The following is a 509,792-nucleotide window of genomic DNA, read 5'->3' as shown; positions in this document are numbered from 1 at the left end:
TCGAAGACTTTATTCCAGGGCAGAGCTCCAGGGTGGGAGCTATGAATGGCAGCAAGCGCTGATATTTGCGGCCGAGAGCGTGCGCCGGAGTCTGATGCCGGGAGGGAGAACCGGAAAGTCTTCAGACCCTTTCAATTTCACATTTTGTTAAGTTGAGGTCTTGTGCTAAAATAAAAAAAATTATTCATGTTTTTCCCCATCATTCTGCACTCAATACACCATAATGACAAAGTGAAAACAGAATGTTTGTAATCTTTGCTAATTTATTGAAAACTTAAAACTAAAATATTGCACTGACCTAAGTATTCAGATCCTTTACTCAGTACTTAGTTGTAGCACCTTTTGGTAGTGTTAACAGCCTCCAGTTGTCTTGGGTATGATGCCACAAGGTTCGCATACCTGGATCTGGGGATTTTCTGCCATTCTGCTCTGCAGATCCTTTCGCGCTCTGTCAGGTTGGATGGGGACTGTCGGTGGACACCCATTTTCAGGTCTCTCCAAGGATGTTCGATTGGGTTTAAGTCAGGTCTCAGGCTGGGCCACTCAAGGACATGCCCAGAGTTGTCCCTAAGCCACTCCTGTGTTGTCTTGGCTGTGTGCTTAGGGTCATTGTCTTTTTGGAAGGTGAACATTCAGCTTAGGCTGGGGTCCAGAGCACTCTGGATCAGGTTTTCATTAAGAATATCTCTGTACTTTGCTCCATTCTTCTTTCCCTCAACCCTGACCAGACTCCCTGTCCCAGCTGCTGAAAAACACCCCCACAGCATGAAGCTGCCACCACCATTCTTCACTGTAGAGATGGTATTGGGCAGGTGATGAGCAGTTCCTGGTTTCCTCCAGCATCTTGTTTCTCACGGTCTGAGAGTCCTTTAGGTGCTTTTTTTTTTTTTGCAAACTCCAGGCAAGCTTTCATGTGTCTTTTACTGCATAGAGGTTTGTTTCTGGCCACTGTAATAAAGCCCACATTGGTGGAGTGCTGCAGTGATGGTTGACCTTCTGGAAGTTTCTCCCATTTGGTCACAGGATCTTTGGAGCTCAGCCAGAGTGACCATTGGGTTCTTGATCACCCATCTTAGCAAGGCCCTTCTCCCCCGATTACTTAGTTTGGTGAGGCGGCCAGCCCTACAAAGAGTCCTGGTTGTTCCAAACTTCTTCCATTTAAGAATAAAGGAGGAAACTTTCAGTGCAGCAGAATTTTTTTTGGACCCTGCTCCAGATCTGTGCCTCCACGCAATTCTGTCTCGGAGCTCTACAGGCAGTCTTTTTTTCCTCCTCATAGCTTGGTTTTTGCTCTGATATGCATTGTCAGCTGTGAGACCTTATATAGAGAGTGGTGTCTCTTTCCAAATCATATCCAATCAAATGAATTTACCACAGCTGGACTCCAATCAAGGTGTAGAAACATTTCAAGGATGATCTAGAGAAATGGGAGGCCCCCAGAGCTGAATTTCAAGTGTCATAGCAAATGGTCTGCGTACTTACACTACCGTTCAAAAGTTTGGGGTCACCCAGACAATTTTGTGTTTTCCATGAAAACTCACACTTACAGTATATTTATCAAATGAGTTGCAAAATGACTAGAAAATATAGTCAAGACATTGACAAGGTTAGAATTAATGATTTTTATTTGAAATAATAATTTTCTCCTTCAAACTTTGCTTTCATCAAAGAATGCTCCATTTGCAGCAATTACAGCATTGCAGACCTTTGGCATTCTAGCTATTAATTTGCTGAGGTAATCGGGAGAAATTTCACCCCATGCTTCCAGAAGGCGCTCCCACAAGTTGGATTGGCTTGATGGGCACTTCTTGCGTACCATACGGTCAAGCTGCTCCCACAACAGCTCTATGGGGTTGAGATCTGGTGACTGCGCTGGCCACTCCATTACAGATAGAATACCAGCTGCCTGCTTCTTCCCTAAATAGTTCTTTCATAATTTGGAGGTGTGCTTTGGGTCATTGTCCTGTTGTAGGATGAAATTGGCTCCAATCAAGCGCTGTCCACAGGGTATGGCATGGCGTTGCAAAATGGAGTGATAGCCTTCCTGATTCAAAATCCCTTTTACCTTGTACAAATCTCCCACTTTACCAGCACCAAAGCAACCCCAGACCATCACATTACCTCCACCATGCTTGACAGATGGCGCCAGGCACTCTTCCTGCATCTTTTCAGGTCTGCGTCTCGCAGATGTTGTTCTGTGTGATCCAAACACCTCAAACTTCGATTCGTCTATCCATAACACTTTTTTCCAATTTTCCTCTGTCCAATGTCTGTGTGCTTTTGCCCATATTAATCTTTTCCTTTTATTAGCCAGTCTCAGATATGGCTTTTTCTTTGCCACTCTGCCCTGAAGGCCAGCATCCCGGAGTCGCCTCTTCACTGTAGACGTTGACACTGGCGTTTTGCGGGTACTATTTAATGAAGCTGCCAGTTTTGGACCTGTGAGGCGTCTATTTCTCAAACTAGAGACTAATGTACTTGTCTTGTTGCTCAGTTGTGCAGCGGGGCCTCCCACTTCTCTTTCTACTCTGGTTAGAGCCTGTGTGTGCTGTCCTCTGAAGGGAGTAGTACACACCGTTGTAGGAAATCTTCAGTTTCTTGGCAATTTCTCGCATGGAATAGCCTTCATTTCTAAGAACAAGAATAGACTGTCGAGTTTCACATGAAAGCTCTCTTTTTCTAGCCGTTTTGAGAGTTTAATCGAACCCACAAATGTAATGCTCCAGATTCTCAACTAGCTCAAAGGAAGGTCCGTTTTATAGCTCCTCTAAAGAGCAAAACTGTTTACAGCGGTGCTAACATAATTGCACAAGGGTTTTCAAGTGTTTTCTAATCATCCATTAGCCTTCTAACACAGTTAGCAAACACAATGTACCATTAGAACGCTGGAAATGTGCCTCTATACACCTATGTAGATATTGCATTAAAAACCAGACGTTTGCAGCTAGAATAGTCATTTAGCACATTAACAATGTATATAGTGTATTTCTGATTAATTTAATATTATCTTCATTGAAAATTTTATTATTTTTTTTTAAAAACGTTAGAGAAAATTTGTGAAAATTAGCATTTTTCTAAATTTAAATGTATCTGCTTGTAAGACAGATAGTAATACCACACAAAATAGTTAACTCGTTTGCATATCCCATAGGTCTACTTAATGTTGGCATCGTTTTTTGAACATTCTTTTATTTTTCTAGGATGTTACAAGGCTTAGAACTTTTTAGCAGCAATTCCTCACATTTTCAAGAAACTGTCAAAAGGCAATTTTATTTATTTTAGGGACCAGTTCAGTTCTAAAGTGACTTTGAAGGCACTATATATTAGAAGCACCCCATAAATCACCCCATTTTAAAAACTGCACCCCTCAAAGTATTAAAAAAAGCTTTTAGAAAGTTTCTTAACCCTTTTAGGTGCTTCACAGGAATTACAGCAAATTGGAAGTGAAATTAAAAAAATGCATTTTTTTTTTTTTTTTTTGCAGAAACTACGTTTTAATTCATATTTTTTTCTGTAACACAGAAGGTTTTACCAGAGAAACCCTACTCAATATTTATTGCCCAGGTTCTCCAGTTTTTCGAAATATCCCACATATGGCCCTAGTGTGGTAATGGACTGAAACACAGGCCTCAGAAGCAAAGGAGCACTTAGTGGATTTTGGGGCCTCCTTTTTATTAGAATATATTTTTGGCACCATGTCAGGTTTGAAGAGGTCTTGTGGTGCCAAAACAGTAGAAACCCCCCAAAAGTTACCCCATTTTTTCATTAAATTGTAGGTTTAGCTAATTCTTTTTTCATTTAGACAAGAACTAAAGCAGAAAAATCACCCCAACATTTGTAGAGCAGTTTCTCCAGAGTAAAAAAAATACCCCATATGTGGTCATAAACAGCTGTTTGGACATACGGCAGGGCTCGGAAGGGAAGAAGTTCTATTTGGCATTCAGAGTTTGCTGTATTGGTTTGTGGAGGCCATGTCGCCTTTGCAAAGCCCCTATGTGACCAAAACGGTGGGAACATCCCAAAAGTGATCCCATTTAGGAAACTACACCCCTCAAGGAACTTATCTAAGGGTATAGTTAGTATTTTGACCCCACAGGTCAAAAGTAGGCCGTGGAAATGAAAATTAAATTTTTTCCAATAAAATTTAGCTAGACCTACATTTTTTTCATTTCCACCAGGACTAAAGGAGAAAAGGCAACCCAACATGTATAAAGAAAATTCTCCTGAGCACAGCAATACCCCATATGTGGTTATAAACTGCTAGTTGGACACAATGGCAGGGCTCGGAAGGGAAGAAGTGCTATTTGGCATTCAGATTTTGCTGGATTGGTTTGCGGCGACATGTCGCATTTGCAAAGCCCCTGAGGGACCAAAACTGTGGAAACACCCCAAAAGTGACCCCATTTAGAAAACTGCACCCCTCAAGGTACTTATCTAAGGGTATAGTTAGAATTTTGACTCCACAGGTTTTTTGTGTGAATTTGAATTAGGCTGTATTTACTGGTATTTCAATATATAATGTGGGGGCATGTGTATGTTGTGAAGTCCAAATCAGAGTATAATAAAAGGGTACATGAATAATAAAATTAATAATTCATAGATGTGTGGTAAGCCTTGAAGCAATCCTTTATGCACAGGCCAGGTTTTTCGGGGCAGATGTTGCACTGATAAGTGGTGTCCCTTCTTATGCCCCTTTTGCTACGCAATCTGCATCTTTTTTGGGATCTTCCCTTCTTTGCAGTTTGGGAATCGATGCCGGCAAAGTGTTCCCTGGTACAATACGTGCACCCTCGCTGTCAGCAGGCTTAGGCCCTCCCCTGCCTGGTTTTCAAACACAAGCACCTTGATAATCTCCCTTTGAAAATTAACCCCTTCCCGCTTTTGAACGTGACTGTACGTCCAAATTCAAAGTGCTTTCCCATACACGGGCGTACAGTCACGCCCTGTAAATAAAGCGAGCACAGTAGCTGTGTGAGCTTCATCCTCAGCGGCTGTCTGCTGTCATACACAGCTGACATCCCGCTGCGATGGCAGTTACCACCGATCGCAGCCATTTAACCCCTTTAATGCGGCTGTCAATGGCATCCGCCGCATTGAAGTGGTTGACAGAGAGAGGGAGCTCCCTCTGTTCCCCCCGAGCCCCGCCATGATAGATCGCGGATGGTGATGGTTGCTATAGGAACCAGGAAGCCGTTGCTAGGCTTCCTGGTTGCCCAGGTACGGTAGCCTATTAGGTCCTGCCTGAGGCATGACGTAATAGGCTAAGGCGGGATTCACTCGACCGGGTCCCGCCCGAGTGTCGGCCGGTAAAATCGGTTTGCATAAAGTTTTGCATCCGTTCCGGGCCGGGCAGATCTGGACAGTGACATCAGCGGCAACTCCTGAAGGGGAATCCCCATGTGTTCGGGGATTCCGCTTCAGGAGTTTCCCCTGATGTCACTGCCCAGATATGGACAGAGACATCAAGTGCTCTGTCCAGGAGCGGAATCCCCGAAAACACGGGGATTCCGCTCCTTCAAGAAGCTAAAGTGGGACTAGCACATAGCAGAGCGGGGAGATACCTCCCTGCTCTGCTATAGTGGCGTCGCTACAGCAGTAGCAGCAGCTGCTAGCGGCGCCATGGAAGGTGTCGCCGGGCCAGGGCGCTTTTAACAAGCAGGGGAAGGGAGCCAGCGCAGCGCTCCCTCCACCTGCTGTACACCCCGGCCCTGCCACACAGTCTCCAGCGTAGCCATTCGTCCGAATGGCATCAACTCCTCCTCCTCACATGCACTCTGCGCTGTGAGGAGGAGGAGATAGAGCGCAAGCCACGGAAAACCCGGCCATCACTCGGGACACATTCCGGTGATGGCCGTGTATTACCCGGCCCCATAGACTTCTATGGGGGCCGGGTACCCGGCCGAAAATCGAGCATGTCCTATTTTTTGACGGCCGGTTTTCCCGGCCGTCAAAAAATCTGTCGTGTGAATAGCCCCATTAGGGGTCTATTATTCCTAATGCAGCCGGGTGCCGACCGATTTATGAACGGCCGGCACCCGGACGGGAAACCCTGTCGTGTGAATGAGGCCTAACTGTCAGCTGAAGAATGACAGTTACGATACACTGCACTACATAAGTAGTGCAGTGTATCGTTACGGGGATCAGAAGACCAGATCTTCAAGTCCCCAGGTCGGTGTATTAAAAAAAGTAAAAAAAAATGCGAAAGAAAAATAAATAAATAAAAGTTTTAACTAATAAAAACAACACTTGCCCTGTTTCCCTGATCAACTACATTATTATTAGAAAAAAAATGAAACCATGAAAAAAAACTATACATAATAGGTATCGCCGCGTTCGGAACGGGCTGATCTATAAAAATATCACATTATTTTTACTGCACGGTGAACACCGTAATTTTTTTTTATAAAAAGCAATGAGCATTTTATGTTTTGGTCATCTTGTCTCAAAAAAAATGTAATAAAAAGTGATCAAAAAGTTGCAAGTAATGCAAAATGGTACCAATAGAAACTGCAGTTCGTCACGCCTAAAACAAGCCCTCCCGCAGCGATATCAACTAAAAAATAAAAAAGTTATGGCTGTCAGAATATAGCGACACTAAAACATGTTTTTTTTCTTGAAAAGAGTATTTTTACTGTGGGAACGTAGTGAAACGTAAAAAAACAATATAAATTTGGCGTCGCTGTAATCGTATCGACCCACAGAATGATGTTAACATGTTGTTTATACTGCACGGTGAACACTGTAAAAAATAAAAAAACAAATCCATGCTAGAATTGCTGTTTTTTGGTTTCATCACCCAAAAAATGGAATAAATAGTGATAAAAAAAATTGCATGCACCCCAAAATGGAACCAATAAAAATTGCAGCCCGTTCCCCCAAAAACAAGCCCTCACACAGCTCCGTCAACGGAAAAATAACACGTTATGACTCTCAAAATGCAATGATGCTAAATGAAGGACCAGACAAATTTTTTATGTCCAGTAGAATTTCATTAAATACCCCACATCATCGTTTGCTGGACCCCGTAGATGCAGCGGAGATGAGGAAACTTTAGGGCCTTGTGCGGCTTATAGGGCTAGTGAAGAAGTCAAAGATTAGGTAATACTGGAGCGCAGATATTTTGTATAATACCCAATAAACCCGGCCTGTGTATAAAGGATTGGTTCAAAGCGTACCACACCAATCCCTGGATTATTAATTCTCCCCATTATTACATCATCCTATTATGCCCTGATGCACTCCGCCAAGCTTACATATACCCTGATGTACTCCGCCCAGCTTACATATACCCTGATGTACTCCGCCCAGTTTACATATGCCCCCACATTATAAGATAAAATAGCACTAAAACACCAAGCAAAATCTGCGCTTCAAAAGCCAAATGGTGGTCCAACTGAGCCTGGCAGTGTGCCTAAACGGCAATTTATGACCACATATGGGGTCTTACTGTATTCTGGAGAACCCGCTTAACAATTTATGGGATGTGTGTCTACGGTGGTACAAGCTGGGCACAACACATTGGGCTCTGAAATGGCATATCTGTGGAAAATGGCAATTTTCAATCTGCACAATCTATTGTTTACTCATTTTTGCAAAACACTTGTGCGGTCAAAATGCTCACTACACCCCTAGATAAATTCTTTGAGGGATCTAGTTTCCAAAACGGGGTAATTTTTCGGGTGTACCACTGTACTGGTACTATAGCTCAATGCAACATGGTGTCAAAAAACGAATCTTGTAAAATCTCCACTCCAGATACTAAATGGCGCTCCTTCCCTTTAGAGCCTTGCTGTGTGTCCAAATAGTAGTTTATGACCACATGTGGGGTATTTGCCTACTCTGGAGAGAATGCTTTACAAATATTACGGTGTTTTTCTCCTTTATTTGTTGAGAAAATGAAAAATGTTGAACTAATGCTACGTCTTATTGGTAAATAATGTAATCTTTCATTTTCACTGCCCATTTCTAATAAAATCTATGAGACACCTGTGGGGTTCAAATTCTCACTACGCCCCTAGATGAATTCCTCAATGGGTGTAGTTTGCCAAATGGAGTCACTTTTGGGGAGTTTCCACTGTACTGGTACCTAAGGGGCTTTGCAAAAGCGACATGGTGCAAAAAATACAATCCAGCAAATTCTGCTCTCCAAAAGCCAAATGGCGCTCCTTCCCTTCTGAGCTCTGATGTGTATTCATACAGTGGTTTATTACCACATATGGGGTATTTCCGTACTCTGGAGAAGTTGCTTTACAAATGTTATGGTGCTTTTTCTCCTTTATTTGATGAGAAAATGAAACCTTTTGACCTAAAGCTACGTCTTAGTGGAAAAAAAAATGAAATTTTTCATGTTTACTGCCCAATTCTAATGAAATCTATGAAACACCTGGGGGGGGGGGTCAAAATGCTCACTACACCCCTAGTTGAATTCCTCTAGGGGTGTAGTTTCCCAAATGGAGTCACTTTTGGGGGGTTTCCACTCTACTGGTACCTTAGGAGCTTCACAAATGCGACATGGTGCCGAGAAATCAAACCAGCAAAATCTGTACTCCAAAAGCTAAATGGCGTGCCTTCCCTTCTGTGTCCTGCCGCTTGCCCAAACAGCAGTTTATGACCACATGTTGGGTATTTCCGTACTCTGGAGAAGTTGCTTTACAAATATTGGGGTGCTTTTCCTCATTTATTTGTTAAAAAAAATTAAAAATTCTGAGGTAAAGCTACATCTTATTGGAAAATAATGTCATTTCTCATTTTCACTGCCCAATTCTAATGACATCTATGAAATACCTGTGGGGTCAAAATGCTCACTACACCCCTAGACGAATTCCTCTAGGGGTGTAGTTTCCCAAATGGAGTCACTTTTGGAGGGTTTCCTTTGTTTTTGCACCACAAGACCTCTTCTAACCTGACATGGTGCAAGAAATATAATTTAAGAAAAGGAAGGCTGAAAAATCCACTAGGTGCTCCTTTGCTACTGGGGCCTTTGTTTCAGGCCCGTAGCACACTAGGGCCACATGTGGGATATTTCTAAAAACTGCAGAATCAGGGCAATAAATATTCAGTTCTGTTTCTCTGGTAAAAACCTTCAGTATTACAGGATAAATGGATTAAAATTGAATTTCTGCAAAAAAAAATGAAATTTGCAAATTTCCATTCCACTTTGCTTTAATTCCTGTGAAACGCATAAAGGGTTAAGAAATGTTCTAAATGCTGTTTTGAATACTTTAAGTGGTGCAGTTTTTAAAATGGGGTGATTTGTGGTGGTTCCTAATATATAAGGCCCTCAAAGCTACTTCAGATCTGAACTGTTCCCTAAAAAAAAATAGGCTTTTGACATTTTCTTGAAAATGTGTGAAATTGCTGCTAAACTTATAAGCCTTGTAACGTCCTAGAAAAATAAAAGGATGTTCAAAAAATGATGCAGACATAAAGTAGACATATAGGAAATGTTAACTTGTCACTATTTTGTGTGGTATAACTATCTGTCTTACAAGCAGATACATTTGAATTTAGAAAAATGCTAATTTTTGCAAATTTTCTCTAAATTTTGGTGTTTTTCACAAAAAATATTGAATTTATCGGCTACATTTTTCCCACTAACATAAAGTACAATATGTCACGAGAAAACAATCTCAGAATCGCTTTAATAGGTAAAAGCATTCCAGAGTTATTACCACATAAAGTGACACAAGTCAGATTTAATAAATGAGGCATTTGGTCCAAAAGTGGCTGCGTCCTTAAGGGGTTAAGGAATGACCCTGTCTGGCCTGCACATTTGGATAGCACGTAAGCGTTATATATTGCCATCTGTACCATGTGCACGGCCAACTTTTTGTACCACACCCTTGTTTTTCTCATGACACTATAGGGCTTCAGCACTTGATCTGAGAGAGCAACCCCTTCCATGTACTTGTTATAGCCCACGATGCAATCTGGCTTGTGGGTCACTGTGGTGATACCTCATACAGGGACAGGGGTGCTGCTGTTCCCATTTATTGTGGTCAAGAGAAGGACATCCCTCTTGTCCTTATACCTGACGAACAACACGTTTTCGCTGCATAAATGCCCTGCTCTCACCCCTTCTAACACGTTGGCCAAGCAGTGCTTTAGGCTGGGTTCACACGACCTATTTTCAGGCGGAAACGAGGCGTATTATGCTTCGATTTACGCCTGAAAATACGGCTCCAATACGTCGGCAAACATCTGCCCATTCATTTGAATGGGTTTGCCGACGTACTCTGCCGACGACCTGTCATTTACGCGTCGTCGTTTGACAGCTGTCAAACGACTACGCGTAAAATGACTGCCTCGTCAAAGAAGTGCAGGACACTTCTTTGAAACGTAATTTGAGCCGTTTTTCATTGAATTCAATGAAGAACAGCTCAAGATTACGGGCGTCAATGACGCCTCACAAAATGCGAGGAGGAGCATTTACGTCTGAAACGACGGAGCTGTTTTCTCCTGAAAACAGTCTGGAATTTCAGACGTAAAAGGCAGCTATCGTGTGCACATACCCTTAGGGAGGACTCTACGGTTTTTGCGCACCGGGCCGCATGCTGCACTATTTCTGGTGGAGAGGCATTTAAATAGTGGGATGCTGGTGTAGAAGTTATCCACGTAAAGTTGATAACCCTGGCCTAGTAGTAGGTGCACCAAATCCCACACTATTTTCCCACTAACTCCCAGGGCGGGGGGGGGGGGGCATTCCCTTCATAAACCTGTAGGTGTATGCTGAGCTACTCTCGCACAGTTTGTATATTTTTATCCCATACCTTGCTCTCTTACTTGGCAGGTATTGGCGGAATTTTAGCCTACCCTTATAATGTACAAGCGACTCGTCTATTACAATGTTCTTTTGGGGGGGTATACGCTTCTTGAAATTTGGTGCGGAAATGATTAATTACTGGCCTGATTTTGAATAGATGGTCATACGTGGGGTCATCACGGGGCGGGCACTGTGCATTATTATTATTGTAATGCAAAAATTCATGAATAGCTTCAAAGCGTGCCCGGGGCATTGCCATGCGGTAAATTGGGGTGTTGCACAAAACATCTGTACTCCAGTATTGCCTGATCTGTGGCTTCTTTACTAGCTCCATATGCAGCACAAGGCCCTAAAATTTGAGCATCTCCGCTGCATCTACAGGGGTCCACTTAAAGGGTCCATATGATGACGTGGGGTTCTGGGAAATAAATTGCTGGGCATAATTCGGTCTGGGCCACCATTAAATTCACTAAAAAAGTACATTTCTTTGGGGCCTTCAGTCTCAAAATGAGTTCCTGAGCTGCCTATGAATTCAGGGATCTGAGGCTCATAATTCTCAGGGGGTGGGTTCTACACGGGATCACTTATGTGGGGGGTTGCCTCAGCTGATGTCCTGGGTTGCCTTTGCGAGGGGTTCCTCCTCACCGGATGATGATGAGGAGGAGGAGGGGGACAAGATGTATGGGGCAAATTTCTCTTCTCCCTCGCTGGTGGAATCAGTGTCAGAGGCCAGGATGGCCTATGCCTCCTCTGCTGAATAGACCCTTTGGGATGATTGGGACATTTTTATTAGGGGGGTATCTAGTGCTTGAACACGTGTAACACTGGCTTTATTTTTACACAGGGGTTTGTGTGTGTTGTGCTTTTACACGTGTATATCAAAATTGCTGAATAAAAAACAAAAAGAAAAGAATAAAGAAAATAAAATTTTAGAAAAAAAATTAAGTATAAAAAATTTACTGCACAAACTTCAGTAACAAAAAATTATGGCAATATAAAACTGTAAAGAATTTCCTGACTACCTGACTAACTCAAATTTAGTGACGTTGAATCTGCTAAAAAAAAAAATATATAGTATAAAAACGACTGCAGTAAATTTAGGCTAAAACCTATAAGGGTATGTTCACACGGCGGGGGTCCGTAACGGCTGAAATTACGGGGATGTTTCAGCCTGAAAACATCCCCGTAATTTCAGCCGTACCGGCATGTGCAGGCGCTTGAACGCCGCGTCAATTACGGCCGTAATTAGCGCTGCTATTCATTGGAGTCAATGAATAACGGCTCCAATTACGGCCAAAGAAGTGACAGGTCACTTCTTCTACGCGGGCGTCTATTTACGCGCCGTCATTTGACAGCGGCGCGTAAATATACGCCTCGTGTGAACAGACAAACGTCTGCCCATTGCTTTCAATGGGCAGATGTTTGTCAGCGCTATTGAGGCGCTATTTTCAGACGTAATTCGGGGCAAAAACGCCCGAATTACGTCCGTAAATAGGCCGTGTGAACATACCCTAAAGCTACGCTATGTCAAATTTAGTGAAAAATTGCAGTAAAAAAATTGAATGTCCGTCACTAACTGACGCTAAATCTGTAACGCTGTATGTTAGAGCTAAAAAAAAACTGTACTATAAAAATTATACTGCAGTAAATTTAGACTAAAACTATAAAGCTACAGTAATCACTGGCACTAAATGTAACACTATATTTTAGAAAAAAAACTGTAGTATACGAAATATACTACAGTAAATTGACACTAACTTTGGAAAAATTGTAACGCTAAAACTACCTAAAATGCTATGTATTTTTTTTTATTATAAAACTGACGCTAACCTATATGTCAGCTACCCTAGCGCCCTACCTATGCAGGTACTAGCTACTCCCTAAACTACGCTACACCGAACTAGATTTTATTTAAAGAGGCTCTGTCACCAGATTTTGCAACCCCTATCTGCTATTGCAGCAGATAGGCGCTGCAATGTAGATTACAGTAACGTTTTTATTTTAAAAAAACGAGCATTTTTGGCCAAGTTATGACCATTTTTGTAGTTATGCAAATGAGGCTTGCAAAAGTCCAAGTGGGTGTGTTTAAAAGTACAAGTCCAAGTGGGTGTGTATTATGTGCGTACATCGGGGCGTTTTTAATACTTTTACTAGCTGGGCGCTCTGATGAGAAGTAACATCCTCTTCTCTTCAGAACGCCCAGCTTGTGACAGTGCAGATCTGTGACGTCACTCACAGGTCCTGCATCGTGACGGCCACATCGGCACCAGAGGCTACAGTTGATTCTGCAGCAGCATCAGCGTTTGCAGGTAAGTCGATCTTACCTGCAAACGCTGATGCTGCTGCAGAATCAACTGTAGCCTCTGCTGCCGATGTGGCCGTCACGATGCAGGACCTGTGAGTGACGTCACAGATCTGCACTGTCACAAGCTGGGCGTTCTGAAGAGAAGAGGATGTTACTTCTCATCAGAGCGCCCAGCTAGTGAAAGTATTAAAAACGCCCCGATGTACGCACATAATACACACCCACTTGGACTTGTACTTTTAAACACACCCACTTGGACTTTTGCAAGCCTCATTTGCATAATTACAAAAATGGTCATAACTTGGCCAAAAATGCTCGTTTTTTAAAAATAAAAACGTTACTGTAATCTACATTGCAGCGCCTATCTGCTGCAATAGCAGATAGGGGTTGCAAAATCTGGTGACAGAGCCTCTTTAACTATTTTTTAATTTTTTTTTACAGTTTTATTCATAAAGGCCCAAAAAAACCCTGCGTCAATAAATTACCACTGAGGCTGATTATGGACTCAGCACTCAGTGGCCGCAGGGCGCACACAAGAAAATGGTGCAGTAGAAACAGGGCCAAAATAAAAAAACTGTGCCAAAAAATAAGCACAAATGGCGATCAGTGATGGCGGTCACTGATCAGCGCTCAGAGGCTGCAAGGCACACACACAGAGATGGTGCTGGCAGAAAAATAAAAAAACAAAACCTGCGTCAAAAAAAAATTACCACAGATGCTGATCAGTGATGTCGGTCACTGATCAGCACTCAGTGGCCACAGGGCTGACACACGGAGATGGTGCAAAACTGTCAAAAAATAAAGTCCTGTGCCAAAAATTGCTGATCAGTGATAGTCACTGATAAGCGGCCGCAGGACGTACACAGAGAAGGGGGAGGGGCAGGGGGGCTGGGAAAGGGATATTCAGGAGTCACTAGTGCTGCTGCTGCTAAAAAAAAAATCAGCAGCAGTACAGTTGATGATGATGATGATCATAGTCCGTGATCACACAGCAGGATGCAGAAGAGGGCGATCACAGCACAGAAAGCCTCAGCAAGGGTAAGTATTCGGTTCACAGGCTATCACACCAGCTCTGCTCACCGTTCCTAACCGGAATGAGGTAGGCAGAGCTGGTGCAGGGTGTTTTAAACGCCCGCCATATCTACGATTGGTCGGTCTATGCAGACCGACCAATGGTAGCGATGGGGTGGGGTGGCACCATCACTACTGCCTTACAAGTACATGGCAGGGATTGGTGCCATACTAGACCGCACCAATCCTCACCCCTGTGGCACAGTGATAGGTTATAGCCGCAAAAAGCGGCGATTGGCCGGTCTGAGCTGACCGCCCAATTGCAGCGATCGCTGATGGAGGGGTGCGCCACCCCACTGGGCCAAGTATAAAGGTGGCCTGCTGTCAGGGACAGCAGCCATCTTTACTCTGTCACCGTGTCTTTAGACTCAGTGACCACTTAACACTCCAACGTACCCATACGTTGGGGAAATACTTGAATTTTATTTAAGCACAATTCCTCAACATAACAAAATGTGAAAAAAATTTAAGGGGTCTGAAAACTTTCCGAATGCACTGTAACTAGTTTTCGGTGCATTTTTTGGATCCAATACTAAATAAATTACCTTTCATACTTTTCCTCTTCCTTAGGACTTACTCTTTGCTTTGGCTTGTCTTCGGGTAAGGCCACACGGAGGGGCACTGACGTCAACAGCCGCGCCGGCACCACGTAAGTCGCGGCTGTCAAATTGCCTATTAATGGCCGTGAGTTGTTGCGGGTAAAGCGGCCCTTTCGTGCTGACATTAATGAATATACACATTATGGCCACACGATTTTGCAGGTATAGGGCCGTTTTACCGACAGCAACGCGTGGCCATTAACAGGCAATTTGACAGCCGCACCGAAAATGGTGCTGGCAGGTCAGTGCCGCTCCGTGTGGCTTTACTCAATGGGAATTCTCTATTACTATCATCACACTGAACCTGTCAGTAGTGATCTTGATTTTCATCAAAAACTGCATCAAATTCTGCGCAGCGAGAGGGGTTTTAAGGTTAATATTTCTCGCAATCACATCAAACTACATACTTTATATAACAAATATGTTTCCTCTATTACCTGCCATTTTGTTTTATTTTTCTGGTGTTCACTTTTATGTAATTCATTTAATATGTTTCTTTGTATGTTTTCTTTTTCCCGCCGATGCATCTCCCTGATCTCTTTACAGTCCGGGGAAGAGTAATGGATTGAAGATTTGATGAGAGAAGAACGGCTGCACTGCATGGGCTTGTCCACACGTAGCGAAATTTCTGCGTATTCTCCGGAATTGCGGATGGAAAATACGCATCAGAATACAGTAGCAGTAAAGTGGGTGAGATTTAACAGATCTCATCCACACGGTACGTATAATTTCCAAGCAGAAATTCACTTGCGGTGTGTATTTTTCGTACCGCAACATGTCAATTCCTGCTGCGGAAAGTGGCCAGAATTGCTGCGTTTTTCAGAGGAGATGTCACCATCTTCCAACATCGAGACAATCGCAGCAAAATCGGCACCATTTTCTGCAGTAAACAAGGCATTTTTGGTGCGGTTTTTCCGCAGCGGAAATCCTACTAGTTTCTGCGGAATTACGGCAGAAATTTTCTGAAGCAATGCCGTTGTGTGGACAAGCCCTATGGCCCTCTGCACACTGCAGTTTTGTTGCAGAAATTTCTGCAACTCAAAATCCATTCCATTAATCTGGTTGTTTCTGCAGCAGGTGTATGGATCTTCAAGTTCCATTCAGATGAATGAAACTGATTTTCAGTCGCAGAAAGCTTCTGCAACAAAATCTGCCGAGTGTGACTGCACCTTTTTATAAAACTTTGTGCAGCGTTTTCTCACTGCCAATTATATTGTGCACAGTCCACTGGAGCTACGTTCAGTGAAAACTTGAACATGCACACTCCCCATTTTCTACAGGAAATAAATACATCAAGAACGCAATGTATCTGTTTAGGGTCCATTCACACATTGAGGTCGGGGTGCGGTTAGAATATCTGAAAACCACATGCGATTTTACCGAAATTTGATGCGTACTTTAATGATGTTGCTTTAAAAGATGCAACTGCATTGAAAAACTTATCAAATTGCGGTAAAACCGTTTTTTGGTTGAGGTTTTCAATGTGGTTCTAACCGCATCTCAACCGCAATGTGCGAATGGACCCTTACACAGGATAGTTTGATATATGTAAATGTGGTGTCAATTTTTAAAAAGACAAAGAATTGAGCTGGATAACTATAGGCCTGTAAGTTTAACCTCCAGTAATGGGTGAATACTTGGAGGCTTTCTTTTCTTTCTTTTTTTTTAAGGGATGCAATCTTTAAACTCAATTTCTATAACTGTATCAGAATTCTTTTTTTTTTTTTTTAAATTAGAGACCAATACTGTTAAATCAACTGTTAAAGGGGTTATCCAGTCCCAAAAAATGTATGGCCTATCCTCCGGATAGGCCATAAATAGCTAATCGGTCTGTGTCCGACTCCCGACACCCCAGCGCTTATACAAGGGCTGCTTCCCCTTCATTCCTTATCTGCTTGTACACACTTGTAGCGGTGGTTCACAGTATTACAGCCGTCTCCCGTTGAAGTGAATCCGGGACTCGGACCCCGACCAATCAGCTATTGATGGCCTATTCTGATAGGCCATCAAATTTTTGGGGACTGTACAACCCCTTTAAGCTCCTATGCGGAGGTGAGTGTTAAAGTAGATCTCAGTAATACAATGTTGACATATTGTACGTATATATTATAAGTAAGTTGTTTTAATTCGTTTTAACTTTATACAAGTCACTAGTTAAATTTTTTGGCCGTTTGTGAACTACATCACAAAAACATATTAACCGTTTTCCATACTGCGCCGTGCCCTACATATATGGACATCCCACTGTAACAACTGGGATGGAAGATCACTCCAATCTCGGTCGTTTAACCCCCTTAGATGCGAGTTAGATGCTTTCAATAGCAACTGCGGCACCTTAGTTATTTTACAAAGGGAAGATGCTCCCTCTGTCAACCCATCGGTACATAGGCCCCCAGGCTGATGGGCATAATATATTGCAATACATCAGTATAGTCGTTTTAATAAAGTTTATCTGTATTGGTATAAGCTAGATTTACACATAGCCTAAGAGTAAAGCTACACGAAGCAGCACTAACCTGGCCGCGATGTGGCCAAAAACCGCTGTCGAATAGCCTGTAAATGTCTGGCTAAAACGGCCCTATACCTGCAAAATCGTTCGGCAATAAAGGGTGTATTCATTAATGGCTGCACGATTTTTCAGGTAAAGGGTTGTTTCATCTGCACCAACGGGTGACCATTAACAGGCTATTTGACAGCCATGTCGGGCATGGTGCCGGCGCGGTTGTTGGCCGCATTCCAAACGGAAGGAGAGACTGACGCATCTCCTTTCTTTTGTGTCCATTTCTGTGTTTGTTAAAAAAGACTGCCACAAAAAACTGTATCAAAACTGTGTGTGTGATCCTGACCTAAGGATTCCCAAACACAAAGTGGCTGATCTATGGTAATTGCTGCACAGCAAAACCCCACACTATTTGCTGTGCGGTTTTCGGTCACGAGCCCTGTACAGGTGAAGCACTTTAAAACCATGGCACCACACGACCACAATGGGTCTATTGATCAGATTAAAATTGGTCTCATCAGCTCAAAAAGTGATTTGACATGCTAAAATAATTTTGTCTTTGGATCACCATTATCATTGTTTTGACAATTATCACAAAGCCATGGACCAATGTCATAATAAGAAATAATAGTGTGTCTTTTGATATGTGATGTTAAAGTAGTATCAGATTTATATCTCAGGAGCCCTAAGGCATAGAAAATTTGGCGCATTAGACTCCTGTAAAGCAGGCCACCTCTCCCTTCATGTATGGCTTTAAAATGTTTGCCTGCTTTTAAAAAATATTTATTTCTTAGGCTGGGTTCACACAGTTTTTTGACGCGAAAACCGCGCCGCAAAACCGGCCGAAAATGCCTCCCATTGATTTCAATGGGAGGCGGAGGTGGTTTTCTCCTGCGAGCGATAAAACCGGCTTGCGGGAGAAAGCAGGGACATGCCCTATCTTCGCGTGGTTACGCCTCTGACCTCCCATTGACATCAATGGGAGGCAGAGAAAGCGTATTTTGCTGCGTTTTATGCCCGCGGCGCTCAATGGCCGCGGGCAAAAAACGAAGCGAAAATCGGCGTGCAGGCAGAGGAAAATCTGCCTCAAACTTCCAAACTGAATTTTGAGGCAGATTTTCCACCTGCAAATAACTCTATGTGAATCCAGCCTTGGTTTCCAAAATTACTCCTAAATTATGCTACTGATTTCTTGTTCCAACTAAAGACTAATCTCAAATGATCTGCATTGCTTCCATCCTCTACTTTTTCTTCTTATGCAGTAGGAACACATATTGTTAAATACACCAATTCAGCAGAATAGGCTACTGTAACAATCTGGGACATTCACTAATACTAGTGTGTCACTGAGCGGTATGCCATATTGTGGTAACAGTGTAGTGCGCACTGTAATCCACAGGATGGCATGCATCATATTGTGGAATAGGGAGCAATACTGAAGTACGTCTGCTCCATGGGAAATTTATGTTTAGATGGAGCTTTTTAAACAGTAGCACATATTCTCAATTGTGAAACTTCATTGAAAAAAAGAATTGGCACTCACCAATAGCCGTATAAAAGATTCCTTTATTGTGATCCACATCGGTATCACAGCGGGGAAAAAATACAGTTGGGCAAGGTCAGGCCTGACAAAGCATGTCCCATATGCGAAACGGCCGTTGCCTTGTGTGCAGTCCTGCATTTATCCCCCTACTGTGATACCGATGTGGATGATGATAAAGAAATCTATTGTATGACTATTTGTGAGTACCACTTCTTTTTTCGATGAACTTTCACTGAATGGCTTTGTCGTGATAAGGGTAAGGCCACAAGGAGCAGCACTGTGCAGTTGAACACCACCAAAGTCATTTTTTTGTGGGCCCTCTGCCTTGTCTTCTGGATTTGTCCTTGTTTGGATTGCAGAGTAGTTCCAGTCGCCCACCTATTTTGCTTTATATTCTCGATTGTATTAATATCTAGACTTTAATTTGTCCATTCATTTTTTTGTTGATCAATCACTCTGGTGTTGCTTTGTCCTTGCATGGGATCATTGTCTTGATGAAACTTTCTTCAAAGCTTTGAATTAGAAGCAGACAATCAGATTGTCTTGCAGTATCTCCATAAATGTTTCACCATCTATCCGTATTATAACGTTAGGCCTTATTTACATGAGCGTGGCGCATCTCGGACGTGAAAAACAACAGTTTTTTACGTCCGAGGTGCATCCGTTCTCTGCGCTGCGGGACGCGATGTCTCGCATCCCCCATAGATGAGAGTCTATGGAGGGATGCGTGAAAAAAATAGGACATGTCCTATTTTCTCACGGACCCTTCACACGGTCCATTGAAACAACGGCTGTGTGAATGGCCACATGGAATTACAAAGGTCCGTGGGACGGCCGTTGTTACAATGGCCATCACACAGACATTTAACACGCTTGTGTAAATAAGGCCTAAACAAGATGCCTAGTCCCCGCTGAAGAGAACCAGCCCCACAACATGATGCTGCTACCTCCATATTTCACTTCTGGGAAAATATTTGCTGAGAAATGCACAGCATTGTGTTTGGGTAAACAATAAAGAGGTCATGAGCTAGTCGGCGGGAAACAGGTCAAACACCCACTGGTCAGATATTGATGGCATAGAGTTTTGGAAAACCCCGTAGTGGAGGTTAACTTTAACTAGGCAGTCTATAGTCATACAGGTTGTCCCAATCGCGAGAACAGGGGTCAAGAATCTCCCGTTCATTCTCGCTGCACCCTCAACAATGAGAAAGGGCTTGAATGGAGTGGCGGTCGACCATGCGTGCTGTCACTCCATTCAGACCCATAGGTCTGAACTCAGCTGGTTCCGTCATTTCCATAGACTTTGAATAGAGCGGCTGTGTGCATGCTCGAGTGCTGCACTGTTAAATGTCCTCCTCACTGCGGTCGAGCAATGAGGAAGAACAGGGGGTTTTGGACCCCAGTTCTCACGATCAGACAATTATCATAATTGTCAATTCTGGAAATACCCATCTAGGCTTCCATTTCTTCACTGGGATATCCAGTGTGGATGTGCATGTTTATAACTTTAGAATTAACCTCTTCAGGACCAGGCACTATTTAGCCATTTTTAGCACGCGTTAGTTAAACAGCTACATTTTTATTTATTGGGCTAGCGACGTGATTTTTGCAACGTTTTTTTCCGTGATCAATGCAGGTTTCTTTTCTTATCTTTATACACTTCATTATTGATAACCGGGACCAATAGAAGCATCGGCCTCTATTCTGCACACAGAACTCATGGAGTACTGAGAACACAGAAGCGGTGAAAAACGCTTCTGTCTTCTCTCCAGTCCTTGGCGGTTTTATTGATATACAAGTAGAAGAATTTGTAAGCCAATTGTTATGGCAATATCTCTCATCTGTCTAAGGGGGGATTCACACGAGCGTGTATTTGGTCCGTGCTGGCCGCGTGGTTTTCACGCGGCACGCATGGACCAATACAAGTGTATGGGGCAGTACAGACAGTACGTGCTTTTTGCGCAGCGTTTGTCTGCTGCGCAAAAAGCGCGACAGGTTCAATAACTCTGCGTATTTCGCTCATCACGCACCCATTGAAGTCAATGGGTGCGTGAAAACCACGCAGGTTGCACGGAAGCACTTCCGTGCGAACCGACTGAAACAGCGCACCAGCTGTCAAAAGGATGAATGTAAACAGAAAAGCACCACGTGCTTTTCTGTTTCCGACCATCCAAACGGAGTGTCTTTGCGATGAGCGAAGCCGGACAAGCGAACCGAACTTCACCGGGTTCGGCCGAACTCGTTTTGGCCGAACCCGGCAAAAAAATTATCGGTACGCGACGTCAGGAGATAGTCACTGTCCATGGTGCTGAAAGAGTTAAACTTACCGCTAACTCCCGGCTTCTTCCTCCTGTCTGACCTCCCGGGATGACAATTCAGTCCAAGTGACAGCTCCAGCCAATCACAGGCCAAGCACAGGCTGCAGCGGTCACATGGACTGGCGCGTCATCCAGGGAGGTGGGGCCCGAAGCGAGAGGCGCGTCACGAGGGACGCGTCACCAAGGACGCGTCACCAAGGCAACGGCCGGGAAGTTCTCGGTAAGTACGAACTTTTTCATTTTTTTCAACAGGTTTTTCGATAGGATGTGTTCGGCATTCACTGTCGAGGGTGCTGAAAGAGTTAGCTCTTTCAGCACCTTGGACAGTGACGGCCGTCGACTAGCCTCATCTCTATGATGGCGGCTGCGCGAAAATCACGCAGCCGCGCATCAGACACGGATGACACACGCAGCTGTCAAATGGTTTTTGCGCGCGCAAAACGCAGTGTTGTTTGCGCGCGCAAAAACGCAACGTCCATCTGTATCTGCCCTAAGGGTGTATTCACATGGTGCGCCACGTGGCCAAACAACACACTGCAAAAAATGCATGTGTTTTTAATGCAGTTTTGCAGTTAGAATGGACCCTGCAGCAAATTCTGGTAAAAACGCACCATGTGAAGACAACCTAAATTTGGAGCTCCCACAGAAGAGGTTAAATAAGTCAGCAGCATTTTTTTCAGCATTTTTTGAGTGACAGTTCATCAGTATTTTGCACATGTACAATCTCCCTCCATGTAGCATTGTGGCTTGTCTGCATTTAGCTGGGAACGGGTATTTTAACCTGCCCTTGTACCAGTAAGAATGGCCTTTTTCTGTGACTTTACAACCAAAATTAATTCATACAAGATGACATTTTCAGATTTATTTTGTAATAGAGCTTCTAGCATTGCTTTCTGTGAAGGAGAATATTTTGGATGGTTTTTTTCAGCGCAATCATTTTATTTTGCCATCATGAAAGAGCTGTGTGTTTTCATTCATACTGTGAAAGATCTGAGTATCTTCATTAAAATGCTTCTAATACTTGGGTGTGTAGAAATGACATCTTCTGGGTATTAGCATTTGCATTAGCTTCTGTGTAAGCCTTTTCTAATAATCAAAATATAAAAATATACTTCATTATATATAATTTTGTTAATGTTTTCAATCTTGGTTTTATGTTATCTTCCACCGTCCTCTTAGGGTATTCTCACACGGAAACACCACGAAAAAAGGCTGAAGAAACGGAAGCTGAATGCCTCCAAACATCTGCCCCTTTGATTTCAATGGGAAAAACTGCGTTTCGTTCTGACGGGGCGTTTTTTTACTATCTCGCGGGATTACACAGTAAATGACAGGTTACAATGAGATTACGCTTTGCTCTGCTGTAAATACCACAAAAACAGTAACGAAGTGCAGGGATTGTGAATAGACATCCAGTGGAATGTGTATTCACTGTCTAAACACTTCAGTATTGTTAATGTGTTAGTATAAGACAGCACCTAGCGATCTATGCGCTGCCTAAATGAATGGAGAGGAGTGCATGACGCTGATTTGTCAGCGTCATACACTCCCCTGTACAACGCCCACTTGGTCTAAAGTAAAAACATGCCCAGTTGGGCATTTAGAAACTCATTCGAATAAATCTAAAACCGCTAATAAAGTGGTGAAAACAGATAGTTTTTTTAAATAAAAAGCATTACTGTCACCTATATTATAGCGCCCATCTCCTTATGTAGGAGATAGGGCACTTATAATGTGGTGACAGAGCCTCTTTAATCATGTTTTCTTGCTTTTTGCTTACAGTACCTGTTAGTAAATTTGATTACAAGCTAGCCACATTTTCCTGGAGTGTTAGGCTGGGTTCACACACCCTATTTACGGACGTAATTGGGGCGTTTTAACCTCAAATTACGTCCGAAAATATGGCACCAAAGAGTCGGCAAACATCTGCCCATTCATTTGAATGGGCTTTACGATGTTCTGTGCCGACGGCCATTTTTTTTCGCGCCGCTGTCAAAAGACGCCGTGTAAAAAAGACGCCCGCGTCAAAGAAGTGCCTGTCACTTCTTGAGACGTAAATGGAGCCGTTTTCCATTGACACCATGGAAAAACAGCTCCAATTACGTCCGTAATGGATGCAGCAAAAAACGCCTGCACTTGCCATTACGTCTGAACTGCCGGAGCTGTTTTCTCCTGAAAACAGCTCCGTAATTTCAGCCGTAACGGAGGCTGCCGTGTGAACATACCCTTAGAAGAAGAAAAGCTTAAATGTATTCAAGTGTTCAATTACATTTTCAGATTAATATCCACTAATAAAGCATAGGAAAAAGCTTTTTTTTGTAACATAACCAGTTTATTTTGTGAGTTTGTTAACCATATTTAATTTAAAAAAATTAGATTCTGTTTATATGTTTATGTAACACAAACAAAACTTTAATTCAGTAGGCAGAATGAACATACAAATTCTACTACCCTGGAGGTTGTATAATTTATACTGAAATATAGTTGAAATTATACATATAGCAGTACAATAGTGAAAAACATGTCATGTCATTCTATTTTTGGAATCCAAAAAGAATCAAGAATTTATTGCTTTTTCTCACTCTATCAATATAAAACTTGAGTTGCAGTAAAACTTGACCAGGTCATTTATTAAAAAAAAAAAAAACTATGGTGACATGATTTATTTTTCATCTATATTCAGATTTGTCAGTGTATATTTTTTTATGTTTTCACTTCACATTTTACATACCGCACTACTGGTGAGGTGATGAACTCTGCTGATAATACTAATATTGCAAAAATGTTATATGTACTGTAAAAGCTAAAATAAAAATACAATCGTATGCAAAAAATTAAGAAATCTTACAAAGCTTGGTCTGTTATTTTAGAACAGTCTAAGTACCCTTAAAGGTCATGTTTACAGGCTCTCATTCTAAAGGGGTTTTCTTTTTTTATGTAAATAAAGCTTAATTGATGTATCTTGAAAAGTTTTGCAACTTTCCAGTACACATTATATAACAATTTCTTGAAATTTGCAAGATCTCTGTCAGTGAATGGAAATTCACTGCTTGCGTGCATTCAGACAATAAGGCTGGGTTCACACACCCTATTTACGGACGTAATTCGGGCGTTTTAGCCCCGAATTACGTCCGAAAATACGGCTCCAAAGCGTCGGCAAACATCTGCCCATTCATTTGAATGGGCTTTACGATGTTCTGTGCCGACGGTCAATTTTTTTACGCGTTGCTGTCAAAAGACGGTGTGTAAAAAAGACGCCCGCGTCAAAGAAGTGCCTGTCACTTCTTGAGACGTAAATGGAGCCGTTTTCCATTGACTCCATGGAAAAACAGCTCCAATTACGTCCGTAATGGACGCAGCGAAAAGCGCCTGCACATGCCATTACGTCTGAAATTCCGGAGCTGTGTTCTCCTGAAAACAGCACCGTAATTTCAGCCGTAACGGAGGCTGCCGTGTGAACATACCCTAACTGACAATGGCTTCTCTCAACAGGAAACTCCTGCTTTGGCCATGCGCATCCCCTTGTAGCTGCTAAACCCACTGAAGAGGTACTCCTGATAGGACAACCCATTTTAGCTTTATTTACTTTAAAAAAAAGAAAAGAAAAGTATTTGCCATGCTGCAGAAAACGCAGTACGCACAGGGGCAGCACATTGCGTATGGGCACTTTAATGTTGCAAAAGTGATCACATTTGTTTCACTAAATTAATTTCTATATTATATAAAAGTGTACCACAATAAGAAATCCTCATAAAGTCTCCTATTAGGGACACTTTTGAAAAAAACTGCTCTTGCAGCTTTATAGATAAACATTGTTTTATCGGTCAAAAATAATATTTTGTATGAGATAGATGTCAACCGAGAGCTATTTCCCCCGACTCCAGAATAAACATGCACGCTCAGTTATTTCAATGGGAGGAGTCTGACGTGGCTTATTCCTCTCATCTCTAAGTCTGATCTTGTATGGGAACAATCGATCATACATGTTGAAATCCAACATCTGCCATATCGGTAGAGTTGGGAGGCCCCCATACACAAGATCGTTGTCCGATCCTGCTAATGTGCATGGTCAGCATTACTTTGACACAGGTGTATAAGCAATGTAATAAAATTCTGGGATGTTTTTGTTTTTTTTACCATCGCAAAAGGCCTTTGCTATGTTTTCACTAGCAGAGCTAGTCTGTGATACAACCAGGGTTTTAGTTTTTTTTAAAATCTATGGATCAGGAGATCAATCACCGGACTGTTGTGTAGAGGAATGCTCATTAAGCTTTCCTGTTACTTACAAACACACATTGACCCCATTCCTAATTCACACACATCCATGCATAAATTGTTTACTACTCTGAACCCATCAACATAATACTTTAAAAAAAACTTGTTAATAAAATATTGATCTGTACATATTGTGCTTGGCTGATGAGGGAACACGAGCTTCCCATTAATATAGATGCTCAGTAACCAGCACCTTCAAACAAAGTACGTAAGCTAGTACTCAAATTTTATACAAGACAAAGGTGCAGTGTTTTTCCCCAGGAGCTTGAATATGTACTTCTAAAGCGTCAAAGAACTGGAGACTTCAATTACTGACTTGGGGTTCACAGATAGTCTTTGCCGCTCATTTTTACTTTAACGTTATTTTTTGTTCAGCATTTAAGTCCAGTACTAATAAAGCCTACAATTTTTTTGTGGAGTCTCCATACTTGATATCAAAGTATAATAGCGAATGTATTATATAATTTTAGATGATATTATTGAGATTTGGATGTATGTGGCATTCCAAATTGCAACATTGACTTGAAGTCTGAGCCAGGAGTTAAGCTTTGAGATGTTCGAGGATAAATGTACATAGTATTAGTGGGCCTTCGCCAGTTTTCCTCACTGTTAAGAGTCAGCTGTCTCTTCTGATGTGATGATAACTGTGGAGTACTGCCTCGGGAAGGTCTTTGACAAAAATTCTCACTTTTAGAAGCAGATACTCCACGTCTATGTTTTCTGCCAGAGCAAAGGCAGGGTAATTCTGCATGCATATAATGTAGGTCACGCTCCAGTGATGAGTGATACTGCATTTTCTCTCCATAAGGAATTAAATATTCCTGTATGCATTTGGACAGGAAGTTTGGGCTGTTCCTGTTTTGAGGCAAGTATTGATTCTCATCCACAGGTACAGGTAGAGTGCAAGACTCTTTCACATGAGATGAAAGGTAACAACAAGTATCTTCTTGACGATTTAAAATTCTAATTGTTTCTTCATGTTGGGATAAATATTGAGACTCATCTTCTTTAAGAGGTAAATAGTGGGAATCTTCTTTATATAATGGTGCATAGTGGGAGTCATTTTTATTGGGGCAGAAAAAATGGGGGTCCTGGGATTCATATTGACTATCTGAAGGCAAATTAGAAGATGACAAATGCATGTCTTGGTGCAATAAACTGGCTGAGGAATTTTGCAAGGAGTAATTAATGTATTCTTGGGAATGAAAGAATCTCTTGTGCTGTTCAGGTGTCTGTTCAGGCGTCGGTGGAATGCCACTGTGTTCCTTACTATGTCCAGGGTTCCAGTCATGTTGTTTAAAAGATGTGAAGACAGGGTCACGATCTGGGTGGCCTAAGTCTCTACTTCTACTTACACTTTTAACAGAATTGTCCAGTATGAGGCCAATGTCCTTTTCTTTTTGTCTGCACTTCAGCTTTCTGCTCTGTTGAGAGCTCAACAAACACACCCCTACAGCTGACAATACTGCGCCCACAACAAATGCTGCCACAGTCGAAACAACAAGCATGTTGACAGATACTTCAACATCTCTTTGTTCAGTGAAGCTCTGTTTAAACAAACCTGTTAAAAAGAAAGTTTTAAATATTAGGAAAATAAATCTGAATTTGTAAATCATTTCTTAAAATCATTAGTTATACTCACCATCACAGTTTCCAAGTTGAGATGTTTGTTCTCCAGAAAGGTCTTGCTCATGTTGAGCCCTGGAAAACATTCAGTTAGGACATTAGAAGAATACTGTTACAGAATGCAGCCATTAAGTAGTTAATATTTATCATTTGAAACCCTCAAACAGCAGCAAATTCAGCAGAATTATTACATTATAATAGTGACTATGCAGAAAAATAATACTTGTAATGTATTTGTTTTTGTTAATCTACATACAAGTTCCTCTAGTTAAAAAAAATAAATTCTATACTTTCTAAGGGAACAAAGACATTGACTAAGATTTAATTTAGAGGTTCTCCACTACGGACAACTCTGGTCTAATCCTGGTCCATATGTTCTATTACTGGAAAATCGCTACCACAAGCTTTGTAATACAAATGATGTAACTTGTGTAGGTACCATCAACTGTTATCGCTGAGGGTTACAGTAACCTTTAGGAGACTGTAATTCTATTATTTTTTAATAAAAGAACATCGCCTTTCTAAATAAAGTTAATAAATAAATTTATAAAATTTTGTTATTTTTTTAACTACTTTATTCCTTTTTAGCTTTAATTAAAAAAAAAGAAAGGGCTGATTATAAAATGGTATGGAAATTTCCACTTAATGGACACTTTATTAGCAACACCCGTCTAGTGGCACGTTGGAACTACTTTGGCATTCAGAAGCGCAATTCGTCGTGGCATAGATTCATTGACCCATGCAGAGAGGATAGCTTCTTGCATTTGCTGCTAAAGTGTCCTCCTGCCATAGGGGAAACAGCTGCCAAGGAGGGATGAACGTGGTCGGCCACAATGATGTGGTAAGCCCTACTGTTCAAAAGTCCTTCCAAGTTATCAGAGGACACAGGTTGTGCCAAGAAAATATTCCCCACATTATTACTCCACCGCCACCTGCCTGAACTGTTGATACCTGACAGGAAAAGTTCAACGCCAAATTCTGAACCTCCCATCAGCATGGTGCAACAGAAATCTGCAGTGGGGACAACAATCACATGGTGCAATGACACACATACACACGTTTTCTGTAAGGCGGGGGGGGGGGGTAAGAGTCTTAACCCCCTTACAAGTACCCACTGTACTTCAAGAAAATGGCACTTGAGGGATTTTGATTCAACTAAATCTTCTGTCCTCTTTTAGCTGAAACAAATAGGAAATATGAGCTTATCTGCTAGTTTTGCTGTTTGTCACAACTAAGTTTAGAACTGGGGGCAAAAGCCAGTTTGGTCACCTGCTTCACTTGACCTTCCTCTCCCTTACCTTCTCTATAAGGGCTCGTCAACATGCTGTGGGATTGCTGCGTTTCTTCCGACGGGTATTTCGGACGGAAAAAATGCAGCAGAATACAGTAGCAGCATAGTGAATGAAATTTAACAAATCTCATCCACATACTGTGTAAAAATTCAGAGCGTAAATTGACCTGCGGTGTGTATTTTTCGGACCGCAGCATGTCAATTCCTGCTGCGGAAAGTGGCCAGATTGTTGCGCTTTTTAGAAGAGATGTCTCCATCTCCTAACATTGTGAAAAACGCAGCAAAATACGTACCATATTCTGACGTAAAAACTGCAGGAAATGGTGCGTTTTTGCCGCAGCAGAATGTCTGCGTTTTTTAACAGGATTGCTGCAGAAATTTTCTGCAGCAATTCCGTTGTGTGTGGATAAGCCCTAACAGTCCCATAGGGTTGGGTGGATTTGCGTTTTTAAAATTGGTTGTGGTTGCACTTTATACTGACCTCGAACTTCTGATAATATGCTGTTCTTTTTATGTCCGCTTATATAAACACTAGTATAGAAAACCCGTTACACGGGTTTGCTAGCAAAAGGAATGCAGTGGTCTGTTAATATATATATATATAAATGCTGCCCCACACCGTATAATGCCCCCATAGCTGCCCCCACACAGTATAATGCTCCCCATAGCTGCCCTCACAGTATAATGCTTCCCATAGATGCCCCCACACAGTATAATGCCCCCCATAGCTGCCCCCACACAGTATAATGCCCCCCCATATCAGCTTCTCCCACAGTATGACGCCCATAGCTGCCCCCACAGTATAATGCCTCCCATAGCTGCCCCCACACAGTATAATGCCCCCATAGATGGCCCCACACAGCATAATGCTCCCCATAGCTGCCCCACACACCATAATGCTCCCCATTGCTGCCCCCACAGTATAATGCCCCCTCCCATACAAAGTATAACGCCCCATGTGTACGGACCAAATAGAAAAATAATAACATACATTCTTACCTATCCCCGTTCCCACGATGGGTGGAGGATCCTTTGCCTCCTCTGCACTGAGCTGTGAGCGGCTCGGCGAAGGCAGGCACTCGCATCACACAGACCGGAGGAGGAGAAGGATCCTCCACCCGGCGGGGGAACTGGGATAGGTAAGCATGTATGTTATTATTTTTCTATTAGGTCCGTACATATGGGGGCATTATACTGTGTATGGGAGGGAGGGGGGCATTATACTGTGTATGGGAGGGAGATGAGGGCATTATAGCTACGCCACTAATCACTCACATCTCCTTCCTCAGTCTTCTGGCTGTTGGCGGAGCTAACTGACGGTTGGGATGTGGGCGGAGCTCTATGTGGGCGGAGCTCTATGTGAGTTTCGGACACCACGTCCTCGGTTATATAATAGATTTTAACAATTTTGGTGATGGGAATGTCACTTTGACTTTGTCATTTGTTTTTTAGCTTTATTCTCAAGGAAATTTAAAGTTTATATAACTATGTAAGCTTTTTAAATTTGAGGTTTACCTCTATAAAGCTTTTTGAAATATGAATCTGTACAAGGCATTTGTTACTAGGAATAAAACACAACGATAGAAAATGTCAGGGCAAGAATTTGTGTTGATCGTTCGCCAATGCTTTTAAAAATTTGGGTGACTGTGTAAACAGGCCTTTATAGTAATTTCTTGACTGGCACCTTATAGAAGCTTTATCTGTGTGCAATGCTAATACTAAGCAGCCACCCCCCTCATAAATGGGAGGTGCGAGAGTGGTTGTTCATCAGTATTTTGCACCTGTGCAATCTCCCTCTATGCAGTATTGTGGCTTGTCTGCATCCTGCTGGGAACTGGCGTTTGAATGTTGATCCATTCGGATTGCCACGTGGAATCAGGAGGGAAATTTTTCCTTTTTAGAGAAGATAGATTGGGTAGTTTTTATATATTTATTAAACCTTCCTCTGGATTAATAGGGGTAAAAAAAAGTTCTTTTTTTTCTTGTAAATGTTTTTATTTGGTTTCAACACATTTTAAGTATAACGAGAGGAGGGGGAAGGGAAGGGGAGTAGAGAGGGAGGAAAGACACAAATCAGCATTGGTATTGAACATCTACATATCCAGTACGTAATCAGACATCTCATACAGAAAGATCATCAGATTTGGAAAGTCCAAATATGAGCGGTACAATAGTTAATCAGAAACATATGCAAATTATTACAACATAGAGATGAGATCTGCTAATCATTAAGGTAGATATCGACTACAGGGGAGGGGGAGAAGGGCTTAGCTTATAGAGGAAGATGCACAAGTCACTTATAGGTGAGCAAAAAGGCTCAATCAGTAGAGTAGTATAGTTTAGGCAATTACACAACCGTTCAGCAAAATGTAATTGTTGGAGCACCAGCTACCAACTGTTCAAGATACCATGTGGTATACTGGAAATAGGTGTTAATTTCTGTTTTATCCTGGGCAGGAGCGTGTCAATAAATGATTCCCATAAGGAAAATCATTTTTTAACACTCGCATCTTTGTGCAGCGCAGCCTCCACCCAGTCCATCCTGAAAATATGAGAAAGATTTTCCAAAAACAATTTCAGGGGTGGGGCCTGAGGCGAAAGCCATTCCTATAGGATGGCCTTACAGGCTGCGCTAGAAACTATAAAAAGCTATTTTTTTCGTGTTTGAAGCGCACGGAGGAGCATCTGAGTCCAAAATACCAAAAATTGCCCAAGCAGGGGAGAGCGGTACAAAATTACCTAAGTGTTGTAATGCAAAGGCTTCAACTCTCTTCCAAAATATGGGGGCAGCCCCAACAACAATGAATGATAGAGGTCAGCGTTCAATTCGGAACATTTGGGGCAAGCTGATGTAGGGATTCTGCCCATTAGGAAGTTTCTTATTGGGGATATGTAGGCCCTATGGACAATCGTCAGTGCCATATACCGGTAGGATGCTGATGGAAGAAGTCGTGATGCAGTGTATAACTGTCCATAATATCTTTGATGGATAGTGTGGGAAAATGTTGTAACCAGGAATGTGCACCTGTTGTGGGGGGTAATGTAATCAATAGGAGATCTCAGGAAATTATAATAAAACAATATTATTCTCTTGGTATTATTAGTTTTGAGAATTAGGTTAACCGCTAGGTCTTGTGAGAGATCAGGAAAGATCTGGTGTGTGATTTTTCTAACGCAACTATAAGCCTGCAAGAAATTAAACTTGTATTGAAATTCCCTAAATTCCAGTGGATGTGAGGCATCCGTCAGCAATAGATCGGATATGCATCTCACCAGTGGCGTAGCTATAGGGGTCGCAGCGGTCGCAACTGCGACTGGCCCCTGTAGCTAGGGGAGCCCGCATGCACCCCTCACCACACTAGTGCTGCAATGATTCCTCTACATTGCTGGGGTACAAGAGAGACCCAGTAATGTAGCTTAAAGCATTGGTGGCAGCTCGACTGTCAGAGAGTCATTGCGTGGAGGGGGAAAAAGAAGGTGGAAAATGATTGATAGATGAATCCACCCATCTTACGAGACCCAGGCCCGCCCACTGTACTGTCCACCCAATCAGCTCACTTCTTGCTGTTTCTCTCTTCCTCGTGACCTGTGCAGAGGGAAAGGAATGGCTACAGCAAGAAGATCGTGTGCATGTCTGCTCCTCCCCGGCAGTACCAGCCGCAGTGTCCGCTGTTACAGAGCTCACGAATCCTGACTAATGCTGCTCTCTGACCCCACACCAGATGTAAGTAGCAACTAGTAATGCAGCTATTAACCCCTTCACTGTGTGTCATGCTGAGTAGTCACACCTCAGGGCTGACTGTTTATCCATCCATCCATCCATCCATCTTTATCAATATCTATCTATTTATCTCATATCTATTTTCTATCTATCTAGAAATGTATATATATATATATATATATATATATATATATATAAACACACACATACATACAGTGGTGTAACTATAGGGGTCCAATTACTACCAGGCCCTGAAGCCAGGGGGGGCCCATGGCCTCCCACACCACGTCTATAAAGAGTTACAATAGTAACTGGTGCCTTTGTAATATACTACACGGGCCCCTGTTACTATAGTAACTGACAGTACTTACCCACCTCGTTCTGGAGCGCAGCGGAGGTCCTGACATCTCTTCGCATCATGATGCAAACAACATCCCGACTCTGGCTGAAGTCAGGACCTCCGCTGTGGCCGGAGCCGAATAGGAGGGTAAGTATACGATTACTGTCTGCTGGAGGCCCTGTGAATCGCGCTGTGTCGGCGATTCACAGTGTGGGCAAGTGACCGGAATGAAGGGGAAGCAGCGCTCATACGAGCACTGTACCCCCTTCAAAACAGCTGATTGGCGGGGGACCCGACAGTCAGACCCCGACCCATGAGCTATTGATGGCCTATCCTGAGGAGGATAGGCCATCAATTTTTAGATGACCCTCAAGATCCCCAACTCCTTCCATGTATCCCTCCTGAAGCCGGTGGTTCTGAACCGCTTTACCAAGACTCCTAGCCCTGCGGTTGCCTCCAGCAGACACCTTCGAGGTTAAGGAGATCCTGGACATTAAAAAAAGTAAGAGGAAGAACCTTTTATTTAGTAGATTGGAAGGGGTTTGGTCCAGAAGAGAGGTCCTGGGAGCCAGAAGAGAATCTCAATGCTCCTACCCTCATTAAGAGGTTTCTCTCTCGTTCTGGTCCCAAGAGGAGGGGGCATAAGTGAGGGGATACTGTAACGTCTGTGGTCGCTGACCACGAACTCCTTCCATGCAGTCGACGCCCTTCTCTCCAGAGATGTCTGCACAAACCAGCCGTCGTGTTCCACAGTGACCACCAGGGTGCGCTTGCGAGCTCAGTCCAGACTTAAGAAGCCAAAGCGCACGCAGGTGGAAGATTGAGCTCATTGCTCCCAGAGCACCCTGGGCTATAAGAAGGGCCCAGCCCCTTCCTCCCATGCCTGAGCATTGTTGTCGTACCCAAAGTTTGTCTATGCAAATGGTCTCTTAGTGTCTTCCAGTTCCCAGTGTTTCCCGCACCTGTATGCTGTATCCCGTGCTATCCTGGTCAAGTGCCGTGCTGATCTGTAGTCGTGCTGTACTCCATACACGTCTGTCCTGCTACACCACGCCTGATGTCTGCCTGCTACCTAGTCCCAGCCGAGCCTGCCTTGCTACTGTCCGAGCTGCCACAGGTACCCTATACAAACTATAGACTGTTACCTGCACCCTGTTGGCCAGCTGCCATACCGCCAAGGCGGTATGGCCCAGTGGGTCCACGAACCCAACGTAATAGAAATATGTGCCGATTTGGCCGATTTTTGCCTTCATTTGTGTGGTACGTGATGGCATTGCAGACTGTCGCCTCAAAACCCTCAATAGAAAGTCGTAGAGGGGAGGATGGCTTTGGATTTAGTCTGCCAACCAGGCGCTCACTAAGAAAGTGTCCGTCCTGGTCTGCTGCTAGCCACGCCTCCAAAACAAAGTTCTTTGGTTTCTCCTATGCCTTGGTTGAACTTGATGAACATGTGTCCTTTTTTTTAACAATACAAACTATGTAACCTGCCCTTGTATCAGTAAGTATGGCCTTTTTAAGGGATTTTATAGTTGTTTTGTAGCAACAACATTTATATCAATAATCTGTCTAAAAGAATGGAAGAAAAAAACTCACTTTACGCAGATATTTACAGAGATTTTTCTCAAACATACAAAAACCATTACAGTATCTCCAAAGTAGGCCCATAGTGGGCATTATTTTTACATAGTTGCCAACAGTCTCAAATTTTCCGGGACTGTCCTGAATTTATAGAGACAGTCCCGGCAAATTACTGTCCCAGACGTGTCCCGGTAACTGCCAAATTCAATTGTATCTACTGAGGGCACTATGTCATTAGCTAGGGGGCGGGTGTGTGTGGCACGTCTAGAGAGGGCACTGTGGCATTATCTACAGAGGGCATTTTGGCATTGTAACGCTATCCTGCTTCCCCTGGCAGCCACCAGCATCCGTTACCTCAGTCCAATGGGGACCCAAGTGTCATCACTGCTGCCTGCCACAGGTTCGTCCTGTTCTGACCCGACTGCCTCGGTCACTCTCTGGACTACCTCCACATTATGCCAGTTATGTGGCTGTCTTTAACAAAAAGGAGGCAGAGGCCCTTTCTCCTCATCGTTCCGACGATTGTCCTATATAACTGCTCCCTGAAGCCTCACCCCCTCGAGGACGGATTTACCAGAAACCCAGGCCATGTCGGCTTATGTCCAGGAGAACCTTGAGAGGGGGTTCATTAGGAAGTCTACTTCTCTGGCCGGAGCCGGATTCTTCTTAGTCCAAAAAAAATAATGGATTACTTCGACCATCTATTGATTACCGAGGTTTAAACCAAATCACGGTCAAAAGCAGGTACTCCTTGCCGCTAATCTCCGAGCTATTCGATAGAATTTGTGGGGCTAAGATTTTCACAAAGTAGGATCTACGCGGAGCTTATAGCCTGATCCGAATCCTTAAAGGTGACGAGTGGAAGACCGCATTCAACACCCGAGACCGTCACTACCAGTATTTCGTGATGCCCTTTGGTCTGTGTAACGCTCCAGCTATGTTTCAGGAATTTGTGAATTACATCTTCCGGGATCTACTGTATGTCTGTGTGGTGGTATATTTGGACGACAGCCTGATCTACTCACCAGATCTGATGACACATCAGAAGCATGTTTGTCAAGTCCTGTCGTGGTTAAGGGGGATTCACCTTTACACCAAACTCGAAACATGCATTTTCGAAAGGAACTCTTTGCCCTTCCTGGGCTATATTGTCTTCAATCGTGGACTCAAGATGGATCCAGAGAAGGTGAAGTACGTCTTGGAGTGGCCACGTCCACAGGGTCTCCGGGCTATACAGAGATTTCTTGGATTAGCACATTTCTACCGGCAATTTATCCCAAACTTCTCGTCCCTTACTGCCCCAATCTCTGCTCTCACCAAGGAGGTGAACGCTAAGGTTTGGACTCCGGAGGCAGAGTCAGCATTTACCAACCTCAAGAGCGCCTTCACTTCAGCCTCCGTTCTTCACCATCCTGACGTGACTCGGCAGTTCTCACTGGAGGTTGATGCTTCTGTTGGTGCTGGAGCACTCCTGTTTCAAAGAAACTCCAAGGGTAAGGCTTCTTCTCTAAACTATTCTCTCCTGCAGAGTGCAGCTACTCCTTTGGGGACCAGGAGTTACTGGCCGTCAAATTGGCTTTAGAGGGGGCTATTCATCCTATCATCATCTATACGGATCACAAGAATCTCATGTATCTGCAGCCTGCACAACAATTAAATCCTCGCCAAGCCAGATGGTCGCTGTTTTTTTTGCCAGATTCCAGTTCCTGCTTCACTTCCATCCTGCAGATAAAAATGTGAAGGCTAATGCCCTGTCTCGGTCATTTGAAACTAAGGACACTGAGGAAGTCCTTCAACATATAACAGATACTTCCAGGATTATTGCCGTTAACCCTCTGCAAATTAGAGGCATTCCCACTGGAAAAACTTTTGTTTGTATTGCAGACAGGAAAAAGATTCTCCTCTGGGGACACAATTCCAAACTGGCTGGGCACTCTGGTGTCCGTAAGACACCAGACTTTATCTCTCGTCACTACTGGTGACGAGAGATACATTTTCCTACAACAACCACACGAGTGAATCTACTACTTCTTCCCCGTTCTTCATTGTATACAGTCAACATTCACGTGTTCCTCTACCTGTGCCAGCTACATCTCAACTGCCTGCAGCTAAGTCTTCATTTGGAAACTTTCTTCATATCTGGCAGCAAGCCAAGTCCTCTATCCTGCAAGCAGTGGACAGCATAAAGAAAAAGGCTGATAGAAAAAGAAAAAACACTCCTCAGTTTATTTTCTGAGTCAAAGTCTGGTTATCGTCAAAGAATATTTGTTTGAAAATTCCTCTTACAAAGTTGCCCCCAGATTTCATGGTCCTTTTGAAATTCTCCAACAGATCAATCCTGTGTCATATAAGCTACAGCTGCCTCTGACTCTCAAGATTCCCAACTCTTTCCATGTGACCCTCTTGAAGCCCGTAGTCCTGAATCGCTACAGCAAATCTTCTGGTCCTACAATCTCTCCCAGTGGTGCTTCTGACGTCTTTAAAGTTAAAGAGATTCTGAACTACCAGAGGGTAGGATGAAAATCCTTCTACTTGGTTGACTGGAAAGGGTTTGGTCCTGAGTAGAGGTAGTGGGAACCTGAAGAGAACATTAATGCCCCTGTGCTCATCAAGAGGTTCCTTCGATGCTCTGGTCCTAAGAAGAGGGGGCGTAAAGGGGGAAGTACTGTAACACTGGCGGCCGCCGATTACCGCTATCCTGCTCCCCTGGCGGCCGACAACGTCTGTTACCTCAGTGCCGGCTTCTCCCTCCTCCTCCCCGCGGATGCCGGCGTGTACTGTTCCTGCTTGCTGCTCGCTCCCGTAGGGTGTGCGCACGCGCGCCCTGGTGACCTCTTATAGAGCCAGCGCACACACCACTAAAACTTTTCCTAGTCTATCCCTGCGCACCCTGGCCTACTTAATCCATCTTGCCCTCCTTCCTGTGCCTGAGCGAATGTTGTTGTTGTTCACCCATGTCCATTTAGCAAAGGGTCCCGTAGTTATATCCTGTATCCCCGTATCTTGTATCCCATATCCAGCAATTGTGTTTGTTCCAGTGCAAAGTCTAGTGGTGGAGTTGAGTACACCACCTGCACTCGGTGCACGTGCCGGCCCATGGGCCCGAAACGACTACACTTCATTTGTGCCAAGTGTCTGCCACTCCAATTGTCTGCCAAATCTCCTATCCAGGTACTCTTGTCCTAAAGACTATCATTGACTATTGTATGGCCAGCTGCTACTTCGCTACGGCGGAGCGGCCTAGGGGGTCCACATACCTCACAATTGTTACAGGCATTATCTACAGGGGCACTGTGGCACTGTTTACAGAGGGCATTGTGGCATTATCTACATAGGGCACTGTAGCATTATCTACAAAGGGGCTGTGTGGCACTATCTAAAGAGGGCACTGTGGCAATCGCTACAGAGGGAGCTCTGTGGCATTACCTACAAAGGGCGCTGTGGAACTATCTAAAAAGGGGCTGTGTGGCACCATCTACAGGGGGAGTTGTGTGGCTCTATCTACAGGGGGTGTGGCACTATCTACAGAAGTTGCTGGGGCATTATCTACAGAAGGCACTGTGGCATTATCTACAGAGGGCCCTGTGCACTTTCTACAGGGGGGCCATGTGGCACTATCTACAGGGGGGCCATGTGGCACTATCTACAGGGGGGTCATGTGGCATTATCTACATGGAGAAGTGTGTGGCACTATCTACTGGGGGAAGTCTGGAGCACCATCTACAAGGGGCACTGAGTGTGGGACTATCTACACTAGTTTTTACGCTACCAGTAGTGGTCAGCACATATTACCTAGGCCTAGTGAAAAAAGTCAGACAACCGCCAACCAGAGAGAGAGAGAGAAACCGGCCACCATAATAGTTGTTAGCCAAACTAGTGCAGACATTTTTGTTAATTTATTTGTATGCAGAAATACAAGGAAGAAAGCCACACCCCTTTAGCCTCTCCCAGCAGATAAGCCATGCCCCATAAGTCACACCTACCAAAGAAGCCACACACAAAGTGTCCATGGAAAGAAAATTCTAAATAATACAAATAGTACGAAGAAAATTATCCACAAAGGCAATGCAAAAACACTAATTACAAACAACCCTGAGCAATAAGATGTTAGTATCAACAAGTGTTTCTAAATAAGGTATTAAAAAATAGATATATTATAATATAAATATATTCACCAATATGATTTACCCTTTCAATACAAAAAGGGCACAGTGCAATTACATCACACAAAACAGTAAAAAAAACGGACGTTAAAAACTAATCGAACCGTCTTTCACAGATGTTTTTCATCCATCTGTCTTCAAATTTTCATTAATTTCCCGGCCAACTGACTGTTTTTAACGGTCATTTGCCATCTGTTTTTCACGTACGTTAAAAAAAATTGATGAATTTTGTTTGACAGGGTATTTTTGTCCCAACCCCTTGAAAAGACCCACAGGAAGATAACAAGATCGCTCAGACGCCATTTTCTCTGGCTTTTACTGCATAGAGAGCTTTGTTAGATTCCTCTGCTTATTTGCACTCATAGGTTTCTGGCGTATTTCTTGCTATTTTTGGATTGCAACATGCCCTCATGTAAACAGTGTACTGCTGTATTGGCTGATTTCTGAGCAATTCGGAAAGCCTCCACAAAAGCTTCATGAAGAACCCAGTAGGAAGCGACCGCGGTACTGAGTACGCCCCATTGTGTCTCAGCGGCACTGGAAAAGACACTTCCACATTCTCTAACAGGACCTGCGCTAGCACCCGGAGAAATTCCAAGCGTTCTGCTGGATGTCTACCTTGATGTTTGACAGGCTGCTGGAGTTGCTGCGGGCTGGTCTAACCTATTAAGACACGAACATGCGACGATTCGTTTCTGCTTAAAAACGGCTCATCATCATCCTGAGGAAAGCCTAAAATACTGTACCCATTGCCCAATACTACCATGTCACCTTCATAGAGCTGCTGTATGCCCCCTTCGGTATAATAACACTATGTCACCTACATAGATATAGTACTACCTTGCCCCCTTTACCACAATCTGCTATGCCGCTTTCCACTTCTGGAGACACGGTCTGAAACGCTATCTTGAAAAATAAAAAAATGCCAATAGTTTTCCTTGTAGTATAGTGTGGATTGTGGTGGACTTGTATATAGATCTATTGCTTACATTTTTTTTTCCTTTTTCAGATTCCTGGTGACCGGAAACTCTTTCGCTTCCCTGCATTTTCAATTTCTAATGGGGACATCTACCATCACGCAAAATCAGCTGTCCCTACCTGAAATCCGCCCCCTGCCCGGCTCTTCTGGACCTCCTGCCCCTTTCTTCATTGTGGGATACGAGGGCTTTGTACTCTCCTGGCATGTGAAAGGGCTTCCCCATACAAGGATTGGACACATGGAAATGCATATTCAATTACCAGCTCACCAGGGCCTGCTATTGGGTTAAATGTGCATTCGGGATCCTTGCAGGCAAGTGGAGGCTGTTCCAGTTGCTCATCCAGATGGATCCTGAGAACATGGACTTGGTCACCCAAGACTGCGTCCTCCTCAACAACTTTACCCAGATCCATTAAGTTACTTTGGATTTTGATTTGTATCATACCTTACGTTCTTCATCTGTCCCTTTGGACACTAAGCCGCATGCAGTGGCGGATTAAGTAGACCATAGGCCCTGGGCAGTTCCTCAAACTTGAGCCCCCCTTCCCAACTGCCGCTCTGCCATGTCTATAGTGAACACCACCTTTCTGTGCAAGCATTGACAAAAGGGTGTTACGATTCCCCATGTCATAGGGCCCATGGATAGGTCATCAGTATGAAAAAAACATCTGTGCCTGGACAACCCCTTTTACTCAGACTAATAAATTCAGACCCAAGACCAGACCCTAGAATACATACAGACCCCATACCTTCTAAACTATTGCAGTCCCCAGACCAGACCCCCCTAAACAAATACAGACCCCAGAACAAGCACCCTAAATAAATACAGACCTTCAACAAGACCGCCTAAATACAGACCTCGGACCAGACCCGTAAATACAGACCCCAGATTTGATCCCTAAACTAATATAGATCCCAGACCTGACTCCCTAAACTAATATAGACCCCAGACCCCCTAAATAAAGACTGCCTAAATACAGACCCCACACCTGACCCCCTAAACTAATAATGACCCCAGACCTGACTCCCTAAACTAATACAGAACCCCGTAAATACTGACCCCAGACTAGGCCCCCTAAACTAAGACAGATCCCAGACCAGACCCCCTAAATACAGACCTAAGACCAGACCCCCTAAATACAGACTCCAGAACAGACCCCAGAACAGACCCCCTAAATACAGACCCCAGACCCCTTAAACTAATACAGACCCCAGAATATACCCCATAAATACAGAACCCTTAAACTAATCTATTCCATTCTTCTCTCTTGCTGCTTTTCTTGGATCTGCGGTCATGTGACCTGCATGTCTCCAAACAGTAACAAGAACTGCAAACAAAAGGTCCTGCAGGTCCTTTTGCAGGACATAGACAATGCAGGCCAGGCGGCCGCCCAAAACGCCCCTATTATTATCCGCCATTGACCACATGGAAGACCTGGATCATTGAGTCTTGAGATTGGGGACGGTATGGGGACTACTTCATGACTTTATGAGGGTTCTGTTCCATGGCAGCAGGATCATATCCGCTAGGTTCGCTGATTTGTTGAACCACTGGACAGTGTACAGTTTCTGCCTTTGGTTTCCTAGTTTAGTCAGTTTTGTTCTGTTTGATTTAGTTAGTGTAGGGACTCGCAATACATTGAAGACTCTTGACGTGGGTTGCAAGCTTATGTATTTTTGGCCCCAAAAAATTTTTTTTTAACATTTTTCTAAATTATTTTAACCTTTTTAATTCTTGCATTTTTTTTTTTTAAAGTAAACCTTTAATTAAATTTTGGCAAAAATATAAACTAATAACTCATTAAAAGATTGTTTTTGTTTTGTTTAGGCCTCATGCATACGTCAGTATTTTATTTTAAACCAGTAGTGGAACATAAACAAAGAAAACCTATAAGGCCTAATTCACACGAACATGTCCGTTTTGCGCGCGTAAAAAACGCAGCATTTTTCCTGCGTTGCAGTTCCGTGTGATATCAGTGTATGGTGCTTTTCTGTATTTTTTAAGCGCGTACACTACCGTTCAAAAGTTTGGCGTCACCCAGACAATTTTGTGTTTTCCCTGAAAGCTCACACTTATATTTATCAAATGAGTTGCAAAATAACTAGAAAATATAGTCAAGACATTGACAAGGTTAGAAATAATGATTTTTATTTGAAATAATAATTTTCTCCTTCAAACTTTGCTTTTGTCAAAGAATGCTCCATTTGCAGCAATTACAGCATTGCAGACCTTTGGCATTCTAGCTGTTAATTTGCTGAGGTAATTGGGAGAAATTTCACCCCATGCTTCCAGAAGGCCCTCCCACAAGTTGGATTGGCTTGATGGGCACTTCTTGCGTACCATACGGTCAAGCTGCTCCCATAACAGCTCTATGGGGTTGAGATCTGGTGACTGCGCTGGCCACTCCATTACAGATAGAATACCAACTGCCTGCTTCTTCCCTAAATAGTTCTTGCATAATTTGGAGGTGTGCTTTGGGTCCTTGTCCTGTTGTAGGATGAAATTGGCTCCAATCAAGCGCTGTCCATAGGGTATGGCATGGCGTTGCAAAATGGAGTGATAGCCTTCCTTATTCAAAATCCCTTTTACCTTGTACAAATCTCCCACTTTACCAGCACCAAAGCAACCCCAGACGATCACATTACCTCCACCATGCTTGACAGATGGCGTCAGGCACTCTTCCAGCATCTTTTCAGTTGTACTGCGTCTCACAAATGTTCTTCTGTGTGATCCAAACACCTCAAACTTCGATTCGTCTGTCCATAACACTTTTTTCCAATCTTCCTCTGTCCAATGTCTGTGTGCTTTTGCCCATATTAATATTTTCCTTTTATTAGCCAGTCTCAGATATGGCTTTTTCTTTGCCACTCTGCCCTGAAGGCCAGCATCCCGGAGTCGCCTCTTCACTGTAGACGTTGACACTGGCGTTTTGCGGGTACTATTTAATGAAGCTGCCAGTTGAGGACCTGTGAGGCGTCTATTTCTCAAACTAGAGACTCTAATGTACTTGTCTTGTTGCTCAGATGTGCAGCGGGGCCTCTCACTTCTCTTTCTACTGGTTAGAGCCTGTGTGTGCTGTCCTCTGAAGGGAGTAGTACACACTGTTGTAGGAAATCTTCAGTTTCTTGGCAATTTCTCGCATGGAATAGCCTTCATTTCTAAGAACAAAAATGGACTGTCGAGTTTCACATAAAAGCTCTCTTTTTCTAGCCATTTTGAGAGTTTAATCGAACCCACAAATGTAATGCTCCAGATTCTCAACTAGCTCAAAGGAAGGTCAGTTTTATAGCTCCTCTAAACCGCAAAACTGTTTACAGCGGTGCTAACATAATTGCACAAGGGTTTTCAAGTGTTTTCTAATCATCCATTAGCCTTCTAACACAGTTAGCAAACACAATGTACCATTAGAACACTGGAGTGATGGTTGCTGGAAATGGGCCTCTATACACCTATGTAGATATTGCATTAAAAACCAGACGTTTGCAGCTAGAATAGTCATTTAGCACATTAACAATGTATAGAGTGTATTTCTGATTAATTTAATGTTATCTTCATTGAAAAAAACTGTGCTTTTCTTTCAAAAATAAGGAAATTTCTAAGTGACCCTAAACTTTTGAACGGTAGTGTATGTCTTCCGTATGTCATGCATTTTTTACGTCAGCAAAATAAACTGAAGGACGTGGTTTTCGTTTTCTCATCATTTCTTTAGCAACTGTTGCGTGAATCACGCACAGCACACAGGTGTGCTGTCCGTGAATATCACGCACCCATTGACTTCAATGGGTGCGTGATGCGCAAAAAACGCACAAGTATAGGACATGCAGTGAGACACACGCTGCGTGAAAAACATGTCTAAATGGCCCCATTGACTTGCATAAGTCCATGTGATGTGCGTTATTTTCACGCGCGTAAATAAGGCCTAATGGACAGATTTGCACATCGTCCGTATTTTGGACCCACTCCTGGGTTTGGTTTCCAAATACTAAAGCAAAATACTGACCAGAATACTGACGTGTGCATGAGGCCTCAGGTTCTGTTTACTCACATTGATACCCATTGTTGCATGCCCCTTTTTGTTTGCGTTCCCCTTCTCCTTTCCTTCCCTTTTAAAATAATAAAGAATTAAAAGTAAATATATATATTGTTTTCCCCAAAATAAAGATTAATTTGTTCTGAGTGTGTGCATTTTTTATACTGATGACCCATCCACAGGATAGGTCAACAGTATATGATCTGTGGGGGTCCAACACCCAGACCCCACACAGGTCCGCTGAACGGGCTGCCTTCGGGCACTGAAAGCTGTGAGCAGGAAAGCAATAGGAGCAGAGCTGCAGTACCCCAGCGCCACTGCTATACAGTGGTCAGTGCTGGAAAAAGACACATGACACTATTGTAAAAGATGTAAAACAAAAAAAATGTAAAATCACCAACATGGTGCTAAAGTGCAGTTAAAATAAACAAATAGAACCATCTAATTGTCCAGTAACTGCAGGAATGAGATGCCGGGGGGAGTTTAACCCAAACTCCCCTCTGAAAGCTCCTGGCTACCCTTGTAGTTAGCCGTACGGTCCGGATAATGGTCTGCACAGACCCTGGCCCTAAAATTGGCCCGGAGGCCCATAATAGGGACGATAGGGGCGATCCTGACTATAAAGGAGGGGGGGGGACTATTCCACCCACCAATAATGGGTGAATGGTGCTGGTGTGGCAGTTGGAAAACGCGCCTCATCCAGCTACTGTTGGTACAAATAGAGGCACCTCACTACTGGGGATGGATCATTTGGCAGTACAAAAGCATTCAACATTGAGCCCTGTATCTGGTGGCTACTGGGATCTGGCGCAAGAGGGGTTATAAAGATCGGAGGAAAGCCACCCTCTTGAGAGTTCTGCTCCAAGTACTTCAGCACCCCCTTACTGATCCTGGCCCTGGTTGAGTCATCCTCAGGGGCAGGAGCTGGCGCTTGGGGTTTGCATCTAGCCGCAAGACAGGCGGCAGAGCTTCCAGTTAAGGGAGTCCCTGGCTCCTCTGTAGTCATCTCCTGGGCGTCAAGAAGGTCGATCTGGATGGCATGCATATGGACGTCCTCCTCTTTCTCATCCTCCTCCTCTTGTAGCTGTACTTGATTTACCGGCAAATTTTCACTTGACCTATGTTGTGAAAGAATGGAAAAAGTATGATTAATCAAGTTGAAAGGACAAGATTCCCTCTGTGGCACTATGGTACAGACTAAAGGGGCCTTTAGGCTTATGATGATGCACATTATCCCTTCCAAACCCACTACCGGCCTGTGGCACTATAATACGGACCAAAGGGGAATTTTGGCCGACCATATTGCAAAGAAAAAAAATAAAAATTAAACGATGAGAAATTAAAAATTAAATACTAATGGGGGCGTGTCCATAACTCAAGTTGCCTCGAATAAGAGTAGGGCATTTTATTAGAGGGAGCGTTCCCACTCCTGCAGTGCTCCTTGAGATGTTTTTGATGCTGATTATGGCAAGACCCCCATCTTGACTTCAGATCTTTAACTGCTAAAAAAAACAAAACATTAATAACACTTTTTTTTATTTTTATTCTTTTTAAAAAGGGCCCTACAAAATGGGATCATTACTAGGGGTCACGTGGAAATACAGTAATGGCCTCAAGTTATAGAAACACAAGGCAAATACAGGAAAAAAGGGGACAATTATAACATGACAATAGGGTGAAAAGGGCAGCGGTACTTACCGACCAGTTCATGCGACTTGCTTCCTTTGGACCGATCGCCAGGGAACATCTCCTGTGCAATTACGACACAGGCGGCGTCCTTCTGGTGGCGGTAATGGTAGTCCTCATTGGACCTGTCCCAGATAGCTGGCCGCTCCTGGACCAGCGAAATGAGGTGTTCCACATCCATGGGTCTTGGCATCTTCAGATAACAGGCAGAAGGCCTTAATATGTCTGCTGTAATGTCAGCTCTTCTCGCTCTTCAGCTCACGCGACAACTCTGGAGGGGATTTCTCAGCCTCTCCTCAGATTCTTCTAGCAACCAATGATCTGTTTTTAACAGGCATCAAATGGAAGGCTTTCTGAGAAATGGCCGTAAAAAACGGGACCATTGACTTGTATGGAGGCTGTCGATTTAAATTAGTTGATGGCCAGTATTCACTCTTCATTAAAAAAAACTGCGGTGTGAATACACCCATAGAACTTCATTGTTCTGAAAACGACTGTCTGACAAATGTTAAAGAAAACTGCCGTCGTGTGAATAGAGCCATAGGGAAAGGCAGAATTCACAATCTTAATATAAGGATAAATATTTAGCCCAATTAAAGCTTATACATATACAGTGTACATATAAAAAAAAACACATAAGAAGAGGATAAAAATGTACCCCTTCCCGCCGCAGCCATTTTTCAGACTTTCATTTTCGTTTTTCCCTCCCCACATTCCAAAAGCCATAACTTTTAAAACATTTCTGTCGATAAAGCCACTTGATTTTTGTGGGACAAGTTGTAGTTTTACATGGCACTACTTTTTGTACCATATAATGTACTGAGAAACTGGAAAAAAATTCTCTGTTGTGTGGAATGAAAAAAACCCAAAAACAACAGCAACACATTCCTCAATTGTGTTTCGGGTTTTGTTTTTATGGTGTTGACTGTGCAATAAAAAAAAATGTTAATGTTATTCTGTGAGTCAATACGATTACGGCGATACCAAATTTATATATATTTTTTAATGTTTTACTATTTTTACAAGGAAAAAAGTAATTGTTAAATATAACATTTGTTTTGTGTCGCCATGTTTTGAGTGCCATAGCTATTGTGACAACCTGGGGACCACTTAGCTCACAAGATCGCCATCTCCCGGGTGAGATGGTTGGCACACATAGAAAGTTCACTCCAACTCCTTGAATAAAAGGTTTAAACCAGCCGCAGCTAGCTTTATTGTCTTCACCACAGCAGTCAGTGTTACAACAATAAACATACAAAATAAACCCTAGGCCGTCCAGCCTCTAACTAAAACATTCAGTGTCCCTCACTACGAGACACTGAGCCTTGTGCCCAGCACCTCAAAACCTTCACAGTTTTACCTCACACGGTGGTGACTCTCACAGGCTAGCATGCCTGTCTTCCCCAGACTGAGAGCCCTGTGTGAACTGCACACCCCTGAATTAAAGAGCCATCTCAGGTGAAGCCTAACTAAGCTCATCAGACAGCCCACGACATGGACTGTCTGTATGGAGTGGAAGCCCGCCCTTCTCCTTCACACACCAGTAAACCAGGCCCCATTCCAGGCTTTACACCCAAGCAACAGCAGAGAAAACCCTCTCTGCTGTACATGCTCCCTGGTTGCTTAAAACCTGAGTTTCTGCACTGTCCAGTAGCTGCACTGCAACATATCCCCCCCTTTGATAAAGGCCGTAGGACTGATCACATTTCAACCTCCCTCCAGGGTCAAAGCTCCTACGTTGGGACATAATCACACTTAGAGTCACCCCTACAGTAACAGACATTTGATAATCACCCCTGGGTGTATTAGACAGGTGCTCCTGCAACTCTTCTGTGTTGGCATGCCTAGCATCCTCATCCCTTGTAGGCACTACTAGCTTTTGCTGATCACAGCCGTATTTACATATGTTGTGCCCTACATTCATGGACCTTTCCGCATCCATGAAGTGGCTTTGTGTGTCACCCCTTGGTTTAGACCCTGGCTCATAGTGTTCAGTAACACTCATCTCGTGAGTTTTGGTATACCCCGTACCATCTACCAAACCACCTTCAGACGCTATACTCCTCTCCATCTTGGAGTTTTTCATCTCAGCATTTAAATGCTCAGACTGTCCGTCCAGAGACAATTTTTCACTGCACTGACCCGACCCCTCTGGGTTACTTCTATCAGACCCGGTAGTGGTCATCTCTGCAGCAGCATTAGGGCCCGCATCCTGCTTAGTGGTATAACACCACTTGTTGCCCTTAGCAACCTGTCTTGTGTCACTTGCAACTTCAATGGCTAAAGTACACACTGTAACAGTATCCATTGAACAAGCCTGGAAGACCCCCTCTATTGCTCCCCTTATCTCCTGGGAAAGTGTGGGAGCTACCTGGGTCTCAATGTCTACATGTGAAAGACCTGCAGGGTGAAGCAGTAACCCTTCTCACACTATACATGGCAGTAGTGTCCTCATTGGTACCATTGACAGCCCCAACCTCTAAGGTAATGTTTTCATGTACATCTGGTTCACTACTGGGCGGTTCATTAGTGACCGAGGCCACAGCCACCAGCGCACACACCTCACTGACTCCACTGTCCAGGAACTCATGTGCGTCACTTAGGGCTACATTCACACTGGTGTGGTCGCTCAAATAAAAAGGTGGATCACTGCTGCTGGATGCAGCTGACTCTGAGGTGACCCCCAACCACATTCTCAGACCTGTAGAGTTTATCACCACTCCACTAACACATCGCAGCAGTATACAGCTGGTTGCCATTAGGAACAGTGCACACATCACATGCAACAGTCTTGTTATAGTGAACCATGACCTCTAGGGGCACACTTAAGCCATTAGTAACCTGTTTTACATCACATGTAATATCAGGGACCGAAGCATACACTATAGTAACATCCACTGAACACGACTTGAAGTCTACCTCCTGTGCTTCCCCCACACCCCATGGAATGAGTGAGCGTTACATCAGTCTCAGTTTCTACAGCATAGGAATGACCTGTAGGGGGCAACATTTCTAAAGGTGCTGCAGTCACCTCTATTGCACCAGGCACATTTTCATCACCATCACTAGGTATGGCAGGGCTGTACTCCAGGTTACCACAATCAACAATCCCAACCTCTAGGGAAATCTCAGATACACCTGACACATCTGTTTCCAAGGACACATCCTCTGGATTACCATCAGTAACAGTACGCACATCACATGTGACACGCTCGACTTTCTCAACTACAGCCTCAAGGGGCACACTTGAACTGATCCCCTCTTCTGTCTCGGCTGCTGTTTCTTTAACAGCCTGTTCACACAATGCATTAACCTGCTCAGGCTGGGTGACATACTCATGGGTTGAAGACACGTTAGGCACAATTTTTGACATTTCACTAGTGTCATCACATAAACGCTGTGCATCAAATACATGTGCGTCATTTTTAGCAGGCATTTCCGTAATCACATTATCACTTGACATCATTACAACGGGTGCATTTTCCCTTTCCGGCAGCGGAGCAGCTCACCCTGCAGAGGACTTTTCCCTGTAATAGCTACAATGCTTATCGAAGATATTGCCTTTCTCCCACAACTGACAAAAATGAGGGAAGTCCCTTCCCAGCACAAACTCCTCATCAAGTTCCTGACATTTTATAAGTCCCAAAATCAGTTTCAAAGTCAATCAGAACGGTCTCACCCATCTCAGGATCCTTCTTCACGAACAGCAAAATGTCCAGATGCACCCATGAGAACTCTTGGCGAAGATCCAGACTGACCAGTAGCGGAATCCCACCAACCAACACTTCACGTGTCTTCTCTTGTGCTCTCTCTGGCCTCCTGACCAGAGAACAATCAGGTGCACATCCATCCGCTCGATGGCATCTCCAACAGCGCTCCTTTTGCTGAACAGCCGCCACATGCTGTCGGGGTTGGTTGCTCATAGCAACTACATCTGGGCGATGAGCACACTTGGCTTTTTAACAGCTGCCCAACATTGCTTGGGAGCACCTTTTCCATCCAGACAATAGTCCGCTTGCGAAGATTCCCACCATGAGTCCGGATGGTTGCCATTAGCAACGGTCCTCACAGCTTGTATCACAGGTATGCATGCTCTTTGCTCTTTTCTGCAAACTGTCTGCAACACGTCAAGAGTACCCGGCATCAATGCAGCTGGTGTTGAAGAGCATCCACTTGGCTTGGAATGCTGCGTATCCTTGGACAGCACTTGTGCCCTTAGAGCCTCTCGATCTGCTTCCAACTGTGCCAGGAACCTTTGGTTATCCTCCCTCTGTTTGGCATTTGTTTCCTGCAGCTCTGCATTCATCTGTACCATTTGTTTGAGGAGTTCCTCCATAAGACCCATTGCAATGGAAAAACAGTCTCTTTAATTGGGCTTCTGGCCCTTTCAATTTCACTGCACACTTCTTGTGCCATTTTATTGCCCAAAGCAATTCTCCGCCATATGTGACAACCTGGGGACCACTTAGCTCACAGGATCGCCATCTCCCGGGTGAGATGGTTGGCACACATAGAAAGTTCACTCCAACACCTTGAATAAAAGGTTTAAACCAGCCGCAGCTAGCTTTATTGTCTTCACCACAGCAGTAAGTGTTACAACAATAAACATACAAAATAAACCCTAGGCCGTCCAGCCTCTAACTAACACATTCAGAGTCCCTCACTACGAGACACTGAGCCTTGTGCCCAGCACCTCAAAACCTTCACAGTTTTACCTCACATGGTGGTGACTCTCACAGGCTAGCATGCCTGTCTTCCCCAGACTGAGAGCCCTGTGTGAACTGCACACCCCTGAATTAAAGAGCCGTCTCAGGTGAAGCCTAACTAAGCTCATCAGACAGCCCAAGACATGGACTGTCTGTATGGAGTGGAAGCCCGCCCTTCTCCTTCACACTCCAGCAAAACAGGCCCTATTCCAGGCTTTACACCCAAGCAACAGCAGAGAAAACCCTCTCTGCTGTACATGCTCCCTGGTTGCTTAAAACCTGAGTTTCTGCATTGTCCAGTAGCTGCACTGCTACACTATATTATTCTGTTCTATTTTCTTAACAGTAAAAAATCCTTCATTTAAACTCTTTAACTTATTTTTATTAGTCCCCACTAATTGTATAAGCGAGCGTTGAATCGCTTGCAAGATATACTGAAATTGTAATGATGGGGGGTAGGGAAACGGAAAAGTGAGCCCTAGTCTACCCGCCACTCTGTCCCTGCCTACTTGCAACGACCCGCCCTAGGCGACGGGGTACAACTGGGCGGCGGTCCCTGCGCTCAGTAAGTGCACGACAAACACGACAAACATACAAGGGAATATAAGCAAGGGAAAGGGGCAGTTGCCCACGGCAACACCGTCAGCAACCAGAGTGGTGAACGAGCCGAGTCAAGCCAGGAGTGTGCGAGGTACCAAACGAAGAGCAGAAGAGTAGTCAGTAAGCCAGGGTCTGTATGGAGCAGGATCAAAATAGAAGGAGCTGTAGCTGGGCCAGGAAACCACACGAAAAGAATCACAAGCACCGAGGGACAGGAAGGGCAGGCTTAAATAGACCGAGGGCGGGAGCTAGCTGAGTCTGGCCAGGTTGCGATAGGCTCTCCCACTCCTAAGCCTGCCAGCCTGAGTGGTGGAAGCTGGAGTCAGTCTCAGGGATGTAGATTCAGTTGCTGACTGATTAATTATGGGAGTTAACCCCGAAGCTGTGCCTGGCAGATCCTTTACAGTACCCCCCCCTTTTATGAGGGGCCACCGGACCCTTTCTAAGTGGACCTGGCTTACTGGGGAAACGCAGGTGGAACCTCCTGACCAATACCCCAGCGTGAACATCCCGGACGGGTACCCAAGTCCTCTCCTCGGGCCCGTATCCTCTCCAATGGACCAGGTACTGGAGGGAGCCTTGGACCATCTTGCTGTCCACAATCTTGGCCACCTCGAATTCCACCCCCTCAGGGGTGAGGACGGGAACAGGAGGTCTCCTCGAGGGAGCCAAGGACGGGGAGCAGCGTTTAAGGAGGGAGGCATGAAACACGTCGTGTATACGAAAAGACGGGGGTAACTCCAGCCGGAAGGAGACAGGATTGAGGACCTCAATGACCTTATACGGCTCTATAAACCGGGGAGCAAACTTCTTGGACGGAACCTTGAGACGCAAGTTCCTAGACGACAACCACACCAGATCCCCGACCATAAACAGGGGGTTAGCAGAACGTTTTCTATCAGCCTGAGTTTTTTGTACGCTCTGGGACGCCTCTAGGTTCTTCTGAACCTGGGCCCAGACTGTGCACACTTCCCGATGAAAGACCTCTACCTCGGGATTGTTGGAACTACCAGGTGAAACGGAGGAGAACCGTGGATTAAACCCAAAATTACAGAAAAAGGGGGAGACCCCTGACGAGTTACTGACTCGGTTATTAAGGGAAAATTCGGCGAGGGGAATGAATGAGACCCAATCATATTGACAGTCAGAGACAAAACACCTTAAATATTGTTCTAGAGATTGATTAGTCCTCCCAGTTTGGCCATTGGTTTCAGGATGGAAGGCAGAGGAGAAGGACAGATCAATCTCCAACTTCATACAGAAGGCTCTCCAAAACAATGAAACAAATTGTACCACTCTGTCCGAAACAATATTGACAGGGACCCCATGGAGACGCAGGATGTGTTTGACAAACAAGGTAGCCAACGTCTTGGCGTTGGGTAGTTTCTTGAGGGGCACAAAGTGGCACATCTTACTGAAGCGGTCTACTACCACCCACACCACCGACTTGCCTTGGGATGGAGGCAAATCGGTGATAAAATCCATGGAGATATGTGTCCAAGGTCTCTGGGGAATGGGCAACAAACGCAGTAAGCCCGCTGGTCGGGACCTGGGAGTCTTGGACCTAGCACAAACCTCACAAGCGGCGACGTAGGCCTTAACGTCTTTAGGCAACCCAGGCCACCAATAGTTTCTAGTAATGAGGTGTTTGGTACCCAGGATGCCTGGATGACCAGATAGTGCAGAGTCATGATTTTCCCTAAGTACCCTTAGCCGGTATTGCAGGGGAACAAACAGCTTGTTCTCAGGAAGGTTCCCGGGAGCTGAACCTTGATCAGCAGCAATTTCAGAGACTAAATCAGAATCGATCGAGGAAATGATTATACCTGGAGGCAAAATACAAGCAGGATCTTCCTCCGAAGGAGGGCTGGCCATGAAGCTACGCGACAGTGCATCAGCCTTAATATTTTTAGACCCAGCCCTATAGGTAACCAAAAAATTGAATCTGGTAAAAAATAACGCCCATCGAGCTTGTCTCGGGTTTAGCCTCCGGGCAGATTCTAGGAAAACCAGATTCTTGTGGTCGGTAAGGACCGTTACCTGGTGCCTAGCCCCCTCCAGGAAGTGGCGCCACTCTTCAAATGCCCATTTAATGGCTAAGAGTTCGCGGTTGCCAATATCATAGTTACTCTCAGTTGGCGAAAACTTCCTGAAGTAGGCACAGGGGCGGAGATGGGTGAGGGACCAGGTACCCTGGGACAAGACAGCCCCCACTCCCACCTTAGATGCGTCAACTTCCACGATAAATGGCTCCATTTGGTTGGGCTGAACCAGCACCGGGGCCGAGTTAAAGCACCTCTTAAGGACCTCAAAAGCCTGGACAGCCTCAGGAGGCCAGTGGAGGAGATCAGCTCCTTTGCGAGTGAGGTCCGTAAGAGGCTTAGCGATGACCGAGAAGTTAGCAATAAATCTCCTGTAATAATTAGCGAACCCCAAAAAACACTGTAATGCCTTCAGGGAGGCAGGTTGGACCCATTCCGCCACAGCCTGAACCTTGGCGGGGTCCATGCGGAATTCATGAGGAGTGAGGATTTGACCCAAAAATGGTATTTCCTGTACCCCAAACACACATTTTTCGGTTTTGGCAAACAGTTTGTTTTCCCGAAGGACCTGGAGCACCTTCCTGACATGCTCAATGTGGGAGGACCAGTCCTTGGAAAACACCAGTATGTCATCAAGGTACACTACAAGAAATATCCCCAGGTAATTTCTCAAAATCTCATTTATGAAATTCTGGAAGACCGCAGGGGCATTACACAACCCAAAGGGCATGACGAGGTATTCGAAATGGCCTTCGGGCGTGTTAAACGCAGTCTTCCACTCATCCCCCTCTTTGATGCGGATAAGGTTATACGCCCCCCGTAGATCCAACTTAGAGAACCATTGGGCCCCCTGAACCTGATTGAAGAGATCAGGAATCAAAGGAAGGGGATACTGGTTCCTTACCGTGACCTTATTCAGGCTACGGTAGTCAATGCATGGCCTAAGACCACCATCCTTCTTCCCTACGAAGAAGAAGCCAGCACCTACCGGAGAAGTAGAGGGACGAATGTAACCCTTGGCCAGGCATTCCTGGATATACTCTCTCATGGCTTCACGTTCGGGACAAGAAAGATTAAATATCCTACCCTTTGGAAGCTTAGCACCTGGTACCAATTCGATAGCGCAATCGTATTCTCTATGAGGAGGTAACACTTCGGAGGCCTCCTTAGAGAAAACATCAGCGAAGTCCTGAACAAACTCGGGTAGCGTGTTCGCCTCCTCAGGGGGAGAAATAGAATTAACAGAAAAACATGACGTAAAACATTCATTACCCCATTTGGTTAGCTCCCCAGTATTCCAGTCAAACGTGGGATTATGCAACTGCAACCAGGGAAGGCCTAGAACCAAATCGTAGGATAATCCCTGCATCAACAGTACAGAGCACTGCTCCAAATGCATGGAGCCAACAAGGAGTTCAAAAACAGGGGTATGCTGTGTAAAATAACCATTAGCAAGAGGAGTGGAGTCGATACCCACTACCGGGACAGGTTTAGGCAAATCAATCAGGGGCATAGCAAGAGACATAGCAAATTCCACAGACATGATATTAGTAGAGGACCCTGAATCCACGAAGGCACTGCCGGTAGCAGACCTACCACCAAAAGAGACCTGAAAGGGAAGCAAGATCTTAGTACGTTTCCTATTTACGGGAAATACCTGTGCGCCCAAGTGACCTCCCCGATGATCACTTAGGCGCGGAAGTTCTCTGGCTGCATTCTTACGCTTAGGACAGTTGTTCACTTGATGCTTGTCATCCCCACAGTAGAAGCAGAGACCATTCTTCCTGGAATTCTCTACATTGTTGGGGGGACACGGAGGCCCCGAGTTGCATAGGTATCTCTGAGTCTTTTGGGAAGGAACGAAGCATGGAACTTCGGGAGGCATCATGGGGGAGTCGGAGGAGAAAACACATAAACGTTCACGTTGTCGTTCCCTGAGACGTCGGTCAAGTCGTACCGCTAAAGCCATAACCTGGTCTAGGGAGTCAGAAGAGGGATAGCTAACTAGCAGGTCTTTCAGGGCATTCGACAGACCCAACCTAAACTGGCACCTTAAGGCAGGGTCATTCCACCGAGAAGCTACGCACCACTTCCTAAAGTCAGAACAATACTCCTCAACAGGTCTCTTACCCTGACGTAAGGTCACCAGCTGACTCTCGGCAAAGGCAGTCCTGTCAGTCTCGTCATAAATAAGTCTGAGAGCAGAAAAGAAACAATCAACGGAGGAAAGTTCAGGGGCGTCAGGAGCCAAGGAGAAGGCCCACTCTTGGGGCCCTTCCTGGAGCCGGGACATAATTATACCCACCCGCTGGCTCTCAGAACCTGAGGAATGGGGCTTTAAACGAAAGTAAAGCCTACAACTCTCCCGAAAGGAGAGAAAAGCCCTCCGGTCCCCTGAGAACCGGTCGGGGAACTTGAGGTGGGGTTCAAGAGGTGAGGTGAGGGGAACTACCAAGGTAGCATCAGGCTGGTTGACCCTCTGAGCCAGGGCCTGGACCTGTAGGGAGAGACCCTGCATTTGCTGAGCCAGGGTCTCACGGGGGTCCATAGTGGTGTCAGGGACCAGGGTAGACTAGGTATGGGCTTGTGATTATGTAATGATGGGGGGTAGGGAAACGGACAAGTGAGCCCTAGTCTACCCGCCACTCTGTCCCTGCCTACTTGCAACGACCCGCCCTAGGCGACGGGGTACAACTGGGCAGCGGTCCCTGTGCTCAGTAAGTGCACGACAAACATGACAAACATACAAGGGAATACAAGCAAGGGAAAGGGGCAGTTGCCCACGGCAACACCGTGAGCAACCAGAGTGGTGAACGAGCCGAGTCAAGCCAGGAGTGTGCGAGGTACCAAACGAAGAGCAGAAGAGTAGTCAGTAAGCCAGGGTCTGTATGGAGCAGGATCAAAATAGAAGGAGCTGTAGCTGGGCCAGGAAACCACACGAAAAGAATCATAAGCACCGAGGGACAGAAAGGGCAGGCTTAAATAGACCGAGGGCGGGAGCTAGCTGAGTCTGGCCAGGTTGCGATAGGCTCTCCCACTCCTAAGCCTGCCAGCCTGAGTGGTGGAAGCTGGAGTCAGTCTCAGGGATGTAGATTCAGGTGCTGACTGATTAATTATGGGACTTAACCCCGAAGCTGTGCCTGGCAGATCCTTTACAGCAATACTAATGTAATGCAGTATATTGTGATTTTGACAGGCTCCTATTAAGCCCTGTCTCTGGAAGGGCTCAATAGGAGTAAAAAGATGGCAGACCTGGGGGCCTTCAGTCTGCCATGACAACCATTGGCACCCAGCGATCCCATAGCAGGGGGGGGCGATGGGCTGTCAGTGGGGGCCGACTCCTTTTTTTAACGGCTTAGATGACCGTGGCTTTTAAGTGATCCCGCTTGTTGCAGTGAAGTGTCGGCTGTTTCATACAGCCGACATTCGCTTAGTATGGAGTGACCTGAGCCTGCTATATACGTATACTTGCGAGCTATGACGTAAGTATATGTCAAATGTCGGCAGGTGGTTAATAAGAAAAATAACTACCAGATGTAGACATTACAGGGTAATAGACCCCTTCAGCACATCAACAAAATTTTTCCACCCTGGTCAGGAGTTAGAATCAGTGTGGTTTAAATATCCCTGCAAATATGAGATGTTCAATGGCGCACGGACCACGTGGGTCAAGGCCTACGCAATCTTTCTTCGTCAGAGGATGCCATCCTCCATAGACACAAATAATCGTGCATAGGAAGATTTCTGCCCCCACTAGACAGCTTCCCAACTTGTGCAATGCACTACCACGCATGCACACCTAGTTTATATTACTAATAGAAACAAGATGTATAGTGTAGTGTGCATTACCAGACCGGTTTCTAAATCACTGTCTCTGTATTTTGTTTTTTTGTTAAACATAACATCTTGTCAAATACTGTATACTGGAGGGCAGATAATGTATTATGGCTTTCAGTAATAGTTTGAACCTGATGGACTTATCTTTTTTTCAGCCTTGCAAACTATGTTACTATGTTAGTAAGATGATGACTTTTAGAACAAATATTTTAGTTATTATTTCTAATATTTTACTTTTATCTGCAAAGTGCAGAGTTCTTCAGAGTGAGTTCCCAAAAACAAATAGACGACTTATAGGGTAACTAAACTTTAAAGAAAAACATTTGACATGTCATGACATGTCAGAAGTTTCGATAGGTGTATAGTCTTGTATTCAGAAAAAAATCTATCCCCCTTGCATTCTCTCCCCCTTTAGGTGCTTCAGAGATATACAAGATATTTCTCCATATGAATTTAGAAAATGCCCTTTCTAGGACTTTATCATCTAAATGTCTTAATAGAAACGTTAGGTTTTGTATTGGGTATAGTAAACGAGCAAAACTAATCATCTTAATCAGATAACAGCGACCTAGTTTAAAATTTAATAGAATTTATATAAAAACCCGTCCAGGCCTGGTGCTTTCCCACGAGAAGCCGAGTTAATGCCCCAATTTCTATTATGGGGGTAGAGAATGTAGTAAGTATAGCCAGATGTTCAGATTAGAGATTTAGTAATGATATGTTTTTCAGAGATGCCTCGCCCTTTGCCAAATCCTGAGTCGTATCCGGATATAAAGAAGTCAAAAATTGAGGAAAACCCCCAATATGTTTTTGAGGATGAGATTGAAGAGTGCCACTAGCATCTTTTATAGTTTTATATGGGTGATCTCCAGTTGTCCTTTTGCTAATGTTGCCAGTAGCCTCCCTGCCTTATTTCCATATTTGAAAAAATCCTTATAGGCCCAATTATGTAATTCATGCCTTTCAAACCATATATCATCTCAGGTTTTAGGTAGAATAAACACCTTTTAATTGGGATTGCGTCTATTTTATGATCAGAATAAGTAACACTGACTTTTGTATACAATTGAAAATTAGAGTGATGCTTAGCCGAAATGTAAGGTATTAAGCTGCCCCTCAAAACTGCCTTAGCAGTATTCCACATCAAAAGAGGGTTATCTTTATGTTGATAATTATCTTGACGAAATTCTTTCCACCTACACAATTGCAAATCAGTAATTTTTGGGTCTTCTATCGAATATGGTGGGAACTGCCATTTTTTCTCCTCTATCCTGCACCAGCCCTGCTTTTTCAAATCCTACCAGGGAATGGTCTGAGATGACCCTATCATATGCTCATTCTTGTGGGTCCAGAGCTAAGTTGAAATCACCGCCTACTAGCTTATATGGAATCGGATCATCCAGAATCCCTTTCTCTATTTTGGACATAAAAGATTCAGGGGTTACATTTGGGCCATAAACACTATGGATCCAAACCATTTTGTTAGATCTCATCTTTCGACCTCCATTATCTTACAATATAATAGTTTGTGAACTAGGATCACCTCTTCAGCCTTCTTATTTAACGCAGGGACCCCAATTGCTTGACAAACCCAAGAACATTGTAATTTTACTACTTCCTTAGCTGCCAAGTGTGTTTCTTGGAGCAATGCTATATTTGTGTGAAGTTTCTTCAAATGATTTTTTCCCTTTTGGCTGGAGTGAAGATCCCATTCACATTCCAAGTGACCACTGAGAGATTTGTCACTCTAAGGGTATGTTCACACGATGAGAGGCATTTACGTGTGAAAAGACAGACTGTTAACAGCTGCCTCGTTTCACACGTAAATGCTCCTCCTCGCATTTTGCGAGCCGTCTGAGACGCTCGTAAATCTTGAGCTGTGCTTCATTGAGTTCAATGAAGAACAGCTCAAATTACGTGGCAAAGAAGTGCCCTGCACTTCTTTGCCGAGGCAGTCCATTTACGCATCGTCGTTTGACAGCTGTCAAACGACGACGCGTAAATTACAGGTCGTCTGCACAGTACGTCGGCAAACCCATTCAAATGAATGGGCAGATGTTTGCCGACGTATTGTAGCCCTATTTTCAGGCGTAAAACGAGGCATAATACGCCTCGTTTACGCCTGAAAATAGGTCGTGTGAACCCAGCCTTAGTTATAAATCCTATAATGACCATTAAGCCACAAAGAAAAAAATATTTGTTAACTTGAGACCATACATGGTCCTCGTGAAAACACTGTATCCAATTTTGCCGAGAGTCTCAATGTTCCAAACCACAAGAGAGGTGGGGTTTAGGATAATTTGCTTAAAGGCTATGTACATCTTTTTTTCTTTCTTTTTTTTTTTTTATAAAAAGGTCAATGTCAGTGTTTAGTGCAACTTTAGAATTAGTTTTTATTAAAAATTTGTTTTACTTTCTGAGATGCAGCCGCTCTGTATTTTCTTTACAGAGCAGATGTATCTTTCGCTATTACCTGAATTCGTAAGTCCCACGGATCTGACGGGTTCAGTGTCAGCGGGTCCTGTGTGTCTCCAACACGCAGGATCCACTGGTAATCTATTACACTTCAGTTATAAATTTAGATGTGAAGGATAACAGGTGGATCCTGCGTATCAGAGACACACAGGACCCGCGGACCTGACAGGAGCAGGATTTAGCGCTACATACAGCTGCTCTGTATACACAATACAGAGCAGCTGTATGTAAAAAAGTAAAATAAATTATTAATAAATACAAATTAAAAAGTTACACCAAACACACTGACTGACCTGTTTATATATAAAAAAAAAAAAGTCCATCAAAGGTTTACATAGCCTTTAAAAAAAATGGCATTTGTGGGTGTTGCAGGGTGGAGTGGGCAGGGCTTAAAAGTCCCACGATTTCAGTTCAAATGTTGGTAATGTGCAAAGGCATTTGGCTTCCGGTTACCTCCTGCTTCATTATAATATTAACAGAATATGACAGTAATCAGAATGAGAAATGTTGTGATGAGAATCTCTTCTCAACCTTTAGTCTTGTATATTAAAGCAATTCTATTTCAGCACAGAAGTAATGCAAAAAAAATTCTCAAATCTTTACGTACATTTGTCTTTTTATTTTTTTTAAAGGTTTACTTTAAAATAATGACCATGCATAAAATGTTTTTCTATACCGTTTTCCTTAAAGAGACTCTGTCACCAGATTTTGCAACCCCTATCTCCTATTGCAGCAGATCGGTGCTGCAATGGAGATAAGAGTGACGTGTTTGTTTTTTTTTAAAACGAGCATTTTTGGCCAAGTTATGACCATTTTTATATTTATGTAAATTAGGCTTTCTAAAGTACAACTGGACGTGTTTAAAGTAAAAGTACAACTGGGCGTGTATTGTGTTCGTTACATCGGGGCGTTTTTACTTCTTTTACTAGCTGGGCGTTGTGTATAGAAGTATCATCCACTTCTCTTCACAACGCCCAGCTTCTGGCAGTGCAAAGACACAGCGTGTTCTCGAGAGATCACGCTGTGACGTCACTCACTTCCTGCCCCAGGTCCTGCATCGTGTCGGACGAGCGAGGACACATCGGCACCAAAGGCTACAGTTGATTCTGCAGCAGCATCAGCGTTTGCAGGTAAGTAGCTACATAGACTTACCTGCAAACACCGATGCTGCTGCAGAATCAAATGTAGCCTCTGGTGCCGATGTGTCCTCGCTGGTTACAGTACGGGACAGTTGTACGGCAGCGAGGCAGGGACTCCTAGCATCATACATAAGTATGATGCTAGGAGCCCGGCTCCCTGCACTGTGTTCGGTCCGGGACTTGCGGCCGAAATACGTTCCGTTCATTACGGACGTAACATGGTCGTGTGAACCCAGCCTTAAAGCGTTAAATACACAGTGGCAAGAAGTATTCCGGTTAAAACAAGTTACTTTTCACCGCCTGAAAGAACGATTAAAATTCACTTTATTACTTGGTGTCATTAAAATATGGCTCAAAAAGCCCACTTATCCAGAAACAGGCAAAAGCAAGTGGTCAGAACAAAGAGAAGCATCAGTGGGTGATAGTGTGTATTTACACCCAGAGACCACAGTCTCTCCTTATATCATAGACGTTCACTGAACCCTTGTCATTAATTGTCCACGTAATCCTACGCGTTTCAGTACCACCTATCTGTGTGATACGTCATCAGGGATTATTGAAACATTGATCAAATGACCGGATAGCACTGTTTTTGTGCTTATTAAGCCTCCCGGTGCGTGTACAACTCAGATGTAATGGCCTCACACGCGCTGGGTAAACACCGGACCTTTAAAGATTTGAGCCTACCTCTCTTTTGCTGTCATTATTTTTCACATCAGAAATCCATGAAAGGAAGATCACGTTTCTGGATATTATGATTTTCAAGACGGACTCGGGAACTATTCAAACCAATATGTATCGCAAAAAGACTGCTACTAATAGTCTGCTGCGCTGGGAAAGCTGGCCCCTGATGACCCATAGGCGTGGGATACCTAAGGGTCAATACCTGAGGGTGTGTCTAAATTGTTCGACTATCTATGATTTTAATATCTCTGCACAAGATTTGGAAGGGAGGTTCAAGCGTAGGGGTTACCCCAAGGGAGTTTTGAAGGTGGCATATCAAAACGCCCTTGGTTGCAACAGGAATGACCTACTGAATCCAAAACCCAAGAAACTTGAAGAAGAATCTATCCGGGTCATTGGAACTTTTGACTCGGCTAATAGAGAGGTCAGGGAAATTTTAAAATGCTTTTGGGGTATTTTGAAAGCTGACCCAGATGTGGGTAGCCTGGTGGGGGACTCTCCCATGATTACATACAGAAGGGGACGTAATCTGAGAGATTGGCTTGTTCATAGCCACCTCAAACCACAGGTTAAACCCACTACTTGGCTGCATAGTAGTCTAAAAGGTACTTTCAGGTGCGGATCATGCAGGGCTTGCGTGTCCTTTCTGTGTAGTTAGAACTTTAAGAGTTCAAAGACTGGTGAGACTTTTGAGAACAGGTCCTACATCAATTGTAAAACCAAGGGGATTGTATACCTTATCACATGTGGATGTCAAATGCAATACGTTGGTAAAACAGGTAGGGAGTTCAGGAGAAGGATTCGTGATCACGTAGGAGATATTAGGAGGAAAGGGGACGCCATGGTCCTTAAATTTCAAGGAATTGAACATATCAGACCGTCACTGAGAGGTAGTAACTTGGACAAAAAGATTTTGCAAAAGGAGGCGGAATGGATCTTTAGGATGCAGACGATTAGCCCACACTGGTTGAATGAGCAAATTTCCTATTCTTGCTTCCTTTGACTACACTCTCAAGTTTTTTCTGCTATGCTGTGAAATTATGTATAGCAACTGCGTCTGTGTATCTTCGTTCCAGCCTGGGACTTCCTATATCTGCACCGTTATGCAGTGTAGTGTGGTGTCCCACAGCACAAAAAGGGATATGGACATATGGGAAGGGACACACAGGGATGCCTTCTCGTCCGTATTGGGTCTAGTTGCCGTTACCTAGGCAAAGTGTGTTAGACCATAACATACTCCTATGTGCCCTATTATGACAGTGTTACTATGTCACTAGATCACGAATAAATGCGGGGCTCTGGTCCCATTTGGCCGACCGCATTTGCTGCCTATTTTGGGAGAAGTTGTATGGAATACTGTAGGTCCTGATCGGCTATCATTTGTGAGTGATCGGACTGTGTATATGAAGCCGTCATGGTTACTAGGGACGCTTCGTCGTCCGGGTGCTCTGATTGGCTGTCAGAATGTAGGCTCACCGCCTTCCTGGACGTCAGGAATGATGTGTTTAATGTGGATTGGCGGCTAGCTGCAATGACGGCAAAAGAGAGGTTGGCTCAAATCTTTAAAGGTCCGGTGTTTCCCCTGGCGCGTGTGCCATTACATCAGTCATACACGCGCCGGGAGGCTTAATAAGCACAAAAACAGCGCTATCCGGTCGTTTGATCAATGTTTCAATAATCCCCGATGAGGTATCACACAGGTGGTACTGAAACGCGTAGGATTTTGTGGACAATTAATGCCAAGGGTTTAGTGAACGTCTATGATATAAGAGGAGACTGCAGTCTGTGGGTGTAAATACACACTATCACCCACTGACGCTTCTCTTTGTTCTGACCACTTGCTTTTGCCCGTTTCTGGATAAGTGGGCTTTTTGAGCCATATTTTAATGAAACCAAGTAATAAAGTGAATTTTAATCGTTCTTTCAGGCGGTGAAAAATATTTATATTGAACGACATTCAATATCAGTTTATACAGTGAATAATTAAAACAAGTTACCCCCTATCCTTTTGTTTTGTGATATCACGCTGCAGCAAGTTATCAGAGTCAATTTTTACTTTGCTACATCTTTATGTACATAGGTGTAAAGGTGGCCATACACTTTGGACACCTATTCCTCATGACTCCCCATGTTGAAATCCAACATATGCCGTTTTTCTCCCTGATATCTGCCATCAGGGTAGACTCGGGACACCCCCATAAACATTAGAAAGATGCAGGGCAGAATAGCTGGCACTGTCTTCAATGACCTTATTGAAATTTAAAAAAAAGAATGGAGGGGCCTGGTCTGGGACCTGAATATATTTAGCAGTCTGAGGTCTGGATTATTGGGGGGATTGGTGTCTATATAATTTTAGGGTCTGGTCAGGGGTATGAATTTATTTAGAGGTCTAGTCTAAAGTCTGGATTAATGTTGCGCTCTGCTCTGAAGTCTGGATACAATTTCTGGGATCTGCATTTTTTTAGAGGTGTGATCTAGCGTCTGGATTAATTTTGGATTCTGGTCTGGATTCATTTAGGGGTCTGGAATGGGGTCTTAAATAATATTGAGTTCTGGGGTCTGAATTAATTTTAGGGTCTGGTCTGGGGTTTCAATACATTTTTGTGTCTGGATTAATTTAGGGGTCTGGAACGGGGTCTGAACTAATTTCTCTCTCTAACTTCATTTTAGGGTCCCAGGTACTACTGTAACTTCACCGCTAACTAGGCCCCCATTTACTCACCACTTCAGGGGTCCTCTTCACCTGGAGATGCCACAGCACTGGGTCCTAATGTCGCTTAATGGCATCAGGAACCATTGTGGCGGCAACCAGAGGTGAAGAGGACCAGACCCGAGAGCGAGAAACGATAAGTAAATTTAGGGGTCTGGGTTTTGAATTCTGGGTCTGATCTGAGGTCTCTATTAAGGTCTGGATTTATTTAGGAATCTGGTCTTGTGTCTAATTAATTTTGGAGTTCAGTATGGATTAATTTAGGAGTCTGGAATAGGGCCTGATTTGGATCTTGGTCATGATCCGGTCGCACATATAAAAAATATTAATTTACTTGCCATTCTCTTCTCCGCAGTGGTCCTGCCTCAAATTTCTTCTAAGCTGACACATCAGGCTCTGGCAAAAGTCTGCGCCGCAGCGCATACAAGGTCATGGTGTAGGGCAGCATAAGGATGTTATATGCAATGCAGCACACAATGTCCTTGTAACGGGGGTGTGTGGACCCACTGGGCCGTACAGCCTTAACGGTATGGCAGCTGGCCAACAGGACACAGGTCAAAGTCTATAGTTCAAATAGGTGTATCTGTGGTAACTTCAGACAATAGCAAAAACAGGCTCAGATGGTACTTTGGCAGCAGGCAGACACCAGGTGTGGTGTAACAGGACAGGCGTAGTACTCAGCACTGCACGACTCCAACTCTATACGGAAATTGGACCAGGATAACACGCGATACAGGTTACAGGTATCCGGAACGGGAACACTGGGAACTGGAAGACACTTAGGGAACCATTTGAAGAGACTAACATAGGTAACGACAACAATGCTTAGGCAATGCAGGAAGGGGCAGGGCCCTTCTTATAGTCCAGGGTGCTCATGGGCTAATTTGGTTCTTTAATTCAGGTGCGCACACTTGTGCCCACTCTTAAAGGGCCAGCGGGACACAGCAGAGTGAAGCGGAAGTGCGCGCTGGCGTTTCCTGAGGAGGAGATGCGGGCCAGCGCTCACTGAACCATGGCTGCGGCCGTTAGGAGGTGAGTAAACCTGACCTGGGCATTACAGTATTCCCATTTTTACGCCCTCTCCTCTTGGGACCAGAGCGAGAGAGAAACTTCTTCAGGAGGTAGGAGCATTCAGTTTCTCCTCTGGCTCCCAGGATCTCTCTTCAGAACCAAACCCCTCCAATCCAGCAAATAAAAGGTTCTTCCGCCCACTCTCTTGGTGTCTAGGATCTCCTTAACCTCAAATGTATCTGATGAACCGCTGGGAGCCACTGCAGGACTAGTAATATTGGAGTAGCGGTTCAGGACCACAGGCTTCTGAAGGGAGACATGGAAGGAGTTGGGGATCTTGAGGGTAGGAGGCAGCCGAATCTTGTAGGAGACAGGGTTGATCTGTTGCAAGATATCGAAGGAACCTGGGAGAAAACTTGTATGATGGCACTCTCAGCCGGATATTTCTGGAGGACAGCCAGACCTTGGCACCTAGAGAAAACTGGGGAGGTTCTCTTCTCCTTTTGTCTGCCTTACGTTTCATGCGTTCCAACGCCAGCAGAATGGAGGATCGGGTCTGCTGCCAGATCTGCAGGAAGTCCCTAAAAGCAGAATCAGCTGCGGGCACTTCGGATATAACGGACACCGGGAGAGGAATTCGTGGGTGTTCGCCGTAGACAATGAAGAACAGTGTATTTCTTGTGGGCTCGCTTGTATGATTATTGTACGAGAACTCGGCCCAAGGAAGTAGCTGCACCCAGTCATAATGCTGCTTGGAGATGAGGTGTCGTAGGTAGTTCTCCATGATTTGATTGAGCCTCTCAACTTGACCATTGGACTGAGGATGGTAGGCTGATGTAAAGTCCAACTTTACATTGAGGAGTTTACAGAGGGCTCTCCAGAACTTTGAGGTGAACTGAACCCCCCGATCAGACACGATATGCCGAGGCAAGCCGAGTAGGTGGAAGGTGTGTTGGATGAAGAGGGCGGCCAGTCGAGAAGCTGTAGGTAGATCAGTGAGCGGAACGAAGTGAGCCATCTTCGAAAATCGGTCCACCACCACCCAGACCATACTGCATCCCGCAGAGGGAGGCAGGTCCGTAACAAAGTCCATTGCTATATGCTGCCAGGGAGGCTCGGGCACAGACAGCGGCTGGAGCAGGCCAGCAGGTTTGGAGTGAGCAACACCGAGCATCATGAAACACCAGAAATGACGGGCAATCAGGTCTCGGGTCTTACAGGTACCCATGTGACCTGCCAGTCTGGAGCTGTGTCCCCAACGGAGGATTCTCCCTCTGTCTTCCAGGCATACAAAAGTCCTCCCCGGAGGGATGTCTCTAACTTGGGGAGGGTTGACCGAGATGATGCAAGACGTGACAATAATACTTTGTGGAGACTCCATGGTGTCCCCTGTCTCGAACGACCTGGACAAGGCATCGGCCCTCACATTCTTGTCGGCCGGACGGTAGTGCAGCCCAAACTGGAACCGGGCAAAGAACAGTGACCACCTAGCCTAACAAGGGTTCAGCCATTGGGCCGTCTGGAGATAGGTGAAATTCTTGTCGTCAGTGAATATCAAGATGGGATGAACTGTGCTCTCTAGTAGATATCTCCACTCCTCCAGGGCCAATTTGAATGGCCAGTAACTCCCGATCCCCAATCGAGTAGTTGCGTTCTGCGGAAGAGAAAAGTTTAGAGTAATAGCCACATACCATTGTCTTGCCCTTGGAACCTCTCTGGAACAAGAGTGCACCAGCACCAACAGAGGAGGCGTCCAACGAAAACTGTCGAGATACATCTGGATGATGGAGGATAGAGGCTGACGTGACGGCACTCTTCAGGCTATTAAGTGCGGATTCCGCTTCTGGAGTCCACACCTTGGCGTTCATGCCTTTCTTGGTGAGGGTAGAGATGGGAGATGTCAGTGATGAGAAGTTTGGAATAAAATGTCTGTAGAAATTGGCGAATCCCACCTCAAGCCTTGAGGACGCGGCCATTTCGGGACGGCCTTTACCTTCTCAGGATCCATTTTGAGGCCTTGATATGAGATGATGTAGCCCAAGAAGGGTAGAGACTTTCTCTCGAACACGCACTTCTCCAACTTGGCGTACAGGCGATTCTCCCTTAATCACAGCAAAACTTGACAGACATGCCTCTGATGAGTGATCGGATCTGGAGAAAAAAATCAAGATGTCATCAAGATAGACCACAACACAAACATAGAGGTCACGGAAGATGTCATTTACGAACTCTTGGAAGACCGTGGGAGCGTTACACAGGCCGTAGGGCACTACTAGATATTCATAGTGTCCATCACGGGTGTTAAATGCCGTCTTCCATTCGTCACCTCGGCGAATCCGGACTAGGTTATAAGCCCCCCACAGGTCTAGTTTCTAAAAAATGTTGGCTCCTGGTAAGCGATCAAACATTTCTGAAATCAATGGCAACCCATATCTATTTTTTACCGTGATCTGGTTGAGACCCTGGTAGTCGATGCAGGGTCGCAGAGAACCATCCTTTTTCTTGACGAAGAACCCGGCTCCTGCCAGAGAGGAGGACTTACGTATGAAGCCTGTCTACAGGTTTTCCTTAACATAGGCCGACATGGACTGAGTCTCTGGCAAGGAGAGAGGATATACCCTACCATGGTGAAGGGATACACCAGGAATCAGCTCGATAGGACAGTCATACGCCTGGCGTGGGGGCAGCGTCTCTGCCTCTTTCTTGCTGAATAAATAGAGAAGCAAAAAGCACGGCGCCACATGGTGCAGGTCAACAGGGCTAGAAAAGAGTAGAGAACGTAGTTTGTTATGCTCACCACGTAGAGATTCGATACAGGCAATAAGTAAATCCACTGGTGCTGCTGCCAGGATCCAAAACCGGTAAACCGAGTGGTCACCGCTAATTGAAACACATGAAGGTAATGAAAAAAGGGAGGATCCTATAGGGCGCTGCTGACTTTCTACTACAGCCACGCAGCAGCGCCCTATAGGATCCTCCCTTTTTTCATTACCTTCATGTCTTTCTTGCTGAAGACATCCGAGAACGTAGAATAATGACAAGGCAATCCCGCCAAGGACTGAGGCAGAGAAGGCCGAGCCGGATGAATCTGCACCAGACAGCGGTTGGGACACTCAGGACACCACTGGAGGACCTCTCCAATTTTCCAGTCTAGGACTGGGGCATGTAGTCGGAGCCAGGGCAGGTCCAGCAGCACAGGGTTGACGGCCTTAGACAGGACAAAACATGAGATGAGCTCGGAATGACGAGCTCCCACTTGGAGCTTCAGTGGCTTGGTCACAGCTACAACCTTGTCTGGCAGAGGTATAGTCCATTCACCGATGCAACAATCAAAGGCCTCTCCAGAGGGGTTGTGGGCAACTGGGGAAGATCCACCAGGTCTCTACGAATAAAGTTAGCTGTGGATCCAGAGTCCAGATAGGCAGAGACCCGATGTGTCTTTTCGCCGGACGCTATGCTCACGGAATGTACAATTTAGAAGAAAGTCCTTCTTCACCCAAGGTTGTCTCTCCAACCAACCCTAGCTCTGGGGCCCGAATTGCGTCTGCATTGTCTCTCCAGGGTAGACAGCTTGAAATGGTCCATCCTCAAAGACTCCCCTGGAGGAACAGCTGATGAGGACAGCAGGGGTTGCTGCAAAGTAGGAACCGAGCTAGGGAGTCCTCCCTCCCGACGGGCCTCTTGGAACCGTTCTCGGATCCTTATGTCAATCCGGGCGGCCAGAAGGATGAGGTCATCCAGGGTAGAAGGCAGATCTCGGGCGACAAGCTCGTCCTTAATCTCAGGAGACAGTCCCTGCCACAATGTAGCCACCAAGGCCTCATTCTTCCACAACAATTCTCCCGCCAGGGTGCGGAAGTGGATAGCGTACTCGCCCACGGAAGTGTCTCCCTGGTGAAGGTTCAGCAAGGAGGCAGCTGCCGACGAGACTCGTCCAGGCTCCTCAAACACCGTGTGAAATGTCCGTAGGTATCCCTGGAAGTCATGGGTCTCTGGTCCTTGTCTCTCCCAGATAGGGTTCGCCCATGCTAGGGCCCTGCCAGTGAGGAGAGACGATGAAAGCGACCCTTGCACCATCAGTCAAAAATGCTCTTGCATACAGACTAAAGTGGATCTGCCACTTGCAAGTCTTCAAGTCTCCATCATAGCGATGAGGTAGCGGCAGAGAAAATCAGGGATCAGCACTGCCAGGAGGTGTAGTCGGAGGGTCTGTACTGCCAGGAGGTGTAGTAGGAGGAACGGCAGCTGGCACATCCAGTCGATGTGCAATAATATTCAATGCCTGGAGGAATTGGTCCTGTCAAGACCGGAGGCCTAGCATATTCGCCCGCATCACTTGTGACATCATCATGGTCTTGGGTTGACCAGCGGGGTCCATGGCCAGAGGGTACTCTCAGGGGGGGGGACCCAGTGGGCAGTACCACCTTAACGGTATGGCAGCTGGACAACAGGACACAGGTCAAAGTCTATAGTTCAAATAGGTGTACCTGTGGTAACTTCAGACAGTAGCAAGACAGGTGCGGATGGGACTATGGCAGCAGGCAGACACCAGGCGTGGTGTAACAGGACAGGCATAGTACTCTGCCAGCATGACTCCAACTCTATACGGCACTTGGACCAGGATAACACGGGATACAGGTTACAGATAGCAGGAACGGGAACACTGGGAACTGGAAGACACTTAGGGAACCATTTGCAGAGACAAACATAGGTAATGACAACACTCAGGCAATGCAGGAAGGGGCAGGGCCCTTCTTATAGTTCAGGGTGCTCATGGGCTCATTTGATTCTTTAATTCAGGTGAGCGCGCTGGCCCTTTAAGAGAGGGCACGAGTGTGCGCTCGCACCCTACGGGACACAGCAGAGCGAAGTGGAAGTGAGCGCTGGTGTCTCCCGAGGAGGAGATGCGGGCCTGCGCTCACTGAACCATGGAGGCGGCCGTCAGGAGGTGAGTAAACCTGACGGCCCATGGCCATGTGCATTACAGTCCTGATGCTGGACTTTGTAAATCAATGCAGAACACAAAGTCCTGATGCTGCCTTGATGTGGTAGCCTGAAGGGGACCACTGGGGATCAATCGTTATGCCACTGGTCATCGGTCTGAATACATTTTAGTTTCTGGTTAATAGTAACAGATAAACCTTAATAAGGTTTAAAGAAAAAAAAAAAAAGACATGGCTGGAGGGGTAGAAGTGGAGGGTGAAGACATGGGTCAGCAGGACCAGGCAAGTAGCTGGATTAATGTAGTTAGGGGCAGTAAAAAGGGGTCCAAGAAAAGGAAGGCCACTCCTGTTTCTGTTATTCCAAGAAAAATTGCCAAATTGGGTGATAATGCAAGGATGTCAGTCTGAGAAATGGCAGCCCTAATGGATACTGATCTCCCTAACAGCCGGGAGAACAGCCCAGCTATTAGTCAGTGGGATGGTAATGCAGGTAAGGCAAGACAATTAGTAGTTGTAGGAGATTATATAATCAGGAAGACGGATAAAATAATTTGTCGCCAGGATCGCCTTAACTGAATGGTTTGCTGTCTCCCTGGTGCCAGGTTTCGGCATGTGGTGGAAAGGGTGGATAAATTACTGGGAGGGCTGGTGATAATCCAGCTGTCGTGGTCCATGTGAGAACCAACGACAGAATACATGGTAGGTGGAGGAGCCTTAAATTTTTTTTTAAAGAACTAGGCTACAAGCTGAAGGGAAGGACCTCCAAGGTAGTATTCACAGGAATACTGCCTGTTCCATGCGCATCACAGGAAAGACAGCGGGAGCTCAGGGAGTTAAATGCATGGCTTAAGTCTTGGTGTAAGGGCGGATTTACACGAACGTGTAATACGTCCGTGCCACCCGCGTGTTTTTCACGCGTGTGGCACGGACCTATGCAAGTCTATGGGGCAGTGCAGACTGTCCGTGATTTTTGCGCAGCGTGAGTCCGCTGCGTAAAACTCACGACAGGTCCTATATTTCGTAGTCAATGGGTGCGTGAAAATCACGCGCGCCTCACGGAAGCACTTCCGTGGGACGCGCGTTATTCGCTGTTTACAAACAGCTTTTCTGTTTACAAACATCCAAACGGAGTGTCATAATGATGGCGGCTGCGTGAAAAGCTCGCAGCCGCGCACCATATGAACATGACACACGGAGCTGTTAAGTGCCTTTTGCGCACGCAAAACGCCACGTTTTTTTGCGTGCGCAAAACGCACACGCTCGTGTAAATCCCCCCTAAGTCTTGGTGTAAGTTTTGGGTTCTTAGAGAACTGGGCTGACTTTTCATTGGGGTACAAACTATATTCTGCAGATGATTTGCACCCGAATGGAAGGGGGTCTGCTGTGCTGGGGGAGAGAATTCTAGCAGGGGTGGCTCAGTTTTTTAACTAGGGCTGAGGAGGGAGGTACATTTTGAAAATAAAGTGGAAGTTAGGTTAAGAGGTATCAGACTATATTGGTGGGGGAGAAATAGACTGCGGGGAGAGGACTAGACAACAGGATAAAGAGATCCTCTTGTTACAAAACAACATTGAAGATAAATATGACCACAAAATTTCTAAAAAATCCCATTTCTGATACTGACTGTGAAAAATTGAAAGGCAAGTTAAAGTGTATTTTCACAAATGCCAGAAGTCTAGCAAGCAAAATGGGGGAGCTTGAGGCCTTGGTACTGGAGGAACATATTGATATAGCTGGTGTTGCTGAAACATGGCTAGCTCCTTCTCATGACTGGGCTGTAAATCTACAGGGTTTTATACTATTTCGGAAAGACAGGGCAAATAAGAAAGGCGGTGGTGTATGTCTGTATGTGAGAAGTGATATGAAGGCGAGTGTGAAAGAGACTATAGTGGGTGAAGATTGTGAGGAGGTTGAAACCTTGTGGGTGGAATTACAAAGGGAGGTAAACACTGAAAAAATTATTTTTGGTTTGATCTATAGTCCCCCCATTGTAACTGAGGAGATGGTCAGCTATTTAAACAGATGGAGCGGGCTGCACAGGCTGGTACTGGAATAATGGGAGATTTTAATTACCCAGATATTAATTGGTGTCATGGTTCGGCTTCAACTGGGAAGGGGAGAAATTTCCTCCATCTGTTGCAGGAAAATTTTATGGCCCAGTGTGTGGAAGACCCGACTAGAGGTGATGTTTTTTTTATCTTGTCATTTCTAATAATGCAGATCTTGTTGGGAATGTCAATGTTTGTGAAAACCTTGGTAACAGTGACCACAATATTGTTATATTTTACCTATACTGCAAAAAACAAACACGGGCTGGGGGGGGGGGGGGGGGGGCAAATGCACTTCATTTTAATAAGGCCAATTTTCCCAGAATGAGGACTGCAATTCAGGACATAGTTTCATCCTCTCCCTTTCTCCCATCCCTTGGTTGAACTTGATGGACATATGTCTTATTTCGACCATACTAACTATGTAACAGGACTATCAAGTCCAACCTATAACCCTACCACGTTGATAAAGAGAAAGCCAAAAAAAAACATGAGGCGGATGCCAATTGCCTCATTAGGAGACAAATTTCTCCCCGACTCCAAATATGGTAAAAAGAATAAATTCCTGGATCAATGTCTCATCTCCAGACTCTTGTACCCATAACTTGTAATATTTTTCAAGAAAGGCGTCCATGCCCTCCTTGTGCTTGCTTAATGAACTATCCATCACAACATACTGTAGCAGAGATTTCCAAAGTCTCACAGCTCTTACAGTAAAGTATCCATGTCTATTATTATGGTGAAACCTTCTTTACTCTAGATGTAAAGGATGCCTCTTTGTCATGATTACAGGCCTAGGTCTGTTGTCTGAATTTATTTATGGGTTTGGTATCTGAATTAATCTTGGGGTCTGAATTAATTTTAAGGTCTGCGGTTTTAACGCCTCCCATTCTCCAATCCTGATTTTTTTTTTAATCACCCTATCCCAACGTAGCTGATAACCCTTTTAGATTGGGCCCAAGGGCGCAGTGTAGGCTCAAAAAACAAGAACGGTAACTGTGATGGTGTATTATGTGTGGTTTATTGTAAGCCCTCAGCAGAGAGGAATGCATTCTGTAATCAGGTACCACAGGTCGTGTCTCCAGCATATGGGCAATCAGATGAATCAGAGGTGCAGTGCACAAGACATAAAGTGTCATCATTGTCCAGTCTCCACAGGGGGTCATCAGGAGGCACCACCTTTACTCAGCTAGAGTGCAGACCAGCAAACCAAGCAGATCTAATTATCTCGCACTGTGATTACCTGATTTTGTGGACTGTGTGCTTTTCCTGCATTGAACGCTACTTGTTCTGTAAGCATTGGATACAATAGACCCTGTTGGAGTTGCCCTGTCGTCACTGGCTCTGTTGATCGTGTATTAACCTAACAAACCCCATGACAGTAACTATTAGGGTATGTTCACACGGCGGGGGTCCGTAACGGCTGAAATTACGGGGATGTTTCAGCCTGAAAACATCCCCGTAATTTCAGCCATACCGGCATGTGCAGGCGCTTGAACGCCGCGTCAATTACGGCCGTAATTAGCGCTGCTATTCATTGGAGTCAATGAATAGCGGCTCCAATTACGGCCAAAGAAGTGACAGGTCACTTCTTCTACGCGGGCGTCTATTTACGCGCCGTCATTTGACAGCGGCGCGTAAATATACGCCTCGTGTGAACAGACAAACGTCTGCACATTGCTTTCAATGGGCAGATGTTTGTCAGTGCTATTGAGGCGCTATTTTCGGGCGTAATTCGGGGCAAAAACGCCAGATTTACGTCCGTAAATAGGCCGTGTGAACATACCCTTATAAAGACAGAGAGTATTGGGCAACATGTTGGGTGTGTGTGTGTGTGTGTGTGTGTGTTTTGAACCTTTTGCTGTATGAGGTCCACACATTCCTGATAATGGCCCTGGACGGATGACTTCCCTCTAAGGGTATGTTCACACGGCAGCGTCCGTAACGGCTGAAATTACGGGGATGTTTTCAGGAGGAAACATCCCCGTAATTTCAGCCGCAACGGTATGTGCAGGCACTTGAACGCCGCGTCCATTACGGACGTAATTGGCGCTGCTTTTCATTGGAGTCAATGAATAACGGCTCCAATTACGCCCAAAGAAGTGACAGGTCACTTCTTTGACACGGGCGTCAATTTACGCGCCGTCATTTGACAGCGGCGCGTAAATATACGCCTCGTGTGAACAGACAAACGTCAGCCCATTGCTTTCAATGGGCAGATGTTTGTCAACGCTATCGAGGCGCATTTTTCGGACGTAATTCGGGGCAAAAACGCCCGAATTACGTCCGTAATTAGTGCGTGTGAACATACCCTAATGTAGATGGGCAACTTAACACTGCTTACATATTGCTGTTTGTCTTAGACCTTCATGAATAGATCTGGCACCGTAGATAATGACATTGCGCGCTTTGCTTCTAAACTAAAGTTTATCACAATGTTGCTGCCAGGGGGGTATTAAGTTAGAAATGAAGCTGTAGTGGGATGGTAAGGGAGGAAGGGTTGGATACTATTAAGCACTGCGTTTGCATGGTGCTTCATGGAGATGGGAAAAGGGACAATGAAGAGCAGCTAGAGTGTTAGAGGGGTGACCCCAGAGGTAGCGTTAAGGCTTCTACAGGTACTATTGATGCCTAAAAAGGCTCCTAAGCGAAGTGAAATCAGTCTCATAAGACTGAGTTCATTTTGAGCAGGAGGAAGGCACTGGCGGCTGTGTATAAGAGGTAATATAAGTACAAAAAAAGATGTTCTCGGAACCTTTCTTTATGTACTTCTTTTAACTATCGTGCTGTGTCGGTACAGCCGGGCGGCTCCTATTGACGCCAATTAGACGCTGGCACATTGAGCCTATAAGGCTCTATGTGTGCGCATGTGTGGCGTCATTAGAATATGCCCATTGGTCCCGGAAATTAGGTCCCGGAATATGCCCATCAGCTGGCAGCACCCGGAAATTAGAAGGGCCGCTAGGGACAGAGGACTAATCCTCCATAGACACAAAGGTGGAGGAGTGCGAAAAGTCTTTGCTGTGGCAGCGCCTAGGTCAAAATCCTCTCAGGAGAGAGAAATGGAGGTAAAAAGATCGCCTGTGGTCCTTTCCCTGCGCTATTAATCCCCTTCCTCCATTGCATCCTCATCATTTATCCCCTTCTGTAGCCCCTGTGTTTATGTGCCTCTGTGTATTGTTCAACTGTGTGATCCTCTAGGGTCATTTGCCTCTCTTCCATGTCCCCTGCTGCCCTATCACCTTCCTATCTTTCTCCACCACACCCATTTGCTCATGTGTTCTCATCTGGGTTCACAGGTCGCGGTGATTATGGGGGTGAAACTGCACCATTTACAGCAATTTACTCTGCAGTTTTGTCACGGTTCCATGCCCATAAAAATGCATTTTCACAGGGATGTCTGAACCCAGCTTTACTGGAATGAGATCTGTGCAAATCCCACCTGACACTGCTGCACATTCATTTCTAGTGGAGATAAACAAAAACATTTAAAAAAACATAATAAATCATGTGTGTGTGTATATACTACATCCATTTTATTTAAACTGCACATTTTTCTGGATCGTGGGGTGCTGTATGGTACTGCATATATTAAGCTGTGCTATACAGCCCCCCCTGAACCACAGATTTGCGCAGACAAATGTCTGGGGGCGACAGACGGGGAACATACATTTTTTAACAAGTTTCACTATTCCAGTTCCTCTATTTCAACTATTTGGGTTTTGACTTTTTCTATTCACATGGTCTTTTGCCCTGGCCCCAGTTTTCGTGCTTCAAGAAAGGTGGTGTCCCACACTTATGTCAAGTGTGTAATAGAAAATAGGTTTAGAATTACCTAAACTCACTATTTATGCATGAAAGCATTGTTATAAGTTGTAGTAATGTCTCCCTGCATACACAGTGAATTTTTGACACCATGTATCCCTACGTATTATTGATTTAAATTACTTCATATTACTTACTCTTCCTTGGCTAAAAATACTCCTCAAAAATGCTGAGGAGTATTGTAACGACTGCGGCCGCAGACTGCCGCCGCTCCCCATCGTCGAACAGTCGCGACCGCAGTCTCCTGGCCACCTGTCAGAGTCTATCTCATCGGAGACGCCAGCTTGCGCGGCCTTCCCGTCCTGGACTCAGTATTAGGGTGTGGGCACTTGTCCCCGGCCTTAAAGGGCTCTTACTAAAGTTTCCGCAAACTATCCCCAGATCACCCTGAACTATAAAAAGGGCTCCGCCCTTCCCCTCCTTGCCAGAGCGTTGTTGCTGTCTATCCATGTTCGTATTGCAAATGGTCCCTTAGTTGTATCCTGCTCCCATTGTTCCTGTATCAAGTATCCTGTTGCTGTATGGTCTCATGTACCTAAGCCTTTAGTTGGAGTCGTGTGTGTCATTTGCCACATCTGCTGTCATCGGCCATGCCTGGTGTCATCGGCCACACCTGGCGTCATCTGCATCAGGGCAGTACTAGTAGTACTCCCGTCAGGGGCCCGGCCACATGGCTGAAGAAAAAGGGCCCGTCGGGCTGTCTTTGCCCCCCTCCCCGGACTGTTGGTCTCCCCTCGTAACTCTGCGGGCCCCCCTCGCAACGCTCGCGGGCCCCCTCCTTGCGGGCCCCCCCTCGCAACTCTTGCAGCCCCCCCCCCTCCCCACGCTCGCGGCCCCCCCTACATACCTGTTGCTTTACGAACTGGACGGTGAAAATGCAGCATGTGAAGCAGAAGCTCCGTGTAGAGAGATCCCGCCCCCCAGCCAGCTCCTCTACACAGCCGACCAGACCTGCAGGCTGCTGAGTTTTTCTCCCCTCTCCATCCTGCTTCCCATTCCTCCTGACCCCACTTGTAGTGTAATGAAGGGGGAAGGGAAACAGACAAGTGAGACCTAATCTACCCGCCACTCAGTCCCTGCCTACTTGCAACGACCCGCCCTAGGCGACGGGGTACAACTGGGCGACGGTCCCTACGCTCAGTAAGTGCACGACAGACAAACAGACAAGGGTACACAGAAGCGAAGGGAAATGGGGCAGTTGCCCACGGCAACACCGTGAGCAACAAGAGTGGTGAACGAGCCGAGTCAAACCAGGAGTGTACGAGGTACCAAACGCAGAGCAGGAGAATAGTGAACAAGCCGTGTCAAACCAGGAGTGTACGAGGTACCAAACGCAGAGCAGGAGAGTAGTCAGTAAGCCAGGGTCAGTATGAAGTAGGGTCAAATAGTTCAGAAGCTGCAGCAGGGCCAGGAAACCAAACGAGAAGAATCACAAGCAAGGAGGAACAGGAAAGGCAGGTATAAATAGACAGAGGGCGGAAGCTAGCTCCGTCTGGCCAGGCTTAGGAGTGGGAGAGCCTATCACAGCCTGAGTGGTGGAAGATGGAGTCAGTCTCACAGACATAGAAGCAGGTGCAGACTGATTACCTATGGGCGTTGACACAGAAGCTGTGCCTGCCAGATCCTTTACAGTACCCCCCCTTTTATGAGGGGCCACCGGACCCTTTCTAGGTGGACCTGGTTTATTGGGGAAACGAAGGTGGAACCTCCTGACCAATACCCTAGCGTGAACATACCGGGCGGGTACCCAAGTCCTCTCCTCAGGCCCGTATCCTCTCCAATGGACCAGGTACTGGAGGGAGCCTTGGACCATCTTGCTGTCCACAATCTTGGCCACCTCGAATTCCATCCCCTCAGGGGTGAGAACGGGGACAGGAGGTTTCCTCGAGGGAGCCAAGGACGGGGAGCAGAGATTAAGGAGGGAGGCATGAAACACGTCGTGTACTCGAAAAGATGGGGGCAACTCCAGTCGGAAGGAGACAGGATTAAGGACTTCAATGACCTTGTACGGCTCTATAAACCGGGGAGCAAATTTTTTGGATGGGACCTTAAGGCGCAAGTTCTTAGACGATAGCCACACCAGATCCCCGACCATAAACAAGGGGTTAGCAGAACGTCTTCTATCTGCCTGAGTTTTTTGTATGCTCTGGGACGCCTCTAGGTTCTTCTGAACCTGGGCCCAGACTATGCACAGTTCCCGATGAACGACCTCTACCTCGGGATTGTTGGAACTACCAGGTGAAACGGAGGAGAACCGTGGATTAAACCCAAAATTACAGAAAAAGGGGGAGACCCCTGACGAGTTACTGACTCGGTTATTAAGGGAAAATTCGGCGAGGGGAATGAATGAGACCCAATAATATTGACAGTCAGAGATAAAACACCTTAAATATTGTTCTAGAGACTGATTAGTCCTCTCAGTTTGGCCATTAGTTTCAGGATGGAAGGCAGAGGAGAAAGACAGATCAATCTCCAACTTTTTACAGAAGGCTCTCCAAAACAATGAAACAAATTGTACCCCTCTGTCCGAAACAATATTGACAGGGACCCCATGGAGACGCAGGATGTGTTTGACAAACAAGGTAGCTAACGTCTGAGCATTGGGTAGTTTCTTGAGGGGCACAAAGTGGCACATCTTACTGAAGTGGTCTACTACAACCCACACCACCGACTTGCCTTGAGATGGAGGCAAATCGGTGATAAAATCCATGGATATATGGGTCCAAGGTCTCTGGGGAATGGGCAAAGAACGTAGTAAGCCCGGTGGTCGGGACCTGGGAGTCTTGGACCTAGCACAAACCTCACAAGCGGCGACGTAGGCCTTAACGTCTTTAGGCAACCCAGGCCACCAATAGTTTCTGGCAATGAGGTGCTTGGTACCCAGGATGCCTGGATGACCAGATAGTGCAGAGTCATGATTTTCCCTAAGTACCCTTAGCCGGAATTGCAGGGGAACAAACAGCTTGTTCTCAGGAAGGTTCCCGGGAGCTGAACCTTGATCAGCGGCAATTTCAGAGACTAAATCAGAATCAATAGAGGAAATGATTATACCTGGAGGCAAAATACAAGCAGGATCTTCCTCCGAAGGAGGGCTGGCCATGAAGCTACGCAACAGTGCATCAGCCTTAATATTTTTAGACCCAGCCCTATAGGTAACCAAAAAGTTGAATCTGGTAAAAAATAACGCCCATCGAGCTTGTCTCGGGTTTAGCCTCCGGGCAGATTCTAGGAAAACCAGATTCTTGTGGTCGGTAAGGACCGTTACCTGGTGCCTAGCCCCCTCCAGGAAGTGGCGCCACTCTTCAAATGCCCATTTAATGGCTAAGAGTTTGTGGTTGCCAATATCATAGTTACTCTCAGTGGGCGAAAACTTCCAGGAGAAGTAGGCACAGGGACGGAGATGGGTGAGGGACCTGGTACCCTGGGACAAGACAGCCCCCACTCCCACCTCGGATGCGTCAACCTCCACGATAAATGGCTCCATTTGGTTGGGCTGAACCAGCACCGGGGCCGAGATAAAGCACTTCTTAAGGACCTCAAAAGCCTGGACAGCCTCAGGAGGCCAGTGGAGGAGATCAGTACCTTTGCAAGTGAGGTCCGTAAGAGGCTTAGCGATGACCAAGAAGTTAGCAATAAATCTCCTGTAATAATTAGCGAACCCCAAGAAGCACTGTAACGCCTTCAGGGAGGCAGGTTGGACCCATTCCGCCACAGCCTGGACCTTGGCGGGGTCCATGCGGAATTCATGAGGAGTGAGGATTTGACCCAAAAATGGTATCTCCTGCACCCCAAACACACACTTTTCGGTCTTCGCAAACAGTTTGTTTTCCCGAAGGACCTGGAGCACCTTCCTGACATGCTCAATGTGGGAGGACCAGTCCTTGGAAAACACAAGTATGTCATCAAGGTACACTACAAGAAATACCCCCAGGTAATCCCTTAAAATCTCATTTATGAAATTCTGGAAGACCGCGGGAGCATTACACAACCCAAAGGGCAGGACGAGGTATTCGAAATGATCTTCGGGCGTGTTAAACGCAGTCTTCCACTCATCCCCCTCTTTGATGTGGATAAGGTTATACGCCCCCCGTAGATCAAACTTAGAGAACCATTGGGCCCCCTGAACCTGATTAAAGAGATCAGGAATCAAAGGAAGGGGATACTGGTTCCTTACAGTGACCTTATTCAAGTTACGGTAGTCAATGCATGGCCTAAGACCACCATCCTTCTTCCCTACGAAGAAGAAGCCAGCACCTACCGGAGAAGTAGAGGGGCGAATGTAACCCTTGGCCAGGCATTCCTGGATATACTCTCTCATGGCTTCACGTTCGGGACAAGAGAGATTAAATATCCTACCCTTAGGGAGCTTAGCTCCTGGTACCAAATCGATAGCGCAATCGTATTCTCTATGAGGAGGTAACACTTCGGAGGCCTCCTTAGAGAAAACATCAGCGAAGTCCTGAACAAACTCAGGTAGTGTGTTCACCTCCTCAGGGGGAGAAATAGAATTAACAGAAAAACATCATGTCAAGCATTCATTACCCCATTTGGTAAGCTCCCCAGTATTCCAGTCAAACGTGGGATTATGCAACTGCAACCAGGGAAGGCCTAAAACCAAATCGGACGATAATCCCTGCATCAACAGTACAGAGCACTGCTCCAAATGCATGGAGCCAACAAGGAGTTCAAAAACAGGGGTATGCTGTGTAAAATAACCATTAGCAAGAGGAGTGGAGTCAATACCCACTACCGGGACAGGTTTAGGCAAATCAATCAAAGGCATAGCTAGAGACATAGCAAATTCCACAGACATGATATTAGCAGAAGACCCTGAATCCACGAAGGCACTGCCGGTAGCAGACCTACCACCAAAAGAGACCTGAAAGGGAAGCAAGATTTTATTACGTTTCATATTTACGGGAAATACCTGTGCGCCCAAGTGACCTCCCCAATGATCACTTAGGCGCGGAAGTTTTCCGGCTGCTTATTCTTACGCCTAGGACAGGTGTTCACTTGATGCTTGTCATCCCCACAATAGAAGCAGAGACCATTCTTCCTGCGGAACTCTCTACGTTGTTGGGGGGACACGGAGGCCCCAAGTTGCATAGGTACCTCCGAGTCTTTCGTGGAAGAGCGAAGCAACGGGACCTCGGGAGGCATCATGGGAGAGTCAGAGGGGAAAACACAAAAACGTTCAAGTTGTCGTTCCCTGAGACGTCGGTCAAGTCGTACCGCTAAAGCCATAACCTGGTCTAGGGAGTCAGAAGAGGGATAGCTAACTAGCAGGTCTTTCAGGGCGTTCGACAGACCCAACCTAAACTGGCACCTTAAGGCAGGGTCATTCCACCGAGAAGCTACGCACCACTTCCTAGTCAGAACAATACTCCTCAACAGGTCTCTTACCCTGACGTAAGGTCACCAGCTGACTCTCGGCAAAGGCAGTCCTGTCAGTCTCGTCATAAATGAGTCCAAGAGCAGAAAAGAAAAGATCAACGGAGGAATGTTCAGGGGCATCAGGAGCCAAGGAGAAGGCCCATTCTTGGGGCCCTTCCTGGAGCCGGGACATAATTATACCCACCTGCTGGCTCTCAGAACCTGAGGAGTGAGGCTTTAAGCGAAAATAGAGCCTACAACTCTCCCAAAAGGAGAGAAAAGTCTTCCGGTCCCCTGAGAACCGGTCAGGCAACTTGAGGTGAGGTGAGGGGCACTACCATGGTAGCGTCAGGCTGGTTGACCCTCTGAGCCAGGGCCTGGACCTGTAGGGAGAGACCCTGCATTTGCTGAGCCAGGGTCTCAAGGGGGTCCATAGTAGTGTGAGGGACCAAGGTAGACTAGTTATATGGGCTTGTTATTATGTAATGAGTGGGGAAGGGAAACAGACAAGTGAGCCCTAATCTACCCGCCACTCAGTCCCTGCCTACTTGCAACGACCCGCCCTAGGGTACGGGGTACAACTGGGCGACGGTCCCTACGCTCAGTAAGTGCACGATAGACAAACAGACAAGGGTACACAGAAGCGAAGGGAAATGGGGCAGTTGCCCACGGCAACACCGTGAGCAACAAGAGTGGTGAACGAGCCGAGTCAAACCAGGAGTGTACGAGGTACCAAACGCAGAGCAGGAGAATAGTGAACAAGCCGAGTCAAACCAGGAGTGTACGAGGTACCAAACGCAGAGCAGGAGAGTAGTCAGTAAGCCAGGGTCAGTATGAAGTAGGGTCAAATAGTTCAGAAGCTGCAGCAGGGCCAGGAAACCAAACGAGAAGAATCACAAGCAAGGAGGAACAGGAAAGGCAGGTATAAATAGACAGAGGGCGGGAGCTAGCTCCGTCTGGCCAGGCTGTGATAGGCTCTCCCACTCCTAAGCCTGCCATCCTGAGTGGTGGAAGATGGAGTCAGTCTCACAAACATAGAAGCAGGTGCAGACTGATTACCTATGGGCGTTGACACAGAAGCTGTGCCTGGCAGATCCTTTACATGTAGAATATATAAAGTGTGTTAAAATGATAATTTTTTCGTTTTCCAAGGGTTTTTTTGCCACGAATTTCGCAATTGCGGCAAAAATGGCGCAGTTTTTCCGCGATTGTATAAAAATAGATTTGTGCCGCGATTACAAAAAATGCATAAAATTGCATAAAAAAAGGATACAAAACATGAAAAAATAGTGCTGTTAGGCTATATTCTCACAGTGCGGACAAATCACGTTTTTGCCACGATTTTGCAAAAATTGTGGCAAAAAAATAGAATTTGACCGCACTGTGTAACTAGACTAAGGCCTTATTCAGACGTGTTTATTCAGACCTTATTCAGATGTGTTTGGTCCGTGATATACAGAGCGTGCATCGGTCGTATTTCCCAGGCCGCCCCCAATTCATGGAGCCGGACTCCTAGCATCACAGTTATCAATGCTGCTAGGAGTCCTTGCCTCTCTGTGGGAATACTGCCCCATACTGTAAAGATACTAGAAACCCGGCTCCCTGAAGTTTGGCTGGTCCGGGAAATATGGCCGATACACGGTCCAAATATCACAGACCGAACATGGACGTCTGAATAAGGCCACTTACTTGTCTCCTATTTTTGGTGCGGATTGCGTACTGAAAATTCACAACAAATTACAATATAAAGCAATATGCAGACGAACATGTGTGAAATCAGCCGTGAATAACCGCCGTTTTTCACAGCCGGTTTGCAACCGTGCGGGACCCGTTTTCACAGATCCCTCATAGACTTGAGTCAATTGAGGGATCCGTGAAAATATACAAAAATAGGACAAGTCCTATTTTATTACAGGCCCTTCACACGGTCCGTTAAAGCAACGACGATGTGAATAACCCCATAGAAATACATGCAGCTGTGTGACGGCCATTAAAAAAAATGTCCTAAACACGGACGATTAACACGTTAGTCTGAATAAGCCCTAACTCATGTGAATGGGATTTGTCAAAACCTCATCCACGTGCAGCAGAAAAAAAATCTGCATGGAATTTAGGACATGCTGCTGATATATAACCCCTCAACGCGATATCACGTAACTGTGCGTGATAAGGGTTAGGTATGTATGGGAAGTAAAGAGCGAGCTCACGGGCTGAGCTCGCTCCATACACAGCGGGTGACGACTGTGTTACGCAGCTGAAACCTCACTGATTCCGCCCTTTTAACACCTTAAATGCCGTGGTCAATCGCGACCGCAGCATTTAAAGTGTTAGAATCAGGGGGCGCCCCCTGAAACAAGCCATCGCGCCCCCCCCTCCCCCACGGCATGATCGGCTGTTAACAACGATTGTTATAGCAGCCTGGGGGCCTAATGAAAGCCCCCAGGTCTGCCATCTTTGTACTCCTTTGAACCTCTGCCTCTGGTAGGGCTTCAAAGGAGACTGTCAGTATTACGATATACTGCAATACATTAGTATTGCAGTATATCATGCAGTGGATGATCATTGCAGTGGATCGCTGCTTCAACTCCCCTAGGGAAACTAATAAAAAACAGTTAAATTTAAAAAAAAATTATGTTCCAAAAAAAATAAAGTAATAAAATAATAAAGTATTCACATTTTTTCCCTAAATCAATATTAAAAAAAAAAAAAGTTAACATAACTAGTATCACCGCGTCCTTAAAAGTCCAAACTATCACAATATAGCGTTGTTTAACCCGCTGGGTGAATGGCGCAAAGAAAAATTCCACGTGTATTTTTGTCCGCACCATGATAAGAAATCCACCACAGCAATAAGTAGCATGCGACTTATATTACATGGAAAAGCCGAGGATAAGCAACTTTGAATGACAATGGGACTTAGGCCTTGTTCACACAGTTTTTTGCAGGCAGAAAAATCTGCCTCAAAATTCCTTCAGGCATTCTCTGTGTCCCATTGAAGTCAATGGTAGGTCAGAGACAGAAATTCCTGAAGAAAGGGCATGTCGCTTCTTTTTCTCGCGAGGGATTTTTCCGCTAATGGGAAAAAAACGCCTTCGCCTCCCGTTGAAATCAATAGGAGGTGATTTCGGCTGTTTTTTGCCGCAGTTTCCAATGTGGTTTCCGCTGCAAAAAATGCGATAAAATAACTCTGTGCGAACAGGGCCTTATTCTTGTGCGGATCTGCTACACGCTTGTGGTACATCTGCGTCAGAAATCAAAGGCAAAGCCTCCTATTTTTGCTGTGGAAAAACACATTGAACTTTAATGGCAACGTAAGAATGGAGCATTAGTTCTCCTTACATCCTCACAAGTGCTTCCGCCTCCCTTAAGGACCCCTTCACATCATGTTGTTGCCGTAAGTTTATTGTGTAGGTCAGGAAATCCTAACGTACACTATAAACAACGTAGACGATAATTTACAGGGCTCCATTATGTCCTTTTAGCCTACGTCGGGCTTGTAGACGTCGATATACCTTATTTTTGAAGGATGGAATAGCATAGTAGACTTTGCTATTCCGGAGTCCCCAGGCAGAGCATCACAAGTGCTCTACCCGTCGACCTCTATCCCTGGGAAAGCTCCTGACATCACTGTCCATATATGTAAAGTGACGTCAGGGGATTCTCCAGTGCCGGAATCCGTGGCCAGAGCATTGCTGACGCTCCGGCCGTGTACTCAGGCTTTGCAAAACTTCAGACGTCACTTTACGTATATGGACATCAGGAACAGCGCCATAGTCAATGGGCAGAGCGCTAGTAGAAGGCTCCAGCCCTGTTCATGGACAGTGACTTCAGTTGTTTCCCCTGGGCCATTCCCCGGGCAACGTATCCCACTGTATGCCATACAGTCAGATAAGTTTTGGCTAAATAGATAAAAATCCAGAGCATTAACCGGTCACTGCCTGCTCCATGGTTTCCTTCACTGTAATTGACATCAGCACCAAAATCAGTTAATGCGTATAACGTACAAATGTGAGTGCCACACTTTCCATTGCCCACCCCCGCTAATGGAGGGGGGCCCAGAGATCTTGTGTTAGGGATCTGCCAGGTACTTCATCTAGCTATACTCCTGGGTTTAATCAATCCACACCTGAGGCCAGACCTGTTCGACTGACACCATCTCCCACCAACCAGGGTGGCAGGCTCAGGAGTGGGAGAGCCTATCGCGGCCTGGTCTCTCGGAGTTAGCTCCGCCCCCTGCCCTTTATTACCTGCCCTGTGCTCTCCCTCAGTGCTTGTAATTCTTTTGGATTCCTGGCCCCACTGCTGCTTGCTCCAGCCTGCTTCTGCCGTGCTTCTGCCTTGCTGCAGTTCTGCTTGACCTGCTTGCTTGCCCTGGCTTGCTTCTGTCTCCGTGCCCGCTCGGGTGTACTCACTTCGTCCTGGTCCTGACTGTTCGTTCGCCGCCCCGTTTCCTCGTGGCGTTCCGTGGCTACTGCCCCTTCCCTTGCGTGTTCCCCGTTTGTCTTCCAGTGCACTTAGCCAGCGTAGGGACCGCCGCCCAGTTGTACCTCGTCGCCTAGGGCGGGTCGTTGCAAGTAGGCAGGGACAGGGCGGTGGGTAGATTAGGGCTCACTTTCCCTTCACCTCCTTCCTGCCATTACATCTTGACTGTATGGGGCCCAGAAATTCCTCATGGCGGTCCTGGTCATCTGCCACGTCTGCTACCTCAAGTTCTACTGTGCCTAAGCCTCTGCTACTGTCTGGACTTGTACTGGTACCCTCGTGCTAAGGACTTTTGCATAGACTGTATAGACTGTTGTTTTGTCAGCTGACACTCTGCTACGGTGGAGCTTAGTGGGTCCACATACCCCTAGATCGTGACAAGTATTTTTACTCTGCTGAAAAATATGTAGTACGACATCTGAGTGACTCCCATCATCTGCCACCTAGATCTACCCCTTGGGGCTGACCTTCTGTCTGTCATTAAATTCTTCTTCATAAATAAATGGACCCACTCCAGAGGAAATATTTATTTACATGAAAAGACCATATGTTCTATGTGAATTTTTACAATATTCATATATAACTTTTCGTTTTATTCATACCTGGATAAATGAGGAATAAATAGACAGAGGCTGGTCTCCGGATCCCATGCGCAGTATGGATCACGTGTTTCCAAGCAGCTTCTGTGAAAAGAAAAATAAAGTCAGTACAAATGTAATTGAAATGGAGTATAGGAAATACTATGTATCCCTGATGTAATTTCATTTCTTATCATGAACATCATTTTTTAGAATGAGTAAACAAGTTCAAGAGAGTTAATATTAATATTAAAGTTAATATTACCTTTACAGGATAAAATCAAAACTGATTTAAGTCCTGAACTCCTTGTGAAATTTGAACATGAGTTGAGTACTGAGTATGCCAAATGGGAAAATGACATAAAAGCATTCAAGTCAAAAAAATTCCAACGCGATCTACTAGATTACCAGGAACAAAGAGTGTACAAATAGCAAAGGAGGGGTCCCCCTGTGATGGGACGTTCCGAATCCCTATCATCACTGGAAAGTTTGGCGTCTTGAACATCACAGGGTAATGCTTCTATGAGAACTACAGGATATGAAAGGAGGCAGACTCCAATGAAAAGAAAATTCAATACTGTGGATGAAAGTAATGGTGGCGAGATGAAGGTAATTAACCTTTCTGATATAACATTAACTCCAAGTCAGATATCTGTGCTGTCCTTAGGCCTAACGTTTTGTCCGGTGTCAGGATTTGATGACTTCACAGCCATTAAGGATGTTTTTCTATTTGCGAGGAAATTAATATATAAAAAATATTTTGCTAAAAATGATCATCACAATCTTTTTACAGCACAGGAGGAATTGGAAGCGGTCCGGGCGCTAGAATCCCTACTTCAGGAACAAGAGGTGAGTACTGGCAAATTTCCAGCAACTATTCGTCCACGCTCCACCACATTCCCACCCTTGTCTTTGAAACTATCAGTTGATATGTTTGTCAAGATGGTTACTGACGAGTTTCGTAAATTGCAACAACAACGTGGACATGATAATTTAACATGGGCCCAACGCAAAGTTCTATACGAACTCAAAGAGATGAAGGGTGTAATTTTTAAACCGGCAGACAAGGGTGAAAATGTGGTGGTATGGCCAGTGGAAATGTATGAACTCGAGGCATATAGACAACTGCGCGATGCTAGTTGCTATAGACGCCTAAGCTCCAATCCAACTGATGTCTTTAAGAGACAATTGGACAGCATGCTTGTTGATGAATTTGAAGATAATATTATCACAAAGGTAATCCTTGAAGGGCTTACTGTCAAATTTCCGATTACACCTACACTATATTTGCTACCGAAGGTACATAAGGATCAGAAGAGGCCTCCTGGGCGTCCAATTGTATCTGGCTGTGGGAGCTTATGTGAATCTATATGCCGTTTTTTGGACTTTTACCTTCGTCCCTGTGTTGAGGGTCTGCAATCATATATTAAGGACTCTATGGATGTTCTGAAACGTCTTGATGGTGTTACAATTGAGCAGGACATGTTTTTAGTGTCCTGCGATGTAGAATCCCTCTATACATGCATTGACCATGATCTTGGGCTTTCTGCGGTTCTACACTTTTTGCAATTAGGGGATCATGATCAGGATCTGATTGATCTCCTTATTCGTTTAATGCGTTTTGTCCTTGAGCATAACTATTTCTTGTTCAGGGACAAGTATTATTTACAGCTACGTGGGACAGCTATGGGTGCCACGTGTGCACCATCTTATGCGAATTTGTTCTTGGGCTTTTGGGAACAAGAGCTTGTGAGAACAGCTATGGATATGGTGTCGAGTCATGTTGTCAGTTGGATGCGCTTTATTGATGACATTTTGTTCATCTGGCAGGGCACACGAGTGGAATTGGATAAGTTCTTAGTCATTTTAAATACCAACGCATACAATATCAAACTAACGAATACGATCAGTCAGGAGTCTATGGAATTCCTGGATATCAAGATCACAGTATCATCTGTGGGCAATGTGAGTACTACAATTTTTCGTAAAAAAACGGTGGTGAATGCGCTTTTACATGCATCTTCATTTCATCCTTCACATACGATTCGTGCCATTCCTACAGGCCAATTTTTGCGGGCACGTCATGTGTGTGACTCACAAACGAATTTTGAAAAATAATCCCAGTGCTTAAGGAATCGTTTCGTTCAGCGTGGATATCGAAAGGATGATATAGAGAGAGGATATCAACGAGCACATCAGACAGATCGTAACAACCTTCTTACCCAACAACAGCGGAAAAGGAGAAATAATGATGATACGGTAAGGCTTATTACCACATATAATGCGCAATGGTCTGAAATGCAGAAAATTGTGACCCGCTTTTGGCCCATCTTACTGACAGATCCTGATTTGAAGAGGCATTTACCTCATAGACCCCAATTAACAGCAAAAAGGAGTAAAACTTTGAGGGACCATCTGGTCCGAAGTCACTATACTGTTCCAAATTCAAACATATATTTGTATGGTTCCAGGGGACCAAAGTGGCCACTGTTCCATCTGTGATTTGATGATCAAAACAGATGTATTCTCTGATTCTGAAAATAAGAAGTGTTACAAGGTTGTACATTTTATCAATTGTAGCACGTCTGGGGTCATCTACAAGGCAATATGCCCGTGTGGCCTTTCGTATATTGGGATGACGACAAGGGAACTCAAGATACGTATCCAGGAATATGTAAGAGACATCAAAAGGGCAGGAAGAATTGAAGCACATGACTTGGATATGATTAACAAACTGAAATCTATTCCCAGACATTTTCGGGATCATCACACTAACAGGTGGCAGGATCTAAAAGTACATGGGATCGACAAGATTATTATTGGATCACGAGGCGGTGACGTTTTTCGCAAACTTGAAAGAATTGAATGTAAGTGGATAACGAAGCTTAATACCAGCTCACCCTACGGTCTAAATGAGAAGATGTCTTTCGCATCCTTTTTGTAGTGTTTCCGGGGCCCTACAGCATCATTTTTTATTGTGTCTTGTTTTTATTATGTTTATATGCAATGTTGGGATGACAGTTGTTGGTATCATATTTTATGACCACACTTGCGTTTGAGACGCCTTTTTTATGATGGTGGAGTATGGACATCTGTGCATATTGATAGGTATATCTGTCAATTTATTTATTATATCTTTCATATATTTTTTACAGATATCAAGGCTACTTACGCTGTATGCAGGAATTCATCAGTGGAGGCTGCTTATATAGTTTATGGGTTTGACTTGTTTTTAGATCTTTTGGAAGGGGGTATCGTTTGATTATGTGGGGGTCCCTTATGCATCTAAGGGGAACATCAGGTTATGTATATTTTATGCCTGTATTGTATATTATCCATAAGACTAGCATGCTCTTAGACGCCCATCTCAGCCTTCTCAAGGGGTAGGTATTGGTATCTCTGATACCTTCTACACATTTTTTCCACTGTTAATTATGATTATTGATATGTTATGATTCATGTTGAATATCAAAATCTATATACATTTATATACTCTTATGTATTTAATACACATATTATTGATACAATGGATGAGATATTTATTTCGGCACCAGCTCGCATTTATTATGCGCATAATATAGTGGCAGCCCCACATAATGTATTAAATACTAAATATTCAGATATATGGCATGATCTTCTTGCATATATGTTCAAGTACACTAGATTTATTTATACCTAAATAGTACGCTAGTCTGAATAGAGTTTGGGTTGTACATATCTTCCAATACATGTTATTATGGGTTTATCTGGATATATACATGTTGCTCCATGGCTATATTTATTATACTTCATATATACACATAGTTTTATAATGTCATAAATTTTTGATATAATGAATAGATGATATCTGGATCTTATTATATTTATGGACACGTTTTCTAATTCAAATTTTCATTATTTATATAATATACATGTTTTTTTTAAATAGATTTTATAAATATAGATATATGTATATATATATTTTTTTTTTAATAAAACACATTAAGTACAATTATCTGCTCAATATACATGTAACATATATTTATTGACTAATAGTGTTATATTTTTCAGGTGCAGTCGTAATCTTCTTTTTCACATTATTATGTATTCCCTTCGAATTAATTATTTATATTTCTTTCTTTTTTTCACTTTCACGTGCACGTGTGTTCACTCACCCTATTCACTTCCTATACTTTTCACTATTATTTACTTGTCTAGTATATTTATATATTTTTAGGCAGTCTTATGATTAAATGATCACTGCGTTTATTATATACATATAGTTTTATTAATATTATATATATATATCTTTTGTATTCACATTATATATTGATGGATGCCTATGTATTTATTTATTTATTGGATGTCGTTATTTATTGGATATATATGTAGAGATATTTTGTTATCTATATATATTTATATATTTTTTTATTTATTTATGCATATGTGTGTATTGATGTATATATACTTATGGAGCTATTCTGTACTCTATATCTGATCGGTGTCGGCAGTTGCTGAAATACCCACGTGTAAACGGCATATTTATATGTTCTAAACGATGCTGGTTGAGGAATGGCGTGGTTAATGTCCCCTAATGTTATGACATTCCCTCTATCCGTCTACACTTATTTATATTAATCTGGCAGTTTGCCACTCGTTGTGATGGCGCAGGCTTCCTTTGCCCACTTGACGTGGATGATATAGCTCCTCCTTTGAAGCCTCGGTATGGTCTCTGACGTGTACGCGTGATGCGTAGACTTAGGGAGACCACCGTGTAGGCTGTAACCTTTGCACCCGGATGAGTGTCTCTGCGCATGCGCGGTCCTAGCGGTCATGGCGTCTTGTGAATCCAGCTCGTGTCCGCAGCTGGAGTCCTCTGGTCCTCTGATATGGTAGGCGTGGAAAGAAAGCTAATTGAGTATGCCTGCAAGGTGTGTAGAATCCATGAGTATTGGTTACCGACACGGTTTACTCCCATTATACTCCATATTTAAAGGTGTCTGCTATCCCACAAGTCAGTACCCCTTGAAAAAGCTGACGGCTAAACGCGCGTCGGGGGCGTCTAGGGTGGTTATACACTTATACTTAGGACATATCATGCAGTCTACAGGTTGGTAATGGTCTTTAGGGCTCGTATTATTCTCTGACTCCTCTATAGTTGCTAAAGCAGTGATAATGTGTTGCTCACTGCTACACTTCTAAACTGAGGTTATAGCTGTTTTGGGTATATATGATTTGGCTTACTTGCTCTATTTCATATTGCTTATGGTATACCCATTTGGGCTTGAATTGAGATTATTGTACCGTACCACATCACATGATGTTTATGTTTATTAGCATGTTATCTATATATGTCCTTGCTGTATCTCCACACTAGTCTTTTATTGCTTGTATCATTGATTTTATTTTTTTGATGGCCAATTGTTGTTATGTGTATTTCAATAAAGTTTTTGAACATTTCTATGGTACAAATTGTGTGCTGTACATTATTTATCCAGTTGTGGGTATATTATATATGTCTTCACATTTCGTGATAGGTATTTATATTAAAGTTCAAGAGAGGCCTTAATGCCTTTCTTGAAAATTATAATATCACAATTTACATAGTTACAAGGTTGAAGAAAAAACACAGGTCAATCAAGTCCAACCTATAGACGCACTGTGGTAATCCAGAGGAAGGCAAAACCCCCATGAGGTTGATGCCAATTGCCTCATTAGAGGGAAAATTCCTCCCCGACCAAATATGGAAATCAGAAAAAATCCCTGGATTAACGTCCCATCTCCAGAAACTATTACTCATTACCTGTCATATTATATTTTTCAAGAAAGGCATGAAGGCTGTTCTTGAACGTGCTCAAAGAATCAACCATCACAACATTCTAGACGTAGCGGATCCCCCTTGTCATTGTTATATGTACTATATTACTTATGACGGGTCTTTGATCCAGGAATTTATTATGACAATTGGCAACTTTGCCTTTGCCTGGTTTTTGCCTTCCTCTGGCTCAACACAGTAGGAATATAGGTTGGACTTGATGGACCTGTTTTTCTTTTAACCTTATAAGCCATGTAACTATTAACTTGCCCCTGTTATTTATGGAGGACCCGGGAAAGACAACCTGTCGACCAACTGCTATCTAATGTGTATGGCCAGCTTAAATTTAGAATTTTTTATATTACTCGTAAAATGGATTTACTAGAGTGAGTTAACATGCTAGAGCGGTTATTTTTTCACTCTGGTCCCTCAAGTTTCCAAGGTACAGTATAGGTTTTTAACACCACAGGAAATAACAAAATAGCTGCATGTTACTGGACTGTACAGGAGAGTTTACCAAAAATAAAGCCGTCTTCTCTGTTAACAATTTTGAAAATGTGCATTTAACACAGTGTGAAGGTAAGCAGGGGATTTGGAACTCTGTAGCATGAAAATGTAGCTCCAATTACTATAAAGATATATGATGAAATTAGTAAGCAGAAACTTTTGGACCTATACTAGGCTCGATATGGCTTTGGCTGCTCCCTACACCAAACTTTTTTACATGAACCAATGGTAATGTGATTCTAGATTGACATCGGAAGTACAGATGATATACTAAATGTATTGGAGATACACTATCTGGCCAAAAGTATGTGGACACATGACCATCACAGATATATGAGATAAATTGGACATACTATTCCAAAACCATGGGTGTTAATATGGAGTTGGGATCTCTTTGTGATTTTAAACAGCCTCCACTCTCCTAGGAAGGCTATCCATAATATTTTGGAGTATCTATGGTAATTTGTGCTTATTCAACTAAAAGAGAATTTGGGAGGTCAGGCATTGATGTTGGACGAGAAGGTCTGAATTGCAAATTGACGTTCCAAATTATCCCAAAAGTGTTTGATAGGGTTGAGGTCAGGGCTCTGTTCAGACTCCTTGAGTTCTCCACACCAAACTAATTAAAAAAATAAATGTCTTTATGTACGTCATTTAGTGCACGTGGGCACAGCAATGCTGGAACAGGAAAGGACTTTCCCGTTGCCACATATTTGGAAGCATTCGATTGTCTAAAATATCTTTGTATGGTATAGTATTAATTTTACCCCCAGGCAATGATACCTCCTCCACAAAATTGTACAATAGGCAGTCTTAATTCCGCTAGATAGCGTGCACCTGACATCCTTTAAAACCAGATACATCCATCAGACTGCAAGATAGTGAAACGTGATTCATCACCACTCCAGCCGATGATTGGCATTGCACATGGTAATCTGAGGGTATGTTCACACACTTGACAAAAAACGTCTGAAAATACGGAGCTGTTTCCAAAGGAAAACAGCCCCTGATTTTCAGACGCTTTTTGAGCAACTCGCGTTTTTCGCTGTGTTTTCGCAGCGTTTTTTACGGCCGTTTTTGAAGCTGTTGTCATTGGAGTCTATGAGAAAACGGCTCCAAAAACGTCCCAAGAAGTGTCCTGCACTTCTTTTGACGAGGCTGTCATTTTGCGAGCCGTCTTTTGACAGCGACGCGTAAAATGACAGGTCGTCAGCACAGTACATCGTAAAGCCCATTGAAAGTAATGGGCAGATGTTTGCCGACGTATTGGAGACGTTTATTCAGACGTAATTCAAGGCGTAAAACGCCTCCATTACGTCTGAAAATAGGTTGTGTGAACCCAGCCTTAGACTTGTGTGCAGTTGCTTAACATGGAAACCCATTTTATGAATCTTTAGGGTATGTTCACACGACAGCGCAAAATACGTCTGAAATTACGGAGCTGTTTTCATCCGAAAACAGCTCCTGAATTTCAGACGTAATTGCTCGTACTCGCGGTTTTCTTTTTTTTTATAAATTATTTTATTTTGATTTTGTATTATAAAGATAAACAGACAATCTGGCAAAAATCTTCAGAACACACACCAATGTGGTATTGACATCGGCCTCAGGCCCGTTACATACATTGCATAAATTCAGTAAGAACAAAACAAGTGCAACATCTCTTAGAGTGGTTTTGGAAGACCTGCAGCTATGCACCCTGAACCCGCAGCGATGCATAAGACTCCATTGTAAAACAGAGATATAGTGAAGAAAGTCAGAATATAAGAAGGACAGAAGGAAAAGAAGGGAAGGATAGACATAGGTCTGACATACTTGAACCTAGGGAGGGGAACCCAGAGCCATGATGACCTTGTATTCCTCGGAGGATTGAAACTTGATCCATTCCCGCCATGTTTTGAGGAAGGAAGAATGGGACCCTTTCATCGATGCTGTGAGGTCCTCCATTCTCATGATCTCCTGGATCTTGTGACACCACATGCCAACCGACGGGGGACAGGTCTGTCTCCACAGCGCTGGTATACATGCTCTCGCCGCGTTCACCAAGTGGCGAACGACTGAGCGCTTATACATGGACAAAGGCATCTCGCACAGATGGAGCAGAAAAAGGTCCGGTGATCTTGGAAGGGAGAAATCCGTAAGTTTAGAGGAAATGCGCCACACCTCAGACCAAAAATGAGCCAAGAGTGGACAGTCCCAAAAAATGTGTAAGATTGTCCCCACATCTCCAGCACAGAGGTGAAACCGCTGGAATCATAGCATGCAATCTGGAAGGCACCCTATACCAGCGAGACAGAATTTTAATTCAGGAATGAATGTGAGCCCCAGATCGCGTTCCCAGCTAAGCAGGTTGGAAGGGAAGTGCTGATTGGAGGGCGAGATCAAAAGCCTGTATAGTTTAGACAGGGAATGTCGCACCGTGCCTGCGCCTGTGCATAAAAGTTCAAATGGGGAGCTATCCCGCGCATACGCCGCCGGGTTAGGTAAGCTCACCAGGAAATGTCGCAACTGGGTGACCTGCCAAGTAGAAAAGGAAACAGGGTCTGTCAAGGACTGTAGCTGTGCGCCCGACATCCAACTCTCCTCCTGCAAGAAGTGTGTCGCACGTCCCTGACCCGCCCTCAGCCATAACAGGAAGGGACCACCTTCCTGCCCCGGTGGAAAGGCAGGGTTACCCAAGATCGGGTACAGGGGAGAGGGGGACGGAGAGATCTCTGCCCTAGGAAATATCCGCGCCGCAACTGCCAGGGTGGGTCCTATCGTCGGGTGTGTCCGTGCGGCCAGGGGAGTATGGTTAACTAACCATGGTAAGGTCTGCAGGGGGACCGTTAGAAATGCCTGTTCCATAGACACCCATTCCTTAATCTCAGTATGTCTGAACCAGTCTAGGATTCGTGCCAAGTGGGAGGCGTGGTGATAGGAAATAAAATCTGGAAGACCCACACCCCCTTCCCACTTTGTACGAAAAAGCATGGAACGGGCCGTACTCGCGTTTTTCGCGGCGTCCATTACGGACGTAATTGGAGCTGTTTTTCAATGGAGTCAATGAAAAACGGCTCCAATTACGTCCCAAGAAGTGTCCTGCACTTCTTTTGACGAGCCGTCTTTTTTACGTGCCGTCTTTTGACAGCGACGCGTAAAATGACTGGTCGTCGGCACAGTACATCGTAAAACCCATTGAAAGTAATGGGCAGGTGTTTGTCGGCGTAATGGAGCCGTTTTTTCAGTCATTTAACCCTTTTGGGACTAAGCCATTTTTTGCTTTTTCGTTTTTTTTGTTTTTCACTCGCCTAGCCAAGAGCTATAACTATATTTTTTTGTCGATTGAGCTGTGTGAGGGCTTAATTTTTGTGGGACGACCTGTAGTTTTTATTGGTCTTTTTTGGTACATAGCACTTTTTGATCACTTTTTACAACTGAGGAGACCAAAAAACAGCAATTTTGGCGGTTTATTTATTTTTTTACAGCGTTCACCATGCAAGTTAAATAATGTTATATTGTAATAGTTCAGACTTTTATGGACGCAGCGATACCAATTATAATTATTTTTTACATTACTTTAGAGGAAAAATTGAAAAGTTTTTTTTTTTACTATTGCATTTTTTTTCACTACTTAACCCCTTAAGGACGCAGCCTAGTTTTGGCCTTAAGGCTCAGAGCCCATTTTTAAAATCTGACATATTTCACTTTATGTGGTAATAACGTCGGAATGCTTAAACCTATCCAAGCGATTCTGAGATTGTTTTCTCGTGACACATTGGGCTTCATGTTCGTGGTAAAATTTGGTCGATATATTCAGTGTTTATTGGTGAAAAATTGCAAAATTTAGAGAAAATGTTGAAAAAATAGCATTTTTCAGAATTTAAATGCATCTGCTTGTAAAACAGACGGTTATACCACCCAAAATAGTTACTAGTTCACATTTCCCATATGTCTACTTTAGATTTGCATAGTTTTTTGAACATTCATTTATTTTTCTTGGACGTTACAAGACTTAGAACATAAACAGCAATTTCTCATATTTTTAAGAAAATTTCAAAAGCCATTTTTTTTAATGTACCTCTTCAGTTCTGAAGTGGCTTTGAGGGGCCTATGTATTAGAAACCCTGATAAAACACCCCATTTTAAAAACTAGACCCCTCAAAGTATTCAAAACAGCATTTAGAAAGTTTTTTTTAACCCTTCAGGCATTTCACAGGAATTAAAGCAAAGTGGAGGTGAAATTTGCAAATTTCATTTTTCTTGCTGAATTTCAATTTTATTACATTTTTTTCTGTAACACAGAAGGTTTTACCAGAGAAACACTACTAAATATGTATTGTCCAGATTCTGCAGTTTTTAGAAATGTCCCACATGTGGCTCTACTGCGGTCGTGGACTAAAACACAAGGAATTCATTTATGGTTGTTGTTGTTACCATTTTGACTGCACAGTTTTTTCACAGCACCTATTTGAATTGGGCTGTGAAATTAAAAAAATTTCATTTTTTTCCAATAAAATGTCATTTGTGATCAAAATTTCTTATTTTCACAGGGAACAAAATACCCCATTTTGTTGCCCAATTTGTCCTTAGTGCGTCAATACCCCATTTGTTGTGATAAACTGCCGTTTGGGCCCATGGGAGGGCTCAGAAGGGAAGGAGCGCTGTGTGTTTGTTGGACTCCAGATTTTGCTGGATTGGTTTTCGGGTGCCATGTCGCATTTGCAGAGCCCCAGAGGTATCAAAGCAATGGAAACCCACCAGAAGTGAACCCATTTTGGAAACTACACCCCTCAAGGAATTCAAATATGGTTGTTGTTACAATTTTGACCGCACGGTTTTTTCACAGCACCTATTTGAATTGGGCTGTGAAATGAAAAAAATGTCATTTTTTCCAATAAGATGTCATTTTTTATCAAAATGTCTTATTTTCACAGGGAACAAAATACCCCATTTTGTTGCCCAATTTCTCCCGAGTGCAGCAATACCCCATTTGTGGTGATAAACTGCCATTTGGGCCCATAGGAGGCCTCAGAAGGGAAGGAGCGCTGTGTGTTCTTTGGAGTGCAGATTTTGCTGGTTTGGTTTTCGAGTGCCATGTCGCATTTGCAGAGCCCCAGAGGTATCAAAGCAATGGAAACCCACCAGAAGTGACCCCATTTGGTAATGTGACCATTTGGACCCCATAGTTTCTTCACAGAACTTATTTGAATTGGGCTGGGAATTAAAATTGCTAGAATGTGCCCTGCTCTCACCCCTACTAAGTCTTAGGGAGGCCTCTCAGATTTCTTCTAGCAGTGCCGCATGCCGCAGGACTGGAAGCGAGGCAGTTGAAGAGTGGGACGCTGGTATAAAAATTATCCTGGTAGAGTTGGTAACCCTGGTCCGGCAGTGGGTGCACTAAATCCCACACAATTTTTGCATTAACTCCCAGTAAGGGGGGGCATTCTGGGGGCTGAATACTGCTGTCCTTCCCTTCATATATCCTAAATCTGTAGGTATACCCTGATGCACTCTCACAGCTTATACATCTTCATGCCATACCTTGCCCCCTTACCAGGCAGGTACTCGCAGAATTGAACCCTCCCTTTAAAATGTACCAAGGACTCATCAATAGAATTACACTTCTCGGGGGTGTATGCTTGGGAAAACCGGGCACTGAAACTGTCTAATAGGGGTCTCCGTTTATACAAACGGTCAAAAAAGGGGTCATCTCAGGGTGGGCACGGCTCAATTTCAGTATAATGTAAGAAGCGAAGTATTGCCTAATTTATTTATTTTTTTAGGTTACAGTTCAGTTCTGAAGTTGCTTTGAGGGGCCCATATATTAGAAACCCCTATCAAACACCCCATTTTAGAAACTAGACCCCTCAAAGTATTCACAACAGCATTTAGAAAGTTTATGAACCCTTTAGGTGTTTCACAGAAATTTAGAGCAAAGTAGAGGTGAAATTTTCATTTTTTTTTTGTCAGAATATCCTCTTTATACCATTTTTTTAATAACACAAAAGGTTTTATCAGAGAAATGCAACTCAATACTTATTACCCAGATTCTGCAGTTTTTTTTAAATATCCCACATGTGGCCCTAGTGTGGTAATGGACTGAAGCACCGGCCTCCGAAGCAAAGGAGGACCTAGTGGATTATGAGGCCTCTTTTTTATTAGGCACCATGTCCGGTCTGAAGAGGTCTTGTGGCGCCAAAACAGTGGAAACCCCCCAAAAGTGACCCCATTTTGGAAACTAGACCCCTTGAGGAATTCTTAGTAGTATTCATGGGGTGCATGATCAGTTTTTATTCTATTTTTAGGTGGCGTGGTGACTAAAAAACAGCAATTCTACTATTGTTTTTTTATTCTATTTTTTTTACAGCGTTCACCGTGCGCTATAAATGACATATTCACTTTATTCTGCGGGGCGATACGATTACGGCGTTACCAGATGTTTATAGTTTTTTTATGTTTTATGGCGTTTGCACAATAAAATAATTTTTGTAAAAAATCATTCACTTTTTGTGTTACCTTATTCTAAGAGCCAGAACTTTTTTATTTTTCCGTCAATAAAGCCGTGCGAGGACTTATTTTTTGCGTAACGAACTGTAGTTTCGATCAGTACCATTTTTAGGTACATGCGACTTTTTGATCTCTTTTTATTCCATTTTTTGGGAGGTGAAGTGACCAAACAATTGTGATTGTGGTACGGTTTATTATTATTTTCTTTTACGGCGTTCACCGTGCGGGATAAATAACAAAAAATTTTGTAGTTCAGGCCGTTACGGACACGGCGATACCAATTATGTATAGTTTATTTGTTTGTTTATATATTTTTATTAATAATAAAGGACTGATAAGGTAAAAAGGGGGACTTTTACTTTTAATACTTTTAAAACTTTTATTTTCTTATTTTTACACATCTTTTTTTTACTTTATTGCTTTGTCCCACTAGGGGACTTGAGGGCAGGAGGCCCTGATCGCTATTCTAATACACTGCACTACATGCGTAGTGCAGTGTATTAGAACTGTCAGCTACTCACTGACAGCAAGCATAGTGGGTCCTGACTTTGTTTGGTGTCCGGTTGCCATAGTCACCATCGCCGACCGCTATCGTGTAGCAGGCCGGCGATGGCAGCTTAACCCCTAAAAAGCCGCGATCTCTATTGAACGCGGCTTTTAAGGGGTTAATCAGCGGGGACACAGCGATCGGTCCCCGCTGTAGGAGCTGTGACAGCTGCTGTACGAGACATTTGTACGAGACATGTTCATTGTTGCGTTTGTTAAAGAAACACCAAAAACGCACCAACCGATTAATGCATGCAAATTAAATTGGGGATTATATATGTAAATCATTTCCCATTTCCCTATATGAATTCTAACCCTAATGAATAATCTCAGATTCCTAAATGTATACGAATGAGTTAACTAATACAGATTTTAATGTGGAACTAGTTAGAAACTATCATTGATGACGACAGTGGGTGAAAATGTCATTTCTAAGGGTATGTTCACACGGCTTCTTATCGGCCATTTTTCGGGCCGTAAACGGCTGAAAAACGGCCGAATAATTGGAAGCAGAACGCCTCTAAACATCTGCCAATTGATTTCAATGGGAAAAACGGCGTTCTGTTCTGACGGGCCGTTTTGAAAAACGGCCGCGTAAAAAAACGGACGCAAAAAAGAAGTGAAGGTCACTTCTTGGGAAGTTTTTGGAGCAGTTTTTCATAGACTATATTGAAAACAGCTCCAAAAACGGCCGTAAAAAATGCAGCGAAAAACGAGGGTGGCTTAAAAAACGTCTGAAAATCAGGAGCTGTTTTCCCTTGAAAACAGCTCCGTATTTTCAGACGTTTTTGGTTACATAGTTACATAGTTCGTACGGTTGAAAAAAGACACATGTCCATCAAGTTCAACCAAGGGATGGGAAAAGGGAAGTAAAAAAATTTCTACACATAGGAGCTAATATTTTTTTATTCTAGGAAATTATCTAACCCTTTTTTAAAGTCATCCACTGTCCCTGCTGCGACCAGCTCCTGAGGTAGACTATTCCATAGATTCACAGTTCTCACTGTAAAGAAGGCTTGTCGCCCCTGAAGCTTGAACCTTTTTTTCTCCAGACGGAGGGAGTGCCCCCTTGTTTTTTGAGGGGGTTTTACATGGAACAGGATTTCACCATATTTTTTGTATGTGCCATTAATATATTTATATAAGTTAATCATGTCCCCCCTTAGTCGTCTTTTTTCAAGGCTAAATAGGTTTAATTCTTTTAATCTTTCCTCATAACTTAGATTCTCCATGCCCCTTATTAGCTTCGTTGCTCTTCTTTGTATTTTTTCCAACTCCAGGGCATCCTCTCTATTAACTAGAGCCCAGAACTGGACTGCATATTCTAGATGAGGCCTCACTAATGCTTTGTAAAGTGGTAATATTACATCCCTGTCCCGCGAGTCCATGCCTCTTTTATTACACGACAATATCTTGCTGGCCTTTGAAGCAGCGTATATGCCAGTGGTATGTTTAATACCTTCCACCAAAGGTAGATTTGTAGTTTTTTAACTCTACTTTAGATAACAATTGAATCACTGGAGTAGGACTAGAGTTTCATAAAATATAACCTTTACTCATTTATTTTAAAAAAAACGGTGTGCAGACAAAAGCACACTAGAACAATTTGTGCAAAACAGAGAAATATTCCCTATTGTCAAGGGGATATAGTGTCTATGAATTTTGTTTAATGCCACTTTCAGCAGGCTATATTCATATATGTTGTATGTAAAGTACATATGGTGCTCCAAGTAAAAGAATCTGAGGACAGTATTTTTCCCAGACAGGTGGACAATAGCATTTGTGGGGTATTGAACCCCCCTACCCTTTCAGTAATTCAGCAAAGTCCATGCTGTTCCTGAAGTTGGAGACTGGGAAACCTCATGTTTCTGCTTCAAGTGTATCTAGGCAATCTTTTTACCCTCTCCCGACGCGTTTCTTTGTGGCCAAAATTCTTCAGGGGAGATAAGGCCAGGTAGCCTCTTCAAATGGAGGCTCAAATCAAATTGGAGCAGTATATAAAGTTGTTTTTCTGCAGTGGCAGGGATTCCCGAGAACGTCTGTTCCTTTGGTACTAGGGTTTAGCGCCTATCTCGGTGTCTTAACGTCATTGCCCACATGTGTTATTGGCTGTTATTTATACTGGCGTTTCCTCCCTCTTGTACACACCTCCACCACGTATCTGTAGATTTGTCCAAAGGGGGAAGCTGATACGTCGACGAGCACATGGCACCAGCCAATCGGATGGTGTCTGTGAAACCTACGACGCATAGCTCCTCCCACCAAAATCGCGAGTGAGCAGGTCCGTGTCTCCTGTCATTGCTGTCTATCTGCTACAATTGCAGCAGATCCGGCCAGCATAGACAGAGGATCAGCAGGCATCAACGACGCCTGCATTCACCAGGTGAGTCAGACCCATTCTCTCGGAAGTTTGGGAGGGGAGAAACTATGGTGTGCTCTACGTTCTTATCTAGTGTTAATGCAGTAACTGCAAAGCATTCATGCAGACTGCCAACACCAGCATAAAGACTACACCAACAAAATCCATTAATAATTTTTCTTTATTTGCCTTATAGATGGGACTGTTTTAATTATTATAAAGTTTTCAAGTTTGTTATTTAGATATTTCTGGCAGTAATCACCTATTTGTATTTTTAATTATTAAGATGATTTTAACTCTATATGCAAAGACTTTTGTCATAGATATTCTGGCCAGAAACTTTGGCAGAGGAAGCAGTTATTGACCTGATAACCAATAGTTTGAGTCATTTATGATCCTATGATGTAAGGCTATGTTCATACGGAGTATTTTGCCGAGTTTTTTGACGCGGAAACCGCGTCGCAAAACTCGGCAAAAACTGCCCGAGAACGCCTCCCATTGATTTCAATGGGAGGCGTCGGCGTCTTTTTCGCGCGAGCAGTAAAACTGCCTCGCGGGAAAAAGAAGCGACATGCCCTATCTTCGGGCGCTTCCGCCTCTGACCTCCCATTGACTTCAATGGGAGGCAGAGAAAGCGTATTTCGCGCTGTTTTATGCCCGCAGCGCTCAATGGCCGCGGGCGAAAAACGGCGCGAAAATCGCCACGAAAATCGGCGTGCAGGGAGAGGAAAATCTGCCTCAAAGTTCCAAACGGAATTTTGAGGCAGATATTCCTCCCCCAAAATACTCCGTGTGAACATAGCCTAAGAGAGAGAATTTTTTGTGTCTGAGGAGGATATATCCGTCTCAGGTTTAGTTCTTCCCTTCCGCTCTTCAAATAGATACACCTTATTTTCTAGGAAGTCCTGTAGATCCCGGAAAAATTGATGGTATTTACTTTCGATAAGATTATATTGAAATTTTTCAAACACGTTTTGTAAGTGTGATTACTTCAGGGCATATTCAGGATCAGCTTTAAACTTTAAAGTTACTTCTATTTGCTCCTTCAGTTTTTTGGACGCAATTTCCAAGATACGTTTTTCTTCGTCCAAAAGTATCTGCTTAAGGCCTCATTTACACGAGCGTGTGCGTTTTGCGCGCGCAAAAAACGCTGCGTTTTGCGCGCGCAAAAGGCACTTGGCAGCTCCGTGTGTCATCCGTGTATGATGCGCGGCTGCGTGATTTTCACGCAGCCGCCATCATAGAGATGAGGCTAGTCGACGCCCGTCACTGTCCAAGGTGCTGAAAGAGCTAACTGATCGGCAGTAACTCTTTCAGCACCCTCGACAGTGAATGCCGAACACAATATACACCAACCTGTGAATAAAAAAAAAAATTCATACTTACCAAGAACTTCCTGCTTCCCCCAGTCCGGGCTCCCGGCCGTTGCCTTGGTGACGCGTCCCTCTCTTGTCATCCGGCCCCACCTCCCAGGATGACGCCGCAGTCCATGAGACCGCTGCAGCCTGTGATTGGCTGCAGCCTGTGCTTGGCCTGTGATTGGCTGCAGCTGTCACTTGGACTAAACTGTCATCCCGGGAGGTCGGACCGGAGTTATCGGTAAGTCAGAACGTCTTTTTTTTTTTACAGGTTCATGGATTTTCGGAGCGGAAGTCACTGTCCATGGTGCTGAACCAGTTTAACGCTTTCAGCACCGTGGACAGTGACTGTCTCCTGACGTCGCGTACCCGAACATTTTTTACCGGTTTCGGTCAAAACGAGTTTGGCCGAACCCGGTGAAGTTCGGTGCGCTCATCTCGAATTTGACACTCCGTTTGGATGTTTGTAAACAGAAAAGCACGTGGTGCTTTTCTGTTTACATTCAGGAGTTTGACAGCTCTTGCGTGATTTTCGCGCATGCAACGCAGGACCGTCCGTGTGGCATGCGTTGTTTTCACGCACCCATTGAAGTCAATGGGTGCGTGTTGCGTGAAAAACGCAAGAATATAGAACATGTCGTGAGTTTTACGCAACGCACTCACGCAGCGCAAAATTCACGCATCGTCTAAACAGCCCCATAGACTATTATAGGTGCGTACGACACGCGTGAAAAGCACGCGCGTCGCACGCGCGTATAATACGCTCGTGTAAATGAGGCCTAAGTCTCAAAGAGCTGTTAGTTGCTTCCATCTCCCATTTACCCATCAGCTCCGGATTTTGAAGTCTAGTTGCTGGTATGAGTGCAATTCTTAGTCCCCTAGGGACTATGCTGTGTTTTATATGTGTGGCCTTTGAAGCAGCTGATTGACATTGCATGCTGTTATTTAGTTTATGATTTACAAGTACACCCAGATCCTTCTCAACAAGTGACTCCCCGAGTGTAGCTCCCACTAGGACATATGATGCATGCAGGTTGTTGGTACCCAGGTGCATAACTTTACATTTATCTACATTAAACTTCATTTGCCAACTGGATGCCCAAACACTTAGTTTGTTTAACCCCTTCCCGCTCCTGGACATAATATTAGGTCATGGTAGCTGTATCGTTCGCGCTCCATGACCTAATAGTACGTCGCGGGAGTAACAGACATTTCGGCCGTCTTCCCGACACATGCAGGAGCTGTGACAGCTGCTGTCTCGTACAGCAGTTGCCGCAGCTCCTATAGCGGGGACCGATCGCTGTGTCCCCGCTGATTAACCCCTTAAAAGCCGCATTGAATAGCGATCGCGGATTTTTAGGGGTTAAACCACCATCGACGGCCCGCTACAGGATAGCAGCCGGCGATGGTGGCTATGGCAACCGGACGCCTAACAATGGCGTCCGGCTATGCCATCTACGGAAGCCTAGTGGGTCCTGAAAAAGTCAGGACCCACTATGCTTGCTGTCAGTGAGTAGCTGACAGCTCTAATACACTGCACTACGCATGTAGTGCAGTGTATTAGAATAGCGATCAGGGCCTCCTGTCCTCAAGCCCCCTAGTGGGACAAAGTAATAAAGTAAAAAAAAAGTAAAAAAAAGTTGTGTCAAAATAAGAAAATAAAAGTTTTAAAAGTAATAAAAGTAAAAATCCCCCTTTTTCCGTTATCAGTCCTTTATTATTAATAAAAATAGATAAATAAACAAATAAACTATACATAATTGGTATTGCCACGTCTGTAACGACCTGAACTACAAAATTATTTTGTTATTTATCCCGCGCGGTGAACGCCATAAAAGAAAATAACAATAAACCATACCAGAGTCACAATTTTTTTGTCACTTCACCTCCCAAAAAATGGAATAAAAAGATATCAAAAAGTTTATTGTACCTAAAAATGGTACTGATCGAAACTACAGTTCGTTAGGCAAAAAAGAAGTCCTCGCACGGCTTTCTTGATGGAAAAATTAAAAAGTTCTGGCTCTTAGAATAAGGTAACACAAAAAGTGAATGACTTTTTACAAAAATTAATTTATTGTGCAAACAACATAAGAAATAAAAAAAACTATAAACATATGGTATCGCCATAATTCTATCGCCACACAGAATAAAGTGAATATGTCTCTTATAGCGCAGTGAATGCTGTAAAAAAAAAAAAAAAATAGAATGAAAAACAATAGTAGAATTGCAGTTTTTTAGTCACCACGCCACTTAAAAATAGAATAACAACTGATCAAAAAGTCACATGCACCCCATGAAAACTACAATGAATTCCTCAAGAGGTCTAGTTTCCAAAATAGGATCACTTTTGGGGGGTTTCCACTGTTTTGGCACCACAAGACCTTTTCAAACCGGACATGGTGCCTAATAAAAAGGAGGCCTCAAAATCCACTAGGTGCTCCTTTGCTTCAGAGGCCGGTGCTTAAGTCCATTACCGCACTAGGGCCACATGTGGGATATTTCTCAAAACTGAAGAACCTGGGCAATAAGTATTGAGTTGCGTTTCTCTGGTAAAACCTTCTGTTTTACAGAAAAAATTGAATAAAAAGGATTTTCTGACAAAAAAAAAGAAATATGTAAATTTCACCTCTACTTTGCTCTAAATTCCTGTGAAACACCTAAAGGGTTAATAAACTTTCTAAATGCTGTTGTGAATACTTTGAGGGGTCTAGTTTCTAAAATAGGGTGTTTGATGGGGGTGTCTAATATATAGGCCCCTCAAAGCAACTTCAGAACTGAACTGGAACATAAAAAAAAAAATTAGGCAATACTTCGCTTCTTACATTATACTGATAATGAGCAGTGCCCACCCTGAGATGACCCCTATTAGGCCATTTCAGTGCCCGGTTTGCCCAAGCATACACCCCCGAGAAGTGTATTTCTATTGATGAGTCCTTGGTACATTTTAAAGGGAGGCTTCAATTCCGCGAGTACCTGCCGAGTAAGAGGGCAAGGTATGGCTTGAAGATGTATAAGATGTGCGAGAGTGCATCAGGGTATACCTACAGGTTTAGGATATATGAAGGGAAGGACACAAGTATTCAGCCCCCAGATTGCCCCCCCTTACTGGGAGTTAATGCAAAAATTGTGTGGGATTTGGTGCACCCACTGCTGGACCAGGGTTACCACCTCTACCTGGATAATTTTTATACCAGTGTACCACTCTACAAGTGTCTCGCTTCCAGAAGTCCTGCGGCATGCGTCACTGCTAGAAGAAATCTGAGAGGCCTCCCTAATACTCTGCTTGGGCAAACACTCAGAAGGGATGAGAGCAGGGAACATTCTAGCAGCAACATATTGTATGTCAAGTACAAGGACAAGAGAGATGTCCTTGTATTGACAACAATACATGGCCACACCAGTACCCATGTACCTGTATGAGGTACTAGTACAGAGACCCCCAAACCAGACTGCATCCTGGACTACAATAGGTACATGGGAGGGGTGGACTTGTCAGTTTAAGTCCTGAAGCCCTACAGAACCATGCAGAAATCGAGGGTTTGGTATAAGAAGCTGGCCGTGCACATCATACAGATGGCAATGTACAATGCGTACGTGCTACATCGATGTGTAGGCCAGAGGGGAACTTTCCTGGAATTTCAAGAGGTGGTTATCAAGAACCTAATCTTTAGGGACCAAGAAGGGGGGCACCCAGTACTTCTGGAAGCGAGGCCACACGCATCGTACCAGAGCAACACTTTCCAGGAGAGGTTCCGCAAACTGGCAAGAAGGGAAAAAGTCAAAAGAGGTGCAAAGTCTGCTATAAGAGGGGGATAAGGAAGGACACAATATATCAATGTGACACATGTTCCGAAAGGCCAGGGCTCTGTATGATAGTGTTTTAAAATTGATCATAGATCCCTTAGATTTTTAATCTACCCTGATGCACTCCGCACAGCTTTTCCTCCTCATCTTTCCCTTCTGAGCCCTGCTGTGTGCCCAGGCAGCTGATAACAGCCACATGTAGGGTAGTGCCGTACCCAGGAGAACCCACATTACAGTTTATGGGATGTATGTCTCCGGTGGCAGATGCTGGGCACAATATATTGGACAGTGAAATGGCATATATGTATAGAAAATTGCAAATCTCACACTGCACCATCTTCTGCGCATTACCTTTTAGACAATACCTGTTGGATCAAAATGCTCACTACACCTCTAGAAGAATGCCTTAAGAGGTGTAGTTTCCAAAATGGGGTCACTTCTGGTGGGTTTCCATTGCTTTGATACCTCTGGGGCACTGCAAATGTGACATGGCATCTGAAAACCAATCCAGCAAAATCTGGACTCCAAAGAACACATAGCGCTCCTTCCCTTCTGAGGCCTCCCATGGGCCCAAACGGCAGTTTATCACCACAAATGGGCTATTGCCGCACTCAGGACAAATTAGGCAACAAAATGGGGTATTTTATTCCTTGTGAAAATAAGAAATTTTGATCAAAAATGACATCTTATTGGAAAAAATTTCATTTTTTAAATTTCACAGCCCGATTCAAATACGTGCTGTGAGAAAACTGTGCGGTCAAAATGGTAACAACAACCATACATGAATTCCTTGAGGGGTGTAGTTTCCAAAATGGGGTATTTCTACTGTATTGGCACCTCAACACCTCTTCAAACCTGGCATGCTGCCTAAAATATATTCTAATAAAAAAGAGACCTCAAAATGCACTAGGTGCTTCTTTGCTTCTGGGGCTTGTGTTTTAGTCCACGAGCACACTAGAGCCACATGGGACATTTCTAAAAACTGCAGAATCTGGACAATACATATTTAGTAGTGTTTCTCTGGTAAAACCTTCTGTGTTACAAAAAAAAATGGATTAAAATTGAAATTCAGCAAGAAAAATGAAATTTGCAAATTTCACCTCCACTTTGCCTTAATTCCTGTGAAATGCCTAAAGGGTTTAAAAAACGTTCTAAATACTGTTTTGAATACTTTGAGGGGTCTAGTTTTTAAAATGGCGTGTTTTATTGTGGTTTCTAATACATAGGCCCCTCAAAGCCACTTCAGAACTGAACAGGTACCTTAAAAAAAAGGCTTTTGAAATGATCTTAAAAATATGAGAAATTGCTGTTTGTGTTCTAAGCCTTGTAACGTCCAAGAAAAAGAAAAGAATGTTCAAAAAATGATTCCAATCTAAAGTAGACATATGTGAAATGTGAACTATTAAAGGGAATGTGTTGCCAGCAAAACATGTTTTTTTTTTTTTTAGTTAAACAATTAGTGTGTAGGTGATTAAACATTGTTCTAATTTTTTTTATTTTTTCCACGAGTCAGGAAATATTATAAATTGGATTCAATTTATAATATTTCCCAGCACTGGTCACTAAATGGAGCAATTCCCAAAATTGCAGCATTGCATGTGGTAAAGCAACCACATTGCTTTATGCTGCAAAATTGGGAAAAAATCCCTCGCTCTAGGGAGCTCTCAGAATCCCCCCCTCCTTTATCCTGGCTAGTGCCGGGAGAAACGAGGGGTTTGAACGGTCTAACCTCCTACACTGTGTGTCGCCATTTTTTGAGCTAACACACAGTGTAGAAGGTTTACATACACTAGTAAAACACACTGAAACACGAACATACATAGAAATCACTTACCTGCTCCAGTCGCCGCCGCTCCCTCCGGTCCGTCCGCTCCATCTGCTGCCGCTGCTCCATGTGCACAAGTCCGGAAACAGCGACCGGAAGTAGTAATCTTACTGCCCGGCCGCGACTTCCGGTCCACAGGAAAATGGCGCCGGACGGCGCGCATTTCAAATCGGACTGTGTGGGAGCGGCGCATGCGCCGTTCCCACACACACGGCGTACACCAAAGTGGATGGAACGGGCCCCGTTCGCAGTCCCTATGGGACTGGAGCTGCCGTATTCCATGTCTGTATGTGTCGTTAATCGACACATACAGAAATGGAGAAAAAAAATGGCAGCCCCCATAGGGAAGAAAAAGTGTAAAAATAGAAAAAAGTAACACACAAACACACAAATAAATATAAACGTTTTTAATAAAACCCTAACATAAAACTGATATATATAAAAAAAAAATTTGGTGACACTGTTCCTTTAACTATTTCGGGGGGTATAACCATCTGTTTTTTTACGAGCAGATGCATTTAAATTCCGAAAAATGCTATTTTTTCAAAATTTTCTCAAAATTTTGCCATTTTTTACAAGTAAACACTGAATACATTGAACAAATTTTACCACTAACATAAAGCCCAATGTGTCACGAGAAAACAATCTCATAATCGCTTGGATAAGTTTAAGCATTCCGAAGTTATTACCACATAAAGTGAAATATGTCAGATTTCAAAAATGGGCTCTGAGCCTTAAGGCCAAAACAAGGCTGCGTCCTTAAGGGGTTAAATTCGCTTGCAATTCACGAACATCTTCCATAGACTGAACATTACTACATAGCTTGGTGTCATCTGCAAAAATAGAAGTAGTGCTATTAATCCCATCCTCTATATCATTAATAAATAAGTTGAATAATATTGGTCCCAGCACTGAACCCTGGGGTACAGCACTTATAACCAGGGACCATTCAGAGTAGGAATCATTGACCACAACTCTCTGGATACGGTCCTTGAGCAAATTCTCATTCCAATTACAAACTAAACTTTCTAAACCTATAATTTACCCATTAGACGTCTATGAGGAACAGTGTCAAATGCCTTTGCAAAGTCCAAAAACACTATATCCACAGCGGCCTCTCTGTCTAGGCTTCTGCTCACCTCTTCATAAAAACAAATCAGGTTGGTTTGACAGCTTCTGTCCTTAGATAAACCGTGCTGGCTGTCACTTCTAATACAATTTTTTTGTCACATAATTCTGTATATAGTCCCTCAATAGCCCCTCAAAAATTTTCCCCACAATGGATGTTAAGCTTACTGGTCTATAATTACCCGAGGAAGATCTAGAGCCCATTTTGAAAATAGGCACCACATTTGCCCTGCGCCAGTCCCTTGGCACTATACCAGTCACTAAAGAATCTCTAATTATTATGAAGAGGGGGACAAAAATAACCGATCTAAGCTCTTTAAGAACTCTAGGGTATAACCCATCTGGTCCCGGTGCCTGGTGTAGATTTATTTTGTTTAATTTAGCTTAGACCATCTCTACATTCATCCAATTCAGTATATCAACTGATATATTAACAGCACTAGCACCGGCTACATCAGCTGCTCTTTCTTCTGTTGTATATACAGAGCTGAAGAACCCATTTAGTAATTCTGCCTTCTCTTGATCTCCTGTGACCAACTCCCCATTACTACTATCTAGGGGTCCTACATGTTCAGACCTTGGCTTTTTTGCATTTATATACTTGAAGAATTTTTGGGGATTTGTTTTACTGTCCTTGGCCATCTGCCTTTCATTTAATATTTTTGCTGATTTAATTACATTTTTACAGATTTTATTACGCTCTTTATAATTTACAAAGGCTACAGATGTACCCTCTGATTTGTATTTTTCAAATGCCCTTTTTTTGTCATGTATTGCCCTTTTTACAGAAGGTGTAAGCCATGTGGGGTTTAATTTTAGTCGTTTATACTTGTTACCTATAGGAATAAATTTTGCAGTATAATTACCCAAAGTAGATTTGAAAATCTCCCATTTATCATTTGTCCCATTATTTGACATTAGTTCTTCCCAGTCTATATCCTGAATTGCAGGCCTCATCATGGGGAAATTGGCATTCTTAAAATTAAGTGTTTTTGCCCTCCCAGCCTGTGTTTGTTTTTTACAGTATATGTAAAATGTAACTATATTATGATCACTGTTACCAAGGTTTTCACGAACATTGACGTTCCCAACTAGCTCTGTATTATTAGAAATGACTGGATCCAACAGAGATTCACCTCTAGTCAGGTCTTCCACAAACTGGCCCATATTTTTTTCCTGCAACAGGTTGAGGAAATGTCTCCCCTTTGCAGTTGAAGCCGAACCATGAGACCAATTAATATCCCGGTAATTAAAATCTCCCATTATCACTACTGTACCCGCCTGTGCAGCCCGCTTCATCTGTTTATATAGCTGAACCTCCATCTCCTCAGTTATATTGGGGGGGGAGAGGTCTCCAGATTACACCAAAAGGAATTTTTTCAGTGTTTACCTCCCTTTGTAATTCCACCCACAACGTTTCAACCTCCTCACAGTCTTCACCCTCTAATGTCTCTTTCACACTCGCCTTCATATCACTTCTCACATACAGACATACACCACCACCTTTCGTATTTGTCCTGTCTTTCCGAAACAGTGTAAAACCCTGTAGATTTACAGCCCAGTCATGTGAAGAGTCTACCCATGTTTCAGCTGCACCAACTATATCTATATTTTCTTCCAGTACTTCCAGCTCCCCCATTTTGGTTGCTAGACTTTTGGCATTTGTGAACATACACTTTAACTTGCCTTTAAATGTTTCACTTTCAGTATCAGAAATGTGATTATTTGACATTATTTGGGCATTTTTATTTTCATTGCTGTTTTGTAACGAAAGGATCTCCCTATCCTGTTGTCTAGTCCTCGCCCCACAGTCTGTTTCTCCCCCCAGCAATATAGTCTGACCCCTCTCTAACCTAACTACACCTTTATTTTCTACATTGACCTCCCTCCTCAGCCCGAGTTTAAATACTCCGCCATCCCAGCTAGAATTCTCTCCCCCAGCACAACGGACCCCCTACCATTTAGGTGCAAATCATCTGCAGAATACAGTTTGTACCCCAATGAAAAGTCAGCCCAGTGCTCTGGGAACCCAAAGCCTTCTCCTCTACACCAAGACTTAACCCATGCATATATCTCCCTGAGCTCCCGCTGTCTTTCCTGTGATGCGCAAGACACAGGCAGTATTCCTGAGAATATTACTTTTGAGGTCCTTCCCTTCAGCTTGTAGCCTAGTTATTTAAATTTATTCTTAAGGCTCCTCCACCTACCATTTATTCTGTCATTGGTACCCACATAGACCACAACAGCTGGATCATCACCAGCCCCTCCCAGCAATTTGTCCACCCGTTCCACCACATGCCGAACCCTGGCACCAGGGAGACAGCAAACCATTTGGTTGAGGCTGTCTTGGCGACAAATTATTTTATCCGTCTTCCTGATTAAAGAATCCCCTACAACTATCAATTGTCTTGCCTTACCTGCATTACCATCCCGCTGACTACTAGCTGGGCTGTTCACCCGGCTGTTAGGGAGATCAGTATCCACTAGGGCTGCCATTTCTGAGACCGACACCTTCGCATCATCACCCAACTTGGAAACTTTTCTTGGAATATCGGAAACAGGATTGCCCTTCCTTTCCTTGGACCCCTTTCTATTGCCCCTAACTACATTAACCCAGGTACTTGCCTGATCCTGCTGACCCATGTCTTCACCCTCCAGATCTACCCCACTAACTGCTTGTTCCGTCAGCAGCATGCTCCGTTCAAGATTGTCTATCGTCCTTAGTGTTGCATTCTGCTCCTCCAGATCTCTAATGCGAGCTTCCAGGTTACCAACATGCTCACATCTGCCACAGAGGTATTCACCCTGGAACTCCGGCTCCAGTCGTGCATACATACCTCGAATCTTGCTGTCCATTATCCCAGTTACAAAAAAACAGTGAACAATTGTTAAACGTGTGAACATACCCTAACAGACAGAAATCTGTGCAGTCAGTCTAAAATGTTTCACACCTTCTTCTCTAGTGATAATTGTTATAGCTATGACTGTAGTGTGTAATTGGTATTGCTAGAGTAGCGGTCAGAGGATTTTAGGCTGGAGATCATTTACAGACAGCATAACACACCTTTTTGTGTGTGTGTGTGTGTGTGTGTGTGTGTGTGTGTGTGTGTGTGTGTGTATTTGGTCTCCATGCCATAATACAGATGCTGGTAAACATCTAAATTGTGGATTCGATAAATGGCCTAAATAGGCATAGAGGGGTGATTTAATGAGCTACTGTCCATCATCTATCTCTCTCTCTTTTTTTTTTTAAAGAAAAATACCTCATACAGTATGTTACAATTAGAGAGCAAATATGCTGATTGATAAGGAAGGTGATAACATGTACAAAGGACCATGTTATCAACCCCCTGGGTTCATCTTAAAGGAACAGTGTCACCAAATTTATTTTTTTCATGTCAGTTTTATGTTAGTGTTTTATTAAAAAGTTTTTATTTATTTGTGTGTTTGTGTGTTACTTTTTTCTATTTTTTCACTTTTTCTTCCCTATGGGGGTTGCCATTTTTTTTTCCATTTCTGTATGTGTCGATTAACGACACATACAGACATGGAATACGGCAGCCACAGTCCCATAGGGACTGCGAACGGGGCCTGTCCCATCCACTTCTGTGTACGCCGTCTGTGTGGGAACGGCGCATGCGCCGCTCCCACACAGTCCAATTTGAAATGCTCGCCGTCCGGCGCCATTTTCCTGTGGACCGGAAGTCGCGGCCGGACAGTAAGATTACTACTTCCGGTCGCGGCTTCCGGACTTGTGCACTTGGACCAGCGGCAGCAGACGGAGCGGACGGGCCGGAGGGAGCCGCGGCGGCAGGAGCAGGTAAGAGATTTCTATGTATGTTCGTGTTTGTGTGTGTTTACTACTGTACGTAAACCTACTACACTGTGTGTTAGCTCAAAAAATGGCGACACACAGTGTAGGAGGTTAGACCGTTCAATCCCCTAGCCAGGATAAAGGAGGGGGGATTCTCAGAGCTCACTAGAGCGAGTGCTTTTTTCCCAATTTTGAAGCAAAAAGCAATGTGGTTGCTTTACCACATGCAATGCTGCAATTTTGGGAATAGCTAAATCTAGTGACCAGCACTGGGAAATATTATAAATTAGAATCTAATTTATAATATTTCCTGACTCGTGAAAAAAAAATAAAAAATTTGAACAATGTTTAATCACCTAAACACTAAATGTTTAACTAAAAAAAAAAATACATGTTTTGCTGGCAACACATTCCCTTTAAAGAGGCTCTGTCACCAGATTATCAAATCCCTATCTCCTATTGAATATTATCGGCGCTGCAATGTAGATAACAGCAAAGTTGTTGTTTTTTTAAAACGATAATTTTGCCCAAGTTGTGAGCAATTTTATATTTATGCAAATGAGCTTTTCAATGGACAACTGGGCGTGTTTTCTCGTATTTCCAACTGGGCGTGTATTTTGTTTTTACCAACTGGGCGTGTATTGTGTTTTTACCAACTGGGCGTGTATTGTGTTTTTACCAACTGGGCGTTGTGAATAGAAGTGTATGACGCTGACAAATCAGCATCATATACTTCTCATCGTTCCCACCCAGCTTCTTTCACAGCAGACACAGCGTGACGTCACCCACAGGTCCTTCAACCTTGTCATCGGACAAAGAAGATACATCGTCTCCAGGCATCCAAAAGGTTAATATGCTCGTCTCTAGGGAGTTTGCTATGCTTACCTGCACACGGTGATGCTGCTGCAAATTCAACTGTACTCTGACGCCTGGAGCGGATGTGTCTTCTCTCTTCCGACGCCAAGGTTGAAGGACCTGTGGGTGACGTCACGCTGTGTCTGCAGTGAAAGAAGCTGGCTGGGAATGATGACGTCACCCACAGGTCCTTCAACCTTGGCGTCGGAAGAGAGAAGACACATTAGCACCAGGTGTCAGAGAGTACAGTGCAGGGTATGTGCAGGTAAGCATAGCAAACTCCCTAGAGACGAGCATATTAACCTTTTGGATGCCTGGAGACGATGTATCTTCTTTGTCCGACGACAAGGTTGAAGAACCTGTGGGTGACGTCACTCTGTGTGTCTTTAGTGAAAGAAGCTGGGTGGGAACGATGAGAAGTGTATGATGCTGATTTGTCAGCGTCATACACTTCTATTCACAACGCCCAGTTGGTAAAAACACAATACACGCCCAGTTGGAAATACGAGAAAACACGCCCAGTTGTCCATTGAAAAGCTCATTTGCATAAATATAAAATTGGTCATAACTTGGGGAAAAATTATCGTTTAAAAAAAACAAAACTTTGCTGTTATCTACATTGCAGCGCCCATCACATTCAATAGGAGATATGGATTTGATAATCTGGTGACAGAGCTTCTCTAAAGAGGCTCTGTCACCAGAATATAAGTGCCCTATCTCCTACATAATCTGATCGGCACTGTAATGTAGATAACAGCAGTGGTTTTTATTTTGAAAAACTATTATTTTTGAGCAAGTTATGAGCTATTTTAGATTTATGCTAATGACTTTCTTAATAGACAACTGGGCGTGTTTTTACTTTTTACCAACTGGGCGTTGTACAGAGGAGTGTATGACGCTGACCAATCAGTGACCAATCAGCATCATACACTTCTCATTGTTCCAGCCCAGCTGCTTTCACCGCACAATCACTGTTAAGGATCTGCCAGGCACAGCTTCTGTATCCACGCCCATAGGTAATCAGTCTGCACCTGCTTCTATGTCTGTGAGACTTACTCCATCTTACACCACTCAGGATGGCAGGCTTAGGAGTGGGAGAGCCTATCACAGCCTGGCCAGACGGAGCTAGCTCCCACCCTCTGTCTATTTATACCTGCCTTTCCTGTTCCTCCTTGCTTGTGATTCTTCTCTGTTGGTTTCCTGGCCCTGCTGCAGCTTCTTGAACTACTTGTCCCTGCTTCGTATTGACCCTGGCTTACTGACTACTCTTCTGCTCTGCGTTTGGTACCTCGTACACTCCTGGTTTGACTCGGCTTGTTCACTACTCTCCTGCTCTACGTTTGGCACCTCGTACTCTCCTGGTTTGACTCGGCTCGTTTAGTGCTCTTGTTGCTCACGGTGTTGCCGTGGGCAACTGCCCCGTTTCCCTTTGTTCTGTGTTTCCTTGTCTGTTGTCTGTCGTGCACTTATTGAGTGTAGGGACCGTCGCCCAGTTGTACCCCGTCGCCTAGGGCGGGTCGTTGCAAGTAGGCAGGGACTGAGTGGCGGGTAGATTAGGGCTCACTTGTCTGTTTCCCTATCCCTGTCATTACAATCACACTGTGTTGTGGATCATGCTGGGCTGGAACAATGAGAAGTGTATGACGCTGATTGGTCACTGATTGGTCAGCGTCATACACTCCTCTGTACAACGCCCAGTTGGTAAAAAGTAAAAACACGCCCAGTTGTCTATTAAGAAAGTCATTAGCATATATCTAAAATAGCTCATAACTTGCTCAAAAATTATTGTTTTTCAAAATAAAAACCACTGCAGTTATCTACAGTACAGCGCCGATCAGATTATGTAGGAGATAGGGCACTTATAATCTGATGACAGAGCCTCTTTAAGGCATACAGGGATAGTAGGAGGATCACTGATCCTTCTTCTCTCCCTACACGCTGTCAGCACTATCTACATAGGGTTGTGCGTGACACTATCTACAGGGGGACTGTGAGTGTGTGACACAGGGAAGGTATGATGATCTATCCCCCCTCCTATTTTACAAGATCCCATTAATATAGATATACCATAGAGCTATATTAATGGGATTGCATAAAGTAGGGGGTGATGCATGCAGGGATCGCTGTAACATGACAAAAGAGTCTATACTTACCCCTCCCCTTTACACTTTAAGAATCAGAAAGAACAGATGGAAACAAGTCCTGCCTGTCCCGGGGCTTTGAGTTTCAAGTACGTTTTTTTAATGAACTTTTAGGCTATGTTCACACAGGGCGGATGCGCTGCATAAAACGCACATCGTATCTGCCCTGTATGCTGCAGGCAAATTCTGTCCAAAAAACTGCACTAAATTGTGGTGCCGTTTTCCGGCCGGAAAGTGTCCGAGGCGAAAAACTGCAGAGAAAAAAAGGATACTTACCACGGGGACGCGTCATTGGCACTCTGCTTCCCTGGGATGAAGTTTCATTCCATGTGACCGCTGCAGCCTGTGATTGGCTTCAGGAGTCACATAGGATGAAACGTCATCCCAGGGGCCAGACTGGATGAAGAAACACCGACTCCTGGGTAAGTATAAGATTAATTTCTGCAGTGAATCCGCCGCAAAAAAAACCCAATATCTGCTATTTGTTGCAGGTTTTACCTCCTCATTCAATTCAATGGGGAAAACCCGCAACAAATAAGCATTTACGCAAATACAATTGAAATGCTGCGGATTAAAAAAAACGCACTGGTTATCAATTTCTGAACTTTTTTTCCGCTCAGCATTTACTTTGAATTGTTCAAATCTCATCCACTCTGCTGCTCCTGTATTATGCTGCGGATTTTCCGCAAAGAAATCCATTGTGGAAAATCTGCAGTATTTACGCTACATGTGAACTGACCCTTATGACTATGAAATAGCATAATGAAGTGATAAAAAATGTTTAAATATCAGTGCTTAACTGTTTGTTACATTATTCATAACTCTGTAACTAAAGTTTAATAAGAGTACATTTATCGGCCTAGCTGTATTTTTACATTGCACACAGAACTGATAAATGTCTATTGTCAGAGGGGCAGTCGAGATTTTTCTGGGGCCCAGTCTTAATTACCCCCCTGCGTATTGCATTGCATTACTATTTTCTCACTATGTGGGCTTTCTAATTTGTAGCGTGTATGTTTATCTAGCAAAATCTGCCCTCCAAAAGACAAATGGCGCTCCTTTCCTTCGGAGCCCTGCCGTGTGCCAAACCAGCAGTTTATAACCATATATGGGGTATTTCCGTACTTGGAAGAAATAGCTTTATAAATGGCTTTTTCTCCATTATTCCTCGTGTAAATTATTCCTTTTTAGCTATAAAAACATCCTATTGGAAAAAATAATTTTCATTTACACGGCAAAATTCTAATAAAATCTATGAAACACCTGTAGGGTCAAAATGCTCACTACGCCCCTAGATGAATTCCTGGTGGGTGTAGTTTCCAAAATTTATTTTTTGTGGGTGTTTCCTTTGTTTTGGCACCACAAGACCTCTTCAGACTTGATATGGTGCCTAAAATATAATCTAATAAAAAGAAGGGTCCAAAATCCACTATTGGCTCTTGTTTCTGAGGCCTGTGCTTCAGTCCATTAGCACACTAGGACCACATATGGGATATTTCTAATAACTGCAGAATTTGGGCAATAAATATTGAGTTGTGTTTCTCTGGTAAAACCTTCTGTGTTACAAGAAAAAAATGGATTAAAATGTAATTCTCTCAATGAGTGAAATAGGGAAGATATATTGAACACATCTATGGATGTTGCTTTTAAATACCAGACAACTTGTAAAGGATCTGCTTCTGTGTCGACGCTCGTGGTTAATCAGTATGCATCTGCTCCTAGGTCTGATAGAGTGACTCGATCTGCTACCACTCAGGCTGGTACGCTGAGGAGTGGGAGAACCTATCACAGCCTGGCCAGACGGAGCTAGCTCCCGCCCCCGGTCTATTTATACCTTCATTTTCTGCTCTTCCTTTGCCTGTGATTCTGTCTGGTTTCCTGGCTCTGCTGTTCCTGCTAGTACTATTGACCTCTGCTTCAAATAGACCCTGGCTTTACTGACAACGCTCCTGCTCTGCGTTTGGTACCTCGTACACTCCTGGTTTGACTCGGCTCGTTCACTACTCTTGTTGCTCACGGTATTGCCGTGGGCAACGGCCCCATTTTCCTTAGCTTCTGTGTACCCTTGTCTGTTTGTCTGTTGTGCACTTATTGAGCGTAGGGACCGTCGCCCAGTTGTACGCCGTCGCCTAGGACGGGCCATGCAAGTAGGCAGGGACTGAGTGGCGGGTAGATTAGGGCTCACCTGTCTGTCTCCCTTCCCCCGACATTACACAACTACTCATTTATTAAAACTGTTTAATATAGAAACTGGGTGTGCTGCCTATAAAAACTAATCACCGTGCAGCTTTAATTTTTCCACAGTCCCTTTTGATTGGTTGCTATGTAGGCAAGTTTATCTGTTAAACAATTACAAACCGCATTTATGCTTTTTGAACTTTATCTTTATAATTGCTGCCAATTAAACTTTATCTATTAGTTAAACTTTGTTGTGTAAAATACAAACATGTTTGTGAAAATTACCCCCGTGTTTGTCACAGTGTCTTAAAGAGGCTCTGTCACCAGATTATTAGTGCCCTATGTCCTACATAATCTGATTGGCGCTGTAATGTAGATAACAACGGTGGTTTTTATTTTGAAAAACTATCATTTTTGACAAAGTTATGAACAATTTTAGATTTATCATAATTTGTTTCTTAATAGACAACTGGGCGTGTTTTTACTTTTTACCAACTGGGCGTTGACCAGAGAAGTGTATGATGCTGACCAATCAGTGACCAATCAGCATCATACACAACGCGAGTTGTTAATGAAAGTCTGAAAATCAGGAGCTGTTTTCAACCTTACATAGTTGATAAGATTGAAAAAAGGCACAGGTCCATCAAGTCCAACCTATAATCCTACCTTGTTAATCCAGAGGAAGGCAAAACCCCCATGAGGTGGATGCCGATTGCTCCATATTAGGAAAAAAATCCTCCCCGACTAATATGACAATCAGAATAAGTCCCTGGATCAAAATCCCATCTCCAGAATTTAGTACTTGTAATATTATATTTTTCAAGAAAGGCATCAAGGCCCTTCTAGAAGTTGAAGAATCAACCACCACAACATCCTGTGGCAGAGAGTTCCATAGTCTCACTGCTCTTACAGTAAAGAAACTCCGTCTGTGACGGTGGTGAAACCTTTTTTCCTCCTGACGGAGAGGATGCCCCCTTGTCCTTGTTACAGACTTGGGTGTAAAAAGATCATTAGAAAGATCTCTGTACTGTCCAATTATATATTTGTACATTGTAATTAGATCGCCCCTAAGTCGTATTTTTTGTAAACGGAATAGCCCCAAATATAACCTTTCATGGTATTGCAATCCGCCAATTCCCTTTGTCGCCCTTCCTTGCCCCCGCTCTAATTCAGCCATGTCTTTCTTATACACAGGTGCCCAAAATAGTACACAATATTCCATATGTGGTTTGACTATTGATTTGTATAGAGGCAAAACGATGTTCTTGTCATGAGCATCTATGCCTCTTTTGATGAATCCCATGATTGTATTTGCTTTGGCAGCAGCTGTCTGGCACTAGTTGCTAAAGGTTAATGTACTGTCCACCAATATCCAAAATCTTTTTTCAGTAGCAGTTTTACCCAGTGTTTTACCACTCAATGCATAATTGTAAAATCTGTTTCCTCTGCCCAAGTGCATAACCTTACATTTATCAACATTAAACTTAATTTGCCATTTCTCTGCCCAAACCTCCAGCTTCCCCAAATCCCTCTCTGCTATTACATTATCCTCCTCTATGTTGATTACTTTACAGAGCTTAGTATAATCTGCAAATTATACCCTGTAAACCATCTACAAGGTCATTAATAAACTTATTAAAAAGAAGATGGCCCAATACTGACTCCTGTGGAACCCCACTGGTAACTGTGGCCCACTCTGAGGATGTACCATTAATAACCACCCTCTGTTTTCTATCACTGAGCCAGTTGTTAACTCAATTACACATATTTTCCCCCAGTCCCAGCATTTTCATTTTATATACCAATCTTTTATGTGGCACAGTATCGAACACCTTTAAAAAGTCTAGATACACCACATCCACAGCCTTACCCAGGTCCAGTCTAGAACTGACCTCCTCATAGAAGTTAATCAGATTGGTTTGACAGGACCGATCCCTCATAACAGTTTATTTGCATTGTGATATTCAAGAATAGCATCTCTTAGAAAACCTTCAAATATTTTACCCACAATGGAGGTTAAACTTACAGGTCTTACAGTTAATGATAATCTTTATATAGTGCAAACATATTCCGCAGCACTTTGCAATTCAGAGGGAACATGTACAGACAATATCTGACATTACATAGTGATAACACTAGTTAACAATTCAAACAAGATTAAGGGCCTTGCTCGCAGGAGCTTACAATCTAAAAAGTGCTTATCTTATACAAAGGTCCAGCATTGGTTGTTCGAAAGAGCTCACTAAATTCCAGTGTGGTACTGTAATATAATGCCGACATATAATGCCAGACGTCCAGCTACAGGTGTTCCATTGACCACACGCTCCAAAAGGCTATCATGGTCCACAGCAAGACTGCAATGGAGGCTGGAATGGAGGCCTATCCTCTTCAGTGATAAGTCCCACTTTTGTCTCGGATGCAATGATAGCCGGAGATTTGACTGGAGACCACGTGGGCAACGTCATGAACAGGCCTTCACAAGGGAACGTCACACCGGTCCTACACCCGGGATAATGGTGTGGCATAATGTACGGTAGCCGGACCCCTCTAGTCTTCATTTCAGGTACACTAATAGCTAGACATTACATTGATTTGGTTGTGGAACTAGTGGTACGCCCATTTCTCAAAAGTATCCCATAAGCCGTTTTTCAACAGGACTACGCCAGGCTGCATGTTGCTCGTGCTACTGTGAGCAGCCTGTGTGGCCTACACATGCTACTATGGCCTGCAGCATCTCCGAACTTGTCTCCCACCGAGCACATCTGATACGTTATTGGTCGGCAATTGCAAAGGGAGCTACCAGCAGCCAATCTTGATGATTTGCATGCCCAAGTGCATTCAGCATGGCATAACATTCCTCAGTCGCCCATTATTAACCTTATTGGTAGCATCTCAAGGTGTGTATTTTTGCATGTGGCTCTCCTACTCGATACTGAATAAATCAAGATATTTGAAATATTTTGTTTCCTTTTTTTATCATTTGCATTTTTGTCATTTTGATCATTTGCAAAGGATCGATATCTATCGATCCTGTGATTTACGCAACTCCAAAGTTTTTCCTTCTTGGTGTTGCAATTTCAATGTTGAGGAGTGTACAATAATGGCAAAAACACTATATGGACAAAAGTATTAGGACATACCTCTTAATCATTGAATTCAGGTATTGCATTCAGTCTTATTGCCACAGGTAAAATTGAGAACCTATCCATGCATCTGCTTTTACAAACATTTGGGATAGAATGGGTCATTCTAGATAGCTCACTAAATTGACTCAAGGTACTATAATAGGATTCACAGCTGCAACAAGTCAGTCTGTGAAATTTCTTCCTAGATATTCTACGATCAACTGTGAGTGGCATTATTGCAAAGTGGAAGCGAAAAGGAACCACAGCAACTCAGCCACAAAGTGGCAGACCACGTAAAGTTACAGAGCAGGGCTGACAAGTGCTTAGGCGCAAAATGTATAAAAGTCCCAACTACAAAGTGCATAAAAGTATGCTGACTCAAAAACTGTAGAGTTCCAAAACTCCTCTGGCATTAGCATCCGCACAAAAACTGTGCACTGGGAGCTTCATGGCAAAATTACCAAGCACGCAGCCACTGGATTCTGGAGCGGTGCAATTGTGTTCTGTAGAGTGGCCACTCACACTTCTCTATCTGGTAGTCTGATGGATGAGTCTGGGTTTGGCGAATGCCAGGAGAACGTTACCTGCCTGACTGCATTGTGCCAAATGTACATTTTGGTGAAGGAGGGATAATGCAATGGGGTTGCCTTTCAGGGGTTGACCTAGGCCCCTTAGTTCAGTAAAGGAAAATCTCAATCCTTCAGCATACCAAGACATTATGCTTCCAACTTTGTGGGAACAGTTTGGGAAAGGCCCTTTGATTTTTCAGCATGACTGTGCTCCAGTGAACAAAACAAGTTCCTTAAAGGCATAGTTGGGCGAGTTTGGTATGGAAGAATTTGACTGGCCGACACAGAGCCCTGTTTTAAACCCCATCAAACACCTTTGGGGTGAACTAGAACAGAGATTGCAAGCCAGGCCCTCTTGTCTATAATCAGTGTCTGGCCACACAAATGCTCTTCTGGATGAATGGGCAAAATGTCCCACAGACACACTCCAAAGTCTTGTAAAAAGCCTTCCCAGAAGAGTGGAAGCTGTTTTAGCTGCAAAGGGGGGACCTACCATATTAATGCCTATGAATTTAGAATGGCATGTCATAAAAGCACCTGTAATGTGTAGGTGTTCCAATACTTTTATCCATATAGTGTGTGTATGTAATAAATATATATATTACATACACACACATACATATAGTGTTTTGGTTTTTGTCTTTGGGGAAGACAAAACACGTTTTATAACTCGTAATTCATAAAACGAGTCTACAATTGTCTGCAATTGTTGGGCCCTCTAGTTTAATCTGGCAGTTGTGTAGCCAAATTCTTCTAAATACATATAAAGCAAGGACTGCTCTCTATGGCGTGCTCTGTGTAGCGTACTAGTGTTTAGGTTTCAACCATTTTATATTGAAGAAATACGTGAAATACATACTGACATAGTTTCCATCTGACAATCAAGCAGGAGCACCTACTAAGGTTTATGTGGAAGACTGCATAGAACACCTTCACAAACTATTTTGAAAAGGAAGAAAGTCCATATGTGTCTGACATGAATCTTCACTTGACTGGCTTTACAGTATAAGATGCCAACAGTTAATATGTATTCACTATGAGACGCTACCAGCACTTGTCATTGTCAGGAAATCGGTAAATTTTTTACAATCATAGCCTCTTTTCACTAGCGTATTTTAAGTGTGAAAAATATTAAATATAAAAATAAAATTTAGATTTTAGTATCTCTTACTTTATGCATCCATTATGTCTTTCACAACGTGCAAGAGGTACTTTCACCACACATCTGGAATACACCACCAAGAGAGATCCTGAGCCTTTGTCCACTTCAAGACCCACGATTCTCTGTTCTTCTTCCTTCTCACCACATCTGCAAACAGACAGAAAATGCGGCATTGCAGCAGTATTCAAAACACACAAAGCTAATACTAATTTAGAAACCTAGCCACATCCATACCTATCTGCCGGGTATGTCTGGATCTCTTCAAGCAAGATGTTGTGCTTGTAGATATCTCTTTCTAATACACCCAGTTTGGGAGTGAGAAGATACTTTAGGACAATTCCAGAGTTGGAGCCAAGAAAAAGAACTGTTTCATTTCCAAATATACCACAAGATGCATCCACAGCAATGTGTGTCAGCTGGTCCCTGGAAAGTGCACAAAAAATATATATATATTTTTTAAATTTCTCATCATTAGCAATTTTTAGGCAATCACAAGTCCTCCTGCTGCTGGTATAGCAGGAAAAGGAGTCACCACGGGCGCTGCTGCACTTCAATGGAACCAAAATGCTTGGAAGGTTCAGATCGTTGGTAATAATGTACGGAGGATTGTAAAAATAAATGGAATTTATTAATAATAGGACTACGCGTTTCAATGCCGTACTGGCATCTTCATCAGGTCATGGATGAAAAAACAAAAAGTCACTGTTTAAATAGCCATGTTGATGTTGAAAAACCCGCCAATGTGAACGGGGTCAAGGTGTTTAAGTGACGTCACAGTTCAAAGTTCAAAATACACAGGACCGGAGAAACACACAAAAACAGTAAAATTATGTCATATAATAAAAACAATAAAAAATGAATAGAGAAAGAAGAGTTTAAAATGTATGAAAAGAGAACATAATGAAAACCATGTAATTAAGAAGGTTTGAAATGTAGTACGTAATGTGTGCCGAAGCGACACTGGAAAAATTGCTACCCGATAATATAGAATAAAAATGTAAGTAATTAAAAATATAGGTATGTACTACAAAATCCGGTGTATAGTACAAAGGTACTAACCTTTATGTACCAGAATTTATATAATTAACAGAATGATAACCATAATGTCGGCAATGATTCAAAGCGGCGATATACATATAAGAAAAATGGGAATAGAACAACCCACTAGTTGAGGCTCAACTAGTGGGTTGTTCTATTCCCATTTTTCTTATATGTATATCGCCGCTTTGAATCATTGCCGACATTATGGTTATCATTCTGTTAATTATATAAATTCTGGTACATAAAGGTTAGTACCTTTGTACTATACACCGGATTTTGTAGTACATACCTATATTTTTAATTACTTACATTTTTATTCTATATTATCGGGTAGCAATTTTTCCAGTGTCGCTTCGGCACACATTACGTACTACATTTCAAACCTTCTTAATTACATGGTTTTCATTATGTTCTCTTTTCATACATTTTAAACTCTTCTTTCTCTATTCATTTTTTATTGTTTTTATTATATGACATAATTTTACTGTTTTTGTGTGTTTCTCCGGTCCTGTGTATTTTGAACTTTGAACTGTGACGTCACTTAAACACCTTGACCCCGTTCACATTGGCGGGTTTTTCAACATCAACATGGCTATTTAAACAGTGACTTTTTGTTTTTTCATCCATGACCTGATGAAGATGCCAGTACGGCATTGAAACGCGTAGTCCTATTATTAATAAATTCCATTTATTTTTACAATCCTCCGTACATTATTACCAACGATCTGAACCTTCCAAGCATTTTGGTTCCATTGAAGTGCAGCAGCGCCCGTGGTGACTCCTTTTCCTGCTATACCAGCATAAACTTCGCGGTCGTTCATTTGAATCACCGGTCCCGAGTCCTGGCAGCAGCTGTACCTTTATCCTTTATTGCCTTCTACCATCCGTTACCAGGTGAGTACCACTCTTCTTGTACACCACTCCATACCTGGGTAACCTGCACTATGTGGCGCCGTGTTTTTTGCTTTTTCTCACAAGTCCTCCTGCTGAATTTTTCCACATGACATTTCATGAACTCCAACTATATAATGCACTAATTATAATAATTATTACTATTATTAATAATAATAATAATAATAATAATAATACCATTTATTATTAGGTACTATTTAACCCCTTGGAGACGCAGACAATTTTCGGATTTTCATTTTTTTTTCCTCCCTGCCTTCCAAAGGGGCTTGTTTTTTGTGGCATGAGTTGAAGTTTTTCACAGCACTATTCAATGTACCATATAACGTACTGGGAATCGGAAAAAAAATTCTTTGTGGGGTGAAATGGGAAAAAAACAACGATTCCACCTTTGTCTTTTAGATTTCGTATTTATGGTGTTCATCTTGTGGGAAAATGACATTTTTTATTCTACTGGTCGATAGGATTACGGAGATACCAAATTTGTTTTACCACTTTTAGTTTTTTTTAAAACTATTTGTGAAGAAAAAAATGTAGTAGGAGTGCAAAGATTTAATGGCAGGCTGCTATGACAACCATCAGCACCCGACAATCGCTTAAGGGGGGTGGCCAGTCGGAGGGGGCCGTCCCCTTATTGTAACGGCTTAGATGCCGAGTCACTATTGACTGTGGCACCTAAGTGGTTAAATGGGTGGAATCTAAGTGATCTTCGATTTTGCCCATTTCAGTGGGGTGTCATCTATAACATCCGACACCCACACGGTATGGAGCACGCTCAGCCTGTGAAAGTGCGCCATACTTCCACTTGGCAGCTTTCACATGTATGTGTCATGTCGCCAAGGGGTTAAGGGTGTTAACTATCAGCAAGAGAGGCCCACTGTTTTTAATTGCTAAAGAGTCAGCCAACGCAACAAAAATAATTTCTGTATATAACTAATAAAGTTGGGATTGCTATTGGGTAACATATTAGGGACATACCTGTGTTACTGCTGTTACTGCTTGATTTGTGGAAAAAATAAGTTTTATTCTGCCACGTGCCATGCCTGCCGAACCAGGAAGAGTCCGGAATCTAGCGCTCCAAGCCCTCCCCTCTCCAATACAACTGATTCAACAGTCAATCAACTGCATAGTTGAGGGAAGGGGTTGGAGCCTTTTTATTCACAGCTATAACAAGCAAGAGTATGTTCAGTCTACGCCATGAGGCTTTGTGGGAATGTGACGTTTGTGACGTTGGGCATGATGGAAGCCGTCGGAGAAGATGCACGTGCCAACTCCAGATGTGAGTATCGCCTATTTGCATAATAGGAGCGCTCCTTAAAAACACATTTGTCGCAGATTTTGTTTGCGGTTTTGACGCAGATCTCACCCCTTTGCATTGCAAAAGGTAAAATCTGCGCTGAAAATCTGCGTCAAATCCACGACTTGTGAACTCAGACTTAGATCAAAGAGTGTTTTTTGCTCTGGGGCACCCAGCCCATTCATGTATTAGGCATTGTTCACAACACGTATAACCCACGACACATACAACTGTAAGCCAGGGGCGTAGCTAGGGGAGGGCAGGCGGGGCATGTGCCCCGGGCACAACTTAAAGGGGGCACCAGCGCCACCACCTCCTGCACTATAATTGTACCTGCATCTATAGGACACAGGTACAATTATAAGCAATGAATGGCCGGGTATGTTCCGTGCCCGGCCATTCAGTGCCTTTCTACGAGTGAAGCGTCACAATACTTTTTGCCGATTGCGTCGTTGAAAGGCGCTGAATGACAGGGAAAGTCATTCTGTCCAGCCAATCAGCGCCTTTCATAGACGCTTCGTTCAACCCCAGGAGTCCTGCGCAGAAGAGAGCAGGTCTCCATTGCTGCCGGACGGGATTAAGGTGAGTTTAAATAGTTTGTTATTTTATTGTAATAAAAAAGTGTGTGGCTTTATCTACGGGGGTGGCTTTATCTACAAGGGGGGCTGTATCTACGGGAGGGGGGGCTTTATCTACAGGGGGGCTTTATCTACAGGGAGGCTTTATCTAGAGGGGGCTTTATCTAGAGGGGGCTTTATCTACGTGGGGGTTTATCTACGGGGGGGGGCTTTATCTACAGAGGGGGGGCTATATACTGGGGTGGGCAATCCATGGAGCACTATATACAGGGGTGGGCTATATCTACAGGGGCGCTATATACAGGGGTGGGCTATCTATGGAGCACTATATACAGGGGTGGACTATATGTGGAGCACTATATACAGGGGTGGGCTATCTATGGAGCACTATATACAGGGATGGGCTATATCTACGGGGGGCTATATACAGGGTTGGGCTATCTGTGGAGGACTATCTTCAGGGGTGGGCTATCTGTGGAGCACTATATACAGGGGCAGGCACTATCTACAGGGGGCACGGTGTGTGTGTGGGGGGGGGGACACAGTGTATGGTGTATGGTACGCTATTATATTTAGGGGCATAGTGTGTGGTATAATGAGAACTTTAACTTTGTTTATAGGTGTAGAAATGTTGGAAAAGTGAGAAGCTGAAGATATTTGAGCGTCAAACTGCAGAAATGGACTGTGACCAGGAGAAGTCATCATAGAGGTCTGGACCGAATGGAGAAAAAGAACTAGAATCTGAGACGTCACCGGTGAGTCACTTAATGTAAATGTTTATTCTGCCTCTAATCAGCACTGTAGTCACTATGATCTGCAGCGAGATGATGGGTGGTATGATTATGATATGATTTCTTTTTTGTGAAACAGCATCTTCCAGCATATTCTTACCATTGTTCGGGCCATGCTGTTTGCTGGAAACAAATTAGTGCAAACCTATACGGCAGGGGTTGCAGTAAATTGAGCAGTATTTGTGCTGGTGTTGTATTTATGTACTGAGCTTGGTTCTGGTGCTGTATATATGTACTGAGCTTGGTTCTGGTGTTGTGTATAGAACTATATTGCTTGTAAAATGTACAAATGTTTTTATGCTCGAGTTACATAAAAAGAAATGTGGAAATGAAATGACACGTCATTGATTGGTAGAGAAAACAAACATGGCGAGGGGGAAGGGGATGTGGGGAAAGAGGTTGGGTGGGGCACCAATCTGAATCTTTGCCCCGGGTGCTGGAGAACCTAGCTACGCCTCTGTGTAAGCCATACAGTTGTATGTGTCATCCTTCTGCACAGTATACTTTTTGCAGGATCCCAATATACTGAAGTAACTGCAGTTAATTATGGTGTTCTATATAGTGAAGTAAAAGTTATGCATGTCTCTCAAATTTATGCCAAATGGACACCTTACATCAGACTCCACTATCTTGCATCTGGACACTGCCAATGTTATTTTTTTTAATGTTTTTCTATGGATATTTACACTAGATTCTGCCTGTTTGAGTCTCTACATTTTTTGTTATTGTGCTTTCATCATATATGATAGATGCAACTATTACTAGCTACTAGAATGCAGTTTATAGCACAAATTGAATAACCTGTATTTCCAGGTTTTACAAATTTATAAAATGTCACCATTATCTTATGAGCTATGATATTTAGTACATGTTCATCATGATATGCTGATAGACATCATATGAAAACAATTAATTTGCAATTGTACTATATATTCAAATTACATGTACCTTGCAAATTAAAAAAAATAATAAAAAAGTAATAGCATATCTTTTCATAGTGTATTAAAATATTTATAAATCTCCCTCATTAAATTGCATGATATTCTACTCCAATTTTAAATATAAATTTTGGTAATATGTGAGAGATTACAATCTGTGTTCAACTCTGTGGAGTATGTATACACTATATACTGTAAATTATACGAAATAATAGTTTTAAATTATTCAGTGCAACAATATACATATTTTTCTTACCGCGACAGTGTCCGCGTTATCCAGGGAAAACCTCCAACAGAGGGAACAGAATCCTCCATCAACGGATGTGACTTTACAAAATTGAGCACTTCATCAGGAAGACTACGAGAAGAATTATAGGGCATGGAAGGACGGACACAGCAACCTGGGCTGCAGAGCAATTCATGAAGCAAATAAAACATTGTAAAGAAAAATACGTTAGCTTTGTCACTAAAAATATAAAAAACAAATAAACCTAACCGAAATATGTAATAGCTAATATTTTGTACATGTACTCTCATGCCTCCCTTTATAGCCAAAAAAATAAATAAATCTGTCAGTGCAGTAATCAAGGGTGGTTTTGAATACAGCATTCTTTGAAAAAATTCTACAGTTTTCGTGGCAGTTCCCATGCTATTTTTGAGCCAAAGCCAGAGGTGCATTGAAAAGTAATGGGTAATATAAAAGAAGGAATTTTACTTTCCTGATAGATCTACCTCTGGCTTTGGCTGAAAAGACTGCATCAAAAATTGCAGTGGCTTTTAAAAAACAAAAACAAAACTGTGTGAAAACACGCTAAGGCCCTGTTCACGCTAAGGCCCTTTTCAGTTTTTTTGCAGCCAGATTCCAGACAGAATTTTGAGGCAGATTTTGATCTGCCTGTACGCCGTTTGCCACGTTTTTCGCCCGCGGCCATTGAGCGCCACGGCCAAAACGCCGCGGCCCAAATGCCACGACAAACGCTTTCTATGCCTCCCATTGATGTCAATAGGAGGTCAGAGACGTAAATGCCTGAAGATAGGGCATGTCGATTCTTTTTCATGCGAGACGGTTTTTACGCTCGCAGAAAAAAACGCCTCCGCCTCCTATTGAAATCAATGGGAGGCGTTTTCGGAAGTTTTTTGGCGTGTTTTCCGACACGGCTTCCGCGTCAAATATCTTGAAAATAGAACTCTGTGTGAACAGGGCCTAAGTGTACGAACACACACAGCGTAAACACAGTGGATTTTCCGCAACGGGTTCATTGTGTAAAATCCGCAGAGTATTACAGTAGCAGCAGTCTGGGTGAGATTTCAACAAATCTCGTCCCCACACAGCGGAAAAAGCAGCCGAAAAAAACCACATAAATTGACCTGCGGTGCAGTTTCTTCAATCGCAGAATGTCAATTAAAGCTGCAGAATCGCAGCTCTTCTGTTGCGGGTTTTAATAATTGAATACAATGGGGTGCTTAAACCCGCAAAAAAAATTATGTGTGTTGCGACATTTGCGGCGGAATCACAGCGAAGTTATACTTACCCAGAATTCCCTGCTTCTTCTCCAGTCCGGCCTCCTGTGATGACGTTTCATCCCATGTGACCGTTGCAGCCAATCACAGGCTGCAGCGATCACATGACCTGCAACGTCATCCCAGGAGGCCGGACTGCACGCATAGAAGCGGGAGGGGGTAAGTATGAAAGTTTTTTTTTATATTTTCCCGTGCAGCTTGACGTAGCGTATTCCGCCCTGAACACGCTGTGTGTGTTCGTACCCTTAGGTCAGGATCACACACATAGTTTTGATGCAGTTTTGGGCTCAGTTTGTTTTTAGCAAAACACAGTAGTGGACACAAAAGAGAGGAGACACGTCCATATTTTCTTTGTACCTTTCCATACTTTTGGATCCACTTCTGGCTTTGGCTTAAAAGACTGTGCCAAAAACCATAAAACACCATTTAATTGCTTATATATAATTATGATCTACATAAAAAGGTTAGTAACTATAAATACTTTTGAGTCAAAACCATTAAGACAGTCTTTTAGCCAAGGAAACAGGCACACATAGGCAGTTGTACAAGTTTAATGGTCAAGGCTTTATTGAAACACAACAGTTGTCAACTGCCCCGTATTAGGGGAGAAATTCCTTCCCAACTACAATATAGCAATCAGTATAGATCCTTGGATCAAAGACGCATCGAGAGAAATCTAGTACATATAACTTTTGATATTGTATCTTTCAACAAAGGCATCCAGGCCCCATTTGATCTTGTTCAATGAATCAACCATCACAAAATCTTGTGGCAGAGAGTTCCATGGTCTTACTGCTCTTACACTAAAGAAACCCCATCTATTTCGTCTAGACATAGTGAATGCGCACATGTCACAGTGACAGCCCTAGGTACAAAAAGATCATTAGACAGCTCTGCACTGCCCAATACTATAATTGCACATAGTAATTACATCGCCACTTTTAAACTGAATAACCCCAAGTTTGATCATCTTTCTTGGTACTGCAATTCACCCATTACCTTGGTCGTCCTCCTCTGCACCCGCTCCAGTTCAGCTATGTCCTTATTTTGCCAAGTGCCCAAAATTGTACACAATATTCCATGTGTGGTCTGAATAGGTATTTGTATAAAGGCGAAGATATGGGGTACATTTATTGTTTTCGTCTTAAACTTAGACAGCTCAACCCTTTCCCTGCCAAGGACTTATGCGTCCTGGAAGGTAGGAACTTAAAGAGGCTCTGTCACCAGATTTTGCAACCCCTATCTGCTATTGCAGCAGATCGGCGCTGCAATGTAGATTACAGTAACGTTTTTATTTTTAAAAAACGAGCATTTTTGGCCAAGTTATGACCATTTTCGTATTTATGCAAATGAGGCTTGCAAAAGTACAACTGGGCGTGTATTATGTGCGTACATCGGGGCGTGTTTACTACTATTACTAGCTGGGCGTTGTGTATAGAAGTGTCATCCACTTCTCTTCACAACGCCCAGCTTCTGGCAGTGCAGCACTGTGACGTCACTCACAGGTCCTGCATCGTGTCGGCACCAGAGGCTACAGATGATTCTGCAGCAGCATCGGCGTTTGCAGGTAAGTCGATGTAGCTACTTACCTGCAAATGCTGATGCTGCTGCAGAATCAAGTGTAGCCTCTGGTGCCGACACGATGCAGGACCTGTGAGTGACGTCACAGTGCTGCACTGCCAGAAGCTGGGCGTTGTGAAGAGAAGTGGATGATACTTCTATACACAACGCCCAGCTAGTAAAAGTAGTAAACACGCCCCGATGTACGCACATAATACACGCCCAGTTGTACTTTTACTTTTCAACACGCCCAGTTGTACTTTTGCAAGCCTCATTTGCATAAATACGAAAATGGTCATAACTTGGCCAAAAATGCTCGTTTTTTAAAAATAAAAACGTTACTGTAATCTACATTGCAGCGCCGATCTGCTGCAATAGCAGATAGGGGCTGCAAAATCTGGTGACAGAGCCTCTTTAAAGGAGTTTTCCCAGAAACACATGTATCGATAGGGCATACATGTGTTATCGCTTGGGGTGTGACCGCTGGGACCCCCAGCGATGAGGGGAACGGGGTACATGACCAGCACCCCATTCATTTCTATGGCGCTATTGGAGACAACGGTCCCAGAAGTCCCATAGAAATGGTCGAGAATGTGCATGTCCCAGCAGTCGGACCACGAGCGATCACACATGTATCCCCTATCCTGTGGGTAGGGGATACAGTGAAGGAAATAAATATTTGATCCCTTGCTGATTTTGTAAGTTTGCCCACTGTCAAAGACATGAACAGTCTAGAATTTTTAGGCTAGGTTAATTTTACCAGTGAGAGATAGATTATATAAAAAAAAAAACTGAAAATCACATTGTCAAAATTATATATATTTATTTGCATTGTGCACAGAGAAATAAGTATTTGATCCCTTTGGCAAACAAGACTTAATACTTGGTGGCAAAACCCTTGTTGGCAAGCACAGCAGTCAGACGTTTTTTGTAGTTGATGATGAGGTTTGGACACATGTTAGATGGAATTTTGGCCCACTCCTCTTTGCACATCATCTGTAAATCATTAAGATTTCGAGGCTGTCGCTTGGCAACTCAGATCTTCAGCTCCCTCCATAAGTTTTCGATGGGATTAAGGTCTGGAGACTGGCTAGGCCACTCCATGACCTTAATGTGCTTCTTTTTGAGCCACTCCTTTGTTGCCTTGGCTGTATGTTTCGGGTCATTGTCATGCTGGAAGACCCAGCCACGAGCCATTTTTAATGTCCTGGTGGAGGGAAGGAGGTTGTCACTCAGGATTTGACGGTACATGGCTCCATCCATTCTCTAATTGATGCGGTGAAGTAGTCCTGTGCCCTTAGCAGAGAAACACCCCCAAAACATAATGTTTCCACCTCCATGCTTGACAGTGGGGACGGTGTTCTTTGGGTCATAGGCAGCATTTCTCTTCCTCCAAACACGGCGAGTTGAGTTAATGCCAAAGAGCTCAATTTTAGTCTCATCTGACCACAGCACCTTCTCCCAATCACTCTCAGAATCATCCAGATGTTCATTTGCAAACTCCAGACGGGCCTGTACATGTGCCTTCTTGAGCAGGGGGACCTTGCGTGCACTGCAGGATTTTAATCCATTACGGCGTAATGTGTTACCAATGGTTTTCTTGGTGACTATGGTCCCAGCTGCCTTGAGATCATTAACAAGTTCCCCCCGTGTAGTTTTCGGCTGAGCTCTCACCTTCCTCAGGATCAAGGATACCCCACGAGGTGAGATTTTGCATGGAGCCCCAGATCGATGTCGATTGACAGTCATTTTGTATGTCTTCCATTTTCTTACTATTGCACCAACAGTTGTCTCCTTCTCACCCAGCGTCTTACTTATGGTTTTGTAGCCCATTCCAGCCTTGTGCAGGTCTATGATCTTGTCCCTGACATCCTTAGAAAGCTCTTTGGTCTTGCCCATGTTGTAGAGGTTAGAGTCAGACTGATTAATTGAGTCTGTGGACAGGAGTCTTTTATACAGGTGACCATTTAAAGACAGCTGTCTTTAATGCAGTCACCAAGTTGATTTGGAGCGTGTAACTGGTCTGGAGGAGGCTGAACTGTTAATGGTTGGTAGGGGATCAAATACTTATTTCTCTGTGCACAATGCAAATAAATATATATAATTTTGACAATGTGATTTTCTTTTTTTTTTTTTAAATATAATCTATCTCTTACTGGTAAAATTAACCTAGCCTAAAACTTCTAGACTGTTCATGTCTTTGACAGTGGGCAAACTTACAAAATCAGCAAGGGATCAAATACTTATTTCCTTCACTGTATATGTGTTTTGTTGGAAAAGTCCTTTAAGTAGCCAAGGACGTATCTGATACATCCTTGCTTCTAAAAGTTCTAGCTCAGGCTAGGTGGCAGCTAGAGCTGTGATCTAAATCTTGTTTTAAAGCTAAAGTTCTTGCACTAGCCACAATCTATTTTGAGTTAGAGCAGGTTGAAGTGTTAACTGAATATTTTTCCTGTCGCTGTATGTCTGTAGAGGACTCCAGAAGTATACTTATTCTTTGATTGTCACATATTTAAAAAAAGGAGTGAGAAGATGTGCAGTAGGCCCTCTGTGCCTATTTAGGCGTAAATTGATTCCACGACCCAGACTTTTTCAAGTATCCAGATCATGGCGTCAAAAAAGTCACACCAAACTTCAATAAAGTTTAAACATTTTACACAGTCCCCATGCTACTCGTACCCAATCTTTAGCATAATATCCGCTGACCGATTCTCTACAGATACCCGTTACATGCTGCAGTTATAGCGATAATTATTAATAGAGAGGAATATCTAACACTTTTCTGATGGATATAAAATATTTCCGTCAGTCATAAAAGACATTTTCACCATGGACGGTCGCAATGAACAATCGTTTTTTAACTAAGGGTATGTTCACACGGCCTATTTACGGACGTAATTCGGGCGTTTTTGCCCCGAATTACGTCCGAAAATAGCGCCACAATAGCGCTGACAAACATCTGCCCATTGAAAGCAATGGGCAGACGTTTGTCTGTTCACACGAGGCGTAATTTACGCGCCGCTGTCAACTGACGGCGCGTAAATAGACGCCCGCGTCAAAGAAGTGACCTGTCACTTCTTTGGCCGTAATTGGAGCCGTTATTCATTGACTCCAATGAATAGCAGCGCCAATTACATCCGTAATTGACGCGGCGTTCAAGCGCCTGCACATGCCGGTACAGCTGAAATTACGGGGATGTTTTTAGGCTGAAACATCCCCGTAATTTCAGCCGTAACGGACGCCCTCGTGTGAACATACCCTAAGGCTACATTCACAAAAACGGCAGTGTGAATGTTCTATGGGTGTATTCACATGGCCATTTTTTTAACGACCCATGAATATTGGCCATCAAAAAATAGGACAGGTCCTTTTCACGGCCAGATGACTCCCATAGAAGTCAATGGATCAGTTTTTACCGGCCGTTTTTCAGGAAACTATCCTTGTAACGGTCAATAAAAACTGATCCTGGCCGAGGACTCCCTCACACAGCGCTAATTTTAACGATGGGCCCGGGGAAGCCCTTGACATTACTGTCCATATAAGGACAGTGAAGTCAGGGCTTTCAACAATGGAAACCCCGGCCAGAGCATCGCAGGATCTCTGGCCGGGGAGTCCAGTCTTGTAGATAGCACCCCTCCATGTAGATAGCACCCCCATCCCCCGTAGATAGTGCCACTGTAGCTCCCTGTAGGAGAGGAATCCGCAGCAGCCAGACCCAGTGGCGTAACTACCGCCGTAGCAGCAGTAGTGGCTGCTACGGGGCCCGCGGCATGAGGGGGCCCGTGTCGCCCGCCGGCACGGGCCCCCACCATGGCCGGAGGCTCCGCTAGCAGCCGCTATGGCTGCTACAGCGGGACGCCACTGAACAGTACGGCAGAGCAGGGAGGTATCTCCCTGCTCTGCCATTAAGCAAAAGACATGTATCCCCTATCCACAGGATAGGGGATACATGTATGATCACTGGCAGCGATAGGGAGAACGGGGGACTGAAAGTCCCCTGAAGTTCTCCATCACCAACCTCGGACATCCGGGGTCTGTGTCGGCAGCTCCGTAGAAATGAATGGAGCGCCGGTCCCGCTTGTGCGCATGCGTGACCAGCGCTCCATTCATTTCTACAGAGCTGCGCAGACGCCGGAAGTCAGAGGTTAGTCATGGAGAACTTCAGGGGACTTTCAGTCCCCCGTTCTCCCTATCGCTGCCAGCGATCACACATGTATCCCCTATCCTGTGGATAGGGGATACATGTCTTTTATTAGGACACACTGTAGGTCGCATTTTTTTTGGAGGGGGGATGCTGTATGGCGTTCCCTACAGGGGGGGGCTGTATGGCGTTCCATACAGGGGGGGGGGCTGTATGGCGTTCCCTACAGGGGGGGACGCTGTATGGCGTTCCCTACAGGGGGACGACGCTGTATGGCGTTCCCTACAGGGGGGGGGGCCGGTATGGCGTTCCCTACAGGGGGGGGCTGTATGGCGTTCCCTACAGACCCCCCCTGTAGGTAACGCCATACAGTCCCCCCTGTAGATAACGCCAGACAGCCCCCTCTGTATGGAACGACATACAGCCCTCCCCCGTAGATAACGCCATACAGTCCCCCCTCTAGATAACGCCATACAGCCCCCTCTGTAGATAGCGCCATACAGTTCCCCCTGTAGATAGCGCCTTTCAGTCCCCCTGTAGATAGCGCCATACAGCCCCCTGTAGATAGCGCCATACAGCCCCCCTGTAGATAGCGCCATACAGACCCCCTGTAGATAGCGCCATACAGCCCCCCCTGTAGATAGCGCCATACAGCCCCCCCCTGTAGATAGCGCCATACAGCCCCTCCCTGTAGGGAACGCCATACAGTCCCCCCCTGTAGGGAACGCCATACAGTCCCCCCCTGTAGGGAACGCCATACAGTCCCCCCGTAGATAACGCCATACAGTCCCCCCGTAGATAACGCCATACAGTCCCCCCGTAGATAACGCCATACAGTCCCCCCGTAGATAACGCCATACAGTCCCCCCGTAGATAACGCCATACAGTCCCCCCGTAGATAACGCCATACAGTCCCCCCATAGATAACGCCATACAGTCCCCCCGTAGATAACGCCATACAGTCCCCCCGTAGATAACGCCATACAGTCCCCCCGTAGATAACGCCATACAGCCCGCTCTGTAGATAGCGCCATACAGCCCCCTCTGTAGATATCTACAAAGGGCTGTATGGCGTTATCTACAGGGGGGGCTGTATGGCGTTATCTACAGGGGGGGCTGTATGGCGTTATCTACAGGGGGGCTGTATGGCGTTATCTACAGGGGGGGCTGTATGGCGTTATCTACAGGGGGGCTGTATGGCGTTATCTACAGGGGGGCTGTATGGCGTTATCTTTAGGGGGCTGTATGGCGTTATCTACAGGGGGGCTGTATGGCGTTATCTACAGGGGGGCTGTATGGCGTTATCTACAGGGGGGCTGTATGGCGTTATCTACAGGGGGGCTGTATGGCGTTATCTACAGGGGGGCTGTATGGCGTTATCTACAGGGGGGCTGTATGGCGTTGTCTACAGGGGGGCTGTATGGCGTTGTCTACAGGGGGCTGTATGGCGTTATCTACAGGGGGCTGTATGGCGTTATCTACAGGGGGGCTGTATGGCGTTGTCTACAGGGGGCTGTATGGCGTTGTCTACAGGGGGGCTGTATGGCGTTGTCTACAGGGGGGCTGTATGGCGTTATCAAAAGGGGGGTTTGTAAAAAAGGCACTATCTACAAGGGGGGGGGGGGTTGTGTGACACCCAGGGGAGGGGGGCCCAGTCAAAAGTTTGCTATGGGGCCCAGTCTTTCCTAGTTACGCCCCTGGCCAGACCCCACTCTAGCAGGGGGTTCCGCTCCTGGAGATGCCCCCGGCATCACTATCCATATATGGACAGTGACATCAAGGGGATACTCCTGGAGCAGAATCACAGGCCCGCTCTGGCAGGGGATACCGCTCTCCTGACGTCACTGTCCATATATGATTCCAGTCCTACAGTGAGCTACAGTAGCGCTATCTACAGGGGAGGGGGTTGGTATCTACAAGGAAGGGGTGCTATCTACAAGAGGGGTGCTATCTACAGGGGGTGTGTTATCTGCAGGGGGGTGCTATCTACAGGGGGGTGGTGCTATATGAGGGTGTGGCATTATCTACAGGGGACACTGTGGCGCTATCTACATGGGCACTGTGGCACTATCTACAGGGAACACTGTGTCACTTTTAATGTGGGTACTGTGGTACTATGTTGGCACTGTGGCACTATCTATAGTGGGCACTGTGGCACTATTTGGGCACTGGTACTTTAAATGTGGGCACTGTGGCACTATCTACAGTGGGCACTGTGGCACTATGGGGGCAAGTGGGCACTGTGACACTATGTACAGGGACATTGCAGCACTATATATATATATATATATATATATATATATATAGGCACTGTGGTGTTTTCAGGGGGTTGGGACAAAAAAAACCCTGACAAATGAAATCCATCCTTTTTTTTGGGCCATAACAAACGGATGACAAACGGCCAGACTGACTGTAATGGATGAAAATTTTTAATGGCCATTTTTTTTAGTCGTTTGAATGTAGGCGGATTCCAAAAAAACAACCAATATTAGCGCATTAGATTAGGTTTAGTGATTTGCGATGATGTATTAGGCTTGTGTTCACACGTTGCGGTGAATTTGTTTTGCCCCAATTTTTGCAGAACCTCAGCAAAATTAAGTTTTGCCGCAATTTTTTTTTTTTTAAACGCGGCAAAAAAGTAGCTTTGACCGCAACTTGTGAACACACCCTCAGGGCCCATTCACACGAATAATATCCGTGTGCTGCGCATGGAAATCACGCGCAGCACACAGACCCTTTGATTTCAATGGGGCCGTTCACACATGCGTGAAACTTACTGCATGTCCTATATTGGTGTCTTTTTAAGCACCTATACGCGCCCATTGAAGTCAATGGATTAGTGAAAGCAACGCACCGCACAAAGATGCACATCCGTGTGCGGTGCGTGATTTGCGCATTAATTAGTTTGAAAAAAAGATGTGCTTTGCGAGTGTGTGAAAAACGCATGCCACTCGCAAAGCACACTGATGCATAACGCAACACACACGGACCAGATTCACGCGTGTTTTTTTTCCATGTGAATGTAGCCTAAGGCTACGGTTTGAATAGGGAGATGGACATTTACATATCTATATAATCCCCAATTTATTTTGCATGCAAAATTTGGTTGGTGCATTCCTACGGTTTTGGTATTCTTTAACACACACACGCACACACCTGAGAACGTAGACATGTGTGGTACAGTTTTTTGCAGAGCACATACTGTTTGCATAAGGAGTTTGCTTGAGTACGCATTTTAGTCACAAAGTTAAAATGCAATATTTTTAACCCGTTGATGCACCAGGACGTGCCCGTACGTAATGGTATGGGGAATGAAGGATGGAGCACGTTCATGCGCTGAGCCTGCTCCATACGCTGCGAGTGTCAGCTGTGTATTACAGCTGACACCACGCACGAACGGCCAGAAACAGAGATCTCCCTGATCCTGGCCATTTATCAACTTAGATGCCATGATCAATAGCGAATAGCAAAAATAAAAATATATTAAAAGTTCAAAAATCCAATTTTTCTTCTAAAGTAATGTAAAAAAAAATAAAAAAATTAGTCCGAACTATTACATTATAAAATTACTTAACTCTCATGGAGAAAGCCGTAAAAATTATTCTAATTTAAAAAAAAAATAAAGCCAGAATTGTTGTTTTATGGTTACCTTAGAGGTCAATTTTTTTTTATAAAAAATGATCAAAGAGTCGTATGTACCAATAAATTCTACAGCTCATCTCGCAAAAAATAAGCCCCTTCACACCGCTCAATCGACGGAAAAATTCAAAATGTAGCTTTCAGAATGTGACAACACAAAAAAAATAATTCTTTGTTAGGGCTTATTTAGACGAACGTGATATAAGTCCGTGCAACGCGCGTGATTTTCACGCGCCTCGCACGGACCTATGTTAGTCTATGGGGCCGTTCAGACAGTCCGTGATTTTCACGCAGCGTATGTCCGCTGCGTGACACGCACAACATGTCCTATATTTGTGCATTGTTCGCGCATCACGCACCCATTGAAATCAATGGGTGTGTGAAAATCACGCGCAACACACGGAAGCACTTCCGTGTGACGCGCGTGATTCGCGCAACAGCAGTCAAAACTATGATTGAAAACAGAAAAGCACCACGTGCTTTTCTGTTTACAAACATACAAACAGAGTGTCAGAATGATGGCGGCTGCGCGAAAATCACGCAGCTGCGCATCATATGGTGATGACACACGGAGCTGGTGATGACAAATGCCGCGTTGTTTGCGTGCGCAAAATTCACACGCTCGTGTAAATCCAGCCTTAGGCTGCGTTCACATCTGCGTCAGGGCTCCGTTCCGATGTTTCGTCAAAATTTTCTGAGAGGTTTCCGTTTCCATCACCATTGATTTCAAAGGTGACGGATCCGGTGCCAATGGTTTCCGTTTGTCCACGTTTTGCAGGGGTTCCGTCGTTTTGACGGAATCAATAGCGTAGTCATGGTGATGGACTGGTTTCCGTTTGTGTCAGTCAGGGCTCAGTTTCGACGGAAAGCTCAGACGGAACGAAGCCCTGGCGCAGATGTGAACGAAGCCTTACATAGGTTGAAAAAAAATTACAGGTCAATTATCAAGTTCAACCTTTCTCAAAAAATTACACTTCATTCATTGCTTGATTAACCCTTTCATGACCAAGGGTCATTGATGCCCCTGTGCCAGGTCAAATTTTCCATTTCTGGTATGGACTTCTTTAACCCCTTCAGGTCTCCCTTCAGGAGTCTGTTGTGGACGCAGCCGATTTTTGTTTTCTCGTGCCATATTGTGCTTTATGTTAGTGGAAAAATGTGATCAATAAATTCAGTATTTATTTGTGAAAAACACCAAACTTTAGAGAAAATTTGCAAAAATTAGCATTTATCTAAATTTAAATGTATCTGCTTGTAAAACACATAGCAATACCACACAAAGTAGTAACTCATTTCCCATATGCCTACTTTATGTTGGCATCGTTTTTTTGAACGTCCTTTTATTTTTCTAGGACGTTACAAGGCTTAGAACTTTAGCAGCAATTTCTCACATATTCAAGAAAATTTCCAAAACCTATTTTTATAGGTACCAGTTCAGTTGTGAAGTGGCTTTAAAGAGGCTCTGTCACCAGATTTTGCAACCCCTATCTGCTATTGCAGCAGATCGGCGCTGCAATGTAGATAAGAGTAACGTTTTTATTTTTAAAAAACGAGCATTTTTGGCCAAGTTATGACCATTTTCGTATTTATGCAAATGAGGCTTGCAAAAGTCCAAGTGGGCGTGTTGAAAAGTAAAAGTACAACTGGGCGTGTATTATGTGCGTACATCGGGGCGTGTTTACTACTTTTACTAGCTGGGCGTTGTGTATAGAAGTATCATCCACTTCTCTTCACAACGCCCAGCTTCTGGCAGTGCAGACACAGCCGTGTTCTCCAGAGATCACGCTGTGTCGTCACTCACAGGTCCTGCATCGTGTCAGACCAGCGAGGACACATCGGCACCAGAGGCTTCAGTTGATTCTGCAGCAGCATCGGCGTTTGCAGGTAAGTCGATGTAACTACTTACCTACAAATGCTGATGCTGCTGCAGAATCAACTGTAGCCTCTGGTGCCGACACGATGCAGGACCTGTGAGTGACGTCACAGATCTGCACTGCCAGAAGCTGGGCGTTCTGAAGAGAAGTGGATGATACTTCTCATCAGAATGCCCAGCTAGTAAAAGAAGTAAAAACGCCCCGATGTACGCACATAATACACGCCCAGTTGTACTTTTACTTTTCAACACGCCCAGTTGTACTTTTGCAAGCCTCATTTGCATAAATACGAAAATGGTCATAACTTGGCCAAAAATGCTAGTTTTTAAAAAATAAAAACGTTACTGTAATCTACATTGCAGCGCCTATCTGCTGCAATAGCAGATAGGGGTTGCAAAATCTGGTGACAGAGCCTCTTTAAGGGCCTTATATATTAGAAACACCCATAAGTCACCCTATTTTAAAAACTGCACCCCTCAAAGTCTTCAAAACAGCATTTAGAAAGTTTCTTAACCCTTAACCCTTTTAATCCATTTTTTTCTGTAACACAGAAGGTTTTACCCGAGAAATGCAACTCAATATTTATTGCCCAGATTCTGCAGTTTTAATAAATATCCCACAAGTGGCTCTAGTGTGCTTATGGGCTGAAAAACAGGCCTTAGGAGCACCTAGAGGATTTTTTGGCATCCTGCGCGCGCAAAAGGTCCGTGTGGCATCAGCATATGGTGCGTGGCTGCATGATTTTCGCGCAGCCGGCATCATTATGACACTCTGTATTTATGTTTACAAACAGAAAAGCACGAGGTGCTTTTCTGTTTTCATTCATTCTTTTTACTACTGTTGCGCGAATCTTGCGTGTCACCCGAAAGTGCTTCTGTGAGCCGTGCGCAATTTGCACACACCCATTGACTTCAATGTGTGCGTGCTGCGCGAAACACGGGCAAGTATAGGACATGTCGTGGGTTTTACGCAGCGCACATACGCTGCATGAAAATCACTGACAGTCTGAACGGCCCCATTCACTTACATAGGTCCGTGCGACGGGCGTGGAAATCACGTGCGTAACACGGACGTATAACACGTCCGTGTGAATAAGGCCTTAGGCACCATGTCAGGTTTGAAGAGGTCTTGTGGGGCCAAAATAGTGGAAACACCCCCAAAAAGACAGCATTTGGCAAACTACACCCCTCAAGGAATTTATAGCATTTTAACCCGTTAGTGACCGACCCATCGTGTTTCTACGTCGGTCACTAACGGGCCTTATTCCGATGCCATAGACTTTTTACGTTGCGGCATCGGAATAAGTAAACAGATCAGGGAGCTGTCAGATCTCCCTGCTCTCAACTGCTAGAGGCAGCTGAGGGCTGGGAGCGTCCCTGCTCTGCCGTGTGAGATCAATATTAGTATCGATCTCACACGTTTAACCCCTCAGATGCGGTGCTCAATAGCGAGCACCGCATCTGAGTGGTTTTGGAGAGAGGGAGGGAGCTCCCTCTCTCCCCCACCGACACCCGGCGATACGATCGCCGAGTGTCTGTGTCTCTAATGACAGCCGGGGGTCTAATAAAGGCCCCCAGGCTGCCTGGAGTGAATGACTGCTAGATCATGCCGGAGGCATGACCTAGCAGATGCCTGTCCGTGTTAAACGGACAGGCAGTAATACACTGCAATACAAAAGTATTGCAGTGTATTATAAATGCGATCGCAGAATCGCATATTATAGTCCCCTAATGGGACTAGTAAAAAAGTGAAAAAAAAGTTTAATAAAGTTAATTTTAAAAAAAATTTGAAAAAAAATGAAAAACCCAGCTTTTCCCCTTACAAAATGCTTTACTATTAAAAAAAACTAAATAAAGTTAAAAAGTTACACATATTTGGTATCGCCGCGTCCGTAACAACCCCGACTATAAATCTATTACATTATTTAACCTGCACGGTGAACGCCGTAAAAAAAATAATAAAAAACTATGGAAAAATTGCTGTTTTCTGTGAATACTGCCTTTAAAAAAATGTAATAAAAAGTGACCAAAAAGTCGCATCTACTCCAAAAATGCAATAAAAACTACAAGTCGTCCCGCAAAAAAAAAGCCCTCATACAACCGCATCGGCGAAAAAATAAAAACGTTACGGCTCTTCAAATACGGAGACACAAAAACAAATAATTTTGAAAAAAAAGCGTTTTTACTGTGTAAAAGTAGTAAAACATACAAAAACTATACAAATTTGGTATCGTTGCAATCGTAACAACCCGCTGAATAAAGTTATTGTGTTATTTATACCACACGGTAAACGGCGTAGATTTAGGACGCAAAAAAGAGTGGCAAAATTTCAGATTTTTTTCTATTCCCCCCCCAAAAAAAGTTAATAAAAGTTAATCAATAAATAATATGTACCTAAAAATGGTGCTATTAAAAAATACAACTTGTCCCGCAAAAAACAAGACCTTATACAGCTATGTCGACACAAAAATAAGAAGGTTATAGCTCTTGGAATGCGACGATTGAAAAACGTAAAAAATAGCTTGGTCATTAAGGTCCAAAATAGGCTGGTCATTAAGGGGTTAAACTCACAGGTTTTTTTGCTGAATTTAGTGGAATTAGTCCGTAAAAATTTAAATCTATTTTTTTTCTAATAAAACGTAGAAATGATCAATTTTTACAAGGCATAAAGAAGAAAAAGCATCCCAAAATTTCTAAAGCTATTTCTCCTGATTACGGCAGTACTCCATATGTTGTAATAAACTGCTGTTTGGATACACGGCAGAAGGGAAGAATCGCTATTTGGCTTTTGGAGCTTAAGTTTGCTGGAATGGTTTTCTGGTGTCATGTCGCATTTGCAAAGCCCTTAAGGGACCAAAACAGTCGAAACCCCCCAGGAGTGACCCCATTTGGGAAACTACAGCCTTAAAAGAATCTATGTATTGGCATAGTGAGCATGTTGATCCCACAGGTTTTTTGCTGAGTTTAGTGTAATTAGGCCGTGAAAACATCCATTGTTTTTAAGGCTGGGTTCGCACGAGCATGTTACGTCCGTAATGGACGGAACGTATTTCGGCCGTAAGTCCCGGACCGAACACACTGCAGGGAGCCGGGCTCCTAGCATCATAGTTATGTACGACGCTAGGAGTCCCTGCCTCGCTGCAGAACAACTGTCCCATACTGTAATCATGTTTTCAGTATGGGACAGTAGTTCCACGGAGAGGCAGGGACTCCTAGCGTCGTACATAACTATGATGCTAGGAGCCCGGCTCCCTGCAGTGTGTTCGGTCCGGGACTTGCGGCCGAAATACGTTCCGTCCATTACGGACGTAACATGCTCGTGTGAACCCAGCCTTATTCTTTTTTTTTTTTGCGGCGTTCACCATGCATTATTAATGACATATTTAATTTATTCTGCGAGTTGATGCGATTACGGCGATACCATATGTATATAGGTTTTTTATGTCTTATGGCACGATAAAATCAAGTTTTTTTTAAAATAAAAAAATATATTTTTTGTGTCGCCATATTCTAAGACCCATAACTTTTTATTTTTCCATCAAGAAAGCTGTGTGAGGGCTTATTTGTTGCGGAACTGTAGTTTTTATTGGGTACATGCAACATTTTGATCCCTATTTATTCAATTTTTTGGGAGCTAACGTGACTAAAAATAGCGATTCTGGTATAGTTTTTCTATTATTTTTTTATGGCGACCACCATGCGGAATAAATAACATTATATTTTAATAGTTCAGGCCATTATGAACGCGGCAATACCAATTATGCACAGTTTATTTATTTTTTTCATTTTCTTCTAATAATAAAGAACTTAATAAGGGAAAATGGGCGATTTTAAATTTTATTACTTTGAACTTTTAGGCCTCATGCACACGACCGTAGTGGTGTGCACGGTTGTGATTTGCAGCTCGGATGGCCGCGGAGTGTTACCCGTGGGCCGCCTGCAAATCACGGGTCGTGCACATGGCCGCGTACATTCATTTCTATCAACCTGTATATTACGGTCGTAATACGACATGTCCTATCTATTTGCGGTCCAGGCTTCTGGGCAATGCAGGTACCAGGAAAACCACGGTCGTGTGCATGGGCCCAAATAAATGAATGGGACCGCAATTCACCCGAAAAAATACGTTTGTGTGCATAGGGCCTTACTTTTTTATTTTTGTAAACATTTTTTTTTACTCCCACTAGGGACTTGAAGATCCAACTGTTGGATCATTGTTATAATACCCTGCAATACTTATGTATTGCAGTGTATTAGGCCTGTCAGTTTGACACTGACAGGCAGGGCCGTATTTAGAATTTGTGCTGCCCTAGGCACTTTTAGTGCTGACACCCCCAATAACGCAGCTTTTCCGCCGCAATAATCACCTTTGCTAATTGTTGCGGGTTTAACCTCCCCATTGAATTCAATAGGGAAAGCCCTGCAACAGAAAACCAGCGATTCCACAACATAAATTGACATGCTGCGGATTTAAAAAAACGCACCGCAGGTCAATTTATGAACAGTTTTTCTGTGGGTTATTTACGCAGCGTGTGGATGAGATTTGTTCAAATATCATCCACTCTACTGCTACTGTATTACGCTGCGCACCCCTCGTTTGAACCGAACGGCAAGTCGCTCATGCGCACTGCCACTCCATTCATTCTTTATGGGAGCGCCGGAGATAGGCGAGAACAGCGTTTGGCTATTTCCGGCGCTGCCATAGAGAATGAATGGAGCAGCAGTACGCATGAGCGACCTGCCACTTGGTTTAAACGACGCGATCCAAGGGGCACCCCCATTCACATTTTCACCTTGAATGCTGTGGTCAGCTTTGATAGCAGCATTCAGGGGAATAGCGGCGGAAATGAGAGTTTTTTTTTATCTGGGTGCTGGCCGTAGACAATAAGGAACGGTGTCTTCTGTGTGGACTCACTGGTATGATTGTTGTAAGAGAACTCAGCCCACGGAAGCAACTGCAATTAGTCATCATGCTGCTTGGAGATGAAGTGGCATAGGTAGTTCTCCAAGATCTGATTGATCCTCTCGACCTGACCATTGGACTGGATGGTAGGCCGAGGAAAAGCTCAACTTTATACCTAGGAGTCCGCAGAGGGCTCTCCAGAACTTCGAGGTGAACTGGACCCCCCGATCAGACACAATATGCTGCGGCAAGCCGTGCAGGTGGAAGATGTGTTGGATGAACAGCATGGCCAGCAGAGGAGCAGAAGGAAGACCGGTCAGAGGAACGAAGTGGGCCATCTTTGAAAATCGATCCACCACCACCCAGACAGTACTGCATCCGGCAGAGAGAGGCAGGTCCGTAATAAAATCCATAGCTATATGCTGCCAGGGGGCATTGGGCACAGGAAATGGCTGGAGCAGACCAGCAGGTCTGGAGTGAGCGACCTTGTTGGCTGCACATACTGAACAGGAAGAAACAAAGTCCATAATGTCCTTGGGCAGCGTGGGCCACCAGAAATGACGAGCAATCAGATCCCGAGTCTTACAGGTCCCCGCGTGACCTGCCAGTCTAGAGGAGTGTTCCCAGCGGAGGATTCTTCCATGGTCAGCCAGGCGCACAAAAGTCCTCCCTGGAGGAATGTCCCCAACTTGCAGGGGATTGACAGAGACAATGCAAGACTGATCAATGATGTTCTGTGGAATCTCCATGGTGTCTTCTGTCTCGAAAGACTTGGACAAGGCATTGGCCCTCACATTCTTGTCGGCTGGGCGATAATGGAGCTCAAACTGGAACCTGTAAAGAACAGTGACCACATGGCCTGACGAGGGTTCAGCCGTTGGGCCGTCTGAAGATAGGTGAGGTTCTTATGGTCCGCAAAAATCAGGATGGGATGAGCTGCGCCCTATAGTAGATGTCTCCACTCCTCCAGAGCCAATTTGATGGCCAGTAACTCCCGATCCCCAATCAAGTAGCGTTCTGCGGAAGAGAAGAGCTTAGAACAATATCCACATACCATTGACTTGCCCTTGGAGCCTCTCTGGAACAGGAGTGCACCAGCACCGACAGAGGATGCGTCCACCTCCAATGAGAACTGTAGAGAGATATCTGGATGATGGAGGATAGAGGCTGACTAGGTTGTAAGCCCCACGCAGGTCTAATTTGGAAAAAATCTTGGCACCACGTATACGATCAAAGAGTTCTGAGATCAGTGGCTATTTATTTTTCACCTTTATCTGGTTGAGATCTCAGTAGTCAATACAAGGACGAAGAGAATTATCCTTCTTTTTGACGAAGGTTTATATTGGGAGGAATGCACAGGCTTAATTTTACGCCTATTTTTGAAGATGTCAGGAAGATACTAATTCTATGTAAAGATCTGCCTCTATCCGTATGAAGCCCTTCTCCAAGTTCTCTTTCATATAGGCGGACATGGACAGAGTCTCTGGCAAGGAGAGAGGATATACCCTACCACGGGGAAGGGATGCACCAGGAATCAGCTCGATAGGGTAGTCATACGCCTGGTGTGCAGGAAATGTCTCCGCCTCCCTCTTACTGAAGACGTCCGAAAATGCAGCATAATGACCAGGCAATCCTGCCAATGACCGAGGCAGAGGAGGCTGAGCCAAACGAATCTGCACCAGGCATCGGCTTTGACACTCAGGGCCCCAATGGAGAACCTTTCAAGAATTCCAGTCCAGGACTGGGGCATGTAGTCGGAGCCAAGGCAGGCCCAGCAAAACAGGGTTAACGGCTTTGGATAGGACATAGAACGTCAGGAGTTCGGAGTGAACTCAGCGTCTTGGTCACAGCTATAAATGGGTCTGGCAGAGGTAGTTCATTCACTGATGCAATCGTCAACAGGGGGGTGGTGGGTAATTGAAGATCCACTAGGTCTCTACGGATGAAATTAGCAGTGGATCCAGATACGCAGAGACCTGATGCGTTCTCTCGCCGGACACTATTGTCACTGGTATGGACAATTTAGACAGAAGTCCTTTCTTACCCAAGGTTGTCTCTCCTAGCAACCTATTGCTTTGGGATTTTTGGGGATACAGGCCCACAAGATGGCCACCGAGGCTGCAATATAGACAGAGTCCCAAAGTGTGTCTGTGTTGTCTCTCCTGGGTGGACAGCTTACACTGGTCCATCATCACAGACTCCTTAGGAGGATCGACATCTGAGGAAAGCAGGGGTTGCAGCAAAATAGGGACCAGACTAGGAAGGCCTCCCTCCTGACGAACCTCTTGGAGGCGTTCTCGGATCCGCATATCAATCCGCGCGGACAGAAGGATGAGGTCATTCAGGGTAGATGGCAGGTCTCGAGCGGCAAGTTCGTCCTTCATTTTAGGAGACAGTCCATGCCAGAATGCAGCCACCAGGGCCTCATTGTTACATAACTGTTCTCCCGCCAGGGTGCGGAAGTGGATGGCGTACTCGCTCACGGAGGTGTCTCCTTGGCGTAGGTTAATCAAGGAAGCCACTGCAGATGAGACCCGTCCAGGCTCCTCAAACACCATGCGAAAAGTCCGGAGGAAGCCCTGGAATTCACGGGTCTCCGCTCCTTGTCGCTCCAAGATAGGGTTCACCCATGCAAGAGCCTTGTCAGTGAGGAGCGAGATGATGAAAGCGACCCTTGCAATGTCAACGAAAATGTCCTAGTATACAGGCTGAAGTGGATCTGGCACTGGTTCAAAAATCCACGACAGGTACCTGCGTCTCCATCATAGCGGTCCAGAAGTGGCAAAGAAAAACATGAGTCAACACTGCCAGGAGATGTAGTCTGAGGATCAACACTGCCAGGTGTAGTTGGAGGAACAGCAGCTCGTGCCTCCTGCCAACGTGCGAGAATGTTCAAGGCCTGGAGGAGTTGGTCCTGGCAAGACCGGAGGTCTAGAATATCCGCCCGCATCTCTTGTGACATCGGCATGGTCTTGGATCGACCAGCGGGGTCCATAGCCTGAGCGTACTGTCACGTAGGGTTCGTGGACCCACTGGGCCCTACTGCCTTGGCGGCATGGCAGCTGGCCAATGGGGCGCAGGTCAGAGTCTATAGTTCATATAGGGTACCAGTGGCAGCTCGGACAGTAGCAAGGCAGGTTACGCAGGAACTAGGCAGCAGGTAGACGTCAGGCATGGAGAAGCAGGACAGGCGTGGTATACAGCACAGCACGGCTACAGCTCAGCACGGCACTAGATCAGGATACAGGTTACAGGATACAGGAACAGGGAACACTGGGAGCAGGAAACACTAGGGGACCATTTGCAAGACAAACTTGGAATATAACAACAACATTCAGGCATGGGAGGATGGGGCTGGAACCTTCTTATAGCCCAGGGTGCTCTGGGAGAAATTAGCTCAATCTCCAACATGCGTGCGCTCTGGCTTCTTTAGTCTGGACTGAGCTCGTGAGCGTACCCTGGTGGTCACTGTGGAGCAGGACGGCCATATGTGCAGACATCTCTTGAGAGAAGGGCGTCGACTGGATGGAAGGAGTTCACGTTACACATGTTAATAAGATCACCTCTAAGATGTCTTTTTTCCAAGGTTAACAAGCCCAATTTCTCTAGCCTTTCATTGTAAGCGACACCTCACATCTCATTTAATAATCTAGTCGCCCGTCTTTGAACCCTCTCCAGTTTTCCTATATCCTTTTTACAATATGGAGCCCAAAACTGAATTCCATATTCAAGATGTGGCCTTACAAAGGATTTATAGGGGGGTGATATTACATTTGAATCACTGTTTTTTATCTCTCTTTTTATACACCCTAAATTCCTATTTGCTACTTGACATTAAGTACTGCTGCATAGCTTATTTGTTACCAGAATATCCAGGTCCTTCTCTTGTTCCATTATACCCAGCTTTATTCCATGTAATATAAATATTTAATGTAAAATTAATGCTATTATTGCCTCCTAGGTGCATTACTTTACATTTATCAACATTAAATTTCATCTGCCATGTTTTTGCCCATGCTGCCAGCTTATCTAGGTTTTTCTGTAATATTTTATAGTCAAGCTGAGTTTTAAGTATCCTACAAAGTTTTCTATTGTCATCAAAAACTGACACCTTGATATCAATCCCATCCACAAGGTTATTAATAAGGAGATTAAATAGAATAGGGCCTTACACCAATCCTTGTGGTACCCCGCTGCTGACTTCAGCCCATTTTGAGTAAGTACCATTTCTAACGAATCTTAAAAATATTAAAACATTAAAAAAAACTATACATTTGGTATCACCGTAATTGTGTTGACTAGCATAATAAAGTTAAGTTGTCGTTTTTACTGCACGAAACCTAAAAAGAAATGGAAACGTTTTTTTCCAATTCTACCCCACAAATAATTTTTTTTCAGTTTCCCAGTTCGTTATATGGTACTTTAAATAGAAACTATAGAAACTACAACTCCTCCTGCAAAATTCACAGTTTTTTTATTGATTTTCAACAGAGAAAATACAGTAAAAGACAGTACAGTCACATTACCGAGCAACATGTCGTCCTTAGTGACACAAACAAAAATGACAAGACCAGGGCGGGCCTTAGGAGCAGAGTTGCCAACCGTCCGTAAATTTATGGACAGTCCGCAAAAACCCAGTGTTTTTATATAAACACTTCCTCTGTTCGCTTTGATGATTTGCACTGCGCATGCGCCAAAATTTACATGCGCGGACGCAGTGCAAATTAGGGTATTTTCACACGGCTTATCAAAATACGAAAACAGCTCCTGATTTTCAGACGTTTTTGTAGCAAATCACGTTTTTCCCGGCATAATTTACGGACGTTATTGGAGCTGTTTTTCAATGGAGTCAATGAAAAACGGCTCCAAAAATGGCCCAAGAAGTGACATGCACTTCTTTGACGCGGGCGTCTTTTTACGCGCCGTCTTTTGACAGCGACGCGTAAAATTACACCTCGTGGGAACAGAACATTGTAAAACCCATTGAAAGCAATGGGCAGATGTTTGTAGGCATAATGGAGCCGTTTTTTCAGGCGTAAAACGCCCGAATTACGTCTGAAAACAGTGTGTGTGTGAACATACCCTAAGGGAAGAGCAGCTGGCAATTAGAAGGAGAGCGGCTGCAGAGAAGGAGCCTATGACTGTCTCTGATTGGGGATGACCACACCTAGACCATCATTGGGTCGGTACCGGGACCAGTAACATGTGAGTTACCTGGTCCTGATCTCATGTCCAGAGACCAGGCAGGGTGGTGCGGATTGATTGTCCGACTCACTAGTCACAGGCAGCCCCGCTTGTAGCTTTCCTGTGCTTAATTAGCATGGGAAAGCTACAAGCGGTGCTATGACTGGTCAGTCTCACAGTAACTCCCAATGCATACTGTATGCAGCAGCAGCGGCAGCCAGTCTGACTCTAAGGCTGGGTTCACACAACCTATTTTCAGACGTAAACGAGGTGTATTATGCCTCGATTTACACCTGAAAATAGGGCTACAATACGTCGGCAAACATCTGCCCATTCATTTGAATGGGTTTGCCGACGTACTGTGCAGACGACCTGTTATTTACGCGTCGTCGTTTGACAGCTGTCAAACGACGACGCGTAAAAATACAGCCTCGTCAAAAGTAGTGCAGGACACTTCTTTCAGACGTCATTTGAGCCGTTCTTCATTGAAGTCAATGAAGAGCAGCACAAAATTTATGGCTGTCAGAGAAGCCTCGCAAAATGCGAGGAGGAGCTTTTACGTCTGAAACAAGGCAGCTGTTTTCTCCTGAAAACAGTCTGTCTTTTCAGACGTAAAAGCCTGCTACCAATTGCACATACCCTTAGTCTCTGACCAGATACCACCCCCACGCAGCATACAGACGTTGCTGGCAGGATAGACTGAGACAGTGCCCACCGTTATTGAAAGCAATTACTAAGGGGTGGACCTCAGTAGTTAGTGGGCGCAAAGGATTCAAAATATATAGAGTGCCTACCGGCAAACAGAGCCCTTGTTTCCCAACCACCAAAATTAAAATATAAAGTTTTAATTGGTATAGACGACCATCAACAGACTACATAGAAGTTAAAATTCCTGGTCCATTGCTGATAGAGATCAGCATAGTGCAATGTGTGGTTATTCAAAGAAGCAGACCGCAGCACCACGTTGTAAGTTAAATTACTAAGAGACCAGCAGGACCAGAGTTAAAAATTCAAAAGAGCCCCCCCGACATGTTTCACTACCGACGTAGCGTCTTCAGGGGTATAGGGGCTAGTGACAGCAGGCGGCGGAATCCACATACCTATATATCCAGTAAACTATCTGCAGCTGTTGTTGCAATTAGTTGAGAGCCAATCAAAAGAGGAGCAGAGGAACAAGCCTCCGCACGGCTGACTGACAGTCAGCAGCACCAATCGCTGGTGAGACAGAAGCCACCAATAGGTGCAGTGCCGGCGCACATGTGCAGTAATGAAAAAACCGGAGATAGAAAAAATCCGGTGATTACAACAATGTATCGACGCATGCATATTGAATTGCATACATATAACGTGCTATATAGCTGTTAGGTAGAAATAGTTATTAAGTTAGTGCATGACCGGCAGCAAGAACGATAGTTCACCAATGAATAGGCAGATAGCCATGTACATAATACAGTAGATCGCAGAAATGATTGGCATATGTATAATGCCAACCATACAGTAGCCAGGATAATGGCACCAGTTGTGGTCTGTAGTGTGAGCCCAATTTTAAAGTTGAAATTGAAGGAGACCGTCGCAATAGTCACTAGGAAAGTCTGAATTGTTATTCAGGATTATATTGATGTCAATAAATGGTAAGGAGTGTGGAAAGGTACAAACATAGTCAGAGTCAGTTATATAACAGTGCTGTATAATAATGCTATATAATAATGCAATTTATAACAAAAAATATGTATACCCAAAAGGGCATCATGCTACCGAACAGAGGGAAGACCAGCGGATTGACAAAAATGCCGCAAACGTAAAACCCTCGTTGAGGCCCCCTGGACTGAGGGAGCCCAAACGATGGATCCAACGTGCCTCCTCCTGTAGTAACCTGCGATCCAGATTACCTGCTCTAGGGCCAAGTTTAATATGGGTAATGCCCCAGAATTGTAGGGCACGGACATCCCCATTATGTGCAGAATGCACGTGCCTAGAGAGTGGTGTATCTTCTTTGTGATGGATAGTACTTAGGGGCATGAGATAGCAAAAGGAACATCCACCACAAGGATGTGAACCAATGGTCTTTGACTTCAGCCAGCATTTTGATATCACATTAGATCCGGAGTGGTGACTGTGTACAAGGTAGTCTCGTAGATTCCTCCCTCTACGATAAGTGATGCTCGGTGTAGGGGGGATAGCATCGCGAAGATCCGCATCAGCCAAAAGAATTGGCCAATGTCGGTGTAGGATTTTGCGAACCTGTTGGGACCCTCATTACCAACGAGGAATTTAAATGGATCTACAATCCTGTTCCAACTTTGGCGACTTTTTACGCCCTGCCAAAGATCCATAAGGAATCTCGCCCAGTGCCTGGTAGACCAATTGTGTCTGGCAATGATAGCCTGACCCAGGGTATCAGTATGTATCTGGACGAGATTCTTTCACCCTTTGTTACTTCTCTCCCTTCATTTCTGAGAGATACAAAGGACACCATTAACAGGATCCAGGAGATCTATGTTACCTCTTCTACACTCATTGCTAGTATTGACGTGGAATCACTCTACACTAACATTCAACATCAATTCGGCCTCACAGCAGTCACACACTTCCTAGGCACTAAAGGCACCCAATTTCATGCACACAATAAATTTCTATTATCACTACTTCAATTTCTTCTTACTCACAATTATTTCCTATTTGATCGTAAATTTTATCAACAAATAAAAGGAATGGCAATGGGCACCGTTTGTGCACCGACATATGCGAATTTATTTTTAAGTTGGTGGGAAGATACCATAGTCTTCACTGACACACTAGCCGCTTACACTTGTCACAATATTTACAACCGGCACGTTTTACGGAACGTTTCTACGGCCATTGAAATTAATGGGTCTGTAATTACGGACTAAATCTATCAAAAAGAAACTAGCAAAAACCGACACAATTTAAAAAACCTTTTTTTCTTTGCAGCTTCTTTCCTACTGAGCAGCTGACTAGGGGAGTGATTAACTGCTCTCAGGTGATATAAATTAGCCTGCAGGACTCACTCTGAGCTTGCTCTCTTCTGAGCTAGCTGAACGATGTGGCTTGTGAATGGAGTAATAAAACCGGCGTTGAAAAGAGGAGTTGAAGCCCCTGTAAGTACTCTTCTTTTCTTTTACTTTAACAATTGTTCACTGTTTTTTTGTAACTGGGATAATGAATAGCAAGATTGGAGGTTTTCTTCAGTGCACAGTCTGCCATATGTATGCACGACTGGAGCAGGAGTTCCAGGGTGAATACCTCTGTGGCAGATGTGAGCATGTTGTTCATCTGGAAGCTCGCATTAGAGATCTGGAGGAGCAAAATGCAACACTGAGGGCAATAGACAATCTTGAGCGGAGCATGCTACTCACTGAGCAAGCAGTTAGTGAGGTAGAACTGAAGGGTGAAAACATGCATCAGCAGGATCAGGCAAGTAGCTGGGTTAATGTAGTTAGGGGCAGTAGAAAGGGGACCAAGAAAAGGAAGGCCAATTCTGTTTCTGATATTCCAACCAAAATTGTCAAGTTGGGTGATGATGCGAGGGTGTCGGTCTCACAAATGGCAGCCCTAGTGGATACTGATCTCCCTAACAGCCGGGAGAACAGCCCAGCTAGTAGTCGGCGGGATGGTAATGCAGGTAAGGCAAGACAATTGGTAGTTGTAGGGGATTCTATAATCAGGACGACGGAAAAAATAATTTGTCGCCAAGACTGCCTCAACCGAATGTTTTGCTGTCTCCCTGGTGCCAGGGTTCGGCATGTGGTGGAACGGGTGGATAAATTATTGGTGATGATCCAGCTGTCGTGGTCCATGTGGGTACCAACGATAGAATACATGGTAGGTGGAGGAGCCTTAAGAATAATTTCAAAGAACTAGGCTACAAGCTGAAGGGAAGGACCTCCAAGGTTGTATTCTCATGAATACTGCCTGTGCCATGCGCATCACAGGAAAGACAGCGGGAGCTCAGGGAGTTAAATGCATGGCTTAAGTCTTAGTGTAGAGGAGAAGGCTTTGGGTTCCGATAGCACTGGGCTGACTTTTCATTGGGGTACAAACTGTATTCTGCAGATGATTTGCACCTAAATGGAAGGGGGTCTGCTGTGCTGGGGGAGAGAATTCTAGCTGGGGTGGCAGAGTATTTAAACTCGGGCTGAGGAGGGAGGTCAATGTAGAAAATAAAGGAGTAGTTAGGTCAGAGAGGGGTCAGACTATATTGCTGGGGGAGAAACAGACTGTCTGGAGAGGACTAGACAACAGGATAAGGAGATCCTTTCGTTGCAAAACAGCAAAGAAAATAAAAATGCCCAAATAATGTCAAATAATCACATTTCTGATACTGAAAATGAAAAATGTAAAGGCAAGTTAAAGTGTATGTTCCCAAATGCCAGAAGTCTAGCAAGCAAAATGGGGGAGCTGGAGGCCTTGGTACTGGAAGAACATATAGAAATAGTTGGTGTTGATGAAACATGGCTAGACACTTCACACGACTGGTCTGTAAATCTACAGGGTTTTACACTGATTTGGAAAGACAGGACAAATTGGAAAGGCGGTGGTGTATGTCTGTATGCGAGAAGTGATATGAAGGTGAGTGTGAAAGAGACAATAGTGGGTGAAGACTGTGAGGAGGTTAATACCTTGTGGGTGGAATTACAAAGGGAGGTAAACACTGAAAAAAATACTTTTGGTGTAATCTATAGACCCCCAATATAACTGAAGAGATAGAAGGTCAGCTATATAAACAAATGGAGTGGGCAGCACAGGCTGGTACTGTAGTGATAATGGGAGATTTTAATTACAGGGATATTAATTGGTGTCATGGTTCAGCTTCAACTGCAAAGGGGAGAAATTTCCTTAACCTGATGCAGGAAAGCTTTATGGGCCAGTTTGTGGAAGAGCCGACTAGAGGTGAAGCTCTGGTCATTTCTAATAATGCAGAGCTTGTTGGGAATGTCAATGTTCGTGAAAACCTCGGTAACAGTGATCACAATATAGTTATATTTTACCTATTCTGTAAAAAACAAACACAGGCTGGGAGGGCAAAAACACTTAATTTTAAGAAGGCCAATTTCCTCAGGATGAGGGCTGCATTTCAGGATATGGACTGGGAAGAACTGATGTCAAACAATGGTACAAATGATAAATGGGAGATTTTCAAATTATAGTGCATAATTTATTGCTATAGGTAACAAGTATAAACAACTAAAATTAAACCCCAAATGGCTTACACCTTCTGTAAAAAGGGCAATACATGACAATAAAAGGGCATTTGAAAAATACAAATCTGAGGGTACAGCTGTAGCCTTTTTAAATTATAAAGAGCTTAATAAAATCTGTAAAAAGGTAATAAAATCAGCAAAAATACAAGATGGAAGGTAGGTGGCCAAGGATAGTAAAACAAATCCCAAAAAATTCTTCAAGTATATAAATGAAAAAAAGCCAAGGTCTGAACATGTAGGACCCTTAGATAGTGGTAATGGGGAGTTGATCACAGAGGATCAAGAGAAGGCAGGGTTACTAAATGGGTTCTTTAGCTCTGTATATACAACAGAAGAAAGACCAGCTGATGTAGCTAGTGGCAGTGCTGCTAATATCAGTTGATATACTGAATTGGATGAATGTAGATATGTTCCAAGCTAAATAAAATAAAATAAATGTACACAAGGCCCCGGGACCAGATGGGTTACACCCTAGAGTTCTTAAAGAGCGTAGTTCAGTTATTTCTGTCCCCCTCTTCATAATATTCAGAGATTCTCTAGTAACTGGTATAGTACCAAGGGACTAGCGCAGGGCAAATGTGGGGCCTATTTTCAAAAAGGGTTCTAGGTCTTCCCCGGGTAATTATAGACCAGTAAGCTTAACATTCATAGTGGGGAAAATGTTTGAGAGTCTATTGAGGGACTATATACAGGATTATGTGAAAAAAATAGTATCATAAGTGACAGCCAGCACGGTTTTACTAAGGACAGAAGTTGTCAAACCAACCTGATTTGTTTTTATGAAGAGGTGAGCAGAAGCCTAGACAAAAGGACCACTGTGGATATCTTGTTTTTGGACTTTGCAAAGGCAGTTGACACTGTCCATCCTAGACGTCTAATGGGTAAATTAAGGACTATAGGTTTAGAAAGTATAGTTTGTAATTGGATTGAGAATTGGCTCAAGGACCGTATCCAGAGAGTTGTGGTCAATGATTCCTACTCTGAATGGTCCCCGGTTATAAGTGGTGTACCCCAGGGTTCAGTGGTGGGACCACTATTATTCAACTTATTTATTAATGATATAGAGGATGGGAGTAATAGCACTATTTCTATTTTTGCAGATGACACCAAGCTATGTAGTAATGTTTAGTCTATGGAAGATGTTCGTGAATTGCAATCGGATTTAAACAAACGAAGTGTAGATAAATGTAAAGCTATGCATCTGGGTACCAACAACCTGCATGCATCATATGTCCTAGGGGGAGCTACACTGGGGGAGTCACTTGTTGAGAAGGATCTGGGTGTACTTGTAAATAACAGCATGCAATGTCAATCAGCTGCTTCAAAGGCCAGCAAGATATTGTCGTATATTAAAAGAGGCATGGACTCGCGGGACAGGGATATAATATTACCACTTTACAAAGCATTAGTAAGGCCTCATCTAGAATATGCAGTTCAGTTCTGGGCTCCAGTTCATAGAAAGGATGCCCTGGAGTTGGAAAAAATATAAAGAAGAGCAATGAAGCTAATAAGGGGCATGGAGAATCTAAGTTATGAGGAAAGATTAAAAGAATTAAACCTATTTAGCCTTGAAAAAAAACGACTAAGGGGAGACATGATTAACTTATAAAAATATATTAATGGCGCATACAATAAATATGGTGAAATCCTGTTCCATGTAAAACCCCCTCAAAAAACAAGGGGGCACTCCCTGGAGAAAAAATGGTTCAACCTGCAGAGGCAACAAGCCTTCTTTACTGTGAGAACTGTGAATCTATGGAATAGTCTAACGCAGAAGCAGGTCACAGCAGGGATAGTAGAGGGCTTTAAAAAAGGCTTAGATAATTTCGTAGAACAAAAAAATATAAGATCCTATGTGTAGAAATTTTTCCCTTCCCTTTTCCCATCCCCTGGTTGAACTTGATGGACATGTGTATTTTTTTCAACCGTACTAACTATGCAACTATATATATATATATATATATATATATATATATATATATATATACAGTGAAGGAAATAAGTATTTGATCCCTTGCTGATTTTGTACGTTTGCCCACTGTCAAAGACATGAACAGTCTAGAATTTTTAGGCTAGGTTAATTTTACCAGTGAGAGATAGATTATATTTAAAAAAAAACAGTAAAACACATTGTCAAAATTATATATATTTATTTGCATTGTGCACAGAGAAATAAGTATTTGATCCCTTTGGCAAACAAGACTTAATTCTTGGTGGCAAAACCCTTGTTGGCAAGCACAGCAGTCAGACGTTTATTGTAGTTGCTGATGAGGTTTGCACACGTTAGATGGAATTTTGGCCCACTCCTCTTTGCAGATCATCTGTAAATCATTAAGATTTCGAGGCTGTCGCTTGGCAACTCGGATCTTCAGCTCCCTCCATAAGTTTTCGATGGGATTAAGGTCTGGAGACTGGCTAGGCCACTCCATGACCTTAATGTGCTTCTTTTTGAGCCACTCCTTTGTTGCCTTGGCTGTATGTTTCGGGTCATTGTCGTGCTGGAAGACCCAGCCACGAGCCATTTTTAATGTCCTGGTGGAGGGAAGGAGGTTGTCACTCAGGATTTGACGGTACATGGCTCCATCCATTCTCCCATTCATGCGGTGAAGTAGTCCTGTGCCCTTAGCAGAGAAACACCCCCAAAATATAATGTTTCCACCTCCATGCTTGACAGTGGGGACAGTGTTCTTTGGGTCATAGGCAGCATTTCTCTTCCTCCAAACACGGCGAGTTGAGTTAATGCCAATGAGCTCAATTTTAGTCTCATCTGACCACAGCACCTTCTCCCAATCACTCTCAGAATCATCCAGATGTTCATTTCCAAACTTCAGACGGGCCTGTACATGTGCCTTCTTGAGCAGGGGGACCTTGCCGGCACTGCAGGATTTTAATCCATTACGGCGTAATGTGTTACCAATGGTTTTCTTGGTGACTGTGGTCCCAGCTGCCTTGAGATCATTAACAAGTTCCCCCCGTGTAGTTTTCGGCTGAGCTCTCACCTTCCTCAGGATCAAGGATACCCCACGAGGTGAGATTTTGCATGGAGCCCCAGATCGATGTCGATTGACAGTCATTTTGTATGTCTTCCATTTTCTTACTATTGCACCAACAGTTGTCTCCTTCTCACCCAGCGTCTTACTTATGGTTTTGTAGCCCGTTCCAGGCTTGTGCAAGTCTATGATCTTGTCCCTGACATCCTTAGAAAGCTCTTTGGTCTTGCCCAGTTGGGCATTAAGAACAAATTTGCATAAATCTTAAAATGTTCATAACTTGGTCAAAAATAAAAGTTTAAAAAAAAACAAGAAAAAAAACAGTAGTTATCTACATCAAAGCACCTATTAGATTAGGTAGGAGATAGGGCACTTATAAATTGGTGACAGAGCCTCTTTAACATACCGTTTTATAGCACGGTTAACGTCGTAAAAACAAAACCCTTGAAAATTGAGGAATCGCTGTTTTTTCCCCATTCCTCCCCACAAATATTTTTTTTCCAGTGTCCCACTACATTATATGGTACAAGCAGTGGCGTAGCTATAGGGGTCGCAGCGGTCGCAGTTGCGACCGGGCCCCTAAGCCTGGGGGGGCCCACGGGCCCCCGTTGCCATATAGTATACTTCCTAAATAAATCTTCTGTGCCAAGCCGGCACTTCCTGGTTACTACGGTCACATGGTACACTTAGTGTACCATGTGACCGTGTTCTCACGTGACACGTCTTCCAGACAGTGGAGTGGAAGAGTCGGTTCGGAGGACTCCAGGTAAGCTGCAGTCTGTAATGTCATGTATTGTGTGGTGTTGTAATGTAATGTAATGTGTTGTGATGCCTTGTAATGTATTGTGTTGTTTTGTGCTGTTTGCGGTGGAGAGGAGGGGGGGGCGTTAAATCACAGCCCCCCCTCCTCTCTCCACCGCAAACTGCACAATCCAACACAATACAGTATAGTACACATGACTATGAGAGCGGGGCTGCGGCTGTGTAATACAGTCACTGAGTCCTGACATGTGCGCGCCGTCAGGATGATGTGATTCGGCCGGCGCTGCACTAATGATCTGCGGCACTGAAGACAGAACATGACGGGTGCACTACAAAACACCCCTATGTTCTGTCCTCAGTGCCTGAACCGCCGCTCATTAGTGCAGCGCCGGCCGCATCTCCTCATGCTGTCCGCACGCACACTTCCTGTCAGGAGCGGGGCAATGACTGTATTACACAGCCGCAGCCCCGCTCTATAACGGCGGAGATCAGAGAAACCTCTCCTCTCCGCCGCTATTCTCCTGAATGCTGCGATCACAGCTGACTGCAGCATTCAGGGGAGAATGAGAAGGGGGGATGCCCCTGGATCGCGTCACAGGGAATTCCTGTGACGCGATTGAGTGACATACCATATATGGGCAGACAGCCCAGGGTCCACTGAAGGACCCCAGTGCTGTCTGACCATATTTCCTGTTGTTGGGGCATACTTAGGTATGTCCTAACAACTGCCTGTGTACTATCCATACACAGGCTAATATACTGGCATATAGATATATACCAGTACATTACTATCAGTATATAGATATATGCCAGTACATTAAAGTTTAAAAAATAAAGTAAAAACAAAGTAATGTTAAATAAAAAAAAATACACATACACCTTTTTTACAATAAGCATTAAAATAAGTCTCAATACATAAAATATACATATAATCTGTATTGGCGCAGCCGTAATAACCTGCACAACAATATTTTAGCATCATTTATGATGTGTGCGCTGTAAAAAAATAAAATAAAAACTGCTTTCGATCACTTATTGTGGGGCATGAGGTGCGATGATAAATGTAACATCCATGTGCCTCACATTAAGGGCTCATTTACACGAGCGTGTGTGTTTTGCGCACGCGAAAACCACGGCGTTTTGCGTGCGCAAAAGGCACCTAACAGCTCCGTGTGTCAGCCCTGTATGACACTCCATTTGGATGTTTGTAAACAGAAAAGCACGTGGTGCTTTTCTGTTTGCAAACATACTTTTGACTGCTGTTGCGCGAATCACGCGCGTCCCACAGAAGTGCTTCCGTGTGGTGCGCGTGATTTTCACGCAGCCATTGTCTTCAATGGGTGCGTGATGCGCTTACAGCGCACAAAGATAGGACATGTCGTGAGTTTTTTTCAGCGGACTCACGCTGAGCAAAACTCACGGACTGTCTGCACGGCCCCATAGACTAATATAGGTGCGTACGACACGCGTGAAAAGCACGTGCGTCCCAGGCACGTATATCACGCTAGTGTAAACGAGCCCTAAAAGTAATTAACCCCATGATGTACCTCACACATTAACCCATTATGACTGAGAAACATGATGGGGTTAATTACTATTAATGTGAGGCACATTCAAAATTCATCACACCTCGTCCCTCACATCAGAAAACGAAATAACTTTTTTTATTACTGTTGGCAAAGTAAACGAAGTATCGGTATCGTAGTGCAAATTTTGGTATCGTGACATCCCTACACTGTGGGTCGCGTCCCCCTTGGGGTTCGTGAGTCACTCACCGAGGTCCCGGTTCCAATCAATGCTGGAGCAAGGAGCTGACATCTCCTTGATCCAGCATTCACTGTGCCCTGAGCGCCTCGACACAGGCTGGCTGGATGTAGCGACATCATCGCACCTGTCTGCGCCGAGTCACTCATAGCACACACCGGAGGAGGCGAAGGATCCTCCACCCGACGTGGGAACGGGGATAGGTAAGTAATTATGTTATTTTTCTATTATGCACATATGGGGGCATTATACTGTATGGGGGCTGATATTGCGGGGGGGGGGCATTATACTGTATGGGGGCTGATATTGCAGGGGGGGCATTATACTGCATGGGGGCTGATAAGATGGGGGGCATTATACTGCATGGGGGCTGATATGGGGGAATCATACTGTTGGGGGGCTGATATGGGGAGCATTATACGGTATGATAAGATAGGGGGCATTATACTATATGGGGCTGTTATGGGGGGGCATTATAGTGTATGGGGGCTGATATTGCGGGGGGCATTATACTGCATGGGGGCTGATAAGATGGGGGGCATTATACTGCATGGGGGCTGATATGGGGGAATCATACTGTTGGGGGGCTGATATGGGGAGCATTATACGGTATGGGGCTGTTATGGGGGGCATTATACGTTATGGGGCATTATACTGTGTGGGGGCATTATACTATGGGGGCTGTTGGGCAAGGCGTCTGGGCATAGGTGCGCGCAGGGGTCTGATGATGATGTTGGGGAGTGGTAGGGGGGCCCAAGCTGAATTCTTGCACCCGGGCCCATGAGCCTTTAGCTACGCCCCTGGGTACAAGAGAAGGTGCTCGGAAAATCTACAACTCATCCTGCAAAAAACAAGCCCTCATATTGACGGAAACATAAGAGTATTTTGGCGCAGTCTTAGACGCAGAAACCGCATTGAAAACAGTGCCAAAAAACGCCCGAAATTGATTCCCATTGATTTTAATGGGAGGCGGAGGCGTTTTTTGCCACAAGCGGTAAAAACCGCTTGCGAGAAGAAGTGACATGCCCTTTCTTCAGGCGTTTCCGTCTCTGACATTAGTGGGAGGCAGATATCGCGTGTTTCGCCCACAGCGCTCAGTGGTCGTGGGCAAAAAACGCAGCGAAAAGCGCAGCGAAAGACGCAGCAAGTGTTTTGAAGGAATTTTGAGGCAGATTTTTCTGCCTGCAAAATACTCCGTGTGAACATACCCTTAAAGTGAAAATCTGAAAAAATGGCTGAAGTTAATATTCCTAGGGATATCTATAAATATTTGCAACTTAGACATACATTACAGTGTGAATCTCAGCACTGGTTGGCTCTTGAGAAAGCCCTTGTAACTCCTCTATCTAGGAAATGTACAGTGCTGTGCAAACGTTTTAGGCAGTTGTGAATACATGCTGCAGTAAGAATGCGTTCAAAAATACAAGTGTTAATATTTTTTTTATCAATTAATAAAATACAAAGTAAATGAAGAGAAGAGAGATCTAAATTAAATCAATATTTGGTGTGACCACCCTTTGCCTTCAAAACAGCATCAATTCTTTTAGGTACACTAAGGAACCGATTTTGTAGGATTAAATTCAGGTGTATCATTAACCAATTATACCAAACAGGCAATAATGATTATCATTTTCATATGTAGGTTGAAACACAGTCATTAACTGTAACAGAAACAGCTGTCAAGGAGACTTAAAACTGGGTGCCAAACAGCCAAACTCTGCTACAAAGGTGAGGTTGTGGAAGAGAGTTTCATGTCACATGTCTACCATGGCAAAAGTGAGTACAGCAACAAGACACAAGGTAGTTATACCGCATCAGCAAGGTCTCTCCCAGGCAATGTATCAAAGCAGACTGGGGCTTCAGCTCTTTTGAAGAAGCACAAAAAAATGGGTAAAGCTGAGGACCGTAGACACAGTGGTCGGCCAAGGAAACTTAGTGCAGCAAATCAAAGACACATCATTCTTACTTTCCTTCAAAATTGGAAGATGTCCAGCAGCGCCGTCAGCTCAGAACTGGCAGAAAACAGTGGGACCCAGATACACCCATCTATTGTTCGGAGAAGTCTGGCCAGAAGTGGTCTTCATGGAAGAATAGCGGCCAAAAAGTCATAGCTTTGAGGTGGAAACAAGGCCAAGCAAATCAAATATGCACGAAAACTGAGGAACTTCGGTGCAGAAAAATGGCAGAAGGTGCTCTGGACTGATGAGTCAAAATGTTTCATATTTGGCTGTAACAGAAGACAGTTTGTTCGCTGAAGCGATGGAGAGTGGTACAATAATGAGTATCTGCCGGCAACAGTGAAGCATGGTGGAGGTTTCTTGCAAGTTTGGGGCTGCATTTCAGCAAATTGAATTGGCGATTTGGTCAGGATTAATGCTGAGAAATACAGGCAGATACTTATCCATGATGCAATAACATCAGTGAGACGGCTGATTGGCTCCATATTTATTCTGCAGCAGGACAACAACCCCAAAACTACAGGCAATGTCATTAAGAACTATCTTCAGCGTAAAGAAGAACAAGGAGCTCCGGAAGTGATTATATGGCCCCCACAGAACCTCTATCTCAACATCATCGAGTCTGTCTAGGATTACATGGAGAGACAGAAGCATTTGAGGAAGCCTACATCCACAGAAGATCTGTGGTTAGGTTACCAAGTAACTTCAATTACAAGTTCAATTACATATATCACCTGCTGGGTCAAAAAATAGGATTTACTAATGGCAGGGAAAGCCCCTTTTAAAATGTAACTTTTATTAAATTATATATAAAACATGTCAAAAAAACAAAAAACACCCTGATATTGGTGTTCTATTGAATACTGTTAGGTAAATTAGGACGTACCAAAGACTCAAAAAATACGTATTGCAATAATTGATACTAAATCTTTGAAACAAGTATGCCCTAGCGTTCAGTTAGCTCTCCGGCAGAATGGTATTTAAGTGTCCGCCTTATGGATGTCAGGCTATTGGAGACTCACTCACACCTGTATAAGCACTGTCCCTGATAGTAACCAACCAAAGGCTATTCAGGCACTCTGAAAAGAGCGACTCCTGGTTGATTTGAGTCCTGTATTCTATATATCCCTATAATCTAGCTTCAACATGTTTCGACAGTAATTTTAGCTGGCTCATCAGGAAGAAAACTGAAATAATGACGGGATGCATTCAGGATTGGCAGAGCCAATGATCTCTAAGCGTTTCTGCTGTTAAATACCCTAAATCACGCCCACACATGACTCACACACCTCCCCTTTGTGTCCAATCAGCAGCAGGGCGGCGCGGCTTGTGCTCTGACGTGGCTCAGCTGCTTTGGACGGGGGTGGGATTAGAGTGGTGACGTAATGTCACTATGGGAACCAGACAGCGCGTTCCCTGGCTTAGAAACAAAACATGCCGGCTGTCAGATCAAAGAACGGAGGGGTAATAGCATTCAGTGCTAGAGTAAGGCCGTATTAATATAACTCCAAATGGTTTGGCCTAAAAGGGATAGGAAACAAAGTATTGCAGATATATACAAAAATGCATTTTATTTATTGAGCGTAAATAGTCTGGGGCTAGACAGTGGCATATCACTGATGGATCGCCCACAGTACACAAGATCCACCCTCTGCTCCAGTCAAAGTTCACGAACATATGTTAACCTCTAGGGTCAATGCACACGATGCATAGCAACACAGCACCAGCACAGTCAACGAGACCACAGGAAATCCCATATAGATGCTGCTTGATTTTTTGGGGACTGAAACTTGCCTGTGGTGCATTTTTTAGAATCCTTAGCATGTCAATTTACCTTGCGTCTCAGCCAGCGAATTCCACCTGCCCAGTGCAGAGGAAAAACACACTGAAAAACGCATTAAAAAAAACACACCATTAGGCATGGCTTTAGCTGCAGAATTACGTGCGTATACCTGCGGTTTTGATGCAGATTTTTAATGGGTCAGAGCCAACTGTAGTCACAGGACTAAGATTCTGAATACATTTCCAGTTAGTTGGGCACAAATAATCTGAGGCAGAAAGATAGCACAATAAGCCGGCACCATAATCTGCCCCAGTCGTCAGCCCCATGTTTAACCCGATATGCCAGTTTGAGGCACTGCTGTAGTTATCAACACATGATCATTTCACACCATAAGCAGACTCAATTATTAGGCGGGATTCACACGACCGGGTCGTTCCCGAGCCCGAGTGTCGGCCGGTAAAATCGGCCATTTTGCCCGGCCGGTTTGCATTAAGTTTTGCATCCGTGCCGGGCCGGGCAGATCCGGACAGTGACATCAGCGGCAACTCCTGAAGGGGAATCCCCATGTGTTCGGGGATTCCGCTTCAGGAGTTTACCCTGATGTCACTGCCCAGATATGGACAGAGACATCAAGCGCTCTATCCAGGAGCGGAATCCCTGAACACACGGGGATTCCGCTCCTTCAAGGAGCTAAAGTGCGGCTAGCACATAGCAGAGCGGGGAGATACCTCCCTGCTCTGCTATAGTGGCGTCGCTACAGTAGTAGCAGCCGCAGCAGCAGCAGCTGCAGCTGCTAGCGGCGCCATCGAAGGTGTCGCCGGGCCAGGGTGCTTTTAAAACAAGCAGGGGAAGGGAGCCAGCGCAGCGCTCCCTTCCCCCTGCTGTACACCCCGGCCCTGCCACACAGTGTACAGCGATGCCATTCGTCAGAATGGCATCAACTCCTCCTCCTCACATGCACTCTGCGCTGTGAGGAGGAGGAGATAGAGCGCAAGCGCCGGAAAACCCAAGCCATCACTCGGGACACATCCCGGTGATGGCCGTGTATTACCCGGCCCCATAGACTTCTATGGGAGCCGGGCGGCCGGGTACCCGGGCGAAGATAGAGCATGTCCTATTTTTTGACGGCCGGTTTTCCCGGCCGTCAAAAAATTGGTCATGTGAATAGTCCCATTAGGGGTCTATTATTCCTAATGCAGCCAGGTGCCGGCCGATTTATGAACGACCGGCACCCGGCCGGGAAACCCTGCCGTGTGAATGAGGCCTAAGTGAGAAGAGACAATAAATCAAATGTTCATGTTCAAATAAAGCAACCAAAACTTAAATTTTCATCCAACTAACTTCAATTAACTGATTTAATTCTATGGATCCACCGACTTTCAATGTGTAAGAACCCTTTGTTCCAGTGTTGGGGAACTGCTTGAATACCAATGAACATCATTGATTTGGGATCCTCATTATGCATCAAATGTACATGTCTTGAGACTGATGTATCTCTTTTATTGATTATCTCATTGAAGTGGTCCCTAATGTTACGGCAAAACTCACGTTTCGTTTTCCCTACGTATTCCAGAGGGCACCCGCATTGGGTAAGATACACCACATGCTATAGGTGCAGTTTGCCAAATGGAAATCTTATTCATCTGCTCTGGCATTGCTCCAGACTGCACAGGCCTTAGTTATGAATTATATCTTGGAAGTTTTTAAAACTAATTTGAAACTTAAACTAGAGATATGTATTCTGGGGAAACGATATTTACGATCTTTCTCAAAATTGCAATCTCTAGAGTTTTATTTGCATCAAGGAAATTGACTAGGAATTGGAAGAACAGGCCGACTCTCTCCCATGCAGCTTGAAAAAATGCTATAGACCGTTTTGTTTCATTTGAGAAATTGACATATATCCATAGGGGTAATCTAGAGCTTTTTTTAAAATAAAATTTGGAATCGTTGAATGAAATAGATAATGATTATTTTATGATTATGTTACAATATAGGATAAACTAGCAATGGTTTACTGGCCACGGAGTGACACCCGGTGAGATATTGATTTATCTGTACATCTTTTTCATACTCGGTTTGCTCTGCTCTATTCCATTTTCCCTGGCGACGCCATATTGGTTGAGGGAGGATTTGGGTGGGTAAACGAGTTAGTTACATTATGTATAGAATAGTTGAATTTTTCTTTATTTAAATTTTGATATGACATTGTGCAAATGTATGATTATTTTCTATATTTTCAAGAAAATAAATAAATAAAAAAAATGTAAAAAAAAAAAGGTATGTAATTCCTATATTTTATAGATTACTTTTAATTTTAAAATTATCAAGTTAAAACCAGACTTTTGGTCTCCTCAAAGCAGGTGATTTATGAAGATACAGTATGTGCATGTAGACTTAGGCCCAAGTTGTATGTATGAACTCTGCACATATTTAACTTTTATTTTAGGATGTTTGATGCATCTAATTTTCAGCTTAGGTCACACTTTTAGAAACAAATCTTAATTTTAATGCATTTTTTAAATAAAAAATTACACTTTGACACAAAATTAAATGACGATGACTACCTGTATAAAGTGCTCAGTGGCATTTTGATAATGTGCCAGGTGTCTACTTTCAGAAAAAGTATAGGGGTTTAGTAGAAATTTTTATTTTGCAATTTAGGTACATGTCCTAAGTGTGAAAATAATAATGGCAACCAAGTGCAAATCTGGATATCAGTCATGTGGCTGATGTGATTATATCTGGATTTTGTAGGATAGTTAAAACTCAGCTTGATTGTAAAATATTATCGAAAAATCTAGATAAACTGGCAGCATATGCAAAAACATGGCAGATGAATTTTAATATGGATCAATGTAAATCAGAGATGGGGAACCCTTTTTCTGCCAAGGGCCATTTGGATATTTTTAACATCATTGCTAATGCGTCAGTTAGTCTGGAGCGCAGTCGACTCTTTGGTAAGTGGTAAGTTTTCAAAAGAACTTGCAGCAGTAAGTTTTTCCGACTTACTTACTTAAAGGGGTTTCCCATCAGGGACATTTATGACATATCCACTGGATATCAAGAAAAAAAGGATTTTTGAAGCAGCACTAATCCCGAGTATGATGCGGTGCACGCTGTCAAGCCAGGCAAACCCACTCCGGCACGATGTAAATTTCAAAGAAGTAGTAGGACAACAGCACACGTCTTCAAATCATCAAAGTGGTTTTATTGTCAAGACATCCACAAACGACAGGCAACGTTTCGACCCATGGTGAGTGAGGGGTCTTTGTCAAGCCTAACATCATGTCTAAAAACATTGTTATAAATAGGTGAATACAAATGATCACATGGTCCATCCCAACCAGTGAAAATCGTGAACCTGGTCTCCCAGGTGAAGCATACATTAGTCTTAATGACATTCTTCAAATAGTTATATAATCCTCAAAAAAGTGTAAAAATGCAACATATAGTACATCTTCAATACATCGTCAACAACACTATATCAGTCACTGTTGTTGTAATGGAAAAATGAAGGAGGGAAGTTCACCACACTCCAGGTTCCAGTTACGATCCTAGAGCGCTACTGCGCATACTCCGCAATCAGTCGTCTCTGCTGCACAAATAGAAACCAGCATTTGATCAAAAAAGAATTACAATCGGATATACGTAGATATAATAATATCCTCAATCATGACAAGAATCCATCGAACTATAGCTATATTTCTATGTAATTTGAGGCAAACTCAATTCGGTTGTTATGGACGCCTTCACTATGTGATGATAAGTCACGTGTGAATAGGTCTCCGAAGAGTCAGAAAAAGGGGGAAGAGGTCAGGTTATTACTGCTTCATAATATCGATCACAAAGTGATAATATCATCAAATAATTTATTGTGTTAAATCGCCTACATAAATTAGATCACTAAAGTGATCAAAAAAACTTCTTGGGGAATGCTCGTAACATCTGTCCGACGAATTACATCGGACAATTATACCGCAAAAGAAACACAAGATTATAGAATGATGATCAAGCATCATCTGTGTCCTCCCTATTAGGGTCCCTCTAACCTCAAAATCAATGCACAAAAACTCCCGATGGATGCAAACATGAGAGGAGCCATTATAATCTTCATTCTGGTCATACATCCGCTGGTGTGTGGTGAATAAGCCTCCATCAAGAATATTCTCAAACTGTAAGAAATATTCAGAATATGTTTAGAAAGACATCATGATAACAGGAAGATGAAAAATAGATGCAATAAAATTTATCCAAGAAATCACCCATCATGTGTACATTGTTAATAAAAAAATGTTAAAAACAGCAATGGGATCTCAGAGTCCAGGTATTATCTTGTATTCTAGATTCAAGCCTTTGGGGTATAGGGAATCTAATTCAAAGATCCAACGTAATTCCTTCTTTTTCAATAGAGCCTGTCTATCCCCTCCCCTCCTGAGTATTGGGACACAATCTATTACCCTAAATCTCAATTGATTTAACTGATGATTTTTCTCAATAAAATGCCTCGGTAATAGAAGTTCCATCATTTTCTTCCTGATTGTACTTTTATGCTTATTAATTCTCAATTTAATAGGCATAGTCGTCTCTCCTATGTAAATTAATGAACAGGGACATGTGATCATATACACAACGAAATCTGAATTACACGTAAACCTATGTCCGATATTAAAGACCTTCCCAGTATATGGGTGCTGAAATTTATTCCCTTTCAAAATATTATTGCAATTGCAACAATTCAAACATGGAAAATTTCCATTTTTGGGAGGGCAAAGTAGTGATTGTGTATTTTTCTTCCTGCTTCCCACGTCTGACTTAACCAATGTATCTCTGATATTCTTAGTCCTCCGATATGACATAATAGGTGGTGTTCTCAACGTGTCAATCTCATTATGCCCCTTGGACACTATTGGCCAATTTTTTCGCAGAATATTGCCTATGCGACCACTCAAATTGCCAAAGGTTGAGATGAACGGTATACGTTTAGCTTGTGTACTCTTGATTTTGGACTCCAAACCATTGTCTAGTCTGTCCTTATGTCCTTATGTCTGTCTAGTCTGTCCTTATGTTTCTGCACAAGATTCCTAGGATAACCTCTCCTATGAAGATTATAATGGCTCCTCTCATGTTTTTGTGCATTGATTTTGAGGTTAGAGGGACCCTAATAGGGAGGACACAGATGATGCTTGATCATCATTCTATAATCTTGTGTTTCTTTTGCGGTATAATTGTCTGATGTAAGTCGTCGGACAGATGTTACGATCATTCCCCAAGAAGTTTTTTTGATCACTTTAGTGATCTAATTTATGTAGGCGATTTAACACAATAAATTATTTGATGATATTATCACTTTGTGATCGATATTATGAAGCAGTAATAACCTGACCTCTTCCCCCTTTTTCTGACTCTTCGGAGACCTATTCACACGTGACTTATCATCACATAGTGAAGGCGTCCATAACAACCTAATTGAGTTTGCCTCAAATTACATAGAAATATAGCTATAGTTCGATGGATTCTTGTCATGATTGAGGATATTATTATATCTACGTATATCCGATTGTAATTCTTTTTTTATCAAATGCTGGTTTCTATTTGTGCAGCAGAGACGACTGATTGCGGAGTATGCGCAGTAGCGCTCTAGGATCGTAACTGGAACCTGGAGTGTGGTGAACTTCCCTCCTTCATTTTTCCATTACAACAACAGTGACTGATATAGTGTTGTTGACGATGTATTGAAGATGTACTATATGTTGCATTTTTACACTTTTTTGAGGATTATATAACTATTTGAAGAATGTCATTAAGACTAATGTATGCTTCACCTGGGAGACCAGGTTCACGATTTTCACTGGTTGGGATGGACCATGTGATCATTTGTATTCACCTATTTATAACAATGTTTTTAGACATGATGTTAGGCTTGACAAAGACCCCTCACTCACCATGGGTCGAAACATTGCCTGTCGTTTGTGGATGTCTTGACAATAAAACCACTTTGATGATTTGAAGACGTGTGCTGTTGTCCTACTACTTCTTTGAAATTTACATCATGCCGGAGTGGGTTTGCCTGTCTTGACAGCGTGCACCGCATCATACTCGGGATTAGTGCTGCTTCAAAAATCCTTTTTTTATTGATCTCAAACCACAGAAGCGTGCATTTTGGAGGATGAATCCGAATCCACCCAGTGCCATGAGTTTGATTCCCCGAGATACTATTGCACCAACTTTATAAGGTATGTCGAAGACATTTGCATACAGCAATGAAGATGCGTTGAGGATTGTACAGAGTGCAACTTATGATTCAGCGTTTCTAAGTACTCCATCAATGGATGCCTTGAAGAGGCAATATGAAAGTGAAGCTAAAAGAAAGATTTCACTGGAGCTACATTTATCCACATTATTGGAGTACTACAAGGCACAGAGAATCCCCAGAGGCTTAAAGAGGCTCTGTCACCAGATTTTGCAACCCCTATCTGCTATTGCAGCAGATCGGCGCTGCAATGTAGATAAGAGTAACGTTTTTATTTTTAAAAAACGAGCATTTTTGGCCAAGTTATGACCATTTTTGTATTTATGCAAATGAGGCTTTCTAAAGTCCAACTGGGCGTGTTTAAAGTAAAAGTCCAACTGGGCGTGTATTATGTGTGTTACATCTGGGCGTGTTTACTACTTTTACTAGCTGGGCATTCTGACGAGAAGTATCATCCACTTCTCTTCAGAACGCCCAGCTTCTGGCAGTGCAGACACACAGCGTGTTCTCGAGAGATCACGCTGTGTCGTCACTCACTTCCTGCCCCAGGTCCTGCATCGTGTCGGACGAGCGAGGACACATCGGCACCAGAGGCTACCGTTGATTCTGCAGCAGCATCGGCGTTTGCAGGTAAGTCGATGTAGCTACTTACCTGCAAACGCGGATGCTGCTGCAGAATCAACTGTAGCCTCTGGTGCCGATGTGGCCGACACGATGCAGGACCTGGGGCAGGAAGTGAGTGACGTCACAGCGTGATCTCTCGAGAACACGCTGTGTGTCTGTGCACTGCCAGAAGCTGGGTGTTAACGAACAGAAGTGGATGATGCTGATTCGTCAGCATCATACACTCCCATTCCTAATGCCCAGCTAGTAAAAGAAGTAAAAACGCCCCGATGTACACACATAATACACGCCCAGTTGTACTTTTACTGTAAACACGCCCAGTTGTACTTTTGCAAGCCTCATTTGCATAAATACAAAAATGGTCATAACTTGGCCAAAAATGCTCGTTTTTTAAAAATAAAAACGTTACTGTAATCTACATTGCAGCGCCGATCTGCTGCAATAGCAGATAGGGGTTGCAAAATCTGGTGACAGAGCCTCTTTAAGGTCACATCTACGCCCGAATCTGTTTCCTAATAATGAATACTTCTGTACGAAGTTCGAACACATATCCAATAAATATGCCTTCGATTTGATACTTCTCAATGTGGAATATCTGCAATCAGAAATCGTATTGATTGAAAACAAATTGAAGGAAGTTGAAGCATCAATCGTTCAATCCTCTAATGAGCAGACCTTCGGTTCTCTAAAGGAGAAAATCTCCATGAATTTGGATAGAGTGAAGACTGAGATAGAGAGAACGAAAAGAGATAAGTGGCATCGTGAAATGGAAAAGTTTATAATTGGGGAGTGGCAATCTTCTATACAACACAGGTGATTCTGATTCAACCGATGACGCCAATCATGTACCTTTTTTAGACAAAGGTCCACTTGGAAGCATGGACGGTCTAGGAGGGGTGGACGGAAGCATCAACGGCAACGCAAGAGGCCGATTCCGTTCGAGATCGAGACCCCCAATGAGGAGGAATCCTCCAAGAACGAAAACATAGTGGTAAATATTTCGTCTATAGATCTTACGAATGACCAACTACAAGTGTTACAAAAGGGTCTCTCATTTTGTCTTGATACTAATGTTGATTGGTTCCAATTAGATCTTGACCTAAAAAGTTTTTTTTAGACGTCTGAACATTAAAATAATGTTTTCTAAAGAAAATGATACTGTCTGTGATAAAATTAATTCCAATTGTATGTTTCAGTCTAGCAAATTGGGTCTTAGACCAACTAGTACATATATGCCTCCCTCTAGTCCAGTCATTGACACATTCTCAAAGATTGTGCTAGATGAAATTAGGATATTAAAAGAGAGTACCATTCATGATACAAGGATTAATTTGAATCTTACAAATAAGGAAAGGAAGGCTTTGAAGGAACTTATGAGTAATAAGGAGATTACCATAAAGCAGGCTGACAAAGGTGGGGCTACGGTCATTTTGGATAGCATTAAATATGAAGCTGAGATTTATAGTCAACTGGCAGATAGTGAGATATATCAATTGCTACCTAGAGACCCTAAGTCAGAGTTACTGAAAGAGATTAAAGGGATTATTGATGTTGCAGTGGAACAAGGTATTATTGACCAACAACTAGGGAAGTTTCTGAAGGTGGAGGAACCAATTACTCCAATATTATATACACTGCCTAAGATTCATAAAAATTTGCATGCCCCCCCAGGCAGACCAATTGTGTCGGGGAGAGGTTAAATTTTTAATAATATCGCAATTTTTCTTGATAAAGTCCTGAGAGAACATGTTTTGAAGGCCTCGTCTTATATCAAAGACACAACAGATTTTTTGCATAAATTACAGCATATTGAGGCTAGAGGTCCTGTATTACTTGTATCATTTGATATTGTATCCTTGTATACTAGCATTGAACACAATAGAGGTTTAAGGGCAATAGAGAAATGTCTCGCCAGCACCGGATGTGACCCAGGGTGTAGACGCTTCATCCTCCAGCTGCTGGAGCTGGTACTAGGGAGGAATTATTTCCTCTTTGGTGACCAGTTCTAGCTACAGCTAAGGGGGACGGAAATGGGGTCCAATGTGGCCCCAACGTATGCGAACATCTTTATGTCCACCTTTGAGGAGGAGCATGTCTACACCTCCCCATATATGGGCCACATCCGCTGCTGGTGAAGATTTATTGATGACATTTTTGTCATATGGGAGGGTGATAGGTTGTGTCTAGATCAATTTTTGTTAGAACTTAACACTCATATTCCAGCTCTTCAATTTACCATGGTTTGCTCTGATCGAGAGTTACAATTTTTGGACACATTGGTACAATGGAAAGATGGAGTATTTTCCACAGATTTATTTGTGAAACCCACAGACAGAAACAATCTCCTCTTATATAGCAGTAACCATCCTAGACACATGATTGAGTCTTTACCATGGAGTCAACTACTGAGAGTAGATAGAATTGTGTAAGATACTACACAAAAACAAATTAGGTTGACTCAGATGTGCAATAAATTTAAGAGGAGAGGTTATCCTAGGAATCTTGTGCAGAAACATAAGGACAGACTAGACAATGGTTTGGAGTCCAAAATCAAGAGTACACAAGCTAAACGTATACCGTTCATCTCAACGTTTGGCAATTTGAGTGGTCGCATAGGCAATATTCTGCGAAAAAATTGGCCAATAGTGTCCAACGGGTATAATGAGATTGACACGTTGAGAACACCACCTATTATGTCATATCGGAGGACTAAGAATATCAGAGATACATTGGTTAAGTCAGACGTGGGAAGCAGGAAGAAAAATACACAATCACTACTTTGCCCTCCCAAAAATGGAAATTTTCCATGTTTGAATTGTTGCAATTGCAATAATATTTTGAAAGGGAATAAATTTCAGCACCCATATACTGGGAAGGTCTTTAATATCGGACATAGGTTTACGTGTAATTCAGATTTCGTTGTGTATATGATCACATGTCCCTGTTCATTAATTTACATAGGAGAGACGACTATGCCTATTAAATTGAGAATTAATAAGCATAAAAGTACAATCAGGAAGAAAATGATGGAACTTCCATTACTGAGGCATTTTACTGAGAAAAATCATCAGTTAAATCAATTTTTTAGGGTAATAGATGGGTCAAAACGTTGCCTGTCGTTTGTGGATGTCTTGACAATAAAACCACTTTTGATGATTTGAAGACGTGTGCTGTTGTCCTACTACTTCTTTGAAATATCCACTGGATATGTCATAAATGTCAGAAAGATGTGGGTCCCACCTCTGGGACCCGCACCTATCTCTAGAACGGGGACCCCTAAACCCCGTCCTACCTCTCTGTGTTCTGGCTGATTTCTGACCATGCAGAAGAAAACAGCGTAGCTCAGCGAGTTGTTTCCGTAACTCCCATAGTAGTGAATGGCAGTTATGGAAGCAGCGTAGTATGCGAGTTACGTTGTTTCTGTAAATACCATTCAGTTCTATGGGACTTACGGAAACAGCGTAGCTCAGCTGTTTTCTTATTCATGGTGGGAAATCACAAGCTTCAGCCAAAACACAAAGAGGTAGAATGGGGTTTAGGGGGCCCTGTTCTAAGGATAGATCTGGGACCCACATCTATCTGACATTTATGACAAATCCTGTGGATATATCAAAAATGTCCTTAATGGGAAAACCCTTTAAGTCACCTGACCTCACTTCATGCGATTAGGACAGGTCCTATGCAGGGCCGGCCTTAGGATAGATGGTGCCCCGTGCGAAATGATCTTTTGGCGCCCCACCCCATCATTAAAAAAAAATGTTCCACAAAAAAATTATAATGCCCCCTTAGTGCCCCCATACAGTATAATAATATTTAATAATATAATATATTAGAACCTCTTCAAGGACACAGTATTTTGTCCTCTAATTGTGCCCACAGTATTATGCCACCTGTAGTACCCCTACACAGTATATTGTCCGCCTAGTGGCCCACACACAGTATAGTGCCCCCTGTAGATTTTGCCATACAGCCTCCCTGTAAACAGTGCCATAATCCCCCACCTCCTCCTTGTAGATCGTGCCATACAGCCCCCCCCCCCACCTCCCCCTTGCAGACAGTGCCCCCAAACAAAAACAAAAATTGTACTCACCTAGGCCCCGCTCTCATGACGAACTGAGCTGCTCCACGACGGGATCTTGTAGCCTAGTACAGAGTTTCCCAACCTTTTCGGACTCAAGGCAGCACTGGAGAAATAAAATTTCCTCAGGGCACCCCTATAAAAAATAGTTTTGAGAAAGACAGAAAACAGCTAAAAAAAAAAGCACTACACTCGTAGGGTATGTTTACACAGCGTTCTTTGTAAGGCAAAAATATCGGCCTCAAAATTCCTTCAGGAATGGGCAGCATTGTTTGCCCTTTTTTTGGTGTTTTTTCTAAAGCCGTTGCAGCGAATGCAAAAGATGCAGGCAAAAAAGCTCTAAACGAGCGCCGCAGGTATTCTCTGCCCCCTATTAATTTCAATTGGAGGTCAGAGGCGGAAACCACTTGAAGACCATCAGCCCCCCACTCACAGTAAAATAACCATCAGCCCACCACTCACAGTAAAATGACAATCAGCCCCCAAGTCACAGTAAAATGACCATCAGCCCTCCACTCACAGTAAAATGACCATCAGCCCGCCACTCACAGTAAAATGACCATCAGCCCCCAAGTCACAGTAAATGACCATCAGCCCACCACTCATAGATTCCCCCTGTAGGTAGCACCACACAGCCCCTTGTAGGTAGCGCCACACAGCCCCCTTGTAGGTAGCGCCACACAGCCCCCTTGTAGCTAGTGCCAGACAGCCCCCTTGTAGGTAGCACCACACAGTCCCTTGTAGGTAGCGCCACACAGCCCCCTTGTAGATAGCGCCACACAGCACCCTTGGAGCTAGCGCCACACAGCCCCCTTGTAGGTAGCGCCACACAGCCCCCTTGCAGAAAGCGCCACACATCCCCCTGTAGAGAGCGCCACACAGCCCCCTGTAGAGAGCGCCACACAGCCCCCTTGTAGGTAGCACCACACAGCCCCCTTGTAGAAGGTGCCACACAGCCCCCTGGTAGGCAGCGCCACACAGCCCCCTAGTAGGGAGCGCCACACAGCCCCCTGGTAGGGAAAGCAACACAGCCCCCTGGTAGGGAGCGCCACACAGCCCCATGGTAGGGAGCGCCAAACAGCCCCCTGGTTGGGAGTGCCACACAGCCCACAGCCCCCTGGTTGGTAGTGCCACACAGCCCCCTGGTTGGTAGTGCCACACAACCCCCTGGTTGGTAGTGCCACACAGCCCCCTGGTTGGTAATGCCACACAGCCCACAGCCCCTTGATTGGTAGTGCCACACAGCCCACAGCCCCCTGGTTGGTAGTGCCACACAGCCCACAGCCCCTTGGTAGGTAGTGCCACACAGCCCACAGCCCCCTTTGTAGGTAGTGCCACACAGCCCACAGCCCCTTGTAGATAGCAAACCCCTCCTTCTTGTAGATAGTGCCACTGTAGCTCCCTGAAGGAACGGAATCCCAGTGTTGCCAGGGATTCCGCTCCTGGAGCGCTCCTTGATGTCTCTGTCCATATATAGACAGTGAAATCAGGGGAAAATCCTGCAGCTGCAGCGGAATCCCCGTCCACAGCATTGCCGAAACTGTGACCGGGGATTCCACTCCAGGAGAAGCCAATGACGTCATTGTCCATAAGTGTCACCGCTAGCAGCCCCTATGGCTGCTACAGTGGTAGCGACGGCACTAAGTGAAGAAGCGCCCGAGCGGAAAGGCGACTGCTGAGTCGCCGGGCCCGGGTGCTTCTGAAACAAGCAGGGGAAGGGAGCTAGCACAGCGCCCCCTTCCACCTGCTGGAGTGATGCGCCCTGTGTGAAGGCACAGCTCGCACACCCCCAAGGCCGGCCCTGGTCCTATGTCTACACTACAGCTAAATTTCTGCATTTAGGCCTCACCTAAGTCTCTAAATTTTAGATCAGGAGCAAGAGGAGGGCAGATGGAGCCAAGTACTGTCATTCACTACTAGTGAATGAGGATGTGGCTGTCTGAGTGAGGAAGTCAGTTCAAGCCGGCCCGGGAGTGGACCAGTCCAGTCACCTGACCTGAGTCACCTGACCTCACGTCAGGTGACTCAGGTTAGGTGGCTGGACTGGTCCACACCCGGGCTGGCCCGCACCGGCCTTACTCAGACCACCTCCATACTTGGCTCCGTCCAAGCAGGGAATGACACGGCGGCAGCGGCGGTCAGAATGAGGTCGTTGTGTGCTCTGACAGGAGTGGACCAGTCCAGTCACCTGACCTCATGTCACTGACGTAAGGTCAGGTAACTCAGGTCAGGTGACTAGATTGTGGCAGCCTAGGAGTGGACCAGACCCATCACCTGACCTGAGTCACTTGACCTCACGTCACTGACGTGAGGTCAGGTGACTCAGGTCAGGTGACCAGACTGGTCCAATCTCGGTCCGGGATGCACCGACCTCACTCAGACCGCCGCCGCCATACTTGGCTCCTGCTCCTAAATATGAGTGAGTAGAGCGGACGGGGCCAAGAAGTGAATGACGTGGCGGCAGCGCGGTCTGAGTGAGGTTGGGCCAGACCAAATGATCTCGCGGGCCAAACGATCCCCACCTCTGATGTAAAGCATAGAACCTAGGCTGCAGTAAAAGTATTGATACATGTACATCAGATAGAATTAAAACTGGGGATAACAAAATAGGAGAAGGACCTGGGTATTCTGTTTACAAATAAGATAAGCAGCAGTACTTAATGTCAAGCAGCAGCTGCAAAAGCAAATAGGATTTTAGGATGTATAAAAAGAGAGAAAAACCTGTGATTCAAATGTAATAATAGCCCTCTATAAATCCCTTGTAAGGCCACATCTTGAACATGGGATTTAGTTTTGGGATCCACATTGTAAAAAGGAAATAGGAGAACAGGAGAAGGTTCAAAAGTGGGCGACTAGATTATTAAAAGGGTATTTCCATCTCAGCAATTAATGGTAACATGGTAGATAATGTAAATATAATTATTTTTACGAATATATCTGTTAGGAAACGTCTGTCGCTTTTAGGTTGTCATGACTACTAGCCAAGCATCTGGGTGGTCCTGGTTTGAGATGCAGAGCCAATCTTATTTCTCTGTCTTCAACCTATCAGGGCCAAAGGTGGAGTATTTGAGTCTGTTCAGTTTTTTCATTGTTGCATATGATTTTCTTGTGAATGCATGTGTCTGATCAAGTTCCTGGTTACACCCTGAATCCCCATGACTACTTGGACTCTTTGAACTGGACTTCAGCTTTGTCTTTGGATTTACCCTCTGCTCACTGATTTGGATATTCTGCTAACAGCCAGTTTTGACCTCTGCAACTCCTGGTATTCTTCTGTTTTGCGATTTGGACTTTTAGTCTCTTCTGGTTTGAACTCTGCTTGTTGATCACCCCTCTGGCATTCTAGTTATCCGTTCTGGTATTGCCTGCAAGTGCACCTCCTGTCCAATACCTTATTCTGTTAAAGCAACCTACTTTATATGTGGCCAAATCCAACCTGCCTTGCGGCGGGCTCTGGTGAAGACCATAGAGTAGCCTTAGACTCTGCTAACGAGAGTGGTGGCGGACTTGAGGTAGCTGATCTACTTCTACGCTTGATCCAGACAATCTCCAGTTGCCTTTGGGGAATTGCTTGGATAGCAATTCTCTTAATTTTTACTCTTGGGAATTGCTCAAGTAGTGATTCCTTGAGAATATACACGTTTCAAGCAGTGGCCGTGCTTGCTATTAACCATTTTACATTGAGTATGGCTGGGCTACCAGAGCACGCATGCTGGAGCATACGCAGCAGTTTACTACAAGTGTATAAGACGATTCTCTGGCACTCATGGTAGCCCTGGAGTCATTCTATACAGCTGCACACATGGCACCCAACTGCTGAGCACTTATCAGTGCTTTCACAGTCTGCTTGATCCAAGCACTGTTAACTCTATATGTAAATATAGAGATAACAGTGCAAACCTTTGAACAAGTAGACTGTAGATGACTCACAGCGGCACGTAAGTTTGAATGACACGTGATACTAGGGGACTGCCCACAATTCGTCCAAATACAGGGAACATGGAGCAGCCAAAAGAAGGGAGGAAACTCATAAATACAGGTATGACAGTGGATTTGAGCACACCAATAGGTTTCTTTTTAAGTGTAGATTACAGCTGGACAAAAAAAACCTAAAAGCCCAAGATGGGAATAACCCTTTAAATGGGATGGGAGGTGTCACTTACAATGAAAGACTAGAAAAATTAGGCTTGTTCAGCTTGGAAAACAGACGCCCTAGAAAGAATCTTATTAACATTTATAAATATATGTGTGGCCATAGAAAGAACAAGCACATAATCTGTTATTTCCAAAGACTCTACAACTGACCAGGGGACATCAATTGTGTGTGGAAGAAAGATGTTTCAGACATCAATATAGGAAAGGGTTCTTAACAGTTAGAGTAGTCAAACTATTGAATGCTCTACCCCAAAAGGAAGTAATGGCAGATACTATGTCAGCATTTAAAAAAGGGCTAATAATTATTTACTGACTAATGGCACTGAAGGTTATAACTAATCTAGCAATGAATGACGTGTAATTGATTGAGAAAGGTTGAACTTGATGGACCCATCTTTTTTCAACTGATGTAACTATCCTAGTTCCCCTGTTTCATCACCAAAATTCTACAACTACCAGAGGTGCAAAATGTCCAAAAACACCTGGCAGCATAAGGGTTAAAACTAAACCAGGCAGGCAGAAGATGCACCAAATTTATTACAGTGGTGCATGGTCTATGATAAATTTGGCACATGTTGCTAGACATTGCAAAAACTTTTCCTGCTTTTAAAATTTTGAGCAATTAAGCTGAACTTTGGTGCATTTTAAGCCACCCCCTTTACTAAACACATTTCAAAATGTGTGTAGAAGAAATAATAAATCTGACGCAAGTCAAGTATGCTGTTTTCTATCACTGAGCCAGTTGTTAACTCAATTACACATATTTTCCCCAAGTCATTTTATATGTCTGAATGCACCACATCCACAGCCTTACCCAGGTCCAGTATAGAACTTACCTTCTCATAGAAGCTGATCAAATGCCACTGTTAAGCATCTGTCACAGCTATACGTATAGCGTATACGCCAGGAAAGAATCCCGACTTATACATTAAGCGTATACTAAAAACGTGATGTGAATGAGGTCTAACAGGGAATTTCTTATAACTGGAAAACCCCTTTAACCGCTTGTCGCACCATGTACGGCATCACAAGCAGCACGTTTGCGCACCATGTTATTCTATTAGGGCATGTCTTTAAAGTGCCATTGTGTCAAATGACACAGTGACACAGTAGTGCTGGCTGCTGTCACGGCTAACACTACTAACAGCAGGGAGACCAATCATGGTTGTCCCCGCCCGGTGATCGCTGTAATTGGTCAGTCAATGAAACTGACCAATCACAGCATTATGACATGTGGGAGGGGGGGGGGTTACTGGAGCCCACGCTCTAACCGCCTTATTTCCTTTAGTGAGACGGTGAGAGAATGAGCTCTGTTGCAGATCTGTTAATTTGTTTTCTAATTTTTAATAAAAACTCACTTAAGAGGTGTCGTTTTCAAAATGGGGTTACTCCTCTGGATTTTCAAATATTTCAACACCTCTCTAATCAGTAAAGTAGGCATGATACTTATTTCCCTTCAAAGCTTTTTTGAGTGCCCAAGCGAGAGCTAATGACCTGCTGAGAACCTGCATAAATATTTATGAGTGTCTCCAATAAGACAAACTGGGCACAACATATCGGGCACTGAAATTGCATAATTGTGAAAAGTTGGCAATATTGCCTGCTTTGCATTACATTTTGGAAACTCCTGTTGGGTCAAAATGATCACTACTTCCATAGAATTTTTTTGTCAAAAATATTTCTACACCTCTGAGCCTGTTTTCATGTTACAATTTAGTAAATATCACCAAAGTAGGCATGGCTACATAGGTTGAAAAATGACACAGGTCCATCAAGTTCAACCTTTCCAAATCAATTACATGTCATTCATTGTTTGATTAATTATGGGGCTATTTCCTTTCTGAGCTTTGCCGAGTGCCCAAGCCAGAGATTATTGCCACATGTGGGGTATTACCGTACCCGGGTGAACATAACACTTTATGGTGGGAGTGTCTCTGATAACACAAGCTGGGCACAACATATTGGACACTAAAATGGCATAATTGTAAAAAGTTGGCAATTTTTCATGCTTTACATCAAATTTTGGAAAACTCATATGGATTAAAAATAATAACTACACCCCTAGATAAATGTTTTAAGGGTTTAGTTTCCAAAATGGGGTTACTTATTAGGGGTAGCATGGTGCCCGAAAACCAGCAAAATCAGTGCTCCGAAAGCCAAATGGTGCTCCTTCCCTTCTGAGCCCTGCCGTGTGCCTAGGCAGCAGACAATGATTTACATGTGGGGTAATGCTGTACCTGGGAGAACCTGCATAACAATTTATGGGGGACTGTCTCCGATAACACACACTGGGCACAACATATTGGGCACTGAAATGGCATAATTGTGAAAAATGTGCAATTTTTCATGCTTTGCATCAAATTCTCAAACTCCTGTGGGGGTCAAAATGATCACTTCACCTCTAGATAAATTCCTTTAGAGGTGTAGTTTCTGAAATGGGGTAACTTATTGGGTGTTTCCACTGTACTGGTACCTCAGGGGCTCTGCAAACACAACATGGCGCCTGAAAAATATTCCAGCATAATCTGTGCTCAAAAGCCAAGTGATGCTCCTTCCATTCTGAGCCCCTCTGTTTGCCTATACAACAGTTTACAACCACATATTGGGTATTACTGTATCCAGGAGAAATTGCGTAACAAGTTGCAGGGTGCTTCTTTTTATATTATCCCTTAAATAAATAAAAAATTTGGGGATAAAACAATTTATTGGAAAGAATGCAATTTTTCATTTTCACGGCCCAGTTTTCATACATTCTATAAAAGACCTGTGGAGTCCAAATGCTCACTACCCTCCTAAATAAATTCCTTAAGGGGTGTAGTTTTCAAAATGGGGTCACTTCCTGAGGGTTTCCACTATTCTAGGAATCTCAGAGGCTCTGCAAATGCAACATGGCGCCCGAAAACCATTCCAGCAAAATCTGTGCTACAAAAGCCAAATGGTGCTCCTTCTCTTGTGAGCCCTGCCCAGGGTTGCCAACCATCCATAAATTTATGGACAGTCCGCAAAAAAACAGTTCCTAGTGTCCGGGAGAAAAAAGCACTGTCCGGGATTTAGCCTCATTCTCCCAGAACGTTGCACTGCGCATGCGCCAAAATGTATGTGTGCAGTGAAAAGGAAAGAGTAGGCCGCAGGCATATTTTCAGATTCAGTTTCATTTCTGTGGAATCTAAAAATATGCAGGCCGTGGCCAAGTAAGTTAACATCCTGAGTGAGGTCGGTGCCGGGAGTGCACCAGTCCAGTCACCCGACCTAAGTCACCTGACCTCACGTCAGTGACGTGGTCCATTGGTCCACTCCTGGGCCGGCACCGACTCAGACAGCCAACTAATGAGTTACCTGCTAATGTGAGTCACGTCAGGCAGAGGGATAGGTTACCACTCTCCGCCCTGGGGGCTGTGTGGCACTCTCTACAAGGGGGGTGTTCTGTGGCACTCGCTATAAGGGGGGGGCTTGTGTGGCATTCTCTACAAGGGGGGCTGTATGGCACTCTCTTTAAGGGGGGGGGCTGTGTGGCACTCTGTATATTGGTGGCTGTGTGGCTTTATCTACAAGGAGGGGTGTGTGGTACTATCTACAGGGGATTTTGTGTGTGGCGCTATCTACAAGGGACTGTGTATAGCACCATCTACCAAGGGTTTTGTGTGGTGCTATGTGTAGCGCTATCTACAGGGGGCAAAAATGGGGCATAATTACTGTGTTTTGGGGCACGGTTACTGCTGGGGCACTTTTATTGTGTCGAGCACTATGGGATCATTATTACCATCTGGGGCACTGTGGATTACGAGTTTGTTTAGAGGATGGGGTATAGGTGGGGAGAATGCTGGAAAAGAGCGAAACCAACATGTCTGTGTGTCAAATGCTGGAGAGACGAGTCGTGGCTGGAATAAGTTGTTACAGTCGTCTGGGCTGGATGGAGAAAAAAGTAAAAGTAAACGACTAATCAGAGGAAAAATTGCCTGTGAGTCACTGGATATGGTCTTATCACTTATATGGTCTCCTGTGTATAACACTGGCATCTACCACTGTATGGTCACTGTATGGTGGTAATATTCGTCTTTGTATAGTGGTTTTTATTCAGTAACAGTTTGGGGGTATTATTCAGTCACTCTGTTGTTATGGTGTGTCAGTATTATTCAGTAACTGTATAGGGGTATTATTCAGTCACAATGTGGTTATGGTGTGGCAGTATTATTTGGACCTTATATTGTGTCATTAATGGTCTTATAATAGTGAGTTGTGTTCAGTAACAGTATGCAGGTAATATATAAACTGGTGGTATAATTTAACAAATGTATATGTATATAGATAATTTTTTGGTGTGAGAGGGGGGACATATGCTTTGGGTCTTGCAACTCTCCTGGACGCGCTAGAAATCAGTGATGCATGTAAAGAATCTGCCAGACACAACTTCTGTGTCGACGCCCATAGGTAATCAGTCTGCACCTGCTTCTATGTCTGTGAGACTGACTCCATCTTCCACCACCCAGGATGGCAGGCTTAGGAGTGGGAGAGCCTATCACAGCCTGGCCAGACGGAGCTAGCTCCCGCCCTCTGTCTATTTATACCTGCCTTTCCTGTTCCTCCTTTGCTTGTGATTCTTCTCTGCTGGTTTCCTGGCCCTGCTGCAGCTTCTTGAACTACTGATCCTCTGCTTGTGTTTGACCTTGGCTTTACTGACCAGTCTTCTGCTCTGCGTTTTTGTACCGCGCTCATCTCCTGGTTTGACTCAGCTCGTTCACTTCGCTTGTTGCTCACGGTGTCCCCGTGGGCAACTTCCCCATTTCCCTGGCTTCTTTGTACCCTTGTCTGTTTGTCTGTCGTGCACCTATTGAGTGTAGGGACCGTCGCCCTGTTTTTTCCCCCGTCGACTAGGGCGGGTCGTTGCAAGTAGGCAGGGACTGAGTGGCGGGTAGATTAGGGCTCACTTGTCTGTCTCCCTACCCCGACATTACATAATCACAAGCCCATATACCTAGTCTAGCCTGGTCCCTGACACTACTATGGACCCCCTTGAGACCCTGGCTCAGCAAATGCAGGGCCTCTCCCTACAGGTCCAGGCCCTGGATCAGAGGGACAACCAGCCTGATGCTACCCTGGTAGTGCCCCTCACCTCACCTCTTGAACCCCACCTCAAGTTGCCTGACTGGTTCTCAGGGGACCGGAAGACTTTTTTCTCCTTTCGGGAGAGTTGTAGGCTCTATTTTCGCTTAAAGCCCCACTCCTCTGGTTCTGAGAGCCAGCGGGTGGGTATAATTATGTCCCGGCTCCAGGACGGGCCCCAAGAATGGGCCTTCTCCTTGGCTCCTGACGCCCCTGAACTTTCCTCCGTTGATCTTTTCTTTTCTGCTCTCGGGCTCATTTATGATGAGACTGACAAGACTGCCTTTGCCGAGAGTCAGCTGGTGACCTTACGTCAGGGTAAGAGACCTGTTGAGGAGTATTGTTCTGACTTTAGGAAGTGGTGCGTAGCTTCTCGGTGGAATGACCCTGCCTTAAGGTGCCAGTTTAGATTGGGTCTGTCGAACGCCCTGAAAGACCTGCTAGTTAGCTATCCCTCTTCTGACTCCCTAGATCAGGTTATGGCTTTAGAGGTACGACTTGACCGACGTCTCAGGGAACGACGACTTGAACGTGTTTGTGTTTTCTCCTCTGACTCCCCCATGATGCCTCCCGAGGTTCCGTTGCTTCGTTCTTCCACGGAAGACTCGGAGGTACCTATGCAACTCGGGGCCTCCGTGTCCCCCCAACAACGTAGAGAGTTCTGCAGGAAGAATGGTCTCTGCTTCTACTGTGGGGATGACAAGCATCAAGTGAACAACTGTCCTAGGCGTAAGAATAAGCAGCCGGAAGAACTTCCGCGCCTAAGTGACCATCGGGGATGTCACTTGGGCGCACAGGTATTTCCCGTAAATATGAAACGTAATAAAATCTCTTTTGGTGGTAGGTCTGCTACCGGCAGTGCCTTCGTGGATTCAGGGTCTTCTGCTAATATTATGTCTGTGGAATTTGCTATGTCTCTAGCGATGCCATTGATTGATTCGACTCCACTCCTCTTGCTAATGGTTATTTTACACAGCATACCCCTGTTTTTGAACTCCTTGTTGGCTCCATGCATTTGGAGCAGTGCTCTGTACTGGTGATGCAGGGATTATCGTCCGATTTGGTTTTAGGCCTTCCCTGGTTGCAGTTGCATAATCCCACGTTTGACTGGAATACTGGGGATCTTACTAAATGGGGTAATGAATGCATGACGTCCTGTTTTTCTGTTAATTTTATTTCTCTCCCTGAGGAGGTGAACACTCTACCTGAGTTTATTTAGGACTTCGCTGATGTTTTTTCTAAAAAGGCCTCAGAAGTGTTACCTCCTCATAGAGAATACGATTGCGCAATCGATTTCATACCAGGAGCTAAGCTCCCTAAGGGTAGGATATTTAATCTCTCTTGTCCCGAACGTGAAGCCATGAGAGAGTATATCCAGGAATGCCTGGCCAAGGGTTACATTCGCCCCTCTACCTCTCCGGTAGGTGCTGGCTTCTTCTTCGTAGGGAAGAAGGATGGTGGTCTTAGGCCGTGCATCGATTACCAAAACTTGAATAAGGTCACGGTAAGGAACCAGTACACCCTTCCTTTGATTCCTGATCTCTTCAATCAGGTTCAGGGGGCCCAATGGTTCTCTAAGTTTGATCTACGGGGGGCTTATAACCTTATCCGCATCAAAGAGGGGGATGAGTGGAAGACTGCGTTTAACACGCCCGAAGGTCATTTCGAATACCTCGTCATGCCCTTTGGGTTGTGTAATGCTCCCGCGGCCTTCCAGAATTTCATAAATGAGATTTTAAGAGACTACCTGGGGGTATTTCTTGTAGTGTACCTTGATGACATACTTGTGTTTTCCAAGGACTGGTCCTCCCACATTGAGCATGTCAGGAAGGTGCTCCAGGCCCTTCTAGAAAACAAACTCTTTGCTAAATCCGAAAAATGTGTGTTTGGGGTGCAGGATATACCATTTTTGGGTCAAATCCTCACTCCTAATGAATTCCGCATGGACCCTGCCAAGGTTCAGGCTGTGGCTGAATGGGTCCAAACTGCCTCCCTGAAGGCGTTACAGTGCTTCCTGGGGTTTGCTAATTATTACAGGAGATTTATTGCTAACTTCTCGGTCATCGCTAAGCCTCTTACGGATCTTACTCGCAAAGGTGCTGATCTCCTCCACTGGCCTCCGGAGGCGGTCCAGGCTTTTGAGATCCTTAAGAAGTGTTTATCTCTGCCCCAGTGCTGATTCAGCCTAACCAAATGGAGCCATTCATCGTGGAGGTTGACGCCTCCGAGGTGGGAGTGGGTGCTGTCTTGTCCCAGGGTACCAGGTCCCTCACCCATCTCCGTCCCTGTGCCTACTTCTCCAGGAAGTTCTCGCCCACTTAGAGTAACTATGACGTGGGCAACCGCGAACTCTTAGCCATTAAATGGGCATTAGAAGAGTGGCACTTTTTGGCGGGGGCTAGGCACCAGGTAACGGTCCTTACCGACCACAAGAATCTGGTTTTCCTAGAATCTGCCCGGAGGCTAAACCCGAGACAAGGTCGATGGGCGTTGTTTTTTACTAGATTCAACTTTGTGGTCACCTATAGGACTGGGTCTAAAAATATTAAAGCTGATACACTGTCGCGTAGCTTCATGGCCAGCCCTCCTTCGGAGGAAGATCCTGCTTGTGTTTTGCCCCCAGGTATAAACATATCCTCTGTTAATTCTGACTTAAGTCTCCGAAATTGCGGCTGATCAAGGTTCAGCTCCCGGGAACCTTCCTGAGAACAAGCTGTTTGTTCCCCTGCAATTCCGGCTAAGGGTACTCAGGGAAAATCATGACTCTGCACTATCTGGCCATCCAGGCATCCTGGGTACCAAGCACCTCATTTCTAGAACCTATTGGTGGCCTGGGTTGCCTAAAGACGTTAAGGCCTACGTCGCCGCTTGTGAAATTTGTGCTAGGTCCAAGACTCCCAGGTCCCGACCAGCGGGCTTACTATGTTCTTTGCCCATTCCCCAGAGACCTTGGACCCATATCTCCATGGATTTTATCACAGATCTGCCTCCATCTCAAGGCAAGTCGGTGGTGTGGGTTGTAGTAGAACGCTTCAGTAAGATGTGCCACTTTGTGCCCCTCAAGAAGCTACCCAATGCCAAGACGTTAGCTACCTTGTTTGTCAAACACATCCTGCGTCTCCATGGGGTTCCTGTCAATATTGTTTCTGACAGAGGGGTACAATTTGTTTCATTGTTTTGGAGAGCTTTCTGTAAAAAGTTGGAGATTGATCTGTCCTTCTCCTCGGCCTTCCATCCTGAAACTAATGGCCAAACTGAGAGGACTAATCAGTCTCTAGAACAGGGGTCTCAAACTCGGCCGGGTAAGTGGGCCTCATATAGAAAAAATGGGAAGTTGACGGGCCGCATTACTTTCAAATTTGATACAATACAAAATTATTGTTAATCAATTAGTTATTTGAACTACTATAACACTATATTACTATAATAATGCTACATTACTATAATAGCGCTAGGTTTAAAATTTGAGATATTTCTCCACGTGCTTATTTCAACAATCCAGCTTTCCAGTTTAAGTGTCACTAAATGCAGTCCGGCGGCTCAGTTGGCACACATGTCAAGATTGGGCAGCCCCTTTTTAGATAGTGCCGCAGTGCCCTCTGTGGATGCTGCCGCAGTGCCCTCTGTGGATGCTGCCGCAGTGCCCTCTGTAGATAATGCAACACACCCCTAGAGGAGGCCACAGTATTCCTCTGCAGAGGAGGCCACAGTGCCCTCTGCAGAGGAGGCCACAGTGCCCTCTGCAGAGGAGGCCACAGTGCTCTCTGCAGAGGAGGCCACAGTGCCCTCTGTACAGGCTGCCACAGTGCCCTCTGTACAGGCTGCCACAGTGCCCTCTGTACAGGCTGCCACAGTGCCCTCTGTACAGGCTGCCACAGTGATGTCAGGGGCTTGCCCAGAGCTGGAGTCACGGAGCAGAGCCGCTTCTGGCACTCTGCCTGGGATTCCAGCTTTGCTCCTGACATCACTGTCCATATATGGACAGAGATGTCTGGGGCAACCCCAGAGCTGGAGTACCAGGCAGAGCGATAGTAGGCTCTTCCTGGGACTCCAGCTGTGCTCCTGACATCACTGGGACTCCTGCTCTGGGGAAGCCCCTGACATCATTGTCGATGTATGGACAGCGATGTCAGAGGCTTCCCCAGAGTCCCGGAGCAGAGCGGATAATAGCGCTCTGCCCGGGACTCCGCTCTGGGGAAGACCCTGACACACTGTCCACATATGGGCAGCGATGTCAGGGAATTCCACAGAGTCCCGGAGCAGAGCCTGTACTAGCGCTCTGCCCGGGACTCCGGCTCTGGGGAAGCCCCAGACATCGCTGTTCATATGTGGACAGCGATATCAGGGAATTCCACAGAGTCCCGGAGCAGAGCCTGTACTTGCGCTCTGCCCGGGACTCCGGCTCTGGGGAAGCCCCAGATATCCCTGTTCATATGTGGACAGCGATGTCAGGGAATTCCACAGAGTCCAGGAGCAGAGCCGACACCAGCGCTCTGCTCCGCTCTGGGCAAGACCCTGACACACTGTCCATATATGGGCAGCGATGTCAGGGAATTCCACAGAGTCCCGGAGCAGAGCCTGTACTAGCGCTCTGCCCGGGACCCCGGCTCTGGGGAAGCCCCATACATCGCTGTTCATATGTGGACAGCGATGTCAGGGAATTCCAGAGTCCCGGAGCAGAGCCGATACTAGCGGCTCTGTGTCCCGCGGGCCGCAGATGACAGCCCCAGGGGCCGCATGCGGCCCGCGTGCTTGAGACCCCTGCTCTAGAACAATTTTTACAACATATTTAATAACCGGGTAAGTAACTCGTCAGGGGTCTCCCCCTTTTTCCGTAATTCTGGGTTTAATCCACGGTTCTCCTCCGTTTCACCTGGTGATTCCAACAATCCCGAGGTAGATGTAGTTCATCGGGAACTGTGCACAGTCTGGGCCCAAGTTCAGAAGAACCTAGAGGCGTCCCAGAGCATACAAAAGACTCAGGCAGATAGAAGACGTTTGTGGTCGGGGATCTGGTGTGGCTGTCTTCAAAAAATTTGCGTCTTAAAGTTCCGTCCCAAAAATTTGCTCCCCGGTATATAGGGCCGTACAAGGTCATTGAGGTCTTAACCCTGTCTCCTTCCGGCTGGAGTTACCCCCGTCTTTTCAAATACACGACGTGTTTCATGCCTCCCTCTTGAAACGCTGCTCCCCATCCTTGGCTACCTCGAGGAAACCTCCGGTCCCTGTTCTCACCCCTGATGGGGTAGAATTCGAAGTGGCCAAGATTGTGGACAGCAGGGTGGTCCAAGGCTCCCTCCAGTACCTGGTCCATTGGAGAGGATACGGGCCTGAGGAGAGGACTTGGGTACCCGCCCGGTTCACGCTGGGGTATTGCTCAGGAGGTTCCATCTTCAGTTCACCAATAAGCCAGGTCCACCTAGGAAGGGTCCAGTGGCCCCTCATAAAAGGGGGGTACTGTAAAGGATTTGCCAGACACAGCTTCTGTTGGCAGGGACTGAGTGGCGGGTAGATTAGGGCTCACCTGTCTGTCTCCCCACCCCGTCATTACAGTGTGTGTATGTATATATATATATATATATATATATATATACACATACATACATGCCTTGTGTGTGTGTGTGTGTGTGTGTGTGTGTGTGTGTGTGTCTGTCTGTCTGTGTATATATGTGTCTGTATATCCAAAAGAAGAGAACATGAAGCAGCACGGGAAAAAAAGGGAATTTATTCATCCATAGCAGTCCTATGTTGGATGAATACATTTCCTTTTTTTGAAGCTGCTTCATGTTCTCTTCTTTTGGATATCTAGTATATAAGGAGAGGTCACTCCTTTATTTCTGAAGCTTTGCACCAGCCTAGTTAGGCGTTTATTCACAGTGCTGCTCCAATCTTCTGTTCTTTTTGTCTATGTGTCTGTATATGTATACATGCCTTGTGTCTGTCTGTCTGTGTATGTGTGTGTGTATATATATGTCTGTATATGTATACATGCTTTGTCTGTCTGTGTGTGTATATATATGTACACATTCCTCGTGTGTGTGTGCGTGTGTCTGTGTGTGTGTGTGTGTGTGTATATATATATATTTCTGTATATTTGCCTGTATTTGTAGAGGGCAGCAATAGAGCACCCCGCACAGGGCGCCATCCAACCTAAGGCCGGCCCAGCGTGATCTGCCCTTGCAGTATATTACCTACTGAGGGCTCTATAGGGGTATTGCAGTCAGTCAGATGCTCAGCCCCCCCACAGTATAATCCCCACCATAGAGCACTCACTAGTTATTATTATACTGTAAGGGAGGGGGCCAGAGCATATGACTGACTGCTGAGAGCTCTATGGGGGGGATAACCCCCCCCTCACAAAGCCATCAGAGTCGGACACTCAGACCTGCCATGTAGTATAATTTCCCCCATAGCATCCTCAGTAGTTATTATAGTGCAAGGGGGATCCCCACTGATCGCTAAAATGAAGCATCAGAAGTGCTCGGGTGAGCACTGTGCCGCTTTGTTTCTGATTGGCTTTTCTCGGATCGGTGATGGGCTCAAAGACTCACAGCGCTCACCCAAGCACTTCTGCCTCTTCGTTTTAGCAATCAGTGGGGGTCTCAGTGCTCGGACGTCCACCAGCCAAAACTTCTGACAAGTCAGTCTGACATGTCAAAAGTTTTTAAAAATTTAGTTACACTTTAAAAGAAAGGTGTTATCATTTTTATTAGATGAGTCCCTGCGTTAGCTTTTTCTGGCGCATAGGACCTCCCAAATGGGCCAGAATTATCTATTAATATTTTTGGCGCATCTCTAGGTCCTGTGCGCCACAATAGAAATTACAGTTCATTGACCTCTAGTTTCTATTGCGGCACAGGGGAGAAGACTCCTGTGGATGAGTATAAGTTTTTTTATTTTGCCTATTGCAAATTTTTGTTTTGCAGGTTCCGCTGGACCGTTTGGACTACGTCGATGATTTACACTTCATTTTTTTTATTTTTTTTAAATAAAATGGTCAAAGAAGTTTGTGTGGGGACGTTTTTATTGCAATAAAAAATTATTTTGTTTTTGTTTTTATAATACTTTATTACCACCTTAGTAATGGCAGTTGTCTGATTGTTGACGTCCACTACTAAGGTGGGGCTTAGTGTTAGCCAGTAAAAAGGCTGACACTAACCACCCATTATTACATTGGGACCCACCACTACCGGGGGTGCTGTGAAGAGCCGGGTGCAATACAGTACCCGACCATCTGTAGTGATGGATGGGCACTGGGGCGGCCGCAGGCTGGTGCTATCAGGCTGGGAAGGGACAGAAACCTTGGCCCTTCCCATCCTGGTAATGCTAGGCTGCTGCTGTTATGTTGTATCTAGCTGGTTCTGAAATATTAGGGGGAGCCCACGAAGTTTTTTTCAACTATTTTTTTTTTTTTAAAAAACAACGTGGGGTCCCCCCATTTTTCATAACCAGCCAGATACAACATAGCAGCAGCATTACTAGGGCGGGAAAACAAAAAACTGTGGTCCTTTTGGGTTTTTGTCCCTCCCAGCGTTATAATACCAGCCCGCAGTCGCTCCAGTACCCGACCATCACAACAGATGGTCGGGTACTGGGTGGTACCCGACTCTTCCCGACACCCCTGGTGGTGGTGGGTAACGGGGTAATAATGGGGGGTTACTGTTAGCCTTTTTACTGGCTAACGCTAAGCCCTGCCTTACTATGGACGCCGTCAAGCAGACAGCGGCCATTACAAAGGCGGTAATATAATTTTAAAAAAACAAAGACATAAGAATTTTTTTTTATTGAAATAAAAACTCCCCCACACAACCCACTTTCACCATTTTATTTAAAAAAAACTACTAAAAAACGTACAATATCGAAGTAGTCCAACTAATCTATGACTTGGTCTAAATGGTCCAGCCGAACCTAGCAAAAAAAAATAAAAGTTAGCAGTATTAAAAATATAAAACCTATACTTTTTTCTCCCCTGCTCCACAATAGAAACTAGAGGTCAAGGAAAAATAATTTCCCTTCATGTAACTCTGCTTCCTGTCAACTGAAAAGTCATCCGCCAGAGGGAAAAAATGTTTCCCCATTGTGGAGTACAAGAATGTCTAATTCCCAGGTGAGGCTTTCTTGTACTCATCGGGAAACATTTTTACTTCTGACAGATGATTTTTTCCGTTGACAGGTGACAGAGTTTATAAGGGGGGGGGGCGTTAGGGGGAGGAGGGGGGAAAATATGGTCTGTTCACAGTTTGTGTTTTTTCCACCCCTGCCCTAGATATCAATCCTATATCCGCCCCTGTGTGCAGAATATCACAAGTTCACAATAGAGCTTGCAGCGGAGAAGCGCACGCCCCTGTGGACCACGATACAGAGAGTGCGTCTAACGAGTGAGTATGGCTGGCTTTGCAACTCTGCACCTCTCCTCAGCCTCCACATGTTATTGGATGAGAGGAGGAGGAGAAGGGCGGACTGTGGCTGATAACATTCACTGCTGGTATATATTTATATGTGCGGTATATTCACTGCTGCTATATATGGATCTGTGCGGTATATACACTGCTGGTACATATTTATTTATAGGTTGTGTGCGGTTTATTTTTTGCTTTGCTACTGTTCCATATGCCTTTTTCTTGCAGTTAAAGGGGTTGTTCCAAGATTAATTGTTACCCCCTGTCTACAGGATAGGACATAACATGCTGATTGTGGGGGTCCGACCACTGGGACCCCCACTGATAACTAGAACGGTGGTCCCTTGTACCCCTGTGTAACTGGAGCGGCAGGGCGTGTGCTTGACCTGCAGCGTCATAAACCCAGGGATACGAGGGACCCCCAATGATCAGCATGTTATCTCCTATCCTGTAGAGAGGGGATAACATTTAATCTTGGGACAACCCCTTTAAAGCCTGAACATGCAGTGAATAGTTTTCAGATTATATTACTGGCTCGATGATTACATTCATTCCTAGTTCGGTCTGTCTAGTTTCGGTTTACGGATTGGTTGTACAGATCCAACAGACATGGACAGAAAGAAAGTGCAGCATGCGTTACTATACCGACTGTAAAGAGCCATTAAAGGGGCCCTGACACAAGTTTGAACACTGACATTGTTGTTTCATTTTTGTGTTTGCATTTTGGATACACGTTGCACTGGTCATTTTACTAGTACTTATAGCTGGGGCAATATAGGGAGATTTACTACACAATTGCCTGTAGCATTATGAGACCTTGACTCTTATAACAATGATGTTCAATAATGTATTTTTTTGTTCACACCGTTTTAATTTTTTTGTTTAGTTTTACAAGTTGTTTCTTACTTACAATTTGTTTTGTGTGGATGGGGGGGGGGGCGCCATTTCCATTTTTGCCTCAGGCAGCAGAAAAGCTAGAATCGGCCCTGGCTATTAGCGGTTACTAGAGCAGCACCCAACAGATTTGAGGGACTGCCTGTGGAGGGGGAAGAGGTGCTGAGCGAAGAGATCGACCGCTCTACCATGCCACCAGAGGAGAATCCCTGAGTGAGTACCAGCATACAACCTATTCACTTCCAGACTAAGGAGGTCAGCCATATTGTGCCCACACTTAAAGATGTTTTACAAGCTGTGACACAATGCAACATTTCTCTAGACTCAAAAATTTAATTTGTTAGACAAGAACTCTCATTTACGCGTCATGACCTAAAGAAAGTTAATGAAAGAGTAGTGGAAGTGGAGGGCCGCGTGAGTGACGTGGAAGATAAATTACCCACATTAGTTGCGGATAGATTTTTGATTTGCTGTTATTTTATTATTTTCTTTCTTATATGATTTACTGTACTGATAGGGGCATTGTTCCTTACCTAGCTACTGACATGGCAGATGCCTCTATACTTCTTATTTTTGTGTACCGGATCAGCTGCATTTTCTGCTATAGTATCGCTCATTGTTATTATCACAATCCCTTGTCGCTTTGATGTTTCTGTTTCATTGTAAAAGAGTTGTTTATGGTGAAAATCACAATAAAAACATTTGTTAAAAAAAAAAAAAATCGCAGCCTTGTTTGCAAAAACGGATGATATAGTAAACCGTCTGCGGTGCAATAATATGCTTGTGCTGGGAATACCCGAAAAGACAGAGGGGTCCAATCCTACTAATCATTTTGGCAAAAAAACATATTTGGACCGGATGTTTGATCTCCACTATACGCAGTGGAACTAGGCGTTTACCACAGGGTGCTTCACCCAGACCTGTATTAATTAAACTACTTCACTACAAGGACAGGGACGCCATCCTTAAGGAGGCAAGGAATCGGCCGGAAATTTCTGTTAATGGTCATCGTGTTGCTTTAAATCTGGATGTCTCATCTGATGTCCAAAAGCGGAAAACGCAATTCCTGGAAATCAAAAAGTGATTGAGGGCCCTGACAGTGCCTTATTCTATGCTGTACCCTGCACAGCTGAGGATTGCGGGGCTGGACAATACCCACTACTTTGAGAACCCTGCGACGAGAAGAGAGATGTTGACACTTCATACCATCTTGATGGGGAATTTTTCTTTTGATGGTCTCTGGGAGAGTAGCATGAGAACATTGCTGTGTATAATACTGAGCATGAGGAAGGCAGGAAGATAATGGTTGTTAAATATGGCTCTGCCATACTTCTTGCTCGATTACAGGAAAGACTGGTGTCCTATCCCGCTTCGTGTGCTGGAGTGGGCACGACGTTGAAAGTTTTACTGTTGTTTTATTGTTTTTTCTATTTGTCTAAAGTCCTGGGAATGTTTATATAGTGCATTGGATCTTTTCATTGCTATTATATTTAATATGTGGTACTTTAGCGCCCTCTTCTGTTACTTTGGAAAATTGGCAGGTAGTGCTATGTTGCTAGGGAATGTCATATACACCATATTTGTTAATGGCTGAAAAGTTTCATATAGTAAGGTGGAATGTGCGAAGCCTTGGTGACCCGACTAAATCTGGGTAAGGATTGGTAGTTTAAACAGAGCGTGGATGAGCCACACTTTTCCCTCTGCTTTGTCGAGTAATTCCAGGGGGGGTAGTATTATGGTATATAAGTCTATCCCGTTTAATTGTATTACATCAAAGTCAGATCAGGTCAGATCTGGTCAGATATGTTTGCATCCTTTGTAGGATATACAACACTGAATATTTACTGATCTCTGTGTATGTACCACCTCTGTACAACCATACTGTAATCAAGGAGGTGATGCTGTGGGTCAATTCTATGCGGTTAGTTCCTATTATTATGGTGGGGGATTTTAATACTGTGCTTCAACCATATTGGGATAGATTGGGATCAGATCAGAGCCTGCCTCCTGATTCCCTGACTCATTTCGGTGAGCTAATTGAGGAACTATCGCTCAATGATTTGTGGCGAGATCTTCACCCGGGAAGTCGCCAATTTTCATGCCATTCCAGATATCATGACACACTTTCACGTATTGACCTGGCCATGGGTTCAGATTATGTACTACAATCTTTGATCTCTATTGATATAACCCTAGAGTCCTCTGTGATAACTCGGCACTGGTGTTGACCCTCCGTCCATCCTTGATTATAGTGCCATTGCAACGTGTTTGGTCCTTTAACTAATTTTGAGTTCGGGGTGGAGGATTCTCTACTAGAATACTTTGATAATAATGCAGGAACGGTGACCTCCGGAATACTGTGGGATGCCACCATAAAAAGCCTATTTACGGGGCATACTTATTCAGGCAGTGAGGAGAATTAAGTTGAAAAACTGTAAATTTGGGGAATTCCTAAGTTCAAGAGTACAACACCTAGAACAGAAATATGTAGAAAGGGAAGATGACGCTCTCCTATTAGAATGGAAAGAGGCACAGGATGCATACACTGCACATACAATTTAATTGGCTAAGACTAAAAGAGCTTATCAACAACAAAAATATTATGATGAGGGGGAAAAAGCAGGACATGTTCTGGCGCTGATTTTGCGGTCACAATCAGGTTCCTCATATATATCTGCTATGCAGAATGATGAGCGAGAGCTAGTGTTCGCGACTGCGCAGATTTTGTGTCTGTTCCACTCCTTTTACATCCAGCTGTATGGTACTAGATTGCTATATAATAAAGAACACGTTATCTCCTACTTGAGAGGTATTAATCTACCTCAGCTGTCTGTAGAACACAGGGAATACTTGAATAGTCCATGGACATTGGAGAAGCTGGAGAAGGTGTAGCGCCCATAGCCAATAATAAATCCCCGGGGGTTGATGGACTTCCAATGGAAATGTATAAAAAAAATCGGTAGTGTTTTGCTTTCCCAACTACTTACTGTTTTTCAAGAGGTGTCAGAATCTGGGCATCTACCTCGAACTATGATGGCGGCTATTATTGTGGTTCTGCATAAAACCTGGTAAGGATACTTTGGTACTGGACTCTTACCGACCCATATTACTGCTCACTACCGATATTAGGATATTGGCTAAAGTCTTGGTCCTCCAGTTTTCCCACAGTTATATCCACTGTTATTCACTCGGACCAATATGGATTTATGCCAGCCAGTTCTACGGCTATAAATATTCATAAACTTTACCTAAACATGCAGGTCCCGATAGACAATTCAAACCCTTGGCGGCAGCTCTTCGAGCTTATGCAGGCATTACTGGGTTTCGCCGGAGTGAGGGAGAGAACAAAATAGTTCTGTATGCGGATGATTCTTTCTTATATTTGGCCAATGCTAAGGAATATCTGGGGGTAGCTATGGAGGTCATTGCTACTTTCAGTGGATACTCCGGTCTAGTTATCAAATCCACTTTACTGCCTCTGGATATTTTTCATGACAACTCCACTTAAGTAGAGTCCAGTTTGCAGGTTGTATCTGAATTCAAATATTTGGGAGTAGTGGTGACCTGTCGGCTTTCAGACTATGAGAAACGAAATCTATCTCCATTAATAGGCAGATTTAAGCGCACCAGAGATGCTTGGGCTAAGTTGCCTCTGTCTGTAGTGGGCCGAGCAAATCTTATTCAAATGATCATAATGCCCCAGTGTGGATACCACTAAGATTTTTTCTCTCAAGTAAATAGGTGTTTTCGTGACCTAATATGGCGTGGGAGCTATACACGCATTAAACTTGAAACTCTCCAAAGACCAAAGACGGAAGGGGGCTTGGCATTTCCTAAGTCGTGGGTATATTTTCTAGCAGGTCAACTTCAGCACATACGAGGGTGGGAAGGGGAAGATTTGGATCGACAGAGAATTATATTGCAGGGGATTTTTGTAAAGGATAACTTATACGAAATGCTGGATGCGGGTAAATTTAATTTGCCAGCGAATCGTTTGCCTACTGTGAATTTAATATGTAAGGTGTGGTGGAAGGTGAGGCACATTCAACTTATACAAGGGACTACTCAATATACGCCCATATGGGACACTACATGTTTAGCTAATTTATATCACCTTGATGGACTGGGTACCAGGAAGCGTGCTGGTCTTACATGGTAGCACAGTTTGTCAGTGATGGGACACTGCGTTCATTTGAACAACTTCAAGGCTCTTATGTAATCCACACCCCTGATTTTTATAAATATCTTTACTTAAGACATGCCTTTCAGGCAGACTATACTGGAGACAGTGGTTGTGTTATCTCTACATAAAACTGTAAACTTTGCGTGTCTGTACATTGAAAAAGATTGGCGAAAAAAAATAATAATTGGGGGGATGAAGGATAAGTGATAGAATGCATTAAGATCATTTTTGTCATTTTTGTCTGTTTGTCTGTGCACGCATCACTTAAAAACTACTAATTCGGATGGAGTCTTTAGAAAACATAGAGGTCAACTTGAAGTAACATTTAGTTTTTATTTCTTCGCAACCGGTTCACTCAATCAGAAGATATGCAAATTTAATGTTTTCAAAAATTAATTTACATTGCATTAGTACAACAACAACAACAACAACAACAAACACACACGTGGAAACCATGGCAACCAATCACATTTTAACCCCTTCCCTCTTTAGCCACTTTTGACCTTCCTGACAGAGCCTAATTTTTCAAATCTGACATGTTTCACTTTATGTGGTAATAACTTCGGAATGCTTTAACCTATCCAAGCGATTCTGAGATAGTTTTCTCGAGACACATTGGACTTTATGTTACTGACAAAATTTGCCCAATACATTCAGTATTTAAATGTGAAAAACACCAAAATTTAGCAAAAAATTGCAAAAATTTGCATTTTTCTAAATTTAAATGTATCTGCTTATAAGACAGGCAGTTATACCACACAAAATAGTCACTAATTAACATCCCCCATATGTCTACATTAGATTGAGATCGTTTTTTGAACATCCTTTTATTTTTCTATGACGTTATAAGGCTTAGAACATTAGCAGCAATTTCTCACATTTTCAAGAAAATTTCAAAAGGCTATTTTTACAGGGGCCAGTTCAGTTGTGAAGTGGCTTTTAGGGCCTTATATATTAGAAACATCCAAAAAGTGGCACATTTTAAAAACGTGACCCCTCAAAGTATTCAAAACAGCATTTAGAAAGTTTCTTAACCCTTTAGACGATTCACAGGAATTAAACCAAAGTAGAGGTGGAATTTACAAATTTATTGCAGAAATTCATTTTTAATCCATTTTTTTGTAACACAAAGATTTACCAGAGAAACACAACTGTATATTTATTGCCCAGGTTCTACAGTTTTAGGAAATATCCCACATGTGGCTCTAATGAGCTAATTGACTGAAGCACCGTCCTCAGAAGCAAAGGAGCACCTAGTGGATTTTGGGCCTCCTTTTTATTAGAATATATTTTAGGCACCATGTCGGGTTTGAAGGGCTCTTGCGGTGCTAAAACAGTGGAAATCCCCCAAAAGTGACCCCATCTGGGAAACTACACATCTTAAGGAAATTATCTAGGGGTATAGTGAGCATTTTGACCCTAAAGGTTTGTTGCAGAAATTATTGGAAGTAGGCCGTGAAAATGGAAATCTACATTCTTTCAAAGAAAATGTAGGTTTAGCTAATTTTTCTCATTTCCACACGGACTAAAGGAGAAAAAGCACCGCAAAATGTCTAAAGCAATTTCTCCCGAGTAAAACAATACCCCATATGTGGTAATAAACGGCTGTTTAGACACACGGCAAGGCTCATAAGGGAAAGTGCGCCATTTGGCTTTTGGAGCTCAAATTTAGCAGGAATGGTTTTCGAAGGCCATGTCGCATTTGCAAAGCCCCTGAGGGACCAAAACAGTGGAAATCCCCCACAAGTGGCCCCATTTTGGAAACTACACCCCTTGAGAAAATGATCTAGGGGTATAGTTAGCATTTTGACGCCGCAGGTTTTTTGCAGAAATTATTGGAAGTAGGCCGTGAAAATGAAAATCTACGTTCTTTCAAAGAAAATGTAGGTTTAGATCATTTTTTCTCATTTCCACAAGGACTAAAGGAGTAAAAGCACCACAATATTTGTAAAGCAATTTCTCCCGAGTAAAACAGTACCCCGTATGTGGTAATAAACGGCTGTTTGGACACACGGCAGGTCTTAGAAGGGAAAGAGCGCCATTTGGCTTTTGGAGCTCAAACTTAGCAGGAATGGTTTGTGGAGGCCATGTCACATTTGCAGAGCCCCTGAGGGGACAAAACAATAAAAACGCGCAAAAAAAAGACTCCATTTAGGAAACTACACCCCTTGAGGAATCCATCTAGGGTTGAAGTTAGCATTTTGACCCCACAGGTGTTTCATAGAATTTATTAGAATTGGGCAGTTACATAGTTACATAGTTACATAGTTACATAGTTAGTACGGCTGAAAAAAGACACATGTCCATCAAGTTCAACCAAGGGAAGGGAAAAGGGAAGGAAAAATTTCTACACATAGGAGCTAATATTTTTTTGTTCTAGGAAATTATCTAACCCTTTTTTAAAGCCATCTACTGTCCCTGCTGTGACCAGCTCCTGCGGTAGACTATTCCATAAATTCACCGTTCTTACTGTAAAGAAGCCTTGTCGCCTCTGCAGCTTGAACCTTTTTTTCTCCAGACGGAGGGAGTGCCCCCTTGTTTTTTGAGCGGGTTTTACAAGGAACAGGATTTCACCATATTTTTTGTATGTGCCATTAATATATTTATATAAGTTAATCATGTCCCCCCTTAGTCGTCTTTTTTCAAGGCTAAATAGGTTTAATTCTTTCAATCTTTCCTCATAACTTAAATTCTCCATGCCCCTTATTAGCTTCGTTGCTCTTCTTTGTATTTTTTCCAACTCCAGGGCATCCTTTCTATGAACTGGAGCCCAGAACTGAACTGCATATTCTAGATGAGGCCTCACTAATGCTTTGTAAAGTGGCATTATTACATCCCTGTCCCGTGAGTCCATGCCTCTTTTAATACACGACAATATCCTGCTGGCCTTTGAAGCAGCCGATTGACACTGCATGCTGTTATTGAGTTTATGATTTACAAGTACACCCAGATCCTTCTCAACAAGTGAATCCGCCAGTGTAGCGCCCCCTAGGACATATGATGCATGCAGGTTGTTGGTACCCAGATGCATAACTTTACATTTATCTACATTAAACTTCATTTGCCAAGTGGACGCCCAAACACTTAGTTTGTTTAAATCTGCCTGTAATTCATGAACATCTTCCATAGTCTGAACTATATTACATAGCTTGGTGTCATCTGCAAAAATAGAAATAGTGCTATTAATCCCATCCTCTATATCATTAATAAATAAGTTGAATAATAGTGGTCCCAGCACTGAACCCTGGGGTACACCACTTATAACCGGGGACCATTCAGAGTAGGAGTCATTGACCACAACTCTCTGGATACGGTCCTTGAGCCAATTCTCAATCCAATTACAAACTATATTTTCTAAACCTATAGTCCTTAATTTACCCATTAGGCGTCTATGGGGGACAGTGTCAAATGCCTTTGCAAAGTCCAAAAACACTAAATCCACAGCGGCCCCTCTGTCTAGACTTCTGCTCACCTCTTCATAAAAACAGATTAGGTTAGTTTGACAACTTCTGTCCTTAGTAAAACCGTGCTGGCTGTCACTTATAATGCTATTTATTGTCACATAATCCTGTATATAGTCCCTCAATAGCCCCTCAAACATTTTCCCCACGATGGATGTTAAGCTTACTGGTCTATAATTACCCGGGGAAGACCTAGAGCCCTTTTTGAAAATAGGCACCACATTTGCCCTGCGCCAGTCCCTTGGCACTATACCAGTCACTAGAGATTCTCTGAATATTATGAAAAGGGGGACAGAAATAACTGAACTAAGCTCTTTAAGAATTCTAGGGTGTAACCCATCTGGTCCTGGGGCCTTGTGCACATTTATTTTATTTAATTTAGCTTGGACCATCTCTACATTCATCCAATTCAGTATATCAACTGATATATTAACAGCACTGGCACCGGCTACATCAGCTGCTCCTTCTTCTGTTGTATATACAGAGCTAAAGAACCCATTTAGTAACTCTGCCTTCTCTTGATCCCCTGTGATCAACTCCCCATTACCATTATCTAGGGGTCCTACATGTTCAGACCTTGGCTTTTTTGCATTTATATGCTTGAAGAATTTTTTAGGATTTGTTTTACTATCCTTGGCCACCTGCCTTTCATTTTGTATTTTTGCTAATTTTATTACATTTTTACAGATTTTATTAAGCTCTTTATATTTTACAAAGGCTACAGCTGTACCCTCAGATTTGTATTTTTTAAATGCCCTTTTTTTGTCATGTATTGCCCCTTTCACAGAAGGTGTAAGCCATGTGGGGTTTAATTTGAGTCGTTTATACTTATTACCTGTAGGAATAAATTTTGCACTATAATAACTCAAAGTAGATTTGAAAATCTCCCATTTATCATTTGTTCCATTATTTGACATTAGTTCTTCCCAGTCTATATCCTGAATTGCAGCCCTCATCCTGGGGAAATTGGCTTTCTTAAAATTAAATGTTTTTGCCCTCCCAGCCTGCGTTTGTTTTTTACAGTATAGGTAAAATGTAACTATATTGTGATCACTGTTACCGAGGTTTTCACGAACATTGACATTCCCAACAAGCTCTGCATTATTAGAAATGACCAGATCCAACAGAGCTTCACCTCTAGTCGGGTCTTCCACAAACTGGCCCATAAAATTTTCCTGCAACAGGTTGAGGAAATGTCTCCCCTTTGCAGTTGAAGCCGAACCATGACACCAATTAATATCCCGGAAATTAAAATCTCCCATTATCACTACAGTACCCGCCTGTGCAGCCCGCTCCATCTGTTTATATATCTGACCTTCCATCTCCTCAGTTATATTGGGGGGTCTATAGATTACACCAAAAGTAATTTTTTCAGTGTTTACCTCCCTTTCTAGTTCCACCCACAAGGTTTCAACCTCCTCACAGTCTTCACCCACTATTGTCTCTTTCACACTCGCCTTCATATCACTTCTCACATACAGACATACACCACCACCTTTCCTATTTGTCCTGTCTTTACGAAAAAGTGTAAAACCCTGTAGATTTACAGCCCAGTCATGTGAAGAGTCCAGCCATGTTTCAGCAACACCAACTATATCTATATTTTCTTCCAGTATCAAGGCCTCCAGCTCCCCCATTTTGCTTGCTAGACTTCTGGCATTTGTGAACACACACTTTAACTTGCCTGTCAGTTTTTCACTTTTATTATCAGAAATGTGATTTGACATTAATCGGTCCTTTTTATTTACACTGATGTTTTGTAACGAAAGGATCTCCTTATCTTGTTGTCTAGTCCTCTCCCCACATTCTGTATCTCCCCCCACCAATATAGTCTGACCCCTCTCTAACCTGGCTACCCCTTTTTTTTCTACATTGGCCTCCCTCCTCAGCCCTAGTTTAAATAGTTAGTTAAAATAAAAACAATCCTTTTTCTTCAATAAGACGTAGCTTTAGCTCAAAATGTTTCATCTTCTCAACAAATAAAGGAAAAAAAAGAACCCCAACATTTGTAAAGCAACTTCTCTTGAGTACGTAAATACCCCATATGTGGTCATAAACTGCTGTTTGGGCACATGGCAAGGAACAGAAGAGAAGGAGTGGCATTTGGCTTTTGGAGCACAGATTTTGCTGGTTTGGTTTCTTGACACTATGTCGCTTTTACAAAGCCCCTAAGAACAGTGGAAACTACCCAAAAGGGACCCCATTTGTGATACTACACCCCTTGAAGAACTAATCTAGGGTGAGTAGTGAGCATTTTAACCCCACAGCTATTTCATAGATTTTATTTGAATTGGGCAGTGAAAATAAAAATGTAATTTTTTTTCCAATAAGACTTAGCTTTAGCGCAAAATTTTTCATTTTCTCAAAAAGTAAAGCAGAAATAGAACCCCAACATTTGTTAAGCAATTTCTCCCAAGTATGTCAATACCCCATATGTGGTTATAAACTAATTTTTGGGCACGAGGCAGGGCTCAGTTGTGCGCCGTCGTTTAGGTCGGGTCGTACAAGTAGGTAGGGACAGAGGTTTGGGAAGAACAGGGACCTCTCTGTTTACTGTGTATTTGTTCATGGCAGTATGCTTTTGTACTTGGACTTTGTTTAAGGGACTGGGGTTGGGGTATGTTTTGTAATGTTTGTATTATAAAACTAATTACAATAAAAATTTACTGAATTAAAAAAACAATAATTGGATGGTCACGCTGGAGTACGTAAAACTCAGGGACTCCTATCTCGTCAATTCTGGTGGCCATCTCTTGCCAGAGATGTTCAAGACTATGTTTTTGCATGTTCCACATGTAACCAAATCAAGGTATCCAAAGCTGAACCAGCTGGAGTTCTGCCTCCTCCAGTCCCTGACTCTCTGCTGAAACACATCGCTATGGATTTCATGACTGGTCTGCCTCTCTCAGCCGATCTGGGTAGTTGTGGATTGTTTCTCCAAGATGGCACACTTACCTGGTCTTCCTTCTGCTCCTCGTCTTGCCAGTCTCTTTGTGCAACTTTTTTTCTGTTTGAGTGGCCTGTCTCTCCATATTGCGGTGTACAGATCACCTAATAATGTTGGAGAGCTCTTTGTGGTGTTCTGGGTGTCAAGTTGAACTTCCCTTCCACCTACCATCCCCAGTCCAATGGTTAAGTAGAGCTGGTCAACCAGGTTTCTTTATCATTTTTTTTCTGCTCAATACGACAACTGGGTGAATCTTCTTCCTTGGGCCGAATCCTCCTATAAAAATCCCTCTGGAGAATATACTGGTTCCTCTCCATTCTTCATTGTCTACAGTCAGCATCCTCGAATACCTTTTCCCGTTACTGCTTCCTCTGAAGTGCCTGCTGCCATCTCCACCTATGGAAATGTTTTGCTGTTCTGGCAGCAAACTAAATCTGCTATACTTCAAGCTGTTTCCTGTATGCAGAGGTATGCTGATAAGAGGAGATCTCCTCCACAGTGTTCTCCTTGGGATAAAATCTGGCTTTCTTCCAAGAACATCCATCTGAAGGTACCCTCGTACAAGTTTGCTCCCCGTTTCTTGGGGCCATTTGAAATCTTGAAGCGGATAAATCCTTTTGACTACTAACTTAGTCTGCCTCCTTCCCTCTGGGTCCCTAACTCCTTCTATGTCTCTCTGCTCAAGTTTGTGATTCTTAATAGATATACTAGGACTTCTTCTATTACTCCTGTTCCTGCTTCTGTTGGTCCTGAACATGAGATTGAAATTGGGGACATTCTTGACTGTAAGAGAGTAGGGAAGAGGACATTTTATTTAGTGGATTCGCAGGGCTTTGGTTTTGAAGAGAGATCTTGGGAGCCTCCCGAAAAAATAAACGCTCCGGCACTCCCAGGGAATTCTATTCTCGTGTCGGACTCAAGAAGAGGGGGCGTAAGGGGGATTACTATAAAGCTGGTGGCGGGTGCCGCTCCTGCCGGCTGTCCCTGCTGCGGCGTTACTCACTCCGGCAATCGGCGCTCCTGCTCTACTTCCCGTGGCCGCGCTCCTCCTTATCTTTCTGCTTGGTGCCGCTCTGCACACATGTCCAATAGGGCACATGTGCTCCATGGATGTCTTTTAAAAGACCAGTGCGCATTCACAATCCTGGAAACCAATCCCTGATGCTCTGTGCTTATTTAAGGCAGCTCCTCTGGTCACTTGGTGCCTGAACAACTTTGGAGCAACTTAGTTTGTTTCTGTGAAGGTTCCAATCCACAGCTTGCTACCTGTTACCAGTCTGCATCCTGCAACCAGTCTGTATTCTGCTACCCGCTACCAGTCTATCTCGCTACCTGCTACCAGTCCGCATCCTGTCACCAGTCTGTATCCTGTGAATATCGGGGAGGCTACTTAGACAACGCCCTTAGAGGTGGGCCAAAGTCAAACCGGTTGAGTAGCACAGTGGGTCCTTTTGGCGCTTAGTTTAGCGATCGGTTATGGTGTCAGTGTTTGGACCCCCACCAATCAAAGCTTCTGACATGTCACTATGACATGTCAATAGATTTTTTTTTAACATTTTGTTACTCTTTAATTGAACAGTGTCACCACAAAAAAAAATTTCATGTCAGTTTTATGTTAGTGTTTTATTAAAGACGTTTTTATTTATTTGTGTGTTTGTTTGTTACTTTTTTCTATTTTTTCACTTTTTCTTCCCTATGGGGGCTGCCATTTTTTTTTCCATTTCTGTATGTGTCGATTAACGACACATACAGACATGGAATACGGCAGCCACAGTCCCATAGGGACTGCGAACGGGGCCCGTCCCATCCACTTCTGTGTACGCCGTCTGTGTGGGAACGGCGCATGCGCCGCTCCCACACAGTCCAATTTGAAATGCGCGCCGCCCGGCGCCATTTTCCTGTGGACCGGAAGTCGCGGCCGGACAGTAAGATTACTACTTCCGGTCGCGGCTTCCGGACTTGTGCACTTGGACCAGCGGCAGCAGACGGAGCGGACGGGCCGGAGGGAGCCGCGGCGGCAGGAGCAGTTAAGAGATTTCTATGTATGTTCGTGTTTGTGTGTGTTTACTACTGTATGTAAACCTACTACACTGTGTGTTAGCTCAAAAAATGGCGACACACAGTGTAGGAGGTTAGACCGTTCAATCCCCTCGTTTATCCCGGCACTAGCCAGGATAAAGGAGGGGGGGGATTCTCAGAGTTCACTAGAGCGAGTGCTTTTTTCCCAATTTTGCAGCAAAAAGCAATGTGGTTGCTTTACCACATGCAATGCTGCAATTTTGGGAATAGCTCCATCTAGTGACCAGCACTGGGAAATATTATAAATTAGAATCTAATTTATAATATTTCCTGACTCGTGAAAAAAATAAAAAAAATTTGAACAATGTTTAATCACCTACACACTAAATGTTTAATAAAAAAAAAAAAACATGTTTTGCTGGCAACACATTCCCTTTAAAGGCTATGCACACCTTTGAATTTTTTATATATATATATATATATATATATATATATATATATATATATGTATAAAAATGTCTAGCAGTGTGTTTTGTGCAACTTTCTAAATACTTTTTATTAAAAAACATTTTTACTTTTTGAGATACAGCTGCTTTGTATCCTGAATAAAGAGCAGCTGCATCTAGTGATAAAACCTGCTATCAATCAAATCTAAGTTGATAACTTAGATGTAATCGATAACAGGTGGATCCTGAGAGTCATAGACATGCAGGACCCGCTGTCACCAAACCCGTCAGTGCCACTGACCTGACGGATTCAGGATACAGCTGCTCTGCATACAGAATACAAAACAGCTGTATCTCAAAAAGTAAAAATCATTTTTAATAAAAAGCATTTAGAAAGTTGCACAACATACAATGATAAACATTTATATATATATATATATATATATATATACATGATTATGTAATGACAGGGATAGGGAAACAGACAAGTGAGCCCTAATCTACCCGCCACTCAGTCCCTGCCTACTTGCAACGACCCGCCCTAGGCGACGGGGTACAACTGGGCGACGGTCCCTACACTCAATAAGTGCACGACAGACAACAGACAAGGAAACACAGAACAAAGGGAAACGGGGCAGTTGCCCACGGCAACACCGTGAGCAACAAGAGTAGTAAACGAGCCGAGTCAAACCAGGAGAGTACGAGGTGCCAAACGTAGAGCAGGAGAGTAGTGAACAAGCCGAGTCAAACCAGGAGTGTACGAGGTACCAAACGCAGAGCAGAAGAGTAGTCAGTAAGCCAGGGTCAATACGAAGCAGGAACAAGTAGTTCAAGAAGCTGCAGCAGGGCCAGGAAACCAACAGAGAAGAATCACAAGCAAAGGAGGAACAGGAAAGGCAGGTATAAATAGACAGAGGGCGGGAGCTAGCTCCGTCTGGCCAGGCTGTGATAGGCTCTCCCACTCCTAAGCCTGCCATCCTGAGTGGTGGAAGATGGAGTAAGTCTCACAGACATAGAAGCAGGTGCAGACTGATTACCTATGGGCGTGGATACAGAAGCTGTGCCTGGCAGATCCTTAACAGTACCCCCCCCCCTTTTATGAGGGGCCACCGGACCCTTTCTAGATGGACCTGGTTTATTGGGGAAACTAAGGTGGAACCTCCTGACCAATACCCCAGCGTGAACATCCCGGACGGGTACCCAAGTCCTCTCCTCAGGCCCGTATCCTCTCCAACGGACCAGGTTCTGGAGGGAGCCTTGGACCATCTTGCTGTCCACAATCTTGGCCACCTCGAATTCTACCCCCTCAGGGGTGAGAACGGGGACAGGAGGTTTCCTCGAGGGAGCCAAGGACGGGGAGCAGCGTTTAAGGAGGGAGGCATGAAACGCGTCGTGTACTCGAAAAGATGTTGGCAACTCCAGTCGGAAGGAGACAGGTTTGAGGACTTCAATGACCTTGTACGGCCCTATAAACCGGGGAGCAAACTTCTTGGACGGGACTTTAAGGCGCAAGTTCTTTGACGATAGCCACACCAGATCCCCGACCATAAACAAGGGGTTAGCAGAACGTCTTCTATCTGCCTGAGTTTTTTGTATGCTCTGGGACGCCTCTAGGTTCTTCTGAACCTGGGCCCAGACTGTGCACAGTTCCCGATGAACGACCTCTACCTCGGGATTGTTGGAACTACCAGGTGAAACGGAGGAGAACCGTGGATTAAACCCAAAATTACAGAAAAAGGGGGAGACCCCTGACGAGTTACTGACCCGGTTATTAAGGGAAAATTCGGCGAGGGGAATGAATGAGACCCAATCATATTGACAGTCAGAGATAAAACACCTTAAATATTGTTCTAGAGACTGATTAGTCCTCTCAGTTTGGCCATTAGTTTCAGGATGGAAGGCAGAGGAGAAGGACAGATCAATCTCCAACTTTTTACAGAAGGCTCTCCAAAACAAAGAAACAAATTGTACCCCTCTGTCAGAAACAATATTGACAGGGAGCCCATGGAGACGCAGGATGTGTTTGACAAACAAGGTAGCTAACGTCTTAGCATTGGGTAGTTTTTTGAGGGGCACAAAGTGGCACATCTTACTGAAGCGGTCTACTACAACCCACACCACCGACTTGCCTTGAGATGGAGGCAAATCGGTGATAAAATCCATGGAGATATGGGTCCAAGGTCTCTGGGGAATGGGCAAAGAACGTAGTACCCTTAGCCGGAATTGCAGGGGAACAAACAGCTTGTTCTCAGGAAGGTTCCTGGGAGCTGAACCTTGATCAGCAGCAATTTCAGAAACTAAATCAGACTCAATAGAGGAAATTATTATACCTGGAGGCAAAATACAAGCAGGATCTTCCTCCGAAGGAGGGCTGGCCATGAAGCTACGCGACAGTGCATCAGCTTTAATATTTTTAGACCCAGCCCTATAGGTAACCAAAAAATTTAATCTGGTAAAAAATAACGCCCATCGAGCTTGTCTCGGGTTTAGCCTCCGGGCCGATTCTAGGAAAACAAGATTCTTGTGGTCGGTAAGGACCGTTACCTGGTGCCTAGCCCCCTCCAGGAAGTGGCGCCACTCTTCAAATGCCCATTTAATGGCTAAGAGTTCGCGGTTGCCCATATCATAGTTACTCTCAGTGGGCGAAAACTTCCTGGAGAAGTAGGCACATGGACGGAGATGGGTGAGGGACCTGGTACCCTGGGACAAGACAGCCCCCACTCCCACCTCGGACGCGTCAACCTCCACGATAAATGGCTCCATTTGGTTGGGCTGAACCAACACCGGAGCCGAGATAAAGCACTTCTTAAGGACCTCAAATGCCTGGACAGCCTCAGGAGGCCAGCGGAGGAGATCAGCACCCTTGCGAGTGAGGTCCGTAAGAGGCTTAGCGATGACCAAGATGTTAGCAATAAATCTCCTGTAATAATTAGCGAACCCCAAGAAACACTGTAACGCCTTCAGGGAGGCAGGTTGGACCCATTTCGCCACAGCCTGGACCTTGGCGGGGCCCATGCGGAATTCATGAGGAGTGAGGATTTGACCCAAAAATGGTATCTCCTGCACCCCAAACACACATTTTACGGTCTTCGCAAACAGTTTGTTTTCCCGAAGGACCTGGAGCACCTTCCTGACATGCTCAATGTGGGAGGACCAGTCCTTGGAAAACACAAGTATGTCATCAAGGTACACTACAAGAAATACCCCCAGGTAATCTCTTAAAATCTCATTTATAAAAATTCTGGAAGACCGCGGGAGCATTACACAACCCAAAGGGCATGACGAGGTAATCGAAATGACCTTCGGGCATGTTAAACGCAGTCTTCCACTCATCCCCCTCTTTGATGCGGATAAGGTTATACGCCCCCCCGTAGATCAAACTTAGAGAACCATTGGGCCCCCTGAACCTGATTAAAGAGATCAGGAATCAAAGGAAGGGGATACTGGTTCCTTACAGTGACCTTATTCAAGTTACGGTAGTCAATGCATGGCCTAAGACCAACATCCTTCTTCCCTACGAAGAAGAAGCCAGCACCTACCGGAGAAGTAGAGGGGCGAATGTAACCCTTGGCCAGGCATTCCTGGATATACTCTCTCATGGCTTCACGTTCGGGACAAGAGAGATTAAATATCCTACCCTTAGGGAGCTTAGCTCCTGGTACCAAATCAATAGCGCAATCGTACTCTCTATGAGGAGGTAACACTTCGGAGGCCTCCTTAGAGAAAACATCAGCGAAGTCCTGAACAAACTCAGGTAGCGTGTTCACCTCCTCAGGGGAGAAATAGAATTAACAGAAAAACATGACGTCAAGCATTCATTACCCCATTTGGTAAGATCCCCAGTATTCCAGTCAAACGTGGGATTATGCAACTGCAACCAGGGAAGGCCTAAAACCAAATCGGACGATAATCCCTGCATCAACAGTACAGAGCACTGCTCCAAATGCATGAAGCCAACAAGGAGTTCAAAAACAGGGGTATGCTGTGTAAAATAACCATTAGCAAGAGGAGTGGAGTCGATACCCACTACCGGGACAGGTTTAGGCAAATCAATCAAAGGCATCGCTAGAGACATAGCAAATTCCACAGACATGATATTAGCAGACGACCCTGAATCCACGAAGGCACTGCCGGTAGCAGACCTACCACCAAAAGAGACCTGAAAGGGAAGCAAGATTTTATTACGTTTCATATTTACGGGAAATACCTGTGCGCCCAAGTGACCTCCCCGATGATCACTTAGGCGCGGAAGTTTTCCGGCTGCTTATTCTTACGCCTAGGACAGGTGTTCACTTGATGCTTGTCATCCCCACAATAGAAGCAGAGACCATTCTTCCTGCGGAACTCTCTACGTTGTTGGGGGGACACGGAGGCCCCGAGTTGCATAGGTACCTCCGAGTCTTCCGTGGAAGAACGAAGCAACGGAACCTCGGGAGGCATCATGGGGGAGTCAGAGGAGAAAACACATAAACGTTCACGCTGTCGTTCCCCGAGACGTCGGTCAAGTCGTACCGCTAAAGCCATAGCCTGGTCTAGGGAGTCAGAAGAGGGATAGCTAACTAGCAGGTCTTTCAGGGCGTTCGACAGACCCAAACTAAACTGGCACCTTAAGGCAGGGTCATTCCACCGAGAAGCTACGCACCTTTTCCTAAAGTCAGAGTAATACTCCTCAAGAGGTCTCTTACCCTGACGTAAGGTCACCAGCTGACTCTCGGCAAAGGCAGTCCTGTCAGTCTCGTCATAAATGAGTCCGAGAGCAGAAAAGAAAAGATCAACGGAGGAAAGTTTAGGGGCATCAGGAGCCAAGGAGAAGGCCCATTCTTGGGGCCCTTCCTGGAGCCGGGACATAATTATACCCACCCGCTGGCTCTCAGAACCTGAGGAGTGGGGCTTTAAACGAAAATAGAGCCTAAAACTCTCCCGAAAGGAGAGAAATGTCTTCCGGTCCTCTGAGAACCAGTCAGGCAACTTGAGGTGGGGTTCAAGAGGTGAGGTGAGGGGTACTACCATGGTAGCATCAGGCTGGTTGACTCTCTGAGCCAGGGCCTGGACCTGTAGGGAGAGACCCTGCATTTGCTGAACCAGGGTCTCAAGGGGGTCCATAGTGGTGTGAGGGACCAGGGTAGAGTAGGTATATGGGCTTGTGATTATGTAATGACAGGGATAGGGAAACAGACAATTGAGCCCTAATCTACCCGCCACTCAGTCCCTGCCTACTTGCAACGACCCGCCCTAGGCGACGGGGTACAACTGGGCGACGGTCCCTACACTCAATAAGTGCACGACAGACAACAGACAAGGAAACACAGAACAAAGGGAAACGGGTCAGTTGCCCACGGCAACACCGTGAGCAACAAGAGTAGTAAACGAGCCGAGTCAAACCAGGAGAGTACGAGGTGCCAAACGTAGAGCAGGAGAGTAGTGAACAAGCCGAGTCAAACCAGGAGTGTACGAGGTACCAAACGCAGAGCAGAAGAGTAGTCAGTAAGCCAGGGTCAATACGAAGCAGGGACAAGTAGTTCAAGAAGCTGCAGCAGGGCCAGGAAACCAACAGAGAAGAATCACAAGCAAGGAGGAACAGGAAAGGCAGGTATAAATAGACAGAGGGCGGGAGCTAGCTCCATCTGGCCAGGCTGTGATAGGCTCTCCCACTCCTAAGCCTGTGCCATCCTGAGTGGTGGAAGATGGAGTAAGTCTCACAGACATAGAAGCAGGTGCAGACTGATTACCTATGGGCGTGGATACAGAAGCTGTGCCTGGCAGATCCTTAACATATATATATATATATATATACATATATATATATATATATATATATATATACATATATATATATATATATATATATATACATAAAAGATTTCAAAGGTGTGCATAGCCTTTAACCCTTTCAAGACCAGGGTCATTTTGGCCCTTGAGGACCAGCCCCATTTTTTCAAATCTCATTTCATGTGGTAGTAACTCTGGAATACTTTTGCCTAACCAAGCGATTCTGAGATTGTTTTCTCGTGACATATTGTACTTTATGTTAGTGGAAAAATTTGGTAACTAAATTCATAGCTTATTTGTGAAAAACACCAAAATGTAAAGAAAATTTGCAAAAATTATAATTTTTCAAATTTTTAATGTATCTACTTGTAAAACAGATACCACACAAAATTGTTGCTAATTAACATTCCCCATATGTCTACTTCATATTTGCATTGTTTTTTGAACATTATTTTATTTGTCTAGGACGTTACAAGGCTTAGAACTTAAGCAGCAATTTGTCACATTTTCAAGAAAATTTCAAAAGGCTATTTTTCAAGGACCAGTTCAGTTCTGAAGTGGCTTTGAGGGCCTTATGTACTAGATAGACCCCATAAATCACCCCATTTTAAAAACTGCATCCCTCAAAGTATTCAAAACAGCATTCAGAAAGTTTAACCCTTTAGGCGTTTCACAGGAATTAAAGCAAAGTAGAGGTGTTATTTACAAATTTCCTTTTTTTTTGTTGAAAATCATTTGTAATAAAAAAAATTCTGTAACACAGAAGATTTTATCAGAGAAACGCAACTCAATATTTATTGCCCAGATTCTGCAGTTTTTAGAAATATCCCACATGTGGCTCTAGTGTAGTAATGGACTGAAGCACAGGCCTCATAATCAAAGGAGCACCTAGTGTATTTTGGGGGCTCTTTATTTTAGAATATATTTTAGGCACCATGTCAGGTTTGAAGAGGTCTTGTGGTGCCAAAACAGTGGAAACGCCCCAAAAGTGACACGGTTTTGGAAACTACACACCTCAAGGAATTTATCTAGGGGTATAGTTAGCATCTTGACCCGACAGGTCTTCTGCTATATTGATTGGAGTTTGTCTGTGAAAATGAAAATCTACTTTTTTTTCTGAAAAAATATAAAACTATTTCATTTTTATAAAGAAAAAAAAGCACCCCAAAACTTGTAAAGCTATTTCTCCCAATAACGGCAATACCCCATATGTGGTAATACGCTGCTGTTTGGACCCACGGCAGAGCTCTGAAGGGAATGAGCGCCAATTGGATTTTGGAGCGCAGATTTTGCTTGGTAATAGTTCTGTTTGGCGTTTTGCTGGTATTTCAGTTTATAATGTGGGGGCATATGTCACCTGGGCAGAGTACATAAGAGGGTATAATAATGGGGTAAATAAATAATAATTCATAGATGTGGCCGGTGTCGCACTGATAAATGGTGCCCAATCTTATCCGCTTTTGGAACGCCTTGCACAATTTCTGTCGCTTTATTCTGAGCGCCAGAACTTTTTTATTTTTTTCTCCACCGGAGCCGTGCAATGGCTTATTTGTTACGTTACAATCTGTAGTTTTCATTGGTACAATTTTAGGGTACATGTGATTTTTTGATGCCGTGCACTATAAATGAAATTTTACTTTATTCTGTGGGTCGATACGATTACGGCGATACCATATGTATATAGTTTTTTTATGTGTTGTGTCGTTTGCACAATAAAATCACTTTTCTATAAAATTGTTTCTTTTTTGTGTCACCATAGTCTGAGAGCCATAATTTTTTTTATTTTTTAGTCAAAAAAGCTGTGCAAGGGCTTGTTTTTTGTGGGGCGGGTTGTAGTTTTTATTGGTATTATTTCGAGGTACATGTGACTTTTTGATCACTTTTTATTCTATATTTTGGTTGGGGTAATGACTAAAAAAATAGTGATTCTAGCATTGTTTTTTTATTATTTTTTGCGGTGTTTACCATGCAGGAAAAATAATATTACAGTTTTATAGTTTGGGTCGTTATGAACACGGCGATACCAAATATGTGTACTTTTTTAACGTTTTCATGTTTTTCCTATAATAAAAGACTTATAGGAAAAAAATCATTTTTTGTTTTTGTAACTTATAACTTATATTTACACTTTTAGAAAACATTTTTATTACTTTTTTTTTACTTTTCTTACTTTTAGACCTGCAGCACTGATATAATACATTACACTACCTTGGTGGTGGAATGTATTATAAACTGTCAGTGTAACATTGACAGTCACACTGACAGGAAGCCTATGAGGACCAGCTGGTCCTCATAGGCTTCCGTGAACGGCAGACTCGGAGGCCGTTGTATAGCCTCCGGTTTTGCCATGCAACCAACGGCAGACGGCAGCACCTGCAATCGGTCCCCGGGAAAGTTTGTTTTAGCAACAAACTTTCCCTGCGATCACATGATCGGGACCTGAACCAATCAGGTCCCAATCATGTCTCCGGGACCAGAGGCAGGGGTTGACACCGCGATCTGGGTGTCACCGCTACTCTGAGACACCTGGATCGCGCTTTTAACACCCACTATGAATTCACGTCGGCGCTGCACAGAGCCCAGCATGCGCCGACGTAAATTTACTGTGGGCGGTCAGGAAGCAGTTAATAACGGTGATCATATTCTCTGTAGCCGAACCAATCGATTCAGCTATCAGAGAACAGGTTGCTGGGGAGCCAGCTATGAGGGCAGAAGGAGAGGTCTGCAGATTCACGTCCTCTCTGCACGGGGTATATGCGGATAGGACGTGAATCTACAGATTGTCGACGTGAAAGGGTTAAAGAGTAACAAAATTTTAAAAAAAATCTTTTGACATGTCATAGTGACATGTCAGAAGTTTTGATTGGTGGGGGTCCGAACACAGACACCATAACCATAAAACAAGACATTTTTATAAAAAAAACAAAAAAAAAAACAACTATTTTAAAGGTGTACAGTGCATAGCCTTTAAAGAAATGCTCTTCTTTTCTTTAAAGACATTACTGTCTCGTGTTTGATAAAAGCTCAAACTGTGTTCAACTGATAAGTCTGCATGACAAATCTACTCATATACACAAAAATTAAACTCCAAATTTGATAAACCTAATTCTATATTGAAAGCACACTAAGGAGTCATGCTTCTTACTGCATTTCAAATGCAAACAACCCATAAAAATTTGCAATACAAAATTGTCTTTTGATATAATTCACTCACCGTGGCTTTGGGACTAGTTCCTCTGGGACAGGCGTCCATACAGAATCTGGATTGCGTTGCTCTTTAAACCGACCAGAGAATATCAAGGCCACCTGTTCCATATCAAATACACAAACAGCAGATCCCTGTATACTGAAAAAAAACCAAAAAGGTTACTATAATATAAACAGTGAACAACCACGATAACATTTTTAGAGGGATTATCTGGGTTGTTAACATTTTTGACTAATGTCTGCAAATGTCCTGAAATTAAAAAAACAATCAGTACTCAACTATCCCGAGGCTCTGGCGGGCCTACCGGTAATTGTTTACATGCAGGCATGTGACCACGGAAACCAATCTGAGGGCTTGGTGGTCATGTGTTGTATTCCTTGCATGATGCCACCGCTGAGACCTCTGATTGGCTACAGTCAGTGGCGTAACTACCGCTGTAGCAGCCATAGCCGTCACGGGCCCCCTAATGCCCGGAGGCTCCGCTAGCAGCCGCCATGGCTGCTACAGCGGTAGCGACGCAACATTCAATATTGCCTGAGTCCTTCGGATGCAGATGCTATTGTACACTATGACAGAGCAGGGAGGTATTTCCCTGCTCTGCCATAGGCTACTGTAACAGTGGCGTAGGTCTAGGGGTCACAACTGTCGCAATTGCGACCGGGCTCCTAAGACTGGGGGGCCCATTGGGCACCCGTAGCCACGCAGCGCTGACCTCGCTCCTTGCTCCAGCATTCACTCCGCTGTGAGCGGCTCGGGGCGGACAGGAGCGATGTAGTGACGACCTTCACCCGTCGTGGGAACGAGGATAGATAAGTAATTATGTTATTATTTTTCTATTAGGCACTATGGGGCATTACACTGGGTAGGGAAGGGGGGCTGATATGGTGGCAGCTATAGGAGCATTTTACTATATGAAGGGCATTATACTGTATGGGCGGCATTATACTGTGGGGGCATTATACTGTGGGGACAGCTATGGGGTATTATACTGTATGAGGGGCATTATACTGTGGGGACAGCTATGGATGGCATTATACTGTGGGGGCAGCTATGGGGGAATTATATTGTGGGGGAAGCTACGGGGAGCATTATACAGTGGGGGCAGCTATGGGGGGGCATTATATTGTGGGGGCAGCTATGGGGGGAATTATACTGTGTGCGGCCGCTATGGGGGGCATTATACTGTGTGGGGGCAGCTATTGAGGGCATTATACTGTGGGGGAAGCTATGGTGTGCATTATACTGTATGGGGGCATCTGTGTGGGCATTATACTTTATGGGGCATCTGTGTGGGCATTATACTGTATGGGACATCTGTGTGATAATTATACTGTATGGGGGCATTATACTGTATGGTGGCAGCTATGGGGGCATTATACTGTGTGGGGGGCACTATAGGAGCATAATACTGTATAGCACTGTGTAGAGGGAGGGCTGTATAGCACTGTATGGTGAGGCTGTATAGCCCTGTCTACAGGGGGCGCAGTATAGCACTGTCTACAGGGGGGCTATATAGCACTGTCTACAGGAGGGGGCTGTATGGCACTATTTACAGGGGGGCACTATCCACTAGGAGGACCGGCTGTGTGTGGCACTCAGGGGAGGGGGGCCCAGTCAAAAGTTTGCTATGGGGCCCAGTGTTTTCTAGTTACGCCCCTGGCTACAGTGTACACATGCTGTCTGCGTGTAAACAATTACTGGGAGCAAAATACGTCTGGGTAGCAAGCGGCAGAGGCAAGTCATCCTGGAAGAAGTCATCATTACAGTTTGGGTCGGATGGAGAATAAGCGGAAAAGCAAACTGAGAGTCCCGGGAATTAATTGTTTATTCTGCCTCTGATTGTGACTGAACAGTATTTTATTAATTTATCCACTCTGCAGACCACCTGTTTGGAATCAGACCACTATATGATCACTGTGTTCATACTCAGTATATTGGTAATATTCACTTAGAGAATGGTGGAAATACTGTATTATAATTGATAATTGTTATTCAGCAAAAGTATGGTGGTATTATTCAGCCACAAAATGGTGGTATTAGCCAGTCACGGTATGGTGTTATAAAGTCACAGTATGGAGGTATTATCTAGTCACGGTATGGAGGAATTATCCAGTCACAGCATGCTGGTGTTATCAAGTCAATGTATGGTGGTGTTATTCAGTCATGGTATGGGGGTGTTGTCCAGTCACGGTATGGTGGTGTTATTCAATCACGTATGGTTGTTGTCACGATCTGTGGGTATGTGGACCCACTGGGCCGTAACGCCATAGCGGTATAGCAGCTGGCCAAACATCGTACAAAGTCAATATCTATAGTTCGGATAAAGGTACCTGTGGCAATTCAGATAGTAGCGATGGTTTAGGCTCGGATGGAACTCTGGCAGCAGGAAGACAACAGGTGCGGTGAAACACAGCGGGTGTAGCAGGCAACACAACACAACTCCAACTCTGTACAGCACAGGAACACGGAAGCACAGGATACAGGATACAGGTAGCAGGAACGGGAACACTGGGAACTGGGGAACACTCAAGGGACCATTTGCAAAGACTGACACGGGTAGGTACAAACAACGCTCAGGCAATGAAGGAAGGGGCAGGGCCCTTCTTATAGTCCAGGGTGATCTGGAAGCAATCAGCTCAATCTCACACATGTGTGCACTCAGGCTCTTTAAGGTTGGACTGAGCTCGCGCGCTCGCCTAGTGGTCACTGCAGGACAGGACAGTTGCATGTGCTGGCATCTCTGGAGAGAAAGGCGTCGGCAGGACGAGAAGAGCTCATGGTCAGCGACCACGGACGTTACATTATCCCCCCTCTTACGCTCCCTCTTCTTGGGGCCAGAACGAGAGAGAAACTTCTTAATGAGGGTAGGAGCATTGAGATTCTCTTCTGGCTCCCAGGACCTCTCCTCTTGACCAACCCCCCTCCAATCTACTAAATAAAAAGCTCTTCCGCTTACTTTTTTGGTGTCCAGGATCTCCTTAACCTCATATATCTTGGCAGAACCACTGGGGTAACTGCAGGGCTAAGAGTCTTAGAGTAGCAGTTCAGGACCACAGGTTTCAGAAGAGACACGTGAAAGGAGTTAGGGATCCGGAGGGTAGCGGTCAGCCAAAGCTTATAAGAGACCGGGTTGATCCGCTGCAGGATCTCAAAGGGTCCGAGGAACCTGGGAGCGAATTTGCATGACGGCACCCTCAGCCGGACATTTCTTGAGGACAGCCAGAACTTGGTACCCGGAAGAAACTGAGGTGGCTCTCTTCTCCTCGTAACTGCCTTTCGGTTCATGCGATCGACCGCCAGCAGAATAGAGGACTGGGTTTGCTGCCAGATCTGTAGAAAGTCCCGGAATGCAGAGTCAGCTGCGGGCACCTGGGACGAAGCAGACACAGGGAGAGGAATACGTGAATGTTGGCCGTAGACTATAAAGAATGGTGTGGAGGCGGTGGACTCACTTGTGTAGTTGTTATAGGAGAACTCGGCCCAAGGAAGAAGCTGAACCCAGTCATCATGCTGCCTGGAGATGAAGTGTCGTAAGTAGTTCTCCATGATCTGATTTATCCTCTCAACTTGACAATTGGACTGGGGATGGAAGGATGAGGAAAATTCCAACGTTATATCGAGGAGTTTACAGAGAGTCCTCCAGAACTTTGAGGTGAACTGAACTCCCCGATCAGACACGACATGCAGAGGTAAGCTGTGCAGGCAGAAGATGTGTTGGATAAAGAGGTTGGCCAGTCGAGAAGCAGAGGGTAGGCTGGTCAGTGGAACCAAATGAGCCATCTTTGAGAATCGGTCCACCACCACCCAGACCGTACTGCATCCAGCAGAGGGAGGCAGATCCGTGACGAAGTCCATTGCAATATGCTGCCAGGGAGCATTGGGCACAGGCAGCGGCTGGAGCAGGCCAGTCAGTTTGGAGTGAGAAACTTTGTTTGCAGCGCACACCGTGCAGGAGGAGACATAGTCCATGATGTCTTTGGGCAACGTGGGCCACCAGAACTGACGGGTAATCAGGTCTCGGGTCTTACTGACACCCGCGTGACCTGCCAGTTTAGAGCTGTGTCCCCAGCGGAGGACTCTTCTCCTGCCTGGCTCTAACTTGCAGAGGATTGACAGAGATGATGCAGGATGGGTCAATGATATTTTGTGGAGAATCCATCGTGTCCTCTGTCTCGGACGACCTAGACAAAGCATCGGCCCTCACACTCTTGTCAGCAGGGCGGTAGTGGAGCTCAAACTGAAACCGGGCAAAGAACAGTGACAACCTGGCTTGATGGGGGTTCAGCCGTTGGACCGTCTGGAGATAGGTGAGGTTCTTGTGGTCAGTGAACATCAGGATGGGGTGAGCTGTGCCCTCTAGTAGGTGTCTCCACTCCTCCAGAGCCAGTTTGATGGCCAGTAACTCCCGATCCCCAATCGAGTACTTGTGCTCTGTGGAAGAGAAAAGCTTGAAGTAATAGCCACATACCACTGTCTTGCCTTTGGGACCTCTCTGGAGCAGAAGTGCGCCAGCACCAACAGAGGAGGCGTCCACCTCCAACGAAAACTGTAGAGATACATCAGGATGATGGAGGGTTGAGGCTGACGTGAAGGCAATCCTGAAGTTATTAAATGCGGATTCCGCTTCTGGAGTCCACACCTTGGTGTTCATGCCTTTTTTGGTGAGGGTGGGGATGAGAGCTGTCAGTGAGGAGAAGTTTGGGATGAACTGTCGGTAGAAATTGGCAAATCCCAAAAAGTGCTGTAAGGACCTCAAGCCTTGAGGACGTGGCCATTACAGGACAGCCTTTACCTTCTCAGGGTCCATCTTGAGGCCTTGATTCGAGATGATGTAGCCCAGGAAGGGGAGAGAATTTTTCTCAAACACGCACTTCTCCAGTTTGGCATACAGGCGATTGCGACACGCTGTATGGCCCTTTAAGCCTTCAGGGCGTGGCCATTCAAGGTCAGCCTTTACCTTTTCAGGATCCATCTCGAGACCTTGATCCGAGCTAATGTAGCCCAGGAAGGGTAGAGACTTTCTCTCGAACACGCAGTTCTCTAGCTAGGCATACAGGCGATTCTCAATTAATCGCAGCAAAACTTGACGGACATGTCTCTGATGAGTTACTGGATCTGTGGAAAAAATCTGAATGTCATCGAGATAGACCACAACACAGACATAGAGGAGATCCCGGAAGATGTCATTGACAAACTCTTGGAAGACCTCGGGAGCGTTACACAGACCAAAGGGAATTACCAGGTATTCGTAGTGCCTGTCTCAAGTGTTAAATGCCGTCTTCCATTCGTCACCCCGGCGAATCTGGCTTAGGTTGTAAGCCCCCCGCAGGTCTAGCTTAGAAAAAAAATTTCCTCCTCGTATGCGATCAAACTGTTCTGAAATCAATTGCAACGGATATCTATGTTTAACCATGATCTGGTTGAGACCCCGGTAGTCGATGCAGGGTCGAAGAGATCCGTCCCTCTTTTTGACGAAGAAGAACCCGGCCGGAGAGAAAGATTTCCGTATGAAACCCCTCTCCAAATTCTCCTTAATATAGGCGGACATAGACTAAGTCTCTGGCAAGGAGAGAGGGTATACCCTTCCACGGGGAAGTGATGCGTTAGGAACCAGATCAATAGGGCAGTCATATGCCTGGTGTGGAGGCAGCGTCTAAAGACATACGCAAACTGTGAGTAGTGAGAAGGCAATCCTGCCAATGACTGAGACTGAGGAGACTGGGCCGGATGGATATGACCCAGGCAGTGGTTGAGGCACTCGGAACCCCACTGGAGAACCTGTCTAGAATTCCAGTCCAGAACTGGGGCATGTAGTCGGAGACAGGTCAGGCCCAGCAGCACAGGGTTGACGGCCTTGGACAGGACAAAAAACGAGATTAGCTCAGAATGAAGGGCTCCCACTTGGAGCTTTAGTGGTTTGGTCACAGCTACAATAGGGTCAGGCAGAGGTAGTCCATTCACCGAGGCAACGATCAAAGGCATCTCCAGGGGGGTTGTGGGCAACTGGAAAAGATCCACCGGGTCTCTCCGAATTAAGTTAGCTGCGGATCCAGAGTCCAGATAGGCAGAGACCCTGTGTGTTCTCTCGCCAGACACTACGGTCAAGGGGGTGGACAATTTGGAAGAAAGTCCCTCCTCACCCAGGGTTCTCTCTCCAACCAACCCTAGGTTCTGGGGCTTTAGGGGTCACAGACGAACAAGATGGCCTCCGAGGCCGCAATACAGACAGAGTCCCGAAGTGCATCTGCATAGTCTCTCCTGGGTAGACAGCATGAGATGGTCCACCTTCAAAGACTCCTTAGGTGGAACAGATGATGAGGACAGCAGGGGTTACTGAAATGTGGGAGCCAGACTTAGGGAGTCCTCCCTCCCGACGAGCCTCTTGGAACCGTTCTCGGGTCCTTATGTCAATCCGGGCGGCAAGGAGAATGAGATCATACAGGGTAGATGGCAGATCTCGGGGGACAAGCTCGTCCTTAATCTAGGGGGACAGTGCCTGCCAAAATGTTGCCCCCAAGGCCTCGTTGTTCCATAACAAAGTAGCTTGTATTTGCTTACGTTTTTGTGAGGGCAGAGATGGGAACAGTAAGAAAAATTAGGGATAAAATGTTGTTAGAAATTCGCAAAGCCCAGAAACCTCTGTATAGCATGAAGACCTTGAGGATGAGGCCAACCCAGAACGGACTTTACTTTTTCCGGATCCATCTGGAGTCCATGATCAGAAACACTATAGCCCAGGAAGGGCAAGGATTTATTTTCGAAGATGCATTTTTCCAATTTGACGTAGAGGTTGTTCCCCCTCAACTACAACAGGACTTGGCAAACATGCTTCCGGTGTGTCGGATCAGGTGAGTAGATCCAGATAAACCTCCACACAGGCATACAATAGATCCCGGAATATATAGTTCACAAACTCCTGCAACACAACTGGAACATTACATAATCCGAAGGGTATCACGAATTACTCATAGTGACCGTCCCTGGTGTTGAATGCGGTTTTCCACTCATCACCTTCGCAGATACGGATCAAGTTATAAGCCCCACCAAGATCCACCTTAGTGAAAATCTTGGCTCCACGGATTCTGTCGAAGAGTTTAGAGATCAGCGGTAAGGGGAACTTGTTATTGACAGTGATTGTGTTCAAACCACGATAATCTATGCAAGGCCAGAGGAAGCCGTCTTTTTTCTCAACAAAGAGGAATGCGGCACCAGATGGAGAAGCTGACTTCCTAATAAAGGTTCTCTTTAACATATTCCAACATGGCTTGGGTTTCGGGCAGAGAGAGAGGATATAGCCGTCCAAGAGGAGGTGAAGTCCCAGGAAGCAACTCGAGAGGACAGTTGTAAGGATGATGTGGAGGCATGGTCACAGCCCTTTTCTTGCTGAATACATCTGCATAGCAGGAATACTGCTGAGGTAGACCAGGAAGCGACTGAGGTACTGGAGGTCAAACAGGATGAACCAGAGGCAGAGAGTTTTGTTGACACCGTGGTCCCAACTGAAGAATTTCTCCGGAATTCCAGTCAGGAATCGGGGAGTGTTTGCAAATCCAGGGTGGTCCCAGCAGGATTGGGTTAATAGCTTCAGGAACAACATATAAGGCTATCTATTCCAAGTGTAGAACACCCACTTGTAACCTCAATGGTTTAGTGATGGAGAGAATTGGATCTGGCAACGGTTGACCATTCATGGAAGCTACAGCTAGAGGTTTTTCTAGAGGAATCGTAGGCACGAGGAGACGGTCTACTAAGGCCTGGCGTAATCGGAGGTCTCGCATATTGCCTTGCATGACAGCAGTCTTGGGTTTGCCAGTGAGTTCCATGGCCTGAGCAAAATGTGACAACCAGCAGGTTTGTGAACCTACTGGGCTGGTGCCAGATTACTGGAAGCAGGCTGGTGCCAGATTACTGGATTCACGCTGGTGCCGGATTACAGGTAGCACCCACAGGTAACAGATTCAAGATACACGATACAGATAGGTGTTGGACACAGGATACCAATAGGACATAGACACAGGATACATGATATGGAACCTTCGCAAGATAACACAAGGATTGTCCAAGTTACTAACAATGTAATAACTTCTTTGCTTATTCAAAGTATTTTATGTTTTGCAAGGATATTTTACCACTAACATCATATTATTAACTGATATATTAATGTACATTCAGTATGCACGTAGCATAGTTTTACTTAATAAAAAAAAAACTCAAAGCTTATTACACTCATAATTGCAACTAAACAGGACTGTACCTTATTATTGCATTGCTAAAATAAAGGTTTTACTATGCTGTTATATATGTATATGTCATTGACAAAGTGTAGCTAAACGTTTGCCAAACTTCTGACATGTCATAGTGTCATGTCAGAAGATTTGATTGGTGGGGGTCCGAGCACTGAGTCCCCCACCAGTCGCTAGAACGAAGCAGCTGAAGCGCTCGTGTGAGCGCTCAGCCGATTCGTGTCTGTTCGGCTTTTTCCGGTAAAGCCGATGTATCTGAGTACGGGCTCATAGAATTTCTATTGAGTCTGTACACCGATACATTTATTTCAGGAAAAAGCCTAACAGTCATGAAGCGGCTGAGCGCTCACTCAAGTGTTTCAGCTGATTATTTCTAGCGATTGGTTGGGGTCTCAGTGCTCAGACCCCGACCAATAAAAAATTTTGACATGTCACTATGACATGTCAGAAGTTTGTCAAACGTTTAGCTACACTTTCAGGGTATTAATTTATTATACTCTATAATTTGTAGAATTTCTATTAGATATGCACTGTACTGTTAGTCAATATATCTGTATTTGACTACAACATCTGTACTGTGAACTATACAGAGTACACTGCTAATTCCTTTTTTATATTCGACTGTATCTGGTTGTACCTTATTCTGTATTGTAATCCAGCAGCTTGGCCATCACAATCTTTCTCTATATGTACGTATAAAATTCCAATAAATCAGAATTTTTAAAGGTGACAATAAAAGAAGATTCGCAAAGTCAAAATGAGCTCTTAAAGGAAAAAGTATGTCTACATTTGATCTACTTGTACTTTGAAATAAGTGGGAATTGCATTTAGAGCAGTTGGACATAAACTGTTTGTGACTGAATTGGTTTTGCTGCATGCTTCCACTTGAGCCTATCAAAAGGCTATACTGTTTTACTGTTGTGTCTCTTATATTGTAAAATGCTACAAATAGTGTTTTATAGTTTCTGCCAGGAAATTCCTTGTTGTTGTCCTATTTTGTTGAAAATGTCCCCATAAAATATTCTTAAAAATTTATATACATCCATGTTTCATGGGAAGGTTACCTGTTAGCTGGGGTAGAGAAGAGAGCAAGAACAACCGGTTTCCCTTCTAATGTTAGAATTTCACTGGATGACTGTATTACATTGAAGTAAAAATGAGAGTCTCCAGGAATGGAGCAGTTGAGGCGAGCTTTCAGGAAGGAAGTAAACTGCTTTTCCAGAACACGTTGAGATCCCCCCATGTCATTCTTGCATATTCGAGCAACACGCGACACAATCACCTGGGGAGTTCGGAAATACAATTAAATAGAGGCAAGCAACTCTATAGCATGATACTTTAGACACAGGATCAGTGCTTCTGCAAGTCGATTTAAAAAGACAATAGATACACATTAATTCGTAATATGTATATATATTCTATTTGAGGTCAGTCCCCAGCCCCAAACATAGTCCACAGGAAAAGGAAATGCAAGTCAACAAATATTCTACCCAGCAGCCATACACTTGACATCTTAGTTTAGAGACCAAATTTAAAAAGAGAAAAAACAACAAAATTAGAGCACATATACAGTGAAGGAAATAAGTATTTGATCCCTTGCTGATTTTGTAAGATTGCACACTGTCAAAGACATGAACAGTCTAGAATTTTTAGGCTAGGTTAATTTTACCAGTGAGAGATAGATTATATAAAATAAAAACAGAAAATCACATAGTCAAAATTATATATATTTATTTGCATTGTGCACAGAGAAATAAGTATTTGATCCTCTACCAACCATTAAGAGTTCAGCCTCCTCCAGACCAGTTACACGCTCCAAATCAACTTGGTGCCTGCATTAAAGACAGCTGTCTTACATGGTCACCTGTATAAAAGACTCCTGTCCACAGACTCAATTAATCAGTCTGACTCTAACCTCTACAACATGGGCAAGACCAAAGAGCTTTCTAAGGATGTCAGGGACAAGATCATAGACCTGCACAAGGCTGGAATGGGCTACAAAACCATAAGTAAGACGCTGGGTGAGACGGAGACAACTGTTGGTGCAATAGTAAGAAAATGGAAGACATACAAAATGACTGTCAATCGACATCGATCTGGGGCTCCATGCAAAATCTCACCTCGTGGGGTATCCTTGATCCTGAGGAAGGTGAGAGCTCAGCCGAAAACTACACGGGGGGAACTTGTTAATGATCTCAATACAGCTGGGACCACAGTCACCAAGAAAACCATTGGTAACACATTACGCCGTAATGGATTAAAATCCTGCAGTGCCCGCAAGGTCCCCCTGCTCAAGAAGGCACATGTACAGGCCCGTCTGAAGTTTGCAAATGAACATCTGGATGATTCTGAGAGTGATTGGGAGAAGGTGCTGTGGTCAGATGAGACTAAAATTTAGCTCTTTGGCATTAACTCAACTCGCCGTGTTTGGAGGAAGAGAAATGCTGCCTATGACCCAAAGAACACCGTCCCCACTGTCAAGCATGGAGGTGGAAACATTATGTTTTGGGGGTGTTTCTCTGCTAAGGGCACAGGACTACTACACCGCATCAATGGGAGAATGGATAGAGCCATGTACCGTCAAATCCTGAGTGACAACCTCCTTCCCTCCACCAGGACATTAAAAATGGCTCGTGGCTGGGTCTTCCAGCACGACAATGACCCGAAACATACAGCCAAGGCAACAAAGGAGTGGCTCAAAAAGAAGCACATTAAGGTCATGGAGTGGCCTAGCCAGTCTCCAGACCTTAATCCCATCGTAAACTTATGGAGGGAGCTGAAGATCCGAGTTGCCAAGCGACTGCCTCGAAATCTTAATGATTTACAGATGATCTGCAAAGAGGAGTGGGCCAAAATTCCATCTAACATGTGTGCAAACCTCATCATAAACTACAAAAAACGTCTGACTGCTGTGCTTGCCAACAAGGGTTTTGCCACCAAGTACTAAGTCTTGTTTGCCAAAGGGATCAAATACTTATTTCTCTGTGCGCAATGCAAATAAATATATATAATTTTGACTATGTGATTTTCTTTTTTTTTAAATATATATAATCTATCTCTCACTGGTAAAATTAACCTAGCCTAAAAATTCTAGACTGTTCATGTCTTTGACAGTGGGCAAACTTACAAAATCAGCAAGGGATCAAATACTTATTTCCTTCACTGTAGCTTTGCTAATTTAGTATTATTAATTAAAAGTATAGAACCCCTTTAAGTTTAGTATTTCTTATGAAATGAAATTGTAAAAGAGTTGTTGCATCTTAACAACAGATTTTAAATTGAAGCTTATCGCCGTGGGTCTGGCTTCAGAAACCTCCAGCAATTGCAGCTTAAGCGGTAGCTGGTTGTACATTGGATGGCCGGTCCACGAGAGCAAGAGCCACTCTGGCTTATAGAGAGAGGGGCTTCGGAGCAAAGGACCCATCTGTATGATATCCTTACGCCCTGATATGGGGCTGAGCTGAATGAATGGGACTGAGCTGCAATACTAATGAACCCATGAACAAGCGTAGCGCTGTTTCTGTAAAAACCTAAAAGCAGACCCTTATTCCTAATCCCAGACAACCCATTTAAATCTTAATGTGGCTACAAGCCATCTGTTCTAGACTTCTGTGTTTCATGTGTTTATGGAAACAAGCAAAAAAAATACATAGCAAGAAATATAAGGTACATATAACAATTGAAGTCTTACACCATTGATGCATACTGTATATAGACAGGAATTAGTACATGTTAATATTTCAACAGACTAATTAAAGCAATTACTTTGCTCACAGACATCAACTGTTAGAATTAACAATACTAATAAATGTTTCTTACTTTTACAACAGATTTTTCTTTCTTTCTTTTTTTTATTTATTGAGTGCTACTAATGAGATACTCTCCCTGACAAGAATAAAGGAGTAGGCTACAAATCATTCATATCCGGCAGATAATAACTTTGTGTGCCTCTGTATGAAATAAGTACAGTAGTCATCTGAATAATATCCATATTCGGGGAATGTCTGAAAATATAAGCAGACAGGATCTTATCCCAAAATTAAAAGAATTGTTCAATAATATATTAGACAAACCATTGGAGACAGAATTGGAATTTGACGGAGCCCATCGTACCCCGGTCCATCAGAATGTTAACGTAGATAGACACAGAGACGTTCTGTGCAGAATACATTTTGCTAACGTAAAAGAGGCAATTATGCGTAAAGCGCAGAAAAGAGGAGAGATATATATTGATGGCACGGACATACAACTTTTGGCTGACATATCTAGAATGACTCTCCAGAAGAGGAAAGCATTGAAACCTTTATTGGATGAATTATGAAAAAATGACATTACATATACTTGGGGTCATCCTTTCCAACTACAAGTGAGACAAGATGGGACTTTACATGTTATTAAAACACCGGAGGATATTGAAGCTTTTTGTAAAAATCTAGATATCCTCAAGATCAGTATAGCTGAATGGAAATATACATGGCAACAGAACAACAAACATTAAAACCAGAATATACATTGAGTAGGAAGACCATGACCTAGTGGGTTGATGTCAGGGTACACCTTTGGGGGCCCTTTTTTTTTTCTGGTGAGTGGATAGGTCAGTGTGATTGGTGTAACTTTGTGGATGCTTTTTGTTGGGGGCTTTGTTTTGTTTTTAGGGGTGCAGTTGCTCTGTGTTGTCTGTGCAGGGCAGCTGTGTTGCTCACTTTGCACTGGGTCCGTCAGCCCGCAGGCCTGGCGGGTTCGGTGTCGTCAGATCCTGCATGTCTGTGGCATGCGGGGTCTGCCTGTGGGCGATCACATCTGGGTCCATATTTTGGGTGTGGTCGATTGCAGGCGGATCCTGTGTGTCGGGGGCCTGCCGGCACTTGACTCGTTGGTTCCGCGGGGCTGGCAGTTTTGGTGTGGTGTGGAAAGTGAGGCTGTTCTGTGTGGTGGGTGCGGGGCGGCTGTGTCTCCCGGGGTAGGGCAAATTTTTGATAGGGAGTGTTTGTAGGCTTGCGCTGGTCACACTGACTGTTTTATTTATTAGGGAAGGGGCCCTCAAATGTGTACATGGCCTTTAATATGACACTGACGATAACTGACCAAGTTCAAGATGTCTATTTTCACCCATAGTATAAGTCAAGTCGTCAGTTGGTCATGTATATGAAGTCACCGTTTGGCGAATTAGATATTAGAGCATAAAACGATAAAATACTTATTAAAGGCAGATATTGTTGTGGAAAGGATTTTCACTAGGAATAATACCCTATGTCTTGTATGCTATTTATATAGTAACCAGATATAATATTACATCGATGCATTAGAAAACAGGATACAAAGTGTTGCTGTACTATAATTTGTGAAGGGGAGAAGCAAATATATGAACTTCCCATACATAGTTTGTAAAATAATTGGCGTGGGAAAAAGGCACTCTTAGGCAGGGTCAAGACAACACCCCCCCCCCCCCAAATATGTTGGTGCCAGGATTAGATCAATTGTTACTAACCCTTTAGTTTAGTAATTAGGGGATCAACGTTTATTTCAATTTTAAACGTCTGATTTATTCCTTTTTTTTTTCCCCCTCATCCATCTCTCCCTTTTTTTAGTTTTTTCACTTTCCTGCATCCTAATATGGCTCAAATTAAGATGTGTTCCCATAACGTTCGTGGCATGAATGTACTGGAAAAAAGAGGGGCCAGGTCCATTACCACATGCATCCGGAACATGTACATTTTCTTCTCTTACAAGAAACACACTTTAGGACTAACCACATTCCTCAATTTTATAATAGATACTATCCAACATGGTACCATAGTACTAATCCAGAAAACAAAGCCAAAAGGTGTGAGTATGCGAACTCATAATTCATTACCACACACTTTTCTGGCTACTGAATATAATGTAGAGGGGAGACATGTTTTTCTTAAAATTGCAATATACTCTAAGATATTCATGATAGCAAACGTATATCTCCCTAATCATGAAACGATTAAGGAATGTGTCACGATGCGGGGTGTGGACCCACTGGGCCGTGCCGCGTAGCGGTATGGCAGCTGGCCAAACAGGTAAAGTACAGAGTTCAATAGTTCAATGAGGATACCTGAGTCAACGTAGACAGTAGCAAGGCAGGCACTTCCAGGACCAGGCGGCGGAAAGACATCAGGTGAGGCATAGCAAAACAGGATTAGACCGCAGCACAACACGGCAACAGCATAGCACGGCACTAGAACTGCGTAACACGGAAACAGGATATGGGATACAGGAACAAGGTACACTGGGAAACTGGAAGACACTGGGAGACCATTAGCACGACAAACTTCGGGTAACAAATAACGCTCTGGCAAAGAGCAAGAGGGCAGAGCAACTGGGCTAGATTGCAGACTTCCTGCAATATGCGCGCACTGGCCCTCCGTGGACAGTCTCGAAGTCCGGAAGTGAGTGGCGGCGCCTCACAGGAGGACGAGGCAGCACACAGGTAGGATGTCCATGGCCACGGCCGTCGAGGTTTAAGTCAGAACGAGGGGCCGTGGCCATAGACGTTACAGTATCCCCCCCTCTAACGCCCCCTCTTCTTGGGACCAGAGCGGGAGAGAAACTTCCTCATGAGGACAGGAGCATCAATGTTCTCCTATGGCTCCCAAGACCTCTCTTCTGAGCCAAACCCCCTTCAATCCACTACATAAAATGTCCTTCCTCCCACTTTCTTGGTGGCCAGAATCCCATTTACTTCGAAAGTTCCAGATGAGCCGCCAGGAACCACTTTGAATATAGGAGTCCTGGAGTAGCGGTTCAGGGCCACGGGCTTCAGTAAGGAGACATGGAAGGAGTTAGGAATCTTGAGGGTAGGGGGGAGCCGCAGCTTGTAGGATACCGGGTTGATCTGTAACAGGATTTCGAAGGGTCTGAGGAACCTAGGGGCAAATTTGCACGACGGCCCCCTCAGCCGGATATTCCTAGAAGACAACCAGACTTTAGTCCCTGGAAGGAACTGCGGAGGAGCATGTCTTCTTGTATCTGCCTTTCTCTTCATGCGGTCCACTGCCAACAGGATAGAAGATCGGGTCTGTTGCCATTTCTGTAGAAAGTCCCTGAAGGTCGAGTCGGCTGCAGGAACCTGGGACATAGTAGAGACAGGAAGAGGTATACGAGGATGTTGACCGTAGACGATGAAGAATGGACTGGAAGTGGTTGACTCACTGGTGTGGTTATTATAAGAGAACTCTGCGCACGTGAGCAACTGCACCCGATCATCATGCCGCTTGGAAACAAAGTGACGTAGATCGTTCTCTATAATCTGGTTAACCCTGTCGACTTGCCCATTGGACTGAAGATGATAGGCCGAAGAGAAGTCCAATTTTACACCGAGGAGACCGCAGAGTGCTCTCCAAAACTTCGAGGTGAACTGGACCCCTCGGTCCGAGACAATATGCAGGGGCAAGCCATGCAGACAGAAGGGGATGAAATGAGCCATCTTGGAAAATCGATCCACCACCACCCAGATCACACTGCAACTCGCAGAAGGAGGAAGGTCCGTGACAAAGTCCATAGCGACATGTTGCCAGGGGGCAACGGGCACAGGCAGTGGTTGGAGCAGGCCAGCAGGTCTGGAGTGAGCAACTTTATTTGCTGCGCATACCGTGCATGAGGAGACAAAGTCCATAACGTCTTTGGGTAGCGTGGGCCACCAGAACTGACGGGTGATTAGATCTTGGGTCTTACGAGCACCTGCGTGACCTGCCAGCTTAGAACTGTGACCCCAGCGAAGAATTCTTCCTCTGTCTGCCAGACGCACAAAAGTCCTTCCCGGAGAAATGTCTCTAACTTGCAGGGGATTCACAGAGAAGATGCAGGATGGATTAATAATATTCTGTGGGGATTCCATAGTGTCCTCAGTTTCAAAAGATCTAGACAAGGCGCCGACCCTCACATTCTTATCGGCGGATCAGTAGTGGAGTTCGAACCGGAACCGAGCAAAGAACAACGACCACCTGGCTTGGCGAGGATTCAACCGTCTGTAGGTAGGTCAAATTCTTGTGATCCGTGAAGACCAGGATAGGATGAACCACGCCCTCCAGTAGATTTCTCCACTCCTGCAGAGCCGGCTTGATGGCCAGTAACTCCCGGTCCCCAATCGAGTAGTTGCGCTCTGCGGAAGAAAACAGCTTGGAATAGTAGCCACATACCACAGCCTTGCCTTTAGATCCTCTCTGGAACAACAGTGCACCAGCACCAACCGGGGAAGCGACCACCTCTATCGAAAACTGTAGGGATACATCAGGATGGTGCAGAATGGAGGCAGACATGAAGGCTTTCTTTAAGGATTCAGATGCGGCTTCAGCCTCCGGAGTCCACATTTTGGCATTCATACGGTTGACGGCCTTGGACAGGACGAACAGGGAGATGAGCTCAGCATAAAGAGCTCCCACTTGGAGTCTCAACGGCTTGGTTACGGACACAACTGGGTCAGGCAATGGCAGTCCATCCCCCGAAGCAACGATCAACGGCCTTTCAAGCAGGATAGTAGGCAACTGAAGAAGATCCACAAGGTCTTGGTAGCTGAAGTAGGCTGCAGAGCCGGAGTCCAGGTAGGCAGAGACCTGATGGGACCTCTCGCCAGCTAAGATGGTTAGGGGAATGAATAGTTTGGAAGAGAGTTCTCGATTCAATGCATTGACGCCCGGGGTTGTCTCTCCAACGAAACCTAGGTGCTGGGGTTTTTTGGCTTCTGAGGGCACAGACGCACAACATGGCCAGCAAGGCCGCAATATAAGCAAATGCCAGTGGTGCGCCTGCGCTGTTTCTCCTGGACCGATAATTTTAGTCGGTCTACTTGCATCGGGACCTCGGGCAAAGCAATAGAAGCAGGCAAGAGGGGTTGCTGGAAGTTGGGCGCCAGTCTAGGACGCCGTCGCTCCTGACGAACCTTGTGAGATCTCTCCCTCAGTCTTTTGTCTACCCAAGTGGAGAGCAGAATCAAGTCGTCCAATGCAGGAGGCAGATCTCGAGCGGCCAGTTCGTCCTTGATCTCGGACGACAGACCATGCCAAAAGGATGCCACCAAGGTCTCATTGTTCCAGGATAGCTCTCCTGCCAGAGTCCGGAAACTGGATCGTATAATCGCCCACGGAGGTGTCCTCTTGGCGAAGGTTGAAGATAGCAGTGGCTGCCGACGAGACTCACCCTGGCTCCTCGAAAACAGTCCGGAATATAAGCATGAACCCCTGGAAATCTTGGGTCTTGGGTCCCTGACGTTCCCAGATAGGATTAACCCATGCCAGGGCCTTGCCAGCCAGGAGGGATATGATGAATACGATCTTGGCTTTGTCTGACGGAAATGCTCGGGAGTGCAGGGTAAAATGAATGCGGCATTGGTTCAGAAACCCCCGACATGCACTGGCGTCTCCATCGAACCGAGAGGGCAATGGCAGCGAGGACCGAGGTTCCGGACCGGAACTGCCAGGAGGTGTAATAGGAGGATTAACTTGAGGAGCTTGCATAGAGGCAGGAAGAGAAGCAACTAGCATCCTTAGCTGCTGTGCCATAGAGTCCACTGCCACAAGGAGTTGATCCTGCCTAGCTCGGAGATCCAGCAGGTCCGCCTGCATGGCTTGAGAGGGTGACATGCCTTTGAATTGACCAGCGGAGTCCATGGCCAGAGCGTATTGTCACGATGCGGGGTGTGGACCAACTGGGCCGTACCGTGTAGCGGGATGGCAGCTGGCCAAACAGGTAAAGTACAGAGTTCAATAGTTCAGTGAGGATACCTGAGGAAACGTAGACAGGCAAGGCAGGCACGTCCAGAACCAGGCGGCAGGAAGACGTCAGGTGAGGTGTAGCAAAACAGGCGTAGACTGCAGCACAACACGGCAACAGCACAGCACGGCACTAGAACTGGGTAACAGGATACGAGATACAGGAACAAGGTACACTGGGAAACTGGAAGACACGGGGAGACCATTAGTAAGACAAACTTCGGGTAACAAACAATGCTCTGGCAAAGAGCAAGAGGGCAGAGCCCTTTTTATAGCCCAGGGCATCCTGGCTAGATTGCAGACTTCCTGCAATATGCGCACACTGGCCCTTTAAGACCGTGCACGCGCCCTCCGGAGACAGTCTCGATGTCCGGAAGTGAGTGCAGTCGCCTCACAGGAGGACGACGCTGCACACAGGTAGGATGTCCATGGCCACGGCCGTCGAGGTTTAAGTCAGAATGACGGGCAGTGGCCATAGACGTTACAGTATGCCAAACATTCCTACGTAAATTGGAGTTACTTGGAGGAGACTTGGTAGTGATAGGAGGGGATTTCAATTTTGTATTGGATCCTATATTAGAGGCGTCATCGGGTAGGAGTTATCAACCACGTTCTTGCTTAAAGGAGCTTTTTTCTAACCCTACACAGTGCACAATTGATCGATGTTTGGAGAACAATACATCCGGGTGTTAAGGATTATACATATTACTCCCGATTACATGGATCAAACCGTAAAAAATATTTATTTTTAATAAATCATCACTTACTTACATGGCTTCCTTCTTCAAGTATAGGTCCAAAAGTATGGTCTGATCATGCTTTGGTGTACTGCACTCTAAACATACCTGATTCCTCAAAAAGTATTCGGCATTGTAGGGTTTCGTCAACACAAGTTAGGTCTGTTTGCGGACGATGTCTTACAATTACTGATCCTCTGCCCTCCCTATGAGAAATCTCCAATACTATTTCCCGATTTGGCTTAGTGTCACGATCTGTGGGTATGTGGACACACTGGGCCGTACCGCCGTAGCAGGGTAGCAGCTGGCCAAACAGTGTACCACGTATAGTCTATAGTCCGAGCAAGGGTACCTGTGGTAGTACAGACAGTAGCGATAGCTAGGCTCAGATGGGACTTTGGCAGCAGACATTAGGCATGATGTAACACAACACGACTCCAACTCTATTAAAGCACAGGAAGAAGGTAGCACGAGATACAGGATACAGGTACGGGAACACTGGGAACAGGAAAACAGGGGACCATTTGCTAGACTGACACGGGAAAACACAACAATGCTCAGGCAATGAGTAAAGGGGCAGGGCTCTTCTTAAAGTCCAGGGTGATTAGACAATTCTAAACATGTGTGGTCACTGCAGGCCAGGACTGCCACATGTGCTGGCATCTCCGGGAAGCAAGGCATCGGCAGGATGAGAGGAGTCTACGGCCGCGGGCGTTACAGTATCCCCCCTCTTACGCCCCTCTTCTTTGGACCAGAGGGAACTTATTAATAAGGATTAGTAGAATGGAGTTTCTCCTCTGGCTTCCAGGACCTCTCCTCTGGACTAAATCCCTTCCAATCCACTAGATTGAAGGTTCCTCCTCCTACTTTTTTGGTGTCCAGGATCTCCTTAACTTCAAATGTATCAGATGAACCGCCGGAGGTAACTGCAGGACCAGGAGTCTTGGAGTAGCGGTTCAGGACCGCAGGCTTCAGGAGGGAAACATGAAAGGAGTTGGGGATCTTGAGGGTAGGAGGCAGCCGAAGCTTGTAGGAGAAAGGGTTGATCTGTTGCAGGATCTCGAAGGGTCAGAGGAACCTGGGAGCAAACTTGTGTGACGGCACCTTCAGCCGGATATTCCTAGGGGACAGACAGACCTTGGTACCTGGAAGAAACTCAGGTGGCTGTCTTCTTCTTATGTCCACCTTACGCTTCATGGGGTCGACCGCCAGCAGAATAGAGGATCGGGTTTGCTGCCAGATCTGCAGGAAGTCCCTGAATGCAGAGTCCACTGCGGGCACCTGGGACATAACTGACAACGGCGGAGGAATTCTAAGGTGTTGACCGTAAACGATGGAGAACGGTGTGGCAGCAGTGGACTCGCTTGTGTGGTTATTATAAGACAACTCGGCCCAAGGAAGAAGCTGCACCCAGTCATCATGCTGCCTGGAGTTGAAGTGTCGTAGGTAATTCTCAATGATCTGAGTAATCCTCTCGACTTGACCATTGGACTGGGGGTGGTAGGCTGAGGAAAAGTCCAGCTTCACATCAAGGAATTTACAGAGGGCTCTTTAGAACTTTGAGGTAAACTGAACACCCCGATCAGACACGATATGCAGAAGTAAGACATGCAGGAGGAAGAAGTGTTGGATGAAGAGGTTGGCCAGTCGAGAAGCAAAAGGTAGGCCGGTCAGCGGAAAGAAATTAGACATTTTCGAGAATCGGTCCACCACCACCCAGACCGTACTGCATCCAGCAGAGGGGGCAAGTCCGTGACAAAGTCCATTGCTATATGCTGCCAGGGGGCATTGGGCACAGGCAGCGGCTGGAGCAGACCAGCAGGCTTGGAGTGAGCAACCTTGTTAGCCATGCACACCGTGCAGGACGAGACAAAGTCCACGATTTCTTTGGGCAGCGTGGGCCACCAGAACTGACGGGCAATCAGATCTCGGTTTTTACAGACACCCATGTGCCGCGCCAGTTTGGAGCTGTGTCCCCAGCGAAGGATTCTCCTCCTGTCTGCCAGGCGTACAAAAGTCCTACCTAGAGGGCTGTCTCTAACTTGCATGGGATCAACAGAGCTGATGCAGGACGGATCAATGATATTTTGCGGAGACTCCACAGTATCCTCTGTCTTGAACGACCTGGACAAGGCATCGGCCCTCGCATTTTGGTCGGCAGGGTGGTAGTGGAGCACAGACTGGAACCGAGCAAAGAACAGTGACCACCTGGCTTGACGTTGGATTCAGCCATTGGGCCGACTGCAGATGGGTGAGATTCTTGTGGTCAGTATATATTAGGATGGGGTGAGCTGCACCCTCAAGTAGATGTCTCCACTCCTCCAGAGGCAATATGATGACCAATATCTCCCGATCCCCAATTGAGTAATTGCGCTCTGCAAAAGAAAGAAGTCTAGAATAATAGCCACATACCACTGCCTTCCCTTTGGAGCTTCTCTGGAACATAAGTGCGCCTGCACCAACGGAGGAGGCGTCCAACTCCAACGAAAACTGTAGCGATACATAGGGATGATAAAGGGTTGAGGCAGACGTGAAGGCACTCTTAAGGCTATTAAATGCAGATTCTGCCTCTGGAGTCCACACCTTGGCATTCATACCTTTCTTGGTGATGGTAGAGATGGGAGCCGTCAGTGAAGAGAAGTGTGGGATAAACTGTCGGTAGAAGTTGGCAAATCCCAAAAAGTGCTGTATGGACCTCAAGCCTTGAGGACGTGGCCATTCCAGGGCAGCTGTAAAGGATCTGCCAGGCACTATGTCTGGGTATACTCCCAGGATTAATCAGTCGACACCTGAGGCCAGACCTCTGAGACTGACACCTGCTCCCACCAATCAGGGTGGCAGGCTCAGGAGTGGGAGAGCCTATTGCGGCCTGGTCAGTCAGAGTTAGCTCCGCCCCCTGTCCATTTATACCTGCCGTTTTCTCTTCCTCCTTGCTTGTTATTCTCTTGGATTCCTGGCCCCACTGCTGCCTTGCTCCAGCCTGCTTCTGCCGTGCTTCTGCCTTGCTTCAGTTCCGTTTATCCTGCGTTGCTCTGCCCCTGGCTTGCTTCTGCTCCGTGCTCCCGTTTGTATACTCCACTACTTCCTGATCCTGACTGGCTCTTTCCCGCTCCGTTTCCTCGCGGCGTTCCGTGGGCTACTGTATTCCCTTGCGTGTTCCCTGTTTGTACCCCCTTGCACTTAGACAGCGTAGGGACCGCCGCCCAGTTGTACCCCGTCGCCTAGGGCGGGTCGTTGCAAGTAGGCAGGGACAGGGCGGTGGGTAGATTAGGGCTCACTTGTTCCCTTCACCTCCTTCCGCCATTACATAATAACAAGCCCTTACCTAGTCTACCATTTCTTCTACGCTGACGCTATAATGGACCCCCTTGAGACCCTAACCCAGCAGATGCAGGGCCTCTCCCTACAGGTCCAGGCCCTGGCTCAGAGGGTCAATCAGTCTGACGCTGCCTTTGTAGTACCCCTCACCTCACCTTTAGAACCCAACCTCCAGTTACCTGACCGGTTCTCAGGGGACCGTAAGACTTTTCTCTCCTTCCGGGAGAGTTGCAGACTTTATTTCCGCCTAAGACCTCACTCCTCAGGTTCCGAGAACCAGCGGGTGGGTATCATTATATCCCGACTCCAGGAAGGGCCCCAAGAGTGGGCCTTCTCCTTGGCTCCTGACGCCCCTGAACTTTCCTCCGTTGATCGGTTTTTCTCTGCCCTCGGTCTCATTTACGACGAGACTGACAGGACTGCCTTAGCCGAGAGTCAGCTGGTGACCTTACGTCAGGGTAGGAGACCTGTTGAGGAATACTGTGCTGATTTTAGAAAGTGGTGCGTAGCTTCCCGGTGGAACGACCCGGCCCTAAAGTGCCAGTTTAGGTTAGGATTATCTGACGCCCTGAAGGATCTGCTGGTTAGCTACCCCTCTTCTGACTCCCTAGACCAGATTATGGCCCTAGCAGTACGACTTGACCGACGTCTCAGGGAACGTCAGCTTGAACGTTTCAATGTTTTCCCCTCTGACTGCCCTGCGATTCCCCCCGAGGTCCCGTCTCCTCGCTCTTCCACGGAGGACTCGGAGGTACCTATGCAACTCGGGGCCTCCATGTCCCCTCGACAACGTAGAGAGTTTCGCAGGATGAATGGTCTCTGCTTCTATTGTGGGGACGACAAGCATCTACTGAACACCTGTCCCAGGCGCAAGAATAAGCAGCCGGAAAACTTCCGCGCCTAAGTGATCATCGGGGAGGTCACTTGGGCGCACAGGTATTTCCCGTTAATACTAAACGCAATAAGATTTTGCTTCCCTTTCAGGTCTCGTTTGCTGGCCGGTCTGCCACTGGCAATGCCTTCGTGGATTCGGGCTCATCTGCTAATAACATGTCTGTGGAATTTGCTATGTCTCTAGAGATGCCTTTTATTGATTTACCTTATCCTATCCCCGTAGTGGGTATCGACTCCACTCCTCTTGCTAATGGTTATTTTACTCAGCATACTCCTGTTTTTGAACTCCGTGTTGGCTCCATGCATTTGGAGCAGTGCTCTGTACTGGTGATGCAGGGATTATCGTCCGATCTGGTATTAGGTCTTCCCTGGTTGCAGCTGCATAATCCCACGTTTGATTGGAATACTGGGGATCTCACCAAATGGGGTAATGAATGCCTGATGTCATGTCTTTCGGTTAACTCTATTTCTCCCCGGGAGGAGGTAAACACGCTTCCTGAGTTTGTTCAGGACTTCGCTGATGTGTTTTCTAAGGAGGCCTCCGAGGTGTTGCCCCCTCATAGAGATTACGATTGCGCCATCGATTTGGTGCCTGATGCCAAGCTTCCTAAGGGGAGGATATTTAATCTTTCATGTCCTGAACGTAAAGCTATGAGGGAGTATATCCAAGAATGCCTGGCCAAGGGTTTCATTCGCCCCTCGACTTCTCCTGTAGGTGCTGGCTTCTTCTTCGTGGGGAAGAAGGATGGTGGTCTTAGGCCGTGCATTGATTATCGGAACTTGAATAAGGTCACAGTAAGGAACCAGTATCCCCTGCCTTTGATTCCGGATCTTTTTAATCAGGTTCAGGGGGCCCAATGGTTCTCTAAGTTCGATCTACGGGGGGCGTATAACCTTATCCGCATCAAAGAGGGGGATGAGTGGAAAACTGCGTTCAACACGCCCGAAGGTCATTTCGAATACCTAGTCATGCCCTTTGGGTTGTGTAATGCCCCTGCCGTCTTCCAGAATTTTATTAATGAAATCCTGAGAGATTACCTGGGTAATTTTCTTGTAGTGTACCTTGATGACATACTGGTGTTTTCCAAGGACTGGTCCTCGCATGTGGAGCATGTCAGGAAGGTCCTCCAGGTCCTTCGGGAAAATAATCTGTTTGCGAAGACCGAAAAATGTGTGTTTGGGGTACAGGAAATACCATTTTTAGGTCAAATCCTCACTCCTCATGAATTCCGCATGGTCCCTGCCAAGGTTCAGGCTGTGGCGGAATGGGTCCAACCTGCCTCCCTGAAGGCGCTACAGTGTTTTTTGGGATTCGCTAACTATTACAGGAGATTTATTGCCAACTTCTCGGTCGTCGCTAAGCCTCTTACGGACCTCACTCGCAAGGGTGCTGATGTCCTCCATTGGCCCCCTGAGGCCGTCCAGGCTTTTGAGACCCTCAAGAAGTGCTTTATCTCGGCCCCCGTGCTGGTTCAGCCCAACCAAAGGGAGCCATTTATTGTGGAGGTTGACGCGTCCGAGGTGGGAGTGGGTGCCGTCTTGTCCCAGGGTACCAGCTCCCTCACCCCTGTGCTTACTTCTCTAGGAAGTTTTCGTCCACGGAGTGTAACTATGATATTGGCAACCGCGAACTTTTAGCCATTAAATGGGCTTTTGAAGAGTGGCGTCACTTCTTGGAGGGGGCCAGACACCAGGTAACGGTCCTTACTGACCACAAGAATCTGGTTTTCCTAGAATCTGCCCGGAGGCTTAATCCTAGACAAGCTCGTTGGGCACTATTCTTTACCAGATTTAATTTCTTGGTTACCTATAGGGCTGGGTCCAAAAATATTAAGGCTGATGCACTGTCACGTAGTTTCATGGCTAATCCTCCTTCTGAGAAGGATCCTGCTTGTATTTTACCCCCTGGTATAATTGTTTCTGCCACTGATTCTGACTTAGCCTCTGACATCGCGGCTGATCAAGGTTCAGCTCCCGGGAACCTCCCTGGGGACAAACTGTTTGTCCCCCTGCAATACCGGCTAAGGGTGCTCAGGGAAAACCATGACTCCGCTCTATCTGGTCATCCTGGCATCTTGGGTACCAAACTCCTCATTACCAGAAACTATTGGTGGCCTGGGTTGCCTAAAGACGTTAGGGCTTACGTCGCCGCTTGTGAGGTCTGTGCTAGGTCCAAGACCCCTAGGTCCCGACCTGCGGGCTTACTACGTTCCTTGCCCATTCCCCAGAGACCTTGGACCCATATCTCCATGGATTTTATCACCGATTTGCCTCCATCTCAGGGCAAGTCGGTGGTGTGGGTGGTAGTAGACCGCTTCAGCAAGATGTGCCACTTTGTGCCCCTTAAGAAACTACCTAACGCCAAGACGTTAGCTTCTTTGTTTGTGAAACACATTTTGCGTCTCCATGGGGCCCCAGTCAATATCGTTTCGGACAGAGGGGTACAATTTGTTTCCTTATTTTGGAGAGCTTTTTGTAAAAAATTGGAGATTGATCTGTCCTTCTCCTCCGCCTTCCATCCCGAAACTAATGGCCAAACGGAAAGGACTAACCAATCCCTGGAACAATATTTAAGGTGTTTCATTTCTGACTGTCAATTTGATTGGGTCTCATTCCTTCCCCTCGCCGAATTTTCCCTGAATAACCGGGTCAGTAACTCGTCAGGGGTCTCCCCGTTTTTCTGTAATTTCGGGTTTAATCCTAGGTTCTCCTCCGTTTCCCCTGGTGGTTCCAATAATCCCGAGGTAGAGGACGTTCATCGGGAACTGTGCACAGTCTGGGCCCAGGTTCAGAAGAACCTAGAGGCGTCCCAGAGCGTACAAAAGATTCAGGCTGATTGTAGACGTTCTGCTAACCCCCGGTTTGTCGTCGGGGATCTTGTGTGGTTGTCGTCGAGGAACTTGCGCCTTAAGGTCCCGTCCAGGAAGTTTGCTCCCCGATTTATTGGACCTTATAAGGTCATTGAAGTCCTCAACCCTGTATCCTTCCGTCTGGAGCTGCCCCCATCCTTTCGTATACACGACGTCTTCCATGCCTCCCTCCTGAAACGCTGCTCCCCGTCCTGGTCCCCCTCGAGGAAACCTCCTGTTCCCGTTCTCACCCCTGAGGGGGTGGAATTCGAGGTGGCCAAGATTGTGGACAGTAGGATGATCCAGGGCTCCCTCCAGTACCTGGTCCATTGGAGAGGATACGGGCCGGAGGAGAGGACTTGGGTTCCTGCTCGAGATGTTCACGCTGGGGTATTGATCAGGAGGTTCCACCTTCTCTTCCCCACTAAACCGGGTCCTCTTAGTAAGGGTCCGGTGGCCCCTCATAAAGGGGGGAGTACTGTAAAGGATCTGCCAGGCACTATGTCTGGGTATACTCCCAGGATTAATCAGTCGACACCTGAGGCCAGACCTCTGAGACTGACACCTGCTCCCACCAATCAGGGTGGCAGGCTCAGGAGTGGGAGAGCCTATTGCGGCCTGGTCAGTCAGAGTTAGCTCCGCCCCCTGTCCATTTATACCTGCCGTTTTCTCTTCCTCCTTGCTTGTTATTCTCTTGGATTCCTGGCCCCACTGCTGCCTTGCTCCAGCCTGCTTCTGCCGTGCTTCTGCCTTGCTTCAGTTCCGTTTATCCTGCGTTGCTCTGCCCCTGGCTTGCTTCTGCTCCGTGCTCCCGTTTGTATACTCCACTACTTCCTGATCCTGACTGGCTCTTTCCCGCTCCGTTTCCTCGCGGCGTTCCGTGGGCTACTGTATTCCCTTGCGTGTTCCCTGTTTGTACCCCCTTGCACTTAGACAGCGTAGGGACCGCCGCCCAGTTGTACCCCGTCGCCTAGGGCGGGTCGTTGCAAGTAGGCAGGGACAGGGCGGTGGGTAGATTAGGGCTCACTTGTTCCCTTCACCTCCTTCCGCCATTACAGCAGCCTTTACCTTCTCAGGGTCCATCTTGAGGCCTTGATTCGAGATGTTTTAGCCCAGGAAGGGGAGAGAATTTTTCTCAAACACGCACTTCTCCAGCTTGGCATACATGCGATTGCGACACTTGAGACCCCATTGGAGAACCTTTCCGGAATTACAGTCCAGAAATGGGGCATGTAGTCGAAGCCAAGGCAGACCCAGCAGCACAGGGTTGACGGCTTTGTGCAGAACGAGAAATGAGATTAGGTCTGCATGAAGGGCTCCAACTTGAAGTTTCAGCGGTTTGGTCTCAGCTACGATTGGGTCGGTCAGAGGCAGTCCATTCACTGAAGCAACAGCCAAAGATGTCCCCAGAGGGACTGTGGGCAACTGAGGATGATCCACTAGGTTGTTCCGGATGAAGTTTTCTGCGGACCCTGAGTCCAAATATGCAGAGACCCGGTGCGTCTTATCACAAGACACTATGGTCACGGGAATGGACAGTATCGAGGAGTACTTTCTCCCTAGTGCCTTTCCACCTAGGGTTATCTCTCCAACCAATACTAGGCACGGGAGTGGTGAGGCCGCAATACAGACAAAGTGCTGAAGTGCGTCTGCGGTGTCTCTCCTGGACAGACAGTTTAAACAGGTCCACCTGCATAGACTCGTCAGGTGGGAATCTTGCCTCCCGGCGAGCCTTTTGGGATCGCTCCCGGATCCTCATGTCAAAAATTATGAGGTCATCCAGGGTAGGTGGCAGATCACGAGCGGCGAGCTAGTCTTTAATCTTAGGAGACAGTCCCATCCAGAATGTAGCCCCCAAGGCCTCGTTGTTCAAGGACAGCTCTGCCGCCAGGGTGCGGAATTGAAATGCGTACTCGCCGACGGAGGTGTCCCCTGGCGAAGGGTCAGCAGAGATGCAGCTGCTGAGGAGACTTGTCCAGGTTCCTCAAACACCATGGGAAAAATCTGTAGGAAACACTCAAAGTCCCGAGTCTCTGGTCCATGATGTTCCCAGATGGGATTCGCCCATTCTAGGGCCTTGCCAGTAAGGAGGGAAACGCTGAAAGTGATCCTTGCGCTGTCAGTAGAAAATGCTTTGGCATGTAGGCTGAAGTGGATCTAGCACTGGTTCAGAAATCCCCTACAGGTCCTCGCGTCTCCATCATAGCGATGAGGTAGTGGCAGAGACAATCGGGGGTTATTCCCGGCATATTCCTGGAAAACACTAAGGGACCATTTGCTAGACTGACACGGGAAATCACTACAACCCTCAGGCAATAAGTGAAGGGGCAGGGCCCTTCTTAAAGTCCAGGGTGATTAGACAATTCTAAACATGTGTGCGCGCTGGCCCTTTAAGGCCGGGACTGAACTTGTGTGCGCACCCTAGTGGACACTGCCGGCTAGGACGGCCGCATCTGCTGGCATCTCTGGGAATGAAGGCGTCGGCAGGATGAGAGGAGTCTGCGGTCAGCGGCCGCGGACGTTACAGTGGAGATTACCATGTGGGCTCATTTTTTAAATTGGGAAAGGGCTCTTAATAAAACTTTTTCCCTTAACCAAAGGTCCACAGCACTTAAATGGACTATGAAATTTTCACTGTGTACAAATTTACTTGAAGTACATCATAAGGTACATAAGTATTGATGAGATGGAACTATACTCCCTTCAAATTGGCTAGAATCTTTCCCCACTCTTCTGATCTGTGTTGGTATCAATGTGGCCATGTAAGCACTTTATATAATCTTTTTTGAGGATATTCCCTACTCACTTTTTGCTGGAACGATATTATCCACCTTCTTTCGGATGTAACTGGGGTGTCTATTAATAAAAACCCTGCCCTGGCATTACTATTGTTGGAAGTAGAAGAGATACCTGTAGATTTTAAGCGCTTCGTTTGCCATATATTGCTTTCCACAAAGCTTCTCATAGCCAAGGCTTGGAAGTCCTCCATGTCTCCTTCTTGCAAGGAGGTGATAGACAAAATTTAAAATCATTGTATATATGAACGCTTTTTCTACCTTCGTCAGAATAGATACGCATCCTTTGCTACTTTCTGGGTCCTTCGATCCGGCATTTTGATGATTGATGCTACTTTATACTTGTGTCTCTTGGCTCCTCCCCCTCCTTCATTTCCCACACCTCAATCCTTTCCTCTTCTGGTTTTCCATGTATTTAAAATTAATGTATGGGCAGTACCTTATGTTCGGTGATGCCCTATGTATTAGGGTGGATCTATTGTATGATACATGTTTTCTACTATATTATTCCAAGGTTACTACATCTGTTTCTTCTTGAAAAATTTTCAATAAAAATCTAATTAAAAAATATTCGGCAAACTGAATGATAATTTGCTAAAATATGTATTATGTGTGGCTTCACGCCAAAATACTACTGAGGAGTTCTTAGTTAAAAATAAACACGACCCTACTGCCCTACCGATCCAATGGGAAGCTTAGAAATGCGTATTAAGGGGAAGTTTAATCCAACATTTTTTCAGACTGAAAAAATAAAAGGGAGTACAATCAACCGTTTGACAGCAGATTAGAGAATTGGAGAAAAAAACATAAATCCAGCTTACTAGTAAAAGATTTGACAGAATTAACTATGGCTAGAGATGAATTATGATCATTATTAGATGAATCCTATAATAGGTTGGAAACCGTATTAGACACTATCGTTATGAATGTGCAGATAAACGAGGATGCTTTTTGAGTAAAACATTACATCCACGTACACACAGATGACATATATCCCTAAATTAACCCCTTCAGGACTGAGCCTGTTTTGGCCTTAAGGACGAAGCCGATTTTTTCAAATATGACATATGTCACTTTATGTGGTAATAAATTTGTGATTTTACCTATCCAAGTGATTCTAAGATTGTTTTCTTGTAACACATTGTACTTTATGTTAGTGGAAAAATTTGGTCAATAAATTCAGTATTTATTTGTGAAAGAAATCAAAATTTGAAAAAAAAATTCAAAAATGTTCATTTTTCTAAATTTTCTAAATTTAAATGTATCTGCTTATAAAACAGATAGTAATACCACACAAAATAGTTACTAGTTACATTTCTCCAAATGTCTACTTTATGTTTGCATAGTTTTTTGAACATTCATTTATTTTCTAGAATGTTACAAGGCTTAGAACTTTAAGGGTATGTGCACACACACTAATTACGTCCGTAATTGACGGACGTATTTCGGCCTCAAGTCCCGGAACGAACACAGTGCAGGGAGCCGGGCTCCTAGCATCATAGTTATGTACGACGCTAGGAGTCCCTGCCTCTCTGCAGGACAACTGTCCCGTACTGTAATCATGTTTTCAGTACGGGACAGTAGTTCCACGGAGAGGCAGGGACTCCTAGCATCGTACATAAGTATGATGCTAGGAGCCCGGCTCCCTGCACTGTGTTCAGTCCACTACTTGCGGCCGAAATACGTCCGTCAATTACGGACGTAATTAGTGTGTGTGCACATACCCTTACAGCAATTTCTCACATTTTCAAGAAAATTTCAAAAGGCTATTTTTCAGGACCAGTTCAATTCTGAAGTGGCTTTGAGGGCCTTATATATTAGAATGTCCCCATAAATCACCCCATTTTAAAAACTGCACCCCTCAAAGTATTCAAAACTGCATTCAGAAAGATTCTTAACCCTTTAGGCGTTTCACAGGAATTAAAGCAAAGTAAAGGAGAAATTTACAAATGTAATTTTTTTTGCCAAAATTCATTTGTAACACATATTTTTTAACTGGAACACAGAATGTTTTATCAGAGAAACGCAACTGTAATGACAGGGATAGGGAAACAGACAAGTGAGCCCTAATCTACCCGCCACTCAGTCCCTGCCTACTTGCAACGACCCGCCCTAGGGGACGGGGTACAACTGGGCGACGGTCCCTACAGTCAATAAGTGCACGACAGACAACCAGACAAGGAAACACAGAACAAAGGGAAACGGGGCAGTTGCCCACGGCAACACCGTGAGCAACAAGAGTAGTAAACGAGCCGAGTCAAACCAGGAGAGTACGAGGTGCCAAACGCAGAGCAGGAGAGTAGTGAACAAGCCGAGTCAAACCAGGAGTGTACGAGGTACCAAACGCAGAGCAGAAGAGTAGTCAGTAAATAAATATAAATCTACCCTCCCAATGGGAAATGCTCCCAACTCCAGTATGTATACTTTGCAAATATATTCAATGTTAGTAAGCAAAGGAAGAGAGAGTAAGATAAAGTGACAGTGCATATAGAAGTAATGTATATAACAGCAGCCTTACCCATAGATAGCAGAAAAAGATGATTAGCGGTGTCCGCTCCTCTGCATAAACTCCGACGCGCGTTTCGCCACGAGTGCTTCCTCAGGGGGATATACATACTGGAGTTGGGAGCATTTCCCATTGGGTGGGTAGATTTATATTTATTTAAATAGATCATTTTTTACAACCAGCAATACCCATTTAACAGAGTTAGCTACAATTACTATTAGCTCCGCTGTTCTTACTAGAGTCTTGTCTTTGTATATTTTAACATTGTCTATAATATTTGTTTAATAAAAAGCTAAAAGTTTTATATATTAATTGGCTTCTAATGCTCATTTTGTGTTCTCTTGTGTATGGTTTAAGGAGGGAGGCATGAAACACGTCGTGTACTCGAAAAGATGGGGGCAACTCCAGTCGGAAGGAGACAGGAATGAGGACTTCAATGACCTTGTACGGCCCTATAAACCGGGTAGCAAACTTCTTGGACGGGACTTGGGAGTCTTGGACCTAGCACAAACCTCACAAGCGGCGACGTAGGCCTTAACGTCTTTAGGCAACCCAGGCCACCAATAGTTTCTGGCAATGAGGTGCTTGGTACCCAGGATGCCTGGATGACCAGATAGTGCGGAGTCATGATTTTCCCTAAGTACCCTTAGCCGGAATTGCAGGGGAACAAACAGCTTGTTCTCAGGAAGGTTCCCGGGGGCTGAACCTTCATCAGCCGCAATTTCGGAGACTAAATCAGAATCAATAGAGGAAATGCAAGCAGGATCGGCCATGAAGCTACGCGACAGTGCATCAGCCTTAATATTTTTAGACCCAGCCCTATAGGTAACCAAATAATTGAATCTGGTAAAAAATAACGCCCATCGAGCTCGTCTCGGGTTTAGCCTCCGGGCAGATTCTAGGAAAACCAGATTCTTGTGGTCGGTAAGGACCGTTACCTGGTGCCTAGCCCCCTCCAGGAAGTGGCGCCACTCTTCAAATGCCCATTTAATGGCTAAGAGTTTGCGGTTGCCAATATCATAGTTACTCTCAGTGGGCAAAAACTTCCTGGAGAAGTAGGCACAGGGACGGAGATAGGTGAGGGACCTGGTACCCTGGGACAAGACAGCCCCCACTCCCACCTCGGACGCGTCAACCTCCACGATAAATGGCTCCATTTGGTTGGGCTGAACCAACACCGGGGCCGAGATACAGCACTTCTTAAGGACCTCAAAAGCCTGGACAGCCTCAAGAGGCCAGCGGAGGAGATCAGCACCCTTGCGAGTGAGGTCCGTAAGAGGCTTAGCGATGACCGAGAAGTTAGCAATAAATCTCCTGTAATAATTAGCGAACCCCAAGAAGCACTGTAACGCCTTCAGGGAGGCAGGTTGGACCCATTCCGCCACAGCCTGGACCTTGGCGGGGTCCATGCGGAATTCATGAGGAGTGAGGATTTGACCCAAAAATGGTATCTCCTGCACCCCAAACACACATTTTTCGGTCTTCGCAAACAGTTTGTTTTCCCGAAGGACCTGGAGCACCTTCCTGACATGCTCAATGTGGGAGGACCAGTCCTTGGAAAACACAAGTATATCATCAAGGTACACTACAAGAAATAACCCCAGGTAATCTCTTAAAATCTCATTTATGAAATTCTGGAAGACCGCGGGAGAATTACACAACCCAAAGGGCATGACGAGGTATTCGAAATGACCTTCAGGCGTGTTAAACGCAGTCTTCCACTCATCCCCCTCTTTGATGCGGATAAGGTTATACGCCCCCCGTAGATCAAACTTGGAGAACCATTGGGCCCCCTGAACCTAATTAAAGAGATCAGGAATCAAAGGAAGGGGATACTGGTTCCTTACAGTGACCTTATTCAAGTTACGGTAGTCAATGCATGGCCTAAGACCACCATCCTTCTTCCCTACGAAGAAGAAGCCAGCACCTACCGGAGAAGTAGATCGGCGAATGTAACCCTTGGCCAGGCATTCCTGGATATACTCTCTCATGGCTTCAAGTTCGGGACAAGAGAGATTAAATATCCTACCCTTAGGGAGCTTAGCTCCTGGTACCAAATCGATAGCGCAATCGTATTCTCTATGAGGAGGTAACACTTCGGAGGCCTCCTTAGAGAAAACATCAGCGAAGTCCTGAACAAACTCAGGTAGCGTGTTCACCTCCTCAGGGGGAGAAATAGAATTAACAGAAAAACATGACGTCAAGCATTCATTACCCAATTTGGTAAGATCCCCAGTATTCCAGTCAAACGTGGGATTATGCAACTGCAACCAGGGAAGGCCTAAAACCAAATCGGACGATAATCCCTGCATCAACAGTGCAGAGCACTGCTCCAAATGCATGGAGCCAACAAGGAGTTCAAAAACAGGGGTATGCTGTGTAAAATAACCATTAGCAAGAGGAGTGGAGTCGATACCCACTACCGGGACAGGTTTAGGCAAATCAATCAATGGCATAGCTAGAGACATAGCAAACTCCACAGACATGATATTAGCAGACGACCCTGAATCCACGAAGGCACTGCCGGTAGCAGACCTACCACCAAAAGAGACCTGAAAGGGAAGCAAGATTTTATTACATTTCATATTTACGGGAAATACCTGTGTGCCCAAGTGACCTCCCCGATGATCACTCAGGCGCGGAAGTTTTCCGGCTGCTTATTCTTACGCCTAGGACAGGTGTTCACTTGATGCTTGTCATCCCCACAATAGAAGTAGAGACCATTCTTCCTGCGGAACTCTCTACGTTGTTGGGGGGACACGGAGGCCCCGAGTTGCATAGGTACCTCCGAGTCTTCCGTGGAAGAACGAAGCAACGGAACCTCAGGAGGCATCATGGGGGAGTCAGAGGAGAAAACACATAAACGTTCACGTTGTCGTTCCCTGAGACGTCGGTCAAGTCGTACTGCTAAAGCCATAACCTGGTCTAGGGAGTCAGAAGAGGGATAGCTAACTAGTAGGTCTTTCAGGGCGTTCGACAGACCCAACCTAAACTGGCACCTTAAGGCAGGGTCATTTCACCGAGAAGCTACGCACCACTTCTTAAAGTCAGAGCAATACTCCTCAACAGGTCTCTTACCCTGACGTAAGGTCACCAGCTGACTCTCGGCAAAGGCAGTCCTGTCAGTCTTGTCATAATTGAGTCCGAGAGCAGAAAAGAAAAGATCAACGGAGGAAAGTTCAGGGGCGTCAGGAGCCAAGGAGAAGGCCCATTCTTGGGGCCCTTCCTGGAGCCGGGACATAATTATACCCACCTGCTGGCTTTAAACGAAAATAGAGCCTACAACTCTCCCGAAAGGAGAGAAAAGTCTTCCGGTCCCCTGAGAACCAGTCAGACAACTTGAGGTGGGGTTCAAGAGGTGAGGTGAGGGGCACTACCATGGTAGCATCAGGCTGGTTGACCCTCTGAGCCAGGGCCTGGACCTGTAGGGAGAGACTCTGCATTTGCTGAACCAGGGTCTGAAGGGGGTACATAGTGGTGTGAGGGACCAGGGTAGAGTAGGTATATGGGCTTGTGATTATGTAATGACAGGGATAGGGAAACAGACAAGTGAGCCTTAATCTACCCGCCACTCAGTCCCTGCCTACTTGCAACGACCCGCCCTAGGCGACGGGGTACAACTGGGCGACGGTCCCTACACTCAGTAAGTGCACGACAGACAACCAGGCATGGAAACACAGAACAAAGGGAAGCGGGGCAGTTGCCCACGGCAACACCGTGAGCAACAAGAGTAGTAAACGAGCCGAGTCAAACCAGGAGAGTACGAGGTGCCAAACGCAGAGCAGAAGAGTAGTCAGTAAGCCAGGGTCAATACGAAGCAGGGACAAGTAGTTCAAGAAGCTGCAGCAGGGCCAGGAAACCAACAGAGAAGAATCACAAGCAAAGGAGGAACAGGAAAGGCAGGTATAAATAGACAGAGGGCGGGAGCTAGCTCCGTCTGGCCAGGCTGTGATAGGCTCTCCCACTCCTAAGCCTGCCATCCTGAGTGGTGGAAGATGGAGTCAGTCTCACAGACATAGAAGCAGGTGCAGACTGATTACCTATGGGCGTGGATACAGAAGCTGTGCCTGGCAGATCCTTAACATTGCACTTTAGCATAAGCCAAAAAATGGTGGGTGTGCTATCCTCAGAGGAATCTTGACAAAAAACCTCAAGCAAGCATCAAACCACAATCCAAAAGAAGAGGCAGCATTGACAATGCCTTCAATGGGAAGGTGAAACGTTGCCTGTAGGTTGCCTGTAGGTAATACCTTTTAGGATTTTTCTATATTACTGGAGTGCTGCCTCTTCCTTTGGATTGTTGTAAAGGATCTGCCAGACACAGCTTCTGTGTCGACGCCCGTGGTTAATCAGTCTGCATTTGCTCCTAGGTCTGATAGGGTGACTCGATCTGCTACCACTCAGGCTGGTAGGCTGAGGAGTGGGAGAACCTATCACAGCCTGGCCAGGCGGAGCTAGCTCCAGCCCTCGGTCTATGTATACCTTCATTTCCTGCTCTTCCTTTGCCTGTGATTCTCTCTTGTTTCCTGGCTCTGCTGTTCCAGCTATTACTATTGACCTCTGCTTCAAATTGACCCTGGATTTAATGACTACGCTCCTGCTCTGCATTTGATACCTCGTACACTCCTGGTTTGACTCGGCTCGTTCACTACTCTTGTTTCTCACGGTGTTGCCTTTGGGCAACTGCCCCATTTCCCTTAGCTTCTGTGAACCCTTGTCTGTTTGTCTGTCGTGCACTTATTGAGCGTAGGGAACGTCACCCAGTTTTACGCCGTCGCCTAGGACGGGCCATGCAAGTAGGCAGGGACTGAGTCGCGGGTAGATTAGGGCTCACCTGTCTGTCTCCCTACCCCGACATTACAATTGTGGTCTGATTATTGATATCAAGTGTTAAAGAACTACCTGGTTGTTTGATTTCTATAGATGTCGAAAAGGCATTCGACAGGGTTAATTAGATGTTTTTAAACAGAACCTTAGATCAGATTGGGATAGGACCTCATATGCTAGGAAAAATAATGGCTTTATATCAATATCCAACAGCTAGAGTAAGGGTCAATGGACTTTTATTTAACTCACTTAAAATTGGAAATGGCACACGCCAGGGGTGCCCTCAGTCCCCCCTACTATATGCATTAGAGATGGAACACTTAGCAGTGTCAATGTACAATAACCCAGACGTACAAGGTATAACAAGGGGTCAATATCAATATAAATGATCCTTATATGCAGATAATTTATTCTCTTCCGTGGACGAATAAAATACATAACTGCCAAAAAAAACTTACGCTACTGACTCATTACCCCCTTTATTTGATAACCCAGATTTTCCACCTGCAGTGGGGGTTGAGTCTTTCTTGATCTGGGACAGGGTATAGCACACTAGGTCAGTGGAAATAATATCACACTACCAACATATATGGAGCTTGGAGAATCTGGCCCAGAAAAAAGGATTCCATGGCTTGCATATATATATACAATTAAGGTCCTTTTTAGGATCTTTTCCAGAGCTTAATAGGCTAAGGCAAACGCGTACTCCATTGGAAGCAGTAATACTAGAACTCAGTAGGCAATGCAAACTGGTGTCATTTATTTATGATTTCTTACAAAATCAAAAGAATATCGTCGCGTCCTGTTTTATTGGTTCATGGGAAGAAGACCTGGGAATACAACTGTCTAAAGAGGAATGGCAAAAAGCCTTTATATTCACACATAAGTTACCTGTGGCCTGTAACGCACAGGAAAAAAAATTACAAGATTGTTACCAGATGGTACAACTGTCCAACTCTTCTACATAAATTCAACCCTTCCGTGTTGGAACTGTGCTGGCGTTGTGGTAATGCTATTGGTTCCATGATACATATCTGATGGGAATGCCCAACTATTTATTGAATATGGGAGAGGATATTTTTACTGTTTAATATTTTGACAAACAATAATGTAGAAATATTACCCGAAATAGGTCTACTTTCAGACATACCCGGTTCGTTCTATTCAGTAAAGAAGGGGATTCTGTAGCATTTTTTTATCCCAGCGGGATAAAATGTGCCATCTTCGAGAACCAGTCCACCCCCACCCAGACAGTGTTGCATCTTACTGAGGGAGGAAGGTCTGTGACAAAGTCCATCGCAGTGTGCTGCCAGGGGACATTGGGTACAGGCAGCGGTTGGAGCAGGCCGGCAGGTTTGGCGTGAGCAACCTTGTTAGAAGCACACACCGTGCAGAAAGACACATCTTTGGGTAGCAAGGGCCACCAGAAATGACGAGTAATCAGGTCTCGGGTCTTACAAACACCAGCGTGCCCAGCCAGTTTAGAGCTAGGTCCACAGCAGAGAATTCTTCTCCTGTCTGCCAACCAAACAAAAGTCCTCCCCAGAGGGATGTCTCTAACCTGCAAAGGATTGGCAGTGACAATGCAGGACGAGTCTATGATACTTTGAAGGGACCATCTCATCCGTCTCAAATGACCTGGACAGGCCATCGGCCCTCACATTCTTGTCAGTGGTACAGTAGTTGAGCACAAATTGGAAACCGGTGAAGAACAGCGACCACCGGGCTTGAGCCGACTGGAGATAGGTGAGGTTCTTGTGGTCGGTGTAGATCAGCATGGGGTGAGCTGAGCCCTCTAGCAGATGTCTCCACTCCTCCAGAGCCAATTTGATGGCCAGTAGATCCCGATCCCCAATAGAGTAGTTGCGCTCTGCAGAGGAAAAAAGTCTCAAGTAAACAGCCACATACTACTGCCTTTCCTTTGGAGCTCCTCTGGAACAGAAGTGCACCTGGACCAACAGAAGAAGCATCCACCTCCAATGAGAACTGCCGAGATACGTCAGGATGATGGAGGATCGAGGCTGAAGTGAAGGCTTTCTTGAGACTAATAAATGCCGATTCCGCCTCTGGAGTCCACACCTTGGCGTTCATACCCTTATTGGTAAGGGTAGAGGTGGGAGCCGTCAGTAATGAGAAGTTTGGGATAAACTGCTGGTAGAAATTGTTGAATCCCAAGAGACGCTGTATGGACCTGAGGCCTTGAGGACGTGGCCATTCCATAACAGACTTTACTTTCTCAAGATCCATCTTGAGACCTTGATCCGAGATGATGTAGCCCAGGAAGGGCAGAGAATTATTTTCAATGATGCACTTCTCCAGCTTGGCTTATAAACGGTTCTACCTTAATCGCAGTAGAACCTGACAGACATGCCTCCGATGAGTCGTCAGATCTGGGGAGAAAATCAAAATATCATCGAGATATCAAGTCTAATTTTGAAAAAATCCTGACTCCTCGTATACGGCAGGGCCGTCGTCAGGGTGCTGACGCTGCCGTCGTCACGGCATCACTGTCCATATATGGACAGTGATGTCAGGAGGAGAGGAGGAGTCCCAGGCAAACCGCTAGAAGCGGCTCTGCTTCAGGACTCCGTCTCCGGGGAGACCCCTGACATCACTGTCCATATATGGACTGTGATGTCAGGAGCAGAGCAGTAGTCCCGGGGCAGAGTACTAGTAGTGCTCTGCCCGGGACTATGGCTCTGGGGCTGCCTCGGAAAACACTGTCCATATATGGACAGTAATGTGAGGGGCTTCTCCTGAAGCGGAATCCCCACCCAGAGTGTTGGCAATGCTTTCGCTGGGGATTCCACTCCTAGAGGGAAACCCAAAGGCGCAACATACAGGGAGGGGGGCTGTGTGACACTACAAGGGAGGGGGGCTGTGTTGCACTACCTGGGAGGAGGGGGCTGTGTGTCACTACCTGGGAGGGGGCTTTGTGGCACTACCAGGAAGGGGGGCTGTGTGGCACTACCTGGGGGGCTCTGTGGCACTACCTGGGGGGCTGTGTGGCACTACCTGGGAGGGAGGCTGTGTGGCACTATCTACAGAGGGTGCTAAACGTATGGGGGTACAAACCGGGGGCCTAACTTCTATATGGGGGCATAAACAGGGCCTAACGTCTATATGGGGGCACATAGTGACGTTTTCTGCCATTTTACTGCCGCCGTGAGTTCCCCCACAAAGGGGCCTACTAAGTCTTGTGTCGCCCAAGGGCCCACATAAACCTGGAGCCAGCCCTGGTCTACGGTCAAACAGTTCGGATATAAGTGGCAACTAGTATTTGTTCTTGACCGTGATCTTGTTGAGACCACGGTAATCAATGCAGGGTCGAAGAGATCCGTCTTTCTTTTTAACAAAGAAGACTTTCATATGAAACCCCTCTCCAAATTCTCCTTGACATAGGCCGACATGGATAGAGTCTCTTGCAAGGAGAGAGGATATACACATCCACAGGGAAGAGAAGCATTTGGAACCAGTTCAATGGGGCAATCATAAGTCCGATGTAGAGGAGGCGTCTCAGCCTCTCTCTTGCTGAAGACATCCGCAAACTGAGCGAAATGAGGGGGTAATCCTGCCAACGACTGAGGCAGAGGAGGCTGGACAGGATGGATCTGCAACAGACAGCGACTGAGGCATTTGAAACCCCATTGGAGAACCTCTCCAGAATTCCAGTCCAGGACTAGGGCATGTAGTCGAAGCCAAGGCAGGCCCAACATAACAAGATTTGTAGCGTCCATGGGCGTGGACCGGCGGGTTTACTCACCTCCCGACGCCCGCACCTATGGATCAGTGAGCGCTGGTTTGCATCTCCTTCCTAGGAGAAGCCAGCGCTCACTTCCGCTCCGGTCCGCTGTTTCCTGTAGGGTGCGCGCGCCCGCTCGTGTCCTGTGTTAAAGGGCCAGCACACGCACATGTGAACAATCATCATCATCAACTCACATGAATTCCTGGACTATAAAAAGGGCCCTTCCCTTCTGATCCTTTCCTGAGCGTTGTTAGTGTATCCTAAGTCTGTCTTGCAAATGGTCCCTTAGTGTTTTCCCATTCCAGTTGTTACCCGTGCCCTGTTAACTGTGCCTACTACTGTTGGAGTGGTGTCTACTGCACCTGCTGTTGTTTGCCACATCCTGTGTCATCTGCTACATCCTGTGTCATCTGCCATGTCCTGTGTCATCTGCCACGTTCAGTTTGATCCTTCACGTCTGGCACAACGTGCTGCACCTGCTGTCATCTGCCACGTCCAGTGCCATCTTCCTCGTCCAGTGTGATCTGCCACGTCTGGCGCAACGTGCTGCACCTGCTGTCATCTGCCACATCTGGCATAACCTGCTGCACCCACCTCCATCCGTGCCAAAGCCTCGACCACTGTCTGGAGTATTCAGGTACCCTTGTGTGGGACTTTGTATTGATTGGGTGCTCTGTGGTTTGGCCAGCTGCCTCCCCGCTACGGTGGTGCGGCCTAGTGGGTCCACATACCCACAGACCATGACAGGATTGATGGCTTTGGGCAAAACAAGGAACTAAATTAGTTCCAAATGAAGGGCTCCAACTTGGAGCTTCAGCGGCTTGGTCTTAGATACAATCGGATCGGGCAGAGGCAGCCCATTCACTGAGGTGACAGCCAAAGATGTTTCCAGGGAAACTGTGGGCAACTGGAGATGATCCACTAGATCCTTTTGGATTAAGTTTGCCGCAGACCCAGAGTCCAGATAGGCAGAAACCCGGTGTGTCTTCTCGCCGGATACTATGGTTACAGGAATGGTCAGCTTGGAATTGAATTCTTTATTTAGTACCGTTCCGCCTAGGGTTGTCTCTGCAACCAATCCTAGGCACTGGGGTCTCTCTGGCCTCTGGGGACACAAACATACAACATGGCCTCTGAGGCCGCAATACAAAGTCCTGAAGTGCGACTGCGTTGTCTCTCCTGGGTAGACAATTTGATTCGGTCCATCTGCATCGACTCCTCTGGTGGGACGACTGAAGAGAACAGTAGGGATTTCTGAAAAGTAGAAGCTAGCCTAGGAAATCCTCTCTCCCGGAGATCCTCTTGAGAACGCTCCCGGATCCTCATGTCAACCCGGGTGGCTAGTAGGATGAGATCATCCAGGGCAGTTGACAGATCGCGAGTGGCCAGCTTGTCTTTAATCCCAGAAGACAGTCCCTTCCAGAATGTGGCCACCAAAGCCTCGTTGTTCAAGGTTAGTTCAGCAGCCAGGATACGGAACTGACTGGCATACTCACCTACGGAGAAGTCTCCCTGGTGTAGGGTCAGCAGGGATGCAGCAGAAGAAACTGTCTTATATTCCTCAAATATCGAACGAAAAGTCAGTAAAAAGCACTGCAACTCACGGGTCTCTGGTCCCTGATGTTCCCACAGAGGATTTGCCAATGCCAGGGCTTTGCCAGTAAGGAGAGAGATTATGAAGGCGATCCTGGCGTCATCAGAAGAGAAGGTCCTGGCATGTAGTCTGGGGTGGATGTGGCACTGATTCAGAAATTCCCTGCAGGCCCTCGTATCTCTGTCATAGCGAGGAGGTAGCGGCAGGAAGCATAGGGGATCGGCACTGGTACAGACAGGTGTAGCAGGAGGAACAGTAAGAATAGGTGCGGTGACGACTGTGGCTTGAGCAACCAGCTGATGTGCAATGGCGTTCACCGACAGGAGGAGTTGGTCTTGCCGTGACTGAAGGTCTTGCATCTCCCCCAGCATGGCTTGTGTCGTCAAGGTCTCAGGTTGACCAGCGGGGTCCAGGGCATGAGCGTACTTGGCCGCACCACCGTAGCGGAGAGGTAGCTGTCCAAACAACAGAGCACCCAAGCAATACATAGTCCCGCACTAGGGTAACTGAACAGTCCAGACAGTGGCAGAGGCTTTAGCACGGATGGAGATGGATGCAGCAGGTTGCGCCAGACGTGGCAGATAAAACTGGACATGGCAGATGACACTGGACGTGGCAGAAGACACTGGACGTGGCAGAAGACACTGGACGTGACAGATGACAGGAGGTGCAGTAGGACACGACTCCAGCACTAACAGGATCAGGAACAAGCACACAGCACGGGATACATGATATAAGTAACAGGGCACGGGTAACAGCAGGAACAGGATAACACTAAGGGACCATTCGCAAGACTGACATGGGAATACTAACAACGCTCAGGCATTGAGCAAAGGGACAGGGCCCTTGTTATCGTCCAGGGAATTATTGGCTAATTGATGATGATGATTCCCATGTGCGCGCGCTGGCCCTTAAAGGCTGGGCACGAGCGTGCACGCACACCCTACGGGAAACAGCGGACCGGAGTGGAAGTGAACGCTGGCGTCTCCTGGGAAGGAGATGCGAGCCAGCGCTCACAGATCCATGGCTGCGGCCGCCGGGGGGGTAAGTAATCCTGACAGTCCGCGGCCATGGACGCTACAGATGTCAGTAGACTATCCAATGTGGCAAAAAAGGATCTTGGAATGGGAGTCCAGGTAAGCTGGAAAGTATAAAGAAGCTTAGGTAAAATCAGCATCTTGACTAAGTGGACACACCCAGCAAGAGACAGGGGTAGCTTACGCCACGTTACAGTTTTATTTCGAACCCATACAATAAGAGGGGTGAGAGTAAGTCTTACAAAATCAGTAGGAGTAGGAGCAATGACAATACCCAAATATTTGAAAGTAGGGACCACCTGTAGGGGAAGGCCCCTGAGCCACCACATCAGGGCGTGTACCGACCAAGGAACAGATTATCGATTTCCCCCAGTTGATACGAAGGCCCAAGTGACAACTAAAGTCATCTATAAATTGACATAGCCGCCGTCAAAGAGTGTAGAGTATCTTGTAAAAACAAGATCAGATCATCAGCATACAATGCAAGCTTCGAGGCAGTCCCCCTGCAGTTGAGCACAACGACCTCCCCAGAGGATCTAAGACTAATGGCCAGCATCACAATGGCTAGCGCAAACAGCGCCGGAGATAGGGGGCAGTCCTGCCTAATTCCCCTGAATAGAGAAAAGGTGCCCGACAGACCCCTGTTAGTAAGTACATTGGCTGAAGGTGAAATATAGAGGAGCAGTACCCACCTACAGAACGCACTCCCGAAACCAAACTTTTCAATGCAGGCCCATAAAAACTCCCATTCCAAAGAATCAAAGGCCTTGGCCGCATCAAGGGAAACCAAGACTCTATCACCAACCGAATCATGCACTATAGAATTATGTTTATGGACGTTCCTAAGATTTATAGATGTAGACCTGATAGGCATAAAGCCTGTTTTGTCGCAGTGTATTATATCCAGGATAACCTTGTTCAAACGTATGGCCAGGACTTTAGCTAAAATTTTGCAGTCCGTATTAATAAGGGAAAATGGGCCAATATGACCCGCATTCCCCACTATTCTTATCAGGCTTGGGAATGACAACTATGGTTGCATCATACAGTGAGGGAGGGAGAAAACCCTTCAGGAACCCTGCATTATAGGTGGCAAGGAGCTGAGGCACAAGTCTCTGCTGATAGCGGGCCTAAACATCCGGGGGGAGGCCATCAAGACCTGGTGCTTTCCCAGAGGGAAGGAGGGAGAGAGCCTCTGCAATCTCCTCTACAGTAAGGGGGGCATCAAGGACTTCAATTTGTACAGACGTAAGGGACGGGAATATAAGGGGTTGTAAATAGGTCAGTCCCCATCTTTAAATTAATAGGCTATAGAAGTAAACTATTTCATGCACATGGAGAAAATGGTGGCCTTTGATAATAATCGGAATGAAAAGTTTCTTCGTACATGGGCTGTCTGGATACAATTTAGAGAAGGTAGAGGGATGATGGAATGGATACAAATAGTGTAAAATACATATTATTTCCCCTCTTCTCTTCTTTCTTTGCCAGCCTACCCCCCCCCCCTAATTTTTTTTATTTTCTCTTTTTGTGTTCTTGAAGGGTAGACACCATGGAGATACAGTGAAGGAAATAAGTATTTGATCCCTTGCTGATTTTGTAAGTTTGCCCACTGGCAAAGACATGAACAGTCTAGAATTTTTAGGTTAGGTTAATTTTACCAGTGAGAGATAGATTATATTTAAAAAAAAAAAGAAAATCACATTGTCAAAATTATATATATTTATTTGCATTGTGCACAGAGAAATAAGTATTTGATCCCTTTGGCAAACAAGACTTAATACTTGGTGGCAAAACCCTTGTTGGCAAGCACAGCAGTCAGACGTTTTTTGTAGTTGATGATGTGGTTTGCACACATGTTAGATGGAATTTTGGCCCACTCCTCTTTGCAGATCATCTGTAAATCATTAAGATTTCGAGGCTGTCGCTTGGCAACTCGGATCTTCAGCTCCCTCCATAAGTTTTCGATGGGATTAAGGTCTGTAGACTGGCTAGGCCACTCCATGACCTTAATGTGCTTCTTTTTGAGCCACTCCTTTGTTGCCTTGGCTGTATGTTTCGGGTCATTGTCGTGCTGGAAGACCCAGCCACGAGCCATTTTTAATGTCCTGGTGGAGGGAAGGAGGTTGTCACTCAGGATTTGACGGTACATGGCTCCATCCATTCTCCCATTGATACGGTGAAGTAGTCCTGTGCCCTTAGCAGAGAAACACCCCCAAAACATAATGTTTCCACCTCCATGCTTGACAGTGGGGACGGTGTTCTTTGGGTCATAGGCAGCATTTCTCTTCCTCCAAAAACGGTGAGGTGAGTTAATGCCAAAGAGCTCAATTTTAGTCTCATCTGACCACAGCACCTTCTCCCAATCACTCTCAGAATCATCCAGATGTTAATTTGCAAACTTCAGATGGGCCTGTACATGTGCCTTCTTGAGCAGGGGGACCTTGCGGGCACTGCAGGATTTTAATCCATTACGGCGTAATGTGTTACCAATGGTTTTCTTGGTGACTGTGGTCCCAGCTGCCTTGAGATCATTAACAAGTTCCCCCCGTGTAGTTTTCGGCTGAGCTCTCACCTTCCTCAGGATCAAGGATACCCCACGAGGTGAGATTTTGCATGGAGCCCCAGATCGATGTCGATTGACAGTCATTTTGTATGTCTTCCATTTTCTTACTATTGCACCAACAGTTGTCTCCTTCTCACCCAGCGTCTTACTTATAGTTTTGTAGCCCATTGCAGCCTTGTGCAGGTCTATGATCTTGTCCCTGACATCCTTAGAAAGCTCTTTGGTCTTGCCCATGTTGTAGAGGTTAGAGTCAGACTGATTAATTGAGTCTGTGGACAGGAGTCTTTTATACAGGTGACCATTTAAGACAGCTGTCTTTAATGCAGGCATCAAGTTGATTTGGAGCGTGTAACTGGTCTGGAGGAGGCTGAACTCTTAATGGTTTGTAGGGGATCAAATACTTATTTCTCTGTGCACAATGCAAATAAACATATATAATTTTGACTATGTGATTTTCTTTTTTTTTCTTTTTATATAATCTATCTCTCACTGGTAAAATTAACTGCGTCTCTGTGGTTTGTAACTAACACTGTTTGTACTACCCTATTTTCTTTTCTTTTTTTTGGATAATGTTAACTAACACTGTTTGTACTACCCTATTTTCTTTTCTTTTTTTTGGATAATGTTAAAGAATGTCAGTATTATCTATTTTTTATTAATTTTGTTTATTTTTTATTTTAAAAACAATAACAATTATTTAGAGCAAAAATACATAAATCATAAGCATACGAAGACACAGTAAAAGCCTCATGGATCTCTATGACATCCCTATTATGCCTCATTAGAAAACAGAGCCAAAACACAGCAATGTCTATGAGCACTAAGCAATGGCGGATCATCATTGGGCGTTTTGGGCGGTCGCCCAGGGCCCGAGGATCCCGGGGGGCCCATGGCCGCCCCAAGTACAATGCGTTTTTGCCACGACTTTGCCGCGAATCGCGGGAAAAACTGTGACAAAACGGCGTTGTGTATGTCCTGTAAATGACCTGCAGAAATAAAGGTCACATGACTTTATGTCTGCAGTTCTTGTTACTGATTAGAGACCTGCTGGTCACATGACCGCAGGTCCTACAACAGCAGCAAGGAAGAAGACCCGCTAGTTGAGCTGCTAGGTAAGTATAAGGGAATCATGGATTTGTTTAAGGGGTCTGTGTTTAGGGGGTCTGTATTTAGGGGGTCTGCATTTAGGTAGTCTGGTCTGGGGTCTGTATTTAGGGGGACTGATTTGGGGTCTGTATTAATTTAGGGGGTCTGTATTAGTTTAAGAGGTCTGGAGTCCATATTTAGGGGTCTGGTCTGGGGTCTGTATTTAGGAGGTTTGGGTCTGTATTTAGGGTGTATGTATTTAGGGGGTCTGTATTAGTTTAGTGTCTGGTCTGGGGTCTATATTCAAGGGGTCTGGTCTGGGTTCTGTATTTAGGATGTCTGGGGGTCTGTATTAGTTTAAGGGGTCTGGGTCTATATTTAGGCGGTCTGGTGTGGGGTCTGTTAATTTAAGGGGTCTGTATTTAGGGGTCTGGAGTTCTGTATTAGTTTAAGGGGTCTGGGGTTTGTATTTAGGGGGTCTGTATATAGGGGTCTGGTATAGGGTCTGTATTTAGGTCTGGTGTCTGTATATTTAGGGGGTCTAGTCTGGGGTCTGTATTTTGCGGTCTGGTCTTGGGTCTGTATATTTAGGGGGTCTGGTCTGGGGTCGGTAAATAGGGGTCTGGTCTGGGGTCTGTATATTTAAGGGTCTGGGCTCTGTATTAGTTTATGGGGGGTCTGGTCCGGGTTCTGTATTAGTTTAGAGAGTCAGGTATGGTGGCTGTATTAGTTTATGGGGTCTGTATTTAGGGGGCCTGGTGTGGGGTCTGTATTAGTTTAGGGGGTCTGGTCTGGGGTATGCATAAGTTTGGGGAGTCAGGTCAGGGGTCATTAGTTTAGGGGGTCAGGTCTGGGGTCTGTATTTAGGGGTCTGGACTGGGGTCTGTATATTTAGGGGGTCTGGTCTGGGGTCGGTAAATAGGGGTCTGGTCTGGGGTCTGTATTTAGGAGGTCTGGGGTCTGTATATTTAGGGGGTATGGTCTGGGGTCTGTTAATTTAAGGGGTCTGTATTTAGGGGGTCTGGGGTTCTGTATTAGTTTAAGGGGTCTGGGGTTTGTATTTAGGGGGTCATCTGGGGTCTGTATTTAGGGTTCTGAGGTCTGTATGTAGGTCTGGGGTCTGTATATTGGGGTCTGGTCTTGGGTTTGTATATTTAGAGAGTCTGGTCTGGGGTCGGTAAATAGGGGTCTGGTCTGGGGTCTGTATTTAGGAGGTCTGGGGGTCTGCATATTTAGGGGGTATTGTCTGGGGTCTGTATATTTAGGGGTCTGGTCTGGGCTCTGTATTAGTTTATGGGGGTCTGTATTGAGGGGTCTGGTCTGGGTTCTGTATTAGTTTAGAGTCAGTTATGGGGGCTGTATTAGTTTATGGGGTCTGTATTTAGGGGGCCTGGTCTGGGGTCTATATTAGTTTAGGGGGTCTGGTCTGGGGTATGTATTTGTTTGGGGAGTCAGGTCTGGGGTCATTAATTTAGGGGGTCAGGTCTGGGGTCTGTATTTAGGGGTCTGGTCTGGGGTCTGTATTTAGGGGGCCTGGTCTGGGATTTGTATTAGTTTAGGGGGTCAGGTCTGGGGTCTGTATTTAGGGTGCTTGTTCTGGGTCTGTATTTGTTTAGGGCACTTGTTCTGGTGTCTGTATTTGCTTAGGGGGGTGTGGTCTGGGGACGGCAATAGTTTAGAAGGTCTGTGGTCTATATGCATTCTAATTTATTAGTCTGAGTAAAAGGGGTTGTCCGGGCACATCGCTAGGTCATCAGTATGGAAAAGCGGGCCGTGCCCGGACAACGCCTTTAATGTATGGTCCTGGGCCCTGGCGTATGAATTTTTGTGTTTCCATAGAGGCTGGAAATAGTTGCAGAAGTGAGGAGCAAAGATGTCTCATCAGGAGAAGTCACCATACTGGTCTGTGTCAGATGGAGAAGAAAAGAGAACTACTCCCATCAGAGAAGACGTCACTTGTGAGTGACTGGATCTATAGAGGATCTGTCCCTTCTCCTGACATGTCTGTTGTAGGAAATCCTTGTATTCCACATAAAGTCTTTGTGTACCCAGGACTAATAGACAAATGTGTGTTACCATTCCCATTGTCAGGAGGATGTGTCCCTACACAGTGTGATACAGTCAGCGATGGTTGGAGACTGTCAGTATGTAGGGACACAGCCCTTTGACAAGAGGAATCATAACACCCATTTGTCAATGCTCGCCCAAAATGTGGTGTTCACTATATAGACACGGCAGAATGGCGGTGGGGAAGGCGGGCCCATGGTCTACTTAATCTGCCACTGGCCCTAAGGCTGGGTTCGAACCACTATTTTGCATCCTGTTGAAAGCTACTTATTTTACCCCAAGATTAGAAAAACAGGTACTTTCCGAAAAAGGCCAATTTTGTATAAGATGAATTCCAACAACTATAACTTTTTGTAGCTGTATGAGGTCTTATTTTTTTACAGTACTTATTGTAGTCTTTTTAGGCATAATTTGGAGGTTGATACAAATTAATGATGCATTTTTAAAATTGGAGAAATGCACAACAAAAGCAATTTTGCCATTTTTTTTAAAGGTTCTTTTAACTGGGGTAATGAATAGCAAGATTGAACGTTTTCTTTAGTGCACAGTATGCCATTTGTATGCACGAACGTAGCAGGAGTTCCAGGGTGAATACCTCTGTGGCAGATGTGAGCATGCTGCCCACCTGCAAGCTCGCATTAGAGATCTGGAGGAGTAAAATGCACCTCTGAGGGCATTTGACAGTCTTGAGTGGAGAATGCTGCTTACTATGAAAGCAGTTAGTGGGGTAGATCTGAAGGGTTGTGAAATTAGTCAGGAGAACCAGGCAAGTAGATGTGTAATTGTAGTTAGAGGAAGTAAAAAGGTTTCCCAGAAAAAGCTGTCAGTCTCAGAAATGGCAGTCCTAGAGCTGCCCAGGTAATAGTCAGTGGGATGGTAATGCAGGTAGGGCAAGACAATTAGTGGTTACAGGAAGTGACGGAACTACCGCCATAGCAGCCATAGCGGCTGCTACAGGGCCCGCACTCTCAGGAAGGCCCGGGCTGCCCAGCAAATATCTCAGGGATACCAGAGGGGAAGGCGAGCCCGGTCTGCTTATTATAGCGGAGCAGAGAGTTATTGCCTCCCTGCCCCGCCACTTACTCTGGTAAGCCACAGGCTCTTTTAGGCCTGTGGCCTACTAGAGGACGGGAGGAAGACAGCTTGAGGGGCGGCACAATAATGTTACTTCATCGCGTCGACTACACCGAGCAGAAGATTCAGCAGCTCATCTTGGGAAGTTGAACGGAGTTAGGTGAGTTTATTGCTTTTTTCCCCATCGGCGCAAATTAATGGGGGGGGGGCTAATCACTGTATGGCCGGGGTAATTACTATATGGGGCACTAACCGCTAAATGGTTGCACCGAACCACTATATGAGGAGCCAACTTACTATATGGGGGCTGCTAACAACTATTTGGGGGCCTAACTACTTTAAGGGGGCACAAAAGAGGACTACTATTGTGGGGAAAATAACTACTGTGTGGGTGTAATGTCGGGGTAGGGAGACGGACAGGTGAGCCCTAATCTACCCGCCACTCAGTCCCTGCCTACTTGCACAGTCCGTCCTAGGCAACGGCCTACAACTGGGCGATGGCCCCTACGCTCACTATGTGAACGACAAACAAAACAGACAAGGGAGCACAGAAGCAAGGGAAGAGGGGCAGTTGCCCACGGAAACACCGTGAGCAACCGAGTAGTGAACGAGCCGAGTCAAACCTGGAGAGCACGCGGTAACAAAAGCAAAACAGGAGAATAGTCAGTCAAGCAGAGTCAATATGAAGCAGAGGTCAATGGTATTAGCAGGAACAGCAGAGCCAGTGTAATGTAGGGGTAGGGAGACAGTCAGGTGAGCCCTAATCTACCCGCCACTCAGTCCCTGCCTACTTGCACGGCCCGTCCTAGGCGACGGCGTACAACTGGGCGACGGTCCCTACGCTGAATAAGTGCACAACAGAAAAACAGACGAGGGTACACAGAAGCTAAGGGAAATGGGGCAGTTGCCCACGGCAACACCGTGAGCAACAAGAGTATTGAACGAGCCGAGTCAAACCAGGAGTGTACGAGGTACCAAACGCAGAGCAGGAGAGTAGTCAGTAAAGCCAGGGTCAAATTGAAGCAGAGGTCAATAGTACAAGCAGGAGCAGGAGAGCCAGGAAACCAGACAAAATCACAGGCAAAGGAGAAGCAGGAAATGAAGGTATAAATAAACCAAGGGCAGGAGCTGGCTCCGTCTGGCCAGGCTGTGATAGGTTCTCCCACTCCTCAGCCTACCAGCCTGAGTGGTAGCAGATCGAGTCACTCACTCAGACCTAGGAGCAGATGCAAACTGATTAATCATGGGCGTCAACACAGAAGCTGTGTCTGGTAAATCCTTTACAGCCAGGGAACACAAGAATCACAGGCAAAGGACAGACAGCAAATTAAGGTATAAATAGACCAAGGGCGGGAGCTAGAACCGTCTGGCCAGGCTGTGATAGGTCCTCCCACTCCTCAGCCTACCAGCCTCAGTGGTAGCAGATCGAGTCACTCTATCAGACCTAGGGACAGATGCAGACTGATTAACCACCGGCGTCGACACAGAAGCTGTGTCTGGCAGATCCTTTACAGTGGGGGAACTATTACTGTTTGGGCCACTATGGATGGAGAATTTGTGTAGAGTTGGGGAGTGGGCTGGAAAATTGAGAAGCCAAAGATAAGTTTGTGGCTTAAAGTAGTCATCATGGCGGTCTGGGCTGGATGAAGAAGAAAGATTACAACCAGAGAAGATGTCACATGTGAGTCACTGGATATAACTGTACTTTATTCACTTAAATGGAATACAGACCGCAAGTGTATTACTGGTATCTATCACTATATCGTTACCTTGTGGTGATAGTATTGGTCTTAGTATAGTGGTTATATTTAGTAACAGTTTAGTGGCAATCTTTAGTGGTAATATATAGTCCTGGTGTGGTGGTATTATTGAGTAACAGTATGGTGGTATTATTCAATCACTATGTGGTGGCAATATGTGGTCTTGGTGTGGCTGTATTATTGAGTACACTTATGGTGGTATTATTCAGTCACTATGTGTGTGGTAATATGTGATCATTGTAGCGACCATGGCCGCGGGCCGTCGGGTTTACTCACCTCCCGACGCCCGCAGCCATGGATCCATGAGCGCTGGCCCCCATTTCCTTCCTAGGAGACGCCAGCGCTCACTTCCGCTCTGGTCTGCTGGGTCCCGTAGGGTGCGCGCGCCCGCTCGTGCCCGGACTTAAAGGGCCAGCGCGCGCTCAAGGGAAGTCATCATCATTATCAACTGCCACGATTTCCTGATCTATAAGAAGGCCCCAGGCCATCTGATCCTTGCCTGAGCGTTGTTAGTTTCCCCAGTCTGTCTTGCAAATGGTCCATTAGTGTTTCCCGTTCCAGTTGTTACCCGTGCCTTGTTACCAATTCCTGTTTCCCGTGCTGTGCCTTTAGTATTGAGTCTGCCACGTCCGGAGGAATCCACCACGTCCTGTGTCATCTGCCACGTCCGGAGGAATCCACCACGTCCTGTGTCATCTGCCACGTCTGGAGGAATCCGCCACGTCCTGTGTCATCTGCCACGTCCGGAGGAATCCGTCATGTCTGGCGCAACCTGCGGCTCCTGTGTCATCCGCCACGTTTGGCGTTATCTACTGCACCCATCTCCATCAGTGCCAGAGTTGCGGCCACCGTCTGGACTATCCCGGTACCCTTGTGCGGTACATTGTATTACTGGGGTTTCCTGTTGTTTGGCAAGCTGCCTCCCCGCTACAGCGGTACGGCCTAGTGGGTCCACTAACCCACTCCGTGACCGTACACTCAGGCCATGGACCCCGCTGGTCAACCTGAGACTTTGACGACACAAGCCATGCTGGCCGAGATGGAGGATCTCCAGTCACGACAAGACCAACTCCTCCTGTCGGTGAACGCCATTGCCCATCAGCTGCTTGCTCCAACCACAGTCGTCACCGCACCCATTCCTGCTGTTCCTCCTGCTACAGTTCCTGTCTGTAACGGTAACAATCCCCTGTGTTTCTTGCCGCTACCTCCACGCTATGACGGAGATCTGAGGACCTGCAGGGGATTTTTTAATCAGTGCCTGATCCACTTCAGACTACATGCCAGGGCCTTCTCTTCGGATGACGTCAGGAACACCTTCATCATCTCTCTCCAGCCCTGGCATGGGCTAACACTCTGTGGGAACATCAGGGACCAGAGACCCGTGACTTGCAGTGCTTCTTACAGACATTCCGCTCGATCTTTGAAGAACCTGGGAGTTTCTTCGGCTGCTGCATCCTTGCTGACCCTACATCAGGGAGACTTCTCCGTGGGCGAGTATGCCATTCAGTTCCATAGCCTGGCTGCTGAATTGACCTGGAACAACGAGGCTTTCGTGGCCACATTCTGGCAGGGACTGTCTTCAGGGATCAAGGACGAGCTGGCTGCTCGCGATCTGCCATCTACCCTGGACGATCTTATCCTACTCGCCTCCCGGGTTGACATGAGGATCCGGGAGCGTTCCCAAGAGGTTCTCCCGGAGAGAAAGCTTCCTAGGCTGGATTCTACTTTCCATCAATTCTCCTCAGTCGTCCCACCAGAGGATCCGATACATAGTAACTATGTCAGATTGTCTACCCAGGAGAAACAACGCAGACGCACTTCTGGACTTTGTTTGTATTGCGGCCTCGGAGGCCATATTGTGCGTCTGTGTCCCCAGAGGCCAGAGAGACCCCATTGCCTAGGACTGATTGGAGAGACAACCCTAGATGGAATGGTACCTAATAAAGCATTCAGTTCCAAGCTGACTATTCCTGTAACCCTATTGTCCGGCGAGAGGACGCATCAAGTTTATGCCTATGTTGACTCTGGTTCTGCGGCAAATTTCATCCAGAGAGAGCTGCCCACTGTCCCCCTAGAGACGTCTTTGGCTGTTGCCTCAGTTAATGGACTGCCTCTGCCTGATCCCATAATTTCTAAAACCAAGCCGTTGAAGCTCCAGGTTGGAGTCCTTCATTTTGAATTAATTTCTTTCCTTGTTTTGCCCAAGGCCATCAATCCTGTTCTACTGGGCCTGCCTTCTGGCATTCTGGAGAGGTTCTCCAATGGGGCTGCAAGTGCCATGATCGTTGTCTGTTGCAGATCCATCCTGTCAAGCCTCCTCTGCCTCAGTCATTGGCGGGACTGCCACCACAGTTTGCTCAATATGCAGATGTTTTCAGCAAAAGGGAGGCTGAGACACCGCCTCCTCATCAAACTTATGACTGCCCCATTGAACTGGTTCCTAATGCCTCTCTCCCCCGTGGCCGAGTATATCCTCTCTCCTTGAATGAGTCTCTATCCATGTCAGCCTATATCAAGGAGAATCTGGAGAGGGGTTTCATACGAAAGTCTTCCTCCCTGGCCAGGGCTGGATTCTTCTTCGTTAAAATGAAGGACAGATCCCTTCGACCCTGCATTGACTACCGTGGTGATAACCAGATCGCGGTCAAGAACAAATACCCGTTGCCACTTATATCTGAGCTGTTTGATCGCATACAAGGAGCCAACATTTTTTCTAAGCTAGACCTGCGTGGGGCTTATAATCTAGTCCGGATTCGCCGGGGTGTTGAATGGAAGACGGCATTTAACACCCGGGACGAGCACTACGAATACCTAGTGATGCCCTTCGGACTGTGTAATGCTCCCGCAGTGTTTCAGGAGTTCGTTAATGATATCTTCCGAGATCTCCTCTATGTCTGTGTTGTTGTTTATCTCGATGATATTTTGATTTTCTCCCCAGATCCGATGACTCATCAGAGGCATGTCCATCAGGTTCTACTGCGATTAAGGGAGAATCATTTATACGCCAAGCTGGAGAAGTGCATCTTTGAGAAGAGTTCTCTGCCCGACCTGGGTTACATCATCTCGGATCAGGGTCTCAAGATGGATCCTGAGAAAGTGAGAGCTGTCCTGGAGTGGCCACGTCCTCAAGGCTTAAGAGACATACAGCGGTTCCTGAGATTTGCCAATTTCTACCGGCAGTTTATTCCTAACTTCTCTTCTCTGACGGCTCCCATCTCTACCCTTACCAAGAAGGGTGTGAACGCCAAGGTGTGGACTCCAGAGGCAGAGTCCGCATTCATTAGCCTCAAGAAAGCCTTCACTTCAGCTTCAATCCTCCATCATCCTGACGTATCTCGGCAGTTCTCACTGGAAGTGGATGCTTCCTTTGTTGGTGCAGGTGCACTTCTGTTCCAGAGGAGCTCCAAAGGAAAGGCGGTAGTATGTGGCTACTAAAGACTTTTTTCTTCTGCTGAGCGCAATTACTCTTTTGGAGATCAGGAGCTACTGGCCATCAAATAGGCTCTGGAGGAGTGGAGACATGTTCTGGGGAGCGCTGCTCACCCCATCCGGTTCGTCACCGACCCCAAAAACCTTACCTACCTTCAGTCTGCACAACGACTGAATCCCCGTCAAGCCAGATGGTTGCTGTTCTTCACCCGTTTCCAGTTTGTGCTCCACTACCATCCCATGGACAAGAATGTGAGGGCCGATGCCCTATCCAGATCGTTTGAAACGGAAGACACGGTGGAGTCCCTTCAGACTATCATAGACCCGTCCTGCATTGTCACTGCTAATCCGCTGCAGATTAGAGACATCCCTCCGGGGAGGACTTTTGTTTGGTTGGCAGACAGGAGAAGAATTCTCCGCTGGGGACACAGTTCTAAACTGGCTGGGCACGCTGGTGTCCGTAAAACCCGAGACCTGATTGCTTGTCACTTCTGGTGGTCCACGCTACCTAAAGATGTTCTGGACTTTGTCTCTTCTTGCACGGTGTGTGCCACTAACAAAGTTACTCACTCCAAGCCTGTCGGCCTGCTTCAACCTCTGCCTGTACCCAATGCCCCCTGGCAGCACATTGCGATGGACTTTGTCACAGACCTTCCCCCCTCAGCAGGATGCAACACTGTCTGGGTGGTGGTGGACCGGTTCTCTAAGATGGCACATTTTATCCCGCTGACCGGCCTACCTTCTGCTCCTCGTCTGGCGATTCTCTTTATTCTACACATCTTTTGCTTGCATGGCTTGCCTCTTCACATCGTGTCAGATCGGGGGGTTCAGTTTACTTCAAAGTTCTGGAGAGCCCTCTGTAAACACCTGGATGTGAGATTGGACTTTTCCTTAGCTTATCACCCCCAGTCCAATGGGCAAGTTGAGAGGATCAACCAGATCATGGAGAATTATCTCCGCCACTTCATCTCTTCACAGTACGATAACTGGGTACAGCTTCTTCCATGGGCCGAGTTCTCATACAACAGCCACACAAGTGAATCCACCACTTCCACTCTGTTTCACATTGTGTACAGTCAACATCCTAGAGTCCCTCTTCCAGTGTCGACCACATCTCAAGTACTGCTGACTCTGCTTATGGGGACTTTTTGCAAATCTGGCAACAGACCCGATCCTCTATTTTACTGGCAGTCGATCGCATAAAGCGTAAAGCAGATACTAGGAGAAGAGAGCCACCTCAGTATCTTCCGGGCACTAAAGTCTGGCTGCCCTCTCGAAACATTCGCTTGAAGGTGCCTTCATACAAGTTTGCTCCCAGGTTCCTTGGTCCTTTCGAGATTCTGCAACAGATAAACCCTGTCTCCTATAAGCTGCGGCTGCCTCCTACCCTCAGAATCCCCAACTCCTTTCATGTGTCCCTCCTGAAGCCAGTGGTCCTGAACCGCTACAGCAAGACTTCTAGTTCCACAGTTGCTCCCAGCGGTTCATCTGATATATTCGAGGTGAAGGAGATCCTGGACTGAAAGAGGGTAGGAGGATGGACTTTCTATTTGGTGGACTGGAGAGGGTTTGGTCCTGAGGAGAGGTCCTGGGAGCCAGAAGAGAACCTCAGTGCCCCTGCATTTATTAAGAAATTCCCCTCTCGCTCTGGTCCCAAGAAAAGGGGGCATCAGGGGGGGGACACTGTAGCATCCATCGCCGCGGTCCGTCGGGTTTACTCACCTCCCGACGCCCGCAGCCATGGATCCGTGAGCGCTGGCCCCCATCTCCTTCCTAGGAGACGCCAGCACTCACTTCTGCTCTGGTCTGCTGGGTCCTGTAGGGTGCACGCGCACGCTCGTGCCCGGCCTTAAAGGGCCAGTGTGCGCACAATGGAAGTCGTCATCATTATCAACTGCCACGATGTTCTGGTCTATAAGAAGGCCCCAGGCCTTCTGATCCGTGCCTGAGCGTTGTTAGTTTTCCCAGTCTGTCTTGCAAATGGTCCATTAGTGTTTCCCGTTACAGTTGTTACCCGTGCCTTGTTACCTGTTTCTGTTTCCCGTGCTGTGCCTTTAGTATTGAGTCTGCCACGTCCGGAGGAATCCACCACGTCCTGTGTCATCTGCCACGTCCGGAGGATTCCGCCACGTCCGGAGGAATCCGCCACGTCCTGTGTCATCTGCCACGTCCAGAGGAAGCCGCCACATCTGGCGCAATCTGTGGCTCCTGTGTCATCTGCCACGTTTGGTGTTATCTGCTGCACCCATCTCCATCAGTCCCAGAGCTGCGGCCACCGTCTGGACTATCCAGGTACCCTTGTGCGGGACATTGTATTACTGGGGTTTCCTGTTGTTTGGCCAGCTGCCTCCCCGCTACGGCGGAACAGCCTAGTGTGTCCACTAACCTGCTCCGTGACAATCATGGTGTGGCGGTATTATTCGGTAACAGTATAATGGCATTATTCAGTCACTATGTGGTGTAATATGTGATCATGGCGTGGAGGTATTATTCAGTAACAGTACTGTGGTATTATTCAGTCACTATGTGGTGGTAATATGTGGTCATGGCGTGGAGGTATTATTCAGTAACAGTATGGTGGTATTATTCAGTCACTTTGTGGTGGTAATATGTGCTCATGGTGTGGCGGTATTATTTGTCTCTTTTTTAGTGGCATCATTGGTAATATTAGCCTTGGTATACTGGGTTTTGTTAAGTATAATTTTGTTGATGATATTTTTTTCCTTGTATAGAGAATAGTGGTATCATATGGTAACTTTGTAAATGTATAATTTAGCGGTATATTATCGTACATAGAAAATTGTACTGTACCTATTATGTTTACTATGGGGGTCCGCGTATCTAAGAGACAAGCAGGGTTTGGGGTGGGCCCAGGTGCAGAATTTTCCATGGGGCCCATAGGACTCTGGTTACGCCCCTTGTTAATGGGAATTCTATTATCTGAAAGATTTATAGAATAATTTGTAAAAGCACGCAGCGTATCCATCCTGTGCACCGCATGGAATTCCGGGGGAAAAATCGAACGAAACTGTGGTGCAGTTTTTTGCCTGGAATGTCCACTGCGGAAAACTGCAGCACTTAGCTGGCCCCCTAGCAGGCCAGCCTCCTGGGATGACATTTTATCCCGTATGACCACCGCTGCAGCCTGTGAAGTGGTCACATGGGATGAAACATCATCCCAGGAGGCTGCACTAGAGGGAGTAGGAGTTTTATATTTTTTATCTGAGTTGCATTTTTTGGGGCGGATATGCTGCGAACTCGCTGTGGGTTTTACCTCCTATTGAATTGGGAAAACCCACAAAAAATAAGCAACGTTCACACAAACACAATTGACATGCTGTGGAATAAAATTCTGCACCGCAGGTAAATTTCTGACCGTTTTTCCTGCTCCACTTTGCTGCTACTTTATTTGCTGTTGATTTTCCGCAGTGTGAACTGACCCTAAAACTGGTTGCTAGAAGTATATTGCACTAAAAAGTAACCCAATTCAAAATGCACCCTAGCAAATACCTCGGTATGGGCAAATAAGTGCCCCTTTACAGCCATGCACATATTGTCACTGCCGCTGCTTCCCCCCGCGGTTTACTTACCGGCTTTCGGCCATATATGGACAGAGACGTCAGGTACTCCATCTATGAGCGGAATCCCCGGCCAGGCGCTATCTACATGGCCCTGTGGCACTATATGGGAAGTGTGGCACTATCTACAGGGGACACTGGCACTATACACATGGGCACTGTGGCACTATGTGGGCTCTGGCACTTTGTATGTGGGCACTGTGGTACTATGTGGGCACTATCTACAATGGGCACTGTGGCACTATGTGGGCACTGACACTTTATATCTGGGCACTGTGGCACTATGTGGGCACTGTGCCACAATCTATATTGGGCACTGTAGCACTATGTGGGCACTTGCACTTAATATGTGGGAACTATGGTACTTCACTGTGGCACTATATGTGCACTGGCACTATCTACAGTGGGCACTGTGGCACTATCTACAGTGGGCACTCTGCTACTATGTGGGCACTGGCCCTATGTGGGCATTATCTACAGTGGGGACTGTGGCACTATGTCACTTTATATGTGGGGACTGTGGTGTTATCTACAGTGGGCACTGTGGTACAATGTGGGCACTGTCTATGTCGGCACTATCTACAGTGGGCACCGTGGCACTATCTACATGGGCACTGCAGTGTTTTCAGGGGGTTGGGACAAAATAACAGCCATGAAAAACGGGTGGCAAACGGCCAGAAAAAACGGATAGACGGAGGCCTAAGGCTACATTCACACGACAGTGAAAAAAAATGTCCATTAAAAACTGATCAACAGTGTGTCGCCAAATTTTCATCAATTTCCAGTCCGTGTCCTTTTTTAATAGCCGTGTGACATCCGTTTTGCATACGTTTTTCATGGGCACTAAAAAAACTGATCAATTTAATTTGTCAGACTTTTTATGTCCCAACCCCCTGAAAACACCCATAGGAAGGTCACATGTTCACCTAGACACTATTTACAGCCCCCCTGTAAATGCCACACAGCCCCCCTGTATATGATGCCACACAGCCTCCCTGTATATGATACCACACAGCCTCCCTGTAGATGATGCCACACAGCCCCCTGTATATGATGCCACACAGCCCCCCTGTATATGATGCCATACAGCCCCCTTGTATATGATGCCACACAGCCCCCCTGTATATGATGCCACACAGCCCTGATGTAGATGATGCCACACAGCCTCCCCGTATGATTCCACACAGCCTCCCTGTATATGATGCCACACAACCTCCCTGTATATGAAGTCACACAGCTTCCCTGTATATGATGCCACACAGTTTCCCTGTAGATGCCACACAGCCCCCTGTATATGATGCCACATAGCCTCCCTGTATATGCCACATAGCCTCCCTGTATATGATGCCACACAGCCTCCCTGTATATGATGCCACACAGTCTCCCTGTATATGATGCTACATAGCCTCCCTGTAGATGCCACACAGCCCCCATGTATATGATGCCACACAGCCTCCCTGTAGATGATGCCACATAGCCTCCCTATAGATGATGCCACACAGCCTTCCTGTAGATGCCACACAGCCCCGATGTAGATGATGCCATACAGCCGACCTGTAGATGCCCCACAGCCCCATTGTAGATGATGCCACACAGCCACCCTGTAGATGCCACATAGCCCCAATGTAGATGATGCCACACAGCCCCGATGTAGATGATGCCACACAGCCCCGATGTTGATGATGCCACACAGCCTCCCAGTAGATGCCACACAGCCCCGTTGTATACGATGCCACACAGCCCGACATTTATTAATAAACAATCGGCTGAATGCCTACACACTCACCGATGCACGCCGTCTTCATCAGGTGTGGTCTCTAGTCTTCACGTGTGGTCTCTCGTCTTCACGGGATCTGCAAAGTCGGCGCGATGATGTCATCAGTTCGCCTTCGCAGAACATGTGAAGACTAGAGAACATAGCTGAAGAATACGGCGCTGTATCGGTGAGTGTGTAGGGCATCCAGCGTCATCGCATTGCCAAAATCCAGCAAGGGAACAGTTACCTTGCCTCTTGAATCTCAATGTCACAGATCTGTTTTTTAACGGTTGTTACATGTATTGACGGCCATTAAAAACTCATCCATTGACTTCTATGGGGGCCGTCTGGCCGTGAAAATTGGCAAAAATAGGACATGTCCAATTTTTTGGACGGCCAATATTCAAGGGCCGTTAAAAAAACGGCCGTGTCAATACACCCATAGAACATCACTGTTCTGAAAAGAGCCGTGTGACGGCTGTTCAAAAAATGTCTGTCTCACAGCCTTTTTTAACTGTCGTGTGAATGTAGCCTAAGGCTACATTCACACGACAGTGAAAAAAAATGGCCATTAAAAACTGATCAACTGTCTATTTGTCATGGCCATTTTGCATCAGTGTGTCTTTAAATTTTCATCCATTTCCAGTCCGTCTGTTCGTTTTTAATGGGCATTAAAAATAACAGATGGATTTTATTTGTCAGCATTTATTTTGTCCCAACCCCCTGAAAATAACACAGTCCCCTTGTAGATAGTGCCGCAATGTCCCTGTAGATAGTGCCACAGTGCCCAATGTAGATAGTGCCAACATAGACACTGCCCACATAGTACCACAGTGCTAACATATAAAGTGACATAGTGCCATAGTGCCCACATATAAAGTGTCAGTGCCCACATAGTGCCACAGTGGCCACTATAGAAAGTGCCACAGTGCCCACATAGTGCTACAGTGCCCACATATAAAGTGCCAGTGCCCACATAGTGACACCGTGCCGACTCTAGATAGTGCCACAGTGTCCACAGTGCCCACATATAAATTGCCATAGTGCCCACATATAAAGTGCTAGTGCCTGCATAGTGCCACAGTGCCCATTGTAGATAGTGCCACAGTGTTCACATAGTACAACAGTACCCACATATAAAGTGACATAGTGGCCACATATAAAGTGCCAGTGCCCACATGGTGCCATAGTGCCCAATGTAGATAGTGCCACAGTGCCCACCTAGTACCACAGTGTTCACACATAAAGTGACATAGTGCCCACATACAAAGTACCAGAGCCCACATAGTGCCACAGTGCCCATGTAGAAAGCGCAACAGTATCCTCTGTAGATAGTACCACCCCCCATATAGTGCCACAGTGCCCATGTAGATACAGCCACACCCCCTGTAAATAGCACCATCCCCTGTAGACAGCACCCCCTGCAGATAGCACCATCCCCCTCTGTAGACAGCAACCCCCTGTAGATAGCACCACTCCCCTGTAGATAGCACCTCCCCTGTAGATAGCACAACCCCCCCTGTAGATAGCACCACCTCCCCTGTAGATAGCACCACCCCCCTGTAGATAGCACTACACTAACCCCCCCCCCCCTGTAGATAGCACCAACTACCCTGTAGATAGCACTACCACCCCCCCCCCCCCATAGATAGCGCCACTGTAGTTACCTGTAGGAGCGAAATCCAGCTGGTCGGGGACTCCATATATGGACAGTGACGTCAGGGACTACCTCTAAGAGCGGAATCCCCGGACAGAGCATCGGCAGCACTCTGGCCAGGGATTCCGCTCCAGAAGTAGCCCCTGACGTCTCTGTCCATACATGGATAGTGACACCAGGGGCTTCTCAAGCAGTGGAAACCCCGGCCAGAGCGTCGGCAACGCTCTGGCCGGGGATTCCACTACAGGAGTAATCCCTGACGCCACTGTCCATATATGGATAGTGACGCCGGGAACTTCTCCTGGAGTGGAATTCCATTCCTACAGGGAGCTACAGTGGCGCTATCTACAGGGGGGGCATCTACAGGAGGGGGTGCCATCTACATAGGGGGTGCTATCTACAGGGGGGTGCTATCTATAGGGGGTGCTTTCTACATAGGGGGTGCTATCTACAGGGGGTGCTATCTACAGGGTGTGCTATCTACATGGAGGTGTGCCATCTACATGGGGGGGTGCTATCTCTATGGGGGGGGTCAGAGGGAGCCCCTGAAGTCACTGTCCATATATGGACAGTGACGACAAGGGCTTTCCCAAGACAGAATTCCCTGGCCAAAGAACTTGCGATGCTCTGGCTGGGGACTTCAGTGTCAAAGGCTTCCCCAGGCTCAGCGCTCAAAGTAGCGCTGTGTCTGGGGAGTCCTCGGCGAGTATTAGTTTTTCCGGCCATTACAAGGATTGATTCTTTAAAAATGGCCTTTAAAAACTGATCCATTAAGTTCTATGGGAGCCGTCTGGGCGTGAAAACAGCTCAAAATAGGACAAGTCCTGTTTTTTGACGGCCAGTATTCACGGAACTACATTGTTCTGAAACGGACGTGTGATGGCCGTAAAAACAAACAGCCATCACACGGCTGTTTTTCACTGTCGTGTGAATGCAGCCTAACACCTTATAACAGCCTTATCTGTGTGTAATTAAAATACTGAGCAGTCACCCCTTCCCTCCTGAATGGTGGCTGTGTGAGTAGATGTTCATCAGTATTTTGCACCTGTGCAACCTCCCCCATATAACATTTTTACTTGTCTGCATCCTGCTGGGTATTTTAATCTGCTTATGTACTAGTAAGTATGACATTTTTCATTGATATGTACAAAAACATTTTAATACAGTTTATACTTTTCACACTATCGTAAAACCCATCAGTACCTGATCTTTAATATAAATCCACATGACTGCTTCTCTGCTGATCATCATTGCACACTAAAGCCATATTGATAACAATCACCGTTATTATGAATTGTTAAAAATGTTGACTGATTAAATATACTTCCGTCAGTCACTGAGTTGTGCTATATTTTTAGATTGTTAGATGCAAAGTTGCATGAAGGTTGTCATGTAAAGTGTTAGATATAAACTACTGAGTACATTTTTTAAATAATGTTTATAGGATCCATTTTATAATATTCTATTTTATAATAAATATAATAAGAAGAATTCATGCTTTTTTTTTTTTATTCCTGTTTGTCACAAAGTTGCAAGTATGTGGTCATAGCTGTAAACAACTGGATAAAACTAGTTTACTAATTAACCAGAGTCATATTTCAAAGCTCTATAAAAAGGTTTTCCCATCAGGAACATTTATGACATATCCACAGGTTATGTCATAAATGTCAGATAGATGCAGGTCCCCCATCTATCTCTAGAACAAGGCCCCCTTAACCCCGTTCTACCACTATGTGTTGCAGCTGAAAATGTGATTTCCGACCATAAAGAAGAAAACAGCATAACTCGCTGAGCTACGCTGTTTACGTAAGTCCCATAGTAGTGAATGGCAGTTACAGAAGCAGCGTAGCACACGAGCTATGCTGTTTCTGTAACTACCATTCAGTTCTATGGGACTTATGGAAACAGTGTAGCTCAGCGAGCTACGCTGTTTTCTTCTTCATGGTCGGAATCGCACGGTTCAGCCGCAACACAGAGCGGTAGAACGGGGTTTAGGGGGCCCTGTTCTAGAGATAGATGCGGTCCCGGAGGTGGGGCCCGCATCTATCTGACATTTATGACATATCCTGTGGATATCTCATAAATGTCCGTGAAGGTAAAACCCCTTTAACAATAATTCAATTTGTACCTTCCTTATTTTTACACCACATTAAAAAGTTATTTTTTTGTTTCTTTAGGACATAGTTGTGGGTAGATGTATAATGTTAAAAAATATGTTAACATGCAGATGAATATACCTTCTCAAAGTAGTTGAACTCCATTGCTATTTCCCTAAAGAAAAAATACACATGATCCTTCCACTCCACAGCATTGACAAAATATGGATCTAGGCAAGAAAAGAAAGGAAAGATGTGGTTTTAATTATTCAACTCCAAATAACTCATCAGCCCTAGATGGAGTGTGAAATTTGCAAAACTGACTCCAATGCTACGGTGCTTTTTACATGAGATTTCCACACTACGCACAAGGCAGGGCTCTACGTCTGCCTAGATTTGTCCTGCAAATGGCGTGTCTCTGAAATCACTCTGTGTCAACATGTATTATAAAAATCACATTCAATAACATTAAATAGTTGGCACAACACAAGGCAAAACTCAAAGTTTTTCTTTGAGTTTACATTTAATTCAGTAAAAAAGAGTATTTCACCAGATTTTCATCATATGGAACTACTGTCCCGTACTGAAAACATGATTACAGTGTGGGACAGTTGTCCCGCAGCGAGGCAGTGACACCTAGCGTCATAGAGAACAATGATGCTGGGAGACCATTTCTCCCTGCAAATGTGTTTCAGCTCATCAATATGTCTGGGATGCCACTCTTTAGATTATGCCACAGCATTTTGTTAGGGTCAAGGCGAGGACTATGACTTGGCCATTCCAAAACACTAATCTTCTTTTTCAAACATTCTTTAGTTAAATAGACTTCCCATGGGCGGGACATCTAGGATGGCCACATTTTAGCTGAGCTCCCGCAGGCTGACACGAACACGGCCCGGCTGACGGGATACCGGAGCTGCACAGGGCGGATTTCGGGCAGGAGCAGAGGAGCCCGGTCTGCTGAGTCGCGGGAGCGACACAGGGGCACTGGAAGTCGGCCCGGAGAGCGGGCACAGAGACGCCGCGCGCGGTGGTGAGGCTGGAGCCTGCCATCTTGGAGAGCGGACCACGTGGCGCTCCCCCTGCAGGTGGGGGATCAGAGAGAGGAACACGGGCGGCCATCGGACCAGAGCGGCTGCTTCCCGGTCCACAGCAGGGCTTAGCTGGGAGGACGCTGCCGACAGTAACCGCACCGGAGAGGACGCACAGAGGAGAGAGGGGAGTCAGCGAGCAAGCCGATCCGGACCGGCACAGATAAGTGAAACGGGGGGAGGCGCATATCTCCCTATCCCCTTGCTAGGAGACCCTGCCAAATAATTAATACACCCTGCAGGCTACTGAGGACCCCATAACCCCCCATATAACGATAAGACTGTGCTCTACATTTCTGCATCCACTCCCCACTAGGAGGGGACAAATCTTGTGTGTCAAACTATACTCTGCAACCCTGCATGGACGCTTAATTTACATCTTTCTGCCTGCATCGCTACTACCTCACTTACTGCCTAGACATCCTGGGGTGAGACCTGCGAAGGGAGGTGGGAATAACCGTGGAAAATCCCTCCTGGGACGTATGTTTGGTCTTTTGAGCGACCCCCTCCTGCTTTTGATGATCTCTATGCCGTTGCATATGTGAATTGAGCGGCCCTCCCCCACAGTGCACTTATCCCAAAGATAAAAGCTCTCGGCCTGTCTGGCCCTTACCGTCTGCTGGATGGACAAGTACTTACATAAATCTGGGCAAGCTAGAGCCACCCGATCCTCCTCGACGGCGCTGCCTTCTGCCTCGACAACCTCCACTATGCAGTCTACACAGCGGAAAAACAGAAAGGGCTCATCAAAGGGTCCGGCCGTGGCGGCCGCACAGTCATACCATGAGGCGCCTTCAGGCGGCTCAGTGTCTGGAGACATAACACCGCCAAATCTCTCAGGGCCTCCGAGTCCGTCCTCCCAAGCATCGCTAATGCACACCCAGGCCGCTGAAGTGGCAAAAGAAGTATCCCGCCTTATCATCCCTATCTTTGACAAAAGATTGGACCTTTTACAATCCTCTATTAACACGGTGTTGGCTCAGGTGACCGCAAATTCCCAGAAGCTGGGGGACTTGGAGACCAGAACCATGTCCTGTGAAACGGAGGTGACTCGTCTGGAGGGTCTAACCACCCATCAAGATGCCCTTATTCACACACTGCAAGAAAAATTGGATGATTTGGAAAATCGAGAAAGACGCAATAATCTGCGATTCGTCGGCATCCCGGAGGTTGTTACAGCGGAAACCCTTGCTAAGTATTTGTCTACTGATCTTCCCAGGGCTCTTAGTGTTCAAACGCTGGAAGATCCCCTGTCCATTGAGCGGGCCCACCGCCTGGGGCAGAGGAGAGACCAGGGTGGAGGGGGCAGGCCGAGGGCTGTCATAGCCCGCTACCATAACTGGACTGTTAAAGAACGGATCCTCAGGGCGTACAGACAGGCCCCGGAACTTCGGGTTCATGGCCACAAAATCCTACTGTTTCAGGACTTCTCCATTCAAGTGTCCCAGAAGCGTAAAGCTTTCACACCAATCTGTAAACATCTCCATGACAACAATATCCGCTTTCAGCTGCACTGTGCGGCAAAATTACGTGTGGTGGAGAATGGCCGGGCCCGACTGTACGACTCCCCAGAGGAAGCTGCCAGAAGATATCCTCCAGCGGTGGTGGACTGATATACATTCATTATACTGTGGCGGAGACTGTTCATTTTCTGGCCTATTGGCTTCTTGTTGGTTAAATGGGTCGTGAGATCCTTGGTTTGCTCTATGGAAGCTATATGTGTTTTTCCGCCTGTAGATGGTGGAGTGTTTATAGCAGCCATCTTACTCAATGTAATGCATTTACTTGTGTGATGAAGTTATTTTGTTTTTGGTTTAGGTTTTTACGCTTGCTGCCTCTCTCTCTTAGGTTACCTGTAGCCTCTTGTGACCGGAAATGGTCCCCCCATTCTTGTATGCTGACTACACTTCGCGCTCGCTGGGACGGGAAGTGGCGTCGTGATAGCGTTTGGATCATACTGACAGAAGTCATACGTCTAGACACAGGATGAGTACCCTAATAAGCACATCACATGAGTCCCATACACCCCCTACCCTACACATGGTGTCATGGAATGTGGCAGGTCTGAATACCCCTGAAAAATGACGCAAAGTGCTCGCACATATAAAGCGTCAACGCGCAGATATCATCTTTTTGCAGGAAACTCACTGGAGAACGGACCACTATGTTCCTATCCGGGCCTCCTGGTTAGATGTGCCAGTGGTCTCCATCAAGACACGTGGGGTCGCTGTATATTTCAGAAAAGGCCTGCCATACTCCATCCAGGATAGATACTCTGACCCTGATGGCCGTTTTGTGTACATCCGACTTACTGTAGCTGACAAATCTTACTCTCTCCTTAACATCTACGCCCCCAACCTGACGTCTGACGGTTTTTATCCTAAGCTACTGGAATTCTTGTTGCAAAGGGAATGCTCGGATCTGATTGTGGCTGGAGACTATAATTTAGCTTCTTACCCTCCCCTAGACAGATCGGGTGTGGACCATGCTGACTCCCCTCCTAATTCGCAAATGGCCTTCTTCATGGAACATCTCTCTTTATGTGACCCCTGGATACTCCATAATCCGCAAGTGGGAGACTATACTTTTTACTCTGCAGTACACGACTCTTTTTCTAGAATTGATTACATAATGCTCACTACAGACTTGTTCTCAAGAGTGACACGGACTGATATTCGACCCATCGCGATATCAGATCACGCTCTTGTGTCCCTGACCTTAGAGGGGCTGCCCCGTAATATGGGCCGTGTGCTTTTGGCAAGGGACACACGCTCAGGGGCATTACACTCGGAAACAGAGAAAATTGAAGCAGTATTTGCGGAGTAAAGAGTTTCCAAAAAGGCCTTCACTACAGGGCAGCTCCCACTGATATGTCAAAAGTGAAGGCCTTTTTGGAAACTCTTTCCATGCCTAGCGTCTCGGAGGAACAAAACATGCTTTTAGAGGCGGACATCTCGGAAGAGGAAGTCTGCCTAGCCATCTCCTCTTCACATAACCACAAATCCCCAGGGCCCGACGGTTTTCCGATAGAGTACTACAAGATGCTATCCCCAGACATAGTCCCACATCTTACTCGCTTACTCAACGACATTTATCGTAACAACTTGGTAGTAGACTCGTTTTTTGACTCTCGAACCATAATTATCCCTAAACCGAATAAGGACCCAGTCTTACCCCAGTCCTACAGATCCATCTCCCTGCTCAATCAGGACTACAAACTCCTGTCCAAAATCTTAGCGAATCGTATCCAGACATTCCTTCCCGCAATCGCCCACCCTTCCCAGATGGGGTTCATCTCTGGCAGATACTCCTCTAAAAGCATTCGGGCGGTAATTGCTGCAACGGTGCGGGCCCAGGAGGATGGCCAACTTCCAACCATGCTGCTCAGTCTAGATGCTGAAAAAGCTTTTGATAAGGTCTTTTGGCCCTTTTTAAACGAGACGATGCGTGGTAGGAATTTTGGTCAGACCTTTCTGACGTATCTGCACTCCTTACAGATGCAGGCCACTACGAATCTATTTATTAACGGACACCTCTCTCAGACTATAGATTTATTCAGAGGCACGAAACAGGGCTGCCCCCTCTCCCCCATCCTATTCAACATGTCATTAGACCCCCTATTATACCACATTTCCTCATCATCCACGTTCAGGGGTATACATCTGGGGAGTTACGAATTGAAGATGATGGCATATGCGGATGATCTTCTTCTTGTACCCAAGGATCCCAGGCACACTTTGTCCCTGGCCCTGGAGGAGCTACAAACGCTGGGGAAACTTTCTGGCTACACCCTGAACGTGGATAAAATTCTAAAGTCCTAATTCTAAAAGGCCCTTGCACGCCCCTATGGTCATCGCAGTACTCCCTGAAATGGTGCCTTTCCTCGATAAAATACCTGGGGATTGAGATTACTAGAGTGCCTTCTGCCCTTTATAATTGCAATATTTCTAAATATCTTGTAGCCTTGGAATACACATTGAAATCGTGGCAACACTTCTCTCTCTCTCATTCATGGGCAGGGCAAATCTACTGAAAATGGTGGAATTCCCTAAACTTCTTTATCTATTCCAATCCCTGCCTGTGTATTTGAGACCGAAGGATGAAAAGCTCATAAATAAACTCTACAGGGGATTTATCTGGGCGGGGGGTCGGCTGAGGATCCCATTTCATGTTTGAACTTCCAGAATATTAGGATTTATAACTTAGCGGCATTAGCCAGGGTTATATCGGACTGGGCACAAGGCACCTCATACTATACCACCCCCCAGGTGGATCAGTCCTTCACCCCGGGGATTTCCCTTATAAACCTTCTACATCTCCCATATGACATGTTGCCTACTGACTCTAGGGTCAACCCGCTCATAATTACAATTTGGAGGACCTGGCATAAGATCCACCATATGCTGCACCTAGATACCCAATTTTCTCCAGCACTGACCCTGGTCAGGAACCTGCGATTCCAGCAGGGTGCCTCACATCATGTTTTTACCTCCTGGCATGATAATGGTATTAACTCCTTGGGGGCCCTTTTGCATCCCACGCTTAACACAATGCTCTCCCTACAGGACTTACAAATTAAATATCCACACATCTCTCTCCCCTTCTTTAACTATTTACAGGCCCAGAGTTATACGCAGGTGGTGCTGAGTCACATTTCGCCCGATGAATGGACTTCCCTTTTTAAATCATTGATACTAGAGCCAGGAACACATCTCGCGCGAATATCTAGATTATCCGAATTTCTTCATCCCTCCATAGACTATAGTACTCCTGGCTTAGGCCTAGCGAAATGGGAGGTAGATGATGCGACTTTAACCCCTTCAGTCATACTCCAGGCCACAATTTTTGCGCACAAACTCTTGCCCTCAGCAAGATATGTGGAGATGTGGCTCAAGGTGGCTCATCGAGCATATATTACACCTCAAAGGGGCCACAGGATGGGACTGTATGATACCTCGGACTGTTTTAAGTGTGTGAGACGGAGGCAAACTTATACCATTGCTTATGGGCGTGCCCTCGCATTAGGGAGTTCTGGGAGAGGGTTGGAGACTTCGCAAAGACTAACATGATGGGTCAGTTCGCTTTGACCTCCCAATGGGCAATTCTGGGGTATGTGGAAACAGGCACACAGGATCATACCCGAAATGAACTTCGCATCCTACATTTATTGGCAGCAGCAGGCAGGAAGGTGATACTGCAGGTGTGGAACCACACCCAGGCCCCGCACCTTCAGGTTTTCCTGGAAAAATTATCCTTTATCATGAAGATGGATTGGGTGGAGGCTTCACACCAGAAGGAGAAAAGGGTTAAGACTTTCTTTCAGATCTGGGAGGGCTTCATTTCTCTACTACCCCAACGAGTAAAAGTTAAAATACATACCTGCTTCCAACCCACTACATGGTATCAGAGGAGGAGGCTGGCTGGGGACACTCTGCTGTAGGACTTCCATTCATGCCTGGGATAGGGTGTAGAAGGGGGGAGTGTAGACAGCTGGGGACAGGGAATGGATGTTACAGACTTCTGAAAGGAGGACTGGGGGGATGACACGTGGTATACAAGAGAGGCGGCGGGCAATGAAGGTTTTATTTTCTGATAGTATTTTGGTTTTTATGTTTGGTTATGTGTCCAAGCAATATGGCCCACCGTTGTGTGGCCGAGAAGGAGGCTAGAGTGCACGATTTATCCCTTGCTGAGACGAGATAAACACAACGGAGACAGTGGTAATGACATGTATAAACTCTCGTTCTGTATATAGGCAGAGACTGTATTATTTGAATGTACCTATCTGCCTGACTTGCAAGTCAGTATTTGCTTTTCAAATGCACTAAGTCGCCTGAGATGACTTTATGTTGTTATTTTGTTGTTTTATAGGGAAAAATAATAAAAACAAATTTAAAAAAACAAAACAAAAACATTCTTTAGTTGATTTACTTGTGTGCTTTGGGTCGTCTTGTTGCATCACTCCACATCTCTTCAGCTTGAGGTTACGGACTGCTGCCCTTACTTTCTCTTGTAAAATGTTTTGATACACCCTTGAATTTTATGTTCCCTCAATAATTGCAACGTGACCAGGCCCAAACCATAATGCTCCCTCAACCATGCTTGAAAGTTGGGATTAGGTTTTTAGGTTTTGAGGTTCTTGAGACCATGACTTTTTTGGACAGCAGCCGTTTCTTTCATGGTTTTCGTCCATGAACACCATTCTTGTTCAATGTTTTCGTAATAGTGGACACTAGGGTTGTCACAATACCAGAATTTGGACTTCGATACTGATACTTTGTGTAGTATTGCGATTCTCGATACAAAAACGATACTTTGCCAAAAATTAAATATTTTCTGATGTGAGGCACATGGTGTTATGAATTTTGAGCCTCTCATTAATAGTAATTAACTCCAGTCATAACGGGCAACATTGGGTTAATGTGTGAGGTCCATAATGGGGGTAATTACTAGTAATGTGAGGCACATGAAGGTTTAAAATTCATAACACCATGTGCCTCACATTAACCCCTTCCCGCTTTGGCCACTTTTGACCTTCCTGACAGAGCCTAATTTTTCAAATCTGACATGTTTCACTTTATGTGGTAATACCTTCAGAATGCTTTTACCTATCCAAGCGATTCTGAGAATGTTTTCTCGTCACATATTGGACTTTATGTTACTGTTAAAATTTTCTCAGTACATTTAGTATTTAATTGTGAAAAGAACCCAAATTTTGTGAAAAAAATGCAAAAGTTTGCATTTTTCTAAATTTAAATGTACCTGCTTGTAAGTTAGGCAGTTATACCACACAAAATTGTTGCTAATTAACATCCCCCATATGTCTACTTTAGATTTGCAACGTTTTTTGAACATCCTTTGATTTTTGTAGGACGTTACAAGGCTTAGAACTTTAGCAGCAATTTCTCACAATTTCAAGAAAATTTCGAAAGGCTATTTTTTCAGGGACGAGTTCAGTTGTGAAGTGGCTTTTAGGGCCTTATATATTAGAAACCCCCAATAAGTCACCCCATTTTAAAAACTTCACCCCTCAGAGTATTCTCAACCCTTTAAACTTTTCACAGGAATTAAACCAAAGCAGAGGTTAAATTTACAAATTTCACTTTTATTTATTTTTTTGCAGAAATTCATTTTTAACCCCTTAAGGACGCAGCCTAGTTTGGGCCTTAAGGCTCAGAGCCCATTTTTCAAATCTGACATATTTCACTTTATGTGGTAATAACGTCGGAATGCTTAAACCTATCCAAGCGATTCTGAGATTGTTTTCTCGTGACACTTTGGGCTTCATGTTCGTGGTAAAATTTGGTCGATATATTCAGTGTTTATTGGTGAAAAATTGCAAAATTTAGAGAAAATTTTGAAAAAATTGCATTTTTCAGAATTTAAATGCATCTGCTTGTAAAACAGACGGTTATACCACCCAAAATAGTTACTAGTTCACATTTCCCATATGTCTACTTTAGATTGGCATCGTTTTTTTAACATTCTTTTATTTTTCTTGGACGTTACAAGGCTTAGAACATAAACAGCAATTTCTCATATTTTTAAGAAAATTTCAAAAGCCTTTTTTTTAAGGTACCTCTTGAGTTCTGAAGTGGCTTTGAGGGGCCTATGTATTAGAAACCCCCATAAAACACCCCATTTTAAAAACTAGACCCCTCAAAGTATTCAAAACAGCATTTAGAAAGTTTTTTAACCCTTCAGGCATTTCACAGGAATTAAAGCAATGTGGAGGTGAAATTTGCAAATTTCATTTTTCTTGCTGAATTTCAATATTATTCCATTTTTTTCTGTAACACAGAAGATTTTACCAGAGAAATACTACTAAATATGTATTGTCCAGATTCTGCAGTTTTTAGAAATGTCCCACATGTGGCTCTAGTGCGCTCGTGGAATAAAACACAAGCCTCAGAAACAAAGGAGCACCTAGTGCATTTTGAGGCCTCTTTTTTATTAGAATATATTTTAGGCAGCATGCCAGGTTTGAAGAGGTGTTGAGGTATGAAAGCAATGGAAACCCACCAGAAGTGACCCCATTTTGGAAACTAGACCCCTCAAGGAATTCATTTATGGTTGTTGTTATCATTTTGACCACACCGTTTTTTCACAGCACCTATTTGAATTGGGCTGTGAAATTAAAAAAATGATATTTTTTCCATTAAGATGTAATTTTTGTTCAAAATTTCTTATTTTCACAAGGAATAAAACACCCCATTTTGTTGCCCAATTTGTCCTTAGTGCGGCAATACCCCATTTGTGGTGATAAACTGCCGTTTGGGCCCATGGGAGGACTCAGAAGGAAAGGAGCGCTATGTGTTTGTTGGAGTCCAGATTTTGCTGGATTGGTTTTCGGGTTCCATGTCGCATTTGCAGAGCCCCAGAGGTATGAAAGCAATGGAAACCCACCAGAAGTGACCCCATTTTGGAAACTAGACCCCTCAAGGAATTCATTTATGGTTGTTGTTATCATTTTGACCACACCGTTTTTTCACAGCACCTATTTGAATTGGGCTGTGAATTAAAAAAATGATATTTTTTTCCATTAAGATGTAATTTTTGTTCAAAATTTCTTATTTTCACAAGGAATAAAACACCCCATTTTGTTGCCCAATTTGTCCTGAGTGCGGCAATACCCCATTTGTGGTGATAAACTGATGTTTGGGCCCATGGCAGGACTCAGAAGGAAAGGACCACCATTTGGCCTACTGGAGCTTTTCTTGTGCTAAGTCATGTAGGCAGAAGCCCCTGAGGTACCAGTACAGTTAAAACCCCCGAGAAGTGACCCCATTTTAAAAACTACACCCCTTAAGACATTCATCTAGTGGTGTAGTGAGCATTTTGACCCCACAGTTATTGTGTAAAAGGTAATGCGCAGCAGATGGTGCAAAGTGAGATTTGCAATTTCCTATGCATATATGCCATTTCAGTGTCTGATATATTGTGCCCAGCATGTGCCACTGGAGACATACACCCCATAAATTGTAATGTGGGTTCTCCCGGGTACGGCAATACCCTACATGTGGCTGTTATTAGCTGACTGGGCACACGACAGGGCTCAGAAGGGAAGGACCACCATTTAGCCTACTGGAGCTTTTCTGGTGCTAAGTCATGTAGGCAGAACCCCTGAGGTACCAGTACAGTTGAAACCCCCGAGAAGTGACCCCATTTTAAAAACTACACCCCTTAAGACATTCATCTAGTGGTGTAGTGAGCATTTTGACCCCACAGTTATTGTGTAAAAGGTAATGCGCAGCAGATGGTGCAAAGTGAGATTTGCAATTTCCTATGCATATATGCCATTTCAGTGTCTGATATATTGTGCCCAGCATGTGCCACTGGAGACATACACCCCATAAATTGTAATGTGGGTTCTCCCGGGTACGGCAATACCCTACATGTGGCTGTTATTAGCTGCCTGGGCACACGACAGGGCTCAGAAGGGAAGGACCACCATTTAGCCTACTGGAGCTTTTCTGGTGCTAAGTCATGTAGGCAGAACCCCTGAGGTACCAGTACAGTTGAAACCCCCGAGAAGTGACCCCATTTTAAAAACTACACCCCTTAAGACATTCATCTAGTGGTGTAGTGAGCATTTTGACCCCACAGTTATTGTGTAAAAGGTAATGCGCAGCAGATGGTGCAAAGTGAGATTTGCAATTTCCTATGCATATATGCCATTTCAGTGTCTGATATATTGTGCCCAGCATGTGCCACTGGAGACATACACCCCATAAATTGTAATGTGGGTTCTCCCGGGTACGGCAATACCCTACATGTGGCTGTTATTAGCTGCCTGGGCACACGACAGGGCTCAGAAGGGAAGGACCACCATTTAGCCTACTGGAGCTTTTCTGGTGCTAAGTCATGTAGGCAGAACCCCTGAGGTACCAGTACAGTTGAAACCCCCGAGAAGTGACCCCATTTTAAAAACTACACCCCTTAAGACATTCATCTAGTGGTGTAGTGAGCATTTTGACCCCACAGTTATTGTGTAAAAGGTAATGCGCAGCAGATGGTGCAAAGTGAGATTTGCAATTTCCTATGCATATATGCCATTTCAGTGTCTGATATATTGTGCCCAGCATGTGCCACTGGAGACATACACCCCATAAATTGTAATGTGGGTTCTCCCGGGTACGGCAATACCCTACATGTGGCTGTTATTAGCTGCCTGGGCACACGACAGGGCTCAGAAGGGAAGGACCACCATTTAGCCTACTGGAGCTTTTCTGGTGCTAAGTCATGTAGGCAGAACCCCTGAGGTACCAGTACAGTTGAAACCCCCGAGAAGTGACCCCATTTTAAAAACTACACCCCTTAAGACATTCATCTAGTGGTGTAGTGAGCATTTTGACCCCACAGTTATTGTGTAAAAGGTAATGCGCAGCAGATGGTGCAAAGTGAGATTTGCAATTTCCTATGCATATATGCCATTTCAGTGTCTGATATATTGTGCCCAGCATGTGCCACTGGAGACATACACCCCATAAATTGTAATGTGGGTTCTCCCGGGTACGGCAATACCCTACATGTGGCTGTTATTAGCTGCCTGGGCACACGACAGGGCTCAGAAGGGAAGGACCACCATTTAGCCTACTGGAGCTTTTCTGGTGCTAAGTCATGTAGGCAGAACCCCTGAGGTACCAGTACAGTTGAAACCCCCGAGAAGTGACCCCATTTTAAAAACTACACCCCTTAAGACATTCATCTAGTGGTGTAGTGAGCATTTTGACCCCACAGTTATTGTGTAAAAGGTAATGCGCAGCAGATGGTGCAAAGTGAGATTTGCAATTTCCTATGCATATATGCCATTTCAGTGTCTGATATATTGTGCCCAGCATGTGCCACTGGAGACATACACCCCATAAATTGTAATGTGGGTTCTCCCGGGTACGGCAATACCCTACATGTGGCTGTTATTAGCTGACTGGGCACACGACAGGGCTCAGAAGGGAAGGACCACCATTTAGCCTACTGGAGCTTTTCTGGTGCTAAGTCATGTAGGCAGAACCCCTGAGGTACCAGTACAGTTGAAACCCCCGAGAAGTGACCCCATTTTAAAAACTACACCCCTTAAGACATTCATCTAGTGGTGTAGTGAGCATTTTGACCCCACAGTTATTGTGTAAAAGGTAATGCGCAGCAGATGGTGCAAAGTGAGATTTGCAATTTCCTATGCATATATGCCATTTCAGTGTCTGATATATTGTGCCCAGCATGTGCCACTGGAGACATACACCCCATAAATTGTAATGTGGGTTCTCCCGGGTACGGCAATACCCTACATGTGGCTGTTATTAGCTGCCTGGGCACACGACAGGGCTCAGAAGGGAAGGACCACCATTTAGCCTACTGGAGCTTTTCTGGTGCTAAGTCATGTAGGCAGAACCCCTGAGGTACCAGTACAGTTGAAACCCCCGAGAAGTGACCCCATTTTAAAAACTACACCCCTTAAGACATTCATCTAGTGGTGTAGTGAGCATTTTGACCCCACAGTTATTGTGTAAAAGGTAATGCGCAGCAGATGGTGCAAAGTGAGATTTGCAATTTCCTATGCATATATGCCATTTCAGTGTCTGATATATTGTGCCCAGCATGTGCCACTGGAGACATACACCCCATAAATTGTAATGTGGGTTCTCCCGGGTACGGCAATACCCTACATGTGGCTGTTATTAGCTGCCTGGGCACACGACAGGGCTCAGAAGGGAAGGACCACCATTTAGCCTACTGGAGCTTTTCTGGTGCTAAGTCATGTAGGCAGAACCCCTGAGGTACCAGTACAGTTGAAACCCCCGAGAAGTGACCCCATTTTAAAAACTACACCCCTTAAGACATTCATCTAGTGGTGTAGTGAGCATTTTGACCCCACAGTTATTGTGTAAAAGGTAATGCGCAGCAGATGGTGCAAAGTGAGATTTGCAATTTCCTATGCATATATGCCATTTCAGTGTCTGATATATTGTGCCCAGCATGTGCCACTGGAGACATACACCCCATAAATTGTAATGTGGGTTCTCCCGGGTACGGCAATACCCTACATGTGGCTGTTATTAGCTGACTGGGCACACGACAGGGCTCAGAAGGGAAGGACCACCATTTAGCCTACTGGAGCTTTTCTGGTGCTAAGTCATGTAGGCAGAACCCCTGAGGTACCAGTACAGTTGAAACCCCCGAGAAGTGACCCCATTTTAAAAACTACACCCCTTAAGACATTCATCTAGTGGTGTAGTGAGCATTTTGACCCCACAGTTATTGTGTAAAAGGTAATGCGCAGCAGATGGTGCAAAGTGAGATTTGCAATTTCCTATGCATATATGCCATTTCAGTGTCTGATATATTGTGCCCAGCATGTGCCACTGGAGACATACACCCCATAAATTGTAATGTGGGTTCTCCCGGGTACGGCAATACCCTACATGTGGCTGTTATTAGCTGCCTGGGCACACGACAGGGCTCAGAAGGGAAGGACCACCATTTAGCCTACTGGAGCTTTTCTGGTGCTAAGTCATGTAGGCAGAACCCCTGAGGTACCAGTACAGTTGAAACCCCCGAGAAGTGACCCCATTTTAAAAACTACACCCCTTAAGACATTCATCTAGTGGTGTAGTGAGCATTTTGACCCCACAGTTATTGTGTAAAAGGTAATGCGCAGCAGATGGTGCAAAGTGAGATTTGCAATTTCCTATGCATATATGCCATTTCAGTGTCTGATATATTGTGCCCAGCATGTGCCACTGGAGACATACACCCCATAAATTGTAATGTGGGTTCTCCCGGGTACGGCAATACCCTACATGTGGCTGTTATTAGCTGCCTGGGCACACGACAGGGCTCAGAAGGGAAGGACCACCATTTAGCCTACTGGAGCTTTTCTGGTGCTAAGTCATGTAGGCAGAACCCCTGAGGTACCAGTACAGTTGAAACCCCCGAGAAGTGACCCCATTTTAAAAACTACACCCCTTAAGACATTCATCTAGTGGTGTAGTGAGCATTTTGACCCCACAGTTATTGTGTAAAAGGTAATGCGCAGCAGATGGTGCAAAGTGAGATTTGCAATTTCCTATGCATATATGCCATTTCAGTGTCTGATATATTGTGCCCAGCATGTGCCACTGGAGACATACACCCCATAAATTGTAATGTGGGTTCTCCCGGATACGGCAATACCCTACATGTGGCTGTTATTAGCTGCCTGGGCACACGACAGGGCTCAGAAGGGAAGGACCACCATTTAGCCTACTGGAGCTTTTCTGGTGCTAAGTCATGTAGGCAGAACCCCTGAGGTACCAGTACAGTTGAAACCCCCGAGAAGTGACCCCATTTTAAAAACTACACCCCTTAAGACATTCATCTAGTGGTGTAGTGAGCATTTTGACCCCACAGTTATTGTGTAAAAGGTAATGCGCAGCAGATGGTGCAAAGTGAGATTTGCAATTTCCTATGCATATATGCCATTTCAGTGTCTGATATATTGTGCCCAGCATGTGCCACTGGAGACATACACCCCATAAATTGTAATGTGGGTTCTCCCGGGTACGGCAATACCCTACATGTGGCTGTTATTAGCTGCCTGGGCACACGACAGGGCTCAGAAGGGAAGGACCACCATTTAGCCTACTGGAGCTTTTCTGGTGCTAAGTCATGTAGGCAGAACCCCTGAGGTACCAGTACAGTTGAAACCCCCGAGAAGTGACCCCATTTTAAAAACTACACCCCTTAAGACATTCATCTAGTGGTGTAGTGAGCATTTTGACCCCACAGTTATTGTGTAAAAGGTAATGCGCAGCAGATGGTGCAAAGTGAGATTTGCAATTTCCTATGCATATATGCCATTTCAGTGTCTGATATATTGTGCCCAGCATGTGCCACTGGAGACATACACCCCATAAATTGTAATGTGGGTTCTCCCGGGTACGGCAATACCCTACATGTGGCTGTTATTAGCTGCCTGGGCACACGACAGGGCTCAGAAGGGAAGGACCACCATTTAGCCTACTGGAGCTTTTCTGGTGCTAAGTCATGTAGGCAGAACCCCTGAGGTACCAGTACAGTTGAAACCCCCGAGAAGTGACCCCATTTTAAAAACTACACCCCTTAAGACATTCATCTAGTGGTGTAGTGAGCATTTTGACCCCACAGTTATTGTGTAAAAGGTAATGCGCAGCAGATGGTGCAAAGTGAGATTTGCAATTTCCTATGCATATATGCCATTTCAGTGTCTGATATATTGTGCCCAGCATGTGCCACTGGAGACATACACCCCATAAATTGTAATGTGGGTTCTCCCGGGTACGGCAATACCCTACATGTGGCTGTTATTAGCTGCCTGGGCACACGACAGGGCTCAGAAGGGAAGGACCACCATTTAGCCTACTGGAGCTTTTCTGGTGCTAAGTCATGTAGGCAGAACCCCTGAGGTACCAGTACAGTTGAAACCCCCGAGAAGTGAACCCATTTTAAAAACTACACCCCTTAAGACATTCATCTAGAGTGTAGTGAGCATTTTGACCCAACAGTTATTGTGTAAAAGGTAATGCGCAGTAGATGGTGCAAAGTGAGATTTGCAATTTCCTATACATATATGCCATTTCAGTGTCCGATATATTGTGCCCAGCATGTGCCACCGGAGACATACACCCCATAAATTGTAATGTGGGTTCTCCCGGGTACGGCAATACCCTACATGTGGCTGTTATTTGCTGCTTGGGCACATGGCAGGGCTCAAAAGGGAAAGATGAGGGGGATAAGCTGTGCGGAGTGCATCAGGGTAAATTAAAAATCAAGGGATGTATGGTAAATTTTAAAACAATCTTTCATACAGAGCCCTGGTTTTTCGGGACACGTGTCGCATTGGTATGTTGTGTCCTTCCTTATCCCCCTCTTATAGCACACTTTGCACCTCTTTTGACTTTTTCCCTTCTTGCCAGTTTGGGGAACTTCTCCTGGAAAGTGTTGCCCTGGTACGATGCGTGTGGCCTCGCTTCCAGAAGTACTGGGTGCCCCTCCTTCCTGGTCGCCAAAAATTAGGTTCTTTATAACCACCTCTTGAAATTCCAGGAAAGTTCCCCTCTGGCCTGCACATCGACGTAGCACGTACGCATTGTACAATGCCATCTGTATGATGTGCACGGCCAGCTTCTTATACCACACCCTCGATTTCCGCGTAGCGCTGTAGGGCTTCAGGACTTGATCTGACAAGTCCACCCCTCCCATGTACCTATTGTAGTCCAGGATGCAATCTGGTTTGGGGGTCTCTGTACTGGTACCTCGTACAGGTACATGGGTACTGGTGTGGCCATGTATTGTTGTCAATACAAGGACATCTCTCTTGTCCTTGTACTTGACACACAATATGTTGCTACTAGAATGTGCCCTGCTCTCACCCCTTCTGAGTGTTTGCCCAAGCAGTGTTTTAGGGAGGCCTCTAAGATTTTTTCTAGCAGTGCCGCATGCCGCAGTCCTTCTGGAAGCGAGGCACTTGAAGAGCGGGACGCTGGTATAAAAATTATCCAGGTAGAGGTGGTAACCCTGGTCCAGCAGTGGGTGCACCAAATCCCACACAATTTTTGCGTTAATTCCCAGTAAGGGGGGGCATTCTGGGGGCTGAATACTGCTGTCCTTCCCTTCATATATCCTGAATTTATATGTATACCCTGATGCACTCTCGCACAGCTTATACAACTTCACGCCATACCTTGCCCTCTTACTTGGCAGGTATTGGCGGAATTGAAGCCTCCCTTTAAAATGTACCAGGGACTCATCAATGGAAATACACTTCTCGGGGGTGTATGCTTGGGCAAACCGGGCACTGAAATGGTCTAATAGGGGTCTCAGTTTATATAAACGGTCAAAACTGGGGTCATCTCGGGGTGGGCACTGCTCATTATCGGCATAATGTAGGAAGCGAAGTATTGCCTCATAACGCATCCTGGACATGGCCATACGGTACATCGGGGTGTGGTATAGGATGTCCGTGCTCCAGTAGGTCCTAATGGATGGCTTTTTTAGAAGCCCCATGTTCAAGAGCAGTCCCCAGAACTTGCCCAACTCTGCTGCGTTTACAGGAGTCCACCTCTGGGATTGGGCATAAAATGAGTTGGGGTTCTTGGTGATATACTGTTGGGCATATAAATTAGTCTGGGTGACCATTAGCTCTATAAAGTTATCAGTGAAGAAGAACCTGAAAAAGTCCATCTCACTGAACCCTGCCGTGTTAAATTTGATGCCTGGGCTGCCCGTGTACTCAGGGATTTGGGGTTCATAATGGTCTGGTGTGGGCGTCCAAATGGGGTCACTTCGCTCAGGGGTATCACTTGTTGTGGGGTCACTTCTCTCAGGGATTTCTACTATGGTGGTGGTCCTGGGGCGTCTCCTAGGGGGTCCCTCCTCTTCATCGCTGGATGAGGAGGTAGACAAATAAAATAGTGTATCGCCATCCGACGAGTCTGTGTCGGAGGCCAGAAATGCATACGCCTCTTCAGCAGTAAATGTCCGTTGGGACATGCTTGTTGTGCGAAGACAAAATTTATATACTGCAAAAAAATAAATCCCTAACTGGGAGCAATAGGATAGCACAACTAGCACAAATGTGTGTTTTGTTTTTAGAGAGCAAGTGGACTTCCCTGACACTAAAGCTAACTAGGGCGAGGGTTCCTAACACTAAACCTAACTAAATTTTATGTGGACTTCCCTAACGCTAAACCTAACTACGGCGACGATTCCCTGACACTAAACCTATCTAGATTATTTCAAGCTTCCCTGACACTAAACCTAACTACGGTGACGGGTGCCTGACACTAAACCTATCTAATTATTCCGAGCTTCCCTGACGCTAAACCTAACTACGGTGATGGATCCCTAACGCTAAGCCTATCTACGGTGACCGATTCCTGACGCTAAATTCCCTGACACTATACCTAACTACGCTTTTTGACGGTTCCCTGACACTAACTAACCCTAATACTAAACTAACCAGTTAAATTTTCAAAATTGGCTAAACTAACTATTTTTTTTTGTTTCTTTTTTTTCTTTTTATATTTTTTTTTTTGTTTTATGTTTTATATAGAAAAAAATGAAAAAAAAATCCCCAGGGACCAAGAAATGTGGTCCTGAAGACTGAAAAGTGGTCAGTGATAGGAGATCACTGACCAAAAAACGTGGGTAGAACTCAAAGAGGAAGGGAACAGGAGTGGGTAGTGGATGGGGTGGTGGGAAGCAAAAAAAACGTTGTTTTAGAAACTTTTTTTCACTTTTTTTCACTTCTTTTCTCTCTGACTCTCTGCTCACAACCGATCTCAACGCCTCGCTAACTCCAACAGGGCGTTCAGGGCGGTTGCAGCAGGATGTGAGGTCAGAGAGAGGAAGTGACGAGAATGATCGCTGCTATTGGCTAGTTACTCACTGACTAGCCAATAGCGGCGATCGGCGAGGCGGGACCATAGTAAATGGTCCCGGCCCATTATGCTGTGATAGCATGCTGTCAGAAACAGCAGCTATCACAGCTCAGGAACGCCGGGCTCGAGCACTGCTGTGCTGAATGAGACCGATCGCTGCTATTGGCTAGTTACTCACTGACTAGCCAATAGCGGCGATCGGCGAGGCGGGACCATAGTAAATGGTCCCGTCCCATTATGCCGTGATAGCCTGCTGTCAGAAACAGCAGCTATCACAGCGCATGAACGCGCCGGGCGCGCGCACCGCTGTTCTAACTGCAAGACGTACTATTACGGCATGGAGCGCGAACGATAGAGCTGCCATGACGTAATAGTACGTCAAGGAGCGGGAAGGGGCTAATACTAAACTAACCAGTTAAATTTTCAAAATTGGCTAAACTAACTATTTTTTTTTGTTTCTTTTTTTTCTTTTTATATTTTTTTTTTTGTTTTATGTTTTATATAGAAAAAAATGAAAAAAAAATCCCCAGGGACCAAGAAATGTGGTCCTGAAGACTGAAAAGTGGTCAGTGATAGGAGATCACTGACCAAAAAACGTGGGTAGAACTCAAAGAGGAAGGGAACAGGAGTGGGTAGTGGATGGGGTGGTGGGAAGCAAAAAAAACGTTGTTTTAGAAACTTTTTTTCACTTTTTTTCACTTCTTTTCTCTCTGACTCTCTGCTCACAACCGATCTCAACGCCTCGCTAACTCCAACAGGGCGTTCAGGGCGGTTGCAGCAGGATGTGAGGTCAGAGAGAGGAAGTGACGAGAATGATCGCTGCTATTGGCTAGTTACTCACTGACTAGCCAATAGCGGCGATCGGCGAGGCGGGACCATAGTAAATGGTCCCGGCCCATTATGCTGTGATAGCATGCTGTCAGAAACAGCAGCTATCACAGCTCAGGAACGCCGGGCTCGAGCACTGCTGTGCTGAATGAGACCGATCGCTGCTATTGGCTAGTTACTCACTGACTAGCCAATAGCGGCGATCGGCGAGGCGGGACCATAGTAAATGGTCCCGTCCCATTATGCCGTGATAGCCTGCTGTCAGAAACAGCAGCTATCACAGCGCATGAACGCGCCGGGCGCGCGCACCGCTGTTCTAACTGCAAGACGTACTATTACGGCATGGAGCGCGAACGATAGAGCTGCCATGACGTAATAGTACGTCAAGGAGCGGGAAGGGGTTAATCCATTTTTGTTGTAACACAAAGTTTTACCAGAGAAACGCAACTCAATATTTATTGCCAAGGTTCTGTAGTTTTAGGAAATATCCCACTTGTGGCCCTAGTGTGCTACTGGACTGAAGCACAAGCCTCAGAATCAAAGGAGTACCTAGTGGATTTTAGGCCTCCTTTTTATTAGAATATATTTTAGGCACCATGTCAGGTTTGAAGGGCTCTTGCGGTGCCAAAACAGTGGAAATCCCCCAAAAGTGACCCCATTATGGAAACTACACCCCTCAAGTTAAGTATAGTGAGCGTTTTGACCCTACAGGTTTATTGCAAAAATTATTGGAAGTAGGCTGTGAAAATGAAAATCTACATTCTTTCAATGAAAATGTAGGTTTAGCAAAATTTTTCTCATTTCCACAAGGACTAAAGAAGAAAAAGTACCACAAGATTTGTAAAGCAATTTCTCCCGAGTAAAACAATACCCCACAAGTGATCATAAATGGTTGTTTGGACACACGGCGGAGCTTAGAAGGGAAAGAGCAGCGTTTGGAGCTCAAATTTAGCAGGAATCGTTTGCGGAGGCAATGTCACATTTGAAAAGCCCCTGAGGGACCAAAACAGTGAAAACGCCCAAAATGTTACTCCATTTTGGAAACTACACCCCTTGAGGAATTCATCTAGGGTGTAGTGAGTATTTTAACCCCACAGGGGTATCAAAGATTTTATTAGAATTGGGCAGTGAAAATAAAAACAATACTTTTTCTTCAATAAGACGTAGCTTTAGCCCAAAATGTTTCATTTTCTCAACAAATAAAGGAAAAAAAGAACCACAACATTTGGAAAGCAACTTCTCTGGAGTATGGAAATACCCCATATGTGGTTCATAAACTGCTGCCGGGGCACACGGCAAGGATCAGAAGAGAAGGAGCACCATTTGCCTTTTGGAGCACAGATTTTGCTGGATTGGTTTCTTGACACCATGTCGCTTTTGCAAAGCCCATAAGATACCAGTACAGTGGAAACTACTGTGTTTCCCGGTTTTAGAATCACCCTACATGGGGCACTCATCTTTGTGAAAGAGTACCATGCGAAAGTGAGGCCTAATTTGGCGATTTACAAAGTATTGGTTCACAATCGCAGGACTCTGATGTCAAATAATAAAAGAAACCCCTGAGATGTGACCCGATTTTGGAAACTAGACCCCTCAAGGCATTTATTAAGGTGTGTAGTGAGCATTTTTACCCCACAGGTCTTTTCCATAAATAAATGCGCTGCGGATGGTGCAAAGTAAAATTTCAATTTCTCCCCAGATATGGCAAATCAGTGGCAAATATGTCATGCCCAGCTTATGCCACTGGAGACACACCCCAAAAATTGTTAAAAGGGTTCTCCCGGGTATGGCGGTGCCATATATGTGGAAGTAAACTGCTGTTTGGGCACACTGTAAGGCTCAGAAGGGAGGGAGAGCCATTTGGCTTTTGAAGCGTAGATTTTGCGTGGTAGTAGTTTTGTTTGGAGTTTTACTGGTATTTCAGTTTATAATGTGGGGGTACATGTAAGCTGGGCAGAGTACATCAGGGGCATAGTCAGGTGGTATAATAATGGGGTAAAAAAAAAAAAAAAAATAATCCATAAATGTGTGTTATGCTGTGAAGCAATTCTTTCTGCACAGGCCAGTGTCGCACTGATAAATGTCCTTTCTTATCCTCATTTTGGTCCAGACTCTGCACCTTTGCTGTTTGGGGAATTTTGCTGGGAAGTGTTGTCCCGGTATAATACGGGCACCATTGCTTCCAGCAGATATGTTTGGGCCCTCCCCTTCCTGGTTCTCTAATTTTAGGGCCCCGATAAATCGCCTCTTGAAACAGAAGAAAGGTTCCCCTCGGGCCTGCACAAATGCATATTTTTATTTCCTGACTTATTGGAGCCTTACCTAATTTTATTTTTCCATAGACGTAGTGGTATGAGGGCTGATTTTTTGCGGGATGAGATGTAGTTATTATTGGTACCATTTTGGGGTACATACGACTTTTTGACCACTTTTTATCCTATTTTTTGGGAGGCATAGTTTTTTTTCGTTTTTGTAATACAGCGTTCACCATGCGTTATAAATTACATGTTAACTTTATTCTGCGAGTCAGTACGATTCCGGTGATACCTAATTTATAGCACTTTTTTATGTTTTACAGCTTATTGCACAATAAAAAATTACATTTGTAAAAAGAATGTATTTTATCTGTCACCATGTTTTGAGAACCATAACTTTTTAATTTTTTCGTCGACGGAGCTGTTTGAGGGCTTCATTTTGCGAGACGAGCTACAGTTTTTATAGGTACCATTTTTGGATACATGCGACTTTTTGATCACGTTTTATTTCAATATTTGTAGGGCAAGGTGACCAAAAAACTGAAATTCTGGCATTGTTTTTTACGTTTGTTTTTTTACGCCGTTCATAAACATAATAACATTAACATAATATTTTTATAGATTAGGCCGTTACGGTTGCAGCGATACCAAATATGTATGGTTTATTTATATTTTCAGTAATGAAGGACTTGATAAGGAAAAAAGGGCGATTGTGTTTTATTGTATTACTTGAAACTTTTATTATATTTTTTACACATTTTTTTTAAAATTTTTTACACTTTTCTTTACACTTTTCTTAAGTCCCACTAGGGGACTTGAAAGTTAAACTGTCTGATTTTTATTTCTAATGCATTCACTGACAGCAAGCCGATTAGGCTTCGCCTCCGGGCAGGGCCTAATCGACTTCCATAATGGCAGAGCAGGAGGGCATTGTTAGGTCCCCTGTTGCCATAGTAGCAGTCGCCAACCTTGCGATTGCTGGGCAGAGCTGCCGATCTGCTGACAACCACAAAGATGCAGCGATCGCTTTTGATTGCTGCATCTAAGGGGTTAATGGCAGGGATCTAACTCCGGTTCCTGCTGTTACAGGTGGATGTCAGCTGTAACATACAACTGACATCCACCGCTGATGACGCCGGCGGTGGCTGGAAATTTTCCGTACTAGGCAGACCGGGAGGCCACTATTAGGCCTCCGGTTGCCATTGCAGCCATCGACACCCAAGCGATTTAATTGCTGGGGTGCCGATGAGCTACAAACACCTTAATTGCAGCGATCGCATTTGACCGCTGCATTTAAGGGGTTAATGGCGGGGATCGAAGCTAACTTTGGTCCCTGCCATTACAGCAGGGTGTCAGCTGTAAGATACAGCATACATCCGGGGATGATGGCACCGACTCAGCTTCTGTGCCATCCATTTGTCGTACGTATATGACATTTTCCGGGAAGCACTGGCTTTCCATGACTTATACTTACGACAATTTTTTTTTTTTCAGTGTACACATCATAAATGACACTATAAATTTGTTGTGCAGGGTATTACGGTCACGACGATACCAAGTATGTGTATATTATTTTATGTATTGAGACTTTTATTTTAATGTTTATTGTAAAAAATTTGCCTTGTGTGTATTTTTTTTTACAGACTTTTCTATTTAACATTACTATAATTTTTATAATTTTATTTTTCTATTTTTTAAACTTTAAATTTACTGGCATGTATCTATATGCCAGTACATTAGCCTGTGTACTGATAGTACACAAGCAGTTGTTAGGGCATACCTAAGTATGGCCTAACAGGAAATCTGGTCAGACAGCCGTGGGGTCCTTCAATGTATCCCCATACAGCTAAAATGTCTGCCCCCCCCCCCCCCTTCCATTACCGTTTGTATGTTATACACATTAACTGATTTTGGTGCTGATGTCAATTACAGTGAAGGAAACCATGGAGCAGGCAGTGACCGGTTAATGCCCTGGATTTTGATCTATTTAGCCAAAACTTATCCGATTGTATGGCATACAATGGGATACGTCGCCCTGGGAATGGCCCAGGGGAAACTCCTGAAGTCACTGTCCATGAACAGGGCTAGAGCCTTCTACTAGCGCTTTGCCAAGGGACTATGGTGCTGTTCTTGATGTCTATATACATAAAGTGATGTCAGAAGCTTTGCAAAGCCTGAGTACACGGCCGGAGAGTCGGCAACGCTCTGGCCAGGGATTCCGGCCCTGGAGAATCCCCTGACATCACTTTACATATATGGACAGTGATGAAAGGGGCTTTCTCAGGGATAAAGTCCACGAGTAGAGCATTTGTGATGATCTGTCTGGGGATTCTGGCATTGGGAAGCTCCTGACATCACTCTCCACATACTAATGTTGGGAGCGGTATACGTTTTTTTGTGGAATCTCTCAGGATGGAGTAACAAAGTCTACTACGCTATTCCATCCTTCAAAAATAAGGTATACCCACGTCTACGAGCCCGATGGAGGCTAAAAGGACATAATGGAGCCCTCTGAATTATCGTCTACGTTGTTTATAGTGTACGTTAGGAGATTTCCTGACTACACGATAAACTTAGGGCAATAACGCGATATGAATGGAGCCTTAAGGGAGGGGGAAGCACTTGTGAGGATGTAAGGAGCACTAATGCTCCGTTCTTACGTTGCCATTAAAGTTCAATGTGTTTTTCAACAGCAAAAATCGCAGGCTTTCCCTGATTTGTGACGCAGATGTGCCACAAGCGTGTAGCAGATCCGCACGAGAATGTTTCTTGTGTTCACACAGAGTATTTTGCCACATTTTTTGCAGCGGAAACCGTGTTGGAAACTGCGGCAAAAAACGGCCAAAATCGCCTCCTATTGATTTCAAGAGGCGGCAAAATAGTTTTTTATTCCCGGAAAAAGAAGCGACATGCCCTTTCTTCGGGCTTTTCCGTCTGTGACCTCCCATTGACTTCAATGGGAGGCAGAGAAAGCCTGAAGGCCTTTTGAGGCAGATTTTTCTACCTGCAAAAAACTGTGTGAACAAGGCCTAAGGGGCTATTCACACGACCGTTTTTTTGACGGCCCGGGAAACCTGGCCGTCAAAAAATGGGACATGCCCTATTTTCGGCCGTTCTCCCGGCCGCCCGGCTCCAATCGAAGTCTATGGGGCCGGGTAATACACGGCCATCACTTGAATTTGCTCCAAGTGACGGCCGTGTCTTCCTTCGCTCGCGCTCTCTCCTTCTCATCCCCACAGTGCGAAGTGCATGTGAGGAGGATGAGGAGGGTATTTTTTTTGCTCCCTGTAGGAGCGGAATCCCCAATCCCCGGCCACAGCTTCGGCAACGCTGTGGCCGGGGATTGGGGATTCCGCTCCATGAGAAGTCCCTGGCTTCACTGTCCATATATGGACACAGTGATGTCAGCGACTTCTGAAGGACATTGAAGTCAGGGACTTCTCCTGGAACAGTGGCGCTATCTACAGACAGGTGGGGGGAGTGCCATCTATGGGGGAGGGTGCTGTGTAGAACTACCTGCAGGGGGCTGTGTGGCAGTACCTAAGGAGGCTTTGTGGCATTACCTACAGACGGCTGTGTGGCATTACCTACTGGGAGCTGTGTGGCACTACCTACAGGGGGCTGTGTGGCACTATCTACAGGAGGGCTGTGTGGCACTACCAACAGGAGGGCTGTGTGGCACTACCAATAGGGGGGCTGTGGCAGTATCTACAGAGGAAAGTGTGTGGCATTATCTACAGAGGGAAATGTGTGGCAAAAACTTACAAATGAAATTCATCCGATTTTAAAACAGACAGGTAAAAAAACGGATGCAAAACGGGTCAAAATCGGCCGTTAAAAACGCCAACACGGCCCAGAACGGGATCGGAAAGGATGCAAAACGGATGCAAACCGGCGGGGAAAAATTACCCAAAACGGCCGATTTTATCGGCCAACACTCGGACCCTGTCGTGTGATTAAGGCCTTAGTCCCATTGTCATTCAAAGTTGCTTATCTTTGGCTTTTCCATGTAATATAAGCAGCATGCTACTTATTGCTGTGGTGGATTTATTTTCATGGTGCGGACAAAAATACACGTGGAAAATTTTTCGTAGCATGTGAACTGGATTGCAGAAATCTCATATGCATGGGATGCAGGCAGAATCATCGGCATGTCATCGGATTCCGTATCAAATCCAACATGTGTGAACGGGTCCTTAGGCCTAATTTACACAAACCTGTTTAACGTCCGTGATTTTCACGCGCGTCGCACGGACCTATGTTAGTCAATGGGGCCGTTCAGACAGTCCGTGATTTTCACGCAGCGTAAAAATCCGCTGCGTAAAACTCACGACATGTCCTATACTTGGCCGTTTTTCGCGCATTACACACCCATTGAAGTCAATGGGTGCGTGAAAATCGCGCACGGCACACGGAAGCACTTCCGTGTGTCGCGCGTGATTGGCGCAACAGTAGATAAAGAAATTAAGGAAAAAATAAAAGCACTTCCTTCATTTCTTTTTCTAAATTGCAAAACCGCGTGTTATAAGGATGGCATATGCGTGAAAATCACGCAGCCACGCACCATTCACTGATGACACACGGAACTGCAATGTGCGCAAAACGCAGCGTTTTTTGCACGCGCAAAACGCACACGCTCATGTGAATCCGGCCTTAGGGTTAGTTAAAAAAAACTCTGTTAGGCCAAATTCACACGATACATATTATGTGCAACTTTGTCGCGGGTATTTTCGTGTGGCAAATCCGCAGTGTAATACAGTACCAGCAAAGTAAATGAGATCAAGAAATCTCATCTACATGTCGCATTTTCTGCACAAAAATTTGCACCTATTTCCGCATCAAAATGTAAAATCCACACCTAAAAACATATTAACAAAAATGCACTACGAGGATATGTTCACACATACGCTTATTTTGAGCCGTTTTTCATGTCGTAAACGGCCCAAGAAATGGCTGAAAAATCAGAAGCAGAACACCTACAAACATCTACCCATTGTTTTCAATGGGAAATACGGCGTTCTGTTCCGACGGGGTGTTTTTTTACCATCATTTTCAAAAAACGCTGTGTAAAAAGACTCCCCGTAAAAAGAAGTGCATGTCACTTCTTGAGCCGTTTTTGGAGCCGTTTTTCATTGCCTCTATAGAAAAACAGTTCCAAAAACGGCTGTAGAAAACGCAGCGAAGAACGCGAGTTTGATTAAAAAACGGCTAAAAATCAGGAGCTGTTTTCCCTTGAAAACAGCTCCGTATTTTCAGACGTTTTTTGTTAAGCATATGAACATAGCCTTGGGTGCAGATTTTACCTGCGAAATTACCTGCGGTTTTGATGCAGATTTTGTGCACAAATCCTGTGCGTTACAGAATTTGCTAGGGATTTACAGCAAATTAACCCTTTACATTGTAAAGGATGAAATACGTTACAATTCTGCAACATAAGGGTATGTTCACACGCAAACTCAAAAACGTCTGAAAATACGGAGCTGTTGTCAAGACGTTTTTTATGCCACTCTCGATTTTCGCTGCGTTTTTCGCTGCGTTTTTTACGGCCGTTTTTGGAGCTTTTTCCAATAAAGTCTATTGAAAACGGCTCCAAAAACGTCCCAAGAAGTGTCCTGCTTCCGATTTTTCAGCCGTTTTTCGGGCGTTTACATACCCTAAAAGGCATGCAGCTGATTTAACCCCTTCCCTCCTCCATTTTTTGTATTTTCACTTTTGTTTTTTCCTCCCCACTTTCTAAAAGCTCTAATTTTTTTATTTTGCCGTTTATATAGCCATATGAGGGCTTGTTTTATGCGGGACAAGCTGTAGTTTTTCATGACACCATTTATTGTACTGCATAATGTACTGGGAAGCTGAAAATAAATTATTTGTGGGGTGAAATGGGCAAAAAACAGCGATTACGCCATATTTTTGGGAGTTTTGTTTTTACGGTATCCATCAGGCGGTAAAAACTACATATTCACCTTAGTGTACAGGTTGATACGATTACAGCGATACAAAATGTATATGTTTTGTTTTATGTTTTCCCACTTTTAAAAAAATAAAACTATTTGCTGAATCAAAAAAATGTTTTGTGCCGCCATGTTCTGAGAGCCATAACTTTTTAATTTTTCCATCAATTTACCGATGTGAGGGCTTAAACTTTGCGGGGCGAGCTGTAGTTTTCACTGCTAACATTTTAGGGTAATCACTTTTTATTTAATTTTTTTGGCGTGCTAAGGTGACCAAAAACCAGCAATTTGCGTGTTTTCTATATATATTTGTTACGGCATTCACCAAGCGGGTTAAAAAACGCCATGTTGTGATAGTTCGGACTTTTACGGATGCGGCGATACCAGTTATGTTAACTTCTAATTTTTTTAACATTTAGGGTATGTGCACACGATAGCAGGCATTTACGTGTGAAAAGACAGACTGTTTTCAAGAGAAAACAGCTGCCTCGTTTCACACGTAAATGCTCCTCCTCGTAATATACGAGGCGTCTGTGACGCTCGTAAATCTTGAGCTGCTCTTCATTGAGTTCAATGAAGAACGGCTCAAATTACATTGCAAAGAAGTGCCCTGCACTTCTTTGCCGAGGCAGTCAATTTACACGTCGTCGTTTGACAGCTGTCAAACGACGACGCGTAAATGACAGGTCGTCTGCACAGTACGTCGGCAAACACATTCAAATGAATGGGCAGATGTTTGCCGACGTATTGTAGCCCTATTTGCAGGCGTAAAACGAGGCATAATACGCCTCGTTTACGCCTGAAAATAGGTCGTGTGAACCCAGCCTTATTTAGAGAAAAAATGTGAAAAGGGGAGTTTTTTTAACTTTTAATACTTTATTTTTTTTGGAACATAAAAAAAAACTTTATTTAACTGTTTTTTACTTTTTTTATTAGTCTTGGATTGCTTGCATGATATACTGCAATACTGATGTATTGCAGTATATCGTGATTCTGACAGTCTCCTTTGAAGCCCTGTCGGAGGCAGAGCTTCAAAGGAGTACAAAGATGGCAGACCTGGAAGCCTTCATTAGGCCCCCAGGCTGCCATAACAACCGTTGTTAACAGCCGATCGTGCCATGCGGGTGGGGCGCTGGCTTGTTTCTTGCCCCCCCCTGATTCTAAGGGTATGTTCACACACTTAACAAAAAACATCTGAAAATACGGAGCTGTTTTCAAGGGAAAACAGCTCCTGATTTTCAGAAGTTTTTTGAGCAACTCGCGTTTATCGCAGTGTTTTTCACTGCGTTTTTGCTGTGTTTTTTACGGACATTTTTGAAGCTGTTTTCAATAGAGTCTATGAAAAACGGCTCCAAAAACGTCCCAAGAAGGGTCCTGCACTTCTTTTGACGAGACGTCATTTCTACGCGCCGTCTTTTGACAGCGACGCGTAAAATAAAGGCTCGTGGGAACAGAACATCGTAAAACCCATTGCAGGCAATGGGCAGATGTTTGTAGGCTAATTAGGGGCGTTTATTCAGGCGTAATTCGAGGCGTAAAACGCCCGAATTACGTCTGAAAATAGGCCGTGTGAACATACCCTTACACTTTAAAAGCAGCGGTCATGATTGACCACAGCATTTAAGGTGTTAAACGGGCAGAATCAAAGTGATCTTTGATTCCGCCCATTGCAGTGAGGTGCCGGTTGCATAAGGGTATGTTCACACGAGGTCATTACGTCCATAATTGACGGACGTATTTCGGCCGCAAGTACCGGACCGAACACAGTGCAGGGAGCCGGGCTCCTAGCATCATACTTATGTACGACGCTAGGAGTCCCTGCCTCGCTGCCGGACAACTGTCCCATACTGTAATCATGTTTTCAGTACGAGACAGATGTCCGGCAGCGAGGCAGGGACTCCTAGCGTCGTACATAAGTATGATGCTAGGAGCCCGGCTCCCTGCACTGTGTTTGGTCCGGTACTTGCGGCCGAAATACGTCCGTCAATTACGGACGTAATGACCTCGTGGGAACATACCCTAAGGCTGGGTTCACACGACCTATTTTCAGACGTAAACGAGGCGTATTATGCCTCGTTTTACGTCTGAAAATAGGGCTACAATACGTCGGCAAACATCTGCCCATTCATTTGAATGGGTTTGCCGACGTACTGTACAGACAACCTGTCATTTATGCGTCGTCGTTTGACAGCTGTCAAACGACGACGCGTAAAAATACAGCCTCGTCAAAAGAAGTGCAGGACACTTCTTTCAGACGTAATTTGAGCCGTACTTCATTGAACTCAATGAAGCACAGCTCAAAATTTACGGCTGTCAGAGAAGCCTCGCAAAATGCGAGGAGGAGCAATTACGGCTGAAACGAGGCAGCTGTTTTCTCCTGAAAACAGTCTGTCATTTCAGACGTAAATGCCTGCTATCGTGTGCACATACCCCAACACTGCCATCGCCCGCTGTGTATGGAGTGAGTTCAGCCCGTGAGCTCGCTCTATACTTCCCATACATACCTAACTCTTAGGGTATGTTCACACGCCGTAGCAAAATACATCTGAAATTACGAAGCTGTTTTAGCCTGAAAACAGCTCCTGATTTTCAGACATTTTTGTAACTACACGCGTTTTTTGCGGCGTTTTTTACGGTAGTTTTTGGAGCTGTTTTTCAATGAAGTCAATGAAAAATGGCTCCAAAAACGTTGCAAGAAGTAAGATGCACTTCTTTGATGCGGGCGTCTTTTTACGCGCTGTCTTTTGACAGCGACGCGTAAAAATTCACCTCGTGGGAACAGAACATCGTAAAACCCATTGAAAGCAATGGGCAGATGTTTGTAGGCGTATTAGAGCCGTTTTTTCAGGCGTAATTCGAGGCGTAAAACGCCAGAATTATGTCTGAAAATAGGCTGTGTGAACATACCCTTATTGCGTACAGTTATGTGATATTGCGTTAAGGGGTTATAAATCAGCAGCACGTCCTAAATTCCATGCAGATTTTTTTCTGCTGCACGTGCATACGTTCACATTCACATGAGTTAGGGCTTATTCAGACTAATGTGTTAATCGTCCGTGTGAAGGACGTTTTTTTTAATGGCGTCACACAGCTGCATGTATTTCTATGGGGTTATTCACATGGTTGTTGCTTTAATGGTCCGTGTAAATTATAAATAGACTAAAAATAGGAGACAAGTGGCCTTATTCAGATGTCCATGTTCGGTCTGTGATATACGCACTGCGTATCGGCCATATTTCTCGGACCGACCACAGTTCAGGCAGCCGGGTTTCTAGCATCATAGTTATCTATAATCATAGGAGTCCCTCCCTTCCCGTGGGAATACTGTCCCTGGTCCAGTACTGAAAACATCATTACAGTATGGGGCAGTATTCCCGCAGAGAGGCAAGGACTCCTAGCAGCATTGATAACTATGATGTTGGGAGTTCGGCTCCCTGAATTGTGGTCAGCCTGGGAAATACGGCTGATACACGCTCCGTATATCACGGACCGAACACGGCCGTCTGAATAAGGCCTTAGTCTAGTTACACAGTGCAGTCAAATCCCATTTTTTTGCCACAATTTCTGCAAAATCGCGGCAAAAACGTGATTTAACCGCATTGTGAAAATACAGCATAACAGCACTATTTTTTCATGTTTTGCATCCTTTTTTTATGCAATTTTCGTAATCACGGCACAAATCACTCCGTTTTGTCGCGATTTTTATATAATTGAGGTAAAACTGTAACATTTTTGCTGCGATTGTTAAAATCCGGGCAAAAAAAGGTAGGGAAACGAAAATTTTTTTTTTTTTTTAACATACTTTATATATTCTACAAGTGGGGCAGAAGGAATGGGAAGCAGGATGGAGATGGGGGGACACTCATCAGTCTGCAGGTCCAGTAAGCTCTGTAGAAAAGGACCTGCCTTGGGGGGCGGGATCTCCACTCGCAGCTTCGGCTTCTCACGCTTCATCTTCCCCTTCTGTTATTCCTCTACGATGTTGAAGTTATTCGTCTAGTTCGTGAAGTTACAACAGGTCTGCAGGGGGGGCGCGAGCGTTGCAATGGGGGGCCCGTGAGTGTTGCGAGGGAGGGCCCATGATGGGGAGTGGGGCCGACAGTCCAGGGGGTTGGAATACAGCCCAGTGGGCCCCTTTTCTTAAGCCATGTGGCCAGGCCCCTGACGGGAGTACCACTAGAACTGCCCTGATGGCAGCCCTGCCTGTGACGTGATCAAAGGGGGGGTGCCCCCTTCTCATTTTCCCCTTGAATGCTGTGGTCAGCTTCCATCGCGGCATTCAAGAGGATAACACGGAGATCAGAGGTTTCTCTGATCTCCGCCATTAGAGCGGGGCTGCGGCTGTGTATTACAGCCATTTCCCCCGGTCCTGATCGCGGGGCACACTTGCTATGCCCGTGCAATCAGCAAGATGTGATGCATCTGGCACTGCACTAATGAGCAGAAGGCACTAAAGACAGGGAACATGGTACAGCTTAGTATCGAAATGCATGCATTCACTGTATTGAACCATTTGTTAGTGAACAGCATAGAAATAGTACCGATATTTTGATGCATCATGCAACACTAGTGGACACATAAACTAAGGTTTTTGTAGTTTATAGAGTCTTCACTAGGAGTTTTGCTGTTACACATGGGTTCCTTTGCATGTCTTTCAGGATTGCCCGCTGTGCTCTTTGTGTGAGCCTCACAGGACACCCACTCCTAGGGAAGAGTAGCAACAGTCCTGAATTTTCTCCATTTGTAGACAATTTGTCTAACAGTGGATTGATGTACACTCAGGACTTTAGGAATGTTTTTGTAGTCTTTTCCAGCATCATATGCCTCTATGACACGTCTTCTGAAATTGCTGCATCCTTAAGGCCCAAAATATCTCCATACTTAAGGGGTTAAAGAAGTATGTATATTATTAAGTGAGTGAGAACTTGTAAAAAAAAAAAAAGTAATTCTTACCTTTGAACCATTTGGAGTCATGTTTAACACTTCGTAGAGTTGGAAGATGACCAAGACTGCGATAAACAACCGCATCAATTGCAAGGAAATCGGTTACTGTACCAGTAAAGAGCATTCCATCTAAAAGTGTAGGAAAAAAAAACAAATCATCATCAATAAGCAAAATTTACACACATAACTGCCACAAGAGAGCTATAATATGAATCGGGATCTAAACAACAACAATTAACTTAAGAGAAATCGGAACAGGAAAACTTGTTATGAGATCACACTAGCCTAAGGTTTTGGGCCTGTAACATCAAGCTTCTATAATTCAGCATAGTAGTAAAATAATAGTGCCATTTTGTATATATATATATATATATATATATATATATATATATATATATATATATGTCTCTTAAATTAACCTTACAGCTTTTAACCTTACTTCAAGTACCAATACGGAGGAGTAAAGGAGGATCTACAAAAAAGGCCAAAGAAGATGAGTCCTAACCAAAAGAATAAAGAATGAAAAGAGTAGTACAGGGATTAGAAAATAAATAGATGAAAAGAACATGGAAGAAGTTGAAATATATGCACGACTGGAGCAGGAGAGAATACCTCTGTGGCAGATGTGGGCATATTGCCTACCTGGAAGCTCGCATTAGAGATCTTGAAGAGCAAAATGCAACTCTGAAGGCGATTGACAATCTTGAGTGGAGCATGCTGCTCACTGAACAAGAAGTTAGCGGGATAGATATGGAGGGTAGAGCACTCATACTATGAGTAAGAACCGTGTTGTTCGAAATGCGTAAGCACTTGTACTCCTCACCTGTGCTCGTCCCTGGATTTTAATCTAATGCACGAATAATGCTTTATATACATTTTTATGGATGTGCCGAAGAATTGTGTTCTCGTTCTCTCTTCCATGGAATTTTCTTGCCAGCCTGCAAGCCCCCTCTTCGTTGCACTCGGGTGAGGAACTACTGATACCAGAAAATGCATTTGGGAAGCACACTGCGGTTTAGTGGCACTTTTTTATCTCTCTTTTTCATTTATGTATAATGGAGAAGGGCTTGGGTTCCTAGAGCACTGGCCTGACTATTCTGCAGATTGTTTGCACATGAATGAATGGGGGTCTGCTGTGCTGGTGGATAAAATTTTAGCAGGGGTGGCAGAGTATTTAAACTAGGGCTAAGGAGAACAAGGCAGAAAGGGGTAGATAGGTTAGAGTAGGTTTAGACTATATTGGTCGGTAGAGTGGGGTTGTGAGCATTAGGGCACTGGATAAGGAGATCACGTGATAGAAACCAACATTGAAGACGAATATGCCCACAAGATTTCAAGAAATCCTGATACTTATAGTGAAAAATTGTACGGCGACTAAAAGTGTATATTCAAATGTCAAGTCTAGCAGGCAAAATGGGGGAGCTTGAGACCTTGGTACTGGAGGAACATATCGATATTGTTGGTGTTGCTGAAACGAGTTTTACACTCCTTAGGAAAGACAGGTCAAATAGGAAAGTTGGTGAAGTATGTCTATATGTTAGAAGTGATATGAAGGAAAGTTCACCCTTGCCTGATGCAGTGGGAGAACCTCCTTACTGACCACAACTACTGGGGTCGCATCCTTCTCTGGGAGCTGGGACTTCTCAATGTCAAAGCGCAGCCCCATTGTGTAATTTATTTGGGGACAATGCTTCAACTACTTCAGTTAAGGACAGAGCAATGGCCATGTGGCATTTAGCCAAAGGCCCTGAGGCATCCAACCATGATATGTCTGTCCACAAGGTATGTGTACAGGCTCTAGCTACTCTAGTGATAATGTATCATGTTTCATTGCTTCTACGTATAGAAGCAATGAAAAATAATATTGATTATACTATTACCAGGGTCAATAAGCAATCTGATCGCATTGATGATTTATATACATACACAATTAGAAGAGGAGTACTCCAAGATTGAAGACCTAGGGAACAGGTCACAAAGCTGGAATTTCTGTAAAGGATCTGCCAGACACAGCTTCTGTGTTGACGCCCGTGGTTAGTCAGTCTGCACCTGCTCCTAAGTCTGAGAGAGTGACACGATCTTCTACCAGTCAGGCTGGGAAGCTGAGGAGTGGGAGAGCCTATCACAGCCTGGCCAGACGGAGCTAGCTCCCGCCCTCTGTCTATTTATACCTGCATTTCCTGCTCCTCCTTTGCCTGTGATTCTTTTCTGTTTCCTGGCTCTGCTGCTCCTGCTATGATTATTGACCTTGCTTCATTTTTGACCCTGGCTTTACTGACTACGCTCCTGCTCTGCGATTTGTACCTCGTGCACTCCTGGTTTGACTCGGCTCGTTCACTACTCTTGTTGCTCACTGTGTTGCCGTGGGCAACTGCCCCATTTCCCTTAGCTTCTGTGTACCCTTGCCTGTTTGTCTGTCGTGCACATATTGAGCGTAGGGACCATCGCCCAGTTGTACGCCGTCGCCTAGGACGGGCCGTTGCAAGTAGGCAGGGACTGAGTGGCGGGTAGATTAGGGCTCACCTGTCTGTCTCCCTACCCCGTCATTACATTATCACAGGCTCGAATACCTTTTCTACCCTGGTCCCTGACACAACTATGGACCCCCTTGAGACCCTGGCTCAGCAAATGCAGGGCCTCTCCCTACAGGTCCAAGCCCTGGCTCAGAAGGGCAACCAGCATGATGCTACCCTGGTAGTGCCCCCCACCTCACCTCTTGAACCCCACCTCAAGTTGCCTGACCGGTTCTCAGGGGACCGGAAGACTTTTTTCTCCTTTCGGGAGAGTTGTAGGCTCTATTTCCGTTTAAAGCCCCACTCCGCAGGTTCTAAGAGCCAGTGAGTGGGTATAATTATGTCCCGGCTCCAGGACGGGCCCCAAGAATGGGCCTTCTCCTTGGCTCCTGACGCCCCTGAACTTTCCTCTGTTGATTTTTTTTTCCCGCTCTCGGGCTCATATATGACGAGACTGACAAGACTGCCTTTGCCGAGAGTCAGCTGGTGACCTTACGTCAGGGTAAGAGACCCGTTGAGGAGTACTGTTCTGACTTTAGGAAGTGGTGTGTAGCTTCTCGGTGGAATGACCCTGCCTTGAGGTGCCAGTTTAGATTGGGTCTGTCGAACGCCCTGAAAGACCTGTTAGTTAGCTATCCCTCTTCTGACTCCCTAGATCAGGTTATGGCTTTAGCGGTACGTCTTGACCGACGTCTCAGGGAACGACAACTGGAACGTTTTTGTGCCTTCCCCTCTGACCCTCTCCATGATGGCTCCCGAGGTTCCGTTGCTTCATTCTTCCACGGAAAACTCGGATGAACCTATGCAACTCGGGGCCTCCGTCTCTCCCCAACAACGTAGAGAGTTCTGCAGGAAAAATGGTCTCTGCTTCTACTGTGGGGATGACAAGCATCAAGTGAACAACTGTGCTAGGCGTAAGAATAAGCAGCCGGAAGAACTTCCGTGCCTAAGAGACCATCGGGGAGGTCATTTGGGCGCACAGGTATTTCCTGTATATATGAAACCTAATAAGATCTTGCTTCCCTTTCAGATCTCTTTTGAGGGTAGCTCTTCGTGTTTTCAGGGTCTTCTGCTAATATTATGTCTGTGGAATTTGCTATGTCTCTAGCTATGCCATTGATTGACTTGCCTAAACCTATCCCGGTAGTGGGTATCGACTCCACTCCTCTTGCTAATGGTTATTTTACACAGCATACCCCTGTTTTTTAACTCCTTGTTGGCTCCATGCATTTGGAGCAGTGCTCTGTACTGGTGATGCAGGGATTATCGTCCGATTTGGTTTTAGGCCTTCCCTGGTTGCAGATGCATAATCCCACGTTTAACTGGAATACTGGGGATCGTACCAAATGGGGTAATGAATGCATGACGTCATGTTTTTCTGTTAATTTTATCTCTCTCCCTGAGGAGGTGAACACTCTACCTGAGTTTATTCAGGACTTCGCTGATGTTTTTTCTAAAAAGGCCTCCGAAGTGTTACCTCCTCATAGAGAATTCGATTGCGCAATCGATTTCGTACCAGGAGCTAAGCTCCCTAAGGCTGGATTCACACGAGCGTTGCGTTTTTGCGCGCGCAAACAACGCGGCGTTTTGCGCGCACAAACACCATTTGCGTGTGTCATCCGTGTCTGATGCGCGGCTGCGTGATTTTCGCGCAGCCGCCATCATAGAGATGAGTCTAGTCGACGCCCGTCACTGTCCAAGGTGCTGAAAGAGCTAACTCTTTCAGCACCCTCGACAGTGAATGCCGTGAAAAAAAGAAAAAGTTCGTACTTACCGAGAACTTCCCGGCCGTTGCCTTGGTGACGCGTCCTTGGTGACGCGCCTCTCGACATCGGGCCCCACCTCCCTGGATGACGCGCCAGTCCATGTGACCGCTGCAGGCTGTGCTTGGCCTGTGATTGGCTGGAGCTGTCACTTGGCCTGAATTGTCATCCCGGGAGGTCAGACTGGAGGAAAACGCCGGGAGTTATCGGTAAGTCAGAACTTCGTTTTTTTTTTACAGGTTCATGTTTATTGGGATCGGTAGTCACTGTCCATGGTGCTGAAACAGTTTAACTCTTTCTGCACCATGGACAGTGACTATCTCCTGACGTCGCGTACCGATAATTTTTTTGCCGGGTTCGGCCAAATCGAGTTCGGCCGAACCCGGTGAAGTTCGGTTCGCTTGTCCGGCTTCGCTAATCGCAAAGACACTCCGTTTGGATGTTCGGAAACAGAAAAGCACGTGGTGCTTTTCGGTTTACATTCATCCTTTTGACAGCTGTTGCACAAACACGCAGTTCGCACGGAAGTGCTTCCGTGCGACATGTGTGGTTTTCACGCACCCATTGACTTCAATGGGTGCGTGATGCGTTGAAAACGCTGAATCAACGGACATGTCGTGAGTTTTTTGCAACGGAGCAACGCTGCGCAAAAAACGCTGCCATGTCTGCACGGCCCCATTGACTAATATAGCTACGGGCAACGCACGTGAAAATCACGCGCGTTGCACGCGCGTATTTTACGTTCGTCTGAATAAGCCCTAAGGGTAGGATATTTAATCTCTCTTGTCCCGAACGTGAGGCCATGAGAGAATATATCCAGGAATGCCTGGCCAAGGGTTACATTCGCCCCTCTACTTCTCCGGTAGGTGCTGGCTTCTTCTTCGTAGGGAAGAAGGATGGTGGTCTTAGGCCGTGCATTGACTACCGAAACTTGAATAAGGTCACTGTAAGGAACCAGTATCCCCTTCCTTTGATTCCTGATCTCTTCAATCAGGTTCAGGGGGCCCAATGGTTCTCTAAGTTTGATCTACGGGGGGGCTTATAACCTCATCCGCATCAAAGAGGGGGATGAGTGGAAGACTGCGTTTAACACGCCCGAAGGTCATTTCGAATACCTCGTCATGCCCTTTGGGTTGTGTAATGCTCCCGCGGTCTTCCAGAATTTCATAAATGAGATTTTAAGAGACTACCTGGGGGTATTTCTTGTAGTTTACCTTGATGACAAACTTGTGTTTTCCAAGGACTGGTCCTCCCACATTGAGCATGTCAGGAAGGTGCTCCAGGCCCTTCGGGAAAACAAACTGTTTGCTAAAATCGAAAAATGTGTGTTTGGGGTGCAGGAGATACAATTTTTGGGTCAAATCCTCACTCCTCATGAATTCCTCATGGACCCTGCCAAGGTTCAGGCTGTGGCTGAATGGGTCGAACCTGCCTCCCTGAAGGCGTTACAGTGCTTCCTGGGGTTTGCTAATTATTACAGGAGATTTATTGCTAACTTCTCGGTCATCGCTAAGCCTCTTACGGATCTTACTCGCAAAGGTGCTGACCTACTCCACTGGCCTCCAGAGGCGGTCCAGGCTTTTGAGGTCCTTAAGAAGTACTTTATCTCGGCCCCTATGCTGATTTCCCTTAGCTTCTGTGTACCCTTGTCTGTTTGTCTGTCGTGCAAATATTGAGCGTAGGGACCGTCGCCCAGTTGTACGTCGTCGCTTAGGACGGGCCGTTGCAAGTAGGCAGGGACTGAGTGGCGGGTAGGTTAGGGCTCACCTGTCTGTCTCCCTACCCCGTCATTACATTTCAGATTAAGAGGGGGGGCGGTCTCAGAGTCTATTATGGACTCCATAACAGGACATAGACATCCTTCTCTTATACAGCGATTGTGACAAAGGCCTGGGATGGGCCGAAACGTCTTTTAAAAATCTCCTGACAAAAAGACAAAAAAACAAAATAACAAAAAGTTGAATTACTTTGAATAAAAAACCAATGATTTGAGAAAATCTATTTCTACGTCCATAATTTCTATAGAGTGCTTTGGTTTTTCTACTATACTGTATTGTGGGATATCCGTCCCGAACCCTTATAACACCTGAATATTCCTGTCTAGGAGTGCAGTCCATCATTCTATCTATATATTATGGACTTGGAAACAGCAGTTCATGACCTATTTAAGGCTTTCCTGCCTGACCTGCTACCCAAATATTTTGATATTGACTAAGTACACAAGGATCTGATTGCATCTAGAGCTAATGGACTACCGAGGGACATTGTTGTGAAACCCCATTATTTCTCAGTCAAAGAGAAGGTTATGAAGGCTCTAGAGTGTGCGACAATTTCCAATTGCGTAATTGTGCTATTCAAATCTTTGTAGACCTGGCTCCAGAAGAGGAGGAGCTCAAAACATATTTTACAGATATAAAAAAGGCTAGATGGGACTTTCCTTTTTGTCTGGTGTTCACCTATTGCAATTATCCTTTCAGCTTTACAATTATACAGGAGGGAGAATCCCTGATGGGAAAAAAATTACTTGAGAGGGTCACTCTTCTCCTACCAGATCTGCTTACCCACCATCTCCTCAAGATGCACATTCCATTTCACCACTATAGAGGTCAAAGTCCACATCTCGACCAACACAATTCAACCTGACATAATGAATTGAGACCATACTGACCTCAGATTTTTGATAACTCTACATGCTAACTGTGGGGATGGTATATTATACCACTAAATATGTGTGGCCTGCTAGCCCTGGGTTAACATTGTCAGGGTAAAATTTCTACGCAGGCCATCCGCCTTTACTGCTGGACCTCTGTTGGGACTTGGGCTGCTTCACCTACAGATCTACTTTTCCTTGCTCTAGAGTGGTACTTTCCTATCTTCCTCTTATACCCGGTAATGGTTATGTCAGTAACGTTTTTGGTGATTCCTCAATATGGTTTTCCCTGTCTTTGTCTCTCTACCCCCTACATTTTTTCTTTTTCTCTCTCTCTCTTTCTCTTGTTTGTCCTTCTCTACTTCGCTTGCTTTCATCTACTCCTGATGAGGGGGAAAGTACTTGGTTTCATAATGGCTAAGTGTACTAACACGTTGAAAATTGTTATTCGCAATGTACAGGGACTGAATTTTCCAATAAAACGCAAATAGACCTTCAAAAGGTATCAATCTTATCAATGTGATGTGGTTTTTCTCCAGTAGTTAAATTTTCTTGCTACATCTTGTCCTAAATATATGCTTATAATTTTCCTGTTCAATATCTAGTATTGGCGAAGGAGAAGAAGAGAGGGGTGGGTATTTTCTTTTCTAAACACGTTCCTTTCGTGTCCAAAACAACTATTACAGATCCTGATGGCAGATATCTACTAATCAATGAAACGATTTAGGACATACAGGGTTTATTACTATGCTCCAAATGAGGGTCAGGTTGCTTTCTTCAGTCGTATGCTTAGAATTCTTTCTCCCCATTTTTCATGCTATTTCTTGGAGGGGTTTCTAATCTAGTCCCATTACTTTGTTAATGCTTGGCAATCAGCTAATCCGTGGTGTAAAGATTATATTTCCTCTGCTCATTGTTCCTTTTCCCATATTAATAATTTTTTTCCATCTCAATTTTTTTTTTGTTCACAATTTGATAAGATTCCTTCCGTACCCTGGTCTGACCATGACCCCGTTATCATTATTTTACATTGTTTTTGGTCTAAATCTGCCGCCCTCTCATGGAGACTCAAACTAGCTTAAAGAGGCTGTGTCACCACATTATAAGTGCCCTATCTCCTACATAATGTGATTGGCGCTGTAATGTAGATAACAGCAGTGGTTTTTTATTTAGAAAAACAATCATTTTTGAGCAAGTTATGGCCTATTTTAGATTTATGCTATTGACTTTCTTAATGCTCAGCTGGGCGTTTTTTAGCTTTTGACCAAGTGGGCGTTGTAAAGAAAAGTGTATGACGCTGACCAATCCGCTTCATACACTTCTCTCCATTCAAGTACTCAGCACATAGTGATCTTGCGAGATCACGATGTGCTGTCACTTACTCACGCATTAACTTTACTGAAGTGTCTTGAGAGTGAATAGACATTGCCTCCAGCCAGGACGCGATGTCTATTCACAATCCCGACATTTCGGCAACGATTCACTGCGAGTATCTTGTGATGCCCATTGGTCTGTGCAACGCTCCAGCAGTATTTCATGAATTTGTGAATGACATCTTCCGGGATCTCTTCTATGTCTGTGTGGCGGTATATTTGGGTGACATCCTGATCTACTCATCAGATCTGACGATGCATGTTCGCCAAGTCCTGTTGCGGTTAAGGGAGAATCGTCTATACGCTAAACTTGAGAAGTGCATGTTTGTGAAGAACTCTCTGCCCTTCCTGGGCTACATTGTCTTAGATCGTGGACTCAAGATGGATCCAGAGAAGGTGAAGTCCGTCTTGGAGTGGCCACGTCCTCAGGGCCTTCGGGCTATACAGCGATTTCTGGGATTCGCAAATTTTTACCGGCAGTTTATCCCAACCTTCTCGTCTCTGACTGCTCCATTATCTGCTCTTACTAAGAAGGGGGTGAACGCCAAAGTTTGGTTTCCGGAGGCAAAGTCAGCATTTACCAGTCTCAAGAGTGCTTTCACTTTAGCCTCAGTTTTTCACCATCCTCACGTATCTCGACAGTTCCCTCTAAAGGTTGACGCTTCTTCCATTGGTGTGGGAGCACTTCTATTTCAGAGGAACTCCAAGGGTAAGGCAGTGGTTTATGGCTACTACTCAAAACTATTCTCCCCTTCAGAGCAAAATTACTCTATTGGGGATTGTGAGTTACTGGCCGTCAAGTTGGCCTTGGAGGAATGGAGACATCTGCTGGAGGGCGCCATGCACCCTATCATCATTTATACGGACCACAAGAATTTTACCTACCTCCAGTCTGCTCAACAATTGAGTCTTCGTCAAGCCAGATGGTCGCTGTTTTTCGCCCGATCCAGCTCTTACTCTATTTCCGTCCGGCAGACAAAAATGTGAGGGCCGATGCTCTATCTCGGTCGTTTGAGATGGATGACTCAGAGGAGACTCTCCAATATATTATAGATCCTTCCAGAATTATTGTCGTAAACCCTCTACAAATTAGAAACATTCTCCCAGGGATGAATTTTGTTCGTTTTGCAGACAGGAAAAAGATTCTCCGCTAGGAACATAGTTCCAAGCTGGCTTGGCACTCTGGCGGTTGTAAAACTCGGGACTTTATTGCTCAATACTGGTGGCCCACGCTGCCTATGGATTTTGTGGACTTCGTTTCCTCCTGTACAAACTGTGCCTAAAATAAATCTGCTCACTCCAGACCTGCTGGTCTGCTCCAACCTCTGCCAGTGCCTGATGCCACCTGGCAGCATATCGCAATGGACTTTATTACAGACCTTCCTCCTGGATGCACTACTGTCTGGGTAGTGGTGGACTGTTTCTCTAAAATGGCATATTTCGTTCCTTTAACTGGTCTTCCTTCTACTCCTTGTCTGGCAAATCTGTTCATTTCGCACATCTTTAATCGGCACGGCCAACCCCTCCATATTGTTTCTGACCGGGGTGTACAGTTCACGGCCAAGCTGCATTTTTCTTCTGCCTATCACCCTCAGTCTAATGGTCAAGTGGAGAGGACTAATCAAATATTGGGGAATTGTATTTGTCACTTTCTGCCCAACATGACAATTGGGTACAGCTTCTGCCTTGGGCCGAATTCTTTTATAATAACCATACAAGTGAGTCTACTGCTTCTTCTCCATTCTACATTGTGTACAGTGAGCATCCACGAGTTCTTCTCCCTGGGCCAGCCATGACCCAAGTCCTAGCAGCCAATTCTTTATTTGGTACTTTTCTTCACATTTGGCAGCAAAACCAAGTCCGTGATTCTTCTGCTTGTCGATCGCATGAAAAGGTATGCTGATAGAAAAAGAAAAGTTCCTCCTCAGTTTTCTCCCGGAGTCAAGATCTGGCTATCCTCTAAAAACATCAGTCTCAAGACCCCTTTTCGCAAGTTTGTTCCCAAGTTTCTCGATCCTTTCGAGATCCTGCAACAAATAAACCCTGTATCCTATAAGTTTCGGCTGCCTCCTACTCTCAGAATTCCCAACTCGTTTCATATGTCTCTCCTAAAGCCTGTGGTTCTGAACTGCTACAGTAAATCTCCTCGTTCTGCGGTTGCTCCCAGCTGTTCTTCTGACATCGAGGGTAGGTGGAAGAACTTTCTATCTGGTGACTGGAAAGGGTTTGGTCCTGAGGAGAGGTCCTGGGAACCAGGGGGGAACATCACTGCCCCAACTCTCATCAAAAGGTTCCTCCTATGCTCCGGACCTAAGAATACGGGGGCGTAAGGGGGGGGGGGTACTGTTGTGCCTGTTTTACTCATCAGCAGCCGCGACCGCTGGACACTGAGAGCTAGCCAGCGTCTCCCTCCTCGGATCCGCCAGCACACGTGGCTGCCCTGCTCTGCTGTTTCCGCTAGGGTGCGCGCGTGTGCTTGTCCCCGGCCTTAAAGGGCCAGCGCACACACCTGTAAAATGTTCCCTACCCAATCCCCTAATCACCGTGGACTGTAAAATTAACTCTGCCCTCTCCCTCTTTGCCTGTGCGTTGTTGTCTTCCCATGTTAGTTAAAGCAAATGGTCCCTTAGTTGTATTCTGATCCCAGTTTTCCCGTATTTTGCATCCTGTATCTTGTAACTGTGTTTGTTCCTGAGCTGAAGTCTAGTGCTGGAGTCGTGTTTGTTCCAAATGCCACGTCCGGTGTCATTTGCCACGCCAAGCGTCATCTGCCACATACAGTGTCATCTGCCACGCCAAGCGCCATTTGCCACACCAAGTATCATCCGTCATGCCAAGCATTATCTGTGCCAAAGCGTCTGCTACATCTCGTGTCTGTCTGGACTTTAATACAGGTACCCTTGTGCTAAGACTTTCCATTGACTGTTGTTTGGCCAGCTGCCACTCCGCTACGGGAGTCCACATACCCCAAAACTGTGACACGCACTTGTTGTTATTTAATTTTTAACGGAGAGATGAAACTTCCTGTCCTGATGCCTTGAAAGCTTATATACCTGTGATTCCAAACCAGGTAATGACCATTCTCATACCAAAATTATAGACCTAAATTTCTTATTAATGTGTGTGTGTGTGGGGGGGGGGGGGTTGATCCGAAGTTTCTAGCTCTTGTCGGCAGTTTAAACTCTAATCTTCAGCCCAAGTAAATAGTAATGTTTTCTGCACTACCTCGATCCAAACAGCATAGAGAGCTATACAGGGATGACACCTTTTTCCCATCCTATTCATTTTAGCAATTGAACCTTTAGCCCACTTGATCAGAAAGAATGATGATAGCAAGGGAATCCAGGTAGGGAGATATAACTATAAGGCCTCATTTACACGAGCGTATTATACGCGCGTGCGACGCGCGTGCTTTGCACGCATGTCGTACGCACCTATATTAGTCAATGGGGCTGTTTAGACGATGCGTGAATTGCGCTCAGCAAGTGTGCGCAGAAAAAAACTCACGACATGTTCTATAATCGTGCGTTTTTCGCGCACTCACGCACCCATTGAAGTCAATGGGTGCGTGAAAACCACGCATGCCGCACGGAAGCACTTCCGTGCGAACTGCGTGATTCGCGCAAGAGCTGTCAAACTCCTGAATGTAAACAGAAAAGCACCACGTGCTTTTCTGTTTACAAACATCCAAACGGAGTGTCAAATTCGAGATGAGCGCACCGAACTTCACCGGCTTCGGCCAAACTCGTTTTGACCGAAACCGGTAAAAAATGTTCGGGTACGCGACGTCAGGAGACAGTCACTGTCCACGGTGCTGAAAGCGTTAAACTGGTTCAGCACCATGGACAGTGACTTCCGCTCCGAAAATCCATGAACCTGTAAAAAAAAAAAGACGTTCTGACTTACCGATAACTCCGGTCCGACCTCCCGGGATGACAGTAAAGTCCAAGTGACAGCTGCAGCCAATCACAGGCCAAGCACAGGCTGCAGCGGTCTCATGGACTGCGGCGTCATCCTGGGAGGTGGGGCCGGATGACAAGAGAGGGACGCGTCACCAAGGCAACGGCCGGGAGCCCGGACTGGGGGAAGCAGGAAGTTCTTGGTAAGTATGAAAGTCTTTTTTTATTCACAGGTTGGTGTATATTGTGTTCGGCATTCACTGTCGAGGGTGCTGAAAGAGTTACTGCCGATCAGTTAGCTCTTTCAGCACCTTGGACAGTGACAGGCGTCGACTAGCCTCATCTCTATGATGGCGGCTGCGCGAAAATCACGCAGCCGCGCATCATACACGGATGACACACGGAGCTGCCAAGTGCCTTTTGCGCGCGCAAAACGCAGCGTTTTTTGCGCGCGCAAAACGCACACGCTCGTGTAAATGAGGCCTGAGCATGTGTTCTCCTTTAACTTCTCTCTCAAACCTTTATTACGTTCTTGATAAATTCCCTAGAGTGTCAATAACTCCTTTTTGAAAACCAATTACATACCCTTGAAGCAATGACTGAAGGATGATTTGACTCTGAGTATCTATGAACTTGTCATGGCTAGGTCACATGGAAACCATAAACATGTCCCTGTACCAAGAATTTAAAATTATTTTCGTACTCTACCAATTGATTTACCTACCTCCTACTTGAAACAACAATAAAAATGTGTTTTGTCATTCGTCTAGGGTCCTAAACAGTGTAGAGTATATAAGACTATCTTATATGTGCCTAAAGTCTCTGGTGGAGCGGATCTTCCGAATTTAACAAAATATTATTACACGGCACAGGGTTCCTATCGTGTCCTTACATAAAAGGGGACCTATGGAACAAACTCCTACCCTTACTAAACCAATTGATTTGCTCCTGTGGATGAAACCCAAGAATCGACCGGTTATCATGTACCCCCCTACTCTTTTTCTCTTGCTTTATGGGATAGACTCAGGAATAGATTCCCTGTTGTATCTCAGCATACCCCTGCTGCAAGTTTATGTCAAAATCCTATTTTTGAACCTGGAATGCAACCTCAGACTTTGAATGGTGGATGGATAAAAATGAAAACAGATTAGGTAACTTTTATGATGGATTGGACATTTGGCCCAGACAATTCTTTCAGGATACACATAAAATGCTTGATCTCGAATTGTTCAGATACAAATCAAATCTAAGATTTTTATACTCCTATTGAAGACTCGGTCTGTAGATGTTACTGTTTATACCCCTTTTTGAAGGTCTGTGCTTATAATGCAATCCTAATGGGTACCATATCCTCTCCAGTACTTATACTTTATTGGTGTCTCCTGTGAATAAGTTGACTTAAAAGACTATGTTGGAAAGAAACCTGTCTCTATCTTTTTCTACTTGTAAGTGGCAAGGTATGACCTCTAGAACTGGTAAAATATCAATCAATATGTCATTTGCTTAAGCTAATTATAAAGTGCTTTTGTGATGGTACTTAGTGCCTGCAAGACTGGCTCAGCTCGTTCTGGCGGTTTGGCTCCTGCCAGTGGTCCCCGGGTATTGTACTTCCTCCGGCGGCCTTGTCCTGCCTCTCTCCCAGGATGCCAGAATCTGGTGTTTTCCTACACTCGCAGTCCAAATGTCCCTAGGGTGCGTGTGCGGTCCGGCTGCCTCTTAAAGGGCCAGCGCCCGCGAAAATTAAAATTCCCTTATCCAATCCCTGTTGCCCCAGGACTATTTACAGCACATCTACTATCCACCTAGTGCCTAAGAAACATTGGAACAACCTAGTTGTATCCTGCAAAGGTTTCTGTGTGCATCGAATTCCAGTTCGTAATTGCTGTTGTCAGCCTGTATCCAGTTATCCGCTAATGTGGTGGTCTATCTATATAACATCCTGATTTTTTTCGCCCACTCACCGGAAAAACATGTTCGCTGTGTATGACTTTCAGCGGTTGCTGGAGAACAATCTATACACAGTTAGAGAAATGTGTCATTGAGAAATCCTCCCTTCCCTTTTTGGGTTATATAGTCTCTCATCAGGAATTAACCCCTTAACGACACGACCAATATTATATTTTTCATTCTCGTTTTTTTGCTGTCTGTTTTCAGCCTGTATCCAGTTATCCGCTACCAGACTGCATCCAGTCCACTATTGCTGTCTCTTGTCAGGCTGTATATAGTTATCCGTTGTCTACCTGTGTCCAGCTACCTGTCATCAGCCAGAGTGCAGCTACCCGCTACCGGCCTGTGTCCAGCTATCTGTTATCAGTCAGCGTCCTGATACCTGCCAGTATCCAACTATCCGCTACCTGCCTATGTCCAGTCATCCGCTATCCACCTGTGTCAAGCAATCCGCTATCAGCTTCCATTTAACAGCCCACTACCAGTCTGTCTCCTACTGTGGGTGACAAGCCTGAACCTTCCATCCATCAGGATACCATCTGCCAGTGCCTGTTCCTGGTCCCCTGGAGTAGCTGCTGGGCCAGCAACTACTCTACTGGAACCAACGCAAGAGGTAGCGACCTGGTAGCCTCCCTGCAGCAAAAATCCCTGTATAGGGGTTGGGTGAAGACCGGGGAGGCTACTTAGATAACGCCCTTAGAGGTGGCCTCAAGCCAAACCGGTGGAGTTGCTCAGTGGGTCCATAACCTGCTGGTCATAACACTGAGAGGTTCCCGTCATCTTCTCCATTATGTTTTAGGAATTATGGAGGGGTGGGAACTCCCCTGCATAGTTGCTGGGAATGTCCTAAAATATGTCGGTTTTGGAGGCAAATCTATAATATGCTGTATTTCATTACATTAATTAAATTGTGATTGTCACCCAGTCAAGCTCTGTAAAATGAGGCTATCCAGGTCATTATCTAAATATGCCCATAAGTTTTTCTCCAATCTGTTCTTAGCAGCTAAGACTGCCATAGGTTCTACTGGATGTAGTTAAAGCCAAATTAAATTGGATAATGATTAATAATCGCTTACATAGTAAAGGACGGTCTTATAGTATAAAGAGGGAGAGATGCGGTCTCACCTTTTTTCTTTTTAAATATATATTTTTTTTTTACGCTTTTCTTTCCTTATGCTTTACTGAATATTTGACATGACATTGATTTGGAGTTCTTGGTGTTTATAAAATTGTAATTCTTTTATTTGGAAAAACGGTACTAAAAATATTGTAGACCAAATGGAGCGGGCAGCACAGGCTGGTACTGTAGTGATAATAGGAGGTTTTAATTACTCAGATATTGATTAGGGTCATGGTTCTGCTTCAACTGCAAGTAGCCAAAGAAAGTAAAACAAATCCCCAAAAACTCTTTAAAGGGAATGTGTTGCCAGAAAAACATGTTTTGTTTTTTTTAGTTAAACAATTAGTGTGTAGGTGATTAAACATTGTTCTAATTTTTTTTATTTTTTCCACGAGTCAGGAAATATTATAAATTGGATTCAATTTATAATATTTCCCAGCACTGGTCACTAGATGGAGCAATTCCCAAAATTGCAGCATTGCATGTGGTAAAGCAACCACATTGCTTTATGCTGCAAAATTGGGAAAAAATCCCTCGCTCTAGTGAGCTCTCAGAATCCCCCCCTCCTTTATCCTGGCTAGTGCCGGGAGAAACGAGGGGTTTGAACGGTCTAACCTCCTACACTGTGTGTCGCCATTTTTTGAGCTAACACACAGTGTAGAAGGTTTACATACACTAGTAAAACACACTGAAACACGCACATACACAGACCTAACTTACCTGCTCCTGCCGCCGCCGCTCCCTCCGGTCCGTCCGCTCCGTCTGCTGCCGATGCTCCATGTGCACAAGTCCGGAAGCCGCGACCGGAAGTAGTAATCTTACTGCCCGGCCGCGACTTCCGGTCCACAGGAAAATGGCGCCGGACGGCGCGCATTTCAAATCGGACTGTGTGGGAGCGGCGCATGTTCCCACACACACGGCGTACACCAAAGTGGATGGAACGGGCCCCGTTCGCAGTCCCTATTGGACTGGAGCTGCCGTATTCCATGTCTGTATGTGTCGTTAATCGACACATACAGAAATGGAAAAAAAAATGGCAGCCCCCATAGGGAAGAAAAAGTGTAAAAATAGAAAAAAATAACACACAAACACACAAATTAATCCAAACGTTTTTAATAAAACCCTAACCTAAAACTGATATAAAAAAAAAATATTTGGTGACACTGTTCCTTTAAGTATATAAATGCCAAAAAAAACAAACACAAGGTCAGGACTTGAAGGACCCCTAAATAATAGTAAACGGGAGTTGGGCACTGGGGATCAAGAGATACACCTGTGCACTTTCCCTCTATGTAGCATTGTGGACCGTCTGCATCCTGCTGGGAACTAGTGTTTGAACAGGAGAGTAGCTAGGGGGGGGGCAGGCGGGGCCACGGGCACAACTTAGAACATAAACATTATCATGGTACATTGTCGTTTTGTCGTGATTTTGCCGCGAATCGCGGCAAAAAACGCGACGAAACTGCAATGTATATATCCTGCAAAAGGACCTTTAGACATAAGGTCACATGACCTTATCTCTGAAGTTTTTACTATTGCTTAGAGACCTGCTGGTCACATGACCGCAGGAGCTCGAGCAGCAGCAGAAGCAGCAGCAGCAGCAGAAGAAGAAGCAAGACTCCACAGAGAAGACTGACTGTAAGTATAAGGGGATTGATTTGTTTAATGGGTCTGTATTTAGGGGGACTGTATTTAGGGGGTTTGCATTTAAGGGGCCTGGTGTGGGGTCTGCATTTAGGGGGCCTGGTTTGGGGACTGTATTTAGGAGGTTTGGTGTTTATTAGTTTAATGGGTCTGTATTTAGGGGGACTGTATTTAGGGGGTCTGTATTTAGGGGGTCTGTATTTAGGGGGTGTGCATTTAGGGGGCCTGGTTTGGGGACTGTATTTAGGAGGTTTGGTGTTTATTAGTTTAAGGGGTTTGTATTTAGGGGGTCTGGTCTGGGGTCTGTATCAGTTTAAGGGGTTTAGGGTCTGTATATTTAGGGGTCTGTGTTAGTTTAAGTGGTCTGCGGTCGTTATTTAGGGGGTCTGTTTTAGTTTGAGGTCTGGGGGTCGGTAATTAGGGGGTCTGTTTTTATTTGAGGTCTGGGGTCTGTATTATTTTATAGGGTCTTTTTAGGGGGCCTGTTCTAGGGTCTGTATTAGTTTAGGGGTCTGTATTTAGGGGTCTGATCTGGGGTCTGTATTAGTTTACAGGGTCTATTTAGGGGGCCTGTTCTAGGGTCTGTATTAGGTTAGGGGTCTCTATTAGAATAGGGGGTCCGGTCAGCTGTCTGTATTTAGGGGGTCTGTATTAGTTTGAGGTCTCGTCTCTGTATTTAGGGGGTCTGTATTTGGGGTTGTGGTCTGGGGTCTGTATTGGTTTATGGGGTCTGTATTTAGGGGTCTGTATTAGTTTTGGGGTCTTTATTTAGGGGTCTGTATTCATTTAGGGGGTCTGGTCTGAGGTCTGTATTAAGGGAGTCAGGTCTGGGGTCATTATTCGTGTAGGGGGACAGGTCTAGTGTCTGTATTTAGGGGTCCGGTCTGAGGTCTGTATTTATTCAGGGTGCTTGTGATGGGGTCTCTATTTGTTTAGGGGGTCTGGTCTGGGGACTGCAATAATTTAGAAGGTCTGGGTCTGTATGTATTCTATAATCTAGTCTGTGGTCCAACTTTATTAGTCTAAGTAATAGGGGTTGTCCGGTCACATCGATAGGTCATCAGTATAAAAAACGGTCCGTGCCCGGACAACCCCTTTAATGTATCGTCCTGGGCCTTGGTGTCTAAATTTGTGTGTTTCTATATGGGCTGGAAATGGCTGCAGAAGTGATGGGCAAAGATGTCTCATCAGGAGAAGTCGCCATAACGGTCTGCGTCAGATGGAGAAGAAAAGAAAACGGCTCCCGTTAGAGAAGACGTCACTGGATCTATCGGGGATCTCCTCTCCTGACATGTCTGTTGTAGGTAATTCTTGTATTCTATATATTTCTGTGTACCCAGAGCTAATAGACAAATACGTGTTACCATTCTTATTGTCAGGAGGATGTGTCCCTACACAGTGTGTTACTGTCAGCGATGGTGGGAGACTGTCAGTATTTAGGGACACAGCCCTTTGACAAGGGGAATCGTAACAACCATTTGTCAATGCTCACACAAAAAGGTAGTGTTCACTATAGACGCGGCGGTGGGGAAGGGGGGCCCAAGTTTGTGGAACAGCCCAGGGCCTATGGTCTACTTAATCCGCCACTGGCGGTCATTCAGTGAGGTGGCGCGATACTTTGCGCCACTTGCGTCGTTGAAAGGCGCTAATTGACAGGGAAGCGTTCAACCCCAGGAGACCTGCGCAGAAAAGAGCAGGTCTCTATTGCTGCCGGACGGCGTGGAAACGGGATTATGGTGAGTTTGAATAGTTTGTTATTTTATCATAATAAAAAAGTGTGTGGCATTATCTACGGGGGTGGCTTTATCTACAGGGGGGGGGCTTTACCTACGTGGGGGGGCCTTATCTACCGGTGGGGCTTTTTCTATGGTGGGGCTCTATCTACAGGGGGGGCTACGTACTGGGGTGGGCTATATGTGGAGCACTATATACAGGGATGGGCTATATCTACAGGGGAGCTATATACATGGGGTGGGCTATCTGTGGAGCACTATATACAGGGGTGGGCTATATCTACAGGGGGCTATATACAGGGGTGGGCTATCTGTGGAGCACTATATACAGGGGTGGGCTATATCTACAGGGGGGTTATATACAGGGTTGGGATATACGTGGAGCACTATATACAGGGGTGGGCTATATCTACAGGGGGCTATATACAGGGGTGGGCTATCTGTAGAGCACTATAGGGGGAGATATGTGGGACACTATACAGGGGTAGGCTATATGGGGGCACTATCTACAGGGGGCTCTATCTACAGGACGCACGGTGTGTGTGTGTGTGTGTGTGTGTGTGTGTGACACAGTGTATGGTGTATGGTACGCTATGGAACTTTATCTTTGTTTATAGGTGTAGAAATGTAGGAAAAATGAGAAGCTGAAGACATCTGAGTGGCAAACTGCAGAAATGGGCCGTGACCGGGAGAAGTTATCATAGAGGTCTGGACCGGATGTAGAAAAAGAACTAGAATCTGAGACGTCACCGGAGAGTCACTTAATGTAAATGTTTATTCTGCCTCTAATCAGTAATATAGTCACTGTGTGATCTGCAGAGAGATGATGGGTGGTATGATTATGATATGATTTCTTTTTTTGTGAAACAGCATCTTCCAGCATGTCCTTACCATTGTTTGGGCCATGCTGGGAGCTGGAAACAATTTAGTGTGAATCTATATGTCAGGGGTTGCACTAAATTGAGCTGTATTTGTGCTGGTGCTGTATATATGTACTGAGCTTGGTTCTGTGGCTGTATTTATGTACTGAGCACTATTCTGGTGTTGGGTATAGAACTATATTGCTTGTAAAATGTACAAATGTTTTTATGCTCGAGTTACATAAAAAGAAATGTGGAAAAGAAATGACACGTCGATTGGTAGAGAAAACAAACATGGCAATTGGGAAGGAGATGTCGGGAAAGAGGTTGGGGGGGGGGGGCGCCAAACTGAATCTTTGCCCCGGGTGCTGGAGAACCTAGCTACGCCTCTGGTTTGAACCTGCCTTTGTATGAAATCCTTGCAGAAAGAAAGCAAGATTTATTTTGTTTGATTCCCAACTCGGCAGCGCTCTAAAGAGGAGCCGTTCTTTTTACTATCTCCCTACTGTAGTAGTGATAAAGCAATATAATCTCAATAAATTTCTAAATACAGTTTACATAAAATATGTTGACAAATGAAAAAAATTGGAGTTTAGAAACACACAGACTACGTAATTAACATGTTATATTACTGTAAACCTTCTGTCACTACTTTACCTGCAAATAAAGCCACATTTCCATGTTTTGGGTCATATGGACACCGTGCCATTCCATTAATTATTTCCCCAACTTGTTTGAGCAAATCAAACTATAAAAAAAGGAAAGTATTAATCAGAAGACGCAAAAGTATTCCTTTTTTAGTTTCATTTTTAATTAAAAAACTAAATCTTTCTAGGAAATATATCGTAATTTTATTATTTTAAATTCTATTTTGTCAATATTTTCATTACAAAATAAGTATAACCTATATTATTACTAAATAAGGGAACGATATAATGAACTGAGCTAAGTGTATGTTTGTCAAAGAAAATACAGCTTTTAAGGAAATGACTTATAAATCAGTGCACAGACGATTGATGGAAGGACTGCAAGCTATGATTGTTGATAGATGGGTTTTTTAGTTGATCAATTGAACACACACTGCATCTTTACATTTAGAGCATTAATTTTATGCACAGCAGCCTGTTTAGTGGAAAGTTCACATTTAAATCCTCCATATTTAACTGCATAGAACATGCAGTACCAAGAAAAAAACTCCCATTTGCAAATGTAGTGTGGTTATGTGTATTGACTTACCTGGTGCTCTATTTCACGAGACACCGCTCCGATCTGAATTTTGACAACCCACAGCCTCTATTGTAGAAACCAGAGGTGTCTCTCAATGCAAGTCTATGAGATCATCAAGGCTCTCTTAAACTTGCATTGGGAGCCTGACTCCTGGCCCCTACAGCAGATGCTGTGGGATACAGGGAGTCAGACTGAAGATCATGTGACTCAAAGACGGCCCAGCTAAGTCAATACACATGTCTACATTACATTACATTTGCAATCTGGATTGCTTATTTAAACTGAAAGGCTGCTATGTAATACTACATTTCCCCTGCAATTCAGCTGCTCCATTTTGAAAGATGTCTCTAATGAGATAAGCCATTTAACTTAAAGGCTATGTCCACATTTGCAGCCAAGTTTTGTTGTTTCAAAGCAGTTCAAATAACTAAAGAAGCAACTTTTCAAATATTTTTTTTCCGCCTGTCCTACTGTTTTGTTTTTACAGTGCCTATACATACCTATGAGTCTCAGTAGTTACAAACTAGAAACAAACTCTGTATAGTTCTATCTTGAATTTGTACATCCTTCTATCTGGCACTAACTTCTAGCTCCAATATGTACATTCAGGAGCTTGGCTAACAGCTAAGGGACATATGGAAGGTTCATGTTGCTTTATGATGCTTTTTGGAGCAACCCAAAAGTGTGGCAAAGTTGGACACACGTACTGACTGTTGCTCCTATGAATTGTGTACAGACACATCAGCAGGGAATAACGGAAGCACTGAAAATTATTACAGCCCTCAGGTACATCTATGCTGTCTTCAAGACACACAGCAGATTAATTCAATTTGATCAACAAAGTGTTTGTGGGAAAACTCAGTGTGGTGAGATGTGTGCAATAATCCAAACGTCACTCCTTAGTGTCAGCAGGAATTCAACCGTTTCTATAAGAGGATACCAGCAGTTTTCTGCTGCCAGAATAATAGATTAATAGGCTCAACAAGACCAAAAATGTCTCACAGCAGACAAAGGAATTATTTGAATAAACATTTTTTTTTTCGATTTGGCTAAAAATATAGGCTTGCATTTAAACCTTCTGGTCCATCTGCCGACATTATTTAATTAGAACTAGACATTGAAATTGCAACCCAAGAAGGGCAAGCCGTAAGGTTATGCAAATCGAGGAAGTAGCAGGTGTCGCTAAGATCTGCAAATTATCACATTTTCAAGCACCTAGCTCCAATCTGTGGCATGTGGAAGGGACATAAAAGCCAGATTGAAAGCAAATTGTTTTAGTCACATGAAACCTCAAATATCAGATCAAGTGGTGAGGGATGATTGTGTGATGACTCCTGTTAGTCGACGTGCCAGGTATCGCCACTTGTCTCAAACAGAGAGGGACAGAATCCTTGAACTGAGAGACCTTGGTTTATCACTCCGGCAGATCCCTCTGCACCTAGGCCAAGATGTCAGCACTGCTTGCATGGTATTCGGGAAAATATTGTCTCTGATAGAGGTGTACAATTTGTGGCTAACTTCTGGAGAGCTTTCTGTAAGAAACTTGGTGTACAGTTATCTTTAGCTTTTCACCCTGAGACTAATGGTCAAACCAAGCTCTTTAATCAAACCTTGGAACAGTATCTTAGGTGCCTGTGTTGCGGATAACCAGGCTGAATGGGTTTCATATCTTTCATTAGCGGAATTTGCCATAAATAATCGCCAACATGTTTCTCTTGATACCTCGCCAATTTTCTGTAATTATAGTTTTGATCCTCGTTTTGGTTTATATTCCGCCTCTTATAGTGATAACCCTTAGGAGGAAGTTGAATCAAATAAACTGTGCAAAGTTTGGGCTCAATCGAACCCGAAGAACTCCCAAGTCATTCAAAAGAAAAATGCTGACAAAAGACGTACGTTGGGTCCTTTGTTTAGTGTGGGTCAAAAGGTGTGGCTTTCTACTAACAATCTGCGACTAAAAGTACCGTCTCGTAAGTTTGCTCCTAGGTTTATTGGTCCGTTTGAAATTGTTGAAGAAATTAACCCTGTGTCTATTCGCCTGGCTCTTCCTTGATCGTTTAAAAGTTATGATGTTTTTCACAAATCTCTCTTTAAAAAATATGTACCACCATCTAATCCACTCACGAAACCTCCTCCTCCTGTTCAGATAGGAGATATGGAATTTGACGTTCATAGGATTGTGGATTTCAGAAGGGTCAGGGGTACTCTCCAGTAGTTGGTGCACTGGAAGGGGTATGGGCCATAAGAACGAACTTAGGTTTCTGCCTATTCAGTCCATTCTAGTCGTTTAGTTAAAGCCTTTCATTTGAGGTTTCCTTTAAAACTTAGGCCGAGGTTTAAGGCTCCGGTGGCTCCTCGTAGAAAGGGGGGTACTGTTAGGAAACGTCTGTTTCTTTAAGGTTGTCATGAATACTAGCCTAGCTTCTGGGTGGTTTTGGTTTGAGTTGCAGAGTCAATCTCCTTTCTCTTTTTGCATCCTATCAGATTCTAGGGTGGAGTATTTAAGTCTGATCAGTTCCTTCATTTGTGTTAATTTCTTGGTGTATGCAAGTATCAGATCAAGCTCATGATTATACCCTGTATTCACTGACTATTTGGATTCTTGGAACTTCGGCTTTGTCTTTGGATTAACCCTTTTGCTCACCGATGGACATTCTGCTCTCAGCTGATTTTGACCTTTGCAACTCCTGGTAATCTTCTGTTTTGTGACTTGGATTTACAGTCTATCCTGCTTGTGTACTCTGTTTGCTGATTACCCCTCTGGCTTGTCTGGTTTTCTGTTATGGTATTGCCTGCATTGCACCTCCTATCCAACACCGCATTCGGTTTATGTAACCTGGGTTCTATTCAACCAAATCCAACCTAACTTGCGGTGGGCTCTGGTGAAGACCATAGAGTAACCTTAGACTCTGCTGATCAGAGAATTTACAGATTTGAGGTAGCGAATTATTTGCACGCTTAATCCAGACAGTCTCCAGCTGCCTTTGGGGAATCGCTTATAGGGCAATTCCATAAACTTGCACTCTGGGAATTGCAAGTGATTCCACTACACTATCATGGTGCACAGCAAGACAGCAATGGAGGTTTTCAGCGATGAATCCCGCATTTGTTTTTAACGTATTGATAGCTGAAGATTAGTCTGGAGACCACGTTGGTAACGCCATGAAGAGAACCTCACAAGGGAACACCGGTCTTACTTCTGGGATAATGGTGTGGGGTGGCATAGTTTACGGTAGCCGGACCCTTCTAGTCTTCATGTCAGGTACACCAACAGCTCGGCATTACATTATGGGACATCATTGGTCGGCAATTGCAAAGGGAGCTGCCAGTAAACAATATTGATGATTTGCGTGCTTAAAGAGGCTCTGTCATCACATTATAAGTGCCCTATATTGTACATGATGTGATCGGCGTTGTAATGTAGATTACAGCAGTGTTTTTTTATTAAGAAAAACATTCAATCAGTGACCAATCAGCGTCACACACTTCTCTCCATTCATTTACACAGAACATAGCGCTATAGCTATATCGCTATATGCAGCCACATAAACACACATTAACGTTCCTGCAGTGTCCTGACAATGAATATATATTACCTCCAGCCGGGAAGTGATGTTTATTCAGAATCCTGACACTTCGCTAGCACAATCCCGACACTACAGCACAGCAAGCGTAATCTTGCGAGATTACGCTGTAAACGGTCACTTCAAACGAGATTACACTTGCTGTGCTGTAGTGTCGGGATTGTGTTAGCGAAGTGTCAGGATTCTGAATAAACATCACATCCCGGCTGGAGGTAATATATATTCATTGTCAGGACACTGCAGTAACGTTAATGTGTGTTTATGTGGCTGCACATAGCGATATAGTGTATGACGCTGATTGGTCTCCACAACGCCCACTTGGTCAAAAAGTAAAACACGCCCAGTTGTCCACTAAAAAACTCATTAGCATAAAGCTAATATAGGTCATAACTCCGTCAAAAATGATAGTTTTTCTAAATAAAAAACACTGCTGTAATCTACATTACAGCGCCGATCACATCATGTACAATATACGCCACTTATAATGTGGTGACAGAGCCTCATTAAGTGCATTCAGTGTGGCATAACACTCCTCAGACAACCATTAATGACCTCATTGATAGAATGCCAAGGCGTGTAAGTGGTTGTTTTTCTGTGAGTTGAGTTAATACTCGATACTGAATAAATCAAGATATTTGGAATATTTTGTTTCCATTTTTTATCATTTGCATATCACTAACATGTCTATAGATCCTGTGATTCCCAAAATTCCAAAACTTTTCCTTCTTGGTGTTGCAATTTCAATTTTGAGGAGTGTGTATATATCTATATATATCAGGTAGGAGGTAGCAGCACTTCAACAGATAAGGCATAGGGTGCTATGCGAACTTGACCATAATCCAAACGATCCCTATAGATACACCAAAACGAAATGATCGCAGCACTCCAAAAAGTAGTTTAAAAAATAGAAAATGTGGTTTATTTAATCCAAGTCAGATGCTACGTTTCAGTCCCATCACAGAGGATATAAAATGATAAAAAGAATAAAGCAGCATAGCAACAGTAGTGGGTGCAGGCTTCCTAGGTTGAGGCTAGGAACCCTTGTTAATGAAATCCAAAAAAAATTAAGAGGCAGCACTCCAAGGAACTTGGTGAAAAAAAATGGTGTGTTTATTCACCCTAGGCAGGCAACGTTTCGATCCATCTCTATGGGATCTTTGTCAAGGCATATATATTTACAGTATATACTGGCGCAGAAAAGTTCATAAATTCCCTCCAGTATGTTAATCAATGGGCTATAATTAATATGCTCCTGGCAGACAGGAACAAAGTACAATATGCTATACAATTTTCCTTAGGGAACCAGGTTTAGAGGAAAAGTTAATACTTACACTGAAGTCTGCACATATGGGGTTGAAAGCGTTTGTTCCACAAGCAAACAGGGTTTCTCCACGCAAAAGAAGAACTTTCACAAAGTTTTTACACTCCTCCTATTGAACAGAAGGAGATTACAATTAAGGAAAATCCAATGAGATAATAATAATAATAATAATAATAATAATAATAATAATAATAATAATAATAATATTAAGAAGAAGAAGAAGAAGGAAAAAATAAGAAAAAAACATCAGAAGCACCAAAACAAAACAACCTGTTCCAACATGAAAAAACGTTATCATTTAATGCTATTGCAACAAAATATTATTTTTAAGACAATGTGAAGATTTGCATAGAAAAAAGCACCAGAATCCTGTCACGAATTGTGCAAAAAAAGTGACATGCACCAAATGTATGTGTTTTAGAGACTTTTTACGCCTATTACCTCAATGGTTTTAATGATTGTCTAGAAAAAGTGTGGCTAATAAAAGTCATAAAATGCGTAAAATTTATTATAGACGTTGGCCAAAATATTTGTGCAAATACAGTGAAACCTCTTTCAGGTGACCACCCAAACTTGCTGTGAAAAATCGTCTTCTGGTGGGGTTGTTCTCTCAAAGAAAGAGGCCAATACAAACAGATACGGGAATAGAAAATCCGTCTCTGAAAAATCTGGTATAGATTGCGGGGTGGTCTTCTCAACGAGGAACTCTTTTGGAGAGTTTTCACTATATAACATCAGGTGGCTTACAGAAATGAAGCATTGTGCCAAAATGATAAAGATATCTGGGTCCAGTATCTCTCCCCTGTGCACCAACAGGGAGCACACCTTATTGATGACTGTTGATCCAGAAGATCTTTTTTTCCGCTGTTACGTGCAGTGGTCACGTATATGAACGTTGGCAGCCTGAAACAGGGTTTAATGAGTGCAGTGTTGTTTCAATGTGAGCAACACGGCACTCTCATGTCTGCTGAGGCTTTGAGAGGCCCGGAATACACCCCCCAACTGTAGATAGCGCAAAACCCTCTGTAGATAGCGCCACCTAAGCTTCCTCTAGGATCAGAATCCCCGGCCAGCGCTCTGGTCGAGGATTCCCCACCTAGAGGGAGCCCCCTGCCGTCTCTCCATTCCCACTGTAGATAGTGTCACCCCCCTGCAGATAGCAACCCCCCTGCTCTAGATAGCATCGCACCCCCTAATGTAGATAGTGCCACCCAAACTCCCTCTAGGAGCAGAATTCCGGTGTCAGATCGCACTGGCTGGATATTCCGCTTCTAGAGAGAGTCCCTGACGTCACTGTCCATTTGGATAGTGACGTAGAGGCTCTCTCTAAGAGCGGAATCCCCGGGCGACACCCTAGCCTCTACTTCTACCAGAGAAGCGCCTGGCCTCACTATCCATGTAAAACGGATGGCGAATGGTGTTAAAAAACGGTCAGACGGCCGGGAAATGGATTCAAATTTTGGAACACCCTGATGCAAAACAGCCAAATAAATCTGACAGTTGATCCGTTGTTAACCCCTTTCCGCCGCAGCTACTTTTGGACCAAATGACTCATTTTTCAAATCTGACATGTGTTAATATATGTGGTAAAAACTTTGGAATGCTTTTACCTATCCAAGCGATTCTGAGACTGTTTTCTCGTGACATATTGTACTTTATGTTAGTGAAAAAATTTGGTCGATAAATTCAATTTTTTGGGTGAAAAAATTTGCAAAAATTTGCATTTTTCTAAAATCAAATGTATCTGCTTGTAAGACATATAGTTATACCACACAAAATAGTTACTATTTGACATTTCCCATATGTCTACTTTATGTAGACATCATTTTTTGAACATCCTTTTATTTTTTAATAACAAGGCTTATAAGTTTAGCAGCGATTTCTCAAATTTTCAAGAAAATTTCAAAAGCCTATTATTTTAGGGAACAGTTCAGATCTGAAGTGGCTTTGAGGGCCTTATATATTAGGAACCCCCACAAATCACCCCATTTTCATAACTGCACCCTTTAAAGTATCCTAACCCTTTATGTGTTTCACAGGAATTTTAAAAAATGGAAGGGAAATTCGCAAATTTAATTTTTTCATTTTTTTTTAATCATTTTGATCATTTTTTCCTGTAATACTGAAGGTTTTTACCAGAGAAACAAAACTGAATATTCATTTCCCTGATTCTGCAGTTTTTAGAAATATTCCACATGCGGCCCTAGTGTGCTAATGAACTGAAACAAAGGCCCCAGAAGCAAAGGAGCACCTAGTGGATTTTAGGGCCTTTCTTTTCCTCGATTATATTTCAGGCACCAAGTCAGGTTAGAAGAGGTCTTGTGGCGCCAAAAAAAGGAAACACCCCAAAAAAGACCTCATTTTGGAGACTATACCCCTTGATGAATTCATCTAGTGTTGTAGTAAGCATTTTGACCACACAGGTGTTTCATAGATTTCTTTAGAATTGGGCAGTGAAAATGTAAAATTACATTATTTTCCAATAAGATTGTAATGACGGGGTAGGGAGACAGACAGGTGAGCCCTAATCTACCCACCACTCAGTCCCTGCCTACATGCATGACCCGTCCTAGGCGACGGCGTACAACTGGGCGACGGTCCCTACGCTCAGTATGTGCACGACAAACAAACAGACAAGGGTACACAGAAGCTAAGGGAAATGGGGCAGTTGCCCACGGTAACACAGTGAGCAACAAGAGTAGTGAACGAGCCGAGTCAAACCAGGAGTGTATGAGGTACCAAACGCAGAGCAGGAGCGTAGTCAGTAAAGCCAGGGTCAATATGATGCAGAGGTCAATAGTAATAGCTGGAACAGCAGAGCCAGGAAACAAGAGAGAATCACAGGCAAAGACAAGAAGCAAATAAAGGTATAAATAGGCCAAGGGCGGGAGCTAGAACCGTCTGGCCAGGCTGTGATAGGTTCTCCCACTCCTCAGCCTACCAGCCTGAGTGGTAGCAGATCGAGTCACTCAATCAGACCTAGGAGCAGATGTAGACTGATTAACCACGGGCGTCGACACAGAAGCTGTGTCTGGCAGATCCTTTACAGTACCCCCCCTTTTATGAGGGGACACTGGACCCTTCCTAGGTGGACCTGGCTTATTTGGGAAGCGAAGATGGAACCTCCTGAGCAATACCCCAGCGCGAACATCCCGGGCGGGTACCCAAGTCCTCTCCTCAGGCCCGTATCCTCTCCAATGGACCAGGTACTAGAGGGAGCCTTGGGCCATCCTGCTGTCCACAATCTTGGCCACCTCGAATTCTACCTCTTCAGGGGTGAGAACAGGGACCGGAGGTTTCTTCGAGGTAACCAAGGACAGGGAGCAGCGTTTCAGGAGGGAGGCATGAAACACGTCATGTATTTGAAAAGACGGGGGTAACTCCAGCCGGAAGGAGACAGGGTTAAGGACCTCAATGACCTTGTACGGCCCTATAAAGCGGAGAGCAAATTTTTTGGACGGAACTTTAAGGCGCAATTTTTTTGAAGACAGCCACACCAGATCCCCGACCACAAACAAGAGGTTAGCAGAACGTCTTCTATATGCCTGAGTCTTTTGTATGCTCTGAGACGCCTCTAGGTTCTTCTGAACCTGGGCCCAGACTGTGCACAGTTCCTGATGAACGACATCTACCTTGGGATTTTTGTAACTACCAGGTGAAACGGAGGAGAACCGTGGATTAGACCCAAAATTACAGAAAAAGGGGAGACCCCTGACGAGTTACTGACCCGGTTATTAAGGGAAAATTCGGCGAGGGGAATGAAGGAGACCCAATCATATTGACAGTCAGAGATAAAACACCTTAAATATTGTTCTAGAGACTGATTAGTCCTCTCAGTTTGGCCATTAGTTTCAGGATGGAAGGCCGAGGAGAAGGACAGATCAATCTCCAACTTTTACAGAAGGCTCTCCAAAACAATGAAACAAATTGTACCCCTCTGTCAGAAACAATATTGACAGGAACCCCATGGAGACGCAGGATGTGTTTGACAAACAAGGTAGCTAACGTCTTGGCATTGGGTAGTTTCTTGAGGGGTACAAAGTGGAACATCTTACTGAAGCGGTCTACTACAACCCACACCACCGACTTGCCTTGAGATGGAGGCAGATCGGTGATAAAATCCATGGAGATATGGGTCCAAGATCTCTGGGGAATGGGCAAAGAACATAGTAAGCCCGCTGGTCGGGACCTGGGAGTCTTGGACCTAGCACAAATTTTACAAGCGGCGACGTAGGCCTTAATGTCTTTAGGCAACCCATGCCACCAATAGTTTCTAGCAATGAGGTGCTTGGTACCCAGGATGCCTGGATGGCCAGATAGTGCAGAGTCATGATTTTCCCTGAGTACCCTTAGCCGGAATTGCAGGGGAACAAACACCTTGTTCTCAGGAAGGTTCCCGGGAGCTGAACCTTGATCAGCCGCAATTTTCGGAGACTAAGTCAGAATCAACAGAGGATATTATTATACCTGGGGGCAAAACACAAGCAGGATCTTCCTCCGAAGGAGGGCTGGCCATGAAGCTACGCGACAGTGCATCAGCTTTAATATTTTTAGACCCAGCCCTATAGGTGACCACAAAGTTGAATCTAGTAAAAAACAACGCCCATCGAGCTTGTCTCGGGTTTAGCCTCCGGGCAGATTCTAGGAAGACCTGATTCTTGTGGTCGGTAAGGACCGTTACCTGGTGCCTAGCCCCCTCCAAGAAGTGGCGCCACTCTTCAAATGCCCATTTAATGGCTAAGAGTTTGCGGTTGCCCACATCATAGTTACTCTCAGTGGACGAGAACTTCCTGGAGAAGTAGGCACAGGGACGGAGATGGGTGAGGGACCTGGTACCCTGGGACAAGACAGCACCCACTCCCACCTCGGACGCGTCAACCTCCACGATGAATGGCTCCATTTGGTTAGGCTGAATCAGCACTGGGGCAGAGATAAAGCACTTCTTAAGAATCTCAAAAGCCTGGACCGCCTCCGGAGGCCAGTGGGGGAGATCAGCACCTTTGCAAGTAAGATCCGCAAGAGGCTTAGCGATGACCGAGCAATAAATCTCCTGTAATAATTAGCAAACCCCAAGAAGCACTGTAACGCCTTCAGGGAAGCAGGTTGGACCCATTCTGAACCTTGGCAGGGTCCATGCGGAATTCAATAGGAGTGAGGATTTGACCCAAAAATGGTATCTCCTGCACCCCAAACACACATTTTTCGAATTTAGCAAAGAGTTTGTCTTCCCGAAGGGCCTGGAGCACCTTCCTGACATGCTCAACGTGGGAGGACCAGTCCTTGGAAAACACAAGTATGTCATCAAGGTACACTACAAGAAATACCCCCAGGTAGTCTCTTAAAATCTCATTTATGAAATTCTGGAAGACCGCGGGAGCATTACACAACCCAAAGGGCATGACGAGGTATTCGAAATAACCTTCACGCGTGTTAAACGCAGTCTTCCACTCATTCCCTTCTCTGACTCGGATAAGGTTATAAGCCCCCCGAAGATCAAACTTAGAGAACCATTGGGCCCCCTGAACCTGATTGAAGAGATCAGGAATCAAAGGAAGGGGATACTGGTTCCTTACAGTGACCTACCGGAGAAGTAGAGGGGCGAATCTAACCCTTGGCCAGGCTTTCCTGGATATGTTCTCCCATGGCCTCACGTTCGGGACAAGAGAGATTAAATAACCTACCCTTAGGGAGCTTAGCTCCTGGTACCAAATCGATTGCACAATCGTATTCTCTATGAGGAGGTAACACTTCGTAGGCCTTTTTAGAAAAAGCATCAGCGAAGTCCTGAATAAACTCAGGTAGAGTGTTCACCTCCTCAGGGAGAGAAACAAAATTAACAGAAAAACAGGACATCATGCATTCATTACCCCATTTAGTAAGATCCCCAGTACTCCAGTTAAACGTGGGATTATGCATCTGCAACCAGGGAAGGCCTAAAACCAAATCGGACGATAATCCCTGCATCACCAGTACAGAACACTGCTCCAAATGAATGGAGCCAACAAGGAGTTAAAAAACAGGGGTATGCTGTGTAAAATAACCATTAGCAAGTTGAGTGGAGTCGATACCCACTACCGGGACAGGTTTAGGTAAATCAATCAATGGCATAGCTAGAAACATAGCAAATTCCACAGACATAATATTAGCAGAAGACCCTGAATCCACGAAGGCACTGCCGGTGGCAGACCTACCCTCAAAAGAGACCTGAAAGGGAAGCAAGATCTTATTAGGTTTCATATTTACGGGAAATACCTGTGCGCCCAAGCGACCTCCCCGATGGTCACTTAGGCACGGAAGTTTTCCGGCTGCTTATTCTTACGCCTAGGACAGTTGTTCACTTGATGCTTGTCATCCCCACAGTAGAAGCAGAGACCATTGTTCCTGCGGAGCTTTCTACGTTGTTGGGGAGACACAGAGGCCCCGAGTTGCATTGGTTCATCCGAATTTTCCGTGGAAGAACGAAGCAACGGAACCTCGGGTGCTATCATGGGGAAGAAAGAGGAGAAGGCACAAAAACGTTCAAGTCATCGTTCCCGTCGGTCAAGACGTACCGCTAAAGCCATAACCTGATCTAGAGAGTCAGACGAGGGATAGCTAACTAACAGGTCTTTCAGGGCGTTCGACAGACCCAATCTAAACTGGCACCTCAAGGCAGGGTCATTCCACCGAGAAGCTACACACCACTTCCTAAAGTCAGAACAGTACTCCTCAATGGGTCTCTTACCCTGTCGTAAGGTCACCAGCTGACTCTCGGCAAAGGCAGTCTTGTCAGTCTCGTCATAGATGAGCCCGAGAGCGGAAAAAAAAGGTCAACAGAGGAAAGTTCAGGGGCGTCAGGAGCCAAGGAGAAGGCCCATTCTTGGGGGCTGTCCTGGAGCCGGGAGACAATAATACCCACTCGCGGGCTCTCATAACCTGAGGAGTGGGGCCTTAGACGGAAATAGAGCCTACAACTCTCTCGAAAGGAGAAAAAAGTCTTCCGATCCCCTGAGAACCGGTCAGGCAACTTGAGATGGGGTTCAAGAGGTGAGGTGGAGGGCTGGTTAGCATCACGCTGGTCGCACCTCTGAGCCAGGGCTTGGACCTGTAGGGAGAGACCCTGCATTTGCTGAGCCAGGGTCTCAAGGGGGTCCATAGTAGTAGGAACCAGGGTAGAAAAGGTATATGGGCCTGTGATTATTAAATGATGGGGTAGGGAGACAGACAGGTGAGCCCTAATCTACCCGCCACTCAGTCCCTGCCTACTTACACGACCCGTCCTAGGCGATGGCGTACAACTGGGCGACGGTCCCTACGCTCAATATGTGAACGACAGACAAACAGACAAGGGTACACAGAAGCTAAGGGAAATGGGGCAGTTGCCCACAGCAACACCGTGAGTAACAAGAGTAGTGAACGAGCCGAGTCAAACCAGGAGTATACGAGGTACCAAACGCAGAGCAGGAGCGTAGTCAGTAAAGCCAAGGTCAATATAAAGCAGAGGTCAATAGTAATAGCTGGAACAGCAGAGCCAGTAAACAAGAGAGAATCACAGGCAAAGACAAGAAGCAAAAGAAGGTATAAATAGACCGAGGGCGTCTGGCCAGGCTGTGATAGATTCTCCCACTCCTCAGCCTACCAGCCTGAGTGGTAGCAGACCGAGTGACTCTATCTGACCTAGGAGCAGATGCAGACTGATTAACCACGGGCGTCGACACAGAAGCTGTGTCTGGCAGATCCTTTACAGAGTGTCTGTTGGAACACTTGTATAAATTTCAGTCTAATATATATTTTGAGCGATGACTTCCTCAACAGTTTTTGGTACTGAAACCCGGGAGATTGATCGTCTAAAGAGGTCGGGGCATTACATTTGTGAATTACACAACCTTTCACACATGTATTGTGTAATGCTTGGAGATTTAGCTGTCATAACGTCACATCTTCTGGATGCCGGGAAATTTATCCAGGAATGGTATGAAAGAATGGATCCAAAAAGGTATGTTAAAAAAAACTTTTTGTGTGATAAATGATTGCAGGTGCGTACGTGATCTTGAGTTGTTGTTGAATATGTGTAAACCTTGAATTGTTGATATGAAAGACATGAGAGAATTTTTGCCGGCAATTATATTGTTAACCAGAAAAAGTGATGTGAGGAGTGAGTTATTCTATGCCGGTTTGCTCTGAGATCATTTGAACGAGGTACTGACTGTTTGTAGGTGACAGAAAAGTTGGATATTTGTAAGTAATATACTGTAGTACCACAAGGGCTTCTGCGGTTAAGTCCTGATAATGGAAAACCCAGTAGGGAAAACTTTGAATGTTGTATCGAATAACCATTGATATGCTCCTAGCACACACTGCCAGCTTGTAATATTATGTGTAAGGGTCCTTAAAAACCACCAGTTGTATGTATTGTTAGACTCGTATAAGGTAGGAATCAGTACAGACTGATTTCTAGCACGCATTTGATAATCCGGCATAGACTTTGATGTAGCATAACATCCAAGTGAGTCTGTAGTAGTATAACATCAGACTGTCCGTAACTGAATACCGTTGCAAAATAACAAACTGTGTTAAATGAATGACACTGACACATACCCCAATTGCCATCTGTGTCATAGTAGTATAAGTACCTACACAAATTACAGTGAAAGGAGAACTGGTATTGGCTCACTCCCAGGGCTCCTAAAGAAATCATCACCAAAATACATCACAGGCTGTATGAACTAAAAGCTATACCCCGGCAGCGAGGGGTTTGTAGAAGGTTGAAATTAATGTGACCAACTCCGGCTTGAATCAATGAAGGTTCATGAATTGTATCACTGCCTATATGAACGATTGAAATTCGATTTTTATTATAGAAACACCATACTAATATTGGGCTGGATAGCCAAATGTACTGTAAAGGCGTAAGCACGGTAGACCATACAGAAGGAGGAGCAATTGAGGGTGCTGTTGTTAGCACCACATACTGCTAAGCAGTAATTCCCCCTAACTGTATTATGATATAACACCTGGTCAATCCGTGCCACTGAAAACGTGTCCCTACGCGTTTTCGCACCGCTAGTGGTCAAGGTGCTTCATCAGGGGTCACAATATTTGATTATATGGCCGGGAGACACCTATTGCGTGTCTCATAACATTCACCCGGCTCGTGCACGACACTAGTCAGCTGGTCGAACACGAGCCGAGTGAAATGCCGGACATAAATAGTACTGGCCACTCCCTCCCCGAGATGACGCGGCGGCCGGGCAGCCAATCCATAACGAGCCATGCACATGACGCGGCCTGAACAGGGCCGACCCCCGGATGCTCGCTGTCACTACAGGAGGGAGTAACCAAACCAGCGTCCCTAGTAACCAGGGATCACAAGGCGGCCGTGTAAACACTGGCCAGAGACATGTAGCCCGGGAGAGGACCAATTGCAGGAGACACAGCGATCGTAGGCTCAACCAAGTGGCACATTCGATCGCCGTGTATGTTGTCCTAACAACACAAAGCACAGCGATCGTGGAACCAATGGAATGGAATGGTGCACTCGGTCGCTGTGTAATACTTAAAATGAAGGGGTGCAACAGTTCACTATATATAAACGAGGGGACCACTCAAAACGTCCCCTAGCGACCCAGGTTGCCACAGAGGGTCTCGAAAAAGAGGGAAGGAAAGGAGTCAGTGTGTTAAGATGACAAAAGGGGCAATTGACACAGGCCAGGGACAAATAACAAGGTATAGCAGCATGATTATCACCCACACCAGGGTCAAAACAACCGACTCAGAGGAAGCAATTGAAAGATATCTGTTCATTGAGACCCGCCGGTTTCATGGTATGCATGCGGAAGATCCATTGGGCCTCTTTCTGTAGGATCCTCTTGCCCCCCCCTGGTAGATGGCCGTATGTGCTCGATCCCCTGAAATTTAATGACGTGGGTGTCACCGCCATGCTTTTCCTATACGTGTCGGGCCACCAAGGTGTCCATATTGCGACGAATGTCGCCTATGTGGTCCCTTATTCGTCTCCTAAATTCTCTAATAGTCTTGCCGACATATTGCAGTCCGCAGACACAAGAGATCAGGTAGACGATGCCCTTCGTTTTACAATTTATAAAGGATCTATTTTCAAATATCCGACCAGTCGCATGGCTGTTAAAATTCTTACTGCAGGATATGGATTCGCAAGCTTTGCAAGACCCACATCTAAATGTTCCCTTGATGTTGTGTGTAAGCCATGTTGTAGGGCGAATGGATTGCATATGGCTATGAACCACACGATTCCTAATGTTCCTACCCCTCCTATAGGTGTCCGAGGGTCCGTTGCCTACAAGATCACCTATATCTGGGTCAGTCCTAAGGATCCCCCAGTATGTCTGTAGGATCCTGATGACTTCGTGATTCGATGAGTCGTACGTGCCAATAATGCGCATTTGATCATCCATCGTGCGTTTTTTGGGATTTAAGAGTGCGCTCCTATCGCAATGAAATGCATTGCGGTAGGCCGATCCAAGGACATCATGAGTATAACCCCTCCGGCGAAATCTATTTTGTAGGTCAGAAGCAGCTAGTTTGAAGTCAGTCATGGTGGAGCAATTCCTGCGTGCCCTCAGGTATTGACCTTTGGGTATACCCTTTCTCAAAGGTGCGGGATGCCAACTCTCCCATCGAAGGAGACTGTTAGTTGCTGTGTCCTTCCTGAAGATATTGGTTTGTATATATCCCTGTTCTGTTTTACATATATTGATATCCAAAAAGGTAATTTTGCTCTCGTGGATGACAGATGTAAAAAAGAGCCCCATTTCGTTGGCATTGAGAATGCCCACAAATTCGCTGAACTCCTCCTTAGTTCCAGACCACAAAATCATGAATAAATCTTAGCCAGAGGATAATCCTAGATGTCCATCGATCCATCTCCTCCCCAAAGACAATCATCTTCTCCCACCAGCACAGATATAAGTTGGCATAGGAGGGTGCACAGGGAGTCCCCATCGCTACCCCCCTTAGCTGGTGAAAGAATTTGCCATCGAACAGAAAAAAATTATGTTCGAGAACGAAACGAAGAAGGCTGACCACATACTCGTTGTGGGCCTGGAAATGTGTTCCCCTTTCCTTCAAAAAATCCTCCACAGCTCTACACCCAGTGGCATGGGGTATAGAGCTGTAGAGGGCCTCAACATCCAGTGAGGCCAGATAGACCCCAGTGTCACATTTAATGCCCTCTAGCCTTCTGAGTACATCCATCGTGTCACGCACGTATGATGGAAGGGCCAATACAAATGGACTAAGGATCCGGTCAATATAGAGACTAGCATTCTGTGTCAGGTTATCAACCCCAGAGACAATGGGGCGACCCTTCAGAGGAGATGTGCCTTTATGTACCTTGGGCAGGCTGTAAAAGATGGCATATTGTGGATGATCAGTCAAAATAAACCGTTGTTCATTCGTGCTCACCAAATTGAGGGATCTGCCTTGATTTACCAATATTTTCATTTGGTTTGCAAAAATCGGCATAGGATCACTCAATAAAATTCTGTAGCATACTGTGTCGCTCAGAATACGGTGGCACATATCACTGTATTGATTGCGATCCATCACAACAATATTGCCACCTTTGTCTGATGGTTTAATGACAATACTGTCATCCTGCTCAAGGGCCTGTAGACCTGCCATCTCATCTCTTGAAGTATTGAATTTAATAGTATTAGAAGAATCTATTTTCCTGAGCTGGTCCACCACTACCTCCAGAAATACATAGATTGGTGTATTGTCATTGACAGGTGCATTTCTGGTGGAAGGCTGCCTCAGATCGGTGAAGGGACCATCACCCACACTTCTCTGACCTTCTTCCCATAGTTGATTGAGTGTTCTAAAGTGCGGTAGATCCTCCTCAGAGATCCCCAGTTCAAGGCATTCTCGCCTGTCGTGGGTTTTAAAAAATGTCTTCCATTTCAATTTGCGCGCGAATAGATTCAGATCCTTGACCCACATAAACAGGTTGAATCTATTCGTGGGCACAAATGATAAACCTTTCTTCAGAATGCTAGTCTCCTCAGTTGTTAGGGTTCGTGATGAGAGGTTGATTATCTGCAAATCGTCCTCATGATTCCCAGACACTAAACCTCTCTCCTGTCTCTTAGTAGGTATTCCGATATGGGGTGGTTTCTTGATAAAAAACCATCCCTATTAGGACCCTTGCCTCTACCTCTGCCCCTTTGGTAGTTGCGGGTTTGATTCTTCCCAGAGTGTTGACTTCCCCTGGCTCTCCTACTGGGATTTCTCGCAGTATCGGAATCTGATTGATCTTGCTCTGAGGAGGATTGTTCAGTCTCAATCTCAAATCCCCCCATATTTTTGACACTATAGTCGAAGATTTTTCCTTCTTTAAAATCAGCGGTATCTCGGACATATTGGAAATGCTTTCTCTCTTTTATATGTCCGGTGAATTTTTCAATACCCTGTTGGAGTACTATCTCTTTTCTCTCATAGTCTGAGTTATTGGAAAATCTCCTAACTGATTCAATGCCCTCTTTCAATTCCGCTGTACTGCGTGCCAACAATATTTTTTCCTCCTCCTGTAGGATCCCCATAAACCTGAGGGACGAGTCAATGGACTCCTTCTCCCATTTTCGGAGGAGATCTGGAGATCCATTGGTTCCACGATCGCTGTGCTTTGTGTTGTTAGGACAACATACACGGCGATCGAATGTGCCACTTGGTTGAGCCTACGATCGCTGCGTCTCCTGCAATTGGTCCTCTCCCGGGCTACATGTCTCTGGCCAGTGTTTACACGGCCGCCTTGTGATCCCTGGTTACTAGGGACGCTGGTTTGGTTACTCCCTCCTGTAGTGACAGCGAGCATCCGGGGGTCGGCCCTGTTCAGGCCGCGTCATGTGCATGGCTCGTTATGGATTGGCTGCCCGGCCGCCACGTCATCTCGGGGAGGGAGTGGCCAGTACTATTTATGTCCGGCATTTCACTCGGCTCGTGTTCGACCAGCTGACTAGTGTCGTGCACGAGCCGGGTGAATGTTATGAGACACGCAATAGGTGTCTCCCGGCCATATAATCAAATATTGTGACCCATGATGAAGCACCTTGACCACTAGCGGTGCGGAAACGCGTAGGGACACGTTTTCAGTGGCACGGATTGACCAGGTGTTATATCATAATACAGTTAGGGGGAATTACTGCTTAGCAGTATGTGGTGCTAACAACAGCACCCTCAATTGCTCCTCCTTCTGTATGGTCTACCGTGCGTACGCCTTTACAGTACATTTGGCTATCGAGCCCAATTTTAGTATGGTTTTTCTATAATAAAAATCGAATTTCAATCGTTCATATAGGCAGTGATACAATTTAATCAATCAAGTGAACGGACATCTGTTATATATCGATGCAACAATTGTTGTGTAGTGTCAAGGTTCATGAATGTTGATTGTGTTGAAGAATTTGCTCTTGTAATTTGATGATTGGCAGCATTTAATCTGTTCTTGATTTTCAAAACAGTGAAGGATAAGAGAAAAGGATACCCCACTGCTAGAATGTCTGGAGGAACGACTTTGATATCGTATTGGTAAGATAGCCTAATCCAAAGCTAGTAAGGTAGGCTAGTCTGAAGATATCTGTCGACAGACGATGCCGGTTTGCCTGGAGCTGGGGAATTTTACGCAACTTACGCTATTCCCTCCGATGCATGGGGTCAGGAGAAAGGGAGACAAAAATGCGGGACAGACTTGGGGCATGGGTCCCGGTCATCATTATAGTAGAAAGAGCAAAAGGAGCTGAGGCTGTGTCACATTCGGATGTGGACCCACTGGGCTGTACCGCCTTGACGGTATGGCAGCTGGCCAACAAGACACAGGTCACAGTCTATAGTTCATATAGTGTACCTGTGGTAACTCAGACAGTAGCAAGACAGGCTTGGCTGGGACTAGGCAGCAGGCAGGCGCCAGGCAATACGGCACTTGACCAGAATAGCGTGGGATACAGGTTGCAGGTAGCAGGAAAGGGAAACACTGGGAACTGGAAAACACTTAGGAGACCATTTACATAGACAGACTAGGATAATGACAACAAGGCTCAGGCATTGCAGGGAGGGGCACAACCCTTCTTATAGTCCAGGGTGCTCTGGGAGCAATCAGCTCAATCTCCCACCTGTGTGCGACCTGGCTCGATATCTGGACTGTGCTTGCCAGCACACCCTGGTGGTCACTGTGGAACAGGATGGCCTCATGTGCAGACATCTCTGGAGAGAAGGGCGTCGACAGGATGGAAGGAGTTCGTGGTCAGCGACCACGGACGTTACAGTATCCCCCCTCTTACGCCTCCTCCTTTTGGGACCAGAACGAGAGAGAGACTTCTTAATGAGGGTAGGAGCATTGAGATTCTCTTCTGGCTCCCAGAACCTCTCCTCCGGACCAAACCCCCTCCAATCCACTAAATAAAAGGTACTTCCTCTTACTTTTTTAGTGTCCCAGATCTCCTTAACCTCAAAAGTATCTGATGAACCGCTGGGAGCCACTGCAGGAGTGGAAGTCTTGGAGTAGCGGTTCAAGATCACAGGCTTCAACAGGGAGACATGAAAGGAGTTGGAGTTGCAAAATCTCGAAGGGTCCAAGGAACCTGGGAGCATACTTGTACGATGGCATCCTCAGCCGGATATTCCTAGAGGACAGCAAGACCTTAGTACCTGGAAGAAACTGGGGAGGCTCTCGTCTTCTTGTGTCTGCCTTTCTTTTAATGCGGTCAACCGCCAGCAGAATAGAAGATCGGGTCTGCTGCCAGATTTGTAGAAAGTCCCTGAATGCAGAGCCAGGACGTAGTGGAAACAGGGAGAGGTATTCGAGAGTGTTGGAAATTGACAATGAAGAATGGACTAACTAGTGTGGTTGCTGTAGGAGAACTGAGTTCAGGGAAGCCGCTGCAACTAGTCATCATGCTGCCTGGAGATAAAGTGTCGTAGATAGTTCTCCATAATCTGATTTATTCTCTCGACTTGACCATTGGACTGGGGATGGTAGGCAGAGGAAAAGTCCAACTTCACACCGAGGAGTACGCAGAGGGCTCTCCAGAACTTTGAGGTGAACTGAACCCCCCGATCCGACACAATATGCAGAGGCAAGCTGTGCAGACGGAAGATGTGTTGAACGAAGAGATTGGACAGTCGGGAAGCGGACGTTAGGCCGGTCAGTGGAACAAAATGAGCCATCTTGGAGAATCGGTCCACCACCACACAGAACGGACTGCAACCAGCAGAGAGAGTCAGGTCCGTGACAAAGTCCATAGCAATATGTCGCCAGGGGGTATCGGGCACAGGCAGCGGCTGGAGCAGGCCTGCCGGTATGGAGTGGGCAACTTTATTTGCTGTGCACACCGTGCAGGAGGAGACAAAGTCTGTGATGTCGTTGGGCAGCGTGGGCCACCAGAACTGACGAGCGATCAAGTCTCGGGTCTTATGGACACCCGCGTGACCTGCCAGTTTGGAACTGTGTCCCCAGCGGAGGATTCTTCTTCTGTCTGCCAGATGCACAAAAGCCCTCCCAGGGGGAATGTCTCTAACTTGCAGAGGGTTGACAGGGATGATGCAGGACGGATTAATGATGTTCTGTGAAAACTCCATAGTCTCTTAGTTTAATAATACATCTTTTGCTATAAAAACTTTCATAAACTGCAACACCACCCACATAGTATATGTTTTACACTGCGAAAAATGTAACCAAGAGTATGTAGGATTAACTATTAGAGCTTTGAAAAAAAGAGTGGCAGAACATCTAGCCGACATAAAAAATCCTAAAAAAAACAAATGTGTCAGGAGAAAGAGTGCACAATACTAAAAGAGGTGGGGATTGGAGGAAGCTCCTCCTTAATAGAAATGCATTATGGATCTTAAAATTGGACAAGCGGTTTCCACAAGGAATGAATTACAGAAACGATCTTATGTATATCTATTAACCATCATATATATATTTTTTCCAGTCTTTTAAAGTATGAGAATTCATTATTGGACAATATAATAACTAAAAACGAATAAACAAGAAGGGATAACCTATACAATGCTTATAATGTTAAGTATTATCTACAAGACAAAATATATTTATATTTGTATAATTTCACTTAATAGTTTCTTAGATGGTATTTCAACTACTACACCTATAATATTTTTCCAATTTTGTTACATAATATATTCCATTAGGGCAAGTGAAATATGAATATCCCCAATATACACTTGTATTTTATTTCTCTCTAACATTGCATGCTGTCTATGCTTGCGGAGAAGCTGTCTTTCAGCACCACGGAACAGTCCTTTTCAGATATTCTTTACTGTGTTGTCCTTCAGCACCACGGACTAGACAACATGGACAGCTAATTACTGTTTAACAGCTGTTTTACAAATACTACTAACTACATATATTTGGTGATTTCTTAACCGTTATAACATGGAATTTCATTATCAAGGCATGTTTCAATGCACAAATAAGTGTTTCCACACATACAAAAATTGTTAGACTGTAACCCGCCTTACACGGCTTTCACTCTCCCTATGTGACATCATGAAGTTAACACACCCGAGCTGGCCTGGGAATAATTACGAGTAATGTCTTTTCAAATCATGCTAAAATTATTGTCAAAATTTGTGTCATATGGTCAATGATTTATTCATACTCGTCATATTTATTGAATTCCCAAATGACGAATACATAGTAATATATTTAGAGAAGATATGTTATATCGATGTAAACAAAAAATCTAATCAACCTATGAAATGGTTAATGTTTAACCTAACCCACAGGATATCGACTTTGGATAAAGGGTATAAATATGTGAACTTAAAAGTGGGTCACCAAGCTATGATTAAGAACCCCAGAGGTTCGAAACACGTAAGCGTGGTCCCGGGATTTTCATTTTAATCGTTCTGTCTTTAAAATGACCGAATAAAGCCTTATTTTTTAAGCAGAGTGCTGGATACACCATTTTTTTTTGTCCAATTCCATTGCCTTGTATACCAGCTGTCGACTCAGGATTCTTCTGGCAGTATTTTCGAGGACCTGCAATACTTAGACGTGGGACCAACCAACGCATGAACTAACGCAGTAGTGGAGCTCAAACTGGCACCGGGCAAAGAACTGCGACCACCTGACCTGGTGGGGATTCAGTCGTTGGGTCGACTGGAGATTAGTGAGGTTCTTGTGGTCCATGAATATCAAGATGGGATGAATTGCGCCCTCTAATAGATGTCTCCACTCCTCCAGAGCCAATTTGATGGCCAGTAAGTCCCGATCCCCAATCGAGTAGTTGCGTTCTGCGGAAGAGAAGAGCTTGGAGCAATAGCCACACACCATTGACTTGCCCTTGGAACCTCTCTGGAACAGGAGTGCACCAGCACCGACAGAGGAGGCGTATACCTCCAACGAGAAACATCTGGATGATCAAGGATAGAGGCTGACGTGAAGGCACTCTTCAGGCTATTAAATGCGGCTTCCGCTTCTGGAGTCCACACCTTGGTGATCATGCCTTTCTTGGTGAGGTTAGAGATAGGAGATGTCAGTGAGGAAAAATTTGGAATGAACTGTGTGTAGAAATTGGCGAATCCCAGGAAGCGCTGTATGGACCTCAAGCCTTGAGGGCACGGCCATTCCAGAACTGTCTTTACCTTTTCAGGATCCATCTTGAGACCTTGATTCGAGATGATGTAGCCCAGGCAGGGTAGAGCATCTTTCCCAAACATGCACTTCTCCAACTTGGCGTACAGACGATTCTCCCTTATCCGTAGCAAAACTTGACGGACAGGTTCCTGATGAGTCATTGGATCTGGAGAAAAAATCAGAATGTCATCAAGATAGACCATAATACATACATAGAAGAGGTCACGGAAGATGTCATTAACGAACTCTTGGAAGACCGCGGGAGCATTACTCAGACCGAAGGGCATTAGCAGATATTCGTCACGGGTGTTAAATGCCGTCTTCCATTTGTCACCCAGGTGAATCCGGATTAGGTTGTAAGCCCCACGCAGGTCTAGCTTTGAAAAAATCTTGGCTCCACGTATGCGATCAAACAGTTCAGAAATCAAAGGCAACTTATATCTATTTTTTGGTTGAGACCCCGATAGTCGATGCAAAGACGCAGAGAACCATCCTTTTTCTTGACGAAGAAGAACTCGGCTCCTTCCAGGGATGAAGACTTTTGTATGAAGCCACTCTCCAAGTTCTCCTTAACATAGGTGTAGCGCCCATGGCCGCGGGCCGTCGGGTTTACTCACCTCCCGACGCCCGCAGCCATGGATCTGTGAGCGCTGGCCTCCGTCTCCCTCCTAGGAGATACCAGCGCTCACTTCCGCTCCGTTCGGCTGGATCCCGTAGGGTGCGCGCGCACGCTCGGGCCCGGCCTTAAAGGGCCAGCGCGCGCAATTAGGAAATCGTCATCACCATCAACTGCCACGATTTTGTGGTCTATAAGAAGGCCCCTGACCTTCTAATCCTTGCCTGAGCGTTGTTAGTCTTTCCCAGTCTGTCTCGCAAATGGTTCCTTAGTGTCTCCCGTTCCAGCTGTTACCCGTGCCCTGTTACCGTTCCTGTATTCCGTGTTGTTCCTGTGCCTACCCGCGTTCAAGTGCCATCTGCCACGTCAAGTGCCATCTGCCACGTCAAGTGTCTTCTGCCACGTCAAGTGCCATCTGCCACATCAAGTGTCATCTGCCACGTCATGTGCCATCTGCCACATCAAGTGCCATCTGCCACGTCAAGTGTCTTCTGCCACGTCAAGTGCCATCTGCCACGTCAAGTGTCTTCTGCCACGTCAAGTGCCATCTCCCACGTCAAGTGCCATCTGCCACGTCAAGTGGCATCGGATACTGCCCGCCACGTCTGGCGCCACTTGCCGCACCTGCCTCCATCCGTGCTGAAGCCACAGCCACCGCCCGGAATATTTCAGGTACCCAAGCATACTGTCTACCATTTACTTCTGCTTAGACTGTGACCTGGTCAGCTGCCTCCCCGCTACGGCGGAGCGGCCTAGCGGGTCCACATACCCTGTGCCCGTGACAGTACGCTCAGGCCATGGAACCCGCTGGCCAGCCCAAGACCCCAGTACAGAAGATTCAGACAGAGATGCATGACCTACGCATACGTCAGGATCAACTCCTTGAGGCGGTGAATTCTATCCTGGTCCGCCTGGATCTACTCGCTGTTCCACCCCCGGTTCTTCCCCCTGAAGCTGTTGCCGTGCCACTGCCTGTTGCTCCCCCTGTTTGTTCCGGATCCTCAGTTCCTCTGCCTCTTTCTCCTCGCTACGACGGTGACCCCAGAGTATGTAGAGGATTTCTCAATCAATGCATGGTGCATTTTAGGCTACGGCCTCATCTCTTCCCCTCCGAGGAGGCCAAAGTTTCATTTATTATCTCCCTCCTCGCTGGCAAGGCCCTCGCATGGGCAAACCCAATCTTGGAGCAACAAGGACCTGTATCCGCGGACCTAGCCTTGTTCCTGCAGTCCTTTCGTGCCGTGTTCGAGGAGCCGGGTCGAACATCCTCTGCCGCAGCCACTCTGCTGACCCTCAAGCAAGAGGGCTCCACAGTAGGGGAGTATGCTATCTCCTTCCGTACCCTAGCAGCCGAGCTGGCATGGAACAATGAGGCACTGGTGGCGACCTTCTGGCAGGGACTGTCCTCTCACATCAAGGACGAACTGGCAGCCCGCGACCTTCCTTCTGTTAGCCACCCGGGTTGATATGAGAATCCGGGAGCGCTCTCAAGAGGTTCGTCAGGAGAGCCGGGCCCACAGACCAGCACCCTCTGCCCAGAGACCACTATTGTCCACTCCTAGTGCGCTACCTGAGGAACCCATGCAGGTAGACAGAGTCCGGTTATCTGAACAGGAGAAGCAGCGCAGACGCTCCTCTGGACTTTGCATGTATTGCGGCCTCAAGGGTCATTTTGTGCGCCAATGCTCACAGAAACCGGGAAACTCCAGTACCTAGGGTTGATTGGAGAGGCAACTCTAGGTGGAATGTCTCCAAACGTTAAAACCTCTTCCGAATTGTCGATACCTGTGGCTATCGTCACCGGACAGGCATCACATCCTTCCTCCGCCTATCTTGACTCTGGAGCGGCTGCTAATTTTATCCACCAGGATCTAGTGGACCGGTTTCAACTACCCACAGTCCGTCTGGAGAGACCCCTGGCAGTTGCTTCTGTGAATGGTCTACCGTTGCCTGATCCGATCATGCTCATCACTGAGCCGTTGACACTACGGGTCGGAGCTCTTCACTCGGAACAGATCTCCTTCCTGGTACTACCCAAGGCTATCAATCCTATCCTGCTGGGTCTGCCATGGCTCCGTCTACACGCCCCGACACTCGACTGGAGTTCTGGAGAAGTTCTTCAATGGGGTTCCAGATGCCATAGCCATTGCCTGTCACAAGTCCGTCCTGTTGTGCCTCCTCTGCCTCAGTCACTCTCCGATCTACCTTCTCAGTATGCCAGTTTTGCGGATGTCTTTTGCAAACAAGAGGCTGAGACGTTGCCTCCACATCGGAATTACGACTGTCCCATTGAACTGGTTCCCAATGCTTCTCTTCCCCGTGGACGAGTATATCCTCTCTCCTTGCCAGAGACTTTATCGATGTCAGCCTATATCAAGGAGAACTTGGAGAGGGGTTTTATTCGAAAATCTTCCTCCCCGGCCGGAGCAGGATTCTTCTTCGTTAAAAAGAGAGATGGATCTCTCCGACCCTGCATTGATTACCGTGGTCTCAATCAGATCACGGTCAAGAACAAATACCCGTTGCCACTCATTTCCGAGCTGTTTGATCGCATACGAGGAGCCAAAATGTTTTCCAAGCTAGATCTGCGGGGGGCCTATAATCTAATCCGGATTCGCCAGGGTGACGAATGGAAGACGGCATTTAACACCCGCGATGGGCACTACGAATACCTAGTGATGCCCTTCGGACTGTGTGACGCTCCCGCAGTATTTCAGGAGTTCGTTAACGACATCTTCCGAGATCTCCTCTATATGTGCGTTGTAGTTTATCTCGATGATATTCTAATTTTCTCCCCAGATCTGATGACCCATCGGAGGCATGTTCGTCAAGTTCTTCTGCGAATAAGAGAGAATCGCTTGTATGCCAAGTTAGAGAAATGCACCTTTGAAAAGAGGTCTTTGCCCTTCCTGGGCTATGTCATCTCGGATCAAGGCCTTAAGATGGACCCTGAGAAGCTAAAGTCTGTCCTGGAATGGCCACGTCCTCAAGGCCTAAGGGCCATATAGCGGTTCCTGGGTTTCGCCAATTTCTACCGGCAGTTTATTCCGAACTTTTCTTCTCTGACGGCCCCCATCTCTACCCTTACCAAGAAGGGTGTGAAAGCCAAGGTATGGACTCCAGAGGCAGAGTCCGCATTCATTAGCCTCAAGAAAGCCTTCACCTCAGCTTCAATCCTCCATCACCCTGACGTATCTCGGCAGTTTTCACTGGAAGTGGACGCTTCCTCTGTTGGTGCAGGCGCACTTCTGTTCCAGAGGAGCTCCAAAGGAAAGGCAGTAGTATGTGGCTACTACTCAAGACTGTTTTCCTCTGCTGAGCGCAATTATTCCATTGGAGATCAGGAGCTACTGGCTATCAAATTGGCCCTGGAGGAGTGGAGACATCTTCTGGAGGGCGCTGCTCACCCCATCCTGATCTTCACCGACCACAAGAATCTTACTTACCTTCAGTCTGCTCAACGACTGAATCCCCATCAAGCCAGGTGGTCACTGTTCTTCACCCGTTTCCAATTTCTGCTCCACTACCGTCCCGCTGACAAGAATGTGAGGGTCGATGCCCTGTCCAGATCATTTGAGACGGAAGACACGGTGGAGTCCCTTCAGCCGATCATAGACCCATCCTGCGTTGTCACCGCCAATCCTCTGCAGCTTAGAGATATCCCTCCGGGGAGAACTTTTGTTCGGTTGGCAGACCGAGAAAGAATTCTCCGCTGGGGACACTGTTCTAAACTGGCTGGGCACGCCGGTGTCCGTAAAACCCAAGACCTGGTCGCTCGTCACTTCTGGTGGCCCACGCTACCTAAGGATGTTCTGGACTTTGTCTCTGCTTGCACGGTGTGTGCCTCCAACAAAGTGACTCACAGCAAGCCTGCCGGCCTGCTTCAACCCCTGCCTGTACCCAGTGCCCCCTGGCAGCACATTGCTATGGACTTCGACACGGACGTTCCTCCCTCAGCAGGATGCAACACCATCTGGGTGGTGGTGGACCGATTCTCTAAGATGGCACATTTTATCCCGCTGACCGGCCTACCCTCTGCTCCTCGACTGGCAAGTCTCTTCATTCTGCACATCTTCCGCTTGCATGGCTTGCCTCTTCACATTGTGTCCGACCGGGGGGTTCAGTTTACCTCCAAGTTCTGGAGAGCCCTCTGTAAACTCCTGGATGTGAGTTTGGACTTTTCCTCTGCCTATCACCCCCAGTCCAATGGGCAAGTTGAGAGGATCAACCAGATCATGGAAAATTACCTCCGCCACTTCATCTCTTCACAGCACGATAACTGGGTACAGCTTCTTCCATGGGCGGAGTTTTCATACAACAACCACACAAGTGAGTCCACTACTTCCACTCCGTTTCACATCGTGTACAGTCAACATCCCAGAGTCCCTCTTCCTGTGTCGACTTCATCTCAGGTACCCGCTGCTGACTCTGCATATGGGGACTTCCTGCAAATCTGGCAACAGTCCTCTATTTTGCTGGCGGTCGAACGCATGAAGCGAAAGGCAGATACTAGGAGAAGAGAGCCGCCTCAGTATCTTCCGGGGACTAAAGTCTGGCTGTCCTCTCGGAACATTCGCTTGAGGGTGCCCTCATACAAGTTCGCTCCCAGGTTCCTTGGTCCTTTCGAGGTCCTGCAACAAATTAACCCTGTCTCCTATAAGCTGCGGCTGCCTCCTACCCTCAGAATCCCTAACTCCTTTCATGTGTCCCTCCTGAAACCAGTGGTCCTGAACCGCTACAGCAAGACCTCTAGTCCCACAGTTGCTCCCAGCGGTCCTTCTGATGTATTTGAGGTAAAGGAGATCCTGGACCGCAAGAGAGTAGGAGGAAGGACTTTCTATTTGGTGGACTGGAGAGGGTTTGGTCCTGAGGAGAGGTCCTGGGAGCCAGAAGAGAACCTCAGTGCTCCTGCTCTTATTAAAAAATTCCTCTCTCACTCTGGCCCCAAGAAGAGGGGGCGTAAGAGGGGGGATACTGTAGCGCCCATGGCCGCGGGCCGTCGGGTTCACTCACCTCCCGACGCCCGCAGCCATGGATCTGTGAGCGCTGGCCTCCGTCTCCCTCCTAGGAGATACCAGCGCTCACTTCCGCTCCGTTCGGCCGGATCCCGTAGGGTGCGCGCGCATGCTCTCGCCCGGCCTTAAAGGGCCAGCGCGCGCAATTAGGAAATCGTCATCCCCATCAACTGCCACGATTTCCTGGTCTATAAGAAGGCCCCTGGACTTCTAATCCTTGCCTGAGCGTTGTTAGTCTTTCCCAGTCTGTCTCGCAAATGGTGAATACCTATAACTGTATGTGAGGACAAATAATGACACCCCAAACGGGAGAAAATAATGACATCACATGCCACAAGAAATTTGCAAAAAATATATATCCTTTATTACAATAAATACAAGAACATAATGGCCATCAAGACCTAAAAACCACAAACAATTAAAATACACAGGGTGGACAACATAAGGCTACTCAAATGATGGCATATATATAGTATTTAGAATATGCCATACAGGGTCATTGTGACAGTCATGCCTTAATCGTATGTAATAAGCGTATACTGAAACAAAAAACCTGATGAGAAATGATATGCAAAGAGGGCTAAATAGCCAACACTGTATTAGCAGTGTGAATGAAGTTGTATAGATACCAGGATATCACCAAAAGATTTCAATAGGTCCCAGGAGCCATACCAACCAGTGTTTTGCATAACAGGCCAAACTAATGAATGTCCACTGCAAGAGCCCCGACGCGCGTTTCGCGGTAGCTTTTTCAAGGGGTGCTAGCAAATGTCTCGCAAATGGTTCCTTAGTGTCTCCCGTTCCAGCTGTTACCCGTGCCCTGTTACCGTTCCTGTATTCCGTGTTGTTCCTGTGCCTACCCGCGTTCAAGTGCCATCTGCCACGTCAAGTGCCATCTGCCACGTCAAGTGCCATCTGCCACGTCAAGTGCCATCTGCCACGTCAAGTGTCTTCTGCCACGTCAAGTGCCATCTGCCACGTCAAGTGCCATCTGCCATGTCAAGTGTCTTCTGCCACGTCAAGTGCCATTTGCCACGTCAAGTGCCATCTGCCACGTCAAGTGTCATCGGATACTGCCCGCCACGTCTGGCGCCACTTGCAGCACCTGCCTCCATCCGTGCTGAAGCCACAGCCACCGCCCGGACTAAGCATACTGTCTACCATTTACTTCTGCTTAGACTGTGACCTGGTCAGCTGCCTCCCCGCTACGGCGGAGCGGCCTAGTGGGTCCACATACCCTGTGCCCGTGACAATAGGCGGACATGGACAGAGTCTCTGGCAAGGAGAGAAGATATACCCTACCACAGGCAAGGGATGCACCAGGAACTAGGTCGATAGGACAGTCATACGCCCGATGTGGGGGCAGCGACTCCACCTCTTTCTTGCTGAAGACATCCGAAAATGCAGAATAATGATCAGGCAATCCTGCCAAGAACTGAGGCAGAGGAGGCTGAGACGAACGAATCTGTACCAGGCAACGGATGAGACACTGCTTACCCCACTGAAGAACCTCTCCAGCATTCCAGTCCAGGACTGGGGCATGTAGTTGGAGCCAGGGTAGACCCAGCAGCACAGGATTGACAGCTTTAGCCAGGAGAAAGAACGAGAAGAGCTCGTAATGGAGGGCTCCTACTTGGAGCCTCAGCTGCTTGGTCACAGCTACAATTGGGTCTGGCAGAGGTAGTCCATTCACAGATGCAACCATCAACGGCCTCTCCAGAGGGGTTGTGGGCAATTGTAGAAGATCCACCAGGTCTCTACGAACGAAATTAGCAGCGGATCCAGAGTCCAGATACGCAGAAACCCGATGCGTTTTCTCGCCGGACAGTATGGTCACGGGAATGGATAATTTAGACGAAAGTCCTTCTTTACCCAGGGTTGTCTCTCCCACCAACCCCAGGCTCTGGGGCTCTTGGGGACACAGATGCACAAGATGGCTTCCGAGGCCGCAATATAGACAGAGTCCCAAGGTGCGTCTGCGTTGTCTCTCCTGGGTAGACAGCATAAACTGGTCCGTCTTCGCAGACTCCTTAGGAGGATCAGCATCTGAGAACAGCAGGGGTTGCTGCAAAGTAGTAACCGGACTAGGTAATCCTCCCTTACCATTGAGCTTCTTGGAACCGTTCTCGGATCCTTATATCAATCGGGCGGCCAGAAGGATGAGGTCATCCAGGGTAGACGTTAGATATCGGGCGGCAAGCTCGTCCTTAATCCTAGGAGACAGTCCTTGCCAGAGTGTAGCCACCAGGGCCTCATTGTTTCACAACAGTTCTCCCGCCAGGGTGCGGAAGTGGATGGCGTACTCGCCCACGGAGGTGTCTCTCTGGCGTAGGTTCAGCAAGGAGGCGGCTGCAGACGAGACTCGTCCAGGCTCCTCAAACACCTGTGCGAAATGTCCGTAGGAACCCCTGGAAGTCACGGGTGTCAGGTAATTGTCTCTACCAGATAGGGTTCACCCATGCAAGGGCTTTGACAGTGGGGAGAGAGATGATGAAAGCGACCCTTGCGCCATCAGACGAGAATGCCCTTGCATACAGGCTAAAGTGGATCTGGCACTGGTTCAAAAATTCACGGCAGGTCCTCACATCTCCATCATATCAGTCAGGCAGCGGCAAAGAAAATCGGGGTTCAGCACTATCAGGAGGTGTAGTTGGAGGATCAGTACTGCCAGGAGGTGTAGTAGGAGGAACGACAGCTTCCACCTCCAGCCAACGTGTAATAATGTGGATTGCCTGGGGGAGTTGGTCATGTCGAGACCGGAGGTCTAGCATATCCGCCCGCATCTCCTGTGACGTCGTCATGGTCTTGGATTGACCAGCGGGGTCCATGGCCTGAGCCATGTCACGTTGGGTATGTGGACCCACTGGGCCGTACCGCCTTAACAGCCAACAGGACACAGGTCACAGTCTATAGTTCGTATAGTGTACCTGTGGTAGCTCAGACAGTAGCAAGACAGGCTCGGCTGGGACTACGCAGAAGGCAGGCACCGGGCGTGGAACACAGCACAGCACGACTTCAGCTCAGCACGGCACTTGACCAGGATAGCGTGGGATACAGGTTACAGGTAGCAGGAACGGGAAGCACTGGGAACTGGAAAACACTAGGAGACCATTTGCATAGACAGACTAGGATAATGACAACAAGGCTCAGGCATTGCAGGGAGGGGCACAGCCCTTCTTATAATCCAGGGTGCTCTGGGAGCAATCAGCTCAATCTCGCACCTGTCTGCAACCTGGCTTCTTGTCTTGACTGAGCTCGCGAGCCCACTATGGTGGTCACTGTGGAACAGGATGGACGCATCTGCAGACATCTCTGGAGAGAAGGGCGTCGACAGAATAGAAGGAGTTCGTGGTCAGCGACCACGGACGTTACAGGCTGTGATTGTAAAGAATGTTAAAAAAGTGATGGGAGTTGGATCTTGTGATGTTGGAAGAACGTGAAGACAAAATAACACAATGTAAAAAAATTGTTGAAAAAGGCTGGTATACCGTAAGATGGTTGTTTGCATATGATAAATAGAATGGTTTGTGGAGAAATGAACAAGGGATGGTGGAGGACCAGGAGTTAACTTAGTTAACTAGATGTAGTTTAAAATGGCAAAGTAAGTGATTTCAGGTGGTTACAAGTAAGTTGATGTGAGAACATTTTTAATACAGGTATAAATTTTGATAGGAAGAGTGAAGAATACGGAGTAGCCAGGTACATTGCAGTGACTCATATGGGTCAGAACGGGGGGAGTGTAATGTGAACGGGTGTGATGTGACATCTGTGTGATGTGTGAGACATGTGTGTGATGTAACATGTGTGAAGCTTCATGAGACTAGTGGCCACAATATAGTATTGATTTTTAGATCTATATTGCATGCTCTCCTTTTTAACAGCAGTGTCAAATTTTTAGTGTTTTGTGTATGGGTTAAATTATTAAAGTTAGCTGTGTAAAGTCCAGCACATCATGGTTTGAAGAAAGGGGGGTTACAATGTGAACTGTCTTATCTTTACACATGCGCTCTCGCGCTCTCTCTCTTTCTCTTAGTACGCAGTGTGAGTAAAATATTACAGCAAGCTGAATTTGTCTGCATAAAAGATGAAAGTTACAAAATATGGACCATTTGGAATGTTCATGTGTTGTGATAAGATATGATTTAATGTCGTAATGTTTTGAAGTTTATTCAAATTAATTAAAATACAGATATTGTGAGACACGGGGTCTTGAAAATTTATGTACCCCACTGTTCCTTACTCCCACACATGGTTTATTTGTTTGCAGTAATTAACATTAGCAGACGTAATTCTTCTCTGTTTTACTGGATAAAGAATTACAATTGTTATTTTTTTGTTTTTACATATGCAGGAAAGTGGTATAGTACTGCCTAAATGTTATTTTTTAAAATGTATGATGTTTTAAAAGTAAATGGTTGCAAGTTATCTAAAATATAAATGTGGTTTTGTCAGGAGAAAGTCATTTTTGTTCCAGGCAATTGTGTATTACAGGGGGCCAAACTAGTGCCCCCAGATAGAGTGTCCAACCTCAATATGTTGAGAGATGAAATTTTGAATTCTACTACATTACATTCAGAGTCCAAAAAGGGAGAGTAGTGATTAGACTGATCAGCTACGTTAAGTGACAACGCACAATTTTTTTTTTTACAATTTTCTATTGTTTTCAATTTTGTTTTGTTCTTAATTAACCCCTTCCCGCTTTGGCCACTTTTGACCTTCCTGACAGAGCCATTTTTCAAATCTGACATGTTTCACTTTATGTGGTAATAACGTCGGAATGGTTTCACCTATCCAAGTGATTCTGAGACTGTTTTCTCGTGACACATTGGAATTTATGCTACTGGCAAAATTTTCTCTATACATTCAGTATTTAATTGTGAAAAACACCAAAATTTCGTGAAAAATCGCAAAAATTTGCATTTTCAAAATTTTAATGTAACTGCTTGTAAGACAGGCAGTTATACCACACAAAATTGTTGCTAATTAAAATTCCCCATATGTCTACTTTAGACCGGCATCATTTTTTGAATATCGTTTTATTTTTCTAGGATGTTGCAAGGCTTAGAACTTTAGCTGCAATTTCTTACATTTTCAAGCAAATTTCAAAAGCCTATTTTTACAGGGGCCAGTTCAGTTGTGAAGCAGCTTTTAGGGCCTTATATATTAGAAACCCCCAAAAAGTCACCCCATTTTAAAAACTTCACCCCTCAAAGCATTCAAAACAGCATTTAGAAAGTTTCTTAACCATTTAGAAGTTTCACAGGAATTAGAGCAAAGTAGAGGTGAAATGTACAAATTTCCTTTATTTTTGCAGAAATTAATTTTTAATAATTTTTTTTTGTAACACCGAAGGTTTTACCAGAGAAATGCAACTCAATATTTATTGCCCAGATTCTGCAGTTTTTAGACATATACCACATGTGGCCCTAGTGTGCTAATGGACTGAAGCACCGGCCTCAGAAGCAAAGGAGCACCTAGTGGATTTTGGGGCCTCCTTTTTATTAGAAAATATTTTAGGCACCATGTCAGGTTTGAAGGGCTCTTGCGGTGCCAAACAGTGGAAATCCCCCCAAAGTGACCCCATTTGGGAAACTAGACCCATCAAGGAAATTATCTAAGGGTATAGTAAACATTTTGACCGCGCAGGTTTTTTGCAGACATTATTGGAAGTAGGCCGTAAAAATTAAAATCTACATTCTTTCAAAGAAAATGTAGGTTTAGCCAATTTTTTCTCATTTCCACAACAACTAAAGGAGAAAAAGCACTGGCACATTTGTAAAGCAATTTCTCCAGATTAAAACAACACCCCACATGTGGTCATAAACGGCTGTTTGGGCACACGACAGGGCTTAGAAGGGAAAGAGCGCCATTTGGCTTTTGGAGCTCAAATTTAGCAGGAATGGTTTGCGGAGGCCATGTCGCATTTGCAAAACCCCTGTGGGACTAAAACAGTAGAAACCCCCACAAGTGAAACCATTTTGGAAACTACACCCCTCAAGGTATTCGCCGAGGGGTGTAGTGAGCATTTTGACCCCACAGATGTTTCATAGATTTTATTAGGATTGGGCAGTAAAAATAAAAAAAATCCTTTTTCTTCAATAAGACGTAGCTTTAGCTCAAAATTTTTCATTTTCTCAATAAATAAAAGAAAAAAAGAACCAGTATATTTGTAAAGCAATTTCTCCTGAGTACGGCAATACCCGACATGTGGTCATAAACTGCTGTTTGGGCACACAGTAGGGCTCAGAAGGGTAGGAGTAACATTTGGCTTTTGGAGTGCAGATTTTACTGGATTGGTTTCTGGGCGCTATGTCGCATTTGCAAAGACTGTGGGACTAAAACAGTGGAAACCCCCACATGTGACCCCCTTTTTATTCACCTAGGGGTGTAGTGAGCATTTTGACCCCACGGATGTTTCATAGATTTTATTAGGATTGGGCAGTAAAAATAAAAAAAATCCTTTTTCTTCAATAAGACGTAGCTTTAGCTCAAAATTTTTCATTTTCTCAATAAATAAAAGAAAAAAAGAACCACAACGTTTGTAAAGTAATTTCTCCTGAGTACGGCAATACCCAATATGTGGTCATATACTGCTGTTTAGGCACACAGTAGGGCTCAGAATGGAAGGAGTGCCATTTGGCTTTTGGAGTGCAGATTTTACTGGATTGGTTTCTGGGTACTATGTCGCATTTGCAAAGCCCCTGTGGGTCTAAAACAGTGGAAACCTCCCACAAGTGACCCCATTTTGGAAACTACACCCGTCAAGGTATTCACCTAGGGGTGTAGTGAGCATTTTGACCCCACAGATGTTTCATAGATTCTATTAGCATTGGGCAGTGAAAATAAAAAAAAATCCTTTTTCTTCAATAAGACGAAGCTTTAGCTCAAATTTTTTAATTTTCTCAATAAATAAAGGAAAAAAAGAACCACAACATTTCTAAAGCAATTTCTCCTGAGTACGGCAATGCCCGATATGTGGTCATAAACTGCTTTGTTTGGGCACACCGCAGGGCTCAGAAGGGAAGGAGCGGCATTTAGCTTTTGGAGTCCAGATTTTGCTGGATTGGTTTCTGGTCGCTATGTCGTATTTGCAAAGCCCCTGCGGGACCAAAACAGTGGAAACTCCCAGAAGTGACCCCATTTTGGAAACTAAAACCACTCAAGGTATTCACCTAGGGGTGTAGCGAGCATTTTAACCCCGCAGGTGTTTTGCAGAAATTAGTGTGCACTCGATGTTGCAGAGTGAAAATAGTACTTTTTCCATAGATATGCAAATGTGTGGTGCCCAGCTTGTGCCACCATAACAAGACAGCTCTATAATTATTATGCTGTGTTTCTCGATTTTAGAAACACCCTATATGAGGCCCTAATCTTTTGCCTGAACTATCGACAGGGCTCAGGAGTGAGAGAGTACCGTGCGAAATTAGGCCTAATTTGTCGACATATAAAGTATTGGTTCACAATTCCAGAGGCTCTGATGTGAAATAATAAAACAAACCGCTGAGAAGTGACCCCATTTTAGAAACTACACCCCTCAAGGCATTTATTAAGGGGTGTAGTGAGCATTTTCACCCCACAGGTCTTTTCCATAAATGATTGCAATGCAGATGGTGCAAAGTAAACATTTTAATTTTTCCCTATATGTGACATTTCAGTGGGAAATATGTTGTGCCCAGCTTATGCCACTGTAGACACACACCCAAAAAATTGTTAAAAGGGTTCTCCCAGGTATGGCGGTGCGATATATGTGGAAGTAAACGGCTGTTTGGGCACGCTGTAGGGCTCAGAAGGGAAGGAGCGCCATTTAGCTTTTGGAGCGTGGATTTTGCATGGTAGTAATTTTGTTTGAGTATTAGGGTATGTTCACACGCAGTGGTTTCAGGGCGTTTCGAGCATTTTATGCCTCGAATTATGCCTGAAAAAACGCCTCTTATACGCCTACAAACATCTGCCCATTGCTTTCAATGGGAATTACGATGTTCTGTTCCCACAAGCCTTTATTTTACGCGTTGCTGTCAAAATACGGCGCGTAAAATGACGGCTCGTCAAAAGAAGTGCAGGACACTTCTTGGGACGTTTTTACTTTTGTAAAAATAATGTATTTTTTCTGTCGCCATGTTGTAAGAGCCATAACTTTTAAAAAAAATTCGTCAACGGAGCTGTATGAGGGCTTGTTTTTTTGTGAGACGAGCTATAGTTTTTATAGGTACCATTTTTGGATACATGCGACTTTTTGATCACTTTTTATTTACATTTTTGGAAGACAAAGTGACCAAAAAAAGAGCAATTCTGGCATTGTTTTTTAGGTTGATTTTTACGGTGTTCACTGTGCGGGATAAATAACATAATATTTTTATAGTTCAGGTCGTTACGGACGCGGCGATAACAAATATGCATGGTTTTATTATTTTTTTCAATAATAACGGACTTGATAAGGGAAAAAGGGCGATTGTGTTTTATGTTATTATTTGAAACTTTTATTTCTATTTTTTACACTTTTTTTTTTTACACTTTTCTTTTATCCCACTAGGGGACTTGAAGGTACAACTGTTTGATTAATGTTCTAATACATTGCACTACCTATGTAGTGCAATGTATTAGAACTGTCAGTTATTCACTGACAGCAAGCCGATCAGGCTCCAGCTCCGGTCGGGGCCTAATCAGCTTCTGTAATGGCAGACAGGAGGCCATTGTTAGGCCTCCTGTTGCCATAGTAGCAGTCAGTCGCCAGCCTTGCCATCGCATGGCAGGCCGCCGACTTGCTACAAACCACTTTGATGCAGTAATCGCATTGGATCGCTGCATCGAAGGGGTTAATGGCAGGAATCGGAGCTAGCTCAGGTTCCTGCCGATACATGTAACATACAGCGGACACCCACTGCTGATGACGCTTGCCGATGGTACCGGAAGCCTTTTAGGCCCTGCTGGAGAGGGGGGCATAGGAGGCTTCCATTGCTGGTAGACCAGGAGGTAAGTATTAGTCCTCCGATCGCCTTTGCAGCCATCGGCAACCCAGCGATCACGTTGCTAGGGTGCCGGTGGCTAAAAACTCCTCACATGCTGCGATCTCTATTGAACGCAGCATCTGAGGGGTTAATCGGCCGGAACGGATGCTAGCTCCGGTTCTGGCCGATACCTCAGGGTGCCAGCTGTAACATACAGCGGTCACCCGGTGGTGATGGTGAGGGCTCAGCTCCTGAGCCCGCACTATCACAGCGACGTAATGGTACTGTGCTTTGCCGGAAGCCCTGCCCGGCAGCACCGTATATATACGGCGGATGTCAGGAAGGGGTTAATTACTTTAGAGCTAAGAGGTCTACAAAATGTGTATGAGACCCCAATGAGTAACCAAGATTAAAAAATTGATGAGCTATTGTGTAAGATACCATCCCCCTCCAGCAAATCTGCACAGGAGGCCGAGGTGGCGTCACTCACAGATTAGTCTTTACAGATGTAGATAGGAAGGAAGGAGGTGAAAATAGTCTGAACATTGTTAGTTTTATGCCACATTTTAGTAAAATTATTTTTGTTTGTTTGTGGTATTAATCAGGCATCTATAGGACCTGATGGGGTGGGATTCTCAAGTGTTCTGGATTATCAGATGAGTGTGAAAAAATAAGACTCCACCCTTTTGAAAAAGTTTATCTATATGCAAGATGAGTTTCTAGTGTAAATTTGTAGATGTAGGGATACTTCATCATATATAGTATGTACAGGATACACGGTAGACAGGATAAACTCCCCCATCTTAGAAAAACAAAACTATTATATTCTTGCCAAGAGAAATAAGCCATCTGAAAACCTGATGTCAGCATCTAATGAAGAATTATAGTATTATATTTAAAATGTAATGAATGCCTGTATTTGGCTGAATATGAAATATTCTGATTGTATGGTATTGGCTGAATCAGAATTATTGTCACATTGCCTCTGATTGGTTAACCTCAAGCCTACACCCCTTTTGAATGATATTATTGTAATTGAGTTTGGCAATAAACCTCAGAGGAGTATTTTGAGCATACAAGCAATGTCTGTGTGTTTTTTTTTTTATTCCTCTCCGATATATATCTATCTAATCTATGATTAGCATCTGGATAAATTTCCCGGAGAGAGTGTCTGTTGGAACACTTGTCTAAATTTCAATGCAATATATATTTTGAGCAATGACTTCCTCAACATTTGGGTCATTATTTTTCCCTCTGCTGTAAAATGTACATTTTCTCGCACCATGCTTGCTGAGTGTGTGGGCTCTTCATGGTCTAATTTAGGCTGGGTTCAAACGACCATGTTACGTCCGTAATGGACGGAACGTATTTCGGCCGCTAATCCCGGACCGAACACAGTGCAGGGAGCCGGGCTCCTAGTATCATAGTTATGTACGATGCTAGGAGTCCCTGCCTCGCTGCAGGACAACTCTCCCGTACTGTAATCATGTTTTAAGTACGGGACAGTTGTCCTGCAGCGAGGCAGGGTCTCCTAACATCATACATAACTATGATGCTAGGAGTCCGGCTCCCTGCACTGTGTTCGGTCCGGGACTTCCGGCCGAAATACGTTCCGTCCATTACGGACGTAACATGGTAGTGTGAACCCAGCCTAACTGCTGTGAAGAGGTTTTTGAACATTTAGGCATTGTCTGCAAAAAAACAACGGACCGTTTCTTATCCGTATGAATGTCCATGTTTTCCCCGTGTGCGTTCTTTGTGTCGGTTTTTTACAACCGTATGTTATGCATTTTTCTCATCTGTTTTTCTCCTCTGCAAGCACTTTCTGGTTTCATTTTTCTTTGCATAGCTTAGCAATGGATGTTGTCCACGTGCTAACCGGTTTTTTTTCACCTACCCATAGACATTACGGTTGAGTCTGGTCCTCAAAAACAAACCAGAATAGGACATGCTGTGAGTTTTTCGCAACGGACATATGCTCTGTTGAAAAAAACTTTTGTGTGAATAGCCTCATTGACTTGGAAGGGGCAGTGTGTTGTCCGTTGTTAAAAAGCACAGCACACGGAAGAGAAATACGTTCATGTGAATAAGGCCTTACAGAGAAATTGCGGACAGGGAAAGGAAAAATAAAGGCTGCTGAAGGGTCTTTCTCCCCTTCACTTTACCCTACTAAATTATATTATTGTTTCATATATGTACATGTACTACTAAGTTATGCAAAAAACAAAGAAACTGATATTGATCGGTACACACTTTAAAAATCTTACAAAAAAAGTCTCACAAAGATCTTCTGGGCTCTAACTCCCACATGCCCATCTCCCTTATTAATCCAGATGCTAAATATTATGCCCATTAGAATTGCACCAATTCAAAATGGTGTCTTGAGGGATTGATCGTAGACCAAAAATTATTTGGAGGGTACTTGGCATCTTAAATTAGACCAGATTGCATTTGGAGTAGCTGAGACTGACCCTGAAAACGGTTTTGACAGTGTGGCTTATCTCTAGTTTATCAATGGGCTTTTCCGGCAACTTCATCCATTTGCTGTAGGCTATGCATCCTGTGTGTATGACACTATATAAAAAGGCACTAGACAGGAACTTAATCTGTCTTCATTGCTTTTCAAAGCAGATCTGTCACCATAATATTCTGAACTATTTAAGGGCAGCATATTATAGGGACAGGTCCATTGTACTACCTAATTTCCTGCTTTTAATGTGCACCAATCCTCAGTAAAAGTAGCGATATGTTGGAATAAATAGCTGAAATGCTTTGAGATATTTCTGCGAGCTCTAAACAATACTGAAAATGCAAGAAAGAAAGCAATGTTACTACATTATACTGGAAAGCTGTGCTATGATATTTTAACGAACCGAACAATACCCCAATTGATACTAGTGGTCCTAGTGACTAATTTTAACAAAACCAGAAAAAAGAACAAGTCACGACCAGGTATTTGGAAAAATACAAACAATCTTTATTAAAGTCAATTAGACACACAGAAAAAAACAACATGTAACAGTTAAACATAATAAAATACCATAGACCCTCGAACAGAAACGGAATCCGAACATGAAAGCAGAGTGGCCCCCCAGATGTAAAAATGGTCCAATATATTTTCACAACTCTGTCTGATACAGGGGAGAACAGTAACTATAAGCTATGAAAAGCAGCCTTAACTTAGCACTTGTCTCCATATAAATATTCATTTGAAGTTTTCAAGTTTAGAGAGTCAAAACAGTTACCAACAGAACACATTAATAAATATCATGTACGGTTAAGGCATCTTGATGACTACTGTGAATTTGCAGATATAGACAAAGAAATTCAAATGTAAGGCTTCGTTCACATCTGCGTCGGGGTTCTGTCAGACCTTTCCGTCAGGGGAACCCATGAAAGGAATCCAAACTGAAACCATAGGTTTCCGTTTGCATCACCATTGATTTCAATGGTGACGATCCGGTGCAAATGGTGCAAATAGTCGACTACGCTATTGATTCCGTCAACACGTCAGAACCCTTAACCCCTTCCCGAGATTGGGCGTGACTGTGCGTCTGGAATCAAAATGATTTCCCGCATTTGGGCGTACAGGTACGCCCAAGCTTCAAACTGTCACCATGTCAACAGACATGGTGACAGCGTCCCAATCGCAACTGTCATAGACAGTTGCCGACCAGGACTCGCGGCACAGGACCAATTAGAGTGGTCCCGTGCCGGCACGAACTGTGATTGGCCAGTTAATACTGAGAGGCAAATCACAGCGCAGGAGCAGTGTTTTGCCGGCATCTCCGTCTCTGACAAGCTCATTCCTGTCAGAGAGCTTGTCAGAGTCGGAAGCCAGTGAGAATACTGTGAAGATTATTAAAAAAGACCCCAAAAACCCAGCGATCTGCCCCTTTTGTGCCCACTAACCAGTGATCACCCCCTTTGGTGCCCACTGGTTAAGAAAAAAAATAAAAATATATATATTATATCATTTCAGTCCCACACAGTGTCCTTCTGCCGTGCTGTGATCTGTGCTCATCTATCACCTGTCGCAGTACTCGCCATCACCCTGCTGTGTCCCTCGATTGGCCACTGCCCGAGTTCCCTGTTAGGTAGCAATGCCACGTCTCATTTAGTTTTTCCCCTGGTAGGTAGGGTACCCTTACTAATTGAATACAGCAGGGTCGGTGGTCTGTTCTCATAACACAGTTGAGAGTAGCAGTTTATTTTTTGATAAAAAAAGTTTTTAAAAATTTTTTTCAAAAAAATTTAAAAAAGTTACAAAAAAAATGTGTTGGTTAGTTAGGTAGAAAGAGTTAGTTAGTATGGCCAAAAGAGTCTTCACAGCCGAGGAAGCATATGAAATGCTGTGTTCCGTTACGGACAGCGCAAGTGAAGGTGAAGCACAGTTCGTGCTTTCATCATCTGCATCCAGTGACTCTGAGTCTGCACCCCCCCAGTCAGTGCAGAAGAGCCGTAGGTCCTGCTCTGCCTGAGCTTTGGTCTCATAAAAAAGCCCAGTATTAGAGACTATTGGTCCCCTGATATTTTATATAATACCTCCCTTTATCGCACAGTAAGGACAAGGATGCGATTCGAAACCATCCTAAAGTTCCTGCATTACAATGGCAATAGTCAGTGCCCACCCCCACAGGACCCCAATTTTGATAGGCTATATAAAATAAGACCATTAATTGCCCACTACTCCCAAATTTTTTCCCAAGTTTATACCCCCCAACAAAATATTTCGGTGGATGAATCACTAGTGAGCTTCAAGGGTAGACGGCACTTTAGGCAGTATCTACCCAATAAAAGAGCCCGGTATGGCATAAAACTCTACAAGCTATGTGAAAGTGCCACCGGTTACACCTACTTTTTTAGGGTCTATGAGGGAAAAGACTCCGATATAGATCCCCCAGAATGCCCCCCCTTCCTAGGAATTAGTGGAAAGATCGTATGGGATCTTATCCATCCATTACATGGCAAAGGATATCATCTTTATCTGGACAACTTTTACAATTGTGTCCCATTGTTAAAAGTTATCTCGTCTAGATCCACCTTGGCGTGCGGAACAATCCGCAAAAATCAGAAGGGCCTCCCCAAAACTTTGCTGGGTCAGATCCTAAAATTAGGAGAGAGCAGAGCTGTCTGCAGCGACGATCTGCTCCTCCTGAAATATAAGGATAAATGGGACGTCCTTATACTGACCAGCATTCACGAAGGCAGAGGCAGCCTTGTCCCTGTACGCGGATCCACCACCCAAGTTCCCAAACCATATTGTGTACAGGAGTACAACAAATATATCGGTGGCGTTGACCTGTCTGACCAGGTTATAAAACCATACAGCGCCATGCGCAAGACCAGGGTATGGTATAATAAGCTGTCTGTGCATCTTACACAGATGGCAGCATACAACGCCTTTGTCCTCTACAGATACGCTGGCAGTGGGGATACGTTCCTACAATTTCAGGAAAAGGTCAACAAGTCCCTGATATTTGGTGACCAGGAAGGGGAGGGAAGTTCATCCGGTTCTTCCGTCAGCAGGATAATTCCCGGTCAGCATTTCCCAAAAGAAATCCCCCCACTGAAAAAAAACAAAAGCCCCAAAAAAAATGTCGTGTGTGAGCCAAGCGAGGCATTCGTAAGGACACCATATACCATTGTGAGACGTGTCCCACAAATCCCGGCCTGTGCATGAAACAATGTTTCAAAATATATCATACCTCCTTGGAATTTTTATTTATTTATTCTTCATTCACCTTTTCTGTCTCCCATATTGGCCATGAGCAATTATTCTTTTTTTTACTGACCAGCCCCATTTAAAATTTGATCATTTAAAATTTGTAAAAAACCACCTAAAACAAAACTAAAAATTCTTACTATACCAAGGACCCGAGGGAGTGTCTGTCTCATCCAGGTTGCAAATCTGGGTGAGAGGAATAAATCCAGATGAGATTTGTTGTCTCAACAAATCTTTTTTTGCTGAGGCCTTTGATTTATTTTTTGGCCTGGATTTTATGGAATGGTGGATAAGGTTGGTAGTGGCACCTGCCATTCCCTCTCCCTCCATTGCGGGTTTTCCAGATTGTCCTCCTTATTGTAGCGTCCATGGCCGCGGGCCGTCGGGTTTACTCACCTCCCGACGCCCGCAGCCATGGATCTGTGAGCGCTGGTCTCCGTCTCCCTCCTAGGAGATGCCAGCGCTGAATTCCGCTCCGTCCGGCTGGGTCCTTTAGGGTGTGCGCGCTCGCTCGCGCCCGGCCTTAAAGGGCCAGCGCGCGCAATTAGGAAATCGTCATCACTATCAACTGCCACGATTTCCTGGTCTATAAGAAGGCCCCTGGCCTTCTAATCCTTGCCTGAGCGTTGTTAGTCTTTCCCAGTCTGTCTCGCAATGGTCCCTTAGTGTCTCCCGTTCCAGCTGTTACCCGTGCCCTGTTACCGTTCCTGTATTCCGTATTGTTCTAGTTCCTGTGCCTACCTGCGTTGGAGTGTCCTCTGCCATGTCAAGTGTCTTCTGCCACGTCAAGTGTCATCTGCCACGCCTAGTGTCATCTGCCACGCCAAGTGTCATCTGCCACGCCAAGTGTCATCTGCCACGTCAAGTGTCTTCTGCCACGTCAAGTGTCATCTGCCACGTCAAGTGTCTTCTGCCACGTCAAGTGTCATCTGCCACGCCAAGTGTCATCTGCCACGCCAAGTGTCATCTGCCACGCCAAGTGTCATCTGCCACGCCAAGTGTCATCTGCCACGCCAAGTGTCATCTGCCACTTATTTACTAAAATTAAAGCATTTCTTATTATACCCCTAGATGAAAACCTAGATGGTTGTCACTTCACAATTTAAAAATTCTCACAATACCCCTAGATGAATACCTAGAGGGTTGTCACTTCACAAATTAAAAATTCTCACTATACCCCTAGATGAATACCTTGAAAGGTGTTACATTACAATCTAAATCTTCTCACTATACCGCTAGATGAATTCTTTGAGGGGTTTAGTTTCCTAAATGGGGTCACTTTTCTGGGTTTCTAATGTTTTGACACCCCAGAGCCTCTGTTTTCATGACACAGGGCAGTAAATGCCATCGTAGTAGGCCTCAGATGTTGCATGGTGCTCTTTACCTTCTGAGTCCCGCCACGTGCTCAAACAGCAGTTTATCTCCACAAATGGGTATTGCCGTATTCAGAAAAATTTGCGTAACAAACTGTGGGTGCTTTTTCTCCTTCTTTAACCCCTTGTGAAAATTATGAATTTGGGGCTAAAGCAACATTTTCTTTGAAAAAAATCAAAATTTTATTATTTTACTGCCCAGTGTATGAAACACCTGTGGGTTCAAACTGCTCACTATACCACTTGAAAAATTCCTTGAGGGGTGTAGTTTCCCAAATGGAGTAACTTTTTGGGGGTTTCCACTGCACTGGTACCTTTACAAATGCGACATGGTGCAGAGAAATCAATCCACCACTCCAAAAGCTAAATGGCGTGCCTTCCTTTCTGAGTCCTGCCGCTAGCCCAAACAGCAGTTTATGACCACATGTTTGGTATTTCCGTACTCTGGAGAAGTTGCTTTACAAATGTTGGGGTGCTTTTCATCATTTATTTGTTGAAAAAATTAAAAATCTTGAGGTAAATCTACATCTTATTGGAAAATAATGTAATTTTTCATTTTCACTGCCCAATTCTAATGAAATCTATGAAAAACCTGTGGGGTCAAAATGCTCACTACACCCCTAGATGAATTCCTCAAGTGGTGTAGTTTCCAAAATGGGGTCTTTTTTGGGGTGTTTCCTTTATTTTTGCACCACAAGACCTCTTCTAACCTGACATGGTGCCTGAAATATAATTTAAGAAAAGGAAGGCCCAAAAATCCTCTAGGTACTCCTTTGCTTCTGGGGCTTTGGTTTCAGTCCAGTAGCGCACTAGGGCCACATGTGGGATATTTCTAAAATCTTCAGAATCAGGGCAATAAATATTCAGTTGTGTTTTTCTGGTAAAAACCTTCAGTATTACAGGAAAAATTGATTAAAATGGAATTTCTGCAAAAAAAAAATAAAAAAATGACATTTACAAATTTCCCTTCCACTTTGCTTGAATTCCTGTGAAACACATAAAGGGTTAAGAAACTTTCTAAATGCTGTTTTGAATACTTTAAGGGGTGCAATTTTTAAAATTGGGTGATTTGTGGGGGTTCCTAATATATAACGCCCTCAAAGTCATATCAGAGCTGAACTAGTCCCTAAAAAATAGGCTTTTGAAATTTTCTTGAAAATTTGAGAAATTGCTGCTAAACTTATAAGCCTTGTAACGTCCTAGAATAATAAAAGGATGTTCAAAAAACGATGCCAATCTAAACTAGACATATGGGAAATGTTAGCTAGTAACTATTTTGTGTGGTATAACTATCTGTCTTACAAGCAGATATATTTGAATTTAGAAAATGCAAATTTTTTGCACATTTTCTCTAAATTTTGTTGTTTTTCACACAAAAATATTGAATATATCGATCAAATTTTTTCACTAACTTAAAGTACAATATGTCACGAGAAAACAATCTCAGAATCGCTTGGATAGGTAAAAACATTCCCAAGTTATTACCACACATAATAATGGTTTGCGTTTGTTTCAGTTTAGATTCTGTTTATGTGTTCCCCTAACTGAAAGGTCAGACAGAACCCATGAACGGAGTCCCAACGCAGATGTGAACGATGCCAAAACAGTCATTTTATGAAGCGAAGGTTACATAGAAACCACATGTGCCCCACCCACAGGCTGAAGCCTGCTATAAATCGGGAGGTTCTTATCCTCAACAACAAAACTACCTAGCAAAGGGAGTCATCTGCCATAATTGCAAAATGTAATCATTTTGCAAAAGTTTGGCAGGCTGAGAATATTTTGAATTCGAAAATATGCAAACAGCTCTGCCACAGAAAATACATTCAATGAAGTCAGAGATACCTAACGATTATCCATACCCTCATTCATACCCTTATACTTAGTTTCCTCATAGCAGTGTCTGAACACAGCCGGGAATACACTCACTTGCAGTAGCCAAGGCCTTAACAGGAAGAGAACAGCGCTATTCACAAACAGAGAGGGAAGCTCTTGCTGTTGTGTGGGGATGCCTTTATTTTTATTATCATCACCTTTTTGGTCATCAATTCACATGGTGATAAGTGACCACAAACCATTCATTCCAATCTCATATAAACATTCCTCAAAGTCTTCCCCACCAATTGAACACATGCTATTTCTGCTATAAAACTACCATTTTTACTTAAGGCAGGAGTTGGGAACCCTGCCGACTATTTTTCGACTCATTTATCACCACAACCTGCCAAAGGTGACATACCAGCAACCAGTGGCGGATTAAGTAGACCATAGGCCCTGGGCCGCTCCCCAAACTTAGGCCCCCCTTCCCCACTGCCGCTCTGTCGTGTCTATACTGAACACCAAATTTTTGTGCGAGCATTGAGAAATGGGTGTTACGATTCCCCTTGTCAAAGGGCTGTGTCCCTACATACTGACAGTCTCCAACCATCGCTGACAGTATCACACTTCCTCTTGACAATGGGAATGGTAACACACATTTATCTATTAGTCCTGGGTACACAAAGATATGTAGAATACAAGGATTTCCTACAACAGACATGTCAGGAGAGTGGACAGATCCCCTATAGATCCAGTGACTCACAGGTGATGTCTTCTCTGATGGGAGTCGTTTTCTTTTCTTCTCCATCTGACGCAGACCGTTATGGTGACTTCTCCTGATGAGACAGCTTTACCCATCACTTCTGCAGCCATTTAAAGCCTCTATAGAAACACAAAAATGTAGACAACCAAGGCCTAGAACCATAAATTAAAGGTGTTGTCCGGGCACAGACCGTTTTTAATACTGATGACCTATCGATGTGCCCGGACAGCCCCTTTTACTCAGACTAATAAATTTGGTCCCCAGACTAGATCATAGAATACATACAGACCTAAACTATTGCAGTCCCCAGACCAAACCCCCCTAAACAAATACACTAATAATGACCCCAGACCTGACTCCCTTAAGTAATACAGAGCCCAGACCAGACCCCCTAATCTAATACAGACTCCAGACCAGACCTCTAAATACAGACCCCTAAATAAAGACCCCTAAACTAATACAGTCCCTAGAACAGGCCCCCTAAATAGACCCCATAAACGACTACAGACCCCAGACGTGAAACTAATACAGACCCCCTAAATACAGACCCCAGAACCCTTAAACTAACACAGACCCCTAAATATACAGACCCTAAACCCCTTAAACTGATACAGACCTCAGATCCCCTAAATACAGACACCAAACTTCATAAATACAGACCAGACCCCCTAAATACAGTCCCCAAACCAGACACCCTAAATACAATCCCCACACCAGACCCCCTAAATACAGACCCCTTAAACAAATCCATCCCCTTATACATACATAGCAGCTCATCTCAGTCTTCCCTGTGGAATATTGCTGCTGCTGCTGCTCATGGAGCTGCGGTCATGTGACCAGCAGGTCTCTAAACTGTAGTAAGAACTTCAGAGATGAGGTCATGTGACCTTATGTCTAAAGATCCTTTTGCAGGACATATACAATGCCGATTCGTCTGATTTTTTGCCGCGATTCGCGGCAAAATCGCTGCACTAATGCGACAATACTACAGCGGCCACTATGGCTGCTACAGCGGTAGCGACACCACATTCAATAGTATCTGCATCCTTCGGACGCAGATACTATTGAACACTATGGCAGAGGGGTACAAACTGTGGGCCTAACTTCTATATGGGGGCATAAATAGGGCCTAACTTCTATATGGGGGCACAAAGTGATGTTTTCTGCCATTTTACTGCTGCGGTGAGTTCCCCCGCAAAGGGGCCCACTAAGTCTGTGTCGCCCAAGTGCCTACATTAACCTGGAGCCAACCCTGATTCTGATCCCCTACTTCGGTCAGTTGTTGAAACAGTTTGGTCTAAAAACTGTAGTTTCTTCAACGCTGGGGTTCGCCTTCAACCAGGGGCGTAGCTAAAGGCTCATGGGCCCCGATGCAAAAGTTCTTATTGGCCCCCCCCCGGAAACTCCTCATGGCCGACGGTCCGCAGCTTTCAGCTGCATCGCTGGGTCTCCTAAGTGACCCAACAATGCAGCACTAGCAGCCGGGGCGTCACTAAGGCTGGGTTCACATACCCTATTTACGGACGTAATTCTGGCGTTTTAGAATTGAATTACGTCCGAAAATGCGGCTCAAAAGCGTTGGCAAACATCTGTCCATTCATTTGAATGGGTCTTACGATGTTCTGTGCCGACGGTCATTTTTTTTACGCGCTGCTGTCAAAAGGCGGCGCGTAAAAAAGACGCCCGCGTCAAAGAAGTGCCTGTTACTTCTTCAGACGTAAATGGGGCCGTTTTCCATGGACTCCATGGAAAAACAGCTCCAATTACGTCCGTAATGGACGCAGCGAAAGACGCCTGCACATGCCTTTACGGCTGAAATTACGGAGCTGTTTTCTTCTGAAAACAGCACCGTAATTTCAGCCGTAATGGACGCTGCCGTGTGAACATACCCTCAGGGCTTAAAATGTCAGGGGAAATAGCCCCAATACATATGTGTCCGCCCAAAAAAAAATGTGTGTATAGGAGACAGCATAGCATATCTATAGCACTACGACCCTATAAACTATGGATAGGATTAGATACATTGGCTCAGCAGACAGTATCACACATGATAGGATTAGATACAGTGGCTGAGCAGACAGTATCACACATGATAGGATTAGATACAGTGGCTGAGCAGACAGTATCACACATGATAGGATTAGATGCAGTGGCCCAGCAGACAGTATCACACATGATAGGATTAGATACAATGACTCAGCAGACAGTATCACACATGATAGGATTAGATACAGTGGCTCAGCAGACAGTACCACACATGATAGGATTAGATACAGTGGCTCAGAAGGCAGTATCACACATGATAGGATTAGATACATTGGCTCAGCAGACAGTATCACACATGATAGGATTAGATACAGTGGCTGAGCAGACAGTATCACACATGATAGGATTAGATGCAGTGGCCCAGCAGACAGTATCACACATGATAGGATTAGATACAATGACTCAGCAGACAGTATCACACATGATTGGATTAGATATAGGGCCCAGCAGACAGTATCACACATGATCGGATTAGATATAGGGCACAGCAGACAGTATCACACATGATCGGATTAGATACAGTGGTACGGTAGGCAGTATCACACATGATAGGATTAGATACAGCGGCTCAGCAGACAGTATCACACATGATAGGATTAGATACAGTGGCTCAGCAGACAGTATCACACATGATAGGATTAGATACAGTGGCTCAGCAGACAGTATCACACATGATAGGATTAGATACAGTGGCTCAGCAGACAGTATCACACATGATTGGATTAGATATAGGGCCCAGCAGACAGTATCACACATGATAGGATTAGATACATTGGCTCAGCAGACAGTATCACACATGATAGGATTAGATACAGTGGATAGCAGACAGTATCACACATGATTGGATTAGATATAGGGCCCAGCAGACAGTATCACACATGATAGGATTAGATACAGGGCTCAGCAGACTGTATCACACATGATTGGATCAGATACAGGGCTCAGCTCGCTGACATTGCGGCTCCAGCGCTGGACCCAGGAAAGGTAAGAATAATAATTTTGCTTCTTTATGTGTTACTGATTATTTTTGTGTGTTTGTGTTTTTTTACAGGTTCGGTTGTTGGACTTCGGATACGAGGACTTCAATGACGTCGTTTTTTTTTATTCTCAATAAAATGGTTAATGAGGGTTGTGTTTTTTTATTTCAATAAAATATGTTTTCTATGTGCTTGTATCTTTTTAAACTTTATTATCACCGCCTTAGTAATGGCCGCTGACTGATTGACAACCTCCATTACTAAGACGGGTCTTAATGTTAGCAGGTGCAGAGGCCAACACTAAGCCCCATTATTACCCCATTACCCACCGCCACCAGGGTTACTGGGAAGAGCCGGGTACAAACCAGTACCCGACCATCTGCAGTGACGGCCAGGCACCGGGGCGGCCGCAGGCTGGTAGTATTAGGCTGGGGAAGGCCAAAAACAGTGGCACCTACCACCCTGGTAATGCTGCCTGCTGCTGCTGTGTTGTATCTGGCTGGTTATGAAAATTGGGGGGGGGACCCGACATCGTTCTTTCCAATTATTTTTTATTTTTTAAAATGACGTGGGGTCCCCCCCATTTTTCATAACCAGCCAGACACAATAAAGCAGCAGCAGCCTAGCATTATTAGGGTGGGAAGGGCCACTGTATCTGGCCTTTCCCCTCCTGATACTACCAGCCTGCGGCCGCCCCAGTGGCCGACCATCACTACAGATGGTCAAGTACTGGATGGTACCCGACTTTTCCCAGCACCCCTGGTGGCGGTGGGTACCGGAGTAATAAAGGGGGTTAGTGTTCGCCTCTGCATCGGCGAACACTAAGCCCCGCCTTAGTAATGGATGCTGTCAATCAGCCGGCGGCCATTACTAAGGCGGTAGTAATACAGGGTGGGCTATTTATATGGATACACCTAAATAAAATGGGAATGGTTGGTGATATTAACTTCCTGTTTGTGGCACATTAATATATGGGAGGGGGGAAACTTTCAAGCTGGGTGTTGACCATGGCGGCCATTTTTAAGTCGGCCATTTTGTATCCAACTTTCGTTTTTTCAATGGGAAGAGGGTCATGTGACACATCAAACTTATCGAGAATTTCACAAGAAAAACAATGGTGTGCTTAGTTTTAACGTTACTTTATTCTTTCATGAGTTTTTTACAAGCTTCTCTATGTTTACAGCCATTGACATGTCGCAGAGGTTAACACGTGAGGAGCGGATAGAAGTACTCGCCTTGATACATCCTCATGGTATGGCTGAGTTTGACATCAGCTTTGTTCAGCCGGGGGGCCTTGAGGTCTTCTGGGAGAACTATGAGCTCGTGAAGAGCGAGCCCGGCTGGCGAGGGTTTGCTGCGCAAGCAATCTCTTGCCAGAATGGTCTCAGGAAAGTGACCGTTCTTACCCGTAACGAGTCGCTTTCCTGTGTGGACATCATGACCTGGTTGGGAAGATATGGTGAGGTAGCAGAGTTGCCATGGAAGAACTGCGATGAGTTTGGCATCTGGTCGGGAGCCTGGACGTTTATGGTTAAACTTAAGCGTCTGGGGCAGACGGTGTCCCACATACCATCATCTGCTTTCTTGGGAAGAGATCGAATCCTTGTCTTCTACCAGGGGCAGCCGAAGCTGTGTCACCAGTGTGGCGACCGCTCACACTTGAGCGCAAGCTGCACTGTGCAGAAGTGTGCTCATTGTGGGGGGGTAGGACATTTGGGCGCATCGTGTGGCCAGCTTAGGTGTAACCTGTGTGGTGACCTAGGTCACCCTTTCAGTCGGTGTCCGCGCTCAGTTGTCAATGTCTGCTCCAACCCTACGGAGAATGTAAGGAAAGGGGTCTCCGTGGGCGAGGGGGTGGACAGACATGATAGAGCCCAAGAGCAAAGGACGAACACCAGGAGAGGACCCCCTTCTCGTCAGAGAAGGGCGGAAAAATGCAGAAGGGAACGAGAGCTGAGGAGGACCCAGGAAACTGGGCACTCCTCTGGCTCGGACCTGGATGCCCCCCAGGATACTGATGCTCTTGGGGAGGCCGTACTGGACGAGGAGATAAGGAGGATAGAGAGAGAGCAGAGGGCTGAGGACTCCCAGTCCTCCCACTATGAAAGTGTGGAAGAGGAAGGGAGGTCACAGGCTAAAACAAAACAGGGGACACCGGGTAACATCAAAACAGGTCTAAAAACATCTGGCCCTGCCCCGGCCACGGAAGGCAAAACCTGCACACCCTGGTGTGCTCCCCCAACCGATACCGTGTTCTCATGGATATTCTAGCCCCCCAGGCCGAGGGGCAGAGCACGGTAGGGAGTCTAGGAGTCGTTGAGCCTCCTCTTCTGCGGGGGCCACTGTCCCCGGGGAAGAGGGTCGGCCCGGACCCAGGAGATGAGAATGGGAGGGGAGTGGTGGAGGTTATGGACTCCTCAACATCAAAAAAAAGAGGTAAAGAGGGAGAGGAGTCCTCCTCAGAGGAAAAAGCAAGGGGTGGGAAGAAGAAAACCGTCTAACTCAATCATTTATGATGGCGGCACCCACTCCGTTGACGCTGGCATCGATTAACGTTGCCAGCATTAAGTCGGATATGGCTAGATTTGCAGCCTTTGATTTTCTCGGCTGGGTTTTCTCGGCTGGGTGCCTCAGGTCCATGAGCAGGTATCGCCTGTATCAGGACATGAGGAGGAAACTCGAACATCTAGTCTCAACCGGAGGTAGCCGTGAGGAAATCTCCGGGGTGAAAGCTCTGCTCAAAAGATGCCAATATAATAGGCACACGTCTTTGGTTCTTGAACGGGATTTCAGGAGGTACCGCTCGCCCGACCCTTACAGGAACTGCAAGATGTCAGTGAGTCGTAAGGTGGTAACAGGACTGGTAGATAGTACAGGCTCTCTGATGAGATCCAAATCAGGGATCCTGGAGGTCATCAGATCCTTTTATTCGCAGCTTTTGGGTGAGCAGGATCTAAACCGAGACGAAATGTCGGCTTTCCTGGCTGAAACCATCCCTGAGCCAGCAGCAGACCCCTCGCTTGGTGCTTTGTGTAATTCATGTTTTCAATAAGTGTATCGATTAGTACACTTATTGAAAACATGAATTACACAATAAGCAAAACATATCCAAGCAACAAGAAAAACCTTTTGGATTTAAACTATGTTACATTATACTGAATCTTTATATGCACATTAATACTCATCCAGTTTCTCAGTCCGAAGTATAGAAAGATCCCCTTTCATAATTTCTCTCCTTCCGTTTTTGTCCAATCTTTTATCTTATTTATTTTTTATTCTTATATACTATATATTCTCAGCCAGTTTTTTCTTTTATTCAATCAATCCCACAGGGAACAGCCCGCAACAACAAAGCATATAACATTCCTTGCATTGTTCCTATACATCTTGCAAATACACTTATATCCTATAGACAGTTACGATCTTCACAAATTTGTGGTGTTATACTTCACAAATTATTCGAGATTTGAAATTTTTTCAATTTACTTATATATTTCCATCGTATCTCTGTCTAACAGGAAGCAATTTGCGTTCCAGGCTGTATTTGGGAGTTCCCTATGTCGTGACCCGCAATTAACTGTTACTAAAAATAGACTGACTATAAAACCCTAGACTGACTAAGTGACTCAGCAGAAGCCATGACTAAGGACGCTGCATGCGTCAGAAACGCGTAGGCACCACTCACACTGCCATAAATCCTACTACTTACTTGAGAATATCTATTTGTAATGCTACCTGTTTTTATATTAATTTTCATTAAAACTTGGAAATAGTTTCCGATTTTAAACAAACCTCAAGGACACAGCGCTGGATCCATCTCTTTGTTTTTCCCTGTATTCCATACGTGTGCCGACACGAGGACCCGCGCGCAAGTCTACACATGCGATAAGGTGAGCTGGAGGAATCCTCCCAAACTTTTTTTCTAATTATTGTTTTATAGTTTGAGTCGTTACGAATGCGGTGATACCAAATATGTGTACTTTTTTAACGGTTTAATTTTTTCCAATAATAAAAGACTTATTATAAGAAAAAAAGCATTATTTGGTTTTGTAACCTATAACTTGTTTTTACACTTTTATAAAAAAAAAATTTTTTTTTTTTACTTTTTACACTTGAAGACCTGCAGCACTGATAGCTGCTATAATACATTACACTACCTAGATAGTGTAACGTGTTATAAACTGTCAGTGTGATGCTGAGTGTATGTGCGCACGCAGCGTTTTCAGGCCTATTTCGGGGTGTTTATGCCTCGAAAAATGCCAGAAAAAAACAGAAGCAGAACGCCTACAAATATCTGCCCATTGATTTCAATGGGAAATACGGCATTGTGTTCCGACGGGACGTTTTTTTACATCTCATTTTCAATAAACGGCGCGTAAAATGACGCCGGCAAAAAAGAAGTGCATGTCACTTCTTGAGCCGTTTTTGGAGCCGTTTTTCATTGACTCTATAGAAAAACAGCTCTAAAAACGGGCGTAACAAAGGCTGCAAAAAGTGCGAGTGGCTTAAAAAACTTCGAAAAATCTGCTGTTTCTCTTGAAAAAAGCTCTGTATTTCAGACGTTTTTGATTTTGCGTGTGCACATACCCTCACAGTCACACTGACAGGAAGCCTATGAGCACCAGCCTCTGGCTGGTCCTCACAGGCTTCCGCGCATGTCAGACCCGGAGGCCGTTGTATGGCCTCTGGTTTTGCCATGCAACTGACGGCAGCACGCCCAATCGGTCCCCGGGAAAGTTTGTTGCTGCTCCATAAACTTTTCCTGCGATCACATGATCGGGACCTGAACCAATCAGGTCCCGATCATGTCTCCAGGACCAGAGGCAGGGATTAACAGCGCGATCCGGATGTCAGCGCTACTCTGAGACACCCGGATCGCGCTTTTAACACCCACTGTGAATTCACGTCGGCACTGCACAGAGCCCAGCAAGCGCCGACGTGAATTTACAGTGGGCGGTTGGGAAGCCGTTAATAATGGTGATCATACGCTCTGTAGCCAAACCAATCTGTTCGGTTGTCAGAAAACAGGTTGCTGGGGAGTCGCGGACACTGACAACGCCGGCGTCTGAGCGCTTTCCTCAGCGCTATGCCGGCAGAAGCAGAGGTCTGAAGATTCACTCCTCGCTGCACAGGGTATATGCGGATAGGACGTGAATCTACAGATTGTTGGCATGAAAGGCTTAATGTTGATTTCTGCTCTTTGCGAGATCATTCCTATCTACAGGTTGTCACGGAACTTTCCTAATATTAAACCTGTTTCATCAACTTCTTTCTGCAAGGGCAGTCATACCAAAATTGCACAAGATTTTTTTCTGAAACTGTGAAAACCGATAATGAGCTTCCTTTCAATATTACAGATATTCAATCTCTTGTAACTGATCTTAGCTTTACACACAGAAAAATAACTCCTTACTGACATCAGGCCAACGATGAAGCGGTTTGGTTCATGCAATCTGTCAACAAAACTTTTAGGATTGCTACCATGGAACACAAGGATTTGCACCAAGAATTGTACAAATTTCTTAGACAGTACCGAGCCATGCCACACTCCTCCACTGGCACATGACTAACTAAAGCAGTTTTCAACATAAAACTGCTGAGTGTTCGTGCAGCTCCTGTCAGGACCCCACATATTCTCAATGATTCCATATCAAAAGAAATATGCAGATAAGGGTGGTCATTGCTGCAAGCAGCTAGAAGTAAAGGGTTTTTTACACTGGGCAAATATCGGGCAAAAGATCGTTCATAGAACGCTCTCTGTCAATAATTGCCAAGTGTAAGCAGGGCAGTGATCAGCAGATGAATAAGCAAACGCTCGTTCATCTGCTGATCGTATCGTTTTAAAAAAGTAAAATATTATCATTGTCGACAGCACATCTGAAATGCTCTGCTGACATGATAATAATGTATGGGGATAAGCGATCGGAGTATCGACCGCTCGTACCCATACATAGCTCCTTGTGACATGTGCAAACGTGCGCCCATCAACGAGCTGTCTCTTTGATGGGTGCTCGCTGCATCGGCCAAAATCGGCCGGTATAATAGGGCCTTAAGTGTGGGAGATTGGTACTTAAAGGGAACCTGTCACACTTTACTTACCCCTTGCTGGTCGCTGCTGTCAATAGTTCATTGCCGCTATCCCCTCTCCTAAACTCATCCAACCGTAAATAATGGTCTGCAAACATTTTGCGCCTTTTATGGTAATAATCCGGTAGTCTCATTCGTCCCTCTTCTTATGCCCGCACACCGCCGAAAGCTAGTCCACGCTGATCGTCTAAAATAACACGCATACGCCCGTCATGCATGGTGCGGTGTCACGTTGGGTTCGTGGACCCACAGGTCTGTACCACCTTGGCAGGATGGCAGCTGGCCAACAGGGCGCAGGTCAGAGTCTATAGTTCATATAGGGCACCTGTGGCAGCTCGGACAGTAGCAAGGCAGGCTTGGCTGGGACTAGGCAGCAGGTAGACGTCAAGCGAGGAGTAGCAGGACAAGCGTGAAGTAGCAGGTCAGGCGTCGTATAAAGGACAGCACGGCTACAGCTCAGCAAAGAACTAGATCAGGATACAAGTTACAGGATACAGGTACAGGGAACACTGGGAGCAGGAAACACTAGGGGACCATTTGCAAGACAAACTTCGGATTCGACAACAACGCTCAGGCATAGAAGCAAGGGGCTGAACCCCTCTTATAGTCCAGGGACCTATGGGCTGATAGTTCATTAAAGTCCGATGCGCTCGCTGCCCCTTTAAGAGCGGGCACGAGCATGCGCGTGCACCCTACGGGATCCGGCTGAGGTGAGTGGAAGCGAGCGCTGGCATCTCCTGAGGAGGAGACTGGAGCCAGCACTCGCCAACTCGTGGCTGCAGCTGTCAGGGGGGGAGTGGAACTGACAGCCCGCAGCCACGGACATGACATGCGGTACCCTTCCCTGCTTCATCCTGGCCTCAAATCTAGTTACTGCGCATGCGTCGCTATGGTGTCCGGTTGTGCGCACGCACCAGAACATCGATGCGCAAGCACAGGATTTCGTGTGTGCTGGGGGAGGCGAGGAGCGGTCAATCAAAAGTAAGGAGGCGGGGTTACCTCGGAACGGCTTGAGGAATGAAGATATGACACTTTTCGTACAAAGATATGACTCTTTTATGCTCATTAGAATTTGGCCCGAGAACACTAAAAAACAAAATACTAAAAGGTACAGAGCCTACTTAGAAGATAATTATAAGTTACATAAAATTGATTTTCCACCCACTTCCACCAGGTATTGCTGGTTTAATAGGTGAAATGCTGGAGATAGGTTCCCTTTTATAAAAGGCTGAAACAAAAACAAATTGTCGTATCCTTACGATCTTGAACCCTTTCAAGTCACACAATTCAAAAGGTACCATAATAACTGCACAACACCATAGTTGTCCGGTTAGAAGAAATGTGTCCCTTTCAAAGATGCTTTGCTTTTATTATCCAGGAATAACCAAAGCAGAAGTGTTCGATGAAGACGCCCTCCTTCCAAATACAAATGTGGTCCAAAATACATCTACTGAATTGAATTCTGCTCCTGGAGTAACTGGTTCAGCTACTCCAACAACAACCACCTCAGAAAACAAACAGACTTCATCTGGTATTTCCAATGAACAGGTCAAAGGTCGCCAAGTCCCCTCATGGATGATGTTCTGTGATGTTGTTATAACTGTTCTGCATGTGTTTGATGTTCGTTTATTTGCTCTGCCTAGTAACAATAAGGTATTAGAGCAGACCAAGTTGAGGTAGATGCTACATACAGAGCTATGGAGAAAATTATGGAATAAAGTGCTCTCTGATGCTGCAATCCAGTATTCCAGAGTGGGTTCCTTCTGTGTAACCTGAATTCCTACAACATTATACTTTTAGCTCAAGCACCACAAAAAAATATTGTAGTTATGATGTAATATGAGTAACAATGGAGGCAGAGATGGATATAATGGTTCTCCTTCCTTTTACTTGCTGAAATTACAAACAATTTTTAACCGCAATATTAGAACGATAAGCATGCAGTCTTCATTCATAAAATTCAAATACCAGTCTTTAACTTCCTTATGACTATTCAGGAATTGTTGTAATTGCTACAATAAGGGCTATTATGACGCACCACTGTACTTCACTCTTATGATGATGATATCCAACCCCCTTGTGACTCAAATGTTCCACACTCCAAGGGCCCTTTCCTTATAAGCTCATTTCAGACATTTTCTTTAATTCTCTTTTCACACAGTTTTCCAGTACTCACTTGCAGCGTCTGCACCAGGCCAGCATCTTTCCTGCACCATACATGAACTGAACTCCCGCCTTCTCATCGTAACTAACAGTGCGCACCACCTCGTCTTCAGGTCTCCTCTGCTACTCAAGCCCTCTTGAACAGTGTGACACCACCCATTGCTGACTCGGATACTGTAAATTCAGCACAGGCATTACCAGACCTGTGGATTAGAATGAGTGTGCTATATTTATGAGGGGAGCAATCACCCCACCTCCTCCCACATTGTCAAAATTGGCTGACAGCCAACATGAATACAGGCAGATACTCAAGACAGACTTTACCAGGGGTATAGCTATAGGGGATGCACAGATAGTGTCACGATCCTGGGTATGTGGACCCACTAGGCCGCTCCGCCGAAGCAGAGTGGCAGCTGGCCAAACAACAGTCTATGCAAAAGTCTTTAGCACATGAGTACCTATAAGAGTCCAGACAGACACGAGGTATAGCAGACACTTTGGTACAGATGGTTCATGGCACAGATGATTGACGTGGCAGATGACACCAGACGTGGCAGATGACGCACACACGACTCCAACAACAGGCTTAGGCTCAGGAACAAACACAGCAACAGGATACAACTAAGGGACCATTTGCAATACAAACATGGGTAGACAACAACATCGCTCAGGCAAGGAGTGGAAGGTCAGAGCCCTTTTTATAGTCCAGGGTGATCTGGGGATAAATAGGTAACTCTTTGTATATGCGCGCTGGCCCTCTAAGGCCGGGGACGAGCGCGTGTGCATCCTAGATGACACTTTAGAGCAGAACGGCTGCGTGTGTGGACGTCTCCGAGGAGTGGGACGCTGGAAAGAAGCGAGAGGTCTACGGTCGCGGCCCTCGGGAGGTGAGGGACAGTGGCGGTCCACGACCGTGCCTGTTACAGTACCCCCCCCCCCTTTACGCTCCCTCTTCTTGGGTCCAGAGCGTGAGAAGAATTTTTTAATGAGGGTAGGGGCATTAAGATTTTCTTCTGGCTCCCAAGACCTCCCCTCAGGACCAAACCCTTTCCAGTCCACCAGATAGAAAGTCCTTACTGCTACTCTCTTGTAGTCCAGAATCTCCTTCACCTCGAAGACGTCAGAAGAATGGCTGGGAGCAACTGCAGAACTAGGAGATTAACAGTAGCGGTTCAAAACCACAGGCTTAAGGATGGACCCCTGGAATGAGTTGGGAATCCTGAGAGTAGGAGGCAGCCAAAGCTTATAGGACACAGGGTTTATTCGTTGCAAGTCTTCGACAGGACCGAGGAATTTGGGAGCGAATTTGTGAGAAGGCATTCTTGAGGATAGCCAGACCTGGACTGCATGAGAAAATTGAGGAGGAACCTTTTTTCTATCGGCATGCCTTTTCATGCTATCAACTGCCTGAAGGATCGCAGACTTGGTTTGCTGCCAGATGTGAATGAAAGTCCCAAATGAAGAATTAGCTGCCGGTACAAAGAGCTTCAATCAAGGCTGGCACAGGAAGAGGAACTCGTAGATGCTGACTCTACACAATGTAGAAAGGAGAAGAGGCAGTAGTATGATTATTGTAAGAGAATTCTGCCCAAGGCAGAAGTTGTACCCAATGAGATGTTGGGCAGAAACAAAATGATGAAGGTAATTCTCTAATATTTGATTGGTCCTCTCCACTTGGCCATTAGACTGTGGGTGATAGGCAGAAGAGAAGTCTAGTTTCACATCTAGCAGATTGCACAGGGCTCTGTGAACTGTACACCCCGATCAGAGACAATATGCTGAGGTAGTCCGTGCAGACGAAAGATGTGCAGAATGAACAGATTTGCCAGACGAGGAGCAGACGGAAGGCCAGTCAAAGGAATGAAATGTGGCATTTTAGAGAAACGATCCACCACTACCCAAACCGTAGTACATCCAGCCGAAGGGGTAAGGTCTGTAATAAAGTCCATAGCGATATGTTTCTAAGGGGCATCAGGCAGAAGGCAGGGGTAGGAGCAGACCAGGAGGTTTGGAATGGGTAGACTTGTTTGAGGCACAGTTCGTACATGAGGAAACATGCTCCACAACATCTCTAGGCAGCGTGGGCCACCAGTATTGATGTTATATCAAATCCTGTGTCTTACGGACACCAGAGCGCCAAGGCAGTTTGGAATTGTGCCCCCAGAGGAGAAATCTATTCCTGTCTGCAGGACAAACAATAGTTTTTCCCAGGGGAAGGCCTCTAATTTGCAGAGGGTTAGCGGCAATAATCCTGGAAGGATCTATGATATATTGAGGAATTTTCTCACAGTCATCAGATCCAAATCACCGAGACAGGGCATCAGGCTTCACATTTTTGCCTGCAAAAACAGCGACCATCTGTCTTGGCGAGGATTTAATCATTGTGCAGACTGTAGGTATGTGAGGTTCCTGTGATACGTATAAATGATTATAGGATGAATAGCACCCTCCAGCAAGTGTCTCTACTCCTCTAAGGCCAACTTGACGGCCAGCAACTTCCGATCCCCGATGGAGTAGTTGTACTCTGCAGGAGAGGATAATTTGGAGAAGAAGCCATAAATCACTGTCTTACTCTTGGAGTTTCTTTGAAATAGCAGTAAACGGAAGACGCATTAACCTCTAGACCTGAAGAGCGTCTGCACTGTTTTTCCTGATCGGACAACTTGATTCTGTCCACCTGCATTGGCTCTTCAGGTGGAACAGCTGAAGAAGGCAGCAGGGGTCTCTGATACATGGGTGACAGTCTATAAGGCCGTCTCTTCTGGTGAACCTCCTGAGCATGTTCCTGGATCCTCATGTCGATCCGGGTCGCCAACAGGATAAGGGAATCTAGGGTGGAAGGACGATCGCGAGCTGCAAGCTTGTCCTTGATGTGTGTAGACAGTTTTTGCCAGAAAGTCGCCTCTAAGGCCTCAGTTTTCCACGCCAGCTCCGCCGACAGTGTACGGAAGGAAATGGCGTAATCTCGTACAGTCGATTCCACTTGCTTGAGGGTCAGCAGTGAGGCAGCAACAGAAGATGTTCAACCTGGTTCCTCAAACACCATACGAAAAGTCTCTAGGAATAGCGACAGATCAGAAAATTCTGGACACTCTCGTTCCAAGATGGGGTTTGCCCATGCCAGGGCTTTGCCGGAGAGGAGGAAAATAAGGAACGCAACTTTGGCCTCATCAGAGGGGAAGAGGTGAGCAAGTAACCTGAAATGGATGGAACACTGATTGATGAACTCTCTGCAGGTCTTGGGATCCCTGTTATAGCGAGGAGGTAGAGGTAATAAAATTGCAGGACCAAGGTAGGCAGGAGGGATAGCAGGTGGTGGACCAGCAGGAACAGCTAGAGGAAGTGAAGGAGGATGATCCAAACGAATTAGGATGGAGTTCACCACCTGCAATAGTTAATCGTGACGTGACCGGAGGCCACGCATGTTGGTTTGAATAACTTATATGGCGGACACGGGTTGGCCAGTGGGTTCCTTGGCCTGAGCGTACTGTCACGATCCTGGGGTATGTGGACCAACTAGGCCGCTCTGCCGAAGCGGAGTGGCAGCTGACCAAACAACAGTCTATGCAAAAGTCTTTAGCACAAGAGTACCTGTAAGAGTCCAGACAGACACGAGGAGTAGCAGACGCTTTTGCACAGATGGTTTGTGGCATAGATGATGCTTGACGTGGCAGATGACACCAGATGTGAAAAATGTCACCAGATGTGGCAGATAACACCAGACGTGGCAGATGATACCAGATGTGGCAGATGACGCACACACGACCCCAACAATAGGCTTAGGCTCAGGAAGAAACACAGCAGCAGGATACAGGATACGGGAAGCAGGATACGGGAACACTGGGAGCAGGATACAACTAAGGGACCATTTGCAGTACAAAAATGGGTAGACAACAACAACGCTCAGGCAAGGAGTGAAAGGGCATAGCCCTTTTTATAGTCCAGGGTGATCTGGGAATAATTAGGTAACTCTGCATGTGCGCGCGTTGACCATTTAATGCCGTGGAGGCGCGCACACCCTATAGGACACTTTAGAGCAGAATGGCCACGTGTGCTGGCGTCTCTAAGGAGGGAGACGCTGTCAAGTAGCCAGAGGTCTGCTTTCGCGGCCTTTGGGAGGTGAGGAATGGCGGCGGTCCGCAATCGTTACAGATAGCAGTTGAACAAGGGCTCTGGTGCTTGAGGGAGGATTTGCAAACGAGCTTCAAATTATGCTTCTGTACATTTTTTTGCAGAGAGGTATGCCGCCATGTTGGATTTGGTGAAGCTCGTACATTTAAAAGTTTAAAGGGGTCGTCCAGTGTTGAAAAACTATTTTCATATACCCTATTAGGAAATTCTGAGTTAATAGATGGTTGTCCTCCATTCAGGATTCTCATCTCTTGGAGAGATTGGAGAGCATTAAACAAAGAGTGTCTCTCACTCTGGAGGACCTGTCCTGAATTAGAAACGTATTAATGTGAATGGGCAATGTATAATGAATAATTTTCCCCTTGGAGGCACTCCTGCCTATCCTTATCGCTGCCTTACTTAACACGATCAAGTATTTAGCAGAGATAACATGAATCATCAGGTTTTGAATCCTTGGATGTGAAAAGGGGGTTCCATGTTATTGCTTTCTTTTCCACAAATTAACAAATACTATTGTCCCTAAGGGGATTCCCACTAATAACCTCAATACTAAGAAAAAAAGCGCAGGGGTGCTATGCAATGTAGCAGAGGGATTCAAAAACTTTTATAATAGCATCCCTACTCAGACCACATAGTGTAAAGTCCACGGCCGCGGACTGTCGTTCCTACTCACCCCCCGACGGCCGCGGCCATGGACTTAGGAGTGCTGCCCGGCATCTCCTTCCAAGGAGACGCCAGCACCCCCTTCAGCTCCACTCTCTTGTGTCCCGTAGGGTGCGCGCGTGCTCGTGCCCGGCCATAAATGGCCAGCGCGCGCACATGTATAATATTCCTAATTAGGCCCTGGACTGTAAAAAGGGCTCTGCCCTTTTACTGCTTCCCTCAGCGTTGTTGTGTATTCCCATGTTCATCTTAGAGAATGGTCCCTTAATGTTATCATTTTCCCGTAGTTTCCATGCCCTGCTACCTGTATCCTGTATCCCGTGCTGTGTTTGTTCCTGAGCCTTAGAGTGTTGGAGTCGTGTTGTGCAACCTGTCATGCCTGCTGTCATAAACCACGTCTGGTGTCATCTGCCATGCCTGATAACATCCGTTACGTGTGCCCTCATCTACTTTCAAGTCATCTGTGCCTAAGCCTCTGCTACTGTCTGGTCTATCACAGGTACTCTTGTACTAGGACTTTGTATAGACTGTTGTTTGGCCAGCTGCTACTCCGCTATGGCGGTGCGGCCTAGTGGGTCCACATACCCACAGATCGTGACAGTACGCTCAGGCCATGGACCCCGCTGGTCAACCCAGGACCATGACGACGTCACAAGTCGTGCAGGCAGACAGGAGCAACTCCTCCTGGCAGTGAACACCATTGCACATCGGCCGGATGCGCAAGCTGCAGTCGTCACAGCACCTGTTCCTGTTGCTCCTGCTGTTCCTCCTGCTACACCTTCTGTCAGTACCAGTGCCGACTCCCGATTCTCCCTGCCTCTACCTCCTCATTATGACGGAGACGCGAGGACCTACATGGGATTTCTGAACCAATGTCAGAGCCACATCAGACTGCATGCAAAGGCCTTCCTTTCTGACGACCAATCATCATCAACTAGCCCATGATTCCCTTGACTACAAGGGCCCTGCCCCTTTGCTCATTGCCTGAGCGTTGTTAGTATTCCCATGTCAGTCTTGCAAATGGTCCCTTATTGTTATCCTGTTCCTGTTGTTACCCGTGCCGTGTTACCTGTATCCTGTATCCTGTGCTGTGTCCTTGTTCCCGAGCCTGTTCGTTTTGGAGTCGTGTCATACTGCACCTGCTGTCATCTGCCACATCCAGTGTCATCTGCCACGTCCAGAGTGATCTGCCACGTCTGGCGCAAACTGCTGCACCTGCTGTCATCTGCCATGTCTGGCATAACCTGCTGCACCCACCTCCATACGTGCTAAAGCCTCGGTCACTGTCTGGGCTATTCAGGTACCCTAGATCTGGACTTTGCATTGATTGGGTGCTCTGTTGCTTGGCCAGCTGCCTTCCCCCTACGGCGGTGCGGCCTAGTGGGTCCACATACCCACAGATCGTGACAGTACACTCAGTTCTTGGACCCCGGGGGTCAACCTGAGACATTGACAACCTTGCTGGCAGAGATGCAAGACCTTCAGTCACGACAAGACCAACTCCTCCTGTCGGTGAACGCCATTGCACTTTGGCTGGTTGCTCAAGCCACAGTCGTCACCGCACCTAATCCTGCTGTTACTCCTGCTACACCTCCTGTCTGCACCAGTGCCGATCCCCTATGCTTCCTGCCGCTACTTCCTCGCTACGACGGAGACACGAGGTCCTGCAGAGGTTTTCTGAATCAGTACAAGATCCACTTCAGACTACATGCCAGGGCCTTCTCCTATGATGACGCTAGCATCGCCTTCATAATCTCTCTCTCCTTACCGGCAAAGCCCTGGCATGGGCAAATCCCCTTTGGTAAATCAGGGACCAGAGACTCGAGACTTGCAGTGCTTTTTACGGACTTTCCGTCCGCGTTTTGAACGACCTGGGAGCGTTTCTTCTGCTGCTGCATCCCTGCTGACCATACACCAGGGAGACCTCTCCATGGGCGAGTATGCCATTCAGTTTCGTACTCTGGCTGCTGAGCTAACCTGAAACAACGAGGCCTTGGTGGCCACATTCTGGCAGGGACTGTCTTCTGTGATTAAAGACGAGCTGGCCGCTCGCGATCTGCCACCAACTCAGGACGATCTCATCCTACTAGCCACTCGGGTTGACATGAGGATGCGGGAGCATTCCCAAGAGGTTCTCCGGGGGAGGGAGGATTTCCTAGCCTGGCTTTTACTTTCCAGCAGTCCCTACTGTCCTCTTCAGTCATCCCACCAGAAGAGCCTATGCAGATGGAACGGGCAAAATTGTCTACTCAGAAGAGACAATGCAGACGCACCTCAGGACTTCGTCTGTATTGCTGCCTCAGAGGCCATGTTGTGCCTTTGTGTCCCCAGAGGCCATAGAGACCCCAGTGCCTAGGATTGGTTGGAGAGACGACCCTAGGCGGAATGGTACTAAATAAAAGATTCAACTCCAAGCTGACCATTCCTGTGACCATAGAGTCCGGTGAGAAGACACACCGGGTTTCTGCCTATCTGGACTCCGGGTCCGTGGCAAACTTCATCCAAAAGGATCTAGTGGATCATCTCCAGTTGCCCACAATTTCTCTGGAGACATCTTTGGCTGTTGCCTCGGTGAATAGACTGTCTCTGCCCGATCCGATTGTATCTGAGACCAAGCCGCTGAAGCTCCAAGTTGGAGCGCTTCATTCGGAACGGATTTTGTTTCTTGTTTTGCACAAAGCTGTCAATCCTGTTCTGCTGGGTCAGCCTTGGCTTCGACTACATACCCCAGTCCTGGACTGGAATTCCGGCGAGGTTCTTCAATGGGGCTCCAAATGTCTCGATCGCTGTTTGTTGCAGATCCATCCTGTCCAGCCTCCTCTGCCTCAGTCATTGGCAGGATTACCCCCTCATTTCGCTCAGTTTGCAGATGTCTTCAGCAAGAGGGAGGCTGAGACGCTGCCCCCACATCGGTCTTATGACTGCCCCATTGAACTGGTTCCAAATGCCTCTCTTCCCTGTGGACAGGTATATCCTCTCTCCTTGCCAGAGACTCAAGCCATGTCGGTCTATATCAAGGAGAATTTGGGGAGGGGTTTCATACGAAAGTCTTCCTCCCCGGCCGGGCCCCGGGTTCTTCTTCGTTAAAAAGAAAGACAAATCTCTTCTACCCTGCATTATCTACTGTGGTCTCAACTAGATCACGGTCAAGAACAAATACACATTGCCACTTATATCCGTTTGTATACAAGAAGACAGGATTTTTTCAAAATTAGACTTGCGTGGGACTTATAATTTGATCTGAATCCGTCAAGGTGACGAGTGGAAGACGGCGTTCAACACCCAAGACGGGCACTACGAATACCTGGTGATGCACTTCGGACTGTCAACCGCTCCCGCGGTCTTCCAGGAATTCGTCAATGTCTGTGTTGTAGTCTATCTCGATGATATTTTGATTTTCTCCCCAGATCTGACGACTCATCGGAGGCATGTCCGTCAAGTTCTACTGCGATTAAGGGAGAATCGTCTATATACCATGCTGGAGAAGTGCGTCTTTGAAAAGAATTCTCTGCCCTTCCCAGGCTACATCATCTCGGATCAAGGTCTCAAGATGGATCCTGAGAAAGTAAAGTCCTCAAGGCCTGAGGTCCATACAACGTTTTTTCGGATTCGCCAACCTCTACCTGCAGTTTATCCCAAACTTCTCATTACTGATGTCTCCCATCTCTACCCTTATCAAGAAAGGTGTGAATGCCAAGGTGTGGACTACAGAGGCAGAATCTGCATTTAATAGCCTCAAGAAAGCCTTCACTTCAGCCTCGATCCTCCATCATCCTGACATGTTTTGGCAGTTCTCATTGGAGGTGGACGCTTCTTCTGTTGGTGTAGGTGCACTTCTGTTCCAGAGGAATTCCAAAGGAAAGGCAGTAGTATGTGGCTGTTTACTTGAGACTTTTTTCCTCTGCAGAGCAGAACTACGCTATTGGGGATCGGGAGCTACTGGCCACCAAGTTGGCTCTGCAGGAGTGGAGACATATGCTAGAGGGCGCAGCTCACCCCATCCTGATCTGGACCGACCACAAGAACCTCACCTATCTCCAGTCGGCCCAAGGACTAAACCCCCGTTAAGCCAGGTGGTCGCTGTTCTTCACCCGTTTCCAATTTGTGCTTGACTACCGTCCCGCTGACAAGAATGTGAGGGCCGATGCCCTGTCCAGGTAATTTGAGACGGATGACACGGTGGAGTCCCTTCAAAGTAACACAGACCCGTCCTGCATTGTCACAGCCAATCCTTTGCACGTTTGAGACATCCCTCTGGGGAGGATTTTTGTTCTGTTGGCAGACAGGAGAAGAATTCTCCGCTGGGGACACAGCTCTAAACTGGCTGGGCACGCTGGTGTTCGTAAAAACCGGGACCCGATTAATCATCATTTCTGGTGGCCCACGCTACCCAAAGATGTTGTGAACTTTGTCTCTTCCTGCACGGTGTGTGCTTCTAACAAGGTTCCTCACTCCAAGCCTGCCGGCCTGCTCCAACCTTTGCCTGTACCTAATATCCCCTGGCAGCACATTGCGAAGGACTTTGTCCCAGACCTTCCTCCCTCAGAAGGATGCAACACTGTCTGGGTGGTGGTGGACCGGTTTTCGAAGATGGCACAGCCTACCTTCTGCTCCCCGACCGGCGAGTCTCTTCATGCAGCACATCTTCCGCTTGCATGGCTTGCCCCTTCACATCGTGTCTGATCAGGGGCTTCAATTTACCTAAAAATTCTGGAGAGCCCTCTGTAAACTCCTAGATGTGAGATTGGACTTTTCCTCAGCCTATCACCCCCAGTCCAATGGGCAAGTTGAGAGGATTAACCAGATAATGGAAAATTATCTCCGCCACTTCATCTCCATGCAGCATGATAACTGTGTACAGCTTCTTCCATGGGCCAATTTCTCGTATAACAGGCACACAAGTGAGTCCACCACTTCCACACCATTCTACATTGTATACGGTCAACATCCTAGAGTCCCTCTTCCTGTGTCGGCTACATCTCAGATACCCACTGCTGACTCTGTATTTGGGGACTTTCTGCAAATCTGGCAATATACCCGGTTCTTTAATTTGCTAGCAGTCGATCGCATGAAGCGAAAAGCGGATATAAAAAGAAGAGAGCCTCAGTATCTTCCAGGTACCAAAGTCTGGCTGTCCTCATGGAATATTTGTTTAAAGGTGCCTTCATACGAATATGCTCCCTGGTTCCTCTGACCTTTTGAGATACTACAACAGATAAACCCTGTCTCCTATAAGCTTCGGCTGCCTCCTACCCTCAGAATCCCCAACTCCAGATCCCGGACTGCAAAAGCGTAGGAGGAAGGACTTACTATTTAGTGGACTGGAGAGAGTTTGGTCTTGAGGAGAGGTCCTGGGAGCCGGAAGAGAACCTCAGTGCCCCTGCTCTCATTAAGAAACTCCTCTCTCGCTCTGGCCCCAAGAAGAGGGGGCGTAAGAGGGGGATACCGTAGCATCCGTGTCCACGGACCGTTGTGTTTACTCACACCCGGCGGCTGCAGCCATGGATCTGTGAGCGCTGGCTCGCATCTCCTTCCCAGGAGACACCAGCGCTCACTTCCGCTCCGGTCCGCTGTGTCCCGTAGGGTGCGCGTGCACTCTCATGCACCGGCCTTAAAGGGCCAGCGCACGCACATGGGAATCATCATCATCAACTAGCCCATGATTCCCTGGACGATAAGAAGGGCCCTGTCTCTTAGCTCAATGCCTGAGCGTTGTTAGTATTCCCATGTCAGTCTTGCAAATGGTCCCTTAGTGTTATCCTGTTCCTGTTGTTACCCTTGCCCTGTTACCTGTATCCTGTATCCCGTGCTTTGTCCTAGTTCCTGAGCATGTATGGGTATGTTCACACACACTGTTTTCAGGCGTATTTCGGGCCATTTACGCCTCGAAAAAACGCCTGAAAAAAGGGAAGCTGAACACCTACAAACATCTCCCCATTGAAATCAATGGAAAAAACAGCATTTATTTCATACGGGGCGTCTTTTTACGGCGCTGTTTTAAAAAACGTAGCGTAAAAAGACGCTCTGTAAAAAGAAGTGCATGTCACTACTTGAGGCGTTTTTTGGAGCTGATTTTCCATTGAACACTATGAACACATTTCTCTCTAAGGTCAAATCCTCATACGTTCCTCATATCATAAATGCCCAACGGTTGCAAAACCACCTCCCGGATCACGTCGTATTTCGCTCTTACTATCATTCTCTATAGAACCTCCCGCAATCACTCTTTACATGATAAGGTAACTCTGCTATAACTCTGCTATTACTTCTTATCTGCATGAGTCAGGCCTAAGTTGCCTCTCCTCAGAAATTTTGGAAGCGTTACCCCCTATTTCCGATATAGAGGTTTCCATTGCCATTCTGCTGAAATTTTCAGGTTCCCAACCGCTGGCTGTATTTTTACGGCCAGCGGTCAGGGTCTCTGAAGTCTGGCGTATAGACTAATTACGGCGGCACTTCAGAGAGTGTGCGCGATCGCGTGCACACATCCCTGTGCAACAGCTAACAGCCCTGGGCACTGGGCAGAGTGTCAGGGGCCAATATTTTGGTCCCTGAACATGTGATCGCTGTGAAACCAATCACATGCATTTCAATGCAATACATAGTGTGCACGCAATCGCGTTCACACAGCCCTGTGCCCACGCTGTTACTAACGGCTCTGGGCACTGGGCAGGATATCAGGGACCAATTTGATGGTCCCTGAACATGTGATCGCTGTGCAAACCTATCACAGCGATCACATTTGTTTTTATTTTAACATTTCTGGCAGCAAATCTCCTGCCTCTTTTTTTCTCCTCACACATTGTTTCAGTGTGCGAACATGAGACTTGAGAGAATTGCTGCCAGAAGAATACTGTGAAAAAAAAATACAGTGTTAGGCCGGATTCACACTAGCGTGTGCGTTTTGCGCGCGCAAAAAAAAAGCTGCGCAAAAGGTCCATAAAAGCTCCGTGTGTCAGCAGCATATGATGCGTGGCTGCGTGATTTTCGCGCAGCTGATATCATCATGACACTCTGTTTTTATGTTTCTAAACAGAAAAGCACGTGGTGCTTTTCTGTTTCCATTCATAGTTTTACTGCTGTTGCGCGAATCACGCGCGGCACCCGGAAGTGCTTCCGTGTGCTGCGCGTGATTTTCACGCACCCATTGACATCAATAAGTGCGTGATGCGTGAAAAATGCACAAATATAGGACACGTCATGAGTTTTATTCAGCGGACACACGCTGCATGAAAATCAATGACAGTCTGAACGGCCCCATTGACTAACATAGGTCACTAATATAGGTCACGCGCCTTGGTACTGGCCTGATGAAGACACCAGTTTGGTGTCGAAACGCGTAGCCCTTCCATTAAATATTGCCATGATGGTCATCTAAGTCGTCTATTTTTCTGTCTCTTCGTGCAGCGCCGATGGTCCTATTTTTATTTTTTACAAGTATTATACATTCGTCTGAATAAGCCCTTTATTATATTAGAATAGGCAGGTAGGAAGTATATAATTATATATATATATCCACATATATATATATATATATATAATATATACATCAATAGCGGTTTATTTTTTTGTTAGTGTATATATATATATATATATATATATATATATACACACACACACCAGTTAGTTTGTGTGCTTATAAAGAAAATAAAAATAATAATTGTTTGTTTAGTTAGTGTTAGTGACATTATGGCGAGGAAGTTATTTCGTGCCGAGGAGGCATACGCCATGCTGTGGTCAGAGTCTGAGACCGCATCAGAGATGGCGTCAGAAATGGAACCTGTTGTAGGCAGTGACGATGATAGCGTCACTTCAGGTTCATCTTCAGGGGACGTTATCCCTGACGCAGTTGAAAGTGCAGAATATGAAAGCGCAGGGTCTAGTAGCGCTGTAGCACGGGACAGCCTGGCCCCTCCAGTTCAGGCTCTTTCGTGGGCACCTGCTCCATCTTTTGTGCCTAGAATCCACGGATTTAATGCCACTCCTAGCATAACTGTGGACAATACAAATTTTGCCCAAATGGATTACTTACATTTATAAATTACTGATGACATCCTAAATATTATTGTCCACGAAACTAATTTATATGCCGCTCAGTATATAAGGCAGAAACCTTCATCCACTCATGCCAGAGATTGGATGCCCACCAATTTGCAGGAATAAAAAAAACATTTGGGGCTCACCCTAAATATGTGTATTGTCAAAAAGCCCTCCATTAGGTCTTACTGGTCAACAAGACCCGCCCAAGCCACTCCAGTGTATTCTGCAGTAATGCCCACGCTAGACTAAAAACGGCTGTAAAATACGTGGCTGTTTTCAAGGGTATAACAGCCCCTGATTTTCAGACGTTTCTTATGCAGCAAGTGTTTTTTGATGCGTTGTTTACGGCCGTTTTTGGAGCTGGTTTTCTATTTAGACAATGAAAAACGGCTCCAAAAACGGCTCAAGAAGTGATATGCACTTCTTTTTTTATAGGGCGTGACGTTTTTACAAACGGCCGCATAAAAAATTCCCCTGTGGGAATAAAATGGCCTTTTTCCCAATGAAATCAATGGGCAGATGTTTGGAGGCGTTCAGCCTCCGTATTTTTAGCAGTTTTTCGGGGCGTTTACAGCCTAAAAAATGGCTGAATCTAAGCCGTGTGAACATACCCTTACATCACATCAAAAAGAGCCCACCCACTCAACCAGCATGGAGAGAGAATATTAGCATTGATCAAAACCAGTAGAGGGAAGGAAAAAAAAAACAAAACACGCAGACACATTTCTGGCTGCACTACATCTAATATACAGGGTGGGCCATTTATATGGATACACCTAAATAAAATGGGAATGTTTAGTGATATTAACTTCCTGTTTGTGGCACATTAGTATATGGGAGGGGGGAAACTTTCAAGCTGGGTGTTGACCATGGCGGCCATTTTGAAGTTGGCCATTTTGTATCCAACTTTAGTTTTTTCAATGGGAAGGGGATCATGTGACACATCAAACTTATCGAGAATTTCACAAGAAAAACAATGGTGTGCTTGGTTTTAACGTTACTTTATTCTTTCATGAGTTATTTACAAGTTTCTGATCACTTATAAAATGTGTTCAAAGTGCTGCCCATTGTGTTGGATTGTCAATGCAACCCTCTTCTCCCACTCTTCACACACTGATAGCAACACCGCAGAAGAAATGCTAGCACAGGCTTCCAGTATCCGTAGTTTCAGTTGCTGCACATCTCGTATCTTCACAGCATAGACCATTGCCTTCAGATGACCCCAAAGATAAAAGTCTAAGGGGGTCAGATCGGGAGACCTAGGGGGCCATTGAACTGGCCCACTATGACCAATCCACTTTCCAGGAAACTGTTCATCTAGGAATGCTCGGACCTGACACCCATAATGTGGTGGTGCACCATCTTGCTGGAAAAACTCAAGGAACGTGCCAGCTTCAGTGCATAAAGAGGGAAACACATCATCATGTAGCAATTTCAGATATCCCGTGGCCTTGAGGTTTCCATTGATGAAGAATGGCCCCACTATCTTTTTACCCCATATACCACACCATACCATCAATTTTTGTGTTACAACAGTCTTGGAGGGATCTATCCAATGTGGGTTAGTGTCAGACCAATAGCGGTGGTTTTGTTTGTTAACTTCACCATTCACATAAAAGTTTGCCTCATCACTGAACAAAATGTTCTGTGTAAACTGAGGGTCCTGTTCCAATTTTTGTTTTGCCCATTCTGCAAATTCAGTGCGCCGATCTGGGTCATCCTCGTTGAGATGCTGCAGCAGCTGGAGTTTGTAAGGGTGCCATTTGTGAGTAGCTAATATCCGCCGAAGGGATGTTCAACTGATGCCACTCTCCAGTGACATGCGGCGAGTGCTACGCTGTGGGCTCTTGCTGAATGAAGCTAGGACAGCCACTGATGTTTCTTCATTAATGACAGTTTTCATGCGTCTACATTTGGGTAAATCCAACACTGAACCAGTTTCACAAAACTTGGCAAGCAGTTTGCAAACTGTAGCATGGGAGATGGGTGGTCTCGTAGGGTGTCTTGCATTGAAATCTGCTGCAATGACCCGGGTACTGCGTTCACCAGACATTAACACAATTTCTATCCGCTCCTCACGTGTTAACCTCTGCGACATGTCAATGGCTGTAAACAAAGAGAAGCTTGTAAATAACTCATGAAAGAATAAAGTAACGTTAAAACCAAGCACACCATTGTTTTTCTTGTGAAATTCTCGATAAGTTTGATGTGTCACATGACCCTCTTCCCATTGAAAAAACTAAAGTTGGATACAAAATGGCCGACTTCAAAATGGCCGCCATGGTCAACACCCAGCTTGAAAAGTTTCCCCCCTCCCATATACTAATGTGCCACAAACAGGAAGTTAATATCACCAACCATTCACATTTTATTTAGGTGTATCCATATAAATGGCCCACCCTGTACTTCTACAGATACCTGTGAATGTAATTTTATTATGCAACGATAGGTACGCTTTAAGTTACAAAACAACTTTTGACTTATGTGACAGGTACAACAAGCCGCGTAACATGATTCATGAATTAACATCAGTTTTTCTGTGAAATGCTCCCTTTTGCTTCAAATTATGTCCTTTCGACAAACAATTTACATCACTTTTGGTTTCAGTGGCCATGCGGTCTAGTCTCTTAGCTTTCTTGGTCATAGAAAATAAATAAATAGCTACTTTGGAGAGAACAGGGAAGAAAGGCTTTATCCATTAAACCAGAAGCAGTTATAAAATATGGTTGTGCTTGAACTAGGAGATGGAATGCAGATAAATGATTTACAGCTCTCCCTGCCAAAAAACAAACTGCAGCCCATTGTAGGTTTTTGGCGTTTATATACCACCAATGTGAATACATAACTATGTATTTTGTAGGATAAGTCTACGTTTTCCTACCTCCTGTTTTCCTTTCATTCGGCAAACATGTATGTCTTGATGGTTTGATTTCCAGATGAATTTCTGTGTATAGATTAAAAACCAATAATACAATTAGAGTAATGGAAATAAAAAAAATTAAACAAAGTACAGATGAGAGCTAAACACATTTAAAGTCAGAGGCACTTTAACCAGTTTTGGCCTTGTGGACACAGCCCCATTTTTCAAATCTGACGTGTCAATTTATGTGGTAATAACTTTGTAATGCTTTTACTTATCCAAGCGATTATGAGACTGTTTTTTCGTGACCCGTTGTACTTTTTGTTAATCGTAACTTTTGATACTCTGTTTTTATTTGTGAAAAACACCAAAATGAATTACAAATTTTGAAAAAATAGCATTTTTCCAAATTTTATTTTCTCTGCTTGTAAGACAAATAGTTACACCACACAAAATTGTTGATATTCAACATTTACCACATGTCTCCTTTATGTTGACATAATTTTTAAAATGTCCCTTTATTATTTTAGGACGCTAAAAAGCGGCCTATTAGTTTAGAAGTCAATTTTTAAATGTTCAATACAATTTCCAAAACAGATTTTTTTTTTACCAATTTAGTTCTGAAGTGGTTTAAGCGGTGTATATATATATATATATATATATATATATATATATATATATATATATATATATATATATATATTAGAAACCCCCCATAAATCACCCTATTTTAGAAAATGCACCCCTTTAGGTGTTTCATAAACTAATATAAATACTCAATAAATAAACTTGTTGCATCTCTTGATATATTTTGTAAAGGTTGGAAATGATTGAAACTGGCTTTAAGGGCGGTTCTGTTTGTAATGATATGAAAGGCACCTGTGAAAGGGTAAGGTCACACGGTGCGTCGTTAACGCGGTTTTGTTGCGTTTGCAAACCACATGCGGTCAACTACATGAATTTTTTGTCTCTGTAATGCTGCAGTTCTGTTGCGTTTTTAAAGGATATAGTTTATGGACATAAACTTCAACACGAGTGAAAACTGTTAGGTGCTTCCTGTATATAGTTCCTTACAATGCATTGCAGAACTGTTAGCAATAACGCAAGCAGTTCAGCAACAACGTTGGCAGAGCGGTCATTAAGCGAATGCTGTCGGACATTATGAGGATGCAGTTAACTGCACAAAAAACACATTGTAATATAATAGCAGCAGTCTGTCCATAACAACAATTTCACCATTGACTTCTATTGAAAAATGACTTGCTGCAGTTTAAAAACGCAAGATAAACGCAACGTGGCCGCACTGTGTGGCCTTACCCTTACACACCTCGTATGCCCTGGAAGAAGCTGACACGGCGAAACCCTGGGTCGGGCTGAGGCCTCATGCACACGTACGTAAAAACGTCCATACGTAATTACGGGCCCATAGACTTTTATTGGCCACGGGTAACTTCCCGTATGCTTACGGGAAGGTGCCCGTGCCGTTGAAAAATATGGAACATGTCCTATTTTAGGCCGTAATAACGGCACGGTCAGGTCCATAGAAGTCTATGGGGCTCCCGTAATTACGGGTGGCTACGTGTGTGCACCCGTAATTACGGGAGCGTTGCTAGGCGACGTCAGGGGATAGTCACTGTCCAGGGTGCTGAAAGAGTTAACTGATCTGCAGTAACTCTATCAGCACCCGGGACAGTGACTACCGCTGGAGTTAATAGTATTAAAAGTTAACTTACCTGCTTCTTCCTCCAGTCCAGCCTCCCGGGATGATGTTTCATCCCATGTGACCGCTGCAGCCAATCACAGGCCAAACACAGGCTGCAGCGGTCACATGGACTGCCGCGTCATCCAGGGAGGTCGGACTGGATGTCAAAAGAGGGACGCGTCACCAAGACAACGGTACGTATGAACTTCTTTTACTTACAATCGCTGCGGAAACTCTGCCCAAAAGGGTTGCCCCTTCTCTCTTTCCAGCACTGATAGAGAGAAGGGGCTGCCGATTAGTGCAGAGAAAACGGGTCCGTAAATACGGGTGTAATACTGGTGACACCGGACCCGTATTTACGGGCACGGGTCCGTAAATACTGGTGGAATACGGGTCGAATACGTGTGACAAAGGACCCGTATTTACACCAGTATATACGGGAGGAAAAAAATACGTTCGTGTGCATGAGGCCTGACTTGGTGTGCCATGTTTTTATATGCTGATTTTAAAAGTTTGTTTGTAAGTACAATAAAACTTGTGTTTTTTGCAAAATACTGGCGGTGCTACTCTATGTGTTGTCTCTTTCTTAGTAGGCTAAGGGTATGTTCACACGCTTAGCAAAAAACTTCTGAAAATACGGAGCTGTTTTCAAGGGAAAACGGCTCCTGATTTTCAGACTTTTTTTTAAGCAACTCGCGTTTTTTACGGAAGTTTTTTACGCTGTTTCTCTCTAGAGTCAATGAAAAACAGCTCCAAAAACGGCTCAAGAAGTGACATGCACTTCTGCTTCAGGGGCGTTTTTCTACGCGGCCTTTTTTCAAAACGGCCGCGTAAAAATAAGCCCCGTCTGAACAGAACGCTGTTTTTCCCATTGAAATCAATGGGCGGATGTTTGGAGGCATTCTGCTTCCGATTTTTCGGCTCTTATTTGGCCATTTACGGCCTGAAAAACGCCCAAAAATAAGCTGTGTGTACATACCCATATGGTTACATCAGATTGAGCTGGAGATATCTGTAGAACTACTGAGCCTAGCATTTCACTGAAACCTTCTACACCAGTAAGGCTGGATTCACACGAGCATATTACGTCCGTAATGGACGGAACGTAATTCGGCCGCAAATCCCGGACCGAACACACTGCAGGGAGCCGGGCTCCTTGGATCATTGTTATGTACGATGCTAGGAGCCCCTGCCTCGCTGCGGGACAACTGTCCCGTAATGTAATCATGTTTTCAGTACGGGACTGTAGTTCCGTGGAGAGGGAGGGACTCCTAGCGTCGTACATAACTATGATGCCAAGAGCCCGGCTCCCTGCAGTGTGTTCGGTCCGGGACTTGCGGCCGAATTACATTCCGTCCATTACGGACGTAATATGCTCGTGTGAATCCAGCCTAATACTGCATTTTTACCTTTCCTCAAGATGCTTAGGAGAAGGATATTATCAGGGCCATTGGACTGACTTTGTGGATTCATTAGGTCATTTTGAGCTGCTGAATATTTCTTTTAGTTTATGTATGCTGTTAAAATAGGTTTTTAGGACAACTCTGAACTTTTTTTAAAGTGTGCGCAACACAACAAGTAATTGTTTAGTTACATTTATATTTGTATTTCTAATTTTGTCTTTAGGTGTTTTTCATTCAATCTTTATTACTCTGATTTTGTAGTTTTTAGAAATATCTCATATGACCACCACAATGACCCCATTTTGGAAACTAAATCCCTCAAGGCATTCATCTAGGAGTGTAATAAGCATTTTGACCCAACAGGTGTTTCAAAGATTTTTTTTCCAATAATATGTATATTTTTAAAATTATTATGACAATCTTTATTCTTACAAAAAGGTAACATATATAGAAATAAATAAGAACTTAATAATAATAAATTTACATTTTACTCCGCCATATACACCCTCCCACCTCCCCAAGTCTTGCAAAGCAATATGATCCAAAGTGCCCAACGATGGGTTCCAAATATATTTTTCAATTTGTGCAATTATGCCCAAACGCGTCAACCATTAGTATCTTGTGAGAGATACAAAATTATAAAACTGTCTGCCTAGCCACTAATAAAGACCTACATATACCCAATACAACGTTACTGCTTTCACTATGGGTAGAAGAATACAAAATGTAATATCGAATAACATATCTGTATTATAGACTTCTTTAATCTTCAGAATAACGCAAGACCAGTAACGTCTTAATTTTGGGCAATTCCAAAGTAAATGAATCCCTGTTCCAAGGTAAGTATGACATTTAGGATACAGGGACGAAACTGTAGGTCTAAATTTAGCCAGTACCTTTGAAGAAAGTATAGATCGATACAGCAGAACTAGATTTGAGAATATATTCGAAATGAAAAGTGGAACATCCTTAATATCCTTAACCATTTGTCATCCAAAATTGGACTACAATCACCTTCCCATTTTCTTTTCAGTTCTAGATTTTCATTATTACCTAATTAAATAAGATAATTATAACATTTTGAAATGCCCCCTCTCTGAGTTTAATTTTTAAAGACTATGTTCAAACTATTGAATAACTGAAAAATATTTTTTTCTTTAAAAACATTTTTTAAATATTGCTGAGCTCAATTGCAAATATTCATAAAAATATATTTAAGATAAAATTTTATATTAAGGCTATGTTCACACCTTCGTTGTTAGATTCCGTTGTTCTGCTCCGTCAGAGGAGCAGAATAAGGGCATGCCGGCACCTCCGGCGTCCGATGGAACCCATTAACTTTAATGGGTTCCGTCGGGTGTCCATGGTTTTACCAGAGATAATACCGCTGCATGCTGCGCTAATCTCGGCTGGATCTGCAACTGAGGCCCCTAACGAAGCCTCCAACGCAGATGTGAAAAAGGCCTACATTGTTCAAAAGATTTTTAAGAATTTCCAATATACAATTGAGATAACAATATGATGCCTTTTCACTGCCATTTATCAAAACTGAGTTTTTGACATTCTGAAATTTGATTATTACACCATATCAGTGAGTAAATACTATAGGAATAATTGGCATGCTTTTTCTTAAATAGATTCCAGACATATTTGATCAAAGATATAGTTGGACATACATTGTCTCTTAATCTCCCTGCCTCTAGACCTTGTAGGGTGTTAGATTTAGTTCAATATCTTTCATTTTTCACAAGGGGTAATAAGAGAAAAAAGACCCCATAATTAGTTTTACGCAATTTTTCCTGAGTACGTCAATACCCCATAAGTGGCCGTAAATAGCTGTTTGGGCAAAAAAGCAGGGATCAGGGTGGAAGGAGCATCATTTGTCTTTTAGAGAGCATATTTTGGTGTTTGAGCGCCACATCGCATTTGCAGAGCCCCTGAGTTAGCAGTACATTGGAAACCCCCATGGAATGACACAATTTGGAAACTACACTCCTCACTGCATTCAGCAAGGAGTGTAATGAGCATTTTGACCACACAGGTGTTTTCCAGAAATGAATGCACGATAGATGTTGAAGAGTAAAAATAAAAATGTTTCCATTAATATGCCATTTCAATGTGCAATATGTTGTGCCCAGCTTGTGCCACAGGGAAACTCATACCCTATAAATTGTTAAGCGGGTTCGCACGGGTATGTCAATTACATATATGTGGAAATAAACTGATGTTTGTGCACACTGTGGGGCTTAGAAGGGAGGGAATGTCATCTGACTTTTGATGCACAGATTTTGCTCGGTAGTAGTTTTGTTTGGGGTCTTACTGGTATTTCAATTTATAATGTGGGGGCATATGTTAGCTGTGCGGAGTACATCAGTGCAAAATAAGAGGGTATAATAATGGGGTAAAAATATAATATACAGTTTTTTTTTTTACAGCTGTTGTGCAATAAAATCACTTTCATTTTTTTTAATTTGTTTTGTGTCGCCATATTCTGAGAGACATAACATTTTTATTTTTTTGCCTTGTTTTTTGCGGGACGGACGGTCGTTTTTATAGGTAGCATTTTAGGGTAATTGTGACTTTTTGATGTTTTTACGGCATTCATCATGAGGGATAACTAATGTGATCATTTTATAGTTGGAGTCAGGTTTACAAAGCCTAATAAGCTTCGGTAGATGGGAGGACTCCAGCCGCCATAGCAATCATCGACACCATGCTGTCGCCAGAGAAAGGAGGCGATGGGGTTCTAAGCTCTTAAATGTTGCGGTCGCTATTGACCTCGATATATAAGGGCTTAATCGAACAGGATTGGAGCTAGCTCCAATCCCTGCCATTACAGAGAAATATACAAACAAAAGAGGTCAAATACTAGCACAGACGTCATAGGTAATAAAAAATAGTTTTATTAACAGACAGATACAAAAATGTTAAAAAGATTAGTCACACAATGAAAAAGAGGCGTCTACCTGTGCAGGACACACTAAAGTGTAATCAAGGCATGAACATGTATAATTGGAAAAAATTCAGGCATGTAAATAAAGATACATAAAAGTACGCTGATTGTGCCTGGCAAGCACCAATTGAGCAATATACAGCTAAATGCTAATGTAATATAAAGTGCTGATGTAAGTACAAGAAGCCACTATAGTGTATGTCTATGTAACGGATATGCAAGACATAGGCAGCAAACTGAAGGGTCAAACAACAGAAGTTGCACACAGCCCTAGGAAAAGTTGAATAAATGCCTGGACAAATGAAGGTACATACCAAGGATCATGGTCCTGCACAGAGGAGACGCCAGTGCCCGACACGAGTTTCGGAAGATGCCTTCGTCCACTGGTGGCGTCATCCTGACGGGACCCTCCCTTTTGTAGTCAATTACCAAGCGTGAGATCTAATCATAGGAAACCATCAGAAATGAAACAGCGGCATCAAGCAGGGGGTACAAAGATGGCTACCGCCCCACTTCCGGAACCGCGTTATCAGAGAGGATGTGAGGCGGCGATGTCTGACAATGACACCCCATCCATCCCCGATAGGAGACAGCGGGCGAAAGGTGCGTAAGCCACTCCCCCCCTCTGCCAGCGCACCATCCCTCCCATGGGACCTACAAAGTGGAGCCGACAAAGGCAGCAAAGGTACAAGAGACATTTGGCAATATGTCTGCAAAGAAACAGGCATCAATGCTCATGACGTGGGGATGTTTATTGTTAAATAACAACGAATGGTAATGTAATATAGTACTTGCAATTTGGGAAAATAAAAAAACCCCATTGCCCAAAAACACCAAAAATAATAAAAAATGAATAAAAAAAGAATATAAAATGGGGGCGTGGCTAGGCGCACTGGAGAACAGACGTGGGTGAGGTGAGCTCCGCTTAAACCTTGGCTTCCCAGGGACAAACCCGCAGCAAAATGGGGAAGACCCGCACCAAAAAGACTCCTAGAGGGTCCCAGATGGAAGGGGGTTCGGATGCCCGATCTCAAACATTTATCAGCCGCTCGGCGACCTGGGGGCGAGTGATCCAGGGTCGGACAGACCAGCGACGCCGCCATTACGCCACTCTCCGGCAGTGTGTGCTGCGCAGAACCCTGCACGGAATGCTCGTCTGGAGGGGCAGACCGGGTTCCCTGGGACCGGAGAGTGGCTGGATGGGATACCGACAGACAAGGCAAGTGAGGAGCCGCTTGGAGAGCTGGGGAGACACTTACCTAGGGATGCTGGAGACTCCATGAGGCCGAGTCAAGATGGCGGCCGCCCTGTGCTGAGAGTGGAGGAGCTGAGAGAGGAGAGCATGGAGGGAGATGGTGTGGAGGCGGACCACGTGCTCATGCAGGAGCTGGGAGTATCGGTTGTTTTCTGCTTCGGTGCCTCGGCGACTGTTCTTGCGGGCTCCATCTCTGTCCCCTAATCCACCGGATGCTGCTCTGCTGGATATGGAGACCTCATTCTCGGATGATGGGGTTGTACCCCCAGTGAAGTGCTTACCTCACAGATCTTGGGCAGTTCCAGTAGAGGTGTTGTCTCCATTGCCTTCCTTTCAGGGGAGCGTTCCCAAGAGGTTCTCCGGGAGAAAAAATATCCTAGGCTGGATTCTACTTTCCAGCATTCCTCCTCAGTCATCCCACCAGAGGATCCTATGCAGAGTAACTATGTCTACACAGGAGAAACAACGTAGACGCACTTCTGGACTTTGTTTGTATTGCGGCCACGGAGGCCATATTTTGCGTCTGTGTCCCCAGAGGCCAGAGAGACCCCATTGGCTGGGATTGGTTGGAAAGACAACCTTAGGTGGAACAGTACCTAATAAAACACTCTGTTCCAAGTTGACTATTCCTGTGACCCTAGTATCCGGCGAGAGGACGCATCAAGTTTCTGCCTACCTTGACTCTGGTTCTGCTGCAAACTTCATCCAGAAAGAGCTAGTGGATCATCTTCAGTTGCCCACAATTCCTCTAGAGACGTCTTTGGCTGTTGCCTCAGTTAATGGACTTCCTCTACCTGATCCCATCATTTCTAAAACCAAGTCATTGACTGCCTCCCCAGTTTGCTCAGTTTGCAGATGTTTTTAGCAAAAGGGAGGCTGAGACGCTGCCTCCACATCGGACTTATGACTGCCCCATTGAACTGGTTCCTAATGCCCCTCTCCCCCGTGGTTGAGTATATCCTCTCTCCTTGCCAGAGTCTCTATCCATGTCAGCCTATATCAAGGAGAATCTGGAAAGGGGTTTCATATGAAAGTCCTCCTTCCCGGCCGGGGCTGGCTTCTTCTTCGTTAAAAAGAAGGACGGATCCCTTCGACCCTGCATTGACTACCGTCGTCTAAACCAGATCACGTTCAAGAACAAATACCCATTGCCACTTATATCTGAGCTGTTTGATCGCATACGAGGAGCCCAAAAAAATTCTAAGCTAGACCTACGGGGTGCTTAGAATCTAGTCCGGATTCGCCGGGGTGATGAATGGAAGACGGCATTTAACACCCAGGACGGGCACTACGAATACCTAGTGATGCCCTTCGGACTGTGTAACGCTATGTCTGTGTTGTTGTTTATCTCGATGATAATTTGATTTTCTCCCCAGATCCGACGACTCATCAGAACCATGCCTGTCAGGTTCCACTACGATTAAGGGAGAATCATTTATACGCCAAGCTGGAGAAGTGCATCTTTGAGAAGAGTTCTCTGCCCTTCCTTGGCTACACCATCTCGGATCAAGGTCTCAAGATGGATCCTGAGAAAGTGAAAGCTGTCCTGGAGTGGACACGTCCACAAGGCTTAAGGGCCATACAGCGGTTCCTGGGATTCGCCAATTTCTACCGGCAGTTTATTCCAAACTTCTCATCTCTGATGGCTCCCATCTCTACCCTTACCAAGAAGGGTGTGAACGCCAAGGTGTGGACTCCAGAGGCAGAGTCTGCATTTATTAGCCTCAAGAAAGCCTTCACTTCAGCTTCGATCCTCCATCATCCTGACGTATCTCGGCAGTTCTCACTGGACGTGGACGTTTCCTCTGTTGGTGCAGATGCACTTCTGTTCCAGAGGAGCTCCAAAGGAAAGGCAGTAGTATGTGGCTACTATTCTAGACTTTTTTTCTTCTGCTGAGCTCAATTACTCTATTGGAGATCGGGAGCTACTGGCAATCAAATTGGCTCTGGAGGAATAAAGACATCTTCTAGAGGGCGCTGCTCACCGCATCCTGATCTTCATCGACCACAAAAACCTTACCTACCTTCAGTCTGCTCAACGACTGAATCCCCGTCAAGCCAGGTGGTTTCTGTTCTTCACCCATTTGCAGTTTGTGCTCCACTACCGTCAAGCGGACAAGAATGTGAGGGCCGATGCCCTTTCCAGATCATTTGAGACAGAAGACAAGGTGGAGTCCCTTCAGACTATCATAGACCCGTCCTGAATTGTCACTGCTAATCCTCTGAAGGTTAGAGACATCCCTCCGGGGAGAACTTTTGTTCGGTTGGCAGACAGGAGAAGAAGTCTCCGCTGGGGACACAGTTCTAAACTGGCACGCTGGTGTCCGTAAAATCAGAGACCTGATTACTCGTCACTTTTGGTGGCCCACGCTAACTAAAGATGTTCTGGACTTTGTCTCTTCTTGCACGGTGTGTGCCTCTAACAAAGTTACTCCCTCCAAGCCTGCCGGCCTGCTTCAACCTCTGCCTGTACCCAATGCCCCCTGGCAGCACATTGCGATGGACTTTGTCACAGACCTTCCCGCCTCAGCAGGATGCAACACCGTCTGGGTGGTGGTGGACCGGTTCTCTAAGATGGCACATTTTATCCTGCTGACCGGCCTACCTTCTGCTCCTCGACTGGCGAGTCTCTTCATTCTAGCTTGCATGGCTTGCCACTTCACATTGTGTCCGAGAGGGGGGTTCAGTTTACTTCAAAGTTCTGGAGAGCCCTCTGTAAACTCCTGAATGTGAGATTGGACTTTCCTCTGCTTATCACCCCCAGTCCAATGGGCAAGTCGAGAGGATCAACCAGATCTTGGAGAATTATCTCCGCCACTTCATCTCTTCACAGCACGATAACTGGGTACAGCTTCTTTCATGGGCCAAGTTCTCATACAACAACCACACAAGTGAGTCCACCACTTCCACTCCATTTCACATTGTGTACAGTCAACATCCTAGAGTCCCTCTTCCAGTGTCGACCACATCTCAAGTACCCGCTGCTGACTCTGCATATAGGGACTTTCTGCAAATCTGGCAACAGACCCGGTCCTCTATTTTTCTGGCAGTCGATCGCATGAAGCGAAAAGCAGATAATAGGAGAAGAGAGCCGCCTCAGTATCTTTCGGGTACCAAAGTTTGGCTATCCTCTCGGAACATTCGCTTGAGGGTGCCTTCATATAAGTTTGCTCCCAGGTTTCTTGGTCCTTTCGAAATTCTGCAACAAATAAACCCTGTCTCATATAAGCTCCGGCTGCCACCTGCCCTCAGAATCCCCAACTCCTTTCATGTGTCCCTCCTGAAGCCTGTGGTTCTGAACCGCTACAGCAAGATTTCTGGTTCGACAGTTGTTCCAGAAGAGAACCTCAGTGCCCCTGCTCTTATAAAAAAAATTCCTCTCTCACTCTGGCCCCAAGAAGAGGGGGCGTAAGAGGGGGGGATACTGTAGCGTCCATGGCCACAGGCCGTTGGGTTTGCTCACCTCCCGACGCCCGCAGCCATGGATCCGTGAGCGCTGGTCCCCATCTCCTTCCTAGGAGACGCCAGTGCTCACTTCTGCTCCGGTCTGCTGTGTCCCGTAGGGTGCGCGCGCATGCTCGTGCCCGGCCTTAAAGGGCCAGCGCACAACAGAAATCGTCATAATCATCAACTGCCATGATTTTCTGGACTATAAGAAGGCCCCAGACCTTCTGTTTCCTTGCATGAAAGTTGTTCGTTTTCCCAGTCTGTCTTCCAAATGGTCCCTTAGTGTTTCCCGTTCCAGTTGTTACCCGTGCCTTGTTACCTGTTCCTGTATCCCGTGCTGTTCTTGTTCCTGTGCCTATTAGTGTCGGAGTCGTGCCACGTCCCGTGTCATCTGCCACGTCCGGAGGAATCCGCCACATCCTGTTTCATCTGCCACATCCTGTGTCATCTGCCACGTCCGGAGGAACTCGCCACGTCTGGCGCAACCTGCAGCACTTGTGTCATCCGCCACGTTTGGCGTTACCTACTGCGCCCTTCCCCATATGTACCAGAGCTGCGGCCACTGTCTGGACTATCCAGGTACCCTTGTGCGGGACATTGTATTGCTGGGGTTTGGCCAGCTGCCTCCCCGCTACGGTGGTACGGCCTAGTGGGTCCACTAACCCGCTACGTGACAGTGCCTGTCCGTGTAAAACGGACAGGCATATGCTAGGCCATGCCTCTGGCATGACCTAGCAAGCATACACTACAGCCAGACCTGGGGGCCTTTATTAGGCCCCGGCTGCCTTTGACGACACTGGCGAACTTATCGCAGGGTGCCGATGGGGTGAGCTCCCTCCCTCTCTCTAAAACCACTCAGATGCGGCACTCGCTATTGAGCGCCGCATCTGAGGGGTTAAACGGGGAGATCTATACTGATATCGATCTCACCCGTTCTAGCTGGGATGCCCTCAGCTACCTCCGGTAGCTGAGAGCAGGGAGATTTGCTCTCCGATGCAGCGCCGTAAAATGGCTACTACATCGGAATAAAGCCCGTTAGTGGATGCCATAAAAACACTATGGGGCGGTCACTAACGGGTTAAATATGTGCTTCATTTATACACAATATTTATTAGTTGATTTTAGCCACATTATTGAGATTGGAATTCAGTCAAAGACAAATATTGACTATGATGAACTGGTCAGATATTAAATATTTAGTCCTTGACTCACACTCCAATATTATGTATTGATACAATGTTTATATATCCATGTAGTATTCCATTAAGCGGCCTGTAGTTCCTACTCCACAAAGAAAGGACTAAACTGGCTTCATACGTGACAAACAATTCCAGTCTCTGTGGTAATAATGTATACAATACAGACTGTTGCCATTATGGTTTGCACTCCTGCAGCGTTTAACTTGCACGCTATATGAGAAACGGCTATATTCACTATTGATAGAGAACTTCTTCACTAGCCCCACATGCAGCACAAGACCCTCAAATTTAATTGTCTCCGCTGCATCTACGGGATCCACTTGTGGAGCATAGCAAATGATGACGTGGGGTTTTAGGTGAAGAACTGCTGGACATATAAATAAGGCCTCATGCACACGACCGTGCATTTGCGGCTGTATACTATCCGCAATGGCAGAGCCGCAATTGCGGATAGTATAGATCACATTCTATTCTATCAGCCAATGCACAGGACCATGGTTTCCACAGTCCGTGCAATGCCCGGAGCCCGGACAGCAAAAAAATGTCCAATTTTACAGCCAGCAATTGCTGTAAAAAGTCAATGCTCATCTTGCGTATGCACGGTCTGTGAGGTAATCACAGACCGTGCATACGGCTACAGTCGTGTGCATGAGGCCTTGATTTGAATCATTGCGTTCCGAGAGTAAGGCCTGATTTACACGAGCGTGTGCGTTTTGCGCGCGTAAAAAACGCAGCGTTTTGCGTGCGCAAAAGGCACTTGACAGCTCCGTATGTCATCCGTGTATGATGCGTGGCTGCGTAATTTTCGCGCAGCCGCCATCATAGAGATGAGGCTAGCCGACGTCAGTCACTGTCCATGGTGCTGAAAGAGTTAACTGATCGGCAGTAACTCTTTCAGCACCCTCGACAGTGCATTCCGATCACCATATCGAGTAACCTGTTTAAAAAAAAAGAGGTTCGTACTTACCTAGAACTTCCCGGCCGTTGCCTTGGTGACGCGTCCTTGGTGACGCGTCCTTGGTGACGCGCCTCTCTTGACATCTGGCCCCACCTCCCCTGATGACGCGGCAGTCCATGTGACCGCTGCAGCCTGTGCTTGGCTTGTGATTGGCTGCAGCTGTCACTTGGACTGAATTGTCATCCCGGGAGGTCAGACTGGAGGAAGAAGCCGGGAGTTATCGGTAAGTCAGAACTTTTTTTTTTTTTACACGTTCACGTATATTGGAATCGGAAGTCACTGTCCAGGGTGCTGAACCAGTTTAACTCTTTCAGCACCCTGCACAGTGACTGTCTCCTGCCGGGTTCGGTCAAAACAAGTTCGGCCGAACCCGGTAAACTTCGGTTCGGTCATCTGTAAGACACTCCGTTCAGATGTTTGTAAACAGAAAAGCACGTGGTGCTTTTCTGTTTACATTCAGTTTGACAGCTCTTGCGCGAATCACGCAGTTCGCACGGAAGTGCTTCCGTGCGACCTTCATGGTTTTCACGCACCCATTGACTTCAATGGGTGCGTGATGCGCGAAAAACGCAGATTTATAGAACATGTCGTGAGTTGTTTTCAGCGCACTCACGCTGAGCAAAACTCACGGACTGTCTGCATGCCCCCATAGAGTAATATAGGTGCGTACGACACGCGTGAAAAGCACGCTCGTCGCACGCGCGTATATTACGCTCGTGTAAATGAGGCCTAATAACGTTTTATTTTTCCATTGATGCAGCTGTGTGAAGGCTTGATTTTCATGGGATGAGCTGTGGTTTTTATTAGTATCATTTTGGGGGTACATGCGATTTTTTGATCAGCCTTTATTAAATTGTTTGGGAGGTAACAAGACCAAAAAACAGCAATTCTGGCAATGTTTTTTTATAAATTTTTTACAACGTTCACCATGCAGCATAAACAACATGTTTACTTTATTCTGTAGTTCCATACGATTACAGCGATACAAAATTTATATTGTTTTTTAATGTTTTACTACTTTTACACAATAAAAACAAATTTTTCGAAATAAAATAATGTTTTGGTGTCACCATATTCTGAGAGCCATAACTTTTTTTATTTTTCTGGCGACACAGTGACCAAAAAAGGAAATTCTGCCATTGTTTATTCTGCGAGATAAATAATATTAGAGTTTCATAGTTCAGGCCGATGCGAACGCGGCGATACCTATCATGTATAGTTTTTTTCATTATTTCATTTTCTTACAATTATAAAGGACTTGATCATGGAAACACGGTGATTCTTGTTTTTATTACTTAAATTTATATAGTGCAGTGTATTGGAACTGTAATTTTTCAACTGACAGTTAGTCTATTAGGTCCTGCCTTTGGCCGTACATGGCCAACCGGGAAGCCATTGTTAGGCTTCCTGGTTGCCATAGAAACCATCGGCAACCCGCGATAGCTCGCGGGGGTGGGCGATGGGGTTCAGAGGGCGCACCCTCCCTCTGTGTCAACCACTTAGTTGCCTCGGTCGCTATTGACCGCAGCATTTAAGGGGTTAAACTGCGCCCATCAAAGATAACTGTGATATCCACCGTTGCAGCGGGATGTCGGCTGTATATTACAGCTGCCACCCGCAATGGATGGCGCGGGCACAACCCCTGTGCCCACTTCATCCTCAGGGCATAACTGTACGACTATTTGCATTAAGGAATGGTTGAAATGGCCGTACACTTACTCCCATATGCGGGAAGGGGTTAAAGCCCCAACACCCCCCCCATTGGTTTTGGTGAAGCAAATTTAGAACCACAGGAGGTCCATCTATATTACGTCTCCGTAAAACTAACCTTAGGCCCTGTTCACATCTGTAGCAGAACAACAATATTGACAGAGTGCCGGATCCATCGCACGATGGACACCAGAGGTGCCCGATTACCCTCATTGATTTATTATGGGTTCCGTCGTGGTTTCCGTCATTCTACATTTGAAATATGATGGAGTCTGCGACAGAGGCTTAGAACTACAATGGCAACCCATGGCAAGCAGTTATGTAAACAAAATTTGCAATATTGTGTCAGTCAATAAATCAGGAGTCAGAGAAGAAAAACACCTATAACTATATAATAGTAAATGTCATTATTTTCATTTACATATTTCCTGTACATATTTTTTTCTTTTTATTATTTATTTATTTTTTCACAGGACAAGTGAACCTACTGCAAGGACTGAAAACACCTAACATTTTTGCAAAGGCCATCTATATGTCTTATATTACAATATTAGTTATTATTGTTTACCATATAGTGATTCTATAGGTCTTTTACTCACCTTTTGGTATTTCAAATCTAAAGTGTTGGAGTCCAGCAGCATTTGATAGAGAGCATCCCTGCAAGTAGATACAATTGTATTGACAAGGTATTTACCTATATCAATTAAATAAATGAATAATGGATATTATAGGTACACTAAAAGTAAAGTATGTCTTATATACTAGGCAGATGTATCAGGAATTTAATTTTCGATTAATTAAATTTAGGTATGTAGTAAAGAAATAATGGTTTACATTAATTACTAATGGTGTTTTTCGCCAATGAAATTGAAGAGGATGGCAATAATTCCACCTAATTTTTCAAAAGGCGCATACCTCTTAATAAATCTGGTGCATTTGGCATTATCTGACTGTTTGCATTTTTTTTACACCTGGTATGAAGAAACATGCATAATTATAAGATGACTCTGCTGACCCTGTCCTAGTTTGCCCAGCAAAGCTTAAAAGTGAGTCGCTGAAAACCCCAGTGTGGTACAGTGGCCAGAGTGCAAATTGGAATATTTCAGGAATTTTATTTTCTATGGATAGACATATAAAGAGTAAAAAATAAAAATACAACAATTAACGGGTGTTCCCCCATCATAGAAAGTGATGGCATATCACAGTATATGGCATCACTTTCTGATTGGTGGGAGTCCTATGCCAGGACCACCACTGAAACTGATTTTCCCTGTGATCCGACTGCCGAGACTCCTACCAATGATTTTTTTTTTTACAATCTTTCCCTGTGATCTGACTGCCAGGACCCAACCTGACTTTCTTGAGGTATCGCTACAATTTACCTCAATGAAATTATGCTGCAGTTCCATGCACAGAGGCTGGCGGGGATTGCCGCTTGCATGATTGGTGGGAGTCCCAGAAGTTGGATCCCCGCAAATCACAATGTTAAATCATATCCTAGCAATATGCCCTAACAGTAAAATATAGTAATACCCCTTTAGAAAAAGGTTTTTCTGAAACCTAATTTAAATTACATGCCGTTTTCTTATAATACATTCTCTTTAAGAAGACTTTTAGGTGTTTTAAAGGGACTAATTACAGGAAGTCAAGAAATTGTCCTCATGTTCACCACTTTAATTGAAATAGCTTTAGTTCTGATAACCTCCAAAAACTTTTACATATATATTATTGAAAAATATTAGCAGTGCCTTTATTTCGTTTTAGTTTTATAAGCTCTAAACTGACGTTTTAGGTACTTGATATGTGTATGTAAAGAAAACAGTGGCATTATAAAATAGCATATACCTTGATTTAAACAATGTTCACTGACGGTAGTTCCTCAGTGAAAATATAGAAAATGGACTTACTTTGATTGCCTATGAAAATACCCCACTCTAATAGAATAAAAAATACTCTAAAACCAAATAATGAAAATGTGTCTTTTACCTGTCTCCAATGTACAGTGTCCTGTTGACTTTTAGAATTTTTTGAATGTTCAGATGGTTGCTTTTCTTTGTAGGAGTTCTGTTGGGACCACTCCCGATAAATACAGGATATGTCTGTAGATCTTAAAGAGTAGCAAGTAGAAATAGCAAAATATAATCACAATTTGTATTTATATAGCTCAATATGTTTAAAATCTAAGATAATAATTACCATCATTCTAAAAATGGAAATAAGGTGAAAATAAATAAATAGCAAACAGCACTTAAAAAGCTAAAAAAAATAATTACTGAGAGTGCACTTACCTCCAGGCCCAACTGTAATGATTGGTTCCGCCTCTTCAAGAAATGAAGAAACCCCAAGACTTCTTGTTATCACATAACAAAACCACAGAAGCCCAGCGTGGAGGAGCATGGTATATAAACCAAATAAAATTCTATAAAAAAATTATAAAAATAAAAATGTAAAAAGATACGGCAATATTTTAAGCAAATGCATCTATCTATCGATCTATGTATCTATCTATCTATCTATCTATCTATCTATCTATCTATCTATCTGAAACACTCTGGCAGTAACATGATTTCCGACTTTGCAATTATTATTGCACTGAAAAGTATTTTCCCGATCCAAATATATATATTTTTTTTACATGAACAGTTTAGACACCATCTCGAATTATATCTGTGCCTCATTGTTGTGTAGCATAATTGCCAGCGTAGCATGTCACGACAAAATACTCCCATAATGACTTCTAGACTACATGTTCCTACATACCATGTTCTGGAGTTGTGGTCATGAATCAAGTGCAGGGATGTAGTGGAGCCACTTTTTTTGGCAGCCAGGGCATGGCAGGGCACTCTAAAAAGAGGCTCTCTACACCCTGGATATTTGTTTTACTATATGAAACTTTTATGGTTAAAAAAAAAATTTTTTTTCAGATTATAAAAAGAGACCTTTATTATAGTTTTAGCTTGACAATACAGCTACATTTTTTCTTTGAGACCTGGCAACCCATAATCCACATCCTCCCCACACACATTAAGACTAGAATATAAAATTGTTTTTGGCCGACCATCTGCTTCCTGGAACGGACGTCAGTTGGTGATGATCCTATATAGTGGCCCGGTATAATCATACACACTAAGTGATTGGTCTCCCTTTTTCTTTTTTAAGGTGTTTATGGTCTATGCATCCTCATATCTCTACCCACGCTTTTATTTTTATTTTTTTCTCTCCTCGCTACCGCTAAACGCCAGCCTTTAATACAGAACTGCAGTTGTAGCCCAGTAGTCTTTAACTCTGTACATTGAGAGCAAGCAGACACCACAGACTCCTGTATCCGCGCAAGTTCCTTATTTGAACTCACCCTGGATGACCTACTCCCTGGAGCCCTCTCATCGGAATGAACCCTAAATGACCTAAAGACCCACCCCCCCCCCCCCCCCGTTGTTGTTTTTTCCTTATTCTCCCCTCCCTTTCCCTCCTGTTCCTCTTTGCCGTGGAATTCCATGGCTGGTTGTAAAAAGTTATAAAATATTTACAATAAAAACATGTTGATAAAAAAAATATATAAATCTATTTCAGAATTAGCTCCTCAAGAAGAGGCTAGTCAAGAACTACATTCTGGAGAGTCCCTAAATTTAGACCAGGGCAACCATCGTAACTCAGCCTGAAACCTATGGTTTCCGTTTGTTTCAGTCAGGGCTCTGTTCTGACGGAAAGCTCAGACGGAACATCATAACGGAGCCCTGACGCAGATGTTTACACAGGGAGATGTGCTGCCGACAACGATAATATTTTACTTTATAATATTTTTTAAAACGGTACGATCAGCAGATGATCGAGTGTTTATCGCTGCACTGTTTACACAGGGCAATTATCGGGAACGAGCGTTCTATGAACGCTTGTCAGCCCGATAATCGCCCAATGTAAAAGGGCCTTAAGGGTCATATTCGTCCATCTACTTCTCCAGTGGGAGGTGATTTTTTCTTTGTTGAAGAAAATTATGGTGTTTTAAGACCCTGCATCGACTATCGTGAATTGAATAAAATTACTGTTAAGAATCAATATCCTCTTCCACTCATCCCGGACCTGTTTAATCAGATCTCAGGAGCCAGGTGGTTCACCAAACTAGATTTATGCGGGGCCTAGAATTTAGTTCATATCCAAAAAGGGGATGAGTGGAAGACAGCATTTAATACTCCAAATAGTCATTATGAGTATTTGGTCATGCCTTTTGGTTTCAGTAATGCTCCAGCAGTTTTTCAAAACCTGGTGAATGATATTTTCAGAAATTTTGTTGGATGCTTTGTGGTGGTATATATGGATGATATTCTTGTATTTTCTTCCGATTGGTCCTCTCATATCCAACATTTAAGGTCCGTCCTTCAAATACTGAGGGAAAATTGTCTCTACGCGAAATTTGAAAAATGTCTTTTTGGAGTTCAGGAAATTAAATTCTTAGGATATGTGCTGTCTCCTCATGATTTTCGTATGGACTCCCCTAAGGTTCAAGCAATCCTTGATTGGGTCCAACCCTCTTCATTAAAGGCTCTGCAGAGGTTCTTGGGTTTGGCTAATTATGACCGAAAATGCATTTATATTTTTTCCTCCATTGCCAAACCTTTAACTTATCTTATTAAAGTAGGTTCTGATCTTGTTAATTGGAAACCTAGTGTGGTCTCTGCATTTGAAACCTTAAAACAGTGTTTTATGAAAGCGCCTGTTCTGGTTCAACCTGACCTTTCTAGTCCCTTTATTGTTGAGGTTGATGCCTCAGAAATAGGTGTCGGGTCTGTGTTGTCTCAAGGATCTTCTGTATTAGCCAACTTACACCCCTGTGCTTTTTTTTCCTCGGAAATTTTCTTCCACTGAAAAGAACTATGATATAGGTAATCGTGAGCTTCTTGCTATTGAGTGCACATTTGAAGAGTGGCCCCAACTTTCTAGAGTGGGCCAGACATCAAAGAATCAGCCAAAAGACTCAATCCCAGACAGGCTAGGTGGGCCTTGTTTTTGACCAAATTTGACTCCATTGTAACCTACAGACCCGGGTCTAAAAATGTCAGGCCCGACGCATTATCCCGAAGCTTTTGTTCCTCACAGGTCTCTGACTTTCATCCTGAACACTCTGTTAAGACAACCTGGATTCTAAGCAGCAAAGTCCATCCCACCTTGCGGTCGGCTATGGCGAAAACCTTAGAGTAGCCTTAAACACTGTGACCCCCAGACGAAGGCATTAGCACCGAAACGCGCGTTGGGGAGGATCCCGGCTGTATTTATCCTGCTTGTTTATTATGGGTACGTGAGATTTTTCCCTTGATGTAAATTCACCCACTCCACTCTTTGTCTTTGCATGCCTGATTCTTTTTGCATGCATAATGATATGTACAATGTTGAGGTCAGTGGACTAAGATTGTAGTATCAACATTATCAACCATCTGTGGGCTGTGACCCTTGCTTGTGATGTTAGTTAGTCTATACCTCCTTGCATATATATTTATACCTGGCTTATCTATCCAGGCAGATTATACTCCAAAAAAACATTTAGTTAAGATTCCTTCCATTATTTTCATTTAGGGAATCTGCATTTATCTCATGTATCGTTTATACATATTTAGCCAAATTTCCAGCCGAATATCCGTGTTTTTATTGATGGTTTATGGATTCTTTTATCATTATATGGTGTATTTTGTGTTAATAAAGCATTTTTGTATTTTCATAACTTTTTTGTCTCTCAACATTTATTTTCTCTTTTGGTTCTATTTATTCAATTTTGATGCTGTTTGGGTATAACACCCTGGAATCAACCCACAGAGCTATACATATATCCTACTTTTGATATGCTCTTCAGTTGGGTATGTAGATTCATGTTGCTTTGTCGGATTGGTTATTTATTAAGGGGTGTAGTGAGTAGGGTCGCACAATGCATCGTATGCTATCAGTATACAGGTTAATGTACTGGCACATACTGTAGATATATGCCAGTACATTTAAGTTTAAAAATAAAAAAGTAAAACAATAAAATAAAGTAATGTTAAGTAAAAAAACATACACACATTTTTTACAATAAACATTAAAATAAGTCTCAATACATAAAATATACACATATTCGGTATCGTCGCGACCGTAATAACAAATTGATAGCGTCATTTATGATGTACTTTTGAAGAGTGGCGCCACTATCTAGAGGGGGTCAGATAAAATAAGATAAAAACTGCTTTCAATGGGGGCGTGGCTTAGACATGGCGGTGTGAGGATGTGTTTCGTTGCGGCTCCGGACTCACCGAGTAGAAAATCGCCCGACAGGGCTCACTTACCGGTCCTCGCCGCAGGATGACGAAGGGGAGAAGCCGTAAGAACCTCCCGGTCACCCCTGGCACTTCATCCATCGGCAGTTACCTTCGGTCCACGCTGGACGGGACCTCGCCGTGATCTTCCTCCACTCCTCCTGCAGGCAGCACCCAGACTCCGCCGCCTCGTGGATACTCGCCGCCTCCTTTCTCCTCAGGTCAGGCTCAGACCGGCAGCTGTTCTCGGGGCCCTGAAGCGGTCATGGCGTCATCGGAGAGGTGCTACAGGCGTCCCAGGGTAGGCTACTCCGGTCCTGGTAGAGGACTTTCCCCCTATGCAGCCCCAGTCAGTACCCGGGCAGGGGGTGGATCTCATGGCACCGCCAGGCAGGGCGGTTGAGGCGCCATCTTTTCTTGCCGCCCAATGGCAGTCTCCCACACAGGACCCGGCCATTTTTAGGGGTTCACTAGCCCCGTCAGTGTGCCCAGGGGAGCATCAGACGGGTTCATCTCTGGGGCCCCCGCTATCTACGGAACGGACCCTGGCGGAACTATGGAAAATGGTGAAGGTGTTGCCCACCAAATCCGATTTTCAATAAACTCCTGGATCGCCCACGGGACATGGCCATTGAAATGGACAGAGATCATAGGCTGGCGGGTCCCCGGGCTAGAGATGGTAACCGCCAGCGGGACGTCATATGTAGGGTACATTTCTACAAACAGAAAGAGGAGATTGCCCGGAGAGCATGGGGGCCGTTCCTTTTCAGGGATCCGAGATTGCCATGCTGCCGGATGTCTCAAGACTGACACTCTCCATGCGCAGAATTGTCCGCCCATTACTGGAAGCGACCAAGATGACGGGAGCCACTAACAGATGGGGCCACCCCTTCCACATCATTCTCCGTAGACAAGGGCAATCGTTTGCGGTCCGGTCTCCGGATGACCTAGAGGAGGCCTTGGAGATCTCACCAGTGCGGTTACCAGATTGGACTGAACCCCCGGCACCGTTTGCTATTAGAGGTGGACCATACCCTGATTTTGTGCCTCGTATCCCGCCTCGTCCTGGAGTTGAGCTGTCCAAGCCTCGGCCCTCTGGGCGGCGTTCCCCACACAGAGACTGTGGAGTCGGGCCAGTCAAGCTTCGGCCCCCAGGGCGGCGATCACCACGAAGAGATTGATCTCCTACCTCCTTCTGTGGAACGTTATTTGCACTTAACCCCCTTTTTTTCACAGGGTTCTTCGAGAGCAGTGGCAGAAGGCGTTGATGGTGTTGTTATAGGGGACATCTACAAAAGATATGGGCCAGGGTTTTTTTCTCCAGTAGGGGATGTTTCAATTGTTTAGTCAGGCGGGGGAGGGTAGGTTCATGTGGTTGTTAATCTGGTGTGTCCGGGGTTGCGATGCATTCAATTTGTGATTTCTAGTTAACTACTGTGTTCTTGTGACATTGTTTTTCGCATCGCTGTCTTTCTTCGTTCCCCATTGGGGTTCCGTGTCGCTGTGTCGTGGTCGAAGGTTTTTTATTCTGAGGACGACATAGCTCACGTTGAGTAGTGGAGGGAATCTGTACTCCGGTACTGGAGGGATTGTGTTGTCTCTTAGCTCCGATACTTCTGTTCCTGTGCAGGGGGTTTTTCGTTCTCTTTCTTTCTACGCCTTCCCACCTCTGTCTACTTTTCCGTCCACTATGACTGACGTTACCATTGTCTCCCTGAATGCACAGGGCCTGAATATTCCGGAAAAGAGTTCCTCCATTCTCCGTCTTCTGTAGAAGAGAAAGGCGCACGTGGCATTCCTGCAGGAGACCCACTTTCGGGCTGACTGCATACCGAAGCTCAGGGATTCTCATTATACGGAGGGGTATCATAGTGTGTCCCCTGATTCCAAGACTAAGGGGGTCTCCATCCTGATTTTACGCTCTCTCCACTGGGAACACGTGGAGACTTGCACAGATGGAACGGGACAGTACCTCTTCGTGAAGGGTAAGCTGGATAACACTCTGTACACACTGGCCTCATATTATCTCCCTAACACTGGTCAGGTTGCCTTCTTGGAGAGGGTTCTTGTGGCTTTGGACGGCTTTCTGGAAGGCACTCTAATACTGGGGGGGGATTTGAATTACATAGTTACATAGTTACATAGTTTGTACGGTTGAAAAAAGACACATGTCCATCAAGTTCAACCAAGGGATGGGAAAGGGGAAGTGGGATAGGAAAGGGGAAGTAAAAAATGTCTACACATAGCAGTTAATATTTTTTTGTTCTAGGAAATTATCTAAGCCTTTTTTAAAGCCATCTACTGTCCCTGCTGTGACCAGCTCCTGCGGTAGGCTATTCCATAGATTCACAGTTCTCACAGTAAAGAAGGCTTGTCGCCTCTGCAGGTTGAACCTTTTTTTCTCCAGACGGAGGGAGTGCCCCCTTGTTTTTTGAGGGGGTTTTACATGGAACAGGATTTCACCATATTTTTTGTATGCGCCATTCATATATTTATATAAGTTAATCATGTCCCCCCTTAGTCGTCTTTTCTCAAGGCTAAATAGGTTTAGTTCTTTTAATCTTTCCTCATAACTTAGATTCTCCATGCCCCTTATTAGCTTCGTTGCTCTTCTTTGTATTTTTTCCAACTCCAGGGCATCCTTTCTATGAACTGGAGCCCAGAACTGGACTGCATATTCTAGATGAGGCCTCACTAATGCTTTGTAAAGTGGTAATATTACCTCCCTGTCCCGCGAGTCCATGCCTCTTTTGATACACGACAATATTTTGCTGGCCTTTGAAGCAGCTGATTGACACTGCATGCTGAAATTTAGTTTATGATTTACAAGTACACCCAGATCCTTCTCAACAATTGACTCCCCCAGTGTAGCGCCCCCTAGGACATATGATGCTTGCAGGTTTTTCGTACCCAGATGCATAACTTTACATTTATCTACATTAAACTTCATTTGCCAAGTGGACGCCCAAACACTTAGTTTGTTTAAATCTGCCTGCAATTCACAAACATCTTCCATAGTCTGAACTATATTGCATAGCTTGGTGTCATCTGCAAAAATAGAAATAGTGCTATTAATCCCATCCTCTATATCATTAATAAATAAGTTGAATAATAGTGGTCCCAGCACTGAACCCTGGGGTACACCACTTATAACTGGGGACCATTCAGAGTAGGAATCATTGACCACAACTCTCTGGATACGGTCCTTGAGCCAATTCTCAATCCAATTACAAACTATACTTTCTAAACCTATAGTCCTTAATTTACCCATTAGATGTCTATGAGGGACAGTGTCAAATGCCTTTGCAAAGTCCAAAAACACTATATCCACAGCGGCCCCTCTGTCTAGGCTTCTGCTTACCTCTTCATAAAAACAAATCAGGTTGGTTTGACAGCTTCTGTCCTTTGTAAAACCATGCTGGCTGTCACTTATAATACTATTTATTGTCACATAATTCTGTATATAGTCCCTCAATAGCCCCTCAAACATTTTCCCCACAATTGATGTTAAGCTTACTGGTCTATAATTACCCGGCGAAGACCTAGTGCCCTTTTTGAAAATAGGCACCACATTTGCCCTGCGCCAGTCCCTTGGCACTATACCACTCATGAGAGACTCTCTAAATATTATGAAGAGGGGGACAGAAATAACTGAACTAAGCTCTTTAAGAACTCTAGGGTGTAACCCATCTGGTCCCGGGGCCTTGTGTACATTTATTTTATTTAATTTAGCTTGGACCATATCTACATTCATCCAATTCAGTATATCAACTGATATATTAACAGCACTGGCACCGGCTACATCAGCTGCTCCTTCTGTTGTATATACAGAGCTAAAGAACCCATTTAGTAACTCTGCCTTCTCTTGATCCCCTGTGACCAACTCCCCATTACCATTATCTAGGGGTCCTACATGTTCAGACCTTGGCTTTTTTGCATTTATATGCTTGAAGAATTTTTTAGGATTTGTTTTACTATCCTTGGCCACCTGCCTTTCATTTTGTATTTTTGCTGATTTTATTAAATTTTTACAGATTTTATTAAGCTCTTTATATTTTACAAAGGCTGCAGATGTACCCTCAGATTTGTATTTTTTAAATGCCCTTTTTTTGTCATGTATTGCCCCTTTCACAGAAGGTGTAAGCCATGTGGGGTTTAATTTTAGTCGTTTATACTTGTTACCTGTAGGAATACATTTTGCACTATAATTACCCAAGGTAGATTTGAAAATCTCCCATTTATCATTTGTCCCATTATTTGACATTAGTTCTTCCCAGTCTAAATCCTGAATTGCCGCCCTCATCCTGGGGAAATTGGCTTTCTTAAAATTAAATGTTTTTGCCCTCCCAGCCTGCGTTTGTTTTTTACAGTATAGGTAAAATATAACTATATTATGATCACTGTTACCGAGGTTTTCACGAACATTGACATTCCCAACAAGCTCTGCATTATTAGAAATGACCAGATCCAACAGAGCTTCACCTCTAGTCGGGTCTTCCACAAACTGGCCCATAAAATTTTCCTGCAACAGGTTGAGGAAATGTCTCCCCTTTGCAGTTGAAGCCGAACCATGACACCAATTAATATCCCGGAAATTAAAATCTCCCATTATCACTACAGTACCCGCCTGTGCAGCCCGCTCCATCTGTTTATATATTTGACCTTCTATCTCTTCAGTTATATTGGGGGGTCTATAGATTACACCAAAAGTAATTTTTTCAGTGTTTACTTCCCTTTGTAATTCCACCCACAAGGTTTCAACCTCCTCACAATCTTCACCCTCTAATGTCTCATTTACACTCACCTTCATATCGCTTCTCACATACAGACATACACCACCACCTTTCCTATTTGCCCTGTCTTTCCGAAACAGTGTAAAACCCTGTAGATTTACAGCCCAGTCATGTGAAGAGTCCAGCCATGTTTCAGTAACACCAACTATATCTATATCTTCTTCCAGTATTAAGGCCTCCAGCTCCCCCATTTTGCTTGCTAGACTTCTGGCATTTGTGAACATACACTTTAACTTGCCTTTAAATGTTTCAATTTCACTATCAGAAATGTGATTATTTGACATTTGGGCCTTTTTATTTTCACTGCTGTTTTGTAACGAAAGGATCTCCTTATCTTGTTGCCTAGTCCTCTCCCCACCGTCTGTTTCTCCCCCCACCAATATAGTCTGACCCCTCTCTAACCTAACTACCCCTTTATTTCCTACATAGGCCTCCCTCCTCAGCCCTAGTTTAAACACTCCGCCACCCCAGCTAGAATTCTCTCCCCCAGCACAGCGGATCCCCTTCCATTTAGGTGCAAATCATCTGCAGAATACAGTTTGTACCCCAATGAAAAGTCAGCCCAGTGCTCTAGGAACCCAAATCCTTCTCCTCTACACTAAGACTTAAGCCATGCATTTAACTCCCTGAGCTCCCGCTGTCTTTCCTGTGATGCGCATGGCACAGGCAGTATTCCTGAATGCCACCTTTAATCCCGTATTAGATTCCTCCCGAGGGCATTCCTCTTTATCTAGGACGGCTCACCGTCGTATACGTCGGCTGTTGCATGAGCATCAACTCGTTGATACGTGGCGGCTTCTGCATCCCTCGACCAAAGACTACACGTTTTTTTCGGCACCCCACAACTCATACTCTCGACTAGACTACTTTTTTCTACGTCATTCCCACCTCCCCAGCCTCACGTCTGCCTCCATTGACGACATCACATTTTCTGACCATGCCCTTATTACTCTTACTCTGGCTCTCCCAACGGCCAGCCGGCGTTCCTGGCAGTGGCGCTTGAATGAATCGCTTTTACAGGATCCGGCAGTGGTATCGGACATTCGCAGGGATCTAGGGGAGTACTTTGACACAAATGCTTCGCCGGGGGTTGACCCTTTTTGTATTTGGGAGGCACATAAATGTGTAGTGCGCGGTTCCTTTATACGTATTGGTTCCAAACTTAAGAAGGAGCGAACGGCACACCTCCTGGACTTATTGACCCGTATACACTGGCTGGAACAGTCCCATAAGGTATCTCAGGACCTGGTTGTGAGGGCGGAGCTGGGGCAGTTGAGAGAGAAGGGACGTTCGCTCTGTCTTTCTAAGGTGAGGGCCTCCTTAGTTAAGTGCAGGCGGCACTTTTACGAATTTAGTAATAAACCAGGTAGGACTCTGGCGCGGGCCCTTAGGAAAACACGTTCACGCACCTATGTCCCTCATGTTCTAGGCTCACATAACAGGCATCTGCATTTTCCACAGGACATCTCGGAGGCCTTCCGTGCCTATTACCACTCGCTGTATAATCTCCATCAGGCACCTTCTTCTCCGGATGGCGGCAGTCAAGTGGAGAAGATTGAGCAGTATCTCCGGTCCTCGGGGATGAAATGTATCCCTCCAGAGGCTATTGCTGCCTTGGAGGCTCCTATTTCCATGGAAGAGTTGTCGTGGGCACTGAAGGACTCACCAGTGGGGAAGGCACCAGGTCCGGATCGACTGCCCTTACAATATTATAAGGCCTGCTCAGACTTGCTCTCGCCCCACTTCCTATATGCCTTCAATTCACTTGCAGAGGGGGGTTCCATTCCATGAGACACGTTGAGGGCCCATATCACGGTGATACCTAAGGAGGGGAAGGACCCATCCTTGTGTCAGAACTATCGCCCTATTTCTCTGTTGAATGTTGATCTTAAACTTTTTGCTAAGATTCTGGCCCATAGGATGTCCCCACTACTGCATACTGTGATACATAACGACCAGGTGGGCTTTATGCCCTTACGGGAAGCACGAGATAACACCACACGAGCAATTAACCTGATGTATCAAGCGGCTGCCTCGGCCCTTCCCACTTGTTTTCTTTAGACGGATGCAGAAAAGGCCTTCGACAGAGTCAATTGGGATTTTATGCTGGCTACCTTGCGGTATGTAGGGTTGGGGACATATATGTTGAATTGGATTTCGGGTCTCTACTCCTCCCCATCGGCTCAGGTCAAGGTTAATGGGCACTTCACCTCTTCACTCGCAATCACTAATGGTACGCGGCAAGGCTGTCCCTTGTCCCCATTGATTTTAATTTTATGCCTGGAGCCCTTTTTGTGCCACATTCGCTCCAATCCAGATATTGCGGGTGTAGTTTTGGGAGGAAGGTCCCATAAGGTCGCTGCCTATGCGGACGACCTGCACTTTTTTATCACTGCTCCCAGGATTTCCTTGCCCAACCTGATGGCGGAGCTGAGTGAATACTCGAAATTGTCCAATTTCAAGATCAACTACCAGAAGTATGAGGCGCTTAATATATCGTTGCAACAGACTCTGGAGGCCGACCTGTCGGAGTCCTTCTCTTTTAAGTGGGCTAGAGATTCGCTTAAATATCTGGGGGTCATGCTCCCGAGTGATCTGTCTCGCCTTTACGCGGTGAACTACCTTTCACTTCTTCAACGGGTAAAGAGCGATTTGGATTCTTGGACGTCAGGCACCTTTACCTGGTTTGGTAGGTGTGCCATATTTAAAATGAAGATTTTACCACGGATCCTGTATCTCTTTCATGCGCTACCAATACATATCCCACGCCCATTCTTTCAATCTCTGTTGTCTCTTCTCCACAAGTTCATATGGACTGGGAAACCTGCGCGTTTTGCCCGATCCATGCTTTTTCGTGCAAAGTTTGACGGAGGTGTTGGTCTTCCGGATTTTGTGGCCTACCATCAGGCCTCCCACTTGGCACGAATTTTGGATTGGTTCAGGCACACTGAGATTAAAGAATGGGTGTCCATGGAACAGGTCTTTTTGGAAGTACCTTTGAAGGCCTTACCTTGGTTGGGCAACCACGTTCCCCTGGCGGCGCGGACACATCCGACGATCGAGCCCACTCTGGCGGTTACGGCACGGCTCTTTCCTCGGAAAGAGATCTCTCCGTCTCCCTCCCCGTTGTTCCAGATGTTGGTCAAATTGCATTTCCACCGGGGCGTAAAGGGGATCCCTTCCAGCTCTGGTTGAAGGCAGGTAAAGGACGTGTGGCACATTTTTTACAGGATGAGCTGTGGATGACTAGCGCTCAGTTGGAGTCTTTGTCTGACCCTGTCTCGTTTTCTACATGGCAGGTCACCCAATTGAGACACTCCTTGCGTCCTTATCTAATCCATCGGCGTACTCACGGGATAGCTCCCCTTTTCGAACTCTTATGCACGGGCACGGGTACGGTTCGTCACTCATTGTCCAGACTCTATGCTCTCCTGTTCTCTCCCTCCAATCTGTCCACACCTTCTTACCTGCTTAGTTAGGAGAGGGACTAGGGTCTAACATTCACTTCAGAACATAAGGATCGTTTGTTCACCATGATGTATAAATCCTCCATGGCTAGCAGATTTCAGGAGGCAGGGTTTAAGATTATGTTTCGATGGTATAGGGTGCCACTACCGCAGACCAAAATGGTGAAACCTTCGTACATAACCATATACAATGGAGATATGTGCCAACAGCAGATTGTCACCTAAAACAGCTATCCGAAGTCTAACCGGGGTATAATATATGTGGTGTATAAATCTCGACTGTCTCAGGAAATCCTGTGCACTGACAACGGAGTCAAGGAATGAAAGCTCCACCTCCCTCCACTCCTCTTCAACCAAATCAGGAATATCCATCCTCCACACCGTAAATACCCTGTTAAAAGGCCGTTTTATAGTAGACAACAACAAGCCATACGTGTGAGTGAGAGTCTTGGGAAGGTCCGGGGTGCCAAGGAAGGTGTAGTAGAACCAAACTGGGCTACTCAGGCATGGCGTAATTGAAGATAGTGGGAAAAAAAACCTTCTCGACACGCCAAACCTCTCCTAAAGCTCAGAAAAGGACACAAAGCCACACTCTACAGAGTACAATTGACCTAAGAACAGAATTCCTACCCCAGCCTACATCCCTGCCCCTGGTAATGACATTAGATGAGATAACCATGGATTGTTCCACAATGGGGTCCTAGGAGAGTTAGATGGACTTGTTACGTCCTTCAGTAAGACGTGTGCCCTTTTCCAGGCACTAGCTATAGTTTGCAATGGGAGCGGCGCATGACACGGGGGTTTAAACTTATATAACAGGTTGGTAAGACTCTCATAAGAAGTCATAAGTGCTCCTGCTAACGCAGTGGCCACATTGCTTAAATCTATGTCAATCCACCAGTGTGCCAGCACTAACTGCAACGCCAAGTAGTAGAGATAGAGGTTAGGCGCTGCCACCCCCCCCCCCCCCCACTCTTTTAGGGACCTGCAATAGACTAAGACTAAACCTGGGGGTGCCCCCCTGCCAGTAGGACGAGAATAAGATACCATCAAGGTGTCTAAAAAATTGTTTGGACAATAGAATTGGACAAACATGGAGTATATATAAAAATTTAGGGAGATATATCATTTTAAAAAGATCTATTCTTCCATAAAGGGAGAGGGGAAGAACCTTCCAGACATTTAGCTGTTTTTCCGTAGAGACTACTAACGGACGCAGGTTAAGTTCATGAAAGCGCAGGAGATTAAGGGAAACCCGCACCCCAAGATAAGTAAATTGAGACACTATTTGTAACGGGACAGGGCGCTGGGAACAATAGCCAGCAGAGAGAGGAAACATAACCGACTTGGACCAATTAACCAATAATCCTGAAAAGGCCCCAAGTGTGTCAATTAATTGTAGGAAAGAAACCAGCGAAGGACCATCATCCGCCATGTATCGTCAGCATACAGGGAGATTCTCAATTATAGGACCTCGAGGGATACCTTTTATGGAAACGGAATGCCTCACGGCCAAAGCCAGGGGCTCAATCGCAAGGGCAAACAGTAGAGGGGAAAGGGGTCACCCCTGACGAGTACCACGTCCCAGGGGGAAGGCTTTAGACACATCCATATTTGTTCTCACTCTAGCGATAGGTTTTTCATACAAAAGGCGTACAAGAGCAATAAATCTCGGTCCAAAATTTAAATGGGAAAGGCGTATCCAAAGATAACGCCATTCGACCGAGTCAAAGGCTTTATACGTATCCAGAGAGAGAACAAAACCAGGGGTATCATCGTGTTGCGCAGCATCAATATTAAGAAACAACCTGTGGATATTAACCCCTTTAGGACACAGCCTGTTTTGGCCTTCAGGACACAGCCAATTTTTTCAAATCTGACATGTTTCACTTTATGTGGTAATAACTTCGGAATGCTTTTGACTATCCAAGCGATTCTGAGATTGTTTTCTCGTGACACATTGGACTTTACGTTACTGGAAAAATTTGCTCGATAGTATTTAATTGTGAAAGACACCAAAATTTAGCAAAAAATTGCAAAAATTTGAATTTTTCTTAATTTAAATGTATCTGCTTGTAAGACAGATAGTATTACCACACAAAATTGTTGCCAATTAACATCACCCATATGTCTACTTTAGCTTGGCATTATTTTTTAAACATCCTTTTATCCTTTTATTTTTCTAGGACGTTACACGGCTTAGAACTTTAGCAGCAATTTCTCACATTTTCAAGAAAATTTCAAAAGACCATTATTACAGGGGGCACTTCGGATGTGAAGCGGATTTTAGGGCCTTATATATTAGAAAGCCCTGATAAGTTACCCCATTTTAAAAACTTCACCCCTCAAAGTATTCAAAACAGCATTTAGAAAGTTTCATTACCCTTTAGACTTTTCACAGGAATTAAAGGCAACATTTTTTTTGCAGAAATTCATATTTCATCTATTTTTTTTTTGTAACACAGAAAGTTTTACCAGAGAAACGCAACTCAACATCTATTGCCCAGATTCTGCAGTTTTTAGAAATACCCCACATGTGGCCCTAGTGCACTTATTGACTGAAGCACAGGCCTCAGAAGCAAAGGAGCACCTAGAGGATTTTGGGGCCTCCTTTTTATTAGAAAATATTTTAGGCCCCATGTCAGGTTTGAAAGGCTCTTGCGGTGCCAAAACAGTGGAAATCCCCCAAAAGTTACCCCATTTTGGAAACTATACCTCTTGAGGAAATTATCTAGTGGTATAGTGAGCATTTTGACCCCGCAGGTTTTTTGCAGAAATTATTGGAAGTAGGCCATGAAAATGAAAATCTACATTCTTTCAAACAAAATGTAGTTTTAGCTAATTTTTTCTAATTTCCACAAGGACTAAAGGAGAAAATACACCACTACATTTGTAAAGCAATTTCTCCCGAGTAAAACAATACCCACATGTGGTCATAAACGGCTGTTTGGACACACGGCAGGGCTTAGAAGTGAAAGAGCGCCATTTGGCTTTTGGAGCTCAAATTTAGCAGGAATGGTTTGCGGAGACCACGTCGCATTTGCAAAGCCCCTAAGGGACCAAAACAGTGAAAACAACAAAAAAGTGACTCCATTTAGGAAATTACACCCCTTGAAGAATCCATCTAGGGGTGCAGTGAGGATTTTGACCCCACAGGGGTTTCATACATTTTATTAGAATTGGGCAGTGAAGATAAAAAAATCATTTTTTTCCAATAAGACGTAGATTTAGCTCAACATTTTTCATTTTCTCAACATATAAATGAATAAAAGCCCAACATTTGTAAAGCAACTTCTCTGGAGTACGGCAATACCCCATTTGTGGTCATAAACTGCTGTTTGGGCACACAGCAAGGATTAGAAGGGAAGGAGTGCCGTTTGGCTTTTGGAGCACAGATTCTGCTGGATTGGTTTCTTGACACCATGTCACTTTTGCAAAGCTCCTAAGGTACCAGTACAGTGGAAACTCCCCAAAAGTGGCTCGATTCACGAAACGACATCCCTTGAGGAATGAGGAATTCATCTAGGTGTGTAGTGAGCATTTTGACCCCAGAGGTGTTTCATAGATTTTATTAGAATTGGGCAGTGAAAATAAAAAAAATCCTTTTTCTTCAATAAGACGTAGTTTTAGCTGAAAATTTTTCATTTTCTCAACAAATAAATGAAAAAAAGCAACCCAACACTTGTAAAGCAACTTCTCCTGTGTATGGCAATACCCCATATGTGGTCATAAACTGCTGCTTGGGCACAGAGTATGGCTCAGAAGGGAAGGAGCGCCATTTGCTTTTGGAGTACAGATTTTGCTGGATTGGTTTCTGGGCGCTATGTCGCATTTGCAAAGTCCCTGTGGCACCAAAACAGTGGATTCCCCCCCCCCCAGAAGTGACCCCATTTTGGAAACTACACCCCTAAAGGTATTCACCTAGGGGTGTGAGCATATTAACCCCGCAGGTGATTGTCAGAAATTGGTGTGCACTCGATGTTGCAGAGTGAAAATGGGATTTTTTCCATAGATATGCCAATATGTAGTGCCCAGCTTGTGCCACCATAACAAGACCGCTCTCTTATTATTATGCTGTGTTTCCCGGTTTTAGAAACACCCTATGTGTGGCTCTAATATTTTGCCTGGACATTCGACAGGGCTCAGGACTGAAAGAGTACCATGTAAAATTAAGGCCTACGTTGGCAATTTACAAAGTATTGGATCACAATTGCAGAGGCTCTGATGTGAAATAATAAAAGAAACCCCGGAGAAGTGACCCGATTTTGGAAACTACACCCCTCAAGGCATTTATTAAGGGGTGTAGTGAGCATTTTCACCCCACAGGCCTTTTCCATGAATGATTGCGCTGCAGAAGGTGCAAAGTAAAAATTAAAATTTTTCCCTAGATATGTTGTGCCCAGCTTGTGCCACTGGAGACACACACCCAAATTTTTTTTAAAAGGGTTCTCCCGGTTATGGCGATGCCATTTATGTGGAAATAAACTGCTGTTTGGGCACACTGTAGGGTTCAGAAGGGAGGTAGCGCCATTTGGCTTTTGGAGCGTGGATTTTGATTGGTAGATTTGTTTGGAGTGTTACTGGTGTTTCCGTTTATAATGTGGGGCTACAAGTAAGCCGGGAGGAGTATATAAGGGGCATAGTCAGGTGGTATAATAATGGGGTAAAAAAAATAAATAAAATAATCCATAAATATTTGTTACGCTGTGACACAATCCTTTCTGCGCAGGCCAGTGTCGCACTAATAAATGGTCCTTACTTATCCCCCTTTTGGTCCACACTCGGAATCTTTGCAGTTTGGGGAATTTTGCTGGGAAAGTGTTGTCCTGGTATAACACGGGCGCCCTCACTTCCAGCAGATATGTTTGGGCCCTCCCCTTCCTGGTTCCCTAATTTTAGGGGTCTTGATAATTCGCCACTTGAAACAGAAGAAATGTTCCCCTCGGGTCGGCACAACTGCATATTTTTTCTTTCCTGAGTTATTGGAGCCTTAACTAATTTTATTTTTTCATAGACATAGTGGTATGTGGGCAATTTTTTTGCGGGACGCATTGTAGTTATTATTTGTACCATTTTGGGGTACATGCAACTTTTTGATCACTTGTTATCCTTTTTTTTTTGGGAAGCGAGGTGACCAAAAAAACTGCAATTCTGGCATTTTTTTTAGTTCTTTTTATACAGCGTTCACCACGCGTAAAAAATTACATGTTAACTTTATTCTGCGGGTCAGTCCGATTCTGGCGATACCTAATTTATAGCACTTTTTTATGTTTTACAACTTTTTGCACAATAAAATAACTTTTGTAAAAAGAATGGATTTTTTCTGTCGCCAAGTTGTGAAGAGCCATAACTTTTACATTTTTTCGTCGACGGAGCTGTATGAGGGCTTGTTTTTTGTGAGACGAGCTATAGCTTTTATAGGTACCATTTTTGGGTACATGCGACTTATTGATCACTTTTCATTTCAATTTTTGGAAGACAAAAATAGAAATTTTGTCAGTATTTTTTAGTGTTTTTTTTACGGCGTTCACTGTGCAGAATAAATAACATAATATTTTTATAGTTCAGGTTGCAGCGATACCAAATATGTATGGCTTTATTATTTTTTTCAATAATAAATGACTTGATAAGGGAAAAAGGGCGAGTATTAGTAGTTATTACTTGAAACTTTTATTGTATGTTTTACAACTGTTAGTTTTACATTTTTTACACTTTTTTTTACAATTTTCTTTAGTCCCACTATGGGACTTGAAGGTCCAACTGTTTGTTTGATGTTCTAATACATTGCACTACCTATGTAGTGCAATGTATTAGAACTGTCAGTTGTTCACTTACAGCAAGCCGATCAGGCTCCGCCTCTGGACGGGGGCTAATCGGCTTCCGTAATGGCAGATAGGAAGCCATTGCTAGGCCTCCTGTTGCCATAGTAGCAGTCGCCAGCCTTGCCAACGCATGGCAGGCTGCCGATTTAATATAAACCACTTTGATGCAGCGATCGCATTGGATCGCTGCATTAAAGGGGTTAATGGCAGGAATCGGAACTAGCTGATGACGCCAGCTCAGCTTCTGAGCTGGAAGCTGAGCCGGCGCCATCTTGCCGATGGTACCGGAAGACTTTTGGGCCCCGCCGCCGACGGGGAATAGGAGGATTTTGTTGCTGGCAGACCGGGAGGTAAGTATTAGGCCTCCGATCGCCTTTGCAGCCACCGTCAACCCAGCGATCACGTTGCTGGGGTGCCGGTGACAATAAACTCCTCACATGCTGCGATCTCTATTGAACGCAGCATGTGAGGGGTTAATCGGTCGGATCGGAGGCTAGCTCCGGTCCTGGCTGATACCTTAGGGTGCCAGCTGTAACATACAGCTGTCACCCGGCGGTTATGTCACTGGCTCAGCTCCTGAGCCAGCTCCATCTCCTTCACGTACAGTTATGTGGAATTGCGTGAAAACACCAGCTCCCATCACGTAACTGTACGTGAAAATGCGGGAAGGGGTTAATGTCCGTACCCTTCCCTGGCATAAAGCCAGTCTGATCAGGATGAACCAGGGACGATATAACTTTGTTCAATCTAGTGGCTAATACTTTGGCTAGTATTTTAACATCTGAGTTGATAAGCGAGATGGGACGATAGGAGTCTGATAGGAGGCCAACAAGAGCACACAATGTTCCAGTGATAAGATCCTCTCCTCAGCCTGCCGGTTAAGACAGCACGTCTTATAGACAGCAGCACAGCACCCACCTCAGCGCCAAGAGCACACAGGGAACGCAGGGCACGCAGCTCCGGATCAACAGGCTATCCGCCCTCCTTCTCCGACACTAACCTCCTCCAGCTCAATGTCCATATACAGGACAGCACTTCAGTGTGCGGCCCATATCAGCCTCCCGCCACGCGCCAACCAGAAGTGCCGAGCGGCCTCTCCCTCCTCGCTCCTTAAAGGCCCCAGAACTTGCGATCCCGAAACTGCACACAGGTAAGTATACCGGACGGAATGTAGGCACTTTTCCCGTCCAGAAAAGCAACGTTGCAAGAAGGATGGCGGTGACATTAGCAGGATTAGGAGTCAGGGAGCTCAGGAGCGCTGTGAAGCACGTCTACTCAGGCAGACATCCGGCCACACCCCCCAGGTATGCAATTTCAGTGGCAAATATGTCATGCCCAGCAATGTGCCACTGGAGACACACCCCCCAAAAATTGTTAAAAGGGTTCTCCCTGGTTTGGCGATGCCATTTATGTGGAAGTAAACTACTGTACGGCTCAGTAGGGAGGCAGCATCATTTGGATTTTGAAGAATGGATTTTGCTTGGTAGTAGTTTCGTTTGGAGTTTTACTGGTGTTTCACTTTATAATGTGGGGGTATATGTTAGCTGGGCAGAGTACATCAGCGGCATGGTCATGTGGTATAATAATGGGGTAAAGAAAACAATAAAATAATCCATAGATGTGTGTTACACTGTGAAGGAATCCTTTATGCACTGATAAATGGTGTCCTTTCTTATCCCTCTTTGGAGTTTGGGGAATTTTGCTGGGAAAGTGTTGTCCTGGTATAATACGGGCGCAATCGCTTTCAGCAGATATGTTTGGGCCCTTCAATCCTGGTTCCCTAATTTTAGGGCCTAGCTAAATCCCCTCTTGAAACAGAAGAAATGTTCCTCTCGGGCCTGCACAACTGCACATTTTTGTTTCCTGACATATAGGAGCCTTAGTGGTATGAGGGCTGTTTATTTGCAGAATGTGCTGTAGTTTTTATTGGTACTATTTTGGAGTACATGCGACTTTTGAGCACTTTTTATCCTTTTTTTGGGGGGAGACAAGGTGACCAAAAAACAGCAATTCTGGCATAGTGTTTGCGGGTTTTTTTTGTAAAGCGTTCACCATGTTAAATTACATGTTAACTCTATTCTGCGAGTCAGTATGATTCAGACGATACCAAATTTATAGTACAAGTATTTGTTAGGGAAAAGGGAGGAGAAGGAAAGACTTGTGGTTCAATGAGCAAAAATAATAATAAAAAATAATAAACTTCATTAATTAACTTACAAACAATTAATGTGAATTGTTAAAATTGTCCAATGCGGGTCTAAAATAATTTTAGTGCAGATGACCCCTAATGCTACACTATTAACCCCTTCCCGCCATTTCACGTAACTGTACGTGATGGGATGTGGTCTGTTCCCGTATCTCCACGTACGGTTACGCGAACGCTTTAAACTGACGCCGCACCGGGATGTGGGGCGGCAGTTTAAAACAGACGGCTGTCAGAGACAGCATAGCAACTCTGGATGCCGGCCGAGGACCAATCACAGCTGTCCTCGGCCGGCGATCGCTGTGATTGGTCCATCAGTGCAGATGGACCAATCACAGCTTAGTATAATTTACTTTGACAGGCAGAACATTCCATTTTACGAAACACGGCTGTCCAAAACAGCCTAGCAACAGGGGATGCCGGCCGAGGACCAACCACAGCTGTCCTCGGCCGGCGATCGCTGTGACTGGTCCATCAGTGCTGATGGACCAATCACAGTTTATTATGACAGTTGGAGAGGGGAGTTTAGTGTAGTGTCCGTCTCTGACCGCTTCACTTCTGTCAGGGAAGGAGCTATTGCTAGTTAGAGAGTAAATGAATAATTAACTATATAAATTAACCCCTGGATCACCCAGCAGCCAATCTACTGTGCCCTATACAGCTGTCCTGTGCCCTATACAGGTGTCCTGTGCCCTATACAGGTGTCCTGTGACCTATACAGGTGTCCTGTGACCTATACAGGTGTCCTGTGACCTATACACCTGCCCTGTGCCCTATACAGGTGTCCTGTGACCTATACAGCTGTCCTGTGCCCTATACAGCTTTCCTGTGCCCTATACAGGTGTCCTGTGACCTATACAGGTGTCCTGTGCCCTATACAGGTGTCCTGTGCCCTATACATGTGTCCTGTGATCTATACAGCTGTCCTGTGACCTATACAGCTGTCCTGTGCCCTATACAGGTGTCCTGTGACCTATACAGCTGTCCTGTGACCTATACAGCTGTCCTGTGCCCTATACAGGTGTCCTGTGCCCTATACAGCTGTCCTGTGCCCTATACAGGTGTCCTGTGCCCTATACAGGTGTCCTGTGACCTATACAGGTGTCCTGTGACCTATACAGCTGTCCTGTGCCCTATACAGGTGTCCTGTGACCTATACAGGTGTCCTGTGACCTATACAGGTGTCCTGTGACCTATACACCTGTCCTGTGCCCTATACAGGTGTCCTGTGACCTATACAGGTGTCCTGTGACCAATACAGCTGTCCTGTGACCTATACAGGTGTCCTGTGACCTATACAGGTGTCCTGTGATCTATACACCTGTCCTGTGCCCTATACAGGTGTCCTGTGCCCTATACAGGTGTCCTGTGCCCTATACAGGTGTCCTGTGACCTATACAGCTGTCCTGTGACCTATACAGCTGTCCTGTGCCCTATACAGCTTTCCTGTGCCCTATACAGGTGTACTGTGCCCTATACAGGTGTCCTGTGCCCTATACAGGTGTCCTGTGACCTATACAGCTGTCCTGTGACCTATACAGCTGTCCTGTGCCCTATACAGGTGTCCTGTGACCTATACAGGTGTCATGTGACCTATACACCTGTCCTGTGCCCTATACAGGTGTCCTGTGCCCTATACAGGTGTCCTGTGACCTATACAGGTGTCATGTGACCTATACACCTGTCCTGTGCCCTATACAGGTGTCCTGTGCCCTATACAGGTGTCCTGTGACCTATACAGGTGTCCTGTGACCTATACAGCTGTCCTGTGACCTATAAAGCTGTCCTGTGCCCTATACAGCTTTCCTGTGCCCTATACAGGTGTCCTGTGCCCTATACAGGTGTCCAGTGACCTATACAGCTGTCCTGTGACCTATATATTGTCTCATCGCTACCGTCCTGTATTCTGCGCCTAATTGGGACATACCAAACTCCATCCACCTGCGTTTCACACCTGTTACCCGGGAGTTTTTGTAGATATATTTAAAAAAAACTTTGTTTTAGGGAATTAGTTATTCTATGAAATAAAAAATAAAAAAACCTAAAAAAAGAAAAAAAAAAAAAAGTTTTATGTTACTTTCAACGTTCAACGCCAGTGACACTTTGTTACCAAGTTTACAGAAGAAAAAAAAATTACTAAGCGTCTGAATACTGCCAAAGAGGCATGTGCCATGCTCTTTGAGTACTATGATTGTGGTAGTGGGGAAGAGGTGACATTTTTAGTGTCCTCTTGATCTAGTGACTCATCTACTGATAAACCGCCACGTAGGCGTCCAAGGGTAGGCGTCAGTAGTGCACAATTGCAGCCCAGTACAGCTGACTCCACATGGATCCCCGCAGATAATTTTGTGCCCCAGGTGCCTGAATTCACTGCGACTCCATGCATCAATGTAGATACCGCAGGCTTCAGTGAAATGAACTATTTCCAACTGTTCTTCACTGATGACCTTGTAAATTTGATTGTGGCACAAACGAACATATATGCCCAGCAATTTATTTCCCGCAATCCAAATAGTTTTTATGCCAGGCCCCAAAAATGGACCCCCACAAACCCCAATGAAATCCAAAAGTTCTGGGGACTTCTATTGAGTATGGGCATTACCAAAAAACCCACGATACGTTCCTATTGGAACAAAAACATCCTTTATCATTCCCCTCTTTATTTTCTTGCCATGCTCAGGGTCCGTTTTGAAATTTTATTAAAATTCATTCACTACAGCAATAACGATGAGTGCCCACCCCCAAACGACCACAATTATGATAGACTGTATAAAGTTAGGCCAGTAGTTGACCACTACAACTTAAAATTCAGTCAGGTCTATACGCCCCAAAAATGCCTTGCAGTGGACGAATCCCTAGTCCACTTTAAAGGCAGATTACACTTCCGCCAGTACCTGCCCAATAAAAGGGCTAGGTATGGCGTGAAGCTGTATAAGGCCTGTGAAAGTGTGTCTGGGTATACACTGGGCTTTCGTGTATATGAAGGGAAGGATTCAAAGATCGAGCCACCAAACTGTCCCCCTGTCTTGGGAATAAGTGGGAGGATAGTATGGGATTTGCTCCACCCCATACTAGACCAAGGATACCACTTGTATGTGGACAATTTTTACAATAGCGTCCCCCTCCTGAAGTGCCTTTCTGCCAGGGGCACACTAGCATGTGGCACAATTCGGCAAAATCAAAAGGGTCTCCCCAAGTCCTTTATAGAGCAGACACTGCGCCGTGGGGAAAGCAGGGCTGTTTGCTCCGAAAATTTGATGCTTGTCAAATATAAAGACAAGCGTGATGTCTTTATTTTGACCACACTGCATGCTGATCGATCCACCCCAGTTCCAGTCAGAGGAGCCACAGAGCAGACCATCAAGCCTGTGTGCATGCAGGACTATAACCAATTCATGTGGTATAAAAAATTGGCGGTATACCTCACCCAAGTGGCACTCTATAATGCCTTTGTTCTCTACAGAACAGCAGACAATACGGAGACTTTCCTGGGATTCCAAGAAAAAAATTATAAAAAAAATTATTTTTGGAGACCAGGAAGCAGAGGGCAGCAGTGAAGGTAGCAGCACTTCTGGGATCTCCAGAATAATACATGGCCAGCATTTCCCGGGGGGATACATCCCCCCACAGAAAAAAAACAAAAACCCCAGAAAAGGTGTCAAGTTTGCTCAAGCAGAGGGATTAGGAAAGACACCAATTACTAGTGTATGACCTGTCCCTCTAAACCAGGCCTCTGCATCGGAGAATGCTTCCGTTTGTAACACACCTCTGTTGATATTCGTTAAATCTAATTTTCACTACTCCAATGACATCACATCCATTCCATTTATTTCTTAAATACCCCCTGGGCATTTATTTTCAAAATTAATTTGATATCTCAATAATACCACACCCGCCTCCCCCCCCCCCCCCCAAAAAAAAATTGCCATTATACCCCTAGATGAATACTGTGCTTTGAAGGGTGCGATTTTATTAAATGAGGCATTTCTTGAACTTACTTTATGTTCTGGAGCCTCTGCAAACATAAGGTAGGCTTTCCCTTCTGAGCCCTAGAGTGTGCCCAGGCAGCAGTTAATGGCCACATATGGGGTATTGGCCTTTTCCGGAGAAATGGGACAACAAATTTTGGGGTGCTTTTTTTTATTTTTTATTACCATTGTATAAAAGAAAAATTTGAGGATAAAGCAGGATAAGCTTTATTGGAGAAAATTTAATTCTGCATTTTCACGGCCCAGTGTTTACAACTTCTAAGAAGCACCTTTCGAGTCAAAATGCTCACTACAACCCTAAATAAATTTCTCAAGGAGTGTATTTTACAAAATGGGGTCACTTCCTGGGGGTTTCCACTGTACTTGTACCTCAGTAGCTCTGCAAATGCGACATGGCACCCGAAAACCATTCCAGCCAAATCTGAGCTTCAAATAGCGCTACTTCTCTTCTGAACCCTGTCGTGGGTCCAAACAGCAATTTAATACCACACATGGGGTATTCCCGTAATCGAGAGAAGTTGCTTTACAAATTTTGGGGTTCTTTTTCTCCTTTATTCCTAGTAAAAATTAAACATTTCTACGTTTTCTCAGAAAAAAAGTCGATTTTCATATTCACGGCCGAATTCCACTAAATTCTGCAAAAAACCTGTGGGGTCAAAATGCTAACTATACCACTAGAAAAATTCCTTGAGGGGTGTAGTTTCCAAAATGGGGTCACTTTTGGGGTGTTTCCACTGTTTTGGTCCCTCCAGGACGTTGCAAACGCGACATGTCACCGAAAACCAATCCAGCAAAATCTGGACTCCAAAATCCAAATGGCGCTGTTTCTCTTCTGAGCCCTGCCGTGGGTTCAAACAGCAGTTTATTACCACATATGAGGTATTCTCGTAATCGGGAGAAGTTGCTTTACAAATTTTGGGGTTCTTTTTCTCCTTTATTCCTAGTAAAAATGTTACATTTCTACGTTTTCTCAGAAAAAAAGTAGATTTTCATATTCATGGCCTCGCTCGTCTGACACGATGCAGGACCTGTGAGTGACGTCACAGCGTGATCAGGCAGAAGCTGGGCGTTCTGAAGAGAAGCGGATGATACTTCTCGTCAGAGCGCCCAGCTAGTAAAAGTATTAAAAACGCCCCGATGTACGCACATAATACACGCCCACTTGGACTTTTACTTTTAAACACACCCACTTGGACTTTTGCAAGCCTCATTTGCATAACTAGAAAAATGGTCATAACTTGGCCAAAAATGCTCGTTTTTTAAAAATAAAAACGTTACTGTAATCTACATTGCAGCGCCTATCTGCTGCAATAGCAGATAGGGGTTGCAAAATCTGGTGACAGAGCCTCTTTAATCTCTGTTTATGTGGCTGCACATCGCTGCTGTGTAAATCAATGGAGATGAGTGTATGATGCTGACTGGTCATTGATTAGTCAGCGTCATACACGTAAACACGCCCAGTTAAAAACACAATACACGCCCAGTTGGACATAACGAAAAAAAAAACGCCCAGTTGTCCATTTCAAACCTCATTTGCATATATATAAAATTGCTCATAAATTGGCCAAAAATGACGGTTTTTTAAAAAAACCAAAACGTTACTGTTATCTACATTGCAGCGCCGATCACATGCAATAGGAGATAGGGATTTGAGAATCTGGTGACAGAGCCTCTTTAAGGCCAAAACAGGCTGTGTCCTTAAAGGGAATGTGTTGCCAGCAAAACATGTTGTTTTTTTTTAAATTAAACATTTAGTGTGTAGGTGATTAAACATTGTTCAAATTTTTTTTATTTTTTTCACGAGTCAGGAAATATTATAAATTAGATTCTAATTTATAATATTTCCCATTGCTGGTCACTAGATGGAGCTATTCCCAAAATTGCAGCATTGCATGTGGTAAAGCAACCACATTGCTTTTTGCTGCAAAATTGGGAAAAAAGCACTCGCTCTAGTGAGCTCTGAGAATCCCCCCCTCCTTTATCCTGGCTAGTGCCGGGATAAACGAGGGGTTTGAACGGTCTAACCTCCTACACTGTGTTTCGCCATTTTTTGAGCTAACACACAGTGTAGTAGGTTTACATACAGTAGTAAACACACACAAACACGAACATACATAGAAATCTCTTACCTGCTCCTGCCGCCGCGGCTCCCTCCGGCCCGTCCGCTCCGTCTGCTGCCGCTGGTCCAAGTGCACAAGTCCGGAAGCCGCGACCGGAAGTAGTAATCTTACTGCCCGGCCGCGACTTCCGGTCCACAGGAAAATGGCGCCGGACGGCGCGCATTTTAAGTTGGACTGTGTGGGAGCGGCGCATGCGCAGTTCCCACACAGACGGCGTACACAGAAGTGGATGGGACGGGACCCGTTCGCAGTCCCTATGGGACTGTGGCTGCCGTATTCCATGTCTGTATGTGTCGTTAATCGACACATACAGAAATGGAAAAAAAAATGGCAGCCCCCATAGGGAAGAAAAAGTGTAAAAATAAGAAAAAGTAACACACAAACACACAAATTAATCCAAACGTTTTTAATAAAGCACTAATATCTTTAACATATTAAAAAAAAAATTGTGATGACACTGTTCCTTTAAGGGGTTAAAGGACACAATTTGCCTTGTAGATTGCTTACTGTCCAATGTTGCTATTATACAGTGATAATGGTACAATGCTGCCCATCAACATTGCTGCCAGGAATATAAGTATAAGTTACAAGGGAATGGCCGTGAATATGCCTGATTATCACCTTGTTCTAATTACCTAAGATGAAATTATCCTCAAAAGTTTTGTAGATACCTGTATTCCTGTTCACATATTATGGGAAATTGATTGTTGAAATTAGTGATTGCTTTGAGGCAAGCTAAGTTCTCCCTTGCATGAGAGCTATAGCAGCAGCGTGGTCAGCTAGTATCCACAAGGATGATTAGGGTAGGATACTTGCACCAGCTCTGTGTTCCGCTCGATGCTGTTGCCGGATAATAAACACTGTGCTAGTCTCTTATCGTCCACACCGCCGAAGACGGGAGGAGCAACAGGCAGCAACACAGTGGTGCTCCCAGCCCAGGATGACTGGCTTGTGTGAGCCGCTATCGTGACTGAGCCGCTTGCAATGTTGGGTGAGTTCTCGTCTGTCAGTGATGTGTGATCACCTGACAGTGTGTGCTGATGTAATTCCTCTTGCTCACCCCGCTAGAGTGAAACAGAAGCGGCGAGTGAACTCGAGGTATTTTATTAAACACCGATGACAGTTAGATTGGATAGAGAGATAGACCCTAACATTGGAAAGTAAAAACTATGCACCCAAACTATGCATAATTAATAAAGTTTTAATTTGTATTATTATTTTTGCTCATTGAACCACAAGTCTTTTCCTTCTCCTCCCTTTTCCCTAACAAATACTTGTATAAAACTGGTGGTATACACCTTTGTGGTTCTTCTTATCCACTCTATATGTTAGAACTGAGAGGGTAATTCCAAAAATCTTCTATTTCAAATTTATAGTACTTTTCAATGTTTTCCAACTTTTTTCACAATAAAATTACTTTGGAAAATGAATGTATTTTTTCTGTCGCCATGTTTTGAGAGCCATAACTTTTTAATTTTTTTGTCGATGAAGCTATATGAGGGCTTTTTTTTTTTTGCGAGACGAGCTATAGTTTTTATAGGTATCATTTTTGGATACATGCAACTTTCTTGACCACTTTTTATTCCAATTTTTGGAGGCCAAAGTGACCAAAAAACAGTAATCCTGGCAGTGTTTTTCAATTTCTTTTTTTTACAGCATTCACCACGCAGGATAAATAACATAATATCTTTATAGTTCAGACCGTTACGGACGCAGCGATACCAAATATGTATAGTTTATTTATTTTTCAATAATAAAGGGCTTAATAAGTGAAAAAGGGAGATTGTGTTTTATTTTACTACTTGAAACTTTTATTATTTTTTTTTACAACTTTTTTTATTTCTTTTTTTACACTTTTTTTCAGTCCCACTAGGGGACGTGAAGGTCCAACTGTTTGAATGCTGTTCTAATAAATTTCACTACCTATGTAGTGCAATGTATTAGAACTGTCAGTGTTCACTGACAGAAAGCCAATACGGCTCCGCCTCCGGGTGGGGCCTAATACGCAGAGCAGGAGGCCATTGTTAGGCATCCTGTTGCCATAGTAGCCGTCGGCAGCCCTGCGATGGTATCGCAGGACTGATGATTTGCTACAAAGTTGTAATGGCAGGAAGGAGGTGAAGGGAACAAGTGAGCCCTAATCTACTCACCGCCCTGTCCCTGCCTACTTGCAACGACCCGCCCTAGGCGACGGGGTACAACTTGGCGGCGGTCCCTACGCTGTCTAAGTGCAAGGGAGTACAAACAGGGAACACGCAAGGGAATACAGTAGCCCACGGAACGCCGCGAGGAAACGGAGCGGTGAATGAGCCAGTCAGGATCAGGATGTAGGAGTATACAAACGGGAGCACGGAGCAGAAGCAAGCCAGGGGCAGAGCGACGCAGGATAAACGGAACTGAAGCAAGGCAGAAGCAGGCTGGAGCAAGGCAGCAGTGGGGCCAGGAATCCAAGAAGAATAACAAGCAAAGAGGAAGAGAAAACGGCAGGTATAAATGGACAGGGGGCGGAGCTAACTCTGACTGACCAGGCCGCGATAGGCTCTCCCACTCCTGAGCCTGCCACCCTGATTGGTGGGAGCCGGTGTCAGTCTCAGAAGTCTGGCCTCAGGTGTCGACTGATTAATCCTGGGAGTATACCCAGACGTAGTGCCTGGCAGATCCTTTACAAAGTTACATATAGTTACATAGTTAGTACAGTTGAAAAAAGACACATATCCATGAAGTTCAACCAAGGAATGGGAAAGGGAAGAGAAAAATTTCTTTACGTAGGAGCTAATATTTTTTTGTTCTAGGAGATTATCTAAGCCATTTTTAAAGCTATCTACTGTTCCTGCTGTGACCAGCTACTGCGGTAGACTATTCCATAGATTTACAGTTCTCACAGTAAAGAAGGCTTGTCGAATCTGCAGATTGAACCTTTTTTTCTCCAGATGGAAGGGGGCGTTCCCTTGTTTTTTTAAGGGGTTTTACATGGAACATGATTTCGCCGTATTCTTTGTATGTGTCATTCATATATTTATATAAGTTAAACATGTCTCCCCTTAGTCGTCCCTTTTCAAGGCTAAATAGGTTTAATTCTTTTAATCTTTCCTCATAACTTAGATTCTCCATGCCCCTTATTAGCTTCGTTGCTCTTCTTTGTATTTTTTCCAACTCCAGGGCATCCTTTCTATGAACTGGAGCCCAGAACTGAACTGCATATTGTAGATGAGGCCGCACTAATGCTTTGTAAAGTAGTAATATTATATCCCTGTCCCGCGAGTCCATGCCTCTTTTAATACACGAAAATATCTTGCTGGCCTTTGAAGCAGCTGATTGACATTGCATGCTGGTTGTTAGTTTATGATCTACAAGTACACCAAGATCATTCTCAACAAGTGACTCCCCCAGTGTAGCTCCCCCTAGGACCTATGATGCATGCAGATTGTTGGTACCCAGATGTATAACTTTACATTTATCTATATTAAACGTAATTTGCCAAGAGGATGCCCAAACACTTAGTGTGTTCAAATCAGAATGCAATTTACGAACATCTTCCATAGACTGAACAATACTACATAGCTTGGTGTCAGCTGCAAAAATATAAATTTTGCTATTAATCGCATCCTCTATATCATTAATAAATAAGTTGAATAATAGTGGTCCCAGCACTGAACCCTGGGGTACACCACTTATAACTGGGGACCATTCAGAGTAGGAATCATTGACCACAACTCTCTGGATACGGTCCTTGAGCCAATTCTCAATCCAATTACAAACTATACTTTCTAAACCTATAGTCCTTAATTTACCCATTAGATGTCTATGAGGGACAATGTCAAATGCCTTTGCAAAGTCCAAAAACACTATATCCACAGCGGCCCCTCTGTCTAGGCTTCTGCTCACCTCTTTATAAAAACAAATCAGGTTGGTTTGACAACTTCTGTCCTGGCTGTCACTGTCTAACTGTTGAAACTCCAACCAGTTGTACCATGTTTTGTAGTATCAATTATACCTGCAATTTATCAAGGAGGTCGTGTTTTCCATCAGCATTAGGTCGTTGACTTTAGAAATCCACTGGGATAGAGTAGGAGCTGGACAGAGTATGTCTCAGTAGTCCTGAGCCCACACAGAGGGCCTCAAATGGTGTCTCTGTACCTCTAAACAGAGAAATTGGAGTTAGGGAAGTACAAAAGTGGCAGAGTTAAAGTGCTCTCCAAAGCCCCAAGGGAGTAGTATCCACTAAGGCAGAAAATTCAAAAATCGTAAGCCAATCCACATTTAAAAGAAAAAAGTATAAGCAAAACTTTTGATTAGAACTCCACCAGCGGAAAATCGGGTCTTGCAAGACGGGAACAAAACGTGGATTTCCTAAGATAGGTTAAATAGAAGTGTATGTGGGGAGAAACGATGTCCTAACTACTGTCATCTAACAACATGACAAAGTTGCCCCAATAGTTGGTTGAGAACGAAGATTCTTAAGATATTTAGGCTCAATCCATGGAGAAGCCATAAGTGGGATAGATGTAAAGAATTACTCTAAGGCCATCCAAGGTTTTTCCCTCGTATGTCATCACCAGTCTAAGGCCCATGCTAGGTGGTTGGCTAAATTATAAGATTTTATGTCTGGAAAGGCAAGTCCCCCTCTCGCCTTTGATCTACAAAGCAGTGTGCGCCTTAAACGTGGTGACTTCCCAGCCCAAATGAAAGTAGTTTGTATGGAATTAATCATTCTGAAAAAAGAAATAGGGATCTTAATCGGAAGCATTTGAAACATGTATAGAATACGAGGCATATATTTATTTTAAAGATAGTGCAGCATCACGTCCAACTGAACGTGCCCTTAGTCCATCTTGTACAGACAGCTTGAATGTTAGAAAAAAGAGGGATAAAATTCAGTCTGTAAATATCTTTTCGATTTGGGGGGAGAAACACTCTTAGATATTTCAGGGCCTTATTATTCCATGTAAAACTAAATGACTCTGTCAGGCCCCCTGCCACGGTGGATGAAAGATTTGCATTCATTGCCTCAGATTTAGTAAGATTTATCTTAAAATTAGACAGCTGAGAAAACAAATTAAAATCTTGTATCAAAGAGGCTCTGCCACCAGTTTCTAACTTCCCTATCTCCTACATAATCTAATAGGTGCTTTGATGTAGATAACTACTGTTTTTTTTTGGTTTTTTTTAAACAAAAACGTTTATTATTGACCAAGTTATAACAATTTATGCAAATTTTTTCTAAATGCCCAACTGGGCGTTTTTTTTCTATTCACCAAGTGGGCGCTGTATAGAAAAGTGTATGACGCTGACCAATGAGCGTCATAAACTTCTCTTCATTCCAGCCCAGCTTGATTCACAGCACAGCGTGATCTCGCGAGATCACGCTGTGACGTGACTTCCTCCCGCAGTTCCTTCACGGAGCAACGGAAGACTGAGCAGACATCGCCTCCAGCCATGCCAGGACGTTTGTCCGAATCTGCAGCGGCTGGAGGCGATGTCTGTTCAGTCTTCCGTCGCTCCGGTGAAGGACCTGCGGGATGAAGTGAAGACACAGCCTGATCTGTCGAGATCACGCTGTGCTGTGAATCAAGCTGGGCTGGAATGAAGAGAAGTGTATGACGCTGATTGGTCAGCGTCATACACTTTTCTATACAACGCCCAGTTGGTGAATAGAAAAAAATAGCCCATTTGGGCATTTAGAAAAAATGTGCATAAATCAAAAAATGTTCATAACTTGGTCAATATTATTAGGTAGGGGATAGGGAAGTTATAAACTGGTGACAGAGCCTCTTTAAGTTTGGGACTGAATAACAGGGTTGGTCACAAAGGTCATCGGCATATGCAGCCACCTTATCTTCCCGTGACCCTACTCGTACACCTGCTATGTCGGGGTGTGCCCATACTCGTCTAAGAAACGGTTCGCTAGTCAAAATAAAGATCAAAAGGAGAGAGAGAGAGGGCATCCCTGCCTGGTGCCATTATATATAGAGGAGGAGTCAGAGAGGATGCCATTCAGTAGGAGCTGGACAGAGTATGTCTCAGTAGTCCTGAGCCCACACAGAGGGCTGACGGATTGGTATATGTCACGATTCGTGGGTTAGTGAACCCACTAGGACGCACCACCTACAAAGTCCTAGTACAAGAGTACCTGTGATAGTCCAGACAGTAGCAGAGGTTTAGGCACAGATGGAACTTGAAGGTAGATGACGCCATACTTGGCGGATGATATCAGGCGTGGCAGATGACACCAGACGTGGTGTATGACAGCACGCGTGACAGGTGGCACAACACGACTCCAACACTCTAAGGAACAAACACAGCACAGGATACAGATAGCAGGGCACGGGAAACAACGGGAACAGGATAACACTAAGGGACTATTTGCTAAGACATGGGATAACACAACAACGCTAAGGCAAGGAGTGAAAGAGCAGTGCCCCTTTTATAGTCCAGGGTGATTATTGTCTAATTAGTCATATACATGTGCGCACACTGGCCCTTTAAGGCCGGGAACGAGTGCGCACGCGCACCCTATGGGACACAGCAGAGCGGAGCAGAAGTGAGTGCTGGCGTCCTATAGGAAGGAGATGTCGGCCAGCACTCACGAGTTCATGGCCACGCCAATCCACTAAATAAAAAGTCCTTCCTCCTACTCTCTTGTAGTCCAGTATCTCCTTCACTTCGAACACATCGGGATACCGCTGGGAGCAACTGCAGGACTAGGAGTCTTACTGTAGCAGTTCAGAACCACAGGCTTCAGGAGGGTCCCATAAAAGGAGTTGGGGATTTTGAGAGTAGGATGCAGCCGAAGTTTATAAGACACAGGGTTATTTTGTTGCAGGATCTCAAAAGGTCCGAGGAACCTAGCAGCAAATTTGTATGAAGGCACCTTCAAACGGATATTCCTTGAGGACAGCCAGACTTTGGTACCCGGAAGAAACTGAGGCGGCTCTCTTCACCTAGTATCCGCTTTTCGCTTAGACTGCCAGCAGTCCGGATCTGCTGCCAGATTTGTCGAAAGTCCCCAAATTCCGAGTCAGCTGCGAGTACCTGGGATGTCGCCGAAACAGGAAGAGGGATTCGTGGATTTTGGCTGTAGACAATGAACAATGGTGTGGAAGCCATGGACTCACTTGTGTGGTTGCTGTATGAGAACTCGGCCCATGGAAGAACCTGTACCCAGTCATCATGCATAAATCTCCATGATTTGGTTAATCCTCTCGAATTGACCATTGGACTGGGGATGGTAGGCTGAGGAAAATGCCAACTTCATAACCAGGAGTTTACAGAGGACTCTCCTGAATTTTAAGGTAAACTGAACCCCCCGATCAGACACGATATGAAGGGGCAAGCCATGCAAATGGAAGATGTGCTGAATGAAGAGATTTGTCAGTCGAGGAGCAGAAGGTAGGCCAGTCAGCGGAATAAAATGTGCCATCTTCGATAACCGGTCCACCACCACCCAGACCGTATTGCATCCCGCTGAGGGAGGAAGATCTGTGACAAAGTCCATTGCTATATGCTGCCAGGGAGCGTTGGGCACAGGCAGAGGTTGGGGCAGACCGGCAGGCTTGGAGTGAGCAACCTTGTTGGAAGCACACACAGCACAGGAAAAGAGACAAAGTTCACAATATCTTTGGGCAGCATGGGCCAACAGAAATGTCGCGCAATCAGATCTCGATTCTTACGAACACCCACGTGCCTAACCAGTTTGGAGCTGTGTCCCCAGCGAAGAATTCTCCTCCTGTCTGCCAACAACACAAAAGTCCTCCCCGGAGGGATGTCTCTAACTTGCAGGGGATTAGCAGTAATAATGCAGGATGGGTCTATGATACATTGAGGGGCTTCACAGTGTCTTTTGTTTCAAACGACCTGAACAGGGCATCGGCCCTCACATTTTTGTGAGTGGACACAAATTGGAAACGGGTGAAGAACAGTGACTACCTGGCTTGACGAGGGTTTAGCAGTTAAGCCTGACTGAAGATAGGTGAGGTTCTTGTGGTCAGTGTATATCAGGATGAGGTGAGCTGCACCCCCTAGCAGATGTCTCCACTCCCCCAGTGCTAATTTGATGGCCAGTAACTCCCGATCCCCAATAGAGTAATTGTGCTCTGCGGGAGAAAAAAGTCTAGAGTAACAGCCACATACTACTGCCTTTCCTTTGAAACTTCTCTGAAACAGAAGTGCACCTGCACCAACAGAGGAAGCGTCCACCTCCAACAAGAACTGTCAAGACACGTCAGGATGATGGGAGGATTGAGGCTAAAGTGAAGGCACTCTTAAGGCTATTAAACACCGATTCTGCCTCTGGAGTCCACACCTTGGCGTTCATACCTTTCTTGGTAAGGGTAGAGATGGGAGCCATCAGTGAAGAAAAGTTTGGGATAAACTGCCGGTAGAAGTTGGCGAATCCCAAAAAATTCTGTATGGACCGCAGACGCTGAGGACGTGGTCATTCCAGGACGGACTTTACTTTCTCAGGATCCATCTGGATGCCTTGATCCGAGATGATGTAGCCCAGGAAGGGCAGAATTTTTTTTTTTTTAAATGCTCTTCTCCAGCTTGGCATACAGACGATTCTCCCTTAATCGCCACAGAACTTGACGGACATGCCTCCGATGAGTCGTCGGATCTGGAGAGAAGGTCAAAATATCATCGAGATAGACCACAACACAGACATAGAGGAGATCTCGGAAGATATGATTGACGAATTTCTGGAAAACCATGGGAGCATTACACAGACCTAATGGCATCACCAGGTATTTGTAGTGCCCGTTTCGTGTGTTGAATGCCGTCTTCCACCCTTCACCTTGAAGGATTCGGATCAACTTGTAAGCCCCACACCAGTCTAGATTAGAGAAAATCCTGGCTCCTCGTATATGGTCAAATAGTTCAGAAATTAGTGGCAATGGGTATTTGATCTTGACCGTGATCTGGTTTAGACCACAGTAGTCAATGCAAGGTCAAAGAGATCTCTCTTTTTTCAATGAAGAAAAACCCGGCCCCGGCCGGGGAGGAGGATTTTCGTATAAAACCCCTCTCCCGATTTTCCTTTCTATAGGCCGACATGGACTGAGTCTCTGGCAAGGAGAGAGGATATACCCGTCCATTGGAGGAGAAGCATTTGGAACCAGTTCAATCAGACAGTTGTAAGACCGGTGTGGGGGAAGCATCTCAGCTTCCTTCTTGTTGAAGACGTCCGCAAACTGAGAGAAATGAGGAGGTAATCCTGCTAATGACTGAGGCAGAGAAGGTTGGACAGGAATGATCTGTAACAGACAGCGGTAGAGACATTTGGATCCCCATTGGAGAACTTCTAGAGAATTGCAGTCCAGGACTGGGGCATGTAACTGGAGCCAAGGCTGACCCAGTAGAACAGGAATGAGGGCTTTAGGCAAAACAATAAATGTAATCAGTTCAGTATGAAGGGCTCCAACTTGGAGCTTCAGTGGCTTGGTTTAAGACACGATCGGATCAGGCAGAGGGAGTCCATTCACAGAGGCAGCAGCCAAAGACATCTCCAGAGGAACAGTGGGCAACTGGAGATGATCCACTAGGTCTTGCGGCCATCAGGGGTTTTGTAGGAACGTCAGTCCGCGGCCGTGAACGTTACAGTATATAGAGACATTATCCACTTAAAGGGGTTTTCCCATCAGGGCATTTATGACATATCCACAGGATATCAAGAAAAAAAGGATTTTTGAAGCAGCACAAGTCCCGAATCTGGTGCGGTGCACGCTGTCAAGCCAGGCAAACCCACTCCGGCATGATGTAAATTCCAAAAGAAATAGTAGGACAACAGCACACGTATCCAAATCTTCAAAGTGGTTTTATTGTCAAGACATCCACAATAGACTGGGACCCGCATCTATCTGACATTTATGACATATCCTTGTCATTTATGACAAGGCTTGACAAAGACCCCTCACTCACTATGGGTCGAAACGTTGCCTGTCTATTGTGGATGTCTTGATAATAAAACCACTTTGAAGATTTGAGACGTGTGCTGTTGTCCTACTATTTCTTTTGGAATATCCACAGGATATGTCATAAATGTCAGATAGATGCGGGTCCCAGAGGTGGGAGCCCCGTTCTAGAGATAGGTGTGGGTCCCAGTTGTGGGACGTGCATCTATCTGACATTTATGACATATTCTGTGGATATGTCGAAAATGTCCCTGATGGGAAAACCCCCTTAAGCATATTCTCTTTGAATCCTATCGAAAGCTTTTTCTGCATTGGTGTATAAGAGCATAAGTGGCGTGTCCATAGACTTCACCCCATAGATGACATTAATGGCCTTAGTGGTGTTATCGTGAGCTTGCCTCCCTGCTACAAAATCTGCCTGGTCCGGGTGGATAACATCCATCAACAATGGTATCAATCTGTGTGGTGTTATAGGTAATATCATCAAAAGTAGGTTATTAAAGAGGCTCTGTCACCAGATTATAAGTGCCCTATCTCCTACATAATCAACGCTGTAATGTAGATAACAACAGTGCTTTTTATTTTGAAAAACAATCATTTTTGAGCAAGTTATGAGCAATTTTAGATTTATGCTAATTAGTTAACTGGGTATTTTTTTAGCTTTTGACCAAGTGGGCGTTGTAAATAGAAGTGTATGACGCTGACCAATCAGCGTCCTACACTTCTCTCCATTCATGTCCATTTGTACTCAGCACAGCGTGATCTCGCTGTGCTGTCACATACACCCACATTAACTTTACTTAAGTGTCTTGAGAGTGAATTTGCCTCCAGCCAGGATGGGATGTCTATTCACTCTCCCGACACTTTGGTAAAGTTTGTGTGGGACTTAATCACAGCACTGTGAATGACAGCACAGCGAGATCACGCTGTGCTGTGTGATTATGTCCCACACAAACTTTACCGAAGTGTTGGGAGTGTGAATAGACATTGCGTCCTGGCTGGATGCAATGTCTATTCACTCTCAAGACACTTCAGTAAAGTTACTGTGGGTGCATGTGACAGGACACCGTGATCTCGCGAGATCACGCTGTGCTGAGTACAAATGGACATGAATGGAGAGAAGTGTATGACGCTGATTGATCAGCGTCATACACTTCTCTTTACCACGCCCACTTGGTCAAAAGTTAAAAAACGCCCAGTTGGGCATTAAGAAACGAATTAGCATAAATCTAAAATTGCTCATAACTTTCTCAAACATGATCGTTTTTCTAAATAAAAAACACTGTTGTTATCTACATTACAGCGCCGATCAGATTATGTAGGAGATAGGCACTTATAATTTGGTGACAGAACCTCTTTAAGTGGTCAGTTCATAACCCCTTCTGACACAGAAGATACATCTGTTTTACCTAAGAAATGCATATCTTTGGCCATCAAATGATGTCCACTGTCAGGCAAATGTGTGTAACGTCCGTGGTCGCTGACCACGAACTCCTTCCATCCAGTCGAAGCCCTTCTCTCAAAAGATGTCTGCACATACGGCCGTCCTCCTCCACAGTGACCACCAGGGTGCGCTCACGAGCTCAGTCCAGACTTGAGAAGCCAGAGTGCACGCATGTTGGTAGTTGAGCTTATTGCTTCAGAGCACCCTGGGTTATAAGAAGGTCCCAGCCCCATCCTCCCACGCCTGAGCTTTGTTGTGTATTCCTAGTCTGTCTATGTGATGGCCTCCTAGTGTGTTACCTGTACCTGTTCCTGTACCTGTTCCTGTACCTGTTCCAGTTCCTGTTCCTAGCATTCCATACCTTCCTGGTCGAGCACTGTGCTGTGCCAAAGTCGTGTCGTGCTGTATCCACGTCTGACCTGCTTCACCTCGCCTGACGTCTGCCTGCTGCCTAGTCCCAGCCGAGCCTGCCCTGCTGCTGTCTGAGCTGCAACAGGTACCTATACGAACTATACTTTCACCTGCGTCCTGTAGGCCAGCTGCCTTACCGCCAAGGTGGTATGGCCCAGTGGGTCCACAGACCCTTCGTGACAATGTGTAATTGGCCCTTTCCTCGCCAAGGTGCTAGATGTGTTCATTAAGAATTTGTCAATAGGGCCTGTATCTAGCATCAGATAATATTCTCACCCAAGGTTGGAGGTAATAACCCACACATCCTGACCAAACAGCAAAAGCTATGCAAATGGATATCTGTTGTGTGTCTACCATGTGGACCAGGTGAAACATGTGAGAATGACCTACGCATAAAGAAAATATAATGCATCAAGGCAAAACCTCATCATAATTGATATTTGGAGTGACCCACATAGTTAGTTATGATCAGGGGAAACAGCCCTCATATATATGTGAAATTCACATCCATACCCCCAGAGGAACTACCTTGAATTGGCTATTGGCTAAAAACATGGGCCTATTACAGTGGTGTTTGAAACACCCTGGTTGGTAAATGTATGCACAGGTGAATGCAGGTAATATTATATTTCTAGGGGATTCCTGCAAGAACACATGATCATTTTTGTGTTTCTCAATAGAAATACAACTGTGTAATGGGAGGAGTACGCTTCATTATCTTATGAACAACCTCCTCTCAGTGACATCACCAGCCAGTGGACTGGAGGGAAAAATTGGTTTTAAAATGCCAGGAAAAGAGAGGGATCAGTCGTTGGGGATCCATATGTCGGTTGGAGTGACTGACCATATTTTCAGCTGTCCCCACAGCCAGGATATCACTGCTGTACATCAGTAAGGTTTTGTTCTGTTTCTTTTATCCCTTTTATTTTTATAAACTGAATGCATTGTAACTGTATGTATTTTTTTTTAGCTTTTAATCTGACAGCTATTTTTTGTATTGCACTCCACTATTGTGTATTAAATTTGAAATATTAATAAGTCTCTTCCTTGTAGTCTTACAGAACATAAAGAGGCTCTGTCACCACATTATAAGTGTCCTATCTCCTACATAAGGAGATTGGCGCTGTAATGTAGGTGACAGTAATGCTTTTTATTTAATAAAACGATCTATTTTCACAACGTTAGGAGCGATTTTGGTTTATGCTAATGAGTTTCTTAATGCCCAAGTGGGCGTATTTTTACTTTCGACCAAGTGGGCGTTGTACAGAGGAGTGTATGACGCTGACCAATCGGCATCATGCACTCCTCTCCATTCATTTAGACAGCAGAATCGCGTTCTTACTAGAACATCATCTGCAGCCACATACACAGCGATTCTGCTTGATTAACATTAATCCAGTGTCCTGATAATGAATACACATGACCATCTAGCCTGGACGTCATGTGTATTCAGAATCCTGACACTTCTGAATCTTTTCTGTGAGATTCCAGCAACGGATACAAAATCTCGCGAGATTACGGAGGTAAACGAGATTTCGTTTCCCTTGCTGTAAATCTCACAGAAAAGATTCAGAAGTGTCAGGATTCTGAATACACATGACGTCCAGGCTGGATGGTCATGTGTATTCATTATCAGGACACTGGATTAATGTTAATCAAGCAGAATCGCATGTGGCTGCAGATCATGTTCTAGAACGCGATTCTGCTGTCTAAATGAATGGAGAGGAGTGCATGATGCCGATTGGTCAGCGTCATACACTCCTCTGTACAACGCCCACTTGGTCGAAAGTAAAAATACGCCCACTTGGGCATTAAGAAACTCATTAGCATAAACCAAAATCGCTCCTAACGTTGTGAAAATAGATCATTTTTTTAAATAAAAAGCATTACTGTCAACTACATTATAGCGCCCATCTCCTTATGTAGGAGATAGGGCACTTATAATGTGGAGACAGAGTCTCTTTAATCTTCCGAAGGTGAAGACCGTACCTGTATTTTATGTTCCATTTAGATAACCTGTTATTGTAACTCGTGTTTAGGGAATATAGAGATGTAGGCCCCTTATTGCCTAGATAAGTATAGGTGGTGGTAGCATACTGTGGTATAAATTATTGGGGTGTTGGAAACCTACGTGAATAATTTAGCATAATCCTGTGATCCAGAGTAGGTGGGCGTGGATTTATGTGGTAAATTGATCATCTCAGTAGTGTAATTCCCCCCTGTGACGTGACCTGAGATCGGCGATCGGCACAATCTGGTAGATAACATTTTTGAAAATAACTTAATATCGACATTAAAGAGGCTCTGTCACCAGATTTTGCAACCCCTATCTGCTATTGCAGCAGATAGGCGCTGCAATGTAGATTACAGTAACGTTTTTATTTTTAAAAAACGAGCATTTTTGGCCAAGTTATGACCATTTTTGTAATTATGCAAATGAGGCTTGCAAAAGTCCAAGTGGGTGTGTTTAAAAGTACAAATCCAAGTGGGCGTGTATTATGTGCGTACATCGGGGCGTTTTTAATACTTTTACTAGCTGGGCGCTGTGAAGAGAAGTAACATCCTCTTCTCTTCAGAACGCCCAGCTTGTGACAGTGCAGATCTGTGACGTCACTCACAGGTCCTGCATCGTGACGGCCACATCGGCAGCAGAGGCTACAGTTGATTCTGCAGCAGCATCAGCGTTTGCAGGTAAGATCGACTTACCTGCAAACGCTGATGCTGCTGCAGAATCAGCTGTAGCCTCTGGTGCCGATGTGGCCGTCACGATGCAGGACCTGTGAGTGACGTCACAGATCTGCACTGTCACAAGCTGGGCGTTCTGAAGAGAAGAGGATGTTACTTCTCATCAGAGCGCCCAGCTAGTAAAAGTATTAAAAACGGCCCGATGTACGCACATAATACACACCCACTTGGATTTGTACTTTTAAACACACCCACTTGGACTTTTGCAAGCCTCATTTGCATAACTACAAAAATGGTCATAACTTGGCCAAAAATGCTCGTTTTTTAAAAATAAAAACGTTACTGTAATCTACATTGCAGCGCCTATCTGCTGCAATAGCAGATAGGGGTTGCAAAATCTGGTGACAGAGCCTCTTTAAGAAGCGAAATCGGCCGCTAATTGGCACACTGAGAGGACTCCTTCCCATGTTTGGGAATCACCGTGATATGAGCCCTGAGCGAATCGGTAGGAAATGTACCTGTAGACATTAAGGAGTTAAAAGAATGAAGTAAATATGGACTTAAAGAAGATAAGAATTTCTTATAGTATGGGAAAATAAATCCATCAGGGCCCAGCGATATGCCCTTTTGGGCACCTTCCATTGCACGCAACTCTTGGTCAGTAATCGGGGTCTCTAGAGCATTTGTTAATTCATTTGGAAGAGAAGGGAGACTTGAATCAGAAATATATTTCTAAATCCGGGAGCGGAATTTTGTCGACAGTGTAGAGGGGATATTCAAGTCTATAGAATGTAGTGCTGGGTAGAATTCTCTAAAAGTAGCTGCTATATCTAACGGGAGGTGGGACCTAAGTCAAAGTAGATTTTTGTGGGACATATGTATTTGCTTGTTGCAAACGTAAAGCTCTAGCCAAGGATCTACTACATTTATTACCATATTCATAAAAGTGTCACCTACATTTGAAAATGGGTAGCTTTTGCTTTAGACATAAGCAGAGAGCAAAATTCCTCAAGTTTTCAAAGTAGTGTTACTCTATTCTCACTATCAGATGAATGATTATGAGAAAATTCCAGTTCTTTAATTTGTGATAGTAAGGTATTAATAGCTAAAGAACATTATTTTTTCAGACTGGTTCCCTGTTTAGCAAAAAAAAAATGTATCGTCCAGCACTTTGTGTTTGTGAAGACATTTCAGGACTTCATTTTATAGACATTAAAAATCCACCCAGCACATAAAGACAAAGGAGCAGTACGCTTACGCGTTTCAAACGCCAACTGCTTTCTTAGTCATAGCACCTGGTCAAAGAAACAACATAGCATTTCAAGTGGATCAGCACCAATCACAGTGTAAAAAAACAAGATCACATGTAAAAAAACGTTGGAGCAAGGTGTGTGGGAGGAGGGTAAATGTGAACATTCCACTATTAACCCCTTACTTCCCCGCCAACAGCTACAATATGAGCTTATTGTTAAAGCAATTTTATAAAATCTAAATACATATTACAGCTGTAAAAACAATAGTACATTGAACAAGACACCTATAGCTGGCTAAAGCTTAGTAATATAAATCAATATAATGTTTGTCAGCAAATGCCGCACCCAAAAACTGCATAATGTGAACAGAGAAAGAGTAGTTTGTTGTAGTGACACCTATGGATCAGTTGGGGAAACTACTTTGAGGTTGAGTGCACATCCACATTAAAAAACGATTTCAGTGGTTGCATTATATGCACAGATAAAAAAGAAAAATAAATTAAAATACGTTTCATAATTTGCATCTTATCACATGTTCATGTTAAACCACACAAAATTGTTGCTAATTAACATCTCCCATATGTCTACTAAAGTTTGGCATCGTTTTTTGAACAACTTTAGCAGCAATTTGTCACATTTTCAAGTAAATTTCAAAAGGCCATTTTGCAGGGGCCTGTTCAGTTGTGAAGTGGCTTTGAGGGCCTTATATATTAGAAACCCCCAATAATTTCACCCCACTTTAAAAACTTCACCCCTCAAAGTATTCAAAACAGCATTTAGAAAGTTTCTTAACCCTTTAGGTGTTTCACAGGAATTAAAGCAAAGTGGAGGTGAAATTTACAAATTAATTTTTTTTTTGCAGAACATCTGTTTTAAACCATTTTTTTCTGTAGCGCAGAAGGTTTTACCACAGAAACGCAACTCAATAGCCAAAATTCTGCCGTTTTTTAAAATATACTACATGTGGCCCTAACGTGCTTATGGACTGAAGAACAGGCCTCAGAAGCAAAGGAGTACCTGGTGGATTTTGGGCCTCCTTTTTATTAGAATATATTTTAGGCACCATGTCAGGTTTGAATGGCTCTTGCGGTGCCAAAACAGTGGAAATCCCCCAAAAGTGACCCCATTTGGGAAACTACACCCCTCAAGGAAATTATATAGGGGTATAGGGAGCTTTTTGACCCCACGGGTTTATTGCAGAAATTATTGAAAGTAGGCCGTGAAAATTGAAATCTAAATTTGAACCCCAACATTTGTAAAGCAGCTTCTCTGTAGTACGGAAATATCCCATATGTGGTCATAAACTGCTGTTTGGGCACACGACAAGGATCAGAGGAGAAGGAGCGCCATTTGGCTTTTGGAGCACAGATTTTCTGGATTGATTTCTTGACACCATGTCGATTTTGCAAAGCCCCTAAGGTACCAGTACAGTGGAAACTACCCAAAAGTGACTCCATTCATGAAACTACACCCCTTGAAGAATTCATCTAGGGGTGTAGTGAGCATTTTGACCCCACAGGTGTTTAATAGATTTTATTAGAATTGGGCATTGAAAAAAAAAAATCCTTTTTCTTCAATAAGACGTAATTTTTAATTTTCTCAACAAATAAAGGAAAAAAAGAACCCCAAAATTTGGAAAGCAATTTCTCCCGAGTACGGCAATACCCCATATGTGGTCATAAACTGCTGTTTGGGTACACGGTAGGGCTTAGAAGGGAAGGAGCATCATTTGGCTTTTGAAGTGCAGATTTTACTGGATTGGTTTCTGGTCGCTATGTCGCATTTGCAAAGCCCCTGTGGAACCAAAACAGTGGAAACCCCCCAGAAGTGACACCATTTTGGAAACTACACCGCTCAAGGTATTCACCAAGGGTGTAATGAGCATGTTAACTCCGCAGGTGTTTTGCAGAAATTAGTGTGCAGAGTGAAAATTTTATTTTTTCCATAGATATACTAATATGTGGTGCCCAGATTGTGCCACTAAAACAAGACAGCTCTCTAATTATTATGCTGTGTTTCCTGATTTTAGAATCAGCCTACATGTGGCCCTAATCTTTTGTCTGAATATTTGACAGGGCTCAGGAGTGAAAGAGTACCATGCGAAATTGAGGCCTAATTTGGCGACTTACAAAGTATTGGTTCACAATTGCAGTGGCCCTGATGTGAAATCATAAAAGAAACCCCTGAGAAGTTACCCCATTTTGGAAACTACACCCCAGAAGGCATTTATTAAGGGGTGTAGTGAACATTTCAACCCCACAGGTCTTTTCTATAAATTATTGCGCTGCGGATAGTGCAAAGTAAAAGTTGCAATTTTTCCCTGGATATGCCATTTCAGTGGCAATTATGTCATGCCCAGCTTGTGCCACTGGAGATATACACCCCAAAAATTGCTAAAAGGGTTCTCCCGGGTATGATGATGCCATATATGTGGAAGTAAACAGCTGTTTGGGCACGCTGTAGGGTTCAAAAGGGAGGGAGTGCCATTTGGCTTTTGGAGCGTGGATTTTGCTTGGTAGTAGTGTGTTTAGAGTTTTACTGGTATTTTAGTTTATAATGTGGGGGAACATGTAAGCTGGGCAGAGTACATCAGGGGCATAGTCAGGTGGTATAATAATGGGGTAAAAAAAAATAAAAAAATAATCCATATACACTACCATTCAAAAGTTTAGGGTCACTTAGAAATTTCCTTATTTTTGAAAGAAAAGCACAGTTTTTTTCAATGAAGATAACATTACACCACGTTCCAAATTATTATGCAAATTATATTTTTTGCTGATTTTCCTAAATAGTCGATGCAAATGACAGTCAGTATAATCTTCAAGCCATCAACCATTGGAGTATAATGCAAATTTTATTGAACAAATCTCCTAATGATAACAGATTTTTTTTAGAAGTAAAAAACTCAAAATGCACTGTTTCAAATTATTATGCACAACAGAGATCAAAACATTTTAAAGGTTGTAAAGAGAACTAAAATGGTAATTTGTTGAATTTGCAGCATCAGGAGGTCATATTTACAGAAATCAAAAGCTCTTTCAATCAAAAAAAACATAGCAGGCCAAGTTACATGTTAACAAAGGACCCCTTCTTTGATATTACCTTCACAATTTTTGCATCCATTGAATTTGTGAGTATTTGGACAGTTTCTGCTTGAATATCTTTGCAGGATGTCAGAATAGCCTCCCAGAGCTTCTGTGTTGATGTGAACTGCCTCCCACCCTCATAGATATTTTGCTTGAGGATGCTCCAAAGGTTCTCAATAGTGTTGAGGTCAGGGGAACATGGGGGCCACACCATGAGTTTCTCTCCTTTTATGCCCATAGCAGCAAATGACACAGAGGTATTCTTTGCAGCATGAGATGGTGCATTGTCATGCATGAAGATAATTTTTCTACGGAAGGCATGATTCTTCTTTTTGTACCACGGAAGAAAGTGGTCAGTCATAAACTCTACGTACTTTGCAGAGGTCATTTTCACACCGTCAGGGACCCTAAAGGGGCCTACCAGCTCTCTCCCCATGATTCCAGCCCAAAACATGACTCCGCCACCTCCTTGCTGACGTCGCAGCCTTGTTGGGACATGGTGGCCATTCACCAACCATCCACTACTCCATCCATCTGGCCCATCCAGGGTTGCACGGTACTCATCAGTAAACAACACGGTTTGAAATTTTGTCTTCATGTATTTCTGAGCCCACGGCAACCGTTTCTGCTTGTGAGCATTGTTTAGGGGTGGCCGAATAATAGCTTTATGCACACTTGCAAACCTCTGGAGGATCCTACACCTTGAGGTTCGCGGGACTCCAGAGGCACCAGCGGCTTCAAATACCTGTTTGCTGCTTTGCAATGACATTTTAGCAGCTGCTCTCCTAATCCTATTAATTTCTCTGGCAGAAACCTTCGTCATTATGCCTTTATCTGAACGAACCCGTCTGTGCTCTGAATCAGCCACAAATCTTTTCACAGTACGATGATCACGCATAAGTTTTCTTGAAATATCCAATGTTTTCATACCTTGTCCAAGGTATTGCACTATTTCACGCTTTTCGGCAGCAGAGAGATCCTATTTCTTTCCCATATTGCTTGAAACCTGTGGCCTGCTTAATAATGTGGAACGTCCTTCTTAAGTAGTTTTCCTTTGATTGGGCACACCTGGCAAACTAATTATCACAGGTGTCTGAGATTGATTACAATGATCCAAACAGCCCTAAGGGTATGTTCACACGTAGTCAACAAAAACGTCTGAAAATCCAGAGCTGTTTTCAAGGGAAAACAGACCCTGCTTTTCAGACGTTTTTTTACCAACTCGCATTTTTCGCGGCGTTTTCACGCCGTTTTCGCTGCGTTTTTTACGTCCGTTTTTGGAGCTGTTTTCATTGGAGTCTATGAGAAACCAGCTCCAAAAACGTCCAAAGAAGTGTCCTGCACTTCTTTTTACGAGGCTTAATTTTACGCGTCGTAATTGCCGTACGACGCGTAAAATTACGCGTCGTGTGGACAATACAGCATTCTACCCATAGAAAGTAATGGGCAGATGTTTGACGACGTATTTGAGACGTATTTCCAGACGTAAAACGAGGCAAAATACGCCTCGTATACGTCTGAAATTTGGCCGTGTGAACATACCCTAAGACACAATACCATCCATGAGTTTAATTGAAAAACGAAATGTTTATGACACTTAAATTCAATGTGCATAAAAATTTGGAACACGGTGTAAATGAATCAGAAATACACTCTATACATTGTTAATGTGCTAAATGACTATTCTAGCTGCAAACGTCTGGTTTTTAATGCAATATCTACATAGGTGTATAGAGGCCCATTTCCAGCAACCATCACTCCAGTGTTCTAATGGTCCATTGTGTTTGCTAACTGTGTTAGAAGGCTAATGGATGATTAGAAAACACTTGAAAACCCTTGTGCAATTATGTTAGCACCACTGTAAACAGTTTTGCTGTTTAGAGGAGCTATAAAACTGACCTTCCTTTGAGCTAGTTGAGAATCTGGAGCATTACATTTGTGGGTTCGATTAAATTCTCAAAATGGCTAGAAAAAGAGAGCTTTCATGTGAAACTCAACAGTCTATTCTTGTTCTTAGAAATGAAGGCTATTCCATGCGAGAAATTGCCAAGAAACTGAAGATTTCCTACAACGGTGTGTACTACTCCCTTCAGAGGACAGCACACACAGGCTCTAACCAGATTAGAAAGAGAAGTGGGAGGCCCCGCTGCACAACTGAGCAACAAGACAAGTACATTAGAGTCTCTAGTTTGAGAAATAGACGCCTCACAGGTCCTCAACTGGCAGCTTCATTAAATAGTACCCGCAAAACGCCAGTGTCAACGTCTACAGTGAAGAGGCGACTCCGGTATGCTGTCCTTCAGGGCAGAGTGGCAAAGAAAAAGCCATATCTGAGACTTGCTAATAAAAGGAAAAGATTAATATGAGCAAAAGCACACAGACATTGGACAGAGGAAGAGGGATTTTGAATAAGGAAGGCTATCACTCCATTTTCCAACGCCATGCCATACCCTGTGGACAGCGCTTGATTGGAGCCAATTTCATCCTACAACAGGACAATGACCCAAAGCACACCTCCAAATTATGCAAGAACTATTTAGGGAAGAAGCAGGCAGCTGGTATTCTATCTGTAATGGAGTGGCCAGCGCAGTCACCAGATCTCAACCCCATAGAGCTGTTGTGGGAGCAGCTTGACCGTATGGTACGCAAGAAGTGCCCATCAAGCCAATCCAACTTGTGGGAGGGCCTTCTGGAAGCATGGGGTGAAATTTCTCCCGATTACCTGAGCAAATTAACAGCTAGAATGCCAAAGGTCTGCAATGCTGTAATTACTGCAAATGGAGCATTCTTTGACGAAAGCAAAGTTTGAAGGAGAAAATTATTATTTCTAATAAAAATCATTATTTCTAACCTTGTCAATGTCTTGACTATATTTTCTAGTCATTTTGCAACTCATTTGATAAATATAAGTGTGAGTTTTCATGGAAAACACAAAATTGTCTGGGTGACCCCAAACTTTTGAACGGTAGTGTATGTGTGTTACATTGTGAAGCAATCCTTTTTGCACAGGCCGGTGTCGCACTGATATATGGCGACTTACCTTTTTGGTCCAGACTCCGCACTTTTGCAGTTTGGGGAATTTTGCTGGGAAGTGTTGTCCTGGTATAATACGGGCACCTTCGCTTCCAGCAGATATGTTTGGTCCCTCTCCTTCCTGGTTCACTAATTTTACGGCCTTGATAAATTGCCTCTTGAAACAAAAGAAATGTACCCTTCTGGCCTACACAACTGCAGATTTTTTATTTCCTGACTTATTGGAGCCTTAACTTATTTTATTTTTCATAGACGTAGTGGTATAAGAGCTGGGTTTTTTTTGCGTGACGAGCTGTAGTTATTATTGGTACCATTTTGGGGTACATGCGACTATTTGATCACTTTTTTTTTGGGGAGGCAAGGTGACCAAAAAAACAGCAATTCTGGCATAGTTTTTTAGTTTTTTTTATACACCGTTCACCATGTGTTATAAATTACATGTTAACTTTATTCTGCGGGTCAGTACGATTCCGGCAATACCTAATTTATAGCACTTTTTTGTGTTTTGCAACTTTTTGCACAATAAAATTACTTTTATAAATAGAATGTATTTTTTCTGTCGCCATGTTGTGAGAACCATAACTAATTTTTTAGTCGACGGAGCTGTATGGGGGCTTGTTTCGTGTGAGACGAGCTATAGTTTTTATAGGTACCATTTTTGGATACATGCGACTTTTTAATCACATTTTATTTCAATTTTTTTTACGCTGTTCACCGCGTGGAATAAATAACATAATATTTTTATACGTCAGTCCGTTACGGGCGTGGCGATACCAAATATGTATGCTTTATTTATTTTTTTCAATAATAATGGACTTGATAAGTGAAAAAGGCGATAGTGATTTTATAACTTGAAACTTTATTTTACAATTTTTTTTCACTTTTTTTACACTTTTCTTTAGTCCCACTAGGGAACTTTAAGGTCCAACTGTCAGATTTTTTTTCTAATACATTGCACTACTTATGTAGTGCAATGTATTACATCTGTTAGTCATTCACTAACAACAAGCCGATCAGGCTTCGCCTCCGGGCAGGGCCTAATCGGCTTCTATAATGGCAGAGAAGGAGGCCAATGTTATGCCTCCTGTTGCCTTAGCAGCAGTCGGCAGCCCTGCGATTGCATGGCAGGGCTGCCGATCTGCTACCAACCTCTAAGATGCAGCGATCGCTTCCGATCGCGGCATCTAAGGGGTTAATGGCAAGAATCTAAGCTAGAAATGCAACTCAATATTTATTGCCCAGATTATTGCCCAGATTCTGTAAGTGTGGTAATTGACTAAAGCACCGGCTTCAGAAGCAAAGGAGAACCTAGTGGATTTTGAGGCCTCCTTTTTATTAGGCACCATGTCCGGTTTGAAGAGGTCTTGTGGTGCCAAAACAATGGAAACCCCCCAAAAGCGACCCTATTTGGCAAACTACACCGCTCAAGGAATTTAGTGGGCATTTAGGTTTTTTTGCGGCATTTTGTGGAATTAGGATGTGCAATAAAAAATCTAATTTTTCCAATAAAAGGTACACATTTTTAATTTTTACAAGGAATAAAGGAGAAAAAGCACCCCAACATTTGTAAAGCAATTTATCCCGATTACGGCAATTCTCCACATGTGGACATAAACTGCTGGTTGGACAAACGGCAGGGCACAGAAAGTCAGGAGTGCTATTTGGCATGTAGATTTTGCTGGATTGGTTTCTGGGCGCCATGTTGCATTTCAGGAGCTTCTGAGGTACCAGTACAGGGGAAACCCCTTAAAAGTGACCCCTTTTTGGAAATTAAACTCCTTGAGGAATTCATTGTAGTTTTGATGGGGTGCATGCCACTTTTTGATCAGTTTTTGTTAAATTTTTTAAGAGGCGTGGTGACTAAAAAAAGCAATTCCACAATTGTTTTTTTATTCCATTTTTTTTTTTTACAGTGTTCACCATGCGCTATAAATGACATATGTTTATAGTTTTTGTTAAGTCTTATGGCGTTTGCACAATAAAATACTTTTTATAAAAAATACTTTACTTTTTGTGTTGCCATATTCTAAGATCCATTACTTTTTTATTGTTCCATCAAGAAAGCCGTGTTTTTTGCGTAACGAACTGTTGGTTCGATCAGTACCATTTTTGGGTACATGCGACTTTTTGATCTCTTTTTATTCGATTTTTGGGAGGTGAAGTGACCAAAAAAATTGTGATTCTGGTATGGTTTATTTTTATTTTTGGCGTTCCCCGCGCGGGATAAATAAGGGGGATTCTTACTTTTATTACTTTAAAACTTTTATTTTTACACAACTTTTTTATTTTGTCCCACTTGGGGACTTGAGGGCAGGATTCTATGATCGCAATTCGAATACACTGCACTACATGTGTAGTGCAGTGTAATAGAACTGTCAGCTACTCGCTGACATCAAGCATAGTGGGTCCTGACTAGGCTTCTGTAGATGACATAGTCGGAGGCCATTGTTAGGCCTCCGGTTGCCATAGCAACCATCGGTGCCCGCTATCATGTAGCAGGACGTCGATGGTGGTTTAACCACTAAGAAGCCGCGATCGCTATTGAACACGGCTTCTAAGGGTTTAATCAGCGGGGACACCGCGATCGGTCCATGCTAAAGGAGCTGCGGCAACAGCTGTACGAGACAGAAGTTGTCACAGCTCCTGTATGTGTCGGGAGGACGGACGAAATGTATGATCCCCCCGTGACGTACTATTACGTCATGGAGCGAGATCGATGCACTTATCATGACCTAATAGTACGTCAAGGAGCGGGAAGGGGTTAAAATCCCCTCCCATAACTATAGTACCCGCTCCAAAATCCTCCAGGGCCTCTAAACAAGTCGCTAAAACCTTGTCCTGTCCAACATTAGGTAAATAAATTGTGGCAAAGGTGTAAACTTGAGAGGCAATAAAACGCTTTAGAAGCAGCATTTTATTTTTCTTTGTTCACATCTGCGTTGGGGTCCCGTTCTGACGTTCCGTCGGAGCTATCCGTCAGAACAGGACCCTGAACAGACACAAACGGAAACCAGTTTACGTTTCCGTCATCATTAATTTCAATGGTGACGGATCCGATGCCCATGGTTTGCGTTAGTCAACTACGCTATTGCTTCCTGCAAAACGACGGATCCGGTGCACAACATAGACAAACGGAAACCATGGGCACTGGATATGTCACCATTGAAATCAATGGAACAGTTTGTATCTGTTCAGGGTCACGTTCTGATGGAAAGCTCCGACGGAACGTCAGAACGGGACCCCAACGCAGATGTGAACAGAGCCTTAGAACTTTAGCAGAAATGTCTCACATATTCAAGAAAATTTCAAAAGCTTTTTTTTAAGGACCAGTACAGTTCTGAAGTGGCTTTTAGAAACTGCACCAACATAGTATTCAAAACGGCCTTTAGAAAGTTTCTTAACCCTTTAGGCGTTTCCCAGGAATTAAAGCAAAGTGGAGATTAAATTTACAAATTGAATTTTTTTTACAGAAAATCTGTTTTAATCCATGATTTTTCCATTTTCACAATAAATAAAGGAGGAAAAACACTGCAAAATTTGTAAAGCAAACTTTTCTGAGCACGGCAATACTCCATATGTGGTAATAAACTGCTGCTTGGACCCACGGCAGGGCTCAGAACGGAAGGAGCACCATTTGGCTTTTGGAGCTCATATTTTGCTAGAATGGTTTGCGGCGCCATGTCACATATGCAAAGCCCCTGCGGGACCAAATCAGGGGAAACCCCACAAAAGTGACCCTATTTGGAAAAAGAAACCCCTGAAGGAATTTATTGAAGGGTATAGTGAGCATTTTGACCCCACAAGTTTTTTGCTGAATTTAGGCCATGAAATTGAAAAGCTAAATTTTTTCAGAGAAAACGTAGACAATTTAAATTATTACAAGGAATAAAAAAGAAAAACGCACCCCAACATTTGAAAAGGAATTTCTCCCGATTATTGCAATACCCAACATGTGGTCATTAACAGGTGTTTGGACACACGGCAGGGCTCAGAAGGTAAGGTGCATCATTTCACTTTTGGAGCTCAAATTTAGCTGGAATGGTTTTCGGGTGTCATGTCACATTTACAAAGCCCCTGCGGGGCCAAAACAGTGGGGAACCCCAAAAGTGACACCATTTGGGAAACTTAACCCTTTAAGGAATCTATCTAGGGGTATAGTAGCATTTAAACCCAAGTTTTGCAGAATTTATTGGAACTAGGCCGTAAAAATTTATATCAACATTTCTTTCACTAAAAAGTAGATTTTTTTCATTTTCACAAAGGATAAAGGAGACAAAGCATCCCAGCATTTATAAAGCAATTTCTCCAAATTACTGCAATACTCCACATGTGGTCATAAATTGCTGTTTGGACACACGGTAGGGCTCAGAAAGGCAATACCACTATTTGGCAAGCAGATTTTGCTAGGTCGTTTTTTGGGCCCCATGTTGCATTTGCAAAACCCCTGAGGTACCAGATTATAGTGGAAGCCCCGAGAAGTGACCCCATTGTGGAAACTACACCCCTCAGGGCATTTATCATTTGCCTGGACATTTCACAGGGCTCAGAAGTGAAGAGCGCCATGCGCATTTGAGGTCTATTTTGGTGATTTTCACAGAATTGACCCACAATTGCAGGGCTCTGAGGTCAAATAGTAAAACAAACCCCTTAGTCGTGACCCGTATTTTGGGAACTACACAGTTAATACACAGCTGTATATGTGGAATATGTGTTCATTCCACTACAAACAACACATATAACCTGTTTACTCCATGTCTAGGAGGCACAGGGAAGTTAGTACACAGCTGTATATGTGGAATATGTGTTCATTCCACTACAAACTACACATATAACCTGTTTATTCCATGTTTTGGAGGCACAGGGAAGTTAGTACACAGCTATATATGTGGAATATGTGTTCATTCCACTACAAACTACACATATAACCTGTTTATTCCATGTCTAGGAGGCACAGGGAAGTTAGTACACAGCTGTATATGTGGAATATGTGTTCATTCCACTACAAACTACACATATAACCTGTTTATTCCATGTCTAGGAGGCACAGGGAAGTTAGTACACAGCTATATATGTGGAATATGTGTTCATTCCACTACAAACTACACATATAACCTGTTTATTCCATGTCTAGGAGGCACAGGGAAGTTAGTACACAGCTGTATATGTGGACTATGTGTTCATTCCACTACAAACTACACATATAACCTGTTTATTCCATGTCTAGGAGGCACAGGGAAGTTAGTACACAGCTGTATATGTGGAATATGTGTTCATTCCACTACAAACTACACATATAACCTGTTTATTCCATGTCTAAGAGGCACAGGGAAGTTAGTACACAGCTGTATATGTGGAATATGTGTTCATTCCACTATAAACTACACATATAACCTTTTTATTCCATGTCTAAGAGGCACAGGGAAGTTAGTACACAGCTGTATATGTGGAATATGTGTTCATTCCACTACAAACTACACATATAACCTGTTTATTCCATGTCTAGGAGGCACAGGGAAGTTAGTACACAGCTGTATATGTGGCATATGTGTTTGTTTCACTATACACGACACATATAACCTGTTTATTCCATGTCTAGGAGGCACAGGGAAGTTAGCACACAGCTGTATATGTGGAATATGTGTTCATTCCACTACAAACTACACATATAACCTGTTTATTCCATGTCTAGGAGGCACAGGGAAGTTAGTACACAGCTATATATGTGGAATATGTGTTCATTCCACTACAAACTACACATATAACCTGTTTATTCCATGTCTAGGAGGCACAGGGAAGTTAATACACAGCTATATATGTGGAATATGTGTTCATTCCACTACAAACTACACATGTAACCTGTTTATTCCATGTTTAGGAGGCACAGGGAAGTTAGTACACAGCTATATATGTGGAATATGTGTTCATTCCACTACAAACTACACATATAACCTGTTTATTCCATGTCTAGGAGGCACAAGGAAATGAATACACAGCTATATATGTGGAATATGTGTTCATTTCACTACAAACTACACATATAACCTGTTTATTCCATGTCTAGGAGGCACGGGGAAGTTAGTACACAGCTGTATATGTGGAATATGTGTTCATTCCACTACAAACTACACATATAACCTGTTTATTCCATGTCTAGGAGGCACAGAGAAGTTAGTACACAGCTGTATATGTGGAATATGTGTTCATTCCACTACAAACTACACATATAACCTGTTTATTCCATGTCTAGGAGGCACAGGGAAGTTAGTACAAAGCTGTATATGTGGATTATGTGTTCATTCCACTACAAACTACAGATGTAACCTGTTTATTCCATGTTTAGGAGGCACAGGGAATTCACTACATGCCTGTGTATGTGGAATATGTGTTTATCCCATTATAAACTACACATATAACCTGTTTATTCCATGTCTAGGTGGCACAGGGAAGTTAGTACACAGCTGTATATGTGGAATATGTGTTCATTCCACTACAAACTACACATATAACCTGTTTATTCCATGTCTAGGAGGCACAGGCAAGTTAGCACACAGCTGTATATGTGGAATATGTGTTCATTCCACTACAAACTACACATATAACCTCTTTATTCCATGTCTAGGAGGCACAGGGAAGTTAATACACAGCTGTATATGTGGAATATGTGTTCATTCCACTACAAACTACACATATAACCTGTTTATTCCATGTCTAGGAGGCACAGGGAAGTTAGTACACAGCTGTATATGTGGAATATGTGTTCATTCCACTACAAACTACACATATAACCTGTTTATTCCATGTCTAGGAGTCACAGGGAAGTTAATACACAGCTGTATATGTGAAATATGTGTTCATTCCACTACAAACGACACATATAACCTGTTTATTCCATGTCTAGGAGGCACAGGGAAGTTAATACACAGCTGTATATGTGGAATATGTGTTCATTCCACTACAAACTACACATATAACCTGTTTATTCCATGTCTAGGAGGCACAGGGAAGTTAATACACAGCTGTATATGTGGAATATGTGTTCATTCCACTATAAACTACACATATAACCTGTTTATTCCATGTCTAGGAGGCACAGGGAAGTTAGTACACAGCTGTATATGTGGAATATGTGTTCATTCCACTACAAACTACACATATAACCTGTTTATTCCATGTCTAGGAGGCACAGGCAAGTTAGCACACAGCTGTATATGTGGAATATGTGTTCATTCCACTACAAACTACACATATAACCTGTTTATTCCATGTCTAGGAGGCACAGGGAAGTTAGTACACAGCTGTATATGTGGATTATGTGTTCATTCCACTACAAACTACAGATGTAACCTGTTTATTCCATGTTTAGGAGGCACAGGGAATTCACTACATGCCTGTGTATGTGGAATATGTGTTTATCCCATTATAAACTACACATATAACCTGTTTATTCCATGTCTAGGAGGCACAGGGAAGTTAATACACAGCTGTATATGTGGAATATGTGTTCATTCCACTATAAACTACACATATAACCTGTTTATTCCATGTCTAGGAGGCACAGGGAAGTTAGTACACAGCTGTATATGTGGAATATGTGTTCATTCCACTACAAACTACACATATAACCTGTTTATTCCATGTCTAGGAGGCACAGGCAAGTTAGCACACAGCTGTATATGTGGAATATGTGTTCATTCCACTACAAACTACACATATAACCTGTTTATTCCATGTCTAGGAGGCACAGGGAAGTTAATACACAGCTGTATATGTGGAATATGTGTTCATTCCACTACAAACTACACATATAACCTGTTTATTCCATGTCTAGGAGGCACAGGGAACTTAGTACACAGCTGTATATGTGGAATATGTGTTCATTCCACTACAAACTACACATATAACCTGTTTATTCCATGTCTAGGAGGCACAGGGAAGTTAATACACAGCTGTATATGTGGAATATGTGTTCATTCCACTACAAACTACACATATAACCTGTTTATTCCATGTCTAGGAGGCACAGGCAAGTTAGCACACAGCTGTATATGTGGAATATGTGTTCATTCCACTACAAACTACATATATAACCTGTTTATTCCATGTCTAGGAGGCGCAGGGAAGTTAGTACACAGCTGTATATGTGGAATATGTGTTCATTCCACTACAAACTACACATATAACCTGTTTATTCCATGTCTAGGAGGCACAGGCAAGTTAGCACACAGCTGTATATGTGGAATATGTGTTCATTCCACTACAAACTACACATATAACCTGTTTATTCCATGTCTAGGAGGCACAGGGAAGTTAATACACAGCTGTATATGTGGAATATGTGTTCATTCCACTACAAACTACACATATAACCTGTTTATTCCATGTCTAGGAGGCACAGGGAAGTTAGTACACAGCTGTATATGTGGAATATGTGTTCATTCCACTACAAACTACACATATAACCTGTTTATTCCATGTCTAGGAGGCACAGGGAAGTTAATACACAGCTGTATATGTGGAATATGTGTTCATTCCACTACAAACTACAGATATAACCTGTTTATTCCATGTCTAGGAGGCACAGGCAAGTTAGCACACAGCTGTATATGTGGAATATGTGTTCATTCCACTACAAACTACACATATAACCTGTTTATTCCATGTCTAGGAGGCACAGGGAAGTTAATACACAGCTGTATATGTGGAATATGTGTTCATTCCACTACAAACTACACATATAACCTGTTTATTCCATGTCTAGGAGGCACAGGGAAGTTAGTACACAGCTGTATATGTGGAATATGTGTTCATTCCACTACAAACTACACATATAACCTGTTTATTCCATGTCTAGGAGGCACAGGCAAGTTAGCACACAGCTGTATATGTGGAATATGTGTTCATTCCACTACAAACTACACATATAACCTGTTTATTCCATGTCTAGGAGGCACAGGGAAGTTAATACACAGCTGTATATGTGGAATATGTGTTCATTCCACTACAAACTACACATATAACTTGTTTATTCCATGTCTAGGAGGCACAGGGAACTTAGTACACAGCTGTATATGTGGAATATGTGTTCATTCCACTACAAACTACACATATAATCTGTTTATTCCATGTCTAGGAGGCACAGGGAAGTTAATACACAGCTGTATATGTGGAATATGTGTTCATTCCACTACAAACTACACATATAACCTGTTTATTCCATGTCTAGGAGGCACAGGCAAGTTAGCACACAGCTGTATATGTGGAATATGTGTTCATTCCACTACAAACTACATATATAACCTGTTTATTCCATGTCTAGGAGGCGCAGGGAAGTTAGTACACAGCTGTATATGTGGAATATGTGTTCATTCCACTACAAACTACACATATAACCTGTTTATTCCATGTCTAGGAGGCACAGGCAAGTTAGCACACAGCTGTATATGTGGAATATGTGTTCATTCCACTACAAACTACACATATAACCTGTTTATTCCATGTCTAGGAGGCACAGGGAAGTTAATACACAGCTGTATATGTGGAATATGTGTTCATTCCACTACAAACTACACATATAACCTGTTTATTCCATGTCTAGGAGGCACAGGGAAGTTAGTACACAGCTGTATATGTGGAATATGTGTTCATTCCACTACAAACTACACATATAACCTGTTTATTCCATGTCTAGGAGGCACAGGGAAGTTAATACACAGCTGTATATGTGGAATATGTGTTCATTCCACTACAAACTACACATATAACCTGTTTATTCCATGTCTAGGAGGCACAGGCAAGTTAGCACACAGCTGTATATGTGGAATATGTGTTCATTCCACTACAAACTACACATATAACCTGTTTATTCCATGTCTAGGAGGCACAGGGAAGTTAATACACAGCTGTATATGTGGAATATGTGTTCATTCCACTACAAACTACACATATAACCTGTTTATTCCATGTCTAGGAGGCACAGGGAAGTTAGTACACAGCTGTATATGTGGAATATGTGTTCATTCCACTACAAACTACACATATAACCTGTTTATTCCATGTCTAGGAGGCACAGGGAAGTTAGTACACAGCTGTATATGTGAAATATGTGTTCATTCCACTACAAACGACACATATAACCTGTTTATTCCATGTCTAGGAGGCACAGGGAAGTTAATACACAGCTGTATATGTGGAATATGTGTTCATTCCACTACAAACTACACATATAACCTGTTTATTCCATGTCTAGGAGGCACAGGGAAGTTAATACACAGCTATATATGTGGAATATGTGTTCATTCCACTACAAACTACACATATAACCTGTTTATTCCATGTTTAGGAGGCACAGGGAAGTTAGTACACAGCTGTATATGTGGAATATGTGTTCATTCCACTACAAACTACACATATAACCTGTTTATTACATGTCTAGGAGGCACAGGGAAGTTAGTACACAGCTGTATATGTGGAATATGTGTTCATTCCACTACAAACGACACATATAACCTCTTTTTTCCATGTATAGGAGGCACAGGGAAGTTAGTACACAGCTGTATATGTGGAATATGTGTTCATTCCACTACAAACTACACATGTAACCTGTTTATTCCATGTCTAGGAGGCACAGGCAAGTTAGCACACAGCTGTATATGTGGAATATGTGTTCATTCCACTACAAACTACATATATAACCTGTTTATTCCATGTCTAGGAGGCACAGGGAAGTTAGTACACAGCTGTATATGTGGAATATGTGTTCATTCCACTACAAACTACACATATAACCTGTATATTCCATGTCTAGGTGGCACAGGGAAGTTAGTACACAGCTGTATATGTGGAATATGTGTTCATTCTACTACAAACTACACATATAACCTGTTTATTCCATGTCTAGGAGGCACAGGGAAGTTAGTACACAGCTGTATATGTGGAATATGTGTTCATTCCACTACAAACTACACATATAACCTGTATATTCCATGTCTAGGTGGCACAGGGAAGTTAGTACACAGCTGTATATGTGGAATATGTGTTCATTCCACTACAAACTACACATATAACCTGTTTATTCCATGTCTAGGAGGCACAGGGAAGTTAGTACACAGCTGTATATGTGGAATATGTGTTCATTCCACTACAAACTACACATATAACCTGTATATTCCATGTCTAGGAGGCACAGGGAAGTTAGTACACAGCTGTATATGTGGAATATGTGTTCATTCCACTACAAACGACACATATAACCTCTTTTTTCCATGTATAGGAGGCACAGGGAAGTTAGTACACAGCTGTATATGTGGAATATGTGTTCATTCCACTACAAACTACACATATAACCTGTATATTCCATGTCTAGGAGGCACAGGGAAGTTAGTACACAGCTGTATATGTGGAATATGTGTTCATTCCACTACAAACGACACATATAACCTCTTTATTCCATGTCTAGGAGGCACAGGGAAGTTAGTACACAGCTGTATATGTGGAATATGTGTTCATTCCACTACAAACTACACATGTAACCTGTTTATTCCATGTTTAGGAGGCACAGGGAATTCACTACATGAATGTGTATGTGGAATATGTGTTTATCCCATTATGGACTACACATCTGACCTGCTCATTCCATGTCATTGATGCACAAGGAATTTAATATACAGAGTTGTATATGAAATATGTGTTCATTCCACTGTACACTGCACATACAACCTGTTTATTCCATGCGTAGGAAGCACAGGGATTTCAGTGTCAGTATATGTGGAATATGTGTTCATCACACCATGAACTACACATTTAAGCATGTTCATTACATGTCTAGAAAGCACAGGGAATTCAATACACAGCTGTATTTGTGGCATGTGTGTCCCTTCCATTGTACACTACACATATAAGGCCTCGTTCACATCTGCGTTGGGGTCCCGTTCTGACGCTCCGTCAGAGCTTTCCGTCAGAACGGGACCCTGAACAGACACAAACTGACACAAACAGAAACCAGAAGTTTCCGTCATCATTCATTTCAATGGTGATGGATCTGGTGCCCATGGTTTCCGTTTGTCTCTGTTGTGCACTGGACCCGTCGCTTTGCCGGAAGCAATAGCGTAGTCGACTAACGGAAACCATGGGCACCGGATCCGTCACCATTGAAATGAATGATGATGGAAATGGAAACCTCTGGTTTCTGTTTGTCAGTTTGTGTCTCTTCAGTTTCGCGTTCTGACGGAAAGCTCCGACGGAACGTCAGAACGGGACCCCAACGCAGATGTGAACTAGGCCTAAGCTGTTTATTTCATGTCTAGGAAACACAAAAAAGCTAATATACAGCTGTGTATGTGTAAGGGTATGTTCACACAGGCTATTTTCAGCCGTTTTTTGGCCCGAAAAATGGCTGAAAAGTCGGAAGCAGAACGCCTCCAAACATCTGCCCATTGATTTCAATGGGAAAAACGGCGTTCTGTTCCGACGGGCCGTTTTTTTTACGCGGACGTTTTTCAAACCGGCCGCGTAAAAAAACAGCCACGAAAAAGAAGTGCATGTCACTTCTTCAGCCGTTTTTGGAGCCGTTTTTCATAGACTATAGAAAAACAGCTCCAAAAACGGCCGTAAAAAACGTGAGTGGCTTAAAAACGTCTGAAAATCAGGAGCTGTTTTCCGTTGAAAACAGGTCCGTATTTACAGACGTTTTTGAGTTTGTGTGTGCACATACCCTAATATGTGTTCATTCCACTAAACACGTCCATGTCTAGAAAGCACAGGTAATTCACTACATGCCTGTATATTGAGAATATGTGTTTATCCCACTATGAACTACACATCTGACCCCATGTCTAGGACGCACAGGCAACTTAATATACAGCAGTATGTATTGAATATGTGCTCATTCCACTATACAGAACACATATAACATGTTCATTCCATGTGTAGGAAGCACAGGGATTCCAGTATCTGTCTGTATATGTGGAATATGTGTTCATCCTACTATGAACAACACATATAACCTGTTTATTCCATATCTACAAAGCACAAGAAACTCATTTTACCTCTTTTTATATTTTTACTCATTTAATACTTTGTTTATTCTTTTTCTTCATTCCTTTTTTGGGATGTCCCTGTATGTCCCTTTAGTATGTCCCTTTTTTACTTCAGAACTATGCAGTCCTATTCTAAGGGTATGTTCACACGTGCACGTCCATTACGTCTGAAATTACGGAGCTGTTTACAGGAGAAAACAGCTCCTGAATTTCAGACGTAATTGCTCGTACTCGCGTTTTTCGCGGCGTCTTTTACGGACGTAATTTGGAGCTGTTCCTCATTGGAGTCAATGAAAAACGGCTCCAATTACGTCCCAAGAAGTGTCCTGCACTTCTTTTGACGAGGCTGTAATTTTACGCGCCGTCTTTTGACAGCGACGCGTAAAATGACAGGTCGTCGGCACAGTACATAGTAAAGCCCATTGAAAGTAATGGGCAGATGTTTGCCAACGTATTGGAGCCGTTTTTTCAGACGTAATTCGAGGTGTAAAACGTCTCCATTACGCCTGAAAATTGGTCGTTTGAACCCAGCCTAAGGCGGGATTCACACGACCGGGTCCCGCCCGAGCCCGAGTGTCGGCCGGTAAAATCGGCCATTTTGCCTGGCCGGTTTGCATAAAGTTTTGCATCCGTTCCGGGCCGGGCAGATCTGGACAGTGACATCAGCGGCAACTCCTGAAGGGGAATCCCCATGTGTTCGGAGATTCCGCTTCAGGAATTTCCCCTGATGTCACTGCCCAGATATGGGCAGAGACATCAAGCGCTCTGTCCAGGAGCGGAATCCCCGAAAACACGGGGATTCCGCTCCTTCAAGGAGCTAAAGTGGGGCTAGCACATAGCAAAGCGGGGATATACCTCCCTGCTCTGCTATAGTGGCGTCGCTAGAGTAGTAGCAGCCGCAGCAGCAGCAGCTGCAGCTGCTAGCGGCGCCATCGAAGGTGTCGCCGGGCCAGGGTGCTTTTAACAAGCAGGGGAAGGGAGCCAGCGCAGCACTCCCTCCACCTGCTGTACACCCCGGCCCTGCAACACAGTGTACAGCGATGCCATTCGTCCGAATGGCATAAACTCCTCCTCCTCACATGCACTCTGCGCTGTGAGGAGGATGAGATAGAGCGCAAGCGACGGAAAACCCGGCCATCACTCGGGACACATTCCGGTGATGGCCGTGTATTACCCGGCCCCATAGACTTCTATGGGAGCCGGGCGGCCGGGTACCCGGCCGAAAATAGAGCATGTCCTATTTTTTGACGGCCGGTTTTCCCGGCCGTCAAAAAATCGGTCGTGTGAATAGCCCCATTAGGGGTCTATTATTCCTAATGCAGCCGGGTGCCGGCCGATTTATGAACGGCCGGCACCCGGCCGGGAAACCCTGTCGTGTGAATGAGGCCTTAGAGTTTGTGTAGAGTATCACTTCCATGCTGTTTTACTACTGTTCCTAGATGTTTCCACTTCACAATAACATCACATACAGTTGACCAAACCAGATCTAGCAAGGCCAAAATGGATGATGGCATTTGACAGTGAAATCTTCAGCATGAGCCATTCTATTGCCATTATTTCTCTATGGAGATGCATGGTTGTATTCTTTATTTCCTATAACGGAAAACAATGGGTGTGATAGAAATAGGCACACCGAGTTTTACACATACATTTGGCAACATACAACATCTAAACCTTACCAGGAGGTAAGGGCATGTTCAGACGTGGCGGAATGGGCATGTTCAGACGTTGCGGACGGTCCGCAGTGGAAATCCGCAGCAGCTGTTTTTTCCATTGTTTTCTATACCTTTTCAGGTAACTTTGTTCAGACATTGCGGAAAATAACAGTGCGGAATTCAGGCTTTAGTGCAACATTTTCACACAGCAGCGTGCACAGTCTGCTGCGGAGAAGCAGCGGATTTTCACTGAAGATTTCAGACTGTGCAATGCAAAGGCTGAAATCTGCGGTGAGTCCGCAGTGATATCCGCAACGTCTAAATTACCTATCAAATATGTAAACGTTGCTGCAGATTAATTGCATAATTGCCGCAAATTTTCAGCAACATTTGCAGCGGAAAAATTCTGTCACATCTGAACATGCCCTAACTGTTATGCTGCTGATTTGTTGTGACGTGTAACCATGTTTTCTGATCATTTCACCAGTACACACTGTTAGGGTAAAGTTTCCATTTTTTCCGCTGAAACAATAGCATAATCGACTACGCTATTGTTTCAGCCAAAAGAACGGAAACTTTGCGGAACGGAAATAAACGGAAAACAGCTGCAACGGAAGCATTACCATTGCAATCAATGGTAATGCAAACGGCAGCTATGGTTTCCGTTTGGCTTTTCGTTCATCGGTTTCTCCAATGAAAAGGTCGAACGGAACCGATGATTGGAAGCCCAACGCTGATGTGAACAGGCCCCAACTTGGACAAAAGTCCCTTATGTACTGTAGTACCCCATAATGAATGACGTTCCAGATCTATATGTGAGAAATCGTCTGTGGAGAAGATTTATTTGCCAATAGTAACTAAGCAGTTTCCAGTTCCCTTTTTCTAAAGCCCTTTTGAAAATGAAACTCGCAAACTGATTGGTTGCTATGGGCAACAATCCACTTTTCCCTTGCTCTAGTTTAGACAAATCTACCCCTTGTTCTTTTGTAATAGCTGCAAAATACATGTGCATTGTTTTAAACGTATTAAATATTATACAACTGCTAAACGGGTTAATAATATTAACTAATCTGCATGGCTTGTACGTTATATATGACTGAGCACACAGAAATAAAGTGGCATTTTAAATCTTTGAATCACATAATCTCTCAGCTCCCCCCGACAAGTGTTAATATCTATCTATCTATCTATCTCATATCTATCTATCTATCTAACTATCTATCTATCTCATATCTATCTATCTCATATCTATCTATCTATCTATCTATCTCATATCTATCTATCTATCTATCTCATATCTATCTATCTATCTATCTATCTATCTATCTACCTATCTATCTATCTATCTATCTATCTATCTATCTATCTATCTATCTATCTATCTATCTATCTATCTATCTATCTCATATCTATCTATCTATCTATCTCTCGCTCTATCTATCTATCTATCTATCTATCTATCTATCTATCTATCTATCTATCTATCTATCTATCTATCTATCTCATATCTATCTATCTATCTACCTATCTATCAATCTATCTATCTATCTATCCATCTATCTCATATCTATCTATCTATCTATCTCATATCTATCTATCTATCTCATATCTATCTATCTATCTCATATCTATCTATCTATCTATCTATCTATCTATCTATCTATCTATCTATCTATCTATCTATCTATCTATCTATCTATCTATCTATCTCATATCTATCTATCTATCTCATATCTATCTATCTATCTCATATCTATCTATCTATCTCATATCTATCTATCTATCTCCTATCTATCTATCTATCTATCTATCTATCTATCTATCTATCTCTCTCATATCCATCTATCTATCTCATATCTATCTATCTTATATCTATCTATCTGTGTATCTATCTATGTATCTATCTATCTCATATCTATCTATCTATCTATCTATCTATCTCATATCTATCTATCTATCTACCTATCTATCAATCTATCTATCTATCTATCTATCCATCTATCTCATATCTATCTATCTATCTATCTATCTCATATCTATCTATCTATCTCATATCTATCTATCTATCTCATATCTATCTATCTATCTATCTATCTATCTATCTATCTATCTATCTATCTATCTCATATCTATCTATCTATCTATCTATCTCATATCTATCTATCTATCTATCTATCTCATATCTATCTATCTATCTCCTATCTATCTATCTATCTATCTATCTATCTATCTATCTCTCTCATATCCATCTATCTATCTCATATCTATCTATCTTATATCTATCTATCTGTGTATCTATCTATGTATCTATCTATCTCATATCTATCTATCTTATATCTATCTATCTATCTCTCTCATATCTATCTATCTATCCATCTCTCTCTCTATCTCTATCCATCTCTCTATCTATCTATCTATCTATCTATCGCTCTATCGCTCTATCTATCTATCTATCTATCTATCTATCTATCTATCTATCTATCTATCTATCTATCTATCTATCTATCATACTTATGCTCTTTCTCCCATGTTAAGAGTGGAGATCAATCCACCTTCTTTTTACAACCAGATTGGACAGGAGCAAGAGGTAGGTGATCTTCGATGAGCTAGCCTGTCATATATTTTACATGTTTGCTACATGGGTTATATACACAGCGTTCGGTCTTCATTTACTGAAGAGCATAAACTAGAATAATATAACAATAGGCTTTTTACAGCACTGCGCTAGAGATCATTAAGACAAAAAAAGCAAAAATAATTTTACATGAATTAAAATACTTGATAAAATATAAATAAATAAACAAATTGTAGAAAACCACAGATACAGTGATGTTCACAGCATAGAGCCAAAGCAATTGCAGAATGGAACATGAAAGAAAATACCAGCCAGCCAGAAAACACTTGAACAAGCAGATAGGTGTGTATATCTCTACATGTGCATATATGTATACCTATAGGAGATAGAGAGAGAGAGATAGAATACAATACATACATGTAGATCGATGGGTTCCGACAATGTGTGTGTGTGTGTGTGTGTGTGTGTGTGTGTGTGTGTGTGTGTGTGTGTGTGTGTGTGTGTGTGTGTGTGTGTGTGTGTGTGTGTGTGTGTGTGTGTGTGTGTGTGTGTGTGTGTGTGTGTGTGTGTGTGTGTGTGTGTGTGTGTGTGTGTGTGTGTGTGTGTGTTTTTTGTTCACACTGCATATTCGCAGCCACACACCGCATGCGTCGCGAGAAATCGAGACGCTAATAACATTGGAGTGTCACCTCACGTCACCATACCTTGTGTCCTTGTTACATTTTGCGGGGCCCCATATGCGCTGTGCAGCAGAATGTCACCAGTAGATCCTTTCTTTCAGGTCCCGTCACACGCCGCGGCTGCTGCGTATCGGTGGGCGTCAGTTTCGCACCCCCATTGTCCCTCGATGTCTCTCTGTCATGGACCCACACCCTGTCTCTCCTGTGTAAATTTCATGTAAAATGCAGCCGTGGTTTATATATAATGCTCATAGCCCGTTCCCATCAATCTCCTCCGGGTCCCTCTTATCCCCTCACTCCTCACCCTTCTATGGATTCACTGTCTATCCAAAACTGTCTCCTCCCATTTTTCTCAGCTCTATCCCTTTGTATCTGTACCGACAACAATGCTGTGAACGGCTGAATTGATCGATTTTTGACCCCAATAAGTAGGACATCCTGATGAAAATTGACAAGTTGCTGTCAGCCTGCCATTTACACACAGAAAGATTTTGCTATTAGGATATGTTTACATGTGGCGTTTTTTTGTGGCGTTTTATTCCGCAATCTCAGTAATCGCAGCAAAACCAGCACAAAAAACTACTCATGTAAAAATATCCTAATGGGAATACTCCTACTATAGCTAAATAAATCCCAAATACTACCACAATTCTAGTCTGATTTTTATGAACATTTATCCACTATAGCGTTCACCGGGTCAAAATCATTTTATCGCCAAGTAGACAATGATAGAATCTAACAACCAATCATTTTCCTATACTGGTTATCGATAAAACCTTTTTCCGTCACTTTATAATAGTCACAATTAGTACATGTAAACCGAAAGCCTGTGACCTGCCAAGGTCGGATCAATGTTAGTGGAGCCCACTGGCAAAACATTGGGTGGGGCCTCCTTTTTACCTACATATTGGAAGAAAAGAAACAGAGAAATGTGTATATATATATATATATATATATATATTGGGGTTTTTTTTTTTTCGTTTTTTTTTTATATACACACACTACCGGTCAAAAGTTTTAGAACACCTAAATTTTTCCAGTTCTTATTGATATTTACACAGTTCAATGTCTCAAATATATTTTGTAATGAAAGAATATAAGACGTAAACAAGTTAAGATTAATAAAAATATTATTTCAATAAATGAAATCTAGATTTTTCAAAGTAGCCACCTCTAGCTGTTATAACAACTTTACAAAATCGAGGCACAACTATCTACAACTGCATTCAGATATTGTTTAGAAATGTCTTCCCTACGTTGTTGCAGAAGTTCCCACAAATGTGCTGCACTTGTAGGTTGCTTTGCTTTCACCCTTCTGTCCAGTTCATCCCAAACAAGGTCAATGGGGTTTAAGTCTGGAGACTGTGCAGGCCATTCCATTCTTTGAAGCTTACCGTCTTCTTAGGTAGTTCTGGCATAACATGGCAGTATGTTTTGGATCGTTGTCTTTCTGTAGTCTGAACCCCTGACCAAGTAGTCAACTGTCAAACATGGAGGAGGAAGCGTGATGGTCTGGGGCTCTTTTGCTGGATCCAGAGTTGGCAACTTGCACAGGGTTACTGGCACACTGGACAAAAAGGGCTTCCACAGCATTTTGATGCGCCATAAAAACCCTCTGGTGTACACCTACTTGGTCAGGGGTACAGACTACAGAAAGATAAGCTAATAGTTTCCGTCTGTCACCGTTGTGACAGGGTTCCGTAGTATTGACGGAATCAATAGCACAGTCGACTGCTGTCCTAGCAATCATCACCTCCTCGCGATTGCATTGCGGGGGGCGCGATGAGCTGCTAGAGGGGGTCGCCCCCTCTTTCTAACTATTTAAATGCTGCGGTCGCTATTGACCGCGGCATTTAATGGGTTAAACTAGCGGGATTGCGCTCGAGAGCAATGATCCAAACAGCCCTAAGACACAATACCATCCATGAGTTTAATTGAAAAACGAATAATTAAATGTTTATGACACTTAAATTCAATGTGCATAAAAATTTGGAACACTGTGTAAATTTATCAGAAATACACTCTATACATTGTTAATGTGCTAAATGACTATTCTAGCTGCAAACGTCTGGTTTTTAATGCAATATCTACATAGGTGTATAGAGGCCCATTTCCAGCAACCATCACTCCAGTGTTCTAATGGTACATTGTGTTTGCTAACTGTGTTACTAGGTTAATGGATGATTAGAAAACCCTTGTGCAATTATGTTAGCACCGCTGTAAACAGTTTTGCTGTTTAGAGGAGCTATAAAACTGACCTTCCTTTGAGCTAGTTGAGAATCTGGAGCATTACATTTGTGGGTTCGATTAAATTCTCAAAATGGCTAGAAAAAGAGAGCTTTCATGTGAAACTCGACAGTCTATTCTCGTTCTTAGAAATGCAGGCTATTCCATGCGAGAAATTGCCATGAAACTGAAGATTTCCTACAACGGTGTGTACTACTCCCTTCAGAGGACAGCACAAACAGGCTCTAACCAGAGCAGAAAGAGAAGTGGGAGGCCCCGCTGCACAACTGAGCAACAAGACAAGTACGTTAGAGTCTCTAGTTTGAGAAATAAACACCTCACAGGTCCTCAACTGGCAGCTTCATTAAATAGTACCCGCAAAACGCCAGTGTCAACGTCTACAGTGAAGAGGCGACTCCGGGATGCTGGCCTTCAGGGCAGAGTGGCAAAGAAAAAGCCATATCTGAGACTGGCTAATAAAAGGAAAAGATTAATATGGGCAAAAGCACACAGACATTGGACAGAGGAAGATTGGAAAAAAGTGTTATGGACAGACGAATCGAAGTTTGAGGTGTTTGGATCACACAGAAGTACATTTGTGAGATGCAGAACAACTGAAAAGATGCTGCAAGAGTGCCTGACGCCATCTGTCAAGCATGGTGGAGGTAATGTGATGGTCTGGGGTTGCTTTGGTGCTGGTAAAGTGGGAGATTTGTACAAGGCAAAAGGGATTTTGAATAAGGAAGGCTATTGCTCCATTTTGTAACGCCATGCCATACCCTGTGGACAGCGAAAGCACACCTCCAAATTATGCAAGAACTATTTAGGGAAGAAGTAGGCAGCTGGTATTCTATCTGTAATGGAGTGGCCAGCGCAGTCACCAGATCTCAACCCCATAGAGCTGTTGTGGGAGCAGCTTGACCATATGGTACGCAAGAAGTGCCCATCAAGCCAATCCAACTTGTGGGAGGGCCTTCTGGAAGCATGGGGTGAAATTTCTCCCTATTACCTCAGCAAATTAACAGCTAGAATGCCAAAGGTCTGCAATGCTGGAATTGCTGCAAATGGAGCATTCTTTGACGAAAGCAAAGTTTGAAGGAGAAAATTATTATTTGACATAAAAATCATTATTCCTAACCTTTATTCCACACACACAGTCGAGTCACATTAATATGACCACCAGCTAATATTCAGAGTAACCACCGTGTACAGCACGGACAGCAGCTAGACGGGCTGGTAGTGACTCTATAAGGTGCTGATAGGTTGTCTCAGGTATCTGGAGCCATGCTGACTGCAGTGCATCCCACATCTGCTGGAGGGTGCGTGGGAGGGGGGATCCTTAGAGCGAACAAGACGATCGAGGTGGTGCCACAGATGCTCAATTGGGTTCAAGTCTGGCGAATTAGGGGGCCAGGGAAGTACTTGGAAGTCTTGGTGGTGCTCTTCCAACCACTGTAGAACATTTCTAGCCGTGTGACTTGTTGCATTGTCTTGCTGGAAGATTCCATCCGCCCCAGGGAAGGCAAACAGCCTGTATGGGTGGACGTGATCTGCAACGATGGATTAACACAAAAATCAGTTCAGAGTGCATTCCACATGCATGAGTGGGTCCAGAGAATGCCATGAATAAATTCCCCAGATCATAACACTGCCGCCACCAGCTAGTGTTCTTCCAGCAATGGTTGCAGGGTGTTTGTTCTCTGATGTTTCTCGCCCGACACTCCAATGTCCATCCGTTCGATAAAGCAGAAAACGTGACTCATCGGAGAAGACAACCCTTTGCTAATCATCGGTGGTCCAATTCCGATTCTGTAGTGCAAATTGAAGCCTTTTTTTCCAATGGACCTTTGTTAGCATAGAAGCAGTGACCATCCATCTGCTTTAGAGCCCCATACGCAGTAGGGTTCGCTGAACTGTTCTTAGAGACAGATGTCTGGTAGTCCCCTGGTTGATTTTCATGGTGAGCTGCTCCACTGTAGCGTGTCGTAGCCGCTCCCTTTGTAGCCGACGTTCACTTCTCACATCAATGGCACGTAGTGCTCCACAGTTTCCACGTCGGTTATTCCCAATGGTGCCATTTGTCCACTAACTATAGACTTTCACCACAGCAGCACTCGAACAGTTCACAAACTGCGCTGTTTGAGAAATACTGCCACCTTTGGCCGAAAGCCAATAATTATCTCTTTTTGCAACTCTGATAAATCTCCCCTTTTACCCATGGCAACAACGAGTTATATATGTTCAGACAGGCTATCGCACACCTTATATACACACCAAGCCAGCCCACGACACATCACTTCCTTCCTGGGCTACGCTCGGCCGATGTCGAAAGTAGGTGGTGGTCATAATAATGTGATTTAACTGTGTGTATATATATATATATATATATATATATATATATATATATACATATATATATATATATATATATATATATATAAAAAAATATATATATATATATACTGTGTGCATAGCACTGCAACCCCTGTAGCTATGGATAGGATTAGATACAGTGGCTCAGCAGACTTTATCACATATGATAGGGACAGATATAGGGCACAGCTCGCTGACATTGCGGCTCCAGCGCTGGACCCAGGAAAGGTAAGTACTGTATAATAATTGCTTTGCTTTTTTATGTGTTACTAATTTTTTCTTTGTGTTTGTGGTTTTTTTACAGGTTCGGTTGTTGCACTACTTCGGATTTGAGGACTACTTCGATGATGGTGTTTTTTTTATTCCCAATTAAAGGGTTAACGAGAATTGTGTGGTTTTTTTAAATTTCAATACAAGATTTTTTCTGTCCTTGTATTTTTTTAAACTTTATTACTACAGCCTTAGTAATGGCCGCTATCTGATTGACAGCATCCATTACTAAGTCGGGGCTTAACCCCTAGGTGCACCACGACGCAATTGTACGTCCTGGTGGCCAATGTCTTAGTGCACGAGGACGTACAGTTACTGCACGGTTCCCGGTGCACACAGTCGGCGACAGTGTGCACCTGGAACCGGGAGACCAGCTGTCCCCGACAGCTGACACTCCGCTGTTGCTGATCAGCGTCTCATTTACGCTGATTTTGGCAATGAATCCGTTAAATGCGGCGAACGATGGCAATCGCCGCATTTTAGGGATTTCTAGCACATCAGCAGACCTCTCAATGAAATCGTGAGGTTTGCACATGGCTAGCATGGCGACCGGAGACCAAGTAATGAGTGACAGGAAGTCACTGTGTCGTTCCCGATGCACACTGTCAGTGACCGTGACCGTGAGGTCAGCTGTCCACGACAGCTGACATTCCACTGTTGCCGATCAGCGGCTCATCACCGCTGATTTCGGTAATTAACCCCTTAAATGTGGCGCTCGACTCAGATTGCCGCATTTAGGGGGTTTGTAGCACATCAGCAGGCCCCATGCAATTGTGGGGGTTGCTGATGCTTGTGATGGCATCCAGGGGCCAGACAACGGCCTCCGGGTCTGCCATGTATGGAAGCCTATGAGGACCAGCCTCTGGCTGGTCCTCGTAGACTTAGGGTATGTTCACACACTAGACTAAAAACGTCTGAAAATACGGAGCTGTTTTCAAGGGAAAACAGCTCCTGATTTTTAGACGTTTTTAAAGCCACTCGCGATTTTCGCTGCGTTTTTTACGGCAGTTTTTGGAGCTGTTTTCAATAGAGTCTATGAAAAACAGCTCCAAAAATGTCCCAAGAAGTGTCCTGCACTTCTTTTTCGCGCCGTGTGAACATACCCTTACTGTCAGAGTGACTGTGACGTCACACTGAGGGTATGTTCACACAACCTACTTTCTACCGTTTTTCGGGCCGTAAACGCCCAAAAGACGGCCGAAAAATCGGAAGCAGAATGCCTACAAACATCTGCCCATTGATTTTAATAGGAAAATGGCGTTCTGTTCAGACGGAGCGTTTTTCACAGCGTTTTATTACGCGTAAAAAAACAGCCGCGGAAAAGAAGTGCAGGACACTTCTTGGGACCTTTTTGGAGCCATTTTCCATAGACTCTATTGAAAAAAGCTCCAAAAACGGCCATAAAAAACGCAGCGAAAATCGCGAGTAGCACAAAAAACATCTGAAGATCAGGAGCTGTTTTCTCTTAAAAACAGCTCCGTATTTTGAGAAGTTTTTTACTCTGCGTGTGAACATACCCTCACAGTTGGAATACATTACACTAGGTAGGTAGTGTAATGTATTCTAGCAGCGATCAGAGCTGCAGGTAAAAAAAGAAAGTGTAAAAAGTAAAAAAAAAAATTAAAAAAAGTTAATAAAAATGTTTTAGAAAAGTGTAAAAATAAAAGATTTTTTTTCGCTATAATAAGCCTCTTATTATAGGAAAAAAATGAAACCATTAAAAAACAGTACACATATTTGGTATCACCGCACCGACCCAAACTATAAAGCTATAATGTTATTTTTTCCGCATGGTGAACACCGCAAAAAAAATAAACGAAAAACAAAGCCAGAGACACTATTTTTTGGTCACCCCCCTCCCAAAATATAGAATAAAAAGTGTTAAAAATGTCGCATGTACCCCAAAATAGTATCAATACTACAACCCATATAGCAAAAAACAAGCCCTTACACCACTTTTTTGACTGAAAAATAAAAAAGTTATGGCTCTAAGAATTTGGTGACAAAAAATAAATTATTTTAGAAACAAGTGATTTTATTGTGCAAACGCTGCAAAACATAAAAAAACTATATACATATGGTATCGCCGTAATCGTACCGACCCGCAGAATAAAGTAAACTGTCTTTTATAGCGCATAATGAACGCCGTAAGAAATAAAGAATTTAAAACACCAAAATCACAGTTTTTTGGTCAACTTAGCTCTAAATAAAATGGAATACAAAGTGATCAAAACGTTGTATGTAACAAAATAATGGTGCCAAAAATAAGCCCTCACAGCGCTCAATTGACCAAAAAATAAAAAAGCTATGGCTCTCAGAATGTGTTGAAACAAAACAATTTTTTTTTTTAACAAATAGTTTTTTCTTCGTAAAAGTAGTAAAATATAAAAAAAACCTATATACATTTGGTATCACCGTAATTGTATTGACCCACAGAATAAAGTTAAGTTGTCGTTTTTACCACACGATGAAAGTGGTAAAAACGAAACCCAAAAAACAATGGAGGAATCACAGTTTTTTTCCAAATTCACAGTGCAATGAATTTTATTTTCGGTTTCCCAGTACATTATATGGTACTTTAAATGGTGTCAATAGAAACTACAACTCTTCCCTCAAAATATAAGCCCTCACACCACTCTATTGATGAAAAAATAGTTAGGGCATGACCACACGTGGCGGATTTCCTCCGCAACTGTCCGCATCAATGCCGCACAGAATCCGCATTGCGGATTACGCTGCGGATTTTGTCAAAGTGCTGCGGATTGTCTTGCGGATTTAGTTGCGGTTTTAGTTGCGGATTTCAAAGGCAAGTCTTCCAAAAAGGGAACTGACATCATTTGTGAGTTCAGTTCCTATGACGACGTGCTGGACACACCCATGGCATGTATAAGTGTGGCCAGAAAGAGAAGTGAATCTGGCAGGAGAAGTATACTAGTCCGAAGTGTTGGATAATGCCTGACATCCAGGAGCGACCACTTCAATTACGCCGACAATATTTGATTCTGCTGCTGCGCACCATAGTCAGCATTGTCCGTCGTCGGCAAAGGCAACGTGTAAGTAATATTTAGGCACCTACACACGTCCTATGCAAAAGTATATGTTTCTGTCTGCTAATGATATAGTAACAGTTTTCAGGCATTTCACAATCATTATTTGCACACAGGCTGAAGAACGAGGCCGTGTCCGACTGTGGGTTCACCCTTTGGTTGCTGAAAGATCAACCAAAGGACATTTTTCACTTCTTTACTGCGATCTAAGAAGGTATATATTTGTGATACAATCTTTCATTGTCACTGCCCCTGTTGTTCTGTTGGGTAACTTAACAGAACATGCTTCATATGTTTTGTAATGAGTCTCTGCTCACCTCTACTCACCTGGCTGCTATATGTGAGAGTAGGGTGTAGAGTAAAGTGTTGGGCCGGCTTGCAAACGCGCTGTTCTGTGCAGTGGATAGGCCATTGATTTATCAGCGCTTGCCCTCGGACAGTCGTCCCTGTCACCGATCAGTTGCCGTGAAGGGTCCATAGTGTTCGGATACCCTTCTTTGGCTTAAGTTACTCACAATTCAATAGCTCACACAGCTGCATTGCTCAATCCCACGAATTCAAAGACTATCCCATTGAAGTGCATCTGAGAATGATCACATAGTCACTACATACACTACATGTGTATTGGCGATTGACAGTCTAATCAAGTCAAGGAAATCCAGGGGTAGTATCAGTCGTCCGAGCACAGCGTGTGCTTCCAAACAGCTATTTGCTGACGGTCTCGTGTGGAGGACCCAGAGGGATGATATATTGATGGCGTATCCTGAGCATACCACATTCATTACTGGTGTCTGGACCACACCTGGGGCAAACCTACGTAAAAGTAGTACAGACGGACGAAGGGTTTCATTCGTGCACACCACATGGTGTGTGTAAATGCTGGCATGTGTTTCGCACTTCGGCTGTTTACCCCTCATTTCGGTTAATCTTCTTTGTGGTTTGGTCTAGATATCCTGACAAATTTACGGGATTCTGCAGGCTGAGCAGCCAAGCATTTGACAGGCTGCTCGAAATTGTCAGGCCACACATTACCAAGCAGAATACCGTGATGAGGATGGCGATTACTGCTGAGGAAAGGTTGCTCATCACCTTGCGGTAAGTTGACACATTTCTGCGTGTCATCTAACATGCAATCATTTTCCCTATTGTGCATTTTTCGAGATTGGGTACGTTTCTTGTTTCCCCAAACATATGTATTATAGTCTCCCTACATGTTGTTCTTCCTAAATAGTGTGATGTAATGTAATGCCTGATGTTTTTTGGTTTCAGATTTTTGGCCACAGGCGAGACGTATGCATCCCTGCACCTCCAATTTCGTGTGGGCAAATCCACCATTTCACAAATTGTGAAGAGCACATGCAAAGTTCTGTGGGAAGAGTTGCAGCCCATTGTCATGCCTTGCCCCACTCCAGAGATTTGGCTAAATGTCGCAGCTGGCTTTCAAAATGTCACCCATTTCCCAAACTGCATAGGCGCAGTTGATGGCAAGCATGTAAGGGTGCAGCAGCCACCGCACTCAGGATCACGCTTCTTTAATTACAAGAAGTATTTCTCGGTCGTCCTGATGGCGGTGGCTGATGCACATTACAAATTTGTTACCATTGATGTTGGTGCCTATGGTAGTACTGGGGACTCACGTGTGCTGCGAGCCTCCCAGATTGGCCTCCAAATTCTCATGGATAACGTGTCTCTACCACCTCCGACACCTCTTCCAGGAACCACGCGTCCAGTCCCCTTCGTTATGGTATCGGATGAGGCATTTCCTTTGAGCCCTAACCTGCTGCGCCCATACCCACGAAGGGGACTGGATGTCCGTCGTCGTATTTTTAATTATAGGCTGAGCAGGGCACGACGTTTCGTCGAGTGCACGTTTGGCATCATGGCAAATCAGTGGCGGGTCTTCACCTCGGCCATGCAATTGGAGGAAACCACCATTGATGCGGTCATCAAGGCATGTTGTGTCCTACATAACTACCTCCAGGAATACCGTCAAGAAGTTGAGGGCGACTCACTTCTGCCCTATGTTGGCAGTGCCATTAACTGGGGTTCTGCTGGTCAGGCCAGTAGTGGTGTACGCGTACGAGATATTTACTCGGATTATTTCCTCACTTCTGAAGGGGCCGTACCTTGGCAATACTCCTGTGTTGGCGGGGTGCCGCCTACCCAGCAGTAATCGGTTTAATGTCCAAACAGTAGGCAATTCTGTCAATGATACTCCTAGGGAATGGAAAATTGTGTGTTGGATGTGCTTCCTTTGCAATAAAATAATGCCCTATTACTTGGATTTGGCCTAAGTGTGTGTATTTGAGTAATGACATGTCGGAATAGGGAGTATGATGTATAGGTTGCCTTTCTTGGTTGAGCACACCATAGCATATCAAACCACACAGTATTTTCTAAATGAAAACGGCCACACCGTGAACAATCGGTATCGTCCCCTTGATGCCGTTCCGCATTTTGGCCTCCTCCCATACAAAACAAATACACAAGTCAGAGTCATAAATTAACCGTAACTTTTATATAACGTATGCACATCACAACTCTATACGAGTAGAATCACGGAACAACTTGAATGAAACATTCAATACGTGGTACACTAGCGACCAAACAAAAAACAAAACAAACTACAAGATGTGGAAGCGCGGGGGGCTTAATTGGGGATGCGACGAGGGGGCAGAGGAGGAGGTTGAGGTAGGGGGCATGTATGCCGCAGAGGTGGGAGGATGGATATGAAGAGGTGGGAGAGTGGACGAGTATGGGGTGGGCAAAGGGTTTGGGACATTGGGGTATGGGCGGAAAGTGGAACCCGAGGGATGTCCATGAGTCCAGGGGGAAAAATAGGGATCGGGCTGCAGGGAGGGTGCAGAGGCAGGAGGTGGTGCGTGCGGCACAGCGCCAGACGTGTCAGCCCTACGGCCAGTTAATGTGCGCATGTGGAAAATGAGATCTCCCACATCGGGTAGGGGCTGGGGGGCCTCAAAGATATCAGCCAGGGCGAACACACACGTCATATATGCCGCCCTGCGAGTACTTTCCATCCCGCGACATCGGCCACCAACGGCATTCCCGAAACTGGTGTATTGATCTTCTGCCTCCACCCTCCGAATCATTTGTAAGGCTTGGCCCTCTACCGTGTCGCTTGGTTCAGCTGGTGTGGGGCGCTTTCGGCCACCCACTCTTTGGCGCGGTCGGGAAGTTCCTGCCATGGGGGCTGGAGAGGTGTCGCCACGAGGAGTTGCTGGGGCCGGGGTTGGCTGGTAGGGCGCATCTTCCTCAGCCACAATTGCTGACGAGCCTGCCACGGCCTGCTGCTGCACCTGGCCACGTGCACTCCCTTGTGGCGTCCGGGGTGGTACATTCCCGGACGTTCTGCAGGGAAAAAAACGCTCATTGACTTTGGGGATTCAGAAGACAGTTCTCAGACAGTTTGTCAGTCGCTAATCTCGTTAACATATCCTTTTGCCATTCTACACACACCCCATCTGACACCAATCTTGGGGGGGGGGGAAACTAAAGACGTATTCTCGTCATGAAGAGAATGAGTTACATAAGCAACACAGAGTGATATGTGATAATGTGTACGGTCAAGGGGCATTTCAGTCACAACACTGTCAAAAGGAAAACAAACATGTGGAATATAATCGGCACACAATAGAAATTTCATTCCATTCGTTTGGAATCACATGGTTCATGCGCTACCTTTTAACACAGGTGTGTGTGCGAATAGAGACTTACCTTCGTAGCTCCCTGCAGGGAATGAGGAAAGCGAGTTCTTCATAGTGGGCTATTGCACGGACCCGTGAAGGAGAGGAGCCACTTGCAGGTGTCTTTGATACCTGTTTGCGGAACCGGTCGCGTACTGTCCTCCACCTATTGCGCACATCATTTTCTGGAAAAGGAAGGATGTGTAAAAAATTAGGACATAGCGGATGAAGTCAGGTGTATACAGATCAATTGCGTCCTCTGGCCTGTCGTGAGGAGATATCATCAATGGAACCACATCATTGGGGCAGAACTTGAGGAGCCAGCAACTATGGCTACCGCTGGGTTCCCACGACCTCTTGCCATGGCAAAAATAGGCCACGACGCCGCCAACATGCTGGCAAACATCTGCCCATGCATTAAAATGTGCATATGGTTGTCCACGTTCCCAAAAGGTACTTCAGGTCGTTAAATGGAGTCTGTAAGGCAGTATTTAGTGCCGTCAATAGGCCATGTGCACATACCCTTACAGTTGGGGAAAAAGTGATCAGCAACTGCGCATGTGCCATAGTGACATGCCAAAAGTTGGGGTATGGTTTAGCAAGGCAGGAAAGGAAATTAGTGCTGATTTATGGCAGCATGCTAATGATGCAAAACAACCTTTGGAAACAGTGTTTTCACCTCTCTGCATTACAAACTAAATGCAAACTTACCAATCACTCCCTGCTCCCTCTCCAGCATCCCGTCCCACTCGGGGTACAGACCGCGGCACACAAACGACCATCCCTCGTCACGGGCGTTGCGGTCGCTGTAGGCAGCTATAGAGCTGTCCCAGATTTCTGGGCGACTATGCACCTATAAAAAACCATACAAATGGCATATAGCAGTTTGCTTGGTACTCTGGAATCACAGTGGAGCTGTTACATGGTGATCTGCCTTAAGAAAATGTACATTCTACAGGTGCTGCTAGTGTTAATCCATACATAGTAGACATCTTGAAACAACATGACACAAACATATACATGTACTTACCAGATTAATGAGGGCCGAAACCTCCATGTCCATACGTCTATACCTGGACATTGCAGCCTGGGTTCACAGTTGTCACTTTACTTTTTCCAAAATCACTGGCAGGCTGCAAGCCGAAAATGGCGTCTTCCTTTTCTACTATGCTGAATGCTGATGTCATATCCTGCTCCGGCAGGAAATACGCACCGCACCACAAACGAAATCCGCACCACACATAACATCTGCGGACTTCATTGCGGAATTTCGATTCTCCATTGAAGTGAATGGAGAACTTCCGCAATGAGTCCGCAACCAGTCCGCCACTGCTCCGCAACAGACAGAGCATGCTGCGGACACCACATTCCGCTCCGCAGCCTATGCTCCGCAGCGGAATTTTACGCCTAGTCTAAACGAACACTGCTAAATTAAAGTGTAAGTCAATGGACAAACGGCACCGCAGCGGATTAACGCTGCGGAGTGTCCGCAGCGGAATTTCAGTGAAATTCCGCCACGTGTGAACCCGCCCTTATGGCGTTTGGAAGGCGGGGAGTGAAAAACTAAAATAGAAAAGCAAAAAAGGATCAGTCCTGCAAATGTTAATTCATTTCTATTAAAAAAAAACAATTATTACCACATGTGGGGTATTGTCATACTCGAGAGAGATTACGTTATAAATTTTGGCAGCTTTCTCTCCTGTATCCCTTGTGAAAATGAAAAAATTCAACATTTTAGTTGACAAAAATGTTGATATTCGTTTCACAGCCTAATTCCACTAAATTCTGCAAAAAAACCTGTGGGGTCTAAATGCTCACTATACCCCTAGAAAAATTCCTTCAGGGGTGTAGTTTTCCAAATGGGTCACTTTTGGGGTGTTTCCACTGTTTTGGTCCCTCCAGGGCGTTGCAAACGTGACATGGCACTGAAAACCAATCCAGCAAAATCTGCGCTCCAAAATCCAAAAGGCGCTGCTTCCCTTCTGAGCCCTGCTGTGGGTCCAAACATCAGTTTATTACCACATATGGGGTATTTCCGTAATCGGGACAAGATGATTTACAAATGTTGGGGTGCATTTTCTTCTTTATTCCTTGTAAATATTACAAATTTCTATGTTTTTTGAGAAAAAAAGTAGATTTTCATTTTCACAGACTAAGGACTTATTTACACGAACATGTGCGTTTTGCGCGCACAAAAAACGCTGCATTTTTTTGCGCGTTGCAGTTCCGTGTGTCATCAGTGTTTTGATGTTTAGAAAATGAAATGAAGGAGGTGGTTTTATTTTCCCCTTAATTTCTTGAACAACTGTTGCGCGCATCACGTGCAGCACACAGAAGTGCATCCGTGTACTGCGCGTGATTGTCACGCACCCATTGATTTCAATGGGTGCGTGATGCGCAAAAAACGCTAAAGTATAGGACATGCTTTGAATTTCACGCAGCGGACACGCATTGCGTGAAAAACACGGAATGTCTGAATGGCCCCATTGATTTACATAGGTCCGTGCGACGCGCATGATTTTCACGGGCGTATCACGGACGTGAAACACGTTCGTGTAAATAAGGCCTTACTCCAATAAATATAGCAAAATACCTGTGGGGTCAAAATGCTAACTATACCCCTAGATAAATTCCTTGAGGGGTGTAGTTTCCAAAATGGTGTCACTTTTGGGGAGTTTCCACTGTTTTGGCATCACAAGACCTCTTCAAACCTGACATGGAACCTAAAATATAATCTAAAAAAAAGCAGACCCCAAAATCCTGTAGGTGCTCTTTTGCTTCTGAGGCAGGTATTCAGTCCATTAGGACACTAGGGCCACATGTGGGATATTTTTAAAAACTGCAGAACCTGGGCAATAAATATTGATTGCATTTCTCTGGTAAAACCTTCTGTGTTACAGATTTTTTTTTTATTACAAATGAATTTCGGTAAAAAAAAATGGAATTTGTACATTTCCCCTCTACTTTGCTTTATTTCCTGTGAAACGCCTAAGGGCACATTCAGACGAATTGCTGTTGAATTCCGCTGCGGACAGTCCGCAGTGGAATTCTGCAGCAGCCGTTTTTTACATGTCTTTCTATATATTTTTAGGAAACTTAGTTCAGATATTGCACAAAATAACTGTGCAGAAATTAGGCTGCAGTGCAGATATTTCCCTCTGCAGCATGCTCATTCCATTGCGGAGAAGAAGCGGACTTTCACTGCGGATCTCTGCATTGCAAAGGCTGAACTCAGCAGCAAGTCTGCTGTAACGTCTGAATTACCTGTCAAATATGAAAATGTTGCTGCAAATTCGCAAAGAATCTGCAGCAACATTTCCAGCGGAAAAATTCTGCCACGTCTGAACATGGCCTAAATTGTTAAAAAAAACTTTCTGAATGCTGCTTTGAATACATTGAGGGGTGCAGTTTTTTTTAAAATGGGGTGATTTATTGGGGGATTCTAATATATAAGGCCCTCAAAACCACTTCAGAACTGAAAGAGTCCCTGTAAAAACAGCCTTTCTTGAAAATGTGAGAAATTGCTGCTAAAGTTCTAAGCCTTGTAACGTCCTAGAAAAATAAAAGGACGTTCAAAAAATGATGCAAACATAAAGTAGACATATGGGAAATGTTAAATAGTTACTATTTTGTGTGGTATTACTATCTGTTTTACAAGCAGATACATTTAAATTTAGAAACATTCTCTAAATGTTGGTGTTTTTCACGTATAAATATTGAATTTATCGACCAATTTCTCCACTATCATAAAGTACAATATGTCACGAGAAAACAATCTCAGAATCGCTTGGATAGGTAAAAGCATTCCCAAGTTATTACCACATAAATTAACAGGTCAGATTTGAAAAAAATCGGCTGTGCCACAAGATCAAAACAGGCTGCGTCCTAAACGGGTTAGGGTATGTGCACACACACTAATTACGTCCGTATTTGACGGACGTATTTCGGCCGCAAGTACCGGACCGAACACAGTGCAGGGAGCCGGGCTCCTAGCATCATACTTATGTACGATGCTAGGAGTCCCTGCCTCGCTGCAGGACAACTGTCCCGTACTGAAAACATGATTACAGTACAGGACAGTTGTCCTGCAGCGAGGCAGGGACTCTTAGCATCGTACATAAGTCCGGTCCGGTACTTGCGGCCGAAATACGTCCGTCAATTACGGACGTAATTAGTGTGTGTGCACATACCCTTAATGTTAGCCGGTGAAAATGCTAGCACTAACCCTCATTATTATCCCTGTTGGCGGTGTGTACCGAGGTAATAATGGGGGTTAGTGTTAGCCTCTGAACCGGCTAAAACTAAGCCCTGCCTTAGTAATGGACACTGTCAATCTGCCAGCGGCCATTACTAAAGCAGTAGTAATAAAGTTTAATAAAATACTAAGACAGAAAAAATATTTATTGAAATAAAAAAGAAAACACACAATCCTCGTTAACCATTTTATTGAAAATAAAGAAAAGCCGCCATTATGTGTGATCAGGGCCAGATTAAGGGTGTCTTGCATATGGAGCAGTTATTTTATATGGGGGCCCCCCTACTAACTTGGGGACCTTCACCAACTCCAGACAAAAATAATAACGTTACTTTACATTTTAAGCCGTATGGTTGACAATATATACTGTAGCTTAAATCACATATCTCCTATCTTACACCAGAATTTTGCACAATAAAAACACCATTAACTACCTGGCTCCTACCTGCTACACTTTGCTTCTTCCTTCAGCACAAAATCACTGTTACCAGGAAGGGACATATTTACATCTCTGGCTGGGTTCGCACTTGTGTCAGGTGATTCCGTTGTTCTGCTCAGAGAAGCAGAACAAGGAAATACCGGAAGCAACGGTTCCATTGCACCATGCACACCACTGGAGGCCGACGGAACCAGTTGACTTTAAAGGAAGGGTGTCGCGAAAAATATTTTTTTTTAGATCAATTTGCTTTTAGTGTTTTATTAAAATAAATTTTATTTATTTGTGTGTTTGTGTTTTACTTTTTTTTTTTTCTAACTTTTTCTTCACTATGGGGGCTGCCATTTTTTTTTTTCATCTCTGTATGTGTCGATTAACGACACATACAGAGATGGAATACGGCACATACATCCCCATAGAGAATGCGAACGGGAGCCGTTCACATTCACTATGGTGTACGCCGCTCCCACACAGTCCAAATGGAAGGTCTTCGGCCGAGCGACATCCGGCGCAATTTTCTTGTGGACAGGAAGCCGCGACCGGACAGTAAGATGACTACTTCCGGTCGCGGCTTCCGGACATGTGATTAGAAGCAAGCACTAGGAGCGGAGGGAGCGGCGGCAGGAGCAGGTAAGTTATGTCTGTGTATGTTCATGTTTTAGTGTGTGATTACCACTGTATGTAAGCCTACTACACTGTGTATTCGCTCAAAAAATGGCGGCACACAGTGTAGGAGGTTTGAACATTCAATCCCCCCCTTTCTCCTGGCACTAGCCAGGACAAAGGAGGGGGAATTGTTTGAGGACGCTAGAGCGAGTGTGTCTTCCCAAATTTTGCAGCATAAAGCAATGTGGTTGTTTTACCACATGCCAATGCTGCAATTTTGGGAATTGCTCCCTCTAGTGACCAGCACAGGGAAATGTTATAAATTAGAATCTAATTTATATTTCCTGACTTGTGAAAAAATTTAAAAAATTAGAACAATGTCTAATCATGTATATAATAACTGTTTAACTAAAAAAAAATTAAAACATTTCTAGCGACACATTCCCTTTAACCCCTTAAGGACACAGCCTGTTTTGGCCTTCAGGACACAGCCAATTTTTTCAAATCTGACATGTTTCACTTTATCTGGTAATAACTTCGGAAAGCTTTTATCTATCCAAGCGATTCTGAGATTGTTTTCTTGTGATACATTGGACTTTATGTTACTGGCAAAATTTGCTCGATACATTAAGTATTTAATTGTGAAAAACACCAAAATATAGCGAAAAATTGCAAAAATTAGCATTTTTCTAAATTTATATGTATCTGCTTGTAAGACAGATAGTAATACCACACAAAATTGTTGCTAATTAACATCACCCATATGTCTACTTTAGATTGGCATTGTTTTTTGAACATCCTTTTCTTTTTCTATGACATCACAAGGCTTAGAACTTTAGCAGCAATTTCTCATATTTTCAAGAAAATTTCAAAAGGCTTATTTTTACAGGGACCAGTTCAGTTGTGAAGTGGATTTTAGGGCCTTATATATTGGAAACCCTTGATAAGTCACCCCATTTTAAAAATGTCACCCCTCAAAGTATTCAAAACAGCATTTAGAACGTTTTAGAGCATTTAGAGGAATTAAGGCAAAGTAGATGTGAAGTTTTGAAATTTCTTTTTTTTTTTGCCGAAATTAATTTTTTATCTATTTTTTTTGTAACACAGAAAGTTTTACCAGAGAAACGCAACTCAATATCTATTGCCCAGGTTCTGCAGTTTTTAGAAATACCCCACATGTGGCCCTAGTGCACTTATTGACTGAAGCACAGGCCTCAGAAACAAAGGGGCACCTAGTGGATTTTGGGGCCTCCTTTTTATTAGAAAATATTTTAGGCACCATGTCGGGTCCGAAAGGCTCTTGCATCGCCAAAACAGTGGAAATCCCTCAAAAGTTACCCCATTTTGGAAAGTATACCCCTTGAGGAAATTATCTAGGGGTATAGTGAGCATTTTGACCCCGCAGGTTTTTTGCAGAAATTATTGGAAGTAGGCCGTGAAAATGAAAATCTACATTCTTTCATAGAAAATGTAGGTTTAGCTAATTTTTTCTAATTTCCACAAGGACTAAAAAGAGAAAATGCACCACTACATTTGTAAAGCAATTTCTCCCGAGTAAAACAATTCCCCACATGTGGTCATAAACGGCTGTTTGGACACACAGCAGGGCTTAGAAGGGAAAGAGCGCCATTTGGCTTTTGGAGCTCAAATTTAGCAGGAATGGTTTGCGGAGACCACGTCGCATTTGCAAAGCCCCTAAGGGACCAAAACAGTGAAAACACCAAAAAAGTGACTCCATTTAGGAAACTACAGCCCTTGAAGAATCCATCAAGGGGTGTAGTGAGCATTTTGAACCCACAGGGGTTTCATAGATTTTATTAGAATTGGGCAGTGAAGATAAAAAAAATCCTTTTTTTCCAATAAGACGTAGCTTTAGCTCAAAAATTTTCATTTTCTCAACAAATAAAGGAATAAAAGAACCCCAACATTTGTAAAGCAACTTCTCTGGAGTACGGCAATACCCCATTTGTGGTCATAAACTGCTGTTTGGGCACACGGCAAGGATCAGAACAGAAGGAGCGCCATTTGGCTTTTGGAGCACAGATTTTGCTGGATTGGTTTCTTGACACCATGTCACTTTTGCAAAGCTCCTAAGGTACCAGTACAGTGGAAACTCCCCAAAAGTGACTAGATTCACGAAACTACACCCCTTGAGGAATTCATCTAGGGGTGTAGTGAGCATTTTGACCCCACAGGTGTTTCATAGATTTTATTAGAATTGGGCAGTGAAAATAAAAAAAATCCTTTTTC

General features: G+C 44.6%; 1 protein-coding gene across 3 annotated transcripts; it reads right to left on the bottom strand.

Annotated features, from left to right (window-relative positions):
- Nucleotides 1-23,501: 23,501 nt before the first annotated feature.
- SEMA6B (semaphorin 6B) lies at nt 23,502-490,959 on the bottom strand. 3 transcript variants are annotated; one of them, XM_075863818.1, is made up of 17 exons: nt 490,650-490,959; nt 424,481-424,611; nt 424,179-424,299; nt 422,792-422,849; nt 407,587-407,649; nt 338,743-338,841; nt 333,258-333,348; nt 313,108-313,227; nt 280,775-280,863; nt 226,593-226,810; nt 217,292-217,423; nt 128,706-128,855; nt 123,130-123,318; nt 122,905-123,042; nt 85,266-85,346; nt 27,016-27,074; nt 23,502-26,934 (listed from the first exon to the last, which is right to left on the bottom strand). In XM_075863818.1, the coding sequence occupies exons 2-17, from the start codon at nt 424,587-424,589 to the stop codon at nt 25,850-25,852; spliced, it is 2,802 nt and encodes a 933-aa protein (XP_075719933.1). In that variant the 5' UTR covers nt 424,590-424,611; nt 490,650-490,959; the 3' UTR covers nt 23,502-25,849. The 3 variants fall into 3 exon arrangements, with proteins under 3 accessions (XP_075719933.1, XP_075719923.1, XP_075719940.1); XM_075863808.1 differs by lacking the exon at nt 490,650-490,959 and adding an exon at nt 454,856-454,983; XM_075863825.1 differs by lacking the exons at nt 424,179-424,299; nt 424,481-424,611; nt 490,650-490,959 and adding an exon at nt 391,885-392,074 and having other exon boundaries at nt 422,792-422,816.
- Between the last annotated feature and the right edge of the window lie 18,833 nt (nt 490,960-509,792).

This window comes from Rhinoderma darwinii, chromosome 1 (genome assembly GCF_050947455.1).
Source record: "Rhinoderma darwinii isolate aRhiDar2 chromosome 1, aRhiDar2.hap1, whole genome shotgun sequence".
Taxonomy (NCBI): domain Eukaryota; kingdom Metazoa; phylum Chordata; class Amphibia; order Anura; family Rhinodermatidae; genus Rhinoderma; species Rhinoderma darwinii.
This window is presented reverse-complemented; position numbering and strand designations above follow the sequence as displayed.

Excerpts from the sequence above, each read along its gene's own strand:
- SEMA6B (XM_075863808.1), bottom strand. The coding sequence starts at position 454,893 with ATGCTGATGGAAAACACGACCTCCTTGATAAATTGCAG. Across the intron at positions 424,612-454,855 it reads ACCTCCTTGATAAATTGCAG|AATTTTATTTGGTTTATATA; the intron begins GTATAATTGATA and ends ATTTTTTTATAG. Across the intron at positions 85,347-122,904 it reads AGACATAATGGATGCATAAA|AAGCTGCTTGGAAACACGTG; the intron begins GTAAGAGATACT and ends TTCTTTTCACAG.